Genomic DNA, 576,716 nt, shown 5'->3' with positions numbered 1-576,716 from the left:
AATTCTGGGTCTAGGTCTTAAAACAGTAGGTAACCTTCATCTGTGCCATCTTCCTGCCAGGGATGGATCTGTGGCCTTCCAGCTTTTGACCGTAAAAATACCTGAGAGAATGGCGGAGCTGCACGACAGGAGGAATCAGAATCCCCGAATGACTGTGTGGAGCAGAACTGTGTCCTCAACCTCGACCATTTGCCTCAACACTGTTATGTGAATGAGCAATACATTTCTTTGCTCTTTAAGCCATTGTATTGTTAGTCTCAATATAGTAGCTCAGCCTTTGCCCTAACTAATACAGGGTGATGACAGCAGTTGTCTTACCTACTTCACAAGATTAAAAAAAAAATCTGGATCCTGCACAACTTCATGGGATTTTTGTGAAGATCAGATGAAAGAAAATGGTTAAGGCTGTGCACAAATTTTGTGATGCCATCTTTACTTGATTATCCAACATTAAAACATCCTCTGGACCTCAGTAGCTCTCTGTAAAACGGAGACACTGGATTCCATGATGCCTAGGATTGCTGTGCTCTTTTTCTGACAGGAAAGAAACTGCCTTGAGATAAAGAATTACATAAAAAATACAAAATGGCTAATAGATTTTGCTGATTACCACCAACCATGTCTGGATCATATTTGGGAACTAGCAGCCAATGTAAACAGTGGGAAATGGTGGCTATTGAAAGCAACTATCACATTAAACTTAATTTTATAACCATTTCTCAAGCTGGTGGCAATCCCTAACGTGTCCATGTGAGCTACAATATATTAAATGTCATTAATTGTTTAGACTTTGCCAGAAAGCCAGTCTAGGGTGACAGGATTTATGGTAGAAAATCCTGCCGTGGCACAAAATCCACTAAACCACATTAGTCAGGTGAGAAACAAGTATTACTCTCAGCTGATTCTTATTTTACATAAAAGTTCTTCCATTTCCAAAGTACAATGTATATCAAGTCCTTATATTAAAAAAAGGAAGGCTTCATAATAGAACAAGTCCACAACTGAAGTAGATGTGAGCAGACATTAAGAAAAAATAAAGAGGAAAGGAAAGAAAGTGATTGACTACATTACATAGCCACGCATAGCCTTGGAGTTTTTGTGTAATTTTTTTGTGGGATGAGAAAATGCAATCTTTCCTCTTCCTTCGTATGGGCAGAGGCAGGTCAGATGTGCCAGGTGAAGTGGCTTAGAGGCCTCTGAAAAGAAATATTTTCACATCTCATGGACACTGCTTTCATTTGGTTGTCAAAACGTAGTGCTGGAAAGGAAAGCGATTAGTGGTTTCCATTAGGAAAAGTGATCCATTAGGAAAAACCCCAGGAGGCACTTCCAGGTTGGAAGAACGATGCCATGGACTGGAATCAGCTGTGATGGAGTCTGGAATGGTGAGAAAGGACATTCTGGGGAAAAACAAAAACATAAAACATGTGAAAATGTACAACATGCAGCAGCCGAGTGTAATGCAATAGAGTTTCCTTGGAAACACACACACCGACTCCTCTGAGCAAGCATGTTCCCAAGGCCACCTGTTTCCTTTTGACACTGGCAGCTGCTTCTCTCCGCATGGCTTAAACAGAAAACCAACAGGAATTATTTTGGCAGGAAAATGGGATTATCTTAGGTGCTTAATGAGAGAAAAGATCTGAGCTTGTTTGTAATAAGAAATAAATATTAATGGGTTGGGGCACATTTGGGAATTTTCATGATAGTAATAAATGTCAAAGAGAAATGTTTTTCCTTTATCATTAGACCTCAGACTAATTTACCCAAATACAAAGTTGTCTTTGCCCAATGAGAAAGAGAAAAATAAAACTAAATGAAGTGAATAATTAAACAGGGAAAAGAAAAACAAAATGAGACTGTATTTTACATATGGCTCATGAGGTTCTCTTTGGGCTGAAGAGGATTAACTGTTATGAGGATTTTATGCTGTGGGGAGTTGATGGAGTGGATTTGTGACAGATGAGGGAGATGGGGATGAATGTGCAGCTCATTCAGACACCTCCAGTTTCTCGTTCAACATTTTGCTAAAGATTAGGGGTAAGAGATCAAAGCAGAACCAAGTCCCACAGCTCTGTATGGAGAATTACAAAGCCTGGAACAAAATATGCTTACACTTAGTCTTGTTTGGAGTTGATTTGATTTGTATACATTTGAGTCATTGTATTAGAATTTTCCAACTCTAGTTTTCTATATGTATATATAGAATATATGTATATATAGAATATATGGTACAGTCTATATATTCTATATTCTCTCTATATAATGTATATTCATATATAATTTGTTCATCTGTAATACATTATATGCATATATTATATATTCATATATAATATATAATATATGAATATATAATATATTATCTATTATATAATATATTATACATGAATATATAATATATTATCTATTATATAATATATTATATATCATATACCTATAATATATATTCTATGTATACATATCACTTATTATATATATTCTATTTATACATATCATATATATGTATTGTATAAAAAGATATTTATTATAAAGAATTAAGGAACTGGCTCAGGTGATTATGGAGGCTAAGAAATTCCAAAGATCTGTGGTCACAAGGTGGAGGCCCAGCAGAAACAATGGTATAGTTCTAGCCTGGGTCCGAAGGCCTGAGAACTAAGAGAGCAGATGTTGTAAGTTCCAGTCTGAGTGCAAGTCTGAAGGCAAAAGAGGATCAATGTCCCAGCTCAAAGATCATCAGGTAGAGAGAATGAACTCTCCCTTACTGTGCCTTTTGTTCTATTTAGGCTTTCAACAGGTTGGATGAGGCCCACCCATGCTGATAAGGGCAATTTGTTTTATTCATTTTACCAGTTCAAATGTGGATGCCATCCAGAAACACCCTCGCAGACACCCAGAATAATGTTTAACCAAACATCTGGGAATCCAGTGGTCAGAAAGATGATGTATAAAAGTAACCATCACAATCATATTATGCAAATATTGAATTTAGTATCATTTTAAGAACTTAGTACATGCCCTAATGATCACACAGGACCTTCATTTCCCACCCATACTCCCAAATACTCCTTTATGAAACTAGTATCAAAGAGTGAGGCAGGAGGTAAAGAGGAAAACAATGACAATTGTTCTCCCTGCCCTTTCCTTTTGTGTCACCATTTTTTTTTCATTCCGAGAGAGTGTGGAAAAGGAAAGAGAAGGAGGCAAGTATGAGGAAGAACTGTCAGATTCTATTTTACAAGTAGAAGAAAAATGAAAGGGACTCAGAAAGGACTGAGTGTTCTCCCCACTGGCTCAGATAATGCCGTCTTCTGAGTACACACTGAGTACTTTTGTGTCACCAAGAACACAATTTTTTTTTTTTTTGAGATGGAGTCTCACTCTGTTGCCCAGGCTGGAGTGCAGTGGCGCAATCTCGGCTCACTGCAAGCTCCGCCTCCTGGGTTCACTCCATTCTCCTGCCTCAGCCTCCCAAGTAGCTGGGACTAAGGCGCCCGCCACCGCGCCCAGTTAATTTTTTTTTTTTTTGTATTTTTAGTAGAGATGGGGTTTCACCGTGTTAGCCAGGATGGTCTCAATCTCCTGACCTCGTGATCCACCCTCCTAAGCCTCCCAAAGTGCTGAGATTATAGGCATGAGCCACCGCGCTCGGCCAGAACACAGATTTTATCCTGTTTTCTTCTAGTTGTTTTATAGTTGTAGCTTTTACATTTTGGTCTATGATCTATTTTAGTTATTTTTTTTTTATATGGTTTGAGGTGAAAGTCTAGGTTTCTTTTTTCCCAGAGGATCATCCAATTATTCTAATACCACTTATTGACAAGATTATTCTTTCTCCATTGAATTAAACTGGCAGCTTTGTTGAAAGTCAGTTAACCACATGCATTATCTGTGGTTCTATTTCTTTCTCTTTACTTGAGACAGGGTCTCACTCTCTTGCCCAGGCTGGACTGAAAGTGATCCTGATCCTGAGCTCAAGTGATCTTCCTGCCTTGACCTTCCAAAATGCTGGGATTACAGGCATGAGCCACTGTTCCTGGCCTATAATAAATCTTGAAATCAGGTAGTGTATAAGTCCTCCGACTATTCTTTTTCAAACTTGTTTGCCTATTCTATGTCGTTTGTATTTCCACATAAGTTTTAAAATTAGGTTGTCAAGTTCTACAAAAAATTTTCTGGAATTTTATTTGGGATTATTTTGAATCTATAGATCCATTTGGGAGGAAATGATATCTTAACAATACTGAGTCTTCCAATCCATGAACAAGGAATGTCTCTCTCCATATGTTTAGATCATTCTTAATTTCTCACAGAAATATTTTGAAGTTTTCAGTTTATATGTCTTGCATATACATTTTGTTAAATGTATCCATAAGTATTTCACATTTTTGATGTTATTTTACTCTATTGTTTTTTAACTCAATTTTAAATTGTTCATTACTGTTCTATAGAAATACAGTTAATTTTTATGTATTAACCTTGTATCTTTCATATTTGTTATATTTACTAATAGGCACAAATTTTAAAAACTCAATCTCAAGATGTTCTACATTGATAATCATGTTATCTGTGATAAAGGCAGTGTTATTTTTTTTCTTTTCAATCTGGGTGCCTTTTATTTCTTTTTTCTTGCCTTATTTCACAGGGCAGGAACTCTGGTACAATGTTGAATAGAAGTGGTTAGAATGGACATTCTTGCTGATCTTCAGGAGAAAGCATTTAGTCTTTCACCATTAACTATGATATTAATATTAATGATAAGTTTTTCTCAGATGTTCTTTGTCAAGTTGAGGAAGTTTATTTCTAGTCCTAGTGTGCTGAGAGATTTCATCATGAATGGGTGTTGAATTTTGTAAATGCTTTTTCAGCATCTATTTTTTTCTTTTTATATATATAGAGATATATAAACACATATATATTTTAAGAGATAGGATCTCTCTATGTTGCCCAGGGTGGCCTTGGACTCCTGGGTTCAACGATCCTCCTGCCTTGGCCTCTGAGAATGCTGGAATTAAAGGCGTGAGCCACTGCACCTGGACTTCAGCATCTATTAAGATGACCAGATGGGCCGGGCACGGTGGCTCACACCTGTAATTCCAGCACTTTGGGAGGCTGAGGCGGTCGGACCACCTGAGGTCAGGAGTTTGAGACCAGCTATGGTCAACATGGTGAAACCACATCTCTACTAAAAATACAAAAAATTAGCCGGACATGGTGGCAGGTGCTTGTAATCCCAGCTACTCGGGAGGCTGAGGCAGGAGAATCGCTTGAGTCCGGGAGGTGGAGGTTGCAGTGAGCCAAGATCGCACCATTGCATTCCAGCCTGGGCAACAAGAGCGAAGCTCCGTCTCAATAAAATAAAATAAAATTAAATTAAAAAGGCTGGGCGCTGTGGCTCACGACTGTAATCCCAGCACTTTGGGAGGCTGAGGTGGGCGGATCACAAGCTCAGGAGATCGAGATGGGGGTGAAACTCCATCTCTACTAAAAATACAAAAAATTAGCTGGGCGTGGTGGCATGTGCCTGTAGTCCCAGCTACTCAGGAGGCTGAGGCAGAAGAGTCGCTTGAACCCGGGAGGTGGAGGTTGCAGTGAGTTGAGATCGTGCCACCGCACTTCAGCCTGGTGACAGAGTGAGACTCAAAAAAAAAAAAAAAATGACCAGATGGTCCCTCCTGTCATGAGCTTTCATTCTGTTGGTAAAGACAGACATCAAACAAATGAGAACAAAGAATGTGATGTGTGAAAGATAGGGAAGGCCCAGGGTGCTGAGAACCTAACAGGGGCCTAGTCCAGCCCAGGGCCAGAAAGGTCTTTTTCAGGAAGTGAAGTTTAAATTGAGACTGCAAGAGAAGTAGGAAATAGCTAGGTGAAAGGAGGTACAAAGCAAACAGGAGATGAGGTCACAGGACCTGTATTCCAAATCTGGCTCTGCCGCTTTCTAGTTAGGTGAGGAGGGGAGGGTTCCCACAGAAACTCTGAGTTACGTCTTGAGTCATCCTCTTAGCATGTAAGAGACAGCTTCGTGAACTTTCCTCTTGATGATAATGTGGAGGTGTCACTTTTTTTTTCAACCACTCTGTGAGGTCCTATAAGTATCTTTTACTTTACCTCAGCAATTGTTTGTTTGTCTTCTAGTGAACAATGAGATTTGGGTAACCTATCTGATTTCTGTTCTGTCTCAGGCGCCTGGAAGTTCAGAGACAAATCTGAGCCTCTGTTTAGTGACAGAGTAGGGTCTTATGCAAACACGTGTTCTAATTTTCTCCTGGTCATAACCTTTTAAAACATTTTGTATTTTTTTGACTTTATATTTTATTGAATATATTTCTTATATCCTATAGACTACTTAAATATTTTATGGAATAAAGTAGATTATAAACAAAAAATAGGTTATATAGAAATACACAAAAATGTAGAAGGGCATAAAAATAAAAACTTTGGAGAAACCACTCCTTTATTACTAAGTTTCTGGGTCACCTAACAGGCCCAGCTGCTTCTCCTTCCTTCTATGACAACTATGTGTCCTGTCCAAAGCTTCCCGACTTACCCTGTTCCTCAGGTTTTTCTTCTTCTTTCAGGCTGCCCCAGCCCGTGATTAACTGTTGTTCCCAAAGCAAACACACAGATCCTTTTTGCTTTAAGCATTTTGAAAAGGTTGTGTTACTGGAAAGTATACTAGGAAAATAATAGAAGAAGCAAACATGAGGAAATTAAAAAGGTTCCAGAAAGTGCCCAAGGCCTTACTTGTTCCTGGTCCCTGACTTATGCTTTCTTACTTTCTTTCAATATGGCACTTAGACGAGCCTTTTGAATTTCTGTTCAGCCTTTTCCTCCCACAGTATAACACTTAAAACTCTCTTCCTTATGGTGTGCACTTAGCCCCTTTAAAGGTTCATCTTCCACCCCAGAGGCCCATAAGGACAATCAAGGCCAGACAGCGGCTGACTCCCATCTTCATAGTAACTTGCTTTTATGAAGACCTCAGGACTTGAGCAGCCCAAGAGGAGTAAACCCCAGTGGGCATTTCCTTGCATCCTGTAACTCTTAATGTAATCTCTGTGACTCCCCAAGGTCAAGGCTCTACATCTTAGCTGCAAAATGATTGCGGTTTTGTTGTGATGGCCGCTGGAAACTCTGTAGTCATCAAGGCGGCAGTGCTAGAACCTGGTAAGAGTGCTGAGGTGAGAGAGCAGGTGGGCAGGGAGGGTGATGCTGGCATTGCTGGGGCAGGCGAGCTGGGGCCTTGGTGCATGTTAGTATGGAGGGCTTCTACCAAGTTTTCAGAGCCATGGGTGGAATGGTGTAGTTCCTGGGCTTCTGCCTTCATCTCCTGGAACTTGCTGAACCCCTCTTCTCTGGCCTGGGTCTCCCTCCCGAAACCAAACAGTACATGGATATGGTTTCTTCTACTCAAAATCATGCTTCAAAAGTGCCTTGTGACCAGTCACTCCAGCCAAAGAAAGCAGATGGAGTCTTTCACTAGCAATTCTTTATAGGATCTTATGTTTACTCCGTCTTTGGAACACTCAGTCTTTCCTGCCAGGTGCTAAATCCTCTTTATGTTGTGTGACACCCTAAATAAACAGTATATATGCCAATGGGAGTGAATTTCCCAGAGGAATTCTGATTTTGTTATTCTTTCTTCATGCCATGTTTTGTTTTTAAAAGACATCAAATTTCCTTTCTTTGCTGACAAATTCCCATCTCTTACCTTTCATTAATAACTAACAATGGAACCAAAATGGAGAGGCTTTGCCTCAGAAAGCCCTATGGGTAAGATTCTCAACACTGAGAAAAATAAAACCTAAGCACCCCCCAACTGACTGAATGAACCCCATCTTGGCCAAGGGGACTGCAAAGAAACCTTGAAACCTGAGTTCCTGGCCATGATGGGATGGGAGGTCAGACAGGTCAGACATGCCTCATTATACCCGCTCTCTTGATAACTGCCATTAGTCTTTCTTCCCTAAAGGTTAGACAGAAACCAACCCTTTTGAAAGACTCCACTGTGGATATCAACCAACTCCCTGACACTGCCCCTCCCTTTTTGTGGTTTTGACACACTGATAAGCCTGCCTTCCTGATAAGAGACCACTGCCTGTGGAGTGGTCCTGGCCAGTCTACAGATGATGTGCACTGAATACCTTCGTGTCCTCTGCTTCACCTTTTGACATTAGAAGGCCCAAAACTCCATCCTTGGATCCATGAAGAGCATAAAGTTCAATTGCACACGGTTGTGTTTCTCCTTTCGTAACTATTCATGACTCGTCTTAAAGTTTATTCAAATGTATATTCGATCACGCGGCTCAGCATAAATTCCTGTTCCCTTTACTCCTCCCTTGAAGTGCTGTTTCTGGCTTCTGACCAGAAGCTACACTTCCCAGCCTGTTAGAACAGCTACCCTGCAAACTGCAACCCTTTATGAGAAATAAAGCTCTCCTTTCCAAATTTATGAAGCTCATGATTCTTCAGTTGACAGTGTGTTAAAATACCTACCAAGCAGTGCTGCACCAAATAGCTGTTGAATATTGAATCCCTAAGAAGCAGCCCGTATACTTTGGGCAAGCAGCATCTGGCCTCTGTTTACTTCCCTGAGCTGCAACTAGAGGTTGGGGCCTCCTAGGGGAGTGCAGTTCCTGGGGAGGCTTCTGTGAGTGCCCCATGTCATATTTGTGTTCCGGAGAAATTTGGCTAGAGTCAACACTCAGGAGGAAGTTTTAAGAACAAAGGGAAATGTGACAAAAGATCCATGGGTAGGTTTTCTTAGAAATCCAAAGAGGCCATTAAATAAAAGGCTGCTTCCTTTATTTTAGGCTACTGGTATATTTTTACACATAGAAAATGACAAAACAGAGTTGCAAAATATTCATTTAACCATAAACTTTCATACATACAAACACAATGTTTTGTGTTAATTTCCTTTGACAATAATGTTGTGTGTATAATTCCATTTGACAGTAGTATCAAAAGCAGAACTACACGGATGGTGGGGTCAGGTTAAATCTGTACTCCCCCTTTCCCTCTTCTCCTCTCTCCACCCCCACCTCCTGTGGCTATCATCACCAGGATAGGCTCTGGAGGGAGGGAATGAGGTTTGGTGAGGTTTGGTTGCCAGGAAACCACACTACATATATGATCAGTCTCTGAGTTCTCTCTGTCTTTCTCACCCTACCTGTGAAATTAACTCTTCATAGAAATTTAGTTTTTTGAATAGGTAACATATTCACATAGTTCAAACATCAAAAAGTACAAAAGGCCATAAAACAAAAAGATTCTCTGCCACCTATCCATCATCATTTGGTTCCTATCCCCAACAAGTAACCACTGTTCTTTCTTTTTTCTTTTTTGTTAACAACTATTTTAGATCCAGTTCTATATTATTTCTTTCTTGTTTGTCCTTTTAGATTTTTTTATGAATAAGTAATTTATAAAGACATATTTAATTCTCCCTCACTTTTTCTACATATGTGGCTGTCTGCCTTACCCATGTGGATGTTATGTGTTTTGGTATTTGTATGCATGATTTCTTGTACTGATTCTTTAAGACTCTGTTTATTCTTTTATTGCAGCTAAAGATTCTTTCATTGTAAGTATTTACTACAGTTGATCAAATCAGTTCCCTTTTGATAGACATTTAAGGTTTTCCCAATCTGGCTATTCTGGATACTGTCTCATAAATAACCCTACGCAATGTGTTATTTCCCATGTGTGAGCATATCTAGAATACATATTCCTAGGATCAAAGCACATATATATTTGTACCTTGGATAGTGCTAAATTGCTCCTCACAGAAATTGAACCAATTTATACTCCCACCAACAATGTATAAGATTGAGTTTTTGCAGATAAGTGAAAAATGCTATTTCCTTGTAATTTTAATTTTCATTTTCTTATAATGGGCTTTTAAAAATTTTTAAAGAGCTAGTCATTGTTTCTCTTTAATAAACCCGTTTTTAAATATCTGCACATTTTTCTATTGGGTTGTTAATATTTCTTATTGATTTGATTTTTGCCAATCTGTCATTTATCTTCTGACTTTGTTCATAATTTTTTTGGGGGGAGAATGCATGTTTTAGAATTTTTAAATTTTTATTTTTATTTATTTATTTATTTTTTATTTTTGGAGACAGAGTCTCACTCTGTCGCCTAAGCTGGAGTCCAGTGGCACTATCTTGGCTCACTGCAACCTCTGCCTCCCAGGTTCAAGCAATTCTCTTGCCTTAGCCTCCCGAGTAGCTGGGATTACAGGTGCACGCCACCATGCCTGACTAATTTTTATATTTTTAGTAGAAAGGGGATCTCACCATGTTGGGCAGGCTGGTCTTGAATTCCTAACCTCAAGTGATCTGCCTGTCTTGGCCTCCCAAAGTGCTGGGATTACAGGTGTGAGCCACTATGCCTGGCCTAGAATTTCTAATTTTTTTATATAGCTAAATTTGTTAATCTTTTCTTTTAAGACTTTAGGATTTTGTGCTGTAGTTAGAAAGATTTTTGGATTTTGTGCTGTAGTTAGAAAGACCTAATCTTTTTTTTTTTTTTGAGACAGGGTCTTGCCCTGTCACCTAGGCTGGAGTGCAGTGTTGTGATCACGGCTCACTCCAGCCTTGACCTCCTGAGTTCAAGTGGTCCTCCTGCCTACGTCTCAAGAGTTCCTGGGACCATAGGTGCAGCCGCAGCACTTAGCTAATTAAAAATAATTTTTTTTTTTGTAGAGATGGGGTCTCGCCATATTGCCCAGGCTGGTCTTGATCTCTTGGCTTCAAGTGATCCTCCTACCTCGGCCTCCCAAAGGACTGGGATTACAGGCGTGAGCCATTGTGCCCATCTTATCCTAACATTTTAATATACTTATTTTTATAATAATGTTTTTATTTAGATGGTATTTATCATGTGTAAATTTATCTTGTGTAAATTCCATCTAAATGAATGGAATGAAATGGAACAGATGCCTATCCAGTTGTCCTGGTAGCTGGTAGCTGGCTAGTCTCTTTTTTTTCTTAAGCATGACCTAGTGGAGGACACTCCCTTATTAATTGTGGCAGTCTCATTTCTGAGTAACATGGGGCCTGACAGACGAAAGCCCCAAGGCACTCCTCCTATTTGCCTAATCACAGAGAAGAGCTCCTCCCATACATTCACACCTTCCTGCCTCAGAGACAGTCTCCTGTCCAGGGATGCACTCCAGTGTTGGCCACTCACCCCCACCACGCTCTGGCTCTGGCTCTACACAGGGAGTGGGGCAGCTCAGAACCACCACGCTCAGGGGTGGAATTAGGCTTTGGGCTTGAATAAATAATTAGAAATTGGCTGCTGAGAGAATGTCCCTGATGATTGCTTCCTCTGGAATTTTTCTGGGTGGCACACAGAGTTTTATTACCCAATTAAAATACAGCAGATTAAGTAGCGCAAAAGGAAGCTGGAGTGGGTGATAAATCTGCTGTGGAATGGGCTGTGGAAGGCCCACCCCGAAAGGCATGAATTTATGGTTCAGAGAGAATTGAGAAAAAGAGTAATCTGGTTTCGCCAAAAGGAATCACTCGTCAAGCATATTCTTCAAGGGAGACTTGGGGAGGAGGGATGGGGCATGGGGTGGGGGATGTTGGAGGCATTGATAAGTTTTTCCAAGTTTTGAGTGAAAGTCCTGGTTGAAAGGGAAATGGAGGATGAGTGAAGGCAGCTATAGGTAACATGAACAAGCTCTCCCGGTGAATGACAGCCTTTTGTAACATGCTGAACACTGAAATCAGTATTTGGGGCTTTGACAGTGCCCACCATGGCCCATTGCTACGTAACCTGAAAGATCAGGTCAAAGTGAGTTTTGAAATAGCAATAAAGTAAGCCGAGGCGGGATTAGAGTATTAACTACACAGTGGAATGTACTTTTCTTGATCTATCAGTTTCCTAGGGCTGTCATAACAAAGTGCTGTGACTGGGTGGCTTCCATAACAGAAATGTGTTGTCTCAGTGTTCTGGAGGTAGAAGCCTGAGATCAAGGTGTTGGCAGGGCTTGTTCCTTCTGTGGGCTGTGAGGGAAGGATCTGTTCCAGGCCTCTGTCCTTGGTGTGTGCATGGCCACCTTCTCCCTGTGTCTCCTCACGTCGTCTTTCCTGTATGTATGCCAGAGTCTAAATATCATCTTTTTATAAGGAAATTGGTCATATTGGATTTGGGCCTGCTCTGATGACCTTGTTTTAACTTCTTACCTCCGTGAGGATACCATCTCTAAATCAGGTCACATTCTGAGGAACACAGGGTTAGAAGTTCAACACATAAATGTTTTTGGTGTGTGGGGCGGGGGTGGCCATAATTCAATTCACAACATTTGATTATCTTGAAAAATAGCAATTTTCTTTTACAAATATATATTATATATGTATTATATATACACATTCATACTTTTTTTATGGAGACAGGGTCTTGCTCCTCACCAAGGCTAGAGTTCAGTGGCAGGATCACAGCCCACTGCAGCCTCTGCCTTCCGGGTTCAAGCAATCCTCCCACCTCAGCCTCCTGTGTAGCTGGGACCACAGGCGTGCACCACCATACCCGGCTAATTTTATTTATTTATTTATTGTAGATATGGGGTCTCCTTATGTGTTGCTCAGGCTGGTCTCAAACTCCTGGGCTCAAGTGATCCTCCCACCTCAACCTCCCAAAGTGCTTGGATTACAGGTGTGAGCCAACACACCTGGCTTATACTTTCATACATAAAACACACACACACGCATACACACACAGAGCACACAAAACACAAGCAAGCAGAATTAACTGAGCTGTTTGTAGGGCCACTCAGTGAAATGTATCCTGTGTTCTATCATCGTTCCCTTCAGGTATTTTAAGTTCAAAGCTGAGAAAAGCTCAATTTTCTTATTATGTGTGCAGCGCCCCCCTCACACACCACCCAGCCACAGAGCTTATTGATCCCTCTTTCTCACATTTCTCACAGTGCTCATTTTCAGGGCTGGGTTTCGGCTCCTGGTGAGGCCCTGTAACTGCAGCATTAGGTACATTTGTTCCTGATTCACGGTGAGAGGGGTAAACATTGCTTGTTCTTACCTTGAGAGTGCAGAGGTAAACATTTCTCCCCAGAAAAGATGAAAAGACCCCTGAGGTTCCCTCTGGCTTTCTTTCCACCTTGCTTACTGCTGCCAGACACTGCGTTGGAGTCCAGTTGCTTTGGCACTCAGACCTCCCGAAAGGAATTTATAAAGCGTGTCCACACGTGAGTTTATCCCATATATCCAAGATTTTTGTTGAAACCATCCACTGCCCTCATCTGGCCTGGAGCTTGGGGCCTGCTGCATTTCCAGCCATTGAACAAAGAGAAGCACCAGTGCCGTAGGAGTTGTCGTTGAATTGTGTCAACTTTAATGTCCTTGCCTTTGTCCTGCTGCAAAGCAGATTAATAATGAAGAAAAAGTCTGTGTGTCAGGTGCCCTGGAGCTTGACTCGGAGCCCCAGCTGGCATCTGTCATGGGGTATGACTAGCTCCTCACAGCCCAGCTCACAGTGGCTGCTCCTGGCACTGGTAGGTCCCCGAGCCTTGAAGCCATCCTTGATTGCTTGTTGGTATAAACCAATTATATATATTTACTTATTTACTCATTCATGAAATACTTACTGCGCTGTTACACTGTGCTAGACACTCTTCCAAGTAATAGGAATAGAGTAGGGATCAAAACAGAGGTCACTGCCCTCATGGACTCACGAAGCTTACACGCTGGTTGGGCTAAACAATCAGCACTGTTGATAAGGTGGTAAGTGCTAAAAATAATAGAGCAGGGTAAGGGGGATCAGGAATGGGGGTTTCACGGGAGAGTGGCTATTATTTATTTATTTATTTATTTATTTATTTTTGAGATGGAGTCTTGCTCTGTCACCCAGGCTGGAGTGCAGTGGCACGATCTCGGCTCACCACAACCTCCTCTGTCTCCCAGGTTCAAGTGATTCTCTTGCCTCAGCCTCCCGAGTAGCTGGGATTACAGGGGCCCACTGCCACGCCAGGCTCATTTTTGTATTTTTGGTAGAGAGGGGGTTTCACCATGTTGGCCAGGCTGGTCTCAAACTCGTGGCCTCAAGTGATCCGCCTACCTTGGCTTCGCAATGTGGTGGGATTACAGGTGTGAGGCATCATGCCTGGTTGAGAGAGAGGCAAATTTTAAAGCAGTACATCTCGTTAGGAAGGTGACATTTGAGCAGACTTGAAAGTGTAGGAGCAAAGGGAAACCTTCCCCATCACCCTCTGAAGGCTCATTGAAAATCACTGACAAAAGGCCGATTAATTGGAAAAAAGACATACAAATTTATTTGATCATAGTTTTATGTGACGTGGGAGTCTTCAGAATGAAGACCAAAAGATATGGGGAAACTGCCTATGTTTATGTATAGGTTCAAACAAAGTGTGGACAACTGTGTAGAAATGTGATTGGACAAAAGAAGTATGACCTAATGGTAATAGACTGGGTCAGGAAACACAGCAAGGCTTGTCTGTTCAGATTATTCTTGGCCTCTTTGTGTAGCATTCCTGACTTTGGGTATGGGGCAGGGCCCTCTCTGGAATAGGGGTCTTATGACCTACAGTCAAACAAGGTAGGTGAGATCATTTCTTTATGGCCAGTTTTTAAACAAAAAGATGGGGGAGGTGTTAGAACGATATTTTTAGGTTTTATGGCTGGCTTTAGGGAAAAGGGGTTCAGTCTCTATGACCTGCCTTGGGGAAGAAGGATTCTAGTTTCTTTGGCTGGCCTTGGGGAGGATGAGGGACCAGGGACATGAGGGCAGGAGAAGGTTAGAGAGACTCTTGTTTCTGAGGCTGTTTCTGAGGGCTTCATTCTGGGGTATGATTTTCTGAGGCCCTACAAAGGAGAGGAGAAAGTTAGCCTTGAGGCTATTAAGGCTATTAAGGTTTGAGGCTACTAAGTCCCTAAGCTGGAGCATACTCAGTGAGGGTGTGAAAGATTGAGGAGGCCATTGTGGCCAAAGGGTAGTCATCCCAAGGGAGAGTAGTGAATGAAGCAAGATGGGTGGGGAAAGACATATCCTGCTAGGCTGTTAAAAGGATGTTGGCTTTTATCTTAAGAGAAAGGAACACTATTGCAGTGTTTTGAGCTTACGAGGAAAATGTGCTAACTTACTTTTAGAAAGATCATTCTGGCTGCTGTATTGAGAATAGTAGGAAGGCAAAGATGGATGCAGGGGGGCAGGTTGGGAGGCCTAATATTACTATTACCCAAGACCATGGAGGCTCACATGGGGAGGAGCCCTGGTGGTGGTGAGAAGTGGTCAGATTCTGGATATATTTGCAAGGTAGGGCCTACAGGATTTCCTGATGAATTGGATGTTGGAATGAAGGCAGATGTCATGGAGAATATCACGGGTTTTGGCTTAAGTGTCTGGAAGGGTGGAGTTGTCATCATCTAAGGAGGGGTGGCTGTGGGTAGAGCAGATTGTGGAGGAAGATCAGAAGTTCATTTGTGGACACAGTGAGTGGGAGACACACATCTGTTCTCATGAGAACCGAGCAGAGGTGTCTAGGTATGCTGTGTGACTTCAGCATTCAGTCCCGGAAAAAAATGTCATGTTTAAATAAGTGTGGTCCCAAAAGGCAAAGAAGGTAGATAGACGGATAGATACATATGTGCTTATTTTCTTCATTTAGTTCTCTTCAAGTTGATAAGGAAGACTGTTATACTCCCTAGCAGCCCTTCTCAGGTCCCCCTTTTTTTGTTCCACAAGCTGTATCATAACCCACACTTCCAGCCTCTTTTTGGCCACCATATTACCTCAAACACTCTCTCCCCAGCCTGAGTGTATTGGCTCCCAGCTGTGGGATCTCTTCAGGATGTGGCTTGACTAAATCTCTTTAAACTTGGAGGGTAGCAGAATATGCCACCCCAAAATATGCCATGTTGGCATAAGGATTATTTTGAGTTAAAAGCAATAGAAAAGGTCCAGATACAAGAAAAGTTCTACACTCCCCCTATTTTCATAAAAGCAGGACATACATTTGGAAAGGTGCCCCACCTCCCCTCTCTCCCAGGAAAGACAGAAGTTATATACGGAAGACAATTCAAGACCTTTCAGCCCAGAGAGAGCACAGGAGAAATCTATATAACAAGCCTTACTAATAAGTCTTTATCTTTCATTAGTTCCCCCAGATATCTGCCTCTCCATAATTTTCCACCTTTAGAAACTCAAAAGTTCCTTTCCTTTGTCTTGTCCCTTCTCTAAACATGTACTGTTCTTTTGTTAAGATGCTGTATAAGCCCAAGTTCCAAACACCCCTTTGAGTTACTCATCACTGAGTTCTCCAATGTGTGTGTTCGATGGATGCATTTATATAACTTCTGTTTGGCTTCTGTTGTTAATCTGTCTTTTGTCAGTCTAATTTATAAGCCCCCAGCTGGAGAACCCAGGAGAGAAGAGGAAAAACGGTTTTTTTCTTCCTTACAAACTCTTCCTCCTCCTTTGACTTCCTTTTCATATAAACTTCAGGAGGAACTGCACAGAGTGGCCTCTCCTCAGAGGCTGGGTGTAGCTGGGAGGAAGGGAAGTTGGACCAGAAATTTTGGGATCCTCTTTGGTGAATGAAAGGAGCAGACAAGTTGATGAATACACCAATGTTAATACATTTTGTTTTGCTATATGCATACATGTAGACGAGTGGTGGCCTTTGATCTGTTGAGGCTCTCACCATGTCTGGGCCATCCCAGGTCACCACTATAGCCACTATCTGGATAAGATCAGGAGAAGTGTTCACAGAGTACATAAGTGTAAACTATTTTACATGTTTGCACTTAAGAATAATATCTTTAAGCTCCCCCACCCCGACTTTCTACCAGTAATGAATAATCATTCTCACTAATTTGTCATTATTTAGATTCACAGAGTGAATTCCATGTATCCTCATAGAAGGCAAGGATGTGCCATCTATTACCCATCAGAAAACAATTCACCACTGTATTAGGCCATTCTTGCATTGCTATAAAGAAATATCAGAGACTGGATAATTTATAGTGAAAGAGGGTTATTTGGCTCATGGTTCTGCAGGCTTTCAGAAAGCATGGTGCTGGCATCTGCTCAGCTTCTAGGGAGGCCTCAGGAAACTTACAGTCATGGTGGAAGGCAAAGGTGAAGCAGGCATGTTGCATGAGGAAAGCAGGAGCAAGCAAGTGAAAGTGAGGGGCAGGTGCCACACACTTTTAAATGATCAGATCTCGTGAGAACTCTCTATCACAAAAACAAAACCAAGCCATGGGGGATCTACCCCCATGATCCAAACACCTCCCACCAGCACCCACCTGTAGCATTGGGAATTACAATTCAATATGAAATTTGGGTGGGGCAAAATATCCAAACTATATCATTCTGTCTCTGGCCCCTCTCAAATCTCACATTTTTCTTACACTGTAAAAATCCAATCATGCCTTCCCAATAGTCCCTGAAAGTTGTAACTCATTCCAGCATTAACTTAAAAGTTTCACCTGAGACAAGGCAAATCTCTTCTACTCATGAGCCTGTAAAATAAAAAACAAGTTAGTTACTTCCAAGATACAGTGGGAGTATAGGCATTGGGCAAACATTCCCATTTTAAAAGGGAAAAATTGGCCAAAAGGGAGGGGCTACATGCCCCAAACAAGTTTAAAACCCAGCAGTGTAGTCATTAAATCTTAAAGCTCCAAAATAATGTCCTTTGTCCCACATCCAGGGCATATTGATAAGAAGGGTGGGATCCCAAGGCCTTGGACAGCTCTACCACTGTGGCTTTTCAGGGTTTAGCCCCTAAAGCTGCTCTCAAAGGCTGGAGAGGAGTGCTCGTGGCTATTCCACACACAGGGTGCAAGCTCTCAGTGGCTCCACATTCTGAAGTCTAGAGGACGATGGCCCCCTTCTCATAGCTCCACTAGGCAGTGCACCAGTGGGAAATCTGTGTGGGGCCCCCAACCCCACATTTCCCCTCTGCACTGCTGTGGTAGAAGTTCTCTGTGAGAGCTCCACCTCTGCAGTGGGCTTCTGCCTGAACACCCAGGCATTTCTATACATCCTCTGAAATCTAGGCAAAGGCTGCCAAGAATCCACCACTTTGTATTATGTGTACCTGTAGGCTTAACACCACATGGAAGCCACCAAGGCCTATGGCTTGTGCCCTCCAAAGTAGCAGCCTGAGCTGTAACTTGGCCCCTTTGAGCCCTAGCTTAAGGGGGAGTGGCCTGGATGTGGGGAGCAGTGTCCCAAGGCTTCACAGGGCAGTAGAACTCTGGGTCTGGCCCACACAACCATTCAGCCCTCTTAGGCCCTAGGGCCTGTGATTGGAGGGGCTGTCATGAAGATTTCTGAAATGCCTTTGAGGCCTTTTCCTCATAGTCTTGGATATGAGCACTTGGATCCCTTTTAGTTATGTAAGTATCTCTAGCAAGTGATTGCTCCACAGCCTGCTTGAATTCCTCTCATAAAAAAGCTTGTTCTTCTTTGCCACATGGCTATGCTGCAAATTTTCCAAACTTTTATGCTCTGCTTCCTGTTTAAATAGAAGTTCCAATTTTAAGTCATTGCTTGGCTCCTGCATCTGAAATTAGGTTGTTAGAAGCAGCCAGGCCGCATCTTGAACACTTTGTTGCTTTTCTTCTGCCAGATACCCTGGTTCATCACTCTTAGATTCAAACTTCCATAGATCCCTAGGGCATGAACAGAATGCAGTCAAGTCCTTCGCTAAGGTATAAAACATGTAACCTTTGCCCCAGTTCCCAATAACTTTATCATTTCCACCTGAGACCTCCTCAGCCTGGACTTCACTGTCCATTTCACTATCAGCATTTTGGTTATAACCATTAATCAGTCTCTAAGAAGTTCCAGACTTTTCCTCATGTTCCTGTCTTCTTCTGAGCCCTCCACACTCTTCCAACCTCTACCTGTTACCCAGGTCCAAAGTTGCTTCCACATTTTCATGTATCTTTATAGCAATGCCCCATTCCTTGGTACCAATTTTCTGTATTATGCTGTTCTTGCATTGTTATAAAGAAATACCTGAGACCTCCAGCACTGGGGATTACAATTCAACATGAGATTTGGGTGAGGACAGATATCCAAACTATATCAACCACACATTTATTAAATATATTATTGAGCCAGGCCCTGAAAGGACTAGATGAATTGGACACATGGTCTCAGATCTCCAGGGGGAGGGAGCAGATAATTTCAGTGTCCAATATCCCTTATGGCTATTGTAAGGGATCTGTTCCTCTAGCCAAACAGGGAACCAATGAGATTTACATGGAAATTTGCAGGTAAAAAATATTACGAAAGGATAAGAAATTCTAAGTAAATTTATCAGGACATTGTCCAAAAAGGCTGTTCACTACTTCCAGCTGCCCCCTTTTCTGCTCTCAGGGTTCCACGTACCCACTAATTGTAATCATTTACAGTGGCTGTAGACTACATATGTGTCTTTACCACCCAAATTTAAATTTATATATTAAAACCTAATCCCCACTGTGATGGTATTTGAAGGTGGGGCCTTAGGAAGATGATTAGGTCATGTGGGCAGAGCACACATGAAAGGGATTAGTGTTCTTTTAAAAGAGATCCCCAGGCTGGGTGTGGTGGCTCATGCCTGTGATCCCAGCACTTTGGGAGGCTGAGGCAGGTAGATCACTTGAAGTCAGGCGTTCAAGACCAGCCTGGCCAATGTGGTGAAACTCTGTCCCTACTAAAACTATAGAAATTAGCTGGGCATGGTGGTGGATGCATTGCACTCCAACCTGGGTGTCAGGGTGAGACTCTGTCTCAATAAATAAATAAATAAATAAATAAATAAATAAATAAATAAGTAAATAAATAAAAGAGACCCCCTGAGAGGTCCCTTGCCCCTTTGTCCATGTGAGAAACTAACAGTGAGAAGTTGGCCCTCCATCTGTGAACTAGGAAGTGAGCCCTCACCAGACACTGAATCTGGTGCCTTGATCTTGGACTTCTCAGCCTCTAGAACTGTGAGCAATAACTTTCTGTTGTCCATTGGCTGCCTGCTCTATGGCAGTCTGTTACAGCAGCCTGAATGGACTGAGGCAGCGACCTGCTTGCTTCAGAGAAGAAAGATGGCCTGTCTTGTTCACCAGGGCTTCTCCAGGACCCCAGCAGATCAGGAATTGGGTGACCTGTTGATTAGATGGACAGGTGGGAGGATGAGACTTTTATTAACAGAAACTATGCTATCTGTTGTTTTGAGTATATCTGCAAGTTTTAAAAGTACTGTAAGATCACTACTGAGAGTTTTCTTTCTTATTCAACTCTTTTAAAACTTAGTTTAGTGAGGGATTTTTTTTTCCCAATGGGACTACATCATTTATTTTATAGTGAGAGTTGATAGGAAATAAGTTTTGTATCAGAGAAATATTCCTTATAGCTATTTTTGGGGAAAAAGTATTGTGTCAAACTACGGCTACTCTATTTTTACGTTGATCCAAAGACACGCATAAAATGTTTAAAAGAGAAAGGTAATTTCTGTATTTTTATTTTAAAAATTTTATTTAACAAGGTAATTGTATTTTTCCTTTATGAATATTATATAACTCATATAGGAATTAAAAAAGAAAACGTATTTTGATGTATTTTCTTCCAATAATTTTTCTATGTCTAGATTTTGTTTTGTTTTCAACTATGCTCATTTTAAATAAAATTCTTAAGTGTGAAGATTAAAACCCTGGAAACCAGCCTGATCACTCTCTAAAATGCCTTCTTAAGATTTTGAAAGATTTATCCAAAGAAAAAAGTTAGGCAATATAATTAAATGGGCATAGTAACTGGGTCAATTCATGGTGATAAAATCCTCCACACAGTGGGAATAAGCCTAAAGTGATACATAACAAATAGAACATAAACTTAGGGAGTTATGGCTGATACTAGGAGGTGAAGAAGAAACAAGAAGCCCCACTGGGCCTCTTAAGTGTACCAAAAGTTAGAGCCACCCTCGTTAATCTGTGAGAATCAGCAAGATTCCCAGGTAGTTAAGGGAAGGATCCAGAAAAAAAGGTGTGGTGGAAGAGTTAATGATGTCTTTGCATCAAATTAATATATAAAATGGAATTAAAATAAGTCTCCAAGACTTGCAGCATTTATTTGAGTGTCAGCAGGAAGTCAGAGAGCCAAGAATCTAAATTATTCCCCAAATGAAGACATTTTTCATGGAAAACAGACTGCTATACATTTGGTTGGGTCTGCACCTTCCTTTGTCAGCTGATGTTGAGAAAAACCCAGGTAGATGTATGATAGCAAACCTTCTGAAAAAGAAAGGAAAATTCCATTTTGGTGGCAATCATCTTTGGAGTCATCCCAAAGGGACTTTATTAGGGACAGTTGATGATCCACACAAGACTGTTTCTCCAATTACAGCCTAACTATGGGCAACTCAGGTGGGTTCTAGAGTGGGTGCAGACGGTGATGTTAATGATTGGAGGTGGGGATATAAGGAAGTCACCTGAAAGTTCACCCTGGGCTCCTCTCCTAATTGGCTGTTATCACATGGGGGCTGCTAGCACTTGATGTTCAGAGGTCTGAGCATGCAGGAAATTCTCCTGGGTTCCACCAACTCTACCTCTGTTGACAGGCGTGGCCACTAGCCTTAATATTTGTGGCTATCTGTACTCATTCCTCCACTACCATAGAACTTGCTCATCTCCTTCTGCGAGGGAATGCAAACTTTATCCACCTCATAACTCAAAAAAAAAAAAAAAAAATTTCCATAGACTTCATGGCAAACATGTTCACAGAAAGCAGTTTTCTTCCTGATAAACAAAAATATTCTCCTAAATAACCATAACACAACCATCAACATCAGGAAATTAACACTGATAGGTTATGTTGGGAGAAAAATTTTTCCTCTACTGTCTTAGGTTTGGATCATGGGGGCCCCCACAAATTAACTAACAATAGACAGATGAACCAGAGAAAAGTTTATTTACACATGTAGGAGTTTTCAGATGAAGCTAGAGAACAGCTAGAGAGAGGGGTGTGTAGATCTACTCACTAGCAAGTAGTGTTTACAGCTTCAAAAGATGGAAGGTTTGGATAAGGCTTGTTTACACAATCTTCTGGAATGACCAGTGCTCAAGGTCAGGTCTCCTGGATTGTAGGTGCGGGAGGTGGAGAAGCTGTGGCAGCTGACCTTCCTAAAGCTCTCATAAGGAAAGGCCAGATAAGATGTCTTCCTGCATTTGTTGTAGCTCAGACATTTTTCACTTTGAAGAAATCTTCAGATCACTCAGGTGGGTTGTCGGTCCCCACAGTTACTGCCGTCTAATCCTGAGTCTCCGTTCAAGTTTTGCCAATTGCCTCAATAGCATTCTTTCGCGCAAGAGGATCCAATCTAGGATCGCTCGTGGCATTTAATTTTGGTTTTCTTCAATCGAGGAGTTCCTTTGTTTTGGACTTTCAGGATCTTGACACTTTTGAAGAGTACAGGCCAGTTATTAAGGCAAAACTTAGTGTGTTTTTATTCATCTATTTGTTAATTCATTCATTCAGGATAGATATTAATTGATCATTTATTAATACTATATGCTGAGCCTGGTCAGGCATTGAGGTATACAGTGTATGAGATAGAGGTGGGCTTTCCCTTAGGAGGGGCACCTAAAGCCTTTTTTTTTTTTTTGAGATGAGGTCTCACTCTGTCACCCAGGCTGGAGTGCAGTGGTGCCATCTCGGCTCACTGCGGCCACTGCCTCCCTGGCTCAAGGTATGGAGAACTCTCGCCTCAGCCTCCTGAGTAGCTGAGACTACAGATGCATGCCACCACACTCGGCTAATTTTTTGCATTTTTAGTAGAGACGGTGTTTCACCACGTTGCCCAGGCTGGTCTTGGACTCCTGAGCTCAAGTGATCCACCACCCACCTCGGCCTCCCAAAGTGCTGGGCTTACAGGTGTGAGCCGCTGCGCCCAGCCCTCGAATCTTCTTTTTCTTCTTTTTTGAGACCAAGTCTTGCTCTGTCACCTAGGCTGTAGTGCAGTGGCATGATCTTAGCTCACTGCACCTTCTGCCTGCCGGGTTCAAGTGATTCTCCTGCCTCAACCTCCTGAGTAGCTGGGATTACTGGCACCCACCACCACACCCAGCTAATTTTTGTATTTTGAGTAGAGACGGGGTTGGTCTCAAACTCCTGACCTCAGGTGATCCACCCTCCTTGGCCTCCCAAAATGTTAGGATTATAGGCATGAGCCACCTCACCTGGCCTCGAATCTTCTATAGTGTGTTCAGATATAGAATATCTAGGTTCAGGTTCCAGCTCTATTACCTACTTCATTAGGTCTTGGGCATGCTATTTAACCTTTCTGTGCCTTACAAAAAGAGGGAAGGTGAACGAGAATACCCACTACATAAGATAGAGATTTGTTTGGAATGAGTTAATACCAGCATCTCTTTTAAAATATCAGTACTCTATGCCTGAAAATTAGACATTTTGTGCTATTTGGGCTCTATTTCATGTTACTTTAAAAGAAAAAAAATTATAATACATTACACATCAACCCCAAATCCCCAACCAAGTTTCTAAAGGACACTAAGACGCCTGAAGGGAATCAGGATATGCCATCCCAAAGTATGCCACTTTCAGCATAAGAGTTATTTTGAGCTGAAGGAATTTCATTTTCTGAAATCTCTTATCTGTCTAAAAGCAGAGCCTCCCCGAAGAACCCAATTGTCATAAATCCCCTTTCCAGGAGCAACTCTACTCTTCCTTCTGTGCACCAAGAAGTTGGTACCATACCTGGGCAGACATTGGCACAAACTATCATATCTCTCATCTATTGTAAGGGGCCACGTAGCTTTCAAAAAAGTCATTGTATTTCTATAAGTGCCCTTCTTTCTACCTCCGTCTTCTACAAACTCATTTGTTCTCCCAGGAGTATTCCCTGCTCCTCCGTATCCCCTATTAATATGTATATAAGCCCCAAATTCTAACTGCCTCTTTGAGTCATATTTTTCTGTGACCTCCCACATACTTACTTGAATAAAAATCGATCTCTTCTCTTGCTAATCTGTCTTTTGTGAGTTTAATTCGCAGGCCCCAATCAGTCACCATAAAAGGTTACAGAAGGCTGGGCAGGGTGGCTCATGCCTGTAATCCTAGCACTTCGGGAGGCCAAGAGGTGGATCACTTGAGGTCAGGAGTTTAAGACCAGCCTGGGCAACATAACGAAACCCTGTCTCTACAAAAAATATAAAAATTAGCCAGGTGCGGTGGCGTGTGCCTGTAGTCCCAGCTCCTCAGGAGACTGAGGCAGAAGGACTGCTTGAGCCTGGGAGGTGGAGGCTGCCATGAGTTGAGATCATGCTACAGCACTCCAGCCGGGGTGACAGAGGGAGACCCTGTCTTTAAAAAAAAAAAAAAGGCTATAGAAAGTGTTTTCCCCCACTCACACGCCTACGTATTAGAAACAATGATTACATTAGAATGTAAAATGTTTAAAACATTAAACATCAGAAAATTAAAACAGTTGCTTTATGTGTATTACCATATCTTCCATTGTAATCACTATTTTTATTTTTTTAATTCCTTATCCATAATTCTTTTCAAATCTATCAACTTTTCTGGTACTCATTGTACAGCCAGCTCTAGGCAGAACAATGGCTCAAAATGGAAAGCACTGGGAAATGTTTTCAAGACAAGCACCTGTGCATAGCCTAGTACGACTCATGCTGAGCATGAGGCTCTGCGGTCACTCTTAGCAACAGCAATATCCAAAGATTACATCATAACATGTGTGTTCCTCTGGTGACTTTTGGGATCATATCTACTGTATAAACAAGTGAATTCTGTATCGAGAGATACATACATTCTATGAAGTTTGGGTATTAAAAGCAAAAGGTGTTTCTGGGAGATACTTGGCAGGCTATATTTGTGCTTAACACAGTATCTGGCACAAAGAAAGTATTTGTTATTGCCGGGCATGGTGGCTTACAGCTGTAATCCCAGCACTTTTGGAGGCCGAGGCAGGTGGATCACCTGAGGTCAGGAGTTCAAGATCAGCCTGGCCAACACAGTGAAACCCTGTCTCTACTAAAAATATAAAAAAATTAGCCAGGCATGGTGGCTCGTGCCTGTAATCCCAGATACTTGGGAGGCTGAAGCAGGAGAATTGCTTGAGCCCGGGAGGTTGAGGTTGCGGTGAGCAGAGATCATACCATTGTACTTCAGCCTGGACGACAGAGTGAGACTGTGTCACAAAAAACAAAGAAAGTATTCATTATTGTTATTTTACCTTTAGGCATATTACATTCCAGTGGGGAAGGTAAGCAAATAAACACAAGATGGATAAGATCATTGCAGATTAGTAAATTTTCATTTATTTATCTATAATTTTTTAAAATTTTACTTTAAGTTCTGGAATACGTGTGCTGAACTTGCAGGTTTGTTACATAGATATACATGTGCCATTGTGGTCTGCTGCACCTATCAACCCGTCATCTAGATTTTAAGCCCTGCATGCATTAGGTATTTGTCCTAATTCTCTCCCTCCCCTTTCCTCCCACCCGCCGACAGGCCCCAGTGTGTGATGTTCCCCTCCCTGTGTCCATGTGTTCTCATTGTTCAATCCCACTTATGAGTGAGAACATGTGGTGTTTAGTTTTCTGTTCCTGTGTTGGTTTGCTGAGAATGGTGGATTCTAGCTTCATCCATGTCCCTGCAAAGGACATGAACTCATTCTTTTTTATGGCTGCACAGGCTGGTAAGTTTTCTGAAGAGATTGAATATGATGACAGAGAATAATGGGTAAGGGACCTTCTTCAGGTATGGTGGTCAGGATGGCCGCCTTAGAGGGGTGACATCTAAATGTAATCCTGAGGGATGAGAAGCTGGCCATGAGGGGAGACAGGACAAAGCATTTCAGACACAGGTAAGAACAAATATAGAGGCAAAGATGAGAGAAAGTTGCTGAGGGGACAGTGATTGGAAAGGGGGGAGCAGGGAAAACTCTGTGAGATGAGGCAAGAGAGATAGGCAGGGCCAGGTCATATGGAATATTGGAGACCACCATACAGAGTTTGGATTCCATTCTAGGTGCAATAAGAAACCATTTACAAATTTTATGTGGAAGCCTGATATGGTTTGGTTCTGTGTCCCCACCCAAACCTCATGTTGAATTGTAATCCCGTGTTGGGGGAGGGACTTGATGGGAGGTGATTGGATCAGGGAGGTGATTTCTAATGGTTTAGCATCATCCCCCTAGTGTTGTCTCATGATTGAGCTCTCACGAGATCTGGTTGTTTAAAAGTGTATAGCACCCCACTCCACTTCACTCTGTCTTCCTCCTGCTCTGGCCATGTAGGATGTGCCAGCTTCCTCTTCACCTTCTGCCATGATTGTAAGTTTCCTGAGGCTTCCCTAGCCATGATTCCTGTACAGCCCGTGGAACTGTGAGCCAATCAAACCTCTTTTCTTATGAATTACCCAGTGTCAGGTAGTTCTTTATAGCAATGTGAGAACAGACAAAGCCTGAGCAACATAGTGAGACCATGTCTCTATTTAAAAAAAAAATAGCTGGTTTTGGTGGTATGCGCCAGTGGTCCCAGCTACTCGGGAGGCTGAGGTAGGAGGATTGTTTGAGCCCAGAAAGTTGGAGCTGCAGTGAGCTGTGATTTCTCCACTGCATTCTTGCCTGGGCAGCAGAGCGAGACCCTGTCTCAAAAACAAAACAAAACAAAACAAAACAACCAAAAATAATTTTAAGTGAAGAAATGACATGATCTGACTTATGTTTTTAGATTCCTTTTGTTTAGGAGATTGGACTAGCAGAGATTTCAAGTGAAAGCCAGGTGACCAGTTAATAGTAACTCCATTAACTCAGGAAAGAGATGAGGTGATATTGAAGATGGAGAGGAAAAGCCTGGAATGAAGATTATTTTGGAGGAAGAATTATTAGACCTGATATTGGGTGAAAGAAATGGATAAGTCAGGGACGATGCTCAGGTTTCTGGTTTTCATTACTGGGTAGATGATGGTTCCATCTATATAGAGAGGGAAGGATAGATATAAGGAAGTGTGCAAAGGTATCTCTAAAGCCTGGACATGTACACACACACACATAAATGGAGAATTATGTTTCTCATGTCTTTTGGGTGGTATCATTATTTATAGATGGGAGTGGGGCTGCAACATGTTGAGGTGGTTTTGAGGTTCTAACCCACATGGTACTAGAAAGGGCTGAATTCCGATTATTTGCTTCCACCCATTATAGTACATGATGAATTTTGCTCTGGTCTCTCTTTATAGTCCTTGTTGTGATACATGGCTTTTTGTTTATTTAGCCATCGTGGTTGGAAGCATGAGACTTGTGAGTTATTCTGGCTCTATAAGCTGAACATCAGAGAGATCTGATATTATTCCCCATTATGATATCTCCCATCATGACCTCATAGCTACAGTGTGTCTCTTATTGCATGTTTTTTAAAATTTATTTATTTATTTATTTATTTTTGAGATGGAGTCTCGCACTGTTGCTGGGGCTGGAGTGCAGTGGCGTGATCTTGGCTCACTCCAACCTCCGCCTCCTGGGTCCAAGCAATTCTCCTGCCTCAGCCTCTCGGGTAGCTGGGAGGTGTCCGCCACCATGCCTGGCTAATTATTTGTATTTTTAGTAGAGACGGGGATTTCACTATGTTGGTCAGGCTGGTCTCGAACTCCTGACCTTGTGATCTGCCCACCTTGGCCTCCCAAAGTGCTGGGATTACAGGTGTGAGTCACCTCACCCGGCCCTTATTGCATGTTAAACAGATTAGTGGCAGATAAGCATAAATGACCTTTCTGAAGAGATTAAGTGTATGATACTTTGGGATGAATGGTCCACTGGGGGTTGTAGACTACTACTGAAGGGTAACAGAATATGACACCTTAGCCTAAGGATTATTTTTAGCTGAAGGCAATTAAGAGGAAACAAATATATGGAAAACTCTTTGCCCCCCCCAGTTCACCTAAAAGCAGAACATAAATTCATAAAGATAGTCTCCCTTTCTTCTCTCCTAGGAAGGACAAAGGTTAATCACCAGAGGCAACCGTAGACCCTTATTAGCCCAGAGAAGTTGGTAAGGGATCAGAAGAAGCTATATAACTCAACTTACTAACTATCCCTTATCATCCATTAGTTTCTCCCACCCATTAGTGTCCCACAATTTATCACTCTAGAAGCTCAAAATCCCTTTCTTCGCCTTGCCACTTCTCTACATACGTATTGGTTTTTTTTTCTTTTCTTTTCTTTTCTTGAGATGGAGTCTTGCTATGTCGCCCAGGCTGGAGTGCAGTGGTGTGATCTTGGCTCACCACAACCTCCACCTCCTGGGTTCAAGTGATTCTCCTGCCTCAGTCTCCTGAGTAGCTGGGATTACAGGTGTGCACCACCATGCCTGGCTAATTTTTGTTTTTTTAGTAGAGACGGGGTTTTACCGTGTTAGCCAGGATGGTCTCGATCTCCTGACCTCGTGATCCGCCCACCTCAGCCTCCCAAAGTGCTGAGATTATAGGTGTGAGCCACCATGCCCAGCCCTGTTGTTTTGTTAAAATGCTGTATGTGTCCAAGTTCTAAACACTAAGTACTCATCTCTGAGTCCTCCCCTGTATATACATGATGTGTTAATAAACTTTGTTTTTCTCTTGTTAGTCTGTCTTTTGTCAGTCTAATTTACAGGGTCCCAGCTGGAGAACTTAGGAGGGCTCTTTTTCCTCTTCTACACAGAAAGTTTACACAAAAGAGCACTAGCAACAGGGTAGTTATGATGTAGAGAGAACCGAGGAGTGGCTCACTTACTAGGTGTGCTAGCTTAGCCAGGTTAGTAGCTTCACTGACTCTGGCTTCTCCATCTGTGAAATATTTTTGGGGGGGCATGGAGGAGCAGAATAAGAATTAAATAAGAGTATAATAATAGAATATTCTAGGTTGTGGTACAGAGCTAAATAACTCTGAAATTCAGTGGCTTCAATGGCTTGGTACAACCAAAGTTGATTGATGCGTGGACCAATGGGGATTCTCTTTCTGGAGACCCTGGGATCCAGGTTCCATCTTCTTGTGATGTAACCTCAACATGTGACCTCCAAGATTGTTGAGGAAAGCAAAGAGAGGATGAGGACTGCATGATATCTTTTTAATGTTCAGATCTGGGAGTGGCTTATGTCATTTCCACCCATCCCCCACTAGCCAGTACTGAGTTACATGGCCTCAGTAAAACTGCAAGATGAGCTGGAAAATGTAGTTTCCCAAGTGCCCAGTAAGAGAAAAATAAAATGAGATTTGGTGAAATAATGATACTTTATCAAATGTATGTAAATGTATTTTATAAAATACTATCTCCAACTTTCTCTGATAATAATACTTTGAAATGACCAAAATGGGGAAAGAAGTTAGTAGGCAAAGAGTATAAATGAACCACAAGATGGATAGCCTCCCTCTGAACAATGGAAAAATAATTTTTCTTTCTAGAAGGCACAGAAAAGAGGGCTGTAGGGTGGAAGGTAGCGGATTGAGGGACTAAGAATTGGAATGAGATAAAATATTGTAGGGAAAGAAAAACGTTTCCTTTACCCTCTTGAGCCTGTGAATTAAAATGGCAAAAGAGAGATTAACAGGAGAAAAAGCATACAGATCTTATTTGATGTTAGTATTTTTACTTGGCGCAGGGGGCCTCATAGAAAAGAAGTGAAAACCCCCCAAAATTGGTTAGACTCAGGGGTTTATATACTATTTTAGCAAAGGGTGATAAGTTGTGTGGAAGTCACTAGAAAAGAAAGAGGTTTGAGCTTCTGGGGCAGTAAATTGTGGGAATGTGACTAGGAAATGTCTAGGGAAACTAATGGAAGATAAGCTGTGTTTGTGCAGACTCACCTTGGCACCAACTTTTTATCTCTGGTGATAAGAATGTTCTCTTCCTAGTATTGGGAAGTTACTTTTCTCATGGGAAATGCATGTTCTGGTTTTAGGCAGAAAGAGGAAGGGCAAAGAGTACTTGTTTCTCAATTGCCTTCAGCTCAAAATAATCAAAAATAAAATAATAAAATAAAATAAAAATAAAATAGTAAAAAATAAAATACTAATAAAAACAAAGTGGTGTATTTTGGGATGGCATTTTCTGATCCCCTTCAATGTCTTAGTTGGTAAGGTTCACAATTGTGATGAAAGGCTGGAGAAGAAAGTTTTATGTCTGAACTAAAAGCAAACGCCATTTTTAAGAGCCAACAACTTTGTAGCCAAGGGCAAAGTTTACGACATTCATCTGAAGGCAGGAAGTTCCAAATGAAGATCTTTTTTTTGCAAGTAAAAAGAAAGAACTATTGCTGGGAAACATTTCCAAGTGAAATATTAAGAATGGAACGTGGCAATAAATGGAGATTTGCAGGGTGACTTCTGCAAGTTAGAAAAATGAAACAGTGTAAACAGTGTATTATCTTCTGTGATTTGAAGACATGGGTTAAGCATTCTGGGCCCAGGGCTCTTCAGTGGGATGTGTCACTTTTCAAGATACAGCCGTCTTGGCAATACGCCTTTAGGAAGGAGAAATCAGTGTCCTTGAAGGCTCCTTCTTAACCTTTCTGAGCTTCTCTCTCACCACCGCCCTGCTCACCGTGCTGCAGCCACACTGGGTTTTTGCCATTCCTCGATGATTCCAGCTATGCTCCTACCTCCTGGCATCCACTCTAGCTCTCCCTCAGTCTGGAAAACTCTTGGGTGAGATGTCCAATCTGCTAACCCCCTCAGCTCCTCCAGTGCTGCCTACTCTATTTAATACTTGTCCACTCTAACACATTAGGAGAGGTGGAAATGGGTGATGTCTTTCCCAACCCATTATAAGGGTCACAGCTGACACTACTGTAACAAAAGACAGGTTAACAAATATAACATGTTTAGGCCAGGTGTGGTGGCTCATGCCTATAATCCCAGCACTTTGGGAGGCTGAGGCAGGCAGATCACCTGAGGTTGGGAGTTCGAGACCAGCCTGGCCAACATGGAGAAACCCTATCTCTACTAAAAATACAAAATTAGCCAGTTGTGGTGGCACATGTCTGTAATCCCAGCTACTTGGGAGGCTGAGGCAGGAGAATCGCTGGAATCCGGGAGGCAGATTGTTGTGGTGAGCCAAGATCGTGCCATTGTACTCCAGCCTGGGCAACAAGAGTGAAACTCCATCCAAAAATAAATATATATATATAATATGTATATATAGTATATATAAATGTTTATTTTATCAAAATCAAAGTTTTACATGACACAGGAAACTTCAGAAATGAAAACCCAAAGACCCAGGGAGAACTGTCTGTTTTTATGCTTAGGTTTGATGAAGAATAGACATCTTCATAGAAATGTGATTGGACAAAGGAGTGTGATCTAATGGTTATAAACTGAGGGCAGGGCAGCAAGGTCTGTCTGTTCAGGTTCTTCCTGACCTCTCTGTGTAGCATTCCTTCCCCCTGGATATGGGGCAGGACCCCTCTGGAGTGAGGGCATTAAGGGAGAAGGGGGAGAGTGACCTTTCTAGGTTTTATGACTTGCTTTTGGGGAGAAAGGTTCTAGTTTCTATGACCCCTCCTTGGGGAAGAGAAATCATCTGGTTTCTATGACTTGCTTTGGGAGGATAGAGACAGGCAGAGGACAGGAGGACAGGAGAAGGTCAGAGAAACCTTGCTTCTGAGGCCTTCCAATCTTCTTTGGTTCCTAGTACTCAGCCCTCCAAAGCACCATAGTTTTGTAACTGCCCAATGGGTTTACCTTGCCCACTGCCTAGACAGAACTGATTTATTAAGACACAGGAATTGCGATAGAGAAAGAGTAATTCACACAGAGCTGACTGTGCAGGAGACTGGAGTTTTGTTATTATTCAAATCAGTCTCCCTGAGCATTCGGGGATCAGAGTTTTTAAGGATAATTTGGTGGGTAGGGGGCAGTGAGTCGGGAGTGCTGATTGGTTGGGTCAGAGATGAGATCATAGGGAGTGGAAGCTGTCCTCTTGTGCTGAGTCAGTTCCTGGGTTGGGGCCACAAGACCAGATGAGCCAGTTTATCGATCCGGGTGGTGCCAGCTGATCCATCATGTGCAGGGTCTGCAAAATATTTCAAGCACTAATTTTTGGCTTTACAATAGTGGTGTTATTCCCAGGAGCAATTTGGGGAGGGTCAGAATCAGTAGCCTCCTGCTGCATGACTCCTAAACCATAATTTCTAATCTTTTGGCTAATTGTTAGTCCTATCAAGGCAAGCCAGTCCCCAGGCAAGAAGGGGGTTTGTTTTGGGAAAGGGTTGTTATCATCTTTGTTTTAAAGTATAAACTAATTTCCGGCTGGGCACGGTGGCTCATGCCTGTAATCCCAGCACTTTGGGAGGCCAAGGCAGGGGCATCACTTGAGGTCAGGACATTGAGACCAGCCTGGCAAACATAGCGAAACCACATCTCTACCAAAAATACAAATGTTAGCCGGGCATGTTGGTGCATGCCTGTAATCCCAGCTACTTGGGAGGCTGAGGCAGGAGAATTGCTTGAACCCTGGAGGCAGAGGTTGCAGTGAGCCAAGATCACACCACTGTACTCCAGCCTGGGTGACAGAGTGAGACTCTGTCTCAAAAAAAAAAAAAAAAAATTAAAAAAAATTATAAACTAATTTCCCCCCAAAGTTAGTTTGGCCTATGGCCAGGAATGAATAAGGACAGGTTGGAGCACGCAAGATGGAGTTGGTTAGGTCAGATCTCTTTCACTGTCTCAGTTACAGTTTTGCAATGGCGGTTTTACTTTGGGGTAGTGTTTTCTGAGCTCCAACAATGCAAGCATACTGTATAGTTCACTTTTTATAACTTTTACTGTTTGCCTTCTCCCATTGGAATTCAAGCTCCATAAGGGCAGTGATTCTTTTGTTTTTTTCCACTGATCTGTCCCAAGCACTTAGTAGACTTACAAAGCATTCATTGAATGGAATCAAGCACACAAATTACTAACTAGTGCTTAATGGGTTAAGTGGCACAGAGATTTGTTTTCCCCTAAAACAACTGCTGTGAACAGAGTTCTTGTGGATCCAGGAAACCAAGATGAGGGGGAAATTAGTATGAACATTTAAAGGGTCTTTTTGTATTGCTGATTTTGTATTTCAAGTTATGATCAATGGTGTTAACATTATTTAAACCATAATTTTTAGCTTCTAAAGTAATTTTCTTGAGGTGTTTTTCTTCCCTTTTAAAACAACTGAGCTCTGTAAAAAGCATAAGCTTCAGTTTCAACTTAACAGAAAAACCTTTAGGTAGAGATAAAATAGAAACCAGTATCTCCATTTGATCTTTCCCTGCCTGGTCTGTTTGAAGAGCGGCTGTGTTTGGACAATGGTGCGTAATGAGATCATTTCTGTTACTGCTTGTGAAGGACTTAGCTTTGCTGTGTTTTCCTTTGGGGTGTAAGAACCTGGACATTTTAGAATGCTTTTTAAAAATTAAATACAGAGTTTCAGTTGCTTTGATGGGGTTTAAAAGGGACAGCAAAAAGGCCATTGAAGTAATTTTAGAGCTATACTTGAACAGCTACTGAATACTTGTGAAAACATAAATCCATATTAAAAGAGTCAACATTTTATACATAAACTGTATTTTAACGGTTTTGTTGTGGTGGGGGCGGGGGTTGTTTTGAAACGTTACCTGTCCTCTAGAAGCACTAAACTTTTTCTTTGAATGAATGCCTAAATGATCACCTTTGCCAGCTAGTCCAGGCATTTAGGGTGAAATTTGCATTTGTTTAGCAACTCTTCACTTCCTCAGCATGAAAAAGAACACTTTTATCCTCTAAGTGTGGTTTACATTTTTGCGTCCTTCAGGAGCATTCCAGAAGATTTGGGAGATATTGACTGAGAGATATGTGTTTGGCACAAGGATCTGGTGCCTCAGGCTCTGAGTCCTTCTATAGCCCTGTTTTTCTGTTTTGGGCATAGCACACGGAGATGCAGCATTTAGACATATAAGTACCACTCTGTATTGGGCATTATATCAAAATTAATTGCATCACCAGGTCCTAGTCATCAATTTTAGTATATTCAAGCTCTGTGAGTGTAGTGGGACATTTATTTATAATTTTGTTTCAACTTGTAATTCTTTATCCAATAACACTGGTCGATTAGCCCCCTGCTGCTGCTTGATTAGAATGTCAGCTGTAATAAATAGCTCCTCCACTATGTAATTACTTTGTCCCAACAATCAGAATTTTAACGAGCAAATTGGTGAAAATGAGAATGAGATTTGTCATCGTAGGCTGAGCCTGATTATGTTGCCCACAGCTTTGGGTAGAATCACTCCCTTTTTCAACAATGTTAATGGGACTCTCATAAAAATATTCTATAACCTTATGAACAGCAACCTTAAGGGGTTTTCCTTGAGGTGAGAGATCTGGAATTGGCCATTTGTGATGGTAGAAGTTACCTTGCATTCTAAATCTAATCAGATAAATTGTGCTGATCGCCTGAAACAGATGCCTTAGGCAGAAGTCTCAGAGCAGTACTTGAACCAACCTGCCTGTCATGCTAGAGGATTATTTCTGAAATGACTCTATCCCGTGTTTCTTTGAGTAACTCACTCCTGTGCAAATAGGAGCTGCGTTTTACATTTGTGTTCTCAGCAATAAGAAACAGCCCTGCTTTGCTGGGTGGCTGAGAGGTCTGGCGTGCTAGGTGGCTCATGACTCCCGTGACAGAAAATTGTCAGTACATACTGGGAGAATTGTAAACAGGGTAACAGGAGGAAGGAGAAAACAAAGCAAAGTCAGATTAGCTTGAAAAGCAATTTAAAGGTTAAATTTTCACAGAAAAAAAAATTACAATCTTAAGGCCCGGTAGAAAATTAGTATTTCCTGCCTGTAATCCTAGCACTTTGGGAGGCTGAGGCGGGCATATCACCTGAGGTCAGGAGTTCGAGACCAACAGAAACCCTGTCTCTACTAAAGACACAAAAATTAGCCGGGCATGGTGGTGGGTGCCTGTAATCCCAGCTATTCAGTAGGCTGAGGCAGGAGAATCACTTGAACCTGGAAGGAAGCGGTTGCAGTGAGCTGAGATTGTGCCACTGTACTCTAGCCTGGGCGACAGAGTGAGACTCTGTTTCAAAAAAAAAAAAAAGAAAAAAGAAAAAAAAAGAAAATTAGTATTTTCCAATCCTGAAAGTTTCTAAAAATTTATCTTTCAGCAATTTCACATTTTATTGGTTAAATGGCAAAGAAGCCAGAACATGTGACAATTCAGTAGTATTCATTGTTCATAGAAATAAACGTTCTGTTTTAACAGATTCGTCAGCTACCTGGAAGAAGTATCTAGTAACAGGGAAAGAAAACTCCGCAGGAGTTTCAGAAACCCTTCTTCCCTTAGCAACCATCATACTAAACATCATGCCACCAAAGTACATTTATTTAGCTTATGACAGAAATCGTGGGGGCAGATGACAAAAACAGTTAAGAATTGTTGACATCTGTCAGTAAGGGGTCTTCTTCAGGACTCTCTAATAACCTGACTGTACTGGGTCGTTCTACAGTTTTGGGTAATTATGGAATGGACCCCAGGATGTAGCTGGGACCTTCCATCTGGGATCCTTGAAGTCAGCTACAAGCCCATGTTGAGGTTGCCAGCAGCTAAGGCAGAGACAGAGAGAAAGAGAGAGAAAAAGAGAGAGAGAGAAAGAGAGAGAGAAAGAGAAAGAGGCAGAGAGAGAAAGAGAAAGAAGAGAGAGAGAGAAAGAGAAAAAAAGAGAGACAGAGAAAGAGAGAGAGATTTTGGAAGGGATATATTATTTTATACACAAATACAAAAGTGTTGATGTAGTTGTCATAAGAAATATCAGAATTTTTTGAACTCTTCTACATTTATTTATGGTTTTATTTTATTATTTTTTTAATGACGTGGGTAGGGGATAGGAGGCAGTAATTTGCCCTCTAGATGAATTATCATGGCTTTGCCCCACCAACTGATTATTGCTGATTTTATAGGGGCCACTCATTACAATGTAATAGGGGCTATTTCCTTCTATTTTACTGTGCCTAATAGAGAGTGGTTCAAAAAGGCATGAGACTAAGCCAGCAACAAAATGCAATTCCTGAGACCTATATTTGGCAACAGTGAAAAGTCAACAAATGGGTAAAACCTACCCAACGAGTCTGTCCTGTTTCCACAGGGTAACCAGGGCAAACGTGAGACTGTACAGTTTACAACAAGATTGCAGTCTTCTCTTTTGGAATCACCACATCTTGAGTCTCCATTACCTCGAGTACTTTCTTGGTCTTTCTGAGCCTTCCCTGCTTATGTGCACATGTGATTGTTGTTAATGCTGCAACGTTGCCTCTTCTGGTAGTCTGGGATGTGTCAGATAACACCACCAATTTCTTTAATACAGTCCAGAGATGAGCCAATTTGGAAAATAATGAGCTAAATTGTAAGATGTAGTCATATCCCTTCTTAATTCTCTTAGATTTGATTTATTAATCCTTTTTGCATGCAGTATTTATGGGCTGATGAGGACCAGCTGGTCCAGCAGCTTCTCAGCCACAGGTTTCTCAGGCCCTGTGAATGAAGAAAATGGGCAACTGAGCAGTACTACACCCACCCTTGTGCTTGGAGCTGTCTCTGAGAGTTTCCATATTTTTACATGATGCTTGTTGGGACTCAGAAAATGATATCTTAAAGGCCTCAGAAGTAAAAGTTTTTCTCTGACCTTTTCCTGACCTCCTGTTTCTGGCCCCTCATTTTCCCCTAAGGCCAGCCATGGAAAGTAGAATTCCTCTTCCCCAAGGGGGGTCAAAGAAACCAGAACTCCTTTTCCCCCCAAACCAGCCATAAGACCAAAAAATATTACTCTAATTCCACCCCACACCTTTTTGTATAAAAACTGGCCATAAAGAAATTATTTCGGCCAGGTGCAGTGGCTCACGCCTGTAATCCCAGCACTTTGGGAGGCCAAGGCGGGAGGATGGCTTGAAGTCAGGAGTTCAAGTCCAGCCTGGGTAACATAGTGACATTCTGCTCTTAAAAAAAAAAAAATAAACATTAGCAGGAGACTGAGGCAGGATGATTGTCTGAGCCCAGGCATTCGAGGTTGCCGTGAGCTATGTGCTTGTGCCATTGCACTTCAGCCTGGGCAACACAGCAAGATCCTGTCTCAAAAAAAAAAAAAAAAAAAAAGAAAAGAAAGAGAAAGAAAGACATGATCTGACCTACCTTGTTGTTTGACTGTAGGTTATAAAAACTCTATTCCAGAGAGGGTCCTGCCCATACCCAGAAGGCAGGAATCCTGCACAGAGGCCAAGAAGAAGCTGAAAAGAGAGGTTTTGCTGGGTTTCCCCACTGAGTCTATTACCATTAAGCTCATACTCTTTTTGTCCAATCATATTTCTACACATCTGTCCGTGCTTTGTGGAACCTAAGTATAAAAGCAAACAGTTTCCCCTGTGTCTTTGGGTTTTCATTCTGAAGGCTCCCATGTCACATAAAACCATGATAAATAAATTCATATGCCTTTTCTCTGATTAATCTGATTTTTGTCAGTGATTTTCAGGGAAGTCTTCCCCTTTGCCCCTATGTGTTTCATTCTAGGCTTTGCAGAGGCTGGAGCACTTCTATTTCCTGGGCCCAGTGCCATAGCTGTTAGTAATCGATTCTCTTTAGAACTGGAATTGTCAGATTCTTTCAGGACTCTGGTTTGCTTGATTTCCTTCCTAGGACACTTGAGAGTTTTGATACAGAGGCTTCCTTTTCTCCAGTTTTCAGAAATAGAGAAGACCTTTCCAAGGAAACAGGGAGGAAAAAGGATAGAGATGGCATTTAATTTAGAAGGATAAAATAGATCTTTTATCTATCAAAACACAAAATCACAACAAATGTAGTTTAATGATCTCAGTTGGCTTTATTGCTGTAAACCAAAAATAAAATTCTAAGCCCCCCAACCATTTGAATGGACCCCTCCTCTCAGCCAAAGTTAACCTGTAAAACTTATTCCAAAGTTAACCTGTAAAACTTACTCCAAAGTTAATCTGTAAAACTTATTCCAAAGTTAACCTGTAAAACTTATTCCAAAGTTAACCTGTAAAACTTATTCCATAGTTAACCTGTAAAACTTATTCCAAAGTTAACCTGTAAAACTAGTTCAGGCCATGATGGGAAGGGGGAGTTGGATATGACTCATTACCATTAACATCAACACAGACCTTGAGACTGATAGAACAGGCTCTTTAAGTTTGATAAGAAACATTTACAATCTATTCTTTCTGAAGCCTGCTACCTGGAAGCTTCAACTGCATAAAACCTTGGTTTCCACAACCCCTTATCATAACCTCATAACCTAGATATTGCTTTTTAAATAAAATTCCAGTTTTTTTTTTTTTTTTTTTTTTTGAGATTGAGTTTCGTCCTTGTCGCCCGGCTGGAGTGCAATGATGCGATCTTGGCTCACTGCAACCTCCACCTCCTGGGTTCAAGCGATTCTCCTGCCTCAGACTCTGGAGTAGCTGGGATTACAGACACCCACCAAAACACACGGCTAATTTTTGTACCTTCAGAAGAGATGGGGTTTCACCATGTTGGCTAGGCTGGTCTTGAACTCCTGACCTCAGGTGATCCGCCCACCTTGGCATCCCAAAATGCTGGGATTACAGGTGTGAGCTACTGCACCCTGCTTAAATTCCAGATCTGTAAGTAGTAACTGAATGAACTGCCAATCAGAAAATCTTTGAATCTGAGTATGACCTGGGACCCCCCACTTCCAGTTGTCACACCTTTCTGGACTGAACCAATGTACATCTTACGTGTATTGATTGATGTCTTATGTCTCCTTACAAATGTATAAAATCAAGCTGCAGACCGACCATGTGGCCACATGTCATCAGGACCTCGTGAGGTGTGTCATAGGCACATCCTTAACCTTGGCAAAATAAACTACTAAATTAATTGAGACTTGTCTCAGATACTTTTTGATTTACATTGTGATTCTAGAATCGAGGAATACTTCATCCTACAAAAAACAAAATAAGTGTTCCAATGAGCTGAACAGTGGGGGTTGGCTTTATAGACAGAAAAGGCTAAAGAAAGCAGATTGGTCATTTCAAAGTTACTTTCCTTGTAAGGCAGAGACAAGGAAACAAAACAACAATAGAAGGATAACAGATTAGTTAGCATCAGGTTACTTTTGTCTACCCTTTGTGTGTAAAGATTAAAGCAGAGGGAACTTATCATCATTATCATGCCAGTTAAAGATTGAAACTGGCCTGTTTTGAAAAATGACTGTTATCCCTCTCTCCTGATTTCTTGAAGGTCAGATAACAACTTAGTTTAGCAACTTGGAAATGCTGCATGAGTGACTCCATTTTGATTTTTAGTCTGGTCTGTTGGGGCCTAGCACAGGAGCTTAGTCCAAAACAGTAGCCTTCTCCTTTCGTAGTTCATAAGTGTGATGACTGGATGTTCATGCTTGTGTGTGCGATATGCCTCCCTCTAACCCTTTCTGAAAGGAAAAAGGAAAAAAAAAAAAAAAAGAAAAGAAAAAACTAATAAAGAAGAAAGGAAAATAAAACAATAGCCTCCTATAATTTTATTTAACAAATAGAAAGACAGGCCACGGAATGGGATAAAATATTTGCATAACACAGATCTGATAAAGGACTGGTATCCAAAATGGGCAAAAGACCTAAAAAGAGACCTCACCAAGGAAAATATAGGCATACCTTATTTTATTGCACTTCACTTTATTGTGCTTCACAGATATTGCATTTTTTTTTTTTTCCAAATTTAAGGTTTGTGGCAACCCTGCATTGAGCAAGTCTATTGGGCCTCAATTTTCCAACAGCATGTGCTCACTTCATGTCTTTGGGTCTCATTTTGATAGTCTTTGCAATATTTCAAACTTTATTATTATATCTATTATGGTGATCTGTGGTGAGTGATCTTTGATGTTACTATTGTCATTGTTTGGGGTACACAAACCACACTCATGTAAGATTCTAAACTTAATTGATAAATGTTGTGTGTGTTCTGACTCCTCCACCAACTGGCCATTTCCATCTCTCTTCCATTCCTCATACCTCCCTCTTCCCTGAGACACAACAACATTGAAATTAGACCAGTTAATAACCCTACAATAGCCTCTAAGTGTTCAAGTTAAAGGAAAAATCACACATCTCTGGCTTTAAATCAAAAGCTAGAAATGATTATGCTCAGTGAGAAAGGCATGTCAAAAGCTGAGATAGGCCGAAAGCTAGGCTTCTTACACCAAATGGTTAGCTAGGTTGCTAATGCAAAGGAAAAGTTCTTGAAAGAAATGAAAAGCACTACTCCAGTAAACCCACAAATAATAAGAGAGCTAAATAGCTTTCTTGCTGATATGGAGAAAGTTTGGTGGTCTGGATAGAAGATAAAACCAGCCACAGCATTCCCTTAAGGCAAAGCCTAATCTAGAGAAAGGCCCTAACTCTTTTCCAGTCTATGAAGGCTGAGAGAGATGAAGAAGCTGCAGAAGAAAAGTGGGAAGCTAGCAGAGATTTAAGGAGAGAAGCCAACTTTAAAACCTAAAAGTGCAAGGTGAAGCAGCAAGTGCTGATGGAGAAGCTACACTAAGTTATAAAGAAAACCTAGCTAAGATAATTGATGAAGGTGGCTACATTAAACAGATGTTCAATGTAGATGAACAGTCTTCTGTTAGGAGAGGATGCCATCTATGACTCTCATAGCTAGAGAGAAATCAATGCCTGGCTTCAAAGCTTTAAAGGACAGGCTGACTCTCTTGTTAAGGGCTAATCACTTTAATGTGGCTGGTCACTCTAAGTTGAAGCCAATGCTCATTGACCATTCTGAAAACCCTAGGGCCCTTAAGAATTATGCTAAATCTTTAGCTGGGCATGGTGGCACATGCCTGTAATCCCAGCTACTTGAGAGGCTGAGGCAGGAGGATCATTTGAGCCCGGGAGATTGAGGTTGCAGTGAGCTATGATCATGCCACTGCACTCCAGACAGGGAGACAGAGCGAGACCCTGTCTCAATTAAAAAATAAAATAAAATAAAAAGAATCTTGCAAAATCAACTCTGCTTATGGTCTATATATGAAATAACAAAGCCTGGATGATCATGCATCTGTTTACAGCATGGTTTACTGAATGTTTAAGCCCAGTATCAAGATCTACTACTCAGAAAAAAAAAATTCTTTTAAAATATTTCTGCTCATTGACAATGTACCTAGTCACCCAAGACCTATACAAGGAGATTAATGTTGTTTTATGCCTGCTAACACAACATCCATTCCACAACCCATGGATCTCTGAGTAATTTTGATTTTCAAGTTTATTTAAGAAATACACTTAGTAAGGCTATCACTGCTACAGACAGTGATTCCTCTGATGGATCTGGACAAAGTAAACTGAAAACCTTCTGGAAAGGATTCATCATTCTAGATGCCATTAAGAAAATTCATGATTCATGGGAGGAGGTAAAAATATCCACATTAATGGGAGTTTGGAAGAAGGTGATTCCAATCCTAAAGGATGACTTTGTGGGGTTCAAGACATCAGTGGAGGAAGTCACTGCAGATGGTGGTGGAAATGGCAGAGAACTAGAATTAGAAGTAGAGACTGAAGATATGATTGAATTGCTGCAATCTCATGAACAAATTTGAAGGAATGAGGAATTGCTTCTTATGGATGAACAAAGAGTGTGTTTTGTTTTGTTGTTTTTTTTTTTTTTTTTGAGATGGAATGTACTCCTGGTAAAGATGATGTGACCATTGTTGAAATGACAACAAAGAACTTAGAATATTACATGATCGTAGGTGATAAAGCAGTAGCACAGTTGGAGAGGATGAAAGAAGTTCTATTGTGGGTAAAATGCCAACAGACAGCATTGCATGCTACAGAGAAATCTTTCGTGAAAGGAAGTGTCAATTGATGTGGCAAACTTCAATTTTCTCTCATTTTTTAAAATGTCAGAGCCACTCTACCTTCTAGCAACCACCACCCTGATCAGTCAGCAACTACCAACATTGAGGCAAAACCCTACACCAGCAACAAAATTATGACTCACTGAAGTCTCAGATGATTGTTACCATTTTTAGCAATGTTTTAAAATTAAGGTATGTACTTTAAAAAAATATGTAGTTCTATTGCATATTTAATAGACACTTATAGTGTAAACATAACTTTTATATGTGCTGGGAGACCAAAAAATTCATGTGACTTGCTTTATGGAATGTTCACTTTATTGTGGTGGTTGGTACTGAACCCACAATATCTCTGAGGTATGCTTGTATACCAACGGCAAATAAAACAAATGAAAAGATGTTCCACATCATTTGTCATCAGGGAAATGCATATCCAAACAACAATAGGATACTGCTATACCCTACTAGAATGGGTAAAATACAAAACACTAACAACGCCAAATGCTGGCAAGAATGTGGAGCAACAGAAACTCTCATTCCTTACTGGCAGGAATGCAAAATGGTACAACCACTTTCGAAGATAGTTTGGCAGTTTCTTAAAAAGTAAACATTCTCTTATCATAAGATCCAGCAATTGTACTCTTTGGTACTCCCAGATGAATTAAAAACATGTCCCCACCAAAACCAGCACATGCTTTTTTCACTATTGCCAAAACTTGGAAGCAACCAAAGTGTTTTTTAATAGGTTAATGGGTAAACAAACTGTGGTACATCCATACAATAGAATATTAGTACTAAAAGGCAATAAGCTACCAAACCATGAAAAGACATGGATGAACCTTAAATGCATATTGCTAGGTAAAATAAGCCAATCTGAAAGGCTATATCTACATACTGTATCATTTTAATGATTAATATATAACATTGTGGAAAAGGCCAAATTATGGAGATAATAAAAAGAACAGTGGTTTCTAGGAGTTTGACGGAAGGGAAGGAGGGAAGGATGAATAGTTTGAACATGGGATTTTTAGGGCAGTGATATGATTTGGATCTGTGTCCCCACTCAAATCTCATGTTCAACTGTAATCCCCTATGCTGGAGGTGGGGCCTACTTGGGGGTAATTGGATCATGGGGGCAGATTTCCCCCTCAGTGCTGCTCTTATCATAGTGAGTGAGTGCTCATGAGATCTGGTTGTTTAAAACCATCTGGTGTAGCACTTCCTGCCTCTCTCTGTCTTGCTCTTTCTCTGGCCATGTGAAGTGCTGTTTCCCTTTACCTTCTACCATGATTGTAAGTTTCCTAAGTCCTCCTCAGAAGCAGAATCCACAATGCTTCCTGTATAGCCTGGAGAACTGCTAGCCAATTAAACTTCTTTCCTTTATAAATTACCCAGTCTCAGGTATTTCTTTATAGTAATGTGAGAATGGACTAATACAGAAAATTGGAACCAAGGAGTGGAGCATTGCTATAAAGATACCTGAAAATGTGGAAGTGACTTTGGAATTGGATAATGGATAGAGGTTGGAAGAGTGTGGAGGGCTCAGAAGAAGACAGGAATATGAGGGAAAATTTGGAACTTCCTAGAGACTTGTTGAATAGTTGTGACCAACGTGCTGATAGTGATATGGACAATGAAGTCCAGACTGAAGAGGGCTCAGGTGGAAATGAGGAACTTATTGGGAACTGGAGCAAAGGTCACATGTGTTATATCTTAGCAAAGGACTTGGAGGCATCGTGCCCCTGTCCTAGGGATCTGTGGAACTTGGAACTTGAGAATGATGATTTAGGGTATCTGGTGGAAGAAATTTCTAAGCAGCAAAGTGTTCAAGAATCAGCCTGGCTGCTGCTTTTTTGTTTGTTTTTTTTTTTTGAGATGGAGTCTCGCTCTGTTGCCCAGGCTGGAGTGCAGTGGCGTGATCTCGGCTCACTGCAAGCTCCGCGTCCTGGATTCATGCCATTCTCCTGCCTCAGCCTCCCAAGTAGCTGGGACTACAGGTGCCTGCTACCACACCTGGCTAATTTTTTGTATATTTAGTAGAGATGGGGTTTCACCATGTTGGCCAGGATGGTCTCGATCTCTTGATCTTGTGATCCACCTGCCTCGGCCTCCCAAAGTGCTGGGATTACAGGTGTGAGCCACCGTGCCCAGCCAGCCTGGCTGCTTCTAACAACCCATACTCATATGTGTGAGCAAATAAATGACCTGAAGCTGAAACTTATATTTAAAAGGGAAGCAGAGTGTAAGTTTGGAAAATTTGCAGCCTGGCCATATGGTATAAAAGAAAAACCCACTTTCAGAGGAGGGTTCAAGTAGGCTGCCTGAATTGTGTCTTAGAAATAACTAGAATAAATAACTTAGAAATTTGTGTAACTAAAAAAAAAAAAAAAAAAGAAATTTGCGTAACTAAAAGGAAGGCAAATGCTGATAGCCAAGACAATGAGGGAAATGCCTCAAAAGTATTTCAGAGATCTTTGCTGCAGCCTCTCCCATCACAGGCCCAGAGGCCTAGGAGAAAAGAATGGTTTCATGGGCCAGCCAGGCCCAGGGCCCTGCTGCACCGTGCAGCCTTAGGACATGAAGCCCTGCATCCTAACTGCTCTAGCTCCAGATGTGGCTCAAGGACATGAAGGCCCTGCATCCCAACTGCTCTAGCTCCAGATGGGCTCAAGGCCCAGGTACAGCTCAGTCATATGGTGTAAGCCATAAGCCTTGATGACTTCACCTGGTGTTAAGCCTGTGAGTGCACAGAATACAAGACTTGAGGTTTGGGAACCTCTGCCTAGATTTCAGAGGATGTATGGAAAAGCCTGGATGTCCAGGCAGAAGCCTGCTACAGGGGCAGAGCCCTCAAAGAGAATTTGTACGAGAGCAGTGCAGAGGGGAAATATGGGGTTGGAGCCCCTGCACAGAGTTCCCAGTGGGACACTGCCTAGTGGAGCTGTGAGACAAGGGCCATCATTCTCCAGACCCCAGAATGGTAGATTGACCAGCAGTTTGCACCCTGCACCTGGAAAAATCACAAACGCTCAACACCAGCTCATGAAAGCAGCTGTAGGGGTTGAACCCTGCAAAGACCCAGGGGTGGAGCTGCCCAAGGCCTTGGGAGCCCATCCCTCATACCAGTGTGCATTAGATGTGAGACATGGAGTCAAAGGAGATTATTTTGGAGCTTTAAGATTTAATGACTGCCCTGCTGGATTTTGGACTTCCATGGGGCCTATAGCCTCTTTCTTTTGTCTGATTTCTCCCTTTTGGAACAGGAGTATTTACCCAATGCCTGTACCCCCATTGTATCTTAGAAATAACTAATTTGTTTTTGATTTTACAGGCTCATGGGCAGATAGGACTAACTTGTCTCAGATGAGACTTTGGACAGTGGACTTTGGAGTTAATGCTGGAATGAATTAAAACTTTGAGGGACTCTTAGAAAGGCATAATTGTATTTTGCAGTGTAAGAGGAACAAGAGATTTGGGAGGGATGGGGTTGGGATGATATGGTTTGGATCTGGGTCCCCACCCACATCTCATGCTCAATTGTAATCCCCAATGTTGGAGGTGGGGCCTGGTGGGAGGTGATTGGATCATGGGGCATATTTCCCCCTTAGTGCTGCTCTCATCATAGCGAGTGAGTGCTCGTGAGATCTGGCTGTTTAAAAGTGTGTGGCACCCCCCACCCTGCCCTTACTCCTTCTCTGGCCATGTGAAGTGCTGCTCTCTGCTTACCTTCCACCATGATTGTAAGTTTCCTGAGGACTCCAGAAGCAGAAACTGCTATGTTTCCTGTAAAGCCTGCAGAACTGTGGGCCAATTAAACCTCTTTCCTTTATAAATTACCCAATCTCAGGTATTTCTTTATAGCAGTGGGAGAACAGGCTGACACAGGTAGTGAAACTATTCTGTATGACACTTGTATTAGTCCATTCTTGCACTGCTATAAAGAAATACCTGAGACTGGGTAATTTACAAAGAGAAGTTTAATTGACTCATAATTCTGCAGCTGTACAGGAAGCACAGCAGCTTCTGGAGAGGCCTCAGATAACTTTCAATCTTGGCAGAAAGCAAAGGGGAAGCAGGCACATTGGCAGAACAGGTGGAAGAGAATGGGAGGAGGGCCTACACACTTTAAAACAACCAGATCTCATGATAACTCTATTATGAGAACAGCACTAGGGGGATGATGCTAAACCATTAGAAACAGCCCCTGTGATCCAATCATCTCCCACCAGGCTCCACCTCCAGCATTAGGGATTACAATTCAACATGAGATTTGGGTGGGGACATAGATCCAAACCACATCAATACTGTAATGGTGAATATATGCCATTCATCATTGTATGTATGTGTAAATTCATACAATGTATAACACCAAGAGTGAACCCTAATGTGACCTAAGGACTTTAGTTAATAATAATGTTTCAGTATTGCCTTATCAATGATTACAAATGTCCCACACTAATGCACTAAGATGTTAACAATAAGGGAACTGGAAGGGGTTGTGGGAGGGTTGCATGGGAACCCATAATTTCCACTCAGTTTTTCTGAAAAACTTAAAACTGCTCAAAACATAAGTCTATTAATTAAAAGAAAACAAAAAGATAGATCTGAAAAGAGTGTGGGAAGAAGGATGCTATGAGGGGAGACAGGGAAAGTATGAACAACACAAACATGAATCTTTCTGTGTAACCACATGGCGTATTTCTTTTTCTTTCTTTTTTTTTTTTTGAGATGTCATGTCGCTCTATTGCCCAGGCTGGAGTGCAGTGGCGTGATCTCAGCTCACTGCAAGCTCTGCCTCCCGGGTTCACGCCATTCTCTTGCCTCAGCCTCCCAAGTAGCTAGGACTACAGGCGCCCATGACCACGCCTGGCTAATTTTTTTTGTATTTTTAGTAGAGACGGGGTTTCACCGTGTTAGCCAGGATGTTCTTGATCTCCTGACCTTGTGATCCACCCGCCTTGGCCTCCCAAAGTGCTGGGATTACAGGAGTGAGCCACCACACCTGGCCCCACATGGCATATTTCTGATGTGGTGTTTCCTAGCACCCAGGAGTCCAGCAGTTTAGTTTATACCATTAAACTTAAATGGATTTAAGTTACTGGTCAATTGAACAGCATTCTGGTGTTCACCATTTTAGAACTACTGATGGTATCACAGACTGCCCTCTAAGCGGGGTAGGGGAAGAAGAAAAGAAGTTTTCAACTGAGTTTATAGGCAAAGAATAGAAAAGCCCAGAAGCCTTTGTAGTTCATAGCACTTGAACAGCTCTTCAAATAAACCTTCTGAAGTTCTGGAGTTGTAGTTAGAGCTGTCAGACTTGAGCAACCTTGAAATAGAATGATTATGAGATTTAAGGTGGTGGTTTGTGCTGCATTCACGATATTTATCCCACTCGTCTGTGTGCACGTGTGTATGTGTGTGTGTGTGCGTGTGTATGAGAGAGAGAGAGATGGGAGAGAGAGTGCCTGCCTGAGATCCAGAGAGACCAAAAGGAAGGATAGGTTATGTTCATCTTCACTAATTCCTTGAAGTGGCAGAGTCTTAACCTGACCTGGCTTTTCTTTTATATTTATTTCATGGAACTACCCATATCTCTTAATCAATATGTCTTGGTACTCATATTTTTTAAGGCCACTTCCTGCTTTTTCTCCTTTTCACAGTGCCTTTTTTTTTTTTTTTTTAAAGAAAATGCTGTTAATACATTCAAAATCTTTCCTCTGTTGCCATGTTGCAGGTACATTGTTAACTAATTTATTCTCCTCCTTCTTAATGGTATAGCTATCCTCTCCTGGATAAATGGAGTCTAATAATATTTCATCCTCTAGCATCTGGCTTATCACTGGCTTGGAGACACAGCTCTGGGATTTTAGGTAGCCTCAGTTTGAGACGACCCAAATATTGCAATGGCAGTCAAAACAATAAAGAGATCAATTTTCACAACTTTGTACCGGATAAGTTTAGAAGGCAACTGCTACTTTTTGAAGAACAGAAAACACGTGAATGTTGTCTCTTATGGAGAGCCAGAAGGCTAGGAGAGGATGTGGTTCTTGTCCCAGCCAAATGTGTGATCTTGAGAAAAATTACTTAACTTGCCCAAGACTCAAAGTCTTTATATGTGAATTAAAGACTTTTTCCTGCTGAAAGGCAGAGGACTGGACCTTTGTTCCATCCAGATTTAAGGTTCTGTCAGTACTAGAATTTAAGAAACACTACCCACCTACACTGATAGATTTTAAACTTCTCCAAGGCAGAGTTGGGTCATATTTCCCTTGAATACCCCCACAGCTCATGGCACACTGTTAGTCATCTTAACAGCTACCCTTTGCTGAACAATTTATGAACCACGTACCTGCCTGGGGACTCAAACTTGTTGAGCAGTTGTTATTAGGAGAAGAGAAGGAAGGGAGTGGGCCACAGTGTGGGGCCTACAGCCTACCCAAGGACCTCTAGCTCCTGAGAGCAGGCAGCTCTCCGGTGTTAGCACACACTTCCCAGGATCTAAAGGAGAGATCTTTACCTCTTCTCAGGCCATGCCCCAGCAGATACACAGCTTCAGGGCAGAGACAGCTGGAAAAGTGTGTCCAGGGCAGAGGCAGCTGGAAAAAAAGTAAGTATTCATACTCCTTTTTTTTTTTTTTGAGACTGAGTCTCCCTTAGTTGCCCAGGCTGGAGTGCAGTGGCGCAATGCCGGCTCCCTCCCTCTGCCTCCCGGGTTCAAGCGATTCTCCTGCCTCGGCCTCCCGAGTAGCTGGAATTACAGGTGTGTGCCGCCACGCTCAGCTAATTTTTGTATTTTTAGTAGAGACGGAGTTTCATGTTGGCCAGGCTGGTTTTGGACTCGTGGCCTCAAGAGATCTGCCTGCCTTGGCCTCCCAAAGTGCTGGGATTACAAGCTCGAGCCACTGAGCCTGGCCCATAAGTTTCTTCTAATACACATACAAAGCTGAGCTGTTGGGCTGCATTGGGCTGCTTTGGTTGTGGATGGAGAAAAACATCAGAAAATTATCCAAATTAGGATGAAAAAGTTCAGTAAGAGGTGGGAGCAGAGGTGGAGAAGGCAAGAGTATGGGGGAAGATGAGAGGGACTTAGGGAAGCAGCTGTCTTCATGACAGGCCTAGGGGAGAAGATTGCCCAACTAGGATTTGAGAGTGTTTCTCTGTGTGTTACAGGAATGTAATTCCTCTTTCTGGGCTACAACCCCCTGCCCTGAGACTTCCAGGAAATGTAAAATGGCTCTTTAAGATGTTTTACATTCAGATTTTCTTTTTTTTGCCACCTGGGGCTAAAATGGGCCTAGGGAAGGCCCAGGCTTAGGTTGAACTGGCAGGAAAAGCTTTTCTCAATAACCAGAATCAAGCGGCTCTGCAGACAGCCCTTGGTTTTCAAAGGATCTTGCCAGTGGGAAGGATTATGCATAGTGATAGGCAGAGTTAATATGTAGCAAAGTCTTGCAGATGGTTGGAAATGCAGGCGCAACAGATTCTTCCCTCATAAAAAGTGCCAACAGTTTCTTCCCTCATCTCTAATGAATGAGTAATTACAAAGCACCTTCCCATTCATTGTTCCACCTCTGTTCCCATGATAACCTATTGAACTAGGCATGGTAAACTAATACAACTCCTGCTTAGTAGACAATGTTCAGTGACCTGCCCAATTCACAGAGCTAAGAAGGGCCAGACCTGGGCAAGAATCCAGGTCTTCTGACTCAATTTATCTTCATTTGTCTAGGCTCCTTGCCATCTCAGTCTGCCTGCCAACAGTAGCACCCCTTCATTCTACCTCCCTGCACTCCCCTCCACCCGCTTGATCATCCCAGGCTTGAATATGGAAGTTGAGGTTTTAGGTCCAAGTGCAACAGAAAACATAATGGCTAAAAAGCCCAAGAGCCTTTTTGCATGTTGCATATGTCTTAATGGGAGACAGAGTTTTTTGTTATTAGTGGGACCTGGGCTCAGTAAATTTGGGGTGATATAACTTACCTATAAATTATAAAATCCAGGAAATAAACCACAAGATAAATAACTCACCCTTCTCCATGTGCCATGCCTTACAATCAACCTATTGTGGGAAATAACTGGAAGTGAGGGATTAGTCCCCTGAATACATAGAACATTATCTTCTTTATTTTTATTTTTTAGAGACAGAGTCTGGCTCTGTCACCCAGGCTAGAGTGCACTGGTGTGACTCTCATCATAGTTCACTGTAACCTCAAACTCTGGGGCTCAAGCATCCTTCCACCTCAGCTTCCTGAGTAGTTGAGACTACAGGCATGTGCCACCATGCCCGGCTACATTGAACATTATCTTGACATTGCTCCCTAACCATATAAAACAAAATACTTCAAAACCATCAAGGCATATTTGGAATTCTCCAAGCATACTCAAGGTAAGTATTTGCCTCAGGCCTGTTTAGTATTTCTATCAGCAGCTTGAAAAGTAATGTGAAAGGAATGTTCATAGATTGTTCATATGGCCAAAGCTGAGAGAGATGGCTCATTTACTGTGTGTAGTTATGGGGAGGCAAATCTGTAATGCCAGGAGGCCACATTTTGAGCAGCTTCTGTGTTCATCCAAACATCTTCAGCTCTCAGGCCCTAGACCTGCTCATTTCCAAGCAGTTTCATCTTCTTGGATATCATGGCCACATCCTGGACCTTGCTATTACTCAGGACTGCTTCAGCTCATGCACTTCCAGCATCATGCTCTCTAAGCACAGTCTTTCAGCTCTTGCTTTCTGACTCTATTTCACCTATTCTGAATGCATCCACTCCTTGTTGCTACCAACTTCCTTTCTTTCTACATTAGTGAGTCCCACCACTTCCTACCTAGTTTCAAGTCAGAAACTTGGACATTCCCCTCCTATTCCCCTTACTACCCCAGACTTGAATATTGAAGGAGTTCTGAATATACTACCTCACCCTTATGCCAGTTTGTCGTAAGGAGTGTTTCGAGCTGGAGGCAACTAAGAAGCAGCCAGTGTAGAAAGAGCTTTTGCCTTCTTCCTCTCTGTCTAAAAGCAGGACATAAATTTCCCTTTGTGAAGGTGTTCCCCCTCCCCTTTTCCATATCAGAGAAGAACAACCCTATCACTGGAGACAGAAAATTGGCACTAAGATGGGTCCGCACAAAACACCTTACTAAAATAAAGCCCCAGCTGTCATTAGTTTCCCTCGTATATTTACCTTTCAGCAATTCATCACCTCTAGAAGCCCAAACCCCCTTTCCTTCGTCTTGTCACTTCTTCACAACTTTATCACCCTTTGTTAAAGTGGTATATAAACCCCTGGTCTAACTGCCTCTTTTGATCTTTTCTTTTTCTCCATGAAGACTTTTGCACACCTAATAAAATTACACTATTAACATCAAATACAATTTGTAGCTAGGTATGGTGGCACATGCCTATAATCCTAGCTACTGGGGAGGGTGAGGTGGGAGGACTGAGGGGTTTGAGACCAGCCTGGGCAACATAGTGAGACCTTGTCTCTTAAAAAAGAAACACACACACACACACACACACACACACACACACACGTAAGCCATTTTTCTTGTTAATTTGTCTTTTCTCAGTTTAATTTACAGGTTCCAGTCATTTAATATAAGAGGGTAGATGAAAGTCCTTTTCCTTCCCTACAATATGAAATTTGAATTTATCAGATTTTTTGCTCCCTATATCAACTGCTTACCAGATTCTGTAGATAAGTCTATCCCCTATCCTTTGTTTCTATTCCCATAATTGCCCCCATGCCAACTGTTCCAATGTAATTGATGCACCCACCAGGTCTGCTTGAGGATCTCACTAAAAGCCACCAGGAACATCTACATGCTACTTTCAGAATCCCCTTGAGCTCCTTCCTGCTTTTTTGATTCCTCTGATCATCAGCCTTAATTGAGGCACTATATCTTCTACCCAACTTCTTGGAGTGGCCTTGGTATTCCTGGAGGGAAGAACATTGAACCCTCACTGGGCCTATCTAAGAATAAGTCTTTATCACATCTTGCAAAACTGTGGCAAGCATTCTCAGACCTTCCTACCTGCCTCTTTTATTTCCTTTCTTTTCACCCAGGCTGGAGTGCAGTGGCATGATCATAGCTCACTGCATCCTCAAACTCCTGGGCCTAAGTGATCCTCCTGCCTCATCCTACTAAGTAGCTGGGACTGCAGACACACACCACCATGCCTGGCTAATTAAAAAAACTTGTTTTGTACAGATAGGGTCTCACTATGTTGCCCAGGCTGGTCTCAAAATCCTGGGCTCAAGCAATCCTTCTGCCTTGGCCTCCCAAAATGTTGGAATTACAGGCATGCACCACCACACCCAGCCTCTGGTTTTGATTACTTCACTCTCCTGCCTGAAACGCTAGGAGATACTGGAGGTAGAGAAGCCAACTAAGTTGGAGCACCAAGTTCCAAGTGTTGGGAATAATCAGAATAAAAAAAAAAATCACAACAGGAGTCTGGCAATGGAGAGAGGAGATCCGGTTAAAAAAATATGGGAAGCAAATCATTGCTGGAGTCAAGCCTCACAGGTGGGCCCACCTGGCTTCAAGGGGCAGAGACGGGCTGAACCATTTGGAAATAGTAAGAAATGTTTTATTTTCCAGTATTTCTTTTACTTTTGGGACCTGTTTTGGAGAGGAATTGAGTGAATAAACAATGTGGGTCTCAGATAAAGGGTCGTCTTGCACCGTGCCCGTCTCTGGGCTCAGCCTTCTTTGGAGGACCTATGAGAGAATGGTTTTGTGATGCGTTGAGCTCGACAAGGCCTCAGTTGGTCTCCTAGCATTTCCATCACCACTTAAAAGAGGCATAGAGGACAGACAGATGAGACGTGTTGGGACTCAGAAACCAATATCCCAAAATATGTTCTCAAACTGATATTTCAAAATAAGTATGTTTACTTTGACATACTGAACTGAAGAAGAGTCCTCAGAGTCTCTCTAAGCCACCCCCCTCAACCCTTACTGACTCCCTCAAAGCCAGGCTAAAGTCCCTTTATCAGTCTAAAGTCTGTACCCACCAAAAAAAGAAACAAAAAACAAAAAACAAATAACAAATTGTGTTTTTCTCCTCCTTCCTGTAACACCAAGAAGGTAACCACACCTAAACAGACCCTTTTACAGGATAGTGTCTGTCCCTTAGGCACCACTCGAATTCCAAAGAGAACTATTTACAAGTTAACTGGTGTCCCTGATCCATTAATCCTTTACTGCCTCTCAACAGAATTCCTCTTCTCCCACCTCCCATAACCTGTTTTGTCAGGATCCAAGGCCCCATTCTTTCTGTAACTTCAAGATGGCTATAAGCTTCTGACCCTCATTGAGTGGTGGATAACCACTCTGTGGTTCTCCCCGTGTGCACGTTAATAAATCTGTATGCCTGTTCTCCAATTAATTTGCCTTCTTTTTTTTTTTTTTTTCTTTGAGACAGTGACACAGGATCCTTTCGGTGCCACTTTGCCAGCCAGAAATCTCTGCAGCTGGTGGTGCCTCTGCCCGGGCTTCACTAGGGCCTGCTGGGGTTGCTCTGCCCCCTCAGCCTGGAGGGCTGCGCTCAGCTAGCACTGCCCGCCTGGATCCCGCACCTGCCACAGCTCTGTGCTCAATCCACAACTGGTCCAGGCATGCCGTGACCGGCTTCTACCTTGGGCACTGGTGTCTGGATGAGGGGGACATGGTGGCACCCCAAAACTCGGAGATGCCAGCAACCATGGAGCCCCAAGTGGTGTTACAGCTTTTGCTCAGGGATTCCCAAGGTCTGAGCCCCTGGAAGTGTTACAGCCCTCATTTGGTCCTGCCACCTGCAGCTCAGTAAGTGGGGGCGTGTGGCGCCCAGCAGCTTTTTCTTCACCATTGTTCAGCAAGTGAGAGGGAGGGTTACAGTGTTACATCTCTTTTTGCACCCACTATTTGGCAGGTTCCAGGTTCTTGTCCCGTGATCAAGAGGAATGAGATTCATGGACACTGGAGAGTGAGCGAGACAGAGAATGGTTTTACTGAATGACAGAAAAGGTCTTGACACAAGAGGGGACCCAAAGTGGGTAGCCCTCAGTGTGAGAGGGGGCCCCAAAGTGTGTAGCCATCAGTGAAGCTGAGTCCAGGGTTTTCATGGGGTCAGAACGGGGGTGTGAGTGCTGACTGATCCATGGGAAGCCCCTGGAAAAAGCACCATTCCATTGGCTAAAAGGCATCAAGGAAGTTGTCACTCTGGTTGTGGACTCTACCCAGAACTGGCAGCTTCGTTTTCAGGCTTCAGGCTGTCTTTGGCTTGAAGATTAGGCTTCACCAGAGACCTGTCCCTATCTGCTTAGGAATTTGTCTGCCTCCTGCCACTGTCAACAGGGTCTTGCTCCATGACCCAGGCTGGAGTGCAGTGGCACAATCACAGCTCACTGCAGCCTCAACCTCCAGGCTCAAGCCATCCTCCCACCTCAGCCTCCTGCATAACTGGGACTATAGGTGTGTGCAACCACACCTGGCTAATTTTTTGTAGAGATGGAGTTTCTCTCAGGCTGATCTCCAACTCCTAGTCTCAAGTTATCTGCCTGCCTCAGCCTCCCAAAGTGCTGGAATTACAAGTGTGAGCCACCCTGCCCGACCAAATCTGCCTTTTGTAAGTTGATTTTTCAGCAAAATTTCAGAGGGCAAAGAGGAAGTTTTTCCCTTGTTTCCTACAGGAGAGGGGAAGAAGAAAGGATCCTAGATCTGAAAAGCCCTGTGGGAGCTGAGGAATAGAAGGATGGCTCAGCAGGTGCCAGAACCGGCCTGTAAATGCGGACCAGGCCTGATGGCCCTCTCAGTAGAAGCAAGCATGCACAGATGACAGTGAGGTTCTGAGACCTCCTTCTCAATGCCTCTGGAAATACCCTGGAACCTAGACACAATCCCTCAGAAAGGGCAAGGGGAACCCAAAATGACTAAAATTAAGTTTCTGCCTCATGATAGGAATGGGGGCATCCCTACTAAAAGTTAAATTAAGACCTCAAAAAACAAAGAACATTTTACTCTTTTGTTGTGGATAGAGCTTTATACTCATGTCAGTAACAATTAATTGACTGGCAATAAACTCCCTCAGAGCAGCGACTGTGTATTACTTTCTTTATACGTCCAGCCCCCAGTGTAGTCCTGACTAGTGTCCTGACTTTCTCGCCATTTGAAAGAACTACCTTTCTTCCTATCTGTGTGTACTCTGGGCTGGTCTGACCACACCTGAGGTGCTGTATGTCCAGTTCTGAGCACCTTATTTTTAGAGGCTAAGAACATGGAGAGTGTTCAGAAAAGGGTAGTTAAGATATTGAGAGGTTATGAACATTTCCAACCCACACTTGTCCCTTGACCTCCAGAAACTGAAATCCAACTGTCTTCTGGACAACTGTTTTTAAATATCCTGCAGTTCCCTCCAACCTAAGATGTACAAAAATTAACTTATCACTTTCTCCCTGAGCCTGCTCCTCTCCTGAGTTCTTGTCAAGGTCAATGGCTCTACCCTCCACTTAGTAGCTCAGGCAGAACTCTGAGCATCATCCTGGATGCCTTGCTTTCGCATAGAATTTACAATTGCACAGTAATAATAATTTAATCATCAAGGGTAATTTTCTCTGAGTCTTTATTATGTGCAGGTACTATTTTAGGAGCTTTATATGTATTAACCCATTTAATCCCTCAAGACCATTCTATGAGGTCATGTTATTATCCCCATTTGAAGGATGAAAAAAATCAAAGTCAAGACAGATTAAATAATTCAAAGGCACACAGCTAGTGGGTGGTCGAGATGGGAATAGAATCTACACAGTACAACTCTATATCCCATGCTCTGTCTTCAGTCCTTATTGCCATTTTGTTGCACACGTACCAGAAAGGTTTTTCCTTATCTTTTCTCCTGTAATGTTGAAACTCACAGAGCTGAGATTTCTTTGTTTATTGTTATATCCCCAAGTGACTGGTCCAAAGTAGGTTCCTAATAAGTAGATAAATATATATATATGTATACTCCCCCCCATAAACTCAGTGATAGCAGCAGCGGCCACTGCCAAGATGCCGGCTGCAGTGGGGAGGCAGGCTTAGGTCTTCCACTCGATGGAGCAAGTAGGAACCTCTCCCTCCCTGGGTGCCTCTGCAGCTGCCCTGCTGCAGCTCCAGATCCAGGCATCTCTGTGCTCTTTGGGGCCCAGGAAGGCCCCCCATCCCCTAAAGGCTTGGAGTGCCTGTTCCTGCTGCCTGGCTTCTCCCCACTGCTGGCGCTTGCTCTGATCTTGGAGGCATGGCCAGGGCTGCATGCTCCATGGAGCTGATGGGAGCTGGGGTTAAGTGGGAGCCCTGCCACTTCCGAGTTGGTGGGGCAGGAGCCCCCTGCAGGTGCAGCCGCAGCTGCTCAAGCCCAGCTGTGGACTCAGGCATCTTCGTGCTCTGGGAGGCCCGGGAAGGCCTCCCTTCCCACCTCAGGCTTGGAAGTGCCTGCTCCTGCTGCCTGGCCTCTCCCGCCTCCTGGCACCTACTCTGATTGTGGAGCAAGGTTGGGCCAAACCTGGGTGCTGCCGCAACCCCACTGGGTGGGCACACACTTGGGGCAGCACTGACACACCAGCCCTCTGTTTCCTCAGCCCCCTCTGGTCTTTGGGTACTGACAAGCATGGGAGAGAAGTCGAGGTGGGGCTGAGGGCAGCTCAGTGCAGGCCTGCAGGCGCTTCTTGGCATAAACAGCCTGGACACCATGAATGGCGGCAGGAGGCAGACAGGCTCCTGGGCAGGAGGAGTAGATCCCCAGTTGTATTAGTCTGTTTTCAGGCTGCTGATAAAGACACACCCAAGATTGGGCAATTTACAAAATAAAAGGTTTATTGGACTTACAGTTCCACACGGCTGGGGAGGCCTCACAATCATGGTGGAAGGTGAAAGGCACATTTCACATGGTGGTAGACAAGAGAAAAGAGCTTGTGTAGGGAAACTGCCATTTTTAAAACCATCAGATCTCATGAAACTTATTCACTATCATGAGAACAGCATGGGAAAGACCTGCCCCTATGATTCAATTACCTCCCACCAGGTCCCTCTCATATCCAGGTCACACTGATGCAAGAGGTGGGCTCCCATGGCTTTGGGCAGCTCTCCCCCTGTGGCTTTGCAGGGTACACCCTCCCTCTTGGCTGCTTTCATGAGCTAGTATTGAGTGTCTGTGGCTTTTCCAGGCACATGGTGCAAGCTGTTGGTGGACCTGCCATCTTGGGGTCTGGAGGATAGTGGCCGTCTTCTTACAGTAGGGACTCTTGTGTGGGGGCTCCAACCCCATATTTCCCTCCTGCACTGCAGTAGAAGAGGTTCTCCATGAGAGCCCTGCCTCTGCAGCAAACTTTTGCTGGGCATCCAGGCATTTCCACACATCTTCTGAAATCTAGGCAGAGGGTCCCAAACCTCAATTCTTGACTTTTGTGCATCCACAGGCTCAACAGCATCTGGAAGCTGCCAAGGCTTGGGGCTTGAACCCTCTGAAGCCACAGCCCGAGTCCTATGTTGGCCCCTTTCAGCGTCACCTGGAGTGGCTGGGACACAGGGCACCAATTCCCTAGTCTTCACACAGCACTGAGACCCTGGGCCCAGCCCACGAAGCCACTTTTTCCTTCTAGGCCTCCAGGCCTGTGATGGGAGGGGCTGCTGTGAAGACCTCTGACATGCCTTGGAGACATTTTCCCCATTGCCTTAGGGATTAACATTCGGCTCCTTGTTACTGCAAATTTCTGCAGCCGGCTTGAATTTCACCTGAGAAAATGGGATTTTCTTTTCTATTGCACTGCCAGGCTGCAAAATTTCTGAACTTTTATGCTCTGTTTCCCTTTTAAAACTGAATGCCTTTAACAGCACCAAAGTCATATCTTGAATGCTTTGCTTCTTAGAAATTTCTTCTGCCAGATACCCTAAATCATCTCTCTCAAGTTCAAATTTCCACATATCTCTAGGGCAGGGGCAAAATGCTGCCAGTCTCTTTGCTAAAACATAACAAGAGTCATCTTTTTTCCAGTTCCCAACAAGTTTCTAATCTCCATCTGAGACTACCTCAGCCTGGACTTTATTGTCCATATTGCTATCGGCATTTTTGTCAAAGCTATTCAACAAATCTCTAGGAAGTTCCAAACTTTCCCACATTTTCCTGTCTTCTTTTGAGCCCTCTAAACTGTTCCAACCTCTGCCTGTTACCCAGTTCCAAAGCTGCTTCCACATTTTTGGGTATCTTTTCAGCAGCACCCCACTCTACTGGTACCAATTTACTGTATTAGTCCGTTTTCATGATACTAATAAAGACATACCCAAGACTGGGCAATTTACAAAAGAAAGAGGTTTATTGGATTTACAGTTCCACATGGCTGGGGAGGCCTCACAATCATGGCGGAAGGTGAAAGGCACATCTCACATGGCAGCAGACAAGAGAAGAGAGCTTGTGCAGGGAAACTCCCTATTTATTTATTTATTTATTTATTTTTGTGACAGAGTTTCGCTCTTGTTGCCCAGGCTGGAGTGCAATGGCACAATCTTGGAGTGCAACCTCTGCCTCCTGGGTTCAAGTGATTCTCCTGCCTCAGCCTCCCAAGTAGCTGGGATTACAGGCATGCGCCACCACATCTGGCTAATTTTGTATTTTTAGTAGAGATGGGGTTTCTCCATGTTGGTCAGGCTGGTCTTGAACTCCCGACCTCAGGTAATCTGCATGCCTTGGCCTCCCAAAGTGCTGGGATTACAGTTATGAGCCACTGCCCCTGACCTTGGAAACTCCCATTTTTAAAACCATCAGATCTCATGAGACTCATTCACAGTCACAAGAACAACATGGGAAAGACCTGCCGTCAAGATTCAATTACCTACTACCAGGTCCCTCCCACAACATGTGGGAATTCAAAATGAGATCTGGAGGCCGGGCACAATGGCCTCCCAGCACTTTGGAGGACTGAGGCCGGCAGATCACCTGAGTTCAGGAATTCTATACCAGCCTGACCAACATGGTGAAATCTCGTCTCTAATAAAAATACAAAAAATTACCTGGGTGTGGTGGCAGGTCCCTGTAATCCTAGCTACTCAGGAGGCTGAGGCAGGAGAATTGCTTGAACCTGGGAGGCAGAGGTTACAGTGAGCCAAGATTGTACCACTGCACTCCAGCCTGAGTGACAGAGCGAGATTCCATAAAAAAAAAAAAAAAAAAAAAAAAAGATGAGATTTGGGTGGGGGCACAGCCAAACCATATCATCAGTGAAGCCTGGAGGCCAGGCTGCCAGTCCTGGGGAATGGAGGGGGAACTCTTGGTGCTTTTTCTGGGGCCTGGCCATGGCTGCCCATGAACCAATCAGCATGGTTTTGAAGACCATAAAAACCCTGGACTCAGCCAGAGCAGGTGAGACATCAGGATGACCAGCTGCAGAGAGGAGCTATCTTCTCCAGGGCCTCCCCTCTGCTGAAAGCAGGAGATGTCAGGATGACCAGATGTAGAGAGGAGCTACCCTCTCCAGGGCCTCCTTTCTGCTGAGAGCTGTAGACAACAGGATAAGCAGCTGCAGAGAGGAGCTACCTTCTCTGCTGAGAGCTGAACACTCATCAGGATGACCTGCTGCAGAGAGGACTACCCTACTGCAGGTCTTCCCTGAGTTGTTCTAATGCTCAGTAAAGCTCCTCTTTGTGTTGCTCACCCTCCGCTTGTCTGTATACCTCATTCTTCCTGGACATGGGAAAAGAAATTTAGCAAAAGTGCCACTAGCACTTTTTTCCGGCCAGAGAAGCAACACCCCAAAGATCCCATAACATCAGGAACCTGATTAATAAATATATGATGATTGACTAAATGTTTGAAACAATGTCACAGGAAGACAATCAAGGAATCTCCTAGTATAATTGAATTGTATAGCAGGGCAGGAAGAGTTTTTCTAGTCCTGAGGATGCTTGGCCTGGAGAAAAGAAGATTTAGGGAGGATAGAAAAAGTGTCTGCAAGCATTTGAAAAGCTGCCATGTAGAGGAAGGGAGGCATGTTTTCTGGTGCTCCTGAGCAATGAACCTCAACAACAGTTTGGGAAAGGTGGCAGGAGACCATGTGTGTAGTTGGAAAAAGTTGCAGAGCAACTTACAAAAAAGAAAATGCACAAATCTTTTTGTCTAGTGGGAATTGGTGGGTATCAGAGTGAAAAAGGCACAGTTTGGTAAGGTGGGAAAAACTCTGAGTCATAGGAAGGCTGGTGTTGGTTGACAATAAGGAAGTATATTCCATCCTCCAGGGAAGAGGGTCACTCAACACAACAGAGACTGCATTTTTTTTTCCTGGTTTTGGATAGTGTCCCATGTAGGGTTGTGGGATTGGGATCAAAGGTCTCTGAAACCCTTTTATGCTTTCAGAGCCAAATCTGTATTCTCTGATCACTCTGTCTCTCCCTTGCATCCTGTTCTCTCTCCAGAGTCAGCTGATCTCTTGTTTCTGGGCCCCTGAAGTCCTTCCCCTGTTTAGATGACATGGCCACTGATCATGGGTGCTGGGTGTGCCACTCAGCTCTCCCTTCTGGCCATAGACGTTCACCTTTCCCCAGCTCCAGCTGCAGTGGTGTTGGCTGTGGCTGAATGGCTCATGGCTGGGCTCACAGCTGAGTTCCTCTCTAGAATTTGCCTCTGTGGAAGGAAGCTGCCTCACTCAACCCAAGCTTTCACCCCTCCCACAAGGGCAGCTCTCATCCAGTGACAGATCTATGCTGGAGGAAGAAAAGCCCCTTGCCTCCATTTGGGACATTTCCACGGGGTCTTCATATGGGTTCTGAACCCACTGTTGCCAACTGCATCACCATTCAACTTCTCCCTCTGCCTAGTTTGGCTTTTCTCCCTCCCTCCCCAATACGTGTAGTTCCTGGGAGCATGAATCAACATTATTCTTTTCTAATGGTGCCTTAGCAAAGTATCACAAGCTGGGTGGCTTAAAACAACAGAAACATTATAGTACAGTTCTGGCTATACAATCAATCAAAATAGTACAATCAAATCACTGGCAGGGCAATGCTCTCTCTGAAGGCTCTGCGGGAGAATCTTCTCCATGCCTGCCTCCCAGCTTCTCGTGTTTCCAGCAAGCCTTGGTGTTCCTTGGCTTGTAGATTCATCACTCTAACCTCTGTCTGCATTGTCACATGATGTTCCCTATGTATATGTGTCTGTATCCACATTTTCTTCTTATAAGGATATCAGTCAGCCCACCCTAACCTAGTATGAATGCATCTTAAGTACATGTGCAAAGAGCTTGTTTCCAAATAAGGCCACAGTCACAGGGATGGGAGTTAGGACTTCAACCTCTTACCAGGAAGAAGGGAATTGTAGCCACCCAACAGGTTCACCTCACCCATGGCCCAGACAAAACTGAATTGTCAAAACAAGGAAATTGCAATAGGGAAAGAGTAATTCATGCAGACGTGACTGTGCAGGAGACTGGAGTTTTATTATTTCTCAAATCAGTTTCCTCGAGCAATCAAGGATCAGAGCTTTTAAGGATAATTTGCTGGGTGGGGGGGCCAGTGAGTTGGGAGTGCTGATTGGTTGGGTCAGAGATGAAGTCACAGGGAGTGGAAGCTGTCTTCTTGTGCTGAGTCAGTTCCTGGGTGAGGGCCACAAGACCAGATGAGCTAGTTTATCAGTGTGGGTGGTGCCAGATGATCCATCATGTTTAGAGTCTGCAAAATACCTCAAGCACTGACCTTAGGCTTTGCAATAGTGATGTTATGCCAAGGAGCAATTTGAGGTGGGTCAGACTCCAGACTCTTGTAACCGCCAGCTGTATGGCTCCTAAACCATATTTTCTCATCTTTTGGATAATTTTTTAGTCCTACCACGGCAGTCTAGTCCCCAGACAGCAAGGAGATTTGTTTTGGGAAAAGGCTCTTATTGTCTTTGTTTTAAAGTTTAACTATAAGTTCCTCCCAAAGTTAGTTCAGCCTATGCCCAGGAGTGAACATGGACAGCTTGGAAGTTGGAAACAAGATGAAGTTGTTTAGGTCAGATCTCTTTCACTGTCTCAGTTATAATTTTGCAATGGCAGTTTCAGGATCCTTGGTTTTTAGTCTTACTTGGAAAAAGGAATTCTGCCAAGCAACTAATTTACTCAAAAAAGAGAATTTATTGAAGGAAGATAGAGAGCAGAGAGTTTATTTAGAGAGCCAGGACACTCTGCAAGATAAGCCTGAGCAGGCTGCTGAAAGAGAGTGGGCCAGCAGCAGCCCGAGAACTCTGCGCTGGGTTTTTATGATGTTGATTTTTTTTTTTCTTGACGTTCCCACCTCTGTCTTAAGTCTCTGCCTTTTTTCTTTGTCTAATTTTCCTGCTTCTGCCTTAAGTCCCTACCTTTTTCGTACCTAGTTCCCACCCCAGGCTTGTGGGACCCTCCCTTACTAATGGTGCATGTGTGTGGGTTCCGTGTTGGATATGGATTCTACCTAATGGCTGCATTGTTCATTACTGCCACTCAAGGAATGTTGTACAGTGGTCAAATCTTATTGTGCCTGCATTTCTCTTTGGAATATCTCCTTGTAGCTAGCGACAATGTGACAGGTGAACTGCAGAGTGAGCAATTACTGGGGTCTTAAGGGGCGTTCCTTTCTCCCAAGGTATTTTCCCTCCTCTCTGCTCACATCTCGCATGCATGTTTTGGGTGATCTCTAGGGTGTGAGATTTTCCAGGCCTCCCTTTTCTCAGGGGCTCCCCCACCTGCTCATGTCTAGCTATCCGCCTACTCTAACAAATCTATCTTTTGAGAGGGTACCATGCAACCCACAACACTAACAAATTATCTATTTGCAGCTCTTCTTCTCAGAATCTGTTTTCCAGGAAATCCAATCTGTGACACCACTCAAACCCTAGTTTTCTTGTGATTCTTGATTCTAGACCCACAGCCATGACTAACCTTTAGCCTGGAGGCTAAAGGACCTCCATCTTGGATGCTAATCTCCCATGTTGACTTATTTATTTATTTATTTATTTATTTTTTTGAGACACAGTCTAGCTCTGTTGCCCAGGCTGGAGTGCAGTGGCCTGATATCTACTCACGGCAACATCTGCCTCCTGGGTTCAAGTGATTCTTCTGCCTCAGCTTCGCAAGTAGCTGGGACTATAGGCATGCACCACCAGGCCCAGCTAATTTTTGTATTTTTAGTAGAGGCAGGGTTTCACCATGTTGGCCAGGATGGTCTCGATCTCTTGACCTCATGGTCTGCCTGCCTCAGCCTCCCAAAGTGCTGGGATTACAGGCGTGAGCCACCACACCTGGCCAGCTCATTTTTTTTTTTTAAAGGTAATTCATGTTCATTAAAGGGAATTTGGAAAATAGAAAAGACCAGATAGAAAAGAAGTCTTAATAATTATGTGTACAGAATCCCTAAAAAATGGATATGCTGCAATTTATATAACCACTTATCTGTTGCTGGTCATTTAGGTTTTCTGTTTTTTCACTATTACGATGCTGCTGTGAATATCATTGTGCCTAAAAGGTTTTTTTCTACATTTAGAATTTCATTAAGATTGATGTCCACAAGCGTTAAAGGATATGAAGTTTTTCCCCCAAAGTAACATTTTTTTCTCATTATAAAATAGTACATGATTATTGTGCACACTGGGGGAAGGGGGGTGGACTTTCTTTTTATTTCCAGAAGCCGCCTTCAAGTTCTTTCCTGCCTCAGGGCCTTTGCACTAACATCTTTCAGACGTAGCTGCCACCTCCTCAGAGAGGTTTTCCTTGACCTGAAATTCAGAGGCACCAGTCAACTCTGTCTATCAAATTATTCTATTTAAAATTTCTTGGAATGATCAGCTTCTGAATTTTTTCTTGCTTATTTGGCTATTTTCTGTTTCTCCGCGAGGCAACAAGAACCTAGTCTGTCTTATGCAAAATCATAGCCTTAGCACCTGGCACTGTGCCTAGCATATAGTAGCTGCTTCATAAATATTTGCAGAATGACTGACCTTTGGGTCACAGGTCCACAGGCTACTCACCAGGGGTTCGTGTCCCTTCCTTCTTTCCTTCTCAGTGGAATTTGAAGCACTTATGAGTGTCAAGGAAGCAAGTCTTATCTCCGCTTTCCACCTTCTATGAGTTTTCTTTGGCCACTCAGAAGCTGACTCACTGTGGCTATAGGAGAAATAATACTGGATTTTCAGAATTTCACCCAGTGAAAAAGAAATGTAGAATATGAGGAATTGTTCAAAGTATTAGGTTGGTGCGAGTTTACTGACAAACTCAGTGTATGCTTTAAGATTGATTAAAAGTGTATTTGTAATTTTAATTAAAGATTACCTAGTATTTTCCGGCAAGGTTTGGAGTTGGGGTCATTAATACACAGCCTTCCTCTTTGTTGATGCTTTGGCCAACACCTTTCCAGGTGTGCAGAATGATTTTTGGTCCAATTACACTAAAAATAAGAATTCTGAATTCGGCTATGGCTATTTATGTCGTACCCAGTCTGTTCAAAGATAAATACTAAATGAGGTAAAGACTCAATTTTAACTGCTTAATAAATCTTTAAGTAGTATAATGGTATAATATTTACTAAAAGTGGCAAATATTGATGAGCGGTAAAGTAAATATTACTTAGATTAGCAGTATAGCTAGGCAGTCATGAGTTGAATAAAACAGACGGTGACTGCAGAAAGATCGAAGAGTACACAAGAAGACATTTAATAAACCTCCAACCTGAAAATTGACATCCATTAATTTTTTATTAAAAATACATTTAGAGGGTTGGGTTTCATCCCTGGTTTTCTTTATCAGAAGGAGGACTTCAGGAAGGTTGTAGTGAAAACATCAATTTCCTTTCAAAATCCTCTAAATGATAGTATCAGATAGGGTAACTCTAGTTTAGCACTTGTATAAAGTTTATAAAGTTATGTGACTCACTTATACCCATATCTGGGGTCCCTTAATAGAAACCTTGTTTCCTTATTCAAAGTGTTCAGAGGAGTTTAGTACTAGGACTATTTAAAGAAATAACTCGGCTGAACATTGGAAAGTCAAATTGACTGCTGCTGTCATCAAAGATGAAGCTTGGCTGAAATCTCAGCATTTTGTTTGCCTTGAGATTTCATGAATTATGCCCACACTTGGCATAGTATCACAAACACACTAAGCATGCAAGAGTACTTGTTGAATGAATAAATGGTTTTATATGCACTCTGTATTGATGTCTGGCATATGGAATCATGCCATATTTTAAGGTTTTCATTTCTGTAAGCCGTTGCCATCCAGATTCTTCTCTGCCAGAGCCCTGTATTTGGTTGTGCTGGTCTACTTACTGTTTCTGAGGCATTATGCACACTTCGCCGTCTGCTCCTTTGATCATACTGGACACTCTTCCTATTTTCTTCTCTCTGTTTGCCTCAGTCTTATCCCCCTTTCAAGATGGTAGGTCAAGCCTGAGATCTAGTGAAACCCTCCTCAGCCCGCAGTGATTTATACTCTTTATCTCTCCTTTGTTGCTTTTTCATTCCCTCACTGGCCTCCTTTTATGGATCAGAAGAATCATGTACCATCAATGTCAATCCAGCTTCTAATAATCCAGGAACACCTGCAAAGAGTGGCTGTATTAATGTCCTAGGGAGGCTATAACAATGTACCACCACAAACTGGGCTTGTGGGATGGGAGCCCAGTTTGGGGTGGGAGGGGGCTTAACCGGCAGCAATTTATTGTCTCATAGCTCTGCAGACTGGAAGTCAGATCAAGGTGTTGGCAAGGTTTGTTCCTTCTGAGGGCTGTGAGGGGGAATCTGTTCAGTGTCTCACTCCTTACTTCCGGTGCTGGCCATTCCTTGGCTTGTGGAGAGATGGTCACCGCACTGGCTGTCTTCATCTTCACAGGGTGTTCTCCCTCCCTGTGTGCATGTTTGTCTCTGTGTACAAATTTCCTCTTTTTATACAGACACCAGTCATATTGGCCTAGGGCCCAATCTAATGACCTCGTTTTCCAGTTACGTCTGTAAAGACTCTATTTTCCAATTAGGCCTATAAAGACCCTAATTAGGTCACATTTGAACTACTGGAGGTTAGGACTTCAATATGTCTTTTTTGGGGGCAGACAATTTGACCCATGACAGTGGCCCACGCAAGAAGGAGCTTCATTGCAAATTTATCCTGGTGCATCAAAGCCTTTCCTCTTGTGGTTTTTGGTTTGCGCTCAAAGGCGAAACACTGTAGGTTCCTCTCTCTATGGCTCCTTAGTACCCATTGCCTGTGCTGCCCTGACGGTGGTTTCATGTTGCAGCTGCTTTAGAGGATGAAAACCTACAGCATTAGGATGACCTTCCTGGGGCTCCAAAAGTGGATTTGTGTGCAAAATATTAATTTTATTTAGAAAGATTACATTATTTATCATTAAAAATCTTTAATTGTAAAGATTTTAAGATGTTATAAGGTAACATCTTAGTTTTATGTATGAAGATTAACCACTATTAGTTGTTAGGCCATAGAATATAAATGCTAAGAGTGTGGGCTTTAGACAGCCCAAGTTCAAATCCCTGCTCTGCCTCTTACTAGATGTGCAACCTCAGGCAAACTTCTTAACCTCCCTGTGCCTCAGTATCTCCATCTATGCAATGGAGATAATGCAAGCCCTAGCTTCATACAACCATTGTGCAGATTAAGAGTACACATAAAGCTCATAGCATAGTGTCTGGCACAGTGCTCAACAAACGGTAGCTACTGGTATACACACCTTCTATATGTCCCTGCCTGTGCTCAGTGCTAGGTCTACAGAGGTGAAGACACAGTTTCTGTCCTTCCAGAGCTTGAATTATCAAGAATTTATAAATATATGGATTAAAAAACACTACAAAGGCCAGGCGCGGTGGCTCACGCCTGTAACCCCAGCACTTAGAGAGGCCGAGGCAGTTGGATTGCTTGAGCTCTGGAGTTTGAGACCAGCCTGGTCAACATGGTGAAACCCTGTCTCTACAAAAAATATGTAAAAATTAGCTGGATATGGTGGTGCACACCTGTAGTCTCAGCTACTTGGGAGGCTGAGGCAGGAGGGTTGCTTGAGCCTGGGAGGCAGAGGTTGCAGTGAGTTGAGACCAGCCTGGGTGACAAAGTGAGACCCTGTCTCAAAAAACAGAACTAAACAACAACAACAACAATAACAACAACAGCTACAACAAACACTGCAAAAGCCAGAGCCATGTCAGGGAAGCACACAGAATGAAAACCTGCCTGTGTGGTCTACTAAGTGAGGTGGAGGCAAGGGTACATCACTCTTTCTAGAAACTCGGCAATGAAGAAAGAGAGATACAACTTCATTATTGGAAGAGGAATAGTAGAGAAAGAATTCTTAAATCTATAATTTTCATTTAACATAGGGTCTGTATCTTTATACATTTATAGTCCCCCAAATATTAACAGGTTGAATTCTACGTGGGTTAAATAGGTTTAGAATTGGGAATGCACTTTTTCACAAAACTGCCTTCCATAGCAAACGGAGAAACCCCACCAAAACCTACTTAACCTACATTGTATCTGTGGGACAAGATGGTGCCAGTCTTACTGTAGAATCTCCCTCAGTGTGAAGCTCACTGGTGTGTAGAATCTGTCACCAGATAAAACCCATTACTTATTTCCATAAGGATCCTTAAGAGTATCATTATGGGGAATACCAAGCACAAACAGAACCCTTTACAGGTAGACTCATTCACTGTGTAGAACTCAATGTTATATAGAGTCTGCCAACATCTTCCTATAAGAAAATAACCTCTCAGCATTCCAACTAGCTGTTGACTGGAGCACATCTCCATCTCCTAGGTTCCAAGTGTTGCTTCCATGGGCTTGTGTCCCTGGTGGGATTGTGCCTTCACAATGAGGAAGAGGAATGTAATTGCCCAACAGGTTCTTTTTGCCCATTGCACAGACAAAACCAATTCACTGACACCATGTTAGTGCAGTAGAGAAAGAGTTTAATTAATGTGGAGCTAGCCAACTGGAAAGACTGGAGTTATTACTCAAATCAGTCTCTCTGAGAACTCAGAGGCTAGGGTTTTTATGGATAATTTGATGGGCAAGGGGCTAGAGAATGGATGCTGCTGACTGGTTGGGGATGAAATCATACAGGTGTGGAAAATGGTCTTTATGCACTTAGTCTGCCTCTGGGTGGGGGCCACAGAACTTGTTGAGTCATGAATCACTGGTCCAGATGGGGTCAGCTGGTTGCCAGAATGCAAAAGTCTGAAAACCATCTCAAAGACCAACCTTAGGTCCTACAACAGTGATATTACCTATAGGAGCAACTGGGGAAGTCACAGATTTTGTGACCTCTGGCTGCAGGACTTCTGAGCAGTAAGGGATGATAGAAATTATGCCTAGATTTTAGCAGAATTCAAGATCTTCCCACAATCCTAATTTTGTGGCCTTTCATTAGCTTTGCAAAGGTAGCTTCAGTCTCTGAACAAGGAGGGGATTAGTTTTTCTGCTTTTTTTTTTTTCTTGAGATGGAGTCTTACTCTGTCACTCAGGCTGGAGTGCAGTGGTGCAATCTTGGCTCACTGCAACCTCTGCCTCCCGGGTTCAAGTGATTCTCCTGCCTCAGCCTCCTGAGTAGCTGGGATCACAGGTGCCCGCCACTACGTGCCACTAATTTTTGTATTTTTTAGTAGAGATGGGGTTTCACCATAATGGCCACTCTGGTCTCAAACTCCTGACCTCAGGTGATCCACTTGCCTCAGCCTCCCAAAGTGCTGGGATTACAGGTGTGAGCCACCATGCCTGGCCAAGGGAATTAGTTTTATGGAAGGACTATTAGCATCCTTGCTTCAAAGTTAAACTATAAACAAAATTCCTCCCATGGTTAGCCTGGCTTATGCCCAGGAATGAGCAAGGATAGCCAGCCTGTGAAGCAAGATGGAGTCAGCCATGCTAGATTCCTCTGACTGTCACAGTCTTTGCAAAAGTAGTTTTAGGAATGAAAGTGCAACCTGAGAAGACAAGAGGATGAGGGAAGCAGGACTGATGTGTGTGAGTGTGTGTATATATATATGTGTGTGTGTGTGTGTGTGTATATACATATATATATATATATATATATATATACATACACATTTTATTTTAGACAGAGCCTCACTTTTGTTGCCCAGGCTGCAGTGCAATGGCATGATCTTGGCTCACTGCAACTTCTCCTCCCTGGTTCAAGTGACTCTCCTATCTCAGCCTCCCGAGTACCGAGTAGCTGGGATTACAGGCACGCGCCACCATGCCCGGTGAATTTTTGGTATTTTTTTTTGTATTTTTTTTGAGGTGGAGTCTCACTCTGTCACCCAGGTTGGAGTGCAGTGGTGCGATCTCGGCTCACTGCAAGCTCCACCTCCTGGGTTCAGGCCATTTTCCTGCCTCAGCCTCCCGAGTAGCTGGGACTACAGGCACCTGCCACCATGCCTGGCCAGTTTTTTTGTATTTTTAGGAGAGACGGGGTTTCACCACGTTAGCCAGGATGGTCTCAATCTCCTGACCTCGTGATCCACCCGCCTTGGCCTCCCAAAGTGCTGGGATTACAGGCGTGAGCCACTGCGCCCGGCCCAAATTTTTTGTATTTTTAGTAGAGATGGAGTTTCACCATGTTGGCAGGCTGGTCTTGAACTCCTAATCTCAGGTGATCTACTGGCCTTGGCCTCCCAAAGTGCTGAGATTACAGATGTGAGTCACTGCGCCCAGCCTGATGTATATATTTTTAAATTATTATTATTGTTATTGTTTGAGACAGAATCTTACTATGTTGCCCAGGATGGTCTTGAACTCCTGACCACAAGGGATACTCCTGCCTCAGCCTCCCAAAGTACTAGGTCTCCCTCTCTTGCTCAGGCTGACATGCAGTGGCACTATCATAGTTCAGTGCAGCCTCACACTCTTGGGCTCTGGCAATCCTCCCACCTCAGCCTTCCAAATAGCTGGGACTACAGGCATGTGTCACCAGACTGGTTATTTTTAAAAATTTTTTGGAGAGACAGGGTCTTGCTATGTTGCTTAGGCTGGTCTTAAACTCCTGGGCTCAAGACATCCTCCCACCATAGCTTTCTCAAAGTGCTGGGATTACAGGCATGAGCCACTGCAACCAGTCAGGACTGACAAGGTTTGAAAATTTTATGTGCTTTGCACTTTGACTCTCATGATAATCTGGAGAAGTGGTTCTTATTTTACTATTTTTAACAATGAAGAAACTGAGGCATGGCTGTAAAATATTGGCCAATTGTAGATCCACTTACCAAAATAATAATACCTTATAATGAAAGCATTACAGTTAGTGGTGTGAGGGAGCCAGCTCAATGCAGCTCACAAGACCTGATTGTGGTATCAGTTCCCAATCTGCATCTGGTGACATCATGTTGGCAGCTTGAAATCGGCCACCATGAGAGCATTTACACCATGGAAACAGACACGTTACAAATGCTTTTTCTTCATAGAACCAATTGTTAAATGTCTGCTGGCACACTATTCGCTGCAATCTAAATGTGGGGTGCAATGTTAATTAAATCTAATTGCTCATTGAAGAGATGGTGGCAACCCAGTTGGAGGCAGAGGGGCAGTGGGGATGCTGCAGAATTCCAATGGCCTGGGTTAGGCAGTGCTATCTAAGTCTGTCATTTGTAACTGCTAGGGGTGTAATTTCCTCTTTCATCTCCACTTCCTTCCCACTTTCCCCATATGCAGCTCAAGATTATGGTGTGAGATGTGTGACTTCCTTAAGATACGATTGAGAAAGTAGGCTGTTTGGGAAGCAGACTGGTGATCTGTTCTATGGAGAAGCTAAAGGGATAGCCTGCTTAGAGACTGAGAGCCATGGTCTCCATTGGAAAGGACTGAGTGGGACCTTTGTCCCAGGAAGAGACTAAACAAGGAATTAATATGTTCTCTCCATTTGGGGTCTAGACCTACAAAGGTTATTTATTTATTTATTATACCCAGTTCTCTTACAAAAAAAGAAACTCCAGTCTCTCTTCTGCTGGATTCTGGATGCTGAAGAGTCTGTTGTTTTCTAGAAGGTGAGGAGGTGGATGATGATTTGTTAAGAGCCTTCTGTCCTTGCCAGCCCTGCTGCCTTGCTCTAGTCTAAACCTAGGAGTTCAGGTCAGACAGAAACAGCTTCAAGACTTATCTGTCCAGCAGCTCTGAGGGCAGAGAGCAGTCTGAATTGAGTTAGGAGGAAGCTGTGGGTTGCCATCACCAATAGTTTTCAGGTCTTTTGCAAAAGACTTAACTCTACCGTGCTTTCCAAAGACTTTAGTGTACTGTATATGTTGTAACTTATGCAATAGCCTCTTCTTATGATCACTGTTAACACAAGTGACTTGCCTTACGGCCTTTTCTCTGGGCATGTGTGCTATTTATTGCTTTTTAATTGGGGAATTAGGATATGCTTTAAAATGCCAAGATTAAAAATTGGGGAAAGATATAGAGAAAATTGTCAGCAGTGGACACTTATGGGATATTGGTCTAGAAATTCAATATGTTTTATATATTTGTACATTTTTAGATACCGTCAATATTATCTTTTCCCTTTTCTTTATTTCCTGGGTTAGTCATTTTAATACTACAGATAGTGTCTGGGAAGCCACCATTCAAAATAAAAGCTAAGATCTTTAAAATAATTTACATTTAACTACTAGGCTCCCTCACTCCTGCCTCATCCTCTGCCCACCCATGATCATCTTCCCCCTGAATTCCATGTTCCTCATACCCTTGCTTTCCTTTTTATAGAGTTTTATTGCACATATTCCTAAAAAGTGTATATTTTTATTGTAGTTATTCTAAATGTTGTGAAAAGGGAGTGGATAATATTGTATGTAATCTTTTGGCACTTTAATTTTTAGTTACCATTTATTAAACCAATGAGATTTATCCAATTGTTTGGTTCATTCATTTTGCCTGCCATCTAAATGTTTTACCAAAAGTCTTTTGTACATTTTAATAACAAACAGTTTAGATTTTAAAAAGTAATGTAATTGTCGAAAGGAATATCACATGTATTAGCAAATTTAAAAATAAGATTTGTATAATGCTTTGGTGGGAAGTAATATTGCCCCTCTCCTCCTAATGCCCAAATTTTCAAATCCTGAATTTTTGATGCCCAGTTGTATTAGTCTATTCTCATGCTGCTAGGAAGAAATACCCAAGACTGGGTAATTTATAAAGGAAAGAGATTTAATTGACTCACAGTTCCACATGACTGGGAAGGCCTCAGGAAACTTACAATCATGGCAGAAGGGGAAGCAAATGTGTCCTTCTTCACATGGCTGCAAGAGAAAGAAATGCTGAGCGAAGTGGGGAATAGCCCCTTATAAAACCATCAGATCTCATGAGAACTCACTCACTATCAGAAGAACAGCATGGGGGAACCGCTCCCATGATCTGATCCCTTCCCATGAGGTCCCTCCCACAACACGTGGGGATTACAATCTGGATTACAATTCAGGATGAGATTTGGGTGGGGACACAGAGCCAGACCATATCACCTGTGTTAACACTTTAATGCGCTCCCTTTCCTCTTTGATTTCTAATCAAGAAGTCAAGCTTAATGTAGGTATTTATGTAACGTGTAACATACCAGAAATAACTTGAAGGGTAGTATAACAACATTCTGCATGATTTGTATAAAGTTTACATTTTAAAGATACCAAGGAACCTTTCAACTTTCTATTTGATTATACTTTGCAAAACATTATACAACTTAGAACAACTGAGCACCCAGTATTTTCTCTCACCTTAATCTACCATGTTCCTCCAACTCTCAACCAAAACTGTACTAATATGTTGTTTAGGTCATTAAAATTTCTAAATCATCTTAACTCTTTCATTTGCCATTTTAAATATTTGTGTTTGGTAAGGTATACACATCTTCATTTGTAATTCAAAACAGCATTTTACAGAGTGCTTAAGCAAATCAGTGCTGCAAGAAATTTTCCTGATATCTATGCTAACCTGTGGAGAACTGTCTGAAAGGACCCTCTGGGGCCTCTAGGCTTTCCCAGAAACCCAGTTACTTTAGGTTGGCTGTCCTCGTGACCTCTGCCCAGGAAAGGCCCGAGGCCTGACTAGGCCCCCAAGGAGCCAGCCCCCTCCCGAGGCACCACCCTCCCAAGGAGACATCCATGTGGCATGGAAACTTTTTGGTAAATGCTCAAAAGTGAGAGCTGGCTCCCTTACCTTGGAGGGGACATTCAGGGATGGTAAGAGATAAGAAGTTTCTAGGAAGAAAAGAAAGGGGAAGTGAGAAGATAAAAGTCTTCAGATAAGAAGCAGATGAGAAAAGCATTTTCTGCCAAATTGTGAAAAGTGAAAGAAGTGAAAACAAGCTTGCTTTGGAGCCATAACTAAACACTAGGCAAAAAGAAACAACTTTTGCCATAAACGGTTTTGTAACAGTTAGGAAAAACTCAAAGGTAATCCGTGATATTGGTCCAGGGATGCCTAGAACAAGGTCTGCTTAGGTGACTGGAAAAGACACTTGCCCCTGTGATGAAATTTCAGAGGCACCAGGAAAGCTCCCTGACCCCCAAATGCCTCAACTGTTTGGTTCATGACCTGCACAAAGGCCTGAGGCTGAGAGGCCTGTGGGATAGAGATCCAGCTTGCTCTTCACTAGTTAACCTGTGTCCTAGGGCTGCTTTCAGCAGGAGGAGGGGGGACACCTGTGTCAAGTGCTGTGTGTGCCCAGAGGAGGCCTCTTTCTAATCCCTACAAAGCTCTCCAATTCCAGAAAGACAATTCATAAAGAATAAATCATCCCACCCATTTATTCTGGGCAGAACCATGAGACCAGGTTGCTGAAGGGGATCTTGAATCTACTCTGCAGTTTTGCCCAGGGTGGGCCTGGAGCAGAGAAATGAGGACAGAAGTTAAGCAATGGAAGCAAGAGCAGCTGGGGCCTGCCAGGACTGACCTGAGGATGTTCATGATTGGCTTCCATTTGGAACTCAGCAAATGACTGAGGCTGCCCATGACTTACCATTGAGAGAAGGCCACACCAAGGCCTGGGAACAGCCAGCTATGGGCAGATCAGGCCAGCACCTCCTAAACCAGCCTGTACCTCCACTTCTCTGTGCTGATTTTCCTTCTACTCTCTCTAATGCTTATTAAAGTTTCCCCAAGACTCTACCAGTTCCACTTATCAGAGCAACAGTGGGTATTGGGTCGTGCTGGAGGCAAGGGGACACAGGAAGAATTGAGGCTTGTAGGTACTGCTGGCTTTCCCTCCTTGCAGAAGTTCCTCTGGAAGTCATCCTTATCATTATTATTTTTGTTCTTTTTTTTTTTTTTTTTTTTTTTTTTTTTTGAGAAAGGGTTTTGCTCTGTAGCCCACGCTTGAGTGCAGTGCTGCAAACATGGCTCACTGCAGGCTTGACCTTCTGGGCTCAAGCGATCCTCCTGCCTCAGCCTCCCAAGTAGCTGGGACCACAGTTGTCAGCCACTATATCTTTGATTTTTGTAGACGTCTTTGATTTTTGTAGACGGGGTCTTGCCATAATGCTCAGGCTGGTCTCCATCTCCTGGGCTCAGGCAATCCTCCTGAGGCCTTGTCCTCCCAAAGTGCTGGGATTACAGGCACTTTTTATTAAGGGAGAGGCTATTTCAGCTCTCTTTTCAGACTGGAGAATGCCTTTTTCGGGGCTTTTTGATGGTGCTGTGCCATTGAATACTTCCAACTTGGAATAATCATTGAGTGATGACTTTCCTCAAAGGTTTAAGAAAAACTACATGAAAATAAATAAGCAGGCCATGTGCAGTGGCTCACGCCTATAAATCCCATCACTTTGGGAAGCCAAGGTGGGAGGATCGCTTCAGCCCAGGAGTTCAAGACCAGCCTGGGCAAAAAAGCAAGACTTTTTCTCCCCACAAAATTTAAAAATTAGCCAGATGTGGTGGCACTCACCTATAGTACTAGCTACTTGGGAGGCTGAGGCAGGAAGATGGCTTGAACCCAGGAGTTCAAGGCTGCAGTGAGCTGTGATCACGACACTGTGCTGCAGCCCAGGCAATGGAGCAAGACCCTGCTTCAAACAAAACAAACAAAACAACAAAACAAAACAAAAACTGGAGGGAATACCTATAATATTAGAAATACAGGAGTTATTATTTCTAGGTTCCTGGGTTGTAAGCCTTTCAGTTTTTTTCTGCATGCTTTTCTTCATTTTCTAAAATGTAAATTAAAGATGTTTCCAATTCACTTTTCTGTCAGATTAAAATCCCAAGTTTTGCCTTTAAGCTTTCATTTCTAGAAGTGGTTCAGAATATAAATGCTGAAGTTAGCTCAGTTACAGTAACTGGGGATTTCCTCTAGTCTCTGGCTGTTCATGTGGAAGTTGTGTTGTCATTTCTTTCCTTTTCTTTTCTTTTCTTAAGCCATCACAAAGACACCTGGCTATCTTGGCAAAGAGGAATAACAGGACAACTATTGTCTACCAAGAATTTTAGCCAGGATTTCCCCAGTCTGCTCCTCATTTTTGTGATTTTGTTGGTTCCTTCGATGAGAACTTTTTCTTGAGGTTTTAGGCAGACTTAATTTAAAGCATTGATCTCATCACACTTTTTTAGCTTCTGGTTAAAAATAGAACATCTCACATAATTTCCAAGGAAAATCAGTTCTGTCAAATCTCATTGCTAATTCATAAAGGGCATTTGACTGTTCAAATAGAAGAGTATGGGAATCCAATGGATATTTCTGAAGTTACCATTTTTTAAAGGAATTTAACACCCCATCTTGGTCAGCCATGTGGATCTGAATCAGTTAAATTTAATCCAATGGAGATAAATTTGATTTTGCATGAATTAGAGCAGCATTTGCAAAAAAGCTCTTGACAGAATGTTTTATTCATATTCAGTACCAGCATCTTTTGCTTTTCTTTTAATGTTGGTAAGAAAAGGATTTCAATCACACATTGTAGGCAAATGTCTTATGTGCTTTAATGTGTAAGGAGCATAAGTTGTTATTATGATAATGTTAATAAGACTTTTCATGTAGTACACTTTGGTTGACATTTAATCCCAATTGAGAAAAATCTAAAATTGATTTTTGTAAGAAACAAGACCAGAGTGGCTCATCAGGCTTAGAAGTGGGACTAATGGTACCATAATCAGATAGATGAGCTGTTAAATATCTGATGTGAAAACGATATCATGAAATGATAAGAAAGAATCTGCACAAAAGTCCTTTTGAATTTGCTCCTTGTCCTTTATTTTGCCATTTGTTCAAAAGGCTTATTACCTCAGCTTCAAAACACAGATCCAAGATACTTACCAGCTGGTAACTTTTATTTCTTAATCAACTCAGCTTTCCTCAGAAAGATCCAAAAGGAGGGGCAAAATCATTTTTTTTTTTACCACCTATTTGTCCAGGGTAAGATATTGCTGGTGCTATTTGGGTAAATGGATGAGCCACGAGCCTGGTTGCCCAGGACAATGATGCTAAATTGGGGGGCTGAAGATCTTGCTGACTTGAATGATGTACAATTAATTTTCAAGTCTGTTTTTGGTTAAATTGTTGCTTATATGGGATGTGGCAGAGGGACAGGGCAAAAATGGGATTGTGAATCTTGGCAGGGTAGGATAGGTTTGAGAATTAATTTTTCACTTAGGTTAAATTCCTCCCATCATCCCTGGGCCGGGAAAGCCTGTGCCTGTGTCCTTGTCAGTGCATTTAGTCCTCAGGATCTGTACGGGTTCCATGGAGATCATGCAGGACATAAAAAGCTAATTCAATTTTTGCTTTTCTCTCTTAAGAGGCAGAAGTTAGAGGTAGGCATTCTATGGAAGGATTTCTTGAAATTCTATGAGAGACGATCTAAAAATCTCTAAGACTATCCAAACCCAGGAAAAAAGTTGGTCAATGTCATCAATTTGATGACACTGACGAGGTCCACAGCCATGTGTTCACTGTTCCAGTCTTTGTTTAAGAACAACTTATTGAAGTAAAGTGTTGTAACCTCAGATTTAAGTTGTAAAAGGATATTGAGGAAGAAAAAATCAAGAAACTCAACTTCATTAAAAAAATTTGTTTGCTCTGTGAAAGACACTGTCAAGAGAATAAAAAGATAAGCCATACACTGGGAGAAAACATTTGCAAAACACATATCTGATAAAGGACTGTTATCCAAACTATAAAAAGAACTCTTAAAACTCAACAAAAAGAAAACAAACAATTTGATTTTAAAAATAAGTTCAGACCTAAACAGACACCTCATCAAAGAAGTATACAGATGACAAACATAGGAAAAGAAACTCCACATCATGTTGTCATTAGGAAATTACAAACTAAAACGACTATAAGATATCAACACACACCTGTTAGAATGGCCAAAATCCAGAACACTGACAACACCAAATGATGGCAAGGATGTGGAGCAAAAGGAACTCTTGTACACTGCTGGTGGGAACACAAAATGGTCCAGCCACTTTGTAAGACATTTTGGCAGCTTCTTACAAAAGTAAATCTTCTCTTACCATACAACCCAGCAATCATACTGTTTGGTATTTACCCAAAGAATTGAAAAACTTATGTCTCCATAAAAACTTGCAGATAAATATTTCTGGCAATCTTATTCATAATTGCCAAAACTTGGAAACAAGCAACATGTCCTTCAGCTGATAAATGAATACATAAATTGTGGTACATGCAGACAATGACATGTTATTTAGTACCAAAAAGAATTGAGCTGTCATGCCATAAAAAGACACGGAAGAAACTTAAATGCATATTACTAAGTAAAAGAAGCCAATATGAACAGACAACACACTGTACGATTAACTATATGACATTGTGGAAAAGGCAAAACTATGTAGACAGTAAAAAGATCAGTGGTTGCCAGGGGTTAGGTAGGAAGAATGGAGGAATTAATAGGCAGAGAACAGAGCATTTTTAGGGCAGTGAAATGCCTCTGTATGATACTATGATGGTGAATACATGTCATTATGCATTTTCTCAAACTCATAGAATGTACAACACCAGGAGTTAACCCTGATGTAAACTGTAGACTCTGGCCGGGCGCGGTGGCTCATGCCTGTAATCCCAGCACTTTGGGAGGCCGAGGCGGGTGGATCATGAGGTCAGGAGTTCGAGACCAGCCTGGCCAAGATGGTGAAACCCTGTCTCTACTAAAAATACAAAAATTAGCTGGGCGTGGTGGCACATGCCTGCAGTCCCAGCTACTTGGGAGGCTGAGGCAGAAGAATCGCTTGAACCCAGGAGGCAGAGGTTGCAGTGAGCCGAGATCGTGCCATTGCACTCCAGTCTGGGCGACAAGAGCAAAACTCCATCAAAAAGCAAACAAACAAAAAACACAACAACAACAACAACAACAAAACCTATAGACTTTGGTGATGATTTGATGATGATGTGTCAATGTAGATTCATCAGCTTTAATAAATGTATCATTCTGGTGGGGAAATGTTGATAAGGGGAGAGGCTCTGCAAGTGTGGGGAAGAGGGTATGTGGGAAATCTCTGTATGAAAAAAAAAAGGATACTGAGGGGTAGGGTAACAAGGTACAAAGCCATCTAAACTATCCAGGCTCAATGTTTGGATGTGGAATTTGAGGCTGAAGATGGTGGAAGCAGTAGGTAGGGATCAGAGGTGGACTCAGACAAGAAGCAGGGTTGTCAAGGGAGTATAAACATAGGAAAGTCTAACCCAGAGCAGAATGTTTTGTATGTTTGTACATGCAAAATGTACGTGCTGTAAACATCCAAAGATGCTCGTGGCATGATAACTGATATCACTCTTATTTGGGGAGTGGGAGAAAGGCATAGTTTAATTATATGTAATTAAACCAGGTAATTTCCATGCTCCTCTGCCCCCATCTTCCCAGCATAAAGGGCACAATTTAACCCAGAATTTTTATTTTATTTTATTCTATTCTATTAAATTAATTAATTAATTTTTTGAAACAGGGTCCTGCAGTGTTGCCAAGGCTGGAGTGCAGTGGTGCCTTCTCAGCTCACTACAACCTCCACCTCCTGGGCTCAAGCAATCCTCTTGCCTCAGCATCCTGAGTAGCTGGGACTACAAGCGTGCGTCACCATGCCCAGCTAGTTTTTTGTATGTTTTGTAGAGATGGGGTTTCACCATGTTGCCCAGGCTGGTCTTGAACTCCTGAGCTCAAGTGACCTGCCCACCTTGGCCTCCCAAAGTGCTGGGATTACAGTCGTGAGACACCACGCCCCACCTGAATGCAGAATTTTGAAAAGTGATTTAATGCACTGAAAATAATATCAACATCTATCGGCTGGAGAGTGGGACCCCTGAGAATATTGCTCAGTCACCCACAGTCACTGGGGGCTAGAGCCGGAGATTTATCTTGTTCTTGTCACCTTGAACCTCTCTAAATGCTCCATGCTGGTACATTTCTTAGCAAGAAACCTGCTGCATCCTAAGCTTCTCCAGCCTCCTGGAAGGGGAATCCCTCCTGTGAATATAGCCCAATTGCCCCCACTCCCCCCGCCCCCAGACCCACCTCCTCATCTGGGTTCTCACTTAGCCTGCTAGGTTGGTACGCTCAAGAGGCTGCCTCATTCTACAAGGTGGAATTTTCACCTTGAAAGTCCTTCATTTTCTAGAGGCTCGTTCAAGACAGAGATGAAGAATCCCAGCAAAGATGAGGGTGTCTCTGGTTCTGACCTCACCGGCTGATCTTGAGTCTTTCACCACTCTCAGCTCCCTGCCAACCTACCAGGGCAATCTTCCACGCTGCCCTTCTGGCCCCCAACTCATACCACAACCCGAAGGGCAGGTCAGCAAAGGAACTTTTACAATCATCCCTGCAAAAATAGGGGAGAGGAGCTGGTAGACAAGTCCACAGGGATGGCCTTCAGCAGAGACCGGAAGCTCTGGGTAGAGAATCTGAGACAATCTCTTCTGGTCAAACCCTCCTCCCCATGCGTGGAGTAGAATGACTCAATGTGGATTTTAAAAAATGTTTTAGGTTCAGGTGTGGTGGCTTATGCCTATAATCCCAGCACTTTGGAAGGCTGGGGCAGGAGGATTCTTTCAGCACAGGAGTTCGAGACCGTCTTTGGCAACATGGTGAGACCCTTTCTCTACAAAACGTTAAAATAAAATAAAGTAAAAATAAAAACGTTTTTGGCCAGGAGTTGTGGCTCACACCTGTAATCCAACAATTTGGGAGGCCAAAGCAGGGGGATCATTTGAGGCCAGGAGTTTGAGACCACCTTGAGCAACATAGGGAGACTCTGTCTTTAGTTTAAAGAAATGTTTTAAAAACACTTAAAGAAAATAAGCCTAGGCGTGGTGGCTCATGCCTGTAGTCCCAGCACTCTGGGAGGCCAAGGTGGGAGGATTGCTTGAGCCTAGGAGTTCTAGACCAGCCTGGGAAACATGGTGAGGCCCCTTCTCTACAAAAAATACAAAAATTTGGCTGGGCTCAGTAGCTCATGCCTGTAATACCAGTACTTTGGGAGGCCGAGGTGGGCGGATCCTTTGAGCCCAGGAAGTCGAGACTGCAGTGAGCTGTGATTGAGCCACTGCATTCTAGCCTGGGTGACAGAGTGAGACTCTTTCTCAAAAAAAAAAAAAAGAAAAAGATAAAGAAAATAAATACAGTCATACCTTGTTTTATTGCACTTCACAGAAACTGCATTTTTTACAGATTGAAGGTTTGTGGCAACCCTACATCAAGCAAGTCTATCAGAGTTAAAAAAAAAAAAAAACAAAAACGAAAAACTAATGCAATGTTAAACACATGTAAAATAATACATTTAGTCTGGGTGCAGTGGCTGATGTCTGTGATCTCAGCACTTTGGGAGGCTGAGGTGGGAGGATCGCTTGGGCAACGTAGCAAGACCCCGTCACTATTTTTTTATTTTTAAATTTAAAAAATACATTTATATACATATAACTCAAAGAAGATTAAATATTTTTTATTTGACAATGTCTCCTGTATAATTTAACATATCAAATAAGACTAATATATCTCTCTTGGACTTCCAAGGGCCCTTCTGTTGAATGTCAAAAAACTAGTTTGAGGTTAAAAAAACACTTAATTTAGAATATGAAATTTTATCTTGGGAAGGCTGTTAAGTGTATCAAAAGTTTAAAACACTTGATTAAAATAGAATCACAGATCACTGTAAAATAAAAGTCATTCATTTAGCCAAGTGATTACTAGAAGACATCAGAAAATAAAAACCATTACTCTTTGATAGAGGGAAGACTGAATTTTCCAAACAAAAGATCTAATAAAGACAGCAGGAAGCAAACTCTCTTCCCTTTTTTTTTTTTTTTCAGTTTACTCAAAAGGTGAACCAAAGTCTTTTATTGTCTCTTGTTAATATTACATAAAAATCTTATTCAAAAAAGAAAACCAAATTCTACCTTTGTATCAGTTATATTATTAACACTAAACAATTTCAATAAAACCTTATAAACAAATCTATCAAATCCATCTAATCACAATTAGCTTTACCACACAATGTAAGATTTCTATAAACCTTCTATAACCACTTATAAAATATTGCCCCTCACTTTCTTTCCCTTGACTTTCTGTATCCATTCAGTTTATCTATCTCATTTTTCCGTTCTTTTATTTCTTTTGAAACAACTTTCAAATAACTTGTAAACTACACAAAATCACTTTTTAAAATAAAAACATATTCTCATACTTCATAATTTCCTTGATAAAACATGTCGTGCTTTCCTTATATACTCTGTATACAGAATTATTTCACTTTTTATCTCGTTTTACTAGTCAGAATTTTAATTCTTAGTAACCTTAATTCATAGTGAAAACCAAAGAAGTAAGCAAGTTTTAACTGTCAGTCACATAATAACAGTTTATGAATACACATTTTATGATTTTTAGGAACATAGGCTTTCTAATGGAACAATTGTTAAATGTGGAACAGAACATATTTGCTAACAGCTTTAACTATCTTTTGTTTTTCCAAAATAAAAAGCCTTCTGGGGGTGGTGGCTCATGCCTATAATCCCAGCACTTTGGGAGGCCGAGACAGGCAGATCACTTGAGGTCAGGAGTTTGAGACCAGCCTGGCTAACATGGTGAAACCCCATCTCTATTAAAAATACAAAAATTAGCCGGGCATGGTGGCATGTGCCTATAGTCCCAGCTACTGAGGAGGCTGAGGCAGGAGAATTGCTTGAACACAGGAGGTGGAGGTTGCAGTGAGCTGAGATCATGCCACTGCACTCCAGCCTGGGTGACAGAGCAAAACTCTGTCTCACAAAAAAAAAAAAAAGCCAAAAATATGTAAGCTTAAACACGTATTTAGTAACTAATAGCTTAACATTAGATCTTATTGGAAATAATCTAGATATTTAATGAATATCCATCATTTAATTTTGCTTGGCAAAATTCTAAGCTTATAGCTACCAAAAAGATTTGAGAAAACTTTTTAAGCAAACATATTAGAAAACATGATTATTATTAAAGAGTTCATTTTAAAACTTTTATCTCATGTACATCTATTTTATTTTAACAATTTAAATTTTATTTAATTTTAACAATTATGTTTGGAAGATTTTATGAGACATTGGACAAATCTAGCCATTATCTCAAGTTAAATCCTCTATTAACCATTTTATATTACTGTATGTTAGGCAAGTATCATAAAAGCAGAAACTTTAAAGTTAAATACACATATATTTTGCTAATAGCACAGAAGACAGAGTTATTTCTATTAAAGCAAACATATGGCCGGGCCTGGTATCTCACACCTGTAATGCCAGCACTTTGAGAGGCCAAAGTGGGTAGATTACGTGAGCCCAGGAGTTCAAGACCAGCCTGGGCAACACAGTGAGACCCTGTCTCCACACACACACACACACACACAATAATAATTAAAAAAAAAAAAATGCCAGGCGGCGGTACGTGCCTGTGGTCCCAGCTACTTGGGAGGCTGAGGTGGGAGGATCCCTTGAGCCTGGGAGGTCGAGGCTACAGTGAGCCATGATCGAGACACTGCACTCCAGCTTGGGTGACAGAGAAAGACCCTGTCTCAAAAAAATAAACAAACAAACCAATCCAACAATATTAAACTAGTCTTATAAATCAAAAGACTTATTCAAGTCATGTGAACTTGAAAAATATTTGGGCTTATTTATTTAATGAATGAGTACTCATTTATCTTTAAGTTAATTTGGAACCATGTAGACAATATACAAATATATATAGACATATACACATACATACATGTAGACACATCATATAACATACATATGTCTATATGTATGCATCTAAAGGCCAAAGAAATCAAGGAGTTGAATGCAAAAGAGAGTAAAGCTTTAGACTTGAGAGAAATCTGTCCACTTAGAATTCTTGGGGATCCATCAGGAAAGACAGAGGTTCCTCTCAAAAAGAGGAGTCTGTGGCATGTTTTCTGTTTTTCTCAAGTGGTTCCAGCACATCTTCTCTGACCACAATGGAATAAAACTAGAAATCAATAACAAGAGGAATTTTGGAAGCTGTACAAATACATGGAAATTAAACAATATGCTCCTGACTAACAGTGGGTCAATGAAGAAATTAAGAAGAAACTTGAAAAATTTTTTGAAACAAATGATAATGGAAACACAACTATCAAAACCTATGGGATATAGCAAAAACAGTACTAAGAGGGAATTTTATAGCTATAAGTGCCTACAACAAAAAAGAAGAAAAACTTCCAATAAACAACCTAACAATGCGTCTCAAAGAACTAGAAAAGTAAGAGAAAACTAAACCCAAAATTAGTTGAAGAAAAGAAATAATAAAGATCAGAGCAGAAATAAATGAAATGAAGAAAACAATATAAAAGATCAATGAAACGAAAAGCTGGCTTTTTAAAAAGTTAAACAAAATTGACATTTAGCCAGACTGAGCAAAGAGAGAAGACCCAAATAAATAAAAACAGAAATGAAAAAGGAGACACTAAAACTGATATTACAGAAATTCAAAGGATCATTAGTGGCTACTATGAGCAACTATATGCCAATAAATTGGAAAATCTAGAAGAAATGGGTAAATGCCTAGACACATACAACCTACCAAGACTGAACCATGAAGAAATTCAAAACCTGAACAGATCAAAAACAAGTAATGAGATTGAAATCATAACAAAAAGTCTTGCAGCAAAGCCTGTGACCTGATGGCCCCACTGCTGAATCCTACCAAATCTTTAAAGAATGAATACCAATCCTACCCAAACTCTTCTGAAAAATAGAGGAGGAGATACTTCCAAACTCATTCTATGAGGCCAGTATTATCCTGATGCCAAAACTAGACAAAGACAAATCAAAAAAAGAAAACTACAGGCTGTTATCCCTGATGAATATTAATACAAAAATCCTCAACAAAATGCTAGCAAACCAAATTCAATAACATATTAAAAAGAACATTCATGATGACCAAGTGGGATTTATCCCTGGGAAGCAAGGATGGTTCAACATATGCAAATCAATCAATGTGATACATCATATCAACAGAATGGAGGACAAAAACTACATGATCCTTTCAACTGATTCTGAAAAAGCATTTGATAAAATTTAACATCTTCTTGATTAAAAAAAAACCCTAAAAAAATCTGATTACAGAGAGAACATATCTCAATAAAAGCCATAAATGACAGACCCACAGCTAATATCATGCTGAATGGGGAAAAACTGAAAGCCTTTCCTTTAAGATCTGGAACACGACAAGGATGCCCACTGTCACCCACTGTTACTCAACATAGTACTGGAAGTTCTAGCTAGAGCAATCAGACAAAAGAAAGAAATAAAGGGCATCCAAATTGGAAAGGAAGAAGTCAAATTATCCTTGTTTGCGGATGATACAATCTTATATTTGGAAAAACCTAAGGACTCCACCAAAAAAACTGTTAGAACTAATAAACAAATTCAGTAAAGATGCAGGATACAAAATAAACATACAAAAATCCATAGCATTTCTCTATGCCAACAGTGAACAATCTGAAAAAAAATCAAGAAAAGAGTCTCATTTACAATACCTATAAATAAAATTAAATACCTAGGAATTAACTTAACCAAAGAAGTGAAACACCTCTGCAATGAAAACAATAAATCACTGATGAAAGAAATTGAAGAGCACACACAAAAAAGAAAAGATATTCCATGTTCATGGATTGGAAGAATCAATATTGTTAAAATGTCCATACCACCCAAAGCAATCTACAGATTCAATGCAATCCCTGTCAAAATACCAGTGACTTTCTTCACTGAAATAGAAAAAACAACCCTAAAATTTACACTAAATTACAAAGGCCCAGAAGAGCCAAAGCTATCCTGAGCAAAAAGAACAAAACTGGAGGAATCCCAGTACCTGACTTCAGATTATACCACAGAGCATAATAATCAAAACAAAATAGTCCTGGCATAAAAACAGAGACACAGACCAATGGAACAGAATAGAGAACCCAAAAACAAATCTATACATCTACAGTGAACTCATTTTTGACAAAGGTACCAAAAATATACATTGGGGGAAAGGACGATCTCTTCAATAAATGATGTTGCAGCTGGGTGTGGTGGCTCATGCCTGTAATCTCAGCACTTTGGGAGGCTGAGGCGGGCAGATCACTTGAGGTCAGGAGTTCAAGACCAGACTGGCCAACATGGAAAAACCCCGTCTGTACTGAAAATACAAAAATTAGCTAGGCAGGGTTGTGCATGCCTGTAGTCCCAGCTACTTGGGAGGCTGAGGCAGGAGCATCATTTGAACCCGGGAGGTGGAGGTTGCAGACTCCATCTCAAAAAAAATGATGCTAGGAAAACTGGATATCTATATGCAGAAGAATGACATTAGACCCCTATCTCTCACTATATGCAAAAATTAAATCCAAATTGATTAAAGGCCTAGATCTAAGACCTCAAACCATGAAACTATTAATACTAAAAGAAAACATTGGGGAAACCCTCTAGGATACTGGACTAGGCAAAGATTTATTGAGTAATTCCTCCAAAGCACAGATAACCAAACCAAAATGAACAAATGGGATTACATCAAGTTAAAAAGCTTCTGCACAGCAAAGGAAACAATCAACAAAGTGAAGAGACAACCTACAGAATGACAGAAAAGATTTGCAAATTCCCTGTGTGACAAGAGATTAATAACCAGAATATATAAGGAGCTCAAACAACTTAGAAAAAAATATATAATAATTTGATTAAAATGTACAAAAGATTTGAATAGACATTTCTCAAAAGAAGACATACAAATGGCAAACAGGTATATGAAAAGGTGCTCAGCATCACTGATTATCAGAGAAATGTAAATAAAAACTACAATTAAATATTATCTCACCCCAGTTAAAATTTACATTCCCACCAACGGTGTACAAAAGTTTCTTTTTTTCCCACATCCTCACCAGCATTTGTTGGTGACACCCCATTCTCCACGATGTGATTATTGCGCCTTTCATGTCTGTATCAAAAAAATCTCACGTACCCCATAAAGAGATATATCTGCTGTGCACCCACCAAAATAAAAATAAATAAAATAAAACACATAGAAATAAAGTAAAAAGTGAAAGTTTCCATTCCCTTTCTTTTTCATTCACCCCTGTCTTCTTCCCAGAGGGAAACACTGCTGGCATTTGAAATGAGTCCTTTCAGGGTTTTTTCTACGTAATATGAATGAATACAATTAGGTCTTTTCATGCTAGATTGTTATAACCACAAAATGGAATCCAGAAGCTTCTTGGACAACCAGAATATGCCACTGAATTATTAATAGCAAAGCCTGTAGATGTTGAGGCTCTGTTCTTTTCATTTTTTTCTGTCACTTCTCTATTCTATCTGAAAATGTAAAGTGCTAACAAATATGTGTATAGCGAATCTTCACTTGCTCTGAAACTCACACATATCAAAATTCATAGCATTTAATGATCCCCTTTCCTCCTCCACAATTCCATCTGTATCTGTGCAGCCCTCTGTTTAAATGAACTCTTAGCCAAGACTCATCAATATAAAGCTCTGGGTTTCTAATTTCAGCCTGCTTTGTGTGTTAGATGTGTACTTCTGTACACTTAAAAAACAATCCTAATTATTGAAAACAAGCAAACAGGTAGTAATCACTCCCATGCTCCAAATTCCCAAAACTTCTTGTGAAATAACTGCTTTGAGAACTTCCTGATTTTGTTGCTTCAGGGTAGAAACAGCCATAACCTGGATTTTTTGCATTCTATACCCATTCCTTGGTCATGCAGGCTGCATCCAAGGTCCTCAGAAGCAGCCTGTTCCCATTATTAAGAGATAGACTCAGCATTTCCTTTTTTCCAAGGGTCAAATTCCCTGCAGAGACCACATGCTTGTGTCTTTTAGTGTCTAGCATCTTGGCTGAAATGGGAACCTTATTAAGATTGGGGTGGCCATCGCAGGCACTGCGTGCTTGCGTCTCTCAGTGTCTAGCATCTTGGCTGAAATGAGAAATTTATTAAGATTGGGGTGGCCATCTTAATGTACTGTTTCTTTCAAAGGAAAGACACGGGAAGGTGGGAGATTGCTGGTTTCATGAGAAATTTTTGAAGCGGCTTTTGAAAATAATGACAACACAAACAAGAGGCTTCCTTCTACAGTCCTGGTCTGAGCCTGCCAGAACAAAGCAAAGTCAAGGAACCCTTAGGGCATGAGCTTCATCTGGGAGGATCTCATCAAAGATTCCACGGGAATTGAGAAATAAGCCTTGGAAAGAGGCTCCAAGCCTCTTCTGGAATCTCAGTTACTATTATTGCTGAAGAAACCTTAGAGATTTTCTAGCATAACCCTGATATTCCATAGGTAAAAAAGGGAAGACCCCAAGAGGGGAGAAGACTTGTCAAAAGTCACGTTAACTGGAGCAAAAGCCCACAGCTCTTGCTTTCTATCCTGGTTGATTGGCTGCCTGTCTATTTATGATGCTTTCAAGTTCCTTCTCCTTTGAGTTTTTGCTTCAAAATTGGTGAAGGAAGTTGTATACATTGCTTTTCTTACATTAGTAACCATGCTTATTTTTGAGGTGATGTTTTAATTAGGAGTTTTATTTGTGGCTGCCAAATAGTACCTGGAGTCCCACTAGGTTGACGGTGTGGAGTGCCGACTAGGAGGAATACATGGGCACCCGAGGTGACTGCGCATTCAGAGGGAGGAGGCCTAACCAGGAACACAGACGTGAATGTTAACATGTTCCTCGGAAGAGGTCAGCTTCACGTCTGGGGGCACACAGCTGTTGCAGTCTGTGCTGTGTCTCAGGTTATAGGGTGCAATGTTGATGCTGTCTTAGAGCTGTGGCAAAGCCTATCAGAACTTGCTTTAGGCTGGGTGCTGTGGTTCACATATGTAATCTCAGAACTTTGGGAGGCCGAGGTGGGTGGAGCACTTGAGGTCAGGAGTTTTAGACCAGCCTGGCCAACATGATGAAACCCCGATCTCCAGTAAACATACAAAAAATTAGCCGGGCTTCGTGGCACATGCCTGTAATCCCAGGTACTCAGGAGGCTGAGGCAGGAGAATCACCTGAACCAGAGAGGTGGAAGTTACAGTGAGCCAAGATCATGCCACTGCACTTCAGCCTGGGTGACAGATCGAGACTCCGTCTCAAAAAACAAACAAACAACTTGCTTCAAATCAGTGGGGGATAGATAATTCAATAAATGGTGTTGGTTTAAATGATTATTCCATTGAAAAAAGTGTATCACTGATTTTTTTCCACCAGGCATGGTGGCTCGTGCCTGTAATCCCAGCACTTTGGGAGGTAGACACAGGCAACTTGCTTGAGCCCGAGAATTCGAGGCCAGCCTGGGCAACATGGTGAAAGCCTGTCTCTACAAAAAATACAAAAATTAGCAGGGCATGGTGACACATGCCTGTGGTCCCAGCTACTCAGGAGGCTGTGACGAGAGGATTGCTTGAGCCTGGGAGTTTGAGGCTGCAGAATGAGCCATGATCATGCCACTGTACTCCAGCCTGGGTGACAGAGTGAGACTCTGTCTCAGAAACAAACAAAGAAGTATCATTTTTTTGTTTCTTATATCAAAATAAATTCCAATTGGATCGCAAACTTAAATGTGTCAAAAAACAAAATTACAATGAACTTAAAGATCTCAGCTGACTTTATTGCAATTCTAAACTCAAGCAACTCTTCTTTCCATAAACTAGAAAAAGTGTTCCAATGAGCTGAGTAGAGGAGGTTGATTTTACAGACAGAAAAGGGCTGAAAAAAGCAGAAGCAAAGAACAAAACATAGATTGGTCACTTCAAAATTACTATTCTTGTGGGGCAGGAACAGAAAAACAGAACAATAGAGAAATAACCGATTGGTTAACATTAGATTACTTCAGGTTACCTTTTGTTTTTCGGTAAGGATTAAAGCAGAGGGAACTTCATTATCCTAATTTCTTAGAAGGTCAGAGAACAACTCAGTTTCGGTTTAGTGATGTGGAACCTGAGCATAAGTGGCACCATTTTGATTTTTAGTCTGATTGGTTGGGGCCTATTAGAGGAGCTTAGTCCAAAACAATGGTCTCTGTGAAAGTTGCAGCTACTAGGATGAAATCACCTCTATGAGACCCAGACAAAATAGGGTCAGGAAGGCCCAAAGGAGAGTAGGCTTATGCCTACATGTCTGAGATAAGAACTGTTTCCAAGGCCTTTCTAATCCTTTCATATTCTTCATGCATCTCCTGCTTTGATAAGGTTTATCACTAGACATTCTTTAGGACTGCATTAATTCAGATAAGATGTTCCCAAAAGAGCACTCGCCCAGTGACTGCAACAACTGTGGCTTTGAATCTTTTGAACCAATCAATTCTGTTTCTAATCAGCATATGTAAATCTCTTTTTGCTAATTAAAGCTCCCTTTACTCTTCCCTCATCAAATGCACTGGTGGCTTGCCATTTCATATGTTACGGATTATAACCCTTATTTCTACTCCTAAGAAAACCCCACATATTTAAAGATAATTTTCTCTAGTGTCTTTTGTGAGGTTGATACCTCTTACGGTTTTTATTTAACAAGGGTAAGATAGTTAAATGATTTTTTAAAATATTAGAAATAAACATGAAATAATTCTATAATTTGATTATCTCAGTGGATCCTGACTTTCTTAGTCCATCTATGATGAAATTAGAAGCCGCAAAAGAAAAGACCAGTAAGTTTAACTACATAAAAAATTCAGATTTCTGCATAGCAAAGAATTACCACAGAGATATTCAAAATACAAATAATTTTTTTTTTTTGAGACAGAGTCTTACTCTGTTGCCCAGGCTGGAGTGCAGTGGCGTGATCTTGGCTCACTGTAACCTCCACCTCTCAGGTTCAAGTGATCCTCCTGCCTCAGCCTCCCTAGTAGCTGGGGCTACAGGTGTGTGCCACCAAGCTGGGCTAATTTTTGTATATTTAGTAGAGACGGGGTTTTACCATGTTGGCCAAGCTGATCTCCAACTCCTGACCTCAGGTGATCTGCCCACCTTGGCCTCTCAAAATGCTGGGATTACAGGTGTGAGCCACTGTGCCTGGCACAACAAATAAAAATCTAAGGAATATATTTTATACACATCATCAACTAAAGAATGATAAGGTTCATAAATTTGGAAAGGAGAGCTTCATTTCTCCTAAAGGTTTGCAGCTTGCAGGGTGGCCATTCTGACAGGCTGGGAAGCGTAGCCTCCGGTCAGAAGCCAGTAACAGGCACTTCATGGGCGGGGTAATAGGAATGGGAATTTATGCCGAGTGAGGTGGCTGGATATACATAATTAATAAGCTATCGGAGGAGTCATGAATATTTATGAAAGGAGAAACGTGCACATGTGCAACTGAGCTTCGTGCCTCCTTATGGACCTGAGGGTGGAGTTTCTGGTCCTCTGACTTCAACAGGTGAAGTAGAGGACATGAAGGCCCTTTGTGTGCAGCCCCTGTAGGCTGGCCAGAATCACTCCTTGGTCAGTGGTATCTTATCAGGAGAGAATGCTTGTCAGTTGTGTTGAGACTGCAGAAAGGAAGAGGCAGCATCAGGCAGTTGATTGATATCAGTTGTGGAGCCAGTCTTTCAAAAGGGCCGGTTTCCGTTTAACACTTAGGGAAGAAGCCTAATGGTGGTTGACGAGGGAGAGAGTAGAATGAGTTGTTCTGATCTCGCACCCCATCATGGCTGGGAACTCGGTTTTTAAGGTTTCTCTGGTGTCCCAATGGCCAAGAGGGATCCATTCAGTTGGTTGAGGGGCTTAGGATTTTATTTTTATTTCTCCACCCTCTCACATGTACACAGACGTAAACTCATATGTATAGGAGACAGAGCTAATTTACTGAATATATTTTTTAAAGTTTTGCTTTTAAAGCAAAACTCAATAAGAAAAGGACCTGCAATGCAACAGGAAAAAGGACAGGGCAAAGAACAACTAGAGGCAGAGAGATGATTTATAAGTATAAGGAGAAAATGGCCAGTCACATGAATAATTAAATAAATGCTAATTAAAACTTACCAGGAAGATAATATTTTTCACGTATTAGGTTGTCAAAGATCACAGTTTTTATAATAAGCACTTTAGGCAAGGCCGCAGGGGAAGAGGCACTCTTAAACACAGTTGGGAGAGGTGTAAGTTAGCGTAAGCTCTTCGGAAGGAAAATCGACAATATTGACAAAAATTTAAATTTCAAATACATTTTGACCTAACACTTTATTTTTATGGAATTATTCTAAGAGATTTATGTACAAGGATGTTCATGCAGCAATGTTTGTTACATAGAAATTGGAAATCACCTAAATGATTTTCAATATTGAGTTGGCTGAATACATTATGCACTCCTCCTCCCCTCATAAGGAAATACTGCAGGATGTAGACATGTGCTTTGTGACAGGACATCTGCACAGGGATAGTCATGGAAGCATGTTTGTAAGTAGCAAGAGATGGAGGGACAACCCCAGTGTCCTTCAATGGGGGTCTGGTTAATTGGACTGTGGAACGAATTGGCAGTAATGAGGAGCAGCTGCCAAGATATGGTGCTGGAGGCAGATGATGGCAGGTATACGATACACTGCTATTTGTGTGGCAAACACAGAGACATGTATATGTCTGCATGTTCTTTGACCACTGTCTTTGTCCATTTGGGAGGCTATAACAAAATACCAGAAAGTAAGTGGCCTATAAACAACAGAAATTTATTTCTCAGAATTCTGGAGGTCATGAAGTCCAAGATCAAGGGGCCAACAGATCTGATGTCTGGTGATGGCCTGTTTCCTGCTGCATAGATGGCACCTTATCACTGGGTCCTCATATGGTCGAAGGGGCTAGCTAGCACTTTTGGGTCCCTTTTATAAGGTCACTAATCTCAGTCATGAGAGGTCCACCCTCATGACATAATCATTTCCCAAAGGGCCTGTTTTCCAACACTATCATTACTTAGGGGTTTGGTTAGAATTTCAACATATGAATTTTGGGGGCATCCATGCATTCAGATGATAGCAACCACCTTGGAGAGAAATCACAGGAAGAGGGTGACTGTGCCTGCCTCAGGAGAGAGGGCTACAGAACAGGGTAGAAGACCTGCTTTTCATTGTGTACTTATTTGTTCCTTTTAAATTTAGTGACATATATATGCATTACCTATTCAAAATAACATATTAATTAATTTGTTAAAAAAAAAAAAAAAAAGCAAGGTGGCCGGACACTGTGGCTCACACCTGTAATCCCAGCACTTTGGAAGGCCGAGGTAGGTGGATCACCTGAGGTCAGGACTTCAAGACCAGACTGGCCAACATGGCAAAATCCCGTCTCTACTAAAAATACAAAAATTAGCTGGGCATGGTGGCAGGCACCTGTAATCCCAGCTACTCGGGAGGCTGAGGCAGAGAGAATTGCTTAAAACCCTGGAGGCAGAGGTTGCAGTGAACTGAGATCGTGCCACTGTACTTCAGCCTGGACCATAGAGTAAGACTCCGTCTCAAAAAAAAAAAAGCAAGGTGTGGAATGATGTTTATTGTATGGTCTTAGTATAAATTAGATGAGATATATGAAGTAGATGCATACATACATATAAAGATTTTTCTGGAAGATGATACAAAATAATTAATAATGGTTGTATCTTGGGCAGTGGACTGGGGAATTGGGTGAGAAAAATTTCTTTTCGTTGTACACTGTTTTGTCTTGTTTGAATTTTTTTTTACTGTATGAAAAAACTAGTTGCTTTTACAAAGAGTAATAGTACACTTAGATACTACACTTATTGGACTAATAGTCCAAATATATAGTATTCAATGAAAAAAGGAGTTGCGAAAGCACATGTGTGGTTGCTGCCTCAGGGCCTTTGTACTTGCTTCCATAGATTTCCATATCTGGCTACTTATTGTCATCTGGCTTTCAGCCTAAACGTTACCTCTTTAGAGAGGTTCATCATCCTTTCCTTAGTAATCTCCAAGTCACTCCTCAACCCATTTCCTTATTTAACTTAAAAACAAAAAATTGAGACAAGGTCTCACTCTGTCACCCACGCTGGAGTGTAGTGGTGTGATCATAGTTTGCTGCAGTTTCAAACTCCTGGGCTCAAGCAATCCTTCCACCTCAGCCTATCTAATTTTTAAAAATTTTTTGTAGGAATGGGTTTGCTATGTTGCCCAGGCTGGTCTTGAACTCTTGAGCTCAAGTGATCCTCTCACCTTGGCCTCCCAAAGCACTGGCATGAGCACCACGCCAAGCCTTAATTTTCTTTAAAGTGCTTATAACCCTATCTGCTGATTCTCTCTCCTTCCTTCCCTCCTTCCCTCCCTCCCTCCTTCCTTCCTTCCTCCCTCCCTCCCTGCCTGCCTGCCTCCCTCCCTTCCTTCCTCTCTTTCTGTCTTTCTTTCTCTTTCTTTCCTTCTTTTTTTCTTTCTTTCTGTCTCTCTTTCTTTCTTCTTTCTTTTTGCCTTACTTGAATGTGAGCCTCAGTAGGCAAGACTTTATAGTCTGTTAGTACTATACATAATACAGAGGTGCTTAAGTGATGGGAGGAATAAATAGAATTATTCCATTTTTATAAACATTATTTTCTAATAACAGTGAATATAAGTGTATGTAGACAAAAGTGAGAAAATGTACACCACATTGTTGATAATAGTTGTTAGTTGCCTATGAGGGATGGGAGGATAGGATGTATTACATTCTATTCTTTACATTTCTATAATGTTGGGATTCTGAAGTGAACATGTGTTGCTTTCATGCGTTTATTTTAGTTTCAAAACACATCTACCTACAAAGAGTGAGCAGGTTTTAAAGAGATAACAGTCTAGATATGCACTGCATATATGTTAGCTAGTAGCCACATGTGGCTATTGAGCACTGGAAATGTGACTACTGCAACCAACAAACTAAATTTCAAATTTAATTAGATTAGTTTAAAATTGATAATTGATATCTAAATGCTTCATTCAGTTATTGGAACACTTCTGAATATGCTTGGAACAACTTGGGTGTGTGAATCTACTTTTTCAGGTATAAATTCCATAACATCCATAGTCAGATCACGTTTTTCTTTTTTCTTTTTTTTTTTTCTTTTGTTTTGAGATGGAGTCTTGCTCTGTCGCCCAGGCTGGAGTGCAGTGGCGCGATCTCAGCTCACTGCAAACGCCACCTCCCGGGTTCACGCCATTTTCCTGCCTCAGCCTCCTGAGTATCTGGGACTACAGGTGCCCGCCACACATGCCCGGCTAATTTTTTGTATTTTTAGTAGAGACGGGTTTTCACTGTGTTACCGAGGATGGTCTCGATCTCCTGACCTCGCAGATCACGTTTTTCTAATGAAAATGTAATGTCCAAATTGAGATATATGGAAAATCTAAAATACACACTGGATTTCAAAAATTTAATACAAAAAAGAATGTAAAATATTTCACTATTAATTGACATGATAACACTTTGGATAGATGGAGTTAAATAAAGGATGTTATTAAAATTAATTTCACCCATTTCTTAAAAATGTGCCTGCTAGAAAACTTTAAATCTCATGAGTGGCTCCCATTCTCTTTCTACTGGATGGTGCTGGTCTGGGTGGTGGAGGAAGCTGGCAGAGGGAGAGGTTAGAGAAACGGAGCGGGAAAGCAAGGCTGACTACAGGGCAACCCCAGGCCTGGGGCTTTGGAATATGTTGGACTGAGGCTCATCCCGAGGCCCTGCCCTCCAAATTCACAACTGCCAGAGAACCAGGAGCTTGTGAGGAGCCTGGGATTGACTCACCACGTGGCTTATGCGTAAATGGCAAGGCACCTCCTGACCCCTCCTCCTGCCTTCACTTGGTGTTTCACTTGGCTGCTGGTGGCTGAGTTGACTGGGCTGCCATTCCCTCCCCTACTCAGAAAGCAGTTTCCTGAGTGTAACCCAGCCTCCCTTCTCCAGGCTTGTGCTTTCTTGGCATGGAGCATTCAGAAGGTGAAGGAAATGGAACACTGATTACAACAGGTGGCTTTTTGCAGGCAGCAGAGGAACCATGTGGCCTCTACTAGGTTCATTGCTCCTCCAGGAGGCTGGGGGCCAAGGGCTAAGGACCTCATCAGAGCAGCCTCTTGGTCCCAGGACACATTTTGGCTATTACAAATTATTCCTGACCCCAGAGAGCTTCAGTTTATATAGGTTCTATTGGCTGAGTTTTACCATATTAGAAATTAAAGCTGAGAAAATTTGAAAACACAAACACATTCCATCATTTGTCAGAGCACCGATGACATCAGAGCAGCACGGAGCCTCTGGAAAACTCCACTGAATACTAGTGAGAGACTAAGGGTTAAAAGAACAGGCCAGGTGTGGTGGCTCATGCCTGTAATCCCAGCACTTTGGGAGGCTGAGGCGGGCGGATCATGAGGTCAGGAGTTCGAGACCAGCTTGACCAACATGGTGAAACCCCATCTCTACTAAAAATACAAAAATTAGCCAGGCACGGTGGCACGCACCTGTAATCCCAGCTACTGAGGAGGCTGAGGCAGGAGAATCGCTTGAACCTGGGAGGTGGAGGTTGCAGTGAGCCGAGCTTGCACCACTGCACTCTAGCCTGGGCGACAGAGCAAGACTCTGTCACAAAAAAAAAAAAAAAAAAAAAATTACAAATGACATCATAGTATTCTTATGAAAGTAGTTTTGACCTTGCAATCTTCCTCCAGGGGTCCTTGGACCACACTTTCAGAAACTTTTAGAAACCCTGTTACAGATAATGAAATAGACAGTTGATAGATTGTGACAAAACCAAGCACACAGACCCGGGCTCTTGACACCAAACCTGGACCCTTTCTTTTAAAGCAGTCTCTGTCCCAGTGAAATGCTATCGCCTGGTGTCTCCTCTCCCCCTCCAGCCCCACCCCTCACTTCGCCAGCCTACCTACCTGGGCTGCCGTGCTTGTGTTTGACTGTAAATAGCCATTCAATCTTGGAATGTGTTTCACCCAGGCGCCTCATTTCCTGGCTTTGGAGGCAGGTATGTGATCACCTGGCTGAGCAGTGCTGACAGGATTTGTGGGAGCTGGCTTTAGAGCAGAGGCCATTTGGAAACAGGACTTTGGGCCTGAGACTCTTGAGAGGTTCTGCTTGGCAACCTGGACAAGAAGTAGAGTTTAAGAAAAGCATCCTGCAGGGTTCACAGAAGGGCTCGGCCCCTGCCTATCACTGAGGCACATAGTGGGTAGGGGCAGCGGGAGCCCAGCTAGGCTCCCTCAGCCTCTTGCTCTTAACTACCTTCAGCATCGCAGTTTCCACTGCAAGTTGGCAGCATTATAACCGGGGGAGAGGAAGCATCTCTAAAGTTCTGGTCTACTGCTGAACTGACCCCCAGAACTACTCTTCCCCTACATAATGAGGGGGAAGTGCGTGGTGGCTCACACTTGGAAACTTAGCACTTTGGGAGAGCAGGTGGGCAGTTCTTTTGAGCCCAGGAGTTCGGGACCAGCCTGGACAACAGAAAGAGGCTCCATCTCTACAAACAATTTTTAAAAATTAGCTGAGAGTGGCGATGCATGTCTGTGGTCCCAGCTACTCAGGAGGCTAAGACAGGAGGATCACCTGAGCCTGAGAGGTCAAGGCTGCAGTGAGCTGTGATGGTGCCACTGCACTCCAGCCTGGGCAACAGAGTGAGACCCAGTCTCAAAAAAAAAAAAAAAAAAGTCTGGACTAAACTAAGCTTGGAGAAATGAGGCCCTAGTGAGGTGGGCTAGGAAGAAGTCTACCTTTGAATTTTACTCTGGGTACTTTGCACATGTTGGCTGACTTAAACCCCACAACACTGTGAGGTGGCTGTTATCTCCATTTTACAGCTGGGGTAATCGGGGCTCAGACAGGTTAGCTCACCTGCCCATGGTCACACTGCTGCTAAGTTATGGAGCCACACTGTACTCCATCCGACTCAATGCCCAGGAGCCCTCACCTAGAAGGCTCCTCCTGACTTTTGACTCCTTACGCCAACCAGTTTTGGAAGGAATCCTCCAGAGTTACCTAATCTCTTTGGAGATCTGACAGGTTAAAAAAAATGTGATGGGTCAGGAGATGGGATTCATGGCTTTCTTTGAATTCTTGGTGAAGTTTTATTTGTAGGTAATTTTATACAATTTTTTTTTTTTTTTTTTTGAGATGGCGTCTCGCTCTGTCGCCCAGGCTGGAGTGCAGTGGCACGATCTCTGCTCACTGCAACCTCGGCCTCCCAGGTTCAAGCAATTCTCCTGCCTCAGCCTCCTGAGTAGCTGGAACTACAGGCGCATGCCCCCCCGCCCGGCTAATTTTTTGTATTTTAGTAGAGACGAGGTTTCACCATGTTGCCCAGGCTGGTCGCGAACTCCTGAGCTCAGGCAATCCGCCCACCTCAGCCTCCCAAAGTGCTGGGATTATAGGCGTGAGCCACTGTGCCCGGGGCAATTTTATACAAAATTAATCTGACCCAGCCTCATCACTCTCATTAGCACCTCTGGAGAACTAAGGAATTTAGTTCCTTACTAGATGTGGATACATTCAGGTCAGGGGCATGACTAAGAAAATGTTAAATTGACTGATCCTCAGGGTCTCTGGGACTGTGTCTTGGCTCCAACTTGCTGTGTGACCTCAGCAAATCACTGATTCTGTGAATTTCAGTCAGTTCATCTGTAAAAAGGTTTGGACTGAGTTTATCTTCTTTTTTTTTTTCCTTTTTGTGGAGAATGGAGTCTCATTATATTACCCAGGCAGGTCTCAAACTCCTGGGCTCAAGCTATCCTCTTGCCTCTGCCTCCCTGAGAGGTGGGATTACAGGCATGAGCCACTACGCCAGGCAGACTGAGTTTATTTTCTGCTTAAACAACAACAACAACAACAAAACTCCTGAATTAATTTTTTTTTTTTTTTTGAGATGGAGTCTTGTTCTATCACCCAGGCTGGAGTACAGTGGCGCAATCTTGGCTCACCATAACCTCCTCCTCCTGGGTTCAAGCCATTCTCCTGCCTCAGCCTCCTCAGTAGCTGGGATTACAGGTGCATGCTACCACGCCTGGCTAATTTTTGTATTTTGAGTAGAGATGGGGTTTCACCATGTTGGCCAGGCTGGTCTTGAACTCCTGACCTAGTGATACACCTGCCTTGGCCTCCCAAAGTGCTGGGATTACAGGTGTGAGCCACCGTGCCTGGCCTGAATTAATTTTAAATTCCATATGAAAGCAGAAGTGAAGATCTGCCTTGGGTGAATCTGCCCCCCAACCTCCCCTCCCCACTTTTGGCAGATGAGAGCCACCCCTTCTGGCCTGACTTGCCTCCCTCTGTTGGCTTTTCTGGGTCAGATCACAAAAGCCAGTGCTATGGGTACAGCCAATGTGCTGGGCTCTTCTCTCCAGGGCTAGAAACTCTCATGAGCTGGTTTCAGGCACCAACTGCCTGGCAGAAGATGGGGTTGGGCAGGAGCAGACACAGATTAGGTTCATTTGAAAGAGTGGAAAGTGATATTCTGGGGAGGCAGGGAGAAGGGGGCAGGCCAGGAGAGGCCTCATTCACTGGGTGCTGAAGCAGGAGGGTCAGGCCCCTGAAAAGACCCTGAGAGTTGGAGCCGACCTGGAGAAGAGATTGACAGAGAGATGTAGGTGTCCCTGGGCATTAAGAGGTCCCCCAGAGCTGCTTGTGGGAATTCCTCTTCTTTTCCAAGTAGATGGGTAGGTAGTACTGTTGATGGGTTTCCTGATTTAGTCACTCCGTGCTTCATTCCAGAGACAGTTATCAGTCTGCTGGGAATCAGCTAATGGGGCCGCGCTTGACTGTGGGAGTCAAGTTGACCTGGGCAAAACACTGGGTCATGCACTCCCCATGTGTGTCCTCTGGGCCTCAGTTTCTCCACCTATAAAATCAAGCCCAAATGACGTAGCTGGTCGTGGGGCTCTAAAAATAAACGAGACATAGGAGGCCCTCATTATGTGGGGAAAGAGTAGTTCTGGGGGTCAGCTACTCACATGTATCCTCTTAAAATGCAGACAACATGTCTCAGGAAATAGCGAGGAAAGGTTCCACTGGGGCTTTGTCTTGGAAAATAAAACTTTAGTTTCATGTTGTGTTTGTGTTACCCACCATGTGTTCCTGGGCTCTCAAGTCAACAGAAATTGACATGAGGGTGAAAGAGATTCCCAGACAAAGCTTCACTGGAGCTTATGCCTGGGCATAAGGGAGGCAGCAAGACAAAGAGAGAAAGAGAGACACAGAGAGAGAGAGAGAGAGAGAGAGAGAGAGAGAGAGGATTCCTTGACTGACTCCCCAGAAAGAGCCAGTATGGCTTTTTAATTAGGCACTATGCAGGAATTGACATCAGGGGTAGGGTATGTGTGGGCTGAGCTGGGCAAAGCACATGAGGGGTGGAGTTTGCAGAGCAGCATTATCTGGTTGTGATGATTATCTTGAGTAATGGACCACCTGGTGGTCTGGCCAGTGGCTACAAGGCTGTAAATCAGTTGTTCAGCATTTCTTCCAGAGATGGGACACTTCACAACCATGGTTATCTTCTAAGGCCAGTTCCTGGAATTCTTTAAGTAAAAGGCATGGTTAAGCATTATGGTGGCAGTGACGTAGCGGTGTGGGGTTTGTGGTCAGCAGGAATGCTCTGTGGGGGGTGAGCTGAAGCCAAGTTCTGCCTCTCCTCTGTCTCATGCCACACTAAGACATTTTATCCTCCTTCTTCTTAAGGAAAAAGGGCAGCAGTCTAGTCTTCTGGAGCTACTTTCTGCTGAACAGGGCTGTCGTCCTCGCCCAACCCTGGAGGCCACAAAAATCTTTTGATTTAATGTTTTATAGGGGCTTGGCTCTTCCTGGAATGGGAGGGTTTGGAATCCTTGCACAGCTATCAGCTTGACATGGAATGTTGAAGCCTGGAAGACACAAACTTTTATAACTGTCTGCACCCCTGTTGAATATAAGAAATAATTATTTTAAAAATCAAATCCTATCCAGTGATAATTAATAAAACGCTTAAGCCCAGTTTAATAATGCTTATAAGAAGAGATCAGATGCCATTTGGAATTTAAGTGAATAGACTGGAAAACCAGTCTCCTGTTGTTTGAAATATAAGGCAAACAGACTTTTAATGAGTATTTCTATGGTAACAGAAGAAAAACAAACATTAATGGTGAGCATAATCTATCCAGATGTTAAACTCAAAGCATCTTTAGCTACAGAGAAGGAAGGTAGTGCTACTTGCACACATTCTTCTCACCTGTACCACCAGAAATAAGCTTAAGCTCATTGGACCTCGGGAAAAAGATGGTAGCAATTATATTATGTTGAAGTCAGAAAAATAGAAGAAAAATTTGAAAACATTACCTTGGGGACTTGTAACTTGGAAAGGATTTAAGATTCAATCCAACTTGTAGAAAATAATATTTGAAAACCCTTGAAAACAACAGACAAAACTGGAATCAAACAACATGAGTACTCTAGTTTCTTTCTGAAATATAATTTTTCTTTCTCCAGTCCCCATTTTTATTAAAGACAAATCATAGTAGGACACACTTATTTGCAAAATAAGACTTAGTCTTAATATACTTGGCATGATTATTTGCATAAAGTGCAGCAAGAATAATTATAATTGTAAAGTGTTATAAAGATATCTTTTTTCTTTTTGAGGCAGGGTCTTGCTCTGTTGTCCAGGCTGGAGTGCACTGATCCAACCAAGGCTCACTGCAGCCTTGACCTCCTGGGCTCAAGTGATTCTCCAGCCTCAGCCTCTGAGTGGCTGAGACTACAGGTGTGCACCACAACACCCAGCTAATTTTTAAGTTTTTTATAGAGACAGGGTCTCCCTACCCAGGCTGGTCTCAAACTCCTGGACCCAAGTGATCCTCCAGCTTCGGCTTCCCAAAGTATTGAGATTACAGGTGTGAGCTATTGCGCCCAGCCCTATAATTTTTTTTTTTTAATTAGAGAGCAGACTAATGCTCCACAAAAACACTGTTATTCACACACAGGGGCCCAGATTCTGGCCCAGCATCAGTGTGCTTTTTGTCTTAATGTTCAGTCCACAGAAAAACTAAATAATCCCCTTCAAATTGGCGAATTTGTTCATACATAGAAATTTCCTTACAAGATTAATATCTTACAAATCTTTTACAACTTTTTAAACCTTCAGTTTTATTCTCTTTTAACCTAAAACAATCTTTAAACCCTCTAAATTAGACAAAATTACTTTCTCTTAAAAGAAACCATATATATTTCCATGCCTTTTTACCAAAAACACATAATTTTTATTTTTAGATAATTACAATGATCTAAATTACAATTACAATACATAATTGTAATTACGTATCAGGTGCAGAGTCTAGGACACAGGACAGAACCACAGATAATGTCTGACTCTTTCTAGCATAGCTAGGGGACATGTCTAACTCCACGTCCCCAGGCCTTCCTTAGAATCAAATGGCTCTAAAGCAGGCAAGTTGAACAATTGTCAAAAGTCAGAGAAGCAGTTCATGACTTTAAAGCATCTAGTAAAGACAGTATCTGATCGGTCTAATTTAGACCAAATGCATAGATTTTGGTTTTCTTTTCTTTCTTTCTTTTTTGTCTTTTCTACCCTAATAGAAGCAGACATTGCAGAACGAATACCTAGATTTTGAAGACATTTTTATTTTATTTTATTTTATATTTATTTATCTATTTTGAGACGGAATTTCACTCTTGTTGCCCAGGCTGGAGTGCAATGGTGCTATCTCGGCTCACTGCAACCTCTGGCTCCCGGGTTCAAGAGGTTCTCCTGCCTCAGCCTCCCGAGTAGCTGGGATTACAGGTGCCTGTCCCCATGCCCGGCTAACTTTTTGTATTTTTAGTAGAGATAGGATTTCACCATGTTGGCCAGGCTGGTCTTGAACTCCTGACCTCAGGTGATCCACCCGACTTGGCCTCCCAAAGTTCTGGGATTACAGGAGTGAGCCATTGAGCCCAGCCTATTTTATCTTATTAATAATCGTTAAAACTGTCTTTACCAAAGATTACTAACATCAAGTGAACTAAAAGACATTAAAGTTTTTAATTTTTTTGGCAAAATATTTTATTTGAGTACTTATTTTGCTTTAAGCCAATTAATTAGAGCTCTTTTATGTAAACTTCACATGCACAACACATATAAATACACAGACAGACAGATCTTCTTCTATCATTTGCCAGTTTTTAAGCTTCTCTTTTTCGTTTTAGATCACCAGTCTGTTGATTACCTGTTCCCTGCCCAAAACAATTGTCAGCTTGGCAACTCTAAACTTCCATTTTTAAAGGGACAACTCTGAGGTGAAACAAGATGGAGAATTCATATTTTCTCCAACCAAGGAAAAATGCTGTGAGTAAAAGTTTAGTTAAGATGGCCAGGAAAAGCAACCACACTTACATATGGAGAGTTCCTTCTGCAACCTCCACCTCCCGGATCCAAGCAATTCTCCTGCCTCAGCCTCCCGAATAGCTGGGACTACAGGCATGCACCACCATGCCCAGCTAATTTTTGTATTTTTAGTATGGACGAGGTTTCACCATGTTGGCCAGGATGGTCTCGATCTCTTGACCTCGTGATCCGCCCACGTTGCCCTCCCAAAGTGCTGGGATTACAGGTGAGCCACCGCGCCCAGCCCAAGATGTAAATTTTTTAATTGGATTATTGGCTTTAGGGTGGAGCCTTTACGGAAAAAGGGCAAGAAAGTCAATTTCTAGGGCCTAATAAGCAAGCACAGCTGGAAGGTAAAACAGATCCCCAGGGATTAAAAATCCCAGTTTTACCTCGAACGCTGGGCCCCTGAAAAGAGGGAAACCCTGCAAGAGGGAGACAGTGCAGTGCTTCCATGGTGTAGCTCATTGCAAGGACTTTTCTCCCAGGCTGGTGGGCAATCCAGTGACAATCAGCCCACTCTGTAGTCAGCCCCATTCCCCATTCCACACCTTGGTGCCAAGAGCATGTTTTTCTTATCTAAATGTGCGAAGAAAGGAGTATCACCCTGTAGCAATAACCATTCACTTTAAGCAATTGTCATTAGCCATCCCTGAAAGTATATTTCCTACGTAGCTATTACACATCAAGGCTAAAAGTTTTCTCACAATGCAAAGTAATTTTGATGCCTCCAAAAGTAAAAAAGTCAGGTAATGCAATGTGAAACAGAGCTAAGTCTGAGATTTTAAGAGGGATCTGTCCATATGTAATTCTTGGGGTTCCACAAGAAAAATGGACCTTTCTCCCAAAATGGGGTCTGTGGCACCTTCTGTTTCTCCCAAGGAGTCTTAGGCCATCAGAAATTGCCTGAGGTCCTCTCTTGTGGGCATCAAAGGTGGCAAGAAGTCAGAAAGAAGTAAATGGAGAAACAATTCAGTCAACTGAGAAGAAAAAATACTTTTTTTCTCACAAAATAAGATCCAAGAAGAGAAAAAAAGCATAAAGACCTTTTAGAATTAAGCTGACTTATATACAGAGCTCTTTAAAAAATCTTTTAAAATCTTTTAATACCAGACTTTAGCTGGACAGACACCTTTGCCTTTTAAGCCTTCCCCCCACACCCCCAAAGGTATTTTCCAAGTGAAAGCAATAAGCCTTAACTAAGGTTATGACTTAACCATGGATATACAAGTTGTCTCCAAAGAGATGGCAAGTGTTGTTACAAGATTTAGAATTGCCCCTAAGGTAGCTCGGAGAAAAGAATATTCAAGACAGGGAATCAGAAGCTGTCCATGGAGGGAAAAAGAATTAATACATTCTTTAATTTTTTGTATATGGTATAAGGAAGGGGTCCAGTTTCATTCTTCTGCATTTAGCTAGCCAGTTATCCCAGCACCATTTATTGAATAGGGAGTCCTTTTTCCATGGCCTGTTTTTGTCAGCTTTATTGAAGATCAGATAGTTGTAGGTGTGCGGCCTTATTTCTGGGCTCTCTATTCTGTTCCATTGGTTTATGCGTCTATGTTTCTACAAGAACCATGCTGTTTTGGTTACTGTAGACCTGTAGTATAGTTTGAAGTCTGGTAGCATGATGTCTCCAGCTTTGTTCTTTTTGCTTAGGATTGACTTAGTTATTTGGGCTTTTTTTGTGGTTCCATATGAATTTTTATTTATTTATTTATTTTGAGACAGGGTCTCACTCTATTGCCCAGGCTGGAGTACAGTGGTGCAATCTTGGCTCACTGCAGCCCTGAGCACCTGGGCTCAAGAGAGCCTCCCACCTTAGCCTCCCCAGTAGCTGGGACTAGAGGCACATGCCACCATGCCTGGCTAATTTTTGTATATTTTTGTAGAGACAGAGTTTCACCATGCTGCCCATGCTGGTCTCAAATTCCTGAGCTCAAGAGATCTGCCTGCCTTGGTCTCCCAAAGTGCTGGGATTACAGGTGAGAGCCACAGTGCCCAGCCCAGTTCCATATGAATTTTAAAATAGTTTTTTCTATTCTGTGAAGAATGTCATTGGTAGTTTGATAGGAATACCATTGACTCTATAAATTGCTTTGGGCAGTATGGCCATTTTACCTATATTGATTCTTCCTACCCATGAGCATGGAATGTTTTTCCGTTTGTTTGTGTCATCTCTGATTTCTTTGAGCAGTGTTTTACAGTTCTTGTAGAGATCTTTTACCTCCCTGGTTAGCAACATTCCTAATTATTTTATTCTTTTTGTAAAAATTGTGAATGGAATTGTGTTCTTGACTCTTAGTTTGACTGTTGGTGGTGGTGTATTGGAATGCTAATGATTTTTGTACATCGATTTTTGTATCCTGAGACTTTGCTGAAGTTGTTAATCAAAGGAGCTTTTTGGCCAAGACTATGGGGTTTTCCAGATGTAGGATCATGTCATCTACAAACAGGGATAGTTTGACTTCCTTTCTTCCTACTTGGATGCCCTTTACTTCTTTCTCTTTCCTGATTGCCCTGGCCAGAACTTCCAATACTATGTTGAATAGGAGTGGTGAGAGAGGGCATCCTTGTCTTGAGTCCGTTTTCAAGGGGAATGTTTGCAGCTTTTGCCCATTCAGTGTGATGCTGGCTGTAGGTTTGTCATAGGTGGCTCTTATTATTTTGGGGTATGTTCCTTCAATACCTAGTTTATTGAGAGTTTTTAAGATAAAGGGGTGTTGAATTTTACTGAAAGCCTTTTCTGCATCTGTTGAGATGATCATGTGTCTTTTTGTCTTTAGTTCTGTTTATGTGATGAATCACATTTATCGATTTGTGTATGTTGAACCAACCTTGCATCCCAGAGATAAAGCCTACTTGATTGTGGTGGATAAGCTTTTTGATGTGCTGCTGGATTTGATTTGCCAGTATTTTGTTGAGGATTTTTGCATCAATGTTTATCAAGGATATTGGCCTGACGTTTTCCTTTTTTGTTGTGTCTCTGCCAGGTTTTGGTTTCAGGTTGATGCTGGTCTCATAGAATGAGTTAGGGAGGAGTCCCCCCTCTTCAATTTTTTGGAATAGTATCAATAGGAATGATACCAACTCTTCTTTGTACATCTGGTAGAATTCAGCTGTGAATCCATCTGCTCCTGGAGTTTTTTTGGTTGGTAGGCTATTTATTACTGCCTCAATTTTGGAGCTCATTATTGGTCTGTTTAGGGATTCAGTTTCTTCCTGCCTCACTCTTGGGAGGGTGTATGAGCCTAAGAATTTATCTACTTCCTCTAGATTTTCTAGTTTATGTGCATAGAGGTGTTCATAATATTCTCTGATGGTTATTTGTACTTCTGTGGGGTCAGTGGTAATATTCCCTTTGTCACTTCTAATTGTGTTTATTTGGATCTTCTCTATTTTCTTCTTTATTAGTCTAGCTAGCGGTCTATTTTATTAAGTTTTTCAAAAAACCTGGATTTGTCAATCTTTCAAATGCTTTTTTTGTGTGTGTGTCTCTATCTCCTTCAGTTCAGCTCTGATTTTGATTATTTATTGTCTTCTGCTAGCTTTGGGATTTGTTTGTTCTTGGTTCTCTAGTTCTTTTAGTTGTGATGTTAGGTTGTTAAATCGAGATCTAACTTTTTGATGTGGGCATTTAGTGCTATAAATTTCTCTCCTAACACTGCCTTAGCTGTGTCCCAGAGATTCTGGCATGTTGTGTGTTTGTTCTCATTAGTTTCAAGAAACTTCTTGATTTCTGCCTCAATTTCATTATTTACCCCCAAAGTCATTCAGGAACAGGTTATTCAATTTATATGTAATTGTATGGTTTTGAGTGAATTTCTTAGTCTTGATTTCTAATTTGATTGCTCTGTGGTCTGACAGAGTGGTTGTTATATTTCAGTACTTTTGCCTTTGCTGAGGAGTGTTTTGTGTCCATTTATGTGATTTATTTTAGCATATGTGCCATGTAATGATGAGAAGAATTTATATTCTGTTGCTTTTGGGTGGAGACTTCTGTAGATGTCTATCAGGTTCCTTTGATCCTGATATAGTTTGGCTGTTTTCCCACCCAAATCTCAACTTGAATTGTATCTCCCAGAATTCCCACATGTTGTGGGAGGGACCCAGGGGGAGGTAATTGAATCATGGGGGCCAGTCTTTCCCATGCTATTCTTGTGATAGTAAATAAGTCTCATGAGCTCTTATGGGTTTATCAGGGGTTTCCACTTTTGCTTCCTCCTCATTTTCTCTTGCTGCCAGCATGTAAGAAGTACCTTTTGCCTCCCACCATGATTCTGAGGCCTCCCCAGCCATGTGGAACTCTAAGTCCAATTAAACCTCTTTTTCTTCCCAATCTCAGGTATGTCTTTATCAGCAGTGTGAAAACGGACTAATACAGATCCAGTGCTGAGCTCAGGTCCTGAATATCTTTGCTAATTTTCTGTCTCAATGATCTAATATTGTCCATGGGGTATTAAATTATCTCACTATTATTGTGTGGAAGTCTAAGTCTTTTTGAAGGTCTTTAAGAACTTGCTTTAGGAATCTGGGTGCTCCTGTGTTGGATGCATATATATTTAGGACCGTTAGTTTTCTTTGCTGAATTTAACCCTTTACAATTATTAGTGCCCCTCTTCTTCTTTTTAAATTTTTGCTGGTTTAGTCTGCTTTGTCTAAAATTAGGATTGCAACTCCTGCTTTTTTCTGTTTTCCATTTACTTGGTAGATTTTACTCCATTCCATTATTTTGAGCCTATGTGTATCATTGCATGTGAGATGGGTCTCTTGAAGACAGCATACCAATGGGTCTTGGTTCTTTATCCAGCTTGCCACGCTGCCTTTTAATTGGGGCATTGTACCTTTTAATTAGCCCATTTATATCCAAGGTTAGTATTGATATGTGTGGATTTGAGCCTGTCATCATGATGTTAGCTGGTTATTACGCAAACTTATTTGTGTGATAGCTTTATAGTGTCACTGGTCTGTGTACTCAAGTGTATTTTTGTAGTGGCTGATAGGTCTTTCATTTCCATATTTAGCTTCCTTCAGGAACTCTTGTAAGGCAGGTCTGGTGATAACAAATTCCCTCAGCGTTTGCTTATCTGAAAAGGATCTTAATTCTCCTTTGCTTCTGAAGTTTAGTTTGGCTGGATATAAAATTTGGGGTTGGAATTTTTTTTTTAAGAATGTTGCATATTGGTCTCCAATCTCTTCTGGTTTCTGCTGAAAGGTTCACTGCTAGTCTGATGGGCTTCCCTTTGTAGGTGACCTAATCTTTCTCTCTAGCTGCCTTTAATATTTTTTCTTTCATTTTGACCTTGGAGAATCTGATGATTATGTGTCTTGGCAATGATCTTCTTGTGAAGTGTTTTACTGGGGTTCTCTGCATTTTCTGAATTTGAATGTTGGCCTCTCTAGCTAAATTGGGGAAGTTCTTATTGATGATATCCTGAAATATGTTTTCTAAGCTGCTTACGCTCTCCCCATTTCTTTCAGGGACACCAGTGTGTCGTATATTTGGTCTCTTTACATAATTCTATATTTCTTAGAGGTTTCATTTGTTCCTTTTCATTTTTTTTTTTTAATCTATTCAGTCTGACTGTCTTCTTTCAGAAAGCCAGTCTTTAAGCTCTGAGATTTTTACCGCCGCTTGGTCTATTCTACTATTAATACTTGTGATTGCATTATGAAATCTTGTATGTTTTTCAGCTGTATCAGGTTGGTTACATTCTTTTCTGTACCAGCTATTTTTTTCTGTCAGCTCCTGTATCATTTTATTGTGATTCTTAGCTTCCTTGGATTGGGTTTCAAGGTACTCCTTTATCTAAGTGATCTTCATTCCTTTCCATATTCTGAATTCTATTTCTGTCATTTCAGCTATTTCAGCCCAGTTAGACCCTTGCTGGAGAGGTGGTGTAGTCATTTGGAGGAAAAAAGGCACTCTGGCTTTTTGAGTTGTCAGAGTCCTTGTGTTAGTTCTTTCTCATATTTGTGTGCTAATGTTTCTTCAATCTTTCAAGTTCAAGATAATTTTTAAGGCTAACCATGGCATTAGTATGCCTCTTTTTAAAATTTAAACTTTTAAAAAAATTGTTGAGAATAAGATATCTCTAAAGTCCCATTTCTTTTAATGGTGTTCTTAGTTCCTATAATGACTCATTCCAAAAGTCTTTTAAAGCCCAATGATAATTTTTCAGGTTTTAAAAATCATATAAGCAAGAGGTATTTCTAGAGAGAGCGTAGAGGAGGCATCTCCATGACCCCCAAGAATTCACTCTCAGAAATGGGCATAAGATGGAAGAAGATGAAAAAGCCCCTAAGACAAAACTCACCCTACGGCTTGACACATTTGGACCAACAGTGTGTTGATGACTCTCAGAATCCTGATCTTTTATGACCAACCACCTGACATGACCTCAAAAATTCTCACTCTTCTGGATGGCAAAGACCAAGGATACCCCACATGGTCATATCATGTTCCCAAGGACATAAAACAAGACAAGTCGGAAACCTCATCCAGTTTTTGTTTCAGAGACCTGCAGTAAAGCTTATAACTGACCAGTCTGCGGGGGCAGCCTCAAACAGTGGGTTTATAGAAGTCCTAGGCCTGTGTTCTATCCTGTAGTACCCCTCTCCATGACAGAATGACACAGACAAATCCTTTTTCCTGTCAATCAAAACTTTACAGAGGAGACAAACAGTAATTTTCCTCATTCTTTCAACTGGTTTGCACAGAGAGACAGGCCAGAAGCCTGGCTGGTAAGAAATTCTTTTGTCAGCATGCCAGGAGTTTGAGTTTCCTTTCATTGAGTTGCTGTGGTGACCCTGCTCACTGTAACATAGCTGTGGGGGCCAAGCCACGTTATCAAAAAAAAAGGAAAAAAGAACACACAAAAAATCTTTTCCATTATGGAAACATAGGCAAAATCCTCTCAAATTACTCTACTTAACATTATAGTTGCAGATTAACCATTTGAGCTCTAAACTTTTCTTATTGTTCAATAAGAAACCAATATTGATGGTCACATTCAGGTGTCCCTGGTGCCTTCCTGAAGGCCAGCTGGGCATCCTCAGCACCCTATCTGAGGCAGTCTCCCCAAACTGACAGGACTACACATTCAGACAGACAGACTCCCTAAAACATTACAGGCCTCCCTTCCCCACCAGAAGTGAAAAAGGGAAGTGAAGTAATGATGGGTTTTGAATAGAGAGGGCCAGGGTGCCAGAGAGAGAGAGAAAGAGAGAGGAAAAGAGAGAGGGACATTTTTTTTTGGTACTCAAACCCAAACCAGCTTAGGCCAGAGGAGAGGTGTGATCCATTCCAATGCCTGTAGGATTGATCAGACCCAATAGTCAACCATTTTAATCCATCCTGCAGGGATGTTATTCAGGCAACCAAAAGCAGAAAGGATTTGGAGAAGAGAGGCAAAGCAACTGGGTGACAGAAAAGATAGAAGGGGAAAGGAGAAAAAGGGAGAGCAGGGGGAAAAGGGAAGGGAGGAAAGCATTTCCTGATGGAAAGGTGAGAAAGTCCAGGAGGCTGGAGAAAGACTCACGGTGACACTGAGTCAGTAGTTCAGGCAGCTGCTTGTCAGCTGTCAAGGGATTTTGTCCAGCAGTCCTCTCAGCTCACAAGTCTTCCCCTTGGGATGAGAAAGGCTCCATACATCCTGTGATCCTAGATGAGCCCCCAAAGAATATGTTACCCATCATGGGTTCTTGGGCTCTTAATGCAATAGAAATTTATGCCTGAACATAAAGGAGGTAGTGAGAGAGAGAGAGAGAGAGAGAGAGAGATTCCCTGACTGACTCCCCTGAAAAGAGCCAATCAGGCTTTTTTATTAGGCAAAGTGCAGGAATTGACATCAGGGGTAGGGTACGTGGGCTGAGCTGGGCAAAGCTCAGAGGGGTGGGGTATGCAGGGCAGCATTATCTGTTTGTGATGGTTATCTTCAGTAATGGGCCACCTGGTGATTTGGCTGGTGGCAACAAGGCTGTAAATCAATTGTTCAGCATTCCTTCCCAAGATGGGACACTCTACAGCCTTGGTTATCTTCTAAGTCCAGTTTCTGGATATATTTTTTTTTCTTTTTGAGACAGGGTCTTGCTGTGTCACCCAGGCTGGAGGGCAGTGGTGTGAACACAGCTCGCTGAAGCTTCAACCTCCTGGGCTCAAGCAATCCTCCCTTCCCTCCTGAGTAGCTAGAACCTCAGGTGTGCACCACCATGACCAGCTAATGTTTCTGTTTGTAGAGGCAGGGTCTCACTCTATTAACTAGGCTGGTCTTGAACTCCTGGGTTCAAGCAATCCTCCTGCCTTGGACTCCCAAGGTGCTGGGATTACAGGTGTTAGCCACTGTGCTTGGACATGGAATTCTTTAAGTAAAAGGCATGGTTGAACATCATGGCATCAGAGAGGTAGTGGTGTGGGTTTTGTGATCAGTGGTAATCCTCTAGTGGGAGTGAGCTGAAGCTAAGCCCAATCTCTCCTCTGTCTCATTTGGAAATAACTTTTTTCCCCAACTATTAAACTAAAATATGTTACAGTCACAACTTGCCCTGATTCTTTAAACAAACCAAAAATATTGACTATTGGAGTTTTGATTGTTTCTCTTGGAATAATTGTTTCTCTTGGAATAATTATTCTCTTAGAATAATTGTTTTTTTACAAAGTCGTACAGGGGTATGGTACAATCTTTAACTGTGTGTTTGATTTTCACAGTACATTCATAAAAAGGTCATTTCTTTGCAAAAATATTCCAGAGCTTTATTAGTTTTCCCACGGGTTCAGCTCAATCCTTTGATATTCAAATGATCTCTTTTGAAGCACATATCTTGTCATCACCCTGGAATTTTCTCATCTCCAGTTGTTAACTGGTATAACTTTCTCAGATTCTCATTTGTCAATGGCTTCCAGTGTCTGATTTGAGCAGTTTGCCAATAACACTTTCACCTACTTTACAAAAAATTTATATTTCCCAAGATTTGCCATTATTTGCATTTGTGCATGTGTACTATGAAAAACAGCTGACAAAGAGCATAACTCATTATTACTGAAGGGGTAATGGCTAGTGTTAAAAGGGAGGAAGGGGTGGCAGAGTAGAGATGAAATAGAAAAGTGGTCAGTTCCTTTAGTGAATATTTTTGTGTTATGATGACTTTCGCTTTCTCCGGGTAATGTTATAACTGAAACTTAGGTAGGAATGCTCATATCATAAGGACCATGAGAAAGTATCCAGTCAAGAATTTAGATAAGGAAGAGCAAATAGGTTTCACCTAGTGTACCAACTCTGATTGGTTGATAGTAGCTGACTAAAATATTATGTTGAGAAGGATCCTGAGGCTCTTTCTGGCCTTACTAGGGAAGAGCACTATGATTGATTACTGATGCCTGTTGGAATGTTGAAGGGGTAAGTGACAGTCTCTGTGCTACATAGCTGACATAGCTTATAGTATATATTCAGCAAGTGTCAATTTTTCTCTCTTATAATGTGGCAGCATTGAGAGAGATATAAAAATGGAAAAATATGATCATTTCTCAGAAGGAGTTCACAGTCTGAGGAAAGAGAAAGAAGCCAGAGTTGGTTGAATCATCTGGTGGTGACTGCTTGGCTGCTGGGCCAGCCAGATGGTCAAAAAGAAGCCTAGTGGTTATTGGGGACATATATGACATTTTTGTTGTGATGATGTTTGCATCTCTCTGCTGCCCTGCAGTTATGGAACTGTAGATATAAAACGAGGAAGTAGGATAAGGCAGAAATGTTACCTCTTATGATAGCTCTGGAGTCAGACAGATTTGGGTTTAATTCTAGCCCCAATATTTATTGTGTGTTATTGGAAAAGTTGTAAGTCTCTCTAGACCACAGTTTCCTCATCCACAAAATGGGCATAATTATAGCAGCTGCTACATTAGATTGTTTTAAGGGCTGTGTGTGTGCAGCAATTTCCTCCTTCCTAAAATGGGTATGGCTATTTCTCTCCCAGAAAAGAAGTGTGCTGTATAGTTAGGGTAATGCATGCAAAGTGCTAGGAGCTTGCCTGTCACCTAACCGTGGGGTCACCTAGATGTCACTGGAGCCACAGAGGGAATTTACAAATGCAAAAGAAGCTGATTGGCCACTGGGATTAATGCTCAGGATCCTCGGCTCTGTCCTTCCTGTTTCTCTCCAGGAATGCGGTAGTTGTTCAAGCAATAATACTCCCATCTCCATTAATTATCTTAAAAGCTAATCAGAAGATACCAGGAAATGCAGCATTCTCTGCGTGCCTAACCTTTGCTGAACTCTTAAATGCTTTTGTTTGAGAGAAAGTTGTATTAACTCAAATCTATTCAATCTTCCATTTTCTACCTTCTCTGTTTCCCCCAAGCTAAGAGTATACTTATTCTCCAGCCTGGGAGGGAGCACTTGAAAAAAGCTGGGAGAGGGGGATGGGGAATAGGGAGACTGAGGGAGAGGGTTAGTTATTCAATAGTCTGAAAGTCAATGGAATGTTTGTTTTACCATCTCATTTTGAGATTTTTCTTGTTGACATGAAGAGTTAGATTTTTTGAGGATGAAAAAACAAAATTATTTAGAAGCAAAGGAGAGAAAAGACTGAGCAGCCCACAATTCAGAATATTAGCAATGGCTTTTGAAGTCAGAAGGGTAGTAAGATAAACGAGGGTAGTAAGATGACTGCCTTTGTAAATCTGGCTCACTTGCAATTCTGCCTTAAACTGTGAGAGCATCGGTTATGGGGCAGAGTTGAAGGCACTGGAAGGGAGTAAGGCCTTGGGCCCATGGAAGCAATGATATCAGGTTTAACTGTCTTCTGGGCTCTTGAGGCCGAGAGACCTGGCACCTACCAGTCTGGGCTCTGCCACTTTCTAGTTGTATGACATAGAGCTATATCTCTCAAAGCTTTAGTCTCCTTGACATAATAATGGTGCTATTAGTCAAGCCAGGCTAAGCCATGCTGCTGTATTTCCACTCAATAATGAATAATTAATTGTAAATTAACATTCAGCATTTTAGAGTTTTCTATCTGAATTTCAGGAAATAAGGAATCCAAACCAGGATTCAAGCACAGGTTTGTCTATTCAAAATCCGTTTGTTGTTGTGTTACATCTCACTGATCTTACAGAGGAAGTCATAGGTACCATAAACAGCTGCTGCTCAACCAGACTGAAGACAAAGTAATTATCTTGGATAGTCCTGGTGCAGCCTCTTTGGAAAAATAAACAAAAGAAAATTTACTTATGTGACATATCCTACCAAGCACAGTTTCTGGAAAGTGCTCATTACCCTTTGCTAATTGGAAAAAAAAAATCATTTTTTTTACATTGCTTAGACTTATTTTGCATAATCTAGACTCATATGGGCCTCGAGCTTGTAACGATAAAGGCTGAGAATGTATGAGAGCGCCTAAGCGGGAGGGGCACCTGTGTTCTTTCAGTCATGCAGCAGAAGCCTGGCCCTCTTCCTCTGCACCCTGCATTACTATCTAAACCCTCTCACTGTGGCCACAGAGGCCATTGCCTAGTGAGTAGAAGTGAGCACTGATCTGCCTATAGTATTGCTAACCCAGATCTTAGCTACCCAACCTTTCTCAGCTCTTCTTTTTGCCTAACCTGCTCCAAGGCAGTGCTTTTTAGACTTTAATTGCATGCAAAGCTTCCAGGGATCTCATTCAAGTGCAGATTCTGATTCAGCAGGTCTGGGTTTGGGTCTGAGATTCTGAAATTGTATCAGGCTCCTGGGAGGTGCCAATGCAGCTGGTCCTCAGACCACATTTTGATTACAAAATAACATTTATCAGCTTTTCAATCCAGAGCAAATAGAGCATCTTGAAGTCTTACAGGTCTAAAAGAGACTTTAAAAAAATAATAATATAATGGCACCAGGTGTGGTGGCTTACGCCTATAATCCCAGCACTTTGGGAGGCTAAGGTGGGTGGATCACTTGAGCCCAGGAATTTGAGATGGGCTCAAGTGGGCAACATGATGAAACCCTGTCTCTACAAAAAATACCAAAAATTAGGAGGGTGTGGTGGTGCACCCTTGTCCCAGTTACTCGGGAGGCTGAGGTGGGAGGATTGCTAGAGCCTGGGAAGTCAAGGCTGCAGTGAGCCGTGATTGCACCATTGCACTCCAGCCTGGGCAATAGAGCAAGACCCTGTCTTAAAAAAAAATTATAATACAATAATGAATTCCACCAGTCATGCACAAATAATTTACTAAAATAGTCTACTCTTTAAAGATACTCTTCTCCTCAAAGAGTGTCAGCGTACTGTGTCCTGTGCATTCAGAGTCAGCCGCCATGCCAGGATTTTTTGCTGGACTCTTTCACCCTGTGTTTTATTTCCACATGTGCTTGTATCAGTTTTTGCCTAGTGCTTCAAATGTAGGTCTTTTAGAGAGCAGTGCCTCTAATCTGATCTCCACGTTAACCCTCGGCTGCTGATGGATGGAAAATGAGCCTGGCGGAGCACCATGAGATGAAGGGCTGGTATTCTCCTGTCTGCCACTCACCGTGAGCTCTGGCCTTGGCAGCTGGCTGCAGTTGTAAAGTCTGGCTCATGAAGCCATGGTTTCCTGACCAGGTCCTCTTTCCTTCACACTGGAAACAAGCTTCATCCAGCACCTGACGGGGCAGGATCTATTCACAGCTTCCTCTATCTGGTTGCTTCTGTGAGGCCATGGGCTTCAGCTGACAGCAGGCGCTCTGGAACTTTAGCCCCCCGTGTTTTCCATATTTTTGTTTCCTTCGCAGCAGAAGGCAGGAGGGCTGGATCAAGCAATCACTGTCCTACTCCTGTCAGTCAGACATTAACGTCCCTTCACAGGCAAGTATGGGAAGTTCTTTTACCCAAATCCCCTCGTCTCCTCCACTTCCCCGCAGCTGTGAATAGCTGAAAGGCAGCCAGAAGTTAGAAGCCCCTCACAGAGAAATCTGCAAGATGGCTTTATGGACGTTATCCAGGTGTTACTTTCTTACTGAGTCTCAGAGCTGTAATCAAACGCCTTCTGATGATATTCATTGTGCAGATTCGGGAAGCTTTGTGGGTCTCATTGGTATCCCACAAAGGGATGGTAAAGGAAGGGTATGAGATGAATGTGCCATTTGGTCTTTATCCCCCTTGCTCACATCTGGGTGCCATGGCAACCGCCTCACTCTGGAGATGGGTCTACCAGGGGCCTTCCTATAGGTCAGCCACAGCCTTGAAGGGCTGCTTCAGGGACAAGACAATTTTAAAAGAGTTTCCCATCAATCACCAAGACCTGTCATTTTCTTCTTCAAAATGCTTTTTGCATGCAGCTCCTCCCCCGCTTTGCCCACCTGCTGGCATCTCGATCCAGCCCTCCCACCTGCACCCCCTCTTCCTGTGCCTTGAGGCCTGCGCTCCTTCTGCACATGCTTGTAAGAAAGAGCTCCCTAAAGCATTGCTCTCCTTGGGCCGTTCCTCTACTTGGAAATCTAAAATAGCTTCACATTGCCTTGGAGATCCAACAAGAATACTCCTGCCTGTTTCCAGGAGCTCTGCAATCTGGTGTTCCTGTTGTCATTCACTTCCTGCCTGTTCAGTGGTGGCCTGGGTCAGCCTGCCTTCCCTGCTCTCCTCTCCTTGAGGCAGGAATTCCAGGCCCAGGGGTGTTTCCTCACCCCGGTTTTGTTCTTCAGATACTCTCAAAGCACCTTTTCCTTGTCCTTCCTAGTGCCCTGCACAGCTGTCATGAATGTATGGATTTCATAGGATTTTGTTTGTTGTCTGGCCTCCTCAACACACTGGAGCCCTCGGAGGGCAAGGACACTGTATGAATCTGCTAAGGCCACCATGACAGATTCCACAGACCAGGGGGCTTTAACAGTAGAAATTAATTTTCTTGCAGTTCTGGAGGTGGGTAGTCTCAGATCAAAGGCTCAAGAAGCAGGTTTGGCTTCTCCTGACGTCTCTCTCTTTGGCTTGCAGGTGGCCTTTTCTCTGGTGTCTCTTTGTGTCTCCAAATCTCCTCTTATGATCACACCACTTAGATTGGGTTAGGGCTGACACTAAAGGCCTCATTTTAACTTCATTGCCTCTTTAAAGGCCTTATCTCCAAATGCAGTCACATTCTGAGGTACTGGGTGATTTGGGATTCAACATATGAATTTTGAGGGGACATAATTCGGCCCATAAGAGGCTCGATCCTCTCTGGCTCATGTACCTGCAGCACCAAGCCCATGTCTGGACATGGAAGGTAGGACTCAGCACAGGTTTGTGCCTGGAATGATGCCTCTCTCTGAGGTGTCCTGCTCCTCACCCACCAGTCCTTCCAGGCTCAGGTCTAGCCCTGCCCCACATGAAAGCCCTTCTTAAGCCCTGGGCAACTTTTCTTCTCAGAATTTCTCCAGTTTGCACATATGCACAGTCTCATCTTGCTAACTCTTTCAGGGGCTTTAGCTTTGACCCCTTAACTAGCATAGACCACTGGGCTGTTCCTCCCACAGATCAGCCAACAAAGGGGCTGCTCTCAAACAAACTCCCCTCCCCCACGTGAATGGTGCTTTTTCCCTTAGGAAGGATCTGGGTCCACCATTGATTAAAATCTTCATTGAGGAGGTCCTTGAGGGAGGACAGCCAGTTCCAGGGAGAGGCCCCCCTCAAAATCACCTGGCCCTCCAGAGCGAGCTGGAATCGAAGCTGTGAGTTTGGGTACTTGAATCCATAAACTATTAGGTTGGTGCAAAAGTAGATGTGGTTTTTGCATTAAGAGCAATGGCAAAGATGGCAATTACTTCTGTACCAACTTAATATGTTTCTTTTGTCCTAGAAATAATCACAGACCAAGATGAGAAACACAATCTACTCATCAGCCTTTCCCAAATAATGGATTGAAACATTTTACTACCTCAAAGCATTTCAAATCTGTATGGAGATTTTGTGTGGTTTCTAACCATTATTCTCTTGCCAGGCTAGGGAGCAAGTCTTCTGAGATTTAAAGAGTTAAGGCTGGTTATGTCTACACATCCCCGGGTAACTTAATTATTGACCCAGCTTGTAAATCATTCATAGTTTTCCAGAGGTATCTATATACTTCTGCTGGCAGCAAATGCAATCCTGGGCTATTTGTGGAATGGAGGTTGGGGTCAGGGAGAGTGTGAAAAATTAAGAATAACAACACTTCCTTTCCTTCCTGAACTTTAATTGCCCCTTTAAATAAAGCCAAGGCTTTCTTCCTTTGCCACCTTCTCAGAGCACCTCAGTTAACTGCCAAGAAGGCTCTGGTTTCACTTGCCATTCTCCATGTCATGCCACTCAAGGATACTAGGTGACTTTGGTTTCATTTAGGAGTGAAGTTGCTGGGATCAGCCGTCTTGCCTGGAGTCCTCCTGGGTTACAGCCAGGGCTTTAGGAATGCAACATCTTACATTTTAGGTAACTCTTCTAATCCTATCCCTAAGGGGCTAGATAAGAAATGATGGCTTTCAGCTGGCCTGCCAGTGAGGCATCCAGGCGGGTTTGTGGTTAACCAAGGCCACACACCCAGTGAGCAACAAGACGGGGTTTAGTGGTAGCTGTGTCTGGTGGGGGCCACACCTCTGTGGTGTCTGGTGTCAGCCAGCCCTGCCTACTTTCAAATCAGAGGAGAGGTCCGGTCAGGGCTCCCAGGCTGCAGGGTCAGGTCCAACGCCTGTGAAAACAGACACCTAAATAATCAGACTTGCATTCCTGTGTCTAAATAGCAGCTAATCCTCACTCCTTTGAAGGAGCAGAAACCACAGGTGACAGTGAAGCCCTCAGTAGAATCAGCCACCTGGTTTGTTTGTCCCCAAGTCCTATAGTTCTCAGAGCCCAAAGGAACCTTAATAGCGTCTCAGTTCATTTTACAGACAAGAAAAATACATGGAGGTCAGAACACTTTTATTGCAAATTAATACAACCTGGAAAAAGGCTATTTTATTCAAACCAGAAAAGAAATTAATGTCAAGAGACTTTTTTTTTTTTTTTTGGAGTTTCGCTCTTGTCAGCCAGGCTGGAGTGCAGTAGCACAATCTCGGCTCACTGCAACCTCTGCCTCCCGGGTTCAAGCGATTCTCCTGTCTCAGCTTCCCAAATAGCTGGGATTACAGGCACCCACCACCACACCTGGCTAATTTTTGTATTTTTAGTAGAGATGGGGTTTCACTATGTTGGCTGGTCTCGAACTCCTGAACTCAGATGATCCACTCACCTCGGGCTCCCAAAGTGCTGGGATTACAGGCATGAGACACCGTGTCCGGCCGCAAGAGACTTTTTAAGGTAAACAGTTGAATAATTTAAATGCCAAAAGCTGATGTCGTAATTTATTAAAGCCAGAGGCAAATCTTTCTCAACTTGTTCAGTCAACACAGTCCAGTTTCTAGTCAGTTTCAGCCGAGTGTGTCTGGAAGCACATTTTCCCTCTGGGGAAAACTACTGGCCTAGCTGGGCCGCTCCTTAGGGCTTTAGAGTTGTCTCTTTGTTTTCCTTGAATGTGTAGTGGCTCATTGGTGTGGGGTGGGGAGGAATCCAGACGAGGAGATCTGCAGGGGAATTTTCAATAAGCTTTGAGTGTTTTACAGGCATCCCTGCAGACCACACTATAAGATGTGGCTTTGTGACTACCCATCCCCTTACAGAGGCTTCTAAGAGGCTGAGATTTCAAAATCAAACTTCACAGGCAGGCGGACTCAAAGCCTCGCATCAACCAGCCACACACTACCTTTCTCAACAACCTCATTTTGCACCTTTGGAGAACATCTGTTAGAATCAAGCAAACCCTTTTTCCAAATTCTACTCTTGCTTGTTACCATTTCTGGCCAGTTGTTTTTACATGTTACTTTATTTAATATTCATAAAAATCCTACAAGGTAGGTTTTATCATCTCCAATTTTCATATGAGGAAATTCAAGCTCTGCGCAGGTGAGCAGCTTTCTCAAGCTGCATAATTAGTAGCATCACCAGTGTTGTCTTCATTCCATGGTGCCGTTTAGCAAAGCACAGTACCCTATAATTTTTAAAAAGACTCTTGACCCTAGTATAGAACCCTGTTTGGATAAACAGATGACCCGAGAATGTGGCTTGTATCAAGAGACTTCACACTGCAATTTTAGAGTCCTGTACCTGTAACCTGTGTGTGTGTGTATGTGTATACACATTACTATTGCCATTTCTCCTTTTCATCAGTTTCCCACCAGGATGAAGTCCTTGTCTGGCTTGAGGATGAAGTCTCTATCTGAAGGCTGCAGAGCTTTGTCTGTTTGCTGGGGAGAGCTGTGGGCCTTTAAAGCATACTGCTGTGCTGAATTGTTTTGGGGCAGGGGTAGGCTTATGGGGAAAGGGGAGAATCTTGTTTACTCACACTCACAGTCCCAGAGACTGTGCCTCTTGCCCTGGCTCAACCAGTTCACAGAGGCCTGGATGAGCTTTATGCAAGAGAGGTCTTTATGGAAACACAGATGAAAAAAGCTGCCTGAACACACACCAGAAATGCCACTTCAGGCTGTTAGGTTCTTACTCTTCTCTCTCTGTACGCCTTTTTGGCTTTGAGTAATTTGAAGGGGCTCCAAACCCCAGTTCCTTACCAGGCGTCTTTCCTCCACCAGTTTCAATGCTTCTGCCAAACTGAAAAGGTGAGCCCAGCAACCCTCTTTCCTCAAGCAGTCCTGCTTCATCCCAGCTACATTCTAGGTCAAGACACTAAAAACCCACCCCAGAGTGGATGTACAAGAACAATATTTTACTTAACATTTTGGCTTTTTAAAATTAAACTTAGATTAAAACTGGCTTTACAGATGTTGGAACACTGGTGTGGCCCTAAGAGCTGGCTTAGTTGGGGTTTATGAGGCTTATATGGGATGATGTTTTCCCATGCCTGAGTTAGGGTGTAGTCTTTACATGAGGGAAAAAATTCTTTTATCTGACCGTGCTGCAAATGATCTAACACTAAGTCTATTGTTCACACTGTCAAAATTAAGAAATATAATTGTATTCATGTTGGGATTTATAATTTATTATTTTATTGTTATTTTTGTCACATTTATTAATTCAAGTTTTATGTTGCCTCATCTTGACTTTAAAACATGTGCTGTTGCTGGGCACAGTGGCTCACGCCTGTAATCCCAGCACTTTGGGAGGCCAATGCTGGTGGATCACCTGAGGTCAGGAGTTTGAGACCAGCCTGGTCAACATGGTGAAAACCCGTCTCTACTAAAAATACAAAAAAAATTAGTGGGCCATGGTGCTGGGCGCCTGTAATCCTAGCTACTCTGGAGGCTGAGGCAGGAGAATCGCTTGAACCCTCCGCTGGGAGGTGGAGGTTGCAGTGAGCCAAGATTGCGCCATTGCACTCCAGCCTGGGCAACAAGAGTGAAACTCCGTCCCAAAAAAACAAACTAACAAAAAATAACAAAAAATGTGCTGTTTAATATCTCATACTTACTCTCTTACGATAAGGAAATCATATGTCAACCAACAAAAGATGGTTGAAAGGTGAGTTGTTTTTTTTATTTTTATTTTTTTAGGAATGTGTGGCCGTATATTCATTTGAGCCTCTGAATTGGGCTCCCTATCCCTGGTTTTGATGTAAATTAAGTTCCCTTATCACTGTCTGGCAGAGAGGGAGCTAAATGGAATAAAGATGGGAATGTCTGCTGGCTTCCTCCCTTTCCCAGATTACCAAAAACTCACGTTATAATGGTCTGCCAAATTTCCTCCCTTCTTTCCTCTCCCAAAGAGGAAGTGTTTTTATTCCCTTTTTAATCACGGGGAGAGAGGCAATATCAATGACTATAATCAAAGGATAGACATAAGAGAGGAAGTAAAGAGAGGAAAATGCAAGTGCGGAGCTCAGCCTAGAGAAAGCCCTCGGGAAATTGTGGTGAGGGACACCTCAGAACAAATGCAGCACATGTGAGTGAAATGGGTGCAGAAGAAAGGGAAATTCATAAATGTTGCTGTATGCTCTATGTTTGCCTTCTCTTTGTGGTTTCCAAGAATCTCAAAATAAATAATTTGAGTCTTTGAAATTCCTTCTTGTGTCAGGCTGTATTCCTTGACTACCATCTTGAGACTGAGCTATTTGGATCCTGCCTTTATACAGGTTATACCCCAGAAATATTCCTGTGTCCCCACTTTTCTGAGGCTTTCTACTTCGCTCCATTCAGAGGTACAATATTATATTTCATGGCATCAGGATTTGGCTATCCTGCAGTAGATCACAGTAATTTGGATGGGTCTACAATAAGTCTAGACACAGTTCACCTCAGGGGTCACTTAATTAACCTGATAAATCCAAGAGGAACTGTTTTATTACCATGAATGAGAAATTTTCCAATTGGAGTTTGTTTAAATAATGAGGACATGCAGAATATATCCTAATTGTATTGGCTAGCTAATATCTATTAGATGAGCTTCAAAATATTTCAGGTTTGGAGGCTGGGCATGGTGGCTCATGCCTGCAATCCCAGCACTTTGGGAGGCTGAGGCAGGTGGATCACCTGGGGTCAGGAGTTTGAGAACAGCCTGGCCAACATGGCAAAACCCTGTCTCTACTAAAAATACAAAAATTAGCCGGGCATGGTGGCACATGCCTGTAATCCCAGCTACTTGGGAGGCTGAGGCAGGAGAGTCACTTGAACCTGGGAGGCGGAGGTTACAGTGAGCGGAGATTGTGCCACTGCACTCCCGCCTGGGCGACAGAGCAAGACTCCATCTCAAAAACAAACAAACAACTCAAAATATTTCAGGTTTGTTCCATCGTCCTGTCCAGAGAATCCTAAGAAGCCTACACTTGCCTTGTAGAAATGTAGTTAGGATTGTCTTTTAGAGGGAACAGTGATTTTGCTGGTGGCCTTTCAAATTGAATTTTTTATTAGAAGAATCTCCAATGCCATAAGCTGTCAAAAAGATGTGGCAGCATGTTTATCTGTAACAGACATATCTTCAGTCATTTTTTCTCTGTGGGTTTAACTTGAGAAGTTGTATTATTTATGACTTTCAAAAATGCATTCTTGGGCAATGTTCACAGCTTAGTTGCCGAGAGCACTCGTGGAGTCCCAGAGAGGTGTTCTGCTTCCCTGAGCTGCCAAAGCCTCAGAGTTGGGACTTCTCTCCCAGCCTTGTGGAAATGGTACGCTCTTAATTTCGGGGCAACTTACTAACATTTCATGATCATCCAGTTTTTCCTCTCATCCTCTCATTCACTGTTCAGATGTTTGTCACCCCAGCAAGCAGTTTGTGAATGACGAGTTTTAAGTCATGGATAAACTGGAGGCTTATTTGTGGTGGTTATAGTTTCCCTACTTCTTTTTGGACAGGAAATAGAAATTTGTCTGTATTTCCTAATGTTTTCTCTGCACTCTTTTAACGATTTAACTGAATTTTGTCTGTGCAAGTCCTCATGCTCCAATTCTTTGGCTTTCTCCATTATCCCTAGCATTTCCCCCTCCTACTTTCCCAACTCATCTCCTGGGGTTATATATAGCTGGGATTATGTTAAACTTTTACCAGTCCCTCCAAAGGTTACCTAATCCAGGAAGACTCCCCTGATGACCTTGGGTTGGGCTGAAGGGATTATGCTTTTTTCCAGTGTATAACTCACTTCCCCCACCAGGATGCAGGCTCTAGGGAGTGGTGTCTGGATGTCACCTATTCTTTTTCTCACTGGGAAGTACCATCTAGGTAGTCAAACGCAGGCAGTGACTTTGGTAGGAGCTGGGACTGCAAGCTCCAGCCAAGATCAGGGGAGGTGACGGGGCCTGAAGGATCAAGTGAAGCCAGAGTCCACAAGGAGGACAGAGGATCAAATGCCAGGGTGTATGTGGGTAGATGTGAAATCCAGGGGGCCCAAAGGCAGGGATTTGAGTCAGGTCTTCAGAACTTAGAGTCTGGAGTTTGGGAAATAAAATAAAAGTGAAAGGAGGTTGGGATCAAGGCTCTGGAGGGAGGAAGGAAAATGCCTCAGCAATTTTCTTGAACCATAGTCAGTGTGTGTTGGAGTCCAGTTGTGGGGCAATGCATAGGACAGAGAGGTAAACAGTGCATAGTTGGTTGAATAAATAAATGCTTAGACATTTACAAAGATGCTTCCTATTTGAAGAATAGGCAGGATATTTGAGTGTAAGAATTGAAGGTTAAAGTCACCTAGGATTTGTTTTCCAGGGCAGAGAATATATATTTCTGTGCACCTCCAAAGGGTATTTTAATTTCTTACTCATCATTCACCCCTTCAATCAATACGCAGTTAAAACTTGGTCTTCTGTTCAATCAACAAATACCAAACTCAGTTGGTTATAGTGTCTCTGAGAAGTAATCAGTACATAATTCTGTATCATTCAGGGTTTGATCAAAGATGCAGAACCAGTGTAAGTGATATAGAATAATGGGTGGCAGAGTCCTAGCTTTGCCATGAGGGAGCTGGGGGGAGGCGATCTATGCCCATCATTGCCCCTGTGGTGTCTACTGTTGACCTGAAGTCCTATGGGTCAGACAGACAGACAGTTGGAATGGGAGCTGGGTGTGGATAAGAACACGGACAAACATGACACCACAAAGATGAAATGGAACCCACGAAGATAATTAGAAACCACGAAGACAGACCAACTGGAACCCATGTATCTCTCTCCCATCCACTCCAGCCTCAATTCTGCATGACCTGCTGGAGAAGCTGGAGCCATTTGCCATGGAGCTGCACTTGCATCTGGCCCAGGACTCAGAGAAACAGATGGAGATCTGGCAGGAGCTGGAGGAGCTATGGGTCTGGGCACACACACCACGTCAGTGACAATGTTTGCCAGCTGCCACAGCATCTGCTGCCCTGCCGCTACATTCAGGGCATAGGAAATATGGCCACTGCTCCATGCCCACCTTCCAAGTCTGATGCAAAATATGTCTTGTCGCCAGCCATAACCTAGAACTACACAGGGAAGGGAATTCTTGGAAACATAGGTCTTGTTAAGCTCAGTTATCATGGTACAAAGCCACCACAGTCTATTCCTTGTAAACTTGGCATTCACACGCACTTCTTTTAACCATGTTTAACTTCCCAATAAAGACAATAGCAACATTATGCTTTTGCCTAACATGATGCAACTCTTCTTGTACTGCCTAAAACATGATATTCTCTTCTGCAAAGAGGTTTTAAGTCTCTCTGTCTATCTTTGGGTGATGCTAATCCTCCTCTAGCCAAGTCACATTTCCCGTTTGCTATTCTGTAACTTAAATACTGAGATACAGGTTAATTACCATGAACACATCTTATGTTAGATGGTAGGTGACTAAGAGAAGGTAATTACCTTCTTTAGACAATCAAATATTTTTGACCAAAGCTAGACTCAGTAAAACTTTTATTTTGAATTAAATTATGAACCTACAAACCTGAGGACTTCTTTCCTGAGCTTAGGTTGGCTATTTCATTTGTTTTTAATGCTGTCAAATTTATCCTGAGAGGAGTCAGGCACCCAAGCCAAGCCTAAACTGTGATGCTGCAATGTAGCTTGGTCTATCTGATGAGCTTATGTGTGGCGAAACCCCTGTGCATCTATTTATCCAGGAAAACCAAAATTGTGCTGAAGAAGCTTTGAACAAGATCGCACCACTGCACTCCAGCAAGGGTGACAGAGCAAGACTCCATCTCAAAAAAAGAAGCTTTGAACAGAGGCCCCAGGGGGACACAGGTTTACAGATTAGGAGAAAAGACAATGTCCGCCCAGCCTAGTCCCAGGGTTTAGATCTGACCTTCGAAAACAAGGCAACTGCAGTCAGAATGGGTAGGGGGTGTATGGTTTGGGCAGATGCAATCTGCTTTGGGACTCATGTGGCCAAATGCAACATAGAGCTGGGGAATGGACAGTTTCCCCATTTCTTACAGAACATCCTGTGTGAATGACATCCACTGGAGCTCCATTTGGCATACCTGACGTGTCTCAGCTTCACGGGAACGTGGAGGTAGTATTCTGGGCAGGAGGGCACAGGCCTTTAGGAGACTGATGACAAAGGGGCAGCCCCTGGCCTCCCTGGTGGCTTGCAGGAAGCAGCAGCGTCAAGCAGGCTGGAGTGGGAAAACATGTCTGAGATTTCTCTGAGACACTTCCTGGGGACTAAAAATAACTGGGGGGCAAGGATAAACGAGGGGCAAGAAGGGAGGTGAGGAAGCACAAGGACCTCTGTGCTGATGGAACTGTCCTGTATCGTGATTGCGGTGGTGGTCACACGCATCTACACAGGCGATAAAATGATACAGGCACTGACACACACAAACACACACACAAATGACAGCATGTAAAACTGATGAACTCTGTGGGTTGCACCAGTGTCAATGTTCTGATTTTGCACTGGATGTTAGCATTGAGGGAAACTAAAAGTACACAGGACATTAAGTCAAGGAAAAACAATAATAGTAATTATTATTTTAATTAATTATTTAATTAATAATTAAAATATTAATTCTATTAATATTTATTGAAAGCTAACAATATGTTAGGTCCTTTTTTTTTTTCTGTTTAATCCTTACAACACTCTTATGAAACAGATGTTGGTATTACCCGTTTTTGTAGACAAGGAAACTGAGTCCAAGTCATGTGAAGGTCACTCAACTAGGCTGTCTGAGTCAGAGCCAGGACTTCTAACATTGAAGTCCTCAAGGAAAAGGTTTAGATTGCAGTGACATGGGGGATAGGGTGGAATACAAAATTCAGCACGAAGGCCTTCTGAGCAGTTCTGTGCAGGAGTGGGCGGAGCTTGTGGCCGGGTGAAGTGCTCCACATGGGGGCAGTTCTTAGAGCAGACTGGACAGACACGACCTGTCACCGCCCTGTCTTTTGGTTCCAGGCTACATCCACCTCTTAAATGACTTGGGCTTTCTCATCTATACAAAGGGGAAAATAAGTTTTATCTCATGGGTTGTTGGTAGAATTGCAAGAGGTATAACAAAGGGTTCCAAACCTTCAGCCTTCTGGAAGCCACACTTTCTTTAATATCCACATCGAATGGCTCAAGCCTCCATCCGAAATTACATGTGGAATTGCGTTTCCTCTCAGCATTTTCAAAGATTCCCCAGGGCCTTCGCATTTGCAGAGCCTGCCTTTCCCTCCCATTCCTGCTCAGACCCAATTCTCGGTTGCCCAGTGTGGTCTTGGGCCCAGTGTTTGCCCATCAAAGCCACTGTCCTCTCTCCACACTGCTTCCTCCTTGCCGGACTTTGCTCCCTCCTTTTGTTCTCCAGGCAACACCTACATCTGTTCACAAATGTTATGGTGGGTAGTGCTGGCACATTTGGCTGACTTTCACTGAAGATTTGGGGTAGCAGAAGAAAATTACAGTTCTACCTAATGCAGCACAAAAACATGCCAAGTCACACTAGACAAACTCTTACAAATTTCTAACACGTTGTTTTAAGTACCAAAACCTCCTTCCTTTTTCTCTGGAAAGCCCCTTCTCTCTTCAATAATCATCCTCTTTCTACAAGTGCTAGGGCCAATTTGGCAACCCTCCATCATTTTATTATGCTGAGTACTCCAGCTGTTTTTAATCTTTTTTCTATCTTCCAGACCAGGCCCTGGGGACCACCCTTCCTAAAGCAAAAGGGGATGGATGCATCCATCATTTTCCTCTGTGCTTTGGCCTGTGTGACCATGGGACAGTTATAGAGCCATTGTGAGCCTCCATTTACTTGTCTACTATTTACTTGTCTACTTTGGAAGTGGAGAGTAACAGTACTTAACCCCCAGGATTATTGTAAAGATACGTGAACATAAATCACTTAGACTGCACCAGAGCTTAGCGTCTGTTTATTCGTGTGATTTCTCTGACTTCATAACTTCTGGAGACATTCAACCTTGTTTCTCCTCTTGTTAGGTAGTGAGAGTTTCTGCTGTTCCCGTCCTCCTGGCCAGAGGGAGGTAAGTACTATCTATCAGGGCACATTCTTGAAGTCTTTGCCTCTGCTGCGGTGGTCCCTTTTTTTGATGTAGACGGCAGGAAAGAGTCTCAGTGTCCTGAAAGTGACCAGGCCTAGCTCTGCCCAGGACAAGAAAGTAGAAAGTGGAGGCCACAGTTGCTGTGGTCTGTTGATGAAGTGTTTGAATTGTATATTGACCCCATAGGAAGTTAGACCATAGACAGTCACATGGCCCTGGAGACTTGGAGTAAGAACTGATGAGGGAGGCTCAAATATTTGATGCATGGTTTCCTTTGAGAACAACTGGGAGAGAGTGGAAGGAATGGAATGACATAGAAGCAAGGAAATGGATTTTAACAGTAGGATTTAAAGTGTCTATGACTACTGAAGTGTGTTGTGGATGAGATTTGGTGCATATGGATAAATACAAACAGATGCTGTTCAGGGCCTTATGTAAGCAAGAATGGAACAGAGGGACAGGGAGAGCTCAGCAGCCTTGCTGAGGCAGTGGAAGCATGTGGACCAGAGCCAGGGTCAAGTGCGGCAAAATCTACTAAAGGTTCTTCGGAGGCTAGCCCACAATAGGATGGCCCCTGAAGTCCAGTAAATCTTGGTGTTCCACTCACCCCCTCCCCTGATGCGAAGTGCAGCTCCTCTTTCCCCAGGGGCCCTTCCTCTTGACTGCCTCCCCCAGGATAGGGGGATGGCTATGCCCTGCTGATTCCTGACCTTCTCCTGCTCCATTGGAGACCATTATGCTTAAGCATTGATTATCTGTGTCCAGTCAGTGTTTTGCAGCATTCCTGGCACAAATGGCCTGCCTGTGTGCTGAAGTGGAAGGAAAGGGCTCTCAGGGCCACATTCTGTGGTCCAGGAGGACACAGAACTGGCCTTATCTCTAGCTATTGGCCATCTGTGTTCCCCGGAGCAACAGAACACCAGGTGCAGAGCCTCAACATGGGGATGGAGCTTGGAAACCTGGCTGGAAACAGAAATGGAGCTACCCTATTAGGTGGGGGACTTGGACAGGAGAGTGAAAAGGCTCCTGTTTCTGGTGGGTGGAGAGTCTGGGGGTAGGGGTCTGGGTTCTCTCAGATGGCCTGTAGAAGAAGGGAAGATGCTGCAGAGAGGAAAAAACTCCCACAAGGGACCAGATGCTGCACCCCCAGGTCCTATTTGATTTAGGGAATGAAGGAGGGAGAAGAAAAGAAAGAAGAAGAGGGGTAAGGAAGCTGCTGACTACTTGTTCTGGGCTAGACGCCATGCTGGGCTCCAAGAAGAGGTACAAAACACTGCATGGCACCCAGCACGTACAAGTCCCTTGGTCAGTACAGCTGTTATCATTACGAGTGACATTACTGCTTAATTCTAACAACACCACCATAAGGCAGGTATTATTATACTATCTTTATTTTGTGGATGACAAAATTGAGGTTCAGAAAAGAGAAGCAATTGGTGTAGGGGGTTCAAAATTGAAACACAGCCTATCTGACTCCAACGCCTGTGTGTCCAAGCCCTGTGATAGGAAGAGATGTAGGTGTTCCACAGTACCTGGCAAGGCAACAACTGGCGATGGTAAAGGGCCAGTATGGAGTGGGGTTGGGTGAAGGTAAGGGAGTTAGGGAGGGAAAGAAGCCCTCTCCCTTGAAAAGTTCCCCAGGGCTGGGCTGCCGTGCAAAGCCACTCACCAGGAAGTATGGGACCAACGGAGGCCAGAGGCAAGACTCTCCTGGCTGCCCTACAGGCTTAGAGCTGGGAGGCAGGTGCTGCGTGCCAGCAGGAACAGCAGCTTCTAGAAGAGAGAGAAGTACCCCTGGCACCTGGGGGAGCCATACCTGGGATGGACAAAGGTAGGCATGGCTGCTGAGCCTGCTCTGAGTAGATGGTCCTGGATGATCCAGCAGGTGTGGTGTGGCTTGGTTTCCAGCAATCTTGCTGGTGGGTGTTCAGCCAGTGACTGTATATGTATATCTTTGTCATTGTTGTTATCAGTATTATGGCGATCACTTTCTTTGACTTTTATGCGTTTAGGCTAAAGGAACCTGGAAAAACACACGAATCAAAATAAAAGTTGATTCACCTTTCCAGGTCAGAGTTACAAGCGTCAAAACTCTCAGGCGAGATCTGCCAGTGACGTTCCGACCGCATGCCTCTCTGCAAGGAAAGTGGTATGTGTTGTTTTTTCCAGCAGTGGAAATACAAATGATTAACTCTGGAAACCATGGCTGTTTCACTGATAACTAATTTGTTTGCTGATAAATGATTACCCAGGAGCCAGAATAGAGACCCAAAAGTCAAACTGCGAAAATTATTAAGTTCCCTCTGTATGCAGAATATTGTGCAACATGGTTATGGGTACTACAGTGGATGTGAGTGTGTAGAACTTGTACAATAGAGCTTATAGGCTAATGAGAAGACAGGAAGAAACAACAGGAACACATATAGCTGGAGTGCAGATGGGATCTGTGCTACTTACGCTAGCCATGGGATGATTAGAACAAGATAAGAGACATGAGGAAGACTTCTTCAAGGAGGTGCTCAAGCCATGTTTTGGAAAAGAGAACTCAAGGTCTGGCAGGGAGAAAGGAGCAAGGTAACCAGGGGAAGTCTTGGAGGAGAGCAAGGTGATGCTGAAACTGCCCTCACTGTTGGTTTTAATGTTGTTCTTGTCTTACTGGTCGATTCAGAGCATTCACGGTGCAAGAGAGATAGGGACATTTGATTTAAGAAATAGAGCAGAATCTCCTAAAATTAAATCAGAATTTTTGATGGGGTAGAGTTCAGGGCTATGTTTTGGAAGTGTTTGGGAAATTGTTAGTTTTGTTCCCAGGATCTGATGCTTTTGTGGTCGAATATTCCATGTGAATGTTTTCTCTGCCCATGCAAATAGTAGGTCTCCCAGACAAATATCTCAGTGGTGCCAGCACTTCATTTTCCAAATGTAGGAGGATCTTTCTAATACTTCCTTTGTGGGGAACATGAAACTGTTGGAGGCCTCGTAATCATATCTATATTTTAAAGAAAGATTTTTTTTATCAACAGGCTATATGGAAATATATTCAAAACTCTGTTAGTATTATGGTTGGATATTAATTTTGAAGTATTATATAGTTTTTTTCCTCCTGTATTTCTTTCTTAACCCTCTCACTTACTTCTCTTCTTGTTTATTTTATTTTATTTTTATTTATTTATTTTGAGGCAGAGTCTCACTCTGTTGCCCAGGCTGGAGTGCAGTGGCGTGGTCTCCACTCACTGCAACCTCCATCTCCCAGGTTCAAGTAATTCTCTTGCCTCAGCCTCCCAAGTAGCTGGGATTACAGGCATGTGCCACCACACCCAGCTAATGTTTGTATTTTTAGTAGAGACAGGGTTTTGCCATGTTCTCCAGGCTGGTCTCGAATCCCTGACCTCAGGTGATGCCCCCACCTCGGCCTCCCAAAGTACTTCTTGCTTTTTTGAGCAAGGTTAGTCTGTCCTCATTGTCTTAGTGAAGGGATGGTCAACAGGGGACAGAGATATAGAAGCCCATTTTCCTGGCTTTTGAGTTTTTAAAGCCCTTGTGTGTAAAGGAAGGACTCTGACTTATACAAGAGATTTAGGAGAATATGTGGTGCTCCACTTGAAGTTCCCTGTCTCCAGTCTCTGGGGACTTGGGGTGGGGGAGGTGGGTCACAGAGAAAGTAAGAACTGTATATTCATTAGGGAATTCTTGAATGTGGTATTGTGTGTCCTGGGTGAATGGGAATGGAACCCACTGATTAGCTTGTCGACATTTCTGTAGACTAAGATTTGTACCTGCAACTGTCTAGTGCTAAATGGTAAGTATTTTTCTTCCATTTGATTTGACTGGGGTTCTTATTAACTTTCTAGAAGACTTTGGGTAGAACTCTTGGATATTTAATGTCACAAATTTTAGTTTTGATCTTGCCTTTTGGGCTCAATGTTGCATTCCTATAACTCTCCAAATTACTGAAAAACAATTATTGGAATAACCCAAGTTTACATGAAAAGTAAACACAGCAAAGAGCTGGAAAAACAGCATGTGGTGGGTCATGGCCAAATTTGCCCATGGAAAGCCCCTAAGTGGATGTAAGTAGAAAATTCTTAGGTCCTGTAACATAAGTGCAGATAAAGGGAAGTTGCTTAATATGGAGCACTGGCACAGAAAAGAAGAATGATTTTAAGTAAACATTGTGCGGTAAGTATCTTAGAACCCCAAACGTGGGCATAGGCCTGGGGGATGTGGTTTATTGGGTTAAAGAAGGATTGTCTGAAATGGTGATATACATCATCCTAGGGGCTGGCATACCCTTTCTGGAGGGGAGAGGAGCCTTTGTTCTGGGCTTCTGGAGTCTTGTAGATTCCTCATCCTGAGAGCTGCTGCCCACAGCCACCACTCCATGTAGGTGTGTCCAGTTTAGAAACAAAAGGGGGACTCTGGCAGGCTGGCTGCTATGCTGTATTTGTGGTCATTATTACTATTATTATTATTATTATTATTTATTTACTTTTTTGAGATGGAGTTTCGCTTTTGTTGGCCCAGGCTAGAGTGCAATGGTGCAATCTCAGTTCGTTGCAACCGCTGCCTCCTTGGTTCAAGCAATTCATCTGCCTCAGCTTCCTGAGTACCTGGGATTACAGGCATGTGCCACCATGCCCCCGCCAATTTTGTATTTTCAGTAGAGACAAGGTTTCTCCATGTTGGTCAGGCTGGTCTCGAACTCCCAATCTCAAGTGATCTGCCCACCTTGGCCTCCCAAAGTGCTAGGATTACAGGCATAAGCCACCGCACCCAGCCCTGTGGTCATTATTTTTAAATACTGTAGCATAAGTAATGGAATATGTGTGTAAACCAATTAATCCTAATCTGCTTTTACTCTTTAGGGTTGATTAATTAGTGGATAACACAAACAAGTGAACTCTAGTCTGTGTCAACAACTGAGTTTCGTTTATTTGCACACAAAAGTGTTAAAAGTAATTGTTGATTTGGCAAACCAGCAGATTTTTTTTGTTTGGTTAGGAGTAATCTAATAGGACTAATTGTCTTGTGTGAATAAGGGATAGAAATGATAAGCCCAATAATTATGTCATCTGTGTAGGGCTGGGAGTCTAGAGCCCACTGGTGTGACATCTCCAAGGATAAGACCACTCTCCCCTTGCCCCCCACCATCTAACCATAGGAAACCAGTCTTTGTGTTTGCTTCAAAAACTTGTCTCCAACATTTGCAGGCTGGGGCAAGAGTGCAAATGGAGACACACATAGCATATGTTTAAACATCTGAAAGCTATAAATCCAGCCAAGAAACCATAATATAGAACATACTCTATCCTCTTGCCTTGAAAAATATATATTCAGAGGGACCTAGAATATCAAGTTTGGATATAGAATTCTTGGACTCAGAGTTCCATCTGCTTGTCCCAGTGTCTCCATTCTCTGTCTGCTCCCAGCTCCATCCCTCATCCCATATTAAAGACACCCCAGTCTGCATAGCCCATTCTTTATAAATGGCTGCCTGGTAGCCTAGGGATGAAGACAGCCATGAGACAGATGATCCTCAGGACTCAGACCCCCTGAAGAGGCCTGAAGTGAGTTCAGGGCCCTTGGGATCCTGGGCACCAAAGAGTGGTCTAGGTGGGGTATGGGATGGGCTTTCCACTGGTGATGAGTCACAGGTGCAGACACATTCCCTGAGCCTTGTGACTCATCACCTATGGAAAGAGGGTGCATAGGAGGGGCAGAAAGAGACCCTTTAAAGGACAGAGCCTAGGACAGCAACCCCCTCTTGCCTGGGTATTTCTGCTGTTTTTTGTTTGGGGGAGCTGGAGGTTGCAAGGAGAGAGACAGAGAGAGAAATCTCTCCTCTTAGCAAGGTTTTAAAAGATTAATATAATCTGGTATCTAACAAAGATCCCTGCATTTGATGAAATGTGGTCTGAGCTGAGACTTGCATTTATTGCAACAGCTCCACTTGGTAGCAAGCTAATTGGGGTGGGGACCTACAGTCTCTACTTGTGTCCAACCACAGGAGGTGACTGATATTTTTTATGGTGAGATCATGGCTTACTGATGCAGAATCAAGCATGCCCCAAGAGTTCTGTTTGCACCTGTTCACCTCCTCACTGGACCTGACACATGCTGAATGATTAGTTGGGTGTAGTAAGAGCGTCTGTTTCTCCTTGCACATTTGAAAATGAAGTTCTCAAGTAGGTAGTGTAAAGTCATGATTCTAATTCATAGTCCCTCTCTCTCAGTCCACCATGCACCCTTCAGCAAGCACTCTCTTCCCACTGGTCTTTGAGCCTCATTCAGCCCCAGCTGGTGAGTTGAGGAAATAAGCCTAGGTGAATGTGAGCTCTGATAATCCAAGGGCTTTCAGAAAACCACAACAAGCCAGGAAAACCACCAAGTTTTCCATGGAGGCAGCAGGGAAAGGGAGGAAGATGGGTCTGAGTGTCTGCTAGATTCTAGACTCAACTTTGCTGAGAATTTACCAGTGAATTTGTACAAATCTCTTTCTTCTTTCTTTCTCAGTTTCTCTGTCTAAAATGATGAGTGTGAATTAAATGGCCTAAAGTCCCTTCTAGTGCCAAAATTCTTGGGTTATTTGGCTCTCATTGGCTATAGTGCCTTCTAATGTAAGCAAATGTAAAATTCCCTCTTCCCTCTTCAGCGCAAATGGACTTCATTCTCAAGGCACAACGGGGAGCCTATATCCTGGAGGGACCTAAGAAAGGAGCCAAGTCCATTTGCTGTGAGTCGACAGGGACAGGAGTCCTTCTACCAATCTCTGTGTGGCTGGCCCAGAACGCCTGCTCAGCCAGGCAGTGCTCCTGTAAAAGCAGAATAATTTTCATTCCCCTCACATTAGTTTAAGCGAGGATTCACTTTTGTGTCTGCATGTCAGTTGACACTCAGCGGATCGCGTGGTTTATAGCTGGATTGATATCATTTAAATCTGGAACTCTTTTCCTCTGTCCTCAATAACCCAAATGACTTGTATGTCTTTCCTAAGCTCCCTCCCTTTTCGGGAAAAGTGATGAAGAGGTCAAAGAGAACACAGTGAGAGGGAAGTTGCTGGAGCAAGCTTTCCCCAGCTGTAATGTTCTCTCAGACGTCAAGGTTGTCCCCTGTTCTTAGAGGTTGTTCCAGATCTTAGATAGTCACTATGCCCAGAGGTAAATACAGCTGGGGCAGCAGCCAGAGGGAATGATCCTCCAGCTGCCCGCTGCTGTCCTTAAGTGTGGCTGTCATGAGACGCACAAGTTTGCAGGGGAGACTGAGTGCCTAGATTGCGGGAAGAAAGATAAAATTCTTCAGCCTTGTTTATGTCCTAAATTGGTAGTCTGACTTGGTGAGCTATAGATTATGAGGAGGTTGCTTTGCAGACTGTGAGGAGTCACCGAGCAGCTATTCAATGGCAGAGGTGAGCCTGGCATCGTGGTGGCTGCTTCTCTTCCAGGGGCTCATGCCACCTTCCTCTCTTCCTCATGTCCACATTGGTTCTCCTGCCTGATGCTCTCTCCTCCCTCGGCCGCCTGGGTCAGCTCAGGCCCCACACGTGTTTCTCATCATGACACCTCTCTTCCCTGGAACCCACCCCTAAGTTCCTGCTTCCCACCTGTGAGTATGTTACGGTGCTGTCAGCAGGACTGTGGGGTGGAGATGCCCGACGTCTATCACCTGAAGATAAGAGGTGAGCAGGCAAAGTGCCTGAGTCTGTCTGTTCTGCTATAGCAAAATACCTGAGACTATATTGGGGTAAATTTTTTTTTTTTTATTTTTTTTTTTTACTTTTGAATAAAATGTTTGTGTAATATCAAGAAAAGATGGCCCTGCAGTGATTTGTCTTTGGTGGAGGAGGGGAACTGGCAGGGGAGGAAGAGTGTGTTTCAAAAGAAAATTATACTGTTAGATTAACTTTGGATTCCTGGGTAGCCAAGTATTCAGCCATGGTATGGAACTGCCCACAATGCCCCTCCTCAGCATGAAGCAGCCAAAAAGATTGATGACCAGATTCGTCATGATGGAGAACTATATTAGTCTGTTTTCTCGCTGCTGATAAAGACATACCTGAGACTGGGAAATTTACAAAAGAAAGAGGTTTAAGAGACTTACAGTTCCACATGACTGGGAGGCCTCACAATCATGGCAGAAGGCAAGGAGGAGCAAGTCATATCTTACATGGATGGCAGCAGGCAAAGAGAGAGTTTGTGCAAGGGAACTCCTCTTTATAAAACCATCATATCTCATGAGGCTTATTCACTATCACGAGAACAGCATGGGAAAGACTTGCCCCCATGATTCAGTTACCTTCCACTGGGTCCCTTCTACAACATGTGGGAATTCAAGATGAGATTTGGGTGGGTACACAGCCAAACCATATCATTCGGCACCTGGCCCCTCCCAAATCTCATGTCCTCACATTTCAAAACCAATCATGTCTTTCCAGCAGTCTCCCAGAGTCTTAACTCAGTTCAGCATTAACTGAAAAGTCCACAGTCCAAAGTCCTATCCGAGACAAGGCAAGTCCCTTCCACTTATGAGCCTGTAAAATCAAAAGCAAGTTAGTTACTTCCTAGACACAATAGGGTACAGGCATTGGGTAAATAAAGCCATTCAAAATGGGAGAAATTGGCCAAAACAAAGGGGCTACAGGCCCCATACAAGTCTGAAATCCAGAGGGGCAGTTAAAGCTTAAAGTTTCAAAATGATCTCCTTCGACTCCATGTCTCACATCCAGGTCGTGCTGATGCAAGTGGTGGGTTTCCATGGTCTTGGGCAGCTCCACCCCTGGGGCTTTGCAGGGTACAGCCTCCCTCCTGGCTGCCTTCATGGGCTGGCATTGGGTGTCTGCAGCTTTTCCAAGCACACAATGCAAACTGTCAGTGGAGCTACCATTCTGGGGTCTGGAGGATGGTGGCCCTCTTCTCACAGCTCTACTAGGCAGTGCCCCAGTAGGGACTCTGTGTGGGGACTCTGACCCCACATTTCCCTTCTATACTGCCCTAGCAGAGGTTCTCCATGAGGGCCCCACCCCTGCAGCAAACTACTGCCTGGGAACCCAGACATTTCCATACATTTCCTGAAATCTAGGCAGAAGTTCCCAAACGTCTGTTCTTGACTTCTGTGCACTTGCAGACTCAATACCACATGGAAGTTGCCAAGGCTTGGGGCTTGCACCCTCTGAAGCCATTGCCCAAGCTGTACATTGGCCCATTTTAGTCATAGCTGGAGCAGCTGGGACACAGGCACCAAGTCCCTAGAATGCACACAGCAGAAGGACCCTGGGCCCAGCCCATGAAACCATTTTTTCCTCATAAACTTTCAGGCCTGTGATGGGAGGGGCTGCTGCAAAGGTCTCTAACATGCCCTGGAGACATTTTCCCCATTGCCTTGGGGATTAACATTCGGCTTCTTGTTACTTATGCAAATTTCTGCAGCTGGCTTGAATTTCTTCTCACAAAATGGAATTATCTTTTCTATCGCATTGTTAGGCTGCAAATTTTCCAACCTTTTATGCTCTGCTTCCCTTATAAAACTGAATGCCTTTAATGGTACTCAAGTCACCTCTTGAAAGCTTTGCTGCTTAGAAATTTCTTCCACCAGGTACCCTAAATCATCTCTCTCAAGTTTAAAGTTCCACAAATCTCTAGGGCAGGGGCAAGATGCCACCAGTCTCTTTGCTAAAATATAGCAAGAGTCACCTTTGCTTCAATTCCCAACAAGTTCCTCATCTCCATCTGAGACCATCTCAGCCTGGATTTCCTGTCCATATCATCAGCATTTTGGAAAAAGCCATTCAACAAGTCTCTAGGGAGTTTCAAACTTTCCTATATTTTCCTGTCTTCTTCTCCATACTGTGCCAACCTCTGTCAAAGTTGCTTCCATATTTTTCCAAAGTTGCTTCTATATTTTTGGGTATCTTTTCAACAGCTCCCCACTCTATTGGTACCAATTTACTGTATTAGTCTGTTCTCACACTGCAGATAAAACATACCTGAGACTGAGCAATTTGCAAAAGAAAGAGGCTTAATGGACTTACAGTTCCACATGGGTGGGGAGGCCTCATGATCATGGCAGAAGGCAAGGAGGAGCAAGTCATGTCTTACATGGATGGCAGCAGGCAAAGAAAGAGAACTTATGCAGGGGAACTCCTCTTTATTTACCCATCAGATCTTGTGAGGCTTATTCACTATCATGTGAGCAGCATGGGAAAGACTTGCCCCCATGATTCAGTTATATCCCACTGGGTCCCTCCTACAACATGTGGGAATTCAAGATGAGAGGTGGGGACACAGCCAAACTATATCAAGGACTGATAAATAGAAAGAGGGGTGGAGGACTAAAACCAGCCCAATTGTCCCATAGAACTGATGTTTTTGGTTTCTTTGAATAAATATAGAAATTGATCCTCCCAGTCTTAAAACTTGAGAAAGTTATATTTGTCTTATATGAGTTTCTTTCTCAGGAAACCAACCATCAACCCTCCCAGATAGTGGCAAGGAACTAAAACTTACCAGATCATAGCATCTGGACAGTGAGACACCAGAGCCCCTCACCTATCATGACTGCCTAACTGGCCACCTGCTTCTTGTTGACCAACTCCTCTTCCTTACCCCTCTTGAACTCCTATTTTCCCACACATGGCTTCATTTCTTCCCTGCTATATAAACTCTTCATTTTAGTCAGTCAGGGAAATGGATTTGAGACTGATCTCCCATCTCCTGAGCTGTAGCACCCAATTAAAGCCTTCTTCCCTGGCAATACTCTTTGTCTCAGTGATTGCCTTTTGTGTGGCAAGCAGCAGGACCTAGACTGAACCTCTGGCATTTTGGTAACAGACATGGGTATATTATGTGATGCTGAGGTTTAGGGTATGATTGATCCCATCACCCAGGTAGTGAGCATAGTACCCAATGGTTAGTTTTTCAACCCTTGTGGCCTCCCTTCCTTCTCCCACTAGTAGTCCTCAGTGTCTATTGTTGCCATCTTTGTGTCCATGAGTACCCAACGTTTAGCTCCCACTTACAAGTGAGGACATCGGTATTTGGTTTTCTATTCCTGCATTCATTTGCTTAGGATGATGGACTCCAGCTGTATCCGTGTTGCTGTAAAGGACATAATTTCATTCTTTTTTATGGTTGTGCAAATATCACTTACAATTTGTAAATGAAGAAAATGGGCTGGGTGTGGTGACTCACACCTGTAATCCCAACACTTTGGGAGCCCGAGGCAGGAGGATCACTTCAGCCCAAAAGTTTGAGACCAGTCTGGGCAACATAGTGAGACCCCATCTCTAAAATAAATAAATGAACAAATAATGATTCCATACTCTATCATGACAATTTAACTTAGCTAGGTCATCTTACACTAAACATGGACAATTTTAAGGGTTATCTTGTATAACATTACTCACTAGCAGTTGATGCAGGTGGAGAATATTTAGCTGAAAGACTTAAAAATGCTTTATTCCTGGCTACTCAAAGTGTGGTTCATGGATCAACAGCATCAGCATCACCTGAGAGCTTGTTAAAGTGCAGACTCTCAGATCCTACTCAGACCTGACGAATCAAAATCTGCATCCTAACCAGATTCCCCAGGTGATTTGTAGGCACATTGAAGTTTGAAAAGCAAATTGGCCACCTATCAGAATGACCTGATATACTTTAAAATCTAGTTACCTGGGCTCCGTTCCCAAAGTTTGTTTCAACAAGTTTGGAGCAGAGCCCAGTGAACTATGTATTTTTTAAAAATACCCTCCAAAACAGACAAGTTTGGGAACCATCACTCTAGCCCATCTTCTCTATTCTGCTGATGAAGAAAATGAGGCACAGTGTGGTGAAATGATCTCATCAAATTAACAGCAGGTTAAAATCCAGGCTGGGCATGGTGGAAGATCACTTGAGCCTAGGAGTTCAAGACCAGCCTGAGCAACGTGGCAAAACCCCCATCTCTATTAAAAAAAAAAAAAAAAAAAGGCCAGGCATGGTGGTGCACACCTGTAGTCCCAGCTACTTGGGAGGCTGAGGTGGGAAGATTGCTTGAGCCCAGCACGTTGAGGCTGCACTGAGCCATGTTTGTATCACTGTACTCTAGCCTGGGCAACAGAGCAAGACCATCTCAAAAAAATAAATAAAATAAAATACTATAAAATACAGATCCCCTGACTACTAGGCCAATTTAGCCTACACACACACACATACATACACACACACACACACACACAAAATCATCTTATTATATACAGTTGAAAAGACTGTGTTTATGGAATTTGTTCCAAGAAACAGAAGGGATTTTTCTTGACACAAACTGGAGCTTGGCAGCAATATGAAGAAATTTGAGGACTTGAGACTGGTTCTCAAGAAGCGTACATTCAATGGGGCAAAGAAGATACTGGGCAATCCAATAAATAAAAACAAATATAAGGAAAGGAACTCATGAATGCATTTGCCACTCCACACTCGTCTGTGTTGGAATTGTTTCCTTCTCTACAATCCCACAGAATTTTGTTTCTGTTTCCCCTGTGGACTACTTCGAGCCTCCATATCAAAATTCGTTATGTGTTGAGCTTTGTGCCTGGCCCATGAATAACAAAGTACCAAACTCTTTCTTAAAGACCTTTGTCACCAGCCTGTCAGTGCTTTGCACATAGTAGGAACTTATCAAGAGCATTTGAGGAGAGGATGGAGTGGTATTCACAGAGCCATGTGATCAATTACTTATTGCTCACTGTGTATTCTATGGACTAAATGCTTGTGCCCTCCCCCAGAATTTATATGTTGAAGTCCTAATTCCCAATATGATAATATTTGCAGTTGGGACCTTTGGGAGGCACTTAGGTTTAGATTAGGTCATGAGAGGTGGGGGCCATATGATGAGATTCATGCCTTTATAAGAAGAAGAGACCAGAGCCCCCTCTCTCTGCCATGTGAGGGCCCTGCAAGAAGGCAGCTATCTGCAAACCAGGAAGAGGGCCCTCACCAGACAATGAATCTACTGGCACCCCCTTAGGCTTCTCAGCTTCCAGAATGGTGAGAAATAAATGTTTGTTGTTTAAACTGCTCAGTCAGTGGTATTTTGCTATAGCAGTCCAAACAGACTAAGATAATGTGCATTACACTGAACTAAGTGGTGAGTAGAATACCAAGTTTATAAAACTCAGTCCCACCCTAAGTATACTTGTGTGTGTGTGTGTGTGTGTGTGTGTGTGTGTGTTAGAGGCAGGGTCTTGCTATGTTGCCCAGACTTGTCTCAAATTCCTGAGCTCAAATGATCCACCCGCCTCGGTCTCCCAAAGTGCTGAGATTACAGGCATGAGCCACTGCTCCCAGCCCCTAAGGATACTTATAATCTAGTAGGCAGATGATTCACGGTCTCTTAAAAATATATTCAAGATTACAAGACAATATGTAACAAGAGCCGTTTGAAGTATATACACACAAGCAACTTTCCCAACCTATAAAACCCTTTTTATTTTTATTATTATTATTTTTTGAGACAGAGTCTAGCTCTGTCCCCCAGGCTGGAGTGCAATGGCACGATCTCAGCTCACTGCAACCTCTGCCTCCCAGGTTCAAGCAATTTTCCAGCCTCAGCCTCCTGAGTAGCTGGGATTACAGGTGCCCGCCACCACATCTGGCTAATTTTTGTATTTTTAATAGGGACGGGGTTTCACCATGTTGGTCAGGCTGGTCTCGAACTCCTGACCTCAGGTGATCCACCCACCTGAGCCTCCCAAAGTACTGGGATTACAGGTGTGAAACACTGCACCTGGCTGAAAACCCTTTTTATAACAAATAATTTCAAATGGTCTCTTAATTTTTCTGAACTGGAATTCATGAATAATATAGTTAACTTACATATGAACGATATAACTCACTCAAAATTAGTGTAATAAATTCCTTAACTCTGATATAAAGAAGAAATAAAATAAAAGCAATTTATAACAAAAAAAGTCTGAGGTCGGGAGTTCGAGACCAGCCTGACCAACATGGAGAAACCCCATCTCTACTAAAAATACAAAATTAGCCAGGCGTTGTGGCACATCCCTGTAATCCCAGCTACTCAGGAGGCTGAGGCAGGAGAATCGCTTGAACCCGGGAGGCAGAGGTTGCAGTGAGCCAAGATCTCACCATTGCGTTCCAGTCTGGGCAACAAGAGCAAGACTCTGTCTCAAAAAAAAAAAAAAAAAAAAGTGTTTCAACATATAAATGTTCAGGCACATTTACACCAAAAACCACAATGAAGTAGTCAGATACAAAACTGCTATGATTGGGATAGCTACAAATGCAAACTAATAGAGATATATTGTCCCGGAGATTGCACTGGGAGCAGTGTGACTGTGGATAATGTGTGTTTCCAAAGCAGTGACTAAAGGTAAAGTTCTGAACAAAGCAAAGAACACTTTTCCCTGAATTTTCACAAAAGTTGAGTTCCTAGAAATGTGGTGTGTATTAAAACTGTGCAAACAATACTTTGGGTATAAAAAGGGGGCTGGGTGTGGTGGCTTATGCCTGTAATCCCAGCACTTTGGGAGGCCGAGACGGGCGGATCACTTAAGGTCAGGAGTTTGAGACCAGGCTGGTGACCAACATGGTGAAACTCCATCTCTACTAAAAATATAAAAATTAGCTGGGTGTGGTGGTGGGTGCCTGTGATCCCAGCTACTAGGGAGGTTGAGGCAGGCGAACTGTTTGAACTGGAGAGGCGGAGGTTGCAGTGAGCCAAGATCATGCCACTGCAGTCCAGCCTGGGTGACAGAGCAGACTCCGTCTCAAAAACAAACAAACAAAAAACTCTGTGTGTAAACAGGAATTAGGTTCCAGGCTCAAATAATTAAAAATAGATTTTTCAGCCACCAGACTGCCTGGTAGCTCTTTAGAAAGTTGTGTGACATATGAACCAATTCTTCTCTATGTGAGACTGTACTGTACATCGCAGGCTGTCCAGCATCGACCCTACTGATGGATGCTAGTAGTCCTCCCCGCCAGCACTCAACATTGTGACAGTCAAAAACATCCCCTCTACATTTCCAATGCCCCTGTTGGGGTAGCAGGACTCCTACTGAGAGACCCTAGTAGAGATGGTAAGTGGAGGCAGAGCAGCACCTCTCACACTTCCATGTGCCCTTGAATGCCGCCACGGATCTTGCTAACATGTGGATTTAGGATGTCTGGGGTGGAGCCTGAGAATCTGCATTTCTACCAGCTGTTCTCGGACCCAGGCTGGCGAGATCAGAGGAAGAAATGACCTTGGGTTTAGGCAGCAAAGATTTCACAAAAAAGAAGGGAACATAAACAAGGTTTTGAAGAATACATGGAGGTGGAGCTGATGACATCCCATGGTGCAGGCTGCTGGGAGGCAGGCACACTGGACCAGCGGAGAGGGATCCGTATGTAGCAAACTGTGCCCAAAGTGAGCAAACAGCCTTGAGCCAACAGCAACAGCACTGCTGGGCACAGAGGGTAAAAATAACAACTCCCTACTGGGGTCGAGTCTGTCAGACCCTGGCAAAGTTCGTTTCTTTCAATAAATCCAGCAGCTTCCCCTTTGATAAATACTGTCAAGGCTGGAACATGTGATGCTAACAAAATATGGTTTTAATTTGGGACCCACTGCGCTCATGGTTAAATATTGCGTGTGTGTATACACAAGCAGACTCACAGCGGGCCGAGTTAATATGCCTGGGCTGAGAATGGCTAAACCCATGAGGATTCAGTTATACAGATTTTGCTGCTCTGAAAAGCAACCTAATCACCATCATCAGTTCTAATGCTCTAAGACTTCTTAAGAACATGGAAGCTTTTAAAGTTCAGCCATTTGTGCGTTTGCATCCAGTGCAGACATAGGGGCACATTTGTTTTCCTGATATTTTATGCCTACTGTATTGTCATATGTTGTCTGACATTCGGAAGATAACATGCTGTTTTAATCAACAGCTCAACACTGCATTAAAACTTGATGGTCCATAGCTTTGTAGCAAAGGGAGGTGGGGAGGAAATGAGAATCAGAGTTTAGCAACAGACCGAGGCTTGTTCTGGTGGCATTAATTCCTGGGAACACAGAAACTCTCAGAGTTTTTGTTAGTCTGTGTGTGTCGGTTTTGGAACAGCCCAGGGAAAGAAGGAAACTGGCTAAACAAGTTTCAGTCTGGCCTCTGCGGTGGACGATGCTAGTAACTGGACCTCCAGGCCATCATGAATAATGAAGAAGTCTGCTTCTTCAACAGTGCAGGTCACAGCAACTGCACCGAGGCAACTGCCCAGCAAACCAAAGATTACAGCACCTGGCCAGTAATCTTATGGGGGAAACAAACAAAGCTGGGAATGCAGTGAGCAGCAGGTGTCCTCAGGGCGGTAGGAGGGCAGAGAAGGTGAAGAAGCCAGCTGGGTAGTGGGAGTGGGAACCTACCCGAAGGTCCCTAGTGCAGGATGCAGAACAGTTGGCCCTTTCAGAGACCAGCTCCTCAGGAAGGTGAAACTCAGGGAAGGGAGCTGGTTGTTTCATGAAACAAGCAAGGATCAGAATAATTTCCTGAAAGGACTAGAGGTTTATCACATGCGGAATACCAGTATGAAGGGAGCTGCAGGAATTCTTCGTTCCAGGAGGCACCTGCCCTGTTGCATTTTGAAATTGGCTAAAAATGTATTTCTATTTTATTATTATTTGTTCATAGTGACAGAAAAAGCCTGAGATCCTGTGAGCAGCGACTTCCCAGTTAGTCACTGGTCAGCTAGAGACTATCTAAGGTAGAAAAGCTTGGTGGGAATACTTAAATTTCACATACCCATGCTTATTTTTTGTGGCAAAAGTGAAGCCTGTTTATTGGAGAAAAATGTAAGTCCCTAAACAGTGCAGACATTGTTTAAAAATCAAGGAGAGTACTCCTAGTTATGAGGGGAAGTCCTTCTTTAGGCTACTGAAAACTTCAAATTAGAAGGTGCTTAGGAGCAGCCAATGAGGATTGAGTGAATTAGGGATTCCCAAGGTATTTTCCACTGGTCTCTAGGGTCCTCTATGTTTTCTCTGGTGTTCTGGAAGGAGAGAGAAAGGGCAATTCTCCCTGTCCTAAGAGCTGTTAGTTGGTTTGGAGCTGTGGGGGATGCTGGTCAGATGCTGCCTAAGCCGACTGAACATTCAGGGCATGGCTGCACTTGGCACTGGCTTCTTTTTTCCTTGGATTGCTTCCTCACTAATGGAAAGGATTGCAAGGAGGGCCTGGCAATTTTATCTGGAAAAATAATTCAGATTTCTAATGGTGTAGAGATTATGTACCATTAGAAAGGGCAGGGGAAAGGAGGATTTGTTCCTGTGTATTCATTACGGTGTTGAAATGCTCTAGGTACAAGAGGTCAGTGGGCATTGAACCCAAAGCAAATTTAGCAAGTGGAATAAGCCTCTAATTGGGGCCTGGATTCCACATTAAAAGCTATTCTCTACCTGATACTTTTTAAAGATACCACTGCAGTGTGTAAATTTCATGGATTTCACTCATTGCAGGTCCCCAAGCATGCTAACCATGAAGCAGTGACATCGCACAGCACCTGCTTCCAGCAGCCCGGAGCCAAGGGGCAAAATGGAAGGAGTCAGCATTTCTCTTTTAGGTTCTCTGCCTCTCCAATGTGTAAGCTTTTAACCCCCACTATGCATCTTCATTCCATTCTCCTCCAGTACCCATTTTAGTGAGCTTCTGTTGTTTCTGCCCCAAGATATCTCTAACAAAGAACCAAGATATTTATCAGGAGAACTTCTCCCACTCTCCTCTCAGTCCTTGGGGATCTGATGAAATGACACTTCTTGGACTGTGGGGTGGAGCATGTGAGTCACACCTGGGCCAATCATTTTATCCTATTTCATGACCACATGACAAATTCAGGGATGAGAACATGACCCAGGTGGAACCTATGAGAGGCAGTGAGATCTTTCCAGGTACTTCCAGGAAAGAGGGTCTCACTTTTCCCTCTATAATGTACACCAGGGAAGGTGTGTGGCTGAAGCTGCCACCATCCTCTTGTGGTCACAGAAAGCTGGGATTAATTGTAACAACGCAATTGGCAGATGTGAAAGCTGAGAACAAAAAAGCAAAAAACGTGTGTTCTAATAACACTATATATGAGCCCTAAATCCAGCTATGCCTGGGGCCAGTCTTAGCGTGGAATTTTAACCTAAGCTGGTTGATAAATTATCTTTTCACTTAAGGCAAAGTCATGGCAGATTTTCTAACACTTGTGAAAAGACAGATACACCCAAGAAGCTCCTGTTCTTTCTCATTAACCCATATTAAAACCCACTTTCAGGAAAGGATTCTCCATTCTAAATTATGAATAACTGATAATGTTTCAAAGTATGACTCCTTCAAGAAAGTTTTCAGCTTTCAGGATTTGTTCAGCAAATACTGAGCCCCTTCTGATTCAAATAGACATGGCAGTGTATGCTAGGAGGAGAGTGTAGCCAAGTTTTCCCATCAAACTCAGTATTTCAGTGCCTAATTTTGCCCATTCAGATAGGTTTCAAATTCTAGTAATGGCCAAGTAAATTATATCTAACTAACCCTTCTGCCAAAGACAATGGTAAATTCTGGACCCAAAACACAATGATAACAACAAAACCTGTTTGAAGGTCCTTGAAACTGGCCAACATGGTTTGGTTCTGAGACAAAAACTGAAGACGTGACCCTTGAAAAAAGGAAATCACATATGGTGAGATACACGTTTATCAGGTTTTCCTTCGGCAGTGCTATCCATTTTCTGCAGTGGACAGAGGTAGAGCTCAGCAGAAAGTGGCAGTTCTACTGAGCTAAAAAGTTAGAGGTTAGAATTTGGGGCTTCCACAGTAGCAGGAGATTGGGAAGGAGGGAATCTCACAAAGGAGGGAGTCTCAGATGGGGAGCTCCCAAATCTGTGTACAAACTTCTCTGACTCCTAAACTGTGCATCTGGGTGAGGTTCAAGGAGCCAAGGGAAAAATAACAGCTGGAAGGCTAAAAAGGTGTTGTCTTTTGTTGAGCAGATGGTGCTTAGGGTTTAGTTCTCACCAAGTTAGAGGGCTCTGGAGAACACCTAAAGCTTTCTACTGAGATTACACAAGGAGTAATGATTACTCCCCAGGACTAAAGCCTATGTCCTAGGAATAAAGGCAAAACCAAAATAGGCCCGCCCTGACAAAGCCTAAAACCAACTCTTCATAGCTGCATTATGCAATATGGTAACCTCTAGGCACACATGGCATTTCAAATTTAAACTAAGTAAAATTTAAAATGTAGTTCCTCAGTCACACTAGCCACATTTCAAATGTTCACAGACACATGTGGTTAATGGCTATGATACTGGACTGCACAGACTACAGAATATTTCTATCATCATGGAAGTTCTATTGAATGGCATTGCTCCATAGGATCAAGAAACTATGCTAGTAATTTAACTGCTTGCTAGAACAAATGTCAAATTTCTTCTAAGGAAGATAGCAGACTCCAAAGTCTTTTTAATATCATCCAAAATGCTCAGCATACAATTTTTAAAAATTACTAATTGTGCAAAGAATCAGGAAAATGTAACCTACAGTGAAGAGAAACAACAGGTGATAAACATAGACTCACAAGTGACCCAGATGTTAGAATTACAAAAGACTTAATAACTACAATAAATAAGTTAAAGAGTCTATAGGAAAATATATCTGTAGTAGGTGAAGAGATGGAAAATTTTAAGAGAGCTATGGAAACTTTAAAAAAGAACCGAATGGAAATCCTGAAACTGAAAGATACAATATCTGACATTGAAAACGCATTAGTTTGGAATTAACTGCATAATGAACACAACCTAAAAAATCAGTGAGGCTGGATGCGGTGGCTCACGCCTGTAATTCCAGCACTTTGGGAGGCCGAGGTGGGCAGATCACTTGAGGTCAGGAGTTCAAGACGAGCCTGGCCAACATGGTGAAACCCCGTCTCTACTAAAAATACAAAAATTGGCTTGGCGTGGTGGTGGGCACCTGTAATCCCAGCTACTTGGGAGGCCGAGGCAGGAGAATTGCTTGAGCCAAGTAGGCAGAAGTTGCAGTGTGCTGAGATCACGCCACTGCACTCCAGCCTGGGTGACAGAGCAAGACTCTGTCTCAAAAAAAAAACATAAAAATAAATAAATAAATAAATAAATAAATAAATAATTAGTGAACTTGAAGACAAGTCAATGGATATTATTTAATCAGGAGAAAAAAAGTTAGAATAAAAAGAAGAATAGGGCCTCAAAATCCTGTGGGATAATATCAAGCAGTCTAACCTATGTATATTTAGAGCTCCAGAAAGAGAGGAGAAACAGAATGAAGTAGAAAAAGTATTTGAAGAAATATTGACTGGAAAGCCAGGCACAGTGGCTCACACCTATAATCTCAGCACTTTGGGAAGCCAAGATGGAAGGATTGCTTGAGCCCAGGAGTTCGAGACCAGCCTGGGCAACATAGCAAGACCCAGTCTCTACAAAAAAATTAAAAAATTAGCCAGGCATGGTGGTGCATACTTGTAGTCCCACCTACTCAGGAGACTGAGGCAGGAGGATCACTTGAGCCCAGGGGGTCAAGGCTGCAGTGAGCCATGATTGTACCACTGCCCTCCAGCCTGGGTGACAAGTGAGATGCTGTCTCAAAAAAAAAAAAAAAAAAAAAGAAAGAAAGAAAGAAAAGAAATATTGGCAGGAAAATCTTCCGATTTGATCAAAAACAGTAACCTCAGCAAACTCCCAGTAGAATTATTTCAGCCATTTAGATGTCTCTGACCCAAAACCTAGCCCCACCCAACTCACTGACAAGACACAAGGTAATATATGGACCAAGAATTTCTGCAAGGATAATACGGCCTGAGATGAGGGTACAGATATTCAGAGGCAGTGCCGACACCGAAAAAATTCCACAGGTTTCTTCTCAGAATCTTGCTGACTCCAGAAAACAAGTCTAGAGTATACTTTTCCTACTGAAGGATCTGACAGTCCTCCTTCAGGCCACCCTGAGACGGGCTCCATAATATTTTGAAAGTATTAGGTTGGTTTGACTTTAGCTTCAATTCTACTTAAAGGAAAGGTATATTTAGATAGAGAATAGATTTCTGGGAGCTAGAGAAAATGAGGCAAAAAAGAGCTAGAGTAAAGCTAACCCAAAGCATAGACAGCCCCTTATCAAGAATCGGGTTGAGTGGAATGATGAAAAAATTGGCAGGATTTACCCCTACAATGATGCACACATTCTTGGTGGGGGCCCTTAGTTACATGGGTCGGGAACTAATAAGTCCCTGTGGCACTTTTGATGCTTTCTGTGGCAAGTAACAACAACGACAATCATCACAATCATAACAACTTATCAAACTGACTTAAACATAAGGAAATTTGTTATTTCACAAAACTGAAATTTTAGGACTAAACTAAGGACTTATAAGTTGCACCTTGAATAGCTAAACAGATTGTTGAGCTGCACACTTGGCTGGCTGAACAAATCCGGAGCTAGTTGATTCAGAAGCTCAATGATGCCAACGCAGACCCATGCTCTTTCCTTCCCTCTTCTGCTCTTCTTGTCAAAGGTTTCACCTTAAGGTCAGTTCCTTTCAAGTGTCAAGTATACATGGGCATACCTGGTCATATCTAGCAGGAGAAAGAGAAAGCAAGAAAACTCTTCCCTTGATCAAGGAGTGTAAGTCCTTCGCTTTAGCCTGATTTAACCAAATTAAGTTGTACCTATGAGGAAAAAGGTAATTTGTCTTAGGTAGTAGCAATGAGATTTTAGAATTGATACTGGTTGGGTACCTTCAAGTCTGTGTTTCTATACAGTTTCCTAACATGGGCCTCTGATATTAGGGAGATTCTGGAGTTACATATCTTGATAATTTAGGAGTAAATCTCCCTTAGCAACAGTTAATTATGCCTTAATTTATTTTGTGTTGCTAAAGAGCAAATGATGAACCCATTGAATTGCTGTTGAAGCTTTGATTTGAATTTAGTAATTCCTGATTGCCTGTATCATGGGACTTTCTCTAGTATTAGGCAATCTTCCAGTTCCTCAAATGAGGCATATTCTATTAGGCAGCAACTGGTGTGTTTGAGGCCATTTGTAAGTATTTTAGGTGATAGACAATAATACACATAGTGCCAATGATAAAGTCAATCCAGTCACAGCACCACCCAGAAAATATTGAGGGCTCTAACAAAAGAAGCAACAAAATCCAAAACAGTAATAACAAAACAAAATGAAAGAGGGAACACTGAATTTGATGAATTAAAAATTATGAGAAGATTTTTGTTGGAAATATTCAGATGGCAGTAACTTCTTATGTGACCAAGCCATCCTGTTGCATAGTGAAACCAGTTTGCTAAGTACCTTTTGTTTTGTTTTGTTTTGTTTTGTTTGAGGCAATGTCTTACTCTGTCACCCAGACTGGAGTGCAGTGGTGCCACTACAGTTCACTGCACTCTCAATCTCTCAAGCTCAAGAGATCCTCCTGCCTTAGCCTCCTGAGTAGCTGGGACCACAGGCACATGCCACCACAGGCACATGCCACCACACCCAGGTAATTTTTAAAAATTTTTGGTAGAGATGAAGCCTCACTGCATTGCCTAGGCTAATCTCGAACTCCTGTGCTCAAGCAATCCTCCCAGCTTGGCCTCCCAAAGTGCTGGGATTACAGGTGTGAGCCACTGCACCGGGCCCAAAGTACATTTTTTACACCTGATTGGGTTTTGTTCTAGTTGGCCTATCTACTATGTGGTATGAGTATACTTCCTGGGTAATGAGAAAAATAATGGCAAACACTTGTGATTACCTATTTGTCAAGATGATTACTAATTCTAATCTAGCATTCTAATCTAGAATTAGTTTCTAGATTAGAATTAGTAATCAAGTCACAGTGAAAGAAAAGAAGAGTTTCTGGGAAGGCAAAAGGAAAAATTGGTAAATTCACTTTTACTGCTCACATATTGACTTGTTTTTCTTAATGTTAACTGCAGAATTTGTTTTGTCATCCAAGGTGCAAATAAAAGTCCTGAGAGTTTAGTTCTATGTCATCTCTTTTATAAATAACAGATGTCAGTTATACTGCCATGCATCTGTTAACCTTGGAGGCACCTTCACTGCCCACTAAGCCCCTCATTGCTCTAGAGGTGCCGAGAATGGGTGAAGCAGAGGGTGGATGCCCAAGCAGAAGTGAAGCAGAGGTAAAATGGCACGGAGAAAATCACTGCAGGACAATACAAAGTCAAGGTCAAATGATGGGATGAGACACAGACATAGAGAAAACCATCCAGAGAACACTGGCCTAAAGCAATCCTTGGTGGTGGTGATGGGGGTGGGTGGGGGTTTCTTTTGAAATCATGGTGTTTGGTAAACTAGGAAATAAAGAGATGAAGGTAAATATCATGCCAGACTCAGCAAACAGCAGCTGGAACAAAAGAAACTCAAGGACAGCCCTGTGCATGGAGAAAATAGTGCTGGGTAAGCATTGTTCTCTAGAGCCGGAGCACACACACACAGGCCACCATTGAAAGTGAAGGACAATTGCAGTTGGGAGTACGTGTGCATCTTTGAAACAGGAATAGCGCTTTCTGGAGGCAGACACTGATTTTGAAATCATTTTAATGGCAATTCTTTTCACAAGCTGTGACCCAAACATACTCAAGTTGAAGCATCACCTCTTTTTCCCTGGTTAGTTCTGCTGCCTCAGCTTATCTCAGGAGACCTTCGTATCTCAACCCTGATATTTTCTCCTCCATCTCCTTGCCTGAATTAAAACTCTTCTTTACCCAGAGAGCACTGCTTTTCTTGCAGCCCTCTGGAGTCCTTTTCCACACCCTACATACCCTAGATTAGGATGTGGATGTGGCTGCCTCCTCATTCCCTAACGCAGCCCCCAAGCATTCCTGTAAAAATGGCTGCTCCTCTGAAGTTCAGGTAGTGTTGTTCTTGTCCACTGGTCTCTGGAAACTCCCTCTTGTTCCTCAAGGACTTTCCCTTCTTGCTTCTAGTATTCCCTCACACCTCAACCCTGTCATCCTCTGGAGAAGCGTTACTGTACCCATGGATGACCTAGTCAACACTCTGGCCTCTCAATGCCTTAATCTACTTCACCACCTCCAGCACCCACCTCTCAGTGGCACCTGGATCTTGTCACCTCTTCCATCTCCTTCTCTGACCACAGCTCCCTCATTCCAGTCCACTTGCACACCTGCTCTGCATCTCACCACACAAGGTCCTTAGACCCCGGCCATTCTACTTTTCCTTATCCATTAACCCACTCTGCCCTTGTTTCTCTTTGAAGCCAGATTAAACTCCATAGTCCATTATCTTAGTCACTGTCTTGCCAATACCCTAAACTTACTGGCCTATTTTTTCCTTTCATCACGTCCACCTGGGCGGGGGGTATCCTAGAAGAACTCAACTGCATACTTTCTTATTTATGTCTCTCCCTAGGCAGCAAAGTATGACTAGAGAGAAATATCCCAGCCTATAGCCTGCACCCAGTCACCACCTTCCCTGACTCTCAAACCTCCATCACCCCTAGGGAATCTCACCATCCTCCTCTTGTCCCTCACCCTTCTGTCTCTGAAAAGACCATTTTAAATTGTCTCCACTTCTCAAAGCTTTGAGCCCCCATCTCATCACTCACTCCAGTAGATGTCTTTGTTCTTACTTCACGGAGGAAATAGATGCACTCTGGTAGCAATTACCTCACTTTCTGCCACCGGCTCCTATAAACCAGCCTGCACCTCTGTGCCCATCCTTTGCTCTTCCCATCTGGCAAAATGGAACTGATGTCTCTCCTCCTACAAAGGTCAAGTCTCTTCTTATGCCATTGATTCCAGCCTTCTTAGGAAAGGTACATTATAAATCCTCCCTTTTTCTATCTTTGAATTGTTCCTTTCTAATGGCCCTTTTCATCAGCATCTAAACATGTTCCAGTCACTCCCATTCTAAAAAATTCTATTCCTGGACTCCAAATTTTCTGTTCAGTTCTACTGTTTTTCTCCTCCCCTTCACTCCTAAACTGATTGGAAGAGTTGTGCATGGTCATTGTTTGCCCTTATTCATTGCCTGTTTACTTATCAGCCTCCTCCAACTGGCTTCCTTCCCTATTCCTGTATTAGAACTATTTTTGCTGAAGGACCTAGTGACCTCCATGGACCGAAATCCCATGGGTACTCCTCGGTCTTTGTATTATATGACCTCTCAGCCTACTTCAACAAAGTTGACCCTCCCTTCTTTTGGAAAAAGCTATTTTTCTTGGTATCCAAACTACCACACTCTACTGGAAGACACCTAGCTGTCTCTCTCTCTGGCTCTCTTTCTCTGTCCCTTTGCCAGCTTTTCCTCTTCTACCTGACCTTTACACATTGGAACTCCTCAGGTTCAATCTTAGATCCTCTTCTCTCACCCTAGCTGCTTAAATCATCTCAACCACTCATATGGCCTTGCCTCTATGCTGAGAGCTTTCAGATTTATACAACAGCCCAGAATTTCCTCCAATCTCCTGAGCCACGTAAGTACCTGCTTTGCACAAGCACCTCACACTAAGGTTGTTCAGAACATCACTGCCTTTCCTAATGTGTCTGAGATTTTTGCATTTTCCCCTCCAGATCCACTCTCTACCCAGGAGGCTGACATAGTTGACTACATCCACTGGCTCTCTTGCCTCTAGCTTTGCCCTGGGTATGGCCACTGGGGATCCCTGGCAGGAGACTGGAAATTAGGGAGAGGGTGAGGTCAAGGTGATTTTTCCCTCAGCTCTGTTTCTGTGAGGTTGCCACAGGCTGTCTGAGTCTCTGGACTGAAGGTCACTGCCTCTCTTCTCTTTATGCTCCACTGCTAGCTCTTGGTTATCATCCTCTCTCTTGGGATTTCCCTGTGCCCCATCTACACCACTGTAAACACCTCCCTCTTTCAATCATCCTAGTTCGAATGTACCACCTGTTTCTTGCTGGCAATGAGACTGATACAGTAACTGATACTAGAATTTTCACTAGGAAATAGATCCTCAAAATGGGATTTGGGATTGGGTTGATCATGTTTGAGGAGCTGAAGTATAACCTTGTGGGAAGTGGGGAGGTTTGAAGGATAAACACGAATACTAGTAATTTGCCTGCAGTAGCATTATGCACATTATCAGTGGTCATAGCGTGGATGAAGAGTAAGCGGAGGGCAAGTATTTCAGAAAACCATCAAGCTGGGTTTTTCCTCTGCTCTCTCACCACAACACAACAATCAGTACAGAAGAAGACTTCTGTGACCAAATGTGGGAGGGTATGGGTTCCTCACATATCAGCAGTGGACATCAGCTGGGTGTCTTCCAGTTAAATCTGACACTACCTGGAAATAGTGTCAGATCCCACAGGTTGAGGGCTCAGTCCCCAAGACTGCAACTTCCCTCCCATCTCCCCACATACTGGCCACAAGTCCTGACCTCCAAAACTTCTGAATAACTGACTTCAAGTTGAGGTTCCCAAGAACCCCCCTTTGGTTTCCATTAATTTGCTGGAATGGCTCACAGAACTCAGGGAAACAACACACTTACCAGTTTATTACAAAGGATATTATAAAGGATACAGATGAGGAGATGTGTAGGACAAGGTATGAGGGAAGGGACATGGAGCTTCTACGCCCTCCCTGGGCATACCGCCTTCCAGGAACCTTCATGTGTTCAGCTATCTGGAAGCTCTCCAAACTCTGTCCTTTCAGGTTTTTATGGAGGCTTCATTATGTAGGCATGATTGACAACTGTGTAGAAATATGATTGGACAAAAAGTGCATTATCTAAACCCCACAAAGCCCATCTGTTTAGACTTTACTTGGCCTCTCTGTGTGCCATTCCTTCCTCTAGGGTATGGGGCAGGACTCTCTCTAGAATGAAGGTTTTCTGACCCACAATCAGATTAGAGTCCTGCTTTGGGCAGGTGAAAGAAGGAGAGGAGAATTTCAGAGAGAAAGATTCTGTTTCCTGAGGTCTGAAGTGCCCCAACATTATAAAAGGACTATGGGAGTTAGGAGCCAGGAACTATGGATGAAAACCAATATCTGTATCATAATACCATAACAAGACACTGGGAGATGAAGTGACTGTGGCTGTTTTTGTTCATCTTTTGCTGTCATAACAGAACACCACAGACTAGGTAATTTAAAAAAAATAGAAGTGGCCAGGCGCGGTGGCTCACGCCTGTAATCCCAGCACTTTGGGAGGCCGAGGCAGATGGATCACAAGGTCAGATCAAGACCATCCTGGCTAACATGGTGAAACCCCGTCTCTACTAAAAAATACAAAAAATTAGCCAGGCGTGGTGGCGGGCACCTGTAGTTCCAGCTACTCGGGAGGCTGAGGCAGGAGAATGGCATGAACTCGGGAGGCGGAGATTGCAGTGAGAAGAGATCACTCCACTGCACTCCAGCCTTGGTGACAGAGCAAGACTCCGTCTCAAAAAAAAAAAAAAAAAAAAAGAATAGAAGTTTATCTGGCTCATGGTTCTGGAGGCTGGGAAGTCCAAGATTGAAAGGGCTGCATCTGATGAGGGCCTTCTTTCTGTGTCATAACAAATTGGACGGCATTAGAGGGCACCTAAGAAAGGGCAGGAGAAGAAACCAAATTTTCAAGATAACTAACCCACTCCTGTGATAACTGCATTAATCCATTCATTAGGCTGGGGCCCTCATGATCTAATTACTTTCTAAAAGTCTCACCTCTTAATACTGTCACAATGGCAATTAAATTACAACATGAGTTTTGGAGGGGACATTCAAACCATAGCAGTGACACTTCATTGTTCTGTCAAAAGTAGTGATTTTAAAGATTATGGAGCCAGCTGGCTATATCTTACAGTTATGGAGAGCATATATAGACAAAAAGATAAATTAAGAGCTATAGCTATATATTGAAGAATACTTGTGTGTAGAGTCAAGCCTCTGTGGAAACCTTGAGGGAATCGCAACAATCTATTGTTGTTGCAGTTCACAGTCAAGCCCTGGGCCTCATTGCAAGGTTTGCAGAATTTCTGCGGTAATTAAAAGTTCAACCTTGCCAGGTCTCTAATACTAATGAAAGGCACTAGTGGGACATAGATGAGGCTGAGAACTTAGAATCCTAAATTTCCCGAAGACCTCTTTCTGGAAAAAAATACTTTTCAGTAACTACACCTGGAAACATTGCCTCAGGAACTGATGCCTAGTCTCAGACCCACTCCCTCTCTTCTTTTTGCCTCTGGTTCTATAACAAGAATTAGATTCCAACATAGCCCAGAAAGAGAGATATATAAGACCTGCTCCAGAGTGATATAGACTATCCACTGAAAGAGTTACAAGATCTTGACAAATGGGAGCCAGAGGAGTATATGTAATGGGGAGGTTTTTGGGGGTGTTAGAACAAGGGGGAAACTACGTAAGGCTCTATCAGGCTGTTTATGGACATGGGACATCATCTAGGATTCACAAGTTGCTCAAGCACCAGGAAGTTGTGTTTTTAGTCTGCTAGATTGGCTCAAAGCCTGGAGCCAATGATGGCCTATGGTAATTTGTGTTGAAATTGTGTAACTTCAGTGAAACCACCCACGTAATTTCCTGCCATAGTTTTTTTTTTTGAGACAGGGTCTTTCTGTGTCACTCAGGCTGAAGTGCATTGTTGTGATCATAGCTCATTGTAGCCTCAAACTCTGGGCTCAAGGGATCCTCCCACCTCAGCCTCCTGAGTAGCTGAGACTACAGGTGTACATCACCGTGCCTGGCTAATTTTTTATTTTTTGTAGAAACAAGGTCTTACTATATTGCTCACACTGGTCTCAAACTCCTGGACTCAAGGGATCCTCCTGCCTTGGCCTCCTAAATGCTAGGATTACAGATATGAACCACCATGCCTGGCCTCTGTCCTAGATTGTATAGTGTAAGGAGACATACTCAGTAACTGTCTGAACCCCCATGTTGGTTCCCTGAGGACTATTATGGTAGGAAGGACCAAAAGAAAGCCCCAGATACTAGCCACCACCTCTCTGCCTCCACTCCCCAAAGAAAATCAAAGCAATATAGTATTTTTGTCGCCATTGGATAGCCCAAAAAGGATACCTTTCCAGCTTCCCTCTTACCTTCAACCCTTTACATACCTTCCTCAAACTCTTCATAGGATACTCTCCTGAGAGCCCTGTTCTGCCATAGATTCCACTCCCCTGTCTACAGTCTTCAGCTGTCTTTACAGAAACTTGCCTCTCCCTGATCCCAGCTCGCTTGAGACACTGCTCATTATCCCATAATCTAGAGAGATTTGTAATCAACCATTATTGGCATATTTAGTTTATCCTTAAAATGAAAACATTTTTAGAAATCATGATAGTAAGACATGTTGATTGTAAACCATTGCAACAATACAGAATAATATAGAGCAAAAACTAAGTTTCTTTTCCCTTTCTCTTCTCCAGAGATAACCACCATTTTCTATTTATTTGCTCACATACAATCTGATATAGGGCTTTGTTTATTACAAATATAATCACACTCTGCTCCTATTTTTTTGTGAGATGTTTTTCTCATGCAACAGTATATCACAGACCTCATAGTATGTTGTATAGATCCACCTTATATATGTTTCTTAATTAAACTTTTTACTTTGAGACAATGGTAGGATCACATGCAGTTGTAAGAAATGATTAGCACAGCATGATGATGTGTACCTGTAGTCCTAATGATGTGGGATAATTGCTTGAGACCAAGAGTTTGAATCTAGCCTAGGCAATGCAGAGGGATCCCCATATGTATTTTTAAAAAATGTTACAGAGAGATCCCCTGCTCCCTTTACCAAGTTTCTCTCACGGTAATATCTTGCAAAATTATGGTACAATACCAGAACTAGGATATTGACATTGATACAATCCATCAATCTTCTTCAAACTTTCCCAGTTTTCTCTGTACTTATTTGTGTGTTAGTTCTATGCAATTGTATCCTGAGTGTGGGTTCATGTATCGACCATCAGAGTCAAGATACAGAGCAGTTCCATCACCAGGAGAATTTGTCCCGTTATCCTTTCATGGTCACACCCTCTTCCGTCTTGCCCCTTCCCCACATCTCTAACCCCTGACAACCGCTCATCCGTTCTCCATTTGTGTACTTTGGTCATTTCAGAAATGTTATATAAATGGGGCCAGGCATGGTGGCTCATGCCCATAATCCCAACGCTTTGGGAGGCTGAAGCAGGTGGATCACTTGAGGCCAGGAGTTTGAGACCAGCCTGGCCAACATGGTGAAACCCCATCTCTGTTAAAACTACAAAAATTAGCCAGGCATGGTGGTGTGTACCTCTAATCCCAGATACTTGGGAGACTGAGGCACAAGAATCGCTTGAACCTGGGAGGCAGAGGTTGCAGCAAGCCAAGATCATGCCACTGCACTCCAGCCTGGGCAACAGAATGAGGATCTGTCTCAAAAAAAAAAAAAAAAAACTATATAAATGAAATCATTTAGTTTGATTTGGTTTGTAACCTTTCAGGATTGCTCTTTTCACTCAGCATAACCTCTTGGGGATTCATCCAAGTTGGTATGTGTATCACCTTTTTATTGCTAAGTAGTATTCCATGATTTGGATATACCCCAGTTTGTTTAATCAACATTCAAGAACATCTGGATTGTTTTCAATCTTTGGCCATTATAAATAAAGTTGCTATGAACATTTATGTATAGTTGTTATGTTAACATAAGTTGTTGTGTTTTTTTTTCCCCTGGGATAATTGCCCAAGAGTACAATTACTGGGATGTATAGTAATTGCATGTTTAGGGGAAAATGGTCATACGCATATTCTGCAGATGTAAATATAATGTAGGGCAATATTTTAGAAGAGTAAATTGGCAGTATTAGGCCAGGCACAGTGGCTCACGTCTATCATTTAGGAGGCCAAGGCAGGAGGGTCGCTCAAGCCCAGAAGTTTGAGACCAGCCTGGGCAATGCAGTGAGACACTGTCTCTATAAAAAAAAAATTTAAAAAATTAGCCAGGCATGGCGGCACCCTCCTATAGTCCCAGCTACTCAGGCATGGCAGTGTGGAGGGTGGGGAGCAGTGGGAAGATTACTTGAGCCCAGGAAGTCGAGAATGCTGTGAGCCGTGGTGGTGCCACAGCACTTCAGCCTGGGTGACAAAGTGAGACCCTCTCTAAAAAATAAAACAACAACAACAAAAAACCTGGCAGTATGTATCAATTTTTAAATTGCATATAAATTTTAATTCAATTTTGCTGTTAGAAACCTATTTTATAGAAATATTTATATATTTGCTAAGAAATATATGTATGAGGATGTTCATTGCAGCATCATTTGCACTAAAAAATTTTTAAAACAACCAAAAGAGTCATATAAAACTACATGCCACTGCTCTTTATTTTTATATTTATTTATTTATTATTTTTTGCCACTCAGCTGAGTGAAAACTGTCATCTTGTTTTAATTTGAAACTCCTGGCCGGGTGTGGTGGCTCACGTCTGTAATCCCAGCACTTTGGGAGGCCAAGGTGGGTGGATCACATGAGGTCAGGAGTTAGAGACCAGCTTGACCAACACGAGGAAATCCCATCTCAACTAGCTGGGCATAGTGGTGCACGCCTGTAGTCCCAGCTACTTGAGAGGTTGAGGTGGGAGAATCACTTGAAGCTGGGAGGCAGAGGCTTCAGTGAGCCGAGATCGCACCACTGCACTCTATCCAGCCTGGAAAACAGAGCGAGACTTGTAAAAGAGAGAGAGAGAGAGAGAGAGAAAGGAATCTCCTTCTGTAGGAGCTAGAATTACACCTTTTTTTCTATCAGACTTTTTGTTATTTGTATTTCTTCTGGACCTAATCATCATGTTCTCCGCACAAAATATTTGAGTGGTTGGCCTTCTATGGCCAACCATAACCATTTTACAGGCAGTTTTACACAGTTGTGGGTATTACCCTTTATCTGCTGTTCTGCTGCTTGATCTTTGCAACACAGAACTTTTAGATTTCTGTGTAATCACATCTGTCACATTTTCCTTTAAGTCTTCCTGTCGTGTTTGGGAAGAGCTTTTCTACCTTCCATCCTGGTTTTATTCTTATTTTATTAGAATTGGGCTATACATATTAGTTTGCAAGTTTCTTCAAATTCTTTTTGAAAGAATCAAGGGATACACAGATCCTATAAATAAATAAAAATGCTTGTGAGACATGAGAAATCATTTTTATTTATTCATAACCATCACGTTTCTTGAAAAATATAATTCTTGCTGTGCTGTATATAGTTTCAAGTGATGCTGGAAGGAGTATTATATCATAACTTTAAAGGATTATGAACACCAAAGGGAAAGGTGCTGTTTAAACACATTGCTAATAATATGTTTACACATTTTGAAACTGCTCAAATTACATTCACGTGGATCAGCAGCATGACTTGTATGACTTGTATTGGCTTCCTCTGAGAAGGACGGAGAGTGAGAGGAGTTCAGATTATTATTGCCTGAGAAGTTGGTTAGGCAAAGAAGTCATTTATCTTGCTGTGGACAGAATAAAGAACTCACCATCCATCAATTTGTAGTTGATCACAGTTGTGTTGCCTAGTGGTGGGGTGCAAAAGAATGCAACGTGTTTGGTTAAAAGACAAGCACAAATATCAGAGTATTTAGTAAGATCCAAAATTTAAGTTCATTTAGCATTCACAACAAAAATGAAGTCATTTGGAAAAAACAAAAAATGAACAAAGAAATAAAAATGGAGATTTAGTCCACATGTCGTGGGTTGATGTTTCCTTGAAAAGAGTGGTCAGAATTTTTGAGCCTAAAGCAACCACGTATTAAAGTAATTTAACTAATGTAGACATGTTATCTGCTTACCACAAAGAAAATAAATTATAGCGGGCTCTAGACTGATGGCTAAAAAGCCAATTCTCCTAAAATGGAAGGATATTGATGGTGCTCACATTATGTAATCGGTACAGTATGTCAGTCCTAGTGGTCTGGCTAACCAAGGAAGGCTCTGGTTTCAAATGAAAGCACATTTAGTAAAATTCGGTATAATTTTTTCCTAGAACTACTTTGCTCAATTATGGCAAGATAGATTCTACTAATCACAGGCTGCAGAGACTTGGAGATTGAGCATGGTCTTTTGGATTGAAATACTTTTTATTTTGTGTTTGGTCTGCAGTGCCTTAGGGGAGATGTGTCAGAGAGACTAACATGGTTTCTTTCTTCTTTTATTTAAGAATTTAAGTGATCATGGAACTGGAACAAACTTCAGTGCCCATTTAGTCAATTGCCTTCATTTTATAGAAGAGGAAATTGACGAATAAAGGTTGTGATTTTCCTAAGGTCATGTAGTGAGTTCATGACAAAGCCTGGATTATACTTAGGTCTTCTGATAACCAGACCAGTTTTCTTTCCTTTGTAGAAAAATGCGTGCTCCAGAAGTCCAGGCTGACCCACTATTGGGTAACTCAGACATTTTCCTAATTTTTGTAGATATAAAGCTATGTTGAATTATTTCCATTGAACAATGGAAATACTCTTCCAAGTAAAAAATGGATCCGAAAACTAGATCTCTGAACCATGCGGTTAAGGTTTTTGTCATTTTTTTTCTTTTCTAGAGCAGACTTTGAGTCTTTGCTTCAGATGCAGATCAAGATGTGGCAACCTGTTGTGGAGAACCGGGTCCCTTGAGCCTGTGCTGTCTCTTTTTTTCTGGTGGCTTTGTCATTTGGAACAATGCATAATGGGCTGGAGGCTGAGAAACTCTGAGCTGAGATAGGAGTGCCACCTAAGAGTGGGAAAGGTTGCCTAAATGCTGAATGGAGCACTTTAAAAGTTAGAATTTGCTATTTTCTTTTCTCTTTTTTTTTTTTTTGAGAGATGGAGTCTTGCTTTGTTGCCCAGGCTGCAGTGCAGTGGCACCATCATGGCTCACTGCAGCCTTGGCCTCCTGGGCTCAAGCTATTCTCCTACTTCAGCCTCCCAAGTAGCTGGGAATACAGGTATGTGCCACCACCCTTGGCTATTTTTTTTTCTTTTTTTCATTCTTGTTGCCCAGGCTGGAGTGCAATGGTGCGACCTTGGCTCACTGCAACCTCCGCCTCCTGGGTTCAAGTGATTCTCCTGCCTTAGCCTCCCAAGTAGCTGGGATTACAGGCATGTGCCACCATGCCTGGCTAATTTTTTTTTTTTTTAGTAGAGACAGAGGTTTCTCCATGCTCGTCAGGCTGGTCTTGAACTCCCGACCTCAGGTGATCTGCCAGCCTCGGCCTCCCAAAGTGCTGGGATTACAGGTGTGAGCTACCGCACCCGGCCTACCCTTGGCTATTTTTAAAATTCTTTGTAGAGATGAGGTCTCACTATATTGCCTGGGCTGGTCTTGAATTCCCAGCCCCAAGTGATCCTCCTGCCTCAGCCTCCCGAAGTGCTGGGATCACGGGTATTTTGATTTACGTATTTTGAAACCCATATTTTTGTCCTCAAGTCTCAGACGTTTGATTAGGCCTTTAGAAGCTCACACCTGAAAAAGAGTGCCATACCTGGGCTGTGATCGTCCCCCCGTTCCACAGTCTCCACCTCCCACCACCTCCACCCAGGATCCCCTCACACAGGTTGTACCACACTGCAAGGGGATCCTAGAGTGACTCAGACATGCCAAAAATGACAAATTGAGAAATTTTGTGTGACCAGGTGTGGTGGCTCACACCTGTAATCCCAGCACTTTGAGAGGCCAAGGCAGGTGGGTCACGAGGTCAGGAGATTAAGACCATCCTGGCCAACATGGTGAAACCCGTCTCTGCTAAAAAGATACAAAAATTAGCCGGGCGTGGTGGCATGTGCCTGTAGTCCCAGCTACTCGGGAGGCTGAGGCAAGAGAATCACTTGAACCCAGGAGGCAGAGAGGTTGCAGGGAGCCGAGATCATGCCACTGCACTCCAGCCTGGGTGCGACAGAGTGAGACTCCATCTAAAAAAAATAAAAAAAAAAAGAAGAAGAAGTTTTGTGTCACGCAGTATCATCTTATTCAAGTCCATTTGAGAAGCGGTGAGCAAATCGGCTAGGCCTTTATTGTTGATGTCAAATTCCCTTTCCTTGCTCACCCTATAGGCCCAGGCCAGTTTCCTCTCATCCCCCCATAGCTATTAACACTCTAGTGTGAATTTAATGCTGTTGAAGGCAGGCCTGTAGTGAACATGTGGCATTTCTTCGGCTACTCAACATCCGTTCCTCTTTCCTGATAGCATCTCATTTCTTTTGGGGAATTACTTATTCCCATGGATGCAGCCTTAGTCGGGTATAAACCCAGGTGCCTGTTCCCCACCATGGAAGATTGTGAAGTGGCCAGATTCTGCTTCCTCCAGCCCTGAGGGTGGGCATGTGGCCTAAGCTTAACCAAATCTGATAAACACTTCTGGATCTTTGAACCTCGAACAGGTGACACAAGGATGACAGAAACAGTTAACAGGGAAGCACACTGATCGACTGAGCTGCCTGCTCCTGGCCTTCTGGATCCTCCTCAGTTCCTGCTCATCTCTGGGGCAGACTCTCAACTCTGTCAATTCTGTGGGTACACAAATATCCTTTCATACGTTCCCACTTGATCATGCTATCAGGTTGGAGCAAAAGTAATTGCGGGTTTTGCCATTAAAAGTAATGCCATTACTTTTAATGGCAAAACCCGCAATTACTTTTGCTCCGACCTAATAGCTCAAGTTAGTCTCTATTACTGGCAACCAAGCATCCTGGTCTGAGCTCCCTTTCTGACTGGATCATCAGACATGGGCCTGCAGTATTGTCTTAACACCCTACCTGGAGCGTTATCCTAGAGTTAGCCTAAATTAGCCCTTTTCTCCACCGGTGACACCCTCCCATCACCCCCAGAATTGGCTTTCTTTTAGTTAGTACTGATACAAGATAAAAAATATTTCTCTAGCTTTCTAGCCCCACAGTTTCTCGTTATTAAGATGAAACAAAACAAAAACTCATCAGAACTCTATTTCCACATCTGTCATTGATAGGAGGCCTCTATTCTCCTGCGGACGACCCCCAGCTCAGGAATTTACCTCTCGTAGCAAAAGTACTGCAAAATTTTCTCTGCCAGAATAGCTAAAATTGAAAAGACTGACCCAATGTGGAGTGACTGCAACTCTCACACATTTGCTGGTGGGAATGCAAAAGGATATAATCACTTTGAAAATCTATTTGATGGTTTTTAATAAAGTTATGTACACGTCTACCCTATGAAACAAGAATCCCACCGCTAGGTATAGTCCAAGAAAAATTAGTGCATATGTTCACAAAACCTTGTACAAGAATGTTCCAGCAGCTTTATTCAAAATAGGAAACAGCTTTTTGCAAAACTGGAAATAAGTGTTTATCAACAGAAACATGGATTAAGACATTGTAGTAAATACATACCATGGAATACTAAGCAATAATAGAGAAGGACAGATGACTGATATGTACGACAACATGCATGGATCTCAAAAATATTATATTGAGTCAAAAAGTCTGGGCTCCACATGGCTCCATTGACGTGAAGCTCAAGAATAGGCAAAACTATTCTAGGGTAACAGAAGTCAGAAAAGTGGTTATTTTTGGAGGAATATTGACTAGAAAGAGATGCAGGGGCACTGGAAATATATTTAATCTAGGTGGTAGTTACATGAGTATATACATATGTAAAATGTATTAAGCTGTATGTTTAAGATTTGTAGACTTTATTGTATGTATGTTATAGTTAAATGAAGAAGATTAAAAAATGGAAAAATGACTATATGAACATCAGCAGTTCTATAATTTCAATGTATTTTGTTAATTCTCCACCCAGTCAAATTAGATTTATACTCCAACCCCATTGGGAAGGTTCGAAACCTTCGGCACTTTCCCCTCCATTCTTCGTTTGCATAGAGGCATTAGGAAGCAAATCTTTTCCCTTCTGGGAGTGCTTTTATGTTCAAAGGAAGACCATTAGGAAAAAGTAATGACTAACACAAAGGAATGACTAGGTTAATGGTAGGCTTTCAGGCACCAGTAGAGGAGGTATTTTGGGTCAAGGGAGGGGCAAGAGAATCTTCCGGAGTATGCCACACTAAATGGATAGAAATGAGTAGTAAGCTCTTAGTAGGCACTGGATCCACTGGTACAACCAACAGCCTTTGCTGTTTCACTCCTGTGGTGGAAAAATCAACCTACTTGTTTCCAACGGACAGGAGGAAGGGTTTGTCTTCTGGGACCAGTATTTCCCCTTAAAGCTGGCAGTGAGGATGAGAGAATTACCTGGGGCACAGCAAGCAGCTTTCCCCACCCCTCCCCACTACCCCCCCGCCACCCTGTGTTGAATATCAGAGCAAAGAATAGGAAAAGGAGAGGTGAGCTCAGGAAACACTGACGTAGGGTGCAAGTGGAAAAGTACAGGAGAAAAGGAATACAGGGAAGCATCCAGCGGGGAGCAGGCGGGAGACACAGCAGAGGGATGGGGAGTCCAGCAGAAAGCACCATGAAAACAGACAGAGGTTGGGGTTACCTAATAGAGATTTGAATGAATTACACCATCACCCTATGACTGTCATCAAGGACCCTGGTGCTGACAGAGAAAGTCTTCTCTTTTATTGTCCAAATCCTGGCCACCCTTCAAGACCCATTTCAAATACCACTTCAGGCTCAGGAATAAGGATTTCTGGTATTTTGGCAGCATCCCTGGTTTGTAGGGATGAGGAAGAATTTGTTACCAGAAGTTGACAGGCCTTGGCCTGAGGGGGTGCGAGTGGTCCAAGGTCCAGTCTTCAGGGCCCACAGCAATCTGTCCCCCTGCTGGGGCATAGAGGAAGGCAGTTCCAGCAGCAAACAGTAGCTGAAATAGAATGAAAGCTTTTGTCAGGGTGGTTCTGGGTGACCATTCCTTTGGAGCAGGAACCTGCCTAGGGATATGAAACTAGGTTCAGGTGCCTGAGGTAAGATGCAGGCAAGAGAAAGGCAGGGTGTCAGGGCCCCAGCCTGGGTTAGGAATGTGAGTCAGATCCCAGTCATGCAGGCCAAGTCAATCCACCAGTCATGGCTGAGGGAAGGCAGGAATTCTGTGGGTCTCCAGGTGTTAGGGGCCCAGTGGATGATGCTGCATCCATGAACTATCAAAAAATGCTTGATTCAGCCTGACCAGCTGCTAGATTGGCAAGGCTAAAGTCATTCTGGCCAGAACTCAAGAACTAGGTGTGGCTTAGCTTGAGGGCAAATGGTGCTGTGAGCTGCAGCTGCTCCTGGTTGGGGAGGCAGGGGCTGGACCTCCTCCTGCCCTCCCCATGATATGTGTTGGCACCTCTCCTTACTTAGTCTACATGCTTTTACTGTAAACCACCTCCGCAGCATGAAGCACAGGGCCAGGCACACGCAGGAAATGAGAATTCAGTTGGATGCAATTGCATGTAGCTCCTTGGCAGTGCAGGCTTTGGTGTGTGCTAAGCTCTGTAACCCAGCCCTTCCCCATCGTACTGATAGCACTGATCAGGACCCCTTTTCCTCTGTGTGCAGTAGAAGGTAGAAACAGCCAGTCTCCATTCTTGCTGGGAGGTAGCCTGGGACCAGTAAAGAAATGGAGGACAGTACGTTATAATCCATACGTACCTTCCCCTGCCATATTAGCATCTATTCCTTCTGCATTTTGCCCCCAACATCAGCAGAAAAACTTCATCTGGTTGCCATGGAGACCAGCCACCGACTCTAGAGTGCCTGTTTATTAAAGATGAAAGTAATATATGCCTGGTTAATCTGAGCAGCTGTCAGAGAGAGATTCAGCTATTAGTAAATGAAGGCACTAATTTTGAGGCATGATCACTCATTTAAGAGAGAGGCTCTGCTCCGTCTTCTGAGTGGAGCTGGGTAGTGGGGATAAGGTCTGCCCTAGGCAAGCATTTCTTGTTCAGGTTTTTATGTTTATTTTATGATGATTATGGTAACTGTACTTCTTTTTCTCCTTATTTCCTACGAAAATATATAGCCTTTCAGTAGTGTGATAGATTAATTAGGCTTTGTGGGCAGGCCCAGGAAACCCAAGCCCTCCTATGACGTCGTTTCCTTTGGAAAATGCATTCTGGATTCCAAGCCACCTACTTACAAATGAGGTTGTCTGTTTATTCATTCAACAGTCTCCACCAGGTGTGCGAGAGGAAAAGAGGTGGTGCTGAGCCACACGGAGGACTTGATGTGTTTTATGTGTGCTTAGACAGGTGGGGGAGAAGCCGTCACCTTCCAAGGGAGTCCATCAATTAGTTGGGAATGGTGATGACTTGTGTGATCTTTAAAAAATCAGTCCATTTGTTTTTACTTTTTGTTCTTTTCATTTGTTCGATAGTAAAATCTGAGAGAAAATGTGAATTCTGAGATTCATTATATTGATTCACCAAGTACTTTCTAAAATCAGCTAAGTAGCCTGCGTTAATCCCTGCTGGGTTATGAAGGAGAGCACACTCCCCTTCCCTGCACTGCAGTGCGTTGGGACGAGCAAACCACCTGGGAGTGGTGCAGGGAGGCTGTTGGCAGCTGGCCCTCAAGTGCAGAAACAAGGTTCCAGCACCAGTGATCTCGTCATAGCCCAGGCAAGTCTCTAACCCTTTCTGACCTCAGTTTCCTCAACTGAAAATGAAGGAAAGAGCAAGCTAATCTTCTCCAATTCAAAATATTCTTTTGTTCTTGAAGGAGACTGTCAGTGCAGAAAGGGCTCCTAACCTGGTATGGCTGGGCAAGGGTTAACCCTGGTATAGGTTACCATTAAGCAAGTACATCCTGTGCCTCTGGTCAAAGATGTCTCAGGCCAAAGCAGGTACTTCTCTCTAGTTAGTCTCTCTGCATCAGCACCCAGGCATTCACATGGTGGTCTGGGCAGGAGCTCCCACTCTGCTTTTCCTGAGCTACCTAATCCATGGGAAGGAAGACATATGCAGCTAAGGAATAGGAAGTGGATATTGTCAGTGCCTTCAAGACATGATGCATCCAGAACCCGGATCAGCCAGGAGCTGCAGGAAAGAAGCTTCAGGACAGCAGGCCTCAGAACTGCTGCTAGCCAGTCCCCTGAAGCATTTATTTCTCACCCTCTTCGTGCCTAGGGCAAGTAGAGCTGTGGCTGTCTGGCGCCACTGTAATGCTGTCTCCTCCTCTGAGTTCATCCCGGAAACATTTTCTCCCATAAGACATGCGCAGGTCTTACGTTTACATGTTTCACTGAAAGAAATTTGATTCCACTGATGGGATGACAAGGTAGGTCATAAATGAACACTTTTTAAACACATCTTTAAAAAATAATTTTATGCCAATTGTACAAAACAATAGGGGAAAGGAAATAATATTGATTTGTTTATCCATTCATTGGTTTAACAATTACCTATTGTAGGCACTTACTATGAGCCAGGGATGGTTCTAAGTATCAACCTGCCCTAGAGGATCATATATTAATTTTTCTTAAAACCAGCTTTATCGAGGTATACTTTCTATACAATAAAATTCACTCATTTTAAGTGTAAAGTTTGATGCATTTTGACAAATGCACGGGGTAGTATAACCACCACTAGGATCAAGATAGAGAATATTTACATCACCCTGAAGAGATTGCTTGCACTGCTTGTAGTCAATCTCCTACCCTCCCCCCAGCTACTGGCAACCACTAATCTGCTTTCTGTCACTATAGTTTTGCCTTTTCTAACATGTCATATAAGAAGCATATATTTTAGCAGTGAATACAGCCAAATGAGTAAATAGACATTTGCATTCCCAAGTGAGGCAAGAGCTTTGAAATGGGACATACAGGCTGTGCTATGGGAGCATGTAAGCTAAGTTGAGAAGAGATTTCTAAGCTGAGATCTGAAGGGGCAGTAGCAGTTTTCTAGGCGAAGAGTGAGAGTGAAGAGTGTTCCATGCTGTGAGGCTACTATATGCAAAGGCCAAGAGGAGACAGACTGCAAGGCAGATTCATCTGGGACCTACAAGTTTTCACAGCTCAAGGATGGAGTAGGAGAGGGTAGGAGTGGCTAGTCAAGACTTTGAAGAGATAAACCAGTTCAAACAAAGAAGTTCTTTCTAAGCATTGTTTGACCTTTATTCCCAGTAGGGAGCTATGGAAGGATCTTCAGCAGAAAACTGACGGGTTCAGATTTGCATTTTAGAAGGATCACTGTCCTTGCATGTATGGAACAGATGGAGGGCAAGGCAGGAGGTAGGGCCCCTCATTAAGAGGCTGGTGCAGTGATCCAGATGAGAGATGCTCAGAGCCACTGCCAGGGGAGGGGCAGGCAGTGAAAATGAAGAGAAATGGATAAATATGGGAGAAACGTAGGAAGCAGCAGTAACAGGAATTAGTAACTAACTGGATAGCGGAGAAGATGCAAGAGAAAGGCCTCACGGAGGATTCCTTGGTTTCTAGCTTGGACACCTGGGTGGAAGATGGTGGCATCAATGAGACAGCAACTTCAGTGGAGCAGGGTTGGAGGGGTAGGGAGAAGAGACAATAGGTTCTGTTTTAGACATGTTGAATTTGGGGGTGTCTAAGAAAATGATGTCCAGCAGACAGTTGGGTGTTCAGGTCTCAGGAAAGAGCTCTCCACGGAGCTTATTCTTCTCTAGTCTCTGTAAACAAGCTTCCAGGCTCTTTCATAAAATTTCCTTGCAGAAAAATCAAAGGATTTGTCCTGTCAAGTGGAATGTTTTTCATATGAAGGGGATTGGCTTCTTGTGTAGTTTAGTCTAGAGAGATTTGTTTCCATGCTACAAACCTTTGAAAAACCGAGAAAAAAGTAGTGATGTCCAACTTTAGTGACATCTCCTCTTCTTCCCCAATACAATCAATCTATTGACATAATAATCTTGAATATCTTGCAGATGAGGAAAGAAAAATGGAGTCAAATGAGCACACCGAGGCCAATCAGATCTGAGCTTTCTAATCTTAAATTGCCTGGGGGTGTGGATGTTAGGTGTCTACTGACACGGATAGATTGTATATGGTTGCCTTTATAAAATGAAGTCCATAGAAATGTTTCAGTAAATAGAGTCCTCCAAGTTAACTAAATGTCAAAGGAAAATATTTGCCTAGCCATCCTCCTTTTCTCTTTTAAACAGAAAGATTCTGAAGAAGCTGTATTAGTGCCCTTAAGAGAAACAGAAGCAATAGGATATATAGATCTATATATTGGATCCTATATATAGGAACAGGGTATATAGATGTATATATCCTATATATAGATCTATCCTATTGATCCATAGATTTATATAGATATATATCTTATATCTATATATAGGATATATAGAGAGATATACACATAGGCCTGATATATATACATAGGTCTGATGTCTGAGGCCGGAAGATAGATGCCCCAGCTCAAGAAGAGAGCACATTCACCCTTCCTCTGCCTTTTGACGCTACTTGGGTTCTCCACGGATTAGATGGTGCTCACCCACATTGGTGAGGGCACGTGTTCTTTATGCAGCTACCAATTGAACACCCTCATGACACACCCAGAAATAATGTTTTACCAGCTGTCTGGGCAAACCCTTGGCCCAGTCATATTGACACATAAAAGTAGCCATCATAGAAACTCATTTCAATGTTGTTTTGTTTTATTACAGGAAGACTGGAGAAACCTAATCCTAGGTGCTGCCATTGGGACAAACAAGAAGCACCAGACACAGTGCTGTTTTAGGGTGGGGCAGAATTATGCTGAGGGAAAAGTTATTATCACTCTTTAAGGCCAAGGAAACCACAAGTTTTAAAGAAGCTTCAAGAAATTCTACCCAATAGAAAATAAAGATAAATTTCTGTAAGGAATTTCATTCTTTTCAGAATTTGCAATCTGAAATGTAGAAGCCCATTCCTTCATGGTTCTCATAGATATTTAGTGTGACTGAGGGGTCAGTGGACTCAGCACTCAGGCCAGCCTTCTCGAGTCCCTTTCTTCAGCACAGAGGGAGTGATTCACAGATCCTCTACCCCCAAAGGCATTGTTTTCTCATCTCAAGAAGAATCTCGTACCTGTCATTTTATCAGCACACGTCACTAGCTTCTCAAGTGAGACTACTCTTAAGTGATCTGTGTTTGAAGAGTGCCTTTCCCTTTCCCTTCCATAACTAAGAGGATGAAAAAGGACACTCACTCCCTATATGAAAGCTGTGTATTGTAAGCAGTCATCTTGCCTGGCTGAGAACTCCAGGATCTTTTTCTCTGCTCTCCTTTAGGCTGACACTCATAGCCAGCCCTTCTGTTTATTAGCCCTCTGAATCTATTTGAAAATATTTTTGCTTTCATTATAATATAAGTCACATTCTTCTTGCATCTGCCGCTGCATTTTCCAAAAGGGTTATGTCAAGGGAAATTCAACACTCACTTTTCTCATTATTTGCTTACCAGCTTGCTCACTCATCAAAAGACCAGAGTTATTTGATACTTCAGAAGATTATTTTCCCCCTTAGATGATGTGTCAAGGGAAGGGGAGCTGGCCCCAGTGTCAGGTGATGGAATTTTCTTCACATTTCTACTGTTGACTCAATAAATGCCCTTGGGCAAGTCACAGAGCCTCTTCATGCTTTGGTCTCTAGGGATAAAATCTGCCAACCGCAGCCTGTGTATTTCAACCTCAGTGCCCTCTGGAATAAAAATAGGAGGGGACCAGGTGTCCACGTGACCCCAAGCTGATGGGAAGAGGATGACCATAGGACTTCAAAATGTCCTTGAGCTGTAAATTCTATAATAGGGTCAGGCCCACCAGTGGCCTTCAGGCATTTGTCCAGTGTGTATGGATAAGTTCTAGCACTTGAGTTTTTTCAGCAGAAAGGAGGCACTGTGTCAACCTCCCACCCATGGGTATTCTGTTTGCTCTGTGTCCCCGCTTCTCTGCATTTCACTGCCATATTACTCACCACTGGTCGTAATTACTTGCTTGATCACTTGTCTCCTGGTCTGTAAGCTGTTTGAGGGAGGGGAGCACATCTGCCCTATGCAACACTGTACCCTCAGTGTGGTACACAGGAGCACATGCCTGACATATAGAAGTTATGTGAGAAACATTTGCCAAGTGGACAAATGAATAATGCTGCCTGGACTCTATAGAAATCCCTTTTCTGCATCATTAAGGTTCCCAAGCCTGGCCAAGAAGTAGTGGGATCTGATTAGCCTCATCTCCTCATAACCCTACTTCCTATCATATTATAATGAAAGCAGATCTCAGCCCAAATGCTGGCACACATACATATTTATCAGTAAGAAGATCCAAAATCGTTCATGCAGCTGGTTCTGTAAGCTTGGCAAATTTCCAGCCCTCTGACCTTTTCAGTGCTTTGTCCACACTCTACATGAAAGGGCCTCTTAAGAGTCACAAGGCAGTATTCTAAAGACCAGATTTTAATTGCACCAGGTAACCAAATTGTCTGAATTCACAGCTGAACACAGGACAAGGTCAGAATCATATTTCTTATGCCATTTAGAAAGGTGACAAGTGAAGGGCTGGCCAAAGTCTTACACCCAGCTTACGTAAGATTAGAGACTGTCCCTAATGCTTTCCCCAGTCCACTTGTCTTGAACACCATTAGGTTCAATAGTAAAAGCCCATTTCTTACTTCCTTCATGTTAATTAACTGATCACTAATTTTACCAATGAGAAGCCATTTTTATTATTTATCATTATGATTTTTATCATTTTGTTAATTAGCCAAGCTTCTGCTGTTGACTCCAGATAAAGACAGTTAAAGCACTTGGGGTGACCATCTAAGTAAATTTTTTCATGGTGAACAAATGGAAGGAACAGAAGCAGCTCAGACTTTTGAAAAGTGATGAAAAAGGCCCATGACGCCCTGCTCCTTGAAAATGAAGAAGAGGTGACTTAGCCCTGCAGGGTTCTTTTCTTTGCATGTTCTTGCCAACCCTCAGGGGAGATTCAGTCTACTAGCTGGCTTCCCCGCGTGGACCTCACTTTGTGGCATGTAACTGGGAGTAATTTACCTTCTGGGTTCTCTTACAACCTCCTTAGCTATGTAGGTGATTTCAGGCCCAAGGGGGAAGATATCAGATGAGCCAGAACATTTTGATTCTACTGACCGAGTTTCCTCACCTCCCTCCCTTTGTTTCTGATAAATACATACGTTAAGGTCAGCTGAAGAGTGGTCTGTGATAATTGCCCTGAATCCTCACTCACTCCTCTGAGTTTCTGTCTTCTGTAGCCTCTTAGCCATGTTGCAGGTGAAGGTCTCAAGTTATTTGCACCACTAGGAATCTTTTGTGTTATTGTGACTGATATGTGTCCTTAGAGCTGTATCAGTGTTTTCCCCTACACACACATGCACATACACGCACCACACAATATGCACATTCTATAAGACGGAGCCTCTATTTTTGGTGTCTGCTTAGCCCTCCAGTTTCCCACTGGCATTAGTTGTTTTCTCTGAGCTTCACAACTTGGAGATCCTACCTAACTTTGGTTGCTCTTCCTTGTCAGACTGGAACTTACCCTCAGTATGGTACAACCAATCACTGGCTCTCAGGGAACTCATCACCCTAAACTATGCCTGACAGGACAGGAGCACCATCATCTCAGACAAACACTGACACTTTAAGTTCCAGCTCCCTTTCTAGCCTCATGCATTTCAAGAAAATCACTTGTCTTCTCATTACAAGCAGCCAGAAAGAGCAGACAGTAAAATACAGATAAGACGGGCACAGAGGGAAGTGGGAGGAAAGTCTCTTGGGTAACTGCCAAACTTTACCCTCATACAATGGGCCCCAGTAAAACAGTGGGCCTTAATAAACACATTCCTTTCCTTTCAGGTGCACTAAGATAGGGAGGCTAAAGGCAGATTGGGGGGATATACCTGCAGCTACAGAAAGATGTATGGGAACAGACACACAACTCTCCCTCCCAGATAAGCACAACAAAGAGACACAGAAGCAGTCCAAGCCTCTGATAAACTCTCCCACTCTGAATCTTTAAAAACTCTTAGTCTGCAAGAGAGTGCGGCTTCTGACCTAACTCGGTCAGAAGTCCCTCCCAGGTTTAAAATAAACCTGTTAACTGTTGAGCCACCCTTCATGTTTCTCTCCTCTTTCTTTAATTCTTACAATGCCTTCCTGAAGGCTGACTGCCAGGAAACCCCTTGGATACAATACTCAGCCTGAAGCTGCTGACTCCCCTGGGTGTTGCCCTCCTGGCTACTCATGGAAGAGCAAGCCCTGTTGACAAGAGCTTCCCCCAGCTCTAATCCTACCTGATTATGGTTTATTTTCTTTCCCCACCATCTGGGCAGTTATGTTGGCCCAAGGAATTTGACTCATAGTATTATCATAGCATAGAGCTAATTTTATATGTATTTATTTCCATGGTAAACAAGTTATTCACATTGTCTGTCATTCCCACTAAGCCTGCTAGGGACTGCCCAGAGGAGCAGCTCTAAGTGAGGATACTTTGCCCTGTATGACCCTGTCCCTAGAGCAGATTGGTTCATGGTTGACACCTAACAAAAAGACAGCCAATCGATAGGTTGGTCAGCAACTTTTCTCATAACCTGATGCATACATAAAAGCTGGGTTAAACGCCATTTCTACCTTGGAAATTTAACCAAAGAAAGGTCAAGAAAAAAAGAAAAGACTTGGTAGGATGCTTTGAAATGAAAAGATAAGAATTGGAGCTACAATAGGTTGTAAGAAGCCCCGGTTGCAAAATATTGAAACTATGAGCAAGCTGTAGTGATGGTGGAGAGAAGAGTTTCAGGCCAAGGGAAAGAAGCAGCTCAGGGGAGACTGAGCTAGGCCAGTGGACACGGCCCCTTAACTCCTGCCACAGAGCCCTGGAGTCTCCTGGAGCCAGAGTGGCTCCTCAGTCCCAGGGCAGTGAGGCCTATCCCTTCCAATGCCTCTTCCTGCCTTCTGTGGAAGACCAACTCCATTAATGTTCCACGTTTATCTCCCTCCTGAGCTAACCTAGCTGAGTCTGCTCCTTACAATCAAGAAAACCCACCCACTTTACTAGATTCTCTCTGTGTGCAGAGATGGTGGCATATATCTTTGTAGCTTTTTGCCTCTAATATAATGCATTGTAAGGGTAAGTGATGAGTTCTCAGTAAATGAATGTTGAATAAACGAATTTTTGAAAGCCCAAAGGAACAGACAAGTTCATACACTTACTGTTATGTTGTAAAGTCTTCAGTTTGGCTTTCTCAAAGTTGAACAAAAGATGGCTACATTCCTAGTGTCCCCCCAAGCCTTTTCCTAGTCCATGAGTTTAGAGATGGACTGCAAATTTTAAGCAATACAAATCTATAATCAGATTCAAAATCTCCCTCAAGAGGATAAACTCTCTTCTCCTATTCTCAATCCAGTTTGTTGAACTGATCAACCCACACACACACACTCAAAATTATTTTAATATATGGATAGTCCTCAATGTTTTTGTTTGTTTGTTTGCTTTTTGAGATAGAGTCTTGCTCTGTCACCCAGGCTGGAGTGCAGTGGTGCAATCTCGGCTCACTGCAAGCTCTGCCTCCCGGGTTCACGCCACTCTCCTGCCTCAGCTGGTACTACAGGTGCCCGCCACCATGCCCAGATAATTTTTTTGTATTTTTAGTACAGACGGGGTTTCACCATGTCAGCCAGGATGGTCTCGAGCTCCTGACCTCGTGATCCACCCGCCTCAGCCTCCCAAAGTGCTGGGATTACAGGCTTGAGCCACCACACCCGGTCATCCTCAGTGTTTTTAATACCTGAGTTTGTGGTTCTAATTGTCTGATTGAGCTAAAAATTAACAAGAACTGGTTTAAGAACATCTTCCTGCTTGGAAGTTATTTCATCAATTCATTCTTTTATAACACTGTAAAAAAGTAACTTATTTACAAGGTAGTAGTAACCTTTTCTTCCAAAGATATATAAAAAATCAATTTGGTTATGAAGAGAACTTTTGAACTTGGAGTTACTGAAAATTATTTACCATCAGAGGAATATGTACTGGTCCTAAGAACAATGATAAAAGCCACAGCCCCTACTCTGGCAGCTGCTGGGCTGGTGGCAGAAGTTGTCTCATCTGCTTTTCCCCACCATTCTGGGAGCACTAGTAGCTTTGACTATACACAGCTATCAGGAGAGGGAGAGTTCAGCCTAGACCAGGGGTTGGTCCACAAATCTTTATTGCAAAGGGCCAAACAGTAAATATTTCAGGTTTTGTGGGCCCCATAGTCTCCACTGCAAGTACTCCACTGTGCTATGGTCACACAAAAGCAGTCATAGACAATATGTGAAGGAATGAGTATGACTATGTTCCAATAAAAGTTTACAGGTGCAGAAATTTGAATTTTATATAATTTTCATGTGTCCCAAACTATTATTCTTCTTTTCAGCCATTTAAAAATGTAAAAACCATCCTTGCCTTGTGAGCTGTATCAAATCAGAGGATGAGAACATGGACCCAGGTTTGGGGTCCCTGCTTCCTACCCTAGCTGAGTGCTGGGGGAACAGGCTGTAGAATAGATGCCTCAGGTCAACATGGGGGGCTCCCAGGGTGGAAAGACTAGGGTCTCCCTTCCCAAGGTGAGTTCTGGAGTGACTGTGAGCCCTAGTGAAGCTTCATGTCCCCCATGGTACCAGAGCAGCAGAGCAATGGTGGCCAAGGGGCCTGGACAGAATACCCTGGAGCCAGCTCTGTGACAGACCCCTACAAATGGTAAGGACAAAGAGTCAAAGTTCCTGAGCCTCCATTTTAAAGGAGAGAAGAAGATGATGATGGCTGGCCAGCAAATTCAGAGAAGACTGGGTTGGAAGGCGAGATCTGCCTGGACTCTACAACCAAAGGCCATTACAAGATGGGGTCCCCTTGGCCAATACAGCAGGGGCAGCAGCTGATGCCCAAAGACTGTATGGTTTGGAGGAGGCTTTCCTCAGAGGAGAAGTGGCCTGCCTCCACTCCTCTGGGTTCCCTAGAGTTGGTGAGGGGTAGGAGAGAGGGTCTCATTGTCTGTTTGTGCTAGAGGTACAGGGAGGGTTGTACACAGAAAACACTCCAAACTCCTCCAATGCCAGAACTAAAATAGAGTGCATCTTAGAAGCAGTATCTACCTTTCATTAGAGAACATTTTAGTCCATAAACAAGGGATATTTAAAAGCCACACAAGGCTAGGTGCTATGGCTCACACCTGTAATCCCAATGCTTTTGGAGGTCCAGGAGTTTAAGACCAGCCTGGGCAACATAGCAAGACCCCATCTCTTAAAATAAAAGCCACATCCATCTCTTCCCACTGGACCAGGGGTCTTCCCAGACCAGCTGCAGGATGCCTGACCTCCCGAGGGGCTGCACATTCTGTTTGAGACAGGGCATCACCAGGCAACAGCAGGACACCCAGCCAGCCTCTGTGCTCTGGACACTTCTTGTGTGGCAATGACTTTACTCTGGAGAGTGGTGGCCACACTGAAGTGCTCCCCCTTCTGCTGGTCAGCTTCCACAACCTAGAAGAGCTCTGTGAGTAGGGCTGTGGTCTCAGGAGGATTATTCCAGAATCCCCTCAAAGTATTTGTTTAAGTTTAGAAACAGTGAGGCCTGGAAATGATAAAATCGTCCACATTTGTCTGCCATTAATTCACTTTTATGAGAAGCAAAGCCTTTGGTTTCTTTAAGCCTCAATTTCTTTCTTTTTTTTTTTTTAATTTTTTTTTTTGAGACAGAGTCTCGCTCTGTCACCCAGGCTGGAGTGCAGTGGCACAATCTCAGCTCACTGCAATCTCTACCTCCTGAGTTCAAGCCATTTTCTTGCCTCAGCCTCCCAAAGTTCTGGGATTACAGGTGTGAGCCACTGTGCCCGGCCTATGCCTCAATTTCTTCCTGCCTTCCTATAGTTATGTCATATTTATTTAATTCTCTAAGTCCCTCCTCAACAGATTTTATTCTACTACTGAAATCCAGTCTGCAGAAACTAAAAGTTGTATAGTGGATATGAAATTTATATAACCACCATAGTTCAGTATCTCAGGGGTAAAAATAAACTGTGACTATTTATTTCCACAAAACTGAACCTATCAATTCAAGATAACTTTTGCTTTAAAACTCACGACTCCTTGAATCAATAGTCAATTTCTGGATCTTTCTCCTCCTCCTAGGGCGTCTTCTCCCTGAAGGCTGTCACAGTTCCTGTGCAGAGAGCGAGGGCACTGCAGCACCCAGGCGCTGGTGAGAGGGAGTTTCTGGCTCACACTATTCTCTGCCTTCCATTGGCATTGACTCAGCCGAAACTTGGCACATCTTGTCCTCTTAGTCATGCGCTGGCATCTACCACTTGTGCCCAAATCCACCATGGCCTCACGTCACCAGGCCCACATATTCCCAGGTTCCTTTGGCTCTGCAAGCTTGTGGTGCTTGGGCACGCTTGGCTGCTTTTTCTTCCCCCTGCTGGGTATTGGGGGGGCTTCTGAGACACTGACTTCCTTGGCCTCTCACTCAGTCCTTGCCAGATGGGGGCTTCTCTTACACACTTGCAGAGCCTCTGTTTCACACCCAGGGAAGCGACGCATAGTTCCCTCTGCACCCAGTTCTTCTTTGACTAAAATGGGTTTTTATTGCCCAGCCCCCAAACTCAAGCAAGGCCAATGATAAGGACAGGACTTGGGACCCTCTCCAAGGCATTCATTAATATCTATTTTAATCTCTTCTCACAATTCTCTCCCCTCAGACATGCCAGGTCTTAGATGACATGACTTAAATTATAAAGATGTCAAATATCCCCAAATTAACTTATAAATCTAGTGCAATCCCAGTTAAAATCCTAGTTGTAATTTTTTTATAGATACTTGATGTATTTATTCTAAAATGTATAGGAGTTCTCACTGTGGTAGCACCTATACTAAAATTGGAATGATACGGAGAAGATTAGCATGGCCTCTGTGCAAAAATGGCACGCAAATTTGTGAAGCATTCCATATTTTAAAAATAAATAAATAAAATGTATAGGAAAAAATAAGTTCCACAGGGAGCTAAATCAAATGGTAGAATAAAGAGGGGAAATTGCCCACCAGATAGCAAGACACCCTACAAAGTTGTTTTGAGTGTGGGAGTGGAGTGGAATAGACGGTTCACAGGTAGCTCTGCATTTACCTGTGAATTTCATACAATGTCGAGTTGGCGCCACAGTTTAATTAGAGGGTGGATGGACTGTTTAGTAGATGGTGATGGAAAAATAGGCAGAGAAAGAAAGGATAGAGAAAATTAAAGTAGGATCCATATCTAACCCCACATACAAAGGAGATCTCCAACAGACAAGAGACCTAAAGGTGAAAGATAAGATCATAAAGTTAACAGGAGAAAAGCATTGCAACCTGGAAGGGGTAAAGAAATCCTTAAACAAGACTTCGAAAGTGCAAGCCACAAGGAAAATTGATAGATCGGATTACACCAAAATTAAGGATTTCTGTGAACAAATGACATCGCAGTTGAACTGAAGAGATGGTGACAGTTTGGGAAGAGATTATGAGGTCTAAAAGTGGCAAAGGGGATGAATATCTAGAATATACAAAGAACTCTGGATAACACCCCAAAAGAAAAATGGGTGACATATTCAGACAATTTACAATAACTCAAGGCTGTATAAGGCTGTAAGGCTATTACATAGCTATTAGCCTAGAGAATGTAGAGAGCTTGAGAATGCCAATGCTGGCAGAGGTGTGGGAATAAGATTTTCCTGCTGCTCGTGAGAGCACAGGTTGGAGAATGATCTGGCATTAGCTGATCAAATTAAGTGTCTATTCAGGGGCATAGGTCCCTTAGAAATTTTCACACAGGTCCATTAAAGGGATATGTAGAAGCAGGGGTCAATCCAGGATTTGTGGGGCTTGAAGTTTATATAATTTGGGGAACTCTGTTATGATATTATGATATAATAAATAATACATATTTGGTTTCTGCCACTGGTTCCTGACACCTGGCTCCTAAAACCTTTGGAATCTCTAAAGGGATAAGTGTCTTTTTGTAAGCAGATGAGATGACTGGTGGCTGGGAGCTCCTAGATAGCTTTGGGATGGAAGCTGGTCACCAAAAGACCAAGGCATGATTAGGGAATTGGGACTTTCAGCTCCAGCCCCCAATGTCTAGGTTGGGGAGAGGGACTGAAAGTTCAGGTGATCACCGATGGCCAATGATTTACTCAGTTATGTCCATATAATGATGCCTCCATGAAAAAAAAAACAAAAGGACAGGGCTTGGATGAGCTTTTGGATTACAAAACATGTGGAGGTACCTGGAGGGCATGCTCAGAAAGGGCATGGGAACTTTGTGCCCCTCCCCACATACCTTGCCCTGTGTGTCTCCTCCATCTGACTGTTCATCTGTATCCTTCATGATATCCTTTATAATAAATGGATAAACATAAGTAAAGTGTTTCCCTGAATTCTGTTTGCCACTCTGGCAAATAAATCAACCCCAAGGAGGGAGTTGTGGGAACCCCAATTTATAGCTGGTGGTCAGAAGCACAGGTCACAACCTGGGGCTTGTGATGGGCATCTGAAGTTGGGGGTAGGGGCAAACTTGTGGGACTGAGCCCTTAACCAGTGGGATCTGATACTATCACCAGGTAGACAGTGTCAGAATTAAACTGAATTAGAGGACACCCAGCTGGTGTCTGCTGGAGAATTGCTTGGTATGTGGGGAAATATCTCATCAAAGAAACGTTCTATGTTGTGAGAGCATAGGAGGAGAAAAACAGCTTGGCTCTTTTTCCCCTCAGACCTGTTTAAGAAAAAGAACACAAATTATGAATACACAATTAGGTATGGAGCTTTGGAAGAAGCTTGTACAGGTGAGGAGCCCCAAAGTTGAAGCTTTATCAGCCTCTCTGTAGATTAGCCTCCATTTATGGGGAGGTTCTCGGCAATGTTATATGCAGAGTGAGAAGATGAAAGCTTTTAAGCCCGTTTGGTTATCACACCTCTTGGGCTCATTGGGATAGATAATTGATGATACTATCTCAGCATTCTCTTTAATAATAAAACATATACCTAAGCTTAAAAAAATAGTCCTCAAATAATGGGCACCCAGATCGCCAAACTGGCTCAAATAATCTCCCGTCACTAAGGCTAAGGGCTGCCGGGTGTAAACATGCCAGATCCATAGAGATAAGGTTAGGAAGTCCTCACGCCTCTGGCAAGGCAAGATCATTCAGTTATACTTGTTGAGAGAAAATATTTTGCAATACTTCCTGGTTTGTTTATTTATTTTTAGACATGCCTGTCTCCTAAGGAGAGTGTTTGAAAAAGGAAGCTCCATGAAATCTTCTGGATGTGCTGGGGCTTGCTCCACTCTGTGAACTGTGCCCCCAGGGCATGTGCTGAGTTCACCTGCCCCAGCCAGTTTTTCGGGAGGGGATCTCCAACCTATTTCTAATGAGGGGCAGTGAAAGCTGGAAACACTGGGCTTCCCTATGAAGTAAGGGACTCAGAGAAGAGGAAGAAGCTAAAGGAGCATCAGTCTCTCCTGAGTGGAGCTAGCTCTAGAGATGGCTACTGTAGGGGATCAGAATATGCCACCCTAAAATTTGCACTTTGGCATAAAGATTATTTGAAGCTGAAGACAATTGAAAACAGTGGACACCAAAAAAACACTCTCCTCTCCTTCCTCCACCATTTGCCTAGAAGTAGGTTTAGATGCTTAATCACCAGACTTTTTTTTTTTATTAGCCCAGTGACAGCATGAGGGGAATCTATACCACAAACCTTAGTAAGACAATCCTGACTTTCTATTAGTTTCTCTCATATATTTATCTTCCCACAGTTTTCTGCCCTTGTGTCTTAGTCTGTTGCCTGCTGCTATAACATAAGCCACAGATTGCATAATTTATAAAGAAAAGAGATTTATTTGGCTGATAGTTCTGGAGGCTAGGAAGTCCAAGGGCATGGCACCTGCATCTGTCAAAGCTCATTCCATGGTTAAAGAGAGGAAGGTGGAAGTGAGTCCATGAAACAGAGACAGAGGAAATCTGGCCAAACTCTTCCTTTTTATCAGGAACCCACTCTCAGTAACTAACCTACTCTGTGATAACAGCATTAATCCATTCATGAGGGCCAAACTTTCATGACTTAATCACTCCTTAAAAGCTCCACCTCCTGCAATAAATTATTTTTAGAGATGGGGTCTTACTATGTTGCCTAGGCTGGTCTTGAACTCCTGGGCTCAAGTGATCCTCCCACCTCAGCCTCTCAAAGTGCGGGATTACAGGCATGAGCCACCATGCCTGGCCCTGCAATAAATTTCAATGTGAATCTTGGAAAGGACATTGAAACCACAGCACCTTGGAAGCCTAAAATCCTTTCCTTTTTCTCATCACTTCTCTACAAATTTATTGTTCTTTGTTAAGATGTTATATAAGCCCCAACCTCTAACCATCCCTTTGACTTGCTCATCACTGAGTTTTTCTGTGAGTATGTGCATTGCATATGTTAATAAACTCGGTTTTTCTCTTGTTTTTTAGACTGCCTTTTGTCAGTCTCATTTGCAGGCCCCCAGCTGGAGAACCCAGGAGGAAGAGGAAAAAAGTTTTTCCTCCTCTACACTCCCCATGCATGACTAAAGAGTAGGAGGAGTGAGCAAGGTATGTGACCCCAACTGCAGAGCAGAAACAGCAATGAAAGGACTGATGATCAAACAGGGACCGAGCTACATTTCTGCAGCTATGGTCAGCGTGTATCTGGCTTGTATGATGCCCAGAATGAATTCATTTTTATCAATCTTCATCTGTACAACAAAATTATCTTCAGTAATAATCATAAAAATGGAATAGATAATAACAATGTCCAGGAAAAAAAGTCAGTAAATTTTAAAAATTGAACTTCATATACACTGTTACACCAGAAAAAAAGAAAAAAGAAGTGAAATAAATATTATAGTAAAATAAAAAGAAATAGATGAAATATTTTATAACACTAATACGACTTTGGAAAACAGGGAAGACTTATACCTACATGTTTGTTGTAGTATGAGATGATAAAATTACAGTTTATAACAAATAATAATAAAGAAAATTTCAAACTAAAAATATATTATGGCTGGGCGTGGTGGCTCACACCTGTAATCCCAGCACTTTGGGAATGTGAGGTGGGCAGATCACCTGATGTCAGGAGTTCAAGACCAGCCTGGCCAACATGGTGAAACCCGTCTCTACTAAAAATACAAAAAGATTAGCCGGGCGTGGTAGTGGGCACCTGTAATCCCAGTTACTCAGGAGGCTGAGGCACGAGAATCTCTGGAACCTGGGAGGCGGAGGTTGCAGTGAGCTGAGATCGCACCATTGCACTCCAGCCTGGGCAACAAGAAAGAAGCACCATCTCAAAAACAAACAAACAAACAAACAAAATATATATATGCATTTAAAAATTAGTAAAAAATTTCATGTGTGAACTAAAGTTTGTACTTGCAACCAAAAATGGGGGTGAACAGGGAGTGACTGCATAATGGGCATGGAATCTCCTTTGGGAATGATGAAAAGTTTTGGAACTAGACAGAGGTGATGGTTGTACAACATTGTGAATTTACTAAATGCCACGGAATGTACAATTTAAAATTGTTATTTTTATGTTCTATAAATTTCACCTCCATTCTAAAAAAGTTTAAAAAATACCATACCTTGAAGTGCATGCTCTGTTTCACTACTACATTTTTAAAAATACAAATAAAAACTACAAGTGGTTACGTGGAACGGCAGTATTGAAGCAACTGAAGTTCTATTTCTTTATCTTTACAATCATTGTTTTCTCTTTGTTTCAAATGCGTTATGTAAAGGCAGACATATATAGTACCCAGGAGGTGGACAAACAACTGCCTTGGTGGAAACTCTGACCTTTCTGGGCTTATCCTGGTGCCACTGAGACTGTGCAGGTGAGTCTGTGTGTATTAGGAGACAGTATGACTAACAGGGAGTTCCAAAATTCACTTTCATATAGAGAACAATGCATGTCAATGGATAAGTAATACAATTTGCTAATTTGAAGCTTAGATGTATTTAATTAAAACTCACAGAAATTGTTTAGAATTTAAACCCAAAAACCACTTTGTGAGGAAGGTGTTTTATCACAGCCATTATGTAGAATTGCCCATTTGTGGGCAATTGCCAGTTCATAGGCTTTTCGTAAAAAGTGAATTACCTTTTATTTGGTTTTATTATTGCTTATAAACCTCTACTGTCTGCACCCATAGCAAACTATGCATCTGGCTCCCCTCCCACCTTCTCACCTTGGAACACCACCGGCTATAGGCAGCAGGAAGCATCACTGAGTAAGTTAGACTACACATCAAGGGTAGACACCACACTGTCCATCCAGCCTGCTCTGAACTGGCCCCGGGAAGGCGTGTCTGGAGAAACTGTGTTGGAAGGGCTAGAATAATACACATCTCCACATTTACCCACTCTTCATGGGCTGCCTGAGAAAACTGTGTACCAGAATGTGTTAAGGGTTGGAGAGGACAGACGCAGGTTTTAAGAGCCTGTTTTTTGTGCCCTCTTCAGGAAGATTAAGTGGATCCTGCTACAGAAAGGTGCATTCATGAAGGCTGCCTGCAGTGGACCGAATGGTCATTCCACTTGGGGTCAAGATGGGGTTCATGACAAAGCATGTAACAGAGCACCAAGGAGGTGCCCTGGCCATATTTGATGGAGTTCAGGACGGAATCCAGTGACAAGGAGGAATGGAGGACCCGGTCAGTGCTCAAGACAAGAGTCTCATCCTTTTCTTTTTCTTTTTTTTTTTCTTTTTTTGAGACAGTCTCACTCTGTCATCCCGGCTGGAGTGTAATGGCGCGATCTCGGCTTACTGCAACCTCTGCCTCCCGGGCTCAAGCGATTCTCCTGCCTCAGCCTCTGGAGTAGCTGGGATTACAGGCGCCCACCACCATGCCTGGCTAACTTTTTTTTTTTTTTTTTGTATTTTTAGTAGAGACAGGGTTTCACCATGTTGGTCAGGCTAGTTTCAAACTCCTGACGTCAAGTGATCTGCCTGCCTAGGCCTCCCAAAGTGCTGGGATTATAGGAGTGAGTCACCGCGCCCTGCCAGCCCATCCTTATAACGTGCCCATCATGCCAACATGATGGCATGTTGTAAGTCCATGTTATGTGTGTGCCTGGTGTGTGTGTGTGTATGTGTGTGTGTGTATGATGTGTTGGGGGCATGGCATTGCTGCTTCAGCTCCCTAGGTTCACCCCAGTCTCAGAGCACCAGGTTAAAAACAACTCAAAAAATTCTAGCCACCATCTGCTGGAGCAGCTGAGGCTTGCGGTCATGGGCCCAGTCTGCAACAAAGGAGCAGCTGAGCAGAACTGGACCAAGTTACCAGCCCCTAGAGAAGCAATGAATTCTGGCTCAGGAGTTGAGAGCTATTTACTGGTAACATTTTACCTGGTCTTACAATTGAAGTTTGCCTATCAGGTATGGAAAAGGAGAAAACCTCATGAGCCAATGTGGAAAAGAGACATTTTGTGGCCCCCTTGGGGAACTCTTGACTGTGGCATGGATCTATGGCCTGAAACGGTAGAAGAAGAACATAAAGGAGAAATTTGGCATCAGGCTGGCAAGAGTCTTGAATGCTTGCCACAGAGTTGGGGCAATGGGGAACAATAGAAGGTTTGTAAGCAGAATAAAGGGGGAATGAAGTGTTTTAGAGATACAACTCTGGAGGCAGTGAAAAGGAAGAACTGGGGAGGGGAGATGTTGATTGGAAGCATCAAGACCTATTATGAAGGTGCCTGCAGAAGTCCTGGAATAGATAACAAGGGCCTGGGTTGGGGGTACAAGGATGAAAGGCCCAGATAGATCCCCACTAAACCTAGTGTGAAGCTAAACAGATCAACGCGCTCATCAGATACAGCCATGGCGGGGACTATGGCAAAGGATAGACAAGCACTTCAGCCAGCATGATGGTCAGGGATGTCATACAGAAATGCTCCCTGAACTGCATTCTGAAGGATGATCCAGTGAGCCAGGCAGGAAGGCACCAGGCAGAGGGAGCAGCACATGCAAAGGCACGGAGGCCCAGGAGAGCATGGGGCCTTTGACTTGCAAGAGATTTCCTGTGTGTGATTGCTATATGGGGTAGGTATGGGTAGGGGAGTGTCAGCAGGAGGCTGATTCACAAGGGGCTTGGTTGGTTTATGTTGGTTTGTTTACCCGTGCTGATTAGTTTACTAACGGCAAAAAGGAGCCATTGAAGGTGCAGGTTGAAATATGGTTCTGGAGCCTACAAGACAAGGTGGGGCAGTAGATACAGAATGGAAGGTCTTTGTACGTGAATCTGGTTTGGAATAGCTGGAAGAACACGCCCAGATTTCTTCTGTTTGTGCTCTATTCTTTAAATTGTATTTTATGGGGCAATTGATTTACTGGTGCTTTTCCCCCAGTCTAGATAATTATTAACTGTATGGATTTTGCCAGTAAAAAATTAATCTGCTCTGTGGAGCAAATTGTTTGGACAGAACAACCTTCAAACTTTGTTTCTGCCCTGGCAGCCAGAAGGTTGCAATATGAGCTGAATTTGGCCCTAAACTAAGTTCTGGTGGCTAATGAGCCATCAGCCAAGGCTGAGAAGTGGGGTAGCTCGTGCCCTGCAGTCGTGAGAAAAGGCACATGGCAGCGCTACGTGGACTTGGGCTTAGCATCTCTGGGTTGCTCAGAGGGCAAAGTGTCCTGAGGGAGGTAAATTGTGGTAAAACAGTTTAAAAAGTGAGAGGAATGGGAGAGGTGAAGCTTAATTCCTGCTGGTTCCACGGTGATGCTATTATGCTCAGGAGTTGAAAAACGATTTCTCTAGCCCATAGGAACTCAAGCTCACTGAAAGAGAAAAAACTTGGCATTGCTTTAGCAAAATTCAAGTAGACGCTACATTCCACTGGAACAATCTAGAATGCATGTGCTAGTTTCTTCTATATTGCAGGTCGCATTCTCTGGCAGGCCTGCTTCACTTGGCAGCAACACTTTTAAAGAGAAACGGCTACATCTCCACGTTCTGTGCCCCGGGCTTGCGGAGAAAAGGAATACAATTAAAACAGTATTTGAACTTTTAAAAATATTTAAATTGCTGGCTCATTTCAGACTGGCATTTCTTAAAATAATGGTCTCTACTCACCAAGCCACTGCCAAGGGACCCACGGTGGCTGTCCTGTATCCTTGGATTTGATTAGAAGAACTCTCCTTGCTCATCAAGGCTTTCCATAGCTGTCTTTCCCGTTTATCCTCCACACCCGTGAACTTCTGTCATGAGTTCTAGTCCAGCCCATCATCTCACTGGTTCCACTGGACACCAGGCACTATACTTACTTTTTCTTTTCTTTCCTTTCCTTTGCTTTCCTTTTCTTTTCTTTTTTCTTTCTTTCTTTTTCTCTCTCTTTCTTTCTCTCTCTCCCTTCCTTCCCTCCTTCCTTCCTTCTTCTTTTTTTTTTTTTTTTGAGATGGGCCCTCACTCTGTTGCACCGGCTGGTCTCAAACTCCTGGGCTCAAGTGATCCTTCTGCCTCAGCCTCTTATGTAGCTGGGACCACAGGTCCACAGGCATATGCCATCACATCTGGCTAACTTTTTGCTTTTGTGTAGAGACGGACTCTCACTTGGTTGCCCAGGCGGGTCTCGAACTTTCAAGCCACCCTCCCACCTCGGCTTCCCAAAGTGCTGGGATTGTAGGCGTGAGGCACCATGCTCTACCTGTACTTGTTTCTATTTTTGCATTCTGTTAGATTGTATCCTTCATGACATAAAGAATACAGACCCAGTAGAATGCATTTCTATTCTTTCATGCTACTTTGCATTCTTGTTTACAAAGCTTCCCCTAACTCCCTCCCTCCTTCTCCATCTGCTCAAATATGTCAATATTCAGACTTGGACCCAGCCCTTCTGTTGCTGACTGTACTGGTGGCAGGCCCTTCTCCCTGCCAAACAGGACCTTAGTGCTGTTTGGGGGTCCAGCTCTCTCCAGCTAAGGGGAAGGTGACCTAGCCACAGCTCAAGATAATTTCCAACTTCTAAGTCAATTATCATGGTCCCATCCACTGACGATGACTAGCTGGGGTGGGCAGGCTGGTTGGTTTGTAGAACATCCTTCAATTTCTAACTTCCAGTTCAATTTGCCTGATTGTTTCCTCATTCCTCATGATTAGATTCAGCTTAAACAATTTGAGGTCAGAATATGAATAATCTCTTGATTAACCGAGAGGGTAACTGGTATTTATCATTCCTGAATCCTTTAAAGTGTGAGGGGAGCCATAGAATCCATGTCCTTGGGGACATCTTGTTTATTTTTATTTTTACTTTTATTTTAGGTTGGAGGGTACAAGTGCAGGCTTGTTACATATGTAAACTCGTGTCACGAGGGTTTGCGCTACTGGTTGTTTCGTCACCCAGGTATTGAGCCTAGTACCCAATAGTTACGTTTTCTGATCCTTTCCCTCCTTCCATGTTCTACCCTCAAATAGGCCCCAGTGTGTGTTGTTCCCCTCTACGTGTCCATGTGTTTTCATCATTTAGCTCCCACTTATAAGTGAGAATATGTGGTATTTGGTTTTCTGTTCCTGCATTAGTTTGCTAAGGATAATGACCTCCAGCTCCATCCATGTTCCTTCAAAAGACCTGATCTCATTCTTTTTTATAGCTTCATAGTATTCCACACTGTGTGTATATGTACCACATTTTCTTTATCTAATCTGTCATTGATGGACATTTAGGTTGATTCTATGTCTTAGCTATTATAAATAGTGCTGCAACAAACTTTTGAGTGCATATGTCTTTATGGCAGAATGATTTACATTCCTTTCGGTATACATCCAGTAATGAATGGGATTGCTGGGTTGAATGGTAGTTCTGTTTTTAGCTCTTCAATGAATCACCACACTGCTTTCCACAATGACTGAACCAATTTACACTCCCACCAACAGTGTATAAGCATTTGCTTTTCTCTGCAACCTTGCCAGCATGTTATTCTTTGACTTTTTAATAAAAACCTAACATTCCAACAGGTGTGAGATAGTATCTCATTGTGGTTTTGATTTGCATTTCTCTAATGACAATGATGTTGAGCTTTTTTTCATATACTTGTTGGCAGCATGCATGTCTTTGTAAAATGTCTGTTCATGTCCTCTGGGGGGCATCTTTTTTATAAGTGAGTTTCTCAAATATATACCAGTCATGGGGAGCCTGTGATTTTGTGTTTCTCGTCCAAACTAGTGAAGCCACTTGCATTAAGAGAGGCCCTTACCTCTCCAGACCCTTGGCAGTCCTGCATTACCCACACAATGCCCAACCCGGGGCCCCACAGTTAGGCCTGTGCTGCTGCCAGGGATTGCTGTGGGTGGAGATGGCAAGGGCCTGACAGATGCCTATGTTATTGCCACCACCCCCAGGGCAAGCTTCTCCAGGGATTCAGCAGAGGCTCAGCTTGCAGCCTCAAGGGCTCTGTGGCTCTACCTCCTTTCTGCCTCGAGGATCCTAGCCCTGGCCCTCAAAAGGCTGAATATGGAGGGGAATGGGGCCAGGCACTTTTACAGCACATCACATAGGCACAGGATAAATGTTTTGAGGGAATCAAGAGTAAGGAGGTAGAAAGAGCTTTAGTGATAATTGACTGTTTTTCAGATCAATGCCAGGAAATAATACAAACAGCAAGAGGATGTCTGATTTTTATTATTTTGCTTACCAATATTCTAGAGCTTTAAGCAAAATTGCAAAGGAGCTATTATTTTTCTTTGGTGTCTTCAAGCCTCCCCTTCTGGTCCCTCACAATTGTCCTTTCTTAGACTTCTAAAGCTCAAAATGGCTTCTATCAGGAATTAGCTTCAGTTTCTTTGTTCACACTGAAGTGTATATGGCTAATAACATTTTAAAGTGTTACTTTTATGGAGATGTCGGCATTTTGCCAGGTTCAACAGCCAATAGAAGAAATGCAGCTTAAAATTCCTTGCATCTGCCAGATGGGGAAAATATGTGACTCTGCATATGGATCTCCCCTAAAATTCATTTATTTGTTCAATAAATATTTATTGAGGCCTATTATAGCAAAACCTTAGGGAAATAAAGAATGCATATTAAAGTACACAGGAAAGAATTTACACGAATGGGCAAAATGAGGCAGGGAGTGTTACATGTCTTGTCTGAGATTACCAAATTCACTTCTGACAATCAATCAATCCATAAATCACTCAAGAAACAGAGGAAATACTGGAGACCTGTTACTCAGTCTATGATCTGCATTTATAGTGTAGTTTGGGTAGCAAGAATAATATGCATGAAGCAATTAGCCAATTGTTATGGATTGAATGTGTCCCCCAGCAAATTCCCATGTTGAAGCCCTGACTCCCAGTTTGATAGCATTTGAAGATGGGGCCTTTGGGAGGTAATTAGGGCTAGATGGGGTCATGAGGGTGGGCCCTTGTAGGGGATTAGGGCCCTCATAAGAAGAGAAATCAGGCTGAGCGTGGTGGCTCACGCCTGTAATCCCAGCACTTTGGCGGCCGAGGCGGGCGGATCACCTGAGGTCAGGAGTTTGAGACCAGCCTGGCCAACATAGTGAAACCCCATCTCTACTAAAAATACAAAAAATTAGCTGGACATGGTGGCGGGCAGGTGCCTGTAATCCCAGCTGCTTGGGAGGCTGAGGCAGGAGAATCTCTTGAACCCAGAGGCTGAGGTTGCAGTGAGCCAAGATCGTGCCATTGCACTCCAGCCTAGGCAACAAGAGAGAAACTCCATCTCAAAAAGAAAACAAAACAAAACAAAAAAAGAAATGAAATCAAAGCTTGTTCTCGCTCTCTCTTTCTCCACATGTGAGCACACAAAGAGGTCACGTGAACACACAATGAGAAGGAGGCTGCCTGCAAGTCAAGAGAAGAGGCCTCAGCATGAAACCTGCCTTACTGGCACTTTGGTCTTGAACTTCCCAGCCTCTAAAACTGTCAGAAATAAGTTTCTGTTGTTCAAGCCACCCAGTCTATGGTATTCTGTTATGGCAGCCAGAATTAAGACACCAGTGAAGCAAGATAATCAGTAACTGGATACTTAACTGTGTGGTATAAAACATAGGGGCTTTAGTAGAGAAGAAAATTGGACTTTCTTGGGGACATCCTTGCTACTTCTGCTCATGTATCACGCTTTAGCTTGTTTCTGTCTTTGGAGGAGGCTGCATATTTTTAAAATACCCCCAAAAGTACAAAGATGAATGCTACAGCCCCTGTGTTCTCATTATCCAGGCTTAATAAATGTTTGCCATTTTCCACTTTTGTTTCATACATAAGTTTTCTACAAAATGAGGACAACACCTTAGATAAAGCTGAAATTCATGTTTCATTCTGCATCCCTTCCCCCAAGGGCTTCTTTTGCTAAATATGGGACTCATAAGAGTCATCAGTGTTGTGTGAGGCAGCTGTTTGTTCATTTTCTGTACCAAATAATGTTCCACTGTGTGACTGGACATACTTAGTCTATCCGTTCTACCACTGATGAGCATGTGAGCTGTTACTATTTTTAACTACTACAAATTATCTTGCTTACACATTTTTGTGCATGTCTTTTGGTGACCAAATGGACTCATTTCTCTCAGGTATGTATCTCAGAGTGAAACTGTTTTATCACAGTGTTTGCTTTATATTTAGTGCTTTACAATTCCTGATTAAGAAATCTTTGCCTGCCCCTAAGGATGTAAAACTATTCTCTTACGGCCTGGCTCAGTGGCTCATGCCTGTAATCCCAGCATTTTGGGAGGCCAAGGTGGGAGGATTGCTTGAGGCCGGGAGTTCAAGACCAGCCTGGGCAGCATACTGAGATCCTCATCTCTACAAAAAAAAAATTTTGTTTAATTAGCTGAGCTTGGTGGTACACACCTATAGTCCTAGCTACTCAGGAGGCTGAGGCAGGAGGATCACTTGAGCCCAGGAATTCAAAACTGCAGTAAGCTATGATCATGCCACTGTATTACAGCCTGGGTGACAGGGTCAGACCCTGTCTCTAAAAAGATACGTCTATTAAAAATAAATTTTAAAAAATAATAAATTATTCTCTTATGTTACTGTCTAGAATCTGTATTATTTTACCTTTCAGATTTAGATCTACAATCCACCTGGAAATGATTTTTGTGTATGGAGTGAGGTAGAGGTCAAGTTTTGCTTTTTCCCGTATGACTATCTTATTAACTTAACATCATTGATGTAAATGACCATTCTTTTCCTACCATGCTGCAGTGCCACATTTGTCATAATGAAGTGTTCCTTCAAGTATGCATCTGCTTCTGACTCTCTCCCTTCTGTTCCTTTGAGCTATTTGTCCTGGGCCTTTACTGCACACCTCAGATTTGTCCCAACAAGGATTGAAGAAGCTGGGTTATTCGTCCACCAATTCCTATTACTCATTGGTGAAAAGTTACTCCTGGGGACATGAACTCCCTTGCACTTCTGCCATGCTCTGGGAACAAGCCAGGAATAGTCCTATGACCAGGGAAAGTCTACAGGATCTACTTCTCCACTCACACATTTGTTGGCAGCATCCAGTTCCTTGTAGTTATGGGATCGAGAGCTTCAGATTTTTGTTGATTGTTGGCCAGAGACCACCCTCAGCTCCCAGAGGACACCCCCAGTCCTTTGCCATTTAGGACTGCCCAACATGGCTACTTGCTTCCGCATAGTCAGCAAGAGAAAGACTAGCATAGTGGGCACTACACTCCTATGGAATGTAATCACGTAATCATGTATACATAATCACATGTGTCTTACCACCTTTATTCCATTTGTGTCACAGGTCCCACACTTACGGGGAAAGCATCACCTGAAAGTGAGAACACCTAGAGGCAGGAATCATGGAGGCTTCCTTAACTGTCTGTCTGCAACAGCAGGTATGTAAGCAATCTGTCAAGCTGTCAAGGTAACTGCCAGGGTGTGCCACATAGAGACTGGCAAGACACCGTCAGGGCCTGCTGTATGTCTGTATTCCGAACCCATCTTGAATTTCAGACTCATATATACAATGGGCTATGAAACATCTCTTAGACAGCTAATAAGCGTCTTGTTTTTGGCATGTCCTGAGCTAAACTAATCCACTCTTCCCCACCTCAGTAACAGAAAAAATCCATCAGTCTTCCAGTTGTAAAAATCATGGAGCTGTCTTTGACTCCCCTCTTTGTCTCACAACTCTGTTGGCTCTGTTTTCAAGATAGATCCAGAAACAGAAACTGACCACTTTTTACCCCCTCTACAAACTTCCAACCTGGTCTGAACCACCATCATCTCTGGCCTGTTTCTGTACTGTAATCTCCTCCATAGTCAGTAGCCAGAGAGAATTTGTTTCAATAAAAGTCAGAAAATGGTAGTTCTCAGGTCAAAAATCCTCCAGTGCTTTCCAAAGTTCCTCAGAGTTCAAGCCAAAGATCTTCCATTCCTGCAAGCCCTGCATGTCCCCAGCCGCAAGCCCTCTAGCCCATCCCCACCCTTCTCCCCTCTTCACTCTGCTCCAGCCACACTGGCTGCCTTGCTGTTCCTTGACCATGCGGAGCACATTCCCACCTCAGGGGCTCTGCACTTGCCGTTCCCTCCGCTAGAATACCCCTCACCCGGTGAACACATGGTTTACTCCTTCACCTCTTCCTGGTCTCTGATTAAATGCCCCTTTTTTTGGCAAGGTCTTCCCTTTCCATCCAACATAGCACCAGACCCTATTCCCCTTACTCTGCTTTATTTCCCTCCATAGCAGTTATCACATAATGTGACATATTATGTATTTATTTCCTTTTTCTTTTTCTTCTTTGTAGAGATGGGGTCTTGCTATGTTGCCCAGGCTGGTCTCAAACTTTGGCCTCTTGCCTTGGCCTCCTGAAGTGCTAGGATTACAGGTATAAGTCACCATGCCTGGCCTGTATTTATTTTCTTATTTATTGTTTTTCTTCCCCTCGTAGAATGTGGGTTCCCCGAGGTTAAGGACTTCATCTCCTTTATTCACTACTGCATTCTCCAGATATAGCCTAGAGCAATACTTCACATGCAGGAGATGCTCAATGAATAACTGTTGAAGGAATGGATGCTGTGTCTCAGAAGAGACCTTAGAGGTCACCTGGTCTGATCTCAATTCAGAGAAGGACCAGGCTGTCATCACGCATTTAATGGGTCTAAGGAATCTCGGTCTCCTTTTTCTTGTCCACTGCTCTTCCCACTCTTCTCTGTTCTACGCATAGGTTAAAGCTCAACAGCATCAACTGATAATTAAGTAAAATAATGGGGAATAGGACTGAATGTGTTCCTGAAGGTTTTGCTAAATAAAACAATACCGCTCTTTTAATCTATGAATTGATTATCCAAAGTAAATGTCAACGGTGAGTAGAAGGCGGTAAGGCATGAGTTATTGTAACTGATAAAGCAGCGGTGGCACAGTGGGGGGTTGGTGGGGGGGGGTGATTGATCAAGTGAGTCATCATCCTGCCCCAGGGAACAATGGTCTGAGTTGTCTGCAAGGTAAATGACTCTGGTAAATAACTCAGTTTGTTCCTTTGATTAACAGAGGAGGGTTGGATCTAGCAGCTCTGCTCAATGGCCCCTTTCATTGTGTTCTTTACCTGAGCAGTGGCTCCAAGAGCCACTCTTAATAAAGCCAGTGTCTAACCTACAAAGCCCAGAAAGTAAATCTCTCTTCTGTGAAGGGGCTTAGGCTCCTTTTGCAGAGAGAATGCATGTAGAGAAGAATGTTCTCCACCCACATCTTCTTCCATCCCTTTCCTTGTTCCATCCCTCACCATGCTTTTTAGTAAACTCTGCTCTGCTAAAAAAATTTAATTAAGCTAAAACAACTCCCTAGGTTCTCAGGTCATTTCTTTCTTTCTTTCTTTTTTTTTTTTTGAGATGGAGTCTTGCTCTGCCACTCAGGCTGGAGTGCAGTGGTGCGATCTCAGCTCACTGCAACCTCTTCCTCCTGGGTTCAAGCAATTCTTCTGCCTCAGCCTCCCTAGTAGCTGGGACTACAGGCATGTGCCACCATGCCCAGCTACTTTTTGTATTTTTAGTAGAGATGGGGTTTCACCATATTGGCCAGGCTGATCTTGAACTCCTGACTTCAGGTGACTTCAACCACCCAAAGTGCTGGGATTACAGGCGTGAGCCACTGCGCCCGGCCCCAGGTCATTTCTTTTGCCACCTTGTTTTCGTGTGCTTTCCTTTCTCTGCACTCTATTCAAATACATTTTCTGTAATGGCTGGACATCGAGATGGTAGGCAAACTAAAACAAAAATTGTGTTATTTTATTTGCATATTTCCACAATTTCTCCAGCAATATGATAGAGTGGAATGATAGAGGGGTTTAAGAGGTTAATTTTAAAAAATTAATTAATATTTAATTGACAAAACTATATATTTATCATATATAACATAATGTTTTGAAATATGTATACATTGTAAAATGGCTAAACTAAGCTAATTATCTTATGCATTACCTCACATACTTATTTTTTTTGTGGTGAGAACACTTAAAATCTACTCTTAGTGATTTTCAGAATACAATACAATACATTGTTATTAACTATAGTTACCATGTTGTACAAAGATGTCAAATATATAGGCAGGATATGTCAGAAAGTTATCTCTAATTTAAAATAATTCTGGGCTGGCACAGTGGCTCACACCTGTAATCCCAGCATTTTGGGAGGCTGAGGCGGGTGGATTACCTGAGGTCAGGAGTTCGAGACCAGCCTGGCCAACGTGGTGAAACCCCGTCTCTACTAAAAATACAAAAAATTAGCCGGGTATTGTGGCGAGCACCTGTGATCCCAGCTAATCGGGAGGCTGAGGCAGGAGAATCACTTGAACCAGGAGGTGGTGGTTGCAGTGAGCTGAGATCCCACTACTGCCCTCCAGTCTGGGCAACAGAGTGAGACTCCATCTCAAAAAAAAATAAATAAATAAAATAAAATAATTATGCATAACCACGATGATATACCTCTGTGTAATTTAACTTTAATATCACTCTAGGCGGCATGGATAGCATTTGAAAGAACCTAATCAGGAAACCATGATCTAGAAGTGGTTATGTAAGCTTTATAAATATTGTTATAGATATCTACACCAGAGAGTATGTTTAGCCAATTTTAACTGGCTAAACTAATAGTCTTCTAGCTACGAGGTTGGATAGATTGTACCAGGTCCCACCATCCTTGCCCAGGAATAGTACACCTTTGCAGCAAGCCCATGAGCCGTACACCTTGCAGCAGTGCCCCAGGTCCAGAGGCCCATCTGGCCCTGCCTCCTTCTCCTGCATGAGGGGCTCTGTTGCCTGATCTTCCCAGACGCCTGACTGAGCTGCTGTCAGAATAGCATGGTATCTGTCTCCTTCTCATGCAAGGTGCTTGTTAGTATCTGAGTGTGGGGGAACTTAGAACCAAGACTAGAAGGGTTCTATGATGATTTGGGGGCCTGCTTGCTAATGAAGCTTTGTAAGTTTGTCAGAAACTGGCCTAAGACCAGCTTTCATCATAATGAACCACCTGGGAGCAAGGAGATATATATATATATATTTTTTTTTTTTTTGAGACAGACCCTCACTCTGTCACCCAGGCTGGATTGCAGGGGCACGATTTGGCTCACTGCAACATCCACCTCCCAGGTTCGAGCAATAAATTGGCTCAGGTCAATTTGCAACCCATATCTTCAGCTATATATATATATATATACACATATATATATATATATATATATTTTTTTTTTTTTTTTGAGACAGAGTCTTGCTCTGTCACCCAGGCTGGAGTGCAGTGACATGATCTCTGCTCATTGCAGCCTCTGCTTCCTGTGTTCAAGTGATTCTTGTGCCTCAGCCTCCCGAGTGGATGGGACTACAGGTGCATACCACCACACCCGGCTAATTTTTGTATTTTTAGTAGAGACGGGGTTTCACCATGTTGGTCAGGCAGGTCTCAAACTCCTGGCCTCCAGTGATCTGTCCCCCTCGGCTTCCCAAAGTGCTGGGATTACAGGCGTGAGCCACCGTGCCCAGCTGTATATTTTATTTTTATTGTTCTTGATGAACAGTAAAAAACAAATAAGCCGTAGTGGTTAGTGGAGGGTGGCAAGAGGTGAGATTTTCCTTCAAATTTGTCTTTCGATCCACTTAAGGATTCTAATGTTCTGGAATCCTTGATGCCTGTTGCTTCCCTCATCTAGGAACACGACAGACCCAAATGGTGGAACTTGGGTTTTCTCAGGTAATATTTATTTAATAAAGGAGAATCCTTTCAATGATAGATGAAAGTCAGGCCTGGAGAGAATCTAGGCCAAATAATCAAAATATAATTTTCACCTGTGATTTTGGCATAGAGGCCATGGGTACCTGAGGCCAGGATGGGGTTACAGAAGGAAGAGAATGAGAGGAACATCATCACAAAAAATGTTTCTCCTGGCCAAGGTATCCCCTGAGTAGAGAGGCTGGGGCATCCTCCTGCAGGAAGGGTTTGGGCTGATGAAAGCTGATTCCCAGAAAATAAGTGATGACCAATCAGGACAGGTCAGGTTTCTAAGGGCCAGATGCAGGAGGGCGTCCTCACTTATAAGACTGAGGAAGTGGTGTACGTGCAGACTGACTTAGAAAGTTTTACTGAGCCAGTCAGCTCCAAAACACAAAGAGATACACTTTTGCCCTTATATTTTTAGGGTGGGTAGGCCTCCCGCAAAGCACACACTTGGAGACCATGCCTCCAGCCATTCTGTCTTTTGGCCTGGTGTGTATATGAAGGAAGAGGCAGCTACAGGCAGGCTTTGTTTTCCTTTTTTCAGTTTGAAACATTTAGGGGCAGATAAATTGGCATAAAGCAAACATAATTACATGTTAACTTCAAAGAGGGAAAATATCACGTACGTTAAATTCCGTAACCTGCCATGAAGGAAATTATTCATGTTGACCTAATTTTGTTTCAGATCTACCTACCATAGTTTAGAATAAAAATTTTGGTCGATTTTATAACTCAATGCTTTTATTGGAAAACAAGGTTTTTAAGTGGCAATATACTTCTGAATAGAATATGCATTGTCCCAACAATGTATTTTACAAGTAACTGATAACTGTGGATAATGAGTGGCCACTTTGGAACGGCATTTAACATCTTCTTAAAAAGTAAAACTATAGGATCATTCATTTTTGTCTTTAATTTTTTTGTATTTTATTCTTATTGTTATTCATTTATTATTATTAATCATGGTTTCTTTAACTTCTTGTTTTCATGCATTGACTCAATCAAGTATCTAAGTTTCTGGTTAGAGCAATATTATTTTCACTCTTTCATTAATTTCTGGTTTATTTTATTTTAGGTGCTAGAGAAGACACTGCAGAGTAGAGAACAAAGGAATCTTAGTAATTGTTCAATCCAATCGCCACACTTTAAAGATGGAGAAACTGGTATTGAGAAAAATACACAGCTTACCCAAGGTTGCACTGCCGGTTGGTAGCTGAGATGAATTTAGAACCCACATCTGATGACTACACCATATTGCTCCCAGTTTACCTGTCTGTTCCACATGTAAAAGTCTGACTCTTCACTTTTCCTTTGAGTATATAGACTTTTAACATTTTTGTATGTCAAGACGGAATTTTCCTCATACCCAGCCCCTGCCTTTTCTCCTCCCTTCGTACCTTGCAGGATCTTTAACAGAATTTAAAAGGAGTTTTTTGTTTTGTTTTGATGTATCTAATAAAAGTCAAGGGATGGAGAGGGCCAGTAGAAGCAAGAGAACAGTTTACCTATTTTGTAGATGCTGTAGTCTGAGGAATCAGAAACACACAAAGGTTTGAAGAACTGGCACATGCTCCCAGGTGGGAAGCCAGGACTCTTGGTAGGATCTTGAGGACAAGGCAAAGGACAATAAGAGAGTGAGGGGATCCTAGAGGTGGAATCAAGGAAGAGAAACTAGAGAGAGAGAAAGGAACTGGCTATCCATCCAAGATGGATCCTGTGTGGACTGATGGGAGGCTTGGCATCATGCTTTAGTAGACTTCATGTGGTTGAATAATTGGCCAATGGGAGGAATTTATTTTTTGGTAACAGACTCTGTGTGTACAGTTATGGGTCTTAATTTATAATAAAAGATTACATTGAAAATTGAGCCTATTGGCAACTTTGGGCTTTAATATTACTACTGTGCTATTTAGGTCCCAACCATCCTAGCTAATCTGGGCATTCTTGAAACAGCTCTCATTATTGGTATGTCAAACTGTCTCATAGGGCATCTACTTAGCAAAAGTGGAGTGAAGTGTTCAGGATGCATACATGGGGTGAAGCTTGTGGTATTCCATTCCTTTTTGCTGAAGCCACTCCTACTAGCTGCCTTCTAGATTGTTCACCTTATATGAGCATGGTGCAGTATAAAAGTTGTAGACTTTGGCCTCAGACAGATATAAATTCTAATCTCAGATCACTACTTCCTAGTTGAGGACAAGATTTCTTTAACCACCCCAAGTCCCAATTTTCTCATGTCTAAAATGGCAGAAATAATGTGTACTTTGCAGGGTTGTTGTGAGAATTAAGTAATATGGGTAATGCACTTGGAACAGTGCTTCACACAAAATTGTCAATAAATGGTGATCTTTCTTTTCCTGGCACTACAAAGCTGAGGAGAGGAGGGAGGGAGATGAGTGTCTGGAGGAAGAAAGGGCAGGAGTTTCTTCATCTTTGAGTCAAGGAGCATTGGGGGTTAGTAGGGATATAGGAATAGTGAGTTGGCTGGGAAGAAAAAAAGAAGGATGAAAAGAGGAAAGAATAGGAAAAAAGAAGGATACCATGGAGAAAATGAGCAAGGGCCCCAGAAAGAAGAGCAAGAATGGCAGTGATGGTGAGCATTGCTGGAATGATGGAAGGTTCTCCAGCCCCAGTGATGCGTGGGCATCACCAGAGAGCTTGTTAGAAATGCAGAGTCTCAGTCCCTCCCCAGACCCTCTGAATCATAATTTGAAGTTTAATGAGAGGTCCCCAGGTGATTCCCATATCCATTAATTCTGCAGAGTTGATGTTTTCATCTGCGGTAGGGGGGGCAGGTGTTCAGCAGATTCAAATCAAGAGGAAGTCCCCAAGGGCTTTGGGTTATCTCTAAATTTATCAGGAAGACTTCCCAATGAAGTGGGTTGAGATCCAGGATGTGTCACTTTCCTTCGTATTCTGATCTGGCTGGTCTGGACAGAGGTTCTGCAAACCAGAGTCAGGCTGTGGACTCAGGGATTCTTGGAACTTCTCGTCTGAATCCAAAGTAGCAGGTGTGGAGGAACAAGGAAATGGAGTGGTGAACATTATTTGTCTATGGAGGAAACAGGAAGAGAATGGGGATTGTCTTTTTAGACACATCTGGCAAGTGAGGCAGTCATCCTGCACCGCACCCTCCTCCCTGCCCCTTCAGCTCCCGGTGCCCTACCTTTTCTCTGAGCAACAGAAGCACTTTTGTCTGCATTTAGGTTGCTCATCACTGGTGCATTTGAAAGAACACTGGGCTAATGCCCTCGGGCAAGCCACTTCACCACCCTGGTCCCGGTTTCCTCATATGCAAGACGGGCTTAAAATTGTGATGGTAGGTGCCCAGGGTTTCCCAGTGCAGTGGGGACTGAAACTGTGGTTTTCTGGTGACTATCTCTACCTGATGGTACTCTCAAGTCAGCAGCTAGCCAGGTGATAAAAGGGAAAGAAGCTGCTGGGTGTAAAATAACAAAGTGCCAGGCCTGGGGCCAGCGGGAGAGCAGAAACAGTTGCTGTTCAGTCTTGCCACTTGTCAGCATGAGGGAATTTGGGCCCAGGGTAGCCAGACAATCTTTTTTTCCAAGAAAAACTAGAAGTCCAGACTTTTCTGTTAGATTTTCTGAGTTTTAAAGACTGAATTCATTTAAAAAAAGAAAAAAAAAAAACCACACACACACACACACACAAGGAGAAAACCTGCTGCTCACACAAAACAAATCTGAGGGCTGAGTTTTGAAGACTGGCAGTGAATTCATTAAAAAAAAAACAAAAACAAAAACACAACGAAAAAACCTGCTGCTCATACAAAACAAATCTGAGGGCTGCAGCAGCTCACAGGATGCTAGTGTGTGACCTCTTTCCTAAGTCTTTTAAAAAAGAATTGACATTTTCATTAGATTTGAAATAGGTAAACAGGACAAAGACTCTAGAGTAGCTGCTTGCGCCAGTATGGCAGGCCCTGGCAACGCCTCCCCCAGGGATATAAAAACATGAATTTGGCTGGGCGCGGTGGCTCACACCTGTAATCCCAACACTCTGGGAGGCCTAGGCGGGTGGATCACCTAAGGTCAGGAGTTTGAGACCAGCCTGGCCAACACGGTGAAATCCCGGTGGGGGGAGAGGGAGGGATAGCATTGGGAGATATACCTAATGCTAGATGACGAGTTGGTGGGTGCAGCGCACCAGCATGGCACATGTATACATATGTAACTTACCTGCACATTGCGCACATGTACCATAAAACCTAAAGTGTAATAATAATAATAATAATAATAATAATAATAATAAAGAAAAAATAAATAAATAAATAAATAAATAAATAAATAAATTAGCCAGGTGCGGTGGTGCACGCCTATAATCCCAGCTACTCAGGAGGCTGAGGCAGGAGAATCGCTTGTACCTGGGAGGCAAAAGTTGTAGTGAGCCAAGATCGCGCAATTGCACTCCAGCCTGGGCAAGAGGAGGGAAACTCTGTCTCAAAAAAAAAACAAAAACAAAAACAAAATCACACACACATATGGATTTGCCCTTCTTGATGGACACAGTTTGAATAAAATATACTTGCTCTACCCTTTCCATTGCAACTAAACATAAAAATACAAGAATATTCAATAAGTCACATACTATGGGATGAAAAGAGCATGTCATAATTAGTTGATTAACCACTGTCATCCTCTTGTCATATGCTGATACATGAGTAATGTGTGTTTGGAGTATTGATTGCATCCAAGCTAGGATTCCTTTGTGGCATCAGCAGAAGGACATGGTGACCACAGAGGTCCACCTCAAGTTACTACCTTTTGTGAAGTGATAATGGGGTGCACAGCCAGGTGTAATTCAAGCACATCTTCCTACAGGCAGTGGGTGGTTGTGGCTGCACTGCTGTTGCTGTATTGCTTTCAGCCTTAATGGGAATCTTTATTGAAACAGAAATCTAATTCCGTTTAGGTTAATAATATGCTCACTCAATCTTCCTTCCCAGAACTAGCCTGATCTTTACACCTTCTGAGGGGAAACTGGCAGTGATTCCTCACTGCAGGTGGGTATCTCATCAGATAAAGCAGGGTTAGGAAAGATTTACAGTTTTACTCCAAGCCATTTTGATTGCTTTTTTTCATAATGAAAGTGCAGTAACTCTCTTATCTCTGCATGCAGTGGTGCTAAAAATGTGTAGGACCACAGTAGTTGGCATTTGTCTCCCAGATAGGCCAGCCTGAAACTTGGGAGTGGAATGAGCTTGTATTCAAGCTGGTGTTAACCAGGACTGTAGCTATTCATTCCAACTCTACTCTTTTCATCCAGGCTGTTGCATGATCAATGGCTACGGAAATAATTTACGGGGCCAAAAGAGGGTTCTGGGAATGTGATAATTTGGATGCAATTTCTATCTTTCCCAACTCCGACTCCTAAAGTTCTTCCTCTCTAGACTCAAACAGCTGCTAACTCCTGTGGATGGCTGGGTGCCAGTGAGGCCTCAGGCTTTGGTGGATTCCAAGCATACAGAATTGTAAGCTTCCTTCTTCCAGTGGGCTGGGCAGGTGCTTAGAGAATAATGTCAAAGGTGAAGAAGGGAAGACAGTCAATCCTGAGTGGAGAGGGGCTGTCAGGGCTAATGTCAACACAAGCCTAGTGTGACTGTGCTGGATTTTCCTAGCTGAAGGGGCCAAGGAGGAGCTGAATGGGAGTCTGGGTCCTCTACCTGGAAGCTGGGACAGTGTGAGAAGTTTGGGGGGTTTCCTGCAGGTGACTAGCAGGCTGCTGGCAGCTTCTACAGTTCAGTCTGTGGGGACCTTCTGCCACCTGTGGGGCTCCCGCCCCTTAGAACACATAAGCCACCAAACCCTGAGACCTATGAGCCCACAGAAAAAAATAACAACCCATTTGAAAAGGGCCAGCAGCCAGAGAGAGAAGAGAATCAGTTAGAAAAGCAGAACACACTCCCAGCAAACTAAAGCTTGGAGAGGAGTGTCTGAGTCGGGGAGGGGTGGGGATAAGAGCTTACATGAGAAAATAGCAACTTTCAGTGGGTGGAAGTAGAGGGAGAAATAAGATTCTAAGGGGCTAATGAGGGGAGGAAAGAGAAAGTAAAATGATCCTAAAGCTCTCATCTTGTTAGAGTGAAGGGATCAGGAGGAAGCGGAAGCATCTCAGTGGGGTAAAAAGATGTGTATTGGTGAGGATAATAGTGTCTTGTTTTCAAATGCTGGTAGAGAAGTATGTGTCAGAATGCAACTAGGAAAGAATGATTTGTTCAGGCAAGCTAATATAAAGGAAAGAAAGAAAAAAAACCACTAAAAATAAATTACAGAAAAAGTAAGTTGGGCTGGGCATGGTGGCTCACACCTGTAATCTTAGCACTTTGGGAGGCTGAGGCGGGTGGATCACTTGAGGTCAGGAGTTCCAGACCAGACTGGCCAACATGGTGAAACCCTATCTCTACTAAAAATACAAAATTAGCTGGGCATGGTGGTGCATGCCTATAATCCTAGCTACTCAGGAGGCCGAGGCAGAAGAATCGCTTGAACCCAGGAGGCAGAGGTTGCAGTGAGCCGAGATCATGCTACTGCACTCCAGCCTGGGCGACAGAGTGAGACCTTGTCTCAATTTAAAAAAATTTTTTAAAAAAGTAAGTTGGAAGAAATAAAATCAAGTACTATATCAGTCACACACAAAATGTGAAGACTAAATTCTTTCTTTAAAAGGCAAACTACTCCACTGGATCAAAAAAGCAAAACCTATTTATATAAGAAACACAATTAAAATATAGTAATAAAAAAGGCTGAAAATCAAAGAGTAGGCAAATGCAAACAAAAAGAAAGAAGTAGAAATGTTAATGCATAGTGGAATTTTAGAAGAAAAGCACTACAAGGGGTTACTATGTAATGATAATGTAAGAAATACTATCATTAAGGAAAATATAATAGTGAAAAACCTTTAGGTACCAAACAATATAGAAGCCAAGCCTAAAGCAAAAACAATCAGAAATGCAACAACAACCCAACAAAACTGTACAATGAAGGTGAGGGACTTCAATATATTCTCTCATGAGTGAACAGGTCTAATAGATAAAGAATGATTAAGGACAGAAAGGAATTGACTAATATGATCAATAATATTGACTTAATGGCTATATGTAGACATTATATCCCTCAAATAAAGAGTATCATATTTTGCTGTGTTTATGAAACACTAAAAAGAAAAAAAATTCTGTATTTGGTCATAAAGAAAATACATTTTTAAAAAATGAGATCTAGCAGATCACATGATCATAATTCAATGAATTGAGACACAAATAATATAATTAAAAGATTCTCAATGACATGGAAATTGAGAAATGTGCTACTAGATAGCAGGTGGATCAAAGAGAAAATTTAAAGGAAAATTACAAACTATAAAGCAAGGAAAATAATAACTTATACCAAACCCATGGGACACAGTGGAGGTTTACTCAGAGGAACGGTTATAGCTTTACATTTTTTTAAGGAAGAAAGATGAGAAATAAGGAAACTAAATATTCATCTTAAGATATTAGAAAAAGGGCAATAACCAAAAGGAAAAGGAAATTAACAAAGATAAAAACTTACATAGAAAGCAAACCAAAAAATATATATATAGAGAGAAAGTATAAATCAAAACATGGCTCTTCAAAAAGACTAATAAGATAGATAAATTCCTCAAGAGCCCGATAAGAAAAAGGAGTAAGAGAAGAAAAATATGCAAGAATTAGAATGAGAAAGGAGATATAATTCAAATAAAGACTAACAAAATCATCAGAGACTACTGTAAGAAACTTGGGGCAACAAGTATAAAAACCTAATGAAAATGAATGATTTTCTAGCAAAATATGAATTAACAAAATGAATCCAAGGAAATGTGGGAAACTTGAATAGATTAATTACCATAGAAGAGATTGGAAATGCAACTAAAAAATCTACCATTGAAAAAAGAAGTCCAGGTGCAGTGGCTCATGATTGTAATCTCAGTACTTTGGGAGGCCAAGGTGGGCAGATGGCTTGAGCCCAGGAGTTTGAGACCAGCCTGGACAACATGGTGAAACCCTATCTCTACAAAAAATACAAAAATTAGCTGAGCATGGTGGTGTGTACCTATGGCTCCAGCTACTCAGGAGGCTAAGGTGGGAGGATCGCTGGAGCCCGGGAAGTCAAAGCTGAGTGAGCCGTGATTGTGCCACTGCACTCCAGCCTGGGCTATAGAGTGAGACCCAGTCTTGAAGGGAAGGAAAGGGAAAAGGAAGGGGGAAGGGAAAGGGAAAGGGGAAGGGGACGGGAAAGAAGAAGGGGCAGGGGAAGGGGAAGAGGAAGGGGACAGGATGACTTCATAGCCATGTTTTATCCAATCTTTAACACAGATAATTCCATGTTATTTAAATCACTCCAGGCCATAGAAAAGGATGAAAAGGTAACTACTTTGTGGGCCAGCAAATCTGTAATACAAAAGCCTGATAAAAGATATTAAAAGAATAGAAGATTATAAAGTAATCTTACTTATGAATGGATGCAAGTTTCTAAATGAAATACCAGCCACCACCTCTGGTTAAGCTTCATGTAGTGAACAGAAGTATTTGCTACTGTTCTTTCCCAAAATTCTGATAAAATGACAGTAAAATGATTCGAGAGGCATAAACTTGAAGGACAAAAAGAATAGGAGAGGAGGCAATAGCAACAAAATTTTGCAACTTTGAAAACACATGTGCAAGTGGTAACTGACTTAGCAGATCACAGAAAGCTGAAACCCAAGCCAGAAGTAAGTTTGCCCCCAGAAATGTTCAGGAACTTGAAGAATCAAGTACCTCTGAAAATGGGGGATCTAAGAGGAGTGGAAAAAATGGAAAATTAATTTAAAATCTACATAAGGAATAGTCTCCCAGGTCACTTCCCTTGCCTTACACAGGATGAAGGGCCCTCTACTTCCTCTTGATGCAAGACTCTCTGAAGAGGTTGATCCAGAGGGATTCTGAACTCAGGGACACCAGGCACACTGAGGCAGGGATCCCATGCTGAAAATGGAGATTAGGAGATTAGTTACAGAAAAGTGAGACCGCTTGGCCCTAGTCTTCCTCCAGACTTTACCTCCCAGAATGCTAACAGTCACCCTTATTCCTTCCAGGAGGGAAATTAGAGGTTTTCTCTTTGGGAACCTGACCAGCTAAGGAGAGAAGACCTAAAGATATTGACAGAAGCCCCTAGTGAAACAGATAGTGGTACAGAGCCCAATCAATGAACAGGTTCCACCTACATCCCTGAACAACTCCCAAATAGCCATTTAGTGCAACACTCTTAAATATGAACAGAAGTATTTGCTACGTTAAGAAAGGACCATCAGACGTGTGAGGAAATCTAACATGAAAGGCAGAGACAAAAAAAAAAGAGAGAGAGAGACAGAGAGAGAAAGTGGCAGCAGAAAGAAGCTTTTATTTATTTATTTTGCTATGTTGCTCAGGCTGATCCTAGAACTCCTGGGCTCAAGCTATCCACCTGCCTCAGTCTCCCAAGTACTGGTGTTACAGGCGTAAGCCACCACTCCCACACAGAAGGAAGCTTCTTAAAAGCCCTCAATCTCTCTAGAGGGAAAAGAGAAGGTATCGTACTCAAGAAAAGAAAGAGGCTATTATAATGGAACATTTAGAGAACAATTGAGAGATCTTGGAGATTAGAAAAGGGACCACATAAAGGAACAATTCAATAGTAAAGTTAGAAGTTTTGTCAAATTGGCCAGAGGACGGTGGCTCATGCCTGTAATCCAAGCACTTTGGGAGGCCAACGTGGGTGGATCACTTGAAGTCAGGAGTTTGAGACCAGCCTGGCCAGCATGGTGAAACCCTGTCTCTACTAAAAATACAAAAATTAGCCAGGCATGGTGGTGTGCACCTGTAATCCCAGCTTATAGGGAGGCTGAGGCAGGAGAATTGCTTGAACCCAGGAGGTGGAGGTTGCAGTGAGCTGAGATTGTACCACTGCACTCCAGCCTGGGTGACAGAGTGAGAATCTCAAAAAAAAAAAAGTGTTGTCAATAGCAAAGAAAAGTTCAGGACTCTCCATTTAATTTGAATTTTATAAAAATAACAAATAAGGCCAGACGCGGTGGCTCACGCCTGTAATCCCAGCACTTTGGGAGGCTGAGACCGGTGGACTTTGGGAGGCTGAGACCAGTGGATCACGAGGTCAGGAGATCGAGACCATCCTGGCTAACAAGGTGAAACCCTGTCTCTACTAAAAATACAAAAAATTAGCTGGGCGTGGTGGTGGGCGCCTGTAGTCCCAGCTACTAGGGAGGCTGAGGCAGGAGAACGGTGTGAACCCGGGAGGCGGAGCTTGCAGTGAGCCGAGATCATACCACTGCACTCCAACTTGGGCAACAGAGCGAGACTCTGTCTCAAAAAACAAACAAACAAACAAACAAATAACTTTTTTTGTATAAGTGTGTCCCATGTAAGACTTAGTTCATCTGAAATTCAAATTTGCCTAGGTATCCTGTGTTTTATCTGGTAACCCTAGTTGGAAGGTGAAGTCTCCAAGAAAGCAGAGAGAGAGAAAGAAAGAGAGAAAGAGAGAAAGAAAGAGAGAAAAGACAAAATCCAAAAATCAAATCAGTTGAGGAAGTCCAATATTTGAATGACAAGGAATTCCAGAAAGGGAAAACAGAGGAAATGAAATTACCAAGGAAATTTCCCAGAACAGAGTGAGTGTCTAACCAGAGCCAAACATCAAGCACAAAAAATACCCAACACCAAAGCACATCATTGTGAAATTGTAGATCACTGACGACAAAACAGTGAAAGATCAAGCCAACACAGAGGATGAGGAATGAGAATGGTAACATTTCTCTGTATAAATAATCTATCTATCTATACACATGCACACACACACATCAGTGGCTCATGCCTGTAATCCCAACTACTCAGGAGGCTAAGACGGGAGGATTGCTTGAGCCCAGGAGTTTGAGGCTGCAGTGAACTATGATCAAACCACTGCACTCCAGCCTGGGGACAGAGTGAGAACCTGTCTCTAAATAAATAAGCTAAATTTTAAGAAATGATAAAATTGATGCTGAAAATATTTTAAATAAACTTTAGCAGACCTTTCTAATAAAATTTCTAAGAAGAAACTATCTATATAAAATATATGTCATGTTTGTCAAAGATCAGATAGTTGTAGATGTGCAGTGTTATTTCTGAGGTCTCTGTTCTGTTCCATTGGTCTATATGTCTGTTTTGATACCAGTACCATGCTGTTTTGGTTACTGTAGCCTTGTAGTAGAGTTTGAAGTCAGGTAGCATGATGCCTCCAGCTTTGTTTTTTTGACTTAGGATTGTCTTAGCTATATGGGCTCTTTTTTGGTTCCATATGAAACTGAAAGTAGTTTTGTTCTAATTCTGTGAAGAAAGTCAATGATAGTTTGATGGGAATAGCACTTTGGGCAGTATGGCCATTTTCATGATATTGATTCTTCCTATCCATAAGCACAAAATGTTTTTCCATTTGTTAGTGTCTTTTCTTATTTCCTTGAGCAATGGTGTGTAGTTCTCCTTGAAGATGTCCTTCACGTCCCTTGTAATCTGTATTCCTAGGTATTTTATTCTCTTTGTAGCAATTGTGAATGGGAGTTCATTCATGATTTGGCTCTCTGCTTATCTATTGTTGGTGTATAGGAATGTTTGTGATTTTTGCACATTGATTTTGTATCCTCAGACTTTGCTTAAGTTGCTTACCAGCTTAAGGAGTTTTTGGGCTGAGACGATGGGGTTTTCTAAATATAGAATCATATCATTTGCAAACAGAGTGAACAGGCAACTTACAGAACGGGAGAAAATTTTTGTAATCTACTCATCTGACAAAGGTCTAATATCCAGAATCTACAAGGAACTTAAACAAATTCACAAGAAAAAAAACAACCCCATCAAAAAGTGGGCAAAGGATATGCCAAAGAAGATATTTATGTGGCCAACAAACACATGAAAAAAAACTCATCATACTGATCATTAGAGAAATGCAAATCAAACCCACAATGAGATACCATCTCATGCCAGTGAGAATGGTGATTATTAAAAAGTCAGGAAACAACAGATGTTGGCAAGGATTTGGAGAAATAGGAACACTTTTACACTCTTGGTGGGAATGTAAATTAGTTTAACCATTGTGGAAGACAGTGTGGGGATTCCTCAAGGATCTAGAACCAGAAATACCATTTGATCCAGCAATCCCATTACTGGGTATATACCCAAAGGAATATAATCATTCTACTATAAAGACACATGCACACGTATGTTTATTGCAGCACTGTTTACAATAGCAAAGACATGGATCCAACCCAAATGCCCATCAATGATAGACTGGAAAAAGAAAATGTGGTACACATCCACCATGGAATACTATGCAGCCATAAAAAAGAATGAGATCATGTCCTTTGCAGGGACATGGATGAAGCTAGAAGCCATCATCCTCAGCAACCTAACAAAGGAACAGAAAACCAAACACTGCATGTTCTCACTCATAAGTGGGAGTTGAACAAAGAGAACACATGGACACAGGGAGGGGAACATCACACACGGGGGGCCTGTTGGGGGGTGGAGGGCAAGGTGAAGGAGAACATTAGGAAAAATACCTAATGCATGTGGGGCTTGAAGCCTAGATGACAGGCTGATAGGTGCAGCAAACCACCATGGTACATGTATACCTATGTAACAAACCTGCACATTCTGCACATGTATCCTAGAACTTAAAGTAAAATAAAATAAAATAAAATACGTAAAAGACTACCAAAAAAATAAGAACAAATATTATTCTAAATGGCAAAAGGAGACTGGTAAGATATTGTTCTAGAGAAGTAGCAGCCCCTGCATCATGAAGAACTTTTTCTGTGAAGTTAAGAAATTTAGGCCACATCTTTCCTATACTTCCGAAAATGCGAAGGACCACTTGCATTAGAAGCACTTGTTTTGGAGTCCCCAAAATTGACATTTTAAACAGAACCCCACGTAATTCCATTTTGGGGTAATTTTGAGAATGCCAGCTTAGACCAACAGTAATTACCAGAAGGGTTTGAACTAAGGAGCAATAAATCAGATTTCCAGAGACCCTTCCTTTCCATTCTGCCTCCAGCCCACCCTTCCCCGAGTCATTCCAATGCAGGACCAGCAGGGTTGTTTTGTAAGTCAACTGCACCATTTCCTATGGAAAAGTTAGGCCACTTGGCCTCTCAATGCTGGAAAGGTTACTGGAAGTGGCCCTGGTTCCTGGAGCATCATGCTCTATCTGATTCACAGAACATAGCAAGATAACATCATCCTGGGACAGGAAAAGGAATAAATGCTGGGTCTTGTCTGAAAATCTGAAGCTGGTTTTGAAAGTTTATTGTTTGTTGTTGTTGTTTAAATTCCATAATAACAACAATCAAAATAGTTCTCTGAGGTGGTCAGTGCCATTTTTGCAAATGCTGGAAGAAGTAACCAGGGTAGAGGAAATCCTCTGGGTGGGTCTGAGAGCCTACCTGGAGTTGCTTTCATTCAGAATTTGGTGACATCAGTCTAGGGAGGGAGATGGGCTGTCTCTAGAGATCCTGGTGAGTAACAACCATACAGAGCCACAGAGCATCTCAGGAAACTTAAAATAACAGCAACAAGAACAAAGTGTCCTTCTCATAACATGGTTCTCAAATGGGCGCATTGGTTCCACAGAACTTACGTTTATGGTTTCTTTTGAATAAATACAGAAATTGACCCTCCCAATCTTAAAACTTGAGAAACTTACGTTTGTCTAACCTGAGTTCTTTTCTCAGGACACCAGCCATCAGTCCTCCCAGATAGAGTCAAGGAATGGAAACTTACCCAATCGCCACATCTGGGAAACACCAGACCCCTTGCCCATCATGACTGCCTAACTGACCAGCTGCTGTCTGTGGATCAGCTCTTCTTCCTTATCCCCTCCCTCATTCCTGTTTTCCCACACTTAATTACATTTCTTCCCTGCTATATAGACTCCGAATTTTAGTCAGCTGAGGAGACAGATTTGAAACTGATCTTCCATTCTCCATGGCTGCAGCACCTGAAAAAGCCTTCTTCCCTGGCAATACTCAGTGATTGGCTTTCTGTGCAGTGAGCAACAGGACCTAGACCAAATCCCTGGCGTTTCAGTAACTACTCCATAGAGGGCAAAGGAAATGACTGAGTGACCTAATGAAGCCTCCCCCTGCCTCTGAGAACAGAGAAACTCTAGGCAGTGGTTCTTAAAGTTTAGCACACGTCAGAATCACCCAGTGTTTTAAACACTGATAGCCAAGCCCCATTCCAGAGTTTCTGATTCTGTAGCTCTAGGTGCAGCTTGAGAATTTGCATTTCTAACAAGTTCCCGGGTGATGCTGATGCTGATGCTTAAGGGACCACACTGTGAGAATGACTGCCCCATGGTAGGTAAAGGAAATCCTCTCATCAACATATTTTTTGCTTGGACAATGGCCTCATTACCTTTCTGATGGAGAAAAACTAGGAATGTTGATGGGATGGATGCTGGGATCACGCTGAACAGTCTTTGTTTTTTTTTGTTTTTTGTTTTTTTTTGAGACAGAGTCTCATTCTGTGGCCCAGGCTGGAGTGCAGTGGTGCAATCTCGGCTCACTGCAACCTCTGTCTCCTGGGTTCAAGCAATTCTCCTGCCTCAGCCTCCCGAGTAGCTGGGACTACAGGTGCGTGCCACCATGCATTGCTAATTTTTGTATTTTTAATAGAGATGGGGTTTCACCATGTTGGCCACACGTGGTGAACTCCTGACCTCAGGTGATCCACCCACCTTGGTCTCCCAAAGTGCTGGGATTACAGGCATGAGCCACCGCGCCCAGGCTTGAACACTCCTCTTGAAGCCAAGAAATAGACTTGGGCCTACTTAATCAGATAATTATGCTCTTGTTTCTATGAATCAAACCATAAACAACTGATGAGTGACTCATAATTATAGCTACCACTTATTAAGTGCTATGTATATGCCAGGCATGTCATGCACATTTAATCATCACAGCAGCCTGCTACCTCCTCCACACTAATTTTCCCAGGCATATTCCCACCCCAGGACCTTGGCATAGGCTGGCCCCCAGACCTATGTAGAGGAGAATAAATGTTTTTCCTTCCCATCTTAGGTTCACAGCTGAGGCCCCTATAATAGAAGACAGATTAATAAGAGAAAAGGATAAAAATGTATTTGATATAAGTTTTACATGGCATGGGAGACTTCATAAGAAAATGAAGACCCAAAGAAACAGGTATACCTGTGTGTTTTTTATGCTCAGTTTGATGGAGATGTATGATTGGACAAAGGAAATATGACCTAATGCTAATAAACTGGGGGAAACTTAGCAAGGGTTCTTTGCTCAAATTTTTCTGTGTGTCCCTGGGTCTTCAGAGATAAGGATGTCCCTTTCCTCTCTGTATAGGGAGGGTACCTCTTGAATGAGGGTCTTATGACCTGTTTCAAGGGAAAGTCAGAAAAATCCTTCCTAGGTTTAATTTGACCTGCTTCAGGCAAGAAGAGGAGAAGGTTAGAGTGACTTTTCTGCTTCTGCTGTTTTCTTTAATTCCAAAGTTCATACTTTGGGAAAATATGTCCTGAAATCCATCACCTGGAACGTGCTTCCCCCACACATCTCTCTCCGGCTCTTCTTTAAGGGTCTTGCAGTTACCATTTTGTCAGAGAGGACTTCCCCTTCCCTGGCCGCCCCATCTAGAATCTCAGCCCCACCCCTGTCCCCAACCCACCATCACTGCTTTATTCTCTTTCCTGAGCACTTGTCGCTAACATTCTATGTGTTTTGCTTGTTTATTATCTGTCTTTCTTATTAGCACATAAGCGCAAGGGCAAGGATTGTGTCTGGTACATAGAGTCTAGAACTATTCAGTATGTAGTTAGAGGCAATACTTATTGATACAATGAACAAACTAAACCTTTAGAGAGCCAAGCCTTACTTGGCAAGGATGTTCAGAATTTGGTAACAAGTTGATTAGAACCCATCAGTTGAAAAAGCAACACATCTGACATTATTTCCTTGGTGGGAGCTGTTTAAATATGTGGGAAGAAAATATTAATAAGTAGAAATTAAAACAGAGAGGATGAGAAGTAGGGGATAAAGAAGAAGCAGGATGGGCTAAGAGGAAGTCTGGGCCATGGCACTACTTACTTTGGTCCTGGGGGCACTTCTCCCTGAGTCTCCTGCCGAGGGTGGCTCTGGGCAGGTAGGTATGTCGCCCTGGCTCTTACTGGGGACAGAAAACAGCTGCTGCAGTTAGCAAGCCTGGAGAACCCTGTCCAGCCCAAATGCTGGAAAGCAGCGTTCATTTCTGAAATGACAAAGAACGGTTCATTGAAAGAGTAACTTTCAAATAGCCAAACCAGCTGACTCTGGAGGGAGCTAGAACTAGGTTTTCATCCAGAAGTAGCAGCGGCTCGGCAGCATGGCGGCATTGAAGATGCAGGGTCAGGGTGAGGGGATTGTGTAGAAGCTGGCTGCGAGCCAGCCACCGGACAGACTCCTGAGGCAAAAGGAAGACTCTGAACCTATGATTTAACTGTGTAAACAGACTCTGGTTGGAAACACTGTCTGACAGAGCCCATGCCACGTGGAAAATATTAAACATTTCCTCTCTTGGCACCTGTTTCTAACAGACTGGAGTGTTGACTATTTTGCAACGATATGTAAATTCGGTTTGTTAGTGAACTCCATGGAGAGTCCACATGCCCTGGCCAACGTGGCTTATCTCTTATTTAAACATGAAAAAAAAGAAAGTGGCTGAAAGATTGAGTTCACGGTGCTGTGCACACACAGGCAGGTGCTCCGTCACGCTTCGCAGCACAGCACACACAAAGCAAGAGGAGAAGGAACATAAAATACTGTAAAAAGCAACCAACAGACTTCACCCTCAGTGATCATCTGACCACCCACTAGATTCAACTTAATTCCATAAACAGCAGTTGTAGAAATCAGCTTAGAATAGAAACTTACTCTTTAAATAAAAGCTAAGAAGTGAGAGTGATGATTGGGCTTGCAATGGTTAAAGTCCCCCAATAGTAGAGTAGGTAATTTGGCAAACCTTACTTCCTACTCCATCAAGAAATTGGTGAGGACTTACTATGGGCTGCTGAGTAAAGACCGTATATTGTGTGACAATAGTCACAAAGCTAAGAGGCAGGCAGCTGCAGTCAGCCCAAAAGGAGTAGCTATCAGGCTAAGGGCTCAGGCTAGGGTAGTGGAATTGTTAAGAGAGGTTACTCCACGATCAAAAAAGTTTAGGACGTAACGGGTTAAACGAAGTTAAATGGGTCTCTTCTTTTATAGGCTGGGAATCTATAAGAGAAGATAACAGTACGGAGTGTTTCTCAAATATTTGACTGTAGCAGGCTTTTATTAGAGAGCCCACATTAGAAAAAACTGCTCTAAACTTCTTTATTTCATCTGCACCTACGTTGGGAAAGAAGGCTATGGTCTCAGTGTGATTGTTCATAAGCAAACTTGGTTAGATTGGTAGGAAAAGGTTTGGTCACAATTAGATTAGTGAGTTTCTGAAATGGAAATTAAATTTCCTCAAGCCCCGAAAACTGACTGTGGCAAATGGTGACCTAGAGAGGATGCCCCTCCAGATAGGACTCAGGGTTGACCTTTTCTGGATATGCCTCACTCTGCAGGGCTTTAGACAAGACAAGACCTACCATCAGATTCTAGTGTGTTTGTTTGTTTTGTTTTTAAAATGCTGTTTGCAACCTACCAAATTGATTTTATTAACCTTTAAGGGATTGCAATCTGTCATTTGAAAAACACTAAACTCTATCTAAACCTAAGCATATTGACATTCTTATATCCAGCCAGGCATGGTGGCTCATGTCTGTAATCCTAGCACTTTGGGAGGCTGAAGTGGGGATCACTTGAGCCCAGGAGCTCGAGACCAGCCTGGGAAACATAAGGAAACTTTGTCTCTACAAAAAAATTTAAAAATTGGCCAGGCATGGTGGTGCATGCCTGCAGTCCCAGCTATTCAAGAGGCTGAGGTGGGAAGATTGCTTGAGCCCAGGAGTTTGAGGCTGCAGTGAGCTGAGATCACACCACTGCACTCCAATCTGGGCGATAGAGCAAGACCTTGGTCTCTAAAAAAAAAAAAATTCTTAAATGCTTTTCCTCAAATAATTTGATGCTCGCTATCTTATGAGGTAAGAGAAGAGCAAAAGTGGGTTGGAGGGGCTTTAGGACCATGTCTTTCTTTCAGGAAAGGTAGTACCTAGGACTTTCTTCAAGCAGTACAAGATCTGGACCAGACGCCTGGTTTTGAAAAAGAAGGGAGAACTGTGGTTAGAGCCATTGCTAACACGTTGCTTTTAAATTTTAAATGTGATTTCATATTCTAATCTTGTTCTATAAGCAACTCACATCTATTTCCTATGTTAGTTCTAATCAAGATCACAGATGAACTCCCAGATAACAGGATTGCTGTGGGTTTGGTCTGCAACACATTAGGTGGCTCTTAGGAGTAGGAAAAAGAAATATTTTTCTTTTCCACCTTAGGTTAATGGCTGAGGCATTTATAACAAAAGACAGATTAACAAGAGAAAAGCATTAACATTTTCTGTGACACAGCAGCCTTCAGGAATGAAGACCCAAAGAAAGGACTAAACCTGTGTATATTTTTTGTGTAGGTCATTGAAGAAGTGAATGGTTGTGGAGAAGTATGAATGGAAAAAGGGCATGTCTAATGGGAATTAACTGGGGAAAACTTAGTAACGCCTGTTTGTTCAGATTCTTCTTTGTGTCCCTGTGTCTTCAGAAATAAGGAGGCTTTTTTGTCTGAGTATGGGGAGGGCATCTCTGGAATGATGGCTTTATGACCTGCTTCAAGGGAGGTCATAAATACAGCAGGTAATTTGGCAAACCTTATTTCATATCTTCATCAAGATTCAAGGGAGAAGGGTGAGGGGAAGGGAACCTTCCTGCTTCTGCCATTTTCTACCATGTCAAGGTGCCATATTTGGGGCCAGTGTGTCCTGAACCCCATCACAGGCAATCACAGGGCAGGTGGGCTTACCTAAAGATGTTCTTTCCTTTCCCTCCCAATTAGTGTCTTGATGTCAGCTCCTTGATACTGAGCTTGGCTCAGCTTTGGAAGAAAAGCAGACCCCCAGACCCAGGACCCCCATGGTCTCCTGCTGCATTGAGAAAGATTAATGGTTAAAAAAAGACGAAAAGATTCTCTTCATACCTTCCTACCATATCAGAGAGGCCTGAGCCTAAAAACCCTGGCCCCAGCCCTGGGGTGTGGTTTACAAGACCTCCTCACCCTCTGCTATCTCAATGGCACTTCCAGTGAATTTTTTTTAGCTGGCAATTGAATGTGATATTTTGCAAAGCACTGTGGTTTTTCAAGCTTTATTTCAAGGGGTCTAGAAAATATTTTTATTTTCAGTTTTCTTTTTCCACTCTCTTTCTTCTCTGCTTGATTCACTTGATTTCCTTCTTAGTATTTTGTCCTTGAAATTCCTCAATATTGTTCCTTGGAGTAATATCTGAAATACAAAATGCAATCTTGTTTGGAAAATTAAAAGAAAACTGTAAGTGCAGGTAATGGGGCTTGAGGAGCAGCGGGAGAGAAGAGGGGTAGCTGCAGGGGCTGGAGGGCCATAGTGCAGTGAGAATGGCAAATGATTTGATATAATTTCAAGACTAAAAAAATATAGATTTTTACCATCCTAAATCCATTTAACTGCTCAAATGATTATTGCTCTCCTGGTGTTTATAAAAAAACATTGCAATGAAAGGAGACAGACTTACACAGACTTAAAAGAGTTTTTAGAAACCATTAAACCCACTAAGTCTGTTTTTTTTTGCCCGATTGTTATGAATCCTAACTTAACCATTTCACTGTCTGCAGAAAAGGGACAGTGGCATTCTGCGGTCAAAGGGGTGGCTCTGGACACTGCCTCTGCATTCCTAGCTGTGCCAACAACTCTCTAGGTGATCAAGGGCAAGTCACCTCACCTTGCCAAGCCTGTTTCCTCCTTTTAAAATGGGAGGTTGGCCAGGCGCGGTGGCTCATGCTTTTATCCCAGCACTTTGGGAGGCCGATGCATGTGGATCACCTGAGGTCAGGAGTTCAAGACCAGCCTGGCCAACAAGGTGAAACCCTGTCTCTACTAAAAATACAAAAATTAGCCCGGCGTGGTGGCACACACCTGTAATCCCAGCTACTTGGGAGGCTGAGGCAGGAGAATTGCTTGAACCTGGGACAGAGGCTGCAGTGAGCTGAGATCATGCCATTGCACTCCAGCCTGGGCAACAGAGCGAGATTTTTGTCTCAAAAATAAATAAATAGGCTGGGCGCGGTGGTTCACACCTGTAATCCCAGCACTTTTGGAGGCTGAGCCCGGTGAATCACCTGAGGTTGGGAGTTTGAGACCAGCCTAACCAACATGGTGAAACCCCGTCTCTACTAAAAATAGAAAAAATTAGCCAGGCATGGTGGCACATGCCTGTAATCCCAGCTACTTGGGAGGCTGAGGCAGGAGAATCACTTGAACCTAGGAGGTGGAGAGCCAAGATCGCGCCACTGCACTCCAGCCTGCACAACAAGAGTGAAACTCCATCTCAAAAAAAAAAAATAATAATAATAATAATAAATAAAAATAAAAAGTAAAATGGGGGATCATTCACAATTGTACTCAGGGTATTGTCAGGATTAAATGAAACAATGTGTGACAAGCCCTCACTAAAAAGTCTGTCATATGGTGAATGCTCAATACATTTTATTTTGGAACACTACATGAATAGAATTACTGCAAGTAAACCAAGATTCAGTCATTGGCAGACAGTTCCATGAAAGCCCTGCAAGAGATGGAGATTGCAAGGGAAAGTTCCCTGTAGGCCTTTTGCTCCATGTATTGAACGCAGCAGATTTCAACCAGGAGTGATTTGCTCCCCAGGGGACATTTTCACACTAGTGTGTGTGTTGGTGGGAGTGGGAAGTGCTACTGGCATCTACTGGGTAGGGCCAGAGATGCTGCTTAACATCCTACATTGCACAGGACAGTCCCCGCGACAGAGTTATCTGGCCTCAAATGCCAACTGTGCAGAGGTGAGGACTAGCACAAGAGGACTAGCACAGTCCCTTTAGCCTCTTAGCTCCAGGAGTAATGCTTTCCTTTATGGCTAAAAAAAAAAAAGTTGTAAATGGAGTTGAAACCTCCCTTGCAAAGATAATGACAATGAGAGAAGCCTAGCATGGCCAACTCCATCTTGCTTCTAGTCTCACAGGCTGGCTATCTTTGCTCAGTCGTGGGCACAGGCCAGGCTAACCACGGGAAGGATTTAGTTTATAGTTTAACTTTGAAGCAAGGATGATAACATCTCCTTCCTTAAACTGATCCCCTCCTTGTTCTGGGGCTGAAACCATCTTTGGTAAGACTAATGAAAGACCACAAGATTAGGATTATGAAGTTGAAGCATTTCAAAATAATACAAAAATTGAATAGCCTTCTTGGTTTGGGGAGGGGGTGATGGCGGTATACAGAATACACTGACCTTGCCACTTTATGAGCAAAAGGTAGCTGTGGCTTACAAAAAAATGTTTCATAATATCTACAGGAAGTGAATAAAGATTCCCCTGTTGTCCCATTTGAATGCTATGCCACAGTTAGGAAGGTCAAAAAGTTTGATTATATGGCCACCTTTGTGGTAAGAATAGAGGTTCCAGTAATCTTCATAAAGTTGGTAGAAGTGGGTTCCATAAAATGTTTCAAAGTTAGAATGCCCCTCAGAGCACTGAAAATTTTGGTCATAGAGGGGAAACATCTGCAAGCACATGATTTTATGATGAGCATTATATTTTTCATGATCAGCATTATATTTTGAAGAGCTCCCCAACTGACCATGATATAATAATGACGTCTATCTTCAAAACACTTAGCACTAGAGAGAGACTTTAATGGAACCTGAAGATCTGTACAGCCAGAAAGAAATCTCCTTGACATCCACATGAGTGAAAAAGACAGTGTGGAATAATGCTCAGTGGTAGGGAGAGCACTGATCCAGGAACCTGAAGATCCGACCAGCTTCTGACTGACTGCATATGTGATCTCAGGCAGTCTTCAAGCCCTTTAGTTCAGTCCCGTCAGTAAAATGAGGATGGATGTTGGCATCTGCTCTGTGTAACCCAGTGGGCTGTGAACATTTGCGAAAGCTTCACGAATCCCTGACTAAACAACCAGTGTCTTACTGTTCTTGTCAAAAGGTAATGAGAGTTAGAATCAAATTGTATCCTATTAAGGAAATATGTTTATAACCAAATTATTTCCTAAGAACTTAATGTTTCCTGGCATAGTCTTTCATTTCTCTCCTAACATAAAATCTGTCAGGAAATCTATGTTTCACTGGATAGAAAGCTGCATATCCAGTAAACATATTTTATAATGTCTTATTTTATGGCCATCTCCTCTGATCATCTAGATAGGATCTTTTGGAGGCGACCCTAGCCAGAAATCTTTTCATAACAATGGAGAGAAACCCATCCAAGTTAGTACAAATGAAAGCTTGTTACAAAAACTAAATAAAAAGCAGCAGGTCATCTCACATGCATCCCAATCAAAGTAGAACCACTCTTCATATAAATCTCATCCCAAACCCACAAATGACAAAATCAGCCCAGTCAATTCCCCCAAGCCCGTATGATCTTACTGCTCCAGTACTCATCACTGATGTACTACAATTTCTTTCTTTTTTCTTTTTCTTTTTTTGAGATGTAGTCTTGCTCTGTCGCCCAGGCTGGAGTGCAGTGGCGCGATCTCAGCTTACTGCAACCTCCACCTCCCGAGTTCAAGTGATTCTCCTGCCTCAGCTGCCTGAGTAGCTGGGATTACAGGCAGGCACCATCATGCCTGGCTAATTTTTGTAGTTTTAGTAGAGACAGGGTTTCACCATGTTGGTCAGGCTGGTCTGGAACTCCTCACCTTGTGATCTGATCCGCCTGCCTCGGCCTCCCAAAGTGCTGGGTTTACAGGCATGAGCCACCACACCCGGCTGATATACTATAATTTCTGCATCTCTTAGTTTAATCTCTGTACTTCTTCCTTTATCTTCTTGCCTGCAAAGCAGATGCCATTCTGTTGTCTCCACATCAGCTTCCTTTTTAGCACTTCAAGTTCAGAGTGCATATCACCAAAGCAATAGAGGGACAAGGACATTGGGAAGGGTACTTACACAGAACCACCTTTGGATAAGGTGCTTAACCACTCAGTGCCACAGTCTCCTCATCCGTAAAATAGGAATAATATCATTCCCAACCATAGTGCCTGATTCATGATGCTCAGCATTGGCTATTGTCATTATTAATTTTAGGGATAGGTAAATGTGTGAAACTGACCAAAAGCAGGCATAGAACTGCATAATCCAAACTCTACCAAATTCTAAAATAAGATGAGCTGTATTGAGTTTGTCAAGTATGTTTCCAACATAGGTGACTTGGCCTCTGTCTTGAAGGAAGTGATGGAAATGACTTGGTGGAGAGAGGTGTTTTGGTTTTCAATGGCTATGTAACAACTCATCCCAAAATATAGTGGCTTAAAACAGTAGCAATTATTTATTTACTCATAATTCTGCAATTGGGCAGGGCTTGGCAGGAATGGCTCACCTCTGCTGTACATGGCATCTATGAGCTGGACCATCCAAGGTGGCGTTTTTACTTACATGATGGCATATCAGGTAACAGCTGGCCAGGCATCTCTTTCTGTGTGATCTCTCCACCTGGCTAGCTTGGGCTTTCTGTCATCATGACAGTCTCAGCATAGTCCGACTTCTTACAATGTGGCCAGGTTCCCCCAAATACAAGAGGAGAAGCTTCCAGATCTTGGTGCCTGGACTCAGGAGTCCTAGAAATAATTTTCACCACATTGTATGCATTGTTCAAAACAGTCACAGGGCCAGCCCAGCTTCAAGAGGAGAAGACTGTACAAGTGCATGAGTCTCAGGAGGCGTGGCTTACTGGGCTGCCCATGAAAGAGACAATGACAGGAGGTTAACACAGAAGCTTAGCTGCAGGAGATGGTACATGTGAAAATCAAAGCAAAGAAAACACACCAGGATCAGCTAAGATGAGCATGAGAATTGTGAAAAAGACTGGCCTGGCTGTTGTTTTGAGGGGTAGAAATAGAATCTGAGGGATTATTCAAATCTAAGAGAGTTCTATAAGATTTAAAGGTTCAAACTATGAAGTAACAGAAACCCCCACAAGTGTCCCTGGAAGCCATTGTCTTTTGGGAATTTGAATGTCTTCTTCCAACTCCAGGTCAAATTTATCTGTTGAACTCCTGTCAGTTTTTTAAACTGGGAGGCTCAGGAGCAGATACCAAGAGTCACAAAGGCCCTGGGTCAGGCCTCTAATAGGAAGTTCATTTCCATGGTCATTTTTTTCTTTTACTGTCTAGTACAGTACTTTTCCTATGTAGTCTTTCCCTCTATTTCTCTGTCTCCTGAAGCAGTAAAACCCTTAGTTTTCTATGGGCTGATTATCTTCCATAGGTATAGATCTAGAAAACTTCCCAAGGAAACAGCTCTGGACTTGATTGATCCAGGGTGCTGTTTGGGGAGCTGCTCTCTGCCCCATGGTGCAGGTGTATGGAGTGGGTATAGGGGAAGATCTGAGGTAGGTGAGGGGGTGAGGGGAGTGGTATTCAGTGTGACTGCTGATCTGGGGCTTGCAATGTATGCACCAGTGCTTCTCTCTCCTGGCCGAGAAATAGCGGGCTTAGGCCTGCCTCTGAGAGTCACTTCTCTCCCCTAGAGGGCTGGCGGAGCCTGATACCAGCAAGGCGTGCCCGCCACAGAGAAGGCATCACAGCTACATGTTAATTAACCAAGAGGACATGGTCCAACCTCACATCTCATTGTCAGAAAATGTTTTTACCACAGGAAGCCATGCCAGGAGCCCAGCATTTGTGCTGAGCTGCAACCTGCCCTGCAGTTACAGCTGAGAGAAGGTCAAGCCTTCCTCTTCCTTAGCCCCTGCCTCCTCTTGTCTCTGCCTTGTAAGGGAACCACTGCCTCACTCCACTCCTGCCTCTTAGCCCTCCAGAGAGTCCATCCCCTCTCCTCCTTTCCTCATTCTAATCACCAAACGTCTCTATGGTGCCTTCAGAATGTGAGATTTTTTTTTTTTTTTAATGCATGCAGTTTTGTTTTAAAGCAGCGTTAGTCTCAGGGTTCATTAATTAAAACATCACACTTAACTGGACCATTAACTCATTCATGGCTAACTTCTCATGGCTAGATCCCCTGCACCCACTCTTTCTGCCAGTTCCTAGGACTGTTGAAACAGGAATGAGCTGTAAACAGGTTTGAGAACGGTGCAGGGAGCTTCAAGATTAGCTTTCCTTTTTCTGTTCATCAGAAGGAAAAGAAATTAGATTTTGGAGTCATTTGACAAGATGTAGGAGGGGGGCAAGGAAAGTGTTGCTTAATTATTAATAATCTTTTTAGAAGTCCCATAGGTTTATCACTGAGGAAAACCCATGGGAGGTCATATTACTGCCCTGGCACAGAGGAGGAGTTCCATCCACAGCTGTTGAATGATGTGTGAATATCACCCTGCAAGGAATCACCCCCATGCTTGGTATTTTATATTTTGTTCCCTAAGTTTGTCCCTTAGGACTCTTCTTCCATCACAGACTGTATCAATGGAAAACAAGAGATGAGTTTCTTAGAAACAACTTCTGTCAACAGTCCCTCCACCTCCCTCCACCTCCTCTGCCAAAAGTGGTGAGGCTGTAAACAGCTTTTATCAGAAAACTGGCACTTGGAAAATAGAAAACCAATTAGGGAGCTGTGAAATGACTCAAGAGAGCATGACTGGAGAGCTAGAAGGAAGAATACACACATACCAGACAAGAGCCTTTAAGATGTAACCTTTTGGAAGACAGCATTGATTGTAAATAGTCAAGCTCTAAGTTTAATCATTTGGTAGTTACTGAACTTCTTTAGATACATTTGTGTGTGTGTGTGTGTGTGTGTGTGTGCTTTGTAAGGTTGCTGGACTGAGGAGATTTATCAAGGGGAAAGTCTAGATAGTTCTTCAGGGAAACGTTTTAGGTGTTCTTTTGCCTTGCGTATTAATCTGCTCAGGCTGCCAGAACAAAGTACCAAAGACTTCATGGCTTAAACAACAGAAATGTATTTTCTTGCAGTCCTGGAGGGTGGACATCCAAGATCAAGGTGCCAGTAGTGTTGGATTCCCCTCAGGTCTCTTTCCTTGGCTTGCACATGGCTGCTCTCCTGCTGCCTCTTCACACAGTCATCCCTCTTCGGGTGTGGACCCCTGGTGCCTCTCCCTCTTCTTACAAGGATATCAGTCAGATTAGATTAGGTCCCCACCCGATGACCTCATTTAACCTAATTACCTCTTTTTAGAAAATTAAAAACAAATAGAGGCAGGGTCTCACTATGCTATCCAAGTTAGTCTTGAACTCCTGGGCCCAAGCGATCCTCCCACCTCGGCCTCCCAAAGTGCTGGGATTACAGGCATGAGCCACTGTGCCCGGCCACCTAATTATCTCTTTAAAGGCCCTTTGACATACAAATTTTGGAAGGACATAATTTCTTCCACAACATCTTGTTTGCTTGCATTGGGTGACAAGTAACACCCTTTCTTCCCTGCACCCTCTCTTTCTGCCAGTTCCTAGGATTGTTGAAATAGGAATGGGCTGTAAACAGGTGAGGGAATTGTACAGGGAGCTTCTGTAGCTTTCCTTTTTCTGTTTGTCAGAAGGAAAAAAAATTAGATTTCAGAGTCATTTGACAAGGGATGGGAGGGGACAAGGAAATAATTAATTATTAGTAATATTTTCAGAAGTTCCATAAGTTTATCACCGAGGAAAACCCGTGGGAGGTCACATTACAGTGTTTTCATTTGAATCTAGGACAAAAAATGGGCTTGGTAGCCATAGTTTCTCTCCAAGTCTAGGAATGCATAACATTTGTAGGTTTTAGTCTCCAAGGGTGTTTTGTGTAGCGGTAGAAGCCAAATTCATTACAAAGGAGAGGCTGGAGCAAGTTGTCATGTGATGCTGCCAACTTGGCAGGTCAGGACTTGCCACCGAAGCCCAACTGCCTGGCAGTCCCCTGCCAGGATAAACTCCAGCAAAAACCCTTTAATGACCTGCAGAAACCAGATGGCAGGCTTTGCTTTTCAAAGGAAAGAGATCATGTCAGGACCTCTGGAATTAAAAGTCCAGATTATTTTAAAAGGACTGGTTATAATGCTATTTGTGCAAAAGATTTTTTTTCTATATTATGTAAGTTTTTCAAGGTGCATACAATTATTCAGTAGTCTAGAAGAATATACACTATAGAAACAGATCAACCATGTTTCCTCTGGATGGTGGGATTACAGGTTCCTTCTTTTAATTTACTTGTATTTTCTAATTTTTTAACAAAGAGGTTGATATTCTTAATAATACTAAAAAGGTTTTCTTCAAAGATAGGAGCATTTTCAATTTGTTATTTTAGTTTTTCATTTATTCTACTAGCACTTGACAGCATAGAAATATCACCTTTATTCAATGCCACAGATTAAAATGTGTTTAACTACCAATGTCTTAGATGAGAGTGACTGGACGTGATGACTTTAGTGTGGCTCTGGGATACATATCTTCTGTATGGCTATGGTTACTGGAACTCTATGTTTCACGTCCAGGAGAAACAGGTAGGTCTTCTAATCTCTCTGAAGGAAAAAATTTCCTGATAGCTTAAAACCTGATTTAACCTTAGCCAACCAAGGTACTTTATTTGAAATGCAATTATGTTTACTTGCTTTCTTTATGAGAATGGGAAATGACATAAGAAAGAAATGATATTGTATGTTTTTGCCTTTACTTTTACGTCAAGGACTACTGAAATCATTTAGTTTCAGAAGCATTTTATCTATAATAAACCCATCATGAATGCAGGCTTACATTTCCTTTTTAGGCTACCTAAATACTTTTCTCTTCAAATAATAGCAAATGGAACTATTTACACAATTGAAAAAATTCTTTAATATTAAATATGTAGATTTATCAAGTTTTCCTTATATAGGTATTTCTATTGTGTTTTTGAGAACCATAGAGGTTTTTCATGGAAAAGGACACAGCCAGAGATATTGGGAGAGTATGTGTATGATTTTCAACCAAAGACTTAGCTTTTAACAAGGATAATTTTCTTAACTATATAAAAACCCTTATTGACCAAAAATAAGAAAAAGCTTGAGTTAAAATAAGAAAAAAAAAATCTTAGAGAATACACTTAAAAACTGCTCCTCGGAGCTGGGCGCGGTGGCTCACGCCTGTAATCCCAGCACTTTGGGAGGCCAAGGAGGGCGGATCACAAGGTGAGGAGATCGAGACCATCCTAACTAACACAGTGAAACCCCCGTCTCTACTAAAAATACAAAAAATTAGCCGGGCATGGTGGAGGATGCCTGTAGTCCCAGCTATTCGGGAGGCTGAGGCAAGAGAATGGCATGAACTTGGGAGGTGGAGCTTGCAGTGAGCCGAGATCGTGCCACTGCACTCCAGCCTGGGCGACAGAGCAACACTCTGTGTCAAAAAAAAAAAAAAAAAAAAAAAAAAGCTGCTCCTCAAAACTTTTTTAACTTATATTTCACACATTTGATTTCACAAAAACTCACTGAGCTTATTTTGCAGAGGTACGCAAAAGTCATTTTTGTTAGCACAGTGATTGATTCTTTTACTTAATTTGATTTATTTTCCTTCATAGAGAATATATTAATTTCCCAAGTCCACTGGACAACTAGCAATGATAAAACTACATCATTTAGCCGGGCGTGGTAGCTCACGCCTGTAATCCCACCACTTTGGGAGGCCGAGGCTGGCGGATCACCTGAGGTCGGGAGTCCGAGACCAGCCTTACCAACATGGAGAAACCCCGTGTACTAAAAATACAAAAAATCAGCTGGGCATGGTGGTGCATGCCTGTAATCCCAGCTACTTGGGAGGCTGAGGCAGGAGAATAATTTGAACCCGGGAGGCAGAGGTTGCAGTGAGCCGAGATCATGCCATTGCACTCCAGCTTGGGCAACAAGAGTGAAACTCCGTCTCAAATAAATAAATAAATAAAATACGAAAAATTAGCTGAACGTGGTGGCGGGCACCTATAAATCCCAGCTACTCGGGAGGCTGAGGCAGGAGAATCTCTTGAACCTGGGCGGTGGAGGTTGCAGTGAGCCAAGATCGTGCCATTTGCACTCCAGCCTGGGCAACAAAAGCGAAATTCTGTCTCAAAAACAAAAACAACACAACAACAAAAAAGAACGACATCATTTTAAAGCTGTTTTCTAGTCCGGAGCAATTTCTAATTGACTTTGTAAAAACAGTTTTGATTTTATTTAAATAAATAAGTGGGTTTATTAATTTGTCAAGGACTTCACGAAAGTGTTATACTTTTAAATGAGGTGCCAGAATAAAAGACCAAAACAATATGCCCAATGCATGCTCACTGTTGGCACACGGAGCTTTCAGAGAATGACGAGTCCATGGTGTGGAGGGAATGGAGTCTCTGGGTACACATGAAAGAGTTCCCATTCTGTATTCTTACACTTAGTTACTTACAAACCTCTTTACTGATGGCCTGCTGGGTTTCTGTCTTAAGATTCAGTGTAAATGCAGCAAGTCCTATGTTATCTAGTCTCAGCTTAAGCCAACACCACTGACCAGAGCAACCAATGGGAAATGCTAATGACTCTTAGGTACGCGTGGTAAGTTTAAACATAATGTATGGTTCGTGACTAGCCTGGGCAGCATGGTGAAACAGCGTCTCTACAAAAAATACAAAAATTATCCAGGCGTGGTGATACGTGCCTGTAATCCCAGCTACTTGGGGTGGTGTGGGGCTGAAGTGGGAGGATTACTTGAGCCCTGGAGGTTGAGGCTGCTATGAGCTGGGATCACGCCACTGCACTCCAGCCTGGGTGGCAGAGTGAGACCCTGTCTCAAACAAATTTAATTTAATTTAATTAAAAAAAAAAAACAACCAGGCCGGGCGCGGTGGCTCACGCCTGTAATCCCAGCATTTTGGGAGGCCGAGGCGGGCGGATCACAAAGTCAGGAGATCGAGACTATCCTGGCTAACACGGTGAAACCCTGTCTCTACTAAAAATACAAAAAATTAGCCGGGTGTGGTGGCAGGCCCCTGTAGTCCCAGCTACTCCGGAGGCTGAGGCAGGAGAATGGCGTGAACCCGGGAGGCGGAGATTGCAGTGAGCCTAGATCGCGCCACTGCACTCCAGCCTGGGTGACACAGCGAGACTCCATCTCAAAACAAACAAACAAACAAACAAAAAACAAAAAACCCATAATGTATGGAGGTGCAGGAGCCAAATGTCCTTCATAAAAATTCTGCTCAGCCCCCCTGTGAAAATAAAAAAGTATTTTTACATTTCGACTGCGAATATACTGCGGTTGTTGCCTGCAGCTTTTATTTCTGCATTTTTATTTTAAAAAATTAATGGCTTACCTTCAGAACAATTGTATGTTACATAAGACACAAAGTCCCTTTCTAGCAGACTCTACCTGCTTTCTGTTTCACTCCTGGGTTAACACATTCTTCCTAACACTGAACATTTGTCTATACCGGTGTTTGAGACAGGAATTGAAACACTTTTGCAAATATGAATTCACATGCCACCACATGAGTTCTGGTTAAATGTGCCAATTAGACAATTATGTTTACTATCACTCCCTCTGGAAACAACTCCTAAATGACATTAAATAATTTTAAAAGGCAATGTGATTTTAAAAGTCACAAAAACAAAGAGAACAAAAGAAAAAAACGAAAATAGCATAAAAAACCTAGAAGCTGGAAGTGTTTGCACTAAACGATTTAGGGCAAGGTTTCTCAACCTTGATACTGTTAACATGTTGAGCCATAGAATGTTTCACTGTAGATGGCATCTGTAGCAGCATCCCTGGTCTCTTCCCACTAGATGCCAGTAGCACCCCTCCCTAGTTGTGACAACCAAAAATGCTTCCAGTTATTGCCAAATGTTCCTGAGGGTAAAATTCCGCGGGCTGAGAACCACTGATTTGGGAAATAAGAAAAATCAAAATGTATCCCCAGGAAAAGTCTAGAACCAGGCTTACTCTGGCCAAAGGATGCCTCACTCCCCTCATGCCCGACCTCCCAAAATAAAAAGCTCAGGAGCTAGAGGCACCAGGCAGAAAACAGCACTGGTTAAAAATCTGTAAAAGAGGTAGGTTGAATGCTCTGTATGTCCTCTGCTTTAAAGATTCATTCTTTAAAGAGGCTGAATCTTGGGGACTCCAGGGTTGACGACACCAGGCACAGCTGAGGGTGAAAGTTCCATACTGAATGTGGGCATTATATAGGAATCTACTAAACAGGTGTGGGATCCTAGCTCTTTGCTCAACTCAGCTCTAAGAACACTGGCATCTAGGTACCTATTTGTTAGGGAGGAGACTGGAAGATTCTTCTGATAAAAACTGACCGAGCCATAAACAGAAAAAAAATCGATTGTCACTCAAATTTAGTGAATTGGCCTAGCCAGATCGCCCTAAAACCCTAAAGTAAAATCTACCAGTCAATGACCTATCCCTCTCTTCTCCACACATATCTTCTAATCACATATCTTCTAATCACAAGAAGGAACTTAGAGAAAACAGAAAAATTGGGGAGCAGATGCGAAGTTCAAAAATGTTTTAAGTGAAGCTTCCCTTCTCAGATCTTGGTTTCCAAATACCAAGGCAGGCCCCCACTGGACTGGGGGCACAGAAATATCCTCTTGTGTCAGAAAATGTAAAAATGTGCAAAGAATGATGAGGCAGTAAGACAGAACATAGAAGCTAGCTTGAAGCGGTATCCCCTGGCCAAAGGGAGGACAATTTGAGCATAAAAATAAATAGGAGTATAGAATTGTAAACCTTGATTGCAATAGAAATCCATGAGTCCATGATTATATAAACAAATAAGAGAAAGGGAAAGCACTTCCTTTCAGTAGAATGCCGGCTAATAATTGTAGAAGGAATAATGGAAACAGATAATTACCATTTGGCAGCCCAATCTGTGGTAGCTGATAGAGATGAGGTCATCAATGGATGCTAAGGCTGGTAGGTAGAAGTTTGGTAAGGAACAGGTGTTGGCGTAATCTCAGAATATTTCTGCACAAAATAACCAACCAAATGCAAAGGGAGGACTGGTGACTTTACAGTCGAGAAAACTGGCAGACTCCAAATACGAGTGATCAAGGAAAATATCACCAGTGGTGGGACGAGTTGGCCTTGTATTCCTGATGTGATGGGCTAAGAAAGAGCACAGAATCACTGTTGTAGTATTCCTTCCAAGAATCTATGGCTCTAGTCTGGCCATGGGGAAACACTGGACACACCCAAGTGGATGATCATCCTACAAAATGAAAGTCCTATACTTTTAAATTATGAGAGAGGGTGGACCAGGCACAGTGGCTCACGCCTGTAATCCCAGCACTTTGGGAGGCTGAGGCGGGCAGATCACCTGAGGTCGGGAGTTTGAGACCAGCCTGACCAACATGGAGAAATGCTGTCTCTAATAAAAATACAAAAAATTAGCCAGGCTTGGTGGCACATGCCTGTAATCCCAGCTACTTGGGAGGCTGAGGCAGGAGAATTGCTTAAAGCCAGGAGGCGAAGGTTACAGTGAGCAGAGATCGCGCCATCGTACTCCAGCCTGGGCAACAAGAGTTGCCGTCTCAAAAAAAAAAAAAAAAGATATGAGAGAGGGTGAAACTCTGCAGAATTGTTCTAGACCGACATATAAGTGCAATGTATGTTTTCATATGGGATTCCTATACCTTAAAAGAAAAAGAGGCATTGTTTGGACAGTTGGTGAAATTTAAATGGGGTCTAGCAAAGCTATCACATCTGGCCCAACAGCTGCAATCAGGGCTACTTCTTAGTCCACAGTTACCCTTCAAATTGTTTTTGTTTGTTTGTTTACATGGGACAAAATGGTGACTTAATGGAGATACGATGAGGTTCACCACCCTTGTATTCTTTACGTTTTTAAGGGTAGCACTCATTTCTGCCAGACCCTCTGTGATGCAATATTGTTTTTGCTTTACTATTTTGCGTGTGTTTGTGTGTGTGTAAGAGGGTACCAATTTCAGAGCTTTACACTTGGCTGTATTCACCCTGATAGCTCTTACCCCACTGGCCAAAGAAGCAGTGTGGGGTTGTGTTAATTGCCAGGAATGTCTATTCCAAACATACATTCAGAGACTAGGAAATGACTATGGATGAGTGTGCAGACCCAATGAATTCACTGTAAGCCACACCTGAGCCATAACTCCATTCATTACCAGGCCCCTCATATATTCCCCACCATGACCGACTGCATATATATTTTTTAAGGGGCCTAGCACAAACTGAAAATACAGGACCCCTTGTTAAAAAAATTATTAAGAATTTCAAGAGGGTAACAGTAGAGCATTAAACCAATAATTAAACCACACATAGAACCTTCTAAATGTGAAGTCCTGTGTGGCTGCACACATCGTACATCCACAAAGCTGGCCCTAGCACCCGCTTTAACAGGGTCCCATGATGGTGGTTCAGGTCTCTGGGTATTAGAGTCTACCTGGAGTCTGTGTCCAGCAGTCCTCAGAATGTTTGGATAGTCCCCTTTCTCCAGTGTGAAGTTACCCAATTAAATGGCTATTCACCTCTCTGAGGAAGAATTGGGAAATCAATACTGTGAATACTTGTGCCTTCCTGGGCACTCAGCCTCTCTTTCTTTCTTTTGTTTTTGGTTTGTCTGTTTGTTTTTGAGATGGAGTCTCGCTCTGTCACCCAGGCTGGAGTGCAGGTGTGATCTCGGCTCACTGCAACCTCTGCCTCTCAGGTTCAAGTGATTCTCCTGCCTCAGCCTCCCAAGTAGCTGGAACTATAGGTGTGCCACCACGATCAGTTAAGTTTTTGTATTTTTAGTAGAGACGGGGTTTCACTATGTTGGCCAGGCTGGTCTCAAATTCCTGACCTCAGGTGATCAACCCACCTTGGCCTCCCAAAGTGTTGAGATTACAGGTGTGAGCCACTGTGCCTGGCCCCAGAATCTCTTTCAATTCATGGGTTCTGGGACCCAAAACTAGCTCAGTTCTGAAAACCGGCCAAGACATCCTGACTTTTCATTGGAATGACTGTCCTGGACCTCCATCCTTGATTTGTTTGTACAGATTATGTAGTATTCTTTTTGTCTCCTCATGTGTTTTTCCCTAAGCACATTATATTCGTTAACCATCTCCATACCTCTCTGCAGGTCAGGCCCCTTGGCTGCCACTCCACCCTGCCAGTCATTACAATAATTGCATCCACCTGGCTACTGATGGTTAAGCACTCCCACTTGGCCTCTATGGAGGGTGTTTGTAGGGGGGAGTGGGAACTGTCCTATCATCCTCATTGCTACACAGTGAGCCCATTCCTGTAAAGACACACTGTTACCCTCTTGAAATTCTTAATAGTTTTTTGTTTGTTTGTTTGTTTGTTTGTTTGTTTTTTGAGACGGAGTCTTGCTCTGTCGCCCAGGCTGGAGTGCAGTGGCGCGATCTAGGCTCACTGCAAGCTCCCCGTCCCGGGTTCACGCCATTCTCCTGCCTCAGCCTCCGGAGTAGCTGGGACTACAGGCGCCCACCACCACACCTGGCTAATTTTTTGTATTTTTAGTAGAGACGGGGTTTCACCGCGTTAGCCAGAATGGTCTTGATCTCCTGACCTTGTGATCCGCCCGCCTCGGCCTCCCAAAGTGCTGGGATTACAGGCATGAGCCACCGTGCCCGGCCAAAATTCTTAGTAATTTTTTTTAACAAGGGGTCCTGGCCTGCAGAGAAGAGCTACCACTGAATCCTTAGAGATGTTGGTGCCCTCTCCCCAGCTGTTCCTTATTCCCTTGGCAAACTGTGTAGACTCTGGACTCTCCCGCGGAGCATAGTCATCCATGCCTTACATGGCACATCTATTCTGTTCTAGCATGTCCACTTCTGTGACTTGTGATCCATCTGCCAAGGCAATTCTGGCATTTCAGTCACACTTAGCATGGACCATTGCTTTTCCCTGGCTTCCTAACAGCATGTTTGCACCATCTCCTGGGGCCTTGCCAGACTGTTGAATCCTGTATGCCAGAATAGTGCTCTCAATAAACACTTTCTTATTCAAAATAACGTTTTGCCTGCTTTGATCCAGCACCCTCGGACATCCTGCCCCATGTCTTCTTCCCTGGCTCCTGCCTGTACTTGCTGACCGAGTCCTACAATTTCTTTTGTGTCTAGTCCCTTTCCTCCCCAGCTGAGTTATGTGGTGACTTAGACCTAGGGATTGGCCTAGTGGCCAGGATAGGAAGTTGGGACGGATCTAGGGGGCACATGTTGTTATGCAGGGGAAAAGCCTCTGCATTGTCTTCAAGAAGAGGGGAACAGTAGCCCATAGTGGGGGAGGGATGGACCTCAGTTCTGTAGGTGCCTCAACCCAGATGCCCCCGTCCTGTCAGGCTCCTATTTTTTGTCAATCAGAGCCCTGACCTTGGCAGAGCAAACCTGCCTAGGTTGAGAGATTAATCTTCTTTAAAGCTACCTTCATGAGAAGTTCGGAGCCTGGTCCTCAGCTTTCCCTGCACCCCTGCGGCAGGAGAAAAGCGATTCATCATATGCTACCAAGGAGGCCTTCTGGCTGCCACTCTTAGCTTTTGAAAGTTGATTCATCACTCTTAGTCTTTTGTTTTCTTTTTCCAAAGCCCTGGTTGAGCATAGCGATAGCCACCTTTACTGTCCTTTTGGTGACTATTTCCTCTACACTGCTCAAATGCCTGGTACAATGCACCAGCCAGTACATCTGCCACCACCAATGAAAGTTACGTTTTGTTTTGTTTTGTTTTTTGAGATGGAGTCTCACTCTGTTGTCCAGGCTGGAGTACAGTGGGGTGATCTCGGCTCACTGCAACCTCCGCCTCCTGGGTTCAAGGAATTCTTCTGCCTCAGCCTCTGGAGTAGCTGGGATTACAGGTATGCACCATCACGCCCAGCTAATTTGCTATTTTTGTATTTTTAGTAGAGACGGGGTTTCACCATGTTGGTCAGGCTGGTCTTGAACTTCCGACCTTAGGTGATCCGCACCCCGTTGGCCTCCCAAAGTGCTAGGATTACAGGCGTGAGCCACCGTGCCTGTAAAAGTTTTAACAATTGCACTGTTGCCTTGTGCTGTCTGTGCCTCTCCCACAACTGGCAATAGGGTTCTCAATGCCAGCCAGATGGCATGTGATCCAGCTCCAAAATCCCATCTTAGCATTGCTTTCTCAGACCATTTCTGGTACCAAATTATCACAGATTGGGTTGCTCAGCATGCAGACTCAGAGACGGACTGGCAGGCAGGAGGTTGACTAGGGAGGACTCTAGGGATCTATCCCTGTAGGAGGGAAGGAAAGGCAGGGAAGGGGATTGGGTATTTTGCATCTAGTTGTTACATTATCATTTTCCTGGACAGGAAATTAAACTACCAATTCAGTGCTCAACACTGCAACCCTAGTGTCAGTGAAGACAGATGAATTGGGCAATTCGGATGTATTTAGAAGGGACTAGTTGCTGCTTTTAAAATAAGTAATGATAATGGTCTATTTAAAATTGTAGGCTGGTCACGGTGGCTCACGCCTGCAATCCTAGCATTTTGGGAGGCTAAGCGGGGAAGATCGCGTGAGCCCCGGAGTTTAGGACCAGCTTGGGCAACGTAGCCAGACTCCATCTTTACAATTTTTTTTTTTTAATTAGCTGGGTGTGGTGGCACATGCCTGTAGTAGCCTCTAGTCCCAGCTACTCAGGAGGCTGAGGCAGGAGGATTGCTGGAACCCAGGAGGTTGAGAGGTTGAGGCTGCAGTGATCTGTGATTGTGCCACTGCACTCCAGCCTAGGTGACAGAGTGAGACCCTGTCTCAAAAAAATAAAATAAAATAAGATAAAATTGTTTGGCATCTTTCAAATTGCTTTCATGTCTTCAGTTCTCATGGTAATTCTCCAGTGTCAATGGAGCAGATGTTATTATCCCTATTAGATGGACGAGGAAACTGAGGCTCACAGGGGCTGGGTTTTACCATGAAATCTGTTGACAAATGCTGGACAATAAATTTAATTATCAATAGATTTCCTTTATGTTTCAATTGGTTGTCCTGAATTTTAAAACAACTGCTGATAAAAAAGAAATTTGCCGAGCATGGTCTCAGCACTTTGGGAGGCCATGGCGGGTGGATCACAAGGTCAGGAGATCCAGACCATCCTGGCCAACATGGTGAAACCCCGTCTCTACTAGAAATACAAAAATTAGCGGGGCGTGGTGGCGTGGGCCTCTAGTCCCAGCCACTTGGGAGGCTGAGGCAGAATTGCTTGAACCCAGGAGGCAGAGGTTGCAGTGAGCTGAGATCGCACCATTGCACTCCAGCCTGGCGACGGAGCGAGACTCTGTCTCCAAAACAAAAAAAAAGAAAGAGAAAAACAGAAATTGACTAAATATTAAATTGTGCTACATAGCAGATATTTTTTCTACCCAAGGGTTTTCTATGGTAGTCTTTCACAGACAATAAGCTTGTTCTAGAATAATTTCTTCAAGTTTCAAGAACATCATGTCAATGCCCAGTAAAACTTTCTGTACTTTGTAAAAGATTTAAATTGTCTGAGCTGTCAAACAGCTAATCTTGGAATTAGACAATTCTATTTCTATTGGCAAATGAGACATAAGTTATGCTTGGTGTAAGTTTAGAAACTGTAAAGCAAAATAGAAATGTTTTGGGAGGTGGAGGAGACTCCCAAGGCTTAGCAGGCTCTTGTTAAAAAACTGATAAATAATATTTTACATATTTATGGGATACATGTGATATTTTGTTACATGCATAGAATGTGTAATGATCAAGTCAGGGTATTTGAGGTATCATCATTTTGAGTATTTATCATTTCTATATGTTGGGAACAATTCAAGTCCTCTCTTTTAGTTACTTTGAAATATACAATATATTGTTAATTATTATAGTCACTCTACTCAGCTGTTGAACAACGGAAATTATATCTTTTATCTAACTGTATGTTTTTACCCATTAACCTACTTCTCTTCATCCCCCCTCCCACCCGCACACCCTTCCTGGTCTCTAGCATCTATTATTCTATTCTCTACCTTTGTAAAATCAACTTTTTTAGCTCCCACATACGAGTGAGAACATGTGATATTTACCTTTCTGTGCCTGGCTTATTTCACTTAACATAATGACCTCCAGTTCCATCCATGTTGCTGTAAATGATATGATTTTATGCATTTTTCATGGCTGAATAATAGTCCATTGTGTAGATATACATTTCGTTTATCCATTCATCCACTATTGGACACAGGTTGACTCCGTATCTTTGCTGTTGTGAACAGTGCTTAGCAGCATCTTAACGGTGGCAGTTGCATACAGTGCCACTTGGCTCCAGTCTATGAAACACTCTTCTAATTAGAATTCTCTGAGCTCATTCAGCACCTCATCATTTAGTCCATTTGTATGTTTACGTCATGGAATGACTAGAGACCACTGGCCCTTCACTTTTGCTGTAAAACAAAGTACTTATTTTTGTTTGCTGTTAAGTCTTCTTTAAATAATATAAAATTACTTTTGAGCAAGTACTTACTGAGGGTGTTAATATTACGTCCCCATTACTAGCTAAACACTTATTAAGTAAATTGTTAAATTTGAATCTTCTAGACAAGAGTTTACTGCACTGAAGCCTAAAATTGCTGCCCATAAACTTTTCGAAGCTCTTATGTAAAGAACCGAAATAAATTTGGGACAGGTGATACTAAATTAAGGGAGATGCAATATTTTTATAAATTTCAGGCCTTGGTTTTTATAATAAATTATGTTTATTTTAAAACATTAACTCATATATGTGTGTGTGTATATATATGTATATGTGTATGTACATATATGTATATGTACATATATATATAGTACAAATTCAATGGTGCAAAAGAGTCCTCAGTAAAAACCAAGTATCCTTCCACCCATCCCAAAGCTACTTAGTTTTCCCCTCCAGAGGAAACCAGTTTCCTGTATTCCCTACATGGACAAGCCTCTACATAGATTCTACACACGTGGCAGCTTACTACATATACTCTTCTACAATAATAAAGCTACTAGTTTTCTTTCCCAATGGCAAAATCATCTTAAATGTAATGGATATATCATACTGTATTTAACCATTAAAGGGCATTTAGATTGCTTCCAATCTTTTGCTATATGAAGCAATGCTGTAATATAGTTTTATCTTATGTTTAAATCTTTGCTATGCTGAAATTTATTTTGGAATAAGAAGTGAAATAGGGATACAAATTTATTTTTTTCTAGATAGCCACCAAGTTATCCTAACATGATTTATGGAATCATTAATCTTTTACTACTATTTTGAAAGGCATTATTATTATTATTATTATTTTTTTTTTTAGATGGAGTCTCGTTCTGTCAACCAGGCTGGAGTGCAGTGGCATGATCTTGGCTCACTGCAATCTCTGCCTACTGGTTCAAGGGATTCTCCTGCCTCAGCCTCCTAAGTAGCTGGGACTACAGGTGTGTACCACCACGCCTGGCTAATTTTTGTATTTTTAATAGAGATGGAGTTTCACCATGTTGGCCAGGCTGGTCTTGAACTCCGGACCTCAGGTGATCCACCTGCTTCAGCCTCCCAAAGTGCTGGGATTACAGGTGTGAACCACCTCCCTTTATAAGCAAAATTTATATATGTGTTAAAGTACATTTCTATTGTTTTATTTGTATTTGTAAATGCAGACATTTTAGTTATTATTGCCTTAAACTGTGTTTTAAATATCTGATAGGGCTGTTTCTCATGATTATTCTTTTTCCAAATATTTCTTAACTTTTATTACTTATTTTTTTCAATGTGGTCTGTGGAAAATAGTTCCAGAATTTCTGTTTCTCCCCAGATTTCAAGTGACTATTGAGGATTTGATATGTGGCTAGTGTCATTAATGAACCAAATTTTAAGTTAAATTGCTACATGAGGCTATAGGCTACTGTGTTGCACAGTGCAGTTCCAACAGATCTGTTTGTATATAGAAAAGGCTATTGGTTTCTGAACACTAATTTTGTACCCACTCACCTTACTCAAGTCTTCTATTATTTGTGATAGCTTTTTAGTTGATTCTCTTGGGTTTTCTAGGTATGCAATTGTATAATCAGAGGTGATCATTTTACCTCTCTCCTTCCAATTAATATAACTTCTATTTATTTTTGTCTTTTAGTTTTATGGAAGCAGTGGTGCACTGACAACATAAGTGGTGTGTGTGTGTGTGTGATGAAAGGTAGAAGAGAAGATGTGGATTTCAGACAAAGAAGATAGCAAGTGATCTATGTGTAAATATTTTAGTATTATTTTTCTTTTTGATTCATAATGTTTACTTTTTAGATATGGTATAGGCATTTGATCAAACATTTATACAACATCATGATCTGATCAGGAATATTTTGAAACTACATTGTCTTTGGCCACTGTGAGAGTTTTCATAAAAAATATCACATGATAATAATAAAAACGATAGTTTCAACTAATGTTTAAGTCTCCTGCCTATAATGGTTGCAGTGCAATTTAGCTTATAGACTGATTTCAAAGCCGATTTTATGGTAGCCTTAATTAATCATCTAGCCAAAACAAAATCAAAAAACAACCCAGTGTACATTGAAACTCTTTGATATGTGATGCTAATTATTTCTCTTTCTCTAATAACATCTGAGTCATGATTATTAAGCCTTAGTATTATAAAAGTTCTACTTCAAGACAGCAACTTGGCCAGGTGCGGTGGCTCACACCTGTAATTCCAGCAATTCAGGAGGCTGAGGCAGGCAGATCACCTGAGTCCAGGAATTTGAGACCAGCCTAGGCAATAGGACAAAAAAAAAAAAAAAAAAGAAAGAAAACCCATCTCTACGAAAAATTAAAAAAAAAAAAAATTAGCCAGGCGCAGTAGCATGTGCCTGTAGTCCCAGCTACTTGGGAGGCTGAGGTGGGAAGAGCAGTTGAGCCCAGGAGGCAGAGGTTGCTGTGGGCTGAGATTGTACCACTGCACTCTCTAGTCTGGGTGACAGAGTGGGACACTGTTTTTTTTTTTTTTTTCAAAAGACAGTGATTTGTCAAATTTTATATACACAATATTAATTTATTATAAAGTTTATACCAGTTTGCAGAGGCCTCAAAGTTCAGCGTATATGGGAAATGGACACAACATGAATGTCAAGGGTTTTGTGAACGTCCATGAAATAGAAACATAAAAGGCCATGGAATGGATTGAAAATGACAAATAATTATCAAATTTGGTGACTTAATCTAATCTCACATTTTGTTATAGTGATCTTTCTGGACTGTGTTGAAGGTTTTGCCACATAACACAGACTGTCTTTTTCTCTGTAAATTGTTACCTATTCAATGTAACTAAGTCCATGTTTCTTTTACCTTTTATGGAAATGTTAATTTCCCAGGCATTTCACTTTTTTGGACACTCAGGCACTTCTGGAGCATACAACATCTATATATGGATGGTGGGCTTTCCCAAAATGTAGTTGAAGTTGTCATGCATATGAGAACAGTGACTGAGGATGCAACTGTGAAATCATTTCCAGGCCAATTTCTTCATGTTCTACCTGAAACCCTTTACCTCTCATTCAAGAAAGCGCTACTGAAAAACCAGGGGTTTCGTCCTGCTGCTTGCCACACAGAAAGCCAATGACTGAGACAATGAGTACTGCCAATGAAGAAGGCTTTAATCGGGTGCAGCAGCCAAGGAAGTGGGAGCTGAGTCTAAAATCCATGTACCTGACCAGCTAAAACTAGAAGTTTATATAGCAGGGAAGAAATGTAACAGTGTGTAAGAAAACAGGAACTAGGGAGGGGCAAGGAAGCAATCACAATGAATGAGGGCTCCTGAGGGGTCTAGCATCTCATTGTCTGGATATGGTGATCTGGAGAGTTTCAGTTCTTGAAACTTTTTTTTGGGAGGACTGAAGAACTTTTTTTTGAGAGGTTACTGAGAAAGGGACTCAGATAAAACAAATAAAAGTTTTAAGCTTTAAGGCCAGAAGGGTCAATTTCTATGTTCATTTAAAAAAACAAAACAAAACAAAAAACCCCAAAACTATCTATGGTACTATTGGGTTGGTTTGAAAAGCAGACCAGTGAATGAAGAGAAGTCGGAAAGACAGTGACTGGTAGATGCTCAGGATGGGCCACGTTATGCTTCACTAACATTCCACCCCAAAATTCAGCAGCTTAAAACAACAAAAGTGGAAAAAGTTTTATTTTTTGCTTGTGCTACCCATCCATTAGGTTGACAGAGCTCTCTGACACTTAAGTCACTCAGGGACTTGGGCTGATAGAGCAGCCACCATTTTGAACATTGCTGGAGGGAGAAGAAAACCCTAGAGGATATCAACCTAGCAAACTCTGGCCCAGACACATGACACTTCCACTTACGATGCATTGGCTGGAACTAAACACAAGATCCCACCTAACCACAAGAGGGTCTGAAACTGAAGAGAACTGGAAATATTTGACTAACAAAACTAATGATTACCATGATTCTATTGAAAATGTGTTGAGGCCAGGCACGGTGGCTCAAGCCTGTAATCCCAGCACTTTGGGAGGCTGAGGTGGGTGGATCACGAGGTCAGGAGTTCAAGACCAGTCTGGCTAAGTTGGTGAAACCCCATCTCTACTAAAAATACAAAAAAAAAAAAAAAAATTACCTGGGCACGGAGGCAAGCGCCTGTAATCCCAGCTACTCAGGAGGCTGAGGCAGGAGAATTGCTTGAACCCGGGCGGCAAAGGTTGCAGTGAGCCGAGATCACGCCACTGCACTCCAGCCTGAGTGACAGAGTAAGACTCTGTCTCAAAAAAAAAAAAAAAAAAAAAATGTTGAAAGAGCAGTTTTGGCTCAGAACAGAGATGACCTCAACAGAAATGGAAACAGTGTGAACAAGGCTGGATCACAGTGTCGGCTACTCTATGATTATTCACATTTCTCCTCCCTAAAACTGATTTTCAATGTAATTCAATTTAACAGACATTGAATACATGCTTTAGACTGCAAGACACTTGTTTATACAAAGGTAGGGCAATAGCAAAACTGTAGGTATCACTGTTTCTTTTGAATGTTATAATGAGGCTACTTTGGCGTCACCTTAAGAAAAACTAACAAAGCTTCAATAATGGCCCCAAATCAGACCTGAGTATATAGAAGCATTTAGACTAGAATAATAGTGTGGACAGGTACTGGGTTATATGGTATTTTTAATAAAAGTTAGGTCCCTTCCTCATATCATTTGCTAACAATTATTACAGATAGATTAGATATATGATATCAAAGGCAAAAGTCACAAAAGTAAAAACAGATAAATTGGACTTCATTAAACTGAAAAACTTTTCCCCTGACAGTGTGTGGCAAAAAAATAATAATACAAAAAAGGAACACTTTCCTGCTCCTAAGAAAAGCATTAAGAAAGTGAAAAGGCAACTCACGGAACATGAGAAAACAATTATAAATCAGATACCATCTGATAAGGGGCTTGTATCTAAAAGATGTGTTTCTTTAAAAACCTTTTAAACTCAACAATAAAAAGACGAATAACTCAATTTAAAATGAGCAAAGGATTTGAATAGAAGTTTCTCCTCCAAAGAATATATATAAATGATCAGTAAGCAGATGAAAATATACTCAATATTATTAGTCATTAGAGAAATGCAAATCAAAACCACAACGAAATACACTTCACATCCACTGAGACGGCAAAAATCAAAAAGAGAAAACAAAAATTGTTGGCAAGGATGTGAAGAAACTGAAACCCTCATGCATTGCTGGTGGGATGTAAAATGGTGCAGCCACCTTGGAAAAGAGTTTGGCAGTTCCTCAAAAAGTTAAATAGTTACCTATGATTCAGTCTGTTTCTGTTACTATAACTGAATACCACACACTGGGTAATTTACAAAGAAAAGAAATTTATTTCTTATAATTCTGGAGACTGAGAAGTCCAAGATTGAGGGATCACATCTGGTGAGGGTTTTTTAGACAGTGAGGACTCTCCATAGAGTGCTGAGGTGGGACAGGGCATCACATGGCGAGAGGGCCAAACAGGTTTTTATAACAGATCCACTCTCATGATAACGAACCCATTAATCCACTAATCTATGAGTGGGTTAATCTATTCATGAGGGCAGAATTCTCATGACTTACTCACTTCCCCAAGGTCCCACCTCTCAACACTGCTGTGTTGAGGACCAAGTTTCTAACATGAACTTTTGGGGGATACATTCACACCATAGCACCGAGCAATCCCAGACCTATGTATATATCCATGCAAAATGAAAATATGTTCACAGAAACACTTGTACATGAATGCTCATAGCAGCATTATTTATAATGGCAACAAAGTGGGAACAACCCAAATGTTCATCAATTAATGATGAGTAAACAAAATGTAATGTATCTACCCATCAGAATATTAGTCATAAAAAGCAATGAAATATTGATAAATGCTCCAACATAGATAGACCTTGAAAACATTGTACTGAGTGAAAGAAGCCTGATGCAAAAGGTCACATACTGTGTGATTCCATTTGTGTGAAATGTCCAAAACAGGCAAATCCAGAGAGACAGAAAGTAAATCAGTGGTTGCCAGGAGCTGGGAGGAGTGGAATGGGGAGTGATTATTAATAAGTACAGAGTTTCTTTGTTGAAATAATGAGAAAGTTCTGGAATCAAGTGGTGATGCCTGCATAACTGTGTGAAGTATAACACCAATTTTATTGTTGTTGTTGTTGAGACGGAGTCTTGCTCTGTTGCCCAGGCTGGAGTGCAGTGGTGTGATCTCGGCTCACTGCAACCTCCGCCTCCCAGGTTCAAGTGATTCTCCTGCCTCAGCCTCCTGAGTAGTTGGGATTACAGGCACCTGCCACTGCGCCTGACTAGTTTTTGTATTTTTGGTAGAGATGGAGTTTCACCATCTTGGCCAGGCTGGTCTCGAACTCCTGACCTTGTGATCCACCTGCCTTGGCCTTCCAAAGTGTTGGGATTACAGGTGTGAGCCACAGTGCCCAGCCACACCAATTTTATTAATAAAATACATATAATTACATAAGCATAGACATATTATTTAAGCAAAACAAGCAGGAGGCCATTTTCATGGGATTACTTCTGTACCCAGAGCTCTTAAATAAGCACACAGGAACTTAACTTGCAAACATTTTTTGTAACTTATTTAATTTAAATAAATAATTTAAAAAAGGCCACACGCAGTGGCTCACGCCTGTAATCCCAGCACTTTGAGAGGCCAAGGTGGGTGGATCACCTGAGGTCAGGAGTTCAAGACCAGCCTGGCCAACATGGCGAAACCCTATCTCTACCAAAAATACAAAAATTAGATGGGCGTGGTGGCAGGTGCCTGTAGTCCCAGCTACTCGGGAGGCTGAGGCAGGAGAATCTCTTGAACCCAGGAGGTAGAGGTTGTGGTGAGCCAAGATTGCACCACTGCACTCCAGCCTGGGTGACAAGAGGCAAAACTCAGCCTCAAAAAAAAAAAAAAAGCCTCAGCCAATCACAAACAGCCAACCAACCAACTGGTTATATGGTTAGCGACCTCTCATCAGACCATACCCAAATAAGGCAAATGGCTCATCATATGACTCCCCAATAAGGAAAACATCTAGCTGTAGCCAATCAGATGATTTCTCTACTTTGCTTCTGTATTCAGCCTATAAAAGCTCACTGCTCATGCTGCTACTAAGAGTTCTCAGAACCTCTTCTGGCTCCAAATGCTCTTGATTCATGAATCATTTTTTGCTTAGATGAACTCCAACATATTTATTTTGTCTAAAGTTTTTAACAATATACTTACTAGATGGTGAGGTGACAAGTGATTTTTTTTCTCTTATAGTGCTTTTCTTTTTCTCCTTTCTTACAGAGAACATGCATTACCTTTGTAATTAGAAAAATAAAACCTGTTAAAATAGGTGGTGGGTATGTGGGTGTTCACTGCTGTATATATGCATGATAGGGGTATATGCATCTAAATTATCCAAAACTGGTTTCAAGTCATTAACATACAAACTAAAAGGAAGTGAGGCTGGAATTAAGTTTGAAGACTTAGAATAACACAGGATATTCTAATTCTAATACAGTAGTCTATCAAAACAATTCTATAGACAAGCATGTAAGAAAAATCTATTTCTTTTTAAATTATGTGCAAATTATCTTCTTAGCAGTAGTGCTTCATTTCTCCATGGAAATGGCCAGTAGGATACCAGGTAATTGGTGCAGAATAATAAAATAATAAAACATGGGAAAAAAGGAACCAAATATAAAGACTTCATTATTTATGCTCTGACTCCCAAAACTCCATCTTACTTAGTTGCCTCTTTTTCCCCTGCCTGTTAGGCCTCTCATTTGGCTGTAGAATTCTCCAGCTCCTACAAATTATTGTTGCTTTCCCTTTTTATTTAATATGAATGGTAATACCATTCTTCCAGCTGTGAACATTTCATAGGATAAAAATAATTTTTCTTTCCCTCCATTCTCCCCTATCCTCTAATCCAATTAAGGTCTACATTCTTCTAATTTTCACTTTATAGTGCTTCACTTCTTTTACCATCAGCACCACCTTAATTCTGCACCAATTACCTGGTATCCAAGTGGCCATTTCCACAGAGAAATGAAGTGCTATCGCTAAGGAGATAATTTGCACATAATTTGAAAAAAAATAGATTTTTTTCTTACATGCTTGTCTATAGAACTGTTCTGATAGAGCACCGTATTAGAATTAGAATATCCTTGGTTATTCTAAGTCTTCGAACTCTGAATTCCAGCCTCACTTCCTTTTAGTTTGTATGTTAATTATTTGAAAGCAGTTTTGGATAATTTAGATGTATATGCCCCTATCATAGACAACAGAAAGATAAGTATTCTAAACTACGACCGGCCTCTATAGACAATTGGCCCTGCTAAGTGAACTATAGTAAAATTGCCGTTTATCATTTTGGCAGATATCTGCCACCAATTTTATCATATTATTCATTGACCTGCAGGCCCATTTTGCAACTAACTTATTATGGAAGATTCACCAAGGAGTGAAATTGCTTACAATTAGATGACTCATGGGTCCTTCATTAACTTATTTTCCCTGAGGAATGTACTAATTGGCTGCTGGTAACATTTACCTTAAAATTTTCCCATGTTAAAGGAATTGCACTGAAGATACAGTTATTTTGGAGCCTCAATTATGTCTATATGTTAGAATGGAACTGCTTTTTATGAGGAAGAATTTGGTTCTGTCAAAAACACTTTCCCCATGGGAATATGGGTTGGCCATTTTGGGGGAACCTTCATTCTTTTGTTTGTTTGTTTGTTTTGAATGGAGTCTCGCTCTGTCGCCCAGGCTGGAGTGCAGTGGCACAATCTCGGCTCACTGCAAGCTCCGTCTCCCGGGTTCATGCCATTCTCCTGCCTCAGTCTCCCCAGTAGCTGGGACTACAGGAGCCCGCCACCACGCCAGGCTAATTTTTTCTATTTTTAGTAGAGATGGGGTTTCACCATGTTAGACAGGATGGTCTCGATCTCCTGACCTCGTGATCCGCCCGCCTTGGCCTCCCAACATGCTGGGATTACAGGCGTGAGCCACCGCACCCGGCCCGGAACCTTCATTCTTTAAAACGCCTGTCAGCCCTGTTCTTCGTTTGGGTCACACATCACGAGGACTTTCAGGTTTTCTATCACTGGAATGGCCAATTCTTTATCAAAAACTCATGGAAATTGCTTATTTTAATTTTTTTGAAACAAGGTCTCACTTTTTTGCTCAGGCTGAGGTGCAGTGGCGCAATCACGGCTCATTGTAACCTCCACCTCCCAGGCTCAAGCGATCTTGATTACACACGTGCACCACCACGCCCAGCTCATTTTCTGTATTTTTAGTAGAGACGAGGTTTCACCATGTTGCCCAGGCTGGTCTCAAACTCCTGGACTCAAGTGATCCACTCACTTCGGCCTTCCAAAGTGCTGGGATTATGGGCATGAGCCACCTCACCAAGCCTCTGGAAACTGCTATTTAAATACGTAGTCTAGTGGCCGGGTGCCGGTGGCGCATGGCTGTAATCCCAGCACTTTGGGAGGCCAAGGTGGGCGGATCACGAGGTCAGGAGATTGAGACCATCCTGGCCAACATGGTGAAACCCCGTCTCTACCAAAAATACAAAAATTACCTGGGCAAGGTGGCGCGTGCCTGTAGTCCCAGCTACTCGGAGGCCGAGGCAGGGGAATCGCTTGAACCCGGGAGGCGGAGGTTGCAGTGAGCCGAGACTGCTGCCACTGCACTCCAGCCTGGCAACAGAGTAAGACTCCGTATCAAAAAAAAAAAAAAAAAAAAAAAAAAAAAAAAAAAGTAGTCTATCAGTTCTTCCAGATATTTTAAACTTTATTCTCAGGGGTAGCCAGATTATCAGGGAAATACATAGCTGGTCTCTAGTATAAGCTTTCAGTAAATTATAATTTGGCCACATGCCAAATTGTGGCCTCTGTAAGAGTTTACTGTGAGGCCTCTATAAGAAAATGACTGAAATTCATGATTGCATGCATTTATTTATAGCTACAAAATATTGCGTGCTTATTCTGTCAGGTATCATGCTATGTGCTTTTAGTGTGTCACTTAAATTTAATCCCTCCGACCACCCCAAGGAGTGGATATTATCCCTATTTTACAGGTCAGGATACTGAAACTCAAGACAAGTTACACAGCTCGGAAATGGCAGCAACAAGATTCAATTCAGGTTTGTTTGATTTTTAAATCTGGTGGCCTTACCCCACTAGGAAAGCTAATTTCCCACCATATCATATACTATCCAACATTATGCATCTATATAGACACCCTGAAAAGCATTTTTTGTTTTTAATCTATTCCTAGTTTTATTCTTCTTCCTCACTTTTATTATCACTTCATGGATTTCCTCAACTATTTACTTTTATACAATTGTAATAATATATTTTTAATAAACTGCCTAAAATATTTTTGGGTTTATATTCTATTGAGGTACAAAGAAAAATAAATAAAAAAGCTCCTCCAAAATCCTGTAATAATTACTTTTACTTAATGTTGCCTTTGGTTTTTTTTTCGTGTTATTTGCCTTTATTAAATTTTCAGGTTTATGTTCTAGTGTACACACTGCTTAAGTTATGAAATAACTGAGGAAAGCCTTCTATTTTAAACTTCCTCTGGGTCCTTCTAAACACAACGGATATGTCTTTTCCTAGGCTTGTGCCTTGGTACAGATAACCAGATGTTTGAAGGAAGGGAGGGGGACTGGGCACAGTGGCTCACTCCTGTCATCCCAGCACTTCGAGAGGCCAAGGTGGGCAGATGGCTTGCGCCCAGGAGTTCAGGACCAGCCTGGGCAACATGGCAGGACCCTGACTCTACAAAAAATTTAAAAAATTAGCTGGGCCTGGTGGTGCCACACTTGGGAGACTGAGGTGGGAGGATTGCCTGGACCCGGGAGGTCAAGGCTGCAGTGAGCAGGACTGTGCCACTGTACTCCAGCCTGGGTGAGGGCAAGACCCTGTCTCAAAAAATAATAATAATAAAAATAAAAGAAAAAAAGAAAGGGAGGGGGATTAAAAGTAGTTAATGAATGAAACTTTATAATAAGAGATATTTTTAAAGTTCCATTATTTTACTCCCCTGCTTTTTACTTATTACTTATTTTTTAATTTTTTGAGATGGAGTCTCGCTCTGTCGCCCAGGCTGGAGTGCAGTGGCGCAATCTCGGCTCATTGCAAGTTCCGCCTCCCGGGTTCATGCCATTCTCCTGCCTCAGCTTCCCGAGTAGCTGAGACTACAGGAGCCTGCCACTGTGCCTGGCTAATTTTTTGTATTTTCAGTAGAGATGGGGTTTCACCGTGTTAGCCAGGATGGTCTCGATCTCCTGACCTCGTGATCCACCCGCCTTGGCCTCCCTAAGTGCTGGGATTACAGGCGTGAGATACCGCGCCTAGCCTACTCCCCTGCTTTGAATCGAGTAAGATATGGCACACGGCTTGCTGAATCCCGAGGTCTACTTATTAGTACCTACTTATTTCTCTTTTCACTATCCTTCAGATTCTGTTTAAAATCCTAAAGTTACTTATTTACATTAGGAGGTGCAGGTATTTCCTAATAGGAATAAGCACTTTTTTGTCATTTTGCAAGCTCCTCTTCTATACCATGCCATCTTTAATTTTAAACAGCCCAGTCTGATGTCATCACAGAGGACCTGGTGTCAGCCACTCAAAGGGAACATTCTGCCTCCTGGGTTTCAGGTGCTTTTCTTGGTAACGCTAAGTGTGGGCCAGCATGGAACAGTGGTTTTCCCACTTGCTCCTTTGGCTCTCATGGTGTCATTGGCTCTCATTGGTGTCAGGGCACCATGTTTTACGATCACATCATTTTTTCACTCTGACATGTGTTCAAACTTTTGCTTTGGTTTGGGTCTTTCAGGTCTTATCAAGGAACTCATCTTACACGTGTAGACATCTTCACCTTTCAAAAACACTCTGTTCTGGAAGTTCTGTTGCTAATAATTTTGGAGTTTAATTAGCTGAGACAAAGAAAGTATTTGTCACTTAAATTCCCAGACAGTGACTTGGCAAAATGAGACCTACTAGATTGAGTAAAAATGAAAAGGAAAGAAAAACAAATTAGGTATCATTTCATGCTAGTTGGGTATCAGTATATGAGAATGGTAAATGTTTCACTTTTTAATTTCCAGATTCAAATTATTGGTGCAGCTCATGTAGAGATACAGGAACAAGAGATTTAATATTATTTGAAATAATATTGAATATTATTATTTTGGCCAGGTGTGGTGGCTCATGTCTGTAGTCTCAGCACTTTGGGAGGCTGAGGGAGGCAGATCGCTTGAGCCCAGGAGTTTGAGACTAGCCTGGGCAACATAGGGAGAGCCCATCTCTCGCTCTCTCTTTTTTTTTAAATTCACTACATAAAAACAGATTGGGGCAACGGTTTGTTTATTTACTTGCTTTTGACATCATATTTGCTCCTTCAACTAAAATGGTTTCCTCCATCTAGGATGTTGTGGTGTCTGAGTAATTAAAAAACGTATAACGGTTTCCTCTTGCTATAAAGTAATGTAATTTTCTCTCTTATGGATTTCTTCCTCTTTCAGGGATTCAGAGTCAAAATTTATAAGAATATGATTGAGCCTGGCACATAAAACTTTCATGTGAAGTTAATCAGGTTGAGTATTTGGGAGCAGGAGGATCTCAGAGAGGACAGAAAACTGTTTATGAAAACTAACAGGTGACGATGAAACATTCCAGTGGTTATGCAGATGATTCTGACTCATTATTTTCTCTTCATGAATGTCATATTTAGAAAACAATTTTTTCTTACTAAACAAAGTGAATTTATTAAGTAACAATTCAGCTTTCGTTTATCAACAATATGTAAGTGCTGGATCAAAATACCTGATCAATATGAGATGACAGTGGTGTTCTAGTGAAGACACAGAAATCCAATGATGAAGCCTTATCATGAGTAAATGGATGGTTTCTATTAGATTTTGTCAAATATTGAATACAGATCTCCATTAATATCTCTGGGCTTAAGGGGCCCAAATAAAAAACACTTGTAAAGACAGTCAAGAGGAAAAGGAAACCATGAGATATAGAGAATCTGAGGTAAGGCAAGGTCTTGCCATGCGCATCCCCTTTGGCATCATCAGCAAATTATCTGCACGTTTTTCAGAGTGTATGTTACTTGTGTATTTTGAAGCTTTTTCACTAATACCATGCTCTGCTATCTACCAAGTTTCCAATCTGTGATGATCTATTAGGTTACAATAAATGTTTCTATGACATCAATGAACTCATTTGTGATCAGTAAATAGGAGCATGAACTCAGTGTAACATGGAGTTGTTCTGGCTTCTAGGCATGGACTCTGGAACAGCAGAGGTAAAATTATAACTCGAAGGAGGAAAGGAACGTTCTCAGTCATTTCAGCTCTTTCTTAGGGAAATAAAAGGAGTGCCTGCACCTGGGGCTCCTCCCCAGAGAGAAATACCCCTGAGATTTGCATGATTCCGGGCCCTGACTGGTTGCATTTCCTCCTGTGCTCAGAGTTCCTCTTCCACCTGCTCTGCTCAGCACTCAGAAGCCAATAATCCCACTCAATTGTTTCTGTGCATTTTTAACAACCCCTGAGGTGGTCTTCACCACATGATAAGTTGCCTGCCTAGGCTATCCAGGTTACCTCTAGAAGGACTATTCATGTTTTTGTTAGTGCTTTAGTTACACAGATGTACAATTTTTGAGAAGTTTATCCCTAATCTTATTTTTACTGTAAAATCTTTAATGAACATTATGGCAGAATGCATTGTTTTTGAGGAACAGGTATCTTGTGTTATAGTAGAAGTATTGTACACTTAGTGGATGCTTACTAAATGCTGACACATTATTTATTATTAATTGTCACAGGAATTTTAAAAAGTAATTCCATGGAATGACTGTATTAACAAGAAACCTAATTACAAGAATTGAGCAAGACCATTTGACTCTCTAGAGTATAGAATCTCTGAACGTCATTTTATTTTATTTTAATTAATTTATTTATTTTGAGACAGAGTCTTGCTTTGTCACCCAGGCTGGAGTGCAGTGGCATGATCTCGGCTCACTGCAACCTCCACCTCTGGGGTTCAAGTGATTCTCCTGCCTCAGCCTCCTGAGTAGCTGGGACTACAGACGCCCGCCACTAAGCCTGGCTAATTTTTGTATTTTTAGTAGAGACGGGGTTTCACCATATTGACCAGGCTGTTCTCGATCTTCTGACCTCGTGATCCGCTCGCCTCGGCCTCCCAAAGTGCTGGGATTACAGGCATGAGCCACCGCACCTGGCCTAAAAGTCATTTTAATTTGTAAGATATGTTTACTGCTTTAGAGAGACAGAAGCTAACTTTTCATTTTCAAGGACTGCTGAACAATCATCCATGAGTTCTTGAAGTTGAATAACAGGAAACTCTACTTGTTTTTCAAACCATTTGGCTACTGTAAGAAGCTGCTGGTCACAAAACGCACGTCCAATAAACTGCAGTCCTATTGGCAACCCTTGGTTTGAGAGTGCAACAGGAATACTCACTGCTGGCAATCCTGGGAAAAGAAGGAAACCCAGTAGGTGATTAATTCTCCATCCTAATTAGCAGAGACCTCTTCCACTTTCCAGTACTAATAAGTACAATACAGGATAAGGTTTAAAAAACAACCAAAAATATTACGCTATATAATGCTTTTGTACTATGTTTTGTTTACTTAACAATATATCTTAGAAATCATTCTGTATCAGTTCACAGAAACCTTCTTCATTCATTTCTTATTGCTGTATAGTAATCCATTACTCGGTTTTACCATAATTGAGTAAACCAGTCTTCTATGGTTGGGTATTTAGATTGTTTTCAATATTTAGCTATTTTATACAATGCCCCAGAGAATTACCTTGTGTATGTATTTTTTTGGTATTCTTGAAATTTTCTTAGATGAGGAGGAGATTGCTTCATCAAAGTACAAATGCATATGTAATTAGATATTGCAAAATTCCCCTGCAAAGAAGTTGTACCATGTTGAGCTTCCATCTATAGCCTTGCAAACAGAGTGTGTTGTTCAGGTTTTGAATTTTTGGCAATCCATTAGATGAGAAATTAGCTCAGGGTAGTTTTAATTCCAGGTTTGGGCAGAGAAAGTACAAAATCCCAGACCATCTTGTTATACCATAAAACAAGTTTTCAAAAATTAATGCGGACAGTTTTAAAGGATACATATAACTTGAAGGGGCTCTTATTGGCCAAATTTAAGGCAATTTGAGCATCAAAAACAATACTGACAGTAATTGCTTATAATACATTGAATTAAAGAAAAAAAGGAAGGCTCTTCTTTAGAGAATACTGCTAGCTAATAAATGTAGAAGGAATGACAGATTTAGTAAAGCCAGAATTTTGTAATTAGCTAATATTTCAAGGATGATCAATGAATGCTAAAACTGGGTTCAAGATTATTGGACAATAGGATATTCACATGGTCTCAAAATATTACCCCAGAAATTGCTTAAAAAATGGTAAAAGGAAAAATGTACCTTTTTATAAGGAAACATCTAGCAGTTACTTCCTTAGCGAAGTGATCAACTTGGTTTCCAAAAGTGAGACAAACTGATATTAACTGTTTCCTGACATGAAGATTATGTAGTATTTCTACCAAAAATGTTTAACTCAACCCCATCATGAGGAAGCAATCTGACAAATCCTGATTATGGATGGGACATCCTACAGCACAAGTGGACTGGGCTCTTAACATTTTTTAAGTGCTAAAGATAAGAACTGCTGAACCAGAGTTCTATATCCAGCAAAAATAACCTTTAAAAATCAAAGGGAAATCAACACATTCTCAAAAGGAAAGCTATGATAATTTTTCATCAGCAGTTCTACCCTAAAAGAAAGGCTAAAGAAATTTCTCTAAACAGAAGTGACAAAATAAAGAATCTTGATACTTCAGGAAGGAAGAATGAACACAGTAAGCAAAAGTATAGGTAAATGTAATAGACTTTCCTTTTCCTCTTAAGTTTTCTGCATTATGTTTGATGATTGAAACAAAAATTATAGCATAGCCTGATGTGGTTTTAAAGTAAAAAGAGAGGTGGGTGATTGTTCTGGATTTTAAAAAGATACCATAAACCAGTGTAATATATCAGGAGGAAAGACAACTTATAAAAGACGCTTTTGGTAGAACTGAGAAAATTTGAATATAAACCATATTTGAATTATTATTCAATCATGTTAATTTTCTTAGGTAGGACAATGGAATTGTGGTTCTGTAGGAGAATTTATCCTTATAAGATTTGTACAAAAGAATTTAGGGGTGAAGTGTCATGACATCTGAAACTTTCAAATGATTCAGGTAAAAACAAAGTTGTTTGTGTGTATGAGTGTGGGTGTGTAGAAAGAGGAAGAGAAGGGCAAAGCAAATAAGGCATAATGTTAACAAAATTACATCCAGGTAAAGGGCATATCAGCATTCATTATACCACTTTTTCAGCTTTTCTGTGGGTTTTAAATTTTTCAAAATAAAAGTTAAAAAAAACTACTAAGTGTGTTGTGTTTGTGTGTGTGTGGTGAGAGTGCATGCAAGTGTACTGATATGGTTTGGATCTGTCTCCCCACACAAATCTCATGTTGAATTATAATCCCCAATGTTGAAGGTGGGGCCTAGTGGAAGGCGACTGGATCATGGGGACGGTTTCTCATAAACAGCTTAACACCATTCCCCTTGGTGCTGTTCTCGTGATAGTGAGTGAGTTATCACAAGACCTGGTTGTTTTAAAAGGGTGTAGCACCTTCCCCCTTTCTCTCTTGCTCGGGCTGGGCCATGTAAGACATGGCTACTTCTCCATCACCTTCCACTGTGAATTTAAGTTTCCTGAGGCATTCGCAGAAGTGGAAGCTGCTCAGCTTCCTGTACGGCCTGCAGAACTGTGAGCCAATTAAACCTCTTTTTTAAATTAAATTATCCAGTCTCAGGTATTTCTTTATAGCAGTGTGAGAACAGACTAATACATGTACACACACACACTCCTAAGCATTCCAAAAGGATAGACTTTTGCTTTTAGGAAACCATCTAGCTAGAATCTTAAGTTGAAGACCAGGGTACCTGCCTAAGAATTTGAAGAAAACCAGAATGTTCCTGAGGAATCCTCACCTGCCATATTTACAGCTTGTGTAAAAATATCATCCTGGGCACTTCGGGTTCTGTTGTCCTCTTTGATGAACTCCAAGTATGGTACTGCCTCACTCAAGGTGGTGGGAGTTAGCAAGACATCTACTCCAGAGTTAAAAACGTTTACAAAGTCATTAGCAATGAGGCGTCTCACTTTCTGTGCTTTGACGAAATAATTTTCATAGTTTCTGTGGGAAAAAAGTGGGTGACATTTTTAAGGATTTTTTGTATTTTTCTTTTAATCAATTATCTTACATTAGGCTTGATAAAGAACCATTGGATTTCCATTTTCTGGCTGAAAAAAAAGTTTGGCTTGCCTGTGTAATGCCCATTCCCTTCCCCCCGGCTCCCCAGTGGTGGGGCGTATATGAGAGAGGAGTGTTTTTCTATCATAGACGCCATAGGGGAAAGTTTGGGGATGAAGCAGAGCTTAAAGGCATTTCAATTAAGTTAGAAAACTGACACAGACTGTTGAGAAATCTTTGCCACTTTTCCCACCCCAAAACAGCCTGGGGCCTGACATCTTCTGCCCTGGGCCCCTTTCTCTTGATGTGGAAAGTCTGAATGCAGTATTTATAGACTTCTAAGGTTTTAAAATCCTGCATCAGGAAGAAAACCAGAAATACTGGTTGGTTAAATAAAGAGTTTAGGCATTGTTTAGGAAAAAAAAAAAAAAAAAAAGAACCACTGGATTCTTGGCTTTTATGAGGAGGCACCACTAAGATTCTTAACATATAAAAATGAATTCTCTTCCACTGTGTTGCCACTCTAAAAGTTTGTATATATAAATTAATCAATCAGAATTCAGAATTCACTAGTAGATGCAATTCTACATGTATAATCTCAAAATATTAATAACTCCAGGGCTATCATTAAACCAGAATATTCATTGGTGAGGAAAGTAAAGTACATAGCAATAAATGACTTTCTAAAGCTTACTAAGATAGACAGCGGTAGCCTATGCAGTATTTGAATTTTGTATCTTACGGACAGGTACAGCCCAGGAGTAGAAACGTGAAATTTAAGGATGCTTATTTTACTAAAAAGACTAAAGAAAAAGCCAGACATAGGAGTAACCATAAGTCAATGATACAAAGAAAAGGAAAAAAAAAATCCTTTAGATTCTTCTGAAGCTGTTAGGAGAGGCTAGCAAGAACTAACTGTTCTAGGCCGGGCGCAGTGGCTCACGCCTGTAATCCCAGCACTTTGCGAGGCCGAGGTGGGTGGATCACCTGCGGCTGGGAGTTCAAGACCAGCCTGACCAATATGGAGAAACCCCATCTCTACTAAAAATACCAAATTAGCCAGGCGTGGTGGCTCATGCCTGTAATCCCAGCTACTCAGGAGGCTGAGGCAGGAGAATTGCTTGAACCTGGGAGGCGGAGGTTGTAGTGAGCTGGGATCACTCCATTGCCCTCCAGCCTGGAGAGCTGGAAACAAGAGCAAAACTCTGTCTCAAAAAAAAAAAAAAAAAAAAAGAACTAACTGTTCTTTTCCACAACAGTAAAAATGGATATACCTGCTCCAGTTTTACTGAGGGCCAAATAAAATACGATAAAAACGTGAAATATGTTTTACTCTAAGAGTGGTACAGAAATACCATAGGTCCTTACTCTTATTTGACCACAAGGTCTACAGAGAGACCAATGCAGGCATCACATATAATTTACACACTGACAACAACTAAGTGGTTTAAACACCACATTCCAAAACCTGAATTTTATAAAGAACAAATACTGGCTGGGCCTGGTGGCTCATGCTGTAATCTCAGCACTTTGGGAGGCCGAAGTGTCGGATCACAAGGTCAGGAGTTCGAGACCAGCCTGGCCAACGTGGTGAAATCCTGACTCTACTAAAAATACAAAAAAATTTAGCCAGGCATGGTGGTGGGCACCTGTAGTCCCAGCTACTGGGGAGGCTGAGGCAGGAGGAGAATCGCTTGAACCCAGGAGGTGGAAGATGCAGTGAGCCAAGATCGCGCCACTGCACTCTAGCCTGGCGACAGAGCAAGACTCCATCTCAAAAAAAAAAGAACAAATACTTGTTTTCTATTAAATTTCTTCCTACTTTAAATACGGCTCAGAAGAAGAACTGCTTCCATCCAAGATGGAGTAATGGAGATGGGATTTACCCTGTGCTATGGTTTGAATGTTTGTCCCCTCCAAAACTCATGCTGAAATTTAACTGCCACTGTAACAGTATTAAGAGATGGGGCCTTTAAGAGGTGATTGGGCCATAACAACTCCACTCTTGAGTGGGATTGGTGCCATTCTAAGAGGGAAAGTCCAGCCCCCCATGTCCTTTCCCTTTCTCTCCCTCTTTTTCTCCCCACCCTTGCTTTCTGCCATGTGTGGACATAGCAAGAAGGCCCTCACCAGATGCTGGCTTCTCAATGTTGGACTTCACAGCCTCCAGAACTGTGAGCCAGTAAATCTCCGTTCATTATAAATCACCCAGTCTCAGGCATTCTGTTATAGCAGCAAAAATGAACTAAGACTGCTTCTTAGAATAGGGGATTAAAAAAAAAAAAAAAAAAGAACTCAGACACGCTACCTTCTTAAACAACTAGAAAACTGGACAAAATATATGAAATGACCATTTTCAGGCATTAGACAACAGACATTCAGGAGAAAAAGTTGTGAGAGAAGAGAAACAAATGAAGTAAGCCAGGCCAGGTGTGGTCCCTCATGCCTGTGGGGTGGCTGGGGGGAGGATTCCTTGAGCCCAGGAGCTCGAGACCAGCCTGGGCAACACAGGGAGATCCTGTCTCTACAAAAAAAACTACAGTAGTCTTAGTTTCACTGGGGGGTGGGGAGTGTTGAGGGTTGCTGAGAAGAGCTTGAGCCTGGGAGGTCGAGGCTGCCAGTGAGCCATGGTCATGCCAATGCACTCCGGCTTGGGTGACCAAGTGAGGCCCTGTCTCCAAAAAAAAAAAAGAAAAGAAAAGAAAATGAGATATGCCCTTTGATTTCCCCAGCTTAATGCCTAGGGGCAGTTTTCAGGCCTCATTCCAGAGAGGAAGCTAAACAGTATGTGGGGTGGGGGGTAAGTTAAAGGGACAGAGATCTGAAGTTCAAGGAGGCAAAGGCAGCTAGAATTTGCAAAGCAGGGTGCTGAATAGAAGGGAGTGGCACATAGAGAGAGCTCAATAGATCTGCAGGGAGATTCCTTGAGTCTTTGGCTGAGTACTGATCTATGAGTGCATGAGAAGAAATTCCCAAGGCTGGGGAAACAATCCCCAAAGAGCAGTGGACCGAACAATTCCTAGAGCTCAAACAGGTCTGGAAATAAGTTGCGTTTCGAACAGCCAAAGCGAAAAGACTCGAATATATGCAGCATCAAAGCATCACCTCAAAGTAAAGTAAAATTAGCCCTGGACTAAAGGCTGCTTTGGATTTATCTTAACAAAGCTTTAAAAGAAGCCTTGAAAAGAGCCAACAAATTCCAAGCACCTTTATTGCATCCTGGGAAAAAGCCCAACACTGTTTAAAGGAATATAACAAAAGGCTAGCAAATGACAATGTAAAATTCACAATATACAGACATGAAAAGCAGCAAAAAATATGACCCATAACCAGAGAGGGAAAAAGCATTAATACACACAGATGCAAAAATGATGGAATGAGTAGATAAGAACATTAAAACAGTTACTATAAATATTATAAATATGTTTTTTTTTTTTTTTTTTGGGAGACAGAGTCTCACTCCATCACCCAGGCTGGGGTGCAGTGGCACAATCTCCGGTTACTGCAACCTCTGCCTCCCAGGTTCAAGTGATTCTTGTACCTTGGCCTCCCGAGTAGCTGGAATTACAGGCATACGCCATCTCACCCAGCTAATTTTTGTATTTTTAGTAGAGACAGGGTCTTGTCATGTTGGCCAGGCTGGTCTCGAACTCCTGACCTCAAGTGATCCACCCGCCTTGACCTCCCAAAGTGCTGGGATTACAGGTGTGAGCCACCGCACCCAGCCTAAATATGTTCTATATGTTCAAGAAGGTAGAAGAAAACATAAAATAATGAAGAAATTGAAGGGATAAGAAGACCTACATGGAACTTATAGAGAAAAAAATACAATGTATAAAAAATGTGCTGGAAAGAATCGACATAACAGAAAAAAAGACCAGTGATTCTGAAAACAGTAATGGAAACTAGCCAAAAGGAAGCAGAGAAGGAAAAAAGACTGGGGGAAAAAAAAAAGAATTTAGTGTCTGTGAGCTGTGGGACAACATCAGGCAGATTAATACACATGTGAAAAGAGTCCCAGACAGATGCATGACAGAAAAAATATTTGAGGAAGTAATAGCCAAAATTTTCCAAATTTGATTAAAACTATAACCCAACAGATCAAAGCTGCTTAACAAACCCCCATGCAGAAGAAGAAATATGCAGAAGAAGAAATATGCAGAGAACCACACCAAGGCACATCACAGTCAAATTCCTGAAAACCAATGATAAAAAGAAAATCTTAAAATCAGAGGAAAAAAAGATACATTATATACAGAGGAATGACCATAAGAATGACAACAGACTTCTCAGAAACTATGTAAGCCAGAAGACAATGGACAAAACCTTTAAAGTACAGAAAGAAGAAGCAACCTATACTTTTTTTTTAAAAAGAGATGGGCTCTCGCTCTGTCGCTCACGCTTAAGTGCAGTGGTGCGATTATAACTCACGGCAGGCTCTCGCTCCTGGGCTCAAGAAATCCTCCCACCTCAGCCTCCTGAGTAGCTGTAACTACAGGAGTGCACCCTGTGCCCAGCTTAACCTATATTTTTAAACCCAGAGAAAATATCTTTCAAAATTAAAAGCAAACTAAAGAGTTCTACATATAAACCAAAGCTGAAAGAATTCACTGCCAACAGGACTACAAGAAATATTACAGAAAGTTCCAGTAAAAACAAAATTATACCAGATGGAAATTTATATCTCTAGAGCAGAGAGAAAAGCACCAGCAATACTAAATATGTAGGTAAATATGACACTATTTTTCTCATTTTAGATCTTTTTAAGAGAAAAATTACTATTTAAAGAAAAAAAAGACAGCAGAAGAAAAGGTTAAAAGAAAAAAGAACAGATGGGACAAACAGAAGATAAATAGCAAAAGGTAGATATAAATGTGGTACATAAGTAAATATTTATGTCAATTAAAAATAAACTCTTCCTGGCTGGGCGTGGTGGCTCACGCCTGTAATCCCAGCACTTTGGGGGGCCGAGGTGGGTGGACCACGAGGTCAGGAGTTCGAGACCAGCCTGGCCAATATGGTGAAACCCCATCTCTACTAAAAATACAAAAATTAGCTGTGTGTGGTGGCGTGTGCCTGTACTCCCAGCTACTCGGGATGCTGAGGCAGAAGAATTGCTTGAACCCAGGAGGCAGGGTTGCAGTGAGCCGAGATCGTGCCATTGCACTCCAGCCTGGGTGACAGAGCGAGACTCTGTCTCAAAAATAAATAAATAAATAAATAAATAAATAAATAAATAAACAAACTCTTCCTGGCACATAAGTTGACTTTTTAAAATAAAAAAAGTATTCTGAATCCCATTTTTCCAATCACTTTTGTCACCCAAGTTGACCCAACTTGGAACTGACTCAGGAGCTAGGGATACCAGCAGTAATTTTAACTTCCTTTTATCAGAACCCCCAAATGGTGATCATGAGGAATGCTTTCTGACTTCTCTCCTTCAATTTCTTTTTATGCTGTTACAATGACCTATATAATTCATCAACTTGTGCCCTGAGATAAACAATATGGTTCTAATCAGTAATATTTGGCAAAAGTAACATCTTTAGCTTAATAAATGTTTTCACTTAGAAAATTTCTTAGCAATATTTCATTTTCTTTTCCTACTCCAAAGTCATTACAAGCATCTGGTCAATATGGTAACAGTCTTTTAATCTGAACACAATCAAATGGTATTCCTTTTTTTTTTTTTTTGAGATGGAGTTTCACTCTGTTGCCCAGGCTGGAGTGCAATGGCACGATCTTGGCTCACTGCAACCTCTGCCTCCTGGGTTCAAGTGATTCTCCTGCCTCAGTCTCCCGAATAGCTGGGATTACAGGTGCCCACCACCACGCCCAGCTAATTTTTGTATTTTTAGTAGAGACAGGCTTTCATCATGTTGGCCAGCTGGTCTCGAACTCCTAACCTCAGGTGATCTGCCCACCTTGGCCTTCCAAAGTGCTAGGATTACAGGCATGAGCCACTGAGCCCAGCCTCAAATAGTATTCTTAGAAAAAGTAATCCTGTGGCCTGGCATGGTGGCTCATGCCTGTAACACCTGCACTTCGGAGGTTGAGGTGGGTGGATTGCTTGAACCCAGGAGTTGGAGACCAGCCTGGGCAACATGGCAGGATCCCGTCTCTACAGAAAATACAAAAATTAGCTGGGCATGGTGGTGCATGCTTGTAGTTCCAGCTAGTAGGAAGGCTAAGGTGGGAGGATCACTTAAGCCCAAGAGGTCGAGGCTGCAGTGAGCTGAGATCACTTCACTGCATTCCAGCCTGGGTGACGGAGTGAGACTCTGTCTCAAAAATAAAAAGTAATTCTAACTATTGGCCCTGAGAGGATACACAGATGAATAAAATGCTTTCTGCCCTTGAGGGCATGGAGAAAAACTCCAAGAAGCTCTTCATTACGATAATCAATCTTGCTTTTTCACACTTCTCATGTCCTCTTAGACACACTTGGTGGTATAGAAGATAAGGCCTGTTCACAAGATCGTGAATAAACTCATAATGAAGACAACTGAAGGAGGAGTCATAGTCATTTTGAATTCTTTCTTAAAGACATAATAATACAAGGAAAAACTAAGTTGATTCAATACATTTTTCAAGAGACAATACAACTCCCTGCTTAAGGCTCTAACAGCAATAAACCAATGTGGTAATACCTAAAGGACATTTAATGAGATTAAAATCCTTAATGGCTTCCTACTCACACTCATCCCTTGGTGTCCGTTGGGGGTTTGGTACCAAGACCCCTGTGGATACCAAAATCTGAGGATATTCAAGTCTCATATAAAACGGTGTAGTATTTGCATAAAACCTATGCACACCTCCTGCACGTTTAAAATCATCCCTAGATTACTTGTAACATCTAATACAATGTAAATGCGATGTAAATAGTTGTTATACTGTATTGCTTTTTAATTTGTATTACTTTTTATTGTTGGGTGTTATTTTTTATTTTTTGAATATTTTTTATTTGTGTTTGGTTGAATCCAAGGTTGCAAAACCCACAGATATGGAGGACTGCCTGTAATTTGTACCAATCATTTAGCTAAAGTACCAATATTTCTTTTGTTTTTGAATACCAGGACCCAAAAGTGCCATAAACAGGTCTTTTCTAATTCAAATCATAAAGATTTTGTTTCTTTACTAAATATCTTGACTTATAAGACCTGATAAGAGACATGTTACTTGAGGTTTCAAGAATGAAGAAGAAAATTCCTGAACGAGTTGTCTTACTCTTTTAATAAGAAAAAGTTTCCTGAGAGAATTCTTCCTCTCACCACATCATTAAACCCTTCTCGTCTGGTTGCAGCATACATGGCTTCGGTGGACACGTCAATGTCACATCTGTGACCTGAAAACAAGAAAAGGGTAAATATTAGTTGAAAGGAAGTAAAGTCAGTAAAGTTTTGGCTAAAATCAGGCCTAGATTCACTTTTTTTTTTTTTTTTTGAGATGGAGTCTCACTCTGTCACCTAGGCTGGAGTGCAGTGGTGTAATCTCGGCTCACTGCAAGTTTTGCCTCCCTTGTCAAGTGATTCTCCTGCCTCAGCCTCCTGAGTAGCTTAGATTACAGGTATGCGCCACCATGCCTGGCTTATTTAGATTCACATTTTTGTGACCAATACTAAAGTTTAGGGAGTTGCCCTTAATGGTTTCTTTTCCCTATCTGCCTTTTGACTGACGGACTGGTCATGGAGAGAGAAGAAAAGAACCAAGAAAGAAATTCCATTTGTTCACTCCCTCATTCATTCATTCAAACATTTAATGAGCTCTACATTAGCGGGATTGAGCCTAAGACAACAAGATACTATCCCTTCAAGTTATTCACAGTCCTGAGAAGCAAACCAAACATACACAGATATTTATGACAAATAGTGTAAGTACAAGTCTAAAATGACAAAGGTAAAATGATTCACTGATGAACTTTTCTGAATCATTATCTCAAGCATTAACTTTTTTGTCACTAATAAGTGAACTTTTCAAATGTTTGCAACAACTACCTTAAAAATAAAATAACCCAGCCATCTTACCATATTGTAGCCCATCAAATCTTGCCATATTCGATGCCACTTCTGATGTGCACAATACATGGTAGCAGACAATTGAATAACTGGTGTGAGGAAGGGATACTTCAATTACTTTGGCCCCCTCAGACTCAAAGAGGTCAGCAGCTTTGGACCAAAGAGACTGTACTTCGCTTGATAATTCCGGTACAAGATATTCCTTATAGCAAAAAGTCAAGATACAAAATTGGAACTGTATAGATTATTTTATAAAAATTTGTACTTCATTTGTATAGATGATTTTATAAAAATCTGTACTTCAGGACCTTTGGTAATACATTAGAAAATATGATAAAATTGCTGGTAGGTAGCTAGAAAGACTAAATCCATTTCAGAGTGTTTATGGTATGACAAAGCACAGTACTAGTATATTATGATCTGGATATAACAACATTAAAGATTGGAGATCTGGCTGGGGAAAATATTTGTCAAATGCTCATTATGTATCAGGAACCTAACAGCATATCAGCATATATCAGCATATATGTTAAATGCTCATGTATCAGGTACCCAGTTAGATTTCTTTTTTTTTTTTTTTGAGACGGAGTCTCGCTCTGTCGCCCAGGCTAGAGTGCAGTGGCGCAATCTCAGCTCACTGCAGGCTCCGCCTCCTGGGTTCATGCCATTCTCCTGCCTCAGCCTTCCGAGTAGCTGGGACTACAGGCACCCAGCGCCATGCCCGGCTAATTTTTTTTATTTTTTTTAGTAGAGACGGGGTTTCACTGTGTTAGGATGGTCTCGATCTCCTGACCTCGTGATCTGCCTGCCTCAGCCTCCCAAAGTGCTGGGATTACAGGCGTGAGCCACCGTGCCCAGCCTGTTAGATGATTTTCAAAGGTTCTCTCATCTCATGCTTTTAACAAGCCTGTGATGTAGGTATTATAATCCTTCATTTTGTTAATGAAAAATCTTGACATAAGAAGTTATTTTCCTAATGTTAAATAGCAGGTAAGTAGAGGGTCTAGGATTTCAAACTGGGTCTGTTTTAAAGCCTATGCTCTCTATAAATAAATTCTTAAAAAGAATGCACAGATATTGCCGTTTTTTTTTTTTTTTTTTTTTTTTTTTTTTTTTTGAGATAGGGTCTTGCTCTGTCACCCAGGCTGGAGTGCAGTGGTGCAATCATGGCTCACGGCAGTCTCAACCTCCTGGACTCAAGCAATCCTCCCCCCTCAGCCTCCCAAACAGCTAGGACCACAGGTGCATGCCACTAAACCCCACAATTTTTTTAAAACTTTTTGTAGAGATAGGGTCTCTTTATGTTGCCCAGGCTGGTCCCAAACTCCTGATCTCAAGCGATCCTCCTGCCTTGGCTTCCCAAGGTGCTGGGATTACAGGTGTAAGCACCTGGCCTTACATATATTACCTTAATGGAAGATTTTAAATAAAGTAGTATTTCTCTATAGCAGTGGTCTTACCTGGGGGTTACTTTTGTCTCATTTTCCCTAACCAGGAGACACTTGACAATGCCTGCACAAATTTTTGGTTGTGGGATTGTGGTTTTGGTGGTGGGGTACTACTTGCATGTAGGGGTAGAGGCCAGGGATGCTACTTAACATCTTACAATGCACAGGACAGTCTCCCACAAGAAACAATTACCAGCCCCAAACACTAACAGTGCTGAGGTTGTGAAACTTCATTATTCTGCAGGGTAACTTATCTCCCTAAAAGATTTAAAGTATTAATATATTGCAAGGCTTAATATTTTTAAAAGGTTAGTAATTTAACATTATAACATTCATGTATTCATTACTCAATTGCTACTGTAATAGATGCAGTAGTAATAACAATAACAGTAAAGATGTTAACATTTTTTGAGGCATTACTATGCAAGTTATGGCTTTGGGCTAAAGTCCTTTCTTTACATTAGGGATTGGCAAACTATGGCCCATAGGCCAGATGTGACAAGCCAGCTGGTTTTTGAAAATAAAGTTTTATTGGAACAGGGACACACTTTTTCATTTACATATTGTCTGTGGCTGCTTTCTCACTATAATGGCAGTTAAGTAGTTATGATAAAGACTGCATGGTCCACAAAATCTAAAATATTTGCTATCTTGCCCATTACAGAAACAATTTACAGACTTAACATGACTGTCTAATTGATCCTCACAAATCTCTCTGAAGTCAATATTTTTATTATTCCTATTTTACAGATGGGGAAATTGAGCTAAAAGAGATTAAGTCACATACTCAACTCACATGATTAATAAAAGTGGCAGAGCAGAGATTCAAACCCACCCAATCTGCCTCCCAAGTCTGTGCTCTCTATTGGACTTGACAGTATTTCTGTAAAGTAATGAAAGGAAAAAGTTACCTTTGGAATTCCTATACATAGTTTGCTCACATCTGCCAAACTGGGAAGCATGAATGGTTTATTAATAGGGTCATGTACTGTGGTAGAGTCCCTGGGGTCAGGTCCAGCCAGTGCACCTGTAAGGAGCAATACTTATGAATGACAGATATATTGTTTTATAGAGAAACTGTTGCAAATGATATAGAATTATATAAATACCCAACACAATTGCTGCATCATCCACACATCTGGTTAAGATTCCTGGCACATCCATTGAATTCACCAGGGGAATGAGACCATGACGGGAAACTAAGCCATAGCTTGGTTTGAAACCAACAAGCCCACAGTGGGCAGCAGGATTTCTGGTCGATCCTCCTGTATCTGATCCTAAAGCCCTGGAATTTAAATGGAATTATCTTTAGAAGAATGATATATCTCTAATTATATTTGGAATCTACCCTTTCAATTGTATATTTTTAAACTGTATTTTCCTTTGATTACACAAAAGTAACACATGTTCATCTCAGAGAATTCATAAAGTACAGAAAACTTTAGGTACTCAATATTCCAATACCCAGAGGAAAACACTGTTAACATTTTGGCATATTAACTTCAAGTCTTTTTAAAAATGCATTTTTTCATCATTGAGATAATTCTGTAATCATGAGTTTCCATCCCTTTTTTAACATTAGCTTTTTACTATGTCATTAAAATTCCTGAAAATGTAAAGTATATGTAATATTCCATCATATAAATTGGTGATTCCTGGTATTTTAAAGTCCATTCTCCTTTCAATATACATATAAATCCTGCACTTTCCTCTGATGTTGATATTGAAAACAAATCAAATTAATGGCAATTTTACAGTATGCTTTTACAGACTAAATATGCCCCTCCTAGAAATTCAGATACAGCCCTTTGCTATCCACCCCATTTAGAATCATGGATTGAGATGTTTAATAATTTAAACACTTATGTTGTTTCTAACTAGAATAACTAATAAATAACTTTGTAATGAAAATCTCTGAACATAAATTTTTGCTTATGTGTGAGTACTTTTTAGGCTAGCTTCCAAGAAGTAGACTTAGTGCACGTAAGTTTCTGATATATGCTGTCAAATTACTTGTCAGAAAGATTATGCCAATTTATATTCCTAGTTGCAGTGAGTCAGATTGTGTTTTAAAGTTTCAGTACCATCACTGAATACTAGTAATTTTTAAAACTGTTAGTGTGATAACCAAAAAGTTTTTATTAATGTGCATTTTAAATAATTTTGCACACTTATTTATACATGCATTACTCAACTACAAAGTGACTGTTCATTTCTTTACCCAGTTACCTACAGAGTTTGTGTTGTTCTTATTTTAAAAAAACAAAAAACGGACCTGGAGGACATTATGCTAAGTGAAAAAAGCCAGTCACAGAAAGACAAATACTATATGACACCACGTACATGAGATAACTAGAGTAATCAAATTCATAAGACAGAAAGTAGAAGGTGGTTATCAGGGCTGGGAGAAGGGTTGAAGGGTACACAGTTTTAGCGTTGCAAGATGAAAAGTGTTCTGAAGACTGATTGCACGTTTTTAATACTTTTCAACTGTACTTTTAAAAATGGTTAGGCTGGTACATTTTATGTTATGTGCATTTTACCACAATTAAAAAACCATTTTGGGAAAACAGAAGTTGTGCTGTAGAACAGTACATATCTACTATAAAAATTAAAATATTATATAACTATATGATGTATAAAGTAAGATTACTCTTATAATCACAGCCCCCACAATAACCGTTACCAGTTCTGACATGCATTCATCCAGACATGCAGTACTTCCATGCAATGACTGACATATATACGTATGCAATTGTTGCTTTTAACAGAAATGGGTTCTGCAACTTATTTTTCACTTAACAATTTATCTTGGTTATTTTTCCATGTCATTGCATAGTGCTCTAACTCATTCTTTTTAGTGGCTGCACAGTACTCCAGGAATCTTCCTATTTTAAAAGCTATTGTAAAAGAAACAAATCAAAAAGGGGGAAACAAATCAAAAAGGAGGAAACAAAAGCAGAACACTTTACAGTTTGAGATACATTCAATCTGAAGTTATTTTTGGTCTGTGCTTCTGTTGCTTATATTTAAAGTGAAGCTTTGGACTGAACAATGCTCCTAACAATAACATGGCACTTGTGCCCTACAGAAAATGCAAATTAGATTTCCTTTCTTACAGTGTCAAGTTAAGCTACAAAATCAGACTGTTGCTTTCACAATTTAAAAAGATACATTTTCTTATTAGCATTCACTGATGGCTATGTAAAAGTAAAACTTACATTTCCATAGGAATTATGTGTCAAAATGCCATCTACTCAAAGCACATTCAGAAAGATGAACACTAAGTGGGATGATGAGGACAGAAAAAAAGCACCTAATCCTGCAGTCCTAACTTGTCAGAACTCACATTAATATTAATGCAATGCTATAAAATTTCACAGAGATAAAATGAAATGGTTTTACTTGTTAATAAGATTTTAGGAAAACTGAAAAAAAATCTGTAGAACTCACATCTCCATAGCTCTAAAAAAATATAAATAATTTATGGATTGCAATGTGTGTGAAAGAACTTAGTTTTAATGGATAATTAAGGGGAGATAAAATACAAAACTATTACTAAAGAAACACATTCATTTTGATTAAATTGAGACTGATAAATACAGCAACAGCCATATTTACTTTCTTTTCTTTGGGTAGTTAAGAAATGCTTTACAAATGGAACTGAAAATATGATCAATGGATTCTTACCAAATACAAAGTATGATAGATAAACAGAATCAGCACCTAACAAGCTTGAAAAAACTTTACTTGCTGATGTACATTTTTAATTGCAGATTCCTGAAAACACTATTTAAAATATCTTATTAATACATATTAGCATTTTTTCTTTTTTTCCTTTTTTTTCAAAAGATTGATCTTGCTGAAGGATAAACATTACTAACAGTTTAGTTCAGCAGCACTCAACTAAAGCCATTGTATGTTAGTCCCTAAATATTTGTACAATCAGTGAGCACACACTCAAATTATTTAAAAATGAAATGCAATAAAGTTCATTTATGTTCAATGCTTTATTCTGCAAGATCCACAAAATCATATTTTAAGAGAACCAGATACTATGGAGAAAAATTTGTTAAAGTTAAAAGTATTAAATATACATAGTGTACTGTACAGTTGAGTGCAACTCAAGATATAATTTTGATATACCTTTGAGCACATATAGCTCACTAGAAAGAAAAATACCAAGGTATGAACTACTCTATTGCTGGATACAGTTTATGACTGTTTGTATTTGGGTGGGTTTTAAAATACAGATAGAGAAAAGCATCTTACGCGTAGCATGTGAACGCCGATACGGCAGCTGCACTCCCACCTGAGCTTCCTCCAGTTATCAGCCAGTCTGAATCTTCATTCTTGCTGTGGGGATTCTGCTTCCTCTTTTCTCTATATTGTTTTGAATAACTCCAGGGGTTTTTAACTGGTCCAAATACACCATCTGTGCTCCCAGATCTGATGAAGAAGTGAAGCAAGATACCTTAGTAAAACTTCCATTTTATGTGAAAATTTCATCTTCTGAGTATATTATTGGCTTCTAACACTCATTGAGCATTTAAGAACTCACTGTAGCTTGAATTGAAAAAGGTGGGAAGCCTGTTCAGATGTAGCTTTCATTAATTGACAGTTGCGGAGGATGGGAAGGAAGAGCGTTTGTGGTAGAAAACAGAGAAAGCTAATCTGCTAAGAAAAGATTTTGCCTCTTTTGATCATCCAATTCAACTGAAGATGATTTCCCTTGTGAATCAAGGTCTTCCAGCTGAAAAGGGTTACATTCAAACAGTTAAGTCTTCTAAGGAAATCTCTCCCTTAACCAGAAGTTCTATGAAAAACATTACAGGTGGAATGCTAGTAACTTACTTTTAAATTTTTGAAATGATTTTATTCTCAGATAAATTGCAAAAATAAAAATAACATATAAAGCACTTTATACCCTTTACCCAGATGTACCTACGGTCAACATTTTATCCCTTTGCTTTACTACTTGTGTGCTCTGTGTACGTTTGTACATATGTACATATATACACAAAGTATGATAGAAACTTAAGGGTATCTTAAGGGTAACTTACATATATATCATAGCCCTTTATCCCTAAATACTTCAGTGTGTATTTCCTAAGAATAAGGATATCACGTTATACAGTCACAGTATAGTTATCAATCTCAGTAACATTAATATCAATACAATAATTTTTTTTCTTTTTTGAGACGGAGTCTCGCTCTATTGGCAGTCTGGAGTGCAGTGGCGCAATCTCGGCTCACTGCAACCTCCGCCTCCCGGATTCAAGCAATTCTCGTGCTTCAGCCTCCCGAGTAGCTGGGACTACAGGTGCGTGCTACCATGCCGGGCTAATTTTTGTATTTTCAGTAGAGACAGGGTTTCACCATGTTGGCCAGGATGGTCTCAATCTCTTGACCTCGTGATCCACCTGCCTTGGCCTCCCAAAGTGCTGGGATTACAGAGGTGAGCCACCACGCCCAGCCTACAATACTTTTATCTAATCTACTGTATGTAATTCAATTCTGTCAACTGATTCAATAATGTACTTTGGCTGGGCACAGTGGCTCACGCCTGTAATCCCAGCACTTTGGGAGGCCAAGGCAGGCGGAACACAAGGTCAGGAGATTGAGACCATCCTGGATAACACGGTGAAACCCCATCTCTACTAAAAATACAAAAAATTAGCTGGGCGTGGTGGCGGGCACCTGTAGTCCCAGCTACTCGGGAGGCTGAGGCAGGAGAAAGGCGTGAACCTGGGAGGCGGAGCTTGCAGTGAGCCAAGATCGGGCCACTGCACTCCAGCCTGGGCAACAGAGCGAGACCCCGTCTCAAAAAAAAAAAAAAAAGTACTTTATGGCATTGTATCCCCTTCCTGGATCAAATCTAGAGTCAGGTCTTCCATTTAATTATCATTGTCTGTCTCTTTTTTTTTTTTCCTGAGACAGTCTCGCTCTATCGCCCAGGCTGGAGAGCAGTGGCACGATCTTGGCTCACTGCAAGCTCCGCCTCGCGGTTTCAAGTGATCCAGGTTCAAGCGATTCTCATGCCTTTCGAGTAGCTGAGACTACAGGCATCCACTACCAGGCCTTGGCCTCCCAAAGTGCTGCGATTACAGGTGTGAGCCACTGTGCCCAAGCTCATTGTGATTTTAATTTTGAATTCCACTAATGATCAACGATATTAAGCATTGTTTCATGTGTTTGTCAACTATGTTTTAATCTCTGATGAAATGTCTTCTTAAATCTTTTGTTCATTTTTTAAAAATAGAGTTGCTTGTTTTCTTATTTTTTTGTTTTCTTATTGAGGTGGGAAATGTTCTATGTATTTTGGGTATCAGTTCTTTCTGAGATACATGTTTTGCAAATATTTTTCTCACTCTGTGGCTTGCGTTTTCACTTTTTTAGTAGCATATTTCAAAGTACAGAAGTTCTTAATTTTAATGAAGTCTATTAATTAATTTTTTTTTTTTTTTTTTTTTTGAGAAGGAGTCTTGCTCTGTAGCCCAGGCTGGAGTGCAGTGGCGTGATTTTGGTTCACTGCAACCTCTGCCTCTCGGGTTCATGCCATTCTCCTGCCTCAGCCTACCGAGTAGCAGGGACTACAGGCGCCCACCACCACACCCGGCTAATTTTTTGTATTTTTAGTAGAGACAGGGTTTCACTGCGTTAGCCAGGATGGTCTCAATCTCCTGACCTCGTGATCGGCCTGCCTCGGCCTCCCAAAGTGCTGGGATTACAGGTGTGAGCCACCGTGCCTGGCCAAGTCTATCAATTTTTTAAGTGGATTTGTGCTTCATGTGTCCTATCTAAAAGAACTCTGACTAATTCAAGGTCACAAATACTTTTCCCTGTTTTTTTAAATTGTTTTTTTTCTGTAGAGACAGGGTCTCACTATGCTGCCCAGGCTGATCTAGGACTCCTGGGCTCAAGAAATCCTACTGCCTCAGTTTCCCACAGTGCTGAGATAACAGGCGTGAGCCACCAGGCCCAGCATCCCCTACATTTTCTTAAGTTTTATGATATTAGGTTTTACTTTCTTTATCTCTTATCCTGGAAGATTTTCACAGCCCTTTTTTTGTTTTCATATGATATTTTAATAGAATGGTTCTCATTTTGGATTTATCTTTTGTTTCCCCATTATTAGAGTCAGGTTACACATTCTCAGCTGGAATATTACATAGGTGATATTGTATCCTCAGACAATTACATTTGGAGGCACATAACGTCCACTTCACCCTCACTGGTGATGTTAATTTTGATCAGCTGATGAAGGCAATTTCCTAAAAGCCTTTGTTCAAATTTACTCCCATGGATTAGTTCATTCAACATATATATAATGAATTCCAAGATATACCACTCTGAACTACACACGCAAGGACTCTTGTTTCTAGGAAACAGAGAACAAAGACCAAGCAAATATTACAAATGTGACAAGTGTCATAAAAGGGTAAGTATAAAGTACTTTTGGTGAAAGACTGCTTTTCCCTAAGATCAAGATCAAGGCAAGGAAATCTGCTTTCACCCTTCTATTCAACATTGCACCTAAGGCCCTCACTGGTGCAGTAAGGCAAGAAGAAGAAATAAGACTACCTCTATTTGTAGACTACACAATTTGCTACATCAAATATTCTACAGAATCCACAAAGATCAACTAGAACTAATAAGCAAGCTTTAACAAGGTCATGGGATAAAAGCCCAATATAGAAAAATCAACTATGTTTCAATGTACTAGCAATAAACAATTAGAAACTGAAAAAAATACAATTTTCTACAGCATTAAGAAACATGGCCGGGGGCGGTGGCTCAGGCCTATAATCCCAACACTTTGGGAGGACAAGGCGGGAGGATCACAAGGTCAGGAGTATGAGACCAGTCTGGCCAATATGGTGAAACCCTGTCTCTACTAAAAATACAAAAATTAGCCGGGCGTGGTGGCACGTGCCTGTACTCCCAGCTACTCAGGAGGCTGAGGCAGGAGAATCTCTTGACCCCAGGAGGCGGAGGTTGCAGGGAGCCGAGATCGCACCATTGCACTCCAGCCTGGGTGACAGAGTCAGATTCTGTCTCAAAAAAAAAGAAAAAAAAAAAGAAAAGAAACATAAAACACACGAATAAATCAAATTATATATACAATTTATATGCAGGAAATCACAAAAACATTCCTGAGTAAAACAAAATGGATGAGAAGACGTGTATTATGATGCTGATTCTTTCCAAGTTGATCTATAAATTCAACACAATCACAATCAAAATCCCATTAAACTTCTTTGTAGAAATTAGCAAGCTTATTCTAAAACATATCAAAATATAACAGATCTAGATTATGTAAAATGATTTTGAAAAAGAAGAACAAAGTTAGAAGACTCTTACTACATAATTTCAAGGCTTACTATAAAGCTATAATAATCAAGATGGTGTGACACTGGAATAAACAGAGATGCAACAAAGTCCAGAAACAGACCTACATGAATGTGCTTGATTTTTGACAAAAAAACCTAAGATCATTCAACGAGAAAAGGATAATCTTTTTTATTATTAGTGCTGGAGTTAATGGACATCCATATGTTTAATAAATGGACTTTATTCATACTATATACGAAAATCTAATTCGAAGTGAATCACAGATCTAAATGTAAGAGCTAAGACTATAAAACTTCTAGGAAAAAATTCTTTGTGACCTTTGTTAGGTAAAGATTTCTTGGCCAGGCACGATGGCTCACGTCTATAATCCCAGCACTTTGGGAGACCAGGCAGGCAGATCACCTGAGGTCAGGAGTTTGAGACCAGCCTGACCAACGTGGTGAAACCCCATCTCTACTAAAAATACAAAATTAGCTGGGCCCGGTGGTGCATGCCTGTAATCCCAGCTACTCGGGAGGCTGAGGCAGGAGAATTGCTTGAACCTGGGAGGTGGAGGTTGTAGTGAGCCGAGATTGTGCCATTGCACTCCAAGCACTCCAGCCTGGGCAACAAGAGCACAACTGTGTCTCAAAAAACAAAAACAAACAAACAAAAAAAGATTTCTTAGGACACATGAATCATAAAAGAAAAAAATTCAGCCAGGTGAGGTGATGTGTGCTTGCAGTCCCAGCTGCTCGGAAGGATGAGGTCAGAGGATCACTTGACGCCAGGAGTTCAAGACCAGCCTGGGTAACACAGTGAAACCCCATCTTTAAAAAATAAAGGAAAAAATGGGCCTGGCACAGTTGCTTGTGCCTCCCAACACTTTGTTGGATCAAGCTGGGAGCACAGTTCGAGTCCAGGAGTTTGAGATCAGCCTGGGCAACCCAGTGAGACCCTGTCTATATGAAAGGAAGAAAACAAAAAAGGAAAGAAAGAAAAGAAGGCCGGGCGTGGTGGCGCATGCCTGTAATCCCAGCACTTTGGGAGGCCAAGGCAGGTGGATCACCTGAGGTCAGGAGTTCAAGAGCAGTCTGGCCAACATGGTGACACCCAATCTCTACTAAAAATACAAAAATTAGCTGGGCATGGTGGGGAATGCCTATAGTCCCAGGTACTTGGGAGGCTGAGTCAGGAGAATCGCTTGAAGCTGGGAGGCGGAGGCTGCAGCAAGCTGAGATCGCACCATTGTATTCCAGCGTGGACGACAAGAGCAAAACTCTGTCTCAAAAAAAAAAAAAAGAATGAAAAGAAGAGAAAAAAGAAAAAAATTGATAAACTGGACTTTATCAAAATTAAGAACTTTTACTCTTTGAAAGTCATGTTCAGAGAATAAAAAGATAAACCAGAGACTTGAAGAAAATATTTGCAAATCAGCACCTATCTGATGATGGATTTGAATCCAAAATATATGAAATAATTCTTTTTTTTTTTTTCTGGGACGGAGTTGCACTCTTGTAGCCCAGGCTGGAGTGCAATGGCGCAATCTCGGCTCACCGCAACCTCCGCCTCCCGGGTTCAAGCGATTCCCCCGCCTCAGCCTCCCGAGTAGCTGGGATTACAGGCATGTGCCACCACACCTGGGTAATTTTTGTGTTTTTAGTAGAGACGAGGTTTCTCCATGTTGGTCAGGTCGGCCTCGAATTCCCTACCTCAGGTGATCCGCCTGCCTCGGCCTCCCAAAGTGCTGGGATTACAGGCCTGAGACAGAAAGGATTCTTACAACTCAATAATAAGATGACCCAATTTCAAAAAATGGGCAAAGAATTTGAACAGCTACTTCACTGATGAAGATATAGGGATGGCAAAATAAACACATGAAAAGATGTTTAACATTATTAGTCATCAGGGAAATACAAGCCAAAAGCAAAATTAGAGATGACTATATATCTATTAAACAACTTAACATAATCTCACAGAGGGACTAAGAAACTGGCATTAGATCCTCAATCCTTTTAGGTAACTACATTTAGTGAAAATAAAGGCACAGATAGAAGAAACTCAAGAGAAGATTTCAATTTTACTTACCCCATAGCAAACTCATCTAAATTTGTTTTTCCCATTAGTAGAGCTCCCTGATCCAACAACTTCTGAACTACTGTAGCATTATAAGGTGGTATATAACCTGAAAAAAATTTAGTTACTATTATTTTTTTTACAGTCCAGAAGTCTTTTATTTGTTTATACCTATTATGCCATGAATTCACAGGGAATAGGCTCCAGCAGCTCAGGAGCCTTCCCATTGGTTCTCACACAGTGCGCTTCTCTGGGTGGAGCAGGCTGACGCGTCAGTTGAACCCAGGACCTTTCTCTTTGGCTTCCTTCTTTTTCTCATCATTTTCCTCAATGCGTTTCAGGAAGCTATCTCGGCTCTTACAGTACTTACTGTGCTCAATATGCATATTCATTCTCTTGGCAAGAATCTTGCCCTTGTTTGTTTACAACAATGCCAACAGCATGCTGGGGAACACTGTGTACTCTCCAGTTTTGCCATGGTAACACTTGTGGGGCATTCCTTTTTGAACAATACCCATTCCCTTGATGTCCACAACATCACCTTTCTTACAGGTTCACATGTATGTGGCAAACAACTCCCTGTTTTCTAAAAGGCCTAGAAAACACATATGGGGTGCCTCTCCTCTTTCCCTTTGTGTTCATCATTTTGGTGAATTACTGGATGATGGTGGTTCCCGCCAAAAGGCCAGTTACCTTTTTATAGGAAACAAAAACAATGAACATGTAAATTATATGTAAGAAACAAGAGTCGGCGGGGCGGGGTGGCTCACACGCCTGTAATCCCAAAACTTTGGGAGGCCAAGACAGGCAGATCACCTGAGGTCAGGAGTTCAAGACCAGCCTGGCCAATGTGGAGAAACGCTGTCTCTACTAAAAATATAAAATTTAGCTGGGTCTGGTGGTGCATGCCTGTAATTTCAGCTACTTAGGAGGTGAGACAGGAGAATCACTTGAACCCAGGAGGTGGAAGTTTCAGTGACCCGAGATCATACCACTGCACTCCACTCTGGGCGACAGAGCAAGACTCCGTCTTAAACAAACAAACAGACAAAAAACAAAAAATCAAGAGTCTAAACTGCAATTAAGCAATTCATAGTGATATGTATTAATTATTCCTAATTTAAATAATCAGTTGTACTTCCTTCCAGTAATTTTTTACTACTGCTAATGTATGTTTTCCAAAGATAGTCTGTGCCTTCACTATTTTTATAATCTAAAAACACTGACTTTAACAGTTAGTTCTACAAAATATTGCATGATAGTCAGAGATGTACCCAGTATTTCTGAAATAGTAAATCTCTATTTTGCTCATTGTACTTGACTTTTTCTTCTCATGTTATACTACACAGTAATTTTTATGTATTTCCAGTAGAAATAGATCTTTATTTTCAACTAAAATTTTCTCTAGCTATTGAAAAGCTCTAGCATATATTCCAAAATAATGAACAACAGTCTGCATATTAGAGGAAGGTAGGGCATATTCCTCATAGAATATTATTTTAATATCTTGATAAACCTGCTTTCTTTTGACCAAACTCTAAAGAATAAATCTAAGCATTGCCATACTGTGCTATAAGAGATAGAGGAATCAGGAAATAAAAAATAACTGGTCAGTAGATGTTAATGAATCCTCACATCATCCACAGGAGAAGGGTATTGATGATAGCCAGTTCATACTTATTCCCATGTTATCAATGAGCTGAAGGTAGAGGTTATATAGTGCGTTTATGGTAATCAGTTTTTTTATTTCATTTTTTAGAGATGAGGTCTCACTATGTTGCCCAGGCTGGACTCAAACTCCTGAGCTCAAGTGATTCTCCCACCTCAGCCTCCCAAGTAGCTGGGACTACAGGTACGCAGCCAGTTGGTAATTAGTTATTGAACTGAGTCTTCCTAAATATTAATAGAATTTTTGAAAACTTCTGAGATAGTATTCATTAAGCTGGCTGACCTCTAAAGAAAAATTCTGCATTCTAAAAGAGCAAATAGTAAAAAAAAGGTGATATTATATTCTAAATATTTCCTTCAAAGATATAATTAGTCTGAGATTATCTTGGTATTTTATTATCCTTAAAGCGAAAAATACCTATTTTTACAAAATTATCAATGCTCTGATCAGTCAAACTTTACCTTTCAGCATATTTGATGCACATGTTGTCTCAATGCCGGACGTGCTGAAGTTGTCTTTTACTGCAATGGGAATTCCATCTAAATCCCCAAGTGACTGTCCTGCATTAAAAAGCCAAAAGAGTGATAAAGGAGATAGTTTAAAATATAAAGATACATGAATACATGTTATTACAGTAACTACTAGTTTTTGGCAAAGATACTTCTTCAGAAATCAAATTTATGGCAGAAATTAATACAGTTGGACATTATGAAGCATCACATAGTCATTACCCTCATTTTTATTATCCTCATGGCAAGTTATTTAAATAAGGCTATGTTTTATGTTTAAAGCTTCACTTGCCAAATGGAGACTGCTACAACCAATTAAACTCCTTCTCTGGAGATAAAACAATTAAGTATAGTTAAAAGCAATTTACCATTCTTATATCTCTTTTCTGATTCTTCAGCTTGTTTTAAGGCCACCTCTTCTGACACAGTAATGTAGGCATTTAGAAACTTGGTCTTCTTGATAAGAGAGAGACATTTTTGACAGAGCTCTGTTGGTGTAATTTGGCCTTGTTTCAGTGCCGCAGAAACCTATAGTGTATACAATTCAAAAACCTTTTACTGAGTCTGCAGAAGTTTCAAATGTTATATTGTTGGGGGTGGGGGGAGATGGAGTGGCTAAGTATAACATTTTAAAGTGAGGCTTGGGTTTAAAATCAAGAGAACCTATTACCTCTACACTTAGTGTAGTGGATGAAGGGTGATGCACTGATCAGCTTGAGGACAGGTGGAGGACATGACATTCTTCTCCTTAGCTAACTTTTGGTTTCAAAGTCAGGCTGTACAAACAACGGCAGTAAGTTAGATAAACCATCCTGTCCAGGGGGAGTTGAGGCCCAGCATGGGTGAAGGATGGCTGAGGGCAGATTCTGTACAGAGGGTAGCTAAGCTGCAACACAGGCAGTCCAGAGAGAAAAAAAGAGAAGTGAACTGGACAAGGCATTGCAGGATTTTTATGGCTCTCTAAATAAGATCTTTATACCTATTGTGGAGTTCAAGTAAGAGACACCATGAATTGAGAGAAATGCTTATAAAATACAGGTTCAAAGGCAAAGTAAAAACAAACTTTTCTGAAATTCTGTCTTTAGGGAAGACATTGGGAAGGCTGGTAAAGAAGGAGTTAAAAAAAACTGCACGAAAGTGACTGGGAAGTAGTGAATACCAGTGTATATTGACAGGAGGTAGGGCCTGAGATGGAGTCATGATTGTCTAATATTTCTTGTAGGAAGTAATAATAGCATGTACTTACTAATCAGATAAAAGGGATGAATAATAAGAAGTAAAAGATGACACCAAAACTTTGGAGATTTTACGAAAAGATAATTGGATTAGATGGGAGCTGAGAGAAAAGGAGAATAGGGGAAGGAATAGTATTTACCGAGTATTTTCCAAGAGCCAGGCACTGTTGCTTTACATGCATTATTACTTCATTTAACCCTTAAAACAACCACACTGGCTGGGCGCGGTGGCTCACGTCTGTAATCCCAGCACTTTGGGAGGCTGAGGCGGGTGGATCACAAGGTCAGGAGATGGAGACCATCCTGGCCAACATGGTGAAACTCTGTCTTTACTAAAAATACAAAAATTAGCCAAGTGTGGTGGTGTGTGCCTGTAGTCCCAGCTACTTGGGAGGCTGAGGCAGGAGAATCCCTTGAACCTGGGAAGCGGAGGTTGCAGTGAGCCAAGATCGCGCCACCGCACTCCAGCCTGGTGACAGAGCCAGACTCTGTCAAAAACAACAACAACAACAACAACAACAACAAAAACACAAACAACCACACAAGTTAGGTACTGTTTATCTCATTTGACAGATAAAGAAACTGAAGCTCAGAGACCTTGAGTGATTTGCCCAAAGTCACACAAATAGTAAAGGACAAGGTGACTTCATAATATACAGTCTTCACCATTTCTATCTCTACTCTATTGGAAGATTAGTGTGTCCTCCAAGTTGACAGTGTTTTCACGTGTTCCATAAAGCAACAGAAGTTTGCATTTGAAGGGAAAATCTCCAAATGATCTGCTCTCAGCTACTAGGTAAATCATCAACGCAATGGCATTCTGGGGGCTGAGGGTTTTAAATGCAACAAGCAGTGGGAAGAGGTCATCAAGAGGATCCCTAATGCTCACCGACAAGAGGAAAAGGACTTCCATGGGGAGGCTGCTGGACTGCTGCAGGGATGAGGAGGCCAGTGAGGTCCGACTTAAGGAAGTGACTTTTATAGTAACAAGAAGAGAGAGTTCGTCTAATGGTTTGTATGAAAGGTAAACCCTTGGCCAGGCACGGTGGCTCACGCCTGTAATCCCAGCACTTTGGGAGGCCGAGGTGGACAGATCACCTGAGGTTGGGAGTTCAAGACCAGCCTGACCAACATGGAGAAACCCTGTCTCTACTAAAAATACGAAATTAGCCAGGCATGGTGGCACATGCCTGTAATCCCAGCTACTCGGGAGACCAAGGCAGAAGAATCGCTTGAACCCAGGAGGCAGAGGTTGCAGTGAGGTGAGATCGTGCCATTGCACTCCAACCTGGGCAACAAGAGAGAAACTCTGTCTCAAAAAGAAAAAAAAAAAAAAAAAAGAAATGTAAACCCTCTAGAAGAAAGAAGCTAGAAGGAATAAAAGAGAGCAGTGTGTTTTAACATCATGTATATGGAATGGGAAGAACAAAGATGGTAGTAGGCTGGGTGGAAGAGAGTTAGAACTAGCAAAAACCCAGAACTAGAGAGACAAACATATGTAGGCAGGCCCATCCCATGGCTAAGTTGTAATAATGAGGAAAATTGCATTTGCCACTTTCTCTCCTTCCTTGACTCCTCTCAAGTCCCCTAATGCCTACTATCCTCAAGCTGCTTCCAGACTGGTATAAGGATAAAAGCTAAGGTGTTACAATTGTGGTTGAACAGCAAGAAATAAGATTGTCTAGGATATTCACTTTAAATGGTGCCGATTTTCATTAAGACCATTTTTAGGAACTCTAGATTTGAGAAAAAATAAAATCAATAACGGAATTGGAAAAGAGAAGTGAAAACAAAGATGCTAATCAGCTAAATGGACTGAGCATAAGAAGCAGGAAATATAAATCACATATACAGTTCCCCGGGACAAAACTGCAGTTGTCAAATCTGAATAAAAAACGAAGTTAACTTTTAAGTTTTTGTTAAAAGAAAAAAAATTCTCTCTCTGGCACATCTTTTCTCTAATGGAAACTAGGCCTTCCCTGGCAGCCACTGCTTCTCCTGTTTAGCGCCTACCTACCACATACCACAGAGTCCAGAGTGTGAGAGGGGACAGATGATCTCCTTGTTCCTCAATGCTTCTCTTCCCTCTTCTCTCAAACATTCCGCTCACCCAAAGCACATGCCTTGGGAGATGACACCATGCTCCTCAGTATGCTGACCTATAGCCTCCCTGGTACTACTTTTCATTCATTGACAATTTTGTTAGCTAGCGCACTGTCATCTTCGTTACTATTGCTCCTATCCTCTCCCTTGTTCACATCAAATTTCAAGTCCATGTACACCAACACCTGATTTTTCAGTTCTTTGATCTCACTTTGCACAAACTTTTCCTTCACCTCACCCCAGTTGCCAACTCTCCTGGTCACTGCCTAGACTATATACATCATTACTAACATCCATATGATCTCCAAAATGTCAATTCCAGGCATCCCATGTCTCCAGCCCTTCAGCTCACTTACTTTACTATCCACACAGCCAGCAAGAAAATGGGACCTTAGTTCCACAACCACAGGAAATGAATTCTGCCAAAAACCAACGAGGTCGAGAGGGCTGGAGCTCCAGATGGAACTCTAGCCCTAGCAATACCTTGCAGTGCAACTGCAGCACATGGATTTCAGCCTTGTGAGACCCTGAGTAGAGAACCCAGCTACTCCATGCCCTGACTTCTGACCCAGAAAACCGTGAGATCCTGAGATTGTTATTTTAAGCCACAACGTTTATAGTAATTTTTTATGCAGCCGTAGACAACTAATATACCTCCTTAGAAAAATTTTAAAACCTTTCTCAGGAACCACTCTTCTTAGAAAGTAAGGGAAGGGAAAAATGCAAATACATATAATTTAGTAATTTTGTCCCTGTAACAAAATTAATGTTAATAATAGCTAGTACTTAGTTCTAGGCATTGTCCTCAGTGCTTAATATATCATTTAATCTTTACATCCACACTGAGAAGCTATTATTATCTCCATTTACAGATAAAAAAACTGAAGTTCCTACCTGAGGTCACATAGCTAAAAAGCAGCAGAGCTGGCTGGGCGCAGTGGCTCACGCCTGTAATCCCAGCACTTTGGGAGGCCAAGGCGGGCAGATCACAAGGTCAAGAGATCAGGACCATCCTGGCCAACATGGTGAAACCCCGTCTCTACTAAAAATACAAAAATTAGCTGGGCGTGGTGGCGTGCATCTGTAGTTCCAGCTACTTGGGAGGCTAAGGCAGGAGAATCGCTTGAACCTGGGAGGCAGAGGTTGCAGTGAGCCGAAATTGTGCCACTATACTCCAGCCTGGAGACAGAGTGAGACTCCGTCTTAAAAAAAAAAAAAAAAAAGTAGCAGAGCTGGGATTCAAACGAGGACTGATCTTGTTTCCAAAACTCATGCTCTGAACTACTTACTATACTACAGGGTGAGTATCCCTTATCCAAAATGCTTGGGACAAGAAGTGTTTAGATTTCGGATATTTTCAGACTTTGGAGTACTCTATGTGCACTATATACTTTCCAGCTGAGCATCCCTAACCCAAAAAATCTCAAGTCTAAAATGCTCCAGTGAGCATTTCCTTTGAACACACCCTTTGAAAATCATGTTGGTGCTCAAAAAGTTTTGGATTTTGGAGCATTTCAGATTTTCAGATTAGGGATGTTCAACCTGTATAATTATTCTCTATGCAAGACATTTTGGCATTTATTTCTCTGTAATGAAGTGGAGACATTTTAATTAACTTAACAGACAGCATTAGAGGTACACTTAGGAAAAGAACTGTCTTTTTTTTTTTTGAAACGGAGTCTCGCTCTGTTGCCCAGGCTGGAGTGCAGTGGTGTGATCTCGGCTCACTGCAACCTTGGCCTCCCGGGTTCAAGCGATTCTCCTGCCTCAGCCTCCTGAGTAGCTGGGATTATAGGCGCGTGCCACCACCCGGATAATTTTTGTATTTTTAGTAGAGACGGGGTTTCACCATGTTGGTCAGGCTGGTCTTGAACTCCTGACCTCGTGATCTGCCCGTCTCAGCCTTCCAAAGTGCTGGGATTACAGGCGAGAGCCACTGTGCCTGGCCAGAAAAGAATGGTCTTTAAAAAAAATTTGCCTTGATAAGTGCTGAAGGTACAGGAGAGCTCTCGAGGGCTGAGTGTTCCAGTGATGGGTACTCATCCTCTCTTTAACACAGTCCATTCATGCTTTTGCCTTCTTGCTTCTTGAAATTGCATGTCAAGATCACCAGCAAGCTCCACACAGCTAAACCCACTGGTCAGCACCAGCCCTCATTTTATAGTACTCCTTAGTAGCATTCAACACAAGTGATCACTCCCTCCTTGAAACACTTCTTCTCTGTGTTCAGGACACCATGCCATCCTGGTTTTCCTCCTGTCTCACTGGGCTTTCTTTCAAGTCCCTTTTGCTGGCTTTACTTCCTATTGTTGACCTCCAAAATGTTGGAATTTTAGGTCTTCTTCTATTTTTACACTCAACTTCCCAGGTAATCTCATCTGGCCCTATAGCTTTAATTATCTTCTACACTCTGGCCAATGTATATCCTCTTACCTAGCCTCTTTTCTGAGCTCTGAACTCTTGTATCTAGTTGTTTTACTGATATCTTCACTTGGATATCTAGGAGGCATCTAAAAATTAACACACCCAAAACAAAACTCTTGATAACCTTCCCCTTCCAAACATGTCCCCTTTAGAGGTTTTCCCATCTTGATGTTACATTTCCCCAACTGCCCTGGCCCAAAACCTAAGTATCCTCCTTGATTCTTCTCTTTCCCTCAAACCCCATATCCAAAACATCTGCAAACGCTAACTTAAAAAACAATATCCACTCCCATTATCTCTTGACAATGCAACAGGCTTCTAATTGGTCTTCATGCTTTCTTGCTTTTTTTTTTTTTCTTTTTTGATACAGGGCCTTGCTCTGTTGCAAGCCTGGAGTGCACGGATGTGATCTTGCCTCACTGCAGCCTCAACCTCCCAGGCTCAAGTGATCCTCCCACCTCAGCCTCCTGAGCAGCTGGGACTAAAGGCATGCGCCACTATGCCCAGCTAATTTTTGTATTTTTTGTTAAGACAGCGTTTGCCACATTGCCCAGGCTGGTCTTGAATTCCTGAGCTCAGACAATCAGCCTGCCTCAGCTTCCGAAAGTGCTGGGTTTAAAGGCGTGAGCCATTGCACCCGGTCAGTCTTTGTGCCTTATTACTTGCTTTTCTATAGATCACTGTCCCTTAAGAGTCATCTGAAGGAGGTTTTAAAATTTTAACTCAGATCATGTCCACAGATTCAAAACTTTCCAGAAGATTCCCATTACACTTGGAATAAAATCCATACTCCCTACTGTGGCCTCAAAGGTTCTCCGCAATTTGGCTCCTACCTGTCTTCCTAACCTCTTCTCTCATTGCTCTCCTCATTCACTTCTCTCCAGGCATAATGACCCTCTTGCTATTCCTTGAACATGTTAAGCTTGCTCTTGTTTTAGGGTCTTTGTACTTACTGCTCCATCTGCCTGGAACGCTATTCTCTCAGATCTGCCCAGTGTTCCCCCTTCATGTCCCTCTGGTCTCTATTAAGTATTATTCACTCAATCAGAGAAATCTTCCCTGACCACTCTAGCTAAAATGTCCAGCTCCCGCAACTAGTTCTCATACTATGATCTACTTAATTTTTCTCCATAGTACTTATACTACCTGAAATTATATCATTTACTTTTTTTTTTTTTTAAAGTGTTTAATGGCTGCGTTTCCACAAAAAAATGTTAGGTTTCAAGAAGCAGGAGCTTCTGTCCGTCTTTAATGCTACCCCCCAATACTTGGAACACAGAGGTACTCACTAAATGTTAGTTGAATTAATAACAGCTGTTTAAAATTTAGAATCGATTTCTCTATAGAACAATGATTAGTTTTTCTAAAATTGAAGCTCCAAGAAGCCAAATGAATATATCATTCTTTAAACTTTAGGATTAATAATATTAGCCTGGTGCCTCACTCCTAGAAACACTGGGATTATGCCACAAAAGACAAAGGTAAAAGTGAGATTTCCTCCCCCTTTCTGAATGTACTTGGGTAAAATTTACAAATAGGAATTTTACCTATTTGGCATTTTACCTCCTTTTTGTCCCTATTCCCAGGACTCCTGTTACCATAAGCCTCCACTCACATCCCCCAAATTGCCGCCATCATTTCCAGCCCTTCTCCCTAATTCCCAGCAAATTTTCCCCCTTCAACTGATTATCTCAATTAAGGTATTATGAAGAAATTTGAACTGTTATAATTTACAACAATGGGTGAACAAATACCTTCCCAGGCATCTGTACATATTTAAAAGAGAATTAAATTAAAAGATAATTTGTATGAATTAATTAATCTCTAATTGGTAGAATTTAGGACAACAGTACAGTGATGTGGAAAAAATACAAAGGAGACAGAAGGTAGTTTTAGAGCTGGGGAAATAACCACCAAATGTTTTGCATGCTAGGCATTAATCGGTATTTGTTAAAGGAGTGATAAAGTAAAAGTAATCATGCCAAGGCAACCTCTGGGTTTTCCCCTGGGTCAGCTCTCCTAAATAGTTCTTTTCTCCCCCCATGAGGCAAAAGTTGTTTTTCACAATGGCTAACTCAATGACACCAGAGAGAAGTAGCACTAAAAAAGGTAGGACTTAAGGAGCTATGACAGTTGTCAAAATCAAAATAGAGTCACTTGTGTTAAAATCCTGACAAATGGAGCCAAGGAAGGTCAAGAAGAGAGGGTTCTCATGCACGAATGCCTGATAAGAAGAACTATCACACTCCAGCTGACAAGGGATGGATAACCGAAGTATATAAGGAGTTCAAACAACTCAACAGGAAAAAATCCAATAATCAAATTAAAAATGGGCAAAAGATTAGAATAGACATTTCTCAAAAGAAAGACATATAAATGGCAAACTGGTATATGAAAACGTGCTCAACATCACTGATCATCAGAGAATTGCAAATCAAAACTACAATGAGATGTCATCTCACTCCAGTTAAAATAGCTTCTATCCAAAAGACAGGCAATAATGAATGCTGGCGAGGATGGAGAAAAGTTGGATGAAATGTAAATTACTACAGCCACTATGGAGAATAGTATGGAGGTTCCTCAAAAACCTAAAAATAGAACTACTGGTTGGGCACAGTGGCTCACACCTGTAATCCTAGCACTTTGGGAGGCTGAGGGAGGAGGATTGCTTGAGGCCACGAATTCAAGACCAACCTGGCCAACATAGTGAGACTCCATCTCTAAAAAAAAAATAATTAAAAATAAATAAATAAAAATAGAACTACCATATGATCCAGCAATCCCACTGCTACGTATATATGCACCTAAAAGAAAGAAAATCAACATAGCAAAGACATATCTGCTCTCTCATGTTTATTGCAGCACTATTCACAATAGCCAAGATTTGAAAGCAACCTAAGTATCTACCAACAGATGAATGGATGGAGAAAATGTCCTACATTTACACAATGGAGTACTATTCAGCCATAAAAAGAATGAGAGCTTGTCAATTGCAACAACATGGATGGAACTGGAGGGCATTATGTTAAGTGAAATAAGCCAGGCACAGAAAGACAAACTTCCCATGTTCTCACCTATTTGTGGGAGCTAAAAATGAAAACAATTGATCTCATGGAGGTAGAGCAGAATGATGGTTACTAGAGGCCTAAAGGGTGGTAGTAGGGGTGGGAAGTGGGGATGGGTAATGGGTACAAAAATATAGTTAGACAGAATGAATAAGATACAGTATTTGATAGCATAGCAGGTGATTACAGTCAACAATAGTTTATTGTACGTTTAAAAATAACTAAAAGAGTATAACTGGAATGTTTGTAAAACAAAGAAATGATAAATGCTTGAGGTGATGGATACACCATTTACTCTGATGTGATTATTATGCATTGTATGCCTCTATCAAAATATCTCATGTGCCCCATAAATACATACACCTACTATGTACCCATTAAAACATTTTTTAAAAACTGTCATAAGACTGCAAAAAACACAACCTTGCACAAAGGCCATTGCAACCTTCCACACACACGACTACTTCTGTAAGGATGTCTGTCCAGCAATTGGCCATCCAACCTTGGACTGATGCCACCTTTGTGACTGATCCTTGTGGCCAAGGATAACTGATTCAAAATAATTTAAGTAATCCTTCTCATTCTATCTTTAAAAACATCCCTTGCCTCAACCTCCTTGAATAGGCACCTAGTTTACTATATCACACATACTCCCACTGCATTGCTACTCCAAAATAAATATTTTCTTTAGAGTCTCTTTCTGTTACTTAGATTGACAGTGGAAAAAGCAGAAAAAGGAAATACCATATTTTTATAGGTTGTATTTAATTTTAAAACAAGTTTTGGGTGTTGTCTGTTTATTTATTTTTATTTTATTTATTTATTTTTTGAGACGGAGTCTTGCTCTGTGGCCCAGGCTGGAGTGCAGTGGCGCGATCTTGGCTCACTGCAAGCTCCGCCCCCTGGGTTCACGCCATTCTCCAGCCTCAGCCTCCCGCGTAGCTGGGAATACAGGCGCCCGCCACTACGCCCGGCTAATTTTTTGTATATTTAGTAGAGATGGGGTTTCACCGTGTTAGCCAAGATGGTCTCGATCTCCTGACCCCGTGATCCACCCGCCTCGGCCTCCCAAAGTGCTGGGATTATAGGCGTGAGCCACCGCGCCGGGCATATTTATTTATTTTTTAAAGTAGAAATTTGATTCGATGCAATTTAAAATGATAACATAATAATGTATTTTGGGGGAAGACCTATTATTTAAAGCCTGTGGATTTAAATTTCTCATTATATATTACAGCTATCTATTATTATACTTCCACGCTGCCAGCTGGGAAACAAACAAAACGACAACTTCTAGGGTGGAATAAAAAGGAAGATGGAAGGCAGTTTAGGTCATCAGCGCCTACTTCGTACAGAAATCACCTGGAGCCTCCATTAAACCATACTCCCGAACTTACCACACAGATCTAATTAAGTCTACAGTGGGACATAGTTTTAGTTTTAACAGGTGCTTCATGTGACTCTGATAGCAATGGGCCTGCAGACAGTTCTAAGGTTGAGTGATGTGAACCAGGAAGCAAAAAGACCCGAATTAAAGCTATAACAGCAGAAATAACGTAAGAGGGCAGATTCCAGCCATATCTGCAAGATACAATGAAGAGGGCTTAGTGATTTATTGGATATGAAAGATGAGGAAGAATCTAAAGGCAAATGAGATAATAGTTGTGCCATTAAAAAAGAGTCTATTAAGAATTCAGAAATACCAGAGCTTTTTTAAGACGGGGGTTGAGAGGTAAGTCCTGTTACAATGATTACTTCAACACTGATTAAAGTGAATTTGAGGGTGCTTATGTGACATTTAGAAGAACTGCCCAGAAGGCATTCACAAATACAGTCTAGAATTCAAACATGACGTCCAGGAAATGGAGGCACGGGTTAGGGAATCACTGGTATCTTAGTCCTAGAGAACGAATTCTTTGAAAAAAGCCAAAAATTACTCATTTGAATGTTGCAAACTACAGTTTCGCCGGGCTTCTTAGCGACGACTGCAGCTCAATGTCGGGGACAGAAGAGAGACTGAAGTGGCCCCGCAAGCCCCCTTTATCTGGCAAAGCCCACTCCGAGACCATCCGGAGCCCGACCTACACCAGAGCAAATGTCTAATGGTGAGAAGCCGATTCACCACCCTACAGATCCGCGGTGCAGAGATTTCCCTGCTAAGGTCCTAACTCCTGAATGGGTACGGCGAGTACACCCTAAGAATCGAAAGGTACTTATCCCCCACTCAGTTCTAGAGGAGGCAGCGAGGTGGGCCAAGATGGGTGGTAAGACCCAGGGACTCTTTGTCAACGAAGTCCGTTAAACTTTCCGCCCTCCCGGGGGCCTCAGCGGGCCAATTCCACTCACTTCTCGGAGGGTCCGGCCCAGCATGGTCCTCGTGGCCAGCCTGCCACCACAGGAGCCAGGCAAGGAGGAAAAAAAGGTCACCGGTCGCTAGTGATGTTACCTGGGCGCAGCCATCTTTAATTGTCACTGAGCCCTTCAACACCGAGTACTTGGATTGGTTGAATTGCAGCCCAAAGAAATGATCTTTGTAGGCGATTGGTTGGTGCTGCAATGCCATCCCGGCGGCTAAGGAGAGCGGGCAGGCAAGGGGATTCGGGGCCAGGGTCGCGGCGGAAGTTGGCAAGCGTTCGATTCTCTGGCGTTGGATCGCGAGCGGTGTCTGCTTGTCCCGCCGAGGGCTCCCAGGACAGGGCAGGGATCTAGGGGGTTTGCGCACCTGCTTTTTAATCCCCCGCCCCCCTTTTTTTTAAAGTGGAGGGGGTGAAAGTGAGGGAGGAGAATGGACAGAATACTGACTGGAACGTTAATTCGAGCGTTTCATATGCGAAGAGCGGAATAACAGTTCCGTATTCTTCTTTCAGTTTCTCCATTAGATTAGCTTCATTTTCGAATGCTCCGTTTTGCATGCTTAATTTTGAAGCTAGCCCGTGGTTTGGCAGAATTTGACTGAATTCAGGGGTGAGAGTTTGATCCAGTCCAAGTGTATTTGAATTTGAGCACGCAGTTCAACCAGTGTTTACAATGGAATTTCTGAAGACTTGTGTACTTAGAAGAAATGCATGCACTGCGGTTTGCTTCTGGAGAAGCAAAGTTGTCCCAAAGCCTTCAGTTAGAAGGATTACTACTACCTCTTCAAGGAGCACTGTCATGCCTGCTTGGGTGATAGATAAATATGGGAAGAATGAAGTGCTTCGATTCACTCAGAACATGATGTTGCCTATCATACACTATCCAAATGAAGTCATTGTCAAAGTTCACGCTGCCAGTGTAAATCCTATAGACGTTAATATGAGAAGTAAGTTTTCAAAAGACGTTGTTACCTTTTTTTAAAAATCACTATTTCATAAGGTATGCCGTTTTAAAAAATTATTTGACTACGCTTCCTTGGTTAACATAAATAAATCATTTAGGTTTTTAACAATACCTCTGCAAATATTTCCAAAATTTTTGAAATTGCAATGGCCAGGGAATCCTTTGGCCATTTGTATTGACAAAATATAAGCTTGATTGTTTTCATGCGTCCTTAAATATGTAAGTTCAGACTTGAGAACTGTGTCTGTAGCTAACTTTTTTTTTTTTTTTTTGAGACTGAGTCTCACTCTGTCACCCAGGCTGGAGTGCGGTGGCCTGATCCCAGCTCACTGCAATCTCCGCATCCTGGGTTCAAGCAATTTCTCCTGCCTCAGCCTACCGAGTAGCTGGGATTACAGGCGCATGCCACCACACCGAGCTAATTTTTTGTATTTTTAGTAGAGATGGGGTTTCACTATGTTGGTCAGGCTGGTCTCGAATCCCTGACCTCAGGCGATCCTCTGCCTCCGCCCCCCTAAGTGCTGGGATTACAGACGAGCCATTGCGCCCGGCCTGTCTTTGTAGCTAAATTTCTGTCCAGGGAACTTTGTGGTATTCTGAGATCCGTCACAGGCTTCGGAAGTATAGTTATGTTTCCTAGTCAGTTTAGAATTTATGGGGTTTTTTGTTTGTTTTTGAGACGGAGTCTCACCCTATCGGCAGGCTGGAGTGCAAGGGCGCGTTCTTGGCTCACTGCAACCTCCGCCTTCCGGGTTCAAGCGATTCTCCTGCTTCAGCCTCCTAAGTAGCTGGGACTACAGACATGCGCCGCCACACCCAGCTAATTTTTGTATTTTTAGTAGAGACGGGAGTTTCACTGTGTTGGTGGGAGGCTGAGGCAGGAGAATCGCTTGAACCCGGAAGGCGGAGGTTGCAGTGAGCCAAGAACGCGCCCTTGCACTCCAGCCTGCCGATGGAGTGAGACTCCGTCTCAAAAAAAAAAAAAAAATGAATTGAAATGACTTTACTGTGATTGTCTCATGAAATCTACATTTGTATTCTTTGTTTTGAAGTAGTAATTGCTACTACCAGTTGGGCATGCCGTTTTCCTTTATTCTTTTTATATTAGGCTTGAAGAGAGTTCAGTTTTTTATAAGATATGTCTTTTAGTGGTAAGTTTTACTCAATAATCAGCATGTTTTTTCATCTGCTTTGATTGTAAGTTCTTTCAAGATCGATCCCATGCTTTGTCAACCTGTTTCAGTGCTTCACATACGCAGTTGTCATTCAGTCACTATTTCTATGCCTTTTTATATTTTTGTTCTGACTTAAGATAACAAACTTAAATTAGCAGTATTTTATCCATGAGTAACTTTTACATTTTGTCTTCATTTAGATCTGTTAGCTTTTTATTTCTTTAAATGCACATGCGTAATTCATGCCGTGTACATTCTCATTTAAACAGAATGGCTGTATCTAGACTTTTCTTGGCTGCTGTTTAATAATATAACACTGTAAAACATTTTACTTTCATATAGTATTCTTGAAACATCTTAGTTTTTTATGACTTGAATGGGTAATATTATTCACAAGTTACCCTCTTTTTTTTTTTTTCTCCTCCCGTTTGAGGATATGTTATTGTCATTGCAGAAGATATCTGAAACAGTAGCTTGGGGAAATAAAATAATGAGTAGAAGATTGTAAACTGTAGGAAGCAGTTATTTCCCTTGACAAGAAAGCAAGAGACATGTCTATTTTATTTGAAAGATGAAGGCTGGCTGTTTTTCTGGAGACGGCCACTACTGTTGGACATAAAATAATAAATCATAGAAATGGCTAAAGAAATGAAGAATTTTTACATGGGGAAAAAATGCAGCCAACAGCATCATACCAACAAAGTTTGGTGTCTTTAGATGGGATTAAAGTCTTTAAACTGATGACAGATTTAGGATTTTTAAAATTGGCCCAATTCTCTGAACAAGTCAAGGTGTCAACCCCTGTCAATGGGATGGAACACTTAAGGGCCCCATTCAGTCATCCGTGTCACCAAACAGGTTCTCAATTACTAACTGCCAGCTGACTACATTCTGGGTTCAGGGGCTTGTTAGATAGTAACAGTGAGCCAAGGCTACTCAGTAGATGCATTAGCATACAGGGGACCAAGAAAACTAAAAACAACCGTGGGCTGCAGGCTCTGTATCTCGAAGAGGACTGAAACCTTTCTGCAGCTCTTAAACAGCAGCTAAAGTTTGACATGGCTGAATATCCACTTCTGTTGTTCAAACCACATAGAAGTTTCAGTGGATAATTGTATAATTATCTTTAGCAGTGGAAAAGGAATGTAAGGCAGGAAAAGTGAAGCACATGACTTTTGTGAATATTACAAGTGAAGTTGTTTTTTTTTCCCTGACAGAGTATAATCCTAACTCCCCAGATGGCAAATGTGTAATGTTGGTATAATGGCCATCAGCTTAGATTTTCTGGGACTTTCCGACCTTTCAAACACTTTATCCCATGTGTCTTGATTTTTTATTAGTAACACAACTCATGCAAGCTACCCACCTGTCAGCATCTCTCTCCGTATCTTCTACCTTCCCTCCTGCTGTATGGATTAACTGTCACTGCTTTCACATAAGGCCAGCCCTCGGCTTGTGTTTCTGATCCCATCCCCTCTCACCTACTCTGGATATCATTCCAGCAGGTGTCTCCTGCATCATCAGTCTTTTCTTTTCTACTGGATCATCCCCATTAGCATACAGATTTGCTGTTATTTCTCCTTTCTTAAGAAGAAGGAAAAGGCTGGGCACGGTGGCTCACACCTGTAATCCCAGCACTTTGGGAGGCCGAGGCAGGTGGATCACCTGAGATCAGGAGTTCGAGACCAGCCTGATCAACATGGAGAAACCCCGTCTCTACTAAAAATTAGCCGGGCATGGTGGCGCATGCCTGTAATCCCAGCTACTCAGGAGGCTGAGACAGGAGAATCGCTTGAACCCGGGAGGCGGAGGTTGCAGTGAGCCGAGATCACGCCATTGCACTCCAGCCTGGGCAACAGAGCAAGACTCTGTCTCAAAAAAAAAAAAAGAAAAAAAAGAAAGCCACTCAAAAGTCCTCTGTCCATCCCAGCTGCCACTTCGAGCTACTGCTCCATTTTTCTGCTCCCTTTACAACAAAACTGTTTTAAAGAGAGTTCAGTCTTCTCATGTCTCCAGTCCCTTATTTCCCATTCTCTCAAAAGCACACTACACAGCAGCTGCTCCTGGCAGGGTTACCAAAGGTCTGTTAGATCCAGGCTTGTGTGTTTGTTTTAAAGCCTCTTAGCATCTTTGGACCTTATTTGAAAACCTGTCTCCTGTCAGCAGCATTGAACGTCTTTAAACTGCCACCTTAGGCTCCTTTGCTGCTTTCTCCTCATCCCTAAGAACTAATGGATTGCCCACAGGAGTGGGTGCGGGGCAAGGGGAGACATACAGAGCGGGCTAGTGACTGTGGAGCATGTGTTGTGGGGCAGGGAGTGAGTGGTACATGACACTGGAGAGGTAGGCAGGGTGCCTGTCATGGAGAGCCTCACATGGCAGACATGTTCTCAGAAAAATGTCAAGCAGAAGAGAGAATAACAGATACTTTTGGGTCTGAGAAAAGTCATGTTGTATATGGAAGCCATATAATAAATTACTCTGGATTATTATAGAGTAGCAAATTTACTTGAACCAAAAAATAAAAAGAATGTTTTCAGTTTTATTTAGCTGATATTTATATAAGTATTCTTTTTCTTTTCTTTTCTTTTTTTTTTTTTGAGACAGAGCTTTGCTTTGTCACCCAGGCTGGAGTGCAGTGGTGTGATCATGGCTTACTGCAGTCTCAAACTGCTGGGCTCAAGCATTCCTCCCGCCTCAGCCTCCTGAGTAGCTGGGACTACAGGCATGTACCACTATGCCTGGCTAATTTTTTAAATTTTTAGTAGAGATGAGCTCTAGGCTGGTTTTGAACTTCTGAACTCAAGCAATCCTCCCACCTTGGTCTCCCAAAGTCCTGGGATTACAGATGTGAGCCACCACACCTGGCCTGTAAATATTCTTAAAAATAAAAATATATGGGCCTGTAATCCCAGCACTTTGGGAGGTAAGGTGGGTGGATCGCTTGAGCCTAGGAGTTTGAGACCAGCCTGGCCAACATGATGAATCCCTGTTTCTACAAAATTAGCCAGACGTTGTGGCGCACACCTGTAATCCCAACTACTCCAGAGCTTGAGGCATGAGAATGGCTTGAACCCAGGAAGTGGAGGTTGTAGTGAGCCAAGATCACATCACTGCACTTGGGCAACAGAGCGAGGCTTCATCTCTTAAAAAAATAAATAAAATAGGCCGGGCGCGGTGGCTTATGCCTGTAATCCCAGCACTTTGGGCCGAGGCGGGCGGATCACGAGGTTGGGAGATTGAGACCATCATGGCCAACATGGTGAAATCCTGTCTCTACTAAAAATACAAAAATTAGCTGGCTGTAGTGGTGTGTGCCTGTAGTCCCAGCTACTCAGGAGGCTGAGGCAGGAGAGTCACTTGAACCCTGGAGGCAGAGGTTGCAATGAGCCGAGATCATGCCACTGCACTCCAGCCTGATGACAGAGCGAGACCCTGTCTCAAAAAAATAAAATAAATAAATAAATAGATGTGAAATAAAACAACTTGATTTTACACATCAGAACAGATGCAGCCAAGTGGCTTTTTATCACTCAGAAATTTATTCCAATTTATTTCAAAGATGTTGTTCTAGAAACATTTTTAAGGATGTGGGGATCATTACTCGTAAACTGTTGTCAGCATCAAGTACTTTATATTCTTGCCTTATTTATTTATTGACTTCAAACAGCTTAACATTTGTCTTCACCAGACCTGGCACCAAATATTTTGTTGTTTAAAAAGTTCGTGAATGAATACCTTAATAAAGACATGAATACATTAATAAAGACATCATCTTCAAAGAACAAAGCAAAACTGTATAAAAGATAATACTAAAAGTTCTGAAGACAGTTTCAAAATTTGAATTTCAAAAATATTTTGAACAATGGTGGCTTTAGTTTAATAAGTGACTATCACTTCCAAGTAAATTTTTTTTTAAGGAAAATCCTTTTATGCTTTCCCATGTAATGGCAAAAAATTATAAGGTTGATTACTTTTTTAAAAAACTTTTAAGTTCAGAGGTACAAGTGCAGGTTTGTTACATAGGTAAGCTTGTGTCATGGGGGTTTGTTGTACAGATTATTTCATCGCCCAAGTATTAAGTCTCACACCCACTAGTTATTTTTCTTGATCCTCTTCGTCTTCCCACCCTCCACCCTCTGAAAAACCCCAGTGTGTGTTGTTCCCCTCTGTGTCCATGTGTTCTCATCATTTAGCTCCCACTTTGGTTTTCTGTTCCTGTGTTAATTTGCTAAGGATAATGGCCTCCAGTTCCATCCATGTCCTTGGAAAGGACATGATCTTGTTCCTTTTCATGGCTTCATAGTATTCCGTGGTGTGTATGTACCACAGTTTTTTAATCCAGTCTATCATTGATGGGTAGTTAGGTTGATTCCATGTCTTTGCTATTGTGAATAGTGTTGCAGTGAACATACACTTATGTGTCTTTGTAATAGAATGATTTATAATCTACATCTTGAAGACCTAAAATTGTACCAGACTGTAACCCTGTAGTAGTTTTAAAAGCATTTATAGTTACATTTGGAGGAAACAGATAAATTGTATTTTACAGGTGGTTATGGAGCTACAGCTTTAAATATGAAGCGTGATCCTTTACACATGAAAATCAAAGGAGAAGAATTTCCTCTGACTCTGGGTCGGGATGTCTCTGGTGTGGTGATGGAATGTGGGCTTGATGTGAAATACTTCAAGCCTGGAGATGAGGTGAGTTAGGAAATGCCACTATTCCTACGGGGATCCAACCCCCAGATCCTGATCCAGCGACAGATGAGAGAGGCACAATGACACAGATATTTTGCCTGTCAGTGCGGCTAAGGGGCTTCTGCTCCCTGAATGTGCAGCATCCGCCCCATAAACTGACAAAGTTTGCATTTATTTAGTACAGATTAAATGATGTAGGTTTCGAGTAAACACCACTAGAGGGTAATTAACATTGCCGACCCTGCCCTGCCCCCGCAACAGTAGCGAGCAATCATGCATCCATGAAAGATCAAAGATTGGTCTTAGGACCACGTGAGTAAACAAACTGTTTAGATAAACTCCCCCACATTCTCTAGTTATTTGCTCTATTGCTGTCAACTCAAGGTAAAGAGAATTAGGCTGCTTTCAGCCAAATCTTTTACTGAAGCTGTGCAACACCCCCGGCCTTCCAAGTAGGTTTGTGTCTACTTCCTATAACTATCTTTATAATTTTTCCTCTTACAATTTTTCCCACCACCCTGACTGAACTCCCACATATTCCTTTACTAAATGTGCAAATTTCATTCTGTTTCAGAAGTATATTCTATGCTGTTGAACTTTTTTCTTTTTTTCAACAAATATACTGAGATTTGACTAGAACCGTTACTTTTTTGGTTCTGTTGTTACATTTTTTCACAAACAATTCCAAAATATCTTGACTGTACTTGAGTTTGTGTTTTCTAAATTTAGTACTTAAGAAATGCAAGACTTTAAAATATATAGGATTAGGGTATTTTTTTTCCTTGAAAGGGCCTTTAAATGACAATTTCTACCTTATGGATGAGATGGCTTTAAAATAGCTTAAGTTTGGTATAATCACCTGTCACTTGTCACTTTGAACTTTTGTACCAAGAAATGATAGTTCATAATCATAGCTAACACTGTTCTGGTTGCTTTTTATAAAATAAGTCATTTAGTCCCTCTGAGGTAGATAAAGTTAGGCCCAGTTTACAGATGAGGAAGCCAAGCTATAAAGAGGTCTCATAGCTAATAAGTGGTGGAGCCAGGACTCAAACCCCAGAGATTGTGGTCTTACTGGGACTTGAAGTAGTCAGTAAATGCAGCAGGATATGCTGGCATCTGCTTCCAGCGTGGTTTGACTTGATAAATCCAGAATCATACTAAGTAATAAATTTATATCATGAAAATAACACTCCTGCTTGGTGTAGTGCTGACTTCTGTGTTTTTCACAGCACAGGGTATATATTAGGGAACACTTTCATGCTTAGCTTTGGTCAGAAAATATCTGTGTTTCTAATGAAGCTGTCTGTGTGTGTGTGTTTCAGGTCTGGGCTGCAGTTCCTCCTTGGAAACAAGGCACTCTTTCAGAGTTTGTTGTAGTCAGTGGGAATGAGGTAACTTACCAACTCTGCTGAAATGCATAAGAAAGTTTAAACAAAGACTGGCAAATATCTCTGAAATAATTGGTGTTTTTCAGATCTAGTTTATGCTTGATGGGGCAGTTTATAAAGAGATAATATAGAATATAGGAATTTTTGAGAGATTAAAAAAGTATTTGATGCCATTCAGTAACACTGCCTGCTAACGTTGTTTTTCTCTCGTGGAGCAGGGATTTGGAATGAGACCTAGAACCCTGCTGTGTTGCTTGGTTTTACCCTAGATAAATAGTTGAAAGCAGATATAGGCAGTAGAGAGGATGGATTAGTCATCAATGGAGACATGGAAATATCCAGCGATTTTGAATAACTAAAAACAGGAGTCTAATCAAATACAGTCAGGAGACCAACAAATTCAATAGAGAGAAAGGGGTTAACATTGAGGAAATTGGCTACAGAAGGGAGGGCAGGAAGGGGAAAAAGGTTGTTACTGAGATTAGAGAAAACCTAGAAAGATTTCCTTTCCAGAAAATGAGAGTAGAGGAAACAGCTGATCTCAAAAACTAATTAGGATGTGTTTTTGAGAGTTCAAGGTTTATTTGGATTTACTTCAGGACTAATGGGAATATTGATGTGGTCTTTTTATAAACAATGAAGTAGTTATATCTGATATTGTAGCCTACATAACATTTATTGAACATCTGTGAGGCAAGTAGAGCTATTCTATACAATATTTATTAGGATAATCTTGGAGTAGGGTATGCATATTGCTTACCCTACTCCAAGATATGAAACAGATAGAGCTATGCAATATCTATTAAGGATAATCTTGGAGTAAGGTATGCAACAAACACTGAACTGGAATAATTTTATAGATTTATCTATGAAAATACAGTTGACCCCTGAACAATGCAGGAGTTGGTACACCTACCGCTGTGAGGTAGAAAATGCACCTACATCTTTTGACTCCCCTAAAACTTAACTGCTAATAGCCTACTATTGCCCAGAAGCCTTACCGATAACCTAAAAAGCCAACTAAGGTGCAGTGGCTCACGCCTGTAATCCCAGCATTTTGGGAGGCCAAGGTGGGTGGATCACAAGGTCAGGAGTTCGAGACCAGCCTGGCCAATATGGTGAAAACCTGTCTCTACTAAAAATACAAAAATTAGCCGGGCATGGTGGCGGGTGCCTGTAGTCCCAGCTACTTGGGAGGCTGAGGCAGGAGAATTGCTTAAACCTGGGAGGCGGAGGTTGCAGTGAGCAGAGGTTGCAGTGAGCTGAGATTGCGTCACAGAACTCCAGCCTGGGTGACAGAGCAAGACTCCATCTCAAAAAGTCAACTAACATATATTTTATATGTTATGTATATTATATACTGTATTCTTACAATAAAGGAAACTAGAATATGTTATGTATATTATATACTGTATTCTTACAATAAAGGAAGATAGAATATGTTATGTGTATTATATACTATATCCTTACAATAAAGGAAGCTAGAAAAAATGTTATTAAGAAAATCACAGGCCGGGTGCGGTGGCTTACGCCTGTAATCCCAGCACTTTGGGAGGCCGAGGCGGGCGGATCACGAGGTCAGGAGATCGAGACCATCTTGGCTAACATGGTGAAACTCGTCTCTATTAAAAATACAAAAAATTAGCTGGGTGCGGTGGCGGGCACCTGCAGTCCCAGCTACTCAGGAGGCTGAGGCAGGAGAATGGCGTGAACCCAGGAGGTGGAGCTTGCAGTGAGCCAAGATCGCGCCACTGCAGTCCAGCCTGGGCGATAGAGCGAGACTGTCTCAAAAAAAAAAATCATGAAGAAAAGTATACTTACCATTCATTAAGTGGATCATCATAAAGATTTTCATCCTTGTTGTCTTCAAGTTACTAGAAAGAGGAGGAGTAGGAAGAAGAAGGATTGGTTTTGCTGGTCTCAGAGGTGGTAGAGGCAGGAAATCCACGTATAAGTGGACTTACACAATTCAAACCCCTGTTGTTCAAGGGTCAGCTGGATTCCTGTGAAGGTAAATGTGCTTAATTGTGTTCATAGGTTTGCAAGTCATTGCTTATTTTTGACTGTTGTCTTCAAATGTAGGTCTCTCACAAACCCAAATCACTCACTCATACTCAAGCTGCCTCTTTGCCATATGTGGCTCTCACAGCCTGGTCTGCTATAAACAAAGTTGGTGGCCTGAATGACAAGAATTGCACAGGAAAACGGTAAGTGTATCAGTCAGTGGCAGCATCTAAACCTCTTTTCTTTCCTTCTGTGAGTTCCTTGCAGTAGATTTGTCAGAGCTTTGAAATTTAGTATCATTTACACGAACAGAGCTGTACTAACATTTGAAAACAATTTCCAAAGCATTCTATTTGTGTCAGTTTGCACTTTCTTAGCTTCATTCTGTGGATTCTCAGCCCAATCACTTGGGAATTTTTTAACTGAGATGTGTGGATGGAATGGACTTTAGGAGTCAGAACCTTCCAAAATAATGCAAAATTTTATATGTGATTCTCTAGGAAGAAGATCCATATCTTTTTTTAATGAAATTCCTAAAAAGGTTAAGAATCATCCCATACAGTTTCTAAAGAATGATGTCAAGGTGAAGATGTTTTTTCCCTACCTCTCCCAAGTGTTATTCTCACACTTGCATATTTCTATAAAGAGACTGCACAACTATTGAATATTCTTAAGTTCTCTCAGTCTCAATGCCTAATATCCATTAGGTCAATTCTGATTCCCCAATGCCTTGAGCATGTACTCATTTGGGTTAGCAGCAACATGGTGACCAGAAATGTCTCAGATGTACTTGAGTTTATATGTAGATTCTGTTGCTTTCCAGGTGGGTGACCCACTCACTCACTTTTTAATGAGTTTTGTTTTGAAGGTTAAATGAGGTAATGCACATTAAACTGGTGACACAGTTTATGGCAGGTGGGAGGCACTCAGTAAATGGTGGCTACTGTTGTTAGCAAGGAGATTATGGTGTTCTTTGTATTTTAGAAAGTTGCCATCATAGAGAAAACTTATGATTTTGTTTTTAGTTGAGAAAACTAGATACTAAGAACCATTTAACAATTGTAAGGAAGGAAAGAGCTGTAGGTCAAACTATAATAAATTAAAATAATTTAGTTTTTTTTTATTGCTAAGGATTGTGCTGGTAACATAACTAAAGTCTGTGTGATTCTGTTTTATTGTTATGAAACATTGCACTTTACATTTAATGTGTTCGGTGATAGAACATTAAATTTAATGAGAGTTTAATAGCTGTATTTTTGAAAGCTTATGAAAGCTATTCATCTAATGAGGTGCTACCCTTTATCTTAGAATTCAAGGTAAATATTCTAAAGGTCAACCCTGTTTACTTTTTAAGCTATTGTGGCTTATCTTTCTTGAAGTTGCCATTTTGGTCAACACTTTGTTTAAATTAAATTAGTTTTGACAACATAGATTTTTCTAATGGTTTCTCGTAGTTAATAACCTTGCAAAAACCTTATTGAAGATTTTTAGACCTGTATTGTAATTGTAGACTCTGCAACAGCATTGGTTTTATTGTTTTGTTTTTTCCTTTAAAAACATTATGTTTTCTATGCCTGCATGACTATATGTGCACTATTGTTAGAGAGCTCTCATTTCTTTTACTGGTTCAGGGCTCTGTGGACTTACTTTTAATATACTGTAAAAAACAATTTAGAAGATAAGAAAACATTTAAAAATTTAGAGACAAAGATCTGTCTCTTCTCAGAGACATTGGTGTGAGTCCTCAGTTTGTTGTTGGCTTTGTGGGTAATTCTTTGGTACTCTGTTATCTTCTGTTTAAGCAACAATGGCCTGGAACTGGGAAGTTGAAGCCCTGGGTCCTGTTCTGCCATTAACTAACCAGGTGACCACATGCTATTTATTTATGGTCTCTTTGTGGTTTCCTCTGAGTTTATGAGCATAGGACAGTGTAGGTTTTGAGGAGAGCTTTGAGAAATGGAAAGTTTTACACCTTATTAGGTGATGATAGGTTATATTGAGTTGGGTCTGTTTATTGATTTAGCCAATGTTAACCAATCTAGAGTGAAACCCATTGCAAAGAGTCTCAATAATTCACATCATGGACTTCTGCTGCATTCACATGTTGTGACCTGTAGGATGCATTTGTCCTGAGTGACTCAGTGAGCACAGTGAGACCTTGCTGTCTTAGTCCGTTCAGGCTATTAAGACAAAATACCATAAACTGGTGGCTTAAAAACAAGATAAATTTATTTCTCACAGTTGTGGAGGCTGGGAAGCCTGAGATCAAGGTGACATCAGGTTTTATGTCTGTTGGTGAGGACCAACTTTCTGGTTCTTTAACAGTGCTTTCTCGCTTGTCCTCATATTCTGGAAGGGGTGAGGATATCTCTGGGGTCTCTCTTTCTTATAAGAGCACAAATCCCATTCATGAGGGTTCTGCTTGCATGACCTAATCACCCTGCCTCCTAATACCATCACCCTTGGGGTTAGGATTTCAACATATGAATTTTGGTGGGACACAAACATTACAAACATTCAGACCATAGCACTTGGTACTTGCTGCTCTCAGAAATTTCGGTTTACTGAAATTACTACACATGGGTTATAATAATGGCCTACCTCTTTTAACTGCTTATTTGTGAGAGTCACATGAGAGATGTGAGCACCTTAAAATACTGTAAAAATACTTTTAATGAAGAAATTCTATAATGAGATTTTATTGTACCTAAACTCAGAAGTTCCAGTGTCCAAAGTGGATTTTCCATTTGACTATTCATTGTGATTGATGGAGCATATTTTGGCTTCAATATGCTAAGCAATAACTGTTCTTTTTCTGTTAGCTATTGGCATTAAGGCATGCCTTAGTCTGCACAAAGCAGATCAGTGTTTGTTATCAAAGATGAATCATCTGTTTTTTCTAATCAGTTAATTAAAAAAAAAAAACAAAATTAACAATGACAAAAACACCTATCAGCACCTTGGAAGATTTTATAGGATTTCTTTATAGCAAACAGCTTATTTGAAATTAGGACAAATCTTTCTAAGGGTTTAGTGATGTTTACCTTTTTTTCCCTTTGTTCTGTAGTTACTTTTCTGCAGCAGCTGAGTATCAGTGAACCAAGGAAATAGTTTATTCTTGATGTCATATAATACTGTCATTTTGTCCACACATTGATATCATTAGAAAATGTCAAGTGAGGCCGGGCGCGGTGGCTCATGCCTGTAATCCCAGCAGTTTGGGAGGCCGAGGTGGGTGGATCACGAGGTCAGGAGATCGAGACCATCCTGGCCAACGTGGTGAAACCCCGTCACTACTAAAAATACAAAAACTAGCTGGACATGGTGGCACACACATGTAGTTCAAACTACTTGGGAGCCTGAGGCAGGAGAATCGTTTGAACCACAGAGTTGGAGGTTGTAGTGAGCTGAGATTGCACCATGGTACTCTAGCCTGGTGACAGAGCAAGACTCCATCTCAAAACAAAAAAAAAGAAAAAATGTCAAGTGAAAATTACTTCCTTTTTATCAGCCCATCTATAGTTTCTTCATGATTTGTTCAGTAGGAACACATAGATAATTTAGGGCTCTCAAGATAAGTAGAAATTTTTTTAAAAAGTTGTTACAACCGGATATTTTTTGAATATGGTAAGATTTGATGGTTTTATTTATTGGTAGGGTCATGGGTGCACTTGAATATTTCATGCTCTGCCTGAAATTCATGTCTTGCCAGGAAAGTTGTACTTCACTGTTTGACAGAAGTATTAAAAGGTGTTAGGTGTAGTATTGCATGCCTGTAGTCCCAGCTACTTGGGAGGCTGAGGTGGGAGGATTGCTTGAACACGGGAGGTGGAGGTTACAGTGAGCCGAGATTGTGCCACTGCACTCCATCCTGGGCAACAGAGTTAGGAATTGAACTATTCCTCCTCCACAAAATAAATTTCACTTTTAAATTGTATATACTTGCAACTCAATGAAGTGAATTTAAGAATACTTTTTTTTTGATATTAGGTTTTATGGCAGTAAAATGTTGTCATGTAAGTGTAAATTAGGTGTCTGATTAATTCTGTTATAGAATTATAGAATTAGGCCCAGACTTAAAAACATTGGGTTTATTCCCTACCAATATGCTTATATTAAAATTAAAATGACAGCCTTCTTCTTTCAAATGCATTCTAAGGCCTTTTCTTCACCCCACCACCACCTGTTTCTTCCCACTCCCCAAGCCCATTACCCTTTTGGACTTTAAGTTTTCATTTGCACCTGAGTGGGTTGTATTGTTAGGGGGGTAAGGGGAAGTAGAAAGAAACCCCAGCTGTTTTCTTGCATAAACAAAGTAAGGGGTTGAGGAGGCAAGGAGAGTGAGAGTGGAGGCTCTGGCTTGGTCAGTGTGATGGAAATGAATCTTCCTTTGCTTCAGGTCTATTTTCCAGGGAGTCCTGGGTGGGGGGGCGGGGGCGGTGGGCACTTAAAAAAATAGCAGAAACCTCACTCCTGGAAATTTGTGTTTTATACAGTAGCTTTCTAAGTGACTAGATTAACTATCTCGTGAGGTTTAGAAGTCATTTACTCTTCAATGGACTGTAATCTAGCTTCTAGCCTTGCCTTTCAATTGCACCTGCCCTCACTGGGGTTGTAGCTAACTTAAGTGACTTAAGTTGCCAAGCCCAAAGACATTTTTCAGTTCTTATTTTAATTTGATCTCTCTGAAGTATCTGGCATTGTTGACCACTTCCTAAATACTTACTTTTTGTATGGTTTCAGGGACATTAAGACTTTTGAGTTTTCTTTTTTTGTTGTTGACCATTTCTTGTCATTTTTAGAAGCCCCCACTTCTTCCTCCAGCCCTTTAAATGTGCTGTTTTCCCAGTATTCCACTCTATTCTTCCTTTTTGTTTCCCAGGGTTATCTCATCTACTCCCAGCTTCTACTTATAGTTTGGTAACTTGCAGATCTGTATTTCTAACTCTATCCCCTTACTGAGTTCCAGTTAGATGTTCTCTTTATATCTCAGACTCAACTTGAACAAAACAACACTTACCAACTACCACCGCAACTCTTCCTCTGTAATCCTAATGTCAGTTAATTGTGGTTTATCCTAAGCCAAAACCTGACATTGTTCATAAACCCTGCTCTCTCACCTTCCTCAGCACTACTCATTATTGTTCGTGTCATGTAAAATGTAAGATTGTCAAATTTGGAACAATGTCTTCCAAGTTCCTTTTATATACGAGCTATAAGATTTGTGAACCCAAAATATCTGAGACAGGTCTCAGTCAATTTAGAAAGTTTATTTTGGCAAGGTTAAGGACACGCCTGTGACACAGCCTCAGGATGACATGCACCCAAGGTGGTCAGGGTGCAACTTGCTTTTATATATTTGTGGAAGACAATACATCCATCAATACACATAAGATTTACATTGGTCTGATCTTGAAGGGTGAGACCTCTTGAAGAGGGTGGCTTCCAGGTGATAGGTAGATTTAAAAATTTTCTCTTGGCAGTTGGTTGAAAGATTTATAAGTGGAATGGAATGTCTGGGTTAAGATAAGAGGTTGTAGAGACCTAGGTTTTTCATGCAGGTGAAGCCTCCAAGTAGCCAGCTTTAGAGAGAATATACTGTAAATATTTCCTATCAGATTGAAGGTCTGTGTTGATGTTAATGCTGCAGGGGTATAATGAGGCCTGCAACCTCCTCTCCCATCATGAGAAGAACTAGATTTTCAGGCAACTCTGGAATGTCCTTGGCCAAGAAGAGGAGTCCATTCAGATGGCTGGGGCCTTAGAATTTTATTTTTGGTTTACAGATTTCAAGGCATTTCATGTTTTCTTGTGTAGTGAATAAGCCTAAAATACTGTTGTATTTTAATGAACAATCCTGATTAGTTTGTTGTTAACCTCTTCCATATAGTGTTGTCTTGTAAATTCTTACTTTTTTTAATTGGAGGAATTTTCCACAGACTAGCTTCTGGCTTTGTACATTTCAAACCTTGTTTAACTTTCTTTCTCCCTCACCAATCCCATGACCCTACGCTGGGTGCAGTGATACACAGCTTTAAGGAAATGTCACGTGGCTTAGGTGAGTTGACTTAGTGAGAGGTAGGAAGAAATTTCTGGAAGGCATTTCTTAAACTAGGACAGCTAGGGATAACTTAACTCTACACACAAGTGACTACAAACCACATCAGTATTTTCCACTAAACCTCAAACAAATATATTTCCAATCAACTTCCCTTTAGCCAGATCTAGTATCACCTGAGAAAAAAAGCAAGACTGATGAGTAAGAGTGAAAAAAGACCAATCTTAACTGATTGTGGTTAGCATATCTTTTACAAGTTTTACAAAAACATATGTCTGTTACATATAAAGTTTCAGTGCCACAAAAGAAATAGCACTCGAATATAAAATTTTAATTCTCAGCAAGGCCAGTTACTTCTATATAGAAGGGTGCGCCCTTACAGATGGAACAATGGCAAGTGCACATTTGGACAAGGGAGGGGAAGGGGTTCTTATCCCTGATGCACGTGGCCCCTGCTGCTCTGTCATTCGCCTATTGGCTAGGGTTAGACCGCACAGACTAAACTAATTCCGATTGGCTAATTTAAAGAGAATGACGGGGTGAGTGCTTTGGCGGGAGTCAGGGCAGAGCAGGTAGCAGGTAATTGGAATGAGTTAGGGTGGAGCGGGTGATGGAATGAGTTAGGGTAGAGCAGGTGATTAGAATGAGTCAGGGTGGAGCAGGTGATGAGAATGAGTTAGGGTGGAGTAGGTAATTGTAAAAGGTTGCTTTATGAGGAAGTTTAAAAGTAAAAGGCAAAGAATTGAACATACTGACATATTAATTATTTGAAAAGAAATTTAGAACTCATATCTAACATGTCTGTGCAAAATATTGCTAGGGCTTCTCTCTGGGCCTTGTGTAAGTGAAGGGCTTCGGCTTCATTGGCTCCATGGTAAATCCTCTGACCTCACTACTTCTCTCTGTCTTATGCCCTATTGTCACCCATCATAAGCTTTTCTTTCTTTTTTTTTTTTTTTTTAGACGGAGTCTTGCTCTGTCGCCCAGGTTGGAGTGCAGAGGTGTGATCTCGGTTCACTGCAACCTCCACCTCCCAGGTTCAAATGATTCTCCTGCCGCAGCCTCCCGAGTAGCTGGGATTATAGGTGCCCACCACCACGCCTGGCTAATTTTTGTATTTTTGGTAGAGATGGGGTTTCACTATGTTGGCCAGGCTGGTCTCGAACACCTGACCTCAGGTGATCCACCTGCCTTGGCCTCCCAAAGTGCTGGGATTACAGGTGTGAGCCACCATGCCCTGCCTGTCAGAAGCATTTATTCCCTCTATCTGCTTCTGTGTAAGATTGAAGGAACCAGTGATTTGGGATGGTTCTCACTGCCTATCCCATTTGGGGGGATACATTCCCACTACCCCTGGTTGAAATTCTGAATACACTTTGGATAACAAAGCCATTGTTATCCTGTGCATAAAGTTCTTCGTCGATTATGGCTTAACTAAGTCTTCATAAATGGCTTACCCTGGCCACCTTACCAAGATATATAAATAGCTTTGTTTTCTTGGGAAAATGTGTTTAACTTTCTAAATATTTAATTCACACACAAACTGTTCTGTAAATTGGGGAATGTCAACATGAATTACAGAGGCTTAGAAGAAGAGGACACATAAATCTAGGCTATCTTGGTCTCCTTTGGTTGATTTGTTTTGTAGCTATATTTTTCCACTCATTCAGATTAAGTTTCTCACTCAGTTTAAGACAGTAAACCTGGCATATTATGCTAAGATACTTTACTATCTTTTATCTATTTTCCCCCCGATTTAGAAGTCGTGTGTGTTTCAGAACCTCCACAAGGCTGAGAAAAAAAGTAGTTTGTGAAGGTGAAAGATGAGATACATTTTCAACATAATCCTTATTTCTTAGAACCATTTGTTTCTACTGATGGTCGATTTCACCATATTTAAATCATCTTTGTTTGTAAGTCATTAGGATTTAATAGATGACACTCTAATCTTATAATGTGGCTTTTTTTCACCATAAATCTGGGGCAATCGTGAAGGCCATATATGTCTGTTTCAAAGGTGGAGAAACAAAATATAAGCTTAAATTAGATGGAAAGCACCTGTTCTTTTTCATTGACTCCCAGAGTACACTTCTGTCATCATCATTTTGTAGGTGACAAATCTGAGGGCCAGGGATTCCATTAGAGAGAGAGTTGAGACCTGAACCTGGGACTTTAGATACCCAGCCCTGGCATTCAAAGATTTTTGGGATCAAGTCAGAATATAGAAACTTGAAGGTGATTTTCTACTTCTGGATGTCTTGCTGTTTTGTAGCATGTTTCGTGTTTTGTTTTTTTTTTTTTTTTTTTGTAAGGCAGCTAAGGGGTTGGTGCCCTACCTCATAAGATTACAATACTGAAAACTGTGATTGTAGAGGGCTTAGGTGCCCAAATGCCAAATAAAAAGTGACTCAGTCATGGGAAAGAAGCCAACATTGCTTCAGTGCCTTAATGTATGTTTAGGGAGAATTCAGAGATTAAGCAAAAAGGACAGAGCAAGTTAGATTTTAGGGTTTAAGAATGCCTAAGTAGTGTAATACTTATTCATATTTTCCTCATATTTAAAAAATATCTGTCACTAGTACAATCCCCTCTGACTTCCAAAGAAGCTCTATATGTGTACTTAAGAAGTAATAGCGGCATGCAATTAAAAACCTTGGCGATTTTGAATAACAGTGCTTCTTTCAAGTAGAGTACTTCTGTACACTTTATATAAACCAACAAATACAGCACACGTTTCTTCACTATCACAAATAGGCTTCTACTTCAGTGAGATTCGAATATATAGTGTGGCCATTACAGCAAGCTAGGTAAAAAGTATTCCCACTGTGTAGGACTTAAGTGAAGGGCCATTGGGAGGTCAGCAACAGCAGTTGCTTCCGTTTGCATTGAACGTGCTGTGATGAATACAACAAGAATAATTAGTTGAGCCACAAGACTTCAGACTTCAGAAGACCGACTGGCTTAATGTTGGCTTGAAAATTTATTTTGCCGCCGGGTGTGGTGGCTCACGCCTGTAATCCCAGCACTTTGAGGGGCTGAGGTGGGCGGATTGCCTGAGGTCAGGAGTTCGAGACCAGCCTGCCCAACATGGCGAAACCCCATCTCTACTAAATATACAAAAAAATTAGCCAGGTGTGGTTGTGGGCGCCTGTAGTCCCAGCTACTCAGGAGGCTGAGTCAGGAGAATCCCTTGAACACGGGAGGCAGAGGTTGCAGTGAGCTGAGATTGCACCATTGCACTCCAGCCTGGGCGAAGGAGCGAGACTCCATCTCAAAAAAAAAAAAAAAAAAATTATTTTGCCTACTCTCTTTTTGGGGACTTTGAAGAAAAATGTGGTTGAAACATGCACAAAATGTGGAGTTTACAGGACCAGAAAACGATGTGTCCTCAGGGCTCCTTTACAAGCATTGGACCTGCTCCTTGCTGCTTTTGCACTTGGGGTCGCCATCAGGTGGTAGCACAAGGAACTGAAGCTGCTATTGCAGAACCACTCCTGCTAAGCCCTGCTGTGAAACACAGTTTTGCTTTTTTATTTGAGGGAAGGAAGTTGCTTTGGATCAAGAGTTATAGGGAAGAGATGAACTGACAATAGTGAGGTCGGAGATGTATTTGGCAGTTGGATCCTGAAGTAGCCATTGTATTTAGTATCCAGCTTCACAGAGAGAGAATTAGAAATTATTTTCAAGCTTTTCTTTATTGGAAGAAACTTGAATGCAGTCTTTCAAGTAGCCAGGCGATCCCCTCACTTGAGGTAGTAGCAATTGTTGCCTTGATTGTAGGACATAATGGTGATTGGATGATTTCTTTTTTTAGAGACAAGGTCTCACTCTGTCACCCAGGCTAGAGTACAGTGGCACAATCATAGCTCACTGCAGCCTCAAACTCCTGGGCTCAAGCCATCCTCCCACCTCAGCACCACCATACCTAGATAATTTATTTTTTATTTTTTGTAGAGATGTGATCTCATGATGTTGCCCAGGCTGATCTTCAACTCCTGGGCTCAAGCAATCCTCCCGCCTTAGCCTCCCAAAGTGCTGGATTACAGGCGTAAGCCACCATGTCTGGCCATGGATGATTTTGAAAGTCAAGAAACTTTGATCAGGCATCTGCTACATCCAGGGCACTGTGGCCAGTGCAGGGCATAATATGAGGTCTCTGACCTTAAGAGCTTGCAGAATAGTTTGGGAAGTAGGACGTGTGGTATAGATAACAGGTTCCAGGCTATGTTAAGGGTATTGGAGAGGAAAACTGGGACTTGGGCCTTCAAGGGGAGGGAGACCTCAGTAGGTAATTATAGCATTCTAGAGCCTGGAGGAATGGGCCAGTGTGTGTGCAATGTAGGGGGAAGAATGAGGGGAACAGGGTCTCAGAGGAAAAGAGTTCCATTCAGGAAATAGTGAGAGGAAAAGTTGGAGAGTGCAGGTAATACATTGTGAGGAACTTAAATGAGAATTTGACTAGCAACACTTCTGTAAGAATGGACAAAAGTAAGAGGGTGAAATATTTCATGGGGGAATTAATTTTTGAATGTATTTTTGAAGCACTTCTCATACTTTTTTCCCTCATTTAGAAAGTACTAAAGCTATGTTTGAATTGTCAGGGGAAAAGGTACTTTAACTTTACCTCTGCCCTCTGAAGGTTCTGTAACTGAGTCTGCTGAAATAAACTGATAATAGATTAATAGGAGAAAAGTTATACACATTTATTTATTTCCTTTTAATATTGATATGTAATAACTGTACACATTTATGGAGCATAGTGTGATATTTCAATACATGGATACCATGTGTAATGATCAAATCAGAACAATCAGCATATCCTTCAAGTCAAACATTGATTATTTCTTTGTGTTGGGAACATTAAAATCCTCTCTTTTAGTTTTTTGAAAGTATACAATAAATTATTATTAACTATATTCACCCTGTAGTGCTATAGAGTACTATAACTTATTCTTCCTATCTAGCTGTAATTTTGTATTTGTTAACCACCCTCACCCTGTTCTTCCCTCCCTGCTACCCTTCCCGGCGACTGATAAAGCGCAGTTCTACTCTCTGCTTCTGTGACCTCAGCCTTGTCTAGCTCCCCCTTGAATGAAAACGTGGTATTTATCTTCTTGTGCCTGACTTATTTTACTTAACATAATGTCCTCCAGGCTCATCCCTGTTGCCGCAAATGACAGAATTTCATTCTTTCTTTTTTATGGCTGAATAGTATTACGTTGTGTATATATAGCACATTTTCTTTACCTGTTTATCTGTTAATGGACATTTAAGTTGATTCCATATCTTGGCTATTGCAAATAGTGTCGTATTAAACATGGGAGTGCAGATATCTCTTTGATATGACTGATTCTCCTTCCTCTGGATAAATACTCAGTAGTAGGATTGCTGGATCTTATGATAGTTTTACTTTTAAGGAAAGCTTCATACTGTTTTCCATATTGGCTATACTAACTTATATTCCCACCAAAGGTGTATAAGAGTCCCCTTTTCTCTGCATCTTTTCCAATACTTATTTATTTTTTTTGTCTTTTTTCTATATGGAACACTTCACAAATTTGCATGTCATTCTTGCTCAGGGACCATGGTAATCTTTGTGTCATTCCAATTTTAGTATATGTGCTGCCTAAGGAAGCCCTGTTTTTTGTCTTTTTGGTAATAACCATTCTAACTAGGGTGAGAGATCTCATTGTGGCTTTAATTTACATTTCCCTGATTATTAGTGATGTACAGCATTTTTTGCCTATGCTTGATCATTTTTCTCGTTTTGAGAAATGTCTATTCAGATCCTTTGCACGTTTTTAGTTGGATTACTAGTTTTTTGTTGTTGTTGAGTTTTTTGAGTTCCTTATATATTCTGGGTAGTAGTCCCTTATTGGTTGTAGAGTTTGAATATACTTTCTCCCATTCTGCAGGTTGTCTCTTCATTGGTTGTTTCTTTTGCTGTACAGAGTTTTTTAGTTTGATATAGTCCTGTTTATTAATGTTTTTGCTGCCTGTGCTTTTAAAGTCTTACCTATATCATTTTTGCCTGTATTCCCATATGCTTTCTTCTAATAGTTTTGTTTTGGGTCTTGTGTTTAAGTCTTTAATTCATTTTGAGTTGGTTTTTATATATGGTGAGAGATGGGCATCTAGTTTCCATTTTTCTGCATATGGATATCCAATTTTCCCAGCACCATTTATTGAAGAAATTATCCTCTTGCCAACATCAATTCTTGTTGCCTTTGTCATAAATCAGTTGGCTATAAATAAGTTGATTTATTTCTGGGTTCTTTATTCTGTTCCATTGGTCTGTGTGTCTGTTTTTATACCAGTACCATGTTGTTTTGGTTACTGTAGCTTTGTGGTATAGTTTGAAGTCAGGTAGGGTGATGCCTCCTGCTTTTTTATTTTCGCACATATTGTTTTGGTTATTCAAGGTCTTTTGTGGTTCCATGCAAATTTTAGGATTTAAAAAATTTCTGTGAAGAATGTCATTGATATTTTGATAAGGCTTGAATTAAGTCTATAGATCGCTTTGGGTGGTTTGGTCATTTTAACAACATTTATTTTTCCAGTCCATGAGCATAGGATGTCCTTTTTTTTGTGTTCTCTATTTATTTATTTAATTTATATGTATTTTTTTGAGATAGGCTGGTCTTGAACTCCTGAGCTCAAGCGATCCTCCCCAACTTGGCATCCCAAAGTGCTGGGATTAGAGGTGTGAGCCACCATGCCTAGCCCTCTTTGATTTCTTTTATCAGTGTTTCTAGTTTTCATTATATAAATCTTTCACCTCCTTGGTTAAATTTATTCCTAAGTGGTTTTTTTGTAGCTATTGTAAATGAAATTGATTTCTTTTTCAGCTAGTTTGTTGTTGGTATATAGAAATGCTACTGATTTTTAAATTTTTATTTATATTTATTTATTTTAAAAAATTTCTTTTTGGAGACAGAGTCTTGCTCTGTAACCCAGGCTGGAGGGCAGTGGCACAATCTTAGCTCACTGCAACTTCCGCCTTCCTGGGCTGAAGTGATCCTTCCACCTCAGCCTCCCAAATAGCTAGGACTACAGGCATGTGCCACCATGCCCAGCTAATTTTTGTATTAGTAGAGATGGGTTTTGCTATGTTGGCCAGGCTAGTCCTGAACTCCCGGACTCAGGCGATCTGCCTGCCTTAGCCTCCTGAAGTGTTGGGATTACAGGCGTGAGCCACTGCTCCTGGCTGCTACTGATTTTTGTATGTTGATTTTGTGCTACTTTAATGAATCTGTTTATCAATTCTAAGAGATTTTTGGTGGAGTCTTTTGTTTTTTCTATATGTAAGATCATGTCATCTGCAAAGAGGGACAATTTGACATCCTCTTTTCCAATTTGGATGCCTTTTATTTCTTTCTCTTGCCTAATTGCTCTGGCTAGTACTTCCAGTACTTTTTCCTGTAGATGTATCTATTGTGTTGTTTGAGTAGAGTGCTTTGGCTTTGTTCCTGGGTGAGCACAGTAGTGTAGTCTCTGTATGATTTCTTTTTTTTTTTTTTTTTCTTTTTGAGACAGAGTCTTGCTCTGTCACCCAGGCTGGAGTGCAGTGGTGCGATCTCAGCTCACTGCAACCTCTGCCTCCTGGGTTCATGCCATTCTCCTGCCTCAGCCTCCCAAGTAGCTGGGACTATAGGCACCTGCCACCATGCCCGGCTAATTTTTTTGTATTTTTTTAGTAGAGACGGGATTTCACCATGTTAGCCAGGATGGTCTCAATCTCCTGACTTCATGATCTGCCCACCTCGGCCTCCCAAAGTGCTGGGATTACAGGCATGAGCCACTGCACCCAGCATCTTTGTATGATTTCTTTGGCTGTAATCACTGTCAGTGGTGTCAGTAATTCCTCAGTGGCTTACGCTGTAGTTTGTGGAGGCTGTTAGGCACTTTTTTTTTTTTTTTTTGAGACATCATCTCACTCTGTTGCCAGGCTGGAGTGCGGTGGTGCCATCTCAGCTCACCGCAACCTCCACCTCTTGGGTTCAAACGATTCTCCTGCCTCAGCCTCCTGGGACTACAGGCGTGTGCCACCACACCCAGCTAATTTTTGTATTTTTAGTAGAGATGGGGTTTCACCATGTTGGCCAGAATGGTCTCTATCTCTTGCCCTCATGATCTGCCCGCCTCGGCTTCCCAATGTGCTGGGATTACAGGCATCAGCTACCACGCTTGTCCTGTTGGGCATTTTTGTTGGACATAGGGATGCCGGGCAGTCTGGTCCTCAGGTCACTAGGTGACACATGCAGTTACATGGCATTCCTGCTGCTGGTGTGGATGGCAGGCTTTGGGTGGACTAGTCCTCAGGACTGTGGTCATTGTGCATGAGGGCCAGCAGTGGTGGTTGTGGGCCCCGGGTGAACTGGTCCTCTAGTCTCTGCACTGCATGCATGGCAGTGTGGCAGCTCTACTACTGGAGGAGGGGGGGTCACTGTCAGTGTTGGTGGCAGCAGACCTGGGCAGGTAATAAGGTGCAGGTGCATGGAAGTCACACAAGGTATGAACCTCAAAGAAGGGCCAAATGGGTGATGCCTACATACCCTCTTCATAGGATGGAGGGAAGGGGAGTATGTAGGCAATTTTAGAGGAAAAGCAATTATTTTGAGGGGAGATGAATGGGCCCAAAGAACAGACGGTAGCCTAGGACAAAATTCATCTGGGCTGTGGGTGTGGCACCTACTCTAGTCTTCTTTCATGTGAGTTAATCTTCTGTGTTTGGTGAGATTATAGGGAGGGGGCCCAAGAAAATAGCATTCCTTCTGAGGGAACTTCAGAGAAATCCTCCCTTTGCACTTCAGGAGAGACAAAGGGAAGGGATGAGAGACCGTGGCCGGGATGGTAAGAGAAGGTCAGAGAGACCTTCGTTCTGAGGCTGCTTCTTTACTTCAAAGTACTCAGCGTGTCAAAGTGACATCCTCTGGGGTATTGTTTTCTGAACCCTAACAGGATCTTTAAAATTTCTTCTAGTCTTTATAATTTTGGAAATTATAAATCCTTCTAGAAGGAACACAATTTGGAAGGAGACTTGTCTTAATTACATTTAATGGTTTTAATTTCAAAGGGAACAACTGCTCAGAAATTTTAGTAGTAACTGTTAAGCTATAAATAAGGGTGACAAACAGCCTTCTGTGATTTGGGCAAGATAGAAAAAAATGAAATGAAACTAGGGTTAAGGTTATAGATAGAATGCATCTTCCAAGATTTGGTGTACTCGCTAGAGATAGGTGGTAAAATTCCCTGCACTTTCCAGCAGCCAAGGCAGTAGGGACCCACACTAGCAGTTACTCAATTTATGGTGATGTTAAGTAGGACAGATACTGCCACCACTTAGTGTTCAGAAAAAATTTTTTTTGTAAGCCATCATAAAGAGAATTCTCATGAATTCTGTCAACAATATCCCCTTAGCTAATACAGTATGAGATATCAAACAATCACTTTTTATAATGTCCCTAAGCCTTGATCAGTAGCATGACACCATAGTACAGTACAAACAATTTTCTGGGACTTGAAACCATCCAGTCCAAGTAGGCAATTCTCTGAAGCTCTGCCTTAATTTAAGAATAAAATGTAAGAGCATGGAAAGTAGTTTTTTGACTGGTGATTCTCTTTTGGATTGCACACTTCTTTGGGAAATGGATGATAGGTCTAGATTCCTTTCCTTGTCAATAAGCATATGCATCATCGCACAAATTTTACGTGTTATTTTAGGAAATTCACAATTTCAGAGAGTTCATAATCTCTTACCCTACCCCTCACCCCTTCACCCTTGTCCCGCCCCCAACCCTCCAGCCCTGACTGATCCAGGCTCAGCACCCTGGTCTTCAAGGCTATCGTGAGTTAACATGGTAAGAACATGCAGTATGAGGATGGTTGTGCTGGTTGGGCACATTCCTCTGCTTTAACAGGAAGCCACATCGAGGATGGGAATTGATTTTCATTTATGAAAGTTGATGAACTTGACATGTCCGAACAAAAGATGTTTATTTCGCTTTGGTGAGAATGTAGTCAGGAATGTGATTTTTCTTAGAGAACAGCTAAGCATAACAAATTAAAAAGGGCCCCAAATCTCCCTCTCATAGAGGAAGCTCTAACAATTTTAGCCTAGAAAAATTATAAGGCAGATGTTACGAAGGACCATCTGAGCTGTCTTAAACCAACAAATTATTGGTATTTTCAGTGTTTGATATTCTTGGTACAGAGCTCATAGAATGTCTTTATTTTAAGCAATTGCAGTTTCTTGGTGAGCCTAAAATAAAAATCCTTGTGTAATACATCTTGGGAAGATGAATAACTTTATTTTCTTTTAGAATTATTTATCATCTTATCATCAACCAGTTATATGTTGAAAACATTTATCCAGTTACATCTGCTTTAGATTCTCATTAACTGTGGTTTCCTTTGCATTGCAGTGTTCTAATCTTAGGTGCTTCAGGCGGAGTTGGTACTTTTGCTATACAGGTAAAACCATTTTTTAATCTTGTGAATAGGAGGATTTTGTTTGCATGAATTTATAAATTAAGGTAAATTATTTCTCCTTAAAAGCTGAGAGAAAGGTAGGTCTGGTAAATGCACTGTAATTTCAGCTTGTTCTGTAAGAGGAAAATATTCTTTTTTTTATTAGAAAAAATTATTTTTTAGAGATGGAGTCTTGCTGTGTCACCCAGGCTGGAGTACAGTGGCACAATCATAGCTCACTGTAAGGAAAATATTCTAATTAGAAGGAAGCATTAAGCTTTCTAGTAGTTTAATATGAGTGGGTGTGTGGATGTCCTTGATAACAGATGTAGGAAAGCTTTTAAGAAGGAAGACCATGGGCAGTGCAGGTAGATGGAAGTTAGCAATTTAGTAGGAAACAGCCAATGTCAAAAACCAATACTAGTTTCCAATCAAAATTTTTGCAGGCTAAAAAGCCTGCAAAATGTAGAAATTGGTAAGCTGATTCTAAAATTTATATAGAAATACAGTAGCCAAAATACCGTTAAGATGGCAATACTCCCCTAAAGTGATTTATAGATTCAGTGCAATCCCTATCAAAATGCAACTGCTGTTTTTTTGCTTTTCATAAATGGACAAGTTGATCCTAAAATGCATATGGAATCACAGGGGACCCCAAATAGCCAAACAATCTTGAAAAAGAATAAAGTTGGAGGACTCACACTTGCTGATTTCAAACTCACTACAGAGCTACAGTAATCAAAACATAAGGGTGAACTTACAGATCAATGGAATAGAATTGAGCATCCAGAAATAAACCCATACCTCTGTGGTCAATTGATTCTGACAAGAATGGCAAGACCATTAAATGGAGAAAAGAATAGTTCCTTCAACAAACACTGCTGGAACAGCTAGATATCCACATGCAAAAGAATGAAGTTGAGCCCCTACCTCACATCATATTAAAAAAAAAAAAACCCTCAAGGTCAGGCATGGTGGTTCACACCTGTTATCCCTACACTTTGGGAGGCCAAGATGGGTGGATCACTTGAGGTCGGGAGTTCAAGAACAGCCTGGCCAACATGGTGAAACCCTGTCTCTACTAAAAATACAAAAATTAGTCGGACATGGTGGTGTGTGACTGTAATTCCAGTTATTCAGGAGGCTGAGGCAGGAGAATTGCTTGAACCTGGGAGGCGGAGGTTTCAGTGAGCCTAGATCACGCCACTGCACTCCAGCCTGGGTGATGAGTGAAACTCTGTCTTAAAAAACAAAAACAAAAACAAAAAACTCAAAATGGATCAAAGATCTAAACATAAGAACTAAAACCATAAAACTCTTAGAAGAGTAGGCAGGGAAAGGGAAAAAAAAAAGTCTTGGAAGGAAACATAAGACAGAATCTTCATGATTGTAGATTTGGCAACAGATTTTTAGATATGACACCCAAAGCACAAGCAACCAAAGAAAAAAATTCATCAAAATTAAAAAACTTTTGTATGTCAAAGGGCACTATCGAGAAAGTGAAAAGACAACCCACAGAATGGAAGAAAATATTTGCATATCATTTATCTGGTAAGAGTCTAGTATCTAGAATATATCAAGAACTCTTATAACTCAACAACAAAAAGACAGCACAGTTTTTAATTAGCAAAGAACTTGAATTGACATTTCTCCAAAGAATATATACAAGTGGCCAGTAAGTCCATGTAAGGATGGTCAATATCTTTATTCATTAGGGAAATGCAAATCCAAACCACAGTGAGATACTGTGTCTTATAATAAAAAGCAAACACAGAAAATAAAAAATGTTAGCAAAGATATAAATAAATTAGAACACTCATACATTGCTGGTGGGAAGTTAAAATGGTGCAGACATTGTGGGAGAGTCCTTTTGAGGTTGGGTCCTCAAAATGTTAAACATAGAATTACCATATGACCCAGCAATTCCATTCTTAGGTATATACCCAAGAGAAATGAAAACATACATTTAAGCCTAATCTTATTCATGAATATTCATAGCAGTATTATTCATAATAGTGAAAAAAAGTGGAAATAACTATCAATTGATGAATGGATAAACAAAATGTGGTATAGACATATAATGGAATATTATTCAGCCATAAAAAGGAATAAAATATTGATGCATGATGCAGCACAGATGATTCTTCAAAACATGCTAAGTGAGAAAAATCCAGAAACAAGAGGTCCTACATACTGTATGATTCCATTTATATCATATGTTTAGAATAGGCAAATCCACAGAGACAAAAAGCAGATTAGTGGTTGTCAGGGGCTGGGGGTAGATGGAGAAGGGAGTGGGGAATGACTACCTAATGAGTGTGAGGCTTATTCTTGGGGCGCCTAAAATATTCTGGAATTAGTGGTGATGGTTGCACAACATTGTGAGTGTACTAGAGACTACTGTATACTTTAAATACTTTAAAATTGTGAAAATGGTGATGTATATGAATTTTACCTCAAAGAAAACAAAACAAACTAAAAGTTCCCCAAGCCTCCAGGAACATGATGGGGCCCAGTAGCTGCTCCTGTTGTGGTCAGATGTGTGACTGACTGGCTCCTAGAAGAGGGAGCTTGATTAAGCCTCTCTCAGGATGAGGGGAGAGATTCTTTTCCCCAGTAGGGGGCAGCGAGTAGCCTCAGAGGCTCTGCCACATTACTTTCCAGGAGGGAGATTTGGGTATTATAGACCACCCCAGACCCAGCTTAGACTTTTTGAGAACCCAGATGATGTTGGGGGCTTCCTGTCTGTCGACTGAACTAGATGAAGGAGGCGAGGATTCCTGGGATGCACACTTTAACTTCTTTTAACTCATCGTTTGATAACCAGAATCCAATCCAGAGGCTCAGTAAATATGAGTTGAATGCATAAATAAATAGAAGAAAGGAAAAGAGGGAGAGAGGCAAAAAGAAAAGAGAAATATCATACACAGTTGGTTAGAGTATAAATTGATACAGCCACTGAAGAAAACCATTTGGCATCTATTAAATGTGAATATAAATTGTAAAATTTCTAAAAAAAAAAAAAAAAAAGGACAACACAAGAATTCCTATTTTAGGATTATAACTTATAGATAGATATACAAGTATGTTTACCAAAAGATATGTACCAGAATTTCAGAGCAGGGCTATTCCTGTTAAAATTCCCCAACAAGAAAAACCCAAATGTCCATCAACAGTAAAATGAGTAAGTAAATTGTGGTATATTCTTACATTGGAATATTATACGGTCGTGAAAAAACTATAATCGCACACAGTGAAGTGGATGAATATCACAACCGAATGTTGAGTAAAAGAAATCAGATGCAAGAGTACATCCTATATGGTTCCATTTAATGACATTCAAGAACAGGTGAAACTAAGCAGTAGTGTTTAAGGGTGGTGTCTACTTAGTAAAACTTCTTTAAAAAAAAAAAAAGCAAAAAGGGTTACAGTAAAGGTCCAGTTAGTAGTTACTTTTTTAAGGGAGTTGAGGAGGTTTTAATTGGGAGGCTTAGGGGCACAGGTGGTATTCTAGTTCTTAATTTTGAATAATGGTTATAATAATATTTGCTTTGTAATAATTTGTTAAGCTGTATATTTATATTCTGTATGCTTTTATTTGTATTATATTTCACAACAAAAAATTTTAATAAAATTAAAAAGTAATAGAAAAGCATCGAGGTTAAATCCCATACAAAGCTATTATAAAGAAAGGGAAAATAAGGTATAGAATAACATACCCTGTAATAAAAGCACATCAGAATACATGCCTACAGAAGAGCCTGAAATGTCACCTACTATTTCAAAGCAAGTTAAAAGACATTAAAAATATAATACAAGATGTGAAAAAAACCAAAATAAATCAGAATTGGAAAAACTCAGGAAAAAAGTAAAACTAAATGAAAAAATCATTTAGTAATAGAAGACTAAGCTAAGAGGAACTCAATAGCAAGTAAACACAACACATAATGCTCCTTAATAGAAACAAAATGCAGAAAAAAATTCAATTTACAAAAGAAACAAAAAGATAGGCTGGGCACAGTGGCTCGCCCTGTAATCCCAGCACTTTGCTAGGCCGAGGAGGGCAGATTGCTTGAGCTCAGCGATTCAGGACCAGCCTGGGCAACATGGCAAAACCTCGTCTCTACAAAAAATACAAAAATTAGCTGGGCATGGTGGCTCATACCTGTAATCCCAGCTATGGAGAGGCTGACGTGTGAGGATCACTTGAGCCCAGGAGGTCGAGGCTGCAGTGAGCTGTGATCACACCACTGCACTTCAGCCTGGACAGAGTGAGACCTATCTCAAAAAAACAGAAAAAGATAAAAACAGATTCAAGAGAAAGTACAAATATTGATGACAGGCAAGGAAAATTGATATATGGATACTAGGAGTCCTCGAAGGGGAAAACCAAAGCAAGGGAATTGAACCCATATTAAAACAATAATTAAAGAAACTTTCCTACTGTCTTGAAATTAAATGATCTGAAATTACATATTGAATAGCCTTATCACTTTTCTAAGGACATGGACCCAGACTGAGCAACACTAAGGAAAATTACTAATAAAAATATGGAGAAAAATTATAGTGAAATTACTGGCCTTTAAAGAAAAAAGAAATAAGATCCTTTGGAAATGTAGACAAAATAGCACATGTGCTACTTATGTGTCCATATAAGAAAAAAGATGACGTGACTTAGAAATAAAATTAGACTATCATGAGACTTTTTGTCAGTAACACTTTTGGCAGAAAAAAATGGAGTAACATATTTAAGATACTCAAGGAAGAGTGCGCCAAGAATCTTTCATACAACAAAACACGCCTTCGGGTATCATGGACACATACAGACTGTTATCAACATCAAGAACGTGGGGAATATTTTTCTTCTGATCCTTTTCTGAGGAATCTACTAGATAATGAGCTTCTGACTAGGAATAACTATGAAGACATTTTAAGGACTAGTGGTAAATGTTCAACGCAGTTACCTATAGAACAAAACTAAATGAGGGCTTAGAAGGAGAGAGTATAGGATCAGCCATATGCTCTGACAAGGTAAATACAGTGCAATAGTTGTCATTATTTTTGAGACAGTATCTTGCTGTGTCATCCAGGCTGGGATGCAGTGACATGATCACAGCTCACTGCAACCTCAACCTCCTGGGCTCAATGATCCTCTCACCCCAAACTCCTGAGTAGGTAAAACTACAGGCACATGCCACCATGCCCAGCTAATTTTTTCACATTTTTGTAGCGATGGGGTCTTGCTGTGTTGCCTGGGCTGGTCTCGAACTCCTGGCCTCAAGCAACCTTCCTGCCTCAGTCTCCCAAAGTGCTGGGATTTTGTAGTCTTAAATTAGAATTGGAAGTATCAATATGAACTCAAGAGATATTTTGTGTATGTGTGTATGTAAAGCCATCACTTGAAATATCATTTCTCACTAAAACAAGGCAGGGCTTCTTAGAGAAGTAGCTGATTTCAGATCTAGGGCACAAATATACAAGAATTAACCTGGAATACATTAAATAGCAAGGAAGCTATCAAAGACTAGTCAGGTCATGTCAAAAGGCTCAAGAGCTAACTTGAAGAAATGCCCAAAGATGTAACAATTTGAGCTTCAGTAATAGTAATGACCATTACAATGGGTTGAAACCTTTTAAATATATTTAAATCCATGAGTTCATGATACTTTTTTCAAAAGAGGTCACTTTTGGAATTTGATGGGGAACCAATGTATTATCTTATAAACTGATAAAGAAAAACAGTTAAGCATTTGTCTTGCCTTTCCTACATGAACTGTATAATTGAGCAGACAAAATAACATGTGAGGGGCAGTGATTTGAGGGGCAGTGTTATTTTGTGAAAGTATTCAGGCTGGACGCGGTGGCTCATGCCTGTAATCTCAGCACTTCGGGATGCCAAGGCGGGCAGATCACCTCAGGTCAAGGGTTCCAGACCAGCCTGGCCAACATGGCGAAACCCCGTCTCTACTAGAAATACAAGAACTAGCCAGGCATGGTGGTGGGCACCTGTAATCCCAGCTATTCAGGAGGCTGAGGCAGGAGAATTGCTTGAACCTAGGAGGCAGAGGTTGTAGTGGGCAGAGATCACGCCACTGCACTCTAGCCTGGGACAGAGCAAGACTCCATCCCCCGCAAAAAAAAAAAGAAAAAAAAGAAAGAAAGAAAGTATTCCAACTACTTAAATAAAAAGAAGTAGAATTAGAAGATCACTATTTCGCAACCACCAATAAGCAGATATAGGTATTAAGCATTGACAGTTGCTAAGATAATAAAGAGAGCCTCAAGCAGACATGATGTGCCTCCTCTAGTTTTGCCAGACACTATCCATAGTTTTGCTAAAGGGATTGAAATGGAATCAGATCTATTCTCCAGATCCATCTGCCAAGTTGCAGAAAATACAGAGGACAGAGCAACATGTAGAACTGTCCCGTGGGTGTGCAGTTAGAAATTCCAGACTGTGGGAAACTCCACAGATCAAATGGCCTAGATTCTTCCACAGATAAATTATAGGAAAGCAAAGGGATAGAATAGGAGCCTATGATTTAAAAGAGACTTAAGGCCGGGCACAGTGGCTCACACCTGTAATCCCAGCACTTTGGGAGGCCAAGGCGGGTGGATCACATGAGGTCAGGAGTTCAAGACCAGCCTGGCCAACCTGGTGAAATCCCATCTCTACTAAAAATACAAAAATTAGCCAGGCATGGTGTGACATGACTGTAGTGCCAGCTACTCGGGAGGCTGAGGGCAGGAGAATCACTTGAACCTGGGAGGTGGAGGTTGCAGTGAGCTGAGATCATGCCACTGCACTCTAGCCTGGGCAACAGAGTGAGACTCTGTCTCAAATAAAAAACCAAAAAAACCCAAAAATAAACAATAAAAAAAAGATTTAAAAGATACCACATTTTAAGAATGCACAAGACTATAGGGTCTAGAGAATGCATTGTTGGGTGATAAACTTTTTGAAATGCAAGGAGGTGATTACTATAAAAATCAGGATAATTATTTTGGGAAAGGGTAGGAGGGGCTTCTGTGGTTTGGGGCACATAGGAGAATTTTGGCACGGCTTCGAGTGTGCTGCTTCTTTATCTGGGTGGTGTTCACCCTATAGCTGTTTTCTTTCTTTCTTTTCTTTTTTTTTTTTTTTTTGAGACAGAATCTCACTCTGTCACCCAGACTGGAGTGCAGTGGTACGACCTTGGCTTACTGCAACCTCCACCCCTGCCGGCTCAAGCGATCCTCCCACTTCAGCCTCCTGAGTAGCTGGGACCACAGGCATGCGTCACCAGGCCCAGCTACTTTTTTGTATTTTTAGTAGAGATGGGGTCTCACTATGTTGCCTAGGCAGGTCTCAGACTCCTGAGCTCAAGTGATCCATCCATCTCAGCCTCCCAAAGTGCTGCGATTACAGGTATGAGCCACCACACCTGGCCTATAGGTGTTTTCTATAGTTGTGTTTTATATTACATGAAAAATTTTTATTAAGTAAAACTGTTTTTAAAACATTTTCATAATGTTCAAAGATAATAAATAACTCTAAATGGGAAAGGAAAAACTAGAAATTTGAGGGGAAAAACTAGAAATTTGAGGGAAAAAACCTGTTTCAACATGTGACAGATTGTTCCTGATGATTTAATACTGTTTTAAGAAAAACATATATTAAATGTAGGTGCTTAGAACATACTTTTCTTTTTCCTCAATAGTTTCTTTTTTAATATAGGTATTAGAGAAAGGATGGTCACAATGAGCTATTCATCTTGGATTATATTCTTCACATATTTGAATTTGATTTGGGACTTGCTGTGAAAAGCAACGTATCATTACACTCAAGTGTCTCTGTTTGCAGCCCATAAACAATAAATTGTATATCATATCACTCCTAAATATTTCAATTCCCCACAGTTTTTCAGGATATATAAGTCTTTGGTCAATGTTGCTTTTTAAAAGTGAGAAATTGGGTAAGATTATGAATAAGTTAAAAACCCTTTATTTACATTTTGTATTTAACAGAAATTTACTTAGCACCTTTGTGTGCCATGGAGTGGGGATTCATTAGTGAACCAGACAAACACAGGTCCCTTGTATTCTAGTGAGCCTTTGCATCTTATATTAAGGAAGCTCAGGAAATTGATACTTAGGACAAGATTGAGAAAACAAGTGATCTCTTATGATCTATAATTATCTGCACAAAAATTTCTTAGTAAACTTCAAGTGGCTATTCTCAAATTAGCTGAAAATAGCCCCCTTTTAAGTCTATGAAATTAACATTATAGAAAAGAATTTTAGCAATTTTGGAGAAGGATGCTTTCTGGCTACTTGATTCTGAATAACATTAGAATTTAGCTCTCCTTTTAATTTAAATCTAGTTATTCTTTATTAGTTTAAAATATAAGGCATCTGCATTTTGAAACCTGGATAACATTTATTTAGGTTTTCTTACTCCAAGGGAGAGGACCTGAGCCAAGTTTTTAAGAAAAAATGATTATAGTTTCTTCCCCTTCTTTTTAAGAGAACCTTTTTGTATATTACCTATTACTTAATAGCTCATTACTTTGACACACTTTCTGATTCAATATTGTGTTAACACTTATTAGAGATGCAAATGAAGATATGTGGCATTTTAATGTTCTGTATACATTTTAAATAGTCATTTTTCTGAAGACATGCTATTTTGGGGCCATTTAACTTTGCTACCCTTGAAAGTGCTAAATTTGAGGCTTTTTTTTTTTTTTTTGAGATGAAGTCTCACTCTTGTACCCCGGGCTGGAGTGCGATGGCGCGATCTCGGCTCACTGCAACCTCTGCCTCTGGGGTTCAAGCGATTCTCCTGCCTTGGCCACCCAAGTAGCTGGGATTACAGGTGCCCGCCCGCTACCACGTCCAGCTAATTTTTTATATTTTTAGTAGAGACGGGGTTTCACCATGTTGGCCAGGCTGGTCTCGAACTCCTGACCTCAGGTGATCCACCCATCTCGGCCTCCCAAAGTGCTGGGATTACAGGCGTGAGCCACCGCACCTGGCAAATTTGAGGCTTTCAACTCCTGTCTTTTCTGTTACTGTTGAGGCACTGAGTCCCTCTCTAAGTGGATTAGTTATAACTTCATGACAATAAGGTGGCTGGCTGTCTCATATAGGGAAAATGAGATCTCTTTTTGGGATTTTCTTACTGAACAAAAGTTTAACCATTTTTACTAGTCTCTGACAGATGGCTTCGTATAGTTCTGGTTAAGATGACGTACTTAAAGTTCTCTAGAGATTAGTCTGACATATGTACACATGGTGCCAATGATTTTTTTTTCAATGCAGTCAGTTTTTCTAATCTCTCCCTTCTTTATTCTTTTTTTCTTTTTTGCGGGGAGCAGGTAATGAAAGCATGGGATGCTCATGTGACAGCAGTTTGCTCCCAAGATGCCAGTGAACTTGTAAGGAAGCTTGGTGCAGACGATGTAATTGATTACAAATCTGGAAGTGTGGAAGAGCAGTTGAAATCCTTAAAACCGTATGTATTAGAACAATGTTCACACTGGGATTGGGAACAAGGACAATTGATTATGCAGGTCTGAGATGGCTTGGTGGCTTTACAATCATGTTGGAATCTTAGAGAAGGATCTATGAAAATATTCCATGTCACTAGAAGTTACTTAGGTTGGCTTCTGTTTTAATTCCAGATGTTAATACAACACAGTAACAGCATGTGGATAGGCACTGAGAAAGTTATTTTGCTTACATGGTCTTTGCTAATTTTTAAGTTAACATGCTGGTTTGTAAGAGGCCTGAAGACAAAATTGGAAATGTGTTCCCTTCTGTGGCATCTGTCACCACAGGAAGAATATAGAGTAGTTCATGAAATACATGATTAGCCCAAAACATACTTTCCGTGTTTTGGTTTAAAAAAGGCTTAAGAGAAACGGTATAAGTCTAAATCTTGGTAATGGGAGCACTGTGGATGTTCCCAGTGTGTCTGAATGCCAGGCTGTGGTTTGGCCTGAGGTACCAAGCAGGAATGCATTCAGGAATTCTCTTGGGTCATGTTGATTCTGACCGTGACTGCAGCTTATTCATCTGACCTTTATCCAGCCAAGACCAAGCTGAAGCTGAGAGCAGAAATGAGGAGTATTTGGAAAGCTATTTTACTGCTTCTGTTTAAAAGGTTTTCCCTTTTTTGATTAGTTTTCAGAAGTCAACTACTCTTGCCCACATTGAGTAGAAGTATATTTTTAAATAGAAAGAAAAAAGAAAAAAAGGGAATCCTTATCTGACGCAGCCCAGCCTTTCTCAGCCAGTGCCACCAACTTCTAGCAGTAGTTTGGTGGTGCACCCAGCAGCAACCAGCCAACTCATCATTCCTTCAACTGTTCAGGGAGCTTCTACTCTTGCCAGGCAGGGTTCCAAACACCAGCTACAGTGGTGAACCAGACAAATGCCCACTTTCATGGAGTTTACATTCTTGTTTGGGCGGTTTTAGTGGTAGGTGCTCTGAAAAAAACTGAAAGGGAATAGACTAGGGAGGAGGCTGTTATAAGTAGCAAGATTAAAGAATGCCTCATTGAGGAAGCAACATTTGAGTGGAGGCTTTAGTGAGCAAGCCAAATGAATGGGATTTGTGTGTGTGTGTTGTTCCCTGCTGTATCCCTCCAGCTGGAAGAGTGTAGTATCATGTAGTAGGTGCTCAATAATATTTATTTAGTAATTGAGGGAATCTAGGAGAACAATTGTTCCAGCTGGAAAGAACAGCAAACCTAAAGCTCCCATGTCCGGAAGATGCCTGGCATGTTTAAAGACTAACATTGTCCCTTTCAGAGATTTTGTCAGCTACCCTCTTGTCTGTGTGTCAGGGCCTAAGCCTCTTTGGGCGCCTTGAGAGTGAAGACATGACAGGTCTCTGAGATCTGGCTTCTAGAAAGCAGTAGTTTAGGTTGATCTTGTATCTTTTTTTTTTTTTTTTGAGATGGATTCTCACTCTGTCGCCCAGGCTGGAGTGCAGTGGCACAATCTTGGCTCACTGCAACCTCCGCCTTCCAGTTTCAAGCGATTCTCCTGCCTCAGCCTCCCAAGTAGCTGGGATTACAGGCGTGCACCACCACGCCCAGCTAATTTTTGTATTTTTAGTAGAGATGGGGTTTCACCATGTTGGCCAGGCTGGTCTCGAACTCCTGACCCCGTGATCCACCTGTCTCGGCCTTGCAAAGTGCTGGGATTACAGGCGTGAGCCACCGCGCCCAGCCTGATCTTGTATCTTCTGATGCTTCTAGGAATAGCAACATGATACTGGGGCCAAGTTCCCTCTATCTACCTTAAGGGGTTTTGTTTTGTTTTTTTGTATTTGTTTTTGTTTGAGATGAAGTTTCACTCTGTTGCCCAGGCTGGAGTGCAATGGCATGATCTTGACACAACCTCTGCCTCCTGGATTCAAGTGATTCTTGTGCCTCAGCCCCCTGAGTAGCTGGGATTACAGGCACCCACCGCCACACCCGGCTAATTTTTCTATTTTTTTTTTGTGGAGATAGTTTCACCATGTTGGCCAGGCTGGTCTTGAACTCCTGGCCTCAAGTGATCCGCCTTCCTTGGTCTCCCAAAGTGCTGGGATTACAGGCATGAGCCACTGCACTGGGCCCACCTTAAGTTTTATACATGTCTGGAATTTGTCACCAGAGAACAGGAGAACTTGACAGACGGAAGGCTAGAGGACACTCAGTCTAGGCTCCCAAACCGGTGCTATGCTTCCCTCCTTGGCATCTCTTCCTGGCAAGTGGTCTTGCTCCTTTCACTTGTACTTTTCTAGTAGGGGGAACTTCGTGGCTTATAAATGCATGCTGTTACTACTTCTTTTCTTTGATAGCTTTAAAATTAATTGATCTTTGTAATTTCTGCCTGGAGTTTGACCTCTCAGTCTACCTAGGATAAATATGTTCCTCCTTCCAAATAGCAGCTTTTTAGGTATTTGAATCTTAGAGTTTTATAGCAAGAAGCGTCTTTGAAATCCTTCAGTCCAACCCTATAATGCTGTAGTTGAGAAAGTGAAGGGCAGAGGAGTTATGAGTTTTTGCATACTTGAGGTCATGCCACCAGTCATTTGTTGGGAGAGCTGGATCCACAACCTGGTCTCCAGATTTCTTTCTCAGACAATGCCTGTTCTATAATACCAGGCTGCCCTTAAGTTTTCTTTAAGTTAAGTATCCTCAGATTTGTTCATTCAAAACTTGGAAATGAAGTAGACACTTTTTTAGTGAAAAGAATGGTCATCTATTAAGGTCATCATGCTCCTGCATTTCATATCCTTAGATTTTATTTGCCTTTTTTCTTCTTCTTCTTCTTTTGAGACAGAGTTTTGCTCCTGTTGCCCAGGCTGGAGTGCAATGGCATGACCTTGGCTCACCACAACCTCTGCCTCCCAGGTTCAAGCGATTCTCCTGCCTCAGCCTCTTGAGTAGTTGGGATTATAGGCATGTGCCACCACATCTGGCTAATTTTGTAGTTTTAGTAGAGACAGGGTTTCTCCATGTTGGTCAGGCTGGTCTCGAACTCCTGACCTCAGGTGATCCACCCGCCTCGGCCTCCCAAAGTCCTGGGATTACAGGCATGAGCCACTGCGCCCGGCCTTGCGCTTCTTTAGTTTAGTTCTATAAAATACTCAAGATCCACAAAGTTGGCCAAAGCGGTTTTAGGAACTTTAATGTTTGACATCATCCGGATGAATTTGGGAGAAAAGATTTACCAAAGAGGAATTCATCAACTGATTTGCTCAATTTATATGCATGTATTCTCTATATAGATCTTTGTTTTCAAAATTATTTCAAAGCTTATTTTTATCCCCTTTCAATAGAATATAGTGATTACAGAAGTTTTAGTTTAGATGTAAGAGGTTGAATATCTGTCAGTTTCTGTGGATTCCATTATGACTGAATTTTTTTGGCATGTTAGAACAGGCTGTTCATTTCTCCTTTTGCATTGTCCTGATGCTGTACCTGAAACCAAATGATAGAAAATTACAGAAGGTGAAGAGGATGCTTCCATGTGCATTTCTGACTGTAGAGAGAATAAAAGCAAACCATTCTTGTAGGTGAAAATCTCATACTTTACTTTCAAGTATCCATGTGCACTAAAGAATACTTTATAGCGAATGGAAAGCTTTGCAGTTTTCTACAAAGCCTAATTAAGTCAGACTTTCTCAACCTTGGCAACCTTAGTTTCTCAACTATCGACATTTTGGGCTGGAAAATTTTTTAGCTGTGAGGGGCTATTCTGTGCGTTGTAGTGAGCCAAAACCACTCTCTGTTCAGAACTACTTGCTGAAGCCATTCTAAAGTACTAGAAAATGAAATGATTTTATGACAAAAATTAGTCACATTCAACTTACCTTGGAGAAAAGTCATAGATCCAGTGAGTGGGTATGTCCTTCCATCTCCATCAAAGCAGCCACCCCTCTGCAGGATGGCGAGGTGCAGCACAGTTTAAGATTTGTCACTGAAATAAACCCTAAGCCAACTGGTACTGGAAGGGAAGGAGGATCAGAGTCCAGTGTAAAGCCTGACAACCATGTTTTGATTTGGTTCTTCCTCTCCAGGTTTGATTTTATCCTTGATAATGTTGGCGGATCCACTGAAACATGGGCTCCAGATTTTCTCAAGAAATGGTCAGGAGCCACCTACGTGACTTTGGTGACTCCTTTCCTCCTGAACATGGACCGATTGGGCATAGCAGATGGCATGTTGCAGACAGGAGTCACTGTAGGTTCGAAGGCATTAAAGGTAGGAAGAAGGGTCTTGGTTGGTGACTGCAAGCAGCCTCCTGCTGCTAGAAATTGGTTTGCCACCTAGCCAGTTTCTCCTCTTGGAGGCCGCATAGCACAGTGGCTGCAAGCATGGACTCTGCAGTCACAGTGACTGGCTTCAAAATCTGACCTCTACTTAGTAGCTGTGTAACCCTGTGCAAGTTACTGAATGTCTCTAAGCCCCGATGTCTTCCCCTGTAAAATGAGGCTGTTAATAGATCTACCTTACCACGTTGTTGTAAGGATCAAATGAAGTAGTCCATATAAAGACATGGCATAATGCCTAGTACATAAAAAGCCCTTATTAAATGTTGCCTTTATTATTACTTATTGCCTCTCTTGATTACATCTGATGTACTGTCTGTGCTTCCTTCTTGTCTCTACCTGATGACCCTCTCTCTGTTTCATGTCTTAACACTTACAGTCTCTTGTATATAAAGATGAAAACTTACAGCTGCTGTTTTCATTGTATTGGGATAGACCAGTGATTCCCAGACTGGGGCTTTCAGACATTTAGAGGTCTATGAGTAAAACAAGTTGTACTTTTACTTGAGTAAGCCTCCACTCATGCCTTTGCTGGGATTGTATCAACTTGTTCTAACACTGCGTATTCCATGTAAATTTGAAACTCCAGCTATTAATGGCATGATGGGAGTTTCTGGCACTTGGTTAGTCAGCCTGACTCTGAAACAGGGCCACTTTTACCAGGGCTGTATGAAGCTCAAAATTGAATACATCTCACCCAAATTGCACACATCGGTGAGTGGTGGGCCTTGGAGACTAGGGCAGATGAGCCTCAGTTACAAGACTAATAGCAGAGCTTGAGCGTCTGCTCTCTACTTTACCTCGTAGCCTGTTGTCATCACAGTGGGGACAGAGGCTTTTATAATTTCATGGGATAAACTGGTGGTAATTATAGATCATTGGCTTAAAATATGAATTGATGTTAAAATGGAATACATGATAGAAAAAATAAAGATAGGCTGGGCACGGTGTCTTATGCCTGTAATCCCATCATTTTGGGAGGTGGAGATGGGAGGATTGCTTAAGTCTGAGAAGTTTGAAACCAGCCTGGGCAACATAGTGAGAGCTTATCTCTACAAAACAGTAAAAAAATTAGCCAGGTATGTTGGTGTATACCTGTAGTTCAGCTGCTCAGGAGGCTGAGGCCAGAGGATGGTTTGAGTCTGGGAGACAGAGGGTGTGAGCCGTGATCGTGCCACTGTACTCCAGCCTGGGCAACAGAGGAAGACCTTGTCTCAAATTCTATTTTTTTAAATTAAGCAAAATACTTGAGACTCTGGAACAAGGCAGTAGAAAGTTCCTCAGTAGTAAAAAGGCTGTGAGTCGCTGTGTCAGTCCGACAACGCTGACCCACGTTTGTGAGATGACTGGCTTGATAGTTATCTTTAGCATTTTATTTATTCCATATATTAATTTGGGACCTTTTATGGGGATGAAACTTAGGACTTTGGTCTCTTGAATTCTGTGTACTAAGTAGTTAGAGGTCGTAACAAAGAGCTATGATGGAGGAGACCATGACTCAATTCTTATGAAATATTATGGGTAATAGAAATGAACAAACCAAGCCCTGCACTGTGGTGTTCTTTATTTTCATTTGATTCAGACAGTAGCCAGAAACAGTGTCCACAGGGTACTTTATGGTGGAGAAAGGGCTCTTAGCTGTCCTTTGTCTCTTCTTTCTCTTTCACAAAACCCAGATTTTCCAGTGCTTTAAAATGTAAGTTTAAGTTTTCTGTAAGATTTCAGTTTGTACTCCAGTGAGACCTCTTATAAGTTAACCTTCAGAGTTGTCCTTGGAGAGTAAAACAGGCACAGCTCTCTTCATTCTCTTTTCCTCCTACTTGCAAGATGATAGTGGTAATCTCATGTGAAAACCTTTTAAGTAGTTTTCAATGTCTTTCTGATTGTGCACGTAGTTAAACCCTCATTGTCATGCTTCTGACTCTCCTGCCTGCTTTGGTTTACTTTCTCTCCTATAGTGGCCTGGGTGGCGGAGGGAAAAACACAGACCTCTTGTAGCAGAATATAAAAATTCTGCTATTACAGACCAAAAGTTTCACTTTACAGAGCCACATGCTGTGAAGAGTTATAGATGTGGCAGATGTGACCATTTCTGTTCCTTCTTTAATACCCTAAACAATTACCAGAATGTTTTAATTGTAGTCTATGAAGCCAGACCTTAGGGAAAAGTATTTGAACATATCTTCTGTGATTGTCATTAACTGGATCCACAGTAAGCTGGGGACATTCTCAGTGCTTCTGGCATTTAGCCACATAATTCTTCAAACAGCTTTTTTCTTTTTCTTGTTTTGTAGAGACAGAGTCTTGCTATGTTGCCTAGGCTACTCTTGAACTCCTGGCCCCAAGCAATCCTCCCACCTCGGTCTCCCAAAGTGTTGGGATTATAGGTGTGAGCCAGTGTGCCTGGCCTCTTCTTTTTAAGTTAGTTGCATAAACCAGTGCATCTCAACATCTTTCATGCCATGACAGACATAGAAAATGATAGTATTTGAACAGCACATTGAGGCTGCCTTGGGTAATAGAGATGAACAAACCAAGCCCTGCTCCTCCAAGACCAGCCTATCTGGAGACTTCTACCAGCCCTGGCTTTGCCTGGCTATCCTGAGGGCTAAGGGGAGTCAATATCTCATCACACCAATTCTAGAGTAAGCTTGACTCTCTTTACATGTGTAGTCCTAGGGTAATTATTAATGATGAATCCTTTAACTCTCACAGGTTTTCTGGGTTAGACGATAATCTATAGGGTCACTCACACAGTAAGCCATCCTGGCACACCCAGTGGGAAGCTTTGCCTAGGCAACTGCTTAGTTTTTTCTTTCTTTCCACATTCTTAAACTGAATTAGTATTGTCTCAGTCTTTCCTCAATAAGCTTCACTTTCAGCACCGGACAAGTATTGATAGAATACTTTCTATGTGTGAGGCATTTTGTATACATTCTCATTTAATCCTTCCAACAATCCTGCAAGCTAGGTGATGGTACCACCATTCTACAGGAAATGGGCTGAAAGAGGTAGCCTGACAAAAATAACATAACTAAAAAAAACAACAAAACAAAATAATGCAACTAGTAAGTGCTGTTGTAGGGGGTTTCCATTGCATTTTTCAGCCTCACGCCATGGTAGTAGCTTATATCATACTGAGCGTAAGCTCAATGGCAAAGAAGTCTGAGCTCACCTCGCAGTCGTGGGTAGTTGTGGAGAGGGCAGCACTGTGGTACTGGCTGACCCTCTGCTACCTCACATTGCTCCATCTGATGAAGGTTTGGTTGGGCAGGTCATTGAGGTATCATGGAGAACCTTAGCTCATTTGCTGTTTCTGTAATGGCCTACCCTACCTTTGACATAAAGAATAACAAATACAGCCAGGCACAGTGGCTCACGCCTGTAATCCTAGCACTTTGGGAGGCTGAGGTGAGAGGATTGCTTGAGACCAGGAGTTCAAAACCAACCTGGGCAACATAGCAAGACCCTTTCTCAATTAAATAAACAAAGAATAACATTTATAAGTGGCAGTAGAGTGGTCATGAACCCTCTTGGTGTAAGATTTTTACTCAACTTCATTTGGAGGGTATTGCCCCGTAATAGATGAGATGGCTTTGTATTTGCCATAACCATAGGGAAAGATTCAGCCGTGATGTATAAGGAACTTTGCACTTTGTTTTCCCTTTAAAGCCACTTTATTCCTGTCAGAGCCAGAAAAAAAAATTGTGATTGGGCTTCTTGTCTAAGATCATATTTTGGTGACTTATTGTCCCCAAAACATTTTTGAATTTGGTGAAAACCTCTTTTCTAGTGCCTCTGGGCTTTATTCAAACCTTAGTAGGGAAAGCCTAGAGGTCTCAGCCCCTGATTCCTCATGGGGAGGAAACCCACTGTGGAAAACCATTTAGACGATCATTTTAAGGAAAGCTTTCCTGTGCTTACTTGTTCTTCAGTCACAGTTTAAAGAAGGAGCCTGAGTGATACGGACATCTTTGTTCAGTTATTTATTTATTAACCATTTATGGAGCATCCATTCTCCGTCAGTCATTGCGCCAAGGTGCTGTGCACACATTTCGTCGGCATGAAATGAGAAATCAGTTTGTTGTAGTCATCCAGAAAATGCTTTTCCCTAAATCCGCATTTAGTCAGATTTTATGTTTTTCTGTATTTGACATGTTTTGTTTTCTTCTTTTTAGCATTTCTGGAAAGGAGTCCATTATCGCTGGGCATTTTTCATGGCCAGTGGCCCATGTTTAGATGACATTGCAGAACTGGTGGATGCAGGAAAGGTACGTGCACCTGGAAACCTGGATTGGAAGCCTTTGTATTTCTAGAGCACCTCCTGTAGACCTGCCCACTGAGCCTCGTCAGTGGGGACTCTACAGAGGTAGCCTGCTCACCTGACCTTGTGCTGCCTTACATGGCCAAGTTTACATGCTATGTCTTTGGTTCTGTCTCCATGGGAGGCATAGACACACACTGCTCCACCTGCACAAGAGCTTCTCTCATCTAGTCAAACCGCCTTGGTTTAGTAGATGAAGAGGCAGGCCCAGGGAGGTTATAGGATTCCCCCAAAGACACTTGGTTAGATCATAGCACAACTGTGATCTACATTGGGCTGCTAATATTTTATCAGGTCCCCAGGTCTCCTGATTTCTAGGTGGGTATAATAAAATCAAGGGCAAATAAATAGTCCATCTGAGACAGTCAGTGGCCAGGGCTAGGGTGGGTGAGGATTGATGGGGATTTGGGTGAAGACAACTGGCTGGTGTACTCTGCCTACTAGTGTCTGTCCTGCCGTGGACTCTGTGGGAAAGGGACTGTTGCTTATCATCTGGTCATCCTTTTTTGGATGTCAAAAGGTCTTTCAGGGATTCTAGGGATTGAAAGCCTCCTCAGCTGCCGCCTGCTTATTTGGGTTTTTACATGGTCTAAACCACCCTGACATCCCATCTCTAGAGGAATAACCCAGAAGGTGGCATTCTGGTGCTGACATTTTTTATGTTATTGACAGATTATATGGACTTATAGGATGGAGAACTTTTAGAGGGTTGTGTGAGATCATAGATAGGGTGATTCTCATTTTACAGGTGAAAAAGCTGACTCACCAAGAAAAAGGGGCATGCTCAAACTTGCAGAAATGAAACCAAAACTCTTGTGCTTTTCCCTCTCCACCTTTCAGCTGTATTTGGGACTTCAGCATACATTGTCTTACCTTTGTCACTTTGCAGTGGGCAAGGACTGGAGTCAGAGCAGGCTAGCATTAGCATTGCGTGAACCACTCTGAGACACTTGGACAGAGCCCCTGGAGGTGGGCTTTCTTCTTCTGGCCCCTGCTCCTTGCTGGCATATTTCATCTTTCCGTTTCGATTTTGGAAAGGAATATTTTTGGGAACTAATGGCTGCTTTTTATGTATTTAAGGTTTTTCTTCTTTCACAGCCAAGGAACTATATAAGAAAGAGGATGGCCTGTTATTATTTCCCAAATATTTGGGTTCCAGGCTTCTGTGTCTTTTCGTGGACTTCTAAGTTTTGGTGTGTTCTGATAGGGACAGGGGCTCGGTGTTATTGTGACTGTGTAACTCCTTCTTTGTGGGGTTCTCCCACATCCCACAGGAATGCTTATTTTATTTCTAGGAAGAAGAGAATGAATTATCATCAAGTAAATGCTTCATGTGGTTGGAACCCCATTATTAGAGAGGTCTTTGTCCTCTAGAAGCCCACGATTGTGCTTGTCCTGGTATCTGCTCCAGGCTGTCCACATGCTTACCACTGCTCTTTTGTATTCAAAACATTGTGACTCTCTCTCTGCCTGGAAATTACTGTTTTCCCAACAGAGATGAGAGGTGACTTGTATATATCTACCTATTAAATTTGGCAGATAACTGGTAATGGCTAAAATAGGACATGATAAACAACAACAAAAAAAGATGTCCTTGAAGTATTCTCCAAGGAGGTTGAATGAGCAAATGTGCCTTGTGCTTTGATTCTCCTCTCCTGCACAGGCTGTTTGGGCTTGGGAGTCATTTCTGGCAATGAGGGGTTCTGGGACTGTGAAGTTGGTATGTGGCACTGGATGCCTTGATGAGGCCAGCTCTCTTGTCGTGTCCTTGCTTCTGTGTGGATGTGAGAGGTCATTGCCTTTTTATCCTGGGAAATTGGAAAGAATGACACAGCAGATCTTACTTATATGTTGTGTGGTTGGTAGAGATTTGTTAAATTGGAGGAGGACATTTAAATTCTTCCAAGCTTTGGCTGAGCGCTTCATGATTCTCATTAGCAGGTAACTGTTAGAAAAGCTACAGTTGTTTTTTGATGGTGAAGAGCTGTGAAACAACAGAGCCAACTCTTTTAAAATACTTGAACTTTGAAAAAATACATTCATAAGGTTCAAAAACCCTAAAAATGGAAAAAGTTATTTCAAGAAATCTTCTTTTGACTGCTATATCTCAGTCACTGAAATTCTGCTTGTCAGATGCAACCAATATTACTAGTTTCTTGGGTATTCCAAAGATACTCTATCAAAACAGGAAAAATAATTTTTTTCCTCTCTCTCTCTCTCTCTCTCTTCTCTCCTAACAAAATGGATAATATACTGTGCTGCAACCTGCTTTTTTTTTTAACAGCATATGTTCAACTTTGTTTTATGTCAGGATATAAAAGCTTTCTCATTCCTTTTTTGTTAACAGCTACATAGTATTTGTATGGGTGTACCATAATTTGTTTAATTTCAGTCTTTTGCAAATAATGCTTCAGTGGATAACCCAATATTTATGTTTAGTACCTAATTGTATATATAACCATTTCTGTTCATGGAAATGGAATTGCTGAGTCAAAAGAGATATGCATTTATAATTTTGATAGTTTTTTTTTTTTTTTTTTTTTGAGACAGAGTCTTGCTCTGTCCCGGAGGCTGGAGTGCAGTGGTGTGATCTCGGCTCACTGCAACCTCCGCCTCCCGGGTACAAGCGATTCTCCTGCCTCAGCCTCCTGAGTAGCTGGGATTACAGGTGCCCACCATCACACCTGGCTAATTTTTGTATTTTTAGTGGAGATGGGGTTTTGCCCTGTCGGCTAGACTGGTCTTGAACTCCTGACCTCAAATGATCCACCTGCCTTGGCCTCCCAAAGTGCTGGGATTACAGGCATGAGCCACCGCACTCAGCCTTTGATAGATATTAAAATAGACAGCTTTTGAAAATCTAGTATATATATTTAGTGTCTGGAATTTATCTTGTGGCCTACCTTCTAGGCCCCTTCTCTCTTTACTTACCATTATCTTACCCTCTGAACCATTTTACTTCATTAGAGACTTGTTTTTAAGAATGTGAAGGTCTGGTTACCTGTCACTTGTGATTTAAACTATCTTTTTTTTTGAGACGGAGTCTTGCTCTGTCGCCCAGGCTGGAGTGCTGTGGTGCGATCTCAGTTCACTGCAAGCTCCGCCTCCTGGGTTCACACCATTTTCCTGCCTCAGCCTCCCAAGCAGCTGGGACTACAGGCGCCCGCCACCACGCCTGGCTAATTTTTTGTATTTTTAGTAGAGACGGGGTTTCACCGTGTTAGCCAGGATGGTTTTAATCTCCTGACCTCATGATCCGCCCACTTCAGCCTCCCAAAGTGTTGGGATTACAGGCGTGAGCCACCGCGCCCGGCCTAAACTATCTTAATATCTGAGCTGGGTGTGGTGGCTCATGCCTGTGATCCCAGCTACTTAAAAGTTTGAGGTGGGAGGATCGCTTGGGCCCAGGAGTTCAAGACCAGCCTGGGCAACATAGGGCAATCCCATCTCAAGGAAAAAAAAAAAAAAGAATCTGGATTAATGAGTATTACTGATAGAGTCTAAATTCTGTTTGTTAGCCCTGCATACCCCAGTAAAAATGGAGAAGCCACCGAGTTAATATCCACAATAATGAGCACTCTCTGTCAATCTGTTAATAGCATTTTCCTTCTACCTTCTTTATGAACACCAACCCTACCTTTGCTTTCTCCCAGTGCAGCACTCAGTAAATGTTTTGGTTTCCTGCCTTTAATGTGCTCACTATTGTCAGGCTCAAAAGTGAAGAGGAGCTGAAATTTCCTAAATATGTGGGGACCTCACAGTCTGTTTTTCCTGGAGATCCAGTCTTAGGCATTGTTTTCACATGACTGTCATCGCGAAGCCTTATTGCATGTCGTAGGACTCCCTATTCATCCTATCTGGGCACAATTTCAGTTTGAATTTTAACTTACCTAGTATTTTCATTATATCTTAGATAAAGTGGTTGGCAAACTACAGCCTGTGGGCCACATTCAATCTGAGGCCTGTTTTTGCGCATCCTCTGAGCCAAGAATGGTTTTTACTTTTTTTTTTTTTTTTTTTGAGATGGAGTCTTGCTCTGTCACCAGGCTGGAGTGCAGTGGCACGATCTCGGCTCACTGCAACCTCCGCCTCCTGGATTCAAGCAATTCTTCTGCCTCAGCCTCCTGAGTAGCTGGGACTACAGGCGCCCGCCACCATGCCCAGCTAATTTTTTGCATTTTTAGTAGAGACAGGGTTTCACCATGTTGGCCAGGCTGGTCTCAATCTCTTGACCTCGTGATCCACCCACCTTGGCCTCCCAAAGTGCTGGGATTACAGGTGTGAGCCACCACGCCCAGCCGGTTTTTATATTTTTAAAGATTTGTTAAAAAAAAAAAGAAGAAGAAGAACTTAGACCATGTGAAGCCTGCGAAGCCTAAGACATTCACTATTTAGGCCTTTACAGAAAAAGTTTGCCGATCCTTATCTTAAACTAGTAGTTAAATGTTTTTTAACTGAAACCCAGTCAGGCCAAGCTCCAGTTTACAGAATAGGCAGAGGAGGAGCTGCTTTGCTGGTGAAGTGGTGGCAGGGAGTGACCTCCCCGACAGATGTTCTTTCCCCGCAGCTGCTCCACACAGCCAAGGAGCCCTGGGCTCTTGGACACTAGTTTGCAAACTGCTGTTCTGGGCATTCTCAAAAAGAATGGTTTATAATTATCCCCTTAAGCGTAATGGGTTGGTACTGACGTGCCTTGTGCCTACAGTTTATTGGCATTTTCTCCTAAGCACAAAAAACAGTTCCTGTTTTCATACTATTTAACACACTTACTTTTTGGTGGGGGGAGATATAGCAAAAATTATATTCAGGTCACGCATATGCCATTGAATAGCATACTCACAGACTGCAAAGAGGAAAGCTTTGCACTTGTCTAGTTTACTGTCTTCATCCCTTTATCCCTCATCCTGCGGTGATGTCACATTTGAAGGGACAGAGGCCCTAAGAAATTAAATGATGTGCTCAAGGTCACATAGGCAGGGCCCAGGTCTCTTGACCCTTAGGACAGTTCCTTCTACAGTCCTCATTGTTTTCTGCTTAAATAATCATCCAGACATTGTTACCTAGAGTTTGAATTCTTGGTATTTTACTCTATCATCTTGTATTTCTCAGTATCTTGCAGGACTGAGAGGAGGTGGTGGTGAGGCAGCCTTCAGATGATGCCTGCTGCTAAGAAGGACTGTGTAACTGTGTTTTGAAGGAAAATATTTGTACATATTTGCTTCGATATGCATGTATTAGTTTCCTATTGCAGTAACAAATCGCTGTGAATGCGGTGGCTTAAGACAGCACTAATTTATTATCTTATAATAATAAGATTTTGGTCAGAAGTCCAAATATGTGGGCAGGGCTGCATTCCTCCTGGAAGCAGGCTATAGGGGAGGATCTGTTTCCTTGCCTTCTCCAGCTTCTAGAGGCTGTACCTCCCTTGACTCGTGGCTACATCACTCCAACCTCTGCTTCTGTTCATCTTTGACCTCTAACCCTCCTGCCTTCCTCTTATAAGGACCCTGAGATTACACTGGGCCCACTTGGATAATCCAGGATAATCTCTGCATCTCAGGATCCTTAACTTAATCACACCAGCAAAGTCCTTTTGCCACGTAAGGTGCCATATTCACACATTTTGGGAATTAGGATGTGAACATCTTTGGGGGCCATTATTCTGCCTACCACAATGCATAAAATACCTCAAAAGGATATGAGAGCAACTGGAAATCTTGGTTGCTCCTGAGGTGGGAAACTAGATGGCTAGAAATCAAGTATGGGAGGAAGATCTTTTTCTCTTTTTTGAGACAGGGTCTCACTTTGTCACCCAGGCTGGAGTGAAGTGGTGTGATCTCACCTCGCTGCAGCCTTGACCTCCTGGGCTCAAGTGATCCTCCCACCTCAGCCCCCCATGTAGCACTATCCAGCACTACCTCTTGGACAGGTATGCCCCTGACCAGCTAAATTTTTTGTATTTTTTGTAGATACAAGATTTTGCCATGTTGCCCAGGCTGGTCTTGAACTCCTGAGCTCAAGCAATCTGCCTGCCTGGGCCTCCCAAAGTGCTAAGATTAGAGGTGTGAGCCACTGCACACGGCCAGGAAGATATTTTTGAATGTTTATTTATACATGTATATTCTTCATATAATTAGTGAGCCTTCTGATGTTAGGAGTGTAATGTTCACAGGTATATTCAAAATCTTAGATGCCAGCCAAGCATCTTGGTTGAACAGTGATATAGATTTCTCAGTTGATTTATTTTAGCCAGCATCAGAATAGTTCCTATGCACCATATTTGACTTCAATTCAGAACACTTACTGAAGGCCCGCTAGCACTTACTTGACCCAGTAGATGGTGGAGAAATGTGTTGGTCACACTCAGTTACCTTTCAAGCAGCCTGCCCTCTAGAACTTTGTGCAGTGATAGAAATGTTCTCTGTCTGCAGTATTCATTTGGTGGCCACTAAGCCACTGAGCACTTGAAATATAGCAAATGCAACTTGAGAGACTGACTTTTTCATTTTATTTACTTACTTTTGATTAACATAAATAGTCACGTGTCTAGAGGCTACCATATTGGACACTGCAGCTTTTGAGAAAAATATAATGAGTTCTGAGGTAGGTGATTTCCCAGGTCTGTCTTGAATAGCTGGGCCCTCGTTTAGCAACGAAGTACATTCTAAACCTTAAGTTCCTTATTGCCACTGGATTTTGCTCCATAGAAAGAATGTAATGATTAGGGACTGAATCCCTAGGACCACTGGAAGAGGGCTGCCTTGCCTGATGTGACAAGTGTCTCATGGATCCCATGGCCTCAATGCTTCTGAGGTTTTTCTGATGCTACTGAAATTGTTTCTATGAGGAAATTTATATGGGGTTTCTCCTCTCACCTTCTGGCTGTTGGAAGTGCATTTTTTAGGGGTACCTAGGGGACAAGTCCTTGATGCTTTCCCAAATGGCACATTTACTCCCTTGGAGAGTTCCCCCGTCTGCCATCACCCCCCTGTCTCTCCCCATCTTCCAGTTTTGAGTTTGCCATCTGGAGCAGGAAGTTTCCAAGAAACAGCAACTGAGAGCAAAATTCACCTCTTCCTTTTGTCTTCTTTTTATCTAAAGGTAGACTGAGTTTAAGTCCCTTTCTTCCCCTTTACCCCAACCCAGGAAATACTGAACCTCTCACAAAGGTCAGGGGCATACCTGTCCGGGAGGTAGTGCTGGAACTGCGGTCCTGGTGCCTGTCCACAGGTGTGTGGATTTGGACTTAGACCAGGAGCCCTTAGGTCTTCCTTGGTGTTTGTCACCTGTCAGTGTCCCCTCACACACCTCACCCTCTGAGATCTGCAGCCTCTGTGCCTGGTGGAAGAAGAGGCCAAGGGTTTAGGAAAAGAAGTGGAACAGACTGTGACTTCCCAGATTACATCCATCCCATGCAGTAATGACATTAGGAGTCCTGGGTCCTTGTTTTGGCTCTGCTATTGACAGCTCTGACCTTGCACTTACCACTCAATCATTTGCACTTCAGTTTCCTAATCTATCAAAAGAGGCCCACTCGGATATGTTAGCTCTACTGTTTTGTGATTCTCACTGGGAAAAAGGGAATTGAGGGAAAACCTCTGCCTGCTGCCATGGCTGCCTAGACAGTGTCCTTCTCCACCAGCAGCTTCATGCTTTTGCAGTAGTGAGAGGTTTTCTGTACCGTCTTTCCCTCAAGCGTTAGAGAGGGTTTTTGCCTTAGCAGGAAGGAGGACTTGCCTAGCGGCTTGTAAGCAGCAATATTCCAAGGCCACATCCAGAGAGGTTAAGGTTCCCATCGTCCCTACGTTCTCACAGAAGTGATGTCAGGCAGCAGGTGCCAAATCTTGGGGCTTGGCTTGGTTCAGCCTTTGTATCAGGGGTGCGAGGCACAATCAGCACCCCACACGTGAATCCAAGACTGAATGAGGGCTGCTGCTGTGAGCGTCCCTGGCCGGCCGTGAGCCTTGTGTGTCTGCGCAGTGGGAAGCATGGTGTTGAGCCTGCCCGCTTTATAACAGGGCTCCCTGTGCCAGGTGGACTATAGTAGCGTCATCACATAAACATCCCTACTTCACTGTGAGTAACCTTTCTTTCCCCCCTCTGGATTTTAACTCTGATCCCTTTGTCCTTAACAAACAAGTATTCTAGGTCTAATGTGAGGCTGTACATAGACACTGTCTCATTATCCAGTTAATCTCTGTTTGCTGTCATGGATTCAGCCAGCAGTGGCATTTGCCTGCCTTCAATTTGAAACCTTTTTTTCCATTGTCACTTACGGGAATTGCTGAATGACTCATTATGCCATGGTCAGCCCTCTCGGGTTATTTGCCACAATAGGCCTGACCAGCCAGATTAAAGTGGGCAGTAACTGTAAGCTGCCTGTGTCATCAGTTCAGGGTCTGTGTCCCCAGTCAGAGCTCTAAATTGAACATTGAGTTCAGCCTGTTTTGGTTTAGTGCCTTAGGAGGCAGACACTTTGTCAGTCTGTGGAATGGATGGGTATGTGCACGGTACAAGTTAGGGATTCCAAGAATAAGGCAAAGGGCTGGGTGAGTCCCACTTTAGGGTGCATGCAGATCACTGGGGAAGCATTGTTTCTGCCCCACCCCTACAGGTTCTGATGTAGTTGTTCTAACAGGAGGCCTTGGACTCTGCATTTTAGGCATGCATTCAGGGGATTCCTTTTCCAGGTAAACAGCATCCTGAAAACAGCGTCCCAGGGGCTTTGGAGGAGTGATAGGTTTAGGTTTCATGTGGGACATACAGGAAACAACTGGTTTTTTTTTTTTTTTGGAGACAGAGTCTCGCTCTGTTGCCCAGGCTGGAGTGCAGTGGCGCGATCTCAGTTCACTGCAACCTCCACCTCCCGGGTTCAAATAATTCTCATGCCTCAGCCTCCCGAGTAGGTGGGATTACAGGCACACACCACCACACCCAGCTAATTTTTGTATTTTTAGTGGAGACGGGTTTCACCATGTTGGCCAGGCTGGTCTCAAACTCCTAACCTCAGGTGATCCGCCTGCCTCGGCCTCCCAAAGTGCTGGGATTACAGATGTGAGCCACTGCGCTGGGCCAAGAAACATTAATGCATTCCATTCTGCAACATTAATGCAGTCCACCCGAAAGTGGGACTCACCACAGCCCTCTGCCTTATTCTTGGAGAGAATAGAAGACAAATAGGCTTCGTCTCACAAGCCAGCTCAGAGCAGTTAATAGTGGCTGCAGTGGTGAAGATTCTGAGGTCATGCTCAGCTTGCGGGGGGATCAGCAATAGAGATGTCCTCCATAGGCGTGGATGGCACCCATGTACCACACATCTGTCATCTTGGTGGCGTGGACACAGGGTCGAGAGACCAGGTCCTCAGCTGGCACAAGGAAGGCGGGCCAACATGCAGGCTGTGATAAATCCTTACAGTCCTTGGCTACCTTTCCCTTCCTTTAAGGTTTTAGGGGTAGGTGTAGACAGCAGCACACGCTATAGGAAAGGCTCAGTGCATAGTGGTGACAGCAGATGATGGCACCAGATTGAATCCTGACTTTCTATTTATCAGAAGTGTGACATAGGGCAACTTATTTAACTCTGTTCCTTGATTTATTCATCTGTAAAATGGGAATAAGAGTATTTACCCCAGAAAATGGTTATGGGGATTAAATGAGATGAAATCTATAGAGCCCCTAAAACAGTGCCTGGCACATAGTGAGGCCAGTATGTGCCAGCTGTTGCTTTTATTATGAGCTTATTGTGATTTGTGGGTACAAAAGTATTTTCAGCTATTTGGAGAAGGGAACTTTTGGAGTCTAAGATGCTCTTCTGGTGGCTGGGCTGTGAAATTCATCCAAGAGGAAGTTTCATCAGATGCATCTGAATGTCACAAAAACACTTCTTCCTCTTGTAAAAGGAAAGCGTAAAATGTATGAGTTGGCTTATGCCTTCTGATAACTTATCCCTGCCAGTGGAGCTATGGGAGACAGGCCACTGAGATACCCGGTGGATAACTATTGATTTTTGCTTAAAGTTTTGAAAAGGAAGAATTCAGTTGGATTTTTGCATGGAGAGGATGTTACCTGGGACCTAGTTTCAGAAGGAGGTTGCTGGCATTACTGATAGTACAGTGAAAAGACCCAGCAGCATTGAAACATTTATGAGCTGGCTGGAGTGGCTTTCTTGTAAATTGTAACCAGCTGCACCGTTGTTTAGCAAAGCCTGCCAGGGCAGCTCCAGCCTGGGCCAAGTATTCTCAAAGCCCAGAAAGCTCACATGAGGTCCTTTTTTCCCACTTACCTTATTAGCTTTCACCTAAGTGACATTGATGAAGCTCCTACTGTATGTCTAGCATTATGCTGGGTGTTGTGGGGGATGCAAACAAAGTGGCTTAGTCCCCTATCCCACAAGTACTTTATGCTCTGGTTGCGTAGATATGCCAAACACTTAACAAATTAAAAAAAAAACGAAACAAAACTATTTCCATGCACTCTCTGTAAGGAGCCAGATGGATACATACAGCAAGGACCTTGGGATGTTCTCTTTGGTATTTACCATACAGCACAGAGTGACTGAGATGTGTACTCAGCTGTAACAAGTACAGTCTGTGAGGAAGGCCGCATGGTTCCTGTGGTAGTTGAAAGGGACAACACGTTGCAAACTGGGGCATGAGGAAACACAGTGTGAGACCTGGGCGGGAAGGACAGTGGAATTTTCAGAGAAGGATTTCTGGGCTTACTGACTCGTACCAGCAGAGGCATAAACATACCATGTGGAGAAAATGACAGGTGGAGAGTTTTGGCAAAGCATGGAATCTGGATGAGGGCTGAGCTCAGGATGCTATTGGTCTTCAAATGCCAGAGTGGGAGCTGTTGAAGGGTTCTGAGTAGGAGAGTGACAGACCAGCAGGGAGGAGAAGTAAGACTGGGCAGTGGGGTGGGAGGGGCTGTAAAGAGAGAAGCAGCAGTGAGGCAGGAGTGGAGGCAGCATCATGGCCCGTGTGAGAGCCTGACCTGGGTCCACTGGAGAGACACTCGAGAGAGACTGTGGCTTGAGGGACACCATGAAGAAACTAATTAGCAATGTCATCTGCCTTGAAAGATGTAGGCTTTTTTATCCACCGGTCAACCTCTTATGTTTTACAGATCCGGCCAGTTATCGAACAAACCTTTCCTTTTTCTAAAGTTCCAGAAGCCTTCCTGAAGGTGGAAAGAGGACACGCACGAGGAAAGACTGTAATTAACGTTGTTTAAATAAAAATGCAGTTTAGCGATTGTTGGCATTCTTATTTGGTGAGTGCCTGTGAGCCCAAATTTTTTTCTAAGCATCCCTTTCAAACATTTTTCCAGATTAGATTATAAATTCCATGATACAAGCTTTAAAAAATAAACACACCATTTTGGCCAGTAATTGATATAAAAATATCAGCACTTGGATTTGTCTGTAGTCAGTAGAAATTCCAGGTTTTTTCAAGCTGTTCCTTCACACTGGCTTTGCAGGTTGCTGTGGCACCTTCTATTTTACTAGCTTAAACTACTTTATTGTCTTTTTTGTTTTAGAGACAGGGTCTCGCTGTGTCACCCAGGCTGGAGTGCAGTGGCACAATCACAGCTCACTGCAGCCTTGACCTTAAGCGATTCTCCTGCTTCAGCCTCTCAAGTAGCTGGGACTACAGGTATGCACCACCACACCTAGCTAATTTTTTGTATTTTTAGTAGAGACGGTTTCGCCATATTGCCCAGGCTGGTCTCAAACTCCTGGGCTGAAGTGATCCACCACGTCAGTCTCCCAAAGTTCTAGGATCACAGGCGTGAACCACCCTGCTGGGCCTGATCGTCTTAATGTACAATACTAAAACTTTCAGTGTATGGATGGATGTTGGCATGAAGAGATAATTTAAAGCTGGTTCTTTCTTGAATTCATCACTGAGCACCTTTCCAGCTGGCCAAGGTTTCCTTTTTTGTTCCTCCACCATAGTGTGGTCACCACAGCTTTTAAAGTTCTAAATCTCTTAGTGTCATATAGAAAAATCTGGCTGGTGATTCATTTGTTTATGCTCTTAATATTGAAAGGTGAGGGCAGAGTTTCTAACTTTTTAAAACCCTTACATCTTGCATAAGGATTAGGCCTGTTTCGGCAATTGAAACATGTTTCTCTGAGGGCTTTTCCATGGAAATTGCAGCCTTCCAATGGAGCCCAGAGCTTGCCACTTTGATGTCAAATGTTTACATTTAGATATCTCTCCAGTCAATCCATTGCAGTGTGCACTTTTGAATATTCATTAATGGTAAGTGTTTTTACTTCCTAATATACTCATCCTCAGTATTGCACCTGAAATGCTTGCTTGTAACTTTTGATGTAGACCTGTTTTGAGATTTCTGCTTGGTTTATTCCTGTTAGACACTCGTTTGGTAGCACATATGTTAGATATAGGCTTTTCTCTAGAATTGCTGGTCTGGTCTTACTACCGAGTTATTGCAAAAGAAAAAAAAAAATCTGATTTTCCAGGTGTAAATACCAGCTGCTCTTGACTTCCATCTGGAGCAGCCTCAGCTCTTTTCCTGGAGGGCTCCCAGCTGGTAGTGGGAGTAAAATACTTGAGCCAGGACCTCACTCATCCTCATTTCCACTCAGAAACTATGGAGTTTGGAAAGAGAGTGGTCAGCAAAACTTTCTTGCTATTATTATACCAGCACCCCTCAAACCTGCTTCATCCTAATCAGACATTTGTTTCTAATCTGCTAGCTGACTGTCTTTGAAGGGTTAGATGAGGGCTACTGAATGGACTTTCAGATTTCATCAACATAGTTAACCAGAAGCAAGTTTATTTAAGAGATCAGTTCAGCACAGGCTACTGTAGAATGTCTTACCCCACCATATTGTAATGGTATGCACAAAAGGCCTAAAATCAGAGCTATACATCTAGGAACAAGACAGATATGTTGGATGCTGTTGTACATGCGCCAATAATATTTTAAAACAAGATAAACTATTCCAGTGACCATAATTGCCTACCATAGACTCCAGAGAAGATCAGCATTTTAGAATTAGAAACGCACTTGAATAGATGGAAAAGAAACAAGTTGTTCTACCTGTGACAAGAGCACCAGTATTGAATGATGAGGACAAAAAGAGGAAGAATATATTCAAGGAAATGTTTAGCACTTTTGTTCAAAGCTAGAACCCACTGTTTGAAGAGCAGCGTATGGGCTGGTGTCTTGTCAGTTGTTAAACTGTTTGTTTGCATTCTTGAAATGCTTACTGCAGTTGAGGGTTCCAAGATTGCTTGAAGATTGATTTGACTCTGGTCAAATCATGAGTTCCAAGACTTGACCAGCAACATCCCTAAAGGTCTCTTTTCCTTCACTTTCTGGGGATAATTAATTGCTGGTCATCCTCTTGAGCCTTTCACACCTCGTTTAGTGGCTATAGTGCCCCCAAGACTTGAGGCTGTCCACCAACAGCTGTACCCGGAAGCATGGCTGTAGAACACTGCAGGGAAGGCAGCCCCATGCAGGCCATGTGCAGATGCAGGTGGATAGGAGGGCAAGAAATTAGGCTAGAAAATCAGTTTAGCAAAAAAGTATGTAACATTGCTTCAGCACTTGTAGATGAGTAAGGATGGCTCATAAATTAGGTCATAATAGTGTTCTAGTAGCTATAAGAGAGGCATTAAACAACACTCATTTGTGACATTCTAGGGCAGCCCATGGATGAGTTAAAATAATTCAAATCTTGGCTGGGCGCAGTGGCTCAGGCCTGTAATCCCAGCATTTTGGGAGGCTGAGGCGAGCGAATTGCTTGAGCCCAGAAGTTCGAGATCAGCCTGGGCAACGTGATGAAACCCCATCATCTCTCCAAAAAAAAAAAAAAAAAAAAAAAATTGGCTGGGCTTGGTGGTGTGTGCCTATAGTCCCAGCTACATGGGAGGCTGAGGTGGGAGGATCACCTGAGCCTGGGGAGGTAGAGGCTGCAGTGAGCCATGATTGTGCCACTGCACTCCAGCCTGAGACCCTGTCTCAAAAAATAATAATTCAAATCCTACTAACAAACAAATGTTACTAGACTTTGACATTAAATTTTTAAAATGTATTAGTTTTTAATATGAACTAAAGGAAAATAGTATTTTGTTTAGAGTTCCTTAAATGTGTGAATACCTAAGGCTTTCCCACTGTGCTATGCAGCATATTTAAAGGTTCCAGAAAGTGTTTAAGGCCAAGAACCAAAATTACAGGCCTAATAAAGTATTTCTTCTCAGATGCTAAACAGTTCTCTACCTTTCAAACTTAAGCCTTTATCTTACCCTTTAAAGTGTAAGGGCTTTGTAGGTCCACAAAGTTGGTAAATTTGTTCCAGTTCTCTCCTGTCACTATCTTTGGAAATAATTTAAAATGTACGCAGTCTTGAAGTCTTGCTATAACATTTTACAAAATCACCCAAAAGCTGCTAATTAGGCAACCTGTTTAAGCAGCTACCAAAAATGAAAGGCAAGAAATGAAAGGAGGACAAATTATTGGTTTAAAGCTATGATAGTCTTTTGAAACGATGAGTAAGTTCTCTGAGTCATGGCAGCATGATTTAAGGTTGAATTTAGAATCAATGAAGGAGGAGTCGATCCACTTTCCAGTTTGGTCTTCCATCAGCATTGTCCTTTTTAAGAAATAAGGTGGCTGGAAGGACCTCCAGAAGATTCTTCTTCCTTCTTTGTTCAGGTATATAGGACCATGGCTTCCCACACTTGTGTAAACTTCTCTTTGCTGACAGTGTTGAGGATAATGTGATTTTGATCATACTGTGTGCCCCCTAAAAGAAAGGAAAATAATAAAAGATCAGTGTGCCCATGGTGAAGGGTCTATAGCAGACACAATTCCCCTAACACCAGTACAGCAAAAGTAAGCAAGTAAACAAGGTGTAGAACTGCAGGCCTCAAGGAGGCAAGGCAGGGAGGGAAGCCTGAGCCCCTGTGGGATGAGAGGGTCAACCTGCCATGGGTGAATCTGTCCAGATCCCACCATTGGGGCACCAGCACCTTCACACAGGACATCCCACCTCACGGGCTCCTTTTTCTACGCAGTTCTTAAGAGCTAGTCCACGGTCACTCTTACAATGTCTGAAATTCAAGGGAACTGGGAAAACTCGAGAGAAGGGAAAAGGAGTAAAGAGACTAACATATATTTGGTGGTGAGATGGTGGATTCGAGACACCAGCAAGGAAAGAGCAGGCAGTCCTGGCAGTGGTGGAAAGGTGGGAGGAATGGTTATCGGGGAACAGCGTTTGCATGAACAATGAAAATGGGCTGTATTAGGTCAAAGGGGAGGTTTGGATGACACCCGGAAGTACGTAAAGGGACAGGGTGGCATTGTCACTACTGGGGACTCAGTTGGTGGATAAAACTTCATAGCATTTAAGATGCTGAGTACCATTGTATTGTAAAACTATCATGAACTCTCTAACTCCCTGTCACCAGAATGTTTGTAAGATTTTCCAAAGGTGCTTACTGGATGTTTCAGATACTTTAGTGCTAAAAACAGCCTCATGGCTCCTTTCTTTGGAGAAGTACCATTAACAAAAGGGTTATCTGATTTTTTTTTCCAGTGTAGAATAAAGATCCCTTCAGATGGCTTATCTTTTTTTAGCATAAACCTCAGCACCAAGGATGTATCAACAAAGACCCCATCAAAGTAAAAATCTGTACATTGTGATGCAGGGAGTGACTGGTATTGAAAGCATGCTTCCTTCTTGGATCAAGAAGAAATAAACATTCTTTTTGCCTTTGAAGCATTTACAAAATAGGAAAAAAGTTTGAGAATTTACACAATAAATCTAGGTATTATAGTTGAGGAAGGAAATTGTCTCTTCTCCTCTTGTGAGACACTGATTTATCATCTTTGATAATCTACAGCCTCTACACAGCTAGATGTATTGCTAGATGTACTATAGAATACAAGGGTAAGGCGCTTTGGGCCTGTATGTATAAGTTTGTAGCAGTAGGGAAAAAAACTACCAGGAAACCCTACACTCTGCCGAGACAGAGACACACACAGCATACTCCACTGAAATTTCAGGAAGTATTAAAGTCACAATGTCTCTTTTCATTCTTCATTATAGTATGTTAAAATACTTTTTGTATTTTTAAGAGTATCTTTTGTATTTTAAAAGTATCTTAAAATACTTTCATATAAATTCAGCCAGAATCATGAAGACTAGAAAGTTCTTGAGAAATAATTTGATTCATTCTCTTGCCTTTGGAAAGTATTTAAATTGTGCAGACTTCATGTTTTTTAAAGTGAACATGAATCAGCTTCCACTGTTGTTACAAGGTATGTGGTCTGGAATAATACATGAATGTCTACCAAAAGAACTCATTTCCCAAACACAAGGAGATGAGCTAGAAGACAGATGCGTGATCTAATAACTCTTAGGGCAATTTTAATAGATAACAAATGGTTCAGTAGTTGTAGCTAATGGAAATCATGGTCTGCTAGTAAGTACACCAACGAGAAGAGAAGTGTTTATATTTTCCTTTGCATGGGGTGTGGGACGTGCGGCGCTGCTCTCTCATGTCCACAAGATGGCACCATTCTCCCAGTCTGAGAAAATTAAATTCAGTTTAACAAGGAATTAAGACTGCTGTAGCTAGCCGGGCCTGGTGGCAGGCGCCTGTAATCCCAGCTACTCAGGAGGCTGAGGCAGGAGAATCGCTTGAACCCAGGAGGCGGAGGTTGCAGTGAGCCGAGATCGTCATTGCACTCCAGCCTGGGCAACACAGTGAGACTCCGTCTCAAAAAAAAAAAAAAAAAAAAGACTGTTGTTGCTACCGTACTAGATACTGAGATTTCACAAATATACAGGACATTATGCTTACTCAGCAGGCACTTGAGTAATTTATATAGTGTCATTTAGGAAGGGGCTCTGGAGCTTTAAAAAGAAGTCTTAAGAAACCTAGAGTCCCACAGTTCATGTCAGAGCCAAGACAAGGAGTCAGGTGTCCTTCCTTCTGGTCCGCTGCTAATGTAACAAGTCAGCGACATCCTGTGTGCCTAGCGCATCTAGAATGTAAAGTGTCTGAAGCCAAGGAGGAGGCTTTTTTTTTTTTTCCACTCTGGTGCCCTCCGTGTCTAGCACCGAGCCTGCCACATAGTGTGTACCCCGTGAATACATGTTGAAAGAATAAGAGAAGAAAGCTCTAGCTAAGGATTATAGTGTTGTCCACCCTGGACATAGGAAGCAGATCACATTTGTAAAAAAACCAGGAAGGTTTGGTCAGATTTCCTTTGAGAACTAAATACCCTTCTTTTCCTAACATTGCCTCAAAAACTCAATTTTTTTCCAATTGAGTCACATTTCTTTGGTGTCTCTGGAGATTTTGAAACTCTTGTCAACACTGAAGCACTCTAGTGCAATAAAGTTTATCAAAATAAGAATAAAGAAAGATCTGCGTAACTCTTAACTAGTTTGAACCTCACGTTGATTATCTATAAAATGAGTATTTCACCTGTCTACATATTGACAAATCTGTTGTTGTACCAAATGTAAGGTGAGGGAGCTGTACTATATGTTACTGTTCGGTTTCTGAATATTGCATTTATTTTCTTATATCCAAGGGTACTGCTTACATTTTGTATGATCTTTGTGGTCTCCATCCAGCCTGTAGTTGCAGTGCTTAGTTTGTGTTCCCTAAGTGCCCCCTTTAATGAAGGCAAAGGCATTGTTTGCCTCTGAGCATCTTTCCAACTTCTCAGATTCTGTGTGATGCTAAGTCCACTGTTTTAAGTGTGTTGGCCAAGCTACCTACCTGGAGATCATTCAGAAGTGACAGCCACTTTTGCTCCCCATACAGTTACCAAAGCCCCTGATGAAAATGTCCAGATTCATTCTCCATTATCCAGAAAAGTTGTTTTTTAAAAATCAGATCACAGCACTTTCTTTATCCCTACAACTTTTTTTTTTTTTTTTTTCTTTGGAGACGAAGTCTTGCCCTGTCGCCCAGGCTGGAGTGCAGTGGCACAATCTCGACTCAGTGCAACCTCTGCCTCCCAGGTTGACGCGATTCTCCTGCCTCAGCCTCCCAAATAGCTGGGACTACAGGTGCCCACCACCACACCCAGCTAATTTTTTTGTATTTTTTAGTAGAGACGGGGTTTCACCATGTTAGCCAGGATGGTCTCGATCTCCTGACCTCATGATCCGCCCACCAGGGCCTCCCAAAGTGCTGGGATTACAGGCATGAGCCATGGCGCCCGGCTCTTTACCCCCTACATCATAAACTTTAATGACAGCATTGGCCTAAATCCCTGATTAAAGTAAAATTGAGTCATTTTGTAGTGATGATTTAAAATAGAGTATGTAATATACTCATAAAAATTAAAAAAAATTAATGGAGTATGTAGTATGGTTACATTATCACCAGTTCGCTAAATTTACAAAACACAATTGTGCTGACTTTCCTGATAGGGAATAAAAAAGTGCCCATTAATTTAAAGCAGAATTACCCCAGATGACATGAACACACCATCTGCGCCTGTCAATAGCAACACACTAGTTCACTGAGTTCCCACACAGAGGTTAGGTCATTCTTATGTTATTTTAAAATGACCATCAGTGGTTCTCCGGGTGTGGGCCTCAGACCAGCAGCATTGGCAACACCTGGGAACTTGTTAGAAAAGGAATTCTCAGGCCCCACCCCAGACCTACAGACTCAGTCTCTGAGGATGTGGCCCCACTGTCTATTTTAACCCACCCTCCAGGTGATTCTGATGCAAATAAAGTTTGAGGACCACCACCCTAAATTTATTCTCCCCCAAGCACCATCAATTCACTCCCTATTAGCTTCATTGAACACATGTTGCATTGAAATCCTGTAGGCTGTGTTAATTCTTTTGAGATCTTAGATCTTTTCAATGAAAGGTCACGTGTATACATGAGACTCATCAACTCTACTGAACTAAGTGCAATCATGGCCTTTCAGCTTGTGATTTTTAGCCTAACACTATTATAATAAAATAAATGTTTGAAGTCAGCCTATGGCCAGATTCTGGTTCAGCAGTTACAGCTGTGAGATTGTGGTCAAACTGGCCAACCCCTTTGAGCTTCTGGGGTGTTTTTGTTGGTTTTGTTTTTTTTTTTTTTTGGTCTGTAAAACTGGGGAGAAGAGAAGAGAGAGAGGGGATAATGTAGACCTCGTAGGGTGGCTGTGAAGATGACAGGAGATGCTGTACTGAAAGTGGTTAGCACAGCAGCTGGCACACAGTAGGGGCTCTCTTACTGTTACTACTAATAATACATTCATCATTTTCAAAAGTTATGAATAGATTTTTCCTTAACTAAAAGACATACACATTACAATAAAGAAAATAAAGCAAGTGACCCTTACCTTTGATATCTAAAACTAAATTTGGCTTCAACTTGCTATAAATCCTGCCATCGGACTTCAAGCTCCAGAACTGGCTGTCAGCATTCTGGTCCAGGGCCAGGCCTAGCTTGGAGCCAGATGTTACCAGGCTGCCCACAATCGTCAGGCAGCAGTCTTCTGCTATCTGCTCAGTGGAAAAGACAAGATATCTTAAATATTTATCCAGCTGTAAAGTCTCATAGCAATTATTTCTCTGGTTACATTGAGCTTTAAAATTATCTTAGTTCCTAGCTTCATTTACCCTACATGAGGCAGTTCAGCTCTTAGCCAACTAGAATTGGACAATAAATATTTATGCTGTTTATTTCAGATGACACGAATGATGGAAAAATCTCAATGTTTGTGCATCGTAAGAGACTTTTGCCCTTTGCAAGACTACCTTACTAGTAGGGAAAGCCTCATAACATTAGAACTGCCCATCATATTTTTCCCCGTCATAAGTGACCATGATCCCAGGCAGGTTCCGTAACTATATCGCCCTCTGACATCTCCACCTCTGCTTGGCCTGACCTTCCAGTATATGACTGCACCTCTAATTTTGTAGCACTGGGTGGCTAAAGGGCATTTTATCATTTTAAAACTCGGAATTGCATTTATTAGCATTTGTCTTTCCTTCATGAGAATTAAAATTTTCTAAACAGGCATGCTTTCCAGCTATGAAAACAGAAAAATGCAGACTCACTAGAGGGTATTTTAATGCAAAGATTTTATGAGCCCTTCCCTGAAGTGAATCTACCCTTAATATATAAATAATGTATGACAGTCATGTTCACATGCCATTAACAAAAGTTACTGGCCAGGTACAGTGGCTCACAACTGTAATCCCAACACTTTGGGAGGCCAGGGTGAGAGGATCACTTGTGAGACCCTATCTCTACAGAAAAGTTTAAAAAATTATCCAGGTGTAGTGGCATGCACTTGTGGGACCCAGCTACTCAGGAGGCTGAGGTGGAAGGATCCCTTGAGCCCAGGAAGTCGAAGCTACAGTGAGCTGTGATCGCACCACTACACTCCAGCCTGGGCAACAGAACTAGACTCTGTCTCCAACACAAAAACAAAACAATGTTGCTATAAAAGTGCCTGTTAAAAGTGTATTATTGTAGGCCAGGCGCAGTGGCTTACGCCTGTAATCCCAGCACTTTGGGAGGCCAAGGCAGGTGGATCACGAGGTCAGGAGATGGAGACCATCCTGGCCAACATGGTGAAACCCTGTCTCTACTAAAAATACAAAAAAGTTAGCTGGGCGTGGTGGCACACGCCTGTAGTCCCAGCTACTCAAGAGGCTGAGGCAGGAGAATCGCGTGAACCCAGAAGGTAGAGGTTGAAGTGAGCCGAGATCGTGCCACTGCACTCCAGCCTGGAGACAGAGCAAGACTCCGTCTAAAAAAACTAAATTAAAGTATATTATTCTATACTGAGATGAAAGCACTGTGATAATCTAGGAGACTTTTTCTCATTGACCTATTGAATTCAAAGTTGTTAAATAACATCACTGAAATGTCTGTTAGAAATAACTGCTGAAAGGCACCATTTTCTTGGATTGTTTAAGACAATTAAAGGCAGAAAGCTTCTTTTCATGATTCCATATTACAACTACTTCTGTTCCTCCTGCTAGTTCTTCTATGCATGTCCAAACAGTATTTCTGTTTACTGAAAGAATTCCCCCTCCAGCACAACAGACCCAATTAACGAGTTGTACTCCTTTTCGCAAGGCTGTGTTCTTCTGCTGACTCATAGGGCACCAGGTTTTTTTCTTTCTTTTTTTTTTTTTAAGAAAATCAGGAGCCAACGGTCAAGCTCATAAAATCAAGGAGTAAAAAGGTTTTATCTACCATAGAAGCATGAGCTTCTTTCATAAACATCTTACTACAGTCAGCTTTTAAGTGTCTTTAATAGTAGGAATGATGCAGGAGGGACATGGGCCATTTTCCAATTTACCGTATGACACTTAGGAAATGGACTGTGTAGCACACAGAGGGATCTCTTTACCCTTCATCCCATTCTGTGGATTTCCCCAAAACAAACAAACCAAGAGTGATTTTTGTTGACAGGGCTGGAGCTTATAGTTTGTTTCTGTAACAGTTACATTAAGGAAAAAGGGAAGAATAACAAACACTTCCTTTTTCTACTACTATATAAAAGTCAAGCATAGAAATAAATATTCTATCTTGGATCAGTGCTATATTTACCTTTAATTTTAAGTTCCTAGACTGGTTCTATCAGAGCTAGGATATACTATCATGAAAAAAACAAATTCATTTCTGAAAGTACTCCAGGAATTGTGAAATTGCAACTCCTTGAAGAAAAGATCAAAAGCATATGAAAGGATGAGTCACCTCCTAGCAAAGGCATCACAGGCCCCCGTGGAATCCTAAAGCTCACCCTGCATTTGATGCATCCTTCTTGATAGATCCAAATCTGATCATCGGCCCCGACATCCTCCATGACCTGTATCCTCAGAAGCTTCAGATCCTCTAAGTTTCCATTGGTTGACATGAATAACCCTGTTGCTTTGTTTCGAAGTCTGAAATAAATTCGCTTCTAGAAGACAAAACCCCCAGCAGTCGTTATACCAGATGTGCTGCTGGAAGCACTGAACAAACATGAATATCAGGAAGAATCCAAAGTGAGATATGGATTAAGGGTAATTACCATACTCAAGAGTCTCAGAGGTTTTAGATTTTCTCAATGAGAAGAGTTTGACAAAATGTCAAAGCGCCTGAGGCAGGGTGCCTGCCTGTGGATAACTGCGTTTGATGTTCAGTTTGATGGCATTCTGAAGCAGCCACACCTCTTAGCACCAGAAACTGAGCCCAGATTATTGGGGCGGGGAAGGAGTTTATGGGGTGAGGCCAATTATTAAACTTTGAATAAAAAAATTGGATAAAAAGTTGGATTGTATTTACAAAAAAATTTCAGAGGAGAGTCTATACAGAGCATGGAGAAGAAGAAAATACCTGAACAAAAGGTCGTAGAGAACCTATTTGGCGACAGCCACTGAATTCATACCAATTAGGTACTTCTGCAGGTGACAATAGGAACTGTCGCCCTCTGTAACTGCCATATTCATAAGTAACCCATCTGAAAACAAAAATAACCACAGTAAGTGGCAATTTTCATTTGACAGTGGACCCCAATTGCATTTATTTTTAGAATGCTTTCCATTTCTAGACTGAACTATATACTTTTAACATACATTGGGGGAAAAATGAAGATCTTTTCTAGAACACTTAAAAGAAGTAATTTCTTCACAAATAGCAAATTTTTGTTACATGAGTACTTATGCCAAAAAATTCCATTCTTGAAGAGAAATAGGTAAGTTTTTTCCTCCATAAAGCAATGAAATACTGTCTTTTAGTGGATTCCTCAGTTCTTCCTGGGAACTATTCATAAAATTGCTTCAGTTGTAATAATGGATCTTTAAGTTGTTAATATTTCCAAAGCTCTTAGTAGGTGCTAAATAGGGTTAAATAATAACTTTTGTCTGCAATGAGAGTAATCTTTGTTAAATCTAAAAAACTGCTAAGATACTCAGTTCCCTTCCGCTCAGATGCTACTGCTGCACACCTGAGGAAGTATGGGTTTAAGCGCAGACTGGCGTGGAAGCAGCCCAGCGCCCTCCTCTGTTGCATATTATATCAAGGAAGAATGCACTCTACTTTTAATCCTGGAACTTAAATCCTGGATAAAATTTTATCATTTTAGTCATCTTATCATAAAAACAAAATATTAAAACCTACTGCAAAAAAATCACCCATAACTCTACCACCCTAATATTCTATAATTTTTTTTTCCAGGTAGGTCTCACTCTGTTGCCCAGGCTGAAGGGCAGTGGCACGATCACAGCTCACTGCAGCCTCAACCTCCCAGACTCAAGTGATTTCCCACCTCAGCCTCCTGAGTAGCTGGGACTACAGGCGCGCACCACCACACCTGGCTAATTTTTGTGTTTTCAATAGAGACAGGGTTTCAACATGTTGCTCAGACTTGTCTGGACCTGCTGGGTTCCAGTGATCTGCCCGCTTTGACCTCCCAAAGTGCTAGGGTTACAGACGTGAGTCACTGCGCCCAGCTTCTGTGATATTTTTTTATTTTCTGTTTTTTTTTGGATGGAGTTTCACTCTTGTCACCCAGGCTGGAGTGCACTGGTGTGATCTCAGCTCACTGCAACCTCCGCCTCCCGGGTTCAAGTGGTTCTCCTGCCTCAGCCTCCCGAGTAGCTGGGATTACAGGGGCCCATCACCACACCTGGCTAATTTTTGTATTTTTTAGTAGAGACGGGGTTTCACCATGTTGGCCAGGCTGGTCCTGAACTCCTGATCTCAGGTGATCCACCCGCCTTGCCCTCCCAAAGTGCTGGGATTACAGGCAGGAGCCACCGCGCCCAGCTCGGCCTGATGATTTTTTAAATAGATGTAGTCCACCCCAACATCTGTTGTACACAGGTAGACCATACCTATTGTTTTTGTGAATAAAAGAAAAATACTTTCTAAAAACATGTATTACATTGATGGTACTCATTCATTTTTATATCTTATTCAAAAGTATTCGAAGTTGAAGTGAAAAAATCTTTCCAAGTTGACCTTTAATCATTTGTATAACATCTGCCAGTCATTCCCAGTTAAAGGAAAATCTCAACCCTGAGCTCCAAAATCAGAGGACTTGCTCTTTTTTAAAGGGATAAGTAAAGTCAGCTCTTTCTTACTTGCTAGACAATGAGAGGTGTTAAAGACAAAGTCCTTACCTTAAATAAACTAAAATCTGGATAATGAAATAAAAGATGCTTTACATATGACTTCCCAGTGGAAAAGTGTTCTACAAAGGTGCATAATTATTAACCCTTACAGAAAGAGAGGGTATATGTCAATTAGTTTAAGATAATATAAGAGAGGGAGAAATCTGATCAATTTTTTTTTTTTTTAATGAAGACAGGGTCTTGCTCTGTCACTCAGACTAGAGTACAGTGGCGTGAACACGGCTTACTGCAGCCTCAACCTACTGTGCTCAAGTCATCCTTCGGCCTTAGCCTCCTATGTAGCTGAGACCACAGGCATGTGCCACGACACCTGGCTAATTTTTAAATTTTTGGTAGAGATGGTGTCTCACTTTGTTGCCCAGGATTTTCTTGAACCCCTGGATTCAAATGATCCTTCTACTTCGGCCTCCTAAAGTGTTGGGAGTACAGGCGTGAGCCACTGTGCCCAGCCCAAACTTGATTTTTAAAATGATCTATTTTATTGAGTCAACAAGTAGGTAACTCACATGCCACCAATAACCTGAACAGAGCGTATTTGCGTGCTGAATCCCAGGGATCGGAGATTGACAGTTTCTGCATTAAGTTCAATCTTTTTTCCTTTGAAGTCTTCTCTTTCAAAGAGAATAATTGTTGGTTCAGAAAATTCCTGTTGAGGAACAAAAACAATGTTGTTATTCATCTTTGTTAATCATTCAAACTTATGTGAAAATCATCTTGTTACAAGGACAAAGCACAAAAAATCTGCTAGATTTGGCCTTTCCATAAACTCCTTTTCCAAGGGAACCTGGATGTTTGTATACTCCAAGCTAGAGAGAAAGCACAGAGGGGCAGTTAGTTTCTCCATTGCATAGGAAGGCAGGTAAATATAAATAGTTTGTAAAACAGGAAAAAAAAAAGAGAAATGGGTATATGCTGGGAATATCAACATTTCTGATGGCATTTATTTTTGACTTAGTCATTTTCACTGGGACAAGGAGGGGCTGGAAAGTCATGGACATAAATGTTGAGGGTCAGAGGGCTGTGGCATCTGATGTTTAGTCGCTTAGTGTACAGTGGTATTGCCTAATCAGGGAACTTTCCTCTTGTATGTATTTTTAAATGTCTTTTTTTTTTTTTTCTGTTCATCACTAAGACAATGATTCTGTATACTCATGCTCCCAAACTTTCCTGTAGGAATCATTGTCAGGAGGAGAGAAAAAAAACAGGATGGAAGCTCTATGTTCAAACTGTCAATCATTTTAAAGAGGACAACAGCACAAATGTTCACTGTTCGGCAAAATGAAAAGTTGGCAGCTTATGCCTGTTTTTTCAAATTATAGACACTTTTGATTCTACATTAATCTCTAATGATGATACTGCTAAGATCATAAATGATGCATTAAAAAGAATGTGGGAGGCTGGGCATGGTGGCTCACATCTGTCATGCCAGCACTTTGGGAGGCTGAGGTGGGTGGATCCCTTGAGGTCAGGAGTTTGAGATCAGCCTGGCCAACAGGGTGAAATCCCATCTCTACTAAAAATACAAAAACAAAAAAACAAAGAAACAAACAAAATTAGCTGGGTGTGGTGGTGCATGCTTGTAATCCCAGTTACTTTGGAGGCTGAGTGAGAGACTAGAGAATCACTTGCACCTGGGAGGCGGAGGTTGCCGTGAGTCAAGATCACGCCACTGTACTCCAGCCTGGGCAACTGAGTGAGACTCCATTTAAAAAAAAAAAAGCATGTGGGGATTACAATTTTTTTCCCTATCCTGCTTAAAGTTTGTGGAAAGCGTGCGGTACCTTACTGCTTCATTTATGTGGATGTGTCCTGACTTGTAAAAAAAAGATTTTGTCCATCAGTAAACAGAGCATGTTAGTGTGTAGAAGTAGTTTGTATGGTCTAGGAATTAGTTTATATAAAACATACACAGAGGAAAGAAGACAAAAATTATAGTAGTATTACTACTTTGCACTTTTATTGCACTTTTGAGATGGCATGCCCAAAAATGTTCTAAACACTTTAGTATTAAAAAGCAATTAAATAATTTTGAAGTATTAAGTCACAAAGATATGTAGTCTTCATATGGGTAAAACATTCATTTCCTCACAATTAAAACATAAAAAGATGTCATCTATATCCTCAGAGTGCTGTGAGCATATATGCCAAGTTCTGGTTGAGGGAAGGCATTGAAATTTTCAAGTATATACTTGTAGGTAGTTTTTAGAATTCTAGGCAGAATAACAAAGTCTTATTTCATTACTTGTAAGCTAATGAACCTTACTACCTCATTTCTTGTTTCATTGTGACTATTTTCATGTCTCAGTAGCATTTTTGCTATTTAAACAGGCAGGCAGGGATGAGATGAAAACCAACTCACATATGTTCTTCCTACCTTTAAAACTAAAATGAGCAACTACGTGTGTTTAAAGCTTTTTATGAGAAAGCAGTTACCAAAAACTAATAAAAATGTCAGAAACGACCGATACTTCCAGACTTTAATATCTGAACACGGTCTTGCAGTTTTGTTCTATTGAATGTTACTTCCACTACACCAAACTGAAAGATTTCCGTCCAAAAGAGGGCACTATAATCTGGATTAGCACATAGTAACAAACTGGGAGAAGTCATTTGGTTGCAAATCTCTAAAATACAGAATAATAATAGACTAAAAACCTATAAGGAATTTCTTCAATAATAACAACCAAAGATAGAGGAAGCCAAATTGCAAAGGATACAATACACAATTGGCTGAATAGAAAATGCAAATTATAAATAAGAGATACCAGCCTCACTAATAGTGAAATACAAATTAACCCAACAATGACATAATGCTTTCTGCTCATTCTATCAAGTTGACAAAAATTAGAACAAGAGAATATTCAGTAATGGCAACAATGTGTACTGCTAGTGGGAGTCTCAAGTGGTGGGATCTGGCAGTACTGAATGAAACTGCCTGTTCTTATATGTGAAATCCAGTAATTCTACTCCTAATATATAGTCCCAAGAGACTCCCACACAGGTTCGTAGGGATATGCATATGAGGATTAAGTGAGTAAAACAGGGTGGTGGAAAACATGTACCAGTTAGAATCAATAAACTAGATGTACACAGAGCCAAATGGACAGTTCCATCTCCAAGCCCTTAACTTACTTTAAGAGCAGGTTCTACCGGCTGGTTACCTCACTCTGACCATCAGCTATGTGAGGCATACATTTCTGCAACACTATTCACAATGACATACTTACAACATCTATAAAACGAAGAGACTTGAAAGTTGCTCCAGGCGGGCATCCCATTGCAGACAGACAAGGATAATGGCCTTCTTCCAACACGTATTGATTACCAGTGAAATTTTCTCCATCATATACAACCCAGCTACAATGGGAAAAACCACACACATGCACAGAGTATGCAACTTGAGCACTCCTATTCAAGAAGTCTGATTTTTAGAGGTGGCCTGCTATAAAATAAACACAATGCTTGTGGCAAACAGAGTTCTTTCTTCAAAAATATTTGGATATATTTATTGCATTTCTGCTTGTGGCAAATTAATATTCATAATAAGTCAGTTAACTTTGCATTTGGGAAATAAACTTTCTCCACATTCTTTCTGACTTCCCCAGCCTCCAGCCTTCCTTGCTCTTCTCATGGGTGCCACCTTTGCCCAGCCAGTGGAGCTTCAAGCCCTCAAGTCCTCTTTGAATAATCCTTCTTCAAGCTTTGTGACTAGTTAATCACCAAGGCCTATTGATTTGGTCTATTGATTTCCTTCCAAAATTTCTCGCACACTCCTCTATCCTCATTTCTAATACCTCTGCACTGGGCCAGGAGTCAAAATACTATATTGACTTAGACAAGTCACTTAGCCTCTCTGGTATGAACATTATTCATAAAATGGTGATGTGCCATGCTTCCCTAGAAGTTTTTTTTTTTTCCTTTTTCTTTTCTTTTGGTGGCAGGGGGACAGAATCTCACTCTGTCACCCAGGCTGGAGTGCAGTGGCATGATCTTGGCTCACTGCAACCTCCGCCTCCCAGGTTCAAGCAATTCTTCTGCCTCATCCTCCTGAGTAGCTGGGACTACAGGTGCATGCCACCACACCTGGCTAATTTTTGTATTTTTAGTAGAGACTGGCTTTCACCATATTGGCCAGGCTGGTCTCGAAATCCTGACCTCGTGATCCGCCCGCCTCAGCCTCCCAAAGTGCTGGGATTACAGGTGTGAGTCACCGCGCCCAGCCCTGTTGTTGTTTTTAACCCAACAAATGCCTTTTGAGGATTGTGTGTCAGGTACTTTTCTATTGCTGGGGATACAGCAGAGAACCAAAGTCCCTGCTCTCCTGAAGTTAATACTCTAGTGAGCTGAGACAGGTAATTTTCAACATGCGCAGGACTGGTGGTAATAAATGAAGCAGGCAGGGGATAAAGAGGAGTAGGGATGTGGTAGCAGTATGTCCAACAAACTAGGAAGCTTTACTGTCCATCTATGTATTTGCTTTTTTTGTTTTTTCCTGAGACAGAGTCTTGCTCTGTTGCCCAGGCTAGAGTGCAGTGCTATGATCTCAACTTACTGCAACCTCTGCCTCCCGGGTTCAAGCAATTCTCCTGCCTCAGCCTCCCAAGTAGCTGGGATTACACGTGTGTCACCATGCCTGGCTAATTTTTGTATTTTTAGTAAAGACAGGGTTTTGCCATGATGGCCAGGCTGGTCTCGATCTCCTGACCTGAAGTGATCTGCCTGCCTCGGCCTCCCTAAGTGTTGGGATTACAGGCATGAGCCACTGCACCTGGCCTCCATCTATGTATTTGAGTGCAAAGTCAGTGCTTTTTTTGCTGTGCAATACTAGAGGATAGGATAGCATTATTTCAACCATAAAGAACCACATAATTAAAGGCACTATTACTACTATTATTAAGAGACTTAAATCCTCAACACCTCTTGCACAGATTGCTCCAAGGCTTTCCTGACCGAGTTTCCCTGACCTTGGGCTCTCCCCTCTCCTTGAAGCTTTTGTACAAGGATTGTTTCAGCATGGCACTTTGAGCCCATTGCCTTTGCCCTGAGTCTTGTGTTTCCCGTGGAAGCCATCTAAACTCAGTGTGCTCAGCTTTGCTTCTCCTCCCAGTACAAAGCCCTCCCAGCAAGCCGGACTGGTGTGCTCCCTGATTCGCGTGTCCACCAGCTCCACTCCAGCGTGCACTTTCTACCTTCCTGTTAATGCAGAGTGCCGATCCTGTCCTTTAAACAATCCACCTTGGGAGGTACCTTGGATTAACTAGAGCCCAACTCCCCCTTTCTAGATGATGGAAAGACATACAGAGTAAAGAACCTGCTGTGAATTCCATTACACAATGAGATGATCTTCAGCTTCTCCAACAAACCCAAAGCCCGTCTCCTCTGGCGTCTGGTACTCAGATGTGGCGAAGCACACCATTGGACTCATGGTGTTTCACTTAGTGCCAAGCACCTAACAGGCATCACTAAATACTTGCTGATGTGTGAATTCTGTTTTACTCAGTGATTCAGCTCTGCCAGGCCATTGTTTTACTTACCTGCCTCCTGAAACTCTGCAAGACTTGGTAGACAATGAATCATCAATTTGACTTGTTGTTTCTTCAAAACTTTGACTGTGACCTTGAAACTGTGGTTCTGAAAACAAGTGAATCTTTGAAAAAGTAAACAGAAACACATAAAATTATTTTCCTAAACACATTAACTAATTTAGCCTTTGAAATGATGACCTAAACATGACCTGTTGACTTTTGTTACAGTAAACTGGTATGAATTTTATAAATCCTTTAATTTTCCATGTCTACATTCATGGTCAATTAGAAACATGTTAGCTGCACCATTCATGACTATTTATTTAATTCAGAGACATCAAAGTAAAATACAACAACAGAGGTAACTTTCTATAGAACACCCTGTTGTGAAGCTGTGAGGCATTTTAAAGCTTTATTGTGGCCAGAAATCATTGTTCATCAGTTCTAACATTAACTACAAACAGTATTTTGGAAAGACATAGTGTAGTTTCCTTCCTTCTCAATGGAAGATACTTGCTGACTTATCAGAATCCTGTAAATGCCAATAAAGGAGGCTATAGTGGTGTTTTTCCTCTATAATTATGGCTCTGTGAACACTTCCATTAAAAGGCCTAAATAACAAATGTTCACTTCAGTTGGTGTTAAGAATCAGCATTCAGAAAGCTTGAGTGAGACCATAAAAAATGTCTAGTGTCGACACAGCAAATATGAAAATTCATTTTACCATCACAATAACTAGATGCTATTATTTGAAATATTAATCTCAATGTATTAATATAAACTGAGTCAATGTAATGATATAGAATTCAGCTTTATACAATAAGAGCATTTTATAAGAATTATTTAGACATGGGTCAGTACTGTCAATTAACCATTAAAGTAAACTTAAATCTTATTTTTTAAATACAATTATGCTTTCAGGCATGAAAATGAGTAAAACTAACAAAATGTCCCAAATGTCTGATTCTTTTTTTTTTTTTTTTTTGAGACAGTCTCTGTCATCCAGGCTGGAGTGCAGTGGTGCGATCTCGGTTCACTCCAACATCTGCCTCCTGGGGTTCAAGCAATTCTCCTGCCTCAGCCTCCTGAGTAGCTGAGCTTATAGACACAAGCCACCACACCCAGCTAATTTTTGTCTTTTTAGTAGAGACAGGGTTTCCCCATGTTGGTCAGGCTGGTCTTGAACTCCTGAGCTCAAGTGATCCGCCTGCCTTGGCCTCCCAAAGTGCTGGAATTACAGGCGTGAGGCACCACACCCGGCCCCAAATATCTGACATTTGAAACATAAGTTCAGCTTTTCAATGGAAGGCCCCTCATATATTAATATAAAAGAATATTTTTAAAGTTACCTGATTTCGTCTCCTTGGGCCAGTGAAAGAATCCTAAAAATTTTTAAAGGAAGGAGAAAAGGAAATGAATAGAACAAACACATTGAAAAAGTTTTTTCTTCTAGATTATTAGCAATTACTGCTAAAAATAAACTCAGAATATTTTCCATAGCAATTACCATTACATGAACCAGTAACACACATTAAGGAAATCCAGAATTCAGTTAAATATTCTCATACAAAAATATAACTCCTTACCAAACATATAGGTTGAACAGAAGAGATCTTACAATTTTTGCCTCCCCAGTCCTCAAAACTGGTATAAAATCCTTTATCCAGTATATACTGTTCTCCTGTGAAGTCAGGATTTTCATAGGCTACCCATCTAAGAAACAAAAGCAATAACTTGTTGGAGTTCATACTTTACATATAAAACGATCACATATTTGGATAACTATGTATTATACAGAAACTTTCATTTGTTTTGCCAATTGAAATTTTAATTTTTCTGATTCTCCATTAACCTTTAGAAGCAGATGGGTTTGTCTATAGCACAAATCAAAATGGTAAGCCAGCAGAGAAAAGGGAACACTTATACACTGCTGGTGGGAATGTAAATTAGTTTAGCCGCTGTGGAAAGCAGTTTGAAGATTTCTCAAAGAACTAAAGACAGAACTAGTATTCAACCCAGCAATCCCATTACTGGGTATATACCCAGGGGAAAACGAATTATTCTGCCAAAAAGATACTTGCACGTGTCTTGTTTACTGCTGCACTATTTGCAGTATCAAGATGTGGAATCAACCTAGGTGTTCATTGATCAATGGTGGATTGGATAGAGAAAATGTGGTACATATAAACCATGGAATACTATACAGCCATAAAAAAGAATGAAATCAAGTCCTTTGCAGCAACTTGGATGCAACTGGAGGCCACTATCCTAAGCAAATTAACACAAACAGAAAATAAAATACCAAATACTTATGATGTTCTTGCTCAGAAATGGGAGCTAAACATTGGTTATGCATGAACATAAAGATGAAAAAAAATAGGCCCTAGGGACTACACAAGGGGGCGGGAGGGAGGGGGGTTTGAAAAACTACCTATTGCATACTATGCTCACTACCTGGTTGACAGGTTCAACCGTACCCCAAACTTCAGCAAATCATGCAATATGCCCATGTAACAAACCTGCACATGTACCCCCTGAATCTAAAATAAGAGTTGAAAAAAAATTTAATGCAAAAGAAATGGTATGCGTAAGAGTATCTTGACATGAACTTTTTGGTGTTCTTGCTTATCAAATACTATTACTTGAGAAAGCTACAAAGGCAATACTTCTCTGTGCTTTTTTTTCCTAATTGTATTCTAAGGAAACAAAACATACAGGACTTTCAAGAGGAACCTAGTTCTTTTAATAAGCAGTCAATAAGTCCTTTCATTCTCACCCTTAAAATATTTTTGCAGAAAAATCTTAGGAAGCTGTGTCTATTACACAACAAACCACACTGAAAAAGAAGTTAACAGAAGAAATGCTTTTAAAAATGCAGAACAGAACTAAAAGATTGTTTCCAACAGGGTTTCCCATATCACATAAATATGTAAAAATTAAATAAACAAAATTGAGCAAACTCACAGAAATACTAAAAATAAATCTCTCTTGGAATGTTTTTTCTCTTTTAAGTGATCTACACCCACAGGAAAATCAACAAAACCAATTTAATGATGCTATTTCCTATGCAAAGATAAAGTCTTTGAAAGGAAAAGGTTTTTCAGTTCTGTTATATTAAAGAGATACTTAATACCATTATATTGAAGACATTAAGTATCTTTTCAACTAATTCATCACTCTCATGATCCTCTCAAAGCTTAAAGGAATAATATCTATGTATGTATTATGTAGGGTGATCAGAACTTTGCAAAATGTTTCCACATCTGTTATCACATTTAATCTCCTAGGGAGGTATTGGTGTTCCCATTTTACAGATGGGAAAAACCTAAGACACAGTAAGTTAATTCATTTACCAGGTACCAGGAACTAGACTGGCACTAGACATACAAAGATGAAAAAGATAAAATCTCTGTCCTCCAAAGCCCACAGATGGGTAAGAAGCATCACATGGAAGTATTTGTTGGTATTTGTTTTGAATGGGAAATGACTTGTCCAGGGTGACACAATCGACTATTGGCTAGAACGTGACTGAACCTACCTGTCCTGAGGCCCAGCAGGCTCTCCTTGCTTTGTGACCCAACCTGCCATGTGCCCTGGAAAGTTCCCTTTCATTTACTGTTGTAGTAAACCATGCCTAAAACAGTCCACATACTTTATAATTAGGGCAGATTATGATTTTACTATCCAAAGGGCTGATTTAAACAAAAACTCAAGTACAGTAATTACTAGAATATGAACAGCCATCAAGGAAAAAAGAACACTGCCAAAATCTCCAGTGAGAAGTAGCTAATGACAGCCAACATCTGTGCACTCACTCCCGGCCATCCAAATGGAGAAGCTGCTATATGCACCACTCAGTCTTTCAGGAAATACAGCCCCCTACCACCCGCCATCCCCCGATTTCAGAACCTCACTAGCAATTTTTAAAACCTGTTCTTTCTTTATTTTTATTTATTTTTTATTTTTTTTAGTAGAGTCAGGATTTCACCATGTTGGCCAGGCTGGTCTCAAACTCCCGACTTCAAGTGATCCACCCACCTCAGCCTCCTAAAGTGCTAGGATTACAGGCGTAAGCACTGTTCCCGGCCTAAAAACCTATTCTTTATCATTGAGAGGTGAGGAGATAGGAGACCTGGCTCCACCTGTGGCCATGACATTGACTTTCAGATAACTTTGAAGAACTCACTTAACCTTTGTGAAAGTTCGTATTTTCAAGTGTAAGTAGGAGAGTGGGCCAAGGTCCCCGGGCTGACCAGGTGATGCTGTACAGCACACGGGTACCCGCATGTGCTGCCTCCGCCCACAGGGCCTCAGGCTTTACCCCCAGCATGAAAGGAAGCAACAGTAAAGCCAGAGCAGGGAGCACTGCTATGTGGGAGGAGTGTCTGCACATCAAGAAAATCTACGTGACTGGATTAAGAAAATGTGGCACATATACACCATGGAATACTATGCAGCCATAAAAAATGATGAGTTTGTGTCCTTTGCAGGGACATGGATGAAACTGGAAACCATCATTCTCAGCAAACTATCTCAAGGACAAAAAACCAAACGCCACATGTTCTCACTCATAGGTGGGAATTGAACAATGAGAACACATGGACACAGGAAGGGGAACATCACACACCAGGGACTGTTGTGGGGTGGGGGGAGGGGGGAGGGATAGCATTAGGAGATATACCTAATGCTAAATGACGAGTTAATGGGTACAGCACACCAACATGGCGCATGTATACATATGTAACTAACCTGCACATTGTGCACATGTACCCTAAAAGTTAAAGAATAATAATAATAAAATTTAAAAAAAAAGAAAATCTACGTTACAAACACTAGGACTCAAAAAAACAGCGAACAATTAAAGAAGTAGAGCCACATCAAAAAAAGGGTTCTCACCAGGGCTCCGAGTCCGTAACAAGTAGAGAGATCAGAGGGTTAAAGGCCTTTCTGTTTGACTTCAAGGTTTGGAGGGAAAAAAGACAGTGAGGCGGGAGGCTGAATGCCAAGGAGAGAGGGCAGCCCTGGAAGCAGCTTTAGCCAATACTCTATTCTTTTCACTAACAAGTATGGGTACTGTATTTTCCTATGAAACTAAACTACTTGTAAGTAAATACCCAACACCCAGCTAAGCCTATCTCTAATTCACTGAAGCTGAAGCCGGAAAACAATTTATTAAGATGTTACTTGAACTGACAGTAGTGTTGTTTTCCCTCTAAGATACCTGATGAATCACCCATGAATAGGGGGGAGTGGGGGAGGGGAGAAGCCGCAAAACCCAGATCTGAGATTCTCTGCTCTATGATCCGAGAGTCTACTTACAACTTACACTTGGGGCTCTTAAGAAAATCCCTCCCTGTCCTTGTCCAGATGTATTCTATACACATGAATCAACACTCCTCTGTTTAAAGACTGGTGGGGAGACAGGGAAAAGGCATGTACACAAGTACTAGCAGGTCCCAGCCTGGTGGAATAACTGCTCAGAAGATAAGGGCAGCAGGGTAAACCTGCCCTTCCGTGGAAGGCCAAAGGACAAAGAATTTAAAACAACAACACTTTTCGTTTTCATCTGAATACCAGAAATATTTCATTTTGCTCCTAGTTTTAAAAAACTAGCCCAGTTTCCACTATTTGAGCAAGAATATAGCATAGAACTAGAAACTGATAAGCAGGGAGTTTCTTTCGACATTTCCAGTAAGAATCAAATGCAGTTCCTAAAAACCTCAGTTGCTGGTGTCATGGGCACCCTTCCTGAAGGCTGTTCTCTGTTTCAGGACTAATGATGAGTTTACTGCCCAGGGGATGTAGTAACCATGTGATGGTGAGCCTCCTGGGAGGCTCCATGGAACAAGAACTTCAGAAGAGTTTTTTTCTGACAATGCATGCCATACTAAGAAATAAAGAACCAAGCTAAAATACTTAATTGCCAATAAAAATAAAGCCATTAAAATACAATAATTTTTCTTTGAAACTATTAAAAGTGAATAGGTAGTCCTCCTCCATCATCTTGGCTCATCTCAGCCTTCCTATCCTATCCCACAGGCCTAATTCCAATGCCACCTCCTCCACAAAGTCTTCCTTCCCTGTGTCCAGACTGGAAATTAATCTCTCTCTGCTGTGGATTCCCAGAGCATTTAATCTGTACCTCTTTTGTAGCAATAATTATGTTTTACATAAATACCATAACTTCTTTGAGGACATAATACAATGCTTTGCACATAATAGACCTCAATAAATACTTGTCAAATGACAAATTGAACAAAATATGAGGAAGCACCTGGCCCTGGTAAATACAAAAGCCCTCCATATGCAAAGAATTTCAAAGGAAGTGGGGGGTATGTGTGTGTGTGTGTGTCCATGTATGTGTATGTAGCTCCCTTCAACTTCCCTCTTCTACCAAAACTTAACTGCTACAGCCAGAAAAAAAAAAAGCTTAAGCCGGGAAATGCAATTAGAAATGACTAAAAATAGAAACACATAATAGCAGCACTTTATAAAGGAAACTGATTTCAAGTAAGCAAGGCCTGGGTTAAAAAGGAAAGGAGATTGGCTCAAGGCACAATAATTCTACCTGTGTTAATAGCATCATCTACAAAATACCTAAGGGAATTCATTCTACCCAGCATCCTTTTGCTTCCTCTGCCAGGGTGGATGACTAGGCTCTGACTAATAGAACCAACACAACTGGTGAGTATCAAAATGTACAACTGTTTCACCAGACTAAGTTGGTCACTATGTTTTCCTCCTAAATAATTAGCTTTAAAGGCAATCTAAAATACTGCAGAGCCCCAGCAACATTTCAGATACCTTGTAGCTTATATTTCAGATGACTTCTGGCTTTTGCAAACAGGCTACTGATTCTAAAATGTTAGGGCTCCAGAATAGGACCCAAGAGTAGGCATTTCCTGCTAAGAATGGAATACCCGGAAATCACTGATGCTCTGCCAAAATGGCACCACATGCAACGGCCTAGACAAGAACTTGTTGAACAAGGTTTTTTTTACTCTATTTACTAAGAGTAAAAGTTAAGCATGTTCATCAACTTTTAGTACATTGTACACACATTTCAAATATCCAGGGCTATTGTGGGAGGCCCCATGAGATACAATGGGGTTGAGGCTAGGATGATTCAAATAGTCTATGTCACTATGACAACAAAAACCTAACACCAAACACTTTCAGCATAACCAATGTCACATTATTTCATGTAACTATTTGAGAATACTCTCACTTATAACAAATTAGAATAGACATTAGCCTGGATTATAAGAATAATTATGTAACTCCCTATAACAGCCATCTGCTGTTTTTGCCCATCTGGCATCTATCTCCCCACTCTTTCTGATGTCCCTGGGGAACCACCAACCCCATTCATATCTAAGTGGCTCCTATGGGATAGACCCTACATCTCAGCTCTGGAGATGGACATGTAGCCCAGACACGGCCATCTCTGTGGCTACAGTGATTGGTTCAGGCATGTGCACATGACCCAAGCCTAGGAAAGCAAAGTCAAACATGGAACTTGTGAGAAAAAGAGAAGCTCTTTCCACTGCAAGAAATGAGCTGGGGCCAGGCATGGTGGCTCATGCCTGTAATCCTAGCACTTTGGGAGGCCAAGGCGGGTGGATCACCTGAGCTCAGGAGTTTGAGACCAGCCTGGGCAACATGGCAAAACCCTGTCTCTAAAAAAAAATACAAAAATTAGCCAGGCCTGGTGGCACACATCTGTGGTCCCAACTACTTGAGAGGCTGAAGCAGGAGGATCGCTTAAGCCCTGGAGGCAGAGGTTGCAGTGGGCCAAGATGTTGCCACTGTACTCCAGCCTGGGTGACAGAGTGAAACTCTGCCTCAAAAAAAAAAAAAAAAAAAAGAGTTAGGAGAACAAAAGCTAAATGTGGCCACAGGCCACCAAATGCAAAAGGCCTACTTAAAGTCAAGTTAACACAGAAAAAAGCCCAGTCAAGACACAGAGACCAAGTTCTGATAGTGTTTGATGCCCTGCATCCAGCCATGCCTGAAGCAAAATCTTCTCCAGGACTTTTTAGTTACTTAAGCAAGTAAGTTCCATTTTACTCCCTTGAGCCAATTTAGCTTGGCTTGCAGTCACTTCATCCCAAAGAATCTTGACTAAACATCTTTCAATAAAAACTTGCTTTACCACTAATAAAACAGTCAACTGCTAACTCCACTTACATAGAACAATTATTTTTATGTCAAACTAATAGTGAAGAAATATACTGGAACAGGTGTAGGACCCCAGGAAAATCTAATGGGACTTTGACCCAGCCTCAGGTTTATGTTAGATTACTATTATCATTATTTGATCTCCATCATTTAAAAAATTCACTATCTTTCTGTGCAGAATGACAAGGGAAGCAGATCTGTAGATTTCTATCATGATACCCAAAGCCTACCCAAAAAGAAGAGATGGTATGAGAAAGATTTTTAAAGAGAGTTAACGAAAATATCATGACAGCAACTATTAAATGACTAATTTAATGTTAAGCTGTTGAGATATTTGTGTATTGAATGCCTACTCTGTGATAGACTCTTACCAGTTTAAAACAAACCAAGGTAAAACCCATGTTTAAAATTCCAATTGGATTATTTCACTTACACTCCACTCAGTACATTAATAGACTGTGTCTTCACTCCATATCCAGTCTCCTTTAAATTAGCAACAATTCCCAATACATCAATACTGGAACCTTTGGATCCAAAGTTTTTTTCACTGTACATTATCATGTGAGCATTTGAAAAATCCTATTGAGAAAAAAAAAATCAAAATTCAAAGGCTAGCCATTTATTATCCAAAGAAGACCAAGTATTAGCCATTAGCTTGTCCTTTACTTACACCTAATATAGGTCGTAAAGACTGAAGCTCTCCATTGTAACCTCCCCAGGCTTTCCAGTCCCTGTATTCTCCTTCTTCTAGCAAATACTGATGACCTGTAAATCCAGGCTTCTCATATGCAACCCAACTGCAACATAAAGAACATGAGGAGTAGTCATTTCCAGACATGTTAACATTTTTTCAAGGTACATATCAATTTCATTGAAAAATACAAATAGTTATAAAGCTAGACATGAACTTCTGCTTTATTATCATTGGAATTCTTTAAAATTTAGGAGAATAACAGAATGGCCCCAAGAAAATAACCTAAGAGACATATATCAGAGTTGAATAAAAAAGGGAAAGGCAGTGTGTGTGTGAGTGGTGTGTGTATGTGTGTGTTTAATCAGGGCTGACTCAAAAGAACCTCAGCAAGCAAAACTGGATAAACTCACTTCAAATAGTAACAGAAATATTATGAATAGTTAGTGATTTACAAGAGCAATTTTAGTGTGCACTTCTATGGGAAATGTGCAAGATCTATAAAATGCAAAAATATAAAAATCAGAAAGCGAACTACCGAACTGTTCAATAGCTTGGAGCATAATTCTAATAAGCAAGGTTGTAGATTTGATCAACTTGAACAGGGCAATGTATCAGCCTTCCTTGACAGAGTTTCGCTCTTGTTGCCCAGGCTGGAGTGCAATGGTGCGATCTTGGCTCACCGCAGCCTCTGCCTCCTGAGTTCAAGCGATTCTCCTGCCTTAGCCTCCCAAGTAGCTGGGATCACAGGCATGTGACACCACGCTCAGCTAATTTTGTATTTTTTAGTAGACATGGAGTTTCTCCATGTTGGTCAGGCTGGTCTTGAACTCCTGACCTCAGGTGATCCACCCGCCTCGGCCTCCCAAAGTGTTGGGATTACAGGTGTGAGCCACCACACCCGGCCTCAAACTGCTTTCTTAAATCCAGTCACTATAGGCTGAGGAGAATGTGGACATAACTGTCAAAATTCACCATACTATAGAATCAGGAATGTTGTTTTTAGGGGGGAAAGGGCACATTTATTACTTAATATTTAGGAAAAAAAAAAGAAATCCTAACAAGTCACCCATGTACTTACATGCCTCTTAGAACTTTCATAGACCCCACTGACATAAACGGCAAATGATCGCCTCCAGTCGCCTCTTCTGTTTCACCTCCCTCCATGACAAAACTACACATTTCTGTTTCTAGTTCCACACATTTTCCTTCAAAGAAAGGCTTTTCATAAACAACTACCTACAATAGAAATGAGATATACCAGTAATCTGTAAGAAGTATCCCAACAGCTTAACATTAAATCAGTCATTTAATATCACTAAGTCCTGACACACAAATTAAAATTTTCTGGCTGGGAGCAGTGGCTCACGCCTGTTATCCCAGCACTTTGGGAGGCTGAGGTAGGTGGATCACTTGAGGTCAGGAGTTCGAGACCAGCCTGGCCAACATGGTGAAACCCCATCTCTGCTAAAAATACAAAAATTAGCTGGGCATAGTGATGCACACCTGTAATCTCAGCTACGCAGAAGGCTGAGGCAGGACTGCTTGAACTCAGGAGGCGAAGGGTTAAGTGAGCCAAGATCACGTCACTGCACTCCAGCCTGGGCGACAGAGTGAGACTCTTGTCTCAATAAAATAAAATAAAATAAAATGTTCTAATCATATTTTAAAAAATTAACTAGGCCAGGCACAGTGGCTCACACCTGTAATTCCAGCACTTTGGGAGGACAAGGCAGGAAGATCACTTGAGCTCAGGAGTTTGAGACCAACCTGGGCAATATGGTGAAATCTCATCTCTGCTAAAAAGAAAAAAAGTTGGGTGTAGTGGTACATGCCTATAATCCCAGCTATTCAGGAGGCTGAGGCAAGAGGATGGCTTGAGCTGGAGAAATTGAGGCTTCAGTGAGCCGTGATGGTGCCACTGTACACCAGCCTGGGTGACAGAGCAAGGCCTGGTCTCCAAAAAAAACAAAACAAAACAAAAAAAAACCCTACATAATGGCATCTGATAAGATAGTAAAAAGAGAAAAAAAAAATCTGGCTTTTTTTTTTTTTTCCCCTAATGTGGTATAGCACAAAGCCATGCTTCCAAACAGTTTTAAAATAATTTATATACATATATATATAAAATAAATATATATACACACACACATATGTATATATAAAACTGATATTTAGAACCACATAGAAGGAACCAGAGGATGCTAAAGTAGTATTAAAATTCAAAATTGAAAAAAGTTATAGTGTGTGGCATCGATATGGGAATTGGGAATAGCAGAAAGGGTATTTTGGAGTAGGGAAAAGTTTGTCTTGAAAAAGTTTTTTCCTGGCTGTCTGGCAAGCAGCAAGAAGCCCTGCAATTAGTAAATACAACTGCAAATTGTTAACTCAATATAACAATGACCCTTCTGAGCCGTGAATAAATGTACTCTTAGTGATAACCAGTGCCATTAGCATCATCTTCCACCCTGAAGGATGGCATGTGTAAGTTGGCAACTTCCTTTGGCTGCATTTATGTGTGACAGAGGTTTAATATGAGAAGTCACATAAGCAATATCTTCATAGAAATGGAGTGGGAATAACATTAAGTACATATATATGTGTATATGTTTAAATAATTACATATACATACATACAAAAATACATATATATTTTTACCTTTGGATCTGTAGGGAATTCAACTTTACGGCCACCCTGAAAAAAACAATAACATAGTAAGAAAAATAGTTTTTCACTGATACATTACCATTTTATATTAGCCATAGCAGTTTATAGTAAGCCATTGAATTTCAGTGTGACTACATTCCGGTTTAACTTACGTGAGATAGTTCTAAAATTACCAACAATACAGATGAAGACACGAGGAAGGCAGGCTAGAATGGAGCCTCGCACAAGAAGTCTATGAGCTGATCTGCGTTGTAGGAGTGTTTTTTGACCTAGTAAGTTTTTTTAACTTGGAAAATTTATCATAAAAATCCATACTTCTCTTGAAAAAGCAGTTCCAAGAGCTGACATCTCTGGACCCAGATTCTCCCAGGCCGCTGTCTTCAGCTTCTGCATTTAACGATCCTGCCCTCAGTTTATCCTTCAGCTGGGCACAGGCCCGGGGTTGCCGTTTCTACCATTCCCTTTGGTTCAACTCTCAGCCATTTGTATTTGCTGCCTGGCCCCTGCAGGCATTTGATTTTGCAACCAGGGCTTACGAAACTATTATGTGTTGAAGTTCACATAATAAGATCTGGAGGACTCATGGAATAATTAGATAAACTGTTAAATAAAATTTAAAACATCCCAAAGGATGAGTCTATGGGGGGTTGTTATAAAATAAAAAGCTTTTTAAAAACAAAAAAACTCACTAAAATCACAGAAATGGTATTACATTAAAAAGATATTGCACAAAAATATTAAATAGGTCGAGTTTAAATCAGCAATGGGAAACTTGGATTTTTTTAAAATTAATATATCTTTAATAGCTTTTCAAAAAAAGTACCGCCAAGGATGCTCAAAGGCACCAAATGAACTATAATTATAAAAGAATGTGTTGGTTTCCTTACCTTTTATGAAAAAACAAGCAAAAAAAAAAAAAAAGGAAAAAGGAATGTGGCTGATATTATCAGCAAACCAGAGATTATACAACTAAGCACATGACCTTTTCAAAAGTAATCCTGTTGGAACACCATAGACTTTGGAGATTTTTCATCATCATTACAAACTGCTCCTAAAACCTGGATGAATTCTTTCATACATTCACAAAACTAACAAAACTTTGTTCTTTGAAAGTGAGTTTAATTTTAGAAACAAAAGCCCAAATCATTTGCATTAAGACCAGCAAACATACAGATAATTAAACCAAATACTTTGGAAGGAGGGGTAAAATTAACATAAAAAATTGTCTTCCTAACTTTCTAATTTGTCTCAAACTGTCTCAGAAGACAACTGCGAAGTACAGTTTCAAAAACATGTTTGTGATGGGAGCCTCATCTCGCTGTGGGTATTTAGGGAACAACTTCTATGCTGTAGCACACACTGCGCTCAACACTGGGGACAAGACAGATGTGGCCTGCTTTCTCCCAAAGCTGACAGTCTAGCAGAAGAGACAAAGAACAAAGAAAGACACTGGGACAAGGGACAGGAAGCATTAAGCTCCTTCCACAGCAGATACTCGGCAGGACAACACTCATTTGGTCCAGCCCCAGCGACCCCCAAGCCACCACCCACTCGTGTCACAGCAGCCGAGCCGGTCCTCAGCGTGCCCTGCTCTCTCCCAGGCTGAACCCTGGCTCACACAGTGCATTCATTGACAGCTCCATTTAAAAATCATCCTACTAATTTTTTAAGACTGAATTTAATTTAGCATGAAGCTTTCCTAATTATCCCCCTTTTCTGTCATATCACCCACAACTTGGAATCGTATGTATCTTTGTCCTGTTTTTCCACCAGTGTTTAATTCTTCACTTTCCTCACTTGTTAAACCTACACTGCGCTGAAGCTTTGTGCACCCATCTGCAGCACTGCAGGGCTGAGAATGCCTTAAAGACAAAGGACATAGTCTTACCTGCCTTTTTTTTTTTTTTTTTTTAATCTATAGCATCTAGCAAGTTATTGTTTCCATGATTTCTATTGAGCAATAGGTCTAATCTACTACAAATTTGTTTCTTAAAAGTCATCTTTATTGCTTCAAAGTCACACCCTGTGAATTACCACATCAAGCTGACAAAGAATCACCACAAGAACATTTGGATTTCATTTTTACCATTTTCAGAGGCCGCATGGATCCAATGTACGCTGCTTCTGTATCCCAGAAGGACAAGTCAGGGTATTCACCAGGTTCCAGGATGAAAGGAACACCCTGAAATCCAGGTTCTTCATAAATCAGCCACCTAAATAGCCACCACGGAAGGAAAGAAAGGGAAACAACTCATCATTTGTTTCAGTTTTTCCTTCTGTCTGGTACCCAGGATGAGAGGAAAAGAACAGGAGAGGATACAGACCCACACAATGGATGGTTGGACTCAGGTGTTAGAATCACACTAGACTCAAGGAAAAATAAAGCCATTATATGCCCCTATTCTTGATCTTTTACTTTGCTCCTTGGCTGGCTTTGTCCCCTTATTTTAATTTATATTATTAATTGCTCCAAAGTTCCATCTAATCATTTGTCATGGTGCCAAACATTAGTAACATCTAACATCTCCCTAGAGCTTACAAGGAATGCCACTCAGAATTTCATCTAATCCTCACAACAATGCTATGAGGAAGAGAAGCTATTGTCCCCATTTTATAGATAAAGTTCAGTAAGTTGCCCAAGGCCACACAGCTGTAAGTATGAAAGGCTGGAATGATTCAAGCCAATTCCAGAACCAGGTTCCTAATCAATTTTTTTTTTTTTGACGGAGTCTTGTTCTGTCGCCCAGGCTGGAGTACAGTGGCTTCCTCTCAGCTCACTGCAACCTCTGCCTCCTGGTTCAAGCGATTCTCCTGCCTCAGCCTTCCAAGTAGCTGGGAGTACAGGCACACACCACCGCATCCGACTAAGTTTTGCATTTTTTTTTTTAGTAGAGGGGGTCTCACCATGTTGGCCAGGTTGGTCTCAAACTCCTGGCCTCAGGTGATCCGCCTGCCTCGGCCTCCCAAAGGTGCTGGGAGTACAGGTGTGAGCCACCATGCCCAGCCCTAATCATTTTTGTGATGGCAATTTTTCTCATTGCAGGAAGTGAATTGAACACAGTCTACTCCTTTCACAGTTACTCAGGATCATCACTGTGAGCATTATTTAATGCACAGCGGTGTCCTCAGGGGCTCTGAAGGTCTGTGGGGCTGCTTGTTCCCAGGCTGCAAAGCTTTTTGAGTTCTTGGTTCTGATTGTTATGGCTTTTCAATACCACACCCTTCTATCAGCTTGTCAGCTGTTGCTTCTGCTTCAGTTGGGGAACCAGCAGCCCCACCCTCCTCTAATGTGCCAGAAATCAGGAAACCAGAAAACCATGCCTACTAGCCCTGTCTCTAAAGTTTACAAGGTCTTCTTGTAAACATCTTCGTTCCTGGGATGGGTTCTGAGAAGGTGAGGATGCTGAAGAAGTGACTTTTCTATAAGAGAGGGGTTAATGTACCTGCTTCATAAACAAACATAGACTTCTTAGTGATCACGCCATGGTACTCCACCATGTTGTGTTCCCCAGAACACCATGCCAAGAAGAGACTGGCTCTAAATGAAATCTTTTACCAACAAAATGGGTCTGACACCTCCCTCTTTGCTTTTTTCTTCTTCCCAGTTTTGGCCCAAGGCACATTTTTGGCGATGGTTTTTGTGAAGATTCCGCTGGATAAACTGGTAACTTCTCTAGACTCTCTAATTATATAGAGATTTACAACCAGGCTCCTACTGATGATTTGACAACACACACATGAAAAAATGTTGGGAGGCCAGGTGTGGGATATGGGTAAGAGGTCAGAACTACAGTGTTAGAAGTCAGGATGATGGTTCCTGGGGAAGAGGGCGTGAGGATGACTAGGAGGACGCATGAAAGAAACGGGTTTCTGCGATGCTGGGAATGTTCTTTTCTTGATCTGAATGGTGACTGCGCTTGTGTATTCACTTTGTGAAAATTCACTCAGCTTATATATTTAGGGTTTATGTACCTTTTTGTACAAATGTTACGCTTCAAAAAAAGTTACCTTAAGGAAAAAAAGAGGCTTATCTTTTAAATACTACTGTAATGCTTCTAAACCACAAGAAAACAGATGCTAAGAATAGGGTACTTTAAACTTCCTTATGTTTAAAGCATGACAGCCAAGGATACATTACATGTATTTTGGAGCTCAAAGCTATCACAGGCACAGTACCCATGGATTTTGTTCTCTAACAAAATAATGGCAGTTCTGTAACACATTATGGTATTAGGCTAACAAACCAAGCAGGTCCCAAGTCTGACTTCTTTACAAGTGAACAGGTTTAATTTTTCAAAAACTGAATGTATGGCTCATGAGCAAGCAATCTGAGATTCTGAAATGATTCTTACCGAAGTACCCTTTTCATTAAGTCTTTCCTTCTGTAGCTTGAGTTCAAAGGGGATTTATTCATCTAATACTAAACATTTCACTTTTGTTGAAGCATGTGGTTTAGCTGCATAACATGTATGGAAGGAAAGTCATTCTGGGTAGAGGGGAATTTGTGAAAAAACCGAAAACATAAATGAATGCATTTGAAAAGACTGCTGTTCTGAAAGTTCTTCCTTAGTAAATGAGTGCTGAAGGCCTGCTGGGTAATTCAAACAGACATTTATTAATGTTGGGTGGACTTTGGAATTTGAAAACTCATATACAGAGTATGATTCACTTTTTCTAAATTCTGTTCCAATAAGATACATTATTTATGAGGCCACTGGGAGAGGGGGAAACTATCTCCAGGCAGGATTATTTCAGTTTCTAAAGGTAATCTTCTATTTTCCCATGCACTTAGGTCATGAGCTTTTGCCAATATAGATTAAGAAGTACAACTTCATAGTCGTACTTAACAAACAGTATGATTTTGAAGCCCAAGTTTATTTTTTAAACAAACAAATCTATACCTACAAATGAATATTGTTAAAGTAATAACAATGGCCATCTATATGCTTATTTAAAATATTTGTCCAATTACTCTTTTAGAAATACCCTTTGAGTCACACAAGAAAAATAAGTCTTATCTTGTTCACTTGTTCTTAAACCAAAAACAGCACTTCCAGATGGATCTTAAGTTTTGTTCCCTAGACATGGCTGTACATGAATATTGGCCATTCACAGAAACCAACTGGATACTTGAAAAATTAAATATGAATGTACTGACTTTGAGGTTATTCACAAGAGAGGGGGCTATGAATGTCAAAGGGGAAAATGAACCTTTACAATGGAAAGATGGAGGAGGCACCACTTTAACCAAGCAATCAAACTTGGTATTGCTAAAGGGCAAGCTAGTTAGCACATGCCACCTGCTGTGATACAACATAAATATATGGCACTACCTATATGAAGTATCCGTGCCAAAACTGTTTGGCCTGAACCTAACCATACCTCGAGACCTAAGCCCTAGTAGATAGGAGATTCGGGCAACAGAAGAACACGCTAAATAATAGCATGAGGGAACACTCAGACAAATCTAGAATGTGGCACACTCTCTAAGACAGCTGGCCTAAATCTTTTTAAAAGTTAGTGGCTTGGGAAACAAAGATGGGGTATTTTAGAGATTTTTAAAAAGAGACTTAAAGAGACAGAACAATCAAATGCATTTATATGAACCTTGATTGGATCCTGATTTGAAAATGCAAATCTATAAGAGACATTCCTGAAGCAATTGGGAAAATTTGGTGATGGGCTATTGAACAGATATTATCATGGACACCTTGTGAATTTTCTCAGGTGTAATAATGATAGTTATGCAGGAGAATATCATTACAAAGAGAGTCAGGCTGAATCCTATATGGAATGAAGGGTCATGATATCTCCAATGTACACTGAAGTGCTCAGAAAAATAACACAAATATGGCAAAATGATAACAACTATTGGGTCAAAGTGAATGGTACATTGGTGTTCACTGAACTATTCTTCCTACTTTTCTGTATGTTTGAAAACTTTTATAATAAAAAATTGGGCTCTGATATGGTATATTCCACAATGAAATATACAGTGAATATTACACAGCAATGAAAAAAATACATACAGATGTACCCATCAATATGAGTAATCTTAGGAGTGTGGTTACATGTGTAACCACGGTGGGCAGCAATGTTGGTAATGGTCTAGGTTGTAAGTTGGGTGGTGGGTCCACGGGGAATTGTTTTATTATTGGGCTTCATAGTTCACATATATACATATATTATTCTGTATATGTCAAATATTACACAGTAAAAATGATCAAATAATGTTTGTCCATTAAAAAAGAAGTCCCTTGACTTTAGAACACCTGCATTCTAGTACACATTCTGGCTAACAGCTAACCCTAGTCTGAAGAAAGTGACCAAAGCTTGTCTTCCTCAGTCAAATGATGGTGTTGGGCCAGATATCTTTATACTCCCTTTGAAGTTCTAAACTTCTTTGCTTTTGTTTGTTATAAATATACCACCCCCCACTTCCACCCCCACACACACCCCACCCCCAAAAAACCCAATATGCTTTCACCTCTGGGAGGATGGGTGCTAGGATTAGCCAGCTCCTTAAAAGAAAGATTTAAAAACAAATTACTGTCAACAGAATCTGAAAGGCAGTTTAGTTAGAAATTACTCATTTCCTCAAACAAGAATTTGACAAGACAAGTAACATCCTTATTTTGTGTATGAGTAGAAGAGCTTAATCTAGAGTGAATGGGCCCTGGAATAAATCACCTAATGGATTCTTAAGGAGTTCCCTCCACAGCAAAGACTTCTTATCCTAGTTCAGGGGAACTGGTGCATCAACAGAAGCAAAATGAGCTTGAGTACTTACTATCAGTGACATCTTCTCAACCCCTTGAGACTTTCCTTTGAGATCTATAAAAGCACTAATGACGTGGTGTCTAAGCTCACCAACCAAGTTCAACGAGCCCAGACTTTGAATTAACATCTGAGGCAGTGTTCCACTATCCTAATGACAACAGAAATGAACAGCCAGAAAAAAAGATGCCCACCATGACACAAACCTGTCATAAATTGTAAGCTGTGACAGGCTGGTAACTACAACCCAGGAGGCAAAGCTAAACTTACTGCAAAGGTAAGAAATATCATTTAAGGTAGATTAATGTGCTTCAACATAGCCAAGCCTGAGTCATGGCACCTTCCAGACACTGAGATTAAAATATGATAGCAGATGCCTTTTTCATTCTTTTCTAAGGAAAGTGATGTTTCTCAACTTGACACCAATTCTTTAAAAAAAATGTATAAACTTCTTTCATGTAAAAAAATTAAAGGCAGCAAGAGATGAAGGCATTTTCTTTTGCTTAGATTCCCACTTTTCTTCCCAGTCTCTAAATACAAAAGTGCCTTCTCTTCCCTTAACTACACTTACTCCCTTTTGGGACTGTGTCCTGTGTCTGGTTTAAATACATTATCTATGCCAGTGACTCTTAAATTTATGCCTCCAGCCTCTCCCCTGAACTCCAGCCTCACATACCTAGTCACCTTCTTGCCCACTTACTTGAATTTGCAGTTGGCATCTCAGCCTTAACCTGTCCAAAACTGAGCTCCTGAATCTCACTCTCTCTCCTATCCTGCTCCTCCAAGTCTTCTTCATCTCAATAAATGTTGGGGTTCCAAACCCTGGGCATGTCTTGGCCCCTCATACCCCACACACAATCTGTCAGAAATGCTGTTAGTTCTACCTTCAAAATGCATCCAAGATCTGACCATTTCCCACCACCACCATCACACGTCTAAGCCACCATCCCTTCTTGGCTGTATGATTGCAAGTGCATCCTACGTGGTTTCTTGGCTTCCACCTTTGCCTCTTTATAGACTATTTTCTATACGAACAGTCAGGCTGATCCTTCTATTAATAACACAAGTTAGATAAAAATTCACCAATGATTTTCCATGCCATTTAGAGTAAATCTAAATCCTCCTCCCCGAGGCCTGAGAGGCCAGATGTGACCTGAGCCCTGTCCTATCCCTATCCTCCTACTTCACTCAGCTTCAGCCGCCTTGGCCTCTTAGCTATTGCCCAAGCATGCCCAGAAGGGCTTTTGCAAATGGTGTGCTTCCTCTCTGGGACAGGTTCCCTGCCCCTCTTCCCTCAGCTAGCTCCAGGGCAGACTCCCTCACTTCCTGCCAGTCCCTCCTTAAAATGTCACCAGAGTCCTTTACTAGCCACCCTATCTAAAATAGCAACATGCCTGCCTCTCTCTGTAATTTATGTTTCTTGTAGCCTTTGCCATCTGACACATTATATATGTATTTGTGTTGTTTATTCCTGCTAGACTGACAGCTCCAGGAGAATGGAGACATCATTTTATGTCTTCACTGCTGTGTTCCCAGTGACTAGAAAAGCACCTGGCACATGGTAGATGCTTGATTAACAGATTTACTGAATATATTTAATACATCTCATAGACACTCTTTTGGGTTTATATTTGTTAAAGTCCCAATTTCTTGTCATATTTAGACAGGGTATGCAGAGGAAATAAAAGCCTTTCCTAATTTCTACTTCTAAACTAACCACCTTTAAAAATTTCAGAGCCTTTCAAGGACTACAGGGTACCAAGTGATATAACTCAAAATGCACACAAAAAACAGTACATTTATCTAAAGAAGATATACAAATGGCCAAGAGGTATATGAAAAAATGTTCAACATCCCTCAAGATCAGGGAAATGCAAATCGAAACCACAATGAGATACCACCTCACTCCAGTTAGAAAGGCTATTATCAAAAAGACACAATATAACAAGTATTGGTGAGGATGTGGAGCAAAGGGAACTCTTCCACACTATTGGTGGGAATATAAATTAGCACAGCCATTATGGAAAACAGTATAGAGGCTCCTCAAAAAATTAAAAATAGAACTACTGTGTGATCTTGCAATCTCACTACTGAGTATATATCCAAAGGAAATGAAATCAAGTATGTCAAAGGATACCCGCACTTGCATGTTTCTTGCAGCGCTATTTGTAATAGCCAAGATACAGAATCAGCCTGAGTGTCCATCAACAGATGAATGAATAAAGAAAATGTGGTAAAAATATACAATAGAATAAGTTCTGGTGTTCTATTGCACAGTAGGGTAACTATGATTAACAATAATATATTTTATATTTCAAAATAGCTAGAAGAGAGGATTCTGAATGATCTTACCACAAAGAAATAATACGTGTTTGAGGTGATGGATTTGCTAATTTCCCTGATTTGATCATTATGCAATGTATACAGGTATCAAAACATCACACTGTACCCCATAAATATGTGCAATTATTATGTGTCAATTAAAAATAATTTAAAAAGCAGTAAAATGTATACTACCCTTGGAAAATAACTTTATACATCAAGAGGAGATATTTAAATTAATATTATTCTCTACATCCCAAATTCTGCCCTAATAACTACACCTTTGTATATTGATGAACCATCACTATGGTCTTCCCTTGCTATTTTCTCACTCTTCTGGGAGAGGAAGGTTGTTTTCTGAGAGGGGCTGCCATAGGGAAAGAACACCATCGGGCTTCTGGGGTGCTGGTAATGTTCCAGTTCTTGGCTCAAGTGGTGTCTACTTGGGTGCTCACTTTATTCGTTTAAGTGTACATTTACCTTCTGTGAACTTTTTTCTAGGTGTCTTATATTTCAAAATGTTAAAAGTAAATAAATAAATGAACAAACTGTCATAAAGGAGGTATCTAACTCATACTTTCCTTCCCCTACAAAGCTCTGGATAAATTCTTGTCCATCCTCTACCTGAATACTCCCTGCGATGAGAAACTCTTTACCTAACAAGGCAGCCCACTTCCATTTTAACTGTATTAACCATCAGAAAGTTCTTCCATGGGTCAAGTCAAAATCCATCTCTCTAATTTCTACTGGTTTTTCCTGGGACCTCCTATGGAATAACAGAGAGCAAGTCTAATATCTCTTCTATATGACCACGTTCCAACTATTCAAGGATAGCTGCTACCAATTCTCAATAGCCACACTTCCTGTTAAGTTGCCTAGAAGTTTTTAGTTTCTGATTTCTGAGGATCAAAAATCAGATTCTATGATCTGTAACTTATCCTATTCCTACCTTTTGCACAATCAAATCATTTTTCTAAGATATGAACAATGGCAAACCAAGACTTTTAGTAATAAATAGAATGCAAAAAGCATGATTAAGGAGTGCCTTATTGTTCACTGCAGAGATACTCCATACCACTTTAGGGACAGACTGTACACTTTTTTGACTGTATAAACCATTAGTAAAAACATTTGAGCATTCTCTGAATATACGAATATTTATAAATTATATACATTACCACTGAACTAATACATTATGCATATTAGAAAACATATACAAAAATAAAATCTTAAGAGGTGGAGACTTTAATCAAATAGAAAGAAGCTTTAGTGTTTTTTTCCTTCATCTCAGTGACTGTCTTTCACATGCCTTGGGGCTTTGTGCTTCACTTTGGAGACCACATTCTTCAGTATTGCAGTCTGTACTTTCTATCCTCATTTCTCCCCTATCTGAGGTATTCCCATTTCCTTCAAAATATTCTTGCTGTTTCCTGTGATTTGTGAAACCAACCTCCTAGGGGCTTTGAACCAACATTGTGTGAAAATATTCAAGGAAGTACCATGTGTGTTGGCTTCCATCCCCCCCAGAAATATCAGGGGCATGTGCTTTGAATTACCTCCTCTGAATCACCATGAAAATATAATCTGCCACTCAGCTTTGAATAAATCAGATTTCTCTGTGACAAGGAAAGCCTTACATTAAAAATTCAATCCCCCCCATTTCCTATAATAAATCGATATTGTTTTTAAGACAGATGAATCATAACATAGGTGCAAAAGAATCAGAATTTTACGTGCCTCATAAAAATATACCTTACAGTTAATAATTACTTAACGGGATGACAAATCAGAGTCAGAGTATCTTAAGTCCTCTTTTTCCAGTACTACACTCACAAAAAAACTTCATTAAAATTGTGTTTGAAAAAAAATACTTACGTGCCCCAATGTACTTTCATGGAACAAGTCTTCTGCATTACACCAAATCCCTGCATTTCTTCAGTATCATCAAAGTAGGAACTCAGGATTCCTAACCCTTCTGGTTCAGTAAATAAGTCAATGTGACTAACTCTGTAATCCTGAAAAAATATAGATGCATAGATAGTAAGAATTGCACCATGTATTTAACTCTCTAGTAAGCTCATTCTTCTTCTTCTTACAACTAATCAAAATGAGCTTTAAATATACAAACACATTTCACAGAGCACCTGCCATTTTAGCCCTTTCCTGTTTTCATCCATGAATTAATAATACACCTATTTCAGGGCAGACACACTTGCTTTAGTTATATAACTCAGTGTTGCATTCAAGCAAAGATCATCAGAAATGTATTTTATTTGAGTTTGGGAATATATTTCTTTTTCTTATCCTCACTTGGCCCTCCTTGGTCTGGGGTTTTGTTTCCTTTGCTCTGATATAATTATCCAAGCACAGAGACTCTAGTCTGTAGAATGGCTGCTCTTGGAGTCTTCCTCAGCCACTGTTTTGTGTCCATAAGCCCTCTGTTGCTTTGTGGTAACTCTCCTTGACTGAGTAAACCTTTATGATATTGGTTTGATCTAAGTCGTAAAAGCAAAAGCACACATTCATAGTGATTTATAAATCTCTGTACTTTGGTCATTGTTCCATGCCCCGCATATCTGTGGTCCAAACAGTCTTCAAAAGGCCTCTTCTGGTCGAGTGCCTAAGCATTAATGGAATATTTATTGAACCTCATCTATGCAGCTGAGTTGGGTGAACTGAGTGACAGAAGAAATATTAACACTTGAATAAGCTCAGATGAGGCTTTTCAAATATTATCAAAAGGAACAACTCTAATGAACTAAAAAGGTAACCTTGAAAATACATGCTGTGACTTATAAGGTTTTATGTTTCAAGAAACCATGCACACGACCTGTAAAGAAAATATAATCCATGATATATCAGGAGCCATGACATATCATAGCCCTTTAACACGACACCATTCAGAAAAATGTACCCCAAGGAAACAAATTAGAAAATTATAAATTACTGGCCAGGCACAGTGGCTCACGCCTGTAATCCCAGCCCTTTGGGAGGCCTAGGCGGGCAGATCACCTGAGGTCAGGAGTTCGAGAGCAGCCGGGCCAACATGGCAAAACCCTGTCTCTACTAAAAACACAAAAATTAGCCAGGTGTTGTGGCATGTGCCTGTAATCCCAGCTACTCTGGAGGCTGAGGCAGGAGGATCACTTGAACCCCTGGGAGGCACAAGTTGCAGTGAGCTGAGATTGCACCACTGCACTCCAGCCTGAGCGACAGAGTGAGACTCTGTCTCAAAAAAAAAAAAAGAAAATTATAAATTATCAAATGTACAAAAACATTCTCGTGACATTACTTATAATAGTAAAAATCCAGAAACAACCTTAAGATTCACTGAAAGAAGAAATTTAGTACATAAATGGTACTTCATTTATGTACTAAACAATAAATAATGCATCGTTTCAATGGAATATGATATTCAGCTAAACCCTAAACCTGTGGTAACATGAAAAGCATTTGCTACAGTAAATCTGCTATTATCAGACAAAACAAGAAATCTCATTTCCCTTCCCCATCTTCCTGAATGCACCCAAATCCTCACCCCACCACATTCTGATACCTTCCCCAGTTGCCAATCACAAAGATGTTACCAAGGGGAGTGTGATTTTCAGGGAAGTGGTATAAAGAGAAAAAAAGGATTGAGAACCACAGTGTTAGGTGAGAAGGGTGGAACAGCATTGTACCTGTATTATGATTATTACTGCAGAAAAAGCAGACTAGAATATGGCCAGCAAAGGGTAGAAAATTCAAAAAATAAAAGGGGAGAGGACACTTCATGATGGTGGGAATCAGATGATCTTTTTAAACATTGCTTTATTACCAATATTATTTGAGCAGTAAATAAAAACTCTAGGCAAAATATTCCACTAATAAGGACATTTTGAAAAAGGGTTTCTCAAGTCTTACTTAGTCTTCTCATATTATATACTTAAAACAAATAAGAGATAAATCATTTAGCATACCAATTACCACCTAAGTTACTCAGAAATGTTGACTCAGGAAGTAAGCGATGCTTTCCTCTGCCAAAACTGTTACTCATCCTTACTCATTCTCGTGTAAGAATGTTCCTTTTCTCTGTATTGCATCTTGACACTCGTCTCCATTAAAACTTGGGATTTTAATTTTCTACTTAGAAGACACCATTAATTGCATTTTTAAGGTAAAGAATCATCAAATCCCAAGAGCCACAAAGAAAGACTCTGACAACACTTTCCTCATCAAATAACAAGAAACCAAGAAATTTTACCTCACCCATAAAGTGGCCTCAAATAGAGTAAATAATATTTTGTTAAACCCACATGAAATCCCAGAGTTAATCAACCAAATTATTTTTGGATTATTTATTTTTCCAAAATAGAATTCCTATAAACCACTCAAAGTAATCAGAACTCATACAGCAAACAAAAACACTAAATAAATGAAAAATCTGTTCATAGATGCAGAACTCATTTAAACCAAGCTACCAGGTAAAATATATTTGAAAGATGGGAATAGAAGGACAGGCATAAAAGATTTACCTAAAGGGTTTATTGTGAAAAATTATCTAACCAATTATGTTTCTTTTTAAATTATTTAAAGTGTACAAATACTTAAAATACAGAAAATATATCCATAAGGCACCAAATGTGTTTCCCAATCACATATTTCATAAAATGAACATTTCCCTTAAAATAAGAATCCATAAATATTAGCTGAATAAATAAAATCCATATTTACCACAACCTACCTGGACCACATGTCTGATGGAACCAATCACCACCAGCTTATCAGACTCTGCTTCTTCATTCCTTTCCAAAACGTCTTCTATACCCCAGAGACCAGAGAGTTCCAATTCTCCTTCTTCTAAGGGGATGGAGTGCCCTTCAAAATTTGGTTGCTCATACAAAATCCAACTAACAATAAAACACAGCAAAACCGTTAGTCAGTCTTGGTGAGAGAGGTTTTGATTACTCAAATATCCTGGCTAATTGCCATTTTTTATATATATAGAATATTAGCAGCCAATTATCTAGCAATTAAAATAGCTTAAACTCTCCCTAACACTAATATTTTACGGGTATAATTAAGCCTCTGATAACTCATGAACTATATCAGGATCTCAGAGAACTTTGGAGTTACCTATATGAATCCTATAGAGCTACTAATGTTCCAAGTAATTGCCAGGTGGTAGAGACTTATGATAATATGTCAGATAAATGGATGTTTACTGTAGTGCGTTTTTTTTTTTTGTCTCTTTTTTTTTTTTTTTGGATACAGAGTCTTGCTCTGTTGCCCAGGCTAGAGTGCAGTGGTGCGATCTCAGCTCACTGCAACCTCTACCTCCCAGGTTCAAGCAATTCTCCTGCCTCAGCTGCCCTAGTAGCTGGGATTACAGGAATGTGCCACCAAGCCCGGCTAATTTTTGTATTTTTAGTAGAGACTGAGTTTCCCCATGTTGGCCTGCTGATCTCGAACTCCTGGCCTCAAGTGATCTGCCCACCTTGGCCTCCCAACGTGCTGGAATTACAGGCATGAGCCACCATGTCTGGCCTTTTGTCTCCTTATATGTGTAGAAAACATTTCTCTTAGAGAGACTTTAACTTACATATTACAGTCATACCAATGAATACACTGGCACAAAAGACTATAGATATGGTAATGGAAAGCATTTTAACAATATTCTTCCCAACAACAGCCAAACACTAAAGAAAAACCTCATGTCAACATATGGCAGTGTAAATGCTTATGCTTTCAAGAAAAAGAAGCCGACAAAAGTTGCAAAAGAAAGGAAAAAGTACTGTTCTATAAAAACAAAATTTGTGTAAAAAATTGCCACTATTATATATTGTATATTAGTGGCCAATTCTCTAGCAATTAAAATAGCATTTGTCTTCAAATTTAAGAATAAAAGCAAATCTTGTTTTTCTCATGACTATGTTGGATATATAGGAAAAAATATTAAAATACCTAAAAATCTAATAGGAAAGCTGCTGCATATTTAATCAAATGGAGACCAAAAGAAAAGCTTATGAATCTGTAAATCCATAAACATTCAGCAGTCTACCCTCTTTATTTCAAACAAGTTTACAAATAGGCACCAAAAGATAACTATTATGCCAGATCAGCGATTTCTTTTTTTAAGCTGCCTTTCTCTACTTAACTTCCTGTGTATCTCCAAGAGGCAATGAAGCTGATAAAATGATTTCAGAAACTGTCAAAATATTTATTTTTTTCACCAGTTTCTTTACTTAGCCAAAACAATCTTTTGTGGAAATATTGGAAAGTAAATTAAATTTTAAGTTAGTGCTGCATTGAACTGTCATTAAAAAGTTAGAAAAATGCCTTTATCGGTAGTTTTTGTTTTTCCTTATAGATTTTTTTTCCTTATGGTTTCTTTACTTTGCCTTTTCGTACATGTTCTCAAGTTTCCTTATAGATTTTTAAGAAGTCATATCTGGCCTATCAACATGACTAGTGCAATTCTTATCAACCTCATTTAAAGGTCATCAACCAAAAGTATGTTATGGGCCCTGATATATGACTAGTCCAAAGCAATATTATGGGGAAACATGGGAAAAAGAAGCTTGTTCTACTGTACTGTTCTAATTTTTCTCCCATAAACACATATCAGTGCTATAATCAGAAACATGATTTAAAATGACATTGTTAAGATATGAATCCCTTATCTTACCACGAGTAGTATTTCCTGTGCTTTTCATTGCTAAAGCCATAATTTTAAACTAGTAGTGAGGACTAAAAAGGTAATTAAGTATGTAAAACACAAACACTTGACATCAGGAACTTAAAGTGCCATTCTTACCATCCTCTAACAACTTTTATGAGTATCACTGGAGAGAGGCTCCAAGAACTGCAATCCTGAATGTCACTGAAAACTTCAATGCACTTCTCAGAGACGTCGGGTTCACTATATATCACTACCTACAAGAAAACGAAAGTGGTAGCACACTTTGTTGTACTCTATCAGACCAAAATAGAATCAAGACTAGAAACAGAAAATAATCTTACCTTTCCAGGTCGGGGATTGATTTTATTTTGGACACTTCCTCTAAGTGTCTGTAATCAGATGAACAAAAACACAACAAATGATTACAACTTCACATAACAATCCTCTTTTTCCACCCATGATCCTGTAGGTAGATCACACTTTTCGCACATTGTATTGATTTTGAAACCTCCACTCTAATCGATGCTAAAGTTGTATTAAAACTCTTTGAGTTTATGCTTTTAAATTAAGGTTTTTTCACCTCTAACTGAATTTGCCATTTCAATTTCTCCTAATTTAAATGTCTAGGCTATTTCCACCAATGCTAGAAAATTCAGGGCACATATGTTTCATGTCAGTTCACAGAATAGGAACTCAGCTAAGAGATTCTAATTCAAATAATATCAGTATCATCTCAAATAAATAATAATATCAAATAATATCAGTATCATCTCAAATAAAGATAAATTAGAATATATTAATCACTTACCTAGAAAGAGCTGAATCAATTTTGTGTTCATATACATACTCTATCTGAATCCATATAAATATTGTTTTCTCATAGTAAATCTACAATCGTATAACAACCACTAGTCTAAATAGAATTATTTATGGTATATATGGTATATATGGTATAACGTACATTGCACATAGTATATTTAATCCCCCTTTTTTTCTTTTGAGATGGAGTCTGGCTCTGTCACCAGGCTGGAGTGCAGTGGCGTCATCTTGGCTCACTGCAACCTCCGCCTGGGTTCAAGCGATTCTCCTGCTTCAGCCTCCTGAGTAGCTGGGACTACAGGCGTGTGCCACCATGCCCAGCTAATTTTTGTATTTTTCTTTTAGTAGAGATGGGGTTTCACCATGTTGGCTAAGATGGTCTCAATCTCTTGACCTCGTGATCCGCCTGCCTTGGCCTCCCAAAATGCTGGGATTACAGGTGTGAGCCACCGTGCCTGGCCTAATCCCGCTTTTTTGATAGAAAAAATACATTTCAATATGGCTCCAAAACTAATCATTTTCAAGACCATCTGACAAGACCAGTAAAACCAGAAATGCATAAGATAATAAAATAGTAATTATACATGTAAAAATATTACAAAATGTGAACTACTTTCAATGCTGACCAGGATGCCTATTTTAGGAACTGCCTTTGCTCTGACTGCTCTTGCATCACACCAGAGTGTGATATGCCCAGAAGACCACAAAAGGCTGGGGCGTGGTGGCTCAAGTCTGTAATCCCAGCACTTTAGGAGGCTGAGGTGGGCAGATCACCTGAGGTCAGGAGTTCGAGACCAGCCTGGCCAACATGGCAAAACCCCATCTCTACTAAAAATACATAAATCAGCTGGGCGTGGTGGCGCTCACTTATACTCCCAGCTACTTTGGAGGCTGAGACATGAAAATCGCTTGAACCTGGAAGGCAGAGAGGTTGCTGTGAGCTGAGATCATACCACTGCACTCCAGCTTGGGTAACAGAGCAAGATTCTGTCTCTAAAAAAAAAAAAAAAAAAAAAAAAAGTCCATAAGGGCCCCCCTAGAGCATTATCAGAAGCCAGATGGTATATACCTATTTATGTATATATACACATTAGAAGCAGATAAACTGAAGAAAAAGCCTAAAATTTAAAACAAAATTCAGGTAAAACCTTCATGATTGAATAGTTATACAATCAATAAAAGCCCAGGACCTAAAGAAAGACCATATTTTTTAATCATAAAAAGGCCTAGAAAAAGTATAAAGATTTTATTTTTCCTTTTTATGTCATTTGACTTGATTTTCTTAGGGAAACTGTACATTCTGCTATCAACTTTGTCAGATTGTAGTTAAATAAGGAAAGCAATCTAAGAATAATTAAAAAGAACAAAGTAGTAATGAATGGGAAGTGGACCAGTGGAAATTTTATGCTTGAGAGAAATAGTTAATATTTCTATTATACAACTATAATAGAAATAGTTAAAATTTTATGATTTCTGAGTACCACAGGCTGATTCAGTCTTATTTGTTTATAGCAGTGGCTCTCAAAATGTGGTTCAGAGGCCACTTGGGGGGTCTCCAAGATACTTTCAGGTAGTCCACGAGGTCAAAACTATTTTCATAATAAGAAGAGGTCATCTGCCTTTTTCATCTCTGTCTCAAATGTCTAGTGGAGTAGAAGGCTCCATGATGTGTGATGACATCGTTGCTCTGAGCACTGGTGCAGTGTGCACTTGTACATTCTGGTGTTTTACAATTTTCTCAGCAATTATTTCTAATATAATAAATTCTGATAGGCAGAACCCATACAAACAAAAGCTCGTTGGGGTTCTCAATCATTTTTAAATGTAAAGGGTCCTAACACCAAAATCTGAAACCCAAACTTTACGAAAGTTTATGAAATCACATGAAAAAGGGATCTGCACCTCTGCTGGAAACCCAACCATATATTTTGAAAGAGCTTGCAACATCAAATTCTCTGACAGGATTGTAGCAAAAGCCAATACAATACATTGAACCATGCTGCAGTACCCTGTACAGACGAGGAAAGGTGAAAGGTATTTTCTGCCTGGATAAACTGTGTTGGATTGCGGTCCACACTTGCCAGACAGCCGGGTTCACAGGACGGACCACCAGAATACAAGCCCTACTCAGGTTTCTAGCCTGGCAGAGCTGATCACTAAACATATATTCCACCTTCCTCTCTCATAGTCCTCTCTCACCTTAAATAAGCTTGGTAGCAAAAAGGCACAAATTCACATCAAAAACCGAGTAAAGTAAACATCTTCTGAAGTGAGATAAAAGATGCAGAAATCAAAATTATTCCCCAAAATCATGTTTTGCTGTCTTCTTTCTAATATTTAAGAAAAGATCCAATGAAAACCAAAATTTTTTATTCCCCACAGCTTTGCAGGGTAAAAAAATATTTCCCTAATGAAAACTAATTCCCAATCAAGAGAAAATACTTTCTCAATTGCATAGGATAAACACCTATTGCTACTTATGGGAACAAAGAGTGAATCTCACAGAGAGAAGGATTAAGAAAAAGTTTCCCCAGCTGGGGACTTCCCAAATAGAGGAAGCTGCTTCACAAATCTTCAAAATTCTAAGTATAGCACTGAGCATTTTTACATAGAATAGGTAAGAAAAAGCATCTTGTCTGTCTCTGAACTCCAAAAGCTTACCTATACCTTTCATAATACAACATATAAATTCACATGTGCCTTAAAAGATTTATTGCCAGCCAGTCAGGATGGCTCACACCTGTAATCCCAACACTTTGGGAGGCCGCGGCAGATGGATCACGAGGTCAGGAGTTCGAGACCAGCCCAGCCAATATGGTAAAACCTCCGTATTTGTATTTTTAGTCTTTACTAAAAATACAAAAATTAGCTGGGCATGGTGGCACGTGCCTGTATTCCCTGCTACTAGGGAAGCCGAGGCAGAAGAATCGCTTGAACCCAGGAGGCAGAGGTTGCAGTGAGCTGAGATCACGCCACTGGACTCCAGCCTGGGCAACAGAGAGAGATTCTGTCTCAAAAAAAAAAGATCATGTGCCTTAAAACATTTGTAGCTTTATGTCCCTGCAAGACTACAGATGCCTTCAGTGAAGACTCTTAGTACATTTTTTTCTTGCACTCTAACTGTCCCTTGTACATTGCAGGTTTTCAAATATGTGATGAATGAATAAAAACTATAGCACATAAGCTTAACCATTTCTAAAAGAATAACATGAGTTGCTCATCATCCCTCTCTTTCCTTGCTTTATAAATACCCCAAATAAATAATAATACATTGCTACTTACCATTGTGTCTGATAATGACATTCCAGAAAAAGAAATGCTTGGGTCATACCGGCTTGATTTGAAAAGACCCATGAAGTCGGTGTCACTGTTTGCACAGTTTGGCAAGTTTGATTTAAGAACACTTTCAATATGATTAGCCTTTTCCATATCATCGTTCTTCAGTTTTGATAATTCAGAAAATTTAGTTTCTGGCAAGTGTAGGTTGCTTCGTGAATCCAGATCTTCTTTGGTTTTCTCTTTTTGCGGGTATTTTTCCATGTGGCTTGGACTTTTCAAACTGGAGTGTGATGTATTTGACGAGTTGAAATTGAAGACCTTTAAGGAGTTGTCGGGTAGAAGATTTGACTGTTCTTTGTTCAAACCACAGGGCGGGGCACCCTCAGTCGTGGGCTGTGACACTGAAGACTGAGATAGGGAACCGTTCTGAGAAGTACTGAAAGCCGTGGTCATAGTGTTGACTGATGTCACAGAAGGAGAAAAGATTTTGTCTTGTGGTAAAGAAGATAACAAGCTTGAGAAAAGTGCACTTTTTTCTAGTCTTGATCTCTTAATGCCACCATTTGTGACATCCCTGTTCTCTTTGTCATTGATTTCCAGCATCACCAGAGGCTCACTGTTCCCATTAGTGTTGGTGTGCAGGGACTTGAAGAGGACACTCTGTTCAGCAGATGCACGTTTGGGTCTCAGTTTGGATTTTGTGTCAAGGTTCTGCATCAAATGTAAAGCCGGTGACATTTCTGGCTGACTTTCCTTCTTCTTCCCCAAACCAAAGGTAAACACATTGGGATCAAACACCTTTTCTAAATGGTCTTCGTGAATAGGAGGCATGGCAAAGTGAGGAGCAGGAGAGTTTGGCATCCTGGACTTCTTTCTTTTCATGGGCATACAAACTGCACTATCCATCTGTTTTATAATTTCAGTGAATTTTTCCATATCAGAAGAAGAATCAAATACACTATCATCACTACCAGCAGAAATGTTCAAAAGGCTGGCAGGGCTATCCTGGCCATTTGTAATAGTCTGATCTGGCCTTTGAGGAGTGTCTAAGTGATTTCCGCTGCTGGGAGAGTTGGTGGGACTGGATTCAGCCATCAGGGGTGTTCTGCTGCCCTGACTTTGAGCCTGAATAGGCAGAGTTTTCTCTGATGCTGGCGGCACAACTTGTGGGCCAGATTTTGCCACAAGCTCTGCTGTGCAATGAGAGTGTTCAGGTGACATGCTCTTATTGCCCAGTACTTCCTCTTGTGGGGGAGCACAACTTGCAACGGAAACCACTTCAGGTTCATTACTGTGACAAGTTGGCAACTGCACTTCTCTAACTTCAGAGCTCTCTGGGATGACCTGGGAGCTCACATCCTGGGTGCTCTCCACGGGGAGCACAAAGGACCTGACCTGGACGAGGACTCTGGATGGACACTCACTTCCCACAGCTTCTGGACTATGCTCTGTGGACAAAGGAGGGGTTGTTTCTCCTCCAAGTTCTGAAAGTGGCATTTTCTCATTGTTCTGACGAGACACAGGCAAAACACATCCTTTATGGTTTTCTGACACTTTTAGATCAGTGCACGGGAAACTGCTTATGGGCGATTGAACACTTGTGTCTTTGGGAACATCCCCAGGAGCGGGTGCAGACAGTGAAAGAGAAGGCCCAGTAGATGACTCAGCAGGGGACTGTGAGTCAGAAAATGTATGCTGCGGCTTTGGCATGGCCGTTGGAGGTAAATCTTTGGTATCCACAGTGGTGGGGATGTCTTGTACTGTATTGGTTACATTTTCAAGTACAAGTCTTTTGCTGTCTGCAGCCTCTGAGTCCTCCTTCTCTAAGAGCTTATGATCCTTGACAGGAATCAGAGCAGAAGCCACTGGTTCTGAAGGGCAGCCAGCATCTGTTTGCACATCTGCTTTATCATCTTGGTTAGGCTGAGGACCAAAAGTTTGATTCTCAGAAGGGTCTCCATTCATTCCTCTGGTTGCTGGCAGAATCTCTTCTTCTGAGACAGTAACTTTGGTTTCTATAGCAGTTTCCTTAACCAGCACACCATTCTGGGAACTGTTTGGCATTACTTTCTTTTCAGATTGTTCCATTTCTTTGGCTTTTTTGGCTAAATTCAGCTTTGCCCTCCCAACAAACGTTTTACTAGAGGCAGGATTATTCCTTGTGCCTCGAATGTCAGTGTGTCTTGGGCTACTGTTTGTCCGTTTGTTTTCAAATAAGGAGATTTTGGTGGCAGTGTTGCCTTTGTGAACTGGCTGGCTAAACGGATTGTGCTCATTTCCCAAACTATCAAGATTCTTAGGGGTTTTAAGATTTAGTTCCACATGTTTGGGCTTGGCAGGGCTGTGAGGAAAAAGCAGGAAGATAAAGTTATTGGCCTAGTTTTAAAAAGTGAACACACAAACCAATTAATTATAAAACTATGAAAAGCCAACATCTCCCTGATATATAACATTTGGAGTGTGGTGTGTGTGTGTGTGTGCACACACGTGTTCTTAAGACAAGGTCTTTCTCTGTCGCCAAGACTGGAGTACAGCAGTGTGATCATAGATTGCTGCAGCCTCGAACTCCTGGGCTCAGGCAATCCTCCTGCTTCAGCCTCCCAGGTAGCTGGGACTACAGGCACATACCACACACCCAACTAATTTTTTTATTTTTATTTTTTTGTAGAATGGGGTCTATGTCATCCAGGCTGGTCTCAAACTCTGGCTTCAAGCAATCCTCCCATCTTGGCCTCCCCAAGTGCTGGGATTACAGGCATGAGCCACCATTCTCTGCCACATTTGTTTTTTAACGAAACTATTTTTAAATAGTCCTAAGTACACTATCAACTATTTTTAATGGGTGTTTTGCTTGCATATGAGGGATCGGAAGATTATATAGCCAAGAAACTCTAGGGATGAGGGATGAACTAATTTATTGAGTACATAGCATGTATGCACAGTGCTTGGCACTAGAGTTGGAAGACATCTTAAGGCCTGAAGAACATTAGAAGGAATTTAAATATTTAATGCATTCCTATACTCCAACATCAATTATGTATTTTTATTTTAGCATAACTTTTAAAATATTATCTCAAAAGGATAGATTTTAAAAATTCATCTACTATTGACCTCTTTGGATATTTTATTCCTCTCATCCTTCCCCCATAAGATTTTCCCTGATTGTAAGTGTGTTCACTATAGCAACTTTGGATAATATTTAAAAATCACTGATAATCCTACCAGTCAGACAATATCCCTGTTAACATTTTTATACGTTTCTAATCTTTTTATATGCATAATTAAATATTTTGAATAGAATTGAGATTATTCTGTTCATATAATTTGATATCTTGCTTTTTCAAGAAATAAAATGACTTAACCTTATAGTTAACATTTTTCAGATTACCAAAAAATTTGTTTGAAAAGTTGTCTTAATGCTGCGTGGAAGTCCATCATATGGATGTACCATCATTTACTTATCGATTGTGCAACTGTTGGTTTTGTCACCACTTCTTGGGCAAGAGAGTCTCCCCTCTCTCCGTCACATTTCTTGGGTATAATTACCCCCAGTGGAAATAATAAGTCTTTGAATGTACACAGTGCTTTCTTTCAGAGAAACAAAATGTGCTCTGTTTGGCATTCTCTGGCTCTGGTCCTGGCTTTTATGCTAATTATCTGTGTGAACCTGGTCAAGTTACTTTACCTCTCTAGACTCTACCTTCTTCATCTTTAAAAAAAATGAGATGGTTTAGAACAGAGTAGTTTTTATTTCCCCCATCTTATGGTTGAAGGAATCACTGGGGTTCTCTTCAAGGGCTGCAGTTGGGGAAAGTAGGGACGGGGATGGGGCTGTCCACTCTCCTTTCAACCAGAATCACTCCCAGTATCTGTTTTATTTATTGTTCCTATTTAAACTTTGTTAGAAGAAAAGAGTCCAAAGCTTATATATATATATATATATATATATATTTTTTTTTTTTTCCAGTACTTTGGGAGGTCAAGGAGGGAGGATCGATTGAGCCAAGGGGTTCAAGACCAGCCTGGGCAACATACTGAGACCCAGTCTCTACAAAACAACAAAAAAAATTAACCAGGTGAAGTGGTGCATGCCTGTAGTCCCAGCTACTCCAAAGGCAGAGGTAGGAGATCACTTGGGTCCAGAAGATCAAGGCTGCAGTGAGCTATGGTTGTGCCACTGCACTCCAGCTTGGGTGACAAAGCGAGACTCTGTCTCAACCAAAAAAAAAAAAAAAAAAATTCTAAACCATTGGTCCAGTGGTTTATAAAATGGGAGAGATAAAGCATAACCACAAACAGTCAGTGATTGTCAAGCCCTTGAGAAATGCTTCATTGGGCTTAATTAATATACAACTTTATACATTCTATTTTTGGCTGAGGAAGTTGAGGTGTCAAGAAGTAACTCCCTGAGGTTATGCAGCTAATAAGTGACAGGGCCACAATTTGAAGTTAGGTGCTCTGGTTTCAGATGCCATGCTCCCAACCACTATACTATTCTGCTTCCCCAGATAAGCTTGGACTATACCCGCCTGAATGAGCTCCTCTGGTTCTTTCCATCTTTATCATTTAAAGTCAGTGAATTATCATGAGATCCATAACATAACATAGACTTTAGAGGCCACTTTGATAATGAGAATACACAAGCGGAGACACTGAAATCCCATACTGCCTCTCCTTCATGGACTTGGCCTTCATGAAGCTTGGGCCTGGCTGGTTGCAGTGGCTCATGTTTGTAATCCCTACACTTTGGGAGGCCAAAGCGGGTGGATCACTTGAGGTCAGGAGTTCCAGACTAGCCTGGCCAACACGGTGAAAGCCTGTCTCTACTAAAAATACAAAAATTAGCTGGGTGTGGTAGCTGGGTGTGGTGGCACATGCCTGTAATCTCAGCTACTTGGGAGGCTGAGGCAGGAGAATTGCTTAAACCTGGGAGGTGGAGGTTGCAGTGAGCCAAGATTGTGCCACTACACTCCAGCCTGGGCGACAAAATGAGACTCTGTCTCAAAAAACAAAAGAAAGAAAAAAAAAAAACAAAAGAAGCTTGGGCCTAAGGAGCTTCTAGAAGGGAAAGGCAGTATGACTGCTGGTGAGTCACCTTATCCTTCTGGATAAAATATTCTCTCCAAAAGCAGCACTGAGAATTCAGATTTTAATTTTTACAAATTTTACTTGATACTAAATTTGAGGCTGGGATCAGTGGCTGATGCCTGTAATCCTACCACTTTGGGAGGCCGAGGCAGGTGGATCACTTGAACCCAGGAGTTTGAGACCAGCCCAGGGAACATGGCAAAATCCTGTCTCTAAAAAAATACAAAAATTAGCCAGACACGGTGGTGCGCCTGTAGTCCCTGCTACTAGGGAGGCTGAGGTGGGAGGATCACCTGAGCCTGGGGAGGTCAAGGCTGCAGTGAGCCATGATCATGCCACTGCACTCCAGCCTGGGTAACAGAGTGAGATCCTGTCTCAAAAATAAATCAATAAATAAATAAATAAATTTGATCTCTGCTTATAAATTTCTCCCAGGCATTGCTTTCCCCAATATCTCCATAAGATACTTAGGCTCCCTTATTGCAGGCCCATACCTTAAATTTAAAAGGAAAATTAATTTATAAGCATTTCCTCAAAGATCAAATTATGAAACCAGTGAGATGATTAGAAATAGAGAGCTTCAATTTGCTATCAGTTAATCAGGGATGGTCACATACCAGAGTATATACTTTTTAAAAATTCTCACTAATCATTTCAAGGAAGGATACTCAATTCAAACATCGAAGTATATCTTATGATGTAAATAGAAAACACTACAGGTTAGCCAACAGGCTACCTTAAGGACAGGAAACACATATCTGCACATTAAATATTTACACCAAGATTTACAACCAAACTTTCTGTGCTATTAAGTTGTGCTACCAAGAGTCACTACAATTAACCTAGTTCAGACTGATTAAAAGGAAGGCTCCTATAATTCATGTTGTAATGCCTTCATTATGAGACAGGGGAAAATAATTTGGAGTCCAAAAAGCCATAGTTATATTATAAGAGGAAAATTCTCCTTATTCTACATATACCATTTTAAGAATTTCAACATTCAGCACTTGGTAGAGAACTTGAAGGAATAATTTTTCTAACAGCATAAAGGAACATGCTACTTCAGTGTCATTTTTCAGGAAATATGAAATAGTTTTTCTTACTCTTCAGTCTCAAATTGTTTTAAAGAATAATCTGATTAACATCTTGCGATATGGTCATAGGAAGAATTAAAGGGTCTGAAAAAACCATCAGTCACAAAGAAATGGGTCAAAGGACTAGACATACTTATTAATTTTTAAGTCAATAATTTGCCAAATGACCATGTGCAAGGCACTGAGCAAAACAAATACATTGAATGTCTGGTAAAGAAAATTTTTAGGTATAAATTAATCAGAACTGGGAAAGAGATATTTGGTTTAGTTCTATTACAGAGAACAGCAAACGAAGAATTTCATTATAAGATCATCTTTCCTGTTTGTTTAGCCTACTATTTCACAGTGTAACATTTCTGGTTTTTCTACTGGTGTCTTCTAATTGGAAGACAGGTGAACCATCCTTCATAAGGTACACAGCAATGTTTCTCTAAGGCTCACATTTAGGAGGCTTTAGCATTCAATCACACTGGTCTTCTATAAATAATAGGCATCATTCACCCAGCTTATTTCTCTGATGCTACCTACCATTACAGAATAAATCACTGACTATATCAAAGGTCTCCAGGTTGGCAGTTGGTGAGGTAGTTAAGTTATTCATTAAGCATACTTCCCTCTCAGAGTTCTCAGAGTTCTCCCAATCAGAACTCTCCTCCTCTAAAGCTTACTTATCCAAGAAATCAAATAGAATGACAGAAACCATTAAGTTCAAGAATTATAATGATAATGTTGTTAAAATACCCACTCTTTGAACAAATATATGAATGGAGGAAAAACTTAAGCACTTAATCATTATTCACCTGTGCTAAGTAGGAGTGGTGAGGGAGCAGAAGTGTGGGAAGGGAGGGTCTTATCAGTTTCATAGAGTACCTTCCCTATCCTGTCCACCTATACATTGCATTTATCATCCAGGCACAAGGCCCAGCTCCCCCAAAGCACTAGCAGTGATTTCTTCCTCGCTAGCACTTCCCCAGGCTTTACAGATGGTAACATTCGTTTGGCAATTTCATCAGATATATCATCTTGTATTGTTAGTTGATTTGTGTGCTTTTTGTGTGCCAGATGGGGCTATAAAAATTTCAGGGCAATATCCTGAGTCATAGTTGTAGAGTTTTTTTCCCCCACAGTGACTAGCACAATATCTTGCACAGAAAGTATTGTGAAATGAATAAACTTAACAGCAAGTAGTCACAGTTGTTTTGTGCTTTCATGCAGCACAAGGAAGAAGAAGCAACCAAGATACATAAATTAGGGACTTTTTGAAAAAGGCTTAGGCCAATAATGCACTAAGTTCCATAAAATGTTTTGGAATTATCTTAAACTCACACCTGTCACAGCTGCTTTCATATAGCAAATAATCTTCCAGTAAGAACACTGATCTTTATTTCAGTAACTGAAAACTACTTTTCAACCTGGGTCCAAAAGTATCACCAGACTCCCTAACATTATAAAGGGGAAGAAGCAACCAAGATACTTGTATTACGAAATTTTCTTGTGTGTGTGTGTGTGTGTGTGTGTGCGTGTGTGTGTTTAAGCTTTTTGCCAATAAATGCACTGAGTTCCATAAAAGGTTCTGCAAATTCTCTTAAAACTCACACATGTCAAAGCTACTGGATCGTATTTAACATGTTACTGTTTGCTCCATATTTTGAAATTCACAGCACATGCATTTTAAGAACATCCCACGTTGGAACACCCTTGTACATTTTGAATAAAGAATAGAATCAGCTCATGTCAGGCTGTGAGGTCTTATCTCTCATCCACATAAACGTTGAGCTTCAAGGGATATCCTATTTTTACATTCGTTAAACTTAAATCTTGTGTTAAAAAGGGAATTAACTGAGGAGGCTGCCACAGGTGTCATCTTAAATCTCGACGGTGTAAACTGGCCCTTCACTATCTTAAGTTCAGCATGGAGGGGAAAGTTCAGTGACCAGACATTTCTTCCACAATGCAAAGACCCCGAGTCTCTCACAGCGGACCCCTAGCACGTGTGCGGACAGCAACTCGGCCGGGACTTGCGCGGCTACTTACAGGGTCACTTTAGTGGTCACTGTCGACCTGCCCACGCCGAAATGGTTCCTGGGCTTCAAGCCGTCGGCGTCAGAAGCTCCAGGCGCTCCGGCCGCTCTGCCCAGCTCTCTGCTTCGACCTCCCTCTGCCCGGCCATCGAAGTGGTTGGGGAGCGGGCCCCTCTTGTGCTCGGGCTTGATCTCCGGCAGCAGCGAGCTGCTCTTGACAGGGAGCTCGCGGGGGACGGCCCGCGCCGCCTCCTCCCCGCTCTCGGCCGCAGCGCCCTTGGTGACCGGGCCGGGATCGGGCACCCTCTTGGGTGGGGACTCCTTGGCGGGAGCCCGGGGGCCGCTGGCGGGCGGGGCGGGCACGGCCTCGAGGGCACGGCTCCTGCCCTTCCTCTTCGTAGGGGACGAAGCCGGGGGTGGCTGTTTGCTCCGGTCCGACTCCCCTCGGAGCTGCCCTTTGGGACCGGGGCCGGGCTTGGACTCTGGGCTCGCAGCGGAGGCAACGCCCCCGTCGAGGGCTGCCCGCGTAGATTTCACTTTCTTTTCCGCCGAGGCGTTATCGCTGGCCGCGTTTGGCGCCACCTCGTCGTCGAACACCGCGTTGTCCCTGGCAGGGCTCTCAGGGAGCTCGGCGTCCGCGCCGGGGGAGTCGGTGGATTTCTGCGACCTCCTCCGCCTCCCCGACCTGCGGCCGCTCGACCTCTTCTCCATGTCGTCCCAGTCACCGCAATCTTCCGCCGTGGGAGTAATCACGACCGGCTCGTCCACTTGTGCCCCCTCAGTCTTACTCAAGTAGATGTCCAAAGTTAGCACCTTAGCAGGGTGGGCGTGACCCTTAGGGTGGGCTGTGCAGTCTGCCTGCGCGGAGCTGGCCGAGTGCGCTGCGCCCTCGGCCGGAGGCTCACCTGGCAAATCAGACGCGCCCTTGGGAGGCTGGCTGCGGGCGTTGCGGGGCCCCAGGGAGCCTTCTTCGGCACACACACTGGGGGCTCCGTTAGGCGCCTCGCCTAGTCCTCCCGCGGGCTGCTCCTGGGTGGGCGACCCTGGCGCACCCCTCACACCCAGGAAAGCCTCCTGTTCGTGGCCAGCACCTGGTGAAGCGTCCTCCCCCGGACTGCGGGCGGGCGTCTCTGAGTTCTCTTGCCTGGAGGAATTTCCCGGCGAGGAATGCAGCTGCTTGGCAGTGGTGGTGGCATCTGGGAAAGGCTCTCCCTCTGCCTCCAGAGGTTCTAATTGGGGTGAATCATTTTCATGGCACTGCTGCACAGCCACAGCCGCTGCACTGCTGCTCCAGCGAGGTGACAGCTCGGCGTCAGGGGCGGCTGCGGGGCCACCGCTCTCGGGGAGCTCGCCCTCTGCCTCTCGGGGATTCTCCCAGGGGGAGCCATCCTCGCTTGTGTCCGTTTGCTTCAGTTGGCTGCTCTGAGATCTGCTCCTCTCACTCTCTCTCTCTGGGAGCTTAGAAGAGGCTACCACATCTTTGGGAGAGAGTGGTTTGGCATTTGATCTGGTGGGACTCTCTAACCCGTTTCTACTGTTTCTTCTCCTTCCTGCAGTGAATAGAGTGCCAAGTTTCCCCAAAACTGGCTTCCTTCTGTTGTCTTCTGGAGGTTGTGCTCTGGACTGAAAAATAAAAGGGATGAGGAGGGAACATATGAGAATCTGGTGTTTTTCCCCTTAGACGTACATTACAGAACTACCAGCCAAAATGATAACAGACCAGAATTTCTAATTGAAAATGATAAAGTTATGTTTATGTTACATTCATTCCAACAAAATAAACTCTGGTTTTACTTTTGAATTTTGCTTAAACATCTTAAATTTCTGGCAGTAGTCAGAATAGCATTTTCTTTGAATTATAATTCTTGTTTTTTAAAGGAAAATTTGAACGGTCCAAATAATCACATATACAAAATAAATAGTTCCTTGCCCTCTCTAGGTTTTTTACCTTCTTCCTCAATAAAGATACAATTTATAAACAGCCGTGCATGTGACCATGGGGCAGCAGTAAACACACTAAAGTATCCTAAGGCGGACTTTTTCCCGAAACACCGCCCTTTCTTTTTGTAGGAGGGAAGGAGGACGAAGAAAAAAAAACGAGTCCTAGCAGCCTTCTCCTCCAGAACAGTAAGAAGCCACCTGGGTTCAACATATAGTACTTGCAACATGAAAACCTTAAGCAAGCTGGGAGGAAGCGAGCACCTGGGCCCCGCCTTAGCCCGGGCTCCAATGGGAGGAGCGCGCGAGCGTTCAAACACCCGAGTGATCTCGCGGCTGCTGAGCGCACCGGAAAGGCTTTTGCCTGTGGGAGTTCCTACCATGTGAACACTGAGGAGTGCATGGGGGTAGCGGGTGAGGTTGCAGGGGTGACCGCCTTTGCTCACCGCCCCCTAGAGCCGAGGAGGTGTGGCTGAAGGATGCGCTTGGGACTCTGCGTACTCCGCCCCGGGACCCGTTCCTTGCCACACGTGTGGTTCCGGGGGCGCACGGAGCCCCAGGGTCCGGCCCACCCATGCGAGGGTGGCGCACCGGCGTTTGCCAGAGTGGGGACTGGGTAGGTGCGGGGTATAGAGGTGGGCAGGAAGAGGAGGAGGCGAGCCTGGGAAAGTGAGGGAGCAGGGGCGGCGAGCCCGGCCTGGCTCCTAGGAGAGGGAAGCGTATTTGCGTAAGGACTCCTCTGAAACCAGGCCAAACGTGCGGCTACTGTATTTCTTAAGAATACAGTATTTCTTAAGAATGAACTCTTATATTGAAAACCCAGGTGCTAGCTTCAGTCCTGGCGACGCAGGAAAGAGCCCCACCTTTCCTGGAAGAGGAACATTCAGGACAGTACCGACTACGGGGAGGTTCCCCAATCACCCTTTGAAGCTCCATTGCGTTTGAGTTACATGCAGCAAATGGACTTTGGCGATGGGAAATAGGAAAGATAACGCATGAAATTAACAGGTCAACAAGCATTTGTTGAGACAGTCCTGGTACTGTAACATAGTGTCACCCCGCTACAGCCCAGTAAGGTCATGCTGTTACCACACAGATGAGGAAAGGAAGCTCAGCCAGCCCATAAAGAGACACAAAATTGGGGTGGGGGGGAGAGGCGGTCAGAGCAGTAAAGTCAGAATTCAAATCCAAGTCGCCTCCTGCCCACCCCATGCTCCTTCCATTCCGCCACAGGGGCCCCTTTTAGAGGCCGCGGAGGTTCTGCCGCCGCCACCCGAGAACCACAGTCGGCCCAGAGGAACAGACTACGGGTCACCCACCCCCCAGAGGCAGCTCCCGAGGAAGTGCGCATGAATCAGATTTGCTCTCAAGGTTCTAAGACTCTCCTGGTCTTAGAAGTACCTGGTGGGCGCTTTGGGACTAGACAGCTGTTGCTGCTGCAATGAACCAATGGTGCAGCCGCTCGGAGCTCTTGTACCTGACGTCATACGATTTTAAAATCTAACCAGATTTTGATTAATCCGATTCTTCAATGGTTATATAAATAATATAGGAAGAATTCGAAGTATGATTTAAGGGAAAAAATTAAAATATTGTAACTTCCTAAGGAAACATTTGGATTATTTTACAAGTCAAAAGTATGACATGATTTTTAAATCATAATACATGTTTACTGAGCTATCCTTATGGATCAGGCCCTTGTGATTCACACACTTTCATTTTATCTTCCCAACAGCTAGGTAGGTAGTCTTTTTTTAGTGCCCATTTGTCCAAGGTCCCACCACAGGTAAAGTCTGACTCTGACATAGAGCTCTTTGTCTCTGCTGTCTGGACAGGCCTTCAAACGTATCTTGAAGAAGTAGCCAGGGAAAATAGGTTTGAGTCTTGGCTTAATTCCATTCCCCGTCAAAATAAAACAACTAAGTATATGTATTACTCTGTCCTGCCAATGATGTTGCAATCTGCTTTTCCCATGCAGCAAAGACGCTTGATCAGCAGTCCTCTCTATGCTCAGTATAGGCATTAAAACGCATTTTTTTTTTTTTTTTTTTTTTTTTTTTTTGGCTATTAGATGCTTTTTACAAAACTAGTTGCTTGCTCTTCAACTTGGCTCAACTACTTGACTCCTCCTCCCCTCAGAGGGGTCAGCCTGTTTATCACCAGCCAGACTGCTGAATTTCCTAAAAATACATGAATGTTCATAGTGGCTTCATTCATTCATAATAGCTAAAACTGGAAACAGCTCAAAGTCACTGGACACAGCTTGTGAACAGATAAACAAATTGTGGTACATCTACACAGCAGAGTATTATTCAGCAATAAAAAAGGAACAGACTTCTGAAACATGTAAGGATATGGATGCTAAATGCTTTTGAGAAGCAGACTCCAAATGTTACATACTGTATGGTTCCATTTATATGACATTCTAGCCAGTGCAAATCTAATCTATAATGATAGAAAGTAGGTTGGTGGTTGCCTGAGGGTGGGGTCAGTTGGTGGCAAGTGGTGGTGGCGCAACAGGGAAGAGGCACAAAGGAACGTTGAGGGTTAAAGTTCTATATCTTGATTGTGGTGATGGTTACACATGAGTACATATCTTTCAAAACTCATCAAACTGTACATTTAAGATGGGTATATATAAATGAAGTTAAGATACAATCTCTTTAGAAACAGAGTTTTTCCCCTGGGAAATAAAGAATAGAAATGCACTGTGTGGCACAATCCATCTGTCTTGGGTGCACATTTCACAGGGTCTCACTGTATTGACCAGGCTGGAGTGCAGTGGCACGATCACAGCTCACTGCAGCCTCAACCTCCTGGGCTCAAGTGACCCTTCCACCTCAGCTTCCCAAGTAGCTAAGACTATAGGCATGTGCCACCATGCCCAGCTAATTTTTAACTTTTTTGTAGAGAGTTTCACCATGTTGCTCAGGCTAGTCTCAAACTCTTGGGATTAAGTGATCCTCCTGCCTCAGCCTTCCAAAGTGCTGGGATGATAGCTGTGAGCCACTGTACCCAGCCACGTTATGCAGTTCTTAATGAGGGATCTAGTGTCATTTCAAATGATAGACTCGTTTACAGGGGAATGCAGTCTTCTCCCATGGGACCAGGTCCCTGTGGATATCCAGGATCATATTTCCAAACAGGATCATCTGAGCAGGGCTCAGAATGCCCCATGCCTCCTGAGTAAAGCCCTCAGTCACATCTTTGAGGAACACCCCTTCCTAAATGCAATACATATTTCTTTTCAACCAGGAATTGTTTCTTTCCATTGTTCATGGGGAAACTAAGGCAAATGGAGAACAAAAAAACTAGTTGGCCTGGGAGTTGTCAGAGAGGGACCTTCTTAGGTTTGAGCCTTTGGGTCTGGGGTCTTAAACCTAGGATGGGAAGCCACAGACCCACCACCTTTCCAGGCTTGATGATAATTTGCTAGGAAGGGGAGTGTTTTGCAAAGAGGCCATGAGTGACCATCAAGCTTCTTCATGCTTCCTCAGATTCCTCTGCCCCTGGCTTTCCCACAGGCCTGGGCAGGGTCCTGAGGGTTCCCAGGCTGGGTGTTCTCAGAGCACATGCAATCCCAGGTCCTCCTTTGTATTTACCTTTTTACTGTGTATTTTCTGCCCACCTTACTTAAGGCAGCCTGCACACCTTATAGTGCAGAACCTGCACTTGGCACCCTCCCATCATCCATGTCCAACTGGGATGGAGCAGTCCACAACAGGACTATTGTAGAGATAGCACATGGGTTGTGTGCTAGGACCTGCTTTAGAGTGTTCTTGTTGGCTAATATGAAATGTGGCTCATTAGGGGCACATGTAACCATCCACAAGATCATATTCCAGCAGCGTGTAGAGGCACAGGCAGCACTAGCTGCAGTGCTGTTGGGTGATTCTCAACCTTCGTGGTGTGGCAGCGCCTACCATATATACTACTATATATTACTACTATTACCACTTAGTAAATGTTACCTTGTAACATTTGCTACCCATTAGTTAAGGAGATAATGTAAATGTTAGAGGTTTTGAAACTGTTCTGGTTCTGAAGCTGGCCGAATCATGAATTTTTTCTTTTTTTCCTTGCTTAAATAAATTCTGCTAAATTTAACTATCTAAGGGTTTTTCCTTTTTATAGTAACTATGGGAACAAAACTAAGTTTTTACATTTTAATACAATTATGGGTCATTGACACTTGTTCTATGTTTATAATCTATTTACATCTTTAAGAAATCTAGACTGGGTGCAGTGGCTCACACCTGTAATCCCAGCATTTTGGGAGGCCGAGGCAGGCGGATCACCTGAGGTCAGGAGTTCGAGACCAGCCTGGTCAATGTGGTGAAACCCCGTCTCTACTAAAAATACAAAAATTAGCCGGGCATGGTGGTGGTTGCTTGTAATCCCAGCTACTCAGGAGGCTGAAGCAGGAGAATTGCTTGAATCCAGGAGGCGGAGGTTGCAGTAAACTGAGATCACTTCATTGCACTCCAGCCTGGCTGACAAGAGCGAAATTCCATCTCAAAAAAAAAAAAAAAAAAAAAAAAAAAAAAAAAAAAAGTGACAGAAATCTAATAACATTTTGAGTAAAGTGATGTTTCTTATAAAATAAAATAATAATAAGTTTTCCTATGTTTCCCACCTTTTCATTCCCCAGTGAATGTAAGCTCCTTGAGAACAGGAAAAATGTCCTGTTGCCTTCCCAACAGCTAGCATGGGGAACTGACAGCTAGAGGTGGACATAAAGTATTTGCTGCTACTAAAGAATTAGTAACATCCCTCCTCCCTTTCAAAAAAGGAGTTGTCAATGCTCTTGGAGACAACTAGAAACATTGTTCTAAACAAATCAGAATGAAAATCTTATCTGCCTAAAACTTAGTGTGGTCAAGACTTGGCAGCTTTATTCTGCCTGAGTGAGGATTCCACGTGTTGATGGAGCTACTGGTGCACAGGTTTACTGCTGCCTCTCAGCCCAAATCTGACTCAGGAAAGTGGAACAAAATCTTGTTACATGTACTCACCTGTGCATCCTTCTAAAATGTGGTCATCAATGTACAAAAGTAACTTTTTTTTTTAAACACCTGTGATTCCCTAAGAGCTCTCACTTTGTTGATTTCTGAAAGATACCTTAGCTTTTCAATTCAGCCACATGGGAATGAGTCAACTGGATATTACTGTAAATGATAGCATTGGCCATGTTACTTGTTTACAATATATGCATATGTGTGTTTGTGCTAGTGAGCAACTTTTTTTTCTGAGTAGTTTTTTTGTAAAAAAAAAAAAAAATAGCATGAGTTGTGTGGCTTAAAAATACAGGAATTTTAGCTACTTTACACTTCAACTTTAAAAGTTAAAATAGGGGTTAGAAAATTCTGTTCAATAAAAGCAAGAAAGACTTCAGACTCGTGACAGCTAACTAAAGAACGAAGACGGGGAGTGGGGAAGGGGGAGAAAAAGGAGAAACACACACAGAAAAACAAGGCCAGGCATGGTGGTTCACACCTGTAATCCCAGCACTTTGGGGGGCTGAGGCCAGCGGATCACTTAAGGTCAGGAGTTCAAGACCAGACTGGCCAAGATGGTGAAACTTGTCCTACTAAGAAATACAAAAATAGGGCCGAGCGTGGTGGCTCATGCCTGTAATTCCAGCACTTTGGGAAGCCAAGGTGGGCAGATTCCGAGGTCAAGAGATCGAGGCCATCCTGGCTAACATGATGAAACCCCGTCTCTACTAAAAATACAAAAAATTAGCCAGGTGTGGTGGCACGTGCCTGTAGTCCCAGCTACTTGGGAGGCTGAGGCAAGAGAATTGCTTGAACCCGGGAGGCGGAGGTTGCAGTAAGCTGAGATGGCGCCACTGCACTCCAGCCTGGCAGAGCAAGACTCTGTCTCAAAAAAAAAAAAAAAAAAGTTAGCCAGGTGAGGTGGGGCATGCCTGTTGTCCTATGCCGGAGGATCACTTGAACCCAGGAGGTAGAGTTTGCAGTGAGCCAAAATTACACCACTGCACTCCAGTCCATCTTAAAGAAAGACTTTTATGAGACATCATTCTTTTTTTTTTTTTATAACTTCCAGGATATTCATTCTGAAGACTTTTAGAATTAAAGTTAAAATTGTATTTTCCCATGATAAGTGTATGGCAGAATATCATCTCAGTATCAGAAACACCAGGCAGATGAAGTTAAGTTTAAGGGAGGATCCACATACAGATCCCTGATACCACAGACATTGATTCGGAATAGGCATTAAAAATAAATTAACTATCCTCCCCACCTTTCCATTTGTGTTTTCCTTTCTGACATTGATTGGGATAATATATGTGGCCTGTTCTATACACACACACACACACACATACACACACACAGACAGACACACGCACAGCAAAAAGAATAAAGAAATGTTCACATAAATGAACTCTGATCTATTAAGCACAGAAGCTTTTCATTTTAACTTTTAAAATATTTTCTATTATATATGATTCAGTTGTCTAAGAGTATACTAGATATAATTTAGCTACTTCTTTATGATTCTGGAGACAGAACTATGAACCTCTCTTACTACATTTGTGCTACAATAGTGATTTCTTCCAGGGCTGTTAGAAGGAGTGAAGACTAAGGCTTACACTAAATGACCCACAGACTGTAATGAAAAGGTATATGAAACTGTGACATTTGGCGATTTTTGATCTACAGTCCAATTTCATATGATATAACCAATAATCCTTGATGTTAGGGCTTCAGAAACAACTTCCGATGCCACTCCTCCCAGTCTCCCAGGGTGGAATGTTTGCTTGCCCCATGCTGCTTCTAATATTTGTCACCACTTCTAGTGCCCACCCCATCTCTGATGCTATTTTTCTTTTTTTAAAAAAAATCTTTTCTCTGTCGTTTCAACATAATGTAACACATGGCTCTCTACTTACACTTCAATGGTTGTGGTTTTTTTTTTTTTTTTTTTCTAATGCTGTCACTTCAGGCCAAACAACATCATCCTGCTGGATACAATCAAAGGTATACTATTGGGTGAAAGAATAGTGACAGACTTTTTAACTTCCAGATTAACCTGTGTCCTGAAAAAGAGGTGTCACTGAATACAAAAGCCATCAATTATAAAAGTTAAATTTTCATTCTCCCCAAAAGCTTCTTTTAAAAAGCAGACTCCCAGTTTCGGGTTGGTATTGTCTTTAAGTCATTTATACTTTGACAGAGACAAAGTGAAACCTAATTGTTTCAAGCCATTGACACATGATCAATCAGAAAGGAAGATAAAAGATAAGATCATGGAATGTCTGAATTGTAGGATCATTTACTCATTCATTCCACTGATAATTATTGAGTGTCTACATTGTGCCAGAATTTTCTCCTCACCTTAAAGAGGCAACCTGTGACCTGTAGAATCGAATTATTTTTTCTAAGACACAAATCAGGCTTTCTAAAAGGTAGCTCGGTATTTTTTCCTGTTAGAAATTATAATGTATCATTAGAAAAATAAGACTTTACTAGAATGATTAATATGTCACTTTTATGAAGGTATGGCCTACATGCTTTCTCCTAGGCCACGCAGTACAGCAATGGATGTGATAGCATAAACAGCCAATGAGCCCTCTCTTGTGATGGAGCTCTGTCTTTAGAATCCAGGTAACTGTAGATAGAGTGTGCTGGATCTTTCCGTAGGCTCACCCCCCCTCAGACTTGTCTGTGCCCCAGGCTCCCAGTTATGATGGAAGGTAGAAACTGACTTTCTTGTCCTTAGGATTTGGTTAGGTTCAGCCAGTGGGAGGCCCTGATTTCCTCCCTAATCTCTCCATCTCTTAGTTGGGCTCTGGGTTGGGTGTGGCTGGGTGTGACCAGGGCTTCTGCCAGGCAGCCCACCTCCGCTGCTGTTCCCTCTCCCCACATTCCCGAGCCGCTTTCCCCTCTTGCTCCTTCAAGCCTAAGATGGGAAAGGACCTCACCAGGTGCCAGATGGGAAGGCTTCATTAGCTATTGCTTGAGGTAGAATGAAGTCTTGTGGGGCATGAGGCATATGTAATTTTGAGAGTTTTCTTTAAGACAAAGAACACAAAATTCTGGATTATAGATTTTAAGGAGAGGGCCTTGGAAGAGGCCATGTGAATGCAGAACCCTGAAGCCTAAGGGTTTTTTTTAGCCCCTCTTGGCTTCCTTAAAACCTTGCCCACACTTTGTAAATAGTCCTTCACTACTTTCCTTAATTACACAACTTGAGTGTGCTATGTGTTTCCTGTGCTGGGATCCTGACGAATTCTACTGTGTGCCTAATTATGACTAACAAGTACTTCAGAAGGTTTCTCTACCTGTACTTTGAATAGTCTCCCCAACATTTTCTTTTTCTCACAAAGCTATCTGGCTGAATTAATTTGCTTTACAGTTGAGCTGTATTATCCTAATTTGGTGATTTTTTTTCTTATGCATAATGTGTAACTAAAAGGAGATAGAGGAGTTTGAAATTTATAGCAAAAGTATTTCTTCTTCTACCTCCTGGATTATATGCATATCCTGATTAACATAATCAAATTACTGACAAGTTAGTTCCTAACTGAAGTTTAGCCAAACTGGAAAATGGAAATGTGTTCCTTGTGAAGTAGTCAAATTAGTTCCTTTTTATTAACTTGTAACCCAAAAAGTACATTCCTTATGCAATTTAAAAAGAATGATTTGTGCAATAATTCATGTCAAAGATCAAGAATGGTTACTTTAAAACACTTAAAAGCCACTGGTGAGTCTCAGAATCTAAGTACTAAAGAACCAAGGACTAAACTTCGGTTGGGTCATCTATGTATAAATGATATGATGCGGGAGATGGTGATCAAGTTGGGGGGAAGAGGGTGAAGTGGCCCTTGGAGACAACTGACACAGCCTGCCTGCCCTGACCAGGCACAGCTACAGCCAAGTCAGGGGCCCTGGGGCTGACTGGGACCCAGAAGAGAAATGATAGCTGGACAAGAGGAACAGACAAGCCTCTCCAACACAGCACGGACTCTAGCTAGGCTGGCTCTGAGACTTCTAGTGACCTTGAGACCTCATAACTTCAGGTCAGTTTAGCCATGTTCTTAAGTGTGGATTTAATAGTGGATTTATTTCTAGAAAATGGAACAATCTTTATCTTTCCAATTAATATACACTGCCCAGAAATGTCTTAGTTTCTAGTGAGAATTGTTGACTTTCTACCAATACTTTTCAAATTAAGAAGCAGATTTCACACTTTTATGAACAGAACTCAGGAATACTACTAAATGGGATCAAATCACTATTCTCTCAAAAGCTGCACATCTATCATACAGGGTACTGAGAAACTCATGTGAAATGGTACATTCATGTGAACATCTTTTGAAAAGCACAAAGTGGCCTATGACAGTGATGGCTGGCTTTATTAACAGTGCGATATTTTGCTGATGTTTTGCTCAGGTTAAAATTATAGAAGCTAAGTAAGTAACACAATGAATTTATGGTTCTCAACTGGTTAGAAATAGATGAAAATGACAGCTTTATCAGACGTAGTTTCTAATACAGTTAACTTGTCTGCAGAACTTGGCATATCATTGCCTATGAGCACTCATCTTTAATGTGTCATGGCTAGAATAAAGAAAACAATATAAGCCTACTCTTTTTTTAATCTCTTTTTTGCAGCTCATAAGGTATGGAGGATATGCAAACTACGCAGGGTGAACACTTTTGAATCACCCTATGTAAAACAGCACTCTCACTTTCTATGATCTATTCTCCTTTATTTTTCTTCATAGCACTTAACATTACCTGAACCATATTGCATATATATTTGTATATTTCTTTATTGCTGTGTCTGCTTACAGAACATAAGCTTCATGAGGAACAAGAACGTTATTTTGTTCACCTGTGTCCCTACCTCTTCATCAATGCTTGGTACCAATAGGCACTTAAATATTTATCAAATGTACATATTTTCCAGAAATCCTTTATTCTCCAGCCTATCAACAATCAAGAGTCAGACAACAGTGTATCATGGAATGGACAGTGGTTTGGGGCAATCACCTATCACCGAACCTGAGTAAGCAACTTTCAGATAGAAACAAAGGCCTGTCTCTAGCCTTATTCTCTTTCTCAAATGACTCCCCAAAATCTAGTTTCTAAAATATTCCTCCCTCCTCTGGATTATTTTAAGGATAAACTGAAATGTTTGTAAAATGCCCAATACAATCTCTGGGGAAGAGAAGGGAAATGGAAAAGAAAACCATGAAATAAATACATATTTGACCCAAAAGCACAGGCAATAAAAGCACAAAGTAGACAAATGGGATTGTATCAAACTAAAAAGCTTCTGCACAGGAAGGGAAACAAAAGAGTAAAGAGAAAACCTACAGATTGGGAGAAAATATGTGCAAATCATACATTGGATAAGGGATTAATATCCAAAATATACAAGGAATTCAGACATCTCAACAGCAAAAACAATCTGATTTAAAAAATGGAAAAAGGATCTGAACTGGCATTTCATAAAAGAAGACATGCAAATAGCCAAGAGGTTTTTTTTTTTTCTTTAGTGCTCAACATCACTGTTCATCAGGGAAATGAAAATGAAAATTATAATGAACTATCACCTCACACCTGTTAGAATGGCTGTGATCAAAAAGGTGAAAGATAAGTGTTGGTGAGGATGTGGAGAAACAGAATTCTTATACACTGTTGGTGGGAATATAAATTAGTATAGCCATTATGGAAAATAGTGTGGAGGTTCCTCAATAAAACAAAAATAGAACTGCCGCAATCCTGCTTCTGGGTACATACCCAAAAGAAATGAAATCAGTATGTTGAAGAGATATCTGGCCCCCTGTGTTCACTGCAGCATTATTCACAATAGCCAAGATATGGAATCAACCTAAGTGTCCATCAATGGATGAATGGATAAAGCAAACGGGGTATATATGCACAGTGGACTACTATTCAGCCTTAAAAAGGAAGGAAATTCTGTCATTGGGAACACTATAGATGAACCTGGAGGACACTGTGCTAAATGAAATAAGCCAGGCACAGAAGGATAAATAACACACGATCTCACTTATATTTAGAATCTTAAAAAGTCAAACTTACAGAAGTAGAGAGTAGAATAGTGGTTACCAGAGGCTCTGAGGTGGGGGAAGTTTGGAGAGATGTTGGTCAAAGGGTATATGGTTTCAGTTAGGAGCAATAAATTTTCAAGATCTATTGCACAGCATGGTGACCATAGTTAATACTAATGTATCACATATTTAAAAATTGCTAAAAGGATAGATTTTAAATGTTCTCATTACAAAAAATAAGTATCTGAGGTGATGGATATGTTAATTATCTGGATATAATAATTTCAATGTATACAACACAATGTATACAATTACAACGTATACAACAATGTATACATCAAAACATCACATTATACCCATATATACAATTATTGGTCAATTAAACATTTAAATTTAAATTTAAAAATTTTTAAGTAAAAAAACACACACAGGCTGGGTGAGGTGGCTCACGCCTGTAATCCCAGTACTTTGGGAGGCCGAGGCGGGTGGATCACCTGAGGTCAGGAGTTTGAGACCAGCCTGGCCAACATGGTGAAACCTCATCTCTACTAAAAAAAAAAAAAATTAGCCAGGCATGGTGGCCGGCGCCTGTAATCCCAGCTACTTGGGAGGCTGAGGCAGGAGAATTGCTTGAACCCGGGAGGTTGAAGTTGCAGTGAGCCGAGATCATGCCACTGCACTCCAGCCTGGGAGACAGAGAGAGACTCCGTCTCAAAAAAAAACAACAAAAAAAAAACAAAAACACAAACAAACAAAAAAAACCACATGCAAAAAAATATACATTTACATTTGAAAGTCAGAATATATAAATAACTACAATGAAAAATATATAAATTATCCTTAATTTTTTCATCCCAAAATATCATTGTTACTATTTTTTTTCTTGGCTTATTTTTCCTCAGGGCATTACACAGTATCATTTTGTATATGTTGTTTGGTATATTGTTCTTTCACTGAGTTCATGCCAATAAATATACCTCTATATTAATTTTTTTTTCTTTTTGAGATGGAGTCTCACTTTTTTGCCCACGTTGGAGTGCAGTGGCATGATCTCGGCTCACTGCAACCTCTGCCTTCCGAGTTCAAGCAATCCTCCTGCCTCAGCCTCCTGAGTAGCTGGGATTACAGGTGCTCACCATCACACCTGGCTAAGTTTGTATTTTTAGTAGAGATGGACATTCACTATGTTGGTCAGGCTGGTCTCAAACTCTTGACCTCAAGTCATCCGCCCACCTCAGTCTCCCAAAGTGCTAGGATTACAGGTGTGGGCTATATTAATATTTCCGATGGTCACATTGAATTCCATTATGCTGATATACCACAATTGCTACAGCTGTTCATTTATATTATTTTTAATGTATCACAGGCTGCAGAAAATGTATTCCTAGCTTATCTCTACCCATATCATTAATTATTTCCATAAGATACATTCCTAATGGGATTGGATCACAATCCCATTCAGGATTATGGCGTTCTGGATTGTGTCTTTAGGGATTGTGATCAAAACCTGATCAGAGAGACCAACAGGAGGAGACTTAAGGGGCGGCAGCAATATTCTATTTCTTGAATTATGTCTAGTAATACAGGTTTTTGCTTTATAATTAGTCATTATTTATATGTTCATACACTTTTCTAGTGTAAGCTATATTTTGCAAACTAGGTAGCTTGCATTTCTTTGGTTTCTAATGGCATTGACTATGTTTTATATACCTATTGGCCTTTCATTTTTTCCTCTTTTGTGATTTATTTCAGCTGACTTTTTTTTTTTTTTTTTTAACATAGTCTCGCTCAGTAGCCCAGGCTGGAGTACAGTGGTGCGATCTTGGCTCACTGCAACCTCTGCCTCCTTGGTTCAAGCTATTCTCGTGCCTCAGCCTGCTGAGTAGCTGAGACTACAGGCGCACACCGCCACGCCCGGATATTTTTAATTTTTTTTTGTATTTGTAGTAGAGATGGGGTTTCATCATGTTGCCCAGGCCACCCTTGAACTCCTGAGCTCAGGCAATCTGCCCGCCTTGGCCTCCCAAAGTGCTGGGATTACAGGCATGAGCCACCGCGCCCAGCCTCAGCTGACAGTTCTTAAGAACCTGCGTGTGCCAAGTACTTTATAACAGTCATGTGAGGTGATAATTTTTATCTTCATTTCACATTTGAAAAAACTGCAGGGTGAAAAGGGATTTGCCAATGGTCACACATAGCTGGTGGGACTAGAAGATGCATAGTAATGTTTGTGCTGTTTCTCTTCTTCTATTGCTTGTTCTGTTCCTTTGGGCTGTATTTGACTATCACACACATGCACACATGTGTGCACACACACATGCAAACATGAACAGGGATGAACAAGGTAGGTCCCCTCAGACACAGAAAGAGCTGGAAGCAGAGCCTGCTGCTAAGGAGTGCAGGGGGAAGGGGGACAGGTGTAAAAGACAGGAAATAGACCATGGAGACCAAGGAGTAGGGGCCATGAAGGACAGCTCCAGGAGAGCCCAAAAAGCCACATCGAACTGCTGAACTTGGAAGCAGTTCACACTTCCTCTCATTGGGGTGAATATATTCTATAAAATTATCCTTGTAAGGGTTTTCATGCAACATCGAATGTCTTTTCCCACTCAATTTCTTTCTACCCTCAGGAAGACTGGCCTGATTTCCCCTCGAATGGAATTTGGTTTTATTCTTCACCCATTCCATTAGATTCTGTCTTGGGCTGGTGTGACGGGGGATGGGGAGGGTGGCAGAGGTTAGGACTGTGTGTGTCAGGAGTGGGCCAATGGTGAGAAATTTCCTGCTCTTTCGGTTTTGAAAAGTGAAATATTTCATCACCCTCTTACTACAGTGTTCCTGGCAGGCAGCGGGAGCCTCAGATGCCTTCTCTCTGCCTTGGCTTGTGCGTCTGGATTGCATTTTGCAAACACTGCTCCTGTATGGGCTTGAGGTGGACAAGCCTGTGCGCCAGGCTCTCCTGCCCTGCTCTAGTCCTGATTACACCTGGAGGCACAGGCAGCAGGTTCCTGCCCATTTCAACACTTCGAATGAAAATTAAAATGTCGTCTCACTAGCCACTACGCTGTTAGTACCTGCAGCACTTGCCATGTATCTTTATCTTATATCACAGAGAAACTCAAGAGAGAAACAACCTTCAAAATGATCAGCCTGGCCAAAACACCTCCTCCTGCCATTCTCCCCATCCTAAGTTTACCTATCAATGTACGTAGGCTATAGTTAATCTGCTTAGTAGATTTTTAGATATTTACAATTAGTCTCTAATAAGATGGTTGACCAAAATAACAGAAATTTCAATTAAACTTAAAATTATTTTTGAAGGTTCATAGTCATGATGCTCTTAAACCTAGATTTAAAAAAAAATTGGCAAATTGTTTCAAAAAAGGTTTTAAGTCACGAGGTATTAATTCTGTTACGATTTCTAGGGGAAGATGAAGAGCTTATACCTTAGTGTAAAGATGATTTGTCAGTGTAGTTATTAAGCCATTGTGTCTAAAATATCAAATGATAAGGAAAGTGTTAAGTATTAAACTATTAACAAAGAAAAGGAAGGCTAATAACGCTCAACACTTAATCGGGGCTTTATACTTGTGCCTCTATGACCAAACTGGTGAAGCAAAGTTTAATAGGTCTTATGTAAACTTCTTTTTCTTAAAAGTTTACAAGATTGCTTTTTCTTATAATTTATTTTAATCCCAACCACTTCTTAAATAGCAGGGTTGTAAGAAGCCCAGTGTCTCCAATAAATTTTTGTGTCCTAATAAAATCTTGTTTGGGGAAAGTATGCGCAATACATAATAACTTGTTATGGGGACAGGCTGGTGAGGGCAGAAGGCCGTCAACACCCACTGGGAACACATTTGAAATATAACCTACATTTTAAAAGAATGTGTAGTAGAGTTCTAACTTTGCCTACCATTAAGAAAAATAAAAATCAATCCTTACCCTCAAAACAATATTTCCCTACTAGTCTTTTTCCAAGGAGTTGAATATCACTTTGCCTTTGAAATTTGAAAAGGGGGCAGGTGGGAAAGTTTTTTTTTTTTTTTTTTTTAACTCAAGGAAAAAAAGGATTAAATAAGTTATTTATAGTACACTCCACAATGGGTCTATAAAATAGATGCTGTAAGAATGACTGATGGAACTAACTCAAATATATTCAATGAGAGTAGCTTGTTAATGATTACTTGTAATATTTTAAAGAACCTAGAAAAGCGCAGACAGCAGCAGATCCTATACTGGACATTTTTATTTCTGCTTCAAGCCAAAGTACCCAAGGGTACTCAGCCCCCACCACTATATTCCATATATTCACAAATGCTTCAGATTTTTGAGCCCCCCCCAAACTACCAGATCTAGACAATAAATACATTGTGAAGTTACTTGATGTTATTAGTAATACTATATAAGTCCAAAACAAAGTCTCAGGCAATGAAAAGAAAAAACTTCAGTTAGTTTCTTACCATAGTGTTGCTTCTTTTTTGTTTTCTATAGATACACCAAGAGAATATGGGAAGTAAAATGTAGCCGTGTGTGCATTACCATATCAATCTTCTTACTTCTCAAATTACCCTTGTCTCATCCTCCTCCTTCCAGCATACCCAGGTGAGCTCTCATCAGCTCACCTTCGGCAGTGCTGCTCTCTCCCAGAGCCAAAGCCGGCTCTCTCCCAGAGCTGAATGACAGACACTGACTGTTTATGTGAAAAGCACATTTAATAAGGGTGTGTTTGATTCAAGAGTTGAAAGTGTTAAAGAGGTGTGCCCTTTTTTGGGTGTGACGCTAAACCAAAATTGCTGAAAAGACAACAGAGGAAGTAGTAGGTAGTTTGTAGAAAGTTGCCCTGCATACATTAAATTGCATGAAAAACCTGATTATAGGATTATAGGTAGATAGGAAGTAGGTAGAGAAAGAAGGATATGGTACCTTTGATTTTCCTTCTGTGGTGAACAAGGTCAATTTTCTTTAATGTTGTGTGTTTTGTTTTGCTTTATTTTAATTCCAGCTTTTATTTACTTACACTTTTTTTAAAAACAAAAGTATACATTATACACTACAAACTACATCCCATGTGTCATTACAAAAATGTGTGCAAGCATGCAACATAATAATTGAAAAGGCAAAAATTATGTTCACCTCATAATACTTAAATTATGGACACCCAAATTTATCAATATAATTCAATAATTATAAGTTATCATAACATTTAGTCTATAGTTTCTACTTGCTATATGTCTTATCAGAAGTTTTCAGTACTTGATAACAAGTTACATTCTTCCACAAAATAATGACACTACTATCGGACCTCTTAATTACTTAAGTCTTTGATGTACATCAGGAAAAAATGCTCTCCTGTTTCTTTCATCATGACCACCAGTATTAGAAACATGTATTAAGCATCTGCTGGCTCATGTCAGTGTATTGGTGATGGTGAATATGCATTTGAAATGCTATTCACTTTTTTAAATTTAACTGTGGTAGAAAGCACATAACATAAAATGTACCATCTTAACCATTTTTAAAGTGTAGTATTCTATAGTGTTAACTATATATACATTGCTGTACAACAGATCTCCGGAACTTTTTCATCTTGAAAAACTGAAATCTATAATCATCCAGAAACTCCCACTCTCCTCTGCCCACTCCCTGCCACCCCCAGCCCCTGGCAACCACAATTTTACTTTCTGACTCTGAGTTTGACTACTTTAGGTATCTCGTCTAAATGGAATCATACATTTGTTTTTGGTGACTAGCTTCTTTCATATAGCATAATGTTTTCAAGGTTATCTATGTTGTATGCATATGTGTGCAGACTGATACATGCATATGTATCAGTACTTTATTCTTTTTATGGCTGAATAATATCCCATTGTATGTATATGCCACATATTCTTTTTCCCTTTAACTTATATTTTAACTTCCAGGGTCTATGTGCAGGATGTGCAGGTTTGTTACATGGGTAAACGTATGCCATGGTGGTTAGCTGCACAGATCAACCCATCACCTAGGTATTAAGCCCAGCATCCATTAGCTATTCTTCCTGATGCTCTCCCTTCCCCTCCCCTGCTGACAGGCCCCAGTGTGTGTTGTTCCCCCACCATGTGTCCATGTGTTCTCATTCCACTTATAAGTGAGAACATGCGGTGTTTGGTTTTCTGTTCCTGCATTAGTTTGCTGAGGATAACGGCTTCCAGCTCTATCCATGTTCCTGCAAAGGACATGATCTTGTTCCTTTTATTAAGGCACATATTCTTTATCCATTTATCTGTTGATGGACATTTGGGTTCTTTCCTTCTCTTGACTATTGTGAATAATGCTGCAGTGAACATGGGTGTGTAAATATCTCTTTGAGATCCTGCTCTCAATGCTTTTGGATATATACACCGTGAGACTGGTAGATTATATGGTAATTTTACCATATTAACTTTTTGAGGAATTGCCATACTCTTTCCTATAGTAGCTGCACCATTTTATATTCCCAGTAACAGTGCATAAGAGTTCCAGTTTCCCAACATCTTCACCAACTTATTATTTTTTGATAGTGGCCATCCTCATGGATGTGAGGTGATATCTTATTGTGATTTTAATTTGCATTTCTCTAATGATTAATAATGTTGAGCATCTTTTCTTATGCATGTTAGCCATTTGTTTATCTTTGGAGAAATGTCATTCAAGTCTTTTGCCCATTTTTTAAAGATTGTTTCTGTTTTTCAGAAGGGTTATATAAAAAAGATAGTGATATCTAATTTTACAAAAATATTGCAAAATCCCCCAGGCTTGGCAAGAAATGATTCATTTTTTCCTGATCTAAACTCAGCTGTAATTTTCTCTGTAAGTCTATGTAAAAGGATAAAAATAGATTAACAGGCTCTCCTAAAAGTAAAAAAAAAAAAAAATTAAAAATAGAAAAAGGTTAATTTGTGAAAAGACTCAATGGTCGTTTGCCTACCGTGACTATATTTACAGAATGTCACACTCATGGTTACATGAGTGCTCCCGTATTTCATTTATTCATTCAACAAGCATTTATTGGTTGCCAGCTTTGCAGATTCAGGGATTAAAGGACAAGTCTCTTACATTAAGAAATCAGTTTGAGGTAAAAGGGAAGGAAGAAGGATGGATATATGAAGACAATACAAGGGGATATTGTTATAATATTTAGAGGTATGTATATGATAAGTGCCATATGATAATAGCTACCATTTACGGATGGCCTGCATAGAAGAAGCAGTGCTTTGTTGAGAAGGTGGCATTTGAATAAATACTTAAAATATAAGCACCCTAGCTCTGGGTCAGTCCTTCCTTCTTTGCCTTCCTTTCCTTCCTTTCCTTCCGTCCTTCTTTCCTTCCTCTCTTCCTCCCTCCCTCCCTCTCCCACTTCCTTCTTTTCTTCAAAAGTATTATGGCTGATAGCAGATAAAACCCTTATAATCTAATACTAATCTAATTCTCTAACGGTCATTTATATTATAAACATTTGTTTGGTACTATTATTTTATAAGTACTTGAAAACATAATATGAAAATAAGAATTCTTCTATTAACCCAATCTGCACAGAAAAGATACGAAACAATTAGTATCTTCTATATAGCACCTACCATGTACTCAGTATGGAATGGATAGAGAACACATGACTTATTTTGACATCTAGAAGCTTATAGGCTTGTCTATAAAACAACCACCAATGTGCAGACAGGCATATAATTAGTTGCTAAAGTATGTAGTTGAGATATGTGTAATGCTTTAAGAGTTCAAAGAGGAAGAGATTAGTGAGGGTGTGCAGTCAGAAGACCACAGGAAGAACACAGTACTAGCCTTAAAGGATGGATTTAATAAGATGAGGGCCAAGAAAAGGCATTCTGGGTGAGGGGAACAGACTGAAGAAAGGCAACCAAATGACACTAGGGACAGGGGTCGAACTGGAGTTATGAGGCACGAAGAAGATTGGTGGAATGGATACATGGGAGGTTGAGTAAGTATGATTGATCTCATTTGGGGAAAGCCTTGAGAGGCAAGTCAAGAAGCTTAGGTGTGATGTCATGGGAAATATGAAAACTTTTAAGGTTTCTGAGCAGGGAGGCGACATGATCTGCAGCAGTGTTGGAGAAAGACAAGCATGGCAGCCCCTGGTGGGCCCAAGTGGATGAAGACTTAGAGTCGGCAGTTCAGATGTAAGGTGTTAAGGGGCCTGAAGTGACCACCACATATGGAAATGGAGGGAGGAAAAGAAAGAACCGAAGGAAAGCAGACACTGAGAGAGAGAGAGAGATGAATCCAAAGGAACTCCATGATGCAGAGTCTCGAGGCCTGGAAGAGCACTGGAGAGCTCTGTCAGAGGGTAGGGAGTCCAGCTTGGGTCATGTTGAACTTAGGGGAAGTTAATATTTCTCACTGGAAATGGCCACAAACCATGTAGGTTTCACTCTCAAAGTTATGCCTCTATGCTTTATCTCAGCCCTAAGTCAGTCTCATAGTAGATCACAATTTGGTAGGAAAAAATATAAGCTCCAGTTTGTAAATGGCACTATTAACTCTGTTATAGGGCAATGTTCCCTGTAAAAGACAAAAGACACATCTACCTGCCTTCAGCCTCCATCAGCATTTTCCAGTTTTTGATCAGGAGTCAGTCCTTTTGCATGCAGCCTCCACACAGGTGGCTCATGCTGAGGAGCCTTTGTACTGAGACCTTCATTAATAAGCATACGCAATAACTGCTCTGACATGACTTGTGAGTATTTCATCATTTTGTTTAAATAAAGTGTTTGAAAAAAGGGTAATGCTTTGTGGTTATCATAATGAATGAAATAAATATAGCAAGCCTGTAGTTTTGTTTTTAAACAAACCAATGAAATTCTCTTGCAAGAGGAGGCTTCATTAAATTAATATCACACAGCGATTAGAGGAAGACCTACCAGTTTTAGTTACTTTCCAGCCTTAATCAAGGTATTATACTGTGTCATGAGGACATATTTTTTGAAGTACAAGTTGAAAAATGATCAGGTGCTCATCACTAGCAACAGGCCTTTTCACAGAGTGTGAGAAAGGGAATGGGAATTTGGCACACCTTCTACTTTCTGCCCTCTTAGCCAAATTTGCCAGGGGTCAATTCTAGCTTGAGGACTTTCCTCACATGCTCATTCTTTCTGTGAATCTGAATTCCTGCTCCTGACTCTATGACTGAGTTTCTGCAAAGCACAGAGGTGGGGCTAAATGCAAAGAAAAGCAAAATTGCCAGCACCTGATGTTCCTCCCACATTTGCTAGCCCTGCCCTTCCATATCATATTGGAAAAAAAATCATATAAACATATTTCAGCTATGAGTCACAGTTGATGTACATGTGGATAAATGTAGAGAAAGTGTTCATAGGGCCCTACAAATCTTCTGAGTGTAAAAAATATGACATTTCTGAAAGATATAATCTTGAATTCACTATCCTTTATTTTAATCTCCTCAATCTATTTTATTAGGTTTCAATTAGTTCCTCTTTCATAGCCTACCTGGTGAAATGCTCCCTCCTAAACTAAGCTACAGAATTTTCTTTCTGTCCTTATTCCTTTAGCAAACCTCATGCCAGGCAAGCCTGGCTTAAAGATGGTTATGCCACAGTTGTTGCTTCCCCAAAGGGGAAACGCAGGGGAAACAGCCTGCATTCACACCAGGGTGAAGGAGGGATTCTCCTGGCTCTTTTAAGAAGCCAACAGCATTACACCACTCCAGCTTTGTAGATATATTTCACTAAACAGTAGGTAGACATTCTGAGAGGGAAATGACAACTGTAATGTAGACTAAGGACTCCTCTCTTTGGTTGGCTTTTCATGCCCTGCTGGAGTCATGAGTCTCTCCATAGAAGACAAAGTCTTCTTATAGTTCTTTATGTTTCTTCACCTATGCACTTTTTAGACATTTTAGGCATTTAATCTCTGTTTCTCTAAATATTAATGAACAAACTCAATGCATCATTTTGTGTTCTTATTTCTGGATAAAATAAAATGAACTGAAACCAACTCCAAACAACAGAAACTACAACCAAACTAAAATGATTCACAATTATCAATGTTTTCATTTTCTCTTTCTTTTTTTTTCTTTTTTGACACAGAGTCTGTCACCCAGGCTGGAGTGCAGTGGCACAATCTTGGCTCACTGCAACCTCCACCTCCTGGGTTCAAGCGATTCTCCTGCCTCAACATCTGAGCAGCCGGGATTACAGGTGCATACTACCACCCCCGGCTAATTTTTTTTTTTTTTTTTTTTTTTGGTATTTTTAGTAGAGACAGGGTTTCACCATGTTGGCCAGGCTGGCCTCAAACTCCTGACCTCAGGTGATCCACCTGCCTCGGCCTCCCAAAGTGCTGGGATTACCTGGGTGAGCCACTGTGCCCAGCCAATGTTTTATTTTTCAATCTACCAAAAAAATGACAAGGGAATTATATCTTTTCCTATACATTATATAAAGACTTTTACATTAAAAATAGTAATTGATTTTCTTTCTATTTTGAAGCAATTTTTGGTCTTGTGACACAATCGAATCAACATTTTATCAAGACCTTGGCCCACTGAGAGTTACATCAGCAAGATGGCCAACTAGAGTTGCCTGGCTTTCATCCCCCTAACACCAAAGAAACCAAAACAATGAATACACAGCTATATTCTGACTGGAGTGACTAAGGAAATGTGCTGGAGAGCACCAGGAAAACCACAAAACCCCTGTGGATCACAGAAGCCTAGGACAGCTCGGTCCATAGAAGGGGGAGTAAGGAATCCTGCCTCTGCCACACCGTCTCCTCGCTGGGATCAGGTCAGAGCTGGAGAGACCTCTTCTTATGAGAAAAAGTAAGCTGCAGACCCTTGGCAGTCTCCACACTGCCACAGACTCCAGTAGTCATTGCTGCAGGAAGGCCCTAAGTCCAGTGTGAACAGTTGCTGGGAGTCTAAACAGCTGCATTTGCATTTCCCAGAGCAAGAACTCTCTTGACACCTCCCATCCCCAGGATCTAAGCTGCTACGGCACAACACCATCTTGAAACTGGACCCATATTTGGAGTGTATAATGCCTTCCACCAATCCATCCCTGACACCTTGCTTTCATTACACTAAATTCCCACAGGTGCCTACAATACCAATACCCCAGCTACCCAGAACCTAGGCCCAAAGGAACAACTGGGACACCCATGCCCAAATCCATGAGGCACTTTATCACCCAGGGACACAAGCCAACTGTGCAGTAGTGGGAAGTCCATGTGCAGATATCAGGCCCACAGGCACCCACCCCCCTGCCTGACAGCTGGCCTAAAGTCAGCCCACCCCACCAGAGAGAGCTGCGTATAGCCTCTGGCCTGCACGTATAGCCTCTGGCCTGCAAGCACCTGCCCCAGGATTGACAGCTGGCAAGGTGGCACCACCCCACCATAGAAGGTTACCAGCAGCGGCTACCCACATGTGCCTGCCCTTGGCCTTATAGCCAGCCCCACCTCACCAGAGACAGTTGTGCACAACTGTTGGCCATTTACCCACCCCTGGTTTGACAGCCAGCTTGGAGGTGGCCCTGCACCACAGGAAGGGATCTTGTGCAGTAACCAGGCCATGTATGTCTTCCCTGGCCTGACAGCGAGCCTGGAGGGGACCCTACACCACTGGAGAGAATGCCCACTCAGCTGCCTAACCTATACGCACCTGACCCAGACCTGACAGATAGCACAGTGGTGACCAAACCATTAAGGAGAGCCTACCACATAATCTGCTGGCCTGCCACACCTGCACATGTCCAGCAAACAACCAGCTTAGTGCCCCTGACCCCCGCAAAACCATACCACCACAGTCATAGACTGGTGCAGTCTGGGACACTGAGCTAATCACAGGCATTGCAGGTAAGGATTACAGCTGAAGAATCTTTATGAAGACCACACTACTGAGTCTACTCACCCAGAACCAAAGTCAATGCACCATTCCCAACCAACACCCTAGCCCCATGTATACAGAAAAGCCTCTTCCTACGGAAGCTACTCCATAAAATTGGAAAAAGCAACTGTATTACCAGATGGACAGATATCAATGTAGGGACACAAGAAGCAAAAAAACAAGAAAAGATGACACCTCCCCCAAAACACAATAAGTCTCCATTAACAGATCCTCCCAAAAATGATATTTATGAAATCCCTGAAAAAGAATTCAAAATGATGATCTTAAGGAAACTCAGTGAAATATAAGAGAATACAGACAAACAATTCAATGAAAGCAGGAAATCAATTTATAATCTGTATGGGAAATTCAACAAAAAGATAGATATCATAAAAAAGAACCAAACAGAAATCTTGGAGCTGAAGAATTCAATGAACAAAATACAGTGAATAAAAAATGCAGTAAATGTGGCTTCTGTTGAGGAATAAATAAACAAAAATAAAAAATAACATTGAGAGCTTCAACAACAGACTAGAAAGAGAAATAAAAGAACTTCTCAGACAAGCAAAAACTGAGAGAACTCATCACCAATAGACCAGGCTTACAAAAAAAATGCTTAAAGGAATTTTACAATAGGAAAACAAATGGGTGATAATTAATATCATAAAAACACATGGAAGTACAAAACTCACCAATATAGGTAAATCCATAATCATGCTCAGAATACCCCAGTGCTGTAATGGTACCATGTAAATTCTTCAATTCTCTAGTATAAAAGTTTAAAGTCAAAAAGGTAAAAAACATCAATAGCTATAATAAGTGGCTAAAGAACACATAAAAGATAAAGATGTAAATTAAGCAACCAAAATGCAAAAAGGTTGGGGAGGAGCCTAGAGTATTTGTATGGAACCAAAGTTAAGTTGTTAACAGCTTAAAATAGTCTATTATAATTACAAGACTTTTTTTGTTAATCCCATGGTAATCACACACACACAAATTTCAATAGATACACAAACAAGAAAGAGAAAGGAAACAAAGGTTGGTACTACAGAAAACCACCAAGCCACAGAGGTAAACAACAAAAAGAGAAAGAAAAGAATAAACAATCTACAAAAAAAACCAGAAATCAATTAACAAAATGGCAGGAGTAAGTCCTTACCTATCAATAACAACCTTGAATGTAAATGGATTAAATTCTCCAGTTAAAAGATATAGAGTGACTGAATGGATAAAAAACAAGACCCAACTATAAGAGATGAACCTCACCATTAAAGGCAAACATATACTGAAAGTAAAAGGATGGAAAAAGATTCCATGCAAATGGAAACCAAAAGTGAACAAGAGTAGCCATACTTATATCAGATAAATTACACTTTAAGTCAAAAACTGTGAAAGGAGGGAAAGAAGATCATTATATAACAATAAAGGGATTGAGTCAACAAGAAGCTATAACTATTGTAAATATACATACATCCAATACCAGAGCAAATATGTAAAGCAAAGATTATTAGCTCTAAAGGAGAGATCTAAAGGAGAGATTGCAATACAGTAATCATAGCGGGCTTCAACACTACACTTTCAACAACGGACAGACCATCTAGACAGAAAAATCAACAAACTATGTCATAGACCAAATTGACCTAACAGACACTTACAGAACATTCCATCCAATAGCTGCAAAATACACATTCTTCTCAACCACACATAGAATATTCTTCAGGATAGATCATCACATGTTAAGCCACAAAACAGGTCTTGAAAAATTTAAGAAGATAGAACATCTTTTCAGACCACAATGGTATAAAACTAGAAATTAAGAAGAAGAAAAACTTTGGAAACCTTAAAAATACATGAAAATTAAATAATATGTACTTTGATAATCAATGGGTCAATGAAGAAATTAAGAAGGAAATTTAAAATTTCCTTGAGACAAATGAGGATGGAAGCATATCAAATCAAAACCTATGGGACACAACAAAAGCAGTTCTAAAAAGGAAGTTCATAGCAATAAACACCTACAACAAAAAAGAGGAAAGATTTCTAATAAATAACCTAACCATGTACCCCAGTAAACTAGAAGAACAGAACAAAATAAACCCAAAATTGGTAGAAGAAAGGAAATGAAGGCAGCATTCCCCTGATAAAAAAACCAGACAAAAACACTGCAAAAAAAGTAAACTGCAGGTCAGCATCCCTGATGAATGCAGATGCAAAAATTCTCAACAAGATATTTGCAAACCAAATTCAACAGCAATTAAAAATATCATCCACTATGATCAACTGGATTCATCCCAGGGATGCAAGGATAGTTCAACATACACAAATCAATAAATGCAACACACCACATTAACAAAAAGACAAAAACCATTTCAAGAGATTTAGAAAAAGCAGTTGATAAATTTAACATCCCTTCATGACACAAACTCTCAACAAATTAGATACAGAAGGTATGTACTGCAACACAATAAAGTTCATATATTACAAACCCATAGTTGACATCATACCGAATGTATGAAACAGTGATCACAAACAAGACAAGGATGCCTACTTTCACCACTCTTATTGAACATAATACTGGAAGTCCTAGCTAGAGCAATTAGACAAGAGAAAGAAAGAAAATACATCTAAATTGGAAAGGAGGAAGCTAAATTGTCTTTGTTTACAGACGATGTGATCTTATATTTAGAAAACCCTAATGAATCCACCAAAAAAACCTGTTAAACTAATTATCTAATTCAGTAAAGTCATGGAACACAAAATCAACATAGAAAAATCAGTAGCATTTCTATTTAATATATGCAAACAGCAAGCTATCTGGAAAAGAAATCAAGAAAACAATTCTGTTTATAATAGCTACAAAAAATTAAGATACCTAGGAATAAATTTAACCAAGGAACTAAAAAATCTCTACACTGAAAACTATAAAACATTGATTAAAGAAACTGAAGAAGAACACAAATGGAAATGGAAAGCTATCTTCTGTCCATGGATTGGAAGAAATAATATTGTTAAAATGGGCATACTACCCAAAGCAATCTACAGATTTAATGCAATCACTATTAAAATACCAATGACATTCATAGAAATAGAAAAAGAAATCCCCCCCACCTTTTTTTTTTAAATAGGGTCTTGCTCTGTTGCCCAGGCTGGAGTGCAGTAGCTCCATCATACCTCACTGCAGTCTTGAACTGCTGGTCTCAAGCAATCCTCCTACCTCAGCCTCCCGAGTGGCTGGAACCAGAGGGACATACTACCACATCCAGCTAATATTTTTTTTTTCCATATTGTAGAGATGGGGTGTCACTACGTTGCCTAGGCTGGACTCAAACTCTTGGGCTCAAGTGATACTCCCAGCTTGGCTTCCCAAAGTTCTAGGATTACAGTTATGAGCCACCACACCCAGCCAGGAAAAAAAAAATTCTACAATTTATATGGAACCACAAAAGAACCTGAATAGCCAAAGTAATCCTGAGCGAGGAGGACAAAGCTGGGCCAGGTGCTGTGGCTCACACCTGTAATCCCCAGACTTTGGGAGGCTAAGGCAGGAAGATCGCTCAAGTCCAGGAGTTTGAGACCAGCCTGGGCAACATGGCAAGACCCTGTCTCTACAAAAAAGAAAAAATTAGCTGGGTGTGGTGGCATATGCCTATAGCTCCAGCTACTCAGGAGGCTGAGGTTGGAGGATTGCTTGAGCCTGAGAGTTTGAGGTTGCAGGGAGCTATGATCACGCTACTGCACTCTAGCCTGGGTGGCAAAGTGACACCTTGCCTCTAAACAAACAAACAAAGAACAAAGCTACAGGCATCACACTACCTGACTTCAAAATATAATACAAGGCTATGGTAGCCAAAATAGCATGGCATTGGCATAAAAAATGACACATAAAGCAACGGAACAAAATATAGTGCCCCCCCAAAATTTGTGCACTTATAGCCAACTGATTTTCAATGAAGGTGACAAGAACACACATTTGGAAAGTCTCTTCAATAAATGGTGCTGGAAAAATTGAACAGCCACATACAGAAAAATGAGACTAGATTCCTACCTCTCACAATATGCAAAAATCAACTCAAAATGGATTAGAGACTTAAATGTAAAACCCAAAACTATGAGCCTACTAGAAGAAAATGTAGAGGAAATGCTTTACAACATCAGGCTGGGCAAAGATTTTTTTAAATAAGATTTCTGAAATATAAAACTTAACAACCAATAAACAAATCACCTGATTTTAAAATGGGCAAAAGACCTTAGTAGGCATTTCTTAAAAGAAGACATACAAATGGCCAACGGGTTTATGAAAAAATGTTCAACATTGCTATTCATCAGAGAAATAGAAATCAAAACCACAATGAGGTATCCCCTTATTTCAGTTGGAATGGCTATCATCAAAAAGATAAAAGAAAACAAGTGTTGTCAAGAATGTGGAGAAAAGGGAACACTTACACCCTGTTGATGGGATTATAAATTAGTACAGCCACTATGGAAAACAATATAGAGATTCCTCAAAAAGTTAAAAATAGAACTACCATATGATCCAGCAATCCCATTACTGGGTATGTATTCCAAAGGAAATGAAATTGGTATCTGCACTCCCATGTTTATTGTAGCACTATTCACAATAGCCAAAATATGGAATCAATTCAAATGTCCAACAATAAATGAATAGATAAAGAAAATGTTGTGTGTATATATATACACAATGGAATACTATGCAGCCATAAAAAGAATGAAATCCTGTCATTTGAGGCAATATGGATGGACCCAGAAGATGTCATATTAAGTGAAAGAAGCCAAGTGCCAGGACAAATATCACATGACCTCACTTATATGGGGATCTAAAACAAACAAACAAAAAAGAGTAGATAACGTAGAAGCAGAGAGTAGAACAGTGGCTGACAGAGATTGGAGGATTGGAGATGAATGGGAAGAGGCTAGTCAACAGGTACAAAGTGACAATTAGAAAAATAAGTTCTGATTTTCTATAACATCACAGTAAGGTAATGTTAACAATAACATACTGTATATTACAAAATAGCTAGAAGAGAGGCTTTTGAATGTTCTCACCACAAAGAAATGATAAATGTATGAGGTGATGAATATGCTAAATACTCTGATTTGATTAGTATACAGCATATATTGAAACATCAAATTATACCCCATAAATATGTACAATTACAAGACGTCAATTAAAAAAATTTAAAGACTGTTGGCCCAAAAATACTTGTGGTAGGAAGAATTCTTTTTTATTTTTACCTTTTTATTATTTTTTCTTTAAGATGGAGTCTCGCTCTGTCGCCCAGGCTGCAGTGCAGTGGCCCGATTTCAGCTCACTGCAACCTCTGTCTCCCTGGTTCATGCCATTCTACTGCCTCAGCCTCCCAAGTAGCTGGGACTACAGGCGCCCGCCGCCACGCCCAGCTAATTTTTTGTATTTTTAGTAGAGACGGAGTTTCACTGTGTTAGCCAGGATGGTCTCGATCTCCTGATCTTGTGATCCACACCCCCTTCGGCCTCCCAAAGTGCTGGGATTACAGGCATGAGCCACCACGCCCGGCCGGAAGAATTCTAAGATGACTCCCAGATTCCTGCTCTCTGGTGTACTTTCCCTGTATAATTCCATCCATTTACAGGACCTGTGAATAGGATGAGTGACACTCCCATAATCAGATTACATTCCACTGCAAAGGTGTAGGGATTTTTGTAGATGAAATTATTCCCTAATGAGTTGACTGGCAGTACTCAAAAGGGAAATTATCCTGAGTAAGCCTGACCTAATTTTTGAAGATCTCTACTTCCTACTCTGACTGGGACTAATTTTAAATACATACAAGCCCTTTGAAAGAGGTAAAGATTTGAAGCATCACAGGTTGTCTCTCTCAATGGCCTTCAAGAAGCAAGTTGCTATGAGTTCTACAGCTCCAAGGAGATAAATTCTGCCAACAATTATGTGAGGTTGGAAGAGGATCCCAAGCCTCAGATGAAACTGCAGCCCCAGCTGACACCTTGACTGAAGCCTTGCAAGACCCTGTGCAGAGGACCCAGCTAAGCCTTGTGTAGACTCTGGACCCATGGAAACTGAGATAATAAATATGTGTTGTTTTCAGCTGCTAAATTTGTAATAATCTGTTATGCAGGAACAGAAAGCTAATCCAGTATTCAACAAATATGTATTCTTTATGGTCTAGGCATTCTAGTATATTTTGCATAGGATTAAAAGAAAGTATAAGCATTAGCTTATGCATTTGAGGAACTTTAATCCACTGGGAGCCATAATATAGGCACCTGATGACAAAATAAAGCAGCATGTATCTGTATGAGTCATATCAACTAAGAATTTTAGAAATGTGAAGAAAGAGAGCAACTGTGAAGAAAGAGAGGGGACTTTGTGAGAGTGGTGGCCTACGCTAGGGTTTAAATAGTTTTGTTAGGCAGAAATGGAAGGATCAACTTCCCAGGCAAAGAGGAGAGCATGAGCAAAATGAAGATGGAAAAGTTCACCGTCTATTCAGGGAGGTGCCAGTGGAGCAGCTGAGACAGAGGGCTCCCAAAGGGGATGGCTGGGACTTATCTGGAAGTCAACAGGCAGATTGAAGAGATTGGGAGAAGCACATTTGTACGTTAACAAAGGCAGCAAGCATATGCATTTCCTTCTGGGTTCTTGAAAAAGTTGACCGCTTTCTTGCTACAGAAGAAGATAAGGGGTCCTTTGCTTTGCTCTCTCAAGCTTTTTAGATGTTGATATCACAGTTCTCTGCTTCTGGCTTCTTGGGAATCTTTAGGTTATGCAGTAAACATTAGATTTTTTTTCCCAATGATATCCCAGGTGCCTTATTTACTAACAGGAAATTTTACTTTTTGCCACAAAACACTAACTGTATCCATTTCTGCAGGGGGGGGGGGGTGGCAGGAGATAGCATAAATCTCTACTGCTATCCTCTGTTTAAGAGAACCACACCTAAGAATTTGATGATGCTAAAAAGATAATAGTTTCAAAATCTTCTGTGCATTTTAATGAATACAGGCCTAAAATAAAACGGCCCTTGGCTTGGCAGAAAATATTTAAAAAAATACTTATGTATTTAAAATTAGTCCCAGTCAGAGTAGGAAGTAGAGATCTTCAAAAAATAAAGAACGAGAATTTAGAGGATTGAAGACTGGTATCTAGAAACAGCAAGAAGTTGGGACTTAAAGACTAGTGAGAAATTCCCAGTATGTGGAATAGCTGAGGAAACTTTATCAACAGCAGAGAGCAATAAGTAATTTTCAATTGTCTACCATACAGTGTCAAGCCCTCAGTAAAAGCTGACTGTACATGACTGCGCTAAGGTAGTGGTGCTTTGAGGAAATGAAGGAGACTAGCTTTATGGTGATTTGGGGGAATTAAGGAGACTAGCTTCATGACTACAAGGTAACAGGGGAGAGAGAGACAGAGTGGTCCTCAGAGAAGAGTCAGAGCCAGAGGTGACAGGGGCAGGGATAGGGGAGGACTTTGGCTTTGCCTAGCATGTGGAATAAGGGTACTCTCACGTGGTTGGAAGTCTTGGGGGGATACCAGATAACAGATATTTGTATTATAGTTTATGAGCTGTGACCATAAGGGTTAACTGGGTCCCATACGTTCTGCTAAGCACTTCACATCCATAAGCTCACTGAATCTGTGGAGGTACAAATTATTGTCCCATTTTAGAAATGAGGAAGCAAGTTCAGGGAAGGTGAGTAACTTGCCCAAGGGTGCAGAATTACACAGTGCCCAGGTTCAAGTCCAGGGCTGTTGGACTCCACATGTTTGTAGCCACCCTTCTGAACTGCCAGCTGCCACCATGCTGCTCAACCACAAACCACTCTGTTGCTCTGAGATCCCTCACGACTTCTCTCACAACCTTCTTGCTTATCTTCCACTTATCAATTTTCTTTTTTACCCTCCCTCCCCACCCCCAATGCAATATCTGCTGACCCTTGGAGGTGCCCCACCATCTTCCGAGTGCCTCTCTCTCCCTACATTTCCATGCCATAGACACCAAGTCACATTCATTTTACACATCAGATCCTCAGCCTCCTTGAGGTTAGGAGATGTGTCTGAGGCTACACAGGAAGAGGCAAGACTGGGTGCTCTCTAGGGATGCTTTTTCCCTATTGACACAAATGGTTCTGTTTGAAGGCAGGCAGTGGCCAAGATGGCTGCCAGAGCGCCCATCTGTTGTCCTGCAATTCCTGGGCCACTACTTCTGCCCTAACTGCTCTTTCTGCTTAAACACTTGCCCCTTTAGTCTGTTCTACACATGGCAGCCAGGGTGATTCTTTTCAAGTTGAAAGTTAGAGCTCCTCACTCCAGGCTTAAAATTCCCCCAATGGCTTCCATTATGTTCAGAATGAAATTCAAAGCTCTTACCATGATCCTCAAGCCTCTGCATGATCTGGCCCCTGCCTACCTCTCTGCCTTCAAATCCTCCTACTCTCTGCCTCATTCACTCACCCCCAGCTTCCACGATCTCTTCACCACCCCTTTATGCTGCCAAGGGCCTTCAGTCACACTATGCTTTCCTTTGCACGCCCTCCCCAGATATCCACATGCTCATTCTTCACTTCAGTCTCCTCCGAGAGGCCTGCGGTGGCTGTCCATGCATGATATCTAGGTAGCACTCTCCTGTAATCATCTTCTACTCCCTAAGTCTGTGCTATTTTTCCTTCTAGCACCTGTCACTAATGATATACTACATGGCTGTTTGTTTATTGTCTATCTCCTATTCAAATGGAAGCTCCTTGAGAGCAAGGATTTTATCCATCTTGCTCACCCTAAATCCTCAGTGTCTGAAAGAGCGAGCTCATTATACGCATTTCTTTTTTTTTTTTTTTTTTTTTCTTTTTTGAGACATGGTCTCGCTCTGTTGCCCAGGCTGGAATGCAAGGGTGTGATGATGGCTCACTGCAGCCTCAACTCCCTGGGCTCAAGCAATTCTCCCGCCTCTCAGCCTCCCAAGTGTGTCACCACACCCAGCTAATTTTTGTATTTTTTTGTATAGATGGGATTTCACCATATCACCCAGGCTGGTCTTGAACTCCTGGGCTCAAGCTATCCACCTGTCTCAGATTCCCAAAGTGCTGGGATTACAGGCATGAGCCACCATGCCTGGCCTATAATAGGCGTTTCAAATATATTATAGGTACTTCAAAAACATTTAAGAGTAAATAAATGCATTTCTCAGAATTGTTCTAAAGTGAAAAGCTTAAAGTCTGGCCTGTTCCGCACATAACTGGGAACTGGGAGAGATTGGGAGAGAAGGTGTATCACGCACATAAATACCTGACTGGGAGAGAACGTATATCAGTCAGGTCCTGTAAGTAAGAAAGCACAGAAGTGGGTTGATCTGATGACAGTCTAATAAAGGGGCAAACGTGTGCACAAGACTTGGGGAACCCCCACGAGTAGTATCCTACCCCAGGACTAATGGCAGGCATGAAGGACAGGGAGAGAGCAGCTCCCAGGACACGTACAGAGAAGGCTGTGCCGCAAAGGGCCCTGATGGGCCTGAGGGATAGGCCAGCCTTCAGTGGCCCCACAGGGAGGGAACCAGGAGTATGAATACCCCAGCCTCATTTCCCTCCCTCTTTCTTATCTCCTGCCAGGACTTCCCTTTGTTTGACCCCCAACAGGAAGCCTGATGATCAATGAGAGAGAACTGGTTGATGCAGTCCATCTAGGACACAGTAGGATGCAGAAGGGTGGAGAGGGACCTGGAAGTACAAACAGAGGGTCTCCAGGAGAGAAGGCAAAGATATCTAGAGGGCTTCTGCCTCTCCTTCAGAGAGAGGAGATGCAGATGAGATTAGGGAAAGGAAGGGCTGAGGCCTCAGTCACCATGAAGACCAGCATGGGGTGGCAAGTGTATCTTATCTACCTCTCATGATTTAATTCTATGGCTGGTAAGGTTTGGTAATTGTTCTCTTTATAAATTTAGTTTGTCAGAATGACAGTAAGCTAAACTTTCACCTCCATTGGAGCAGCCAATTTTTTCTTTTCTTAAGACAGAGTCTCACTCTGTTGCCCAGGATGGAGTGCAGTGGCATGATCTCAGCTCACTGCAACCTCCGCCTCCCAAATTCAAGCGCTTCTCATGTCTCAGCCTTCCGAGCAGCTGGATTACAGGCATGCACCACCCTTCCTGGCTAAGTTTTGTACTTTTAGTAGAGACAGGGCTTTGTCATGTTGGCCAGGCTGGTCTCAAACTACTGGCCTCAAGTGATCCACCCGCCTCAGCCTCCCAACATGCTGGGATTATAGGCGTGAGCTACCATGCAGAGGTGCCAAATTTTTTTTTCTTTTTTTTTTTTTTGAGATGGAGTCTTGTTCTGTTGCCCAGGCTGGAGTGCAGTGGTGCAATCTCAGCTCACTGCAACCTCCGCCTCCCGGGTTCAAGCGATTCTCCTGCCTCAGCCTGCTAAGTAGCTAGGACTACAGGTGCATGCCACCACGCCTGGCTAAATTTTTTTTTTTTTTTTTTTTTTTTTTTTTAGTAGAGACTGGGTTTCACCATGTTAGCCTGGATGGTCTCAATCTCCTGACCTCATGATCTGTCTGCCTTGGCCTCCCAAAGTGCTGGGATTACAGGTGTGAGCCACCGCACCCGGCCCACAATTTCTTTTAATATCCAAATCCTCTGAACTTCAGGCTACAGTGTGCAATCCTAACTTAGTCACAGGGCCAGCCAGCATCACTTTTCCCTATCATACTGCGTCACTATTATGGCCTGCATCACTTTTCCCTATCATAACCAGAACCTAACCAGAACCACATAGCACTGGGCTTAGGAACTTCATACTTAAGTCTTGGCAATCAGTTTTGCAATTATGTCTCCCCTGGCATCATGTCACTGAGAAACAGATTGTATTTCTAGCAAAAATGGTGGTGGTCCCTATCTCACCCCACATACAAAAAATAACTCAAAATGGATCAGAGACCTAAATGGAAGAGATAAAACTATAAATAAAACAGGAGAAAACAGAGTTTTAATCTTTGTGACTTTGAATTTAGCAATGGCTTCTTATGACACCTAAAGTACAACCAACCTGAAAAAAAAATAGATAAGTTAGATTTCATCTAAATTAAAAACTTTTGTGCTTCTAAGGACACTTTCAAGAAAACGCAAAGAGAATCCACAGAATGGAGGAAAATATTTGCAAATCATATATCTGATGGGGTCTAGCATACAGAACTTTTACAGTTCAGCAATTAAAATACAAATAACCCTAATTAAAAATAAGCAAATAATTTCAATAGACATTTCTCCAAAGAAGATATACAAATAGCCAACAAGTATATAAAAAGATGCTCAATATCCCTAATCATTACAGAAATGCAAATCAAAACCACAATGGGATACTATTTCACACCCACTAGGATGGCTAAAATAAAAAAGACAACGAGTTTGGCGAGGATGTAGGGAAAAAGGAACGCTTATACGTTACTGGTGGGATTGTAAAATGACGTAGCCGCTTCGGAAAACAGTTTGGTCATTTCTCAAAATGTTAAATGTAGAATTACCATACGATCCAGTTTTATGAGCTAATGTTTGTGTCACTCCAAAATTCTTATATTGAAGGCTTAACTCCCAGTGGGATGCTGTTTGGAGGTGGGGCCTTTGGGAGGTAATTAGGTTTGGAATAGGTCATGAGGGTTGTGCCCTTGTGATGGGACTGTAAGAAATAAATATCTGTTGTATAAGCCACTCAGTCTATGGTATTTTGCCATAGCAGCCCAAGCTAAGACACCCAGAAATTCCATTCCTAAATGTATACTCAAGAGAATTGAAAATATATGTCCATACAAAAACTTGTACATAAATGTTCATAGCAGAATTATTCATAACAGTCAAAAATGGAAACAACCCGCATGTTCATCAACTACTGAATAAAAGGTGGCATTTTTTGGCAATAAAAAGGAATAAAGTACTGATACATGCTACAACATGGAAGAACCTTGAAAATGTTATACTATGTGAAAGAAGCCAGACACAAAAAGCTACACATTGTATAATTCCACTCAGAATCAGTGGAAGCCCTGAGCTTCTTTTCCTGCAACTAGACAGTCCCAGCTGGGGGTGATGGACAGTGGCAGATCATCAGACATTAGATTCTCTTAAGGAGCATGCAATCTAGATCCCTTGCACACACAGTTCACAACAGGGTTTGTGCTCCTATGAGAATCTAATGCTGCCACTGATCTGACAGGAGGTGGAGCTCAGGTGGTAATGCAAGTGATGGGGAATGGCTGTAAATACAGATGAAGCTTTGCTTGCGTGCCCATCGCTCACCTCCTGCTGTGCAGCCCAGTTCCTAACAGGTCATGGACTAGTATTGGTCTATGGTCTGGGGTCAGGGGCCCCTGATCTATAGCTCTGTGGTTGGTTTTCAAAGTAGAAGGTATGTGGCACTTACATGTGTTCTATAAAAATGGTATGTTGGGATACAAAATACATTCGATGTGGACACACTTTCCATTGATTTATGTGCTGCCAAATGTCACACTGTCCTTAGCAGATGTGTAAGAGGAACAACCCAAACCTTCAGGCATTGTCCCACATGACAATTACTTTCAGCACAAGATTTTATAATTCAGTGTGTGCATCAGTTTCTAGATTGTAGCTGTCATCAGTCTGAGCCCAAACCACAGTTTAACTGGCTTTGATTATAAACATAATTGGACTTAAGGTTTACAAGAAGAGATAAGATAGATCTAATCTTCACACAAAAGGATAATACATACACACTAATTATTTTCTTTTTAATTTTTGTGCACCCTCATTATTGAACAGCTTTTATGTGGTGTGCAGATATAACCCAACAGGGTTGAAGGATATGAAGGATTATCCTGAAATCTTCCAAACCCAAAGGAGCAGTGGTGGAAACCAACATCCCTCCCCTAGCTGATCTCACCCACTCACATCCCAGCTTAGGGGCACAGTCTGGCACTTGTACTGACATTTGGCTCCTTGCCAGGGAGAACAACAGCCGTGCCCTCCTCCTTTGTACAGGGACAGGAACTTCTGCTGAGCTTTTCTCTGCCCTGTGGCAATGGAACTGGCGCCTTGGCACATGCCTCCAAAGCAGTCGCAGCTCCGTGCTCCGGATCTTTCCATGGTGTGAGATCCTTTACACAGGAAGAAAACCTTTGCACCCGCTTCTGATGAACCCCACAAAAATGGTTCCTTCTCAGACTGAGAAACAGAGAGATAATTCAGGAAAACCTGGGTAGAAAGTCATTTGCCAATAGGGCAAGAGTCTGAAAGAAGAGTATGGGGCCAAGAACGGAACCGTTGTCCATTGGTCTCCTTTTTCTTTCTTCTTTGCCTATTTGGTCACAGCTCAGATCACTGGGGTAACTGAGATAGAGATGTTTTGCTAGGAGTTTTCTAAGGCTCAAATACATGAAGTTTAATTTAAAATAGTAATAGGTAATTCATTAACTATGGGCTGAAGACCAACCTCAGTTTGTTATCTAAGATGAAGTAGACTGAATAAAACTATTCTTAAAAACCCTGATGCATTGCTTCAGCTAAACATGAAATTTTAGTCCCAGCAGAATTTCCCCCCAGTAAACATCCTTTAAATGGATATTAACTATCTACTGAAAGCACAAAGCAAACATAAGAACCACTTCCTTCATGTCTCTAAACTTCCTCTTCTGCCTCTAAATCGCCTCTTTCTGTTCTTTTCTGTAGAACATTCCTCCTTAAAAGTATGTACCCCATACAGACTAAATATTTAATATATTTATCTTTAGTAAAATGCAAATAGGATGAAACAATTATTAAAACAACATCATCTTTGTGGCTTTGGAATTACAATGGGACGAATACCAAAACACATCACCAAAACAGCTGATCTTGAAAAAGAAATGTTGGGTTCACATAATTATGCCTACAGCGCTATATGCCAGGATGCCTTCCTAAATAAATATTTTCTGGGGGTCCAATAATAATAACAATACCAAATGCTTATGGTAGGTGGTATTTTAAGTACTTTACATGTAATAAACACATTTATCCTCACAGTGACCTGATGAGCTAGATGAGTAAACTGAAGCACAGCAAGGTTTAGCAAGTAGCCCAAGGTCACACAGCTATCAAGTGGCAGTGCTAGGATTTGAACCTGAGCAGATGTGACTTTAAAATCTATGCTTTAAACCAATTTACCATACTCTTTCTTAGTCTTTTCCAAGGTGTGTGTGGTTCTACATTGGGAACTGGTCTTACTTCATGTCCCTCATGGGCAGTCCCTAAAAAATTCACAAAAAGAATATGCTCTATTGGATTATATCTATAAGCTAACCTATTTTTAATAGTGATTCATGGGGAGGAGGAATATAATTCACATACCAAATGACCTAATAACCTTGATACAAAATCAGCATTAAAAAAATCTCCACCTCAAGTTTCCCACAATTAATCATAGATAAGCCCATAGCTGTGTCATTCCTTAGTGTCATAGCTGCCAGGAAATTTAACCAAAGAGTATGAGTCAAAGTGTATTTAGAAATCTATTCCATTAAATGGTCTTTTGGTGTTAGATCTAACTTATATAATTATAGAATGTTAGAGCTGAAAAGGGCCTTGATGTTTATAGAATTTAATCTCCTTAAGTGAGGCTGTCAATGAGTTGCCCCAGATCCTAGAGCCAGTCAGAAGGATCATCCCGAGAACAAACTCACAGACTGCCCAGTGCCCAGTGCCTTTATCCACTATGCTGCTCACCCCACCCGTGTGACATCTTCATATAAAAAATAACATGTTCTTGTTACCTGGGGCTAAAGACATGTCCCTGTGCTCTGTACAGACAAGGTTAAGATAATTATATTCCACAGGTTGAATTTTGGAAATATAATTTATCTACTTCAGTATGAGTTAGGTGGTGCTTATCTTTCTTCATTTAGAGAAGTAACATCATCAAACACTAGGAGGACATGAAATATGAGTGTGGTAAATGGTAAATGTGTATTACTTTTTATCCTACTTACACAGGTACTCATTTTCTATTCTATTCTGTCTCATCATGTATCATTTGTTCACAGTGGAAATTGTTGGTGATATCTCTGAAAACCACTAGACGGAGTTTTAAGTTCTGTGACAGAGGAAACGTGTCTCTCTTTAAAATGTCAGATCCTTGGCCTCTTCTCTGGTCCATGAGCTCAGGAATCTCCTGGTCTGCCTGCCTCTTGTTTCCCTCTGCCAGTTCATCTAAACAAAGCCATTTGTTTGTTCTGTCCAAATCACAGATTTAATCCTACCATCTGCATCTCAGATACCTTCAGTGACTATCCACTTTCTTCAGGATAAAGCCCCGACTCTCGAAGCCTTAAACAGAGACAGCACTATATAGCTTTCAAGTCATCCTGCTTTTATGTACCCACACAGACTGTCCACTCTAACCAAATTAGTATGTTCACAGTTCCCCAAACACACGTAGTGCTTGCCTGTCTCTTTATCTTTGCGCACATGACTTTTCCTTCCCAAATATCACCTCATCTGCCTGTGACAATCCAACTCTGATTCACACAGCAAAGCCCAGCCCAGGAGGCCTCCCTGACTAACTAAGCTTACTGAAATCCTTCTCTTAAAGCATTTATCACTGGTAACACTGATTTCATATTTGCTGTTCTGTTTTAATTTTTTCATGTACATTTGTTTTACCCTCCCATTCAGTTTTTACATTCATTTAGAGCAAGGGATATTTCTTAGGCTAAAAATATGCCCTCTGTGGCTCAAACACATAAATAAGTAAGTAAGTTTCAGTTAGCTGATTATTTAGTTATCCCTCTCCTCCCCCATATTCTCCTTGAAGACCTGGCATTTAAAACACTCGGGTAATTTTTATATATTTATTATAAAAACCTAAAAGTTTATGGAATATATCTTTAGGTAGAAACTTTTACCTATAATTCATGGTTAAATTCAAAGACAACGTTACAGAGTATTTATCAAAAGGTTAAAAGAATTAAGAAACTAGGAACTTGTGAGTCCAATCTTTTTTGTTTTGTTTTTAAAAAATCTAACTGTTTTCCCCCAACGTTGGTGGCAAAAGGGAAATAAGAACATAAGTGGAAGCTCACATACCATATGTTTAAATATTTTAATATTTCAAATCAAGTTAACAAACACAGTGTGTTCTAATTTCTCGCCTTTAAAAATTTACCTTCAAAATGAACTGAAACTCAGGTTTGCCTCCTTCTCTTCCCTCCGTTGTCTCCATCCCATACTACAAGTGGCCTCCTATGCCTGCCCATGGACATCTCAGCTTGCACATCCAAGCTCTGGACACATTCCCTGCACACAGCCTCCCCTTGGTCACCTCTCTTGCCTAAGAGACACATCATCCTCTGCCCTCAGAGGGATAGACAGGAAGTACACATAGGCCTTTTAAAAGTGAAGACACTCTTGCGTGGATCTAAGGGAGACATTGAATCTACTCTTTTTCACTTCTTCGTATAAATTACCATATTTAAAATACTAAACAAAAAGTAAAACCTTTATGACTTAAAAAATAAATTAAGCCTTTAAAAGAAGTTTCTTCTGAAAGCACATAAAAAAGAGAAACATAATTATACAAATTTGCAGGTTATTATACACTATAACAATTCCCAACAAAATACTGATTATTATATTTTAGAGACCAGGTCTTTCTCTGTCATGCAAGCTGGGGTGTAAGCACATGATCGTAGCTCACTGTAGCCTCGAACTCTTGGCTTCAAGCCATCCTCCCATCTCAGCCTCCTGAGTAGCACACGCCACCATGCCCAGCAAAATGCTGATATTCTAACAGCAAGATGGTTTATAGTAAAAACACACTGGCAAAAGTGTAACAGTCAGTGTTGACAATATCTGAACGTACAGTTTTTTAAAAGGACTACAGATACATTGCGTCATCAACAAGATACAGTTTCTTTTGTTTTTCCAGTCCTACTCTAAGTTAGCTTCTGAGTCATAGTTTAGTTTGGCAAATGTAGTCATATTCTCCAACCTAAGCAAGTAGTGTTCTTCTTATAAAGATATAATCATATGTAAACTCTATGCATTGGATTCGGTGAGTAAGTATACACATGTTTATCTCAGTTTAGGTAGGACAAGTCTATTTCATGGTTAGCTCAGATGACAACAGACCAACATGTCTTGAAATTACATGTCCAGAAAATTATGTCATGTGCTACAGAAGTAAGAAAACAGTTGAGAAAGAAGACTTACTCTTATCCTCACAGTTTAGAGTTGGCATTAAGAGTAGATCAGGAATATTACCATATTTAAAATTCTTGCCATTCAAGAAAGGAATGGCAAAATAGAGATCGTCTAGGTCAGTGGTTAACATCCCTGGGGCACAGAATATTGTTAGTGGCATTTTTCTATAGTGTATAATGTCTTTTTTTCCCCCATTGTCTCCTGTCTTTTTGATTCACTGTGTTGTGTCCATCACCTGGTTCTCTCTTTAAGAGTATCACTGTTTCTAGGCCCTCTCAGCTGAGGGAGCAAGGAAATATATCTGTGTATACTAACCACTGTATAGACCAATATATCTCAATATTTCTATATGTAACTATCTGCATCCATATTAAATTAAACATGAGTTCATACTGATGCTAGAACTGGCTTTTAATCCAATTAGGGAGTGATGTGGGATGAAAGAGTTGGGAAGGTAGAGAGGAAACAAGATGGCCCAGAAGTTGGTAGCTGTTGAAACTGGATGATGTGGAAAGTCAAGTGGGGTGGGGTGGTGGTTTATATTCTATTCTCTCTATTTTGTGTATGTTTCAAAGTTTCTATAATAATTAGGAAGAAAAAGAATAGTTAAAATTGGAGAGGGCATCTTGGCCTCACTCCAAGCCCATTTTACTCCTCCATTATAGAACAATCTAATGAGCGCTGTTAGCTAATTTCCAAACACAATACTAATCACAACTTCAAGATTTGAAAAGGTACGTACTGACAAAAGTAAGAAATGACAGGTAACAAGAGAGAAACTTTAGAAAAAGTCTATTAAAAATAACACAGAAATGATAATTTACTGTAATAACAGAATATACTTTCTTTTTTTTTTTTTTAATTAATTTTGAGACAGAGTCTCATTCTGATGCCCAGGCTGGAGTGCAGTGGCACAATCTTGGCTCACTGTAGCCTCCACCTCTCAGGCTCAAGTGATTCTCTCACTTCAGCTTCCCGAGTAGCTGGGACTACAGGCGCGTGCCACCATACCTGGCTAATTTTTTAAAAAATATTTTGTGGAAATGAAGTTTCACCTTTTTGGCCAGGCTGGTTTCAAACTCCTGGGCTCAAGCAATCCGCCTGCCTTGGCTTTCCAAAGTGCTGGGATTACAGGCATGAGCCACTGTGCCTGGCCAGAATATACTTTTCAATAAGCTGTCAATAAACATTACTATAATTCCATAAAAATCTTTTTCTGTAATAATAATAACAATCATGAATCATCAAGAAAAAGCTAAAAAATGTTTAGCATACTGTTTTTTAAAAAATAGAAAAATAAACAAACACATCTTTAGATAGTTTTTATTCAAAATGGTAAACATTTTAAAGTGTTTAACCTATCAAGATAAACACTATGTCATCTACAAAACTCAGCTGTTTTGAATAACTCATTTCCCAACGTTCTAGGCAGCCAACTATTACACTTTATCTATAGACATCCAATTCTCCAAAATATTTAATTTATATTTCCATGAAAAACATACACTTTGTGTTCATGAGAGTCTCAGATTTAACTTAGGAAAAAAATTCAACAAAATCAGTTCCTACTCTAATAGCTTTATGAAGAAAAAATACTATACGAAAATTTTTTTCTAAATTCTACTTCTGATTAAAAACAAAGCAGATAACAGTTTATATTTGCAAAAATTTTAATAGGATACTGTGATATTTTTCTCTCTGCAAAAGGGAAGCTAAAGCCATATTGATATGCACAGCGCTCAGAGAATAAGTATGTTTTGCTTAAAAATATATCTCAATCAGTGAAGTTTTTACTGGTCAGCTCAATCTGTTGAAAGAAATGTTTCCATAGTTACTATTAAACTTATCTCCCTAAATAAGACCAAAGATGAGAGATAGGGGGTAAAATACTCTATCTTTTCCTTTTTGTCTACAGTATGCCAATAAATAAGACTCTTAATTTTCTTCTTCTTTTTTTTTAAAGAATGCTAATAGAGCTAAAACACCCTTTGGAGTGGGGCTGGGGGGTAGGGGTGGGGAGGCTTGGAGAACTGACATAGCTCAGAGGCTGCCACGTCACTTCCAGGATGACCCACACTCCACCTGTCACCTGGTTGTTAGTGCTGCAGCCTGCTTGGGAGAGTAACTTGTACTTAAAAAATTGTACCAAGCACTCTCCTAAAAGTATTCTTCTTGGAGTGTAATGTTTCAGAAATTAATCCCCAGAGACTTCTTTACCCATCTGATACAGAAAGGCTTCTAGGCTCATTTGAATAATTTATAGAGGTGACTAAAATAGATATGATCCCGAATAGAAGAAACCAGACCAGCATTACCTATCAGCAGACTAGGCAGCTGCCTCTGAAATACTTGCAAAGAAGACCCACACATTGGTGTACATGTGCTCTATTTTCATAGATCTTTACATCCTTGTGCTGGAGTACTTCCTTTACAGATAAAACTTGTCTGCTCTTTTCTTCTGGGATTTACCAGGAGCATCCTGGAAGGGAAGGCCAAGTTGCATGGTCAGTCTGCAGACTAGAATCATTCTCAAGAAACCAAGCTTAGGTAGCCTCTCTAAAGACCAGAAATCATGCAATGCATTTCCCTTCCATTTCACCATGCCATCCTCCTCATTGAACTCCACAGTCCATCTCCTCCAGCCCTCAAACATGCCAAACAGACAGCAGTCTCCTTTCATGTAGAAAATTACAAGGGTGGGGCTGAAATACTGCAAGAACAATGTGTATTTGGGTTATTTCCACTTGGTTGTCTTCAATGATATATTGACTCCACAGTGCAGAAAACCCAAGTTCAGGCTAAGAGTCAGAAATTCCAGGATTCTTTATTGAGCCCAGCCACACACTGCTTAGAGTCTAGGCACCAACACCCTTGATTTTCCTTGTTTGCAAAGCAGGGATAATGATACCTAACTCAGGGGCTCATGTAATTAATGACTTACAGTGCCAATTCTAAAGACGCTTCATGGTACAGGCAGGCAATATGGCCCTTTAAGAGTGATACACATTAATTATACTGTGTTAGAGCACAGAGCATCTGTGTCAATTACTTTGAGAAAGGCAGTCTAAGTAGATCTGCCTTACTTCATTTTTATGATTATATACTTGCTTTTGTGTTCCTGCTCTAGACTCATCTTTTTATAGTGCAGAAGTATTTTATTTATATTTCTTTCTTTCTTTCTTTTTTTTTTTTTTTTTTTTTGAGATGAACCCTTGCTCTGTCACCCAGGCTGGAATGCAGTGGTGCGATCTCGGCTCACTGCAATCTCCACCTCTTGTGTTCAAGCAATTCCCTGCCTCAGCCTCCCAAGTAGTTGGGATTACAGGTGCCCACCATCTCTTCCAGCTAATTTTTAATTTATATTTCTTCTCCTCCTTAGGTATAGCCAATTTTTAGTCAGTCCAATGAAGGCATGGTAGACTGAGAGTTGTTCGTTTTGTTTTATTTTGAGACAAGGTCTCGCTTTGTTGCCCAGGCTGGAGTGCAGTGGCATGAACACGGCTCATTGCACCCTTGACCTCCTGGGGTTCAAGTGATCTTCCCTCCTCAGCCTTCCGAAGTATTGGGATTACAGGCGTGAGCCACCACACCTGGCTCTGAGAATTAGTTTAAATTCTTCTGGGTGTGTCACAGAATCTTGTGTTTACCAGCTTATTGCTGGGCAGACTGGAGAGCAGTGACTGCACCTACACCTCGGGGACCAAAGGGAGGAGCGAAGCACTCTGTCCCCGAGGAAAAGTCAGGACTTGGCCTGGCAGCCTGAATACTCAGCAGAGGCACTGCACTCCCCGCCCTCTACTCTGTCGGCACAAGTGACAGCCCCATAGCATAAATGAGATCTCCTACTCCTCTGTCTGTAATTCTTCCAGGCCTTCCCATCACACTGAGTCTTCATGGGCCTTGGGGCAGAGTTGTCAAAGCCGTTGGTTACAAAACTGCTTCCTAACAAAAATAATGACTTTCTGTTATGTAAGATATCTACAAAGAAAGTTCTTTTTTTTTTTCTTTTAATGCCATTAAGTGGGGCAGTGGATGGGAAGATTGTGGCACAAGGGAACAAAACAGGTTTTGGACTTGACTGCCCAGGGATGGTTAATACCAACGATTACAAAACTGTAGAAAAGAGAAGCAATGTTCTCTATTTACTGTGTCAACTGAAATCAATAAATCAAACCAAATAAAAAAATTGAACAAACTCCTGAATACCTACTAAGTATTAAGTAGTCCTTGAGAAATAAAATCATTAAGGAAACTAAGTTGAAAATAAAAGGTACAGAGAAAACATTTCTTCATTCAAGAAATATTTACCAAGCACCTAATATCTGCCAGACATAGTAGTAGGAATGGGGATACAGCAATGAACAAAAGAGACAAAAATCTCTGCTTTGTGGAATTTATATTGTAGAAGAGAAAGACAACAAACAAGCAGGAAAACATCGTACGGTAATATGTACTCCGCAAATAACTCATGTAGGTTGAGGCAGTCATGTCTGAGCAGCTTTTCTACAGAGATGACTTTAAGCTAAGACGTGACCAATAAGAAGGAATCAGTTCTGTGAGGACAGGGGCAAATGCATTCTAGGCAGAGCCAACAGGTAATACCACATTCCTAAGGCAAGAAAGGGTTCTGCGTATTCAAGTAACTGCTCCCATGTGGCTGAGGCAGAGTGAGGGGTGAGTGGTGGGGAGAGGGCCAGTGAGTTGGACAGGGGCAGGAGCCAGGCCACGCAGGGCCTATAAACCCACAGAGAGATGGAACGCTCTCTTCCAAGTGTGTGAAAGCACTGGGAAAGTTACATGCGGAGGAGTAGTTGGATCTGATTTATCCTGTAAAAAGATAAAAAGATGGCTGATCTGTGTACAAAGAAGCATAGGGAGTAAGAATACAAAAGAAGGGGGCAAGAAGACCAAATAGGAGACTCTTACAACGTCGTGTTTTGTCTTTAGATGGTTCTGGAATCACTACTTGCATATTATTGGGAAAAATAATGACAAATGATTTTTTGTGCATTTCATGTATCACATCTACATGTTTTCTGGGAGAGTAAAAAGATGCCACTTTTAAATTTTATTTTATTATAATTTTTTGAGACAAGTTCTCACTCTATCACTCAGGCTGGAGTGCAATGGCACTATCATGGCTCACTGCAGCCTCCACCTAGTGGGTTCAATCGGTCTTCCTACCTCAGCCTCCCTAGTAGCTGAGACTACAGGCACATGTCATCATGCCCGGCTAATTCACATTTTTGTGGATTAGGAAATTTTAGATTGTGTTAAATAAGAAGACAGTCATGGCCAAATAGTACTGTGCACACATCTGGATTTTAGATTTATAGTGTTTAATTCATCGTGGGCCTTTGGACAGCCATCAATTTCCTGATGACTTCCCGCCAGCTTCTAAAACTGCCTAGTTTGTCCCATCTTAGCATGCAGCCCTTCCCTTAACTGTGTTACCCCTTTGACAGCCGTTAACCTTTCCCTTCCCAGGGTTTGCTCCTGTTTCAACCTGTACGTAAAGCTCAGGCTCCTGCTCCAGTTCCTATTGCTTATCTTCCTCGACTCCCAAAACTGTCAAGAGCTGGACAGATTCAACAATATCCTTCTTCTTGCCAAATCCAATATCCTCTTCATTAGCTATTTCTTTAATTTCCTCTTTTACTTTTTACTTTCTACTGGTGTGAGTATCATATTTCTCTTTTTTCAGTTTAATCGTTTATTCTACTCTCATCATTTACTCAACACTTATAGATGACCCCCAGTTATGTGTGATTCTGTAAGACTCCCTCATTTAAGACCCCCTCCCTGCCATTCTTTCTCTAAACTTACTTCAGGACCACAATCCCTGGTGAAAAGCTCACTGGGGCCAGAAGTACTTAAAAAGTAGGAATATTCAGATTTTAGAAACGTACTGTATGCAAATATCATAATATATCAATATTCCTGCAGCAAAAATGTATAACAGTTTAAGTGGGACAATTAAAGGCAATAAATTACCTCATATCAGTGCAAGTCAGATTTTGCTGGCAAATAAATTTTGATGTTAATTTACAAAAAAAAAAAGAGAAAAAGCTTTGAAATTCTTCTCTTTCTGATTTGTTCTGATGATATTCTAAATATATTTCTCTGTACTGCTCTCTCTGTTAGTCTTAAGACTTTCTACCTGGTTTTCAAGTTACTACTTCAAAGTCAAAATTTTCTTAAAAGAATAAATGGTTTTGTCCTTGCAAGCAAGTTCCCTTTATGAAGAATTTATTTTCTCTTTCTTTCTCTCTTTTTCTTTTTCTTTTCTTTTCTTTTTTCTTTTCTTTGAGACAGGGTCTTACTCTGTTGCCCAGGCTGGAGTGAAGTGGCCTGATCAGGGCTCACTGCAGCCTCAACTTTCTGGGCTCAAGCAATCCTCCTGCCTCAGCCTCCTGTGTAGCTGGGAACATAGGTACATACCACCACATCAGGCTAATTTTTTTATTTTGGAGAGACAAGATCTCTCCAAAATCAGCATGTTGCTCATGCTGGTCTCGAACTCCTGGGTTCAAGCAATTCTCCTGCCTCAGCCTCTCAAAGTGCTGGGATTATAGACATAAGCCACCGTGCCCAGCCAAGAATTTCATCTGTTACCAAGAACACCATTTTTCTAGCTTCCTAAACTACTAAAATCTTTTTGTTCTATCCACTTTTGCTCCTATACGTAATTTATCATGAAATCTCTTGACTTCATCCCACTCAACAGCCTCTGTCTTAATACAAGCCCATACTGTTTTAGCGGCCTCTCAGTCAGTTTCTGAGATTTCAGTTCCCATCTGCTTTCAAAGCTTTTTATTTCTCTATAACCAACTCCTCCATCATGTCAGAAATACTAATGCCCTGTCTCTGAAATATTTCATTTATCACAAATATGTCTTTGCTCAAAATCTTACAGCAATTTCTTTGTCTGAATTTAAAGATTGGGCTCTACCCTACACTTATTCCTAAAAAAATTCTACTTCCTAAGGTTCCTTTCTGTACCATTCTCTGTAGCCAAACACATTCTACTTATTCTCTTATGTCTTCAACTGGTACCTTGATTCTGATACCTTTCCTAATTGTAAGACAGAAAGAACAACACAGTATTAAATGCAACTAAATACACTATCTTTTCCTTTATTCATAAATAAAATTAGTTTATTTTTCATTTCTAAAGGCTTGGTTTAGATTAAGTTGTTGGTAATGTATGTAACAAAGTTAGATAATGTACTTCCAATTCCCTTTTCATTCCCTTCCATTTTTGCTGAAAGAAGAAACTCCCAAGGCACCTCATTAACAGGCACAAAGTGAATAAATAAATAGCACATGTACCAAACATAAGGAACAAAGGATAAGCCACTGGCAGAATGTTAGCATTAAAATTGCAGAAGCACTAGGGACTTTCAGTGAGCTTTGAATGAATGTTGAGCACGTGGGTACTCGAATCCCTTTCCTTATTTATATACTTTGACCTTCTGGTGCTCCTTTCTGTTTCTCCTGTAATCCACCTACTAATTCCTTCATTACTATTTATGCTGTGAAAACATGGGAGGCTGCACTTAGTACTTTGGGTGATAGCCATTGGATATTTACTCATAACCTTGAAAATAGTTGCTATTTCAAATATCCTTTTTTAAAAAACATGAAGGTAGAGAAGACAACTCATTTGCAAGATCAGCTAGCAATGTAGGAAGGTCAGAATACTAACTTGTTCAAATACCGATGCCCCCAGTAATTTCAACTTGAATATGATTCTATTCAGTGCCTTTACAAATGACTGGAAGGAAGGGATGAATCTAGATATTTAAGGTTGCTAATGCACAGATAGATAAGAATAAAATTCAAAACAATTCATTAAATTTGAGTGATTCTACAAACTAAAGAAAATCCAATAGGGATGGGCAACTTGCTCAGGTTTAAAGAGTAATTACAAGATATAAAAGACAACTGGCTAAGTAAAAATAGAGCAAAAAAAGACCTGTATTTGAGAGGGCAGGGTATAAATAACAAGTTAATGATAGCAATGTGATACAGTTTCTTTTAAAAAGCAACATAATAATGAGATGAACTAATAAAACTGTTACATAAAATCATATATACTAGAGGTAGAAAAACATTATACATAATCTAGTCTAGTTGTTTTTAAGATTTTTTTTCAGCAGTACAACATTTTACTCCAAAGAAATCTACACAGATTCAGCGATCTGTCAAAACAGAGATTCAAAACAGAGATGAGCTTCTCTGAGTGAAGACATGGCATGGAGCTTGCAAGCCTGAGTTTCTCTCCCATTAGCTTCCTCCTTCCTCCTGTTGCAGCCCTGAGATACCTCAAAGGAATGCCTAGGGCTCCACAGAGCACTATCTAATCCAATTCCCATTCCTTCTTTTATAGATACAAAAGCTGATGCCCAGAAAGAATGAACGACTTAACATAAAACATCACAGGCCATCTGGAGAAGAGCTGAAATCGCAGCTCTGGTCTTTTGGCCATATTCAGTGCTTTATACTTTAGTTTTACAGTCTTCTATATGCCAGGCACTGTAATAGGTGTGGATAAGATGTTAGTTCCCCACCCTGGAGAGGCAAATGGTCTTGTGGAGAAGAGATGTAATTTCTGAATAATAATATGGATAAATTATTTGAGATATTACAAAATTCCATGAGAACATGGGAGATGTCAGACAATGCCAGCTGGGAATTAGGGGAACTTCGCAAATAAGATAATATTTAATCGAGTTTTAAAGATGAATAAATATTGATCAGGTATATTTTTTGCATTCACAGATACTTACTGGATTACTATTGCCAGTTTGGAGAAGTGCCATTTTAAAATAAAATAGAAAAGCAAAGAAGATATTTTAAGGGTATTTTTTATTTTTATGATGTATATTGTTATTTTGTAAAATATCTGAACAAATTCAATATTTTGAATTAACATACATATTTTGGTGAAACATCACTTAATTCTCTAAATTCTTTGAAGTTAATTCTCGGAAGAAGTATTTTGATATTCTTTTTAGTTATTTGAGGCAAAGGTTATGAGCGAAAGCTAAAGGCAAAATCCTCTGCGCTGGTTTTAATGGTACTGTCATCATTAGGGAAATGCTTTAAATTAGAAGTTATAGCATCAGTGCTCAGAACAGTCCCTAATTCTCTCATTTTCTAAGTTGGAAGTCTTCATTTTAAGATTCTAATGAAACAAAATCAAATAGGAAAAAGTTTCTCATTATTTAGGGATCTTATTCCATGAATAGCATGTTGACTTTCAGATTTTTTTTTTTTTTTTTTTTTTTTTTTTTAGACAAAGTCTCACTCTGTCGTCCAGGCTGAAATGCAGTGGCGCGATCTTGGCTCACTGCAACCTCTGCCTCCCGGGTTCAAGCAATTCTCCTGCCTCAGCCTCCCGAGTAGCTGGGATTACAGGTGCGCACCAACATGCCCAGCTAATTTTTTGTATTTTTAGTAGAGATGGGTTTCACCATGTTGGTCAGGCTGGTCTTGAACTCCTGACCTTGTGATCCGCCCGCCTTGGCCTCCCAAAGTGCTGGGATTACAGGTGTGAGCCACTGTGCCTGGCCAACTTTTAGATTTCTAAGATCTTTGTTTGAAGTCAAGAAGGGCATTCGGTTAGACAGGTCCAGGGTTTACTGAGAAGACCCAGGTTGCCTTGTAGCTGTTCATGCTGGTTGTGTTTGTCACATTGAGAGCTGTCCAATAACCACAAGTTGTCACAAAGGCTCTAAGCATTTAAGTTACAGTTGTCCATTTGTCCTCCACTCACACATTTTGGTTTTTCCCTATGTTTTTCTGGGGATTTTCTTTCATGTGACTGGTTGAAAATTATTTAAAATATCTACTGGTAACTGATAACCAATAATTAGCCATGGACATGAATCTACGCACAGTGACTTTTTGGCCTCTCTGTAGCTGGTATTTGACTAAAGCTTCTAAAAGAGTCATTAGGCACAATGGCAGAGTGACATCAAAGGCCCACTAACAGAAAATGACAGTAAAATCAGTAGTCACGGGAATAAACAGAATAATTAAAATACTAAATCCCTTTCCTGCAGTATTAAATGCAAGAAACAACTAAAGGCTTTATCTGACTGATATGCTCAACAAACTGCCAACATCAAATGTTTTATTCCATCTCCAACTGTCACTTCAGCATTCAGATGTTTTTCAAAAGTGTGCTTCATACACACACATATCTATACACATACAAACACATATATTTAAAATCAATTACCTATTTCATTAAATTATGGGTTATATGATAATCAGCACCCTGAGAGGGAAAATAAAGAATAGATCATAAGTTTAAAGGGCATGCTTTTTCCTAGAACACATTACAAAACTAGGGTGACAAACATTCTACACATTCCATCCAATAGCTTCAAAGGCATCATGTGCAAAACAAAGCAAATGTATACTATTACAAGGAGAGAACAGAAGGAAAAACAAGCATCAAAGGTGAGTTCCGTCTGGTGGTGATGGCCACCTCCCACTTTACAAAGCAGGACAGAAGTTTTTTTTTTTTTTTCCTGCCTCAGGTTTATTCGTACAAATAGCACAGGACAGAAGATTTAATACTAAAACAGCACACTGGCTTGTTTTGTTTTTTAGAGACAGGGTCTTTCTCTATCACCCAGGCTGGAGTGTACTGGTGCCATCCTAGCTGACTGCAACCTTGAACTCTCTGGCTCAAGAGATCCTCTCACCTGAGCCTCCCAAATAGCTAAGACTACAGGCATGGCCCACCTTGCCTAGCTAATTTTTAAAATTTTTTGTGGAGATAGGGTCTTGCTTATTGCCCAGGCTGGTCTCAAACTCCTGGCCTCAAGCAATCCTCTTGCTTTGGTTTTTCCAAACTGCTGGGATTACAGGTGTGAGCCACTGAGCCTGTCCACATTAGCTTTTACAAACAGGAATTGGGGATAATGAGTAAAGTCTGGGTTAAGACCTTGATTCACCACTCGGTCTTAAGACATCACCTGTCAAGTCCAGTATACACAAAGCAATTATGAGCTGTTGATGCAGAATCTTAAACTAATTATTCCACTTCTCAAAGCATCTTTGTGATTTATTACCATATGATTCAAATAAGAACTTGGTATGCTGCAAATGAGCCCAACCCAAAGGAAAGTGGCTTTTGAGAAAATATAAAGTAGCTTGGTTCTTTCTCCAGCATTAGAGGTTCTGAAAAACTTGGTGTAAGGGCTAAGTCTCAGAGAACGTAACCCAGCAGGAACTACTTTTACTTACTTTGCTAGTTAAACTCTAACCAGTTGCAAAAACACTGTTTAAAACTCAGAAAAGGCCGGGCGCCGTGGCTCACACCTGTAATCCCAGCACTTTGGGAGGCCGAGGTGGGCGGATCACGAGGCCAGGAGATCCAGACCACGGTGAAACCCTGTCTCTACTAAAAATACAAAAAATTAGCCGGGCATGGTGGCGGGCGCTTGTAGTCCCAGCTACTCGGGAGGCTGAGGCGGGAGAATGGCGTGAACCTGGGAGGCGGAGCTTGCAGTGAGCCGACATCGCGCCACTGCACTCCAGCCTGGACGACAGAGCGAGACTCCGTCTCAAAAAAAAAAAACAAACAAACAAACAAAAAACTTCAGAAAAAAAAAAGAATAGCTAAATGAGTATCTTAATAGACAGTTGCCAGGATATTTTCAAATATATGAGACTGAAATACTTAGTTAGCCTTGCATAATAGTAATACATGCTGATTCACAATCATCAATACTCAAACATCACTAAAGAAATATTGGACAAATCAATGACTCAGAAGGATTTCCTCAGCAAGGACTTACCTCAAGATCCCGTTCATAGTACCTGTTTCTGGGATTTTCATATCTATTCCAGGAGTCGGGACGCCTATGCCGAGAGTCAATGTTCCTGCTGCGATTGTTAGCACACCCATTGCACCTGCCGCAGCCACACCCACAGCAGGTTGAACCCCCCATGGAGGCTCTGGATCGGATCAGCCTTCCGATTTTTCCCAAGAGAGAACAGAAAGTTTTGTAGGAGAGCTGGAGTGTCCGGAGCTACATGTGCAGCCCAATATGGTGCCAATAGTCCCAAATGAGTCACTGCAGCCAGTGGCCTTTTTTCTTGGCAATAGAAGGGATTTCCCCCAGTGAGGGATTTCTGACCAAAACAAATATTCTATCACGATTAGGAAAGACCCTATAACAACTCAAAAGAAGACAAACCCCCAAGTTTTCATCTCTCCAGTCAAAATGATGATACGATCCTCTCTCAATGGCCTCAGAAACACAAATGAGCATCTCTGGCCAGTGACTCCTCTTTATTATGGGGATGATGTCACCAGAGCTTTAATTTTCTCCTGTACTACATTTGCTGGAAGGAACTCAGCTTGAAATGTAAGGATGTCAGAGAACAATAACAGTAATTACCACTTACATAAAGCTTTGTATTTGCCCCATGGTTTAGAATCATTAGCGATTCCTTACATCAAGATGGGCAGCTGGTCAGGGTGATTACCACTCAAGTATTCCTGGAGGAAAGGCACCTGTCTTGATCTAGAGCTGGAAATAGGATCCCAAAGGATTTAATTTAAATGCTTTCAGTTCCTGATGCTTTAAATCAAAGGCAATTGTAAATATTTTTCATGTTAAGAGCAGGAAATTTACTTTAACAAAGGGATCAAAGGTTGGACACGGTGGCTCACCCCTGTAATCCCAGCACTTTGGGAGGCTGAGGTGGGCAGATCACAAGGTCAGGAGTTCACGACCAGCCTAGCCAACATGGTGAAACCCTGTCTCTACTGAAAATACAAAAATTAGCTGTGCATGGTGGCAGGTGCCTGTAATTCCAGCTAATCTGGAAGCTGAGGCAAGAGAATCACTTGAACCTGGGAAGCGGAGGTTGCAGTGAGCCAAGACCTAGCCACTGCACTCCAGCCTGGGCAACAGAGTGAGACTGTCTCAAGAAAAAAACAAAACAAGACAACAAAACAAAGGGATTGAAAGTCGCAGGAGCAGAACTGGAGTGAGTGAGAGGGAAGAGCATTTCAGTTACTCTTCTGAGAACTTCATTTAGTTTCGTTGCATATGAGTTACCACAAAACATGATTTCAAAACCCCTACTCCTGCTCCCCATCTCTGGATATCCCCTCTAGAGTAAGGGCAGGGCAGTATTCTGGGTTTTTCATTACAATTTTTCCCCCTCACAATCCCCCACCTCCATAAACACACAACAAATTTAAACCCTGACTGGATAACAGAACATCAAGATATTTTCCAAAAAAATTACAAAAAAGATAAAAATGTCCCATATAAAAATATAATTTTGATTAGCTCTGAATACCAATGATTATCACTTTAGCACAATATCTTCAGCAAGGTAAACAATGCAGTACAAAAATGAGCAAAGAATATGAAAGGATAATTCAATGAAGAAATAATACAAGTGGCCAATAAGCGTACTAAAGAGCTCAGACTCATTCTTAGTTGAAGAACTGCAAATTTAAATAATGAGGTACCAACAGGTTGGCAAAATGAAAATATTATTATATATAACATTCATAAAGTGGTGGGAAAATAGACATATTTACTGTTGGAAGTGTAAGTTGATAAACCTTTTTCAATGGACAATTTGACAGTATCTATAACATTTTAAAATATGCAAGCTTTTGATTCAGCAATTCTATCTCTAGGGAATTTATCCCGCAAAAATAACTGACCAAAAAAAGCATAGAGATGGTGTTGTTTATAAAAGTAAAAAAATGTAGAAGCAACTCATATATTCACAAATAAAGACTGGTAAACTATGTGATAGTACATCCATCATGTTATACATATGGAATACTACTCAGCAATTCTAAAGAAGCATATTTATAGAGACTGACATGGGAAGATGATCACAAAGATTTCTTAGTAAAAAAAAAAAAAACCAAAAACCCACAAATGGACTAACTCTGTTTAGTCCACTTAGACTTTTTTCTCTCCTCACCCTGAGAGGCATACCAAAATAGTTACCTCTCAGGGTGAGGAGAGAATTTAAGTCTTTATTTTATGAGTTTAGTATTCTTGGAATTTTTTTTTGCAGCAAGCTAATATAATATTTAGAAGAGAAATGACAAATATATTACCATGCTCTTCTTAAAAAACACCCTACAACAGATAAAGCCTTCTAATTTGAGTTAATACAGGAAATGGACTGGCTGCTGTATATTTATATGTTTATTTATACATATGTAAATAAAGAGCACCCATAGTCAGTGCCTCAAAGAAGACAACACATTACTTGTGGTGGAAAGCAAAACACATCACTCACTGAGCTTTCCTGTTACATCCTGGTGTCCATAATACCTTCAAATGGAAACATCACAAATAAATATAGATAACCTGGATTTTCCCAAAGCTGGCTATACACAGGCAACCAATCTTTTTCATACAATATAAGATATTTAGCTTTTATGAGATATAGTGTGCCATGAGATATAGTGTCCCAGTCTGTAATGCCATACTTAGGATACCAAAGCAACGTCCTCCAGCCTGGAGAATGCCCAACTTGTGAACCTGTGTGTGTATGGAAAGGAAGCTCTTGCTGCACTCAGTAATATCGGGTTTTTCTGGGGACAATGAACTGCTTCCTGTGCCACTGTGCTCTGTGTTCACCTGCATCTTGGCACCTCCACGTCCCATGTGCGGGAGGAGAAGGGTGGTATCATGCTCTGGAAACTACCTCGTTCTCTTTCTGCTGCACGCAGCAGGCTTATGTTTTTATTTGGTGAGATTTCCTGCTCTACCTTCAAAAGCCTAAACAAAAGTAAAATTCATACTAGAACTGAAATGCTGTGCATTTGTTACAGCAGTATTTTCTACTTTTAAAAAAACTGTGAATATACGCATTTCATTCATAAAAAAAATTTATAAATAATGTTCCATCCATACAAATGCAGTCTGATCCTTAGGGCTTCCTAGTCTGACAAGGAAGGAGACTTGTAAATCAGTACAATAAGTACTGAGTTCAAGGTACATTCAAGGTAAGTGGCAACACAGGGGAAAATAAACAACTTTCCAGGGGCAGAGATCACAAAAAAGGAGCTGTTTGAGCAGGATCTTAAAGGATGAGTAGAAGACTGCAGCTGCATAAAAAATGGAAAAACTTTGTAGGCATGGGAAACAGTCTGTGCAAAAAGAGTAGAATGGCCCAGTAAGGTAACTTGGAAACAACAGTAGCCTTCTGACAATGCAATCAGGACTGTTTGCACAGTTTACAGCACATCAGAAAATCATTAACAATTAGACATGGCTACCTAAACCATTTCAATTTAATTTTAGTCACAATACAACTTAAACCACTCCTCCATCTTCAGAAAATTTCTGCATAGGCAATACTTTCACATAGCTCAAAAATAAAAGTATTAAAAAGTACACAGTAAAAGGCTTGTGTTTCCTACATTTATTTCCCCCACCCTTATCACCTTACCACATGTAATTATTATTAGTTTTTAATGTATACTTCCATAGTTTATTAATGCATCTACATATATATGTATACACACACTATTCCCCCGTTTTGCACAAAATATAACATGCTATATACATTGCTCTCTATTTTCCATTTTTTCCCCTAAGTGTATTTGACCTTTTAGATCAGCACTGATAGAGCACAGAGGGACTCCTACAATGCAGACACTATGGAAAGGCGGAGAGATTTAAGCTAGGTACTAGATCTACCCATGTGGATAGAACAGATTCCAGAGTGGGGTGGGGTGAAATGATGGCAAGATCTGACTGCTGATGAAAGCAGAGATTTGGGACAAGGTAGGTCCAAGGGCTCAACAATCTCTAATCACACCAGATGGCACAAGTCATTTAAAATGGCATCCCAATAGAAGTGCTGGGGTGTCCAGATGGATGACACTAGTAAGTCCTTTAAGTAAGTCACTATGGAGAAGTTCTAACCTTAGGTAGTGCTATGGTTTAAATATTTGTCCCCTACAAACCTCCTGTGGAAATTTAAACCCCAATGTGGCAATATTGAGAGGTGGGGCCTTTAAGAGGTGATTGGGTCATGAGGACTCTGCCCTTCCGAATGGACTAACTCATTGATGGATTAATGAACTAATGAGTTAATGGGTTAATAAATTATCATGGGAGGGGAACCGGTGGCATTAAAAGAAAAGGCAGAGAGACCTGAGCTAGCACATTAGCATGTTCAGTCACCTCTCCAAGTAATACTCTATACTGCCCTGGGACTCTGTAGAGAGTCCCTACCAGCAAGAAGGCTCTCACCAGATGTGGCCCCTCAACCTTGGATGTAGCCTCCAGAATTGTAAGAAATGAATTCCTTTTTCTTATAAATTACCGCATTTTAGATATTCTTTAATAAGCAACACAAAATAGACTAAAACAGTTAGTAAACATCCTAATGGCAGGGTTGTGGGTTGGACTTCAAGATCCGGGGAGGTCTTACTTCTTGTAGGATGATTTGAGAACTGTGCTTGGTGAGATTAGCAGCCTAGGTGACTTGAGACACAATGTGGGTGCCCAGTGATAATGTTGATGTATTGTGTCCTAGGCCAGCCCAACAGTGGAGGAGTCACAACATATGGCCCAGGGGATGGAGCAGGTTTGGAGTGAGGTCAATGAGTCTGAGGCCCCTTAAATACTTTATATTTTGGTTTCGGTTTAGTCTGAGAAACGAAGTGAGATTGGGGATTGGGCACTGAGAGAAACACCAGTGGACCTTTGTGGAACAGGTATAAAGAGAAAGAAGAGGAAATAACAGGAGTTAGAAGAGAAATGAAACAGAGGGATAGATCACCTCTCAAAGTGACCACTTACCTGGGAAACATGGAAAATGAAAGGATTAGAAAATGTTTTTTCCTCTCTGCTACCTCAACCAATGTTTGTTGAACTGAATTGCTCTGCTTATTGACTAAATTAGAATAACCAGGCTAGAAACTGGCAAACATACTACCTCTACAATTATAAGATTAACTGGGCAATGAAAAATGCTGTTAAGGCCAGGTGTGGTGGCTCACGCCTGTAATCCCAGCACTTTGGGAGGCTGAGGCAGGCAGATTATTTGAGGTTAGGAGTTCAAGACCAGCCTGGCCAATATGGTGAAACCCCATCACTACTAAAAATACAAAAAAAAACTAGCTGGGCATGGTGGCACATGCCTGTTATCCCAGCTAGTAGGGAGGCTGAGGCAGGAGAATTGTTTGAACCTAGGAGGCAGAGGTTGCAATAAGCCAAGATCATACCACTTCACTCCAGCCTGGGCGACAGAGTGAGACTCCGTCTCAAAAAAACAAAAACAAAAACAAGCTGTCAAAAACAATCGTGGTTAGAACCATCTCTGAGATAGTTGAGAATAAAGCAGATACTTCTCTGTTTTAGATGATTTGGGAGCATCACAATCTCTAGAGTGAGATTAAAGATTCACAGATGTTTCCTGAATGATGGGGCAGACAAGCATCACCAAGAACTAAGATTCAGACAAGTGACTTATCAAGGAGCAGCAGTGATTTGGCAATAGTCTATAGATTAGAGTTACTTTTGTTTTGAGGGGGAAGGAGAGGCTTATTTTTCTTCCTAAAAAGTACACACACAAACTTCTACACATGCACATACATGCACTAGTAGAAAATGGGAAACAGCAGCTTTATTCAGGCCATCAAGAAGGAAAAGATCCAAATGGTTAAAGCAAAAAAAGATCTTTTGCTTGAATTAATAAAATAATTACGTTTATTCCACTTTACTTGTTTGAATGTGAGGCCAGAATAATTGAAAATATGACAATTTAGTTTATAATCAATATAGTCACATGTAATTTCTAGATGAAAATAAGTGATTAGAATTCAAGGAGGATTAAAATATTTTTATACTAGAAATCATTGAAATTCTCATTAAGGCAAGTGCTCTCTTTGAAGATATTATATTTTAATTAATAATACATTACTCAATATTCTTATTCCATTTTTTTTTAAAGAAACACTTTAATTCATAAAGGGTATCTCTTCATGTCCTGGAAATACCTCCACATAGTGGAATCAACACATTTTCACTTCCAAAACGAGTTAAGCAGTAAATATAACATAATAAATATAAGCAAATGAAAATAATACAAAAAACACATAATAATCTACAATGTTAATTCACTCTTATATGCAAAGAAAGAGTTATCCAATTCATGTTTGTCACATAATACATGATATGTTTTTATTTAATGATACCACTTTCTTATGCTTTTCTCTCGTGAAAAAAATGGTCTGTTAGAAATATAAATATTTTAAATAAACATACCTTCTACGCTAAAGCCAACTAAATATTTAATGCAATTGTTTAAAGGAAAACTTGTTTTGTAAAATAAATATACAATCCCTGATGATTTTTCTCACTCAAGATTTAAATTCTAGCAATATTCTAATTTGTAGTTACACTTTTTCCTGTAGTTGTTGTATATGTAAATTTGAGAGGCAATATTGTATTTTTAACTATAAATCCGTATTTGTTTATACAAGCAGGTATAGTAAATGTCTTTTTCTTAAGGCTAGTCAAGTGAAGCAGTGGGAGTGGAGAAGGAACAAAGAAATCTGTAACTGGTTGTGATTAATTAGTTATAAACACCACTGCACTTGTACCAGCATGTTTTCTAATTTAATTGAAAGAGTCAATATAATATTGTCTACTTTAAGAAATGTTGTTATAACGTGTTAAAAATAATAAACAAATACAATAACATAGAACATATGGAACAGTTATAAAAATGGGTAAATTCTGGTTGTTTTGGAAAATGTAAATTGCTTAGCTATAATACAAATTAAAAATGTGAGCATTAGTTTGAATAAATATATATAATTTATTCTGCCTAGGAAAGAAGGTCATTGGTGGTCCTTGATATAATTCCCTCAGCAAATCTGCTGAATCTTGCAGGAAATGCTCAGGCTCACTGGGGAGAGTGGATTAAGAGAAGGGTAATTTGGAATGTATGGGAGGTGCCCCTGGCACCCTAGAACTCACTGTCAATATAAACTACCCAGAATCTAAATGGAGTCAACATTTGTTTCCCAGTAATATTGGCCAGGGAGGCGGTAGTGGGGTGTGTGGGTGGGTGGGTAGGTGGGGTCTTGCACTTCTGAGCTAATGGTTCAGTAAATCTCTCAGCCATGATCTCAAGAGACAGAGTTGAAAACACATCAGCGGGGAAGAGAAAGGCTGTTGTACTGCCTCTTGCCTCCTCCCAGACCTGGTATGATATGCAGAGTGAGAAAGATTAAGACAACCAGGGCCCAAGAGAGCAAGGATGAAAAGAGAGAGGGGAGAAGGGATGATGGAGATGGGGAGAGAGGGAGACAACAGGCAGATGGTAAGTGGATCCCAGAGCCAATTCTTCTGTTGTAGAGATTTTGAGCCTCTCTGAGGTGGAGGGTGTGGTACAGTGAGTAGAGAGTAGAGACAGTGCCTGGCTGACCCCATTCCAGTGACACTTAGAGACAGTGTCGCCTGAACCACACTGTGCCTCTCCTTGCTCTCTCAAGTTCCTGCCCTTGCTCTCTCTGCTCTGGCTCCATCCTACACTGGGATCCCAGTTAATCTGCGGCTTCAAGCCTCTGCCTCTCCCAGGTATACCAACTGGCCTCCTTCCTTCCCCGACATTTTTGGCTTGGCCTTGGGGCTGCTCCTGTGGGCAGCCCAATGCCCAGAGCTTTTTGCAAGGCAGGAGGCCACAACAGACCCTTCCTTGCCACCTACCTCAAGGAACTTATTTTTTGCCTCAATTCTGAACACTGCCACGAATTGTTTCCTGGACTTCAGCAAACGTTATAGGATATGTAATTGCATTATGCTCAAATAATTATTTTTGTTTTATGTTATAAAAGGCATACTTACTGAAGGACAAATATAGGAAACAACTTGAAACTCTGGCTACGGCCAATGACTGGGTTTATCAGGGGTTTTTTTTCCCCCAGTTATAAATTATTTCTTATAAAGAGAAAAGAATAAAATGTGAAACCAACTTGAAAGTAAGTATAAAGTACAGTAAGCCAGTTTACTTAATTTTTTAAATTTAAATTTGGTTTTGAAATTCAATATCTTATAAAATGTTTCATATTTCTGGTGCCCTTATTGATATTATGCTACTTTGAGTTACAAAGCATTCTGTATTGAATTTTACTACCTACTTTTGTCATGTTCTAATGAAATATAAAATATAAGCTAATAATCTCTTCATGTCCTTTTTATGCTTTTCATCACTAAGTAAGCTTTAACATTTTTTAATTGTGGTAAAATACACATAATAAAATCTACCATCTTAACCATTTTTAACTATACAGAACTATGCAGATCAATATATTAACTACACTTAACAATAGTTTAAGTACATTCGCATTGTTGTGCAGCCAATCTCCAGAACTCTTTCTGTCTCACGCTAAGTAATTTTTTAAACTGTTAATATATGGTGTTACTAAAGCAAATGTCTTTTGGGATGGAGGAGAGCATTTCTTTCATGACAAATATATTTCACTATTAACCCTCATTGATCTTATAATAAGTTATAACAAGAAATGTATTATACAAACTTCAGGCCTGGCAGCTAAACTAGCTCTCACTCACCCTGTGACTAAAGATATCATTCTGCTTTCCCATCCTGCAGACAGGTAAGTGCATGAGTAATGTCTTTCCACAAGTGAAGGAATGCAGTTAACACAAGTACATTTCTCTATCTCCCACCTTGGAGAAAACTTTTCTTTTAAGGCAATATAGTTAAGTCGGAACTTTCTGTACAAACATCTAGATATTAAGAAGTAACTATTGAAAAAATAGCTGAAAATTCCTTACAGTAGGAAAAAGCATAAGTTTTTTTTATAGGAAAGAACGATTAATTCCAAATATTGACATCATATTAACCTGTATGCCTTCGAGTTAAAGCCCAGTTTGTACAAAAGAAAAAAGGGTGGGCAAAAGGCACCTATGAGGAGGAAGACACCTGAAAGCAGCAAAAAGCAAAGAGTCAAGTTCATTTATTAAGCTCATTCTTTTTTTTTTTTTTTTTTGAGACAGTCTCACTCTGTCACTCAGGCTGGAGTGCAGTGGCACGATCTCAGCTCACCACAAACTCCACCTCCTGGGTTTAAGCAATTCTCCTGCCTCAGCCTCCTGAATACATGGGATTACAGGTGCCCGTCACCACACCCAGCTAATTTTTTTGTATTTTTTTTTTTTAATAGAGTCAAAGTTTCATCATGTTGGTCAGGCTGGTCTCAAACTCCTGACCTCAAGTGATCTGTCTGCCTCAGCCTCCCAAAGTGCTGGGATTACAGGTGTGAGCCACCAGACCCGGCCAAGTTCATTCTTTATTATCATGGTGCTTTGATATATAATGTTATATATGATATATATAATAATTATATAAAAATAGATTATATAATAAATTATATTATTATATTGTTAAATATAATAATTATATAGAAAATTACAGAATATGTATTATATAACATATATTACATACGATGTATATAATTTATGATATATAATATATACCATTACTTTTAAGTATGTGTTTCTTAGACAGGATATCTTACAGTGCTTTAACTCTTTAAAGGGTTTATTCTTGGGAGTCAAACATTAGAAATGAAGCATTACCTTTTTAAATATTCCAGACTCTAGAAGTAAGGAACCAAGCGCCTCACCAGTGGTGTGGAAGAACTGGGATTCCCCACAGTGCAGTGGAAATTCCTGGGAGTCTCGAACCACATGTTTTCCATCTACTACATCCAAAGCTCTGCAAAGAACAGAAACACAGTCATGTCAATACACTATGAACAATGCCAAAATCTCAAGAAACCCAAAGGCATATTTCTCCGTGTATTAATATATTTCCAGTCAGCCCAAATAATGAATCATTCTTCAAAACCTACACAGCGTTGTAGATAATTTGGTGCTCTCACAGCACATTTATAAATAAGCCTGGATGACTTCACCCTGTGCCTAACTGAATTCTTTTAAATCCTATGCAGAAAACAAATTAGAGATAGATAGAGGTAGACAGAAACTAGATGGAGAGACAGATTTTGGCATGAAAGTAATCCAATTTCATTTTCCAATTTCCTGGTTGTTCTACGTCATGGCTTTTAAGAAATAACAAAAAGAAATTTGTAAGTTTCCTGAACACTGGAAATAAAGTGGGAACTGAATCTCAGTTAGAGAAACAACCTAGACTATGCCAGGAAATGGGAACTGTTCCTAGGATTATAATATTTATCAGATTCAAAAGGAATGGAAACTAATAAAGGCAGAAAGAATGTTTTACAGACTCTGATGGTTGCCTACCCCAAAGCCATTTCCTTTATCCAACCCTTCACTGTCCTCCCACCTCCCCCATACACACTGCCTTTGCTAATAATCCTAAATTTGTTCAGCGACTCATCTTTCATATGCCTCAGAGAAAGCTGCTTCCAGCCCCAGTAGTCAGTCAGGATTGCTCTAATCCTGGTGTCCAGTTCCCCTCACCAGTATTGATTTAGGCAAATGCCCATACATAACTGTCTTGCTGATATTACCACATTGACTGATGTCTTCCTGACCCTCTAAAATGTTCATACTTTGCCCTACTTCTCTGGCCTAATCCTGACCAATGAGATGTGAGAGGCATCTGCTGAAGGAATGGGGGAAAAGGTCGTCTACAAGAAGAAAAATTTCCCTTTCCTGCAGGCCAGTGTCGTGCCTGCATGTGATGAATACGATAGAACATCTTGGGACCATGTGCAGGATTAGCCTAAGGAGACTAGATTGAGGAAAAAGCAGAGCGGAAATACCTATCTCTTGATTTCTTGAAATGAGAAGCAGAATTACCTATCTCTGGAGTTCTTGTTGTGTTAGATAATAAACGTCCTATTCTTCAAGCTATTTTGACTTGGGCGTTCTTTGTTGTCTGCAGTTGAGCATCATACCTGATCCAAGGTTTGGTAGATTTTGTAAGCACAGGAATAAAGATGCCAGAGCAGAATGAGAGCTTTGAATGAAGAATGCCAGTAAAGTAGAAAGAGAACTAAAAATGCAAGACCTCAGCATTTCACAACAGAAACGGAAGCTTTTGTGGGATTTCTACGATGTTGCAAGGATATAAAGAGGAATAGAGCAAAGTGTGAACACTTTAGAGGGGCAGGAAGATCTAATCAATATGGTAATATCAGCAAGAGAGATATATAGATTGGCATAATTTGTGGAACTCTATTGTGTACTTTTTTTTTTTTTTTTTTTGAGACAGAGTCTTGCTCTGTCGCCAGGCTGGAGTGCAGTGGCGTGATCTCAGCTCACTGCAACCTCCACCTCCCAGGTTCAAGTGATGCTCCTGCCTCAGCAGCTGGGATTACAGGCATGTGCCACCACACCCAGCTAATTTTTTTGTATTTTTAGTGGAGACAGGGTTTCACCATGTTAGCCAGGCTAATCTCGAACTCCTGACCTAAAGTGAGCCACCTGCCTCAGCCTCCCAAAGTGCCAGGATTACAGGTGTGAGCCACTGTGCCTGGCCCCTGTACATACTTTTTAAAAAAGCCATTATTGTTTGCATTATATAAAATGTAAAGGTATATTAGCAGCAATATATTTCTTTTTGTTTTTCCTTTAGTTTCATACTATGAAAGTAATACTTGTGTACAGTAAAGACAATATATTATGCCATATATAAACACATATAAAAATACATTTCTACCTGTGAGACTAATATCTTCTTAGGAATTTAAATACAGTATTTTTGAAGGGAAAGAGAAACACATATAGCTCAGGAGAATTTAAGTAACAACTGAAAAATACCTTAAAGTTGAAATGCTGTCATCGTCTTACCATGAATGTGTCTTACATCAAGACCTATTTTTATTAATTGTTCCAGTACCCTACGTTAGTGTTCACCTTGTCCTTCTGCTCACAAATATGCCAAAGAAGTAGCAAACAAGAGAAGACTCCTAGGACTTGAAAGCTTATTCCAACTGCTGCGGACTTATACATTGTCAGCCATTCAAGTACTAACCAGGCCCGATCCTGCTTAGCTTCTGACATCAGACAAGATCAGCTGCATTTAGGGTGGTGTGGCCATAGATTAGACCTACACATTGTAAAAAGTCAACCACAAATGTTAGGCAGTCTGCTCCCCTTAATATTTTTCCTTTTTGGAAAAACATATGTGCCCATTGACTGACTCCAAGTGACAACAGAGATAAAAGCAATCTACCTGTGCTTCCTAAGCTTTGTATTGTTGGAGATGGACACTCCAAAAAAGACCTATCTCTTCTTCCTAGATACTTATGTATTACATAATTAAAAGCTGGCAAGAGTAGCCTTTTCTATGTATTTTGCTTGTGATACAATCCCTGCTTAAAACATAGGATCCTGCAAATAACAGTCCAACTCACAGAAGCCTGATAAAAAACAAAATATATTATCACATATAAAACAAAAGGGGTAGATTGAGTTGGTTTAACCAGTGTATTCCTTTGCTACTGAATTTAGTCACTGCTACATTTCTAGCTGTCACATAGAGGTATGATAATTCCTTCCTGTGTAACTTGCTTAGAAGTGGGGGAAATCTCCTCTAGAAGCCACCTAGCAGGCTTCTTTTCATACCTGCACTAAACCAATCACCGGACCCAACCCTTTGAGGCTGAGACCTGAAGGACACTACTGTGCAGAAATTAGGCACCTGAAGAAGCTGAGGTTCAGTCAGGAAAAAAGGAGAAGGGAGAGGGTAGAAATGGATGTCGATGTGCATTCTATCCTCTCCCTAGCTTTGTCTTGAAATATGTTCCCCACACTTGCTACACTTTGGGAGAGGTAGAGACGACACATATTTAAGATAGAATTTGAGCTATCAGAGTAGGAACTTTCATAATTTGGGCCTCGTAGTGTGTTAAACCCTGTGAACCTGCCTGCTCTCCTGATTTGGGGGGGTAAACTAAGTCGACACAGTGTGCTATCCAAGAGTCAGTTCTCTATACTTGGGGTCATGATCTCCCAGATGGGAAGGTACACATGGCCCTGGGGGAAGGCTTAGTTTTTCAGTGGCTAGAGGAGGTGAGGACTATCACAGACAGTTCCAGGGAAGGCCCTTGCTTCACCATCATTCTAAAACAGGAACTGCTGAGTATGTGTGGTATACCCAACAACCTCTGCTTCCCTTTGAGAGGAGGAGAATGATGGGGTGTTGGCTAAATTCCCTTTCCTCGTGACCCAGATCCAGACAGTGCTGCTGTGCACCTGGCCATGGACGCCATGATTTCACAGTTTGCTCCAAGACTTGGTTGGAGGTGAGGCAAGGTCACAGGATGTGCGGGCTGAGAGGGCTTTGCAAACAGAACTCTGCTTCAGGGCAGCTTCTCACCCAGCCCCGGAAACTCAGGCCGTCCCAGGAGCATGTTCTACTTCCTCTCTAGAGTCAGTCACAGGCCTTCTACTCCTAGCAAGCTTACTGGACAAGTTTATCTCCTGAAACACAACCTTCACAATGTATTACACAGAAATAATACACTTGAAATCGTGCCAAGAGGTCTCTAAGACCTAAAGCAACTTTGTAACACTATGTAGCATTCATTCTTTCAGCATTTTCTAGATCTTCCATGATATGTCATATATCAAAGCACACAAAGGTGAACAATTCCACTCCCTGCCCTCAAGGATATTAGGGTTTAGTAGACATAGGGGCTTACCGAATGTGCAGAAATATTTTCAATTCCGAATAATGGTTACCTCTGGAACTACACATAGATAAGTCTCCCTAGCCTAAAAGTCAAACTTAACAAATGTTTGCAACAGGAAAGACCAATTGGAAAGTTTGTTAACTTTTCTTTTCCAAAGGGTAATGTTTTCATTATTATTATTTTAATTTTTGTGGGTAACATAGTAGGTATATATATATATTTATGAGGTACGTGAGGTACAAGCATTCAAAGTGTAATAATCACATCGTCAAGAATGGGGCATCTATCCTCTCAAGCATTTATCTTTTGTGTTACAAACAATCCAATTATATTCTTTTAGTTATTTTTAAATGTACAATTACATTATTATCACTATAGTCACCCTGTTGTGCCATCAAATACTGGGTCTTATTCATTCTTTCTATTATTTTTGTACCCAAAGGGTTAATTTTAGTTTTACTCCTGATGAGTAGGGTGTAGGTGGTCATAACAGAGGCTAAGCTTGGCTCCCTGATGAGAAATTTATGTGCCAATGGAAGCACAGTTTCCTTTGTGAATAGTCACAACTGGTCATTTATTAACAACAATAACCTCTTGGGTAAATAATATAAAACAACCGCCAAATGCTATCATATTGGTCTGCAGTCTTAGCAGAGGATAATTTATTAACTTGCTAATTATACTCCTTTGTACTTCCCTTTTCTTTTTAGCACAGATATTATACTGCCAGAGTGAAAGTTTCAGTGTTAAGTATGGTACTTGATTTTACTCAGACTTAGAAGTAAGTGGAACGTTAGCCAGTTCATTCAATTATGTTTCCTTTTCATTTGGCTTACTTTAAAAAACCATATTGCCCCTCTCCCTGGAGATTAAGTTGGTAGCAAAATTAATAATGGCAAGACTGTTTTCCCTTTCCCAAGTTAAAGAGCCACATGGCTATTCTCAGACAAATCCCAGAATTGTGAGACCTAAAGCTTATATAAGAAGAGGGTGGGGGTGGGGTCCTCTTTAATAAAAAGAAAAGAGAATCTCTTACTTTCTCAAGATTGACAGGCTACAGCCTCTCCAAAGTCCTTGAAAGTGGCCTTGATAAATCTAGTTCGAGTTTTCCTAATGTTGGTTTACTCCACCAAGTTGTTCCTTAAGCATTTAAATATGTGTAGCCTAATATAAGGCAAGTTAAATAAGTTTCTTTAATAATTCTTGTTTTACAGTAATGTACATCCAAAATAATAAAATGTAGCATAAAAGTTTAGGTTTAACTGTAGTTTATAAGTTATAAATTGATGCTGTACTGCCATCTATTGTCTATCCAAAGAATTATTACTGTGTTCAACTGAGCCTCAGAGTTGTGTTTTCAAAGTTACCAAAAGGTGCTTCCACCTGCATTGAATTGAATTATTTCCTCAAGGGAACTTAAGACACCAGATACTAGAACCACTCTTCTGAATTAAGGCATTGGTTGTAATGTGCATAAGTTTCCTGGCCACAAAGGAAGGAGAAAACTTAATTCACTAACAAATGGCACTAATAGTGTGCATAGTGTTTCTTTACTGCAACTGCTAAATGGTAGAGAGCAACCATTTACTGAGCAACCTCTTTCCTGCTAACATTAGACCCTGTATTATATTACAGACACATACCATCAGATATTGCTAGACCTGAAAAAGCCTCTGGTGATTACCTGGTTCAGTCACTTTATTGCAGATTTGAAGAGACATTGTTCCTCAGAAACCATGTGACTGACTGACAGTGTTGAGCCTGCTGGTTACCCATGTACATGGTACTGGAAGCCCAGGCTCACACAGAGGCATCTAATGACAGTGTGAGGATACAGCCATGTAAATCTCTCCCATCTCCAGAAATAAAACAAAACCCCACAATCTATTTCCCTTGGAAAACCTAGAATTTTGGATTTACAGAATGGGTTTTTCCTTCAGAAGCAGTATTGTCTTCAAATTTATATTTTTTTCAGCTGAATAAAGGATCAAATATAGCAATGTATACACACAGATTTCAGAGTCATACCAGCCTGGCCATTAGCTATATGATCTTGAGCTAGTTACTTCTTTAAGCCTCAGTTTCTTCATCTGCAAAATGGGAGTGATAAATTGTTAAGAGAATTAAATTAGGTAAAACTTGTAAAATGCTTAGCCTAGTACTGCCATATAGTAGGTTCTCAATAAGTATCAGCTATTGTAATTATGCATATGAATGTCAGTTGGCGTGTCCTGAATAATAATTTATAAGGAATTATATAGATGGTACTTTGAGCTAGCATATTTATCAGGCTCAAATATGAAAGGAGAATGTCTGAGTTGGAAGATCCCTTAGAGATAATCTAGTGACCCAACCATACCATTTTTCAGATGAGTTCATTGAGGCCCAGAGATATTCATTGTTCAAAGTCACATGGCTAATGACAGAGTTAGGAGTAGAGAACCCACCCAACTCCTCACTCAGAGACTAATTTTAAATTCTCAGTAGATGAGTTTCATGATCACAAAATTCCAAGCTGGATGGAGAAATGAAAACAATTTGCTATGCTCATTCAAGTTTTTAAAATACAAAGCATCCTCAAAGTTACAGATATGTAAAGGATGCTACACCACTAACCCAAGTATTTCGTGTTGCCAGTGGTAATAGAATGCAGAAACTCTGCCATCTAGTGGTTGCACAAGAATATCACTCCTCTACTCATCGTTTTTTGTCCGGTCAGCCTCTACTTCCTGATTGCATTCACCTTCCTGGGCACTTTGATGGTTTTTGTTTGTTTGTCTGTTTGTTTGTTTTGTTGGTTTTTGTAAAGACGGGATCTCGCTATGTTGCCTAAGCTGGTTTTGAACTCCTGGCCTCAAATGATTGTCTCGCCTCAGCCTCCCAAAGTGCCGGGATTACAGGTGTGAGCCACCAAGTTTTTCAAAATGGCAGCCTAAAGGCTAGAAGCCATCTCTCAATGTGCTGTGTGGTGCAGAAATGTCTAAGTTCCGCCTCACATCTGACCAGTGGAATGCAAATCATCTCTCCAACAAAGGCTGGAAATGTTTGCTTTAATATTTCTATCTTGTGAAATCGAGGCTTTGGGTGCTACCGAGTCTGTGAAAGTTAAGCAAGATATCTCAGGACCACTAGTATGTTGATTTTGATCATTTCGGATCACCCCATATGATTAAGGAACCATGAAACTCCCCTAGAACCAGGCTAGGTTAAATAAGGTTTGGCTTTATTAGCATTGGTCCCAGAGGAAGAAATGATTTCATTCTGGGCAGAAGCAAAGAGAAGCCAAGGCCGAGGACCAAACAACCAGAAGAATTGTTGTGCAAATCCCAACCAAGGAACCGAGGTCTGTGCCTCAAGGAAAGGCTCGGGTTTATCAAGAGTATTGTGTTTCATGCGTGATTGCACATGCTCTGATTTAGAGAAGCTGAAGATCATGGCATTTCTTTCAGCTTCTCTTTATAACAGTCAAGTTGGACAAGTTTTGTTTTCAGTTGTCGAAATACAAAAGATTTTTTTGATTGCTGGAATTTTCCTTTTAAGGCAATTCAAATTCTTATCATGTAATGGCAGAGAAGAGAAAATGTAGCTTTTATTTTGATAGTGTCTATATTCCCCAAAGAAAGACTAATGATCTTACTAAGCTCATGAATAACAAATTAATAATGCAAAAGAGGGTATTTTCAATTGTTATCCTTTGTAGCACCAAACAAAGCTACTGGTGATATTACCTTGGAGCAGGCAAGGAGGAAAAAACCTGGCAGAATATGGTTATATTAATGGATACAAAAATACAGTTAGATAGAATTAATAAGATCTAGTATTTGATAGCACAACAGGGTGACTACAGTCAACACTAATTTATTGTACATTAAAAAATAACTAAAAGAAAATAATTGGATTGTTTGTAACACAAAGGAAGGATAAATGCTTGAGGTGATAGATACCCCATTTACCCTTATGCAATTATTACACATTATATGCCTGTATCAAAATATCTCATGTACTCTATAAATATATACACTTACTATGTACCCACAAAAACTAAAAATGAAAAAAAAAACTATGTGGTTATAGGCACAAGGGTAGAGAAATAGTCCTAAAGTACCAGGGGCAACTCTGAGGAGTCATCTTTGAGCCCTCCTGCTCCAGTCAATCCACCTCTGATCACTCATCAAGGGGTCCTTTGTCATCGCATTTGAACTTGCTTTGAGGGACACTATAAGATGCAGCCACGTAGAACTCTTGGTTGGACCTATTGCAGGGATGCCAAGAAGGATGTTAGGTACCATCTTACTTAATATCCTTTATATGGAGACTGAAGGGAAAGATTTCTCTCATTCTAAAATGCCAAGAAAATCTTTTCTCTTTCTCACCCCTTGTCTTTTAGACAAGGAGGTCCATGTACTTGATCATGAATCAATTTTAACAATTATATAGAACTTTATGAATGTGTGTTTCTGTAAAGTAATTGTTTCTCTTATCACACTATCATTCTTTTAGTTTTCTGATCTGTATTTATTTGCATTGTTAATTGGATGCAAACTACTGTAAATCTTTTAGAGGAAGAAGTGACAGGGAGGCAGTTATAAATACAAGAAAACTGTTTTTTCCACCTCACCAGTATGACATCCATCTACTCTTGTGCATTCCAACCACTACTATCCTACTTCTAAACTTCATTATGTCTTCAATTTAGTAAGATTCCAGTTATTCTCTGCTACTGAGTCTCTCCTGCAGCCTTTAACCCATTCTAACTTTACAAATAGATTGATCTTCCTGATGTACTGTCTGGTTTGAAAACCAACAGATAGTTCAGCACTATCTACAGAATAAAGCCCTAACTTCATTGTCTGGTATTCAAGTGCTTTCACCTTCTGGACCCAGTCTAACTTCAAATGTAGCTCCCCTACACACCCTATATTCCAGGCAATTTTGTTATATTTTAGCTTACTTATCACTGATGGCTCTTTCTCTCATCTCATCTCTTTAAGGGGCTCCTGGGTATGAGTCCCTTTGTTTCTGCCGCGGCATATAATAACATCTGTCACATCACGGATGCTCTGTAAGAGTTTGCTGGCTGAGTGAATACAAAGCGCTTTCTGCAAAGGTGGTTTGATTCATGAAGATAGTGGCTGCTTGTAGAGCCTGTTGCTGTTTATGACTGTTTCAAATAATGTCAATTTAAAGCTTTGGTTCAAAAGCACCTCCTCCTAACCACGACAGTTACATGCAAAACTGGTCTGTTGGTTATTATTTTCCAGAAGTCTGTGGTGATGGCACACACTTTGAAGTTAACTTTATAGCATCTTTAATATGCATCATCTGCCTATTTTGTTTACCTTTGCCCCACCTTAGCTCACTAGTCCAAAACTCATGCCAGCAACAATTAGTAAGAGTCTCTTAAACTCTGGGGTCCCTAAACAACCTGGCATGAAACTCGTCTGCCTTAGTTAATCCTTCCAGGCACTCAAATAATTATCTTCATCAATCCTGAGCTTTGATGGCACTTACACTGCTGCAATCATCATTACTTTATGGCATTTCTAGAAGCAATAAAGTTTCAAGAGAAATTGTGTAACTGTTCCTTGTATCAAACATTTTTTAGCATTTATTGTATTTTCTGAACTCTCAAACACCTACTTTTCTTATAGATCATATACTCTCAACTTTCTCACAGCTATAATTCAGAGGTTTCAAGGCTCTATTCAATATATTCTTTCATATGGTGGTCTATAAATCTTTATAAACCTAGAAGTGAGAATTGAGTCTTTAAAGGTTACTTGCAAGACCTCTAAAACGTTCCTACACATAATATGGTGCTTATAGTAAATGCCTTTTGATAATAATATAAAACTAAAAATCATTTTCAATATGAGAGAGGTTTCCTTATATTTTTTAGTTTTTCAAAATAATTCTTATGGAGGTTCATTTTTTACATTAATTTTTATAACTCAGTTTCATCATGTTCCACTTACTCAATTTCCAAACACCTGCTAGTTGTCTGATGATTAATACAAAATGATTGGTAATTAGTACATAATTCATAATTGTCTGAATCATATATTTGGCTTCTCTCACTCACCTGCACCAGGTGGGTAACCTCCACAAGGGACCAAAGTTGCTTTAAGGCTTCCTAGATACATCCTTATGTAGCGACAAGAATTGTCATCAAATACCTAATGAATTAGTTCAATTAACTGGTGTTAATGTTTCAAAAGAGAACTCTAATTTAAAATCATTTCTCATGAAAAATCTTTGTGTATTAGCAACATAGCAGGGATACAGTTTTGCTGACTGAAGACAATGGAATGGCTGTGAAGCTGAATCTGAGATCGACTGATATTTATCACCTCAGCTCTCATGAATAGAAATTCTCTAAGGTGCAGAGGCAAGCAGAGGGAAAAAGAGATTATCACAGTATCCCTACTCTCTATCTATCCAAATAAAGTTGTCCTTACAAAGATGCTAGTCACAAGCTCCAAATGTCAGCTTCAAATTCCCACCCTAAGGGTGTTCCAATACCACTCTAACCTCCTTCTCCCCTCCCTCCACCTCAGACTTCCAGTTGTGGTCAGACGGATTTGTTTGCCCTTCCCATACATACAACTTGCTTCGTTATTGATACGTCTTTGCTTGGGTTTTCTATTAATGCTTTTGCCTCTCCTCTTTGTAATCTTTGGCTATCAAATTCCATCAAGTCTAATTTCAAAATTCACTTCCTCCAAGATTTCTCTGATTGTAATAAATCCTATGTTTCATAAGCCCGTAAAAGTCAATTTCACGTAGCTGAAATATTACACCACAGCAAAAAGAAAAGAACATCATTATAAATCACAGAATTGTTTCAATACTAGTTTTTAAAAAGAACAAGAAAGCAATAAAATGGTGTGAGAAATAGTGTTTATTTTTCTCAAGGGTAGATTATTCTCTTTTTAAGAACAGGGATTATTGAGAAACATCAGTTTCATCAGAAAGAGATGGTGGGTGGAGAATTTTTCAGAGGCTATAACATGACAGAGCTTTTGTTGTTACCACATGTTGATGATTATTATTTCTAATTTCACATCAAGATACATGGTTTTTCCCTTTCCTTCACACAAATGCATCATAGCTTTACTTTTAGGCTTTACAGCCATCAACTGAGTGATAGTGATTAATAATGGAATGAAAGGAGAAACAAAGAATGGAAAGAAAAAAAGAAAGGGGCCGGGTGCAGTGGCTCACACCTGTAATCGCAGCACTTTGGGAGGCTGAGGCGGGTGGATCGCTTGAGATCAGGGGTTAAAGACCAGCCTGGGCAACATAGTGAAACTCCGCCTCTACCAAAAAATACAAAAATTAGCTGGGCATGGTGGTGTGCGCCTATAGTCCCAGCTACTTGGGAGGTTGAGGCAGACTTGCTTGAACCCAGGAGGTGGAGGTTGCAGTGAGCCAAGATCATGCCACCGCACTCCAGCCTGGGTGACAGAGAGAGACTCTGTCTCAAAAGGAAAAAAAAAAAAGAGAGAGAGGAAGAAAGGAAGGTGTTTCAAATAAGGTGAGGATGTGCTTTAAAGGAAGGAAAATTCTATATGTGGAAATAATGTAGCTGAGGGAGAGTAGAGGGCAGAAGAAGAGAGGCAGCACAGTAGGTGCACAGCCCTGGAAGGGGAAAGCCACCAGCCCCACGTCTTCCCTGGGCTGGGCGCTGGGACTGCCAGGCTTAGCACAGGCTTCTTGTACAGCTCTTGACACAGAGAACTGAAGGATGTGCAAAATGCAGGGGAAAGAAAGTATGTGGTTTTGAACTTTGAGGTTCAACATTATGAAATAACATTTTTGTAGGTCAAAACCAGTCAAATATGGCAATTTCATATAGTTGTACCTAGTACTATTTAGTAAGTGTTCATCTAGGTTTTCTGTGAACATATATCAGTTTCTCAATTTAATCACAGGCTTTTTAGGAGCTAAGAACCATTTCACCTTCTGTCTCTATAACCTGTACTCAGTGGGTATAAAACAAATGCTTTTTTTTTTCAGTCAGGGATGATACAAAACAAGTTTTTTGTTGTGCCACTGGTTGAGGCTTCCAGTACAGAGAGAGTTGAGTCACTAAACCACAAAGCATTCTGTCCCAAGAAAATATTTATTTTGTTTAACAATATTTTAAATTAGGGAGTGTTATCTCATCAGGTAGAATGATGAGGACTCATGAGTCAACAATCTCTGCTCACAGGAGATTTTTATTCCTGCAGTCAAGATGAAGGTAGAAACTTTCACTTTGTGAAAATTGGGCACAATCTAACACAAAGAACCACTGTATTCATATTCTTCAGTTAAAATATCTTCATATTGTCTTTCTACCAAATTTTAAAGAATATTAACAATAATCCAAAAAAGGAAACAAACTTGTTTTTTATAAACTGAATAATGGTAGGACATATAAAGATGCTTCTAAAAATGAGAAATTCATAAAATAAGGGGATAATTAAATTTTATTAAAATTTTCTATTTCAGAGATTGTTTAAAAGGGAAGAATAAAGGCTATTGGTATTTTTCCCAGCTTTGATAGTTGCTTTTTACTGAAAAGGATCAAAATATTTTATTAGCAAAATTAATTTCCCAACCTGTCATCCTTTTTTTTCTTTAAAAGAAGAAAATCTTAGGTTTTCCTCATTTGGGAACTACTCAAAATATTTTTCTCTCTTTTTTTTTTCTTTTCATTTTTTAGTAAATTGAGACCAGGTCTCACTATGTTTCCCAGGCTGGTTTCAAACTCTTGGGGTCAGGTGATCCTCCCACCTCAGCCTCCCAAAATGTTGGGATTACAGGCATGATCCACTGCACCTGACCATATTTTTCTCTTGTTACCAAATTTAACAGTTACAATTTATGTTACTAGACTTTAAATATGAGAAAATCACATAACTGCAATTACTATTAATTCATTTATTTTTGAAAACCGAAAATATTCGACATCAAACCATTACATGAATCATTCCAATGGATTATTCATTTTGTCCTCTCGCTTTCCTATCAATAGTTTATCTGTTTTACTAGTAGAAAAAGGAAGATATGATCAACCGAAGAAATACCATGCAAAAACTTTGATTCTCTGCTTAAAATGTAAGCATGTTATGGGAAAGCAAACACATATGGATTTACTACTTGTTTATAGACAGAGCCACATGCCTGTGACAATGGAGGAGGAGACTGGAATGAAGCAGTGGCAAGCCAATGAGAACACCAAGGATTGCCAGCAGCCATGGGAAGCTAGGAAGAGCAAGGAGGGATCCTTCCCTAGAGCCTTCAGAAGGAGCATGGTCCTGCTGAAACTTTGATTTTGGACTTCTAGCCCCCAGACTGTGAGAGAGAAAAAACTGTTAAGTGACCATGTTTACGGCAACTTGTTATAGCTACCCCAGGAAACTAATATACCATGCTACCCCAACGTGAATGTGCATTCTAAAAGACAGCTTGAGGAGAGGGCAATGTTTAACACAGAGATGAAAGAATAGGTATTTCTGGCATCAGTAATAACTCAGAGGAAGAGATCTTTTTAGGGACGCTGGCCTTCAAAGTAGTTTTTAAATGAGGCTTGGCATGTGCCAGTCTCTTCCAGGGAGGTGTAGAATGGGCTGTCTCTGAGTAAAGCACTCTACTAAGCCCCGTGGAAGGAAGAAAGGTAAATAAAAAGATGTACATGCCCTTTAAAGACATCCAGGCACTCCAAAGACACCACAAGTCCCAGCATAAAAAAGTGCTGTCTCAGGAACTAAGAAACCTTGAAATAAAATCAGGAAGTACTGAGAGAGAATCTCTGAGCTAAAGAGAACTGTGTATCTCTATATCATCCATTCCTTTAAATCCCAGCCAAGTTACACCATATCAAAGATAATTCCTGGTGGCCAAAGAATTAAATGCACAAACATCAAATCATAAAGATTAGGAGCATATTATGGCATATTAGAAGGGAAGGAAAAAAACTTCCTAAGATTAAAAGCAATGAGAGAAATAAAAAAGAAAGCCTAGGTGCAGTAGCTCATGCCTGTAATCCTAGGACTTTGGGAGGCCAAGGCAGGAGGATCAATTGAGCCCAAGAGTTCAAAACCGGCCTGGGCAACATAGCAACACCCTGTTTCTACGAAACAAACAAAAATCAGCTGAGTGTGATGGAGCTTGCCAGTAGTCCTAGCTACTCAGGAGGCTGGGGCAGGAGGATTGCTTGACCCCAGGAATTTGAGGTTACAGTGAGCAAATATTGTACCACTGCACTCCAGCAGCCTGGGTGACAGAGTGAGATGCTATCTCTAAAAAAAAAAAGAAGAAAAGAAAAGAAGAAGAAAAATATTGGTAGTTTTATTATGCAAAAATAAAAATTTCCATACATTAAAAAATTAAAGGCAATAACAAGCCAAGAAAATACTTTCAACAAATATACCTGATGATTAGTTAAGAGCCATGCTAAAGAAACCATATACATATATAAGAAAAATATTAGCAAACCCAATGAGATGAAAAAGGGAAATGAAAAAAATAAAGCATTTGAAGAAATAAAGGGTTAATGAAAATATTTTCCCAACTTTGCTATATGCAAATTAAAGTAACAATAGGATACGATTTTATTTGTTTTGTTTTTAGAGAAGGGGGTCTCTCTGTTGCCTAGGCTGGAGTGCAGTGGCTATTCATAGGTGCAATTATAGTACACTGCAGTCTCAAACTCCTGGCCTCAAACGATCCTCCTGCCTCAGCCTCCCAAGTAGTTGGGACTACAGGTGTGCACCACTACACCTGGCTCGGGATACAATTTTAAAATTGATAATGTCCAATGGTTTAACATACTACTCGGGGGTGGGGGGGTTATATTAATTGCTACAGTCTTTTAGTAAGCAATTTATTCATACTTATCAAGAGACTTAAAATGCTACTATACCTGTCCCCTATAACTCTACTTTTAGGAAATGATTTGAAGGAAATAATTTTCAAAGCATTCAAAGATCTATTTTCAATAATGCTTATGGTAATATTATTTATGATGACAAAATTTGCAAACAACCCATTCAGGTAATGACTAAGTAAATTATTGCATATCCATGTTATGGAATGCCATTTATCCTTTAAGTCATAGGGGCAAAGCTTGTGATATAATGGTAAGTAGAAAAGTAGAATAAGAGATTGCGGCCGGGCGCGGTGGCTCACGCCTTAATCCCAGCACTTTGGGAAGCCAAGGCGGGTGGATCACGAGGTCAGGAGATAGAGACCATCCTGGCTAACACGGTGAAACCCCGTCTCTACTAAAAATACAAAACAGTAGGGCGAGGTGGCGGGCGCCTGTAGTCCCAGCAACTCAGGAGGCTGAGGCAGGAGAATGGCGTGAACCCGGGGGGCGGAGCCTGCAGTGAGCCGAGATCGCGCCACTGCACTCCAGCCTGGGCAACAGAGCGAGACTCCTTCTCAAAAAAAAAAAAAAAAAAAGAGATTTCATGTCAACGATGTTACATATCTAAGAGCATAATGAAAGGAAATACACTAAAATCTGAACAGGAATTCTCTGGCTAGTTGGATCATGACTGATTTCTATTCTTTCTGTATTTTCCAAAATTGACATTCATTCTCTTACAATAAGAAAAACATTTAATAAAAATGTTTTAAAACTCCTAACAGGTTCCTCAGGGAAGCTTAAATAAAGATTTTGAGTGGCAGTAATAGAAGGTAAAACTCCGATGATGGAACAGACCTTTTTACATAATTTAATAAAATATTAATGCATAGATTTTGCCTGCCAGTCTCAATTTCTTTTTCCCAGTTTCTTAGGCCAATAATTCCCAATCTAGATCTTGGAATATTTCACGAATTTTTTCTTGGATGGTTTCCAAGACACCATTTGTTTTTAAAATTTGCAAGGGCTGGGCACCGTGGCTCACACCTGTAATCCCAGCACTTTGGGAGGCCAAAGTGCTTAAGGTCAGGAATTAGAGACCAGCCTGGCCAACATAGTGAAACCCCATTTCTACGAAAAATACAAAAATTAGCTGGGCATGGTGGCAGACTGAGGCGGGAGAATCACTCAGACTCCTGGAGGTGGAGGTTGCAGTGGGCCAAGATCGTGCCACTGCACTCCAGCCTGAGTGACAGCATGAGACTCCATCTCAAAAATAAATAAATATAATTAATTAATTAATTAAATTTGCAAGGAAAACAATACTGCAGAGAAATTCACCCTGTATGATGCAGCCAACATCTGTTTTGACACTTGTCAGAGAATTAAAAAGCAATCATTACAAATGATTGTAATGTAATTTTGTAGGTTGGGGGCAGTGACTCATGTGTGTAATTCTAGGACTTTGGGAGGCCAAGGCAGGAGCATCATATCAGCCCAGGAGTTCAAGACAAACCTGGGCAACACAGTGAGGCCCTATTGCTACAAAAATTTAAAACATTAGTCAGGTGTGGCGGCCCCTGTAGTCCTGGCTACTTGGGAGGCTGAGGTGGGAGGAGGATGGCTTGAGCTGAGGAGTTTGAGGCTGTAGTAAGCTATGATCACACCATCCTGATTGACAGAGGGAGACCTTGTCTCTAAAATAATAATAATAATAATGACTTTGTAGTGCTGGCAGCTAGATTGAGGAGTGGGACAGGAGAACACAGAAATTAACAGGAGAAGGTCTTTGTTTTGTTTTGTTTCCTGTTGTGCATCATTTCAAAATCATTTATTCTACCTAAACAGGGGACAGGGAACAAATAATGCAGGGGCACGCTGATTCCATTCATTGTTTGGTTCTTCAGTGATCTTTATCTTTTCATTTACCCTACAGCTTCTTTTTGTTATCCATATACATTTTGCAGAACAAATCAACAAATCCATAAACTGAAACTGGTAGAGATTTACAAGTAAATCTTTTCCCTTGCAAACTGATCCAGGATAAAATCTTCTGATTTATTATTCTCTAGTTTTTCTTTTACATCAGGGCTTAGCACACTAAGGCCTGCAGGCCAACTCTGGCACACCACCTGTTTTTGTAAATAGAGTTTTATTGGAAGAGCCACACAGCGATTGTAATACAGCCGTGTCCATGGCTGCTTTAGTGCTACAATGGGAGAAAGTTGAGCAGTTGCAATAGAGACTGTGTGGATGACAGTGCCTAAAATACTTACTACCTAGACCTTTAGAGAAAAAGTTTGCCAACCTCTGTTTTAGGAGTCTAGAGGCTTGCTTGGCACAGTGTCTTCTTTTTGCACTTTTATAACCTTCATTGAAGAGGAATAAACACTCCTAAAACTCTAATCAGTATTATCAGATAATTATATTACAACTCAAGGTCAAGTTTATCCAATCCTGGATAAACTTAAAGACAGGAAAAAATTGCCCACAGTCTTAAATGCAGTTCAAAATCTGAATAATCCTCAAATTTACTTAATTTTTTTGACTACTGTTGTAGCTATCCTCCAAAACATCCCACATGATCCTCACCTTCTGGTATTTACGCCCGTGTCCTCTCTTATACAGAAGTGGTGATACCTCACTTCCAAGACTAGGTAATAACAGTGTGTCCCTCTTTCTCCTTACTCTCTCTTTCTTTCTTTCTCTCTCTTTTTCTCTCAATCTCTCTCTCTCTCTTTCTCTCTGATATATCATTTGTTCTGGGCCTCCAGCCAATAGCCATTGAGGAACTGAGGCCTTCTGATAACAGCCTCATGTGTGAACTTGGAAATGGATCTTCCAGTCCCAGTCAAACCCTTAGATGACTAGAGCCCTGGCTGACAGCTTGATGGCAACCTAAGAGAGAACCTGAGCTTAACCAATTAAGCTGCTCCTAAATTCCTGATCTGCCCAAACTGAGAGATAATAAATGTTTGTTGTTTCAAGACACTAAATTTTGGGGTAATTTGTTACATGGCAATAGAAAATTCATGTCTTTACCTCTGCCACTACTACTCCATATATATATGTATGTATGTATATGTATGTATGTGTATATTTATATATATATATTTCCCAGTTTCTAGCAATTAAAAGCAAACAAAAACTGTCAGATGCAATCTTTTCCTTCAAATGGACTGCAAATTAGATCTAGCCCAGGTCTCAAGCCCAGAAATATCATGAACTTCAAACCAACTGGAGACTTTCCTCTATACTATAACAATTCCAATATCAGCCATTAAAGCAGGTCTCAATAACTCCACTCTTTTGCTATAGTGACACTAGTCAAAGAATTAAATCCCAGATAATATGGAGGCACTGGAATCAATAGAACATTCACCCCAGGAGGACTGATAACGCACGAGTACATATTGACAACCCAGATCCCAAAGCATAGGGAAACCAGAGCTCAAACTTCTCAGGCTTCCAAAGAGCTTCTAGTCTCCTTTCTCCTCCAGTTTGACCAGAAGAGGTGCACAGTATGAAGATTGTCTTATATTTGTGTAGCACTTTATACCTTGAAAAGCAGTGCTTTCATGTATATTATCTCTTTATCCTCACAGCAACCCTGACTTGCTGGTTTAAAATAAGAGTCATTTTATTTTTTGTAAAAACAGAGAGCGATAATATTAGTGTAAGAATAGAAAATAGCGGCTGGACATGGTGGCTCATGCCTGTAATCCCAGCACTTTGGGAGGCCGAGGAGGGTGGATCATGAGGTCAGGAGTTTGAGACAAGCCTGACTAACATGGTGAAACACCGTCTCCACTAAAAAGATGAAAAACTAGCTGGGTGTGGTGGCGCGTGCCTATAGTTCCAGCTACTCAGGAGTCTGAGGCAGGAGAATCGCCTGAACCCAGGAGACAGAGGTTGCAGTGAGCCGAGATCACCTCACTGCACTCCAGCCTGGGCAACAGAGTGAGACTCTGTCTCAAAAAAAAAAAAAAAAGAAAGAAAAGAAAAAGAAAATAGTATCTGATTATTTTTGTGACATATTAGGATGTTTTACAAAGAATGTGTAAAGCCCAGGGGTTTAATGGAGGGGCCTCAAAGGCTGAATCAAGGGTTAAGGAGGACAGGCGGAGTTGCACGTGGTGGGCACATTGCCAAGAGTCTACCAGAGAACTCCATTTTTTTTGCACCTGTTTAGCACAGCCCAGGTACATTCACCAGCATAACTCCTATGTTTGGGTTAGAGATTTGCACCCTTAACTCTCAATTGTTCAAGCCCTCCAATAAGCTACTGATTTCCCTTGGTACATACTTACCTCCCTGGTGGGTAAGTACTGGGTCATCTTTCATCTTTGTACCTACCACAGCTTGTAGGACAATGAATTCACATAGAAAGCCCTCAACAGATGTCTGAGAAGGGATAGAAGGGAGGAAATGAGAAAGGGAGTGAAGAGCAGGTTTGAAGTACAATATGGTTTTCTTCAAACTATATAATCTATTGTATTGCAAACTATTTCAAACAAAGTTGTATAATTTCTCTTGATGGACCTCCTTCCGTTGAAAATTTCTGAAGTGAGCAAAGTCATGCAGAAAACATTAATGAAAGTACAAAGTAGGGTAGAAAACTCCTCTTTGCATTGACAGTGATTCATCTCCCAAGGAATCTAGGTTATGAGGTACAATTAAGAGTCGTTATTTGAATATTTCACTCTCAAAGAGCTTCAAGAGACAAGAGGTATTTTGAAGACAGCAATGATTTTTGCCACGCTAGAATTAATATTCTGGTTATTAACAACATAATCAGTTTTTAGATCATTGTTTTCACTAAAACAGGTCCTACCCACACTTATAATCTGATGCCTAAGTAAACAATGTAAAGAAACCCCTCCATGTCAACATAGCCTCGTGAGTGGCAAATTCATCATGTCATTTGCGTCTGATGATGATATCTGGTTCTACGAAGCCAGAGTGGGCCCACACGAGATGTTAGCCTTGATAGAATTCCCAGGGAGCCAGCTGGCCCTCTGTAGGGTGGGTGCTGTAGGGTACAGAAACATTCCAAAGGGCCCCTTTGTCACTTCTGCAAGCAAGTCCCACGACAAACTACTTAGGGTGTTCAATAACAAAAATACAGCACACTACAAAACAGTGTGGCCATTTCTGTGTGTATTTTTCTCCCCTCATAGGGTAGTCTGTCCACCTACAGGTAGAATAATTAAGTCAATAAAACAGAACACAGTGACTTTTTTTCAGATTGGTATATTTGTTTAATTGGAACAAGCAAGTTATTTGCCCATCTAGGTTTATAATCTCATCTTATTTTTTTTTCAACTTTTATTTTAGAACTGGGGGGCTTGAGCAGGCTTGTCCCAAAGATATATTGTGTGATGCTGAATTATCTCCTTATCTTACAGTGTAACTCAGACATCATTCTCAAGATGGCTTAGAATCTAAATGCTTTAGTTTAGAAAGACTGTGTGAAGAAAGAATCTGCACTAAATGAAAGATTAAAGTGTCCAGCTAAGAATGTACTTATATCATACTTAAGCAGGTTGTTGACTATTTTAAGAGAGGTTTATTCCAAAGTGGGGTTTAGGAGACTACATGGCAGAGGACTAAATGAATTCATTTTTAGGAGCCTGTGGTAACTTGCCTCCAAAGACAGTCCCTACGCCGGGTGCAGTGGCTCACGTCTGTAATCCCAGCACTTTGGGAGGCTGAGGCGGGTGGCTCACTTGAGGTCAGGAGTTTGAGACCAGCCAGGCTGACATGGTGAAACCCTATCTCTACTAAAAACACAAAAATTAGCCAGGCATGTTGGTGCACGCCTGTAGTCCCAGCTACTTGGGAGGCTGAGGCATGAGAATCACTTGAACCTGGGAGGTGGTGGTTGCAGTGAGCCAAGATCACGCCACTGCACTGCAGCCTGGGTGACAGATCGAGACTCCGTCTCTAAACAAAAACAAAAACGAAAACAAAAACAAAGACAGTTCTGACAATTGCCCCCTCTCTGTACCGCATGCTGCTCTTCAAGTTGAAGCATAGTTATTTTCCTCTCCTGAGCTGCTTGTAAGAGGTGCAGCACCCAGCTACAGACGCCCCATGGAGAGGGAAAGGCCACGAGATAATATGGGAAGAAACTTCGAACCCAACAGACAACAAGAACTGAGGCCCCATACATGTGACCCCAGTGGAGTGGCTCATCTAGCTCCCACTATTCAAGCCACCCTAGCTGACGCATCAGGCATGTGACTGAAGGAGCCATGTTACATGTTCCCACCTCAGAAAGTTCCAGATGCACAGAATCATTACAAACAATAAAGAATCATTATTCTAGTTCACCAAATTTGGGGGTAGATGTTATGCAGCAATAGATAACCGAAGCAGGCTAAAGTCACATAGCCTTGTGCTAAAATCCTTTTTCTTTTTTTTTTTTTTTTTCTTTTTGAGACAGGGTCTTGCTCTGTTGCCCAGGCTGGAGTGTAGTGGCACCATCATGGCTCACTGCAGCCTCAGCCTCCCAAGTAGCTGGGATCACAGGCGTGAGCCACTGCACTCAGCTAATTTTTAAATTTTTTTTGTAGAGATGGGGATTTCGCTATGTTGCCCAGGCTGGTTTCAAACTCCTGGACTCAAGTGATCCTTCTGCCTTGGCCTCCCAAAGTGCTGGGATTTATAAGCCTGAGTCACCATGCCCAGTCTAAAATCAATTTTTAATACAAATATTATACTGGGTCATTTCTTATGAAAATCACCCACAGAAAATCCAGTTGTTCTAAGCATTTATTAGGAGAAACCCTGAAATCTAAATATATATTTAGAAATGATAGAGAGATTCAAAGAGGATTTTTAAAAATAATATGTAATATATTTCTGAATTGATCTCTTACTATTTTAAATGAACGGGGCAGTAGGAGAGGGCAAATAAAGAATCAACTCAATAGTACTAAGCACCTTGACAATTTTAGTTTAATAGTAATAACTACATTTTATCCAGTGATTGCTACAGCCCCAGCACTGTGCTAAGTATGCATTTTACATCTGTTACCTCATTTAATACTCACAACAAGCCTGTGAGATAGGTGTTATTACTGGCATTTTATGCAGAGGAGGAAACTGAGACTAAAAGAGGTTAAGTAACGGGCCTACAGTCCACAGGAAGTTGTGGAGCCGGGATCTGAACCTGTCCGGCGTGATCTGAAAGCTGTTTAACTATTTACTGTACTATAAGGCCTCCACCTTTAACAATAAAATGGTTTCATTATTTGGTTACTTTCATGCTCAGAAAGAATATATCCCACAGTAATAATAGCTAAAAATAAAAGCCATATTTTGGCCTAGAGTAAGTGACTTAAAGTATTTTGTATGCAACTTGACATCCTTTTGCATTTAAACTATGGTATTTGGCCAGTCTCGTCTCACGCCACATAGTTCCTCTAGAATTATATATATATGGATATATATCCATATATATATATGGATGTAGGAGAAATTCCCACATACAGCATGGACATTTTCCTTTTGTTAATTTATTTTATAGTCCCTAAAAGAGTATTTGTTTTATAAAAGGAAGAACTGAGGCACAACCATCTCATTCCAATGATTTATCCAGATTAACTCTCCCCCTACTTAAGCACATGTCATCCTTTCATTATTCAGAGAGGGCATAGTCCTGATTAGCAAGGCTAATAGGCAATATATTCCACATAGAGATGGAAAATAGAAGGTAATGAAAGGAAAATAATTTTGCAAAGGTTAAAATGTTCAGGTCATCAACTCTGCCAGCCTTACAGATTAGTTTTATCCATTTCAAAGAGTCTAAAACACTGTAAAAATCTCCATAAAGAGAAGTTGTTCTAATACCAAGTGAACAGCTAACTTGGATTGTTTCTAGAACTGCAATGAGCAACTTGCATTCTCAAAAGATCAAGGGAAAGGATACTCTGGTTTATCTGATAAAAAGTTGGAGAAGACGCCTCAACTGAGAACACCTGATCTGTTACTTCCACAAAGCTCCTTCACAGCCTCTTAGCTTTGCCAAATTGGGCTAGAATTTGGGGTGATGTTTTGATGCACGGAAACGACAATGAACTGAAGGACTGAAACACCTGCCTTATGCCAAATATTTTCTTTGTGTTCCTAGAGTAAAATGAGAATCTGATGTGGTATCAGAAGACCTTACATAATTGCCAACTCTGCCATGTCTAACTGTATCACCTTAGGCAAGATACTTTCTCTCTCTGACTTTAAGATTCTTCACCTATAGAATAAGGATGACCATACAACACAACACAGGGTTGTTAGAGGAATTAAATGGGATAGCACATGTGATTGCACTTTGTCAACTGCAAACCTTGTTACAAATTTTAATTCTTATAAGTTTCCCAGAAACATTTTACTATATATCACATGAGTATACTGCCTTCAACTTTCCAAAGAAAATATAGCAGATCTGAAAGTCTAAAGAAGTCAATTTAAAAAAAAGAAAAGAAAAAGTAAAATATACCAGATATTATTATCCATCATATTGGTTGTTTACACAAGACATAAAAAAGTGAGAAGAGTGGAGATACTTAATTTTTAATGCCTGACCAATTTCTAATATACTATGTCCAGTTCAATGGAAATATTCATTAATTCTTTCAACAAAAAAATATTTTTGTGTGACTTACCACAGTGAATAAAATACCCTCAGGGAGCTTACTTTTGAATGAGAGAGACACAGAATAAACAAAAAGGAAGCTAGTATTAATTCTAATCAGGTATTAATAAGTTCTACAAAGAAAAATGAAGTGGCTTCAGAGGATAAAGTGATGGAAGGTACTGTCTTAAGGGCAGATGAACAGAGGTCTCTCAGAAGGAAAATGTTTGAACAGAGACTTAAATAATGTGAGGCAGATGAGCCAAGCACACATCTGGAGAAGAGCATTACCATACAGAGGGAACAGCAAGCACAGAGGCTTGAGCTCGATGCGGTCTAGAAAGTGAAAAAGGCCAAGTGTGCCTGGGAGGGCTGCAAGAGGCAGACAGAGGCAGGTGGTGATGCAGTTTTAGGGACCAGGCCTGAGCCAGGTAGCTCTGGATTTTATCCTGAATGTAATGAGGAAGCACTGAAGGGTTTTGAGCAGGGGGAAAACACCATTACATTTAGGTTTTTCAAGAATCCCTCTGGGGAAAAAATGTTTTTTAATTAAAAAAATAAAAGAATCTCTCTGACTAATACGTAGAGAACTGACTTCGGTGGGGAGAGTGGGCAGTGGGAGACAAAAGAGGAAGACCACAAAGGCTGCTCTTTGAATAATCCAAGCTAGACATCACAGAAGAATGGACTAAAATGATAGCAGCTGGGAATGAGCTAAGAAGTGTGGTCAGATTCTAGACATATTTTAATGATAGAATGATACTGACAGAATGAAGGTGGGGTGTAAGAGGAAGAAAGGTTTCCAGGATGATTCCAAGATTTGGGGGCCTGAAATACTGAATTATTTAGATTTACTGAAATAGGGAAGAATCAGGAAGGAGCAGGTTTTGGGAGAGAATTAATCAATAGCTGGGTTTTAGACCTGTTATTTAATATATTACAAAAGCATATTAGACATTCAAGCCGAGAGGTTGGGAAGGCTGTTGGATACATGTGTCTGGGATGCAGACAGAGATGGATATTGGGGATATAAATGTGTAGTCAGAATCATACAGATGATTTAAAGCTGTAAGTCCAGAAAGCTCACCTAGAAAGTAAATGCAGAGAGAAAGCAGCTCCAAGAACTGAGCCCTAAGGCCCTTCCACATTTAAAAGTTGGGAAGAGGAGGAATAACCAGCAAAAGAGGCGAAAAGAGAGTTCATGGAGACAGGAGGGAAGTGACAAGGGCCTAGTGTCATAGGACACCAGTGAAAAAAGGAAACCCGGAGGCGTTGCGAGATGTTGCTGATAATATGAGTAAAATGAGGTCTAAGAATTAATGACGGAATTGGGCAGCATGAAAGTAAATGACAGACCCTAAACCTGACGTTTCCTTCCATGTTGAAGGAATTCATTTAGGCAACTCTTAGCCCCTCTTCTCACTCTGCCTCTGTGGAGACAGTGACTTCTCTGGTTGATAAATTTGGGTAGAATTAACAAGCATGTCTGATGCATTCTTCCTCCTCTTAGGAGCCAGTTGCGTGCAGGGAACAGGCATTCTTCTCTGCTTCTCCAGGGGCAGACTCTGCCACTGGGGACACCTGAGCTCTCCTAACCTGTCTAGAACCCAGGCAAGAAAATAGTATTATTCTGATGTAGGCTGTGGGTTTGAAAAAAAGGAAAGAGTGTTATTAATTAGGCATCCCTTTGAGACCTCAAGACCCTCATAGACTGTTTCAGAGGAGCCCAGTTGGAGTGGGTTCCAATAAGAAAGGAAAAGAAAGTGGGATAAAAGGAAATGAAAATAGCAAGTATAAACATTCTTCTGTGGGTTTTTTCTCTGTAAAGAGGATCAGATAAATGAGTGGCTGTGGGGTCTAGGAAAGCGTGTGTGTGTGTTTAAGATATATGATATTATAGCACATCTGTATGTTGATAGAAATGACCCAGTAGAGAAAGGAAGAATAATGACTTGGGAAGGAGGGAACTTTGAGGAGGTGAGAGCGGATGGGGTCAGGAGCACAAGTGAAAGGCTTGACTTAGACATGAACATGAACATCCATAGCAATAGGAGAAAAGTTGAGGACATGGGTACAAATGAAGACAAGTTGGTGGTGGGTGTGGGATTCTATATGACAGATTTAGTTTTCTCAGAATAAAAAGCAAGGGCATCAGCTGAGATGGGGAGTGATGTTTACAGTTTTGAGGAGAGATGAAGAGATGGGAGAATAAAAGACATAAGGAAATACAGTAGGATTGCCAGGTCAGCACTTAGGGCCCATGCAGCATATGTGGTCATGAATTTAAAGTGAAACTGGCTGGGAGCAGTGGCTCACACCTGTAATCCCAGCACTTTGGGAGGCTGAGGCAGGTGGATCACCTGAGGTCAGGAGTTCAAGACCGGCCTGGCCAACTGGTGAAACCCTGTCTCTACTGAAAATATAAAAATTAGCCAGTAGCCAGGTGCGGTGGCACACACCTGTAATCCCAGCTACTCTGGAGGCTGAGGCAGGAGAATTGGTTGAACCTGGGAGGCGGAGGTTACAGTGAGCCTAGATCATGCCATTGCACTCCAGCCTGAGTGACAAGAGCGAAACTCTGTCTCATAAATAAATAAATAGATAAAGTGAAACCAGTCAGCATAGTCATTAACTTTTCTCCAGTCACATTGCATTAGAAAGTGTATTTAGTTAGTGAACTGCATATGTCAGCATTGGAATTTTCCCAGATGACTGTAATAAGATAGGGGGTGAGGGAGCTGAGGCTGTATGCAAAGGCATGATGATAATGGACCAAAAACCCTACACTGAAGGGAGTTAGCTGCAAGTATAGAATGTCAAGGAGTAGGATAAATTGAGGTTTTGGAGGTCATAAAATTGCTGGTAATTACAAGACAACAGTGAGTGTGGTGGAGGTGGGACAGGCAGCGAAACTGAGAAGCAAAGGTGCAAGGATGGGTCCTCTACTTGGATACTGAAATCACTACCAGCAGAGCTGGAAGGAGAGAGGGTGGCTCAGGTGTTACTCCTCATTGAATGAGGGGTAGCACTCAGGAGGACTAGAATGTAGCAAAGATGGCATGAATCCCCAAGGGGCTGAGGAAGCAGGAAGAATAAGGGTCTGGAAAGAGCCAGGAGGAGGAAGAAAAATACCTCCTTCTCCACTGGGTGAGAGATAGAACTGAGAAAGGAAAGATGGTCAATGCTGGTGCTGACGAGGGAGGCAAGAAAGGTAACATCCTCAAGGGAGGTCCAGGTTTTGCTCAGAGAAAGGAGGCACCTCAGAGAGTCTGGGGGATTTTTCTGATGATGCACTCCAAGTTCCAGAGGACACAGTGGAAGGACTTGAGGGTGAGGCAGAGTTGAGGAGTCTTCAGAAAGTATAGGGTGAAGATGCCAATGACAAGGAGTGCAGAGAGGCTGGACTTCTGTGGTGACGGGCAGACAGGACTGGTGGTGTTAGTCCTGATGGTCTCTTAAGAGGAGGTGGGTAGGCCGGGAACATTGGCTCACGCCTGTAATCTCAGCACTTTGGGAGGCTGAGGCGGGCAGATCGCCTGAGGTCAGGAGTTTGAGACCAGCCTGGCAAACATGGTGAAACCCCGTCTCTACTAATAATACAAAAATTAGCTGGGCATGGCGGTGGGTGCCTGTAATCTCAGCTACTTGGGAGGCTGAGGCAGGATAATCAGTTGAACCTGGGAGGCGGAGGTTACAGTGAGCTGAGATTGCACCATTTCACTCCAGCCTGGGTGACAAGAGTAAAAATCACCTTAAAAAAAAGAGGTGGTGTGTAATCAGTTCTCACAATAGCCTCCTTCTGGGGCTGGTCCTCCAGGCCATATGCAGTGGGAAGGGAGGATGAATAAAATGGTCATGTCATGTAAGTAAAATGGTCTTGTGTAATCATTAGGTTTTTATTGAAATATACATTGTTAATAATGTTTGTATTTTTGTTTGAAAGCTTAGGGAAAGCCAGTTGACTGATTATCCTTCAAAGAGAGTGCCAAATAAGAGAAAAAAATACATTTTATTGTGTTTTGTACTATGAGTTCCTAGAAAGGTAGTTTGGATATGAAATTTTATAAACCAAATATTATGTATAGCTTGCTAGTTAAATTACTTCAAAAAGTGGAGACCCTTTGTAATGCAAACAATCCTTTGCTTTGTTTCTAATATTTTGCCTTTTGTATATTAGGTTATCTTAAATCATGAGAGAGAGAGAAGGAAAGGAGGGAGAGGCTGGGTGCAGTGGCTCACACCTGTAATCCCAGCATTTTGGGAGGCCGAGGTGCACAGATTGCTTGAGCCCAGGAGTTCGAGACCAGCCTGGGCAATGTGGCAAAACCGCGTCTCTACAAAAAATACAAAAATTAGCCAGGCATGGTGGTGTGGGCCTGTAGTTCCAGCCACTGAGGAGCTGAGGCAGGAGGATCACTTGAACCCAGGAGACTGAGGCTGCAGTGAGCCGTGATCGCACTATTGCACTCTAGCTTTGGTGACAGAGACCTTGTCTCAAAAAAAAAAAAAAGGGAGGGAGAACTGAGGACTGGAGGGCTGGAGGAGAAGAGGAGATTTAAAAAGTAAAAGTGAATTAAATCCTTTAGTATTTAAAAAATAGTACCTCCACAGTTCAACTGGAAAAGTTCACTAGAGCCAAACTTACATCATTCTAGTGCTTCAATGCATCTCTTGAACTGACATAAATAGCATAAATGTTATGCTTATATCTATAACACAAGTAAAAATGTTTCTGCTGCAGTTTTACATGGAAATTGCTCTACAGATCAAACTTTTTAATTTACAGAATTTAAGAAAGATAAGGGAATTTTTTTTTTTAATTCTGTGACTCTAGCCAATGCAAAGAAGATTTTAAAGTTGAATGATTGAACTGTGGCCGGGAGGTAACTTAGCAAAACGTATTGGTTATGAAAAAGTTTTATTGATAGCAAAAAAAAAAAAAAAACCAACCAACTCTAGCACTTACTTTGATGAGGCAAGTTTCTTTTAGTCTGCAGGTAATATTAATCCTGCTACTATTTCAACCCAACTGTGATTCTCTGAAGTCAATTCATTATTTTCTGTAGATCAAGGGGTCATTCATTAAAAGGTAAATGGATTCTTTCCATAACACCAAGAAGTAACTACATCAAGACAGCAAATTACCAAATGGTGGTCTGATATCCTCCAAGACTTTGTGGAACTTATCTACGGGAACAATTCACTTCCAGAGTATTTTAATCACTATCCATCTCTGAAGGCCTTTAAAAAGTAGCCACTTTTAACCTACTTTACCATCACAACATCACTTCTAAAATGAAGCTCCTAAAAAGGGTGATAATGTGATTCACACTAGTTTTGGGCACCTAATCATGCTCCCATGGTGCCTTGTTGATAGCGTTATCACTTCCTTATCCGGCTGTTGATTCAGTCCCCATTACTTGAAAAGAACCCCTTAAGGGCAGGAACCATCTTTCAACATCCCCCAAATAAACATTATGGAATGAGTGAATAAATGAAGGCACGCAACATGAATTATCCCAAGTCACAGTAGGAGAAGATGATGAAATATGTGTTTTAAAATTCTTGAACAAATAGATCAGATGGGGTGGCCCACACCTATAATCCCAGCACTTTGGGAGGCTGGAGAGGGAGGACTACTTGAGGCCAGAAGTTCAATATCAGCCTGGGCAATATGGTGAAATCCCCTCTCTAAAAAAAAATACAAAAATTAGCTGGGCATGGTGGCTCAGGCCTGTGGTCCCAGCTACTCAGGAGGCTGAGGTGGCAGGATCACCTGAGCTTGGGGAGGTCAAGACTGCAGTGAGACATGATGGTGCCACTGCATTCCAGCCTAGGTGACCGAGTGAGACCCTGTCTCAATAAATAAATAAATAAATAAATAAATAAATAAATAACAAAACCCTCTTGGGATTTTGATTAGAAAGGCATTAAACCAAGATCCCTGCACTCAAGAATTTAACAACTACTTAGTCATGTGAAGACTAAGTTCTAACAAGATTGTGGCCATAAAGGAAATATGCATGGATAGGCTGCAGGATCCAAAAGGGAGTCACCAATTCTAATGAGAAGAGGACAGAAAAAACCCACAGACTGACATCAAGGCCCAGAACACTGTCTGGGGTTGATATGGTTTGGCTCTGTGTCCCCACCCAAATTTCATCTTGTAGCTCCCATAATTCCCATGTGTTGTGGGAGGGACCTGGTGGGAGATAACTGAATCATGGGGGCGGGTCTTTCCCATGCTGTTCTCATGATAGTGAATGGGTCTCAGGAAATCTGATGGTTTTAAAAATGGGAGTTTCCTTGCACAAGCTCTTTTTTTTTGCCTGCTGCCATCCACTTAAGATGTGACTGGCTCCTCCTTGCCTTCCACCATGACTGTGAGGCTTCCCCAGCCACGTGGAACTGTGAGTTCTCCATTAAATCTCTTTCCTTTGTAAATTGCCCAGTCTCAGTTTATGTCTTTATCAGCAGCGCGAAAATGGACTAATACAGGTGTGGATGCCAAAAATGCCCAAGATGAGAGCAGAAAGAAACCACAGGAATGTTGAGATCCTAGCCCATAGATTAACAGGACAAGACTGAGTCACATCTGAGGCAGGATCCAAATGACATTCATGCAAAGCCCTCCCCTTTGGAGGGCCTCATGAAGAGGCCCTACTCTCTAGGCTCAGCTCTAGTGGTACTAAAAGCACTCTGAACCCAAATTCCTAAAGGGAGTATCCAGATAGAGACCTCAACCATCTTGAACTCAACATATATAAAACACTATGGTTTCCACCACCCCATCTTCCCCACTGCCAAAAATGGTTTTACATGAAGTTCTGTCAAGGGCATGGCAAGAGTAATGCATCACCCAGACTTGAAACCTTGGAACTGCTTTCCACTCTTCTATTCCCACGCCACTCACATCCAGCCAACTGCTGCCTCATCATGATTCTCCCTCCACTCTTATGCTCATATTTGACTCTTATTTTCCACTGCCTTTGTTGCCTCTTAAATCCAGGATCTTATACCCTGAGGCCTAAATAGTAACAATCATCTCATCTGTTCACCTTCCTTGGCCTCAAGTGCACTGCACTCCAGATCTCCTAAGTGTGTTGATTGCCTCAGATTCTCAAAGTGGGATGGCTTCCTGTCTCCATTCCAGCACAGACCCATACCCTCAGGAATCCTCCCCACAATCCCAGGAAGCTCAGAGGTCTCTCCCATTTGCACAGGTCCAGGGTTCTTACTTTCCTCACTGCTCTGTTGGCACATTTCACTCTTACCCTGACTCCTCTGGTATTTGGCATTATCAGCAATTGAGGCTCTACCCATACATGGATGTACTAGAAAATAGAGTCTTACCAAAAATGTAACTTTACCAAAAAACACAACCTTTTTTTCTAATTATTTATTTATTTTTTTAAGGCAAGTCAAGTGAAGCAGTAGGAGTGGGGAAGGAACAACGAAATCTGTAACTGGTTGTGATCAATTAGTTGTAAACACCACTGCACTCAGACCAGGCAGACACAACCATTTTGACAGAAATTTTTGCCAAAGGGATTATGTGCTTCTTTGCCCTCAGAGTATGTTGAAGGTACTTCATCTTTTCCTTCTGTGAAGAAAAATAGAATCTCAGGACCCCAAACTCACTATGCCAAAGTGAAGTTAAGCTTGGGAACTGAGGCATGCAAAATGTGCTTTGTTTTTATACCCAAACAGACAGCTGTCATTTCACAACCTTGTGTCATGGCTTCATTTCCTCTACTCCCTCTTTTCACATGTTTATCTTATGTAAAATGTAGACTTACTGAGCACAAGACAATGTGTAATTACTTTTTCCTCCATTCCTCTTTTTACATGTAAAATGTAGATTTACTGAGACTAATCAGAGCCTGCAAGAACGTAGCCATCTGCCTTATGACCCTCTCTTTTTTTCCCTCCAGATTGCTCTTTCCTCTTTAAATACTGAAGTTCCCAAAGCCCCCTTTAGAAAAAGCACAGGTCACCAATGCTCCTGTATGCTTATATTTTTTCCTGGGTGTGTCTTCAGCCTTGGTTAAATAAACTTGCATTTGTTTTGAGACTTGCCTCAGTCACTTTTTGGTTTATACTTCAATACTTGGAGTGATATCAAAATGTACAAAATTACTGCATTGCACAGTCAGAGCCAGCTGGGAGGACTTCTGTGGGGCTCATCCCTTGTTGTAAGTTGATGTTAAAGGTTTCTCATCTGCTAGATTCAGGAAGACCCACAGAGTAAATCAGAAAGCCAAGTTTATTAGATCAGTGACTTTACAGATACACAATTTGAAATCAATATCATCTGGCCTAGAGACAACTTCAGCTTTCTGTATGGAAAGGAATAGAGACTTCAAAACAGCTATAGTTGCCTGCTCAGATGATTTTTTTCCTGCCTCAAGATTCTTGATTATAAGTCAGAGTGGAGCTTACTGGAGGCTATCTTTTGAGTGAGTGGCATAATAGAACATTTCTGTATTTAACTTCTCTGGTATGACCCCCTAATCACTTAAAAACTTGTAAGGAGGCCAGGTGGGGTGGCTCGCGCCTGTAATCCCAGCACTTTGGTAGGCCAAGTTGGGAGGATTGCTTGAGCCTAAGAGTTTGAGACCAGCCTAGGCAACATAGTGAGACTCCATCTCTACAAAAAATTTTAACAATTCACCTGGCACAGTGGTGTGTGCCTGTAGTCCCAGCTACTCAGGGGCCTTAAGTGGGAAGACTGCTTGAGCCCAGGAGGTTGAAGCTGCAGTGAGCCATGATCACACCATTGCACTCTAGCCTGGGTGACAGAGTGAGACCCTGTCTCAAAAACCAACAAACAAATCTTGGAAGAGTTAGGTTTTATTCTTATATTTCTTTGTCTTTCTCATGGTGACATAGGAGTTAAAAAGAAGTTAGGCAGTTAGTAAGGGTAAGAAAGTCCTTGGTAAAGTTTTCCTTTTAATGAAAAGCAGCCTCCAAATCATTTCTTTTCTAACAAAGAGCAACCTGTAAAATTGAGCTGCAGACATAGATAACCAAGGTGGAAGCTTGTACAGATGAACGCCAGCAGCTGTTTCAATAGGAAAAATGCTACCTGGGGGCTAGGCATGTTCAACGTGGTGGCTCCATCTTCCCTTTTCTTTGTCAACCATGTGTACAGTAACGGGCAGACAACATGGCACTGGCCAGGTAAAAAACCTATTTGCATTATAAAAGATTAGGGTAGGGTGGCCAGCTTATTCGTGTACTATGTAAACATCATGCCTGGTCCAACCAATCTTTAGGCCCTATGTAAATCAGACACTCCCTCCTCAAGCCAGTCTATAAAACCCCGTGCACTTCACCATGGGACCAGAAGACCTACTCGGGTGCCCCTCTCTGCAGGAGACAGAACTATTCTCTTTTCTCTGTCTTTCACTTATTAAAACTCTGCTCTTAACCTCATTTCACGTGTGTCCATGTCCTTGATTTCCTTGGCATGAGGCAACAAACCTCGGATATTACGTAACCCAGACGAATGACATTGCTTCAATGGTACAATGCTTACTCTATACATGTAACAAATATCTACTGAATCTACAATTATGAACCTAAGTCATTGCCAAGACACCTGTCATGACGGCAAGTTAACAGGTTGGAAAAATCGTTGTAAGTTGATGGTGAGGTTGTTCAGGCTAAAACAATAGTGGAGTTTGAAAAAGGAATTTAGAATTAAATTTTAGAGTTGTTAACAGTAAAGAACTGATAATGATAGCAACAAGAGTCAGCCAAATGCCTAGGCAGATAGGGTTGGGTCCCTGGTAAAACCCCACCTTCAAGCCAAAAAACAGCCTGAAGGCTGAAAGATCGGACTGCTGGTCCCAGATGAAACCTGTGACACAGGGTGAGAACTTCTGTTCCTGTTTGCCTGCCCTTTCCCAGTTGATTCTTTCTGAATAATGCCTTTTAACCAATTGAATGTTGCCTTTTCCAATACTAGCTATGGCCTGCCCTTCCCCTATTCTAAGCTCATAAAAGCTCCAGACTCAGCCACATTGGGGGGACTTTCCTGTCTTCAAGTAGGGGGACCACCCCTGTGTCCCCTCTCCACAGAAAACTGTTTTGTCACTAGATGAAACTCCTGCTTTGCTCACTGTTTTATTGTTAGCATATCCTCATTCTTCTTGGACGCTGGACAAGAGCTCAGGACCCACCGAGTGCAGGTACTCAGAAAGGCTGTCACACTGACCTTTTGCCCTCACGGCAGAGAGTAGCCACTCCATGTGACAGGGCCAGGGGCCGACTGAGCTGCCAACACACTGCCATCCATTGAGCTGTGGACGGGGGAACTAAAAGAGCTAATTAGCACACTAACATCCCTCCTGGGGCTTCAGAGTCACAGGCACTCTTGCCTGGGCAACACCACGTTCTCCTCAAGGCGACACTCCTGGTCTGGCTGCAGGCCACACATGGAGTTTACTCCTGTGTTGGTGCCTGGAGTGGCCAACTGGCTCCTGCACTCGCTCTCTTACATTCTCCCTCCCACAAGAGACTGAGTGTGGCGGCCAAGTAGACAGGATGCACCTGATATGAGTCCAGCAAAGGGGCTGAGAGAAAATTCCTGTGTCAATAAGATATTCATTTTATCCCTAACCTATGAAAGAAGATAAAGCAGAGAGCAAGGGTAAGTGCCTTGGTTATCTTTACAGAAACTAGACCTTGAGGGACATCCAAACCTTTATATCTACGGTGGTAGTCTGTGGGGACAGAGTACTACCTTCCATGTTTCGTTCTTTTTGGTTTCTTTTCAACAAGGCTAGGAATAGGGTTAGTCAAGAGAGGCATCTAGGGTGCAAATGTAATATAGCCTTCACCCTCAGGCCACTTGCCTCAGGTCATTTGCACAACCTTGAGCGTCACATCTTATGCCCTAGATGCCTCTCTTGTCTCTCCCAGCTCAGCTGCCACATTTTCTTCCTCCCTCTTTAATAGCTCATCTGCCAGTCTGTAGCCCTGTTTTTTAAATTTTTTTAAATATAGAAATTAAATTTTAGTGAGACCCTGTCTTTAAAAAAAAAAAATAGCTGAGCATGGTGGTACATGTCTGTAGTCTCAGCTACTCAGGAGGCTGAGGCAGGAGGATTGAGCCTGGGAGGTCAAGACTGCAGTGAGTTGTGATTGTGCCACTGCACTCCAGCCTGGGCAGCAGAGCAAGACCCTATCTCAAAAAAAAAAAAAAGTAAATCTCATCATTGCCTTTGTTCTCAATTAATGTAAAAGAAACTCAATGTAAAACAATTCAAGAAACACAGAAATCAGCTGGAAAATAAAAATCCCCATAATGTCACACCTAGAGATAACATATTGTTCAGTGCCCCTTCTCATATATTTTTCAACCAAAATGAGATTAGACTATACACTGTTGCTTTTAAAAAGTATTAACAGTACATCACAAGTGTCATTTATGTCAACAAACATACAATGTGTATAATGAATACTACAATTTGTTTAGCAAATCCTTGACTGAAGGAATTTTAGGATGGTTCTAGTTTTTCACTTTTATAAATCACTCTGAGATAAACATTCATTCATTTATTCAAATATTTATGCCTTTCCTCCTCATCTCAAAATTTCAGCCAAAGCTCTACATTGGAGAACATTGGGCAATATATTCTGAAGAAAGATATCAGAAAAATCTGTGCCAGAGGTACTAACATACAGCAGAACCAGCCTAGCAACTGTCAAGCCCTGTTTTTAACCTCAGGCTTAAATAAAATGAAACTAGAAATCTGAAAGACTGAAGAGTACCATCGAAGTAAAGCTCATGCTTGGGTGTCTCCCCTCTCCCATGGGGGGAACAGTGAATGCTTCTCTCCCTGCTGCACAAACCAAGTGAGGGAAGCCCCAAGAAAACCAAATACAGAAATTAGGAATGCCTGCAAGAAGGAAAGACAGAACTTCCTCCCCATGCATGCTATGCATCATACTATGGACTCTGGGCCCTGGAGCTCCGTGGGTCCACAGTGGGAGTGGTATTGAAAGAGTTTGGCCAGTATGTTCTGGAATCTGGGGACAGAGATAGACACAGAGGGTAGTACTGGCTTCCTGCCAGGAGAACTTTGAAAGCTGTGGGGCCAAGAAAGGGGGCAGCAGAGGGAACAGTCTTGGGTTGGGGGAACAGAGCAGATAAACTCTGCAGGAGTTTTCCAGATGGGCACTGCAAAGCTGGCAGGCTTATGCTTTTTTCGATTGGGCCCCCCTAAGAGGCCTGCTTGCTTGAGCAAGGGGAACTGGGCACTAAAAAAGAGGAATGGGGTGGACTGCCAGGCAGAGCTCAGGGAAGGCATCCGAAGAGGAGAAGCACATCGTTGCCCACATGAGGAAATGTTACAGGAGAAAAGTGCCTTTACCTCATCCCAAGAGAGAGACAGCCAGCATTTGAATGCCTGTCATATGTTCAGGTCAAGAGAAGACAGTCAAAGTGCACCAACTAAGCAGAAAAACTTTTTTTTTTTTGAGACAGGGTCTCACTCTGTCACCCAGGCTGGAGTGCAGTGGTATGATCACGGCTCACTGCAACCTCCGCCTCCCAGATTCAAGCAATCCTCCCATCTCAGTATCCTGAGTAGCTGGGTCTACAGGTATATACCACCATGCCTGGATAATTTTCATATTTTTTTTGTAGAGATGGGATTTTTCCATGTTACCCAGGCTTGTCTTGAACTCCTAGGCTCAAGTGACCTGCCTGCTTTGGCCTCCCAAATTGCTGGGATTACAGGCATGAGCCTGCTAAGTAGACCACCATGCCTGGCATACTAAGCAGAAGGACTTTTGTTCCATTTCCTGCAATTCCTCTCCTCCCTGCCCAACCTTGAGGGCAGAGGTAGAGAAAGAGCCCTGGAGATAATTTTTATATAAACAGACTTATTAAAGGCACTTTTTACACAGAATTACATAATCCACTATTATTTCTATGCAAAAGCAAAATAATGGCCACTTCCTGAAAACAAATACATCTAAAATGTATAAACATGTAGCTTCACGATAAACATGATATTATTTTATTCGAGTAAGAAGCTGAAATCACAAGATAGTCTTTGACATTCTGCCAATTTTGACTTTGCATATTAATGACAACCACAAGTGAAAGCCTGGACTCAAAGATTGTAGGAGCAGGTAAAATCAGACCTCCCATCTCTCACTTTGTCAGATTAAAGACACATTTATGTGAAAAAAAAAAAAAAAGAGGATTTCTTCAAAATTCTGCTAGTTGAATGCATTTGTATTATTTCTTTTGTTCTCAAGTTAATGAGGTCATCTTTAGCAGGGTTTGTGTCCCTGATGTAGCTTCTATCAGAAAAAAAGGGATTATAAATCTACTTTTAATTTTGAAGTCACACGGGTTGAAAAGTACCCTTCAAAGGAGTTTCATAGTGTTTCCAGGTGACTTTTGCCTGCAGAGAAAGCGATAAAAAGCCTGCCTCAACACCTCCTCCACTTCTGCAAAGTGCATATAGTTGTACTCCTCCAATTTCTTCTTCCACTCTCACCATGTTCCTCTCTGGTCCAGTTGCAGCATCCTTAACATTGCCTGCAGGGTTTTGAATACTAAAGTTCACATCATTGGTAAAGCCAAAAATATACAGCAAGTAAGCCAAGACAAACAATGACCACTCCCAGTTTACTCGCTGAGTGGACTTTTCTTATCTTTCTCTCTCAAAGAGAAAGTGGGCATTTTGAAGAACTCGAACTTGTCTTCTAGCATCAGTGACCTCCTTTGTAGTAGAGAAAAACTTGATAGTCTGCCTCCAATTCTTGGGGGAATTTCTCAAAAAGGAGGTAATTCCAGGCTGTAGCTCTGCAGGAGTAGATAGCAGTAGACAAGGCTTCCTCTGGCCAAGGCCAATCCATGCTGATGCAGAAGTCAAGGAGCCATCTTCCTTGTGGAGCTTCTTTCTCCCAAAGGAGCAAACCAGATATGTTGCTAAGCATCAGAGGAGTTCTCCAGGTGCACAGAAGGTCAAGATTCACTTCCACTTGAAGCATTGTTTGGAATGGTAATTTTTCACTCTTTCAAAGACAGCAGAAATCTTTGAAATATCCAAAAGGGGCTCGCACAACAGAAATTCTTGTCAGGTGGAACCACTTGCACTGGATGAAGGAAAACCAGGAGCTTGCTGTGCTGAGAGATGTCAGTAATTTCACTGAGTCGGACGCTAAAGGAAATGAAATAATTGTCCATTTCCTTAAAATCTGCTTTTAAAACTAGAAGAAACATCAGCAACTCTGGAATTAATGTAATATGACAGAGAGTCTGGTACAATTTGTTTCTTTGCAAGAAAACCTAAAACAGCCTGTAAATTTTAGATCACACAGCTTTACCATCATCTGTCCAATTGTATGTGGTTTCTTTTACCCAGCAGGGCAATAAAAACTTTCAGAATATTAAAAAATGAGGCTTTTGTGATGCAGCAAATCCAAATTTTGGTAGTTAAAGCCTTCAAACATTCACCCTCTTCTCATGACAAAGATCTGCTTTGTCTGCAGTGAACATGTGTCCACTTTTTTTTTTTTGAAACAAAATCTCACTCTTGTCACCCAGGCTAGAGTGCAATGGTGCAATCTAGGCTCACTGCAACTGCTGCTTCCCGGGTTCAAGTGATTCTCCTGCCTCAGCCTCCAAGGTAGCTGGGATTACAGGTGCACACAACCGCTCCAGGCTAATTTTTGTATGTTTAGTAGAGACAGGGTTTCACCATGTTGGCCAGACTGGTCTCAAACTCCTGACCTCAGGCGATCCACCCACCTCAGCCTCCCAAAGTGCTGGGATTACAGGTGTGAGCCACCATGGCTGGCCAACATCTGTCACTTTTGTTGTCCCAGAATTTCATCCACTTTTCTTCCAGTTACAGCACAATGACTTTTCTTTGGGGAACCACTCCTACCTGCTCTGACTGTGTGGTTCTGCTGGGACCAAACCAGTGCCCAGTGCCAGGGGTTGGCATAATCACTGTGGCCAGGAAGATGAAATATACTGATTTCACAAGCACAGACATGTAACCCAAACCAGGAAGTTTTCTTTCTGCAGGAATTGCTGGCTATGGGGGTGATGGAAGACTACAGTTGAGGAGGCCACTTCATGACAGAGGTTGGCAGCAGGCTTACCTGAGAATGTTGTTCTCACAGAAAAACAAAGCAGGAGATGACAAAATGAACCTCTAGACCCAGTCTTTCTTACAGCCAGGACCACCTTGAAATTTTCAGATATGTAATCCAAAAGCTCTTTTTCTTTTTTTTTTAAAGAATTTGTGTTGGATTTCTGTACTGACAGATGCCTGGGTAACCATGTCCAATGTTCAATTTACTTTCCACTGGACAGATAGAAGGCTCTCCCGCAGCCTTTTCGTCTTCAGGTGTCCACTGGTAAGAAATCTGCCACACAAGAAAGCACTGACATTTGGAGCCTCATCAGGTTCAGAGTTGAAAGTGAAATAAAGGATAATAATCTTTGTCTTATTTTCTTTGTTTTAATGTTTCCCAACTTATGTTAGGACAATGTCAACAAAGACAGATGTCCCTAATAGTAATTGCAGGACATGTGTTTTCTCATTCCTATCAGTGACAAAGTACTCTAGACATCATAACCTGGCAACAATGACCAGCACACCACCCTTCAGTAACAATCCATGCCACTTTACACATGTGTGGGGTAAAACGGTAATGTAATAACATATGTTTTTCCTTAACAAAGTCAGATTTTTAAAGAAATAGAAAGGACTTTGAGATGATAAAATGAAGTATTCAAGAAGTCTCTCTGCTCTCCAAATACATAGAAAATCTGGATAAATTATAATAAAATATTTAAAATACATAATTACACTCAAAAGCAAGAAAGAGAATTTTAAAGTGGCAAAAGAAGAGGAAACTCAAGCCATCAGCATAAGCAGTGTGAGGCTGCCTGATGTAGTACTGGGAACAAATACATTCAATCAAGCTGGATCTTTAATGTCAGCACCAGGGTGGTGCCCCACAGTGAGGAAGGTGAAACTGGGCTTCCTACACAAATGCCAGTGTTGAAAAAGCTGTCCTATCTGTGAATAACGATGCGATGGTTAATACCAGGTGTCAACTTGACTGGATTGAGAGATGCCTAGATGGCTGGTGAAGCATTGTTTCTGGGTGTGTCTGTGAGAGGAGACTGACATTTGAGTCAGCCAACAGGGAGAGGAAGACCCACCCTCAATGTGGGTGGACACCATCCAATCGGCTGCCAGTCCAGCTAGAACAAAGCAGGTGGAAGAAGAGGGAGAAGCAGCTTGCTGGGACCTCTTGCTCTCTCTCTTTCTTCTTGTGCCAGATGCCTGCTTCCTCTCCTCCTGTCCTTGGGCATCTGACTCCAGGTTCTTCGGCCTTTGTACTCTGGGACTTGAATCAGCGGCCTCCCAGGGGCTCTCAGGCCTTTGGCAACAGACTGAAGGCTGCACTCTTGGCTTCCCTGGTTTTCAGGGTTTCAGACTGGACGGAGCCACTACAGGTTTCTCTCTCCCCAGCTTGTAGACAGCCTATTGTGGGACTTTACTGTGTAATCCAGTGAGCCAATTCTCCTTAATAAACTCACTTTTATATATACATATATCCTATTGGTTCTGTCCCTCTGGAAAATCCTGACCAATAAAAAGGACTAGAAGAATTTCACCTGCTAGTCTGGTGACAAAGTGTGAAGAGTGACAAAAACAGTAATTTAAAACTCAAGACCCAAAGCCTATGTAGATACAAATATGTGACTCTGAGCTAAGAAACTAAACTAATCAAAATTGCTGGTGAAAACAGTAGGCAGAAGCTAAGCTGCCTCTAGGTACACCCCCACAGAACAGGGCGCACATTGGACTCCCATGGAAATCAATCCCTGCTAAAGATAAGCTTGAATCAGACAAGTTTTCCCAATCAGAAGTAGGTCAATATTAGTCTAACATTTTATTATGGCCCCAAAAGCCAATTTCCTCTAGAAACCCAGCAGCTTGTGGTAGAAAGCATGTTTCAAATGCATTTTATTACCTTACTTCAGCATACCAGATGCTTTCTGATTATGTATGAACATTACTTATTAACCACACTTTATCATTTTTTAACCCAGTTTTTAAGATTAAAATCAATCTCCCAGGGGTTTTCTACCTTTAGCATTTTTATGATGAATACATTTTAAACTCTTTTTTTTATTATTATACTTTAGGTTCTGGGATACATGTGCAGAACGTGCAGGTTTGTTACATAGGCATTATACACATGCCATGGTGGTTTGCTGCACCCATCAACCCGTCATCTACATTAGGTATTTCTCCTAATGCTATCCCTCCCCTCGCCCCCCCACCCACTGACAGGCTCCAGTGCGTGACGTTCCCCTACATGTCCACATGTCCTCATTGTTCAACTTCCACTTACGAGTGAGAACATGCGTGTTTGGTTTTCTGTTCCTGTGTTAGTTTGCTGAGAATCATGGTTTCCAGCTTCATCCATGTCCCTGCAAAAAACATGAACTCATCCTTTTTCATGGCTGCTTAGTATTCATGGTGTATATGTGGCATGTTTTCTTTATGCAATCTATCATTGATGGGCATTGGGTTGGCTCCAAGTCTTTGCTATTGTGAATAGTGCTGCAATAAACATATGTGTGCATGTGTCTTTATAGTAAAATGATTTATAATCCTTTTGGTATATACCCAGTAATGGGACTGCTGGGTCAAATCGTATTTCTGGTTCAAGATCCTTGAGGAATCACCATACTGTCTTCCACGATGGTTGAACTAATTTACACTCCCACCAGCTGTGTAAAAGTGTTCCTGTTTCTCCACATCCTCTCCAGCGTCTGTTGTTTCCTGCCCCTTTAATGATCGCCATTCTAACTGGCGTGAGATGGTATCTCATTGTGGGTTTGATTTGCATTTCTCTAATGACCAGTGATAATGAGCTTTTTTTCTTTCATATGTTTGTTGGCCACATAAATCTCTTATTTTGAGAAGTGTCTGTTCATATCCTTCACCCACTTTTTGATGGGGTTGTTTTTTTCTTGTGAATTTGTTTAAGTTCCTTGGAGATTCTGTATATTAGCCCTTTGTCAGATGGATAGATGGCAAAAATTTTCTCCCATTCTGTAGGTTGCCTGTTCACTCTGATGGTAGTATCTTTTGCTGTGCAGCAGCTCTTTAGTTTAATTAGACCCCATTTGTCAATTTTGGCTTTTGTTGCCATTGCTTTTGGTGTTTTAGTCATGAAGTCTTTGCCCATGCCTATGTCCTGAATGGTATTGCCTAGGTTTTCTTCTAGGGTATTTATGGTTTTAGGTCTTACATTTAAGTCTTTAATCCATCTTGAGTTAATTTTTGTGGAAGGTGTAAGGAGGGGGTACAGATTCAGTTTTCTGCATATGGCTAGCCAGTTTTCCCAACACCATTTATTAATAGGGAATCCTTTCCCCATTGCTTGTTTTTGTCAGGTTTGTCAGAGATCGGATGGTTATAGATGTGAGGTGTTATTTCTGAGGCCTCTGTTCTGTTCCATTGGTCTATATATCTGTTTTGGTACCAGTACCATGGTGTTTTGGTTACTGTAGTCTTGTAGTATAGTTTGAAGTCAGGTAGCATGAAGCCTCCAGCTTTGTTTGTTTTGCTTAGGATTGTCTTGGCTACAAGGGCTCTTTTTTTGGTTTTGTATGAAACTTAAAGTAGTTTTTTCTAATTCTGTGAAGAAAGTCAATGGTAGCTTGATGGGAATAGCATTCAATCTATAAATTACTTTGGGCAGTATGGCCATTTTCACAATATTGATTCTTCCTATCCATGAGCGTGGAATGTTTTTCCATTTGTTTGTGTCCTCTCTTATTTCCTTGAGCAGTGGTTTCTAGTTCTCCTTGAGCAGTGGTTTGTAGTTCTCCTTGAAGAGGTCCTTCACATCCCTTGTAAGTTGTATTCATAGGTATTTTATTCTCTTTGTAGCAATTGTGAATGGGAGTTCACTTATGATTTGGCTCTCTGTTTGTCTACTATTGGTGTATAGGAATGCTTGTGATTTTTGCATTGATTTTGTATCCTCAGACTTTGCTGAAGTTGTTTATCAGCTTAAAAAGATTTTTGGGCTGAGACAATGGTGTTTTCTAAATATACAATCATGTCATTTACAAGCAGAGACAATTTGACTTCCCCTCTTCCTATTTGAATACCCTTTATTTGTTTCTCTTGCCTGATTACCCTGGCCAGAACTTCCAACACTATGTTGAATAGGAGTGGTGACAGAGGGCATCCCTGTCTTGTGTCAGTTTTCAAAGGGAACGCTTCCAGCTTTTGTCCATTCAGTATGATATCGGCTGTGGGTTTGTCATAAATAGCTCTTACTATTTTGAGATATGTTCCATCAATACCTAGTTTATTGAGAGTTTTTAGCATGAAAGGGTGTTGAATTTTATCTAAGGCCTTTTCTGCATGTATTGAGATAATCATGTGTTTTTTGTCATTGGTTCTGTTTATGTGATGGATTATGTTTATTGGTTTGCATATGCTGAAGCAGCCTTGCATCATCCCAGGGATGAAGCCAACTTGATCGTGGTGGATAAGCTTTTTGATGTGCTGCTGGATTCAGTTTGCCAGTATTTTCTCAAGGATTTTCACATCAATGTTCATCAGGGATATTGGCCTGAAATTTTCTTTTTTTGTTGTGTCTCTGCCAGGTTTTGGTATCAGGATGATGCTGACCTCATAAAATGAGTTAGGGAGGAGTCCCTCTTTTTCTATTGATTGGAATAGTTTCAGAAGGAATGGTACCAGCTCCTCTTTGTACCTCTGGTAGAATTCGGCTGTGAATCCGCCTGGTCCTAGGCATTTTTGGTTGGTAGGCTATTAATTGCTGCCTCAATTTCAGAACTTGTTATTGGTCTATTCAGGGATTCGACTTCTTCATGGTTTAGTCTTGGGAGTGTGTTTGTGTCCAGGAATTTATCCATTTCTTCTAGATTTTCTAGTTAATTTGCACAGCGGTGTTTCTAGTATTCTCTGACAGTAGTTTGTATTTCTGTGGGATCAGTGATGATATCCCCTTCATCATTTTTTATCGTGTCTATTTGATTCTTCTCTTTTATCTTCTTTATTAGTCTGGCTAGCAGTCTATCTATTTTGTTAATCTTTTCAAAACACCAGCTCCTGGATTCATTGATTTTTTGAAGGGTTTTTCCTGTCTCTATCTCCTTCAGTTCTGCTCCGATCTTAGTTATTTCTTGTCTTCTGCTAGCTTTTGAGTTTATTTGCCCTTGCTTTTCTGGTTCTTTTAATTGTGATGTTAGGGTGTTGATTTTAGATCTTTCTTGCTTTCTCTTGTGGGCATTTAGTGCTATAAATTTCCCTCTTGACACTGCTTTAGCTGTGTCCCAGAGATTCTGGTACATTGTGTCTTTGTTTTCATTGGTTTCAGAGAACTTATTATTTCTGCCTTAATTTTGTTATTTACCCAGTAGCCATTCAGGAGCAGGTTGTTCAGGTTCCATATAGTTGTGTTTTTCAGAGTGAGTTTCTTAATCCTGAGTTCTAATTTGATTGCACTGTGGTCTGAGAGACTGTTTGTTATGATTTCCATTCTTTTGCATTTGCTGAGGAGTGTTTTACTTCCAATTACGTGGTTAGTTTTAGAATAAGTGCGATGTGGTGCTGAGAAGAATGTATATTCTGTTGATTTGGGGTGGAGAGTTCTGCAGATGTCTATTAGGTCCAGAGCTGAGTTCAAGTCCTGAATATCCTTGTTAATTTTCTGTCTCGTTGATCTGTGTAATATTGACAGTGGGGTTTTAAAGTCTCCCACTATCATTGTATGGGAATCAAAGTCTCTTTGTAGGTCTCTAAGAACTTGCTTTATGAATCTGGGTGCTCCTGTATTGGGTGCATATATATTTAGGACAGTTAGCTCCTCTTATTGCATTGATCTCTTTACCATTACATAATGCCCTTCTTTGTCTTTTTTGATCTTGTTGGCTTAAAGTTTGTTTTATCAGAGACTAGGATTGCAACCCCTGCTTTTTTTTACTTTTCATATTCTTGGTAAATATTCCTCCATCCCTTTATTTTGAGGCTATGTGTGTCTTTGCGTGTGAGATGGGTCTCCTGAATACAGCACACTGATGGGTCTTGATTCTTTATTCAATTTGCCAGTCTGTGTCTTTTAATTGGGGGCACTTAGGCTGTTTACATTTAAGGTTAATATTGTTATATGTGAATTTGATCCTGTCATTACAATGCTAGCTGGTTATTTTGCTGTTAGTTGATGCGGTTTCTTCATAGTGCCAATAGTCTTTACAATTTGGTATGTTTTTGCAGTGGCTGGTACTGGTTGTTCTTTTCCATATTTAGTGCTTCCTTCCGCTCTTGTAAGGCAGGCCTGGTGGTGATAAAATATCTCAGCATTTGCTTGTCTGCAAAAGATTTTATTTCTCATTCACTTATGAAGCTTAGTTTGGCTGGATATGAAATTCTGGGTTGAAAATTCTTTTCTTCAACAATGTTGAATATTGGCCTCCACTGTCCTCTGACTTATAGGGTTTCTGCAGAGAGATCCACTGTTAGTCTGATGGGCTTCCCTTTGTGGGTAACCCGACCTTTCTCTCTGGCTGCCCTTAACATTTTGTCCTTCATTTCAACCGTGGTGAATCTGATGATTATGTGTCTTGGGGTTGCTGTTCTTGAGGGGTATCTTTGTGGTGTTCTCTGTATTTCCTGAATTTGAATGTTGGCCTGCCTTGCTAGGTTGGGGAAGTTCTCCTGGATAATATCCTGTAGAATGTTTTAGTGTTTTCCAACTTGGTTCCATTCTCCCATCACTTTCAGGTATACCAATCAAATGTAGGTTTGGTCTTTTCACATAGGCCCATACTTCTTGTAGGCTTTGTTCATTTCTTTTCATTTTTTTTCTCTAATCTTGTCTTCACACTTTATTTCAGTAAGTTGATCTTCAATCTCTGATATCCTTTCTTCCACTTGATCGATTCGGCTATTTATACTTGTGTATGCTTCACGAAGTTCTCGTGTGTGTTTTTCAGCTCCATCAGGTCATTTATGTTCTTCTCTTAACTGGTTATTCTAGTTAACACTTCCTCTAACCTTTTTTCAAGGTTCTTAGCTTCCTTGCCTTGGGTTAGAACATGCTCCTTTAGCTCAGAGGAGTTTGTTAATACCTGCCTTCTGAAGCCTACTTCTGTCAATTCGTCAAACTCATTCTCCATCCAGTTTTGTTCCCTTGATGGCGAAGAGTTGTGATCCTTTGGAGGAGAAGAGCTGTCCTGGTTTTTGGAATTTTCAGCCTTTTTGCACTGATTTTTCCTCATCTTTGTGGATTTACCTACGTTTGGTCTTTGATGTTGGTGAGCTTCGGATGGGGTTTTTGTGTGGACGTCCTTTTTGATGACATTGATGCTACTCCTTTCTGTTTGTTAGTTTTCCTTCTAACAGTCAGGCCCCTCTGCTGCACGTTTGCTGGAGGTCCACTTCAGACCCTGTTTGCCTGGGTATCACCAGTGGAGGCTGCAGAACAGCAAAGATTGCTGCCTGTTCCTTCCTCTGGAAGCTTTGTCCCAGAGGGGCACCCACCAGATGCCAGCCAGAGCTCTCCTGTATGAGGTGTCTGCTGACCCCTGCCAGGAGGTGTCTCCCTGTCAGGAGGCACGGGGGTCAGGGACCCACTTGAGGAGGCATTCTGTCCCTTAGCAGAGCTTGAGCACTGTGATAGGAGATCTGCTGCTCTCTTCAGAGCTAGCAGGCAGGAACGTTTAAGTCTGCTGAAGCTGCGCCCACAGCCGCCCCTCCCCCAGGTGCTCTGTCCCAGGGAGATGGGAGTTTTATCTATAAGCCCCTGACTGGGGCTGCTGCCTTTCTTTCAGAGATGCCCTGCCCAGAGAGGAGGAATCTAGAGGGACAGTCTGGCTACCGTGGCTCTGCCGAGCTGCGGTGGGCTCCACCTAGTTTGAACTTCCCAGCGGCTTTGTTTACACTGTGAGGGGAAAACCGCCTACTCGTGCCTCAACAATGGTGGACGCCCCTACCCCCACCAAGCTCGAGCGTCCCAGGTTGACTTCAGACTGCTGTGCTGGCAGCGAGAATTTCAAGCCAGTGGTTCTTAGCTTGCTGGGCTCCATGGGAGTGGAATCCGCTGAGCTAGACCACTTGGCTCCCTGGTTTCAGTCCCCTTTCCACGGCGAGTGAACAGTTCTGTCTCATCGGCATTCCAGACACCACTGGGGTATGGAAAAAAAAAAAAAACTGTGGCTAGCTTGGTGTCTGCCCAAACAGCTGCCCAGTTTTGTGCTTGAAGGTCCTGGTGGTATAGGCACACGAAGGAATCTCCTGGTCTGTGGGTTGTGAAGACTGTGGAAAAAGTGTAGTACCTGGGCCAGAGCGCACCATTCCTCACGGCACAGTCCCTCACAGCTTTCCTTGGGTTGGCGAGGGAGTTTCCCCAACCCCTTGCGCTTCCTGGGTGAGGTGATGCCCACCCTGCTTCTGCTCACCCTCTGTGGGCTGCACCCGCTGTCTAATCAGTCCCAGTGAGATGAGCCAGGTACCTCAGTTGGAAATGCAGAAATCACCCACCTTCTGTGTTGATCTCACTGAGAGCTGCAGACCGGAGCTGTTCCTATTTGGGCATCTTACCAGCCCCCCACATTTCTAATTCTTACTCTCCCACTCTTTCAGCCAAGATATCAGTGAAGATATTATGTGACTGAGATTTGGATGTTCAGATAGAATATTTCTTTTTATGAAACAGATGAAATATTATGTTACCAGATTCCTGAATAAATTCATACACCTCAATTTTAATTTTAATACCAAATCAATTAAATTATATTAGCAGCAGAACTCTTACAGTTCCAGCACAGAAATGTTTACGTGCTGAAATGCTGTGTTGTCATTTTGTAATCCTAATTAATTTTTCATGCATATGTATAAAACAGTATAGTACAATGGGAAGATTGCCAGACCAGTGATGAGGAAGCCTGGAAGCCAGCCCTGGTCTGTCCTCTTCCTAGGCATCTAACCTCGCAGCAAGTCACTTCCCAACTTCACTTTCCAGATTTATAAGATGGTCATAACACCACCAAGCCAGTGTGCCCCAGAGCTTGCTGTGAAAAGCACCAACAGCAGAGGCTGAAAGGAACCTAGGAAAGATCACAGATGTGTGAGAAATCTGGGCAGAGCCCTCTTCCGATAGGACTCCCATGTCCTCTGAGCAAGTTTACATAACTTTGATACTTTTCAGCTGGATTCTAGAATGCCTAACATCCTTTCTACACTTCACATTCTCTCATGAGTTCCCCTTCTCAAATTCCTAGCATCTCTCTAGATTTCTGTTTTGCACATTGTTTTTAAGCTACCATGTTTTGACCTTTCTTAGATCACCTCAAGTTGCTATTTTTAATTATTTTAGGCACATAGCCTTCATCATTAGGGTATCCATTCCTCATAGGAGTGTTTTTCACACCATACTTATGACTCATGAGTCATACTGATTTTGACCACTACTTTTCACAAATATCAAATAGGACAGAAAATAATGGAGCACATCACGCTTAGTAAGGCTACCCATTGTTCATAAAAAAGTATTTCAAGTGCGTGTGTATATATATATGTTTTACTAGGTTACAATATAAAATGTGTTTCTTACTGTTGGTTACAATAAAAAAGGTAGAAAGTGGTGCTCTGCACTGTAGAACAAATCCAATTGCCATTCCCTTGCTTAGAATCCTTTAATGGTGACCCACTGCAGAGGACAAAGCTCACCACCTTTAATGTGAACTACAGGGCCTTGCACAACCCTGCCTTTCAGAATCATGTTATTCCACGCAGCCCCTTGCTCTCTGTGTCCCAGTCACAAATGAACCTTTTATTTGTTTATTTATTTTTACTGAGACTGGGTCTTGCTCTGTCAGCCAGACTGGAGTGCAGTGGAGCCATCACAGCTCACTGTAGCCTTGGGCTCAAATAATCCTCCCACCTCAGCTTCCTGAGTAGCTGGGACTACAGGCACATGCTGCTGTGCCCAGTTTGTTTGTTTGTTTGTTTTTAAGAGAAGGTGTCTGGCTTTGTTGCCCAGGCTAGTCTCAAACTTCTGGCCTCAAGCAATCCTCCCCCGTCTTAGCCTCCGAAGGCGTGATTACAGGTGTGAGCCACCGCACCCAGCCAAAACCTTTTAAATTCCTCCTCAGCAAACATCTTTTCATTAAGAAGCTGCTGTGTGTTAATGTTCTAGGTACATGAGACAGTCCTGAGAACAAAACAGACCAGTTTCCTGCCCTCATAGAGCTTACATTTCAGTCCTTAAATCCAGCATGTGCCATGCCATCGGAGCTTGTGCTCATCACACGGCTTCATTCTTCCCCCACCCTCCCCTCACTCATCCTGCACACTGTTGAGATAATTATCACTCCTTCAGGCCATAGATCAAGGGTTCAGTCGTCATTTCCTCAGGGTCACCCTCCCTGACATGTCTCCACCATTTTCTGAATGATCCTGAGTGACTCTTAAAGAATCATTCAGCAAACAAGAAAATAAAAATATCACTAATAATAGAAAATATGACTAGAAATTCTCAGAATCTGAATGAAGGCTATACCCTCTCTGTAGTAGATAATCCATACAAAATATAAAGTCCAAAGCATTCACCAGTTCTTACTTAAGAGTCACTCGTTAAAAAATGAATCCAACTCTATTATTTGCTCTGTAGGTTGAAAACAGGTAAGAGGATCTTCATAATTTTAGATTTAGTATCAAGAAGAATGACAATCTTCCTTTTGCACTTCCTTTTATGTGGAAATTCAATTATGACCAAAAGGCCATTGGATGATGTAGGAGCTTGGAGAAGGAAATATAGTGTCTGCTGGACACTGTCTCATTAGAGCATAGCACACTAGGCCACTGACAGTATCTCAACTAGCTGGCAAGAAAGATGGCTCCCCAAAGCCCATGCACTTTCATTGCTCTGGTCACTTTGCTTTCTTTGCTTGAAACGCTCTATGCTCTTCTTCTTACCCTCATCTACAATCTTGCACCTAGTTTGCAACTTAGTTCACGTGTGTCTTTTGTGAAACCTCTGACTTTCCTTTAAAGAACTGATCATCCTCCTCTCTGTCCTCATTGACACTGTAGGTGCTGTAATTTTCTTCTGGCCTTATAAATAGTGTCTGTCTACCTCACTAGATTATGAGGTCCAAGTAGGCAGGAATTGTATCATATTCATTTTTTTCTTACTTCTGGTATAGTGTCTGATACTTACTAGGGTTTATTCTGCATACTATGAAGATTTATTGAATATTTATAGAGTCTCCCTTTAAAAGGCTGTTAAGTCATTCAGTTTCCTCCAACACCAAGGCAAATCTTTCCATAACACTTACAAATTTTCTGCCTACTCTCTGACCAAGCTTCTGTTCTTTGTTTCTATTCCTATCCTTCTGAAATATTTTCTTCATCCATTGCTGAGATCCAATAAAGTAAAAGAAAAGATGAAGAAAACATAAGCACAATTACACTAATATTGAAGACAAAGTAAAAAGGGCATTGTTTCAAATAAGATTTGACAATGTCTATCGTTATATGTGCAAGTGAACATATTTAATTAATATTGCATCTTAAAGGGCAGATCTGGGTGGGGCATGGTGGCTCACGCCTGTAATCTCAATACTTCGTGAGGCCAAGGTGGGAGGATTACTCGAGCCCAAGAGTTTGAGACCAGCCTGAGCAACATGGAGAGACCTTTTCTCTCTCTCTTTTTTTTTTGAGACGGAGTCTCACTCTTGTCACCCAGGCTGGAGTGCAGTGCCACGAACTCAGCTCACTGCAAACTCTGCCTCCTGGGTTCAAGCGATTTTCCCACCTCAGCCTCCCGAGTAGCTGGGCTTCAGGCATGCGCCACCACGCCTGGCTAATGTTTATATTTTCGGTATAGACGGGGTTTCACCACATTGGCCAGGCTGGTCTCAAACTCCCGACCTCAGGTGATCTGCCTGCCTTGGCTTCCCAAAGTGCTGGGATTACAGGCGTGAGCCACTGCGCCCGGCTGGAGATATTTTCTCTACAAAAGGTAAAAGAATTAGCTGGGCATGGCGGTGCATGCCTATGGTCCCATCTACTCAGGAGGCTGAGGTGGCAGAATGCCTTGAGCCCAGGAGTTTGAGGCTACAGTAAGCTGTGTTCATACCACTGCACTCCAGGCTGGGCAACAGAGTGAGACCCTATCTCAAGAAAAAAAAAAAAAAAAGAAAGAAAAACTAAAAAAAAAGGACCAATCGGAAAACCCAGACTGAAGTTATCACACAGAGAATTTCTTACTAAACCATAAGAGAATACTGCAAGTTTCCTTCACTAGGTCCACATGGCCTTTAACGTTTTTAACATACCTATGTCACGCATCCAAACAGTTGTTCAAATGGATATTCTTGGCAAGTTCAACACTAACAGAGACGTGAACTAAGTTATTGACATTTAATGATTGGGATATTAACAAGGGCATCAAATAAGTTATAAAGTAGTGAGTTATCTTTTTGCTGTAGAAAGTTAGGAGGGCAAACTAAAGCATGAGACGAATGATAACTTACATGATTAAAGGGTGGAAAGTTGAAATTTCTTTTATGCAGTTTAAAAAAACTGACTATACTGTTGGATTTATTGGCTCATGTCAGGATTTTCTGCATCCCAAATTAACAAAGGGCGGACCAAAAGGTTTTTCTGAGGTGAAGAGGTTTTGACAGGAAGTGGGAAGGTGATTCATCAGGCTTCTTCAACGGCTGAAATTAAATTGGAATTTTCAAGTACTGGTATGTATTTGTCACCTTCTACTATGCAAAATAAACTGGCTCTCTGGGCAAACTTCCTCACTGAGAAGGTTTAATGGAAAAGTAAACTGTAGTTCTCAATAGCATGTTGGTTAAAAAGCACTTAAGGCATGTTTCACCAGAGGACTATTTCCCAGCCTTCATTTAGTCACGCGACAAATCTTTATGGGAAACATACTATGTGCCACATGTCATGTGAGGCATCAGGGATAAAAGGATGGCACTTGTCTTTAAGGAACTTAGGCTCTGATGGAGAGAAATAGGCCTATAAACAAACATGAAAGAAAGCATTGTGGGAGTTGTGACGGAGGGACTAAGAAGATATGAAAAAGAGAAGAAGGGGGTTGACTTTGATTGGAGCAAACGAAAAAGATTTCATAGAGAAGATCACACTGAAAAGATAACATTCCAGCACTGAGAAGTTGGAGAAGGAAATGAATGAATAAGAGTTCAAGACAGCGTAGAGGTCAGAAAAAAGGCCTCCTAACAGAAGTGTTTGAATATTTGGGGGAACTTCTAGTTCAAAAGAATGTACTTCCTGTATATTTTATAGAAAATAGATTTTTGCTACCAATTACTGAATTGGCTTCTGGTTCACCGGTTGTTGGTTTGTTGGATTTTATTATTTATTTATTTATTTATTTATTTTTTGAGACAAGGTCTGGCTCTGTCATCCAGGCTGGAGTACAGTAGCACAATCTCAGCCCACTGCAATCTCTGCCTCCCAGGCTGAAGCGATCTTCCTATCTCAGCCTCTTTGCCATGTTGCCCAGGTTGATCTTGAACTCATGAGCTCAAGCCATCCTCCCACCTTGGACTCCTAACGTGCTGGGATTACAGGCATGAGCCAACGCACCTGGCCGGTTTGCTGGATTTTGAAATTGTTATTTTGTTCTCTTTATTTAGTATGCCCATGTCTGGTAGGTCTGAGAACCTTTAAAAGCAGAGAAGATGGGCAAGGATTCAATCTATATATTGCACTTCAAAACTTCCTGGAGAAAAAAATGAAAGCAATTGTGTGTAATAGCTCAGTGAGAGCGATTTTGGTACTTATTGTGTCATATTTTGGTACTTAATGTATTTTGGTACTTATTGATAAACTATAAGATGAGTACCTCTCTTGATGACACTGAGGGCTAAAGAAGGTGGGGCCATATAAATTTGATACAGAGATAGTCAATATCCAAAGTTTCCATTGACACTGAGATACTGCAGCTCAAATTCCCACATTTATACCAGCAAAAGGTAAAAATATAGGATTTCCTGGAAGCGTACAGGGAATAGGTGACCATTACAGTTTATCTCTAACTAACATATCTGTATGTTAATCCTTGTTAGAAACATTCCAAATGCAGAGATTATCACTCAGTAGTCATGGAGTTAGTGGTGATATGCCCCGCTGGTTTCATAGAGGCGGTAGCCTTCCACTGACCCTAAACCATTTCAGTCTGGGAATAATGTGCTGACTACTGAACTCCGTGTTCCTTGGTCACACCCTGCCCTTTATCAGAGATGAGGAGCTAAAGCTGAGGATTATAGAAAGATTATGCTGAAGCACTGAACTGAACCAAGCTCCTTAAAAGTGCCCAACCCATAAAGCTTCTAACCTCTTACTTCATGTTTGTCTTATTTGATGCAATTTCTAAAACAATGATTCCAAGTTCTCTTTGAGTCTATAGTCACACACATATTAAAAATAAAATGGTTTCAGTTATGCAGGATGAATAAGTTCTAGAGATCTAATTCATTATGATAAGCATGGTGACTATAATTAATAATACTATACTGCATACTTGAAGTTTGCTAAGACAGATCTTAGATGTTCTTACCACACACCAAAAAAGGTAACTATGTGAGGTGATAAATATGCTAATTAGTTTGATTGCAGTAATCATTTCACAATATATACTTGTATCAAAACACCATGTTGTGTACCTTAAATATATATGCTTTTTATTTGCCAATTACACTTTAGTAAAGCTTGGGGAAAGAAAAAAGAATCGGTAAAAGACACTTGGAAAAATATAGCTCTTAATACTATGACTTCATGTAATTGTCACAGCAACTTTAGTTTGGCTGTCTCTGCATACCATGACATAATCAATCAAAAACATCCATGTATTGGCTGGGCGTGGTGGCTCATGCCTGTAATCCCAGCACTTTGGGAGGCCAAGGCGGGTAGATCACAAGATCAGGAGTTCAAGACCAGCTTGGCCAACATGGTGAAACCTCGTCTCTACTAAAAATACAAAAATTAGCTGGGTGTGGTGGTATGCACGTATAACCTCAGATATTTGGGAGGCTGAGGCAGGAGAATTGCTTGAACCTGGGAGGTGGAGGTTGCAGTGAGCAGAGATTGTGCCACTGCACCCCAGCCTGGGCAACAGAGCAAGACTCCATCTCAGGGGAAAAAAAAATTTCTATGTTTCAATAGCAGATGTTGCCCTGAGGTCTTGTTTTTCTGGTAGAGCAGGTCCTCAGAAAGTCCACAGTCTGTACATGTGGTCAAGAAGCAATACCATTAAACTTGACCTTTCCTCTTACTCCATGCTAAGAGTAGTATGCCAGAGATTTTAGGTGCTGGTTTTTCTATCTCTGGTGCTAAGTTTGTCAGAAAGAATAAATGAGTCCTTGAAATGCTGGAAATGAAATTACATATTCCAGCAAAAGTTGTAGAATTCTCCTTTGCTAGAGGTTGGTGAAGTCATACATATAGATGATAATACTGTAATTCATGATGTTTAAATGTGAAAGAATTTGCTTTCCACTGAATTTATAAGTTCATTCAGTGTTTACACTGAAACAGTAGTCAAAGTTCTATTTGGAAAGGATGCTGGGAGACTAATCAGTGGTTGATACTGTTTCACTGTAAACACAAGAAATGTGAAATAAAACATAATAAATTAAAATTCATAGCTGAGTTCAAAGGAAAAAAAATTATCCTGGCATAAGAAATAAAATACTCAAAGCTAAGCAATGAGTATACAAGCTGGCACTTAGACATCCTAGTAAAATAGCGGATCCAGAAATAAGTTCTTATATCTAGGGACTAGGACTTCAACACCTATGAAGGGATCAGAGACATAGCCCTGGGATCATGCAAGGCAGAGAGCTGGAAATAAGACCCTTTCATGCAGCTGGATCCATGGATGGGTTATCTCCTCCATGAAAATGGAAGCGGAAACATGACCAATGCCTCAGCTAAGTATTGTCATTTGCCCAGAGCTTGTCATTTGCCCAGAGCTTGTCATTTGCCTAGAGCTCAGGGTAGAGAAGAAATTCTCCAACAAAAAATAAAATGCCTAAGAGTGATTCAGACCCCAAATCTATCTATCTATATATATATGTATATGGGGTCTGAATGTATAGTATCTTTGTAATGTAATAACCACAAACTGAGGATTAATATAAAAATTGATCTCAAATAGATGGGACTCCTTCAGGGATGACAAAAATCACCACTTAAGGAAGCAAACCAAAAAATCCTATACTTCTGAAAATCCATAATCTCGCTTTTAAATTATTCATGGTCCAAGTAGAAATCATAATTAAATTTGTAAAACAGAAAGGAACAAAAATAAAAATACTATATAACAAAATTAAAGGTAAGCAGATAAAGCAGTATCTAGAAGATATATTATAGCATTAAAATATATATACATATTTATTTGAAAAATAAATATATGTTAAAAAATGAAAAACTGAAAATTAATGAGCTAAGCATTCACTCAAAAAGCTACAAAAATAATGGCATAAATTCAAACAAATGAGGAGGAAGCAAATATGAAGATAAGATGAGAAATTAATAAAATAAAAAAGAATGAGAGGAAAAGAAAATGAAAAACATTAAGAATAGAGAAACCTAACTATAAAAACTGAAGCAGTTTTTTATTTTTTTTTTATATTTTTAAAATTGCTTTTATAGAGAAGGAGTTTTACCATGTTGCCCAGACTGGTCTCAAACTCCTGAGCTCAAGCAATCAGCCCACCTCAGCCTCTCAAAGTGCTGAGATTACAGGCATGAGCCACTGTGCCAAGCCTAGAAGCAGTTTTTTAAATAATAAAAATATTACATTAATACATTTGAAAATTGAAAGACGGTAGAAACTTTTATAAAAATATATATACATTTCCGGGTGTGGTGGCTTATGCCTGTAATCCTAGCTGCTTGGGAGGCTGAGACAGGAGAATCACTTGAACCCGGGAGGCAAAGGTTGTAGTGAGCTGAGATTGTACCACTGTACTCCAGCCTGGGTGATAGAACAAGACTCTGTCTCAAAAAAAAAAAAAAAAAATTCTGCTGTGTGCATTTAACACACTATTGTTAAAACCTCTCTAAGACACTGCACTACCTACTAAGGGATATTCTTTTTTTCTTCTTTGAAAGATTAAGCCTGTCAAGCTTTCTTCAATGTTTGTGTTCTAACTTAACATCCATAAGCAGAAATTACATGGTTCATTTAACTCCAATGTACTATTATGAAACAAACTTAACATACCTGTTTAAAAACTGTGTTACCTTCAAAAACAAGCTTATATTTCAGAAACAACTTTTAGAATCACTTTATTCCTTTCTTGCTTAACAATGCCGGGAATAAAAGTCAATGTGTCCTGATGTTCAGTTTACTTAGAATTCAGCCTCTAAAACAATCCCTTAGTAACAACTTTAAGATAATCTTACAAGAACATCAGAGAAGCTTGGAGATGTGCAAGAAAAAGCATTTTTACAACAAATTCTCAATAATATGTGATAAATGGAAATGAACATGACACAGAAAATACAGACATTAATTAGACATTGAATGGGTCACGGAGCACTCATGAGTTAAGACACTGTTGTATATGTATCATAAGAAAGGTAGAAAAATGAAATAAGTTCCTTCAGAGCCCTTGGAAAACGTAAGAATATAAGGGTAAAGAGACAAGGATAAACGATGTAGAGACATTTATTAATAAGCTATATTCAGAAATGCCAAAGAAATATGATGTCAGGGCGCCTGAATCAAGTGTACCTAAAGCTTTGCAGCCTAGATAAACTTTAAGTGCATGAATTAGAAGTGACAAGACTATTCTAGGCTGTGCTGAAATCCAGTATTGGCCGTATACCCTTTCATTCAATTTCTGATAAAAGTGCTATTGCTCAGTAGTCTAAAGGCAGGACAAGACAAAAAAGGAAGAGGAGGCCAGGGGTGGTGGCTCACGCCTGTAATCCCAGCACTTTGGGAAGCCAAGGTGGGCAGATCACCTGAGGTCAGGAGTTCAAGACCAGCCTGGCTAACATGGCAAAACCCCATCTCTACTAAAAATACAAAAATTAGCCAAGCATGGTGGCACATGGCTGTAGGCCCAGCTCAGAAGGCTGATGTAGGAGAATTGCTTGAACCTGGGAGGCAGAGGTTGCAGTGAGCCAAGATCATGCCACTGCATTCCAACCTAGGCAACAGAGCAAGACTCCATTAAAAAAAAAAACGGAAGAGGAAACAAAGAAACAGAGTAAGGAGCTATTACACACCCTTATGAATCCACAAATAGAAGAGGTCAACAAAGAATCATACATCTTTAAAGCTGAGAACAGTGGTAATAGTCAAAATATTTAACAGAGGTATGGACTGTGCACCATCCAATCCCTGCCCATGCAGGGCTCAGCACTGCCTGGAAGTACCCCCTGCAGTGCAAGCCCAAGGAAGGTCAGGGGAGTCTGGGAAGCTGGCTGTAGGAGGAATGCCCAGGGAACTTATTTGCTCACCACTATGTTAGTGTTACAACCCTTTAACGATGGTGAGGCTGCACGGGTGCATACTGGTCAGTGCTAGCTGCCCTAATGATTGGGCTATAGAAAGCACGACAGCCATGCTCCCTGGACTCCCTGTGCATCATTGATTCATGTTACCGGGCCTGCTCTTTTTAGAGAAAGGTACCACAGCTCCTCCGTGTTCCATCTCAGAACTCTGATGAGCTAGCCCAATGTTTACAATTTAGAAACCAATAGCATGTTCTAGGACTAAAACAAGACTTATGAATAAACAAAATTCTAGTACAGAGATTTTATTGTTTTGAAATCTAAAAATTGTATTACCAGGTGCGGTGGCTCATGCCTGTAATCCCAGCACTTTTAGAGGCCAGGGTGGGCAGATCACTTGAGATCAGGAGTTTGAGACCTGCCTGGCCAACATAGTGAAATCCCGTCCCTACATAAAATACAAAAATTACCCAGGTGTGGTGGCACGCACCTATAATCCTAGCTACTCAGGAGGCTGAGACAGGAGAATCACTTGAACCCGGAAGGCGGAGGTTGCAGTGAGCTGAGATCGTGCCACTGCACTCCAGCCACTCCAGCCTGTGCAACACAGCAAAACTCTGTCTCAAAAAAAAAAAAAAAAAAAATTATTTCTCTTTTAAATAACCAAAAATTTGAACAGTTCTTAGCAGGGCTGTCCTTTGCACAATGGTAAAATTTATTTGTGGAAGATCTCATTGTCATAATCCCTTTACTTCCTTCTTCCTATTTTATATTACAGAGAAAAATTTAATCTTAGATAAACACATTATTTAATTTAATTTTCAAAATTTCAAGATGGTATCAGTCCCATCAGATCTCCCTCCACCATCTCTTTCCTGTGTCCCCCGCTCCCGTCTTACCACTGTCCTTTTCCCTTCCTGATTCTCTTTTGCCTTCACTGGGCCTCCCTAAGTCCTGCTCTAGTCTGCTGCCTCTTTACTCTGATTCTTTATTTGCCTTGTTATTTTTCTGTCCTGACATAAGAAAGAGGATGAGAAATTAGACACCGAAAAGATAATAGATGAGGAGAGCGGGAGATTCCCATTTTCATTTGGTTGCCTTTTTCAAGATGATGGGGTAGCTTTCGTCTCTCACTATTATGTACGTGGCAGGGGAGGAGCAGGCTTGGGGAGCAAAGGGCAATTTATACATTGAACAAGCCAAAGAAAAGATTGGGGTAAAGAGCCCAACTTATTCCCCAAGCTCTCCCATCCCCCATTATAACTGCTACAGCACAGCGACACAGATTCGTGGGGATTAAACCTCATCGCACTGAGAGCCTTCTTTGCATTTTCTAAGGGGTGATAATCAGCTAATATGATGAACTTATCCGAATCCTCACAGCTGGTCACATTTTCCTGAGGGAAGATTAACTCCCTTGCTTTCCTCCCCTTTTCAGGAAACACACACACACACACACACACACGTTTTAAACAACAGGCTTTTGGAAACAACTCCACTTTTGTGATCTAGCCAGTGGGAGCACCTCTAATGCCAAGAATTTGGAGTGCAAGAACGAAGCAAGTGTGGTGTGCTGACAGAGCTGAGGGGAGCTCTGCCCCTTGGCTTCAGTATAGTTTATATCAGGCACCAAAGCCATTGTGTATTTCTTTCCCCTAGGCCCAGGGCCAGCAAAGCTCCCTCACTCTCCCCTCACTTCATGTGGCCAAAAAGCATTAGACAAATAAGGCAGTCCTTTAAGAGGATCATGACATGTAATTCAAAAATGGAATATTTGCATATATATGTACAGAATGCCTATAAATCAATAATGTAAAAAAAAGACTGATGGTCCGGTTTCTAAAATGGGCAAAATATTTGAACAGGTGCAACAAAAGGATATCAAATGGCCAATAGATTTGTGAAAAGTTGTCCAACATCATTAGTCATTAGGAAAATATAAATTAAAACCACAATGAGATACATTATCTACTAGCACTAGACACCAAAATAGCTAAAATTAAAAGAACTGGATGGACACAGTGGCTCATGCCTGTAATCCCCGCACTTTGGGAGGCCTAGGTGGGCAGATCACTTGAGGTCAGGAGATCAAGACCATCCTGGCCAACATGGTGAAACCCCATCTCTACTAAAAATACAAAAATTAGCTAGGTATGGTGGTGCATGCCTGTAATCTCAGCTACTTGGGAAGCTGAGCCACAAGAATTGCTTGAACCTGGGAGGCAGAGGCAGCTCACTGGCTTGAACCAGTGAGCCGAGGTCACGCCAGTGCACTCCAGCCTGGGTGACTGAGCAAGACTCCATCTCAAAAAAAAAAAGAACTGACAAGCAACTGGAACTCTTCACTAACTGTTGGTAGGAGGGTACACCGATAAAAATCACTTCGGAAAACAGTCTGAAAGTATGTACTAAATGAAGCATATGTTTGCCCCATGTCCCAGCAATTCAAATTCTGAGTATATACCCAACAGAAATGAGTACATACTTATGTTCACCAAAAGACACACATGAAAATGTTCATAGGACCTTTTCTCATAATACTGTAGTGAAAAACTAGAAATAACCCAAATATCCAATGGTAATAGCATGTATAAAATAAACTGTAACACAGTCATAAAATAAAAAATTACATAGCAATAACTATCGCTATTCAAAATATGAATGACTCTCACGGACATAATATTGAGTGAAAGATGCCAGACACATATCCTATGATTCCAATGAAATGAAAAGAAAAAGAACAAAATTAATCTATGGTGAATAGAAGTCAGAATAGTAGTTATTTTCATGACAGGGGCATAGGGGGAGTGCACAAGAGAGCCTTCTGGAGTAACAGTAATGTTTCATATTTTTATCTGGATTGTGGTTACATGTATATACACAAATGTAAAAATTAATTGATCTCTACACTTAATATTTTTATATTTTGCTCCAGGTAAGATGTACCACAATTAGAAGGGAAAGAAGAGAGAAGAAAAGAAAGAAAAGGGAGAGAGAGGAGGGAAGGGGAGGGGAGAGGAGATCAGATTTATTATATCATGTCACTGCTTTAGACAATGTGATTTAGTAAGGAAGTACCAAAGAACCAGTGGTAACTTTTGTAATCCTATTTCCTGCTTTGGTACTAAGTCCCTAAAACCAAGTAGTATTTCCAAACAATATGATATTTGTTCTTTGGTATTTCTGATCAGAACATAGTTTTCTTTACAGCTCCATTTTATAAATGATTCATCTTAATGCTATTTGTCCCTGAACAATAACAGGCTTCATGGATAAAATTAATTAAACTGTAAGCCTGGAACCCGGAAAAATAATGTTCAAAAAAATTAATTAAACTGTTTACCTAGACCTAGGGATTATTTCCTATTAAAATCAGCATAGGCATACAAAAACAACAATTTTTCCAAAGGTTTACACAAAAAGTATCCTTTGCCAAAAGTGTGAACAATGAAATATTTTCATAGCTATTATGAAATAAAGTTAATATCTCATATTAAGGGCTTAAGTTGTAGCAGCTGAAAAAAGTTAAAACATCACAATACAACAGAAACCTGCCTCTCACTATAGGAGTTGACTGAACCAAAACATATGCAAAAATGTATAAAGTGATAAAAATATGCTTTTATATTATATATAAGTATATCCATAAAAGCAACTACCAAAAAAGACTCAACTATCTCTCCCACACACAAAAGTACCCAGCTAACATATATAAGTTACTTCATATTCCTGCTCAGGAAAGAAAGCTCATACTGCATCTGTGAGACAGAGGTAAAAAATTGCTATTTTTCTAAAATGTGACTCGCAAAGACAAACTAAACAAATGAGATCAATGCCTTGCTTTTTAATGCAACTGATCTGTTTATTTCATAGTATATTTTTGAAAGAATACATTAATTTTGACAAATTTTGGAACACTACTATGGTTGATTAAAATTTTTTAATTGGACATGTAGAAGTGAATTCTTAAGAAAACTAGTTTCACTCATAATCTTAAGAGAAAGCATAATGCTGTCCAACTTGAGCCAAATCAAGGGTGCCCAATTTAATTTTACCACTGAGTTCTTACAAATCAATTAAGAAAACACAAACACGCCAATATTAAAATGGGAAAAGAACATTCCACAAAAGAATAAATACAAGTAAGTGGCCAATAAATATATAAGGCAATTTTCTAATTTCCTAGTAATCAAACAAACACAAATCACATAACAAAAAGCAATTTTTAATCTAAAAAAAAAAAGATTAAAAAATGATAAAAAGTCACAGAGTAAACTATAAAGGAAGATTTGGGAAAGAAATTTTAATCCCAAGTGTCACTTCAGTACTGAGCTGAGGATAACTAGGTGAAAATAAACGTAAACTAGACTCTGGCAATTAAAAAATCAGTGAAAATGGTACTGAGTTTAGGCCAGTGTCAATTTCTCTGCTTAGGTACAGTCTCTTTAGGTTTAAAAGTACAAAATAGTCCTAGCTATCATGATAAAGAATTCTGTTTTTCTTTTAAAGTAAATAATATTGTAAAAAGCACTGATCTTTCTCTCAGCTAGCCATCTCTCTGATATAAACCTAGCGATTTTACAAGATGGCGATAACCAAAATATTGTTTCTTATATGGTGGCATCTTATTCTAATCATCAGCAAAGTACATAAAAAGAAACAACTTGAGAAATAAATTTGCCAACTGGAACCTATAAAGTAAAAAGCATAATTCATAAGGTCATATGTCGGATGGTATTTTTCTCTGCACACTGAGGAGTGGTGCCAGAAATTATAATTCTACTCTAGAACTGAAGTATGTTCCCCTTTTTAAGAGGCTCCTGCTTAAAATGAAACTTTTTAACACACATAAAATTACATATTCAAAATATTATTAAACCATAAGAGCTTTTGCTCTTAAATTGCTAATAATAAAGTTAGAAGGGGCAACTCAACAAAACATTTGCCAAAAATTTATGAAGAAGACAGGTTCTGGGCTGGGGATAGAGGGAGGGGCAGGTGGAAAAAGGGATCAAATCTCTCCTTCCTTCGTTCCTTAAATTTATTAAATAAGTGCATGGCCAAAACACATGATGTTAGCCCCAGGATAGTTCAGGACCTAGAAAATTTGGGAGGTGCCAAGATGAACATGGCAAGCCTATCTACACAGTGATTTTCAGACTTCTGAGGAAGTTTTCCAACGTACATAGAAAAGAAGTGCACGTGATTTACCCCTCTACTATTGTGGCAGCAGGAGCTTGAAAAGGATTCATAGCACAAGCCAGGTTCATGGTGAGGTGGCATAACTAGACATCCAAACAAGGGTCTGCTCAGAGTAAAAGGGAGTGCCAGTAATAACTGTGGAGGGAAAACAGGCATAAACCAGGACACACGGCCTTCCTACCAATGCCCTAACCTGGCACACTCATGGCTCAATAAATGTTTCAAAGAGTAGCAGACAGGACCTGAAATAATTGCTCCAATGGAAGAATAAAAGGTCACTGATAATCTTTAGAGCACCTGAGAATTCACTACGTTCATGGATGACAATACATAGGAAAAAGCTATTTTTGAGTTATTTTTATGGCTCTTCATAATTTTGAGTTATTTTTATGGGTCTTCATAATTTTGTTACCATGAGAATCTAAAAAGCTCCTTTCTTGCACTATACCAAGCATAGAGTGCTAGAGACACCCCTCTCCACAACAAAATTTGCTACCCTTACTCAACCCAATTGAGTTAACCTGTTGTTAAACCTATCCATCTGGGGTTGAACAGAATTGTACACAGCAATAGAAAAAACTTCGCATGGATAGCAAATGTCCTGTCGAGTATCTAAAGACAGGTCGAGGTATGTCGAGGTATGTCGAGGTATGACGAGAATAAAAGTAATTAGTACCTGTTGAGCAAAAAAAGACAGGGAGGTGACAGCAGGAGGGAGGAGCAATGGTGCCTGTAGGAATCAGCTGTGAGTATAGAGGGACGTACAGTCCTTTCATGCTTAAGACCCCATGAGGGGAGCAGAGCCTCTTCCATCTCTCCTGGGTATGAAAGCAGGTTACAAGATTATCTTCCTCAGCTTCCTTTTCCCTCCTCACTTCTCCCAGTATTTGTATCACAAACTTTTTTTCCATTCAGAGTTCAAAGATTTTCTAATTCCAGTGACAGTCTTACTATGGAAATTCTGATAATTCAATACGTTCCATAAATCCTTACAACTTCATACTGATATTTTATTAATCTGCACGTCAGATCCTTGATTATGACCAACTGGCTTAGCCTTATTCCTTATTAACTTGGGTTTCACCTCTGGGTATTTTCTTCCTTGTTTTACTATACTTTTAAATTATGCTACTTTGTTATATTTTATGTTCCATGGTAAATCCCTTGAAATCCTTACTAAAGATACAGTTACAAGAATAAAAGAAAAGAGAGTAGATGAAATACGAGCTATTGTCTCAATTTTACTTTAAGCAATGTCAAAATCAACCCTGTTTCCAAATCAACCCTGTCTCAACTCTGTCTCCTCTACAGCAGGGGTCCCAAATCCTGGACCATGGACAAATAGTGGTCCAGGGCCTATTAAGAACCAGGCCACATAGCAGGAAGTGAATGACAGGCAAGTGAGCAAAGCTTCATCTGTTATTTACAGCTGATCCCCATCACTTGCATTACCACCTGAGCTCTGCCTCTTGATGGTATGTCTAGCGGTGGCATTCGATTCTCATAGGAGTGCGACCCCTATTGTGAACTGTACATACAAGGGATCTAGGTTGCATGCTCCTTATGAGAATCTAATGCCTGATGATCTGAGGTGGGGCTGGGGCAGTGATGCTCACATTGGGGAGCAGCTTCAAATACAGATTAACATTAGCAGAGAGGTTTGCACAGAGACCATAATAAATCAATTGTTTGCAGACTCATATCAAAACCCTATCAGTGAGTGGCAAGTGACAATTAAGCTGCAACTGGTGGCAGGCTTTAAGTCAGAATCTGACACTTATTTTAGTCCACACACAGCCTATCCATTATTTTATTTACCACTTCTGTCCACACCTCTTTCCTGCACTATGCACTTGTCTCAGTCACAGTTTTGGTAAGCTCACAAGCCAACCTTAGCCAAAATTAGTAAAAAACAAATGTCACTGGAGAGCTTCTTTGAAAAATGGGGAAAGACCCAGTGATCAGACAGCAGAAGACTATAAGACTGCCAACAAAAAGAAAGCTGCATTTAAAAGAAAATACCAAGAGTCCTACTGAAGTTACAGGTTCATTGCAATAGGTCATTCACATTCTTTAAGCCCACTTTGTATAATATGTTGTGACTGGCTATCCAATGAAGCCATGAAACCTTCAAAACTGCTTCGCCACATGGAGACCAAGCACCCTGCATTAAAAGATGAGCCTTTGGAGGTTTTTTGTTGTTGTTGTTTTGTTTTGTTTTAATGTGAACACCAAGAACAGAAGCAGTTATTGAAGGCCATCATATCATCAAATGTGCCTGCACTGAGAGCATCATTCTTAGTGGCTAACTGCATTGCTAAAGCCAAGAAGCTCTTTACTATTGGTGAAGAGTTGATCCTGCTTGCTGCTAAGAACGTTTGTCATGAATTTTTAAGAGAGGCTGCGGTTCAAAAGGTGGCACGTGTTCCTCTTTGGGCTAGCACCATAACTAGATGAACTGATGAATAGGATATTGAAACATAATTGTTAGAGAGGATTAATGAGTCACCATGGTATGCAATTCAGGTTGATGAGTCTACCGATGTTTACAATGAAACAACAATGCTTGTTTTTGTGCGATATATTTTTCAGGAGGAAGTGCATGAGGCTATGTTATGTGCACTGTTATTACCAACCAACATCACATCTGCAGAACTATTCAAGTCTTTGAATGATTATGTGTCAGGAAAACTGAACTGGTCATTTTGTGTCAGTATATGCATGGACAGAGTAGCTGCCATGACTGGATGGCTTTCTGGCTTCACTGCTCAGGTCAAAGAGATTGCTTCTGAATGTGAGTCTATGCACTGTGTTATCCAACAGAGAAATGCTGACTAGCCAAAAACTGTCACCTGAACTTAACAATGTCTTGCAGGATGTGATTAATACTATCAACAACCATTAAAGTACATGTCCTTAACCCATGTCTGTTTGAGTAGCTCTGAGAGGAAATGGATGCAGAGCACACACGTCTTCTCTTATACACAGAAGTGAGATGGTTTTCTAAAGGTAGATCACTGGCCAGAGTTTTTAAGTTATGAGAGCTGTTTCAGAGATTTCTTTTAGAAAAATAGTCACCACTAGCAGCACATTTCAGTGACACAGAATCAGTGGCAAAACTTGCTTACTTGTGTGACATATTCAACTTGCTCAATGAACTCAATCTGTCACTTCATGGGAGAATGACAACTATGTTCAAGTCGGCAGATAAAGCGACTGCATTCAAAGCCAAACTGGAATTATGGGAGCGATGAGTGAACATTGGGATTTCTGACATGTTTCAAACATTAGCAGAGATTTAGAAAGAGACTGAGCCAGGGCCTTCTTTCTCCCAGTTGGTGCATGATCACCTATCTCAGCTTTCAAAAGAGTTCGAGCATTACTCCCCAACCACAAAAGACACCTGAACTGGGAAGAATGTATCTATGACCCATTTGTGAATAAGCCAGGTGAATTGATGTTGTCTGAGTTAGAAGAGGATCACCTGCTTGAGATCACAAATGAGGGTGGCCTTAAAAGTACATTTTACTTTTAAAACATACTTAACATACTTAAAAGTATGAGAAAACTTCAAATCTCCATACATTCTGGATGGAATCAAGCCAGAATATCCTGAGATTGCCACAAAAGCACTGAGAAGCATGCTTCCATTTCCAACATCCTATCTTTGTGAATGAAGCAGGGTTTTCTTCAGTGACTGCAACCAAAATGAGATTACGGAGTAGACTGGACATGAACAACGCAATTTGAGTGTCACTCTCTCCCATCACCCCCAGATGAGACCATCTAGGTGCAAGAAAACATGCTTAGGGCTCCCACTGATTCTACATTATGGTGAGTTGTATAACTGTTTCATTATGTATTACAATGTAGTAATAAGACAGACAAAGTGCACAATAAGTGTAATGCACTTAAATCATCCTGAAACCATCCCCATCCCCCTCTTCCCCCGGTCTATGGAAAAATCATCTTCCATGAAACTGGTCCCTGGTGCCGAAAAGGTTGGGGACCACTGCTCTAAAGAACAGGGCCCCAGTTACCGATGGAGAAGCCCCCAGAGGACCAGTGGGTCAAAGAGGAGTCTCTGTAGCCTTGTTTTGGGTCACAGTTTAAACTCATGCTATCTTCCACCCTAAACAAAAGTGATACTGACCTCACACCATCAGCAGTAAGTGCTCTGCAAGCTGCTCTTCAATAGAGGTGATGTGCTGTGCTGAGTTCACACCTGTTCTCACCTGGTACCTGCATGGCCAACACTACACATCTACAGGAAGACTTGCCTTGTTAGAAATGCAGTTTATGAACAAGGAAGCTTTTTTTTTCTCTTTGTGCAAAGCTGACTGGCCACACACAGGGTTGAGAACCACAATTATAACTTCCCTAGCCCCTTGTACTAATCACAAAAACTCACCAGCCCAGATAGTCATCAACGATGTGGTTCTAAGTAGTGTATTCACATTGGAACACTTAGGAGATTGCATATGAAAAACTGCAGGAGGAAGTTATCTGTTGCAAACTTGCCAAATATGAACAATAGATGTGGAAATAAATAACTGATCAGAGGAAAAACATGTGTGACATATCATATGATACATTCATATGGGAGCCTTGTTAGAGATCTGTTCATACCAGCACTTTTTGTCTGTTTTGTTTCACAGTCTTTCAGGAACTAAGTCCAGCCTTTCAAAACTATAAACTATTCTATTATTCTAGTCTGTGTAAATTTCATTTACACATTTACATTTATGAAAGGATTGAGACTTAATACATCTGCTGTATTTGATTCTATAGTAAAAGATTACTTATCAACACTTAAGCAAAGGATAAGTTTGGGACATGCATTTATAAACATTAAACTAGAGAAAGCTTGGTTCTGGCCCCAACTTTGCCACTGAATAGCCTGGTGCCCTTGGAAAGTCCCTTTTGGGATTTCAGTTTCCTAATCCCAACTGGGCTAGATCCTTGGTTCTCAGATGTTAACGACTACTTATGGAGGTTAAGATGCAGACCTCAGATCTATCAAATTTGAATTTCTAGAGGAACAGAAATCTGCTTTTTACCCCTGAGTGATTTTGATTTGGATACTTAACACATTTTGAGAAATACTAGATGAGGTAATATATTCATATACTTTAAAAAATCTTTAAAATTCTGGTTCCATGACTAGTTCAAGTTGAACTCACTACCTCCATTCCGGAAAAAGCGACCTCAAGAGTCTTTCTGCCCACTTGATTACTTACTTGCCTTTCATGGATATAGAGACACAAAAAAAACAATTGCAGGATTTCCCATTAGCCCTACTTGGATATCAATAATTTTGTAGTAAGCATATTACTTAATAATAATAAAGTCATAATGTTCTAATTATAATGGTCTTTTGCAATGTGGCTAACTCAAGGACAATGATTCATCAGATCATATTATAGTTAATCATAATTTTTTATAATAATCACAAGTATATGGATTATCATCCAAAGCTAGCTTTTCCATGCCAATAGCACAGAAACTATTTCCAAACACTTAGCTTTTGATTCTGGCATAAATATTAAAAATAAAATCAAAATTATTACAAAAATATGAAAGAAAATTATAATTCTAACAGAGATTACATTCTTTTCCATTGTATAAAGAGCAATTGGTAGAAAATTTGATTTTTATTATATGTATTTTATTCTTGGGCTTCCAAAATGCTGGTATTACAGGCATGAGCCACCATGCTTGGCCAAAAAATTCATTTTTAAAAGCCAACTTTACCTAGAAAGCAATAGGGAGTTTTCACAAAACTGGTGACACTGAAGGAACAAAAATTTCAAAGTCCAGATGTTTCAAAATCTGTCAGGAATGCTGCTTATAACTGGTTTGATTTCCCATAAAACCTAATAAAAATTTCTGTATCTCCTAATATTCTTTTACAACATACCAGAGAATTTCTTTCTCTGTCAAAAGAAGAATTTCCACCAAATAAATCAGATTCCCCATGTAGTTTTGCCCTTTGCATCAACAAAGTCCTCACGGATGCTACTCCCCTTAAAGTGCTATGTCCTAGATGTAGCCAGCAATTAGGCCCTGCAATTTTGACTACTGACCGCACGTGTACTGTCAACATGTGTTTTGCAATGCCCATGGCTGGCCTCCCAAATCTAAGGCTATTAAGAGCTCAGGAGCCTGCCCATCCCTGGCTGCTACATGCCTTTGTTTAGAGGTAGACAGGAAACTGACACAGCTGAGGAGGACTGTTCATTGCTTCCTGGTGTCCTGCTTCAGTGGGACACTAAAGGAAACTTTAGAGGTGTTTCCTTCTAGAAGTGAGTGCATATCTATCTTCCCTTGGTGCACCATAGTCTAGCAGTTTAGATGTACTCTGGCTGTACCCCTGTAACTAGATTATGTCAAACATTGTCCATGCTGTGTCCATATCTCCTCAAGATAATATAGCCTGGGACAACCGGACTTCCAACCACCTGGGGGCTTTCTGGCCAGCAGGAGCACACATTGCCCAAAGCAGAAAGGACCAGAGAAACAGCACCTGCAGGATCAGCCCTTAACCAATGACTGGCAGAACTTGGTGTTTTAATACTCCAGCTCCTCTCTCCAAAGACGGCATAGTTCTGAGTTCCGCAATGGTGTCCAGAATTTCCCAAGAGGATCAACCTCTATTTACCAACATTGGAAACTGGCATTATAATTTCCCCTTTACTGGCTGGCTTCTTATTCACTTCCCACAGGTATTTCCTGAATTACATCTATACTTACATCCTTGTCATAGAGTTTGCTTCTAGCTGAACTCACCTAAGATGCCAATCTCCTAGGTAACCTTCTCTCAGTAAAACTGTCTTTCACTGGATATGGTTTTTAGCACTTAGGATTCATGGTTGAAAGAACTGAGCTCCAAAGAGGTAAAATGCTTTACCTAAGTTAACACACCCAGGAAATGGCTGAACCATGAGCAGAATTTAGGAATTTTGGCCACAAGACACTATGATTCAAACCTGTAAAGAAAGCAATATGCTATTTTATTAAGTCAACAGACACATTATGACTACAAAGAAGCCAGACATAAATTTTGTAAACTTTTTTGTCCCCTGAATTTTTGTCATTAGTTAAGTTCTTCTATGCTGCATATAGGAGTGTCTGGACATACCTCAGTTTCTATGTTATGATCCTATGCTGAATTTATAAAGTGATCATCAAACATACAGATACAAATGTATGTACATCTTAAGAGATTCCTCGAAATAGCATTACGTAATCCACTCTTTCTTGTTATGTGTCTAAAATAAATACATAACTTTTGCAGTTTTCCTCTTTCCCATTTGCAATCATCCAAGATGTTTAAGATTTCTACTCAGAAGGGGATTGAAACATCTTGATTTTGATGACTCTACTTTTCATCAAGGGCACCCCCAGTGAAAAGGGTGGAAATAACTATCATTGGAATGAATTCAATTTCCTTACACATTACACATTGCTGCTTATTGTACTTACATGACAAACTTTCCTGTAAAAATTATAAACTAATCTGTGTAATTCAGAGACTTTAAGACCAGAACAAACCCTATGATAAAAGACTGAATTCACCCTTCCTATTATAAATGAGGAATCTAAGCCTCAAGAAAGTCAAGTGACATCACTGAATAAACATTGCTAATATTAGCAAAGATCCAAGTCTTTGGATTTCTGGTTTAGTTCTTTTCTCAAATTGTTATGATTACTCATCTTCTTTCTGAATTCATCTAAATTATTAGAACACAGAAGAAATTCCAAAGGTTGTCACAGAAACAGGTAACATCACCTAATCATACTCTCCTCTCTGTGCTAACCCATCAGAATCATTCAGGTGGCTAGTCCATTAGCCCTCTGACCCACCACCAAGCTCTGATGCCTCAGAGAAGCTGGATTTCACTTACTCTGGGTTCCTGTCCCACATCCAAGCCCTGAATTTTGGGTTCCAGAATCTCTTGGGAATTCAGATAGTAACCTTTTCAAATCACAAGTTCCCAAAGGAAATTACTCTAGAGATATTTGAAATTGCTCAATATTTAAATTTCCTAAATATATTGTGTTCAATGCTACTGAATTTCCACTTAAGAAAAAAACTGAAGCTGCATGTTGGGACCCGAACATGAACAGCTCTGATCAGAAAGGTATCTTGTGGGGTAACAACTTCCGGGGTTTTTCTTTTTTGAAATTGCACAAGTCAGGGCAGTGTCTTTGGTTATCAAACTCTAAACATGGAAATGCCCTAGAGACAGTGTATTTCAAAAGAGCACAAAGTAAGTGAGAGTCAAACTAAGGATTCAATGGCCAGCCATTTGTTACTAACAACAATCCATTATTTTCTACATATGGGATTTATTATATTAAAATTGTAATGTTCACCTTAGTGTGATCTGTAATTAGAATGTAAAAATCATGGCTGAGCATGGTAGACATGCCTGTAATCCCAGCATGTTGGGAGGCCAAGGCAGGAGGATTTTTTTTTGAGGCCAGGAGTTGGAGACTAGGCCTCAAACAATCCTCAAGCTGGGCAACACAGTGAGACCCCCATATTTACAAAAATTGTTTTAAAAGTAGCCAGGCATGGTGGTGCACACCTGTAGTCCCAGCTACTCAGGAGACTAAGGTGGGAGGATTGCTTGAGCCCAGGAATTGGAGGCTTCAGTGAGCTATGATTGTACTACTGCACTCCAGCCTGGATGACAGAGCAAGACCTCATCTCTTAAAGAAAAGAGAAGAAAAGAGGCCAGGCGTGGTGGCTCATGCCTGTAATCCCAGCACTTTGGGAGGCCGAGGCAGGTGGATCACAAGGTCAGGAGATCGAGACCATCCTGGCTAACCCAGTGAAACCCCGTCTCTACTAAAAATACAAAAAATTAGCCAGGTATGGTGGCAGGTGCCTGTAGTCCCAGCTACTTGGGAGGCTGAGGCAGGAGAATGGCATGAACCTGGGAGGCGGAGATTGCTGTGAGCCAAGATCGCGCCACTGCACTCCAGCCTGGGCAACAGAGAGAGACTCTGTCTCGAAAAAAAAAGAAAAGAAAAGAAAAGAAAGGAAAAAAAGGTTATTATTTTACTTTACTAATCAAATAAGTGTTTTCATTTACTCTCTTACTTCAACATCATTTTGTTCTATTTGTATTTATTTATTTATTTTTGAGACAGAGTCTGGCTCTGTCACCCAGGCTGAAATGCAGTGGCGTGATCTCAACTCACTGCAACCTCTGCCTCCCGGGTTCAAGCAATTCGCATGCCTCAGTCTCAGCAAAGTAGCTGGCACTACAGGCGCCTGCCACCAAGCCTGGCTAATTTTTGTATTTTTAGTAGAGATGGGGTTTCACCATTTTTTGGCCAGGTTGGTTTCGATTACCTCAGGTGATCCACCCACCTTGGCCTCCAAAAGTGGTAGGATTATAGGCATGAGCCACCACACCTGGCCAGCATCATTTTATTCCATTAATTTTAAGTTTTAAAAAAAGGGAAGAAGAAGAACAACAGGAGGAGGAGGAAGAAAAGACATTGCAATAAACCAGTAAAGCTACAAAACACATTTTTCTCTTTCTATCTACTGTGGTGAAATACTTGTAGAGCTACAGTGGAAGAGGCATTAGCTAAAATTCTGAAGATACAGTTGCGACTCTCATTAAACAATTTCATTCCTCAATTGTTTAATCTGTGAAATGGAGACAACCAAACCTAACTACCTCTGGAAATTATCTGGGAAGCCCATATGTGCTTCCTCTGAAATACGTAGTGTCTGTAAGAGAGGGCAACCTGGTAGCAGCAGCTAAAGAAGAAATATGGGTATGTGTGTCTAGGCACAGCAATCCCCACAGGCACTTGGGTGGTGCAAAACCGAGGTGAGTGGGGAACAGTGCCGAGGACCAAGCCCTGCGGAGTGGCAGTGATGGGATCTATAGGCCCCACACTTCCACCTTGCCACTTTGCACAGGGAAATGAATGGGAATGCCCCGTACCAGCTTCAGAACAGAATTTTGGAGATGTTTCAGAAATAAGTTGAGAAGCTGGAGAGGAATAGCTAGAGAGAAGATTAGAATGGACATAAGGTAGGGGAAAGTGAGTCCTGCCCTCTCTCTACTCACCTCTGGGAAGACCACAGGAAGAGGGAAAAGAATGCTCAAGGCTTCCAGAAAAGAAGTGGTGAGAGCTGTGTGAGGGATGACCAGGGGGTGACAGGGCTCCCCTAAGCCTGAGGCCTCCCACTCCTCACCATGCTCTCATACATGGCTTCAAGGGAGCCACTCAACAGGCTGGTTAGGGAGCAGGGAGATTGGTATCATCCCCATTTTATGGAAAAATACCCTGAAGAACAAAGAATTTAGGTGATTTGCTTAAAAGTCACCTAATTTGTAACTGAGAAATCTAAAATTAAAACCCAAGTCCTCTCATTTCTATACAAATAAATTTTTGTTTTTGTCTTTTCTGCCATCAATGGTCATTGGTAAATGACGGAAATTTTGTATACTGAATTTTAAGTAAATTATACTTATTTATACCTGTGATAGGATACACTAAGAGTAATTCACATTTCTAAGAGCATGAAATATAATGTGAATATCTGATCAACAAAGACATATTTAAAAATAGGTTAAAAATAGACAAAATTTATTTAAATCTTGGACAGACTGCAAATGAAAAATATATATGTATATATATGTATATATGTGTATATATATGTGTATATATGTATATACGTATATGTATATATGTATATATGTATATATGTATATGTATATATGTACATATGTACATATGTATATATGTATATATGTGTATATATGTATATATGTATATATATGTATATATGTGTATATACGTATATATGTGTATATATGTATATATGTGTATATATATGTGTATATATATATATATATATAAAACCACTAGGACTTATGAGTTACACAGTGAGTCATGGAATAAGCCTTAATATTCTCTCAGTCAGAGATTCTGTCAGTGATAACCTGGTAATCACAGAAAACACTGACATTCTTCCGTTACATTTATTGGATTTGAAAGGCCTGTGAAGTATTAACAGTCCCTAGTAAGTCCGATGACCGCTTTGGCATTTGTTTTTACAAGTCATGACTCAGATCTAGAGCTGAAGCAAAATGGAATGAAGTTAACTTTTTGCTACATGCTTTGTGTCTCCTTTAAGGAAGAAAAGGGTTATTGTTCATAAAGGGAGCATGCCAAAAACATGGTATCCATTCAGCTCACAAAACCCTGAGAGTGCTTTCTACAAGGGAGCAACACAACAATGAAGAAGGACTATCCAAGTGGAGTTAGAGGACTGTATGTATGGATAGGCAAACTGCCCAGAAACCAGGAGGAAAAGCAGAAGGGAAGTAGTCATGAAAGCCCAGGTTGAAAAGGGAAATGAAACAATTGAACTAATACTATCCAAATAAGACAAGAGAACTGGAAACATTTGGCAGGGAAGGTATCCTGCTTGCCTTTTAAGCGCAGGTGTTCAATACAGTGCTTGCAAGAATTGATTGCTCCTTTTTCTCTGTTCCAGAAACAATTTGCTTATATTTCTGTAAGTGTCATTTAATTTAGTCTATGCCATTTTTCAGTAACACCAGCTCAGACCTGAACTAATTTAACTCCCTTACCTAATCCTGAACTGTCTTTTATCCTTCTGCAGTACAAAGCCCTAAACCTAAAATATAAGGAGCGTACCACTTGGATTCAGATGTCAGCCAGGTTCTCAGCAAAGAACCGATGGTACACACAAAGAGATAATTGAGAAATGTTTAAATAACTGACTAGTTACAAGATGTGGACAGGTAAGGGAAAACCACTAAGGAATGGTAAGCAGACCAGGGCTCCCAATAGCAGGAAGCCACTACTACCCCTAAGCATAAAGGCAAGGGGAAGGAGTGAGTACTGGAACTGGCAAGATCTGAGCTATGGAAGAGGTCGACCCATCAGAAGCTGTGGCCTTCTGCAAAGTAACAAAACCATTACCTAACTCCAGCCTGACCTCCCACTCCTGCCCTCTCCTCCAAAGCTTCCCATTGGCAGAACGTAACTGTTACAGAAGCCAGAGGACAAAGAGCTAGGTTCATGTAGCCATTAAATACAGCCTCTGAGCACATAGGAGGGTGGAGAGTGGGTCTGGAAAAACAAAGAGAATATCCACAGACTGAGGTTCAAGATGTGGATAAAGGTTTTACACAGAGGGAAATGACTAAGGAAATTATTTTACATGTTTTAATGAAGTAGGGAGAGGCTTATGATAAAATGTGAAATGAAAAACAAAACAAGATACAAAAGCCATCTAAATTACTCCCTCTATAATTTCATCTTTACTGCTAAGCTATACCAAAATATGTACCAAAAAGGAAGGCAATGTTAACAGTGTTACCCATAAATAGTGAGATCGTGAATTATTATAACTATAGCAGTCCTCCCTTATGCATGGTCACTCAGTCAACCATGGTCCAAAAATGTTAGATACAATAAGATATTTTGACAGACAGAGATAGAAATACCATATTCATGTAATTTTTATTATAGTATATTGTTATAATTGTTCTATCTTATTATTTACTGTTGTTCATCTCTTACTGTGCCTAATTCATAAATTTAGCTTTATCATAGGTACACGTATATAGGAAAAAACATAGTATATAGAGGGTTCAGTGCTATCAGCAATTTCAGAAATTCACAGGGGATCTTGGTATGTACACCCCCAGTGGTGAACGGGAACTACTCAATATGGTGAAGCCTCCAAAACAGCTAAGCCAAGTGTATCAAAAAATAGATGTATCAAAAAATAAAACTGGAGTCTCAAACCATAAAAGAACAGTTACTTGAGATGTTCACCCATCTGACCATTTCCACAGAACTGGACAGGACATTTAACAAGTGATGCTAACCAATTGAGCCTCTTTAAGGAAGATAAAGTGGTACTTTTGGGCCTGGAATCCAACTCACGAGATGAACACAAGAATAAATGGGGCATATTTCTCATCACCTTCCACAGTTCACATCATACTTTTTCTCCCACCTCCACCCTAACCCCCGCCAATGCTCTCTTTTATTTATTTATTTATTTACTTACTTACTTACTTAAAGACAGGGCCTCACTCTGTCTCCCAGGCTGGAGGGCAGTGGCTTAATCACAGCTCACTGCAGCTTTGAACCCTGGGCTCAAGCAATCCTCCTGTCTCAGCCTTTTGAGTAGTTGGGACTACAGGCACATGCCACCACGCCTGGCTAATTTCAAAATTTTTTTTATGGAGACAGGGTCTCACTATGATGTCCAGGCTGGTCTCAAATTTTGCCTCAAGTGATCCTCCCGCCTCAGCTTCCCCAAGGTGTTGCGATTATAGGCATGAGCCACCATGCAGGGCCATAATGCTCTTTAAACAAGGTATATACAGAGGTCTGCATCATTACCTTTAGAAACTTTAATCATCAAAAAGGTTATGCCTCCCCCACCTCAATATGTCATTCAAAATAAAAACAATTCTAAACCCTACAACAAAATTTAATATCTGAAAATAACACAGAACTTTCAGACATATTTTGGCTTTTCCCTTTCTCTCATTCCTGCTTTGCTGATGTTGTAAGTACATGTTTAATTTACTAAGTAGGTAATCTAGCACTGAGTACATATATCAGTAAAGAACTTAGTGCTAGAATGTATGTAGTGTATATATGTATGAATGTGTCTGTCTATATATACAAACATATATCAATATGTATATCTTCAGATTATAGATATAAATAGAACCATCCATTTAGAGAATTTATATACACTAACATCATCAAGTGTTCTCTGGAATTCCTTTAGCAGTAACGATTACACTCAAGAATTATAAATTCTTCATCCTCTGTGGGGATTAAGTTCTTTCATCTCTCAGCCTCTGTCTTGAGCGTATTTGTTTGTTTTTAGCGAGACGTCTTGCTCTGTTGCCCAGGCTGGAGTGCAGTGGCATGATCATAGCTCACTGCAGCCTTGAACTTTTGGCCTCAAGCAACCCTCCCATCTCAGCCTCCCAAGTAGCTGGGACTACAGGTGCATGCCACCCTGCCCAGTTATTTTTTATTTTTTTATTTTGTAGAGACATAGTCTTCCTATGTTGGTCAGACTGGTCTCGAACTCCTGGCTTCAAGCAATCCTCCCACCTTAGCCTCCTATTGTGCTGGGATTACAGGCGTGAGCCACCATGCCAGGCTGTCTTATGCATATTTGAATATTTTCTCTTTTTTATTATAGCGGTAAGTGTAGCAAGTTTTTATCATTTTAATGGTGAATATTACAGCTTCTCTAGAAGATAGGGGAGTGAGACTCAATTTGCCAACCACAGAACTTGAACTGGTTTGCCAGCCCACACTCCAGGGCCTCACATACAGCAGGTGTCTATAAATGTTTGTTTAATAAATGAATTATACTAGTGCAGTTTCACTATCACAGTTACTTACCTTTCTGAGTGTGACAAACACAGTCACTGAAAACCATACATCAAGACCACTTTGGAGAGAAGTAGTAACATCTGCTCAGTTACAGTCACACATAAAAGAAGCAAACTAACCTTCTGCTTCAATTACTATTATCACTGGGTAATGGTTTTTAAAATTAGAGAAAGTCTATAATAAAAGAGCGTGGTTTAAGACAAAGTAGCAAATTTCCAGTTGTACTTTGGAAAATGAACAGTATTAATGACTATAATCATTTAGGCTTTAAGCCAACAACATGTAATCTAAATACCAGAGCATATAAATTTCCAGTCTGGTAAAATGGAAACAGAAAGTTACTCTTTTCTGTGACCTACTGACATAGAAGTTAGCTCTGTGTATATAATAATACTCATAGAAACTAACGAACATTCTTAAACATAATTTTAAAACTCACATACATAAAAATCAAAATAAAACTCAGTTTTGAGAGAAATGGGCACTAAAGACAAAGATTATTTACAAGGTTTTCATAATCCTTTTGCATCAAACTTTCTAGATCTACATCTTTCACGCCAACAGTATCGCCTACAAATTTGAAGTTTGGGTCACCAGCATTTTCTTTCCTCTTTTGGGGCTGTGACCTTTATGCAGAGGGAAAAATCCTCAACATTTGTCAGCTTAGATTCCTTTACATACTCAGTGAATCATCCCAGTAGCAGGTACTAAGACTTTGTGGCTAGATTGGAAATCAGGTGCAACAGGTTTAGTTAACACTTGAGGAACTGAGTCACAGATTCTTCTTAGAATCATTTCAAGTCAGGGGTTCCCAGGAAAACAAGAATGCCCCATTAACTTTATAAGGCATATGAATTCTTTGTTCCTGGATACCCTTCTGTACAATGGGACCAAGTAGGGTGCATGTAATCAAAAAGAGGAAACGCTTCCCTGCTCAGGGAGATAGCTCTGAGAGTAAATTGGTACCTACATTTCTACGGGAAGCTTTATTCATTAGCTAGTTACCTCCCCTGTACACACACACACACCCTCTACCAACTACTCATTCAATTAGCTTTAGTTTTTTCACGGTGTGGTGAAAATATTTTGAGGTTTAGAGCCAGAAAGAAGTATTTCAAATACTGCTCTGTCATTTATTAGCTAAAATACTTCTTTCAGGTTCTGTCTTCTCAGTTATAAATATGAAGGTAGAAATACTTATTTGGCACAGCTACTATGAAGATTGAATGAGATACACTGATATGAAAGCAACTGTCACATAATAAGGAATTGTTCATGTCCCTTGTCTTATATACAATTGACAAAAGTTCCTTATGTTTATTTAGTTTACAGGAGAGATTGAGAATTATCTGGCCAAAAAGAATCCTTTCCCTTAATTCCCGCATGCCACACCCATCTTTCTCAGTGAACATGCTCGAACCCAACTGTTGTTATTAGGTTGGTGCAAAAGTAATTGCAGTTTTTGCCATTAAAAGTAATGACAAAAGGCCGGGCGCGGTGGCTCATGCCTGTAATCCCAGCATTTTGGGAGACCAAGGTCGGCAGATCACCTGAGGTCAGGAGTTTGAGAGCAGCCTGGTCAACATGGCCAAATCCGGTCTCTACTAAAAATACAAAAATTAGCCGGGTGTGATGGCACGTGCCTGTAGTCCCACCTACTCAGGAGGCTGAGGTGGGAGGATCACCTGAGCCCAGGGAGTCAAGGCTACAGTGAGTTGAGATTGTGCCACTGCACTCCAGCCTGAGCAGCTGGAGACCCTATCTAAAAAAAAAAAGTAATGACAAAAACAAAGTAATGACAAAAACCTCAATTACTTTTGCACCAACTTATACTTTTGTTCTTTGTTGATCAGTTATGGAGTGGCATTAAGATATAAAATGGTGCTCCTCTTTGTTTAACTTCTGCTGGCTTTGTAAATTAGTGGAATTGTAGCCAATGTATGCTTATACACAGAAAGGCAACCAGAAATCCTGCAGTGAGAAAGCAGATGCATAAATTCCTGAGGAGCGTCTCTGTAGGAAGAAACTACATGATGATGGAGACATCGCCTCTCTACATAGTCAACAGTTATCAGCTATTGTGACTGGTTGTTTCCTTATGGGCATACAAAAAAGCTTTTAATAAAAGTGAAACAACAGGAAAGGATACAATTAAGTGCCAGCAATGCACCTAGCTACTAAGACTTCTAGGCCAAAGTACTTGAAACCTTTTACAGGGCAAGATTATGACAATCACAAAATGCAAATTAGTAAAGTTCAAAACTTCTGAGCAAATGCAGACATTCAGTCCTACTTTGCTTTTATCTTGAAAGAAATCCAAAATCTAGTTTTAGACAAGCTTGTTTAAACATGTATACTGATACACAGGAATACAAGTGCTCTTGTTTCAAACCCTAAGTATGTTCCAATGAAGGACTCCTGATTGATAATTGAGTCCACTCCAGACAAAATTGTTTTGGATAGCCAATACAAAAGAGAATAGTTCTGTAATCCCACCCTTGCAGTAACTACATTTTCTTGTTTTGCTGATAATAACAACCACTTAGTTCATGGGAGCTAAATGGTGGGGAAGGAAGCCAACAGTGGGGAAAGAAGCAAGGCAATAGAGCCAAGAGTGGCTGGCAAGGCCTGGGTGAGCCTCCTCTGCCCAGGCTTGAAAAGGGCCAGTTCTTAGGTTTGTAATAACATGCATCATAAAGGAGACATTGAATTTCAGTGTGAATGTCAACAGTTGCTTCAACTATCATACCTTTTCCTAATAGCAGATGCAAAAAGTCAAGCTGTGCTTTCATGAAATATTTATGAATCCATCAGCATTATGAAAACATTTAAGTGACAAATTATGAATACATTATATTATGTGTCACAGCACCAGCATTACTTCAAGCCTTGTAAAGGGAGTTCTTGCATAGGTACGATATCATACTGATAGGCTCTATCACTTTAAGTGACATTTTGTTGTTATAAAATATGGCTTGTGCAAGCTTTTTTAAAAATCATGAATTGAGTTATTTTTATTTTTGCTAGCTTTTTTTAGGTAGTAGGTAAGGTACTAATTATAATAGAAAGCCAGAAATTATCCAGGATGTCAATAACCAGACTATAGGTGCCGGCTGAATAACTAGTAACTGAATCTAGGGATCAGACAGTCTCATCATTGTTAGTTTATGAAACTAGGGGAAGATTTTCAGGGGAATAGTCATCAGGAAGTCAGATGAGTCAGTTGGGCTCCTGTCAAAGGTGGGTACAGGCCAGGAGTGGAGGTATAGTATGCAATGCAAGAGAACCCAAAAGAACAGTTAAGAAAAAATCAGAAAATCTGAGTTTTAGTCCTGCTTCCTCCACCTGCATTACCTTCCATGAACTTCAGTTTCTTTATCCTCAGAATGAGGGTATGGGCTTATTTCACAGAACCCTTATAAGCCCCAAATAGGATAAAGTATCAGCAACGGTTTACAATCCTTGAAGTGTAAGGTCAATGTAAGGTGGAACCTGTATTCATTGCCAGGGAATCCTCAAGAATAAGTCAGGAGGTAAAACCAATGGATTCAAGCAGCAGGGCTTCTAGAGGCCTAAAGTTAGAGCAGCCAGGAGCAGCTTTCTGCAGCAACTGGTAAAGCAACTACTTGAGAAATTCTGCCATCCCTCTTTAGCATGGGCAGCAACTAGAGGGCCCCCCATCTACCACTTACCTCTGACCTTGCATTCTCCTGCCTGTGCCAGGGCAGAAGAAGGGGTATGAAGTAGGCCCACCTCTTGGTAATGCTTTTTTCTGACACAGCTTGGGCAGAAGCCCCAAACTCAGAATCTACACACGATACTTTCATTTATAATATATACTTTTGAATTTCTGTTTTAAAATCTTTTTTGTCTAAGATTTTAATGAACTGATATTTCTATTAATTAACATATTTTTCTTTCCACTACTTAACATAGAAATTGTCTAGTACCAAAACTTAATTTATCATATATATTTTAATTTCTACTTGTGAGATCTAGAGGCTAAATGAACTCATATAAGAATATAAAGAAAGCAGTATTAACCACAGTGATTAACTTGCAGTGATTAACCACAAGGACGCAAGATCACCGGTTGGGGAATCCCAGCCTCACTCTTAATGAGCTCTGTGACTTTGACCAAATAATCATACCCCTCTGTGCCTGGTTTTTCCTCAATATGGGACTAATAATAGTGCCTACCTCTGAGGAAAGTTATGAATTAACTGTAGTGGGTTAATATTTGTAAAGCACTTAGAACAGTATCTAATACATAGTGCATATTGAATAAACTGCATCTCTCAATCAAATATTGATGGAAAACAATGTTTTAACAGACTTGGTCTGAAGTTATTATAAAGCACATGCTTCCTCTATTTTCTTATCTTGTATGCAGCACATATTATTTTGACCCTTGATCCTAATCATAAGATTAAAAAATGAATCCAAAGACTATCATGAGCTTATGCTACTACTTATAAACAAATTTGAAAAAAATTAAGAGGTGTACTGTTCATGGTGACTTTATGTAACTGTTGGCCAAATCTCTTATTTGAGCTGTCAATATTACCTTTGGAATAACCCTAAATTCTAATGACTGAGACTCAGTTAGGGTTGTTAGCTTGAAATGGCACAAACAATAAACACAACCAGCAGCCAACTTTCTTCCCCACAGTATCTTTTGCCAAGCTTAACACCAACCTACTTTTACTCATTTAATTGCCATTTATGAGAAGGTAACAAACAAAAGGTACTTGTTAATTGTGTTTCTTTTTGTGTGTGTTAGCTACGGATGCAACCTTTACTTTTCTATAACATGGCAGTGAGAGAGGTCGGGGACACTGCAAATGGATTCTGATTCTCTGCCCCATTTGTATGTCCTTGGGCCTCCTGGTACTTTGTCAAAATGTATGCTTTCATGAGATATTTATGAATCCATCAGTATTCTGAACACATTTAAATGACAAATCATGAATAAAATATATTATGTGTCACATTACTAGCATTACTTCAAGCTCTGTAAAGGGAGTTCTTGCATAGGTAACAATATATTGATAGGCTCCATCATTTTAAGTGACATTTTGTTGTTAAAAATATGGTTCCTTCAAGCTTTAAATTTTTTTTGAAAACATGAATTAAGTTATGGTTATTTATTTTTTTAAAGTAGTTGGTGAGGTACTAATTATGGCAGAAACTCTTAAACTATTCAGTAACCACACTATAGTATATACTGTATACTGGCTGAATAATTAGCAACTCAATCTAGGTCTCTGTTATGAGGGGTCATTGCTTCTCTTCCACTGAACAGAACAATCCAGAAGATGCACACTGCTGTAAAGGCAGCACTAAGCAAGGGCTAACTCTCTAGAGGGAAGACTTCTCATATATTTGAATCTGTTCAGGTATGTTGATGAGGCATTTGGGTTAGCCCAATGCAGCTATGTTTTAAGAGAACTGTAAATGAGCTAATGAGACTCATAAGCAATTTGCTGGTCGTTCTTGCCAAGCTCCTCACAAGCACTCACATACATGACTAGACATGTATGACTGTCTAGTCATACATCCTGTATCTCGAAAACTCACTTTGGGACAAGTTTTTCAAGGTAGACAGAAGAACACACCATTCAAGCTTCAAATGATCTTCTCATGTTGACCAGACACAGATTTTCATACATAAATCACTTTTCTTCTGCATGGACATTCCTGAAACATAACTGACCCCTTAGCTGAACTCAAACTTTAAGACAGATGTGTGTGTGTGTGTGTGTGTGTCTGTGTGTGTGTCTTTTTTAAGAGATGGGATCTCCCTATGTTGACCAGGTTGCTCTCAAACTCCTGGCCTCAAGTAAGTGATCCACCTGCCTCCACCTCCCAAAGTGCTGGGATTACAGGTGTGAGCCACCATGCCTGGCTCAGATATGTATTTTTAATGTTCATAGTAAGATATGTATTTTGAATGACTATTAGGAATTAGAAACTATTTCAATATCTAATATGTTTACTACCTTGTTTTAATTGTGGACAAATACTACAGCAGCAACTCACTATCCCAGCTTACAAAAAAGATGTACTCATTTATTATTACGATTATTTTAGAGACAAGGTCTCACTCTGTCACCCAGGCTAGAGTGCAGTAGCATGATCACAACTTACTGCAGCCTCCAACTCCTGGGCTCAAACGATCCTCCCACTTCAGCCTCCCCAGTAGCTGAGACCACAGGTATGTGCCATCACACCTGGCTAATTTTTTTTTTTTTTTTTTTTTTTGGATAAGCAGGGTCTGAGTTTGTTGCCTAGGCTGTCTTGAACTCCTAGGCTCAAGTAATCCTCCTGTCTCAGCATCCCAAAGTGCTGGGATTACAGGCAGGAGCCACCATGCTGACGTACAAATAAGATTTATAATCAAAAGCCATACATTCTGGCAAAACTATTAATGAGAAAGGGAGTAGATATGTATTTGAATTTTTTTTTTTTTTAGACGGAGTCTGGCTCTGTTGCCAGGCTGGAGTACAGTGGCGCAATCTTGGCTCACTGCAACCTCCGACTCCCTGGTTCAAGTGACTCTCCTGCCTCAACCTCCCAAGTAGCTGGGATTACAGGCGTGTGCCACCACGCCCAGCTAATTTTTGTATTTTTAGTAGAGACGGGGTTTCACCATGTTGGCCAGGATGGTCTCGATCTCCTGACCTTGTGATCCACCCACTTTGGCCTCCCAAAGTGCTGGGATTACAGGTGTGAGCCACCGTACCTGGCCCGATATTTTTTTAAAAAAGAGCTAAAGAAGAAAAAAAGAAGTGAACTCAAGTTTCAAAGGTCTTACTAAAGGTCCCCAAAAGGGTTTATGTCACTGCCACTTGATTATGGAGAGTAGATTATGATGGAAAGTGTGGAAATAGAGGGTGGATCAAGTAATTCAATGACAGAGGTAAGTGGCAAATGATTATCCTATGCTAAACTCAGACTCCAAAATCCCTTTGGGAAAAACTCCTGTAATGTCAAGTATAAAGTTTAGCCTTGGCTTCCTCAGTGAGATATATTAAGACTTTTAAGGCACTGAGAGTGCATGAAGGGTCTCCCTTTTAGAGACCAACGTGAACATCCAAATACTCAAAGGTACTTCAAAGCTTAACAGACCCGGTTACGATTTCTGGGCTTCTCAAGTTTTTACTCCACTCACAAAGTAACAATGTATGTATTAATACTACTACCATTACCATAAAGACAACAATAATTACAACTATCACTGCCACTATTGCCCCTGCTACTGACCACCACCTTTCCTCTATCCAGCACTTGCTTTGAGCCAAGCCCTGTGCTGGGTGCTTTACATAGATAACATCCAATCCTCCTACAGCTCCATAAGAGAAGTGTAATTGCCTCCATTTCACAGGTGAAGAAACTGAGACTTAAAGAGTTTAAAAATCTATCCCAACGGCAGAGGCAGATTTGAAACTAAGTCTGCCCGACACCAAAGTCTACTATCCTTTGACTGTGGCATGCTTTCAGAGGTACTATTTACTGAGTTTCTGTTATCTGCCAGGCACTAGGCTAGTCATTTTTTTAAAAAATATATTTATAACTCTCAAAAACAATGTTAAGAGGTAGGTCACAGATCATACAACAGAAGTTATCAGGGTAAACTAACTTCCCAAGAAGCTCACAGCTAGTGGCAGACTTACTTTAGATTCCTCGTTTATCACTGGTGAAATAAAATAAACCTAAAAATTAAAACTCTTTCCTTTAGTGTAAGGAAAATAAGAGGGAAAACTCAGTACTAACCAGTTTAAATCTAACATTACATAAAACAAAAATAGACTTACCTGGCTATGTTCTTTATGCTAGAAAATAATTAAACCTGTTTAGAGTTCTAAGCACCAAACCAGCCACAAAAGACTGGAAACTAGAATCAATTTTAAGTTATGAAGACTAACATTCTACAGTTCCAGAATGCTTTCAAATAACATTTTAAATGATTGTTCTTTTTCTGAAGAAAAAAGAAAAACCCTCCAAACAACAATAGTTTATCCTTACAACATTCTAGTGATATAAACAGGGAGTTAGTTGTTTTCTCTTTAGAGAAGGGAAAGGTCCACTGAGTACAGAAAAACTAAGAGATTGTCTATAGTTCTGAAACTTGAGCCTGCTGGCCTTCACTCAGAGGTAGATCTCTGCCTGCCCAGTGAGGATGCTCTGCCCTTGACACGGCTACACTTTTCCTCCAACTGAAACAAGGCAAGCTGATTTTCACAGGATTATGAGGCCCATCCACTGCTTAAATTTAGCTCTCCTGCAGGGAGCATTAATGCTCGCTTCGAGATGTGGGGTTCAATTCAGCTCAACGGTGATAATTTTTAATTCACTGCTTTTTTTTAAAAAAAAAAAAGGTTCTTAAACAAAGAACTCAATGGAAATAATTCACTGCTTTTGACCTTTAGCTAAGGACCCACTTCTAATCAAAATAACAAAAAGTATGGCCACATGTAGTGGCTCACACCTGTAATCCTAGCACTTGGGAGGCCAAGGTGGGAGGACTGCTTGAGCCTAGGAGTTTGAGGCCAGCCTGGGCAACATAGTGAGACCCTGTCTCTATTTATGGTTTTTTTTTGGTTTTGTTTTGTTTTTTTGAGACAGAGTCTCGCTCTGTCACCCAGTCTGAAATGCAATGGCGCGATCTTGGCTCACTGCAAACTCTGCCTCCCAGGTTCAAGTGATTTTCCTGCCTCAGCCTCCCAAGTAGCTGTGATTACAGGTGTCCGCCACCGCACCTGGCTAATTTTTTGTATTTTTAGTAGAGACAGGTTTCACCATGTTGGCCAGGCTGGTCTCGAACTCCTGACCTCAGATGATCCACCCGCCTCCACCTCCTAAAGTGCTGGGATTACAGGTGTGGGCCACCACACCCGGCCTCTTTAAGTTTTAATTTTTTAAATATTTTTAATATTTAAAAAAACCAAAATAACACAAAGTGGCTTGAATAGATTAAAAAAAAGAAAGTACCACTTTCATTATATAGCAGAAAAACACACAAAATTCCTACTCAAAAGGAGGCATAAGCAAGATACTTACTAGTATCTAGTATCTAGAAAAAGAGAAACAACTCCCATTGGTTGAGCACATACTATGTGCCAACCACTGTTCTGAGCACTTGAAATGCATTAACTTGTTTATTTTTATAACAACTCTTATGATTCCCATTTTGTGAATGAGAAAATTGTGGCACAAAAATGTTAATAACTTTCCTAGGATGATAGGATTCGGTGTCATGGTAAGTATTAACAGAAGAACAAGAATTTAAATCCAAGTAGAGAATCCACATTCTGAACACATTATTCACAAGACAGAGTATAATTTAAAATGTGGTAAATGACAGTGCCACTAGTGGCTGCTAAGTGGCCTGACCACAGCTCGCCATGCTCATTCCTCCATACCACTAGACCCTCTAATGGCAAAAGAATTATGGACTAGACAGGGGATGGGGCTGACTCAGGAGGGCAGCAACTCTGTCTTTGTGAAAAATAACATCATATGACCATGTTTACCAAAACCAAGCTGAAAAAAAAACTTTAAGAGTAAATTTTGGAAAGAGAAGTAGCCATGTTCAAATTATTTTACATAAAGAAATAATTGATTAGAATGTCTATACCAAAAGCCACAAATATTTGCAGAATACAAAAATCTGACTTTAATAAATTTTAAATCATCTTTGGACTGGCAAGCTTTTCTTTTTTTTTCTTTCTTTCTTTCTTTTTTTTTTTTTTTGAGATGGAGTTTCACTCTTGTTACCCAAGCTGGAGTGCAATGGCGTGATCTCGGCTCACCACAAACTTCATCTCCTGGGTTCAAGGGATTCTCATGCCTCAGCCTCCTGAGTAGCTGGGATTACAGGCATGAGCCACCACGCTCAGCTAATTTTTTTGTATTTTTAGTAAAGATGAAGTTTCACTATGTTGGCCAAGCTGGTCTCAAACTCCTGACCTCAGGTGATCCGCCTGCCTTGGCCTCCCAAAGTACTGGGATTAGAGGCGTGAGTCACCGCACCTGGCTGGACTGGTAAACTTTTCTAGGAAAAGAAGATCTTCCTAGAGTTGGTTTTTCCCCTATCCAAACCTATTTTTTCCATTTCTTCCATTAGACCTTCACTTTGATGATGATGATGATGACGACGAGGATGCTTTTGCATTTACTGAGTTTCTACTTTGTGCTCAGAAACGTGTTAAGGTTTTTGCACTTAATAACATAAACTTTCATTTAATATTCATCACAGCCCTACAGAGTCAGCATCCTATTGTCTCCATATTACAGATGAGGAAATTGAGATTTTAAGAGGTGAAATAACTTGCCCAAGGTCACAAAGCTAGTAGATAAATTCACTTTTTTCTGACCTAAACACCCATAATATTAATCAAACAAGCAAATATGGGTGGCGACCTGACTGTCCCCTCCTTATTTAGAGACAAAAACCACAGTGAGTGCTGCACATTCCAGCCAAATTCCATCACTTCCAAGTCCTGGACAGAAATGAACGGATATAGTCAGGAGGCTCGAGAGAGCCACACTGGGCAAAGACTGACTAGAAATCTAAGGGTGCTTTTGCCACTGTCTAAACCAGAAAGAAGTACACTCTCTTAGAAGTAAATGAAATATTTATAAAGATGATCTAACTAGAAAAACATCCCGAAGACAGACTAGTATGTTTAGTTTTTCAGAACATTTATTAATACAAAGTTCATCAGGGTTCTGAAGGAAAAAATGAAGTGTTTCAAGACTGCACTAAAATACAAAAAACTCAAGGAGAGAAGCAAATCTCCTATTTTAAATTTTAGACCAAAATGTATTTACATTTGAAAAAATTACCTATAGTTGTGTATTATTATGTTTTGACAGACAGTAAATGATGAGACTAGATCTTAAAAGGAAAACTACGATGGAAATGTTTAAAATATTTAGAGGTAATGGAAAAGAACTTCAAAGTTGGGTATATTAAGTAGTGTATTTTGTTAGAAAGTATACTCTATAAATAGGCACAGTAAATGTTTGAATAGGTAATATATTTCTACTACAACTGATTACCAATGTGGATGATAAAATACGAGAGAAAAATAAAATGACTTCTTTCTTAGCTTTCCTACCCTTACCCCCTCACAGCTAGACCTCCCCGCTCCAACCACTTGCGCTTCTCAGGAAGTGCCACACTCTTCTAAGTGCTGGTGATGTGCACAGTGCAGCCCCTGCCTGGAACTCGCTGCTTCTCCCTGCTTCTGCCTAAGCCACTTCGCCTATCCTCCTCCAGGAAGCCTCCCTGATCCCCTCCTCTGTGCTGGCATCTATCATTGCACTTTTTGGTATCCACAAGAGACTAAGAATTCTTTGATGACAGAATTATTACTGTCTCTCGTTGTTTTTTATATCGCAGTACATGGCACTTAGCTAAGGTACTCAATACAATAAGTGAATGAAAATAGATTGTAAAATTGACTTTTTTTAGAAATAAAAGGAGAGGCCGGGCGCGGTGGCTCATGCCTGTAATCCCAGCACTTCGGGAGGCCGAGGCGGGCGGATCACGAGGTCAGGAGATCGAGACCATCCTGGCTAACACGGTGAAACCCCGTTTCTACTAAAAATACAAAAAATTAGCCGGGCGTCGTGGCAGGCACCTGTAGTTCCAGCTACTCAGGAGGCTGAGGCAGGATAATTGCGTGAAGCCGGGAGGTGGAGCTGGCAGTGAGCCGGGATTGGGCCAGTGCACTCTCCAGCCTGGGCGACAGAGCAAGACTCCGTCTCAAAAAAAAAAGAAAGAAAGAAAAGGAAAACTATGTCTAAAATGAAAATCTTGCACAATTTTATTCTGGCCCTCATTATTCATAGGGTGTATTTTAAAAAAACAATTGACATTGTCAATTGTCCATCACTATAAATATTTCACACCTCTGAGCCATGTAAATACGCTGTTACTTTAAATTGATTATTATTCAACGAATGCATAAACTCTGATGGTATAGTGGAATAATTATACATATAGAATAAAACCACTTCAAAACCATGATAAAAATTAAAAAGCACAATGGTAACTACAGTTTGGATAACTAGGTGCTCTCTAGCTCTGCCACTGGCTCCAATGGGGAGAAGCCATTTATCCTTTGGTCTCAGTTCCTCCACCCATGAAATGGGGGTAACCATTCCTGCCACTTCCTCCTCCCTTCGTATGTTGCGAGGAGAATGGGGGTATAACATCTGTAAGAGCACAGATCTTACAGATATTCGCAATAAAGAGCTTTACAATAAAGACACTAGCTCAAAAGCAGTGCCTAACCCCAAAGCAGAGTTCCCACCATCACTTAGGACGGTAACAACCCTACTCCCCGCTTCTCTGGTTAGCAGGCTGATGCGGGAGGCTCCTGCCTGAAAACTTTGCAGTTATACTAAAGGCCACATGGGTGGGCACAAGTTCCTTTCGCCGGCGCTTGGTCTGAGCCAAAAGCCGCGAGGAACCTGGTCACCCGTAGCGGCTACGATCGCTCCCCTCCGGACCCGGGTACCCTCCTGCGGAGTGAAACAGACTCCGGGGCTTTCCCCTTCTCCAAGTGGGGTCAGGAGTCCAAGGGCCAGCGCAGCGGGAGAAGGAGGAGGAGGAGGAGGAGGTGGGACTGGAGGGCTCGGGCGGAGGAGCTCACCTGGCCTCGCCGGCGGGCGCTGGGAGCGGGTGCGGAACGAACACCCCACAGTCAGGCGGCGCCGGCTGTTGCTTCTTTTTGGAGCGCCAGAGGTGGAAGGTGGTGTGCTTCTTAGGGGGCCTGCACGGGCTGGGCTCCCCGGGGTCGCCCTGGGCTGGTGGGGACAGCGGCATCGTCTTGTCCTCCTCCCGCTCCGACTGCCGGGACGCAGTCCTCTCTGCCGCCCGGGCCCTGTGGAAGAACACACCTGGGCGCCAGCTCGCCCGCCTTTCTCAGCGCGTCTTGGGACCCCGCCCCCTCGTCGCGGATGCCGGGGACAGCAGCGGGTTGCAGAACCAGCACCCAGCGCAGCGCGAGCGGTACTGCAGCCCGAGCTGTTGGGGCGGAGGCGGGGACCCAGCCGCGGGAGAGCGCCCCCGCGCGGCGCGGGCGGCAACGGGCGCTAGCCCAGGTGAGGCGCGCGCGCCGGGAGCCCCAGGTGAGGCGACACGCCCCGGCTCCCCACCCCGGGGGCAAGCGGCGGCCGTGGGACAGCGACACCTACTGGATGCTCTGGGCACCGTGTCTCCCGACACTGCATCCCAGGCTCTAAGCTGGGACCCAGAGCCAGTTCGGGCTTCCACAGCGCCTGGGGTGCAGCGGCCATTGTCGCCTGAGGAGTTGTTGGCCGCTCTTGGCCTGTGACAGGCTGGCAGGGTGAGTGGCTGCTTAGCCACGAGCCCCGCCTGGGGAAGGATGGGAGAGGCACATCCCGGGGCTGGGCCGCCCAGCAATTAGGACTCTTCCACTCTGATCTTTGGGTGGCTTGGGCAATGTCACGTGCTGGTGGCTTCTGTTCCTGTTCGTGAACACGGGTGGCAACTCCGCCAACTCCTCTCCTCTCTCAAGAGTCTGAATAATTAATTTGTACTCACATCTCATAAAACACAAAAGGATTAAAAAAAATTAAAAACGCCAGAAGGGAATTAGGCATATTCCCCAATTCCCCAAGAGCTTAATAGATCCCTCGCAGTAAATTAAATGCCAGTCCCACAAGGTATTTACATCATCTGCATTACTGTTGATGACTTTCTTGTCTTAACTTCACAGTCGTGGCAAAATAGCAAAGGAAATTAATACTTAAGCAAAGTAAGTAAACGAACAATTATTTTGGGCATCGTTAGAGCAAAAAAAGTGCAAGAACTAAGCACTACTTAAAAATTCAATGTAGTACAAGATCCTCTTTCACGGTAATAAGTCTTTATTTTCCTCTTTGAAAACACAACTCATTCATTCGTTTATTCACTCATTCAAGGAACATTCATTTTTATTTGTTTTTGTTTACATTTTCATCAAGATGTAATTTATAGACAGTAAAATGCACAAATCATAAGGGTAAAACTCAAATTTTTACATATTTATGTGGTTGGGGTGTAAAAAGTTTTTTAATGGAGAGTTCACGTTGTCCTAGAAAATTCTTCCGTATGTGGCTTTTAAATATATCATTATAGGCCAGGAACGGTGGCTCACGCCTGTAATCCCAGCACTTTGGGAAGGCGAGGCAGGCAGATCACTTGAGGTCAGGAGTTCGAGACCAGCCTGGCCCACATGGGGAAACCCCTTCTCTACTAAAAATACAAAAAAAAAAAAAAAATTAGCTGGGCGTGGTGGTGGAGGTGCGCCTGTAATCCCAGGTACTTGGGAGGCTGAGACATGAGAATCACTTGAACCCAGGAGGCGGAGGTTGCAGTGAGCAGAGATGGCACCACTGCACTCCAGCCTGAGCAACAGGATGAGACTATGTCTCAAATAATAATAGTAATAGGTAAATATATATGATTATAAAAATAAAGAATACTTTCAAAACTTTAGAAATCTCCCTACTGTCCTCTTCCAGTACATTACCCCTCCCACCTGTAAAAGTTAACCATTATTTCATCCTCTTTTGCTGGAGATTAATTTGACCTTTTCTGGAATTTCATTTTAGTGGAAAATCACAATATGTACTCTGTTTCAGGTTTGCTTTGCTCAATATTAGTTGGTAAAAATCATCTATATTGTTGGTTATATTGTAGCAGTTTTTTGTCTTGTTTTGTTTGAGACAGGGTCTCACTGTCACTCAGGTAGGAGTACAGTGTTACCATCACCTCTCACTGCAGTCACTGCAGCCTTGACTACCCGAGATCAAGTGATCATCCCACCTCAGCCTCCTGAGCAGCCAGGACTATAGGCACACACCACAGCACGTGGCTTTTTTTTGTTGGGTACATTTGTAGAGACTGGGTTTTCCCATGTTGCCTAGGCTGGTCTCGAACTCCTGAGCTCAAGTGATTTGCCTGCCTCAGCCTCCCACCAAAGTGTTGAGATTACAAGGGTGAGCCCCTGCACCTGACCCATAGCAATTTTTCATTTAAAAAATTATTGTATACTGTTCCATGATATGAATATGCCACAATTCATTTATCCATTATTGTGGATGAACATTAGGTTGTTTCCAGTTTGGGGCTATTATGAATAAAACTGATATGAACCTTCTGAGATGTACACATTCATTTCTGTTGGATACTTATACCTAGCAGTTCAATCTTTGGGTAATACAATATGCATATGTTCAGCTTTAGTGAATTCTGCCAAAAAAGTTTCCCATTTATATTATTTCTAGCATGTTTGAAATTTCCAGTTTTTCAATATCTTCATCAACACTTGATATTAACAATCCTTTTCACTGTGGCCATTCTGATGGGGATTTGGTGGTATCACATTGCAGTTTTAATTTATATTTCCTCAAGAAACAGTTATTGAACCTATTGAGTACTGTACTAATTATGTGCCAGGCCCTGACTTGGGGGAGGAGGGAATGACAGATGCTTAGATTATATATATATAATCAACTGACATATATATAATCTGATATATATATTATATATATATATATACACACATCAAAGGCTAAAAGAATCAGTGGAGGTATGTACAAGGTATTAGGGGAGTTTAGAAAAGTTACTAACTTAACGTGGTAGTTTGGAAGGGAGGAAGGGGAGTGGTCAGTAAAGATTTACTATGAAGATGGCCCTTGGATTGAACCTTAAAGGGCAAAGGGAACAACAGTAAGAAATGGCAAAGTAAAGGGAAAGGGAAGAAGGGAAAAGAGAAGAAAAGGGGGAAAAGGGACAAGAAGAAATCTTTATGCACACTCAAAAATATTTCTACATTCAGTAACTTAGTCTTTCATTCCTGGCTTTTCCAAGCAGAATTTTTCACTCCACCCCTCCTTTGTGCCACCAGTGAATCAGGAACATATTTTTGTTATCACACTTTTCAGGTTGCATCAAACTGGTTTACATTTCTATATCTCCTATTAGCCTCAGAGAAACTTAAGAACATTTCTCATTTATCCTTATATTTTCCAGACGCAAATGTTCAGTAAGTAAAGTAAGTAATCAAATGAATTGGTGTACTCACTCAGTTGGACACCTAGGATGTTTCAGACAGGTCTTTTTTTCTCTCTTTTTTAAGAGATGGGGGTCTCACTATGTTGCCCAGGCTGGTCTCGAACTCCTGAGCTCAAGTGAGCCTCCTGCCTCAGCCTCCCAAAGTGCTGGGATTACAGGCATGAGCCACCATGCCTGGTCTCAGACAGATTTTGTAAATTGTACACTTCATTGGTTAGCAATGCGGGTCAGTCGCTGTTTTTCAGTCACTGCAAGAATCCACTCAGACTTATTTAGGCAGAAATTAACCTACCACGGGTTTTCAGGTGGCTCATAGAATATTCGAGAGAGCCGAAGAGCAAGACTCTGAAGCCCAAGCATCCTCAACCACTCCAGGTAGCTGTTTTGACAAACACCACTCTTACCATCTCTCAGCACTATGGGCTACATGCCAGCAGCTCTGCCACTGGCCACCCCAAGGATCAAAGGCCTCTTCACACCCATCATACCAGAAGATTAATTTCCTGCCTCACTCCCATTACCAGCACATATATTGCTCACTTCAAGCAAAAAAGTTCCCTGCAGGTACATCTGATTAGAAGAGCCTACGTTATTTTACTGTTTCCTAGCTACAAGGGACATTTGGGTTTTTGGGATTCTACCTTAGAGAAATGGAATTCATGTGGCTAAAATTTGCCAAACATAGTGGAGGTATTCAAAATAGGCGAGGCAGCCAAAAGTGTGAACAGTGGTGACTGTTGAAGGAAAGGGCAAAGGGCTACGGGAACACAGAAGAAATGACTAACTCTGCCAATTGGCTCAAGGAAGTCATCAGCAGGGAGGTGACAGGTTTATGAGCTTAACTAATGCATAAGAATTTGCTAGATGAAGGAGGGTGGACAGTCCAGGAAGAGTAAACAACATGGGCCGAGGCCCAGGCTTGTGAAAGGACATGCATTGCTGGTGAGGACTAATCAGAAGCTGAGTGATGTTGGAGAAGAGAGGGATGGGGTGGGGCAAAGTGGCAGGAGGTGATTCTGGTAAAATCAGATATAAATCATGCATAGATGATATATATCAAAGACTAAAAGAATCAGTGGAGATATGTACAAGGCATTATAGGAGTTTAGAAAAATTACTAACTTAGTCTGGTAGTTTGGAAATGAGGAAGGGGAGTGGTCAGTAAAGATTTACTGGATTGCTAAGCGCTTGGTAAGTCATGCTTTTAAGGAGTTTGGACTTAGTTTTGTAGGCACTAGGGACCCAGCTTGCATTATTAAGTAGAGGAGTGACATGAACAAACTTGGGTTTTATAAAAAGTACCCTGGATGGAGTGAACTAGGAAGAAACTAGGAAAGTGAAACTATTTGAGGGAGACCAGCTAAGAGGTTGGTGCAAAAGGTCAGGTAAGAGGTGATGGGATCCCCTACCAAGGCAGTGGGATAGGAATGGAGAGGAGGGGATGGACACAAGACACATGTAGAAGATGGAATCACCAGGACTTGTAGTGAGTGAAGAAGAAGCCATCAAAAATGACTATGAGGTTAGGTTTCCAGCCTAGCTAAATGGATGGAAGAAAAGCCATTAACTAAAAAATGGAAATAAAGGAGAAAGAAAGATCAGGTTCTCTGGGCATGAAAATAAATTAAGTTTTAAACACATTGAGATATGGCATCTATATAGGCAGAGATGTCTAAGAACTCACTGAAAAATATGGTTCTAGAGATCATAATTCAGGACTACATATGTAGATTTGGACATCATCATTGGATAGTTGGGAGTTGATGCCATGAAATTGGATGAAATCTCCCAGGGCAAATGTGTAGAATAAGAATAAAAAGGGAACAAAGATAAAATCCTGGGCAACACGAACATTTAGGTGTCTTGCAGGTAAGGGAGAGCCTACATACAACAGAGGCTAGGTACAGCAGCTGGAGACATAGAAGGGTATCTGGGCAGAGTATTAGCGCTTTGGCCAAGGTCATGTGATTTCTATGTTCAAGCTTTGTGCTTGGGCCGAGTCCTCTGTCTTATAATGCTTTATTTTTATTTATTTATTTTTTTTGAGACAGAGTCTCACTCTGTTGCCCAGGCTGGAATGCAGTGGCGCGATCTCAGCTCACTGCAAGCTCCGCCTCCCGGGTTCAAGTCATTCTCCTGCCTCAGCCTCCCGAGTAGCTGGCACTACAGACGCCCGCTACCACGCCCGGCTAATTTTTTCTATTTTTAGTAGAGACGGGGTTTCACCGTGTTAGCCAGGATGGTCTCGATCTCCTTTTACTCCTCTCCCTCTATCTAGCAATCCGAGATCCATTTCAAAATTTCCCTTGCTTTTCCAAGAGGCCAATTTGCTCCAACCTGCACAGATTTTTTTCTTTCTCTAACCTTCTATTATAGTTTCTATCTGACTTTAAGTTGACCTTGTGGTAGATTATTAAAATGTCCACAATACTTTTCCCATAAAGAAGCAAAGTTTATTTTTTCACTTGTTAGTTCAGGGCTGGCCATGAGACTTACTCTGGCAAGTGAAGCATTAGCAAATGTCATGCAAACAGAACTTGAGAAATGCTTGTACCCCGGGGCTTACCTCTTTTCTTCCCTTGCAATCTTGCTGCCATATGAATGTGCCTAGAGTAGGCAGCTGAATGAGGAGATCTGTGTGGCCAAGTCACCCCCCCATCATCCTCAGCCAACAGAGCCAACCATCAGAAATAAGGGTGAGGCTAGCTGAGACCAGCCGGCCCCCAGTGAAGCCACAAACTGGTTGCAGACACATGAAAGAGCCCATTAGAGATCAGCTGAGACTGTCCCAGATGAGGACTTCCCAGCAGAATCATAAGCTATAGCAGTAGTGTTGTTTTAAGGCACCAAGATTTTGTTTTTGTCTAAAAATATTTGTTTCCCATGAAACCAGGATAAAAATAATTAAAAAATAAATAAAATAAAAATAAAAATATTTGTTGAAAAAAAAATAATGACCTGGCATGAAGTCAACAAACAACCAACCCAATTTTGAGCACTTTTTGTATCTTAACCTCAAAGATACACAATGAATGGAAGTAATGAAAAATCTGAACTACTACATAAAGATTCAATTATGTTCAAGCTACTTAATAAGAAAATGCATCTTAGCCCAAATTAGCTGCATCACCTCTGAGATTACAGAAAAAAAATAAAACACAAAAATCACTTCTAAGATGAAGTAGAAAAAAAGGTGCAAAGTGTTTACCTGCATTAGGTGAATTTAAAATCCATTTAAAAATTATTAAATCATTTTGATAGAACAGGGAATTCTTGAACTGGTCTTCATGTCAAAAACACTTTATAGTACTCTTATTATACTTTATTGGAAAGATACTATTCAATTAAGCCACTAAATTTTGAGGTGATTTGTTATGTAACAATATAAAACTGATACAGATACTAGAAGATTATTCTCTTTTACTATATTATTAAAGCAAAGTCATATTTTTGAAGTCTCCAAATTACAAATTAGCCATATTTTAAAGTCAATTATTTGAAATGTAAAATACATTGTCTCATAGAAACAGATATATGTAGTGACTCTCTTCATTGACTAGTCCATAGAGTCATTTTAACATATAGTGAGTCCAAATTCCTTATTTGCTATACAGAGAAAAATATCAAGAAATATGCATAGAAGTTGCCTTGCATCTGCTCCAGAACACCAACTTGTGTCTGTGTAAGGTAAAACTCCACAAGCGAGGGCAAAAAGCAAATAGCCAGTTGGCTGAGTAATTCCCAGAGCTCACACAAGACTGGAAGATGGGCCGGGCGCGGTGGCTCACGCCTGAAATCCTAGCACTTTGGGAGGCTGAGGCAGGCAGATCACGAGGTCAGGAGATCGAGACCATCCTAGCTAACACAGTGAAACCCCATCTCTACTAAAAATACAAAAAAATTAGCCGGGTGTGGTGGCGGGTGACTGTAGTCCCAGCTACTCTGGAGGCTGAGGCAGGAGAATGGTGTGAACCCAGGAGGTGGAGCTTGCAGTGAGCCGAGATCGTGCCACTGCACTCCAGCCTGGGCGACAGAGCGAGACTCTGTCTCAAAAAAAAAAAAAACTGGAAGATGTTCTGGGAGACTCTGACCAACAGGAGTAATGAGTCCACACTGAACACTGGGGAATTCAACAAAGACCACAGAGGGGTCACACAGTAGAGTGGCTAAACTAACCCAGAGCAAAGGGTTTGCTCTAAAAAAAAAAAAGAAGTTTAAAAACAAGCCCCCAAAGCATCACACTGATCCATAAGTAGTTTAACAAAACAAACTTCAACATTCTACGTGAAGATTGTTTAAAAGTAATTTAACTGCATCCCGGAAAAACAATTCAAAACTCTTTAAAGGAAGACAACAAAATCCAGCCCTCAACAAAATACAATGTACAACGTTCAGCATCCAATCAAAAATTGCCCAACACATAAAAAGGGAGGAAAATGTGTCCCATAAGCAAAAGAAAAATCAGTCAATAGAAACTCACCTGGAAATGACAGATAATGGAACTAGCAGACAAGAACTTAAAACAATTATAAATATGTTCAAGGACTTAAAGGAAAGCATGAACATAATGAGCAGAGAAAGTAAAGATATAAGTATAATTCAAGTAAAAACTATAAAGGTGAAAAATATCGGTAATAAAAAAATCACTGTATTGGATTAACAATAGATTATTCACTGCAGAAGAAATAATCAGTGAATCTGAAGAAATAGCAATAGAAACTCTACAGATAGTTTCTGGGTAAAAGAAAATATTTTTAAAAAGAAAGAAAAAGAGAATGAGAGAGAGGGTGTTGGGGGTGAAAGGAGGGAGGTGAGCAAGAAAGATTGAAAAAATCTGAAGAAACAATGGCAAAATTTTTGCAAATTTAATACACAGCATAAATCCACAGATGCAGGAAGCACAGTGAATCACAAATAGAATAAATATAAATAAAACCACATCAGAATAATTTTTTGAAAACCAGTGATGAAAAGAAAAATTTTAAAGAAGGCAGAACATAAAGATATTGTATGTGTAGGATAAAAGGTAAGAATAAATACATTTTTTTTTTGCCAGAAACTAGGCAAGCTAGAAAATAATAGAACAAATTTAAAGTGCTTAAAGGAAAAAAAAAGACAACCTATACCCAGTGAAAATATTCTGTGAAAATGAAGACAAAAATAAGGATGTATTCAATCAAACACAATCTAAAAGAATGCATCACCAGTATTCCTCCTTGCACTGCAAGAAACCCAGCGTGTTTTTTTTGTTTTGTTTTTTTTTGAGACAGAGTCTTGCTCTGTTGCCCAGGCTGGAGTGCAGTGGCATGATCTCGGCTCACTGCAACCTCTGCCTCCCGGGTTCAAGCAATTCTCCAGCATGTCCAGCTAATTTTTGTATTTTTAGTAGAGACGGGGTTTCACCATGTTGGCTAGGCTGGTCTTGAACTCCTGACCTCGTGATCCACCTGCCTCAGCCTCCCAAAATGCTGGGATTACAGGTATGAGCCGCCGCGCCAGCCTACCAGGCACTTTATTAAAGGAAGTGCTTCTGGCAAAGGAACGTGATGTCAAAAACTTTGGTCTACATGAAAAAATGAAAAGTGCTGCAAATGGCAAAAGCCGATGGTACCTGATTTATGATGATTCAATTTGCTGTTTTCAGCTTTACAGTGGTGCAAAAGTGATAGGCATTCAGTAGTGATAGGCATTCAGTAGAAACCACACTTCAAGAACCCATAAAACCATTCTGTTTTTCACTTTCAGTATAGTTTTCAGTAAATTACATGAGATATTCAACATTTTATTATAAAATAGGCTTTTTGTTAGATGATTTTGCCCAACTGTAGGCTAATGTAAGTGTTCTGAGCACTTTTAAGGTAGGCTGAACTAAGCTATGATGTTCAGTAGATAATGTGTCTTAAATACTCTTTTGACTTACGATGGGTTTGTCCGGACATTACCCCATGATAAGTTGAGGAGCAGATGTATATGGGTGACTACAAAGGACTTTTTTCTCATTTGCAAATTTTTTAAAAAGATAATTGACTGTTTAGCACATTGAGAGAATTATGTATAAAAGTAAAATAAGTGACAATACTAGCAAAGGAAGGGAAGTGGGAAATGGAAGGATACAAAACGAGAGAAAGAGAATTACTAAAATGATCACCCAGATATGCATCACTACGACTCATCAGTTGTTAAAATCCTGCCACTTTAATGTCAAATCCTCTCTCTCTCCAACTCAGCATTAGTTTTGCTGAATTACTTGAAAGTAATATGCTGACATCAGGACACTTCACTCATAAATATCTCAATATGGGTCCACTTAAGTACAAGAATAATCTCCTATGCAAACATAAAACAATTACCACACTCAGAAAATTCAGTGTTGATACAGTGCCATCATCTAACATAAAGCCCATATTCAAATATTCCCAATTGCCCATAGATCACATGCTTTGAACTCAAAATTGAAAAGCTCTCCCAGAAGGAAGTTCCCTACCTTTAAGATTACAGTTGTCCTTTGGTATTCATGGGGATACCCCCTCAGATGCTGAAATCCACAGATGCTCAAGCCTCTGTTATAAAATGGTGTAGTGTTTGCATATAACCTATGCACATCCTCCTGTATACTTTAAATTATCTCTAGATTATTTATAGTACCTAATACAATGTAAAAGTTATGTAAATAGTTGTTATGCTGCATCATTTAGGAACTAATGGCAATAAAAAGTTTGTACATGTTCAGTACAAGTGCATTCATTCTTTTTTTTCAAATACTTTTTATCTGTGGCTGGTTGAATCCACAGATGTGGCACCCATGGATATGGAGGGCCAGCTTTATATTTTTTGCCTTCTTATCTGCACAACAAAAGGAAAATGCTTGGCTCACTCTCATCTCTCTGGAATTTCAGGTCAGCCATTCTTTTGTGTGAATGTTTCCAAGTCAGGAATCCATTTGTACTTATTTTTGTTACTTTTAATATTTATTTATATAATTATTGGATTAAAACTCATCTTTATAAATTTGGGGAGCTAAATGATTAGAACTTATGAACACAAAGAAGAAAACAGGCTGGGTGGGGTGACTCACACCTGTAATCCCAGCACTTTGGGAGGCTGAGGTGGGCGGATCACTTGAGGTCAGGAGTTCAAGACCAGCTTGGCCAACATGGTGAAACCCCGTCTCTACTAAAAACACAAAAATTAGCCAGGCATGGTGGCACACGCCTGTAATCCCAGCTATATGAGAAGCTGAGGCAGGAGAATCACTTGAACCAGGTGGCAGAGTTTGCAGTAGCTGAGATCACACCACTGCGCTACAGCCTGGGTGACAGAGTGAGGCTCCGTCTCAAGAAAATCAAACCCCCCACCCCCCCCCCAAAAAAAACAACAACAAAGAAGGAAACAACAGACACTGGGGTCTACTTAAGTGGGAGGGTGGGAGGAGGAGGAGGAGCAGAAAAGATAACTATTGTGTACTGGGCTTAATACCTGGGTGATGAAATAGCATGTACAATAAACCCCCGTGACATGTGTTTACCTATGTAACAAACCTTCATATGCATCCCCAAACCTAAAATAAAAGTCAAAGTAAATAAATATATAAATAAAAGCAAATGCCTCAGAACTCGTTTTTGTTCTGTTTTGTTTTTTAAAAAAGAGCAGAGATTGTTTTTCCCTCACCCCAAATGTATTCTCAGAACTTAACAAGTGCTTGGCATATAATAGGTGTCTAATAAATGTTTGTGGAGTGAATGAATGGATAAAGTGTTTAAGTTGGGGAAATGCCTGTATCTACTTTATATATCTCTGTATCTCATAGAATTGGACCTTCAATGGGAGTAAAATAGATCCTTATTAAGTAAAGGAATATTTCGCACCATAGCTAGAAGTATGCTTTGACTGTTCCTTTTGCACTTTTCTTCTACATTTTAGAAACAGAAGAGTAATACAGGGAATATTGGATTTGATCTTCAATTCACTGCCTCGAACTGTAGAAATTTAGTAACTATAGGGGGAACTATTACTGTGACAATAGAGAAATTAGTTTTTCATAATATTAATACAGCCACATATCACTATCATATCACTCATGCACTTAGTGTCAAACCTGTAGTAAGTACTTCACATGCATTTATAAATTTTATTTTTAAAGTCAGATTTATTGAGGTACATGTGACTTTCAGTAAAACTCATACTTTTTAGTATGTAGCTCTGTGCAGTTTAATAAGTGCACGTAACTACCATCACAATATAAAACATTTCCATTACCCCTCCCCGCAAATTCCCTTATGCTCTTTTTTTTTTTGAGATAGAGTCTCGCTCTGTCACCAGGCTGGAGTGCAGTCGTGCGATCTCGGCTCATTGTAACCTCTGACTCCCTGGTTCAAGCCATTCTCCTGCCTTAGCCTCCTGAGTAGCTGGGATTACAGGCACGTGCCACCACTCACAGCGAACATTTTTTGTATTTTTAGTAGAGACAGGATTTCACCATTTTGGCCAGGATGCTCTTGATCTCCTGACCTCGTGATCCGCCCATCTTGGCCTCCTAAAGTGCTGGGATTACAGGTGTGAGCCACTGCGCCCAGCCTATATTCCTTTATATACACTATTTAGTCCTCCTAATTACCTTAGTAGACATTACTATTTATTATTTCCATGTTTTGGAGAGGAAAAACTGAGGCTAAAAGCAGTTTAGGAATCTGTTGAGGGTTATTGCATAGTAAATGGCAGAGCTTGGACTCCAAATCCTATGATCTAAGTACTTCACCATGCCATTAGTATTTTGTAGTACTGTATTTCATTTGTTCAAAATTGTATTTCCCATTTTGTTACACAATGAGATGGTTAGGGAGTTGTGACAACAGGAGAAAATTAAAATGAGTTTTTCGAAAATACAAAGAATAAGGTAAATGAATTACAAGATAGATTATATGTCATATTAGAAGTGTACCCTATGTTACACAACATTAAAGCCAAGTGAAATTTTAGTTGATTGATATGGTAGTGAATGTTTCAAAAGCTTGTGAATTTTAGCTTTACTTCACAACCAAGAAACCCATAAGTCGCTTGACTGTAGAAATATCCAAGGATAAGATGTGGGAATTAGCAGCTGCCTGACATGTTAGACCTAGGTGGTCACCATCCTCAAGTAGCTTACCATTAAGTTTCACAGATAAAACAATAAAAGTCTTTTGTAGTTACTGTTTTATTTAGAGTTCTGCCATGATGGCAGCCTTAGTTGGCCCCTGGTTCTGATTTGGTCTTCCCGGTTTCCAGAAACCTCTCTACCGACTGTTGCTGAAAAAGCAGCAGAAGCCAGAGAGGCAGCCTTACAGAGGTCATGTTATCATACATTTGCACAAAGTGAGCTTCTCTGCTGGTTCAAGCTGTAGGAAACAACGAATTATTCTAGTTAATTTCAAAAACCTAGTCTGTTTTAGAAATCTATGTTAACAACCCTAAAAACATGTATTTTATCAAAGAAGTTTTTAACACTGAGTGGAAACACATTTCCATTGCACAATCTAAAGCCAAATAGATTGCTTTCAGCTAATCATGTGTGTTCAATACACATCGTTTTACCTAGATGTTTGCTTATAGCTACATAATTTAGTTATTTTCCAACTACATTCAGTTAAACCTCTATGGCCTCTGGTGATGATATTTTTACAAACATCATTGCCATTAGCCAACTCTGAATCCCAGGAGACACATGCTAAAATTTTTCTTCTTATCACTCTTATCATTTCTTTGTATTGTTAATATTAATGCTTTAGCAAACAAGAATGCCTAGAGAGAGTGATTTATGAGCTAATTATAGACAGTCCTCACTATGTAAATAAGGCCTGTGTACATAGTTTAGGATTTCTCAAGATGGAGCCAATGTATTAGAAAAATCCTATATCATGTTTATTTTAGTATATTTAATAGTTGGAAATTTTTCCTTCAGTAGCAATTTTTTTTTTTAGAAAAGCAAGAGTGATCTAAAGACAAATATGGTAAATAAAGTAGATGATCCACCATACATATTTTTTTTTCTGTGGGGGGAATAATTAGCTGAATTTATAAAGTAATGTGAATAGTTTCATTTGTGTATTTCATTAACTGGCTTTAAAAGCAATTGCAAAAAGTTTTGTCGATGCCTTGAGTAATTACATTATTGTTCAACAATCATGTGGTCTTCTGGAGCTTCAACTTTGAAGGACAACATATTTTATGATTCATTATGCTTGCTTAAAAATAAGTCACCTATCCTCAAAAAACTAAAAATAAAGCTACCATAGGATACAGCAGTCCCACTCCTAGGTATATATCCAAAAGAAAGGAAATCAGTATATCAAAGAGATATCTGCACTCCCATGTTTATTGCAGTACTATTCACAATAACCAAGATTTAGAAGTAACCTAAGTATCCATCAACAGATGAGTGGATAAAGAAAATGTGGTACATGTACATATGGAGTACTATTCGGTAATAAAAAAGAATGAGATCATGTAAATTGCAACATGGATGGAAACAGAGGTCACTATGTTGAGTGAAATAAACCAGCCACAGTAAGACAAACATCCCGTGTTCTCACTGATTTGTGGGAGCTAAAAAGACAATTGGACCCATGGAGATAGAGAGTAGAAGGATGGTTACCAGAGGCTGGGATAGGTAGTGGGGTTGCGGTGAGGCGGAAGTGGGGATGGTCAATGGGTACAAAAGTAGTTAGAAAGAATGAATAAGACCTAGTATTTGCTAGCACAGCAGGGTGACTATAGTAAATAATAATTTAATTATACCTTTTAAAATAACTAAAAGAGTATAATTGGATTGTTCATAACACAAAGGATAAATGCTTGAAAGGATAGATACCACAGTTACCTTGAGGTGATTATTATGCATTGCATGCCTTTATCAAAATATCTCATATAACCCATGAATATATACGCCTACCATGTACCCACAAAAATTAAAAAATCATCTAACTTTAAAGTGATATCATCCTAACTTTATGTCCTAAAGTTCATTCAAGGCCTTAATTCAGGGATTCGCATGGGCTATAAAGAGAATTTACGGCCGGGCTCGGTGTGTAATCCCAGCACTTTGGGAGGCTGAGGCGGGTGGATCCCTTGAGGTTAGGAGTTCAAGACCAGCCTGGGCAACATGGTGAAACCCTATCTCTACAAAAACTGCAAAAATTAGCCAGGCATGGTGGTGTGTGCCTGTAGTCACAGCTACCTGGGAGGCTGAGGTGGGAGGATCGCCCGAGCCCAGGAGGTTGAGGCTGCAGTGAGCCGTGAGTGCATCACTGTACTCCATCCTAGGTAACAGAGCAAGACCCTGTCTCAAAGGAAAAAAAAAAAAGAACTTGGCTGATTACTACTTTTTCAAGAGAAAAAGGAAAGAGAATTTACCGGCAATTAGGAGTTAACACTGAAATTTTTAATAAATACATCTTTCAGTCAATCAATAAGCATTGCCCAAGGTAGTGCTAAGTGCTTTATGTGGGACCTGAAACATTCTTCAGGAAATTAAAATCTAGTTGGGCACCTAAGACTAATAAACATCAAATAATTAAAAGATAAAGTAAAGAAGTTGCTGCTGTAAATGTTTATCATTAGTTATTAGTTTACTAAACTAATACATAAAAACTAACAGTAAATTTTATTTTTGTCTCATGTCTTGGCCATACCTTAGTCCACTATTACTCCGCCTTCTTCCTAGCTTGGCCTAAATAACTATAGGATGACACTCATACCTGACACATTCAAATTGCTTGGATGCAGTCCTGTTCTGAAACTAAGATATACATCTACATACCACACAGGCTAAGCATTGACTACCTATGGTAAATTGAGAACATTATATAATTCTTCCAGATAAGTGAGGGCTTTGCAAGCGAGGATGTAATTATTATATGAAGAAATGAAAATAACAATCTCCTTTCTCATTTGCAATGCTTATTAAATTGTATGAATTACATATTACCAGATTGTTTATTCATATTTGCTTTGTTCTGAAAAAGGATTTGAGACTATTGAATGAAAATAGGTAACACATAAGCAATGAGCTGTGTGGGTTCTTTTCCCTACTCAGAAACATAAAATATAATTTCATATACTGTAGTAATGGCATAATAAAGTGGCTTAATAAGCAGCCAGTTTCAAACACTGCTTAACTGGCTAGTTATGGGTAATTTATGCATGGGATAATGTAGCCCATCAGTTGCTACACTTATTTAGCATCCAGAGGTTTTGAGTAAATGAATCAATCAATTCAATTTAAAAACTAGTATAATTTATTTCCTCCTATTTAATTGACATTGGCTCTGATGTACCCATTACCTCAATTACAGAATCCTAGATTCAAGTCCATAGTACCAGATCTTGGACAGACTGTCATTTTAAAATAGAATTAAATGAGCTCATGTACCAGACATGGCTAGTTGCCAGTACTCATTCTCCCTTCTTCAAAACATTACCCTGATTCCGTTTGAGGTAAGAACACTCTCTAAGTAAAAATACTTGATTTCCCAGCTTGTTTTCCAGATAGAGGTAGTCATTTGGCACAATCATGACCAGTTAGATGTGGGTGAACATCTGTGGGGAGGATTTGCTTCCTTGAATGGAATGGTAAACCTTTGAGAGGAGGAAGTCCTTGGCCTCCATCCTTTCTGTCTTCTTTTCGTCTTCCTTCCTGAGACATGAATGTTATGCCAAAGAAGCCAAAGCCATCTTATGGCCCAGAGGATTGCAGAACAGGAAGAAAGAAACATTTGGAACAATGACGCCACCATGGGGCCACTAGCCAAGCCCTAGACTTCTTGTAACGTGAACAACAACTAAAAATCTAATTTTGGTTGAGTTTTCTGCCACCTGCTGTCAAATTACAAATACTATAAAGGTGCCCAAAGTGGGTGCCAAAAAAATGTTAGCAATTATGTGAGAGATTCCTAAAGATCAGGAAATACTTTAGGAAAGCTTTAATTAGTTAATAAATTCACATGAAAAAGGGGAGTAAGTCTGATAGTAGGGAGGTAAAAACAATGATATTATTAATATTTATTATTAATATTTTTTAATAGAGACATAGTCTTCCTGTGCTGCCCAGGCTGGTCTTGAAGTCCTGGGCTCAAGCAATCCTCCATGCTTGGCCTCCCAAAGTGTTGGGATTACAGGCATGAGCCACCACACCCAGCTAATAGTTATTATTATGGTTAATTTTTTGAGTGCTTACCATACACAAGGCACTGTGTAATATTGCATATATGATATAAATATAAATATGTATATAACATACAGCACATATATAAACAGATGTTTATTTGTTATGTATATATAACGTATGTATAATTTATTACTATAACAACACTATAGGGATGCAACTATTGTTACCCCTATTTCATAGGTGATAAGAATAAAGCTTAGGAAGGTTAAATAAATGTGGCTACAGGCACATGCCACCACACCTGGCTAATTTCTTGTATTTTTAGTGGGGACAGGGTATTGCCATGTTGGTCAGAGTGGTCTTGAACTCCTGACCTCAGGTGTTCCACCTCCCTTGGCCTCCCAAAGTGCTGGGATTACAGGCGTGAGCCACCACGCCTGGTCAAAACATCCTGCTTTTTAAATGAAGTATCAGATTAAGACATGTAGGCAAAAAAGCAATGTAGCAGCAACGTATGAAGAATAAGTTTATCTGTTAATCCCTAAATAGCTGGTATTTGAGTATCAGGAACTACAGAGACATCCAGAGGGGAAGAGGAAAGGTCTGAAACTGTGGCCAAGAGACGCAAAGCTATGCACTGCCCTTCAGAACTTCATAATGGCAAAGAGCAGTTTATAGTGTTGAACTTTTGTTTACACTGATGTGTATATATTAAAATAAGACGTATTTGTTAAAGTATGGTGGTGGTCAGGAGAATACACTTCACAGATCTTCTACTGAGTGAGAGTGATGATCGAGGGCCCAGGGACTGAGCATGCTGGAGACTAGAGGGCAGTCCTATTCCGTGGGACTCCTCTGACTGATGACTTTGGCTTGAGACATCTCAAAATTTCTTGTTGCACCTACCTTAGGCTACAGTGGCTTCTATCCACCTGCTCCTTTGCTCCACTGACAGCTGGCTTTCCCAGCCCCTCCTCTCTCCCTACATTTTCCTTTTCTTTTTCTTTTTTTTTTTTGAGACTGAGTCTTGCTCTGTCACCCAAGCTGGAGTGCAATGGTGTGATCTTGGGTAACTGCAACCTCAGCCCCCCGGGGTTCAAGTGATTCTCCTGCCTCAGCCTCCTGAGTAGCTGGGATTACAGGCGTGTGCCACCATGCCCAGCGAATTTTGTATTTTTAGTAGAGGCAGGGTTTCACCACACTGGTCAGGCTGGTCTCGAACTCCTGACCTCAGGTGATCCGCCCGCCTAGGCCTCCCAAAGTGCTGGGATTACAGGCATGAGCCACAGAGCCTGGCCTTCTTTTTTTTTCTTTTTTTCAGGGGTGTCTCCATGTTCCCTGGGCCAGTCTCAAACTTCTGGGCTCAAGCGATCCTTCTGCCTCAGCCTCTCAAAGTGCTAGGATTACAGGCGAGAGCCACCATGCCAGACCCCCCTACATTTTCTATCACAGAGATTTCTCCTAGTGAAATATTTGCAAATTTAATCCTGTCCTGGAATCTGCTTTTGGGAGGACCCAGACTAACATGAGTGATAAATGTCATGTTACGAAAATGCCTCCAGTCTAGACTGTTCTCTCAAACTCTAGATCTCTTTAGATGTTACCATAAAATTCCATAAGGATACGTTGCAGGTAATCCCCCACCTTTTCAATAGACTTAGTTTTTCTAGAGCATTCTTAGGGTCACAACAAATTTGAACAGAAGGTACAGAGATTTCCCATATATCCTCTGCCCCTACACATGTATAGCCCCCATTAACAACATTGCCCACCAGAGTGCCATTAACCCACTTTGAGCCCTAGGGGACACATGCTAAAAATTTTCTTCTGATCAGTTTTATCATTTCCTTGTATCATTAATATTAATACTTCAGCAAACAACAATGCTTAGAGAGAGTGATTCATGGGCTAATTTTAGACAGTCCTCACTACATAAATAAGGCCTGTAGTTTACAATTGATGACCCTACATTTACACATCATTATCACACAGTGTCCATAGCTTACTATAGGGTTCACTCTTGATGTTGTACAGTCGAGGGGTTTGGATAACTTATAATGACATCTATCCACCATTCTAGTGTCATGCAGAGTAGTTTCACTGCCCTAAAAGTCACTGGTGCTTTGCCTGTTCATCCCTCCCTCCCTTCAACCCCTGATTTTTTTTTTTTTTTTTTTTTTGAGATGGAGTCTCACTGTGTTGCCCAGGCTGGAGTGCAGCCATGTGATCTCAGCTTACTGCAACCTCTGCCACCCAGATTCAAGTGATTCTCCGGCCTCAGCCTCCTATGTAGCTGGGATTACAGGCCCCCACCACCACGCTCAGATAATTTTAGTATTTTTAGTAGAGACAGAGTTTTGCCACGTTGGCCAGGCTGGTCTTGAACTCCCAACCTCAGGAGATCCAACCACTTCAGCCTCCCAAAGTACTGGGATTACAGGCGTGAGCCACCACACAGGGCAATCACTTGTCTTTTAAGTGTCTTTATAGTTTTACCATTTCCAGAATGTTGTGTAGTTGGGACCATACAGCATGTAGCCTTTTTGGGCTGGTTTTTTTCACTTAGCAACATAGATTTAAGTTTCATTAAATGTCTTTTCATGACTTGACGGCACATTTCTTTTTAGTGATGAATAATATTCTATTGTCTGTATGTACCACAGTTTATCCATTCACCCACTGAAGGATATCTTGGTTGCCTCCAAGTTTTGGTATTTGTGAATAAAGCTGCTACAAACATCCATATGGATAAAAGTTTTTGTATGAACACAAGTTTTCAACTCCTTTGTGTAAATACCAAGGAGCACAATTGCAGGATCAGATGGGAAGATTGTGTTTAGTTTTGTAAGAAGCCACCAAACGGTCTTCCAAAGTGGCTGTACCATTTTGCATTCCCACCAGCAATGAATGAGACTTCCTGTTGCTCACATCCTCGCAGGCATTTGGTATTGCTAGTGGGTAATCTCGTTTTGGCATTGGTCTTGGTTAACAGCCTGAACACTAAGACCTCAGCCGCCCTCACAAAGTCACCCAATCAGTCACTAAAGTCCATTGATTATTCCTCTTGAACATTTCTTCTTTCCACCCTCTTCTTCATCCCACTGCCTTGCCTTTCTCATCATTTCCCAGTTGACTATGGTAGTTTTTCAATTGCTCCCATTGCCTCCAGAGACATCACCAGTCAAAACACACTTTATGTTAGCTGGGTGTGCTGGTGTGGGCCTGTAGTCACAGCTGTTTGGGACAGTCCTAACTACATAAATAAGGCCTGTAGGTTACAATCGATGAACCTGCATTTACACATCTATCATGCAGTGTCCATAGCTTACTACAGGGTTCATTCTTGGTGTCACACAGTCTAGGGGTCTGGATAAATTTCTAATGACACGTATCTACCATTCTAGTATCATGCATAGTCATTTTATGCCCTAAAAATCCTTGGTGCTTTTAGGGAGGCTTGCTGCCTCAGGAGCCTGAGGCAGGAGGATCATTTGAGTCCAAGGCTACAGTGAGCTATGATCGCACCACTGCACTCCAGCCTGGGTGACAGAACAAGACACTGTCTATTAAACAAACAAACACTCACTATGGTCTGAGGAAACTTCCAAAACCACACATCTGGTCATATCATGCCTTTAATTGAGACTTTCCATGGATCCCCTCTGGTTACAGTGGCTTTAGAACCTTTTTAACATGACCCACTGGAATAAAAACATTCCACATCAGGACTCAATAAACACATTCTTATTCAGGATATGCACGTGTATGCATAATATATATAACTAAAGTAAAAGTTTTATGAAACAAACTTACTCCTGCTACTTGTGATGCACTTTGATATTTTCTATGTTATTCTATTCTGTTCTGTTCTACAAAATTTTATTTAACACAAGAAATTATTGCAAACCACTAAATTAATCTCACAATCTAGTAACAGATTATAACTAATAGTCTGAAAAACCTAGAGATCTAGAAGATAAAGTCCAAATTCCTTTCCTTGGCTTCTGGTCCTTCTCTTGATGTAAGCTTGGACAATAATTCCAGCTTCATTCATCTCACCGGTAAAACCACTGAATGCCTGCTATGTGTCAGTTACAATGTGGGGAATTAAACAGTGAGTAATGAATGGCTCAGTGCCAACCAGAAAAGACAGTGCAGTATTTTGTGGGACACAGACCAGCAAAAGTCTATTACCATTCAATGATAAAATGAAGGTAAATACTGTTAAGACAGCACATAATAAGGAGATATTCTTGGGGGAAGTAGAGAGAGCTTCCCGGAAGAAACCTCTAAAGTGACATCTAACAGCTAAGTAGGAATTAATCAGGAAAAAGGGGTGGTGAGAGGTATTGTCCCAGGCAGAAGAAGTAGCCTGTTTATTGGAGGCAAAAGAGGGCATGAGGTTGTACCAGAAGGGTGAACTTTTTGAAGACTAAAAAGTGATCCATTGTGGGGAAAGACTCAGAGCTCCCAGAGGCATAGGGTAGGAGATGCAGATAGAGAGGTAAAGAACGCCCCCTGGAGGATATTGAAGGCCACACTTCTCTTCCAGGCTTTCAGATTGCATCCCAGGGAGTCCAAGACTCCACAGAGGAGCCTCGGGGACAGAGGGAGAGTATCAGATGAAGGCCAAGCAGGCCAGACTTTCCTTACCACCTTCAACCTGAGTAGCAGCGGCGCAAGCATCATGGCATTTTACATGGACCCGCTTTGAAGACAGTGAAGAAAATAGAGTGGAAGAAGGCAAGTCTGACAGCTGTGCCAAACTAGGAGAGTGGCAGCAAGAGGGTAAGAGGACAGGAGCGGGCAGAACTTAAAGTCAGGAGAAAGAAAAGACAGCACTGGGGATTTAATTTTGAACAAGTCCTCATATTTTACACCTTCCGTGTCTTTGTATATTTTGTTCCCTCTGCCTAGAGCAGGATTCTTGACCTTATTTAATTATTCATTTTTTTCTTTTGCAATGCATACCTTAGACTGTCTGGGAAATCTAAGAATAATGTACTTAAAGGCATCAACATACACATTACTACAAAGAAACCCCAATATGTTAATATATAGTTATCAAAATATTAGGAACACAAAGTTGTGTTATATTGTTTCCTTATTAATGCAATAAATAATAAGGTCTTACAGTGAGCCTTATAACTACTGTAATTTCAAAGTAGTGAATAGTAAATATTTCAAGGATCTGAATCAACTGCAATGTGAGTTGAATATATCTGTGATTCTATTGGTGACAAGTTACAAATATTGCCAATACTATTCCAGTTTGCGGCCTGAATTTATAGTGGAAGGAAATGCTAAATTTCAAACTGGAGGTTACTGAAAATAAAGATGAAATTATTTTCCCAACCAAAGTCTTCAAATCCTTGAATTGGAACCACGAACCCCTTGATTACAGCCCTGGCTTAAAAGCCCTTTCCTTCCTTGTCTACCTGTTATATTCATTTAACTTCTAAGGTTTATCTTATATGTTGCTGCTAGTTATTCTTGAAGCTCGATTCTGATGGCAGTTGTATGTAGTTTAATTACAGCCTGTGGGGGACTGCTGCGGTCCTTTGTTTGCTTGTCAGTTCTCTCCCACACTGGAATGTGAGTTCCCTGAAGGCAGAAATTATTTCTGATGTACCTTAGTATCCTGAGTATCTTGCACAGCCTTGCATCGAAAAGCCAATTGAATTAATGGACACACTGTTCCATGAGAACACTAATCACTTTAAATTGCTGGGTAGGGGTCGGAGTGTGTAGAAAATGATACTTTACTTGTATCTCTCTTTCAGTAATACAGAAACTTCATGTTATAGTCAGTGGATGAAAAGAATGTAAGAAAACTGCCTAGAATAAGGCAGTAAATAAGGGTGCATAAATGGTGGATAGAAGTGTGTGACAAGTAGAGCATGAAAGAATCCCATTGAAAAAAGAGTAGATTTGGCTGGGTGTGGTGGCTCACACCTGTAATCCCAGCACTTTGGGAGGCTGAGACAGGAGGATGGCTTGAGTCCAGGAGGTTGAAGCTGCAGTAAGCCATAATTACGCCACTGCACTGCAGCCTGGGTGACAGAGTGATACCCTGTCTCAAGAAAAAAAAATGAACATAAGAAAAAGCATGCTGCTTGTCCTTAACATTCAAATACAGACTTTAGAAACTTATCTCTGCCAATTCTAACAATTAATATATGTAGGCAAATTATCCCACAGAAAGATCCTCAGCATAACAGTTGTTGATAAAAGTGTCTATTAAATTTTAATTAGTACATTTTAAAGTAAAAAGAGAAATCATCTAAATGTCCTGCTCTGTAATTAAATGTGAATTACATTTTAGAATATTTTATTTAAAAAACACATTGCACCCTGAAAAGACATGAGGAAACTTAAATGCATAGTACTATGTAAAAGAAACCAATCTGAAAATGTTATATAACACCTAATTCCAACTGTATGACATTCTGGAAAAGGCAAAACTGTGGAGACAGTAAAATGATGACTGATTGCCAGGAGTTAGGAAAGAGAGAGGGATAAATAGGCAGAGCACAGAAGATTCTTAAGGCAATGAAACTCCTCCATGTGATATTACAATTTTGGATATATGTCATACATTTGTGAGAACCTATGCAACATACAACACCAAGTGTGAACCATAACGTAAGCTGTGGACTTTAGGTGATAATTTTGTGTAAATGCAGGTTCATTGATTGTAGTAAATGTACCATTCTGGTGCAGAATGTCAATTGTGGGAGTGGTTGTGTGCGTGTGGGTGGGGGGGATATAGAGGTTATATGGGAACTCTCTCTACTTTTTGTTCTATTTTGC

General features: G+C 41.1%; 3 protein-coding genes, 2 long non-coding RNA genes, 2 other non-coding genes and 1 pseudogene across 11 annotated transcripts; 4 read left to right on the top strand and 4 right to left on the bottom strand.

Moving 5' to 3' along the window:
• Positions 1 to 39,396: 39,396 nt before the first annotated feature.
• On the top strand, positions 39,397 to 39,477 carry LOC129039816 (small nucleolar RNA U13; annotated as a pseudogene).
• A 90,347-nt stretch (positions 39,478 to 129,824) lies between these two features.
• Positions 129,825 to 173,330, top strand: LOC129037808 (uncharacterized). Its single transcript, XR_008502995.1, has 3 exons — positions 129,825 to 130,107; positions 167,568 to 167,718; positions 170,077 to 173,330. It is a non-coding gene; the product is annotated as an uncharacterized LOC129037808 (long non-coding RNA).
• A 4,957-nt stretch (positions 173,331 to 178,287) lies between these two features.
• On the top strand, positions 178,288 to 178,394 carry LOC129039683 (U6 spliceosomal RNA). Its single transcript, XR_008503403.1, has one exon. It is a non-coding gene; the product is annotated as a U6 spliceosomal RNA (small nuclear RNA).
• Positions 178,395 to 216,049: 37,655 nt separating this feature from the next.
• On the bottom strand, positions 216,050 to 220,563 carry LOC129037807 (uncharacterized). Its single transcript, XR_008502994.2, has 3 exons — positions 220,374 to 220,563; positions 219,638 to 219,771; positions 216,050 to 216,202 (listed from the first exon to the last, which is right to left on the bottom strand). It is a non-coding gene; the product is annotated as an uncharacterized LOC129037807 (long non-coding RNA).
• Positions 220,564 to 248,148: 27,585 nt separating this feature from the next.
• Positions 248,149 to 286,130, bottom strand: QRSL1 (glutaminyl-tRNA amidotransferase subunit QRSL1). 2 transcript variants are annotated; one of them, XM_054489959.2, is made up of 11 exons: positions 285,991 to 286,130; positions 275,186 to 275,345; positions 274,770 to 274,868; positions 272,652 to 272,748; positions 266,502 to 266,678; positions 263,339 to 263,514; positions 263,141 to 263,256; positions 260,791 to 260,983; positions 259,994 to 260,111; positions 252,504 to 252,709; positions 248,149 to 249,911 (listed from the first exon to the last, which is right to left on the bottom strand). In XM_054489959.2, exons 1-11 carry the CDS (start codon positions 286,012 to 286,014, stop codon positions 249,691 to 249,693), a joined length of 1,587 nt encoding a protein of 528 aa, XP_054345934.1. In that variant the 5' UTR covers positions 286,015 to 286,130; the 3' UTR covers positions 248,149 to 249,690. The 2 variants fall into 2 exon arrangements, with proteins under 2 accessions (XP_054345934.1, XP_063522546.1); XM_063666476.1 differs by lacking the exon at positions 285,991 to 286,130 and adding an exon at positions 275,488 to 275,573.
• RTN4IP1 (reticulon 4 interacting protein 1) lies at positions 286,063 to 354,789 on the top strand. Of its 4 annotated transcripts, XM_063666478.1 has the most exons (11): positions 286,065 to 286,945; positions 292,690 to 292,841; positions 294,164 to 294,232; positions 296,312 to 296,436; positions 312,716 to 312,764; positions 322,121 to 322,257; positions 326,323 to 326,506; positions 330,753 to 330,845; positions 342,026 to 342,115; positions 342,440 to 342,555; positions 354,090 to 354,789. In XM_063666478.1, exons 1-11 carry the CDS (start codon positions 286,672 to 286,674, stop codon positions 354,091 to 354,093), a joined length of 1,293 nt encoding a protein of 430 aa, XP_063522548.1. In that variant the 5' UTR covers positions 286,065 to 286,671; the 3' UTR covers positions 354,094 to 354,789. The 4 variants fall into 4 exon arrangements, with proteins under 4 accessions (XP_063522547.1, XP_063522548.1, XP_063522550.1 ...); XM_063666477.1 differs by lacking the exon at positions 354,090 to 354,789 and having other exon boundaries at positions 286,063 to 286,945; positions 342,440 to 344,724; XM_063666480.1 differs by lacking the exon at positions 342,440 to 342,555 and having other exon boundaries at positions 286,066 to 286,945.
• Positions 307,826 to 307,929, bottom strand: LOC129039723 (U6 spliceosomal RNA). The gene has a single exon (XR_008503436.1). It is a non-coding gene; the product is annotated as a U6 spliceosomal RNA (small nuclear RNA).
• On the bottom strand, positions 343,689 to 553,766 carry CRYBG1 (crystallin beta-gamma domain containing 1). Its single transcript, XM_054489955.2, has 22 exons — positions 553,332 to 553,766; positions 463,912 to 464,050; positions 400,187 to 401,796; positions 391,974 to 394,311; positions 388,214 to 388,261; positions 388,008 to 388,126; positions 385,935 to 386,100; positions 383,087 to 383,226; positions 374,199 to 374,325; positions 372,104 to 372,139; positions 370,527 to 370,684; positions 369,425 to 369,551; positions 369,188 to 369,333; positions 362,160 to 362,286; positions 361,923 to 361,955; positions 360,583 to 360,695; positions 358,276 to 358,405; positions 355,555 to 355,694; positions 353,250 to 353,373; positions 352,675 to 352,833; positions 350,254 to 350,416; positions 343,689 to 345,683 (listed from the first exon to the last, which is right to left on the bottom strand). The coding sequence occupies exons 1-22, from the start codon at positions 553,502 to 553,504 to the stop codon at positions 345,589 to 345,591; spliced, it is 6,411 nt and encodes a 2,136-aa protein (XP_054345930.1). The 5' UTR covers positions 553,505 to 553,766; the 3' UTR covers positions 343,689 to 345,588.
• Between the last annotated feature and the right edge of the window lie 22,950 nt (positions 553,767 to 576,716).

Source organism: Pongo pygmaeus, chromosome 5 (genome assembly GCF_028885625.2).
Source record: "Pongo pygmaeus isolate AG05252 chromosome 5, NHGRI_mPonPyg2-v2.0_pri, whole genome shotgun sequence".
NCBI lineage: Eukaryota > Metazoa > Chordata > Mammalia > Primates > Hominidae > Pongo > Pongo pygmaeus.
This window is presented reverse-complemented; position numbering and strand designations above follow the sequence as displayed.

Coding starts and splice junctions, on each gene's coding strand:
- QRSL1 (XM_054489959.2), bottom strand. CDS start 286,014: ATGCTGGGCCGGACCCTCCGAGAA. Junction 266,679..272,651: donor TTAGATGAGTTTGCTATGGG/GTAAGTAAAATT, acceptor CTTCTTCATCAG/ATCTGGGAGCACAGATGGTG. Junction 263,515..266,501: donor TCGGCGTTCACATGCTACGC/GTAAGATGCTTT, acceptor TTTAAATTCCAG/GGCTTTAGGATCAGATACAG.
- CRYBG1 (XM_054489955.2), bottom strand. CDS start 553,504: ATGCCGCTGTCCCCACCAGCCCAGGGCGACCCCGGGGAGCCCAGCCCG. Junction 394,312..400,186: donor GTGACCACTAAAGTGACCCT/GTAAGTAGCCGC, acceptor TTTTCCTCACAG/CCCTGCCAAGCCCAAACATG. Junction 345,684..350,253: donor TTTAGTTTTAGATATCAAAG/GTAAGGGTCACT, acceptor CCTTTCTTTTAG/GGGGCACACAGTATGATCAA.
- RTN4IP1 (XM_063666477.1), top strand. CDS start 286,672: ATGGAATTTCTGAAGACTTGTGTACTTAGAAGAAATGCATGCACTGCG. Junction 292,842..294,163: donor ACTTCAAGCCTGGAGATGAG/GTGAGTTAGGAA, acceptor TGTGTGTTTCAG/GTCTGGGCTGCAGTTCCTCC. Junction 294,233..296,311: donor TTGTAGTCAGTGGGAATGAG/GTAACTTACCAA, acceptor CTTCAAATGTAG/GTCTCTCACAAACCCAAATC.